This window comes from Pempheris klunzingeri, chromosome 10, assembly GCF_042242105.1.
Source record: "Pempheris klunzingeri isolate RE-2024b chromosome 10, fPemKlu1.hap1, whole genome shotgun sequence".
Lineage (NCBI taxonomy): Eukaryota > Metazoa > Chordata > Actinopteri > Acropomatiformes > Pempheridae > Pempheris > Pempheris klunzingeri.
Window position 1 is genome coordinate 7,015,238 of NC_092021.1, and position 544,038 is coordinate 7,559,275.

General features: G+C 42.0%; 35 protein-coding genes and 1 long non-coding RNA gene across 43 annotated transcripts; 19 read left to right on the forward strand and 17 right to left on the reverse strand.

Annotated features, from left to right (window-relative positions):
* Positions 1 to 13,586: 13,586 nt before the first annotated feature.
* Positions 13,587 to 39,505, forward strand: hecw2a (HECT, C2 and WW domain containing E3 ubiquitin protein ligase 2a). The gene is made up of 29 exons (XM_070837909.1): positions 13,587 to 13,965; positions 17,715 to 17,822; positions 18,210 to 18,304; positions 18,901 to 18,967; positions 20,072 to 20,241; positions 20,392 to 20,531; positions 20,636 to 20,736; positions 20,838 to 21,700; positions 23,652 to 23,952; positions 24,377 to 24,469; positions 25,184 to 25,334; positions 25,789 to 25,895; positions 26,242 to 26,366; positions 27,045 to 27,230; positions 27,449 to 27,583; positions 28,651 to 28,753; positions 28,856 to 28,952; positions 29,223 to 29,306; positions 29,534 to 29,616; positions 31,140 to 31,260; positions 31,934 to 32,047; positions 32,558 to 32,710; positions 33,571 to 33,669; positions 34,720 to 34,849; positions 34,957 to 35,103; positions 36,249 to 36,363; positions 37,808 to 37,893; positions 38,204 to 38,316; positions 39,134 to 39,505. The coding sequence occupies exons 1-29, from the start codon at positions 13,587 to 13,589 to the stop codon at positions 39,243 to 39,245; spliced, it is 4,578 nt and encodes a 1,525-aa protein (XP_070694010.1). The 3' UTR covers positions 39,246 to 39,505.
* A 4,154-nt stretch (positions 39,506 to 43,659) lies between these two features.
* On the forward strand, positions 43,660 to 54,183 carry stk17b (serine/threonine kinase 17b (apoptosis-inducing)). The gene is made up of 7 exons (XM_070837615.1): positions 43,660 to 44,236; positions 46,746 to 46,958; positions 47,866 to 48,004; positions 48,757 to 48,883; positions 49,269 to 49,317; positions 49,772 to 49,951; positions 50,779 to 54,183. The coding sequence occupies exons 1-7, from the start codon at positions 44,115 to 44,117 to the stop codon at positions 51,014 to 51,016; spliced, it is 1,068 nt and encodes a 355-aa protein (XP_070693716.1). The 5' UTR covers positions 43,660 to 44,114; the 3' UTR covers positions 51,017 to 54,183.
* Positions 54,173 to 59,633, reverse strand: c10h2orf69 (chromosome 10 C2orf69 homolog). Its single transcript, XM_070837616.1, has 3 exons — positions 58,979 to 59,633; positions 56,920 to 57,158; positions 54,173 to 56,385 (listed from the first exon to the last, which is right to left on the reverse strand). Exons 1-3 carry the CDS (start codon positions 59,276 to 59,278, stop codon positions 55,908 to 55,910), a joined length of 1,017 nt encoding a protein of 338 aa, XP_070693717.1. The 5' UTR covers positions 59,279 to 59,633; the 3' UTR covers positions 54,173 to 55,907.
* A 638-nt stretch (positions 59,634 to 60,271) lies between these two features.
* On the forward strand, positions 60,272 to 65,316 carry ftcdnl1 (formiminotransferase cyclodeaminase N-terminal like 1). The gene is made up of 6 exons (XM_070838147.1): positions 60,272 to 60,420; positions 61,209 to 61,327; positions 61,431 to 61,526; positions 62,010 to 62,165; positions 63,173 to 63,361; positions 64,118 to 65,316. The coding sequence occupies exons 2-6, from the start codon at positions 61,213 to 61,215 to the stop codon at positions 64,552 to 64,554; spliced, it is 993 nt and encodes a 330-aa protein (XP_070694248.1). The 5' UTR covers positions 60,272 to 60,420; positions 61,209 to 61,212; the 3' UTR covers positions 64,555 to 65,316.
* An 18,596-nt stretch (positions 65,317 to 83,912) lies between these two features.
* LOC139208535 (nck-associated protein 5-like) lies at positions 83,913 to 132,343 on the forward strand. The gene is made up of 13 exons (XM_070838247.1): positions 83,913 to 83,941; positions 92,662 to 92,752; positions 95,981 to 96,136; positions 100,488 to 100,556; positions 102,676 to 102,714; positions 103,387 to 103,506; positions 117,400 to 117,579; positions 117,698 to 120,621; positions 120,968 to 121,082; positions 121,732 to 121,807; positions 126,689 to 127,075; positions 129,623 to 129,718; positions 131,338 to 132,343. Coding segments are annotated over exons 1-13 (4,284 nt in total). The 3' UTR covers positions 131,340 to 132,343.
* Positions 132,344 to 142,192: 9,849 nt separating this feature from the next.
* On the forward strand, positions 142,193 to 156,054 carry LOC139207992 (ly6/PLAUR domain-containing protein 1-like). The gene is made up of 3 exons (XM_070837515.1): positions 142,193 to 142,277; positions 143,817 to 143,948; positions 155,650 to 156,054. The coding sequence occupies exons 1-3, from the start codon at positions 142,229 to 142,231 to the stop codon at positions 155,889 to 155,891; spliced, it is 423 nt and encodes a 140-aa protein (XP_070693616.1). The 5' UTR covers positions 142,193 to 142,228; the 3' UTR covers positions 155,892 to 156,054.
* On the reverse strand, positions 156,054 to 193,164 carry LOC139207991 (G-protein coupled receptor 39-like). The gene is made up of 2 exons (XM_070837514.1): positions 191,909 to 193,164; positions 156,054 to 159,560 (listed from the first exon to the last, which is right to left on the reverse strand). Exons 1-2 carry the CDS (start codon positions 192,681 to 192,683, stop codon positions 159,064 to 159,066), a joined length of 1,272 nt encoding a protein of 423 aa, XP_070693615.1. The 5' UTR covers positions 192,684 to 193,164; the 3' UTR covers positions 156,054 to 159,063.
* On the reverse strand, positions 188,615 to 349,778 carry glsb (glutaminase b). 5 transcript variants are annotated; one of them, XM_070837510.1, is made up of 18 exons: positions 349,360 to 349,778; positions 342,303 to 342,399; positions 342,060 to 342,181; positions 340,744 to 340,873; positions 340,002 to 340,081; positions 338,894 to 339,057; positions 337,444 to 337,502; positions 332,588 to 332,620; positions 331,793 to 331,851; positions 331,091 to 331,157; positions 330,650 to 330,700; positions 330,173 to 330,349; positions 329,484 to 329,615; positions 328,881 to 328,973; positions 321,690 to 321,751; positions 320,978 to 321,054; positions 320,668 to 320,731; positions 319,484 to 319,736 (listed from the first exon to the last, which is right to left on the reverse strand). In XM_070837510.1, exons 1-18 carry the CDS (start codon positions 349,647 to 349,649, stop codon positions 319,592 to 319,594), a joined length of 1,902 nt encoding a protein of 633 aa, XP_070693611.1. In that variant the 5' UTR covers positions 349,650 to 349,778; the 3' UTR covers positions 319,484 to 319,591. The 5 variants fall into 5 exon arrangements, 4 of the variants coding, with proteins under 4 accessions (XP_070693611.1, XP_070693612.1, XP_070693614.1 ...); XM_070837511.1 differs by having other exon boundaries at positions 319,485 to 319,736; positions 342,303 to 342,396; XR_011585173.1 differs by lacking the exons at positions 319,484 to 319,736; positions 320,668 to 320,731; positions 320,978 to 321,054; positions 321,690 to 321,751 and adding exons at positions 188,615 to 188,631; positions 327,845 to 328,586.
* On the reverse strand, positions 197,250 to 214,198 carry LOC139208212 (solute carrier family 35 member F5-like). Of its 2 annotated transcripts, none has more exons than XM_070837818.1 (16): positions 214,066 to 214,198; positions 213,418 to 213,529; positions 212,451 to 212,592; positions 211,367 to 211,516; positions 210,856 to 210,918; positions 210,602 to 210,683; positions 208,684 to 208,874; positions 204,693 to 204,774; positions 204,399 to 204,486; positions 203,196 to 203,260; positions 202,990 to 203,094; positions 202,231 to 202,390; positions 201,948 to 202,038; positions 201,505 to 201,659; positions 199,678 to 199,778; positions 197,250 to 197,985 (listed from the first exon to the last, which is right to left on the reverse strand). In XM_070837818.1, exons 3-15 carry the CDS (start codon positions 212,583 to 212,585, stop codon positions 199,697 to 199,699), a joined length of 1,449 nt encoding a protein of 482 aa, XP_070693919.1. In that variant the 5' UTR covers positions 212,586 to 212,592; positions 213,418 to 213,529; positions 214,066 to 214,198; the 3' UTR covers positions 197,250 to 197,985; positions 199,678 to 199,696. The 2 variants fall into 2 exon arrangements, with proteins under 2 accessions (XP_070693919.1, XP_070693918.1); XM_070837817.1 differs by having other exon boundaries at positions 208,684 to 208,877.
* Positions 215,603 to 227,442, forward strand: sympk (symplekin). The gene is made up of 27 exons (XM_070838353.1): positions 215,603 to 215,748; positions 216,092 to 216,212; positions 217,206 to 217,271; positions 217,571 to 217,624; positions 217,788 to 217,861; positions 217,953 to 218,079; positions 218,215 to 218,464; positions 218,566 to 218,736; positions 218,921 to 219,160; positions 219,550 to 219,701; positions 219,794 to 219,944; positions 220,572 to 220,794; positions 220,889 to 221,039; positions 221,145 to 221,380; positions 222,108 to 222,189; positions 222,277 to 222,390; positions 222,478 to 222,625; positions 223,281 to 223,441; positions 224,155 to 224,263; positions 224,403 to 224,503; positions 224,758 to 224,848; positions 225,125 to 225,226; positions 225,692 to 225,879; positions 225,967 to 226,143; positions 226,240 to 226,329; positions 226,541 to 226,711; positions 227,090 to 227,442. Exons 2-27 carry the CDS (start codon positions 216,144 to 216,146, stop codon positions 227,255 to 227,257), a joined length of 3,666 nt encoding a protein of 1,221 aa, XP_070694454.1. The 5' UTR covers positions 215,603 to 215,748; positions 216,092 to 216,143; the 3' UTR covers positions 227,258 to 227,442.
* On the forward strand, positions 228,085 to 230,331 carry LOC139208878 (glucose-1-phosphate adenylyltransferase). The gene is made up of 8 exons (XM_070838647.1): positions 228,085 to 228,331; positions 228,775 to 228,864; positions 228,957 to 229,036; positions 229,133 to 229,248; positions 229,356 to 229,453; positions 229,824 to 229,892; positions 229,971 to 230,029; positions 230,162 to 230,331. The coding sequence occupies exons 1-8, from the start codon at positions 228,140 to 228,142 to the stop codon at positions 230,280 to 230,282; spliced, it is 825 nt and encodes a 274-aa protein (XP_070694748.1). The 5' UTR covers positions 228,085 to 228,139; the 3' UTR covers positions 230,283 to 230,331.
* On the reverse strand, positions 230,437 to 233,074 carry asnsd1 (asparagine synthetase domain containing 1). Its single transcript, XM_070838646.1, has 3 exons — positions 231,671 to 233,074; positions 231,324 to 231,505; positions 230,437 to 230,745 (listed from the first exon to the last, which is right to left on the reverse strand). The coding sequence occupies exons 1-3, from the start codon at positions 233,072 to 233,074 to the stop codon at positions 230,499 to 230,501; spliced, it is 1,833 nt and encodes a 610-aa protein (XP_070694747.1). The 3' UTR covers positions 230,437 to 230,498.
* asdurf (ASNSD1 upstream open reading frame) lies at positions 232,998 to 233,842 on the reverse strand. The gene is made up of 4 exons (XM_070838648.1): positions 233,700 to 233,842; positions 233,442 to 233,495; positions 233,230 to 233,305; positions 232,998 to 233,135 (listed from the first exon to the last, which is right to left on the reverse strand). Exons 1-4 carry the CDS (start codon positions 233,769 to 233,771, stop codon positions 233,095 to 233,097), a joined length of 243 nt encoding a protein of 80 aa, XP_070694749.1. The 5' UTR covers positions 233,772 to 233,842; the 3' UTR covers positions 232,998 to 233,094.
* Positions 240,250 to 247,879, forward strand: slc40a1 (solute carrier family 40 member 1). The gene is made up of 8 exons (XM_070838015.1): positions 240,250 to 240,357; positions 240,472 to 240,539; positions 240,973 to 241,132; positions 241,468 to 241,583; positions 243,199 to 243,325; positions 243,695 to 243,946; positions 244,123 to 244,761; positions 245,224 to 247,879. The coding sequence occupies exons 1-8, from the start codon at positions 240,324 to 240,326 to the stop codon at positions 245,538 to 245,540; spliced, it is 1,713 nt and encodes a 570-aa protein (XP_070694116.1). The 5' UTR covers positions 240,250 to 240,323; the 3' UTR covers positions 245,541 to 247,879.
* wdr75 (WD repeat domain 75) lies at positions 250,213 to 263,511 on the reverse strand. The gene is made up of 21 exons (XM_070837851.1): positions 263,420 to 263,511; positions 262,960 to 263,089; positions 261,996 to 262,061; positions 261,809 to 261,908; positions 261,104 to 261,228; positions 260,805 to 260,875; positions 260,389 to 260,505; positions 259,968 to 260,056; positions 259,624 to 259,782; positions 259,392 to 259,451; positions 258,351 to 258,466; positions 257,896 to 258,071; positions 257,544 to 257,701; positions 256,884 to 257,064; positions 254,632 to 254,726; positions 254,401 to 254,496; positions 253,299 to 253,468; positions 253,005 to 253,064; positions 252,274 to 252,414; positions 252,048 to 252,139; positions 250,213 to 251,741 (listed from the first exon to the last, which is right to left on the reverse strand). Exons 1-21 carry the CDS (start codon positions 263,503 to 263,505, stop codon positions 251,522 to 251,524), a joined length of 2,508 nt encoding a protein of 835 aa, XP_070693952.1. The 5' UTR covers positions 263,506 to 263,511; the 3' UTR covers positions 250,213 to 251,521.
* On the forward strand, positions 290,559 to 317,934 carry stat4 (signal transducer and activator of transcription 4). Its single transcript, XM_070838337.1, has 47 exons — positions 290,559 to 290,626; positions 290,730 to 290,858; positions 291,845 to 291,980; positions 295,168 to 295,266; positions 296,376 to 296,468; positions 296,549 to 296,627; positions 296,739 to 296,824; positions 296,930 to 297,081; positions 298,019 to 298,177; positions 298,593 to 298,685; positions 298,784 to 298,843; positions 299,023 to 299,043; positions 299,564 to 299,657; positions 299,883 to 299,927; positions 300,033 to 300,116; positions 300,197 to 300,295; positions 300,579 to 300,714; positions 301,018 to 301,070; positions 301,275 to 301,369; positions 301,880 to 302,016; positions 302,280 to 302,471; positions 302,600 to 302,645; positions 303,146 to 303,276; positions 308,237 to 308,256; positions 308,587 to 308,714; positions 309,458 to 309,602; positions 309,734 to 309,829; positions 310,063 to 310,140; positions 310,248 to 310,326; positions 310,409 to 310,497; positions 312,401 to 312,552; positions 312,703 to 312,864; positions 312,957 to 313,049; positions 313,512 to 313,574; positions 313,739 to 313,768; positions 313,885 to 313,975; positions 314,107 to 314,148; positions 314,295 to 314,381; positions 314,502 to 314,603; positions 314,839 to 314,974; positions 315,500 to 315,540; positions 315,662 to 315,738; positions 315,906 to 316,045; positions 316,206 to 316,385; positions 316,590 to 316,653; positions 316,849 to 316,909; positions 316,995 to 317,934. The coding sequence occupies exons 1-47, from the start codon at positions 290,583 to 290,585 to the stop codon at positions 317,118 to 317,120; spliced, it is 4,545 nt and encodes a 1,514-aa protein (XP_070694438.1). The 5' UTR covers positions 290,559 to 290,582; the 3' UTR covers positions 317,121 to 317,934.
* LOC139207993 (uncharacterized) lies at positions 305,801 to 306,469 on the forward strand. Its single transcript, XR_011585175.1, has 2 exons — positions 305,801 to 306,021; positions 306,054 to 306,469. It is a non-coding gene; the product is annotated as an uncharacterized lncRNA (long non-coding RNA).
* Positions 349,779 to 350,660: 882 nt separating the features above from the next.
* On the forward strand, positions 350,661 to 355,442 carry fkbp7 (FKBP prolyl isomerase 7). The gene is made up of 4 exons (XM_070838288.1): positions 350,661 to 350,887; positions 351,516 to 351,667; positions 353,903 to 354,030; positions 355,245 to 355,442. Exons 1-4 carry the CDS (start codon positions 350,673 to 350,675, stop codon positions 355,404 to 355,406), a joined length of 657 nt encoding a protein of 218 aa, XP_070694389.1. The 5' UTR covers positions 350,661 to 350,672; the 3' UTR covers positions 355,407 to 355,442.
* Positions 355,443 to 357,345: 1,903 nt separating this feature from the next.
* osgepl1 (O-sialoglycoprotein endopeptidase-like 1) lies at positions 357,346 to 360,053 on the reverse strand. Its single transcript, XM_070838459.1, has 7 exons — positions 359,794 to 360,053; positions 359,326 to 359,713; positions 359,036 to 359,240; positions 358,428 to 358,576; positions 357,787 to 357,917; positions 357,611 to 357,682; positions 357,346 to 357,517 (listed from the first exon to the last, which is right to left on the reverse strand). The coding sequence occupies exons 1-7, from the start codon at positions 360,003 to 360,005 to the stop codon at positions 357,433 to 357,435; spliced, it is 1,242 nt and encodes a 413-aa protein (XP_070694560.1). The 5' UTR covers positions 360,006 to 360,053; the 3' UTR covers positions 357,346 to 357,432.
* Positions 360,054 to 360,485: 432 nt separating this feature from the next.
* Positions 360,486 to 364,716, forward strand: adat3 (adenosine deaminase tRNA specific 3). The gene is made up of 2 exons (XM_070838077.1): positions 360,486 to 360,562; positions 363,415 to 364,716. Exon 2 carries the CDS (start codon positions 363,430 to 363,432, stop codon positions 364,483 to 364,485), a length of 1,056 nt encoding a protein of 351 aa, XP_070694178.1. The 5' UTR covers positions 360,486 to 360,562; positions 363,415 to 363,429; the 3' UTR covers positions 364,486 to 364,716.
* On the forward strand, positions 361,374 to 362,078 carry alkbh6 (alkB homolog 6). The gene has a single exon (XM_070838339.1). It carries the CDS (start codon positions 361,374 to 361,376, stop codon positions 362,076 to 362,078), a length of 705 nt encoding a protein of 234 aa, XP_070694440.1.
* An 859-nt stretch (positions 364,717 to 365,575) lies between the features above and the next one.
* ormdl1 (ORMDL sphingolipid biosynthesis regulator 1) lies at positions 365,576 to 369,844 on the reverse strand. Its single transcript, XM_070837868.1, has 4 exons — positions 369,628 to 369,844; positions 368,034 to 368,213; positions 366,841 to 366,992; positions 365,576 to 366,534 (listed from the first exon to the last, which is right to left on the reverse strand). The coding sequence occupies exons 2-4, from the start codon at positions 368,205 to 368,207 to the stop codon at positions 366,399 to 366,401; spliced, it is 462 nt and encodes a 153-aa protein (XP_070693969.1). The 5' UTR covers positions 368,208 to 368,213; positions 369,628 to 369,844; the 3' UTR covers positions 365,576 to 366,398.
* A 1,266-nt stretch (positions 369,845 to 371,110) lies between these two features.
* pms1 (PMS1 homolog 1, mismatch repair system component) lies at positions 371,111 to 388,533 on the forward strand. 2 transcript variants are annotated; one of them, XM_070837983.1, is made up of 12 exons: positions 371,111 to 371,251; positions 371,634 to 371,816; positions 372,031 to 372,133; positions 373,138 to 373,301; positions 378,003 to 378,119; positions 380,404 to 380,526; positions 380,653 to 380,799; positions 381,005 to 381,846; positions 385,337 to 385,804; positions 386,016 to 386,146; positions 387,942 to 388,102; positions 388,200 to 388,533. In XM_070837983.1, exons 1-12 carry the CDS (start codon positions 371,120 to 371,122, stop codon positions 388,398 to 388,400), a joined length of 2,772 nt encoding a protein of 923 aa, XP_070694084.1. In that variant the 5' UTR covers positions 371,111 to 371,119; the 3' UTR covers positions 388,401 to 388,533. The 2 variants fall into 2 exon arrangements, with proteins under 2 accessions (XP_070694084.1, XP_070694083.1); XM_070837982.1 differs by lacking the exons at positions 371,111 to 371,251; positions 371,634 to 371,816; positions 372,031 to 372,133 and having other exon boundaries at positions 373,155 to 373,301; positions 386,019 to 386,146.
* A 13,196-nt stretch (positions 388,534 to 401,729) lies between these two features.
* Positions 401,730 to 404,718, reverse strand: mstnb (myostatin b). Its single transcript, XM_070837777.1, has 3 exons — positions 404,275 to 404,718; positions 403,490 to 403,860; positions 401,730 to 402,650 (listed from the first exon to the last, which is right to left on the reverse strand). The coding sequence occupies exons 1-3, from the start codon at positions 404,651 to 404,653 to the stop codon at positions 402,270 to 402,272; spliced, it is 1,131 nt and encodes a 376-aa protein (XP_070693878.1). The 5' UTR covers positions 404,654 to 404,718; the 3' UTR covers positions 401,730 to 402,269.
* Positions 404,719 to 416,456: 11,738 nt separating this feature from the next.
* Positions 416,457 to 418,542, forward strand: c10h2orf88 (chromosome 10 C2orf88 homolog). The gene has a single exon (XM_070838325.1). It carries the CDS (start codon positions 416,540 to 416,542, stop codon positions 416,813 to 416,815), a length of 276 nt encoding a protein of 91 aa, XP_070694426.1. The 5' UTR covers positions 416,457 to 416,539; the 3' UTR covers positions 416,816 to 418,542.
* A 1,919-nt stretch (positions 418,543 to 420,461) lies between these two features.
* hibch (3-hydroxyisobutyryl-CoA hydrolase) lies at positions 420,462 to 445,044 on the reverse strand. Its single transcript, XM_070837583.1, has 14 exons — positions 444,934 to 445,044; positions 444,538 to 444,580; positions 443,841 to 443,972; positions 441,959 to 442,043; positions 441,635 to 441,715; positions 441,465 to 441,517; positions 431,963 to 432,041; positions 425,399 to 425,544; positions 424,487 to 424,573; positions 424,266 to 424,324; positions 423,854 to 423,935; positions 422,755 to 422,874; positions 422,494 to 422,527; positions 420,462 to 422,327 (listed from the first exon to the last, which is right to left on the reverse strand). Exons 1-14 carry the CDS (start codon positions 444,963 to 444,965, stop codon positions 422,212 to 422,214), a joined length of 1,149 nt encoding a protein of 382 aa, XP_070693684.1. The 5' UTR covers positions 444,966 to 445,044; the 3' UTR covers positions 420,462 to 422,211.
* Positions 445,045 to 447,050: 2,006 nt separating this feature from the next.
* LOC139208661 (annexin B11-like) lies at positions 447,051 to 448,470 on the reverse strand. Of its 2 annotated transcripts, XM_070838388.1 has the most exons (4): positions 448,398 to 448,470; positions 448,238 to 448,284; positions 447,656 to 448,122; positions 447,051 to 447,492 (listed from the first exon to the last, which is right to left on the reverse strand). In XM_070838388.1, exons 2-4 carry the CDS (start codon positions 448,254 to 448,256, stop codon positions 447,457 to 447,459), a joined length of 522 nt encoding a protein of 173 aa, XP_070694489.1. In that variant the 5' UTR covers positions 448,257 to 448,284; positions 448,398 to 448,470; the 3' UTR covers positions 447,051 to 447,456. The 2 variants fall into 2 exon arrangements, with proteins under 2 accessions (XP_070694489.1, XP_070694488.1); XM_070838387.1 differs by lacking the exon at positions 448,398 to 448,470 and having other exon boundaries at positions 448,238 to 448,376.
* An 820-nt stretch (positions 448,471 to 449,290) lies between these two features.
* Positions 449,291 to 450,962, reverse strand: LOC139208772 (uncharacterized). The gene is made up of 3 exons (XM_070838510.1): positions 450,762 to 450,962; positions 450,152 to 450,585; positions 449,291 to 449,650 (listed from the first exon to the last, which is right to left on the reverse strand). The coding sequence occupies exons 1-3, from the start codon at positions 450,891 to 450,893 to the stop codon at positions 449,548 to 449,550; spliced, it is 669 nt and encodes a 222-aa protein (XP_070694611.1). The 5' UTR covers positions 450,894 to 450,962; the 3' UTR covers positions 449,291 to 449,547.
* A 5,228-nt stretch (positions 450,963 to 456,190) lies between these two features.
* Positions 456,191 to 466,688, reverse strand: lss (lanosterol synthase (2,3-oxidosqualene-lanosterol cyclase)). Its single transcript, XM_070838418.1, has 22 exons — positions 466,675 to 466,688; positions 465,640 to 465,799; positions 465,289 to 465,427; positions 464,887 to 464,995; positions 464,139 to 464,260; positions 463,843 to 463,939; positions 462,866 to 463,001; positions 461,649 to 461,757; positions 461,207 to 461,325; positions 460,950 to 461,047; positions 460,731 to 460,758; positions 460,449 to 460,505; positions 459,964 to 460,035; positions 459,727 to 459,777; positions 459,464 to 459,613; positions 458,932 to 459,028; positions 458,195 to 458,300; positions 457,814 to 457,879; positions 457,649 to 457,729; positions 457,311 to 457,481; positions 456,929 to 457,007; positions 456,191 to 456,790 (listed from the first exon to the last, which is right to left on the reverse strand). Exons 1-22 carry the CDS (start codon positions 466,686 to 466,688, stop codon positions 456,653 to 456,655), a joined length of 2,199 nt encoding a protein of 732 aa, XP_070694519.1. The 3' UTR covers positions 456,191 to 456,652.
* Positions 466,689 to 467,103: 415 nt separating this feature from the next.
* Positions 467,104 to 481,048, reverse strand: mcm3ap (minichromosome maintenance complex component 3 associated protein). Its single transcript, XM_070837581.1, has 28 exons — positions 479,398 to 481,048; positions 478,390 to 478,637; positions 477,939 to 478,020; positions 477,566 to 477,719; positions 477,212 to 477,405; positions 476,981 to 477,120; positions 476,343 to 476,540; positions 475,669 to 475,937; positions 475,352 to 475,514; positions 474,731 to 474,888; positions 474,189 to 474,412; positions 473,821 to 474,074; positions 473,155 to 473,255; positions 472,869 to 473,000; positions 472,582 to 472,695; positions 472,266 to 472,418; positions 471,885 to 472,082; positions 471,564 to 471,632; positions 471,336 to 471,470; positions 471,089 to 471,242; positions 470,351 to 470,609; positions 470,078 to 470,175; positions 469,404 to 469,794; positions 468,970 to 469,260; positions 468,727 to 468,856; positions 468,283 to 468,468; positions 467,939 to 468,089; positions 467,104 to 467,767 (listed from the first exon to the last, which is right to left on the reverse strand). Exons 1-28 carry the CDS (start codon positions 480,992 to 480,994, stop codon positions 467,600 to 467,602), a joined length of 6,411 nt encoding a protein of 2,136 aa, XP_070693682.1. The 5' UTR covers positions 480,995 to 481,048; the 3' UTR covers positions 467,104 to 467,599.
* A 397-nt stretch (positions 481,049 to 481,445) lies between these two features.
* On the forward strand, positions 481,446 to 484,062 carry LOC139208312 (endoribonuclease YbeY-like). The gene is made up of 4 exons (XM_070837950.1): positions 481,446 to 481,991; positions 482,104 to 482,235; positions 482,359 to 482,427; positions 483,721 to 484,062. Exons 1-4 carry the CDS (start codon positions 481,782 to 481,784, stop codon positions 483,814 to 483,816), a joined length of 507 nt encoding a protein of 168 aa, XP_070694051.1. The 5' UTR covers positions 481,446 to 481,781; the 3' UTR covers positions 483,817 to 484,062.
* A 45-nt stretch (positions 484,063 to 484,107) lies between these two features.
* usp37 (ubiquitin specific peptidase 37) lies at positions 484,108 to 501,616 on the reverse strand. The gene is made up of 24 exons (XM_070837949.1): positions 501,463 to 501,616; positions 500,352 to 500,580; positions 498,454 to 498,604; positions 497,155 to 497,243; positions 496,947 to 497,062; positions 496,260 to 496,337; positions 495,841 to 495,929; positions 495,525 to 495,618; positions 495,027 to 495,182; positions 493,046 to 493,177; positions 492,647 to 492,770; positions 492,065 to 492,312; positions 491,835 to 491,952; positions 491,586 to 491,665; positions 491,207 to 491,371; positions 490,453 to 490,506; positions 490,107 to 490,254; positions 489,142 to 489,361; positions 488,623 to 488,789; positions 487,999 to 488,059; positions 487,552 to 487,667; positions 487,223 to 487,292; positions 486,532 to 486,670; positions 484,108 to 485,823 (listed from the first exon to the last, which is right to left on the reverse strand). The coding sequence occupies exons 2-24, from the start codon at positions 500,523 to 500,525 to the stop codon at positions 485,736 to 485,738; spliced, it is 2,877 nt and encodes a 958-aa protein (XP_070694050.1). The 5' UTR covers positions 500,526 to 500,580; positions 501,463 to 501,616; the 3' UTR covers positions 484,108 to 485,735.
* Positions 501,617 to 501,725: 109 nt separating this feature from the next.
* LOC139208363 (CCR4-NOT transcription complex subunit 9-like) lies at positions 501,726 to 507,145 on the forward strand. Its single transcript, XM_070838021.1, has 8 exons — positions 501,726 to 502,073; positions 502,779 to 502,964; positions 503,406 to 503,521; positions 504,009 to 504,118; positions 504,227 to 504,336; positions 504,618 to 504,716; positions 504,847 to 504,938; positions 506,127 to 507,145. Exons 1-8 carry the CDS (start codon positions 502,056 to 502,058, stop codon positions 506,293 to 506,295), a joined length of 900 nt encoding a protein of 299 aa, XP_070694122.1. The 5' UTR covers positions 501,726 to 502,055; the 3' UTR covers positions 506,296 to 507,145.
* Positions 507,146 to 511,714: 4,569 nt separating this feature from the next.
* On the forward strand, positions 511,715 to 520,930 carry plcd4b (phospholipase C, delta 4b). The gene is made up of 15 exons (XM_070837783.1): positions 511,715 to 511,759; positions 511,931 to 512,089; positions 512,449 to 512,677; positions 512,938 to 513,067; positions 513,244 to 513,475; positions 515,121 to 515,322; positions 515,533 to 515,677; positions 516,410 to 516,562; positions 517,094 to 517,264; positions 518,328 to 518,484; positions 518,718 to 518,834; positions 519,540 to 519,718; positions 519,905 to 520,037; positions 520,197 to 520,346; positions 520,538 to 520,930. The coding sequence occupies exons 1-15, from the start codon at positions 511,741 to 511,743 to the stop codon at positions 520,627 to 520,629; spliced, it is 2,268 nt and encodes a 755-aa protein (XP_070693884.1). The 5' UTR covers positions 511,715 to 511,740; the 3' UTR covers positions 520,630 to 520,930.
* Positions 520,931 to 522,854: 1,924 nt separating this feature from the next.
* Positions 522,855 to 530,871, reverse strand: znf142 (zinc finger protein 142). The gene is made up of 7 exons (XM_070838116.1): positions 530,710 to 530,871; positions 530,414 to 530,621; positions 528,126 to 528,950; positions 527,808 to 527,985; positions 524,712 to 527,670; positions 523,724 to 523,829; positions 522,855 to 523,580 (listed from the first exon to the last, which is right to left on the reverse strand). Exons 1-7 carry the CDS (start codon positions 530,854 to 530,856, stop codon positions 523,072 to 523,074), a joined length of 4,932 nt encoding a protein of 1,643 aa, XP_070694217.1. The 5' UTR covers positions 530,857 to 530,871; the 3' UTR covers positions 522,855 to 523,071.
* A 1,091-nt stretch (positions 530,872 to 531,962) lies between these two features.
* bcs1l (BC1 (ubiquinol-cytochrome c reductase) synthesis-like) lies at positions 531,963 to 538,848 on the forward strand. The gene is made up of 7 exons (XM_070838180.1): positions 531,963 to 532,585; positions 532,774 to 532,913; positions 533,048 to 533,242; positions 533,724 to 533,787; positions 533,908 to 534,080; positions 534,276 to 534,393; positions 538,563 to 538,848. Exons 1-7 carry the CDS (start codon positions 532,266 to 532,268, stop codon positions 538,813 to 538,815), a joined length of 1,263 nt encoding a protein of 420 aa, XP_070694281.1. The 5' UTR covers positions 531,963 to 532,265; the 3' UTR covers positions 538,816 to 538,848.
* Positions 538,849 to 544,038: the final 5,190 nt, after the last annotated feature.

Consider the following 544,038-nt stretch of genomic DNA (forward strand, 5'->3'; position numbering starts at 1 on the left):
GACGGAGAGCTGTAGGAAACACCAGCCGGTGAAGAAGGTGTAATATGTGACATCACGAAGCTTTTGGATTTAGATGGAAGAACCCAGATGGAAATTTTTGTTTCGTCAATTAATTATCATTATGATTGTTGTGGTAAACAGTTTTCTGTGTGTGTGTGTGTGTGTGTGTTGGAGTGGTGTGTTGTAATGGCGTGTAGGCCAGTGACATTTTGTTGCAGTGTGACTTGAGTTTTTGCTGCCAATGACTATTTTTTTTTTTTTTTTTGTTGCCAGTTACACTAACACCCGTTACAGTTTCATAACTAACTTCTATGAATCATTGTCATTAAGGAGAATTAGAACACTTTTTATCTAAAACTAGTGGCTCACAGTATCCGTGGGAGTTATCATGTAATCGATCTGCCACAGCTGTACCACAGTTTGATTTTCTTGCGTCTTATGCCTCTCTGTGTTAAACTGTGTCTTCTTGCCGTGTCTTCCATCCTCCCGCTGTTGCTCACACCCCCTCATGTCAGTGAAGCAGCTGCTGTGCCTTCCTGCTTCCTCTCGTGTATGCAGCAGCGCTTCTGTTTCACACCTGCCCGTCAGTCCTCCGCGGCGCCTCTCGGCCCGCAGCGAACGCTCAGTAAGTGTACTTCACTGGTCCTGCGCGAATGTGTCCACTCACAGAAATATCCCGTCAACACAGCAGTATGACTTTTAGACCTGTGGGGCCTCATGATGACTAGATACTAAAGATGAGTTCGTTAGGGACCAATCACTCAAGCATACAATCATACGTGGTCGCGCTCCGCAAAGACACCGCTGTTGTTCCCAATGTGAATGTACCTGCGCTGAATGTCTCTACGTGTGTCGGACTTTATACAGTTACTAGTGGCGTAAGTGGTCGGCTTTTCTGTGCACTCGTCCGTTTTGGTGCAGTTTTAGTGCTTTGAAACGCACATCGTCTGCCTCGTCGTGAATTGGTGGCTTACACAACTTTGTAGAACAAACTAGATGAGATGAGAGCTATGTTTTATATGAATATAAACGTGTTTTATATCCGTGATCACTGTGATCATGTCATAATACCAGATTCACACGAGGATTTTGGAATATTAGGCATTTGAAATGAGGTCATGTTTTGTTTTTGTGTGGATTCTCTCACATTCAGAGTGAGACAGAACACATTTCTTTGTCAAAGACATTCCTTGAATGCGTCCAGAGTCTGTTTGAGAACTTTAAAGTTGGACTGAAAGGGTATCATGGAAGTCAATTCTCCATTTCCTCAACACTCAAACTCAAATTCTGCCTTTTTAAAACATTTGGCGGTCCCGTTGCTCTTCTACTGTCCTGTAGTGCAGCTGAGAGAAATGTGGCCATCTATCTTTTTATGCGTGTTCCATTCGGCAACACAGTTTAATTCAGACAGAAGGACCTTTTTACAGGGAAGAAGACAGCGAATGCATCATCAAACATTCTCAGTTATTCTCTCTCTATTGAAATGCTTCTGGTTGTACAAGAAGGTTAAGTTGCACAAATGGGAATCCTTTGTGGAAACGGAGTCCTCTGTAAGTCGGTAAATGGCACCGTTATTGATATCGAGGATGGCAGTCACCAAATTTGATTTCACTCTGAACTCAAGCTGACGACTAAATTCTATATTTCAGCAACCCACAATTTAACTGAAGTGTCGCTCATGGTGTCGGTGACAGTTTTATAGCATCCTGAATGTCATCACGTGCATTCTTTCTTCCCTTTTTAATCTTTTCAAATGTTCGTTCACTTTCCTCACCATATAGGATGATCAGATGTACATCTGAATCCATAATTTACCACACAGGGATTTCTCCTGTGTCCCAAGCTTTTCAACATTTAAATCAAAGCACACTAAAATCTATCACCTGCTCCACTCACTCCGATTGATCACTGTAAATGTCTACTCAGCAAACGCTGTGCAGCTGCCAAAAATACATAAAGAATAGGTTCTTAGTTCAACTTACTGAAAAAGAGCTGCTCAGTCGCACCGTATTCTTTTCTGGAAACGAGCGTTTTAACGGAGAGATTTGTGCAGCAGAATGTGCTTCTGCTCCTTAATCCCATCAGCCTGTAAACATGTTTGGATGTTCCAAGCGCATACATCTTACGTTGAGGTCAACTGTAGGACAATACATCATTTATAATGGCAGCAAACATTGATCTCTGTGAAACTACAGAATTCATTAACAAAGCAAAAAGTTAAAAGCGTTCGATTGAGAGACGGCTGTGAAAATCCTCTCACGTGTGTTGTCTGTAATCACCATCATGACCTTTTCCCAGTGTTTATCTGGTAATATGGAAGTCAAAATCATTAACTGTAACTACTGTCTTTAAGTGCTTTAAAGTCTGGTAATCCTATCAGTTTCCTTTATTCTGCTTCTGCCTAGAGTGACTTTAAAACCTGTAACCTCCTGCTAGCTGGTCCTTGTTGTGCAGAACTAGTTAGTCCTCTGACCTTTGTACCAGCCAGTTAGGTGACAGAAGTGAAAATCTACCATGTCTGAGCGATAGTTTCTTTCATTAAAGGGATAGTCCAGATTCTTTGAAGTGGGGTTCTATGAGGTATTTATCCACCAGGCAGTGTGTTCTCTATATTAGACAGCGGCCGGCATGCCCCCAGTCTGGAGAGGCATGCAGGTGCACCCACAAACACTAAGCAATTTACTGCTGTGGAAGTGGGCAGCAGAAAAACTGATTAAAAAAAGTCACCATCAGTTTAAATATACACTATTTTAAGAATATTTTCAACAGGCAGCCATTTCCAACAGGGAACTGAAGCACTTCTTTCTTTTTGCACCAGACTCCATTGACAAAAACAGTAATTTTACCTCACAGAACAGGGGCATCGCTGGTCCACCACTGCCTTCACTGGATATTTTGCTTGTCTTATTGTGTAACTTTGGTGTTTATGAATTGTTAGATTTGATCCAAACGAATGTGTTAGTCAGTTGATTGAGGCAGTTATAGACCAGAAACTCCCATGTTGTGCGAGGTAAAATTGACTGTTTTTGTCAATGGAGTCTGGTGGCTTTGACGGGAGCAAAGAGAGCAAGAACGGCTTCAGTTTCCCTTTGAAAGGGGCTGTCAGCTGGCAACGTAAACCGGTGAAAATATTTTGAATACATTTTCTTTTTGGTGGCCCTTTTTTTTTTTTTTTTTCAGGTAGCTGAAATGTGTTTTTGCTGCTGCTCCCATCCACAGCAGTAGCCTACATTGCCCAGACTCTTGCCTGCTCCTCCAAACTGGGGGGCACGCTGAACACAATCTCTTGTAAGTAACACAAATATGGTTAAATACCTCATACAACCCAACTTAAAAAAAAAAAAAACCTGAACTGTCCTTTTAATATTTACTGGTGGGGCTCTTGTGGAAGAGTACTTCCTCCTCAGGTTTAAGCATTATTGTGTCAAAATGAATTGCTTCGATGTTTTTCTATCTCACATTTTTATCTGATGTCATTGTAAATGGGCAAAGTGTGCAATTTTTGGCACCATTGTTGTTGCAATAAAACCAAGAAAAATAATCGTAGTTTTGTTCTTGTCATTCTAGAAATGTTATTGGTGTGAGTGTGAAATGAGCATGCTGTAAATCCTCTAATTACAACACACACACACACACACACACACCTCCATGGGACAGCAGGTCCTCTCAGTGAGGGGGACACCTGTCAGAGTGTGTCACAGCGGTTTAGTTAAATCTTATCAAGTGAATACATTTCTATTTGCTAATATCACTGAAAACAAATGCCTCCAGGACAGGAGCTCAGTGTTCCGAGCAGCACGGAGCTCCGACAGACCAGAGGACAGACACATTTAGTCTGCGGGGGAAAGGGGAGTGAGTAGAGGAAAGACAGTAGGAGCTAAATACTGTCAGTCAGCCGTGAAGTTCACCAGCACCTTATTAGATGTTTGGTACGCTGGCTCATTGCTCCCCTGGTGTCTGTAGAGCTCAGTGAGAGGAGGTGGGCTGCTGTGGTTTAGGCTCTGTAAGAATGGAACTGTGGAGCTCGTAGGCAGTTTATAGAGGTGAAGTAACATCAGCACACCTTCCTTCAACTATCGAGTCCATTTAAAGCTTATGATAATAATGATAATTTAAAACTCCACTGTTCACCATCCTCCCTGTCTCTGCCTGGGTTTTCTCTGCTTCATGTTGTGGAGTGTTGAGTTATGGCGCACCTCTGCAGGGGGGCCACCGGGGGGCGCTGTTTCTCGCCTTCCACACCTGACTGTGTCCCCCCCTCCCTCCTCCTCCTCCTCACAGCCTGCGACAGCGCCAGGAGCCCAATTGCGGCACAGCTGGATGGATGGATTTCACTCTCCTGCGTTTCTCTTACCGAGTTAATGTGGCTGCGACGTTTCTTTGTGGCGGAAAGTGCTGAGCAGGAACCCTGCTGTGTGCTCCCTGCTGCAGGGGGCGGGAGGCTCACAGGGACCACAACCTAAAACTAGACTGAAGGAAAAAGTTCTGCTTTCAAAATTGGACAAATACATGTAATATATATGTGTGTGTGTGTGTGTGTGTGTGTGTGTGTGCTATATTACTTCACTGGATTTATATAACGAATGCATAAATGCATGAGCAACATTTGAATGTTAATATGCAAATCAAGTAGATGTAACTTCTAGTATATATGAAGCATGATGGACTGAAGAAGCAGTAGTTGACCTCAAAGCTGCACATGAAGTAGTTCAGTAAACACTCAGGATGTTTCTGTGCAGTGTAATTGTGCTACAGGTTGACTAGTCAGCTCTCTCTCTCTCTCTCTCTCTCTCTCTGTGTGTGTGTGTGTGTGTGTGTGTGTCTTGAGTCACCGCCCACTCTGGCAGTTTCCCACATTAATATTCAGTGTGTGTGTGTGTGTGTGTATATATATATGTTATCAACAGCACAAACTGCATCTCAGCCACTAAAACCCAGTGGATAAATCCCTCCGCGCCCACCACCACCCCCCCTCCAGCAAGGAGAGTCACTCTACTGCAATTAACCAAACATTACGCCATCCTCCGGTAGGTTACGTGCTCAGCCTCCTGCTCCCGCGCGCCGACAGCGGCTGCATGCTCTGCCCAGTCACATTCTGAGCATCTGCCGGGACTGGTGGGAGGACGTCGGCTCTGACTGCAGCAGAGAGCGATGCAGAGAGGGAGAAGAAGGATGCGAAGCCTGCGTGAGCTGCACGCCTGAAGCCCGCAGCAGCAGGGACAGGGACAGGGAGCAGGGACAGGGAGGTGCTGCTGGAGTTCATGCGCACACCTCTGGGCGCTGCTGCCGCGGAGGGCCGAGGTGTCTCTGCAGCGCCGCAGCCTTTCGGAGGGATACCGTGTGGATACGTGACTCTGAGACCAAAGCTGCCCTGGCTCGGGATCTGAGACGGAGGGGAGGAGGAGGAGGAGGAAGAGGAGGAGGAGGAGGAGGAGGAGGAGAGGGGGGCCCTAGCCTAGCGCGGCACCCCGCCCGTCTCTCCTCATTTGGACTGCAGGGATAACGACCTGAAGCGTGATCTCCCCGCGGAGCAGCCTCTGAGCAGGTGCTGGTGGCAGCGCCGTCATTTGGCCGAACACCGTCTCCCTCCACCCCGCACCTCTGCGCCAAAGGTAAGCTCCGCCGCCCCGCCGGGGACGGAGGGACCGCGTTAGGTGTTCATGGCTTCCAGCAGCGATGGGGATAATGATGATGCTGATGCTGATGCTGATGATGCTGATGCTGATGATGATGATGATGATGCTCAAAGCAGCTGAATGTGTCATTAAACAACCGCAGCGTCGTCTTATGCGTATCGTGTTCTGCGTGCGTTGTGGTTTCACTCTGACGAGGGGGGTGAGGTGAAGGGGGGGTGGGGGGGGTGGTGGTGGCGAGAAGTGATCGATTTTGGTTTCTTGCATGCGTCTTGTGAAAGATGCCTAAAAAGAAAATGACGTAGGGAATTCCCACAGTAATCCAATAGCGAGCGGTGACACCTGCACATTCCGCCAGTGCGGTCCCTGCACGGCCTGCTGCGCTGTCATGTGCGCAAAGCGGCCTCGGCGGCGCACAGATTGATTCCAAATGATTAAAGTTGGACACAAACTGTTATGTAAGGTGATTTTGCTGACGTGATGGTGCCATAACGCAGGGGTTACCTTCGCGTCTGCGCTGAGGTGCAACATAGTTGAGAACGTGGCCTGTGTTTACATTCACGTGAACGTTTCCCGCGGCGCTCGCACGCGTCCATCTACGATCCAATCAATGTATGGTCCTAATTCACACTCGGGGCTTTAATCCGACCATATGGGTCTGCCTTTGCTAAATCCCCCTTTGAGGTTTTTCCACTGCATGAATTGCTTATACTCCCCCAACCACCCCCACCCCCCCCTCAAGTGAAATCTGCAAAGCTGCAAACATGCACAGCTTTCTCAAAAATATGATCCATTAAGCAAATCTGTTATCTGAGACCAACTGGAACAAGCAGAAATGGAGTTTTGTTAGATTTTCAATCCTGCAGATCATCGCAAAAAAAACCCCCCAAATTTCCTCACTTGACAGAATTTGACAAGGGGACAACCTGTGAATGTTTGGGTCTGAGAGCTGAGCAGACTGCGCACAGAGCCTGCACTCTCACAATCACGTGATGAGCAAATGTACCAGTAAAGTTTATGGGAGGGTAGAAACCATGAAGGAGGGAACGGAAGAAGAGAGAGAAAAGAGTCAGGAGATCAAAATGCTACACCCCTAAATTAAGAGAAGCGGGTGAGACGATGTGGTGGTCTTCTCTGACCCCACCGATTGGTGTATAAAACGTGCTTCCATCACACACAGCTCCACGTCTGCCTGTGTGCTGGTCATCACCACATCACACTAAAGGGCTCACAGTGGAAGATGAAAGCAGTGGGATGGATCACCAACACACGAGATCCCCCTGTCCTCCGGTTGACCCGAGGCTCTCTCCAGAAGAAGAGAATGTTTGATGTGTTGGACCTCCATCCCAACAAAACGGGGCTGTTGCTGTTTGATGAGGCCCCGGCAGACCAGTCCACCCACATGGGTGTTTTCGGCGTGTTACCTGATCAGACCTCCTTTTTTCACATTGTGTGGGTGTGTGCTCCTTTAAAATACGGTGTATACGCCATATCCAGCTGCCAGTTTGCAGATTTCACGCAATTTCCAGCTCCAGAACCGGCCACTGTTTTACCTGAGTAGAGGTCTGAACAGCCAGAGGTGTTGAAAACAGCCGTGTGGGTGTGCGGGACCTTTAAATACACCGTTTTCACAGCAGACTTTGAAGCTTTGGCTTGAAGCTTTGACTCATAGCAATAAAAGCACAAGTGTTACCAATAACTAATAGTTAAAGATGGTTCCTGTTCTGTTCTAAGTGTCCCAGTAAGCCATGAGAGTCTGACAGAGAGCCAGCACCCACAGTACCCAGGACCCTGACTCTGAAGCAGCTAAATGGAATTCAGCCATCATTCATTTTATTAGTTACGCATGTGCTTTTCCTACTTTGACATGTCAGATCTCAACACTGTGATACCACCTGTCAGGTATGAGAAGCTACCCGGCCCTTTATTAGTGCTGATCCCTCAAGTTAAGCAGCCCTCAGTGTGTTTGTGGAGAGAGTCGCTGGGCGTTAAGTTAAGTTCCTGTCTGCACCGTGTGGGGTGGGATGGTTTGGTGTGGCGACGAGGAGAGCAGGAGGCTCATTATCAAATCAGGAGCGAGTCCTCGCTGAGTCAGGTGACTTGGCTCCACTCGCCTCACACGCCGTGAAGCGTTTGCTAGGAAGCGAACGAGCCAATGAGTCAGGAGGTAAAACGGGCGAGGGACATACAGGCTGTGTCACCCTGCAGTGATGTCACTGTCTCCCTCATCTACGGGTCATCATTAATGCCCCATTAACCCCAGTTTTAAGGCTGTTCCACATCTTGCCCCACACGGTCTTGATACTTTAGTAGACATTGTGTATCAGCATGTTCTAACTCTTAAATATTTTGTGTGTTTTTTTTTTTTTTTTATGGCTGCACCATTCCGTCAAATGGAAACAGGAATCCTGCATCGTGTCAGAGACAGTTCCCCAAGATTCAGCCTGAATTTTTAAATATGATCATGTGGGTGTGCACTTGTGCACTCGCGTCACAACCTGAATTCTTAATGGCCGACCCCACAGCCATTTCTCTAGACATGACTGGTTCTAAATGTGGGTTGAAGAAAAGACAAAGAACAGTTTGCTCAGCACCCGAAAAGTCTCCAGCAGATGAGTCTGTATGTTTTTGTATGTGTCTGTAAATAGTTTTTACACCTTTCAGAAATCCATACGCAACCCACAACACCATTTATAGAAAGGTCAGCGTTCTAATCGAGGAGAGGACGAGATCAATCTGTCTCCCGGGGCGAATGCCATTTTTGACTGGCCAAGGCCTGTCGTGGAGGGATGCCTCCCGAGGAGTGAGTCATCCCAGACACATACCCCCAGGGCGATGTGTTTGGAGAAATACCCCGAGCGGGACAGGGCTGCACTTTTTCTGGGAAGTGGGACGGCTCTGAGAGTGACTCACAAAGCTGCGTGGCCCAGCGAGGCCTCTCTGCACCGAGCTGTGGTCCTCGTCACCTTTCTGCCTTCGCGCCCGAGCTCAGTGAGGAGGCAGGAAGACTGTGTCGGTGCCGCTGTTGAGCCTTTGTTTAGAGCGTAACGCTCCTTTCTGCTGGTCGTGTGCTTTGTTCTTCACTTTATGTGTCAGTGTGGCACAATAAGACCTGTGCCACTGTGTGTGTGTGTGTGTGTGTGTGTGCCAGCTCCCCAAGGTGCCCGTTCTGTCGGGCAGTAAAGTGCAGCAGTCACCTCCACAGGGGCACAGAGGGGTCTCTCTGCTGACACACACACACACACACACACACACACACACACACCGAGCCAGAGAGGAACAGGGAGACAGTGAAGAAGAGGAATCCCTTTACTAAGATCACAGCACCTACAGCTCACGACACATATCTGCTTGGCAAGAACGCAGGAGTTAGGACGAGGAGTTTCTTTCATTGTTTCCATGAAATGTCATAAAATTAGTGAAATATAACCAGCAGCATTTCCCCGAGTCCAAAGTGATGTACATGTACACAGATAACTGACTAATTGTTTCAGAAGTAAGATGCACAATGACGCACAAATGTACCTCTGCAGTAATTCATGAAAGTAAATTGCCACAGTTGTGTGTTCTGGATCGTGATACTTTACAGTACTGACAAAACTAGATTTTCAATATGCAGATCTATGTGTGTATGTGTGTGTGTGTGTGTGTGTGTGTGTGTGTGTGTGTGTGCACGAGTAGAACTGTGCTGGTGCCCTCAGCGCGTCATCGCCTCGTGTTTAAGGAGACGCCTTCCGCCATATCGCTACGCTGGTTCCTGTCAGTCATGACTGTCACACGGGACGCGGCGCTCCAGACAGCCGTTTTTAGCCTCCGCATTCATAAAACACAGACTTGTCACGAAAGACGGCCATTATTGTAACTCCCGAATACCTCGACATCCTTCTGTGCCGTCCGGTTCCAGGAATGTTCTCTGAAGAAATGCTTTTTGACAAGATATAAGAAAACACCAGTCCAGCACATTATTTCATGCTCCATCACATCCTCTGCTGCAGATGTGTGTCTTTTTAGTATTCACCGCACAGTGGTGCAGAGCACAAAGTATGTGGTGCCTAATAACGGAACAGTACTCAAATGACCGCCTTTGCAAGACGGGTGTCAAATTTAGCATCATCCTGGAATTAGAATTAGAAACACAGTTTCATTTTTGGGTCCTCGTATAACGCCTTGTTTATCTGTGTCCGTTTCCTGAGAATCAATCACTAATCCCACATCAGGTCAGAGCTGTGCACAGCGGTGGAATTGGGATTGTGATGGAAAATGTCAGTCTTTCAGAAGAAAAGGCACTGGAGTGGCTGCACATTGTGCACTGCTCCCTCCCGAGGTCATGTTTTGGACTGTGCTGCTTGTAGCTGGTAGACAGACTCCTCTTTCCTGCCGCGGAGTCTCCAGCTCCACATCAGGACCACAGGAACACTTACGTAACAACTCAGCACTTACATATACACTTCTTTCTGTTTCCCCTTTGACTGAGTAAGCTTCTGCTGGTTTATGGAAATAAGTGTAGCATCCCTGCTGACATGACTGCGTATGAGAGCAGGAGCACACGTGAGCAGGATTTACGTATTCCTGCATCTGTGATGAAGGTTTTATTCTGTCATAAATCCCTGTATGCGGTGTGTGCGTGTGTGTGTGTGTGTGTGTCTCTGGTAATCTTGTCGAGTCAGGGACGTCCAGGTTTTCCCCATGTCAGACGCAGCAGATCTTATTTAGATGTAATTTATCAGGAAACACACATACATCAGTGCACAGGACACTTCATCACGTCTGTTCAGTCAGTTCAAAATGCAATTCAGAAGCTCAGGAGCAGTGTACATACACTGTATACAGTATATCAGACAATTTCTCACTCAAGCACTGCATACGAATGGCTTTTGAAATGATCTCCACTCCTTAGTAAAGAGTTTCCACAGTCGGTCTCACACACACACAGTATGGAAAACAAGGAGAAATCAGACCTTAAAGAGTGCAGAGGCAAAGATTGAAAATGGATGATCTAACTGACAGCAGGAGACATCCACGACAGCAGCTACTTGTGGTTTTTACCTAGCATGAAGCACTTGTCTGTTTTTTTGTCACTTTGATAGATGATGTAGAGACAGTTGTTAGTAGGTGCAGTGGGGGGAAGCGTATTGGCAAAGCCAAGATTTTCAAATCTGATGCACATCTCCCCCCCCCCCCAGGCGCCGCAGGAGAGGTGAAGGGAGAGACACGAGGCTAAGACTAAGGTTCAATCAATCAGTCAATCAATCAATTTTTATTTTGGACCCGTTAAAAGACAATATTTATACTGTATATGAATAAGACAAAAGCAAAACAAAAAGAGCTCATGAAATTAACAGTAAACTTATACAACAAATTCTCAATAAAGAAAAAAATTGGCTGAAGAATATGTAGACTGAAGCAACAGCTCACAATGCCTGAAACCTTTAACCCTTAAACACGGTTTAATCTCAGAAGTTAAGGTCAAATACAACACGACCAAAACATCAACCTGGTCTTTAAATATTAAAGCCTTTAACTTGACAAAGAGTGAGTTCTTTGGCTGTCAGTAAGTAGCTGTGTTCACAGTTCTCACGGCTCTCTGTCGAAGAATGAAAACTGGATTGTTTTCGATGTATTCCCCCGCACTTCCTCTCAATAAGTTAGATACGGGCGTCTAAACGGTATGATGTGTATAACGAAGCTTAACAAGTGATTTTCAGCATCAATTTTCACACTAAGAAATCACATTTTCAGTTTCAACATCACTTGTCGCTTCCCAAAGATTATACATTGGTAATCATAACTTTGTACACATATTTATAGATCCAGCGTGACTTAAACTGGACGTCATTATCTCTGATGCCCGTCTCGAACAAACGTCCGTAAATCTGCTTGGAAAACACAGAAGAAAGACGTCCTTCTAACTTCAGAACTTGCCTGAGAATCATCATGTTTCTAAGTTTTCTTCAGTATCACAGCGATCCAGTGACAGCTGTGTGTGCATCCATGGGTACACTGCAAACAGAGCTGCTAATACCAAATTCTGCGTCTCTTTAATGGGGGGGGGGGGTTGCCAAAATGTAAAGTAATTGGCTAAAAAACAGGATAGCTCCTACTCCCAGTTGTTTTAACATCTCCGTCTCTGTGCAGATTTAACAAAAAGGTGTATGCAGTAATGTATGAGCCTCCTGACGGAGCCAGAATGGATTTTTTTCTCCTGTTTCCAGTCTTTATGCTAAGCTAAGCTAACTGAATACTGTCTGTAGCCTCATACAGCACAGACACAGAAGTGGTCTTGTTATCTAACTCTCAGGAAGGAAGCAAAAAAAAGCGTATTTTCAAACTATACCTTCAATAAAACATAAAAGGGAGCATAAACTGCCAGTGATGGTTATGTTGAGTGACTTAAACTGGACTGACATCTAGCTTGTGGGTTTTTCTACTTTTGCTGATTTGAACACAATAACCTCAACAATCCAAAAATGTTCATTAGATTAAGTGTTGCACACAGTGCAGACGACACACCGGGGCCTGCAGAGGAGGCTATGGGTTACAGCATCACTCAGCAGCTCAGCTTTTAAGAAATGAAATGCAGAAGATATCTGGGCTCATACACCCTGCATGCTTTTCCAGTGGCTGCACCAGGCGCACATTTAGTTCAATATTACCAAACCTGTCTCAGCCCATCTGAAACCAGCTGCCTTTGGCTGCATTCTGAAGTCACGTGCCGTCCTTCCTTTAAAAACAATAAGGCTCTGGTAGAGACAGCACTCCCCAGACGGTTCCCAAATTGGCATTTGCTGATTGAAGAGCTTCCTGGGAGGCAGATACAGCTGCCTGTCTCCTGACTCTCTTTTACCCAGGCAGCCTGTACTGACAGAATGCATGCAAACACAGTTGTAGGGGTTTATGTGCGTGTGTGGGTGGGTGTGTGGGTGTGTACCATGGATTACACATGCTGTGAACAATATAAATCAGTTTATGCAGTCATACTGTGGCTACTCTCCTGCCTTTTGCAGACAAAATAACATAAATCATTACATTTTGGGATGGTTTAAGGTAAGGGTAAGGGTTAGGGTTAAGTAGTTAGTGGTTATAGTTAGGGTTAGGTTAAGTCTTCAAGAAATTAATGTGAGTCAATGTAATGTCCTCCCAAGTGATGGAAACCTGTGTGTGTGTGAGGGCTATTAGGATGATTTAAAGATTTCCAGTGGTCACATAGAGATAATTTCAGTCCACTCTCTTCACAGTTGGAAGGTCTGTTTGTACCACTAAGAAGAACATAGATCATTCATAAATAAATAGTGCGTTGTATTTACTCTGTACCATTCTGACACTAGAAAGCAATAAACTATTGAAAAAAACAGTGAAAAAAAAAAGTGAACAGCATTGTGCGCAGTAGAAGCCCACTTTCATTAGAAAGGTTGACAGAGAAGAGATGGATGGAGGGAAATGGTTGTGCTGGGCTATTTGTGATGGTGACAGGTTCTTTGACAGCAAACTACCCCCCTGGTGACTAATGCTTGTTCAGCCATTTGTTGAGTCCAACTCACAGCATGCAACCATTGGTTTTGTTGTGTGTGTGGGGGGGGGAATATTGTAGCTTATTGTTTTCTCTCTGTGTCCCCACCTTTAGGCTCTCATTGCCATTGGAGAACGTGAACATGAAGAGTGGCAAAGATCGTGGCTGTCGTTGAACGTCTGCGACAGTTCTGTCATGATGCAAGGGGCCTCTGTGGAGAAGGAATCAACACGTCGTTTCTGAGGCTTCCATGTGTTTCCAGTCATGGCGACCTCTTCAAACCAGCTCTCTGTGTTCAACCGTGAGGATTTCAGCTGATAAATCAGTAGAATGTGTCATCACATTGAGGGCCGGTCCAATCAATAAGACGCTCTGACTCTCCTCTCCTCGGGCCTTCTCATCAGCTCTTTTCACTTCTCCTAGTTGTAGTTTGCCAAACGTGCGACATGCGTCCTTCCCTCGCCACCGCGGTCCTACCACCTAGGACCCGTTCCCACAACCCACCCAACCTGGCCGTGGGGGGCCGGGAACACCTGTCAGCTCCTAGAAGGCGCAGCCCCCACCTGCGGCACACCCTCAGCCCAGAGAACCTGCGAACCCTGGCGGAGAGGGGCGGCGCTGCTGTCGATACCGTGTCTGTTGTCAGCAGTCCTATTGGACTTCCGAGGGCGAACAGTGACACGGATCTGGTGACCTCTCAGAGCCGATCCTCGCTAACGGCCTCCAGTCTTGAGCACACGCTGAATCGCGGCCAGAACCTCGTCATATCCTGGGATATCAAGGAGGAAGTGGATGCCACCGACTGGATCGGGCTGTATCACATTGGTGAGATGATGATTTTGACATATGTGGTTGCTAGTAGATCTGCTTTTAGCTCTTCTTGGGCAGGTCAAGGTCAAATCTCAAGTCATTCAAGTCCAAGCCAAGTCTCAAGTCCTTGAGGCAGAGCCGGCTCTACCCATAATGGTGCCCTAGGCGAGATGCGCACCGATCACTCGCCCCGCGCCCCTTCCATGGTGTAGGACCATCTCAGGGTCTCAGGAACCATTTTGATAGTGTTCATTGCATAATGTGCAAAGTATGCAGCTATGCCAGGCCTGCCTGTTATCGTCCTGCGAATGGTTTAATGTCCTGGTATAGGTCAGGACTTGAGACTTTAATGTTTATGCTTTAAAGTGTGAAGTCGTGTGTCGTAGCAGCATTCTCATTAAAAGATTTTGATCCTGCATGTTTCAACATCATATTCTCTCGTGATCGTCAGCTGTTGGGCCTTAAGTCAACGTTCAGAGCGGACGAACCCAAGTTAAGTCTCAAGTCCTCCACGTCCCCAGTCATACACCTGGTAATAAAACATGATCTGCATCCAGACACGTCCATGAGGAAAAAGGCATGTTTAATATAAGGTGTAAATGTGTGGTGGTCGGAATGTGATTGGACCTGCCTGAGGTAGTCTGGCTCGCATTTTATTACGATCTTACGTAGGGGAAAACGATGGCATCATTCCGCCCGATCCCTGCCTGCAAATACCACTTGCATCAGAAGTTAGCTAATCTGATGAATATTTTTAAAAAGTAGGCTATACAGTGAATAGTAGAAGTGGAAAAAATTCAATCCCAGGAGCCATCAGGAAACGAAATGCTTATTATCTTTATGGGGCCAAGCGAAACTGGACAGCTCCTAAAGAAATGGGTGGATAGAAACAGGTGATACAGGAAGTGCATCTCCAGCGACTCTTACACCTTCCATGTTGACTTTACCTCCACCTCCACCTCAGATTGCTCACGCCCAGGCTTTGCTCTGGAGGACAGAGATCTGGTCTCAACGAGGCCAACGAGAATGCATTAAAATCACCAGATGTAAACGTGAAGGCAAGATTGGATCGTTTATTATCATGTCTGGATATGGATCACATGTTAATACCAGGTGTAACTGGGATGTAGAAGTTTCGAGTCTGCAAGTCTGATTGATGGACACTCATATTATAACAGGGATGGTTGTGTTTTTGCACACTGATGATCAGAATCAGCAGAACAGAAAGGGAAAAGACACAATCTGAGTGATTTCAGTCTGTCTCTACACTGTTATTTGTGCTCTTTTCCCCAAAATCATTTTGCTGAACTATTCTGGAAACTTGCAGCCTTCAAAGGACCTGAGCTGACTCGACCCTGCTTGTCCTAAAAGCTTTTCAGCTGATCCAGGTGTTTTATCACTGGGAGCTGAGAATAGCCAGGTAGAGTCTTGTGCAGGTGCTTCCAACTCTGAGTCAATACTGCAACAGGAGCTGTTGAGACTTTACGCAGGACTGGAGGCTGACTCATCATGTAACAGCTCTGCCTCGGTATACAATAACATACACACCATCACAAAGCACGCACGTCTCGGGGGCGGACGGGGTGGTCTCCAATAATGTGTGCTAATCCTGCTTAGAGACAGGAATTTGACAGGGGGGAGATTCATTGACCTGTGTGCTGAAGAGGGCTATCAGGCTCAAACTGTCGGGCCGATCTGTCCATCGTGGTGAAAAGTAATACAGGAGCGATAGTGCACGACCAGCACATTAAGAATCTATGAATTCTACAGTGTTTTGCTCGCATAATAAAGAGCCGAAGTCCTGATGTCACCTGTGGGCTTGCCGCTGTTCCACGAGCTTCTGCAACTCAAAGTAAAGTCTCTCAGTCAGCATTTCTTTGGTTGTCTTTCTGAAACAAATGCAGCGTGTTCCTGTGGTGTTCTCTCCATGTTCTAAGACAGATGAGTCTCTGCTGCAGACTTTGCTGTTAGAGGTTGAAACCGCTGTGATCTTGAAGTGAAGGCTTTGTTTGCATACAAAACAGCTGCATCTCCCATGAAAATTAGCATGGCAGCACAGTGGATATGTTAATTTGTCTTCTCCACGTCCATAGTGTTCAGAATATTCACCCTCACTCTCCTCTGAAGTCCTTTTTCCAACTTCTTAGTTGGTGTATCTGCTGTCAGGCTGTTGACGTTTCACCCACAATCCTCTGGGGCTCATGGGAAGGGGTGTTTGTTAAAGGCCAAAAAATACAACAATATTTAAAGGGCGCTCCGCCAATTTTACACATAAAGGTCAGCTTACTCATCATGAGGAGTACCACTCACCCCTCACAGTCATATAATGTGTTCTGCAGGGCTTTATCAAGTCGGAGGAAGCAATGATTTCATCAAGGTAATGGGAGTCTAAACATGTTTGATTGCGTTATAAACTAGTGATGTGGAGTTTGAAAGACGTGGGCGGTTACCGGGCAGCAACAAATTACACCACTGGCAGCATTGGTGTGATTTTGATTGAGGTTCTGCAGCAGAAAACAAAAGCTCCAGTTTTACTCCAGCTCTCCATAGAGCCGTTTTATTTGATCTAATATTGATTAAAACCTGACGTGCTGAATGTCTAGAGCTTCCACTGGTTTAATAATACACCTTGAAATCAGCTTCTGGGAAGAATGAATATTAGAAATGACTTTAAAAAGATGGACAATCATTTTTTCTAATGTGATCTTTTTTTTTTTAAATGCAGATTTAGTGTTTCAGTTTGACAAAATGACAACAAAAGGAAGAGATCACTGTAAAAGGGTTCATAACGTTACACAGTGAAGCAAAAGTTGTCTCTTTACACGAATTACTGGTATAAAACAGTGACGTTCGGTGGGGACAAGTGAAGCCTGTTCAGCATGATGCAGTGTGTTTGTAATAGAAAATGGATTTCTGAAAACAATGGATGTCTTTTGACCTCCGGGAGGTCAGACAGACCTGCTGCTCAACAGACAGACGGGACCCTGGGCATCATTTAATCATATTAAAGACTGCAGTTTGCTCGTTTTAGCTTGTTTACCAAGAAATTAGTTAAAGTTTGGATGATCTCCAGGATTAGAGGATTTTCCAAACGTTCCCTCACAGGCTGCGGACGCTGTGTGGGATAAAGAGATGGTGTAGTGGCGTCAGGTCACTTCATATTGATCATAAGGCTGCCAGGACTTCATTACCTGCTCCAGGGTCTTATACCCCAGAGGGGCTGCTGCTTTCCTTGACTAAGCAGACATTCAATGATAAGCACTCCCCTCTTCCTCTCCCCTTCAAACATACACACACAGGCATGCTCGTGCACACACACACACACATACAGCACACACTCCTCCCTCGACTCTCTCCACCAGTCAGCTGAGTTTGGTGCTTCATTAATCTGTGTACGAAAGTGCTACGTACAGCGGAATTCCCCCCCCTGTTTTTAACTCAGAGGAAGTTCGGTGTTTGTCCTTCTGGTTAGAGGTTGTAGGGAGGCTATTTTGGGAGAGGATTTCACTGATTAAAGGCGAACTTGTGTTTTGGAAGAAAGGGTCCGCAGACTAAACATACTGAAAGACGGAACAGATGCAGGCGTTGCTGCAGTTTTTTCACGGCAAGAACAGGATCCAGAGCTCAAACGCTGTCATCTGTTGTTTGATTTAACATTCTTTGGTTTGAAGTCAGAGGGGATGTCAACACGGCGAGAGCACGATTGGTCCAACTGCAGAATTAAAAAACACTTGTATCTGACCTCCAGTTCTCCTTTTCTTCAGATGAAACCAGTCCATCCAACGTGTGGGACTGTAAGAACAGAGGGGTGAATGGCACCCAGAAGGGTCAGATCGTCTGGAGGCTGGAGCCCGGGCCCTACTTTATGGAGCGTAAGTTACTGTAGGAAGTCATACCTGAGAGGGGATTGATTCTGGTATTTGAGAGAAAAAAAAAAATCACTTAGTACTTTGAAAATATGCCATAAATTATGAATTTTAATCATAATAATCAAAAATGTTGATGTTCTTGTGGAGTAAAAGGTAAAAAAGTAGTTTCAAATAAGCTGATCATGTGATTTCATCAAACATCAAAATAAATCCTTAGATAAAAGAAGTATATTTACCACGGATTTAGAATTAAGACAATAAATATTCAAAGCACAGCACAGTTTGGCTTCTCCACAGCCGACAGCACAGCTTACGTTTCGTGGCCAACAATAGCCAGGTAATGTTTGCTCTGCCTCCACATCCCATAACACTTTGCTGCTTCCTCTGCAGCTGAGACCAAGATCTGTTTCAAGTACTACCATGGTGTGAGCGGAGCCCTGAGAGCCACGACTCCCTGCATCACCGTGAAGAATCCCACAGTCCTGGTCTGTGTGTGTGTGTGTGTGTGTGTGTGTGTGTGTGTCAGTTTGACATTTAGACCCTCAGAGTCTCAGACTTAGCTCTATCGTTATGGTTAAAATTGGCATTAGGAGTAAAGATAACATCAAAGTATTACGATTAGATTATTGGACTGTTTTGAGACTTATTGCCATCCCAGATATGAGACTGCAGTCATGCTCAATGTTGTTTGAAACCGCGGTTGATTCTTACATTACGCACCAACAAGCAGTTTCTGCAAGTTGATTTTTGAGCTGAAATGAATATAAAACCACTGACGAATGGTGGGGTTGGAGGTCTATCTGAAAATATATAGGGTGTCCTTAAAAAGTTTAGATCAGCACGTAAGTCATTGTTTTCATACCATGTTTCACAGCATCCAGTCGAGTGACGACCAAACACTCAGTCTTATTTGACACTAGGTGGTGGCTTTCACTCCCTCCACCTCTTAAGCTGTCTTCTGTATTAGCGGGACTTTAGTAGGACAAAGTCAGGTTTGTGTTAGCGTGTTCCCTGGAACTTGAATTTGCCTGATTCTCTCTGCAGTGTACCGGGGTGTGACGCTGTCCTTTCTCTCTCTCAGGCGGAGGGCCTGGCAGAGCAGGTGGGCATCGAACATCCACGGAAACTGATCAGCTTTACTCTAACAGGTGAGTTGAGATGAAATGTAGATAGTCACACAATGCATTGACAGGAAGACCTTTGTCCTCTGAACATTCTCTATAACAAATGGAAGAACCAAGCCCTCAAACACAGACCAGACAGACTTTAGGTTTTAAGCTGAGAGATGCAATCCCCTCATGTTAGTCTTACAATCTTTTGGGGGGAAACAACAGTAAACGTTAAAAGCTGTTTTTAGGAAACACAGTGGTGTTGGAATTTAAAGAGGTGCTTTCCTGACAGACAAAGATAGAAGTCAGTGGCTATCAGGGTTTTTATTCTGATTGTTATGTACTCGTACAGTATGCTTCAGTTATCCATTGGCTCAGGGATGGCAGGGATAGCACTGATTAACCAGGATGGAGTTTCATGCATTTCAATTGCTCTGATGGAAGTTATTGGCGAATGTGATGGATGATCACAGATGAGAACATTGCAGTTTACTGCATGTTGCTTTTTTGCTTTTGCAATCACATTAGAACCATTTTTGGGGTCAAAAGGCAAATCGGTTTTTTGGGTATAAAAATGAGCTCATTGGAACATGTACCACTCAATCAATCAATCCATCAATCAAACTTTAATTACAGTGTTATCTCAAGACGCCTCCATAAAGAGCAGGTCTAGACCAAACTCTTTAATTAAGAGAGAGACCCAACGATTCAAGAATTCAAAATTAAGGATTCAAGATTCCCCACATGTGCAAGCATCAGATATTATGTTAGGCAACAGTGGCAGGAAAAGCTCATCAGTTGTGCAGTATCACTGACATACCTGTAACCCATTTAGCTGGCCAGTTGAAATCCATTTTTGCAGAGTTCCCACAGTTAGGTTTTGTATGGCTTTGTTAGAAAGTCAAGTTATTTATTTATGGGCTCCAAAACCTCTTATTTCACTCTATGGCCTTTGTTCCCTAAAACAAAAGTGAAGGCCAAATGGCTTTGCCCCTAAAATGACAAAATTCCAAGCCTGGATGGACGGCCATGAACTCTGGCACAGACATGAATGATCCTTATTTACAGTCAAAGCCTTTTACTTTCCCTGGGAATTAACCCTCTCTTCCTCACAAGCCTGCTCCCACTAACACTTTGTTGTAGATCTGCGCGCCACTGGCCTGAAGAAGGGCATGTTTTTCAATCCGGACCCATACCTGAAGATGTCCATCCACCCAGGGAAGAGGAGCGTCTTCCCCATCTTCAGCCACCACGGACAGGAGCGGCGATCAGCCATCATCGCTAACACCACCAACCCCGTCTGGCATGGAGAGGTGATGTCCAGGCTTTCATACACTCACCACACCACTGCACCAAACGTGCTTTTGTCACAAACACATATTCACTCAGATACACACATGCTCTTTCAAACAAATATACAATTGAGAATTGCATCGCCTGTATATGTTTTTGCCTCTCTGCAGAAGTACACATTTGTAGCACTGATGACAGACATCCTGTACATCGAGGTAAAGGACAAGTTTGCGAAAAGCCGACCGATCATAAAACGCTTCCTCGGGCAGCTCACAATCCCCGTGCAGCGGCTTATTGAAAAAATACCTGGGTGGGTGAAAAAAATACAGACACACACAAACAGAAGATTCTCTGTGTAATTGCTCATAAATATATATATGTAAATCTGTTTTTCCTCTTTGTCTGGCTGTCCAGAGTCCAGCCTGTGAGTTTCTCCCTGTGTAGGCGCCTGCCCACTGAACACGTAAGCGGACAGTTGCAGTTCAAAGTGGAGCTCACCTCGACTGGGCCTGATGGTAAATCTGCTTTTAAATTGAATTTTCCACTACTTCTAAATTCATTTTCTTTCCATTTGTCTTTCTCATGATGGAAATACAACCTGCTCTGCCTACTGTAGGTGCCTCTCCGGATTCGATCATTGGCATGTCGTCTTTGAATGGAGCTCCAGGGACTCCATCCGATGATGAGGACCTGCCCCATCATCTCCCAGGAGTGGTGTCTGCAGGTCCTTCTCCTACCGGCTCCCAGAGCTCCCAGGGCATGTGGGAAGGGGGCGCCTCGGCCTTCCCACATGCAGAAAAGGACCCGTCTCTTGTTGGAGCCGAGGGTAGATTAATGGAGCCCCAAGGCCTATCAGGCCAGCAAATGCGCCAGAGGTCACTCATTGAAGGTCTGGATGCTATTGAGGCCCCCAAAGGCCCCGGTGAACGACCCCTGGGTGCGGCCTCACCTAAACTGCGCTCCAGCTTCCCCACACACACAAGGCTCAGCGCTATGTTGCACATTGACTCAGACGAGGACGAGGACAGGTCTGGGGCCAACGACATCACTCCGGTGCCGCTGTCACCGCTGCTGATGAATGGAGAACCTCCAGATGTCGGTGGCCCAGACGAAGACGACCCATTTCCTGAACTCCAGCAGGAGCCTGAGCAGCTGGAGCCCCCAGTCCTGGAGGAGGAGCCTGAGGGTGCATGTGGTGCAACAGAAGACGTGCCCCCTGATGCAGAGGTATCCCTGGAGATGGGGGCAGGTCTGGACTTGGAGGATGCTTTGGAGCCAGACGTCTTCTCTGAAGTGGACGAGACTCCTTTCACAGAGGCTGTGTCCCATAATGCTACGCCAGAAGGTGACGTGCACGAGGATGGGAGGGTGCATGGCGAAGACCCCTCCTCAGAGATCGAGACCTGCTCCATGGCAACAGCCCCACAGACGGTCTTCTCATCATCAGACAGCTGTCCAATCACTCTGGTTACCGCTGTGGTGAGTTCATCATCCTGCAACTAAGGGTCATTTTTCTTAATGATTAATCTGGCAACATTTTTTTTGTCCAAAGTAGAATCAGAAAATAGTTAAAAATATCACAGTTTCTCAGACACAAAGACATCCAATCCAGCTGAGAAAAGCAGCAAATCAGCAGCAATCACATTTCAGGTCCAGGAAAAGAGCCGTCTTTTGTTGGAGCCTAACAGCCTGTCAGACCATGAAATGCTTTGTTCAACATTTTGCCGGATAAAAAGACTTAATTGATTGAAATAGTTGATGATTAATTCAAAGCAAACAATCGTCTCTTGAGTGTTTGTCGCTGCAAATCACATCAATGAATGTCTGCAAGAAAACCTCAGATTCACATTTCATATAGAAGGAAATATTAACATGTCGTATTTAGTAACAAATACATCAGTTTTGCACAGTGTCAGCGTTGGAGGTGCTCTGTGGAGTTTACTTGTAAACAAACTAAAGCTATTTTTGCAGATACAAATGCACTGTGTCTATCCTTGAGATCCAACAAGCATGTTGACTGCATCTCCTTCCTCATAAAACATTTGTAAAGCATTGTTTCCGCTTATGTCTTCTCGCTAGCGGTCCTCTTCATCACTGTCTTTGCTGATGCTTCAGTGGTTGTTGATCAGTGGAGTACAGTGAAAAATGGCTCTTGGATGTGGTTCACAACACCCAAGTGCTTGTGCGTGCGTGAATCACAAATCAGGGACAAAAATACTGCTCTGTAGTGCTACTAGTGGTCCAAAACTGCACAGGGTACCGTTAAACACCATTATGAATCTATTCATACAGACCAGAATGTCCACTTAATGAAGCAATGGCAAGGGAAAATTTAAGAAATTGCTCTAAAATTTTCAATAAATGTTTTGTCTTATTAACCTAATTAATACATGTGAAGCATGAAGCAACTGATTTCCTATATGAACCATAATGACCATGCATCAAGAGTATCTGCTGTGCGGTGTGCATACTGTGATTTGTCAGGAGTGTGTAGCTCACGGTGAAAGACTGGAATTCATTTAGGTCCTACATTTAAATGCAACTTCACTCAGTTAATCAAATAATTGATACATCAGTCCCGGCGTGAGTGGTACATTTTTGCCACAGCTGACTGCCTGCTTTTAGAAATATTTCTGTGTGGTACACTCATCTGCAGGAGGTCTGTTGTGCAAAATCTGCTAGTAAAAAGCTCAGACCAACAAGGCAGCTGTGAGGTGATCACCTGCAACGCTGCCACCAATCATTATCACAGTTTCATAATGAGCAAGCTAGTAAACAGTCTGCTCAGCTGCTCCTCTGTTTGTCTGCACTCTGGTAACTCAATCCATAATCATTTGCTTTTGTTAAATTTCATTGTACCATTTCTTTGTCGTCTTTATCTTTGAGTGAGAGTGTAGCCACAGTCCACTCCGCCGTGGCTGAGTACCATTTCTGTCCTCACAGTGCACTCATTGTGCCAAGCAACAGTCTCCGCTGGGTCCTAGCCCCAGCTCTCTTCACGTGACACTGCACCATAATACATAATTCAATATGAGGTGTTTAGTGCATCCTCTCAATGAGTCGGAGATCATTTTGCGTGTTGGACTAGTAGAGAGTGTGAGCAGACCTCAAGTAGGAACCAGTGGTCTGTATTTTTGGGCGAATGTTCTGTGATTGTTTCCTTGTAGCTGTCACACCTACGCACCAATGCATATTTGCATATAGTCAAACATTTCTCAACTTTGTTTTGTTGCCTTGGCGATGGAGCCAATGTTGCCTAATGTTGCACACTGCCACTGGCTTCTTGTAATTCACAGACATTTGGTAGCAGTAGGTGTGAATGCCTTGCATACCAATGTGCAGTATGTGTGATTCGCTCACTTCAGTACGGCTGACTAATGATTATTAGCCATCGTTTTCACTCATTATTATTTTGTGGGATATCTTGTAGGAGGCGGAGGAGGGAGCGGAGACGGCAATAGATCCAGGGGGAGATGCAGTTCCTGGCACCCCACCAACCAATCAAGCTGTAGACGATGAAGGGGGAGGGCAGGTCACCGTCACCGAGGCTGTAGGAGAAGCCCCCCCAGCCAGCGAGCAAGAGGTGGCAGAGGCGATCAGCGTGAGGAGGCTGAGCCTGCAGGCTGCCGGGGGCCCGGCCGATATACCGGAAGGGGAGGAGACAAAGCAGCACGAGGAGCCGGGCTCTGCTGATTCAGAGCAAGTCACCACAGAAACAGATGGAGAGGAAGGTACTCAGCCTTAAACTACTCAGTGTTAACGCTTTGCACGGGACAAGAAATTGATTTTTGAAGTGAAACAATTTGGGTTTTGGCTGGATTTTACAGTCCAAAAAAAAGTGTCTACTTGGTTAAAGTTAACATTGCCGTTCAAATAATGATTTTGGGGGCGGCTGTGGCTCAGTGGTAGAGTGGGCAAGACACTGAACCCCAACTTGCTCCTGAAGCATGGCTTCAGTGTGTGAATGAGTATGAAAGAATAGTCTCCTCCAAAATTAGAGGATGATGTGTGAATGGGTCATGTCATGTAAAGCGCTTTGAGTAGTTGAAATAACTAGAAAGGCGCTATACAAATACAGACCATTTACCATTTTACAATTTTCACCAGGATACAAAACAAAATTCCCTCCATCTTTTTCATTTGGTCTGTGTTCAGGTACTCACGTCAATGGCCATCCTGTACGTTCGCTTCCTTCTGTGCGTCATGACATCCACAGATATCAGCGTGTGGACGAGCCTCTACCTCCCAGTGAGTGTGTGTGTCTGCATGCACTGTATTGTCTATTGTATCTGTGTGTGTCACCTTTGTATCTCTGTGTGTTTATGTGTCTGTGTTTGTATATGTATGTGTGTCCATGTCCGTCTGATTGACCCCAGCTAAAACTACATTCATGGTCCCCTGAGGATGAATCCTAATGACTTTGACTCTTCAGTTGGTGCCACCATTAGGCTGATGCTTTGGGTTTTGAGTAAAATATCTAGACATTTATCAGATGGATTGCTCTTAGATTTGGTTCAGACATTCATGATTCCCGCAGGAAGACTTGTACTAAATTTGGTGTTTATCTGACTTTTCCTCCAGCGCCATCATCAGGTCAAAGTTTAAATGTATCCAATACTTTGGTTTAAGACTGAAGAATTCCCATCGGCTTCAGCTGGCATTATACCTGCTATACCAGCATGTTAACGTTCTAATGTTCAGGATGTTAGCATGCTTACGTCAGCATATGGCTCAGCCTTACAGAGCTAAGAGCACGTCTGTAGACTGAGTTTTGTTAATGCTAATTTTGACCCAAATTGCTAAATACAGTATGGTCATGGCTTAAAAAGTTGAAATACAGCCTGAGGTTGAATATTCTTTAAATGTTGTTGTTGATGTCATCATGTGTCATTAATTGTTGGCTAGCATTTATTTTTGATGCATAAAACACCCGCTGTGCATCAATTACTAATTTCCTCTTAGACTGGGAGGCTCGCATCGACAGTCATGGGAGGATCTTCTTCGTTGACCACGTGAACAGAACCACCACGTGGCAGCGTCCCACTGGACCCCCTGCCCCCCAGGGCCTGACCCGCTCCAACTCCATTCAGCAGATGGAGCAACTTAACCGCAGGTGGGCTTTGTAAAGAGAAAAGAATCGGGATAACCCATCATGTTTTTCTCAGTAGAAAATACCATTAGTCAGATGTATGGGCAAATATTCAGCATCTCACTAAACCGAGAGTTACCATTATCAGTGGGGCTTTTAAGAGAACCAAAATGTCCCCTCACAGACCTGTATTCTCTTTTGATGGGACAGCGCCCGAGGGTTTCTCTTTGTTTCTCTTCATCTTGAGTTTTTTGAACTAATGTAACTTTGAATAAACAAAAGTACACGCAGACTTTCACCAGGAAAACACAGGCAGCTTTTGTATTAATCTCCTTTCACTCAAAATGCCTCAGTCCTTGATTTGACTTTTACTTTAGAAATTAGTTAAGTACGTAGTTTTTTTTTGGAAAGGTTACATTCTTTGCCGAAATAGTGGAAAACTATACTTCCCTTACAGTAATTTAACTCTCGATCACAGGTACCAGAGCATCAGGAGGACCATAACCAACAGTGATCGGGCGGAGGATGCCCCGGTTGACCTGCCTCCTGAACCAGAAGGTGATCTGATGCCCCACTCCATTTCTGGTTAGTTTCAGTAGAGAAGAGCCCAGAAATAGAAACCTGAGGGGTTTCATTCACAAGAGCCTGTATCCATTTTTGAGCCCAGTTAAATCACTCACCTCTTGAAAATGATTCATCTCTTGAAATACTATGGCAAGCTACGAGTCTGACAAAAGCATTATTTTATTTTTCAGGCTATTATTATCTATACAAAGGTCTTAGAACAGCACAAGTCTGCTTCCTTCTGTACGCCTGACTCATAATGCGGGATGTGTCATTTTGAAACATCTCGTGTGCTCGTGAAATAAGCTGCTTATGTTACCGTCTCCCTGCTTCAAGGTTTGACTAACGAGTGTTGATTTTGTTGCAGAGTACAGACGAGAAAGTGCAGTCGCTCATTCCAGTGGTCGCTCACGTCTCTCCCTGCTGCTCCAGTCACCCTGCGCCAAGTTCCTGTGCAGCCCCGACTTCTTCACCGTGCTGCATTCTAACCCTGTCAGTCCAACGTGCTTCACCTGCTGTGTGCTCGTTTGACCCTGTGCTCCTTTTACATAGATCTGTCTACACACAAGCAGACACACTGCATTCTTATACGTTGTCATGTAAGATTTTGAACCACTCATCACACTCGTGTGTGTAGTAAGTGCCGCTTTAATGAGCCGCCATTGGGCCGATTCAGGATGAACAGTGTCAGTGTGCCACACAGTGCTGTATTTGAGTGCAGCGCTGTGATGTAGCAATGCTGCACAGCGTGTATGACCCAGTGTTGGTGTTTAGTTAGGATCCCATAGGGTGCTGAAATAGTTAACCTGGGTTATATACAGTAAAACCAAAATGGTCTGCAGATACAACTGGGGGTGCAGGATAGGGTGTTAAATACATGGTAAAATATGTTTTTGCTTGTTTGCTTTTTGTAATGTGGGTGATTGATCCTTGACTTGATCATTCAAGTCATTGCTTTATGCAGATTTCAAGCTGTATGCAGCACAGATCCTTAGAGCAATTATGTAAAGTCAATCATCTTGAGTTCACTCCGTTCAGGTGATTTTGCGGATCAAAAAACACTGGCCTTAGAAGATTATGATCCACATTATGTGTTTTATCTTGTCTGAAAACCGGGGGCTTCCTCCCGTCCGTCTCTGATGACTTCCCCTCTCTGCCCTCTCTGCCCAGAGTGCCTACCGCATGTTTACGAGCAACACCTGCCTGAAGCACATGATCAGTAAGGTGCGCCGGGACGCTCATTACTTCGAGCGCTACCAGCACAATCGCGACCTCGTCACCTTCCTCAACATGTTCTCCAACAAGCAGCTGGAGCTTCCCCGCGGCTGGGAGATGAAGCACGACCATACAGGGAAGGTGTGTATGTTTGTGACCCCTAACCTTTGACCTTTGACCTGGGATGACCCCAACCCTGAAGGTCATATGTATGCAGTGATTGATTATCTGCTCAGCTGTCAGTTGTAGTCTTTAGTGCTGCTTTTTGTTAACACACTTTTAGTGTACTGCATGAGAAAATGTGTTTCTAGTGGAGTTTATCCATGCGTGACCGTGAGTATATGTATCTCAATCCTCAGCCCTTCTTTGTGGATCACAATTGTCGCTCCACGACCTTCATTGACCCCCGACTACCCCTCCAGAGCTCGCGCTCCACCGGGCTGCTGGCCCACCGCCAGCACCTGAGCCGCCAGCGCAGCCACAGTGCTGGGGAGGTGAGAGACGAGCTGCCACTGCACCACTTGTCACTGGGAGTCAACTTAAGGCTAGCAGAGACACTGCAATGCTTATAGAGGCCAATTTGAAGGAGAAAATGCTTAGTGAGTTTCTGCATTGTGGGCATAAGCAGGGAAGTTGTCCTGCTAGTCTCTGTGGTGGAGGCACTGAACAAGGACATCAGTGCTACTTGAAATGCAAGTCAGCAGGGGACAGTAGAAAGTTTGTTTCAGTTAATTTGACATAATTTGTTAGTTTAGCTGTATTGCAACGAAATATCAAAGCTCAAACAGCAGAGCTAGTTGCCTTTGACTTGAGTCGTGCTATAGATCTCCTACTGTATCGCAGGGATGACACACTGTTTGTCAAACCATTGCTCGTACGTTGTTTCCACCCGACTCATCTGTATGTAGGAATGATAAACATCACTCAGTCATTATCGGATTAGAGGCGATACTTTAGAATGATTACAATAAGCACTAGGGGCCACAGCGAACATGATGAATAGCGTTTGTTGCCTCTTAAATCCATAGAACCTACAACATTTTGAGTTCAATTATCTGGTTAAGGTAATGGATTTTGGATAGGTCACCTGTTCAGTCTGTGCATTGCATCCTAATAGAGCAGGGAATGTTCTAACAGTACATCTTCACTGATGCATTCAAGTTCTTTCTGGAATATTTGATATCCGCCAATGCTGAAGAATAACCTTTTTGTTACAGGTAATTACTCACATAACGATGACCGCGATGAGTGTTATCTAACTTTGACTTTCTCTGGCTGGCTGTGTTTGAATACCTGTTTATGAATCTTACCAAACTGATTTTTATACAATCCTACAATGAACTGGTAGAAATGACAGCTTGGGAGATTGTTGAATGATGTCTGCGGTGTGCTTTGGAGAATGGTTGGCAGAGACACAAGAATTAAGAGATTCAGGCGAGCGTGCAGAAGTGACAGGTGTCCAGCTGCTGCCCAGAGGTGGAGGTGAGGTCTGGTGGCTGGCAGGTGAATCGGTGTCAGAACTAGGATGCGACCTGAACCCTAGTGCCTCCTCTTGTCACAGGTGGTGGACGACTCTCGCCAAACCAACCCGCCCGTCATGCCCCGTCCCTCCAGCACCTTCAGCGGCTCAAGTCGAAATCAGTACCAAGACGTGGTGCCCGTGGGTGAGTGGGCCAGAATCGAATGTGCACATGCATCATAGATACTGAGAATAAGCACACGCACGCACGACACACATGAAAATGCACGTTCTTCATTCTCTCCAGCCTATAACGACAAGATTGTGGCATTTCTACGGCAACCCAACATCTTTGAGATCCTGCAAGAAAGGCAACCCGAGCTCGCCAGAAACCACTCGCTCAAGTACGTCTCTGTTTCTCCTCTCCCTTTCTTCTTCCGTCTTTCTTTGAGTCCCTTTTTTTTCTCCCTCTCTCCCTCTCCCTCTCCCTCTCGAGCTTTGCTCACCTCCGACACCTCCGTTATCATCATCATCACTCAACCTGAACACACAGTTAACCTTTAATCCTAATGGATTGTGTCAGTTTGCCTTCTGATGCTTTTGTGTGTGTGTATTTATATATATATATTTATGTGTGTGTGTGTGTGTGTGTGTGTGTGTGTGTGTGTGTGCAGGGAGAAGGTGCAGTTTATTCGCAGTGAGGGAGTCACTGGGCTGGCTCGTCTCTCTAGCGACGCTGACCTCGTCATGCTGCTGAGGTGAGTCATATACATGTGTGTCTGTGTGGAGGGGTCCTAGGCTTATTATTGCTCACTTGTATTCCTGGAAGTGGTGGAGCTAATTGATTATAATTCCCACAAGTCTAATTCCCATTTTATCCACCTGTGCTGACACTGTGCCGTCCTGAGACGCACGAGTTCCGCTGCGCTAAATGTCTGATCCTCTCTGACTGCGTTCTGCGTGTGCGCCACTCTCTCGTCTCCAGCTTATTTGAGGAGGAGGTGATGTCGTATGTACCGCCGTTACTCCACCCAAGTTACAGCCTCTCCTCCCCTCAGAGCTCCCCCGGTAAGTCCGTCTCCCTCCCTCTCCGTCTCTCTCTCTGTCTGTCTGCGTCACCGCAAGTTTATTGGCATGACACACCTTTTCTCACATTTATTAAATTCTTACCCTTTTATTAAAGTTCACGCCATGAGGTTTGGTTTATATTGTTTTAGTAAATAAAAGAAGCAATTCCCTTTATACACCTTCATATATAACATATATAACGCTGGCAAGTTCAAAGACAAATTCACCCGCATACATAGATGATACCTTAAAACCTACTTAAATTAGCGCACTTACTTTTACACACTTCTTTGTGTCTGTAATCAAAATCAAAATTGGGTTTATTGTCAAGTAGGTTTTCACATTACAAGGAATTTGCGTTGGTGTATTGGTGCATGATTGAGAATCATAAAATATAGATATTTTCAATACAGTATATGAGGAAAAAATATCATAATTTAAATGCATTCTATGTCCATTTTAAAAAATATAAGAGCAGTCTCATAATTCAATATTTCTCAGGAAAGTCAAGTATTGCATGGATGAACAGATATCTGACACAGAATGAGTCAGTTGTTGAAGCGTTGGAGCCTCTGAGCCGCCACGGTCGAGGACACAGACCGGAGGTGTCCCTAGATGAAGCAAAATGGGACGGTGTCAGTGTTGATGAGGCCTGCCGCAGACAGGAAGGAGCTGTTCTTGTGGCAGGAGGTCTCGGTCCTGATGGACCGCAGCTTCCTGCCAGAGGGGAGCGTTTTAAAGAGTGTATGACCAGGCGTGGTGGAGCGATCAGTCAGAATCGTTCCCGCCTTCCTCAGGTGTACAGGAATCACCATATACACAAAAGAAAATCCATAATAATCTGTAGGACCAAAGCAGACTAATTGATGAGTAAATGACCAAATGTGCAACAGATTTTACAACAAATTGTTTCTGTTCTTTATAAATTGAATTACTACAATGAAGCACAGCCAGTTGGCCTCAGTGTTATTGGGTCTACCAGAATAGTTAGTTGATGTGGGTTACATGTGTCCTGAAGTGAGATGTAGCTGACACACACACAGACACAGACACAAACACACACTTCCTCTCTTGAGCTCATCTGTCGGGGTTTATCTCTGACTGTCTGTCCTTCTGTACACACCTTCTCACACCTCTCTACACTGAACCTACCTCTAATCTTAAACTGTTTAGCCAAAACACAGACAGATGAAGAGATGTGTCTCTGTGTATTGTGCATCTGTATCCGACAGCCATGACAGGCTGGTGCGAAATAACAATCCAGGATTAACCTGCATGCAGTTTGGGATTCCGATTCTCTCCCAGCACATTTAGGCTTCAGCCAATTTCCGCTTGGGATCATTTAAATTTCATTTGATCTGAATCTCCCTGTATCTGCTCTCCATTTTTTTCACTCATCTCTGTCTCTGTCTTGTCTGTCAATGTTTCCTGTGGCCGATGCCTGATTTTTATTCTCCATTTCCTGTGTCTGACTTTCTTTCTGTTTTCCTTTTCTGTCTTTCTTTTTATCTTTTATATCTCAGGCACCCAGCGAGCCAATGCTCGCGCTCCTGCTCCCTACAAGCGAGATTTTGAGGCTAAGCTGAGGAACTTCTATCGAAAGCTGGAGACCAAAGGTTATGGACAGGGCCCGGGAAAAGTCAAGTAGGTTGACACCCTACAACCGAAAGAGAATAATATATGGATTGTCTGATTTAGTAGGGTTTCTGCATTTACTGTCCTAAACCCCAAACAGGAAGTGATGTCATTTCAGGAGTAGGAAGCAGGAGAGTGATAGTGCCATACCATGATGCGATACAACATACCAATAAATCAAAATAACAAGAGATTTCCTCTCAAAAATTAATATATAAATATCTTATGAATATCTTGAATATAGAAGACACTTTCCTTTGCTTTCAGAAGTTAACTAAAGGATAAGTCTGGAAATATCTAATGGTTTTCAAAAGCTTTGTATGTATTCTTCCTCTGTGCCATAGAGCTCCATTGTTGTCCAAAAACTATTAAAACGCATCTATGAGCCACACGGTAACACTGAGTGACATGTTCCTTCATTACCATGAACACACACACTGTAGTTTATGTTAACTCTGTTCCAAAAAGTTACTACAACACCAGATCTGTATTAATCCACTGCTGGAAATAGTCCCGAACAAACGCACATAGTCATATTTCTTTGGCCTTTTTGCAAAATTCAGCAGAATAGCTATTAAGTTAACAGTTAACACCAGTTGTTCACAACAGGACTAATACTGGATGTTTACTGTGTGTGTGTGTGTGTGTGTGTGTGTGTGTGTGTGTGTGTGTGTGCTCCCAGGCTCATCATACGCAGGGATCACCTCCTGGAGGACGCCTTCAACCAGATCATGTGTTACTCCCGTAAAGATCTACAGAGGAGTAAACTTTACGTCAGCTTCGTGGGCGAGGACGGGTGAGAAAGATGCATTTCATTCCCAATTAGTTTCCTGCTTTTGTGCTTCAGACAGTGTAAGTGTAAAAATGTGTGTATTCGCTAACTGTAATCGATCCAGGGGAGATTTTTTCGCTGAGCATTCGTTCTTATCTATTCAAAATGTACAGTACAATTACGCGCATTTGATAACATCCCGGTAAATCCGCTCCTGGTGAATGAGCAGCCGGAGCAGCCAGGTGGGAAGAGAACTACTACTGAAGAATATTTTAACATTAATGGTTACTGTAAACAAACAAGCTCACTACAGACATGATTGGCAGCAGTTACACTGTTTTTACGCTGCATTTTGTAGATGGCGGAATGACTGATAATATAGCCTTTGTTATGCTTCTCTTGTTGCATAAGGCCCATGATTGTGGGGGTGTACCTTTGCTGGTGTAACCACTAGTTCTCTAGATTTCACTTAGGCTGTTGTCTACAACAGAGTGCAATATGCAGTCTGTGTATTATAATGTGTGATGATTGCAGGCTGGACTACAGCGGACCCTCCAGGGAGTTTTTCTTCCTGGTGTCCAGGGAACTGTTCAACCCGTACTACGGCCTGTTTGAATATTCAGCCAATGACACCTACACTGTCCAGATCAGCCCCATGTCTGCTTTCGTAGACAACCACCATGAATGGTGAGGTTTCCATATGTATCTATGTACTGTATCTGCGCTGTTGGTCTTTCTATCCACCAATCTGTCTGTCTAATGTATGTTTAGTTTTGTGCTGTTCTGACTGTACATCTTATCCGCTCTGACTTGCTGTGTGCTGATCCCAAAATAGCAGTAATTTGCAGGATGCTGTGTGGAAATTGAGATCAGCAATTTGTAGTTCCACCAGTCAATTTTGCCTCAGTGACAGTGATTGGATGGATGGACGGCTGGATGAATGATCAGACTGATGACTGGATGGCCAGACAGCTAGACAGGAAAATCATAATACCATGGACTGGATGAAGAAGATAGCAGATGTGGCAGCGTAAACTTAAGTGGCTTGTTTGTCATGCTGGACAAACCTAGTGGCACTTGTGCAGTTGAGTGTCAATAATATCAATACTTGTGCTCCTGCAGTGACATTCTGTCTGATGTCAGAGGGCTCACAAGACAGATAGGACAGAGAGGCATCGTCGTTTAAAGTGCGAGGTGGATGGAAGGCTGCACAGCTCCTCATCTCTCTACACTAAAGACTTCAGGACTGTTCTGACACAGTGAATGTTCTCACAGAAAATCTTGGGGGATTTTATTTATTGGCATGAATGATGTCACCATCTGGTGCATCCTCATTTGGAAAATAAACTTCAAATTTTACTTAAGCCCCTTAAATACGACATGGACAAGTTATGGAAGAAACAAGTGTACTCGGCTACTGTTAACACCTTAGAGTGAACCCACTGCATCTGGTACCCAAAGGAGGCTATGCCAAAGATGTAATCTGAGCAAGTATCACATCCACTTCTGATGCTGATGCTGTATCCACCCATATTTTCTGTGTCTAGGTTCCGCTTCAGTGGCCGTATCCTGGGCCTGGCTCTCGTCCATCAGTATCTGCTGGATGCCTTCTTTACCCGACCCTTCTACAAGGGGCTTCTTCGCATGTGAGTCCCTCTGCCTGCTTCGCTCTGACTTCCCATCCCAAACCAGCCTGCGGGGCACCAGCACTTCCAATCAGATCCCCTTCACTAACTCTATGGGACCATGCTGAGAATATGAGTGTTTCAGTCAGATCCTCTCAGCTAGCAGCTGGCTAGGTTTCTTATCAGTAGGAGCCGCATCTTTATTAATAGCTTTGTCCAAACAACCTCAAACCCTGCCAAATGTCTGCGCTAACGGTAGAGCTTTATGTAATGAATAGAGTTCTTAACCTCTTCTGCAAACACAGATCCTCTCATGGCTCTGCCATTATTGTGCATTCATCTATCAAACAAGTACAAATGTATTTTAAATTCTAATAAAAAATCATTAAAGTGGTTTCTAATGACATTGAATATTTCATGCTGCATTACAGAAAGTAGAAAATAATGCATAATGCATTTGCATCAATGGCAATTATAAAAAAAAATTCATATGTACATATGTACGTTTTTTTTCATGGTGCAGATTCACCAAAATGTTCAAAAAACAGCTTTAAAAAGACAGCTAACTGTATTGAAAACCTGTCAAAAAGCAGTTATGGCATTTCTGAATAGCCTAACTTATTAAAATGACAATATAGTGAAAACCAAGCAATATCAGCCTAAAATTGAAAGGTCCATCAGGGGAATGTTGGAAAATCAAGACCAAGATACTTTAAAGTGTTGCCTTTATAGAAGTGAGTCTAATATAAAAAAATCCTGTGAGTGTGTTTTGCCTCCTACTTTTATTTATTATCTGTGAGCCTGAGTAAGCATCTGACCTCCCTCATAACTGAGATGGTACATCTCAAGGGGTTTTGCCTGATATGCAATAAATCTGAGCAAACATTTTCTTGCCATGCATCACGCCGTGTTATATTTTTGCTACCTAAGTTATCTTACGCTGTTATACATTGGGTCATTAACCTTTAACCTTCCTCTTACAATCAGCCATGGTTTATGAGTAGGCCGGCCCATCAATACCCTGTTGACCCCTCTGTAAGCTCTGTGTAACCCCTGCCTGCGCTCCTGCAGCCCATGTGACCTGAGTGACCTGGAGTTCCTGGATGAAGAGTTCCACCAGAGCCTGCAGTGGATGAAGGACAACGACATCGAGGACATGCTGGACCTCACCTTCACCGTCAACGAGGAGGTCTTTGGGCAGGTGCGTGGGATCGGATAAGATGCATTTGTTAGATGCACGACTCCAGCCTGGTGAAAATAAATCTGCGTTTAAGATTCAAGCCTCCATGTGTGCGTGCGATTGTGCAGATTACAGAGCGAGAGCTGAAGCCAGGCGGGGCTGGTATCCCCGTGTCGGAGAAGAACAAAAAGGAGTACATCGAGCGGATGGTGAAGTGGCGTATAGAGAGAGGAGTGGCCCAGCAGACGGAGAGCCTAGTCCGAGGCTTCTATGAGGTACTTCACTTAACATCGGTGTTAGAGGTATTAATGAGACTGTGAGCTTCTCTTCAGAGGGCAATAAGTACGAGTCTCTGCTTTATAGCACGTAATGAATTGTAATGTACTCCGTGGCAGGGCTGTTGATGAGCACCAAAGATGCAGTGTGGTTGCATCATTACGCCCTCTACCCTGGAAACCTGTTTTTTTTTACCAGTACAAAGTCAAGAAGCCAGGAGCATCCTTCCACCCACACTCCAGCAATCGACATCTGGCATTTTCAGTGGTGGAGGACAATATTTTATATACTTTACTATACTATAATACTTTTCAAGCAGCTGAAAAGTCAAAGAGCCAAAAGAGCAAATCACAATGCAACATTACAAGTAGCTTACCTATCACCATGGAAACGTAGCATACTTTTCACCATTGATATTGAATAGATTCAGATAGATGGCATAGATCACTTAGCACCTATGTCATGCCTGCCATGGTTTGTTTCATGGTATGTTTAGATTTCGTGCACTGCTCAGTTTGGATGTGAATCTAAGGGCACGTTCCTTCCGAGCAGGCCTGGATCGGTCTGTCCAGACTCTAAATAATGACAGCTAACTGTGTGTGTGTTCCTCTGAAATATTTGTACTAGGGAGTTCGTACAAATTCCAATTTGTAACTGTCCGAAGAAGGATGCTGACATCTGATAGCCCACTGCGCTACGTGCTGTGGAAGCTCAGCATGACAGTAGACCGTAATCTGGACCGGTGCTCATATTCTGCTTTAATCGTGTGTCTTCATAACTGATACAAACCCCAACCCCTCCCCCTGCTTAAATCCCTTGTCTGGCAGAATAACAGATTACTTGGTCTTTGTGGGCTACACGTGTATCGATGTGACATTACAAGCGTGGATTTGCCAAACAAATCAAATCCAAACATTTACTGTAAACAAACTGATGGAAACTTTTCCCTCAGAAATGTCTGTCTCACTGCCATCTGTGCCGCTGTGTACCTCCCCAATAAGGATCTACTGTAACAGTCTCCTCTCAGCGCTCTGAAATCCCTCAAACAATCTGATGTTTGTGGGAAGGCTGTGATAAGTGATGGCTGTACCATGTGTTGTACCATGTGTTCATCCGTTTGTGTGTACGTGTGTGTGTTTGCTAGGTGGTGGACGTGCGACTGGTGTCTGTTTTTGACGCCAGGGAGCTGGAGTTGGTGATTGCAGGCACTGCAGAGATCGACCTGGCCGACTGGAGAAACAACACAGAGTACAGAGGAGGTGTGTAAAGCTGCAGGGAGGCAGTGGGGCGACGGAGCGGGGATGTAGATGAGAGTGTTCGTGGCAGGCTCACAGCACCACAGTGAGAAAACTAGCAGAGGAGCATGCATGCACTGGCTCCTTCTCATTCACAACTCTAAGCTGCAACCGCTGATCCTCCGTGTTGAGCAGTGGGAGATTAGATGAGTGCCTTGCTAAAGAGCAACTTAGCAATGAAGAGGGTTAAAGTATTTCTCATTTACCATTTCCAAGTTTTTCTCAGCCAGTCTGAAGATTAAATCCTGCAATTTTGCTGAGCAGGGACTAGGACTAGGGAGATGTAAGAAAAGATTAAATGACAAAAGTAGATAACCAACAATGGCCACACTGGCCTATACAGCCGGAACCCCCAGCATCCAGTGAATGATGTGTCGCATCAGTGCATCGGATCGCTGCCCCCTAGACACATGAGCCTGGCGTGCTTTTACTACTTTTACTATTTTGTAGCCCTGTGAATCAGTAACTCTAAGGTTTTTCTTATGCTAATTTACATAATTCAGGAAAAACATCTACAAAATAAAGGCATGCAGCTTTCAGTTATTAAGTACAGCCACAAAGTGTCAGCTACCATGCTACTGATCATAAATGAGCAAAACAACTCCAAACAGTATTAGCAACGTGGCTGCTGAACAACAGAGGGACCCATGCTGAAAGGCTTCCAGTAGACATGAGACATGATGTTGTGGCACAAACAGAACAGAACGTAGCTGCATCCATCCAGTGGACGTGATTAGTAACTAACATTTAGTCGCTAACATTTAGTCCTCAATGTAGCTTTTTCAGGTTTCTGAATCAGGAAGTGAGATCGTTTAAACTAGAGACCTGATGATCAAATCATTTTAGTGTATTTTCTTATAATTAATCAGTAAAAGATACGTATTACTCCCCATAATTATTGCTGTCGTAATGCGTCCTGTACAATAAATAGTGACTTTCGATTTAGAGAAATAATTTCATCATGTATTTAATGGCTGCATTAGGCTTCTCTGTCATGCACTGTATAATGAGCACTTGAAACTTTGGGGAGTTTTTGCTATTTAATTATTGTGATGTATACACAGTACAAGTATGCAAGCGCCAGTGTCCAAAGCATTTATAAAAGATCGCATTAAAAGGCTTTTTAAGGGTCTGGCCAATCCAGTTGAAAAGCCGCCAGCAGCAGGGAGACAAGAACTCAAACTGACAATCGGCCATGACTCAGTGTGAGGCTCTTTTAATAGAGGAATCGACTGAGCTGGACAAAACAGCTCCGGCCATTAAACATTAAAGAGCAGAGCCCATTCAAAAATCACAGTGGAGAAACAGTGAGATGGGAGGAGGACGGAAGAGAGAGGAACAGGGCACAGAGGCCTTATTTGCTATTCATCTGACTCATGCACCATCATCATCATCTATCTCCCCTCAGGTTACCATGACAACCACATAGTGATTCGCTGGTTCTGGGCAGCGGTGGAGAGGTTCAACAATGAGCAGAGGCTGAGACTGCTGCAGGTACGGCACGTGGGTGACCGCATGCGCACAGGCTGCCCCCACGTGGAGGCTGGGGGCCCTGCAGGCCCTGCAGAGCTGTGCTTGAGACTGCACAGACATGTTACTTTAATCTCTCTTTTATCTCACTCAATTATACAATTTGCATCTAATTTTCTGTTTTCATTGAAGTTGGAAAAAGTCTCAGTTAAAGTGAGATTGCTTGTTTAGATTTCTGTTCAATGTGTAGAACTAAAAAGATTCATTCACAGCGATTGTAAGTCATAAGTGACGTTTTAGGATACTTTTCCTTAAGTGCTCTTCTTCTGTCTAGTTTGTGACAGGCACCTCCAGTATTCCCTACGAGGGATTTGCCTCTCTACGGGGCAGTAATGGACCCCGCAGGTTCTGCGTGGAAAAGTGGGGAAAAATCACATCCTTACCCAGGTATGATGTGTAATGGGGTGACTATGTAGCCATTGGAGACAAAATGTACAAAAAAGGTGCTGTACAAAAGTTGTTAACAGGGACAGAAGGTGGCAGGTGGAGCATTTAGTCTTTTTGCTGCAGCGAGGTTGGACCTGTTACTTTTTTTCCTCATCCTACATTTATATTTTATATCAGCCATCCCTTGCAAACTTGAATATTGATTACCCGAGTTAGAAATGATGGCCTTGGTGTGTACAATAGGTCATAAAGCATATGCACAACTGTCCTTTTTTTTCTGAGGGCTTAAATATTGTCCATCACAGTCAACTAACTAAGGGAACCAGTATGTCAGATTAAGAAACACAGAAAACACTGAGTCTTCATGCATCAGAGAGATCAAAGGTTCTCTTCCAATGTTCCCACCTTTCCTTTTATCATTCATCAGTCTGTTAATCTATAATACAATTCAGATGTCTGATCTCATACATGATGGTATCATCCAGTTTCTGCTCTTTCTTATTATCTGGAGTCTGAGGCTGTCACCTCACTCAGTGGGTGTAATTACCATACATTTAGCATTTGCTAATACACTTAATATGGACATCGTTATGAAAATGTTTATTTCATTAAGGTATTGAGGTTTCAATTACGATTAATCTATCATCTGAAGTTTTTTATGCTTTTACTGTTATGGTCATCAATGGTAGAGGTAGAGGTGAACCATCTGAAGCATTTTACTTTGAAAAGAAGAAGACTGACTTCTCGCTGTTGAGTCATCTTGACATTTGTCTGATAATCCTTTTGTGGGTGTTGGTGTGTGTGTGTGTCTCCGTAGGGCTCACACTTGCTTTAATCGTCTGGACCTCCCCCCTTACCCCTCCTTCTCCATGCTGTATGAGAAGCTGGTCACTGCTGTAGAGGAGACGAGCACGTTCGGTTTGGAATAAGCTCAAAGTTCAAGGAGAGAGAACCGTTTGTCCACCTTTATCACGTGGAGAGAGACATGGAAAGTAAAACTAATAACCTCAAAAGGCAACTAACCCACCCCCCACCCCCCCGTGGATAACTGCTGTTTTTTCCGACGGGCTTTTCGTCACTCAGCACGCAGGCTTCGATCCGATTCTCTGCCTCTCTCTCACATAGCTCAAAGGAAGTCGATCAAGTGAACACCTGCTGGAAGAAAGGCGGAGAATCGGAGGATGGTCTGAGAAGCTCTACAGTGCAATGTCTTGTTTTCATGGTATCCTTTGTTCATTGAGCCACATGTGTGCTTTATCTCTTCAGTTAATGGCCTTGTTTACCGGATTTCTAGCACCTCCCGTCCTCCCCCTCCTCCTCCTCCTCCTCCTCCTCCTCCTCCTCCTCCTCCTCCTTGTACCTGCACCTCAGAGACAGCTGCTCAGACACCACTAAGCTCCCTTCTCCCTTCCTGGACCTCTAAACTGTGTCCTTTGTGCACTGGGGCTGCAACGTTATGAACTATAATACACACACCCTAATCACCTTTGCACAAAACACTCACAGACATGGGACATTATGTTTTTCTTGATAATGCAAACCAATGTTTCCCACAAGATTTTTTATTAGCATAGAAAGACGTGACATTTTAGCTTTACAACTGGATGTTGGCTGGTCCTCCTTGCCTGTGTGGGAGCAGGGGTTACATTAGTGTGCGCAAAGACACACACAAACACACACAAATTGCATAAAACCAGCTGTTCTAAGGCTGAATATACACATGTTTTCACAGTATTGATTCCTGAGAAAGCTGGACAATAAGTCACAAATCATCAGTGACATTCACGGACAGTGTCATTAACCCATTGTGATAATGATGGCAGGTTCTGGTCGGGACTGTTACCTTCAATACTGCGACATCAGAGCTCTTGATATGGGCGCCGACGGTAAAGACGCATCTGAGACATGCAGCCCTGTTTCTGCAAATAATCAACAAGGACACCCGGTATCACATACACAAACACATACATACTATATTACAGCATTGGCCTTGATGCTGTGGGTGCACTTTCATACAGTGCACAGATACATCTACTGACACACCTCAGTCTAATAGAGGCGCAGGGTTCCTGTCTTTGAAACTGTCCCACACATTCATCATGAGCACTTTCTCACTCAGACAGATGACGTCCACTCATAAGTATGACACACGAGGCCCCGCTCATGATGTAATCGCCTCCCACCCTATGAAAGTGATGAATGTACCAAATAAGTGACTGAATGTACGGACCTCAAGCAACTCTGTTTGGCCCCTGTTGAAGAGGAAACAGAAAGTGGAAAACAGCTGGACGTGGAGGGAAAGGAAATCAAACGTGACATGGTTGCTTGAAGAATGAGGATGCACTTCACTCAATGTCGGCACCGGATTGGGCCTGGTCGTAGCCTGGTGTCACCCAGGTACCGGGGTGCAGCGGTGGGATCTTTTTAGTGCCTCTTGGGTTTCCCGACCATTAAGTGAAATTTCAGAAGGAAAGCTGTTTTATTTCCTTGTAAACATTTGATCAGATTCATGTGTCTCACCAATCAAATATGGTGAAACTTAAGGAGCTGCGGTTTAACTTCCCAAAACAGATACCAACACAAGGGGGCAGTACAGTGTGCTATCATTACTGTGGCAAGTCCAGAGCTAAGAAGCAGTGATTTTTCTCTTCTCTGAATGACCTGACCAGGTGTGGTGATGATGTTGTCAGGAACAAGCACCTTTAGGGCTGTATGGATAATGTGCTTAGAACTTTTGGCATAAAAGTCCATGCCAGACAATAGATTTGTCTAGGAAGCATGTGGTAAAACATTTCTCTAACTCTTAAGTGCACGACCCAAACGTTGAGGACCCTTTCACTCAGCCTCTCACACACTTTCTTACATGCACACACAAAACTAATACACCCAGAAACACACACACACACACACACACACACACACACATACTCGTTTTCTATGGGGTGCATGCAAAATTACACCTACTGTACAGAGTCCTGTCGGAGCTAAACCACAGGAGCTGGAATAGTGCTAGAGAGCCCCACATGCGATGCGAGATGTGGAGGCAGACTTTCACATTCCAGCCCCCCCCTCCCAGTCCAATACTGCATGCGGGATCTTCCCAGTCAGCTCTGTGAGCTGTGCTGGTGCAGAAACCCCTAGATGGCGTTGTGTTATAGCTCGATATTGCATGCTGAAATAGTGCAACACACTGTCCTTACTAGCTTTTTTGCATGAGGATATCGCTACCCATTCAGACAAAGGGGTGAGGGAGCTGGTAAAGTTGTGTCACTTTGGCTGTGGCGCTCACTTGAGGCATGCGGCCTTATGCTCACCAGGCACTGTCATACCTTGAGTGTCAGGCTCATGGGAACAGGGTGTAAGGAGCAGGTGCTTTGGTCGCTAAGTTTCAGCTCTTGGGAATGGACAACGTGTGAATGCAATAGTATGTCTTCTCTATGACAGTGTAATGGCGAGTATCTCGGCAGCATGTTTCAAAAATGTTGTTTCTTTCACATGTGCGTGTCTGCCTATCTTAGTAATAGGTCGATGGTGATGGTCCATTGCTCATGAATCAGTGATGAATCAATAGGGCTGTTTTGATTTTGTGAAACGTGAGAGCACATGTACGTGTACCATGTGTGCGGTCCTGTTTGTCTCTTTGTATATAAATGTATATGTATGTCTGTCCTGTTGTGTGTATAAATATATATTTTGCACCGAATGTACCAAAGGTTTGGGGCTTGCAAAGTCAACCATTAGGCCTGCTTTCTATTTCAGTCTAACGAACACATCCCACTTCTTGGCTTCTGCCAAATCCTTACAGATCATCACACGTTTGCTTGAGGGGCAGATTTGAGGCACGGGCAACAACACTTCACGTTAGGATCTACGTTCACTAGGTCAGTTTGATCTTTTCCATAATGAGGCTTTTCTGCTGCAGAAGACTGGTAAGATTGATTACTTGCTTCACATTCAAATGAAGACAGTCACTCCTCTTGTCTTTCCTAGTACATTTCTGACAGGACCCGGCTCCGGTTTTCAGAATTCCACTCTATGCAAAGCTCCTGTATGTGTGTCTCCATTTCACCCCAATGATTGTAATAAAAGAGAACAAATGGCAAATTTTGATTAATTACACATGACCTTTATTTATCATTAACAAAAGTTTTGCACCAATGTATTGAGTAAATGAAAATGTATTATCTTTATAGTGCATTGCAAAACTCAGCTTGTTAGGAAATTAGGAAACACTTCATTATCAAGTAACTACTAACACTCCAGGATTAAACAATCATCTCCTAAACTTTAACTTTTTTACAGGCAAATATGTAAAAAAGGAAGAAGGGAGGAAGTAGAATGAAACTAGATGAATAGTAAAAGGTACTGGTAAATGGACTGTACTTGTATCGTGCCTTTCTAGTCTTTTCCAACACTCAAAGTGCTTTAACACTACAATGACTCACACCCATTCACACACCATTCATACAGGAGGAATCTAGATGGAGTGGAGGAGACTGTTTATTCACACCCATTCAACCTCTGAAACTGTACTTGGGGACCACCGCGACACACAGACTACAGGGGCCAGTATAAAACTACCTCTGTACATACTTCTATGAGAAGTTGCAGTCTATACAGATTAGATGCTGAGGTCGGTGTGAAGCTACCAATGCCCTCCAGATGCTTTGCCAGATGTTAATACATTTACATGTGCACAGTGGACGGATTCACCTGGAAAAGAAAAAGTAGATGAAATGTTAGAAATCACGAAAAATAAAAATACTCATTGTACATTAAAATAACACACTGAGCCATAATTACAACGTATGCTGAGAAAAAGTTTGACTTTTTACATCAAAATATGAGAAACCCAAAATTCTGAGATAAAATTTCAGCTCATTTCATAATTTAGATCTTTGATCCCATAAATTAGATGCAGTAACTCATCAAGTGGACTTGCTATCTCAAAGTAAAGACTTTCAGTAATGACTTTTTTTCTTGTAAGTCATCATTTAACATAGTATGTTAGAATTCCTATGAAATGATAAATGTATTTAGTCATTATTTTGAGGGGCATGTCAAAATTCTCAGACAAGCTGACATTTTGTCTCAGATTTATGACCCCGTGAATATTTCTCTATTTGTGTCAACCCTAAACAATTGCTCTTTTGCTTTCTCTGAAGCAGACGCATCCATAGGTTTCTTGTCTTCACACATAGCGTTAGTGAGGCGGTAAATGATGACAGGTTACCATGGTTACACACCTGATTACGCTGTTCACGTTTCGAATATACAAACGACGCTGTTTTCAAACATGACAGTAGTGCGCATGCGCGGCACCGTGACGTGTCCACAAAGTGTCAAACAGAAGGATGTGACAATGATCGGAAAGTTTCGGGGCAAACTAACTCAGATATTTAATAGTTTCCAGCAGCGGCAGGTGGGATAATTCCCCAAGTAGAATCAGTCGTAAGTGTAGATTTTATTAACTAACCGCTAGTCTTCATTCGAGCCGTGAAAAGTCGGCGTAACTCACTTTTGAACCCGCGACATTGAGCACCGAGCTAACTTATTTAGCGACAGTTGAGCTAACAGGAGTTGGTAAACTGACGCTGGTCAGACTGAACAGTAGCACGTACACCGGCTCAGCTAACAGTAACATGTAGCTAAGGGGAAGCTGGCTAAATGTAAATGTTAGCTAGCCGCTTGAGTTAGTTTTGTCGTCCATCTCTCATTTAGCTGACGTTCGGCTCGCTTTCCAGCCGGGTAACTAGCCGGGTAGCTGGCAGCAGGACTCATACCTACGGCAGAGGAAGATGTCTCGGAGGCGGCTGGACAGTCGCAGCGGGCTCTCCGCGGGGCTGCTCGGCGAAATTCAGACCCCGATCAGCGCGGAGCCGATGGAAAGTGTGTATGAGATCACCGGAGAGCTCGGAAGGTGAGTCGGACAGAAGTGACTGCTGTCCCGGGTCCCCGAGAGAGGTCCAGACGGTCTCCTCCTGTCTGCAGGAGGCTTAGACGTTGTTAACCTATCCTGTAGGATGTCTCAGGGCTGGGACACATCACCTGTAACATTTGTATTATTAAATGAAATGAATCCGGAGTTTAAATAGGAACTTAAAGTGACATATTAACAGGACAGTAAAGACAGCAGTGCATTATAAGGATGTCTGTTCTGATAGCTCATAAGCACAGTGTAATATAGGAAAACCTCATCAGTGCAACATCAAGGATACATTTCCATTTATTATCACATTCAACTCAATGGTGCTGAAACTACTTTGAAGTATTTTAATTTAGGTCATTGTTTGTATACCTGGTGCTTGTGCCTGTATCATAGAATGTATTCTTGGGAAATGACAAATACCAGTGTAACAATAATCAGTTGTATTTATTAAGAGATAAGATTAAACTGGGTCACTGAACTAAGTTACGTTGTCACTACAGATTTTAACATTAAGCCCAGTTCAGACTAATGACATGTCCTTTATCTAAGCAGCTATACTATTATACATTCATTATTCATGTCTGCTTGGTCTATAGTTTGTGTATTTGCTCTCATGAATAGCACAGATTAAGTCATTCAATGCACGCTAACTGCGTTTGGACTCTGGACTGTAAGCTTTAACCACTGTAAATACACGAGCCTCGCTGTGCCAGGAGACCTGACCTGATCATGCTGCAGTGGACCTTTGTCATGTGTTTGGCACCGTGTGTGAGCCATGCCAACAGCTGATGGTTGGTGGTCATATCGCAGGATCTCTGATCTCTGACTGAAGTGATGTGTCATGCAGCTCTTGGCTGTATAGTTCTGTTTTCTCTGAAAGAGGGAATCAAGAACATGTGGAAACCAGACCTTAGAAAGAAGAAATAGTGCAGGCCACTTCACTTATTTGTGTGTGCTTTGTCAAAACAGGAAGGTTTGAGGTGCAACATTTTCTGGACCCCTGGTTCTACTTTTGACTTGTAAATCCCCGCTTTGATACAACGTAGTCTTAAATGAATGAATAGTGACCTTTAACAGTGGAACATATCTGTCTCACTATGTTTCCCTGTTATTTTTCAGGCTGTAGCTATGGGTTATATTAATTATCAAGTAATCTGTCAATTATTCCTATGGAATGGTTAAGCATTAATCAGTTTTTTTCTACAGCAACACTGACTGAAGACTGGTCAGCTGTAGTGCTAAAAAGACAGAAATAACACCCAACGGTGTATCCTGTTCAAATGTGCATCATATGTCACCGTACCCTAAAGCAATGTCTTAAAATGCTCATTTCGTGCGACAAGGATGAAACTTTTATTTTGCTCTGTTGCTCAGACAACCACACACTACAAGAGCCCATTAACGTTCAACATGACCGAACTCCGTGTATCATGCTGTGACTAATCTGCATTACAAATACATTTTGTGTGTCGAGTGCTAATAGTGTATGAAAATACTTGTAGAAGTGGTTTGTGGTGCTGCAAAGGAGCCGGACAATTAAGGGCCATTGTTCTATTCTTTAAGAGAAGCCCTTCTGGGTCTGTAACCTTCACAATCATCGCTCATGGGTTCTGGTGTTGCTGTTATTTTTGGATTTTTCTCTTTTGTCACAGTCATTGCAAGGTCTTGTGGTTCTATGAATTGCTTAAAGTACTCGCTAAATGCCAGCAATGTTTTTTTCAGTGAGGGGAGGTCTAGTTGTCAGGACAACCCGAGAGTTAATAATTTGTGATAAACGTTTGCTCGCTGACCTGCCAGCCTTCTTGTTCAGGCACAGCTAAGGAGATAAACTTCAAACCTTTTTAAAACCCACAGACTTAAATTCATTCTATGTGTCCCTAACACCATATTTGCTCTGCGTGCTTTTGATCATTCTTTAGTGTAGGATTGTTGCTTTTCAGATTCATCAACCATCTGGCGGCAGATAGCCACTTTTATCTTCCCAGTCTTGAGTACAATCACCCCAATGATCAAGACATGGCAGCAGTATTAGTACCAGGCTATTTAGGATGTTCTGGCATGAATAACTGTTATCTAATCCCAGCATTAGCATCATTGTCTCAGTGCTGCAGTCATTTATAGATAACTGTATGTCATTAATCATGGGAAATATATTAATTAATATAATTTATTGTGTTTTATTTTGAAATTATTGTGCAAATGTGTTTGTGGTCTAAGTTAACATTATAAAGCAACTAAATGTACCTTCACTCTTATGTGAGGAACATAAGGGCATTTATTGTTTATATAGAACATACAGCACTTTTTCTCAAATGACTCGAATGAAATCCAACTAAAGGTGTTAGAAACCAAAGCCTTTTGGTAATGAATGAATGAGTTAAGCAGAGAATCATTTCATTGAAGGATCCCACTTTTCATGAAGGCTACTTTGTTAATGAAGCTGATCTCTGTCTGACTAAAGGGTTCACCCAAACCATTATGCCCACTGTCTTCCTCCTAGGGGGAAGTTTGCCGTGGTCAAGCGCTGTGTGGAGAAGACCACGGGGAAAGTGTTTGCTGCCAAGTTCCTACGGAAGAGAAGGCGAGGTCGGGACCACCGGGCAGAAGTCATTCATGAGATGGCCGTCCTGGAGATGGCCCGAAACAACGCCCGAGTGGTCAACCTGCACGCCGCTTACGAGACGGATCACGACATCGTCTTAATGCTGGAATAGTGAGTTGACAACAGTGGCAGTAACAGTCTTTCACCCTTTTAAATTCACAGTGCATTACATAACGTGTCTGCAGCGCTAACACCAGCTAAATGTTTCTACCATAAACATGCACCATCAGCGCTGTGATCCTGTAAACGCCTGCTGAAGGCCAAAGTCCTGTTTGTCTCTCTCATTCTTCCTAACAGGTTTATCAGCATTTTCTTTCAAGACTAAAAGGCTCACGTCACCTAATTACCGTACAGTCGGAGCTGAACCTCCCCTTCTTAGGCATCATCTTTTTTAAATGAACTGCCCTTCCTGGTCTGACATATCATTCATCTTGTTTCTCAGTGCCATCTAAACAGAAAGTAGATGTGAGCCCTGGATTGGACGTAAGAAAACACCGGTTGTTTCAAAGGGAACTTTCCATCCACATACTTGTTGTTCAAGGCACTTAAATCCCCTCATGAGAGCAAAGTTGATGTAAGGCAGGCTGGACAACTGAAGAAGCGGAAAATACCTGAAATATAACCTGAAATGTGATAAAATCAGATTAACTGAGCACAATTTTAGGACTTTGTACCCGTTTTTTTAGCATCAACTTTGCTGAAACTCACTTACCTGCAGTGCAGTACAGCGACTTAGCAGAAAGGAGGCTGCTTTCTTGGTCAGATACACTTTGCCAGGACTTGTAGGATCAAACCAGTAACCCTCTGGCTATGGGTTGGCCACTAAAACCACCAGGCAACCCTGCAATCCATGTCTACAGTATATGTCTTCTTGAAAGTGTATCACATACACACGTCACAAAGTTACCTCATATATTTCTGTCCTTGGACATTTTAGTCGATCACCATTTCATAAACAGTCGTGTGTGTGTGTATTTGTATATTTACAGTGTGTGTGTGTGTTTTTGTTTTTGCCCAGCGCGGCAGGTGGAGAGATATTTGACCACTGTGTGTCTGAGGAGCTGCTGCCAGAGGCCCAGATCACTCGTCTGATCAGGCAAACGCTGGAGGGAGTCCACCACCTCCACCAGAGCAACCTGGTGCACTTAGACCTGAAGGTCTGCACACACACACGCACAGACAATCACATGCATGAGTGTAGCTGGAGCCGAGGGAACCTATTTTTACATGTTTACCACAGACTTCCCCCCTTAAGTGCTTGGCTGTGTATTACCTTGTTTTGAGCATTCAAAACCCCAGTTTCCTATTTTCATGACCCAGTTGAGCTCGGAACTGGAATTATAGGTGGTAACAGAACCCTTCGCCCAGGGCAGATTGTAAAAGGAGTGATTTTTACACTTCTGGTGCAACATTGACACCAGACTGTGAAACCAAGCTTTTGTTATCCGGCCACAGTTGTGGGTGGATCCCCATGTTTAATACACTCGCAGTAAAACCAATATAAGTTTGGGCTGAAGAATGTTGCAGGAGCGGTTGCTTCAGCGGACAGTAGATTCTAACTGGCATCGGAAACACACACAAAAACTGGTGTGATTTGTGTAAACAAAGCATAAGAAGCACAAAGTGTTCTGTGCGTTCTCAACTTCTCTTCTAGAGAGAATTGTGCAATAGTTTAGTAATAGTGGTGTTTGCACAGTGTGGTATGGTCAATATATTTTCAGCACTTAAACGTTCATGTTCAAAGTACTCACAGAAAGGCAAACAACTCTGTTATTAAGAGTGGAAAGAAAACACTGAAGAAAAAAAACTTTACGTAATAAGTTTTTGGGGTCAGGTTATAAGTGTGTCTCATCTTTCCAGTACTTCTACATGATGCTCACCCCGTGTGTCCTCTTTGTTTCTCTCCCAGCCCCAGAACATTCTCCTGACCAGCCTGTCTCCTCCAGGAGACATAAAGATCGTAGACTTTGGCCTGGCACGCAGACTGGGTGCGGTTGGAGAACTCAGAGAGATTCTTGGCACACCCGAATATGTGGGTAAGGTGATGTCCATAAAACGCGCTGATTACTCAAAGGCATGAGACAGGATGTCAGCGGGATAACCACATTAAAGGTAGTGAGAGTCAGAAAATCTCCTCCGGAGTGAAACCTAACCCGGTCTCAGAGAAGACCTCCATGGCATTAGGGCGTTGGTCGTTAGCATGTGTTTCACTACACTTAGGGATAATGGCATCGCCTTTAAACACAACACAACACAACACGACTTCAACTTGGTTGTTTTGTACTTTGATGAGACAGATTAGTAGATGAAAAAACACATCATAAATTCTTAACTGAAACATCAGTCGGGGCGAATGAGAATAACATAAAGAAGACGATCTTGCAGTATTTGATGACGTTTTTCTTTCATGTCTTCATTCAGCTCCAGAGATCCTGAATTACGAGCCAATCACAACAGCGACCGACCTGTGGTGAGTCCATTCTTACAAGACCGGCAGTGACTTCATGCTCAGAAGTATTTATCGAGGTCATCTGAAAGAAAATGTTCCATTGGGACATTGATATTGCTACACTGCGGTCCGGTAGGGTCGGCAGCACAACTGTCAGACGGGTTGTTATCAAACCCTCATTGTAGATGCAAACAAAATGATCGCTAAAGGAAAGTGAAGGTGATCCGTTTGACTGCAAAGCCACAAACCACAAGGTAGCTGTGCAGAAGCTAATAGCTGTTTACAGTTTGGGTCATTATTTTAATTGTCACTTTGTTCTCCTGTTTGTGGTGGACAAATTATGAAAATAGGGCTTTGTTATAGAATAATTTAGGCACAAATCAGCCACCCTGTGTGGCCTCAGGTGTTCAGCCCACAGGCGCTCCTGCACGTGTTTTTACCTTCTCCTGCATGTGTGTGTGTGTGTGTTCCTCAGGAGTGTGGGTGTTATAGCCTACATGCTGGTGACAGGCGAGTCTCCGTTTGCCGGTGACGACAAACAGGAGACGTACCTGAACGTGTCCCAGGTCAGCGTGGACTACAGCAGGGAGGCCTTCTCCAAGGTGTCTGAGCTGGCTGTGGACTTCATCCGCAAGCTGCTGGTCAAAACACCAGAGTGAGTACAGGCGGCGTGTGGACTCACCCCAAACTTCCCCCGGAATAGAAACACACTCGGATGAAATCAAGATGGAATGTTAGCGCAGAGGTGTAAACAGAAGGATGAGGGATGGTTTTCCACGAGGAAACTCGGCCGTAATGTTTTATTTTAGACCAGTTCTGCTCTTTCCTGCACACACAGCACAGTCAACAGCCCATAAAACACTGAGGGATAAATGTGGACAATGCTGTTCATAGCAAGTGTCCCACCTCCATTTATAGCTTCGACTTTTCCCTCATCATCTAATCTTTTTATAGATTGTAAACACTGTAGGAATAAGTCTGGTTGTTCTAAATTGGGAAGATTTCCTGAATGTTTTACATTGACCAATGAAAATGAGTTTTACTTTACATTCTGGTGAGATTTACATTCAGTCAGAGCTGAAATATCTTGTTGATTATCTCTTCGTTGGTCAACAGAAAGTTAATTTGCAACTGTTTAGACAATTGTGATAAATAAGGCAAACATCTGATGGCTCAAGCTGCTCAGATGTGCAGCTTTGCTTCTCTTCCTCATCATAGTTTATAGTAAGCTGGACTATTGGCCAGACAAAACAAGGAAGTTAAAGATGTCACCTTTGAATCTAGGAAGAAGTGAGACTGGCATTTTGTTTTTACAATTTTCTGATGTTTTACGGACCAAATGATTCATCAGATGATCAGAAAAATCACCAGCATATGAATGCACTATGAAAATCCAGGTTCACTTATTCTTGTCCGGTGTGTCCAGGCTGCCTCGCCGACAGCGTTGGATTCTAAGTCCTGTCTGTTGTGCTTTGACCGCAGGGACCGGCCCAGCGCTGCAGAGTGTATGAGCCACCCCTGGCTGTGGCAGCAGCAGTTCTGTCTGAGCCCGGACCCCGCCACCACCCGCACCGTCCGCGAAAGGAGCTCCGGCACCAAGTGGGCAGCCCCAGCCGAAGACCCCGAAGACAAGGAGAACTTCCTGGAGTCACCACACTCTCACGCTAAAAGGTTCCGCTTCGACGAGGAAACGCTCGCTGCTGGAGACGGCGACTTTTGAGAGAGTAAAACACAAAAGGGGAGGAACTGAAGTGTAAGGCAGCGGCACCCTCGTCTTCCTCTGAGCTTTTAAATCCTTTTTAAGCCTCCAGAAAACCAGCTGTCTGCTGCCCACCACTCAAAAGTACTAAGGATGTGTTCATATTCCACTAAATTTTCATAATTCCAAGTTCGACCACACTCGACCAAAGATAACCAGCAAAATTTTGAGATCACTGATCCATCGCTGTTGAAAAGTGTGAAAATTGTACAGTTTGTCTTAATTAATGCAGTGCGTTTAACCTAAAGTATTTAATACCTTTCACTGTTAAAGTCTCTGGTATTGGGCTGCAAAAGCCCATCTGAGTGTTTAGTTGTACCGATGAAGGCTAGTTTGGAGTATTTTTAGGGAAATCTATGCAATACTTCTCTCATGCATTTTAAATATATTTTCTCATAAGCTGATAGCACTCTGCCTTAAAGACTGAAGTTAGGTGTTCTTCGTCACCAGCACCAGTTACTACTTAACTGCACTCGTGCTTCAGCAGAAGTGTGTCATAAGGAGATACACACCTCTGCAATGAGGAAGTGTGATAATGTCCTTATTTGCATCTTGCGAAAAGGTCAGGGACGGCTGAACAGCTGCATGATGAGAAAAACCTTTTTGGGTCTCTCTGTTTGGGAACATTTCTTGTCACCATTGTAATGAAGAGTTCAGAAAACACCCTGCACGTCCAAGCTGCACTCTGACTTTAAAAACAGCCAGCAGAAGGACAGAGGTGCACACATGTATATTACATTCCTTAAATGTTCCCTCACAGTCAACCTGTTCGTGTCTCAGCTGAGCTCAGGGTTTTAGAATAACTCCAACCTTGGCGTAGCCCCCTTCCAAAGTGAAAGGCTGCCACATTTAGTGGCAATCTTGTGTCTGGGTTATTACTGCTTCGACAGAAAGGCTTCAAATGAGCAAAGAATCACACTATTCATGCTATCCTTGTTTACGTTTCTAACAAGATAGAAACTTAGAACTGTAACTCCCCCCAAAAAAACCCAGTGAGTCACGCAGTCGTTCTCATGCCACACCCGCACTTACTCAAAGGATTTCCTCACCGAGCTCTAAGTTCCTCTTTGTTAGCTGGCAGAGGACAAACATGGCCGGGGCACTTACTTCATAAGCACATGTAGTGGACTGATTAGCAAAACCGGAGCTATTTATGAAAGTGTGAATGTCAGAGGTTCACTACGTCTTTCAGTCCCTCACCAAAGCCATTCAGTGTGCTTTCATTAAAAGCTGCTCTAGTCCTCTTGGGTCAGGGTGCCTGAAGTCCTGTATTCCTGTTGTTTTCATCTCAGGGCATGCTGCTCACTCTCTGCTCACTTCGTTTTGTATTCTTAATGTTATTCTTATAGGCCTGTCGTTATTATTATTATTATTATTTATGTGCTGGACTTAATACTTTATATTTTTATGTAAATAATGTGCTCACGTCATGTGTCTTAAAAGGAAGCGTTGAGGTTGTGGTGGGAGACTGGAGATTGAGGAGGATTACGGTGTTATTTAAAAGAAGAGGATGCCTTTGTGGTGACAGTGTAATGAGTGAGGAGTGGAAAAGTTTGACTGCCATGAATCGGGATGACAAAAGGACTAGTTTGAAGGCGGCACTGGGAAGTAAAGATGAGATGAGTCGGATGGTCTTCGTCAGGAAGGAAGATGATTAAATGTGATGGAGTTGGAAACGGGTCGGTGTTGAAAGAAGCATTTAAAGGAAGAGTGCGACATTTTTGGTGGAATGAGTGTCGAACTGTTCCTTTAAGTGGTGATGTTGAGTGTTCAGATATGTTGGCGTGAAAGGCTTTTTTTTGAGCGATGAGAAAGTGGGAATGACGACTTGAGCGTCGTGGTAGAAAGAGACGGGCGTTTGTCCCGAGAAGCGCGACAGAACGGCTGTATAATGTGAAACATGAGGTGCTATTGACTCACAGGATTTGCCATCTTTTGTTCAAGTTAGACTTGAATAGAAAAAAAAAAAAAGAAAGAAACCTCACCTCTCCTCCTAAAGTGCAGCGCTGGCAACTCTCATTGCTCTTAACCTCCAGCAAAACATTCCTCTATTTGTTTTCGAGGTGCCAAACTGAATAAGACCACATTGTGTGTGTTTGTTGTCAGCAGCTGGTACAATGGCCTTTGTGTGGGGGATGGCCGTCTCCAGCCACGGCCATGCTCTCATCTCTATGCTGTCATCCTTAAAAACTGGAACACCACACTGTAAGAGGTTTTCATCTCACACAGTTAGCAGATTGTAAGAATGTTCTCAGAAACAGCTGCAAAGTATATCTGTGATAGTGTACTGTGTCTCCTCTGCTACTGTAGAAGGAAATAAGCTTGAATCTTACTTCATCTCAAGAGATAAGTGTTTTCGACGTCAGTCTACTCTGCTTTCTCTAATACCTCTCCAGACTGGTGACGGTGTGTTGAAATAATATTGTTTGAGGCTGATGTGACTTGAAATGGGAAGTTTTCTAACGTCTAAATTTCTCAAGCTCACTTGACAGGAACAAGTGGAGTTTTCTCTTCTGCTGTCGCTGCGGCATCTGCAAAAAACCAGGCTCGACGAGTAGCTTAACGTCAAGAGAAGGTGGGCTTGTTTATCAGTGCAGTGTCGTCAGGGATCTCACTTTGCAGGATGACGAGATGCGTGAACGGGTTGGACAAAGTGGCTCGTGTTCGCTGGCATTGTCCGTGTGTCACTTGAACATGACTTATGCTGTGGTGTTGATTTAGTCATTTTGTACAGCTATTGTACTGTTATATTCAGCAGCTAGTCACTCCGTGGCCTGTGTGTGTGTGTGGGCGCTCATTGTGTGAGCGGCTGGGCTCCAGAAGTGGAGCACCAGTAACATCAGGCGACTGATGTCACCCAACATTCCTGCTTGCTCTGCGTGAGCGCAGCGACACTGAAGGATGCTGTAGGTTAGAGTCAAACCAGACACAAGCACAAGCAAATAAATGTTCAAGAGATGTATGTTTATTTTGCATTTTATATTTTTTTAATGGATGAGCATTCTGATTGCATCTGAAATGACTAAAAAAAAAAAACTCTTAATCTGTATTGTAATCTGATCAACTGCAGGCTAATATGTAAGCATCACAAAGCAAACTGAAACGCTCATTAAAGGTTGTAGAAAATATCTGATGGAGTATTTGATCTCTTCTTTGTTGTCTAGAGTCAATGCAGCGTGGAACAGGATCCGTTTCAATTTCCTACCTTTTACTTTTCCCACACTGCTGCCACCTGCTGATCCAAGAGAGCTGAAACAATCTGTTAAACCTCCGTTTCATCCTCCCCATCGCTGGGTTACATTTGCGGGACCGGACAGCATGGTGACGATGTAAACCAACTGGCAAGCAGATGATATAAACTAGTGCATGTTAGCTTGGCCGTGCGTTTGCTAATCCCCTTCATCTTATCTACCGTCCCTGTAGACTCCCAGGGTTTGAAACAGCATTCAGCAAGTTGTAAACACAACGGAATGATTTGAAGTTACATTCAGCAAAATTAGTTACAGCCATCAGCGACAGTGCAAAGATAACAAGTAAGCCTATGTAGAGATACAGAATGGAATACGCTGTACAAAGATCAATACACATGCTGCCACATTCCCACAAAACTAGCAAGTATGTGTATTTTTAAGTATTGTAGTAAACTGTGTGTGATGAGTAAATTAAGGTGTATCTTCTTGTTAATACATACTGACAACTTATTTCATCTTAACATTTCTAATTGCAACATTACAGCTGTAACATGTTATCTTATGGTAATTTGGTAAACTGTAAAAAGAAAAATGTCTAATGTGTCGTAAGAGAAGGATCCAATCAAAACGACACATGAGCATGCTTTAGATATTCAGACAAAGGAAAAGTTGATCATGAAATGAGGCAGTATGTCACAGCAAAAAAAGAAAAGAAATAAAGTGTCAGTAGAATGTTGTTAGAACAACATCGACTTTTAAAGTCAACTCTTAAATTTTAAAACATCAGTTGGCCTCACGCCAAGTCTCACCTTTAGGTTAACATGATCCTCATCAGCAGAGATGCAGGTCAACTCCACTGACCAAAAATAATCATGTGACATGATCAAAAGCTCCAGAGCTCCCACTAAATGGACCATGAGACTTGACGTTTGACATTTAAATAAATGAAAAAGTCTTATAAATTATTATTGGCTAATCCAGACTGAAGGAATGACAAAAGAGCTTTTTTTTTTTTTAGCTTTCTGATCAAGTTCTTGGCTTAATTAACACGCTACAATCAAGAATCGCTGCTGAGAGACGGAGCGATGAACCCGACTCTGGAGGGTCACCTTCAAACATTCAGACATTCAACGTGTCTAAAAGTAGCTCAACACAAGTGCAGGTATAAAGAGAATGTAAGGAGCTGTTCTGCTTCAGCCAAACATATGTTATGTTAAATTTAAAGCCATGGCAGAACACAAAGTCACACTATTACACTTAATCTCACCCCAGAGATTCCCTCATAAGCAACAACAACATGAGTCATTCATGTTTCTGACTCGCCGGCTCTGCAGTGACTCGGAGCTAGAGCCAGGCTCAAGGTTACATGTAACCTTACAAAAGGTTACATTTAGCCTGAAGAATAAAGAAGCAGGAAGACCGGTTTCATACCTGCATATTCCTCTGGAGGCAGGGGAAAGGCCCCTGGGTCATTCAAACTAGAAACAAGTGCATTTAACAGCAGAAAGAACAACACGCCAGCATCTGTCACATGCTCTGAACTCTGAGCCCTTAAATCAGAAAAATGAGGTAAGACTAGCGAATAAGACACTCACTCTGTATTCTTAAGAAATAATCTAAAGCGCTCCGTGAGGTTCCGGTGATCAGCTCAGACACCAAACTCAGAACTCCTGGATGACCCTGAAGTGGTTCTCGATGGAGGGGGGCTCGTGCTCAAAGTGCAGCTTCTTACTTGGGCAGGCCCCGAACTCCTCCAGGGTCTTAACGAAGTGTCCGTGCTCGCGGCCCACCCAGGCCCGCATCGGGTCACACACCTCGTAGGGGGTCACGTGGGCGTGAATCGACACCCCGCTGGACGCGAGTTCCCTCAGCACCCGCTTGTCGGTCACCCAGGTCTCACTGCCTCCTGGGTGCCCGCCGTCCAGCCAGTACATGTCCGAGATGCGTTTGACGAAGTGCGACATCCGCGGGTCGGCGCGGGCCCCTGCCAGCTCGTACACCATCTGGTTCAGCACCACGCAGCCTTTGCTGAAGCCCACCAGCGCCAGTGAGAACCCAGGGGGGACGCTGTCGGTGCCTCCCTGGGGCTGGAGGGCGTTTGGTAGGTTGGCTCGCTCCATGCCGTGACTCAGCAGGGCCCTGCGATCAGAAATGCTGTTCAGACTCAGAGCAAGGTCGACAGTACGATAGGACGGTAAAGCTCCTACTGTTGTCTGACAGAGGTGATGTCTGTTTGGCTGCTTTACAACGTATGCACCAAGAATTCAGACAGCAGCTCCTGTAAATGACAATTACAAAGGCAGCGACACAAGCAAGCCGCGAAATGTTCAATATGTAAATGTCAGCATTAGTGGAAGGTGAGAAAAGCACTATTTTATGTGTTTAAAAGCGACCTGAGGCTGCTGTACTGTAAGGTGTTTCTATCATTTTGTACACTAGCTAGACTTAAGACACCCTCTTGACTGTAAGCTACAATAATCAATATTTACTCTATAATAACAATTGATCTCATGACGTGTGCCAGATGTATGTATTTATCACCCAACTCTGCAGTAGCATCTTTTAGGCCTGTCTTAGTTTTATAATGCTGACTTCACTATTCTGGGTCGCACAAGCAGCTGGTTTTTGGCTACACACTGATCAAAGAAGAAGAATAAAAAAAACAAAACAAACCTGAGGTGGTGAAAAGCTCCAAAATCAGGTTGGTACGGCAAGTGCTCGGGCGCCCCGAACATGTTGCTCTCCACAAAGTTGTGGTAGCAGCTGAACTTGTGGAGATACATGCGGGACGCTCTGACCACCCACACGTGGCGGTCAGGGAAGCGGCGGCCCAGGATGAGGGCGACCTGCTCCAGGCTCCAGGACAGCCACTGGGATCCCTCCGGCTGCAGGGCCATCTCCTCCTGGAAGTTCTGCACAAACACACGCAAAGAGGTTCCTTAAATCTGTAGGACGCAACTTTTACACACTGGAACAAGAGGAAAATACGATACACAGGTACTGTCACTCTGCATCAGTTTGTGTGTGAGAATACACAGCTCCACACATCTCTAGAGCCCACAGTCTGCCTAAAATGAGCTTTCAGTCAACATGTTCATGGTGTTTAGAGTACGCAGCTTTGCAAAATGAAATGTTGCAGAAGGAAGGAAGAAAACGATGTTTGCAGAAATGACGTTCCCTCCATCCTGTCCTGATACCAGCCATGGTGAGTCTGAGTGAAAACCACACACACACACACAGCAGTCCGTCTTTGACACACTTCATTAGTTCCATCAGCAGCATCTTCTCAGTGTGCTGCGGTCAGACTGTGTGGTCCTCATCACAATGACCTCCTTCATTTTATTTACATGGAAACATCATGGCGACAGCATCCCGCGCATGCAAACGTCTCCTCGCAAACACTCGCGCTCTGTGGGAACAGTGACGCTTGCTTGGAAAGATGCCTGATGAGGACAGTGAATAGATGGACGGGGCACTAGAAACACATGAACGCATCAGGGCAGCATGTATGACAGCAGGTATTAAGAATACAATATATCAGGCATACTTGCACCAGGATGCCGTTTTATCCAATTATTGTTGTTATTATTAATGTTGTGTTTTCTGATAAGAGGGATTTGCTCTCATGCCAGGCTTCAAGGGCTTTGTTAGTCTCATCTCAGTTGTCAAACACGCGTTGCAGCATATGACCAACGCCTGACGGTTTCTTCTTAATCTAAAAATCTAGTCTGATTTACTGAGCGTGTTTGTATTCACACATGTGCCCGTGTCATGGCAGCCTCACTACAGCAGGCTATGTGTTATTACAGTGTGTTATTGTCAATCACTTCCCCATAAACTCTTTGCACAGTGGTGTTCTGGGAAGTGTAGTCTACCTCAGGTCAGTCTATGCTCAGTTTTCAGTCAGATCACCCTCTGCTGATCTGCCTCACAGCCAAAAGGTGGCATAAATACGCCAACAGGAAGTGCACCATACCTCTATACACTGGGGCCTCCGATCAGGATAAGTAGTCAAGCTGTCTTTGTGTCTCAGTGCAGTGTCCTCTGCTTGATACGCTTTTGCTTGGTGCTGATGAATTACTAAGCTCTCCTCAGTGTTGTTTACTGATAAAGGCCCACACTGTATAAATAAACTCAACTTGATATCAATGTAGCTGAGAGCAGCCAAGTGTGTCGGACGGGGTCAAATATCTGCCCTCATGTGTTAAAAACCTCTCATGGACCAACTGATTTCAATCCTGTGTGAGTTATTAGTTGCAGATTTGTGTGTAATGTCAACATCCACCTATAATTTGTGCAGAATTAACTACATACTCTGCTGCTAATGCTGGAAACAATACTGCTCACGCCCAAATGTGTATACCGTGACATACAGATGTTTCCTTTGAGTTGTTTATAGGAAGCAGTAAAGCAAAAGAGAGCCCAGTCTGCTGATAACCTTTAATGGCACCCATGGGGTGTCATGTGCTGAGTACAAGCAGTAAAAAACACGTGACACCTGCAAAATACATGATCATTACTCAGTGAATGGCGTTTAGCATTTATAGAAGTGATTCAAACAGAAAAGAAACACAGTCAGACAACTGAGATCACAAACACCTTCGTCAGGTGTACTGTGGCTGTCAGGCTGGGGATCATCCCATTAAGGCCAGTCATCATCCTCCTGTCGGCCCCGTGGATAACCTGAGACCCCTCCCAGATCAACACACTGCATGTGTTCAATCACACTCACCTGAATATCCCCGTGGAAAAACACCACATGCCTGTTCCTGCTCTTCTCCGGTGTCTCTGAAGCAGCGTGACCGTCCGCATCGGGCCGGAGCAGCAGCAGGTCGTTCGCCAGGCTCGGGTTGTCTCCGGGCACGGCCAGCAGCTTCTGGAGCCTCTGCCGCGGGCTCCCGCAGCGCGCATCCCGGCTGGCTGATAAATGCAGCCCGCGGGACTCGGAGGACGTCGTCGCTGCCACGGAGGTCATCGTTTCGGCCACGGTTGTTAGAGCGAAGCCCGCTGCAACTGCTCGGGCGGCTAGCATGGACTCTAAAATAAGAAAATGATTTGGCGTTTTCTCCTCCAGAGCGGTCACTCCATGGTGCTGCTGTCAGCTAGGTTAGCATTAGCTAGCGTCAGCCCAGTGCGGACAGCCTCTGCCAATAACGCAGCATCATTATCTGCAGCTAACGTCGGAACAAGTCGCCTCTACGTGCCTGTTGCTGGCATGTTTGCCATTCCACGCTACTGTACCCGTCTTCCGTGTCACATTTTAGCAGTTTCAGAAGAGACACTATCACTATTTATTTATTTATTCTGACAGTCTGCGGTCTTTTTGTTGTCCACGAAGAGGCGCTGTTTATCAAACACACGCCGCATCAGTCAGCAACCCACAGTGCGCATGTCTCATTCTTCTGACGCCAGAGATATTTGAAATGTGGCGAGATGACGCACTGCTATGTACATCCGTTTTTGATTAGACCCTTGAATCAGGCAAGGATGGACACATTTAAGTAGGGAATTACATTCAGAAAGGACTGCATTCATTATTAAATGATAGAAAAATAAGATTAGCAGCGTGAAATTAAAATAAACCCAGGAAATAAATGTGTAAAGTATATTGATTCTGGAGTAAATAAACAACAGCTTAATCTGATTTGATATTTATTCCAGAATCCATTTCAAAATAATATGTCAAACATTTATCAATTTCATTAAAACCGTTTATAATTAATAATAATATTTACCACTGAGGCAGATCTGGTGATAGTTTGGCTTGACTGATTTCTAAAATGATGCATAGTAACATAATATTCTTGTGAAAATCTGCACAACAGTAAACACACACACACACACACACACACACACACACACACACATGCATAGTAAAGAGAAGTTACAGGATCATGCTATCTACGTCACGGGGTGAAAACGGAAACAAATGTTACCAGCAGGATGGAAACCGGGGTGAACCATCTTGCACACAACTCCCTCATCCTTGTCCACACATGCTAAAGTCTCTTTGAGTGCAGCTTGGTTGGTCTGGACGCGCTCTCATGGCAGCAGATCCACTAAAGTCAGGACAGAAACTTTCAGAATTCACTGAATCCCGCAGTTTCCCAGTGGTACAACATCAGAGAATTCACTGCACATGTCAATGCTGAAAGAGCATTCAGTATAAGGCAAGTATGCCACATTTTATTTCAGGTGCTCTTCCATGTTTTTGACTGCAGCTTGGACTTTGAACATGTTCTGTAACTGCAGACAGGAGCCACATACTCAGTGTTATGTTTGCCATATTGAACAGCTAAAGCACTAAACCGTCAGACTCACTTCAGTGAGGTAATCCAGACTCTAAAACATACTTCACCTTATATTTCCTGGGCATGTTGTCATGCACTTTTGTCTGTGTCTGCCTGGAGCTGCAAACCTCTGGCAACAGTTAATGTCATGATTGTGATGTTTAGTGAGAAAAGGGCAAAGATTCTGCTGCTTTATTGCTCTTGTAGTAAAGGGCAGCTCCGCAAACTAACTGTAGATGGCATCATCATTAAAGACAATCACTGATAGTACAAATGATACAATGACTAACAGAAAAGCAAAAAAAATTCATACACAGAAATGAGCTTTTGTTGGTGGTGATAGTGGTAAATGTTGAAGCTAAAACAGCAGCATAAGCAGAGAGGAGTCATCAAATTCAGAAATATTTACCCGAAGTGTGCAACAGAAGCTGATTTTAACTACTGACGCCAGAGCAAGTGAGGCTGTAAGAGAGAAACATGAGCACTATAGAGTCTATTTGCTTGCAGACAGTTAAGTTGCCTCACTGGAACGTTTATTTCTATGCACTCATTCATTCATTATCTTGGCTCCTGGTAAACGGTTATTTCTTCATCTTGAGTGTGGTCAGTGCGCTTCATATTTCAGTCCTGCACTTTAAGCTGCAAACTAAGACTAGATTATGGCCGTTGCAGGAACATGGCCTCAGGTTCTGTGGGCAGAAGACTGGTGGCTTGTCTTCTCAACGTGTCCGAGGCTCGCAGGAAAGACCTGGTGGAGTCTGTGGCCAAGGCAGCTTTATACGACACAGAAGGCAAGAAGTCCTCCATCACTCTGCAAACAGTCAGGTTACACTGAGACACCTTATCTAACGCGTCATTTTAACTTTGTCCCTTTTCATAATGATCATACATCAGGTGTGAGAAGAGAGGGGACCACGGTGCTGAACATCTTTAATGACCATGACTACAACCGCTCTGTCATCACCATTGTGGCCGGCATCGACTCTATCAGTAAGTGCTGAACCTTTACATTTGTGGTGAAATATCACCTTTGGAGACGTATTTTACACACTCTCTCCTGCTCCTGAGGGAAGAGAGGAGTCAGCTGCTTGATGTGGCAGTTTGTCTACAGCAGGGATTCAGTCCCCTGCTCCCCAATCCTCTGGGAGGTGGGGGGGAGGCTTTAATAAGCTTTGTCAGGGATTTAAACACAAAAAAAAAAAAAAAAAAAAAGAGGATGAACATTTTCCTGGCAGAGATCATAGTGAAAAGTTTATCTTATTTAATGCTTATCCCAAACACAACCTTGTGACAATGCAGACAAAGCCGTCGAGGTGTCCGACACTCACTCCTCAGACAAACACATCAGCTTCATTTGCAAAAAAATTCCTAAATCTTTCATTTGTATCGTGTTCCATTCATTCAAATTTCTGCAGACTTTGCTTTGACAGAGTGTTTCATGTGTTGTTTCGTGTGATGTTTGTTGCATTCCAGAGGAGGCGGTTCTGTCTGCATGCGAGAAAGCCTGTGGGCTGATTGACATGCGCGCTCACATGGGGGTCCACCCATGTATGGGTGCTGTTGACCTCATACCCATCTACCCCCTGGGGGAGGAGGTAGGAGTGGAGGACTGTGCTAAAGAGGCTCGGGGTGAGATGCCATTTGTGTGTGTGTGTGTGTGTGTGTGTGTGTGTGTGAGTGCACTTAGAGATACGTCCCTGTCGGTTGAGTTGATCCCATATTGTACGTGTTCATTAGCTTTCAGTTTGTTTTTTTTTGTCCAGCACCTGCTCAGGAAAGAGATGAGCATGTTTTGACTCTATTCAGCGGCTCAAATAAAATGAACATCCAGTGTTTGCGCACTGGGGTGGGGGATGGTGCATCCTACGCTAGATGGGACTTGAAATTGCAATTTTGCCTTTGCGGCAGGCAGCTGTAGGTTGAATTTAACTGACTTTGACTTTGGCTGTGGCTGAGCGGTAGAGTGGCTCGTGGGGTTCGATCCCCAGCTCCTATGGGTCAAAGTGTCCTACTGAACCCCAACTTGCTCCTGAGGCAAGCTCCTCCAAATTGGATGTGAATGATGTGTGAATGATGTAAAAGCGCTTTGAGTAGTTGAAATGACTAGAAAGGTGCTATACAAATACAGACCATTTACCATTCTTAGTTTATGATGCCACAGTAGTTAAGAAATGATCAAAAACTGCCTATATATATCCCCCCTGACATACTTATTGCAGTGAGCTCATCCATAGTGTCTATAGGAATGTGTGTACTTGCTGATGATGTGGCATCTTCTCAGCTTCCAGTGCTGTTGATTAGTTTCACAGCTTGCTGGATGACTTCTTATCATGTGTCTTGCTGATAATGAGCAGTAGCCCAGCATGTGGCCGCATGCCTAAAGTGTGCACTCTATATTCTAATCTGTGTGATGTGATTGCAGCATAATAATTGGAAAACTCACTAACAAGCACTGTATTTATGCATGCATGTAATAAGTGGTGCATGTGTCCGTATCTTTCCCTTTTGTCTGAACTACACCCCCTCCGGTGTGTTTTGTCTGTCACGCTCTCATTGCTCTCGTGTGTTTGTGCATGTGATGACATGCGCTCCGTTTGCTGGTGAGCTAACGTGTCTGTGCTCTTGCTGGGCCACAGCTGTGGCTCTGGGACTCACAGAGCGGGTCCAGGGCACCAGCGCCTTCCTGTTTGGCTGGGCCGACTCCCCCCTTCAGCGGGGGCTGGCGCAGAGGAGGAAGGAGATGGGCTGGTTCAAGAAGATGCCAGACTTGCCGCCGATCAGGCCCGACATGGGGCCGCAGCCACAGACACGATTTGGCCTCACAGGTGAGCCACAGCGGGCGGACAGTGGAGGCTAAAATTGCTGTTCCAGACACGCTTCTGTGGGTAAATATTTGAGCCTGAAAGGAAGGTTAGAGTGTCTCTTTGCCAGGATTAGACATGGCAGGTGACTTTGGCTCGATATTTACAAAACAAAGATGCAATGGCAGCAATAAACCTGCACACAAATACCAGGACAGGCTGCCTTTACAATTGCTAAGTGGTGTACTTATATTATGAGGTACTTATCAGTAGTTAGCACATCACGTACAGTAGATTGTGGTCAGCGTATCCCTAGTTTGGAGAAGCAGACAGTGCCCACACAGACACTAAGCCATGTACTGCTGTGGATGGGGTCGGCAGAACAATGTTCATGAAAATTACACATTTTTTCAATGGAGTCTGGTGGCTTTGAGGAGAGCATTTTTGCAATGCAGTGGCTTAAGTTCCCCTTCACAAAGGGCCATCTGATGGCAATGTGAAGCGATGTGAAGTGAAAATATTGTAAATATAGCATACACTTGAACTGTTGTTGATCTTCTATATTTATTGGTTTATTTTGTTAGGTGTGCCTTTTATTTTTGGCTAAAATTCATTTGTCTGCTCACCCCTTCTGTAGCAGTACATTGCTTAGGATCTCTGCGAGCACTCTTGTCACTCTTGTCCAAAAACCATCCCAACTATCCCTTGAAGGTACACAGGGTCTCACAGAGAAAACAAAAGACAAAGTCCAACATGTCTGATCTGGCTGATGTCCTGCAGGCGTTGGGGCCAGTCCATACGTGATGAACTGCAACGTGACCATCGACACCGAGGACATCGCCATGGGACGCAGCATCGCCGCAGCTATCAGGGAGTCGACCCCGGGGGGCCTGCCCGGGGTGCAGGTGCTGGCTTTGCCACATGAAGGTGCTGTGGAGATTGCCTGTAACGTGGAGAGTGTGAAGGGGGATTCACCCTGTCAGACGACCGCAGGTGAACCGTGGCCGTCTTTCAGGATCGACGGCGAGCCATACTGTCATGCTCCTGCTTCCCTCATCACGGCGAGGGTCGCAGAGCTGGCGGGGAGGCATGGCGTTGGCGTAAAAGGCACCGCACTGGTGGGGTTCACCCCACGTGAGTGCGGGGGCCTGGCAGAGTTAGCACTGTCTCAGGGGATTGCTGAGTTCTGGAAGCAGCGGCACAGGATCCGCATGTGATACTCGCCAAAACCAGCGAAACCTTAAGCAAAAATTGGCCACTTCTGCCATCATTGCTAACCCTGTCGAGCCCTCAGTTCAGCTTTAGTGGCAGATTTGCTCAGAATTCTGTCATGTTTGAGTCAAAAGTCGTTGGATTTCTCATTTCTTGCATCAGCTAGTCACAGTTGTTAGTTAGCCAGAGTTAGCTAATTAACAAATACTAACTGCTGCAGTGTGTGTTGGTTGAAAACTCTATCTGCAGCTGACTGGACTTTAAAGGCCAAATATGATGGCTGGACATCATATAATACTAAAATACAGAGGTTTAAGTTATAGGTCTCACACAAAAAGACATGAAAGTAATGGAAATAAGAGGCCTCGGACATGTTTTGCTGTTGTTTGTGGAGTGTAAACTTCCCCAAATCAAATAAAGATCAAGACAGAGCAGCTATTGTTCGTGTGCTCCGGCCTTCAGCAGGGACTAATGAAACCTGTCACAATCCCACTCAGTAAGCTAATGTTAGCTAATGATGTGCCCCTCAGCATTGGAAGCAATGCTAGTTTACTACTGAAGCTAGTCAGCCGGGAATGCTAATGTTTGCAGCTTCATTGGAGCAGACAAACACACAGATGAATTTTTGCTCTTGTGTTTCTGTCTATATATGGCAAATAAAACACCATTTTTTGAAGACCAAACTCGCTTTCCCCAGCCTATAGCACCTTACCTGTTAACAGTTAATTTAAGTGTTTACGTGTAATGCTCCTTTAATCGTTTATAGCATTGGGGATGCACTTGTTATTCAGTTTGGTTTTTTTTTCAATATTTTATTTTCAATTTTTTCATTTTTGAACAAAGCAGAGAAGAACAAAGTGAACAGGCTCTGCACAGACGAAGACAGACATACAAGAAAGGAAAAAAAAACAAAAACCCTAAGGACGTAAATCTAATTAAATGAGAAAAATAATAAATAAATATACACACATTGCCAGTGCTACATCATGGTGCTGCTGAGATGTGTGTGTGTGCGCGATGAACGCAGGGATAAGGGGTCAACTCGCTCAGTCCCTTAGCTTTTGCTCTCGCCAAGGTGCGTGAGGAATGGGTCCCAGATGTCAGAGTGTTTTTGCACTCTGTTGGTCCGACTTGTTATTCAGTTTTAACTGGATACTTGAACTGATCGTTCAGTGCATTTCACTTAATTTAAAACTTTTGAATGGCCTTTTACTAGAAAATACAATATTAAATAAATGATCTAATAAATATTTTTACCTTGGTATTAATTTTCACGAGGGAATCAGGTTAAACTGAAGCGAATATTTCCACATCCTTTTAACACACCTGTCTGCTCAGCACCTTCCAAATCTGACACTTGCAGAAAAAGAGATTTTGGTGTTTTTAAGACCAAAGCCCAAACCGGCATACCGTCCTCCATACTAGAATCTGCATTTTCTTCTCTGCGCGTTTGTGTCGTTTCCTGTTTGGAGCAAATGGGACACTTGTGTTTACTGATGTGTCTCTGCTGATGAGTCTTTTCCCATCATTCTCCACCATCAGGCTCACTATGCACGACTCTGTGGGAGAGTCACCATGTGTGTGTGTGAAACAGCTATTTTTATCACAAGTCATGGACTGGATCTTCTAGAAACATGCAGCGTCTTGGCAGCGTTTCCGACCTCTTCAACCCAGTTTGGAAAATGTAGAATTTTATCTTACAGTTATTTACCATTTAGTTAAGCGCATTTTCTTGTAAATTGCATACAAAGTGTAAGCTCTTGATGCTCAGGATTAACCATTTAATAACACGGAGTCGAATTTGGCCAGAGGACAGGTCAGGAATTAACTGGGGCGAGATGATTCCACTCATTCCTTACATAAGGCCTATATAATGCGTTGAATAGCAGCACATTCATGGAGTAAGGAGGTATGGATCGAGTCATTATACAGCGCTAACTTGGGCTGTATGGACATGGCACAAAGGCTGGGTCAGAGTTAAATATAAAAGGTGAAAGATGCATGTTAAGATGTTTAATTTGAAGCCATATGTAAAGGAAGTGAGTCATTCCAGAGGCAACAACCACCTAAAAGCGATGCTAATCTGTTCAGCATTGCGCACAAACTGAGGTGTATGATTCACAGGATCTTCCAGTGAGATTGGTGTGCTTTGGCATCAGTGCCTGAATTTACTATCCTTTCATTATGTTGTGTAATTTTTCATTTTTCGGCATTTGAAGTTACATAAGGTTGCCCTTTGAGGCAGAAGCTGTGCAGTTTTCATCAATGTGTGCCCGCTTCTTTGGATAAGCTCCCTTACTGCGTGAACATTCACCTCTTTGTATGTCATCCAGCTGAGGCTCTTAGTCACACAAGCAATGCAGGCATGCAGCTTCACTTCATGCGTACATACAAAACTCTCTCCCTCCCTCTCTGTCACACACACACACACACACACACACATCCATCCACAGCTTTCCTCCCTCCTGTCTTCTTCTCTCTTCTACATCTACACACACATGCATAAGCATTTACTCTATGGATGGCGCGCGCACACACACATATACACTCAGCCTGCCAGGCTTGGGGAGCATCAAGGCCTAATCTAGGTCACAGCATAAGCCCAGAGGTATCCTGGTCTCCACACACACACACACACACACACACACATATGCACACACGTTTTTTTTACTCATATAAAATGTATTTTGACTTGGCTCGTTTTCCCTCAGCCAAAAGTGTTTGATTTTCATTTTGAAAACAGACACACCTCAATTCCCAGGAAATGGAAGCTGAGCCTATAAATAAAACCAGTGAATTTCGTGTTTTCCAAAACATCCCCTCTCCATCTTCATCTCCTCCCTCCCCCTCCCAAATAACCTCATTGGTTATGTGACTCAGTCTAATGGCTCATATGCTTGTCACAAGGCCATCATTTCCTTAATTAAGTGCGCTTCAGCATCTTTCTACAGCAGTCCACTGAATCAACATCCATTTAAGAAATGCTTTCCCACTGGAGCCCAAACCTAATCTATTTCTTTGTGTGCGATCTGCTTAAAGAAAGACGTGGATGTTCCTGCTGCAGTTAAGGTGCATCTTTGCTGCAGAAGCACCACTGGATCCCTTTGATATGACTGAGCCTGACAGCGTACCATCCGAGATGCGACTGTGTGTCACAGCACAGAAATAAAGGAGCTTATTTCTTTACATCAGTCTCCAGCCTTCTATAAATACTCCAAAGCTCTCTGTTCTCTCTCTTCCTCTTTCTTTTTTTCTTTCTCGCTGCTTTCTCTGTTCTCCTCCCTCCCTCCTCCTCCTCCTCCTTCTTTCTCCCCCCTCTCTCTGTTTGTCCATTTTTCCCCTACACACTCTCTGCCTCCCACATCTTCCCTTTTCCCTCTGCTCCTGTTGTATGCATGATGTAGAGAAACAGATTCCTTTCTAGAAAGAGGCAGCAGTGTTAAGCGGGAACAAAAACATTCATGTATTGCAGATCATTTCTCAGCCTGCAAGGTTTGTTTTTCCCCGTCCTGACATTCCCGCAGGACCATTTAGTAAGCTGACAGTGTTTTTATCACATCACATGCAGAAAGCACCTCCTCTTTACTCTACTGTCCCACAGTATTCCACCAAGCAAGTACAGCACGGCGGTCAATGGCAGCCATAATCTCGTCAGGGAATGCTCAGATGTCTGATTCAAAAATAGGAGCGTTTACAAGAAAAAGAGGACAAACAGATTTTATCTAAAGCAACTTCCAGCTAGACGCCGCTGTGCGCAAAATGCGCACAGTGCCATCCTCCCTAACCTATCAGTGTGGCAAGTAAGCGTGCCACCTATGAAGTCAGCAGTCCCCAACCCCCACCCTGAACACATGTTCAACATCCTCTGGGCACAGGCAGAGCTGAGCACTGAGACACAGCTGAGAATTAGAGAAGGAGAGAGAGAGAGAGAGAGAGTAGTGAAGTGGAAATATGGATGAGCATCAGAGACAGACAGAAATAGAGCGATAAAGCGGCGAATTGGGCAGAGAGGAGGAGGAGGAGAAATACAGAGGCTTCCGCTGAGGCGGTGATGCTTCGTGCAGACACGGTTATTCTCTCCTAGCAGGGAGATCTCGTCGTCTGTGGACGTGAGAACCTCATGGATTTGCACCCGTCCGGGTCTCAGTGGGATTCATTGCGTCGGGACCCGAAACAGCTGCAGACGGAGGATGCGACTGTGGCTGGATGCTAGGATCCATGTGGGCCTGTGACGTCTGCTCTCCGCTCCGTGGCTACCTTCTCCCCCATGAGGATGGCTCCAGCGGCTCTGACCCAGATTGTGGAGCCGCGGCTCTTCGCTGCGCGCCGCTCCTCGGGTGGTCTGTGAATGTGATGCGGACGAGGCATGCTGTACACCTCGGCGGAGAGCCTTCAGCCTGCTGCCCCTGCTGACATCTGTCTGTGGATACGCACCTCAACCGGCAGGGTAAGGACGCGCTGCTCTGACCTGCACGCTCAAATGTCAGGCGGATGGGCTTTGTGTGTGTGTGTGTGTGTGTGTTTACCTGTGTGTTGTATTATTATAAATAACCAGACCACGTCCCTATGTTGATCCGATTTCTATTTTTCTCTGCGCACATAAATGGAGAACAATATTTGGATTTCCTTTCAGAGGCTTCAGACAGCACCATGGTGCCGCTGTGGTGATGATGCAGTGTGCACGCATGCACTGTGCAGAGCAGCTTCATGTATAATGTATAACCTAGGAGATATCATGGGGAGCAACAAGTAACTGCGCCTCCCCCAAAGTACCCAGGAAAGTAGGCTAGAATGGCACAGACAGAGAAGACCTGAATTAAACATTTATCAAAGTCCTTTTGCTTTCTGAAAGCATCCGGCTTCATTCTGCTTGGAAGAAAAATTGGTATTGGTGTTCCTTCAAAGTGGGAGAGAGACAGCAGTCCCATCTGGACCAGTCTGATAAAAACAGAGTCAGCCAGTCAGTTCCTCCTCGGTCCGGCCACTTTCGTTTAGGTCGGTTGAACTTCCATTTCATAACTACGGAAGTCAAGACACGTCACAGATCATCATTCTTCTAGACAAAGGAGTGGCTGTCACTTGACCAGAGGTCAGACCCACTGGCTGGAGGACAGACAGACGTCAACGGGTTAGCAAAGTGTAAACCTCTCTCATTTACTTTACATTACACACACATCTTGTGATGGTGATCTGATGGTCTGGTGGTCTGCTGACTTCTGCCCCTTTACTTACAATTCTATATTTCACATTTCTTCCCTTAAATGCTCATTTAGTAGAATTCAGAAAAGCATGTTTAATTCCAGTGGGGTTATTTGACTGAATACAGGCTGAATGTGTGCACGTATCACAGTGGATTGTAAATCTGCTGAATCAGCTTGCTTTATATGTGTTGCTCATAATCATATCAGTATTTAGCTGCCTATGAGGTTCAGACTTAGCACCGGATTAAGGTCTCACAGAAATACTTCAAATAACCATGACCTTTTGACTCTGCATTACATGGTGGTGTTAAAATCATATGCTCACACTGTGGAAACAAGGCCAGAGGAAGGTCAGATAGGATCCTTTGTTGTGGTGCCATTCAAGATCGCCACGCAATGGGTGGTGGTTGTCCGGTGACATAGTATAAAGAGTGACAAAATCCGCATTGGCAGGTGGGTTGGGGTGGATGGAGGGTCAAACATGGGGCTTTCACCCAGGAGACCACTGTTCATGTCGCAACATACTTAACTTACGTCACGTACATAATGTAACTTAAGTAACCAGTGTTCTTAATTTAGCCCAAACCATCACCAAGTAGTTTTGGTGCCTAAACCTAACCAAACTGTGACCGTTTCACAAGCATAGTGGTAGCTTTATTCTTAATGAATACGCTGATGAGTCAGCTCACAATTTTAGACTTTCAGTGTCACATATAGACTACAGATTTCTTCAGTTTGTCCTTTACACCTTAGTTAGACACTCAAAACTTACATCTGATGAAAATGGTACATTCCTATGTGTGCCTGCATGCCAGGTGACTGAATACTGTGGTCCATAGTTGATATTAGGCCCAAATAATACCATTTATAATCTGACCATATCATGTTCGCCATCTTAATGTTTGCAACACCAATGCTACTTATGTCTTATTGCAGTTCTTTACACGTCAGCAGCAACTTGAACCCAAGTCTGGTCCAGAGTTGTCCATTGTGTGGGTCTAAATTAGCCTTTCCTGCTCGAGTTTACACAACACCTCAGGAAGTGGTGTACAAACCATCTAACCAACTGTCCCATAGTTTAAAAAACACTCTGTAACTAATCATTTCAATGGGGATTAACTTACAGTCTGTGCAGGTGTAGTGCTACTGGCAGTAGTAGTAACTGCAGTGGTTCTAGTGGTCAGACCGTTAACGGTTGTGTAGCTCTACAGAAAACTCCAGCAGAAAGACTTAACAACAGAGAGCTGAGGCAAATGTGACAGCTGTGAATTACAGTGAGTACAAAAAATGAACAACTAGGCCCTGTCCCTCATGGCAAAAAAATTACCAAACAGTATCCGACCTGTCACATTATTGTAATTGCTCTACTGACACGACAATCAGTTTGAAAAATAAGGTTGTTAATTCCCATAATCCTGCCTGTGTTCCCACTGTGAGAGCTGCTCCACTCCATCCAACCTCACTTATATCCTCAACATACTCAGTCGCAGGAGTCACTTTCATCATTCAAGACGACATCTGAAAAGTATTAGCACAGCAACATGGCTGACCTGACCCCGATGTAGAAAATGCCTTTAAACAGGAGTGGATGTACAGTAGCTCAGGGCAAGGGGATAACCATTGTCTGTTGCTGCGTCTATTCCACGTTTGGTGCATTGAAGCAGATAGTCTAATGCATTCGATTGGGATGATGCCATTGTGCAGCCACATAAAAGCGGTCAGTAGTAGCCTAAAGGTTAAAGCAAGGCATGGACTGTGAGGGCTATTGCTGGAGTCTCCATACTGGTCAGGGAGAAGCATGGGTAAGAAGTGAGTGATATTCTCTTTTAGAAAAGCCTAATTCCTTAAGTCTGTAGTGCTTTCTGTACTGTTTATGAAATGAACATAGAATTAAATTAAATATCAAATGGGTCACTTTCTATTTCTCAGGCCAGAAACACTGTTCCAAATAAATTCAAATTTTTGCTATGCGTCTACTTGATATGTGAATAATCAATTGTTTGCTAAAGCATTAGCTAACTCATTCAACAACCTCATTGGCTGTGTATCTGCTTGTTTTGATGTTTTTCTGCTCGTAACTGCTCAAAATGGACGAACAAGGTGAATAACCACTCTGTTGAACGTGCTGAAACACTCAAACAGCACATTTATTGTGATGTTGCCACATTCTGCTACACAGAATGTTGGTCGGGTTGTCAGGTTGCACCTACGCAGATGACACCACCACTGTCATCTAACATCAACCAGGTGAAACTGAAACAAATTTTACAGCAGTTGCTCCGCCATCATTGTTACAGTCTGAACATGCTACCAGATATCAGCTGTAATCACCTGCTATTCCTGGTCAACCTCAGTAAAGAAATGAATGATGGCTGCATTCCATTTAGCTGCTTCAGTTTCAGGGTCCTGGTATTGTGCACACTAGTTCACTACACTGTCATACTTTCATGGCTTACTGGGGCAGTTGAATAGAACAGAGACATCTTTAATGTTGTTAGTAACACCTATCAAAGTGAAAATGTCTGCTTGTTGTTGTTTTTTGGTCTCTTTTTTCGTCTATTTACACATCTAGCAAACATGGACAAAAACTACCATTTATTCCGGGTTGAAAGTACAAATATAGGGTTTAGCTCTCCAGAGAAAAGTATCTGTCTCTTCAGCAGCTAAACGCTCCACAACGTTCACCAGCTAGTCTCTAACTCTGCCAGCTGATGCCAGGCACATGGTGTACAATGGGTTACAATGGGTTTATACTGTAAGGGCACTGTTTGATTTGAATATCCCAGACTCAACCATTCAGTGTATCTGTGGACCATAAAACAATGAGCTAAAGAAGGCATAAGTATGTGTGTGTATCACTATGATCGACCACTTTCACATTAAGATGTCCCATGTATTTTAGATTAGTACAGCTTTAAATTGTGTTTGCATATTCGAGTTATCCATTTGAACAGATTCATCATTCACAATGATGAGCTAAGCTGATTGCCAAAATAGTTTTAAGAACTTTTCCCAAAATAACCAGAAAAAAAAAATGCTGCTATTCTGACATCAAGAATGTCAGATTTAAAGACTTTGAAGATCGCGCAAAGATCATCTGCTGATTAATTTACTCTAAAACTATCAAAATTAGCATTTCCCTCCTCGGTCAGACAGGGGTTTAAGTCTAGCGTTGAGCAGGGTGGATCAGAGAAAGAGAGTGCTTAGCTGAATCATTCCTTGAATAAATGAAAAGTTCAAATTAAAAACCAAATCTGTCATAAATAACTCTACATCAAAGATTGAACTTGACTGTTGCGTGAAAAATTTCCTGCAGAACCAGATCAGAGAGTGGGAACGACAGAATGGTAACAGCATTACAGTGAGTTAAAAAGGACGCATAAAAAATAGCTTTGTGCTAAAAATATCTCAACCAAAGACTATTTATGGAATGAAAGCAGAGAGGGATGCATAAAATGTCCATGTTTGCCTGATGATTTAAAACCCTGGGCTGAATTACGTGGGTACATGAGTGGCTGATTGTTAAATTGTTTATTATGCATTTATTTTATTTTTCTGGATATTTCACTATTTCTCCATCAGCTACAACCACTGCATGGGTGTAAGAAATTTGTTTAAGGCACTGTGACTGGACCAATTCATCCTCTCACGTTATTATTATTTGCAAGTTAGTACTATTTAGGTTTTTTATTTTGTTATTTTAGAATCTGTGCGTTCTCTGAGTTAGCAAATTATGTCTTTAACGAGTGTCTGAGTGTGCAGACGTTATTGGAGATATTGTGGCACATGTCTTGTCTTTATGCTGTACATCCTCTTGCTTATTGAACCCCTTCTTTTAGCCATGCTGACAATGTGACTTGAGAGATGGCACACTTGATCTGTCTGTCCACTAATTTGGTGTCTATCCGCTGTTGAAATGATTGCCAAACAGATATTAGATAGAGATTTGCCACTACTGATTTTTTTCTCTATTGCCACTATGTGGTTGGCATTTGTAAAATAAGATTGGATGCATTGTCAGGAAATCTGCGACAGTTATTGTGCACACAAGAGAAATAGGTATAATTTCTGTACCTAAATGTATATTTGTCAGTGAAGTTCTCTGCAAGGTACTTAAGGTGGTTTTTAAGGTAATAACTGTGGACCTTTTGTTTCATTTTAAAGATACAGTGTCCTTGCTGGCAGCAAAGGGTACATAATTCTACAAACATATATAGAATTATACTAATTAAACAAACAAATTATGTAGGAAACCTGTGATGGCAAAGTAATTATTAAATAGAAAGCTGGTTATTGAAATAAATGCGCAAAGTAGTGATGTGGAGTTTTTGTCATGTGCCAGAACTTCAAAAGAACATATCACTTCTAGCAGAACAATATATTAATTTTACACTGATTTTATGAAAAGATTCTAATTAAATATTAGTTATCCCTAAAAAGTATTGGTGAATTCGTAAATGAGGGCAGTTTTGGGGCCTTTCTCTGTGTTCTGCATGGTCTCCCGATGTTTGCGTGGGTTCTGTCCACAGTTCCAGCTTCCACCTACACTCCAAAGACATGCAGGTTAATTGGTGACTCCAAATTGCGACTGAATGGTTGTTTGTCTCGGTGCCTCAGTCCTGTGATTGACTGGCACACAGTCCAGGGTGTACCAACCAATGTTTCATACCAATCACACCAATGCTGACCAATGCTCCAGCCCCCCAGCCCTCCTCCCCGACACTATTAGGATAAGCGGTATAGATAATGGTTGGATAAATGTTTTTTTGTCTCTGAAGTTAAGCATGTGCTTTCACCACATAAAGGTACAAAATAATAGTCATTTTTGTTACTAGGGGTGCAGAAATGTCCTTTTAGAGGTACACACAAGATGGTACAGAAAAGTACCAAGGCACAGTGCTCGTACCCTGCTGGGGAAAAACATTTGTAACCTTTTATGTCCGCTCCTGTGTCTTGATTTCTCAGTGTGTCATGGATGAATTCTAATGATTTTGGTAATCCCATGGCAAAATTTCACTAACTCAGTGACATATCTCAACATCTACTTTATGGATAGGCATCAGATTTTGTAAATACATTCTCTATTAACCCTACTGACTGTCGTAATCCCCTGACTATGCCCTTTTCACCCCTGGAAGATTGACATTTTCATTGTTATTAAAATCTCTCCACAACTATTGGATGAATTGCTGTGAAAAGACATTCGTGTTCACCAGAGGACAAATTGTAATAATTGCTATAAGTCATGATTTAACCGGCAATTTACATTCTGTGTAAATGAAAAAAAGAAAATTACACATTTACTGGTGGAGCGTTTTCAAGTTTGCACACATAAGGAGCTAGATCTTAACAGTGGGACCTGACCGTTCAACACTCAAGTTAGTACCACTGTACTAGACCAACTACATCTCATAAGCATTAAAACAGTTAAAATTGCCAAATTATTAAGTAAACCTCGATTTAAACTGTAATAACATACTGTGGACTACAGTGATCGGGAAGCTATGAAGTGAGGGATAAAAACTAAAAGGTTATTTAATACACACACACAGTTGTTTATTCTCCTGACTGGGTCTCACACATAAGCTTGATGTCTAAAAGTGTAAAAGTACATACAGTTCCCTTTTAAAGCTACAGGTCCTGTATTACTCATTCCCCAGTGTCAGTTATACGGTACAGTCACAGCGCTGGCTTGCCTGTATATCAGCAGGATGTGATTTGGGAGAGAAGTATGCATTCATTAAATACCCAAGGGGCAAAAGCTCACCGAGGTCCTGTCCTAATTCATTCCAACATCAATGCCAGAGGCTGAACCGCTGCCTTGATTATACCAATTTACCCTCCCACCCACCCAGAAGGAAGACATGTAATTACACTATTTACACTGGAGTGCTTTCCTCTCTGAAAGGTCCCCAAGTAAACACACGCTAGATTTTGTTTTTTCTTCAGCATCGCAGTCATTGTAATTGAAAAGTACAATAGATCAGATGTCACACTGTTTGTCTCTTTGACAGTGAGAAACATTAACAGCTCTCAGAGTACTTTAGCATATGTATGGGCTTTAATATGGGCTCAAACGAGGATGGAATAATGTCGTCTAATGGGAGGGGTCACTTTGATTCTTACCGCACAATCAGTTATATCTGCAAACTACAGTATAGATGATTGAATTTGTTTAGACTGTAAACAATTCAAAATATCTAGGAAGCTACAAGCTAAACTGCTTCACGGCTAACGTTTTCATTTGTTAAGCAGATGATATTGCTGCCGTTGGTTTCAACCCGTAATCGATTGCAAGTTCCTCCTCTTGTTATGAATGAATAATTCAGAATGTCTAAATATAGAAGAACCTGTCTTCAAAGGTTTCACACGATGCCTGAGAGAGCTCAATGCACGGCTACTTACAGGAAGAAAACACAAGCAAACTATGACACAACATGTTTAAGGACATTAAATAGCATTTGGTAAGGAATATCCAATGTAGCCACCGGCTGATTGTTGGCTAATGCTTGTAAAAATGCTAAGCTACCGTCAACCAAGACGGTGAGAAAAGCCCAGTTAGCTCCAACACCAACTTATCCAACAGCTAATCAATTATCTGAAAATGTCGATGAAGATGTCGATGCCTCATCCACGGCTGCAGGTGTGCCAATGTCAGCGGCCGCTGCTTTCAGGCAGCGCACACTGTTTGTTCACTCTTCGGCTTTTAGATACAGTTTGTGTTCGACCAGGTGTTTTCTCAGGTTAGACACTTCGTCCTGTTATATTGCAGCATGTGTGGTGTCTGCGTCAAGCTCTGAAAAGTGCCGCCACACTTGCAACCAACCACTTCCAGCTCTCCATTTCCCCGTCTATAGGAGCGGAACAAGCTGAAGGTGGATGTAGTTCGGCTCTCTCTCTCTCTCTTTCTCTCTAACCTACTCTCCAGCCTCACCCAGGTGCTCACAGGTGCTGAACTTTGGCACGATTGATTTAACACAGATCAGTACTCAGTAGTATCAAATCAATTCACTTGGTACAGTTAACAGTATGGAGTTTGGTGCCCCACCCTATGTCCATGGCTATAGCAGGTGTTGCCAGATAAGGTTACTGAGCAAACGTTTTAGCACAGCTCTCTGAACAGCTACCATGGCACCAAACTTTGTGTCTTTACTTCGTCACAACTCCAGGAGGTTGTGCACAATAAGTGCATGTGATGTCAGTGATGTTGGGAAATTAGCAAACAATATTTGTCTTGCTTTTAAAGCAATAATGGATATTTTTATTATAACAATGTACCAAATGACAATGTCAAAAGGCATCACTCGCAGTGATGACAGAAAATGATCAGCTGACTCTGCAGCTCCCCCCAGCTTTACAGAGCTTCATGGAGTTTCAGCTCACTGTCTGGCTGTCGGGCTGCAACTCTTCTGTTTTGATTCTCTTCCACTGCTCTCATAGCATCGTTTTCAAGCACAGCAGGCAGATGTTTTCAGAGAGAAAAACTCCACACGTCCCTGAACATAGACAAGCATGTAGCCACTAAAGAGCCAGATATTTCCCTCAGGGGTTGGTGGAGACCAAAAACAGAGCTAAATGAACACAGACTTTCATCAGGTAGCCACAAACACAAATCCAAAGGATTAACTTTGCACATAGATTCATTAGGTGGAACAGTCTACAAATAAATGACAATATTACCCTGTATTTGCTGTTTTGTAATAGAGTTTGTATGAAACCAATCAAAATTATCAAGTTTATCACTATATTGTTACAATATGCTGAAAATGTAAAAAAAAAAAAAAGTTCTGATACACATTGAATTCATTTCACCAAGTTTTACATTGAAAAGCACAAATAGAATTCACAGCACTAAGCACTTTTTGTTTGTAGAAACATTAAACTAATAATATAGTCTACATGCAAACATGTCAAAACCATATTCTTCGGGCTACTTTAAACATGTACTCTTCGCTGATCATTTGTGGAGTGGCTGCTGCATCGCTAGATAACATTTTGTGACAAAAAGCCGGCTTGGTGTTGCAGATGTAGCACAGAGCACATCCTCTCCGCGAAGGGTCCACATACATTACGTGCCAAATATGTCCTCTACCAGAGGGTTGTCGCTGCCTTCCTCCTGTTTTCACTGAAGCTAAACAGACCCACGTTGCCGTGCCTGCGTGCCTGAGTCTGGAAGACTGTTGCCAAGTTTGGTGGATGGTGGACAGCATTCACTGTGAGTGACTGAAATTTGAATTTGTGATTTATGATACTAACTGTTTAGAATTTTAACATGATTCATCATGACGCCGGCAACCGTTTCATCCCTAATGTGTAAATGAGCTGTTTGTTAACAAGTTCGCCATATCAAGGTGAAGGGTGATGAAATGTTTAACAAATGACGCGTTTAACAACCTGAATGTGTGATTCCAATATTATTATAGATCATGGTTAGATTTAGCTCTGGCCTTTTACATGTAGGCATATTTCACAGCCGAGATTTTGAATTGTTTGCAGAAGGAAAAGCAATGTAGGTGTTAATAATGAAATGTAAAAATAAGAGTCGTGTAGCTGCTTCAGTTACAGGGTCCAGGTATTCTGCTCACTGGCTCTCTGACATACTGTCATGGCTCACTGGGACACTTCAATAGAACATAGCCATCCTTAATGCTATTTGTGACACCTGTACTTGTCCTATATAACCGGTCACAATGTGTGCTGCGAAGAGGACGTCTAATAAGATCAGATTCTTGTGTCAGCTGGAAACGTCTGATGGGGTTTTTCTAAATGCTTGTGGCATCTTTATTTGCAGCATATCTCACTCAACAAAGTGGTGAAGATGTTTTCTTCATTTTTTTTTTTGTCTACTCGCTTGCTGTCCAAAGTTGCAGTATGTTGGGGTTCTTTAGCATTATATGATGCTTTGGGCTTCCACTGAACTACATTCAGGCACTTTTACCCCCACCACATTGTTTTGGCATCTACAATGCACATTCATTTCTATCCTGTGTACAGTTTATGCACATTTTTGCATATAATCTAGATTGATTCCTTTGATTTTTAACACTGAGTTGCTGTTTAAGTCCTTCATATCTCTGTTGTTAGTGGAAGTCTTTATTCCATTCCCTGATTGAGAATGCATGAGTGAATGAAACCAGCTACTGTTTGTACTCAGTGAAAACCAAACTGAGCTCTGTTGGTAATTGTTCAATCAGTATTCTGGTGAGGTCTTGTCCAAGGAACTGCTTGTCTCTGTGTATCTTAATAAAGGATGTCTAAGTCTAAGTCCGTGGAGCCCTCAGTGTTACTGCCGTGTAATGCTGTGTGTTTACAGTAGCCGACTGTAGTGTGTTATGTGCAGTGTGAACGTGTACTTGACATTCTCATACATCCCCAGGGAAGAGGTTGATCTGTAGAAACAACACCGCTGTGGGTAGATTTGAAGGATTTCACTCTAAATGAATGATTCACAGTAAAATGAGCAGTTATCTGGTTTTAAAATGCTGTACAGCCACTTAAAAATGAATCTAATCTAGAATCTTTTAGGCAAAACACTCGACAGCGGATATTACATTTGTTTATACTTGAGCTTCAGTTTGTCAGACAAACACTTTTTCCGAGCGGATCATTTTTGTATGACGAGTGGGCTGTCACCCGTTTTATTTCAAGACGCACGGATCATTTAAAGCTTCCATTGTGACTCATGCTGACTAAAGCAACACCTCAGATTTGGGGATGTAACGTGACTTGCAGGCAGCAGCATCTTTTCCTGTTTCCTCTCCTCACAGCCACACTGTAAGGAGCAGTATATGAGAGGAGGCGGGCGGCGCATACAGATGAGGGGACGCTACTGAGGAAAATGAATGAAGAACTCCATCTACTGGCCAGCTAACGAAACCTTGTGCTTTTGTCAATGTCAAAACAAAACAAAAAAATCTTAAAGGGAGCGTTTAAAAGTGACATTTATGGTGAGTTTTTCTAAACTTTTAAAGATAATAAGAAATTAGTTCCAGGACAAATGTTTCAAAAAATGAGTAAATGACATGAGAGTAGCCACACATGGTCGCTATACTTCAGCATTACTTTTAGGCTTCTCTGTGCACTGTTTAGTGGAAAAGGTGGCTCCTTGTGTCAGAATAAGGTGACAAATGTAGGTATTTGATACAGATGTATTGACTGGTCATAGCAAGACAAACACAAAGCAGGACAACATTAAGGTTGTGTTGTAAGTAAAGGCTTACAACACAACCTTAATGTTGTCCTGTGAGCCCAAATACATACAGAGACCCTGGAGCTGAAACACCTTAATGGAATAGAGCCAACATTAACATCTATTTGACCTGTTAGTCAACATATCAAAAAAGCCAGAATATGTGCTGTGAAGAAGGCCTGTGGATAACTATAGAAATGCTGCTGTTTGTAATGTGCAACAGAACAGGAGCAATGTGGCATTAAAGAAGGAAACGTGTACTGTTAAATGTGTACTTAACCCCATTTAAGAAAAAAACACCTCTCCTGTGACACAGTGGTACGGAGATGATTTTTTAGTGTCAAAATGACAGCGTGCAGCAGCTTCTGACAAATTATCCACCCAGTGATCAAAGTAACTCCCATCAGAAGTGGTTTTCCCTGCAAACATTTGTAATTCACATGTTTTTTTCTCCACTTTTCGCCCTCTGTTGTTTGTTTATGCCGGCTATGACTGATTTCACGATAATGCTATATTGAGCTTTGCAATGACGCAAAAGAAAAGGAGAAAAAGAAAAAAAAAAGCGCCTGACTCTGGTAGTAATTTGCAAACATCGCTAGATGGCAGTGCTGATTCAAAGTTCACATCCTTGCCAGGTCTCTTACTCTTACGTTTTATTTGCTATTACTGGAAAAACACCCTAAACACCAAGCAGACCTTTTGAACTACCATTTCTCTTTGTACCATTTAATGGTTTTGTCCATGACTTTGAATCTAGAAAAAGGAAATGCAAGTGCAACCTGGCATGATTCACTGTGTTACACGGCCTGTCCTCAAACTTCAGACAAACAGGAAGCAAAAGCAGATGTGACACATTCTCTAAATGAAAAATAGATGCTGTTAATTCCTGTAAAGACTGATAAAACATTTTTTACTTTGTCCATGGCAATGAAGGACGATTCAGGGTGATCATTTTGTCTAGGAACTGGTAGTAAATTAATATGGTGTTTTGCCATGGCTGACTAATTTTAATCCTCAAACCTCATCTGGGCTGATTATTAAACCGATTATTAAACATCCACTGACTATTGATTAAATCACCCTTTGTAGTGACCCTGATGTCTCAGCTTCGCGTATACAAAGCAAAGAGACATGTTGCCCAGTGACGGTTTTGATTGAATAATTATGAATCCATTTCAGTATACTTCATTAACTGGATAACATTAATTGGGAATGTGAGCAGGTGTGACCCTCTGAGTCCCTCAACTCAAAACCAGTGAGACAGATCTGAATTTCGTACAAGTTTAATTGAGAGAAATGTCTTCAATTAATGATTATTATGAAAAAATTATAGTACTGCAGTATTTCATTCAGTTTTTAGTGTCAACTTTATTGTTAAAATGCTTGGTCTCTTTTCTGTATCTTTACTTTTTGTATCTATGCAGATATGTACATACACTATATACTGTATGCACACAACGGTACGCACCACATAGTGTTTGTATCAAGTGTGCATATCAGCTTGCAGGCCTGTGATGTGTAAAACATTGGCTTTGCTGTAAATATGATTAAGGAGAAAAAGAATTAGTACAATACAACAACAATAAAATGTGGACTTAGATACAGGTCTTAATGTAATTCAGCAGCATTACTTCCTAAGCTGCAGCACTGCATGGGGGAGTGGAACTGATGGGAGTGTAATGGGTGAAGTGAGTCATAAATCTGTAGCTGGAGGCATGCATGCAGAATGTATTTTCAGTGGGGGGCTGCCCTGGATATGTGTATTAATGTTTAAAATAAACAACTGACGGATGCAGTACATTTACCATAGTGAAATCAGAAACTTGTGCAGAGCTCATATAACAGAGGGGCGAACAACATGAGCTGTATGATGGAGGATATCTAAACCCGTAACAAGCTCAGCTGCTGCGAGCTCGTCCAAAACTGCAAATAAAAAAACAATCCTAAGCATACAGGCTTCAAATGTTCTGGCTGATTATGTCTTACTTTAGTTGTTTTACTCAACATTCATGACGCACCATGTTTCAGATAGACGCGTGCCCTCGGACTCGGCAGCTGTAATTTCTGTGCACAAAGCCTCGTTTTTGTTTCCTCACCTCCACGGGCTGATTGTGGTTTCATCACTGCACAAGAGGACAGAGGCTCTGTGTCAACAAAATAAGAAAGCACTGGCAAAAAGATGCCAAATAGCATAAAAAGACTGAATAAATGCATTTAAAATTAAGATGTTGAGATGACCTGTAGCATCTCTCTCGCCAGTGGACATTGACGTGTCCCTTTTTTCCCATACAGCCTGTGTTTCAGTCAGTGTTTCACTTTTCAAAGTGATGAAATACAATAATTCATGGTATTTATTTGGCTGAAAAGCTCCTCTAAACTTTTCAGCTGAGGTGAAGCATTTTAAAAGAAACTTAAAGAGATTATTAGAAGGACCCGTATGAAGGATTTAGTGACATCTAGTGGTGAGATTGCTGATTACAACAAAGTGAACACACCTCGCCTCACCCCGTCACGTGGAGAAGCTAGGGGGGGGCCGAAGGATTCACGCTCCCTTGCTTTTTCTTCTGCTAAATAAAACGTATGATCCTCCCTTTGTCACAACACTGAATGGTGTTCCTCTCCTTTTTTCTTTGACTTTCAACCAGTGCATTCGTGCCTCCAAATTTAAATTGCCACTTCAACAAAAAATGCGAAGGCCCTTGTTTGTTTGTTTGTTACATGGTATTGCAGCTCAGTGGACTCATTGAAAAAGGAGCTGCTGCCCATGTAGATATAAAGGGCTCATTTTAAGCTAATGAAAACAGTTCTTAGTTTCATAGTTTAAGTAATTATACTATTAAAAATGTAAAAAAAAACGTTCTAAATAATATATTCCATTAATCTAATAGATCACCAACCAACCCCCTGTGAGCCTGATGGATAAACAGTACAGATAATGGATGGATAATAGATCACCATAAAGCTTACACACTGAACTTTTAACATGTATACTGACATTTTGAGCCTGCAGCCCCCACAGCACCCCCCCCCCCCCCCCCTCCCACGCTGTTGGCCTGCGGTTAGCACCTGTACAGACTAAGAAAAGGAATGACAGACTGATTATTTCCAAATCATTTTGTAACCACTTTGTCTGGCACATCTATTGGCTCCTCCGTATCCATCCGCACACTGACTCTGAAAAAGAAATTAGATGTTCTTCATGAAAATTGCCGTTATTGATGCAAAGGAAGGACGTAATGAGCACAGAGTGATTTATAGAGTCAGGTTTTTCAGTGCAGCTGACAGGTATTGACGCAAACATTGTATTCTCACTTTACAGCTACTGTCGTCACGACAACGTGTACAGACCGCAGCAACATCAAATATATTTTGTGGCACAGCTTTTTTCAGTTGAGTAATACTCAGACAGGCAAACACCCAAAGGAAACACCATTAGGCACTATGGTCATTATAATATTAACAACACCTGAGCATTTGCACCATAACAGTATCAACATCCTTGAATTTTTTAGATATTGAGATATTTGGTTCCAAAATGACAGTTTACCCAAAGGCCCTGCTTAAATGTCAGGAGGAGGGAGGTTGTCTAACTCACAACCTGTCAGCTGCGGGGAAAACATGGATGCTGACGCTAATTCAAAACTACAGTGTGTGAGGTGCAGAGATGAGAGGTGAGGAGAGGCTGCACACTGGTCCTGCTCTTTTCCAAACAAGTAAACTTGCTGACAAACTGTTCTTTTATAAGAGCTGGGTGGTGGGTGGGGAGGGGGTAGTTAACAGATGTATTGCATCTCTGAAATCATCAGTGGGATTATGATATGCAAGATTAACAACAAACTAACTGTGTTTACTCCTCTCCCCTGCAGCTACGCCACCAAGACTGATCCATAATAATAATCCCCAGCTGGAGAACAAACAACATCTGGGCGTGGAGAGAAGGGAGAGGGCGAAGTCTCAGAAGGGTGGGCGGCAGATGGTGACACTGCAGCAGCACTTCTCCAGGTAGCACCTTCACCACACCGACACCCAGGCTGCAGACTGAAGGATGTTTAATGACATATAAGCAATGCAGATATCTGAAATAGTGCAAAGCTCCAAACCAAATTGTTGCTGGTCGAGTTGCTTTGTTGGTGGTGAAGATTCCAGGTTTTGACAAGAAAGAAGGAGGGAAGGAATTAAAAAGACAACAGTTCTGGCTCTGCTTCATTGATTTTCATCTCTTTTTTTTAAAAAAAAACTCTCCATCAACTCAACAATAATTAAACTAGTTGACTATTTGACTAAAACTTGGAGTATTTGGACTTTTTTTACATCTATGCTTATATATATTCACATATTTACATTGTACATAGACCATAAATGTTTATTTCTTTGCTCAAGTTAATGTGTGTTTACCTTGTTCAGCTTTGGTGCCCTTGTCTCTCTTGTTGTCTGATTATGTGCAAATACACAAGAGCCGTGGGAAAACCGAGGTCAAATTTCTTGTGTGTGCTCACATACTTGGCCAGTAAAAGCTGATTCTGATTCTGACTGTCATCTAAATTTTAAAACTTTTCTTGCTTAGCACTTTTGGTTAAGGTTAGGGAAAGCTGGTCATTTTGGTTATTTTGAACAAATGTAATACGGAAAACAAATGAAATACATTTTCAGTGAACATTTTTCTGATACGTTCATTATCAACATTTTTCGTGTATATAATAAATGTAATTCCTGTAAAATGTCAAAATAGTTATTGCTAAATTTGTGAGACAACGTAGCCTTCCATAAGATTTAGCCATCACCTGTGCAACACTGCAGCTTGCTCTCCAGATTTTCCAGAGAGGTGTCATGTTTCAAAAAGTTTCCCCTCTATCACAGTAGCTTCTATCTTTTTGTAGATTAAAAGCCAGTGGTCCCACGATTCAATGACAAACCGTCCACCTGAGGAACACATATGATGCATGGCTCTCATCCATCAATGGCCGCACACCGTATGTGATGAATTGCTGGGCTTCTGTGGTGGCATCCAGCGTTTTCATTAACTTGAGAGCCCACTACATGTGGAGACTGTCTTTAGAAAGGAAAAAAAGTGCCCAGTTTTATTGGAGTACCCGACACTGAAACTTGATATGAGGTGTCAACCGACCACGGTGTCCCCACTTATTGATCTCTCCTCCCAGCACGCCATAAATGAAATAATAACCAGGCATTATGTCCAGCCAACTGTTGACGGCCTCTCACCATCCAACTTCGATCCCATCTGCGTATGCTCAGCGAGGTGTGAGATTAGGCGCCCATGATTTGTGACTGTTAGTTAATTCACCCCTGCTATTTGCGAGACATTTGATCCACTGCCTAATATTTAGGGAAATTAGAAATGAGACTTTTCTCCTCCCTGTAGTTAGCGCAGGGCGATGTGTCAGTCAGCTGTAGAGCATAACCTGTTATTACAAAAATCATAAAAACATGCTTTCATACAATTGGAAAATAGTTCAGTTTTCACTAAATTAGATGTTCACAATTACAGTATTGTCTATTTTAATCTTGTTCATGCAAAGCAGCCTTTTAAAACAAGCCCAGACGTTCTGAGGAAATACTAATTTGCTGATGACGTGCCTTTAAACACTGGTCTCTAATGCACTTCAAGTGGTGCTGGTGAAGCTTTGGAGGACCCTTGGTGTCTTACATTTTATTTACAGAACAACCTCATCTCTAAAAAAATGAAAAGATCTTGGTAGTTTCAATTTGATACTTTGATCAATTTCTCCTTATCAAACTCACAACAAACACCGAATCATCATTTAAGTTGATGCACAATTTGAGACGCTATTTATCTTTTCTTTCTTCATTTTGCCTTAACTTTTTTAAACTTTCATTACAAATGCAAAAACACAGTTCTTTTTTTCTGGTCCACTTGTTTCAGAATGACTTTTGAGCAGTTTAACTTAACCATCTTTACTAAGATAGTACAGAAATGAAGCAGTATAAAATAAACTCCACCACATTTGCACATATTAAAATCATGTTTCTTAGATATTCTTATTTTTTATGACTTTTTCATGTCAACTTAAAACTCTGTTGTTATGTTCAGTATATTCAATTTAATTCAATTAGCTTTATTAGGAAGAACAAAAACATGTTGCTGCCAAAACAGTTTTACAAATCTTTATATATACATATTTATACACTACTCACAAAAAGTTAGGGATATTCGACTTTCAGGTGAAATATATGGAAAATGTAAAAAGTGAATGCTACAGTGATATTATATCATGAAAGTAGGGCATTTAAGTAGAAGCATGCAATGGTAATTTTATTCATCTTAAACAATTTATTTGAAGAAAAGCAGTGGTAGGTATACCACAACAAAACATTTTCGGTGTCTCAATAAAGTGGGATGTGGTCAAAGGACGTCCACTCCTCTCCTTTCTGTGACTCACAAAACCCACAAAACTTCCTTTGAAAACTTCCGTCTGAGGACTTCCTGTTTGAAGCCTCCAGTGTTGAGGTGCTGCTGATCAACTGTTAGGTGTCGTCTTGGTCTCATGATGTCAGAATGTGAACAGCTTGATGAGGAGGACTGTTTAAATACCAATTCTAACTGAAGCAGGAAATGTATTGGTGGATTCATGGATCAAACCTGTTGTGAATGTTGCTGTTAAGCTTCTTGTTAGAGAACAGCAACTTGTGCAAAAAATACTGAACAGTTGGACATGTGCATTCAAAAGTTTAGAGAAGGTCACATTAAGTTCACCTGGAAAGGTTATAATGCATTTTAGGTTCATCCTGAAATTTCACCTGAAAGCCGAATATCCCTAACTTTTTGTGAGTAGTGTGTGTGTATATATATATATATATATATATATATATATTATAATTACTAATATCAAACATGTTTGATTTAAGGAGGACAGGTACAATTGCTATTTCTAGCTGATATCCTGTAAGCACAACATTTACTACTGTAATTATTTTAACGCAAACATGGCAATAAGCAGAAAACACCTTTCTTGCACATTTCTTTGTGTAGTTTGTCAGAGAAACTGAAAAACTTTACCCAGAGCCTGAATTCATGGCATTGCACACAGTTCAAACTAGTTTCCCTCCTTGGATGGAAGGGAAATGTTTCCTGTAAATACTAGAATCAAATAAAACACTCTGTACGTACTTAAAACATCTGCTGTACTAATATTTTCCAATCAGTAATCATTCACACATCACTGGCACAGTGCAAATACAGCCTACTTACTTCAGATTGTTTTATTTATTCATTTCAAACATGTTCTTGAGTTCAGGAGGTTGGTTGAATCCCTGCGTGTAATTCTGAGACAGCCCATCCGAGTGTTCATTCAACCATCTTAACGGGCATGTTAAAAACAGACATTCGAACACCGCTCCCACAGAGCCTTGGGCGCACAACTCAGTGTAAATGAAATGAAACACTTGTTTTATCCTCACACATCTCCAACTGAGTGTGACTACCATGAAGACTTTGGCATCACCCAAAGCAAAGCAGTAGTGGTTGGAGGAACAGCAGACATCTATTAAAAAAAAAAATGCAAACATCTTCACAGATTTTCAAATTATTGAGAGTGACTGAGCTGTTTGCCTCTGCTTGGAATGGAGTCCTCATAAATCAATCAGCACAGAGCGGTTGACTCATTAATTGCTGAATTACATAAATATATTATCTATTAATCTGAGAAAGTAGAATTTGTAGTGCAATAAATAAAGATATATGACAATGGCAACAAAGGTTTTTCTTACAATATGCAGTCCAGCTGCAGATGGATTTTACATGGACTGTCAGCACAACCATCATAACTCTCTGACTGAGGATTTTTCTGTAAGGATTCCATGTTTTCATACACCTAAATGTGTCCGAGTGGGATGCTTCCCCGATACAGCTTGTGTTTGGTTCAGTTTGAAGAGGGAAAAGGGGTCACGTTATGAGTTAAGAGGCGAACTAGGCCATTCATTGATGCCAGGCTGCTTCGAAAAGTGTAGCCCGTGGCCAAGTGTCACAGAGCTACAGAAACCCCTCTGGTAAGATGGAAGGGGTCAGTTCCATTCAAGACGAATAGCTACGTATTGTTCCAAGCATGTCAGACTCATACTGTAAACACATGCATGGGTGCACATACATATGTGTAAAGTATACAGCATGTAAACTGTGTATGCTGAGTATGATATAGGGCTTCATAATATATGTTAGGTGGGTAGATCTTCCACATTTAAAGGGAAGCATGTGTGATTTACAGATTACTCAGTTAAAACAATAATAAATCTAAAAAAAAAAATAGATTTTTCAGAGAGACAAGAGGTGTTGTTCACCTTTTAGACTATTATTCTATTAGAGTCTATTATTACAGTAGCTGCAAGTGTTGAATTACAGCTAACTTTATATTTGCTAAGTTGCTGCTCCTCCACAATCTAACATGTAGTCAATCATTTGTTGTTTTTTTTGTAATTTTCTAGCTTTGGCAACCTCATTGCCAGTATGACAAATTACTAATTTGTCAACATAATCAGTACCATTTATTTATTAATTACTACCTCCCATATGAAGTAGTAAATGTAGTAAATAAAAAGTGTTTGGATTATACAAAATCAACTAGAAGGTTACAGGGTTATTATGAACTTGCCAAAACGGCCTTTTCATGCTATGCAATAATTACAAATTAAATGTCACAGTATTGGGCCACATTCAAAAATGCCTCATTAGGGATGAAATTGGTTGAAATTAGCAAGTCTTAGTCTTTCACGCAATATACATAAAGGTCAGTTTATTAGTCATGGGGAGTTCAACTCAGCCTGTAGTCTCCTGTGAGCTTTTACAATGTGGCCACTACCACAATGCGCTTTTTGCCAAATCATCTTTCCTACAAATGAAGTGATAGCAAAGCAAAAATTCAGCGGTCATTCAGCAGCACATCTGAAATGAGGTTGAACACAGAGGAACAATCAGACTGCAGACATCTCTCCTGCCAGTCTGCAGTTATGGGGCTGGGATGGAGAGGAGAGTATGAGGCCTTGTTAGGGTAAAGCCATGCAGGATGGGAGCTTGTTTTTCCCCTTTCTGAGCGCACTCAGCTGCACATTATTTCCCACATGGTCCACAGGGAGACCCAGAGACCCACTTTCCCTTCAGTGCCCAATCACAAACACAGAACTGTGACTAACTCTGAGCTGAGGGCGCTGAGAACCCATGTGGTTAGCCTCATTTCATATGCCGGGCACCAGGGAGAGTCAGTAGGAAAGCAGCATGGGGTGAGTGATGACTGAGTGGGAAAAAATGAATGAAATATTGCTGAGAATAACATGAATTTTGATGGGAATCAGATGGACTTGTATGACTTCATGAAGAGCAAGTGTGATGAGCCGAAACTTTAAGGAGGACCGACTCTAGTGCTGCGACAGTTAAACTTAGTGATGTTGAGACTTAGATGCTGTGAAACTGAACAAGCAGAGTAGGAAGTGTGTAATGTTACCTACCAGATTTAGTGTCATATTCATTTATATGGGGCACACAGGAGGATGTGTGGACTCACACACTCTTATTAATGGAGCTGTAGATTTGACCTTTGTGCTCCACTCTGTCTGTTGCTTGGGATTTTTCAGTTTTCTAATATAGGCAGGCATCAGTGATTATTGGTGGCTAAAATAAAAAAGATAATAGCATCAAGCATTTGATCCAGTTCAGTCTGACAGGAGGGACTGACCATCACCATCACATCAGCCACTTTTAGTTAGAATGGATAGCATGGCTAGTGGGGCAGTCATACTGTATACTGCGGACCTATTTGACTTGGAGTCTCCGCATAGAAGATCGTACACGTGCCAAGCCTTACCAGTTTCAACCGTTGGATGTTTGGGGAGGTAAATTTACCTCTGAGTTTTGGCTATTTTATCACAGTTGAAGAAAGGTTATAATAACAACAACAACAACAATAATAATAAGTGATAATAATTGAATTGAGGTGGTGAACAGTTAGCAAATAATTCAAACATTATCGTTCCTTTGGATTTGTGTTTGTGGCTACCTGATGAAAGTGTTCTTTTAGCTCTGTTTTGGTCTCCACCACCTCCTGAGGGAAATATCTGGCTCTTTAGCTGCTAAATGCTCCATTACGGTCACCAGCTAGTCTCTGAACTGTGTCTGTCGCTGTTTGGTGCTGAGCAGGTAGTGCTCAGTGGGTTTGTTAGAGTTTTTTAGCTGAAGACAATGCTGTGAGAGCTAAGATAGTCAAACTGTGACCTGTAAAACCGAATAAGGTGAAAGCATTTTTCTCTCACTGCAGAATTGCAATATATCTCCTCTTCATTTCTTTTTTTTTCGTGAATGGCTAGCTGGGACCAAGTACATATAATATCTAAATATAAGTCAAGTGCTTCTATAAACTATATATTGAATGGGTAATGTACTAGATTACTTGATGTACATGTGGTAGGTGGTTATGTACATAATAGGCATTCATATGTCTATATAGAGTAAAAAAAAACATGTGCAGGATTTATATTTGATGATGATGGATGGCATGCACATGATAAACCACAGTGTGTATTTTAAACTGTCAAGTCAAATCAATCACAAATTTGCCTGAAGGGCTTTACAACCTGTGTACAACACTTTCTTTCCTCAGACCGTCGATTCAGATAAGGTTATCAGAAAACCTTAGAATAAAACCTCAGGAAGAATATCAAAGAAAGGATCCTTTTCCCTGGCAGACATAGTAAAATTACAGTATGGACAATCATGATGATACGGTTATAGCAGATAAAACCTGAGCCACTCGATCTCCTGTACACCAGGAACCAGGAAGAGGACAGACTCAAACCATTTCACACAGATAGAGAGAGACAGAGGCACACAAGCTGTACAAACTCTAAATATATCATTAATAATTTGTAGGTGAGTGGGTGTTGTAGTGGTACAGGGTTACTGTCACCATGTGACTGATGTTTCCTGTCTGTTTCCTGACTCTGGAAGCGTATATGTCATGAATGGGGGCCTGAACTGCCCGTCGTAGTCTGTTCCTGTCCTGTTTGGTGGCTGATCCAAACCAGACAGCAAATACATGTACAGAAAACGGACCAGGGGATTGCAGCATGGTGTTCATATGCCAGAATATAAACATTCATGATTGCAGCAGTTGACTCTGCAGTAAGTCCTCCACATGTGGTCGTAAAAAGTAAAGATTCATAGCATTTTCCATTTGGTGGACACATCCAGACCCAAAGTGCAGGCACTCTCAGCGTGGGTGGTCCCAGTGGGATTTTAAGCCCCGACAGTGTTGATGGCCTGCTCGAGTCTCTGAGCAGCACACAATGACATCTGCATTTCACTTATTTTAGACTGCACTTTAAACTAAAAGAAAACTAGAGACCAGTATTCGCTCTCCCACCACCACCTCACTCGCCGGGCTTTAGCCGGGTTTGTTTCAGGTCAGCGGCAGTGACTTGGGGCGGGAATGCCAATTGTTTGCTCACAGTCAGCATCTAGTGCTAACGGCTGTGCCACACGCATCAAACGGGGAAAAGCTGCTCTGGAAGTGACAGGGCAAAATGTCACTGCGTACAACATTATGGGGAACATGGTCAGTGTCTATCAAGCATATACAGCTCAGAGGGAAAACAATTACAGACTCACAAGGCAAGACTTCACTGATACAGTGGAAGCAATTTAAGCAAATGTCAGCTGCCGCATTATGAATGTTTTGAAGCCTTATTAATATGTGGAGGGACAATGTCAATTTGCATGCAACAGCTCTGTAAGATAAAACATCAGAAAACTAAGTTGAAAACCGAGCTTCGATGCCTGTGGTGCACTTGAACACTGTGAACAGACGGTATGTAAAAGTCAATTTACAGTTAGTCTGAGATATTTATTGCCTACATGATTTTTTTAAGCATGCTTTTAGAAAATGTGTATATTTGATTTGGATCAGATAACTGAAATCCAACATTAAAGCTGCATTACCATTTTTTCTTACATAAACAAGGGATCTTCCAATACAACATTTGTTGTATTTGTACCCACTTAGTCCCTGGCATTGTTACATAGCTACATAAACTCCATCAGAGTCTTATTTGAAATGTGTTACCGTCTGACTGTCACCTGCCTGTATCTATGGAGGAGGGAACAGGGTTGTGGACGGATCCTGCAACAGAACAACTATCATGCATTTTAAATATCATCTCGAAAACATCGGCAAAGGATTCTTTTTAAAGACCATTTTTAAGGCACCTTTGCTTCATGCGTACAGATGTTCTCTCAAAGTGGAATGTCCCTTTAACACGAGAGCCTCCACCAAGGTTTATCAGCTTCGTATAACCTTGATTCCTTACCTTTGCATCAAATTAGCGACTTCATTACTGCATCCACTGGGCTAGAAAAATGACGCTGTCCTGCAGATATTGTTAATTTCACCACTCACTGTCTTGTCTTAAACTGTTACATAGAGGCAAATTTGGCCAGTGATCCAAATGTAAGCACTAAAACTCAAAATAGAGGACTGGACTCTGCTTACACTCCCAAAGTGATGTCTTGTAATATGTGGACTAACAACTACTTGTTACTGGTTGAGCCTTTAAATGGTTTTAGGGTTTTAACCCCAAGATTCAATAATCCCTGTTCTATCCATCATGCTCATTGCACCCTAGGAAGTCTTGATTCTCCAGCACTTCCTCCTATCTAGTGGGCCTCTCTGACTAGTTTACTTCTTTTTTTTTCTCATGCACAGCATGGAGGAGACGGTGCGAACGCTACTTCAGAACCAGGACTCTCTGGAAGGGCCCAAGGTGGACCCACTGGACCTCATGAAAGCATACAAGGTACAAGAGGAAGCTCCACTTTACCCCTAGATATGATGAGATCCTTTGGTATCTTTTTGGTTTTATAAAACTGTTTTTATATTTATGTTGCTATTCTCACCATTCGAGGTTCTCTTTTAAAGAAGACAGATAAACAAAAGTGATACATTTGTGCTCACAGGGCACAAAACAACCAATTAAAAGAAGATCGGTAGGTAGAAATAGAGTAAACAACAAGGGGAAGATCCATTAATCAAATTAGCATCAAAATCTACATTTATATACGTACAAATGTATTTACAGACATACGATATGACGACATATGATAAGGTGAAACAGCAGTTTGAGCACCATTTTGCACTAATGTAATAAAGAACTGTAATAAGAGAATATATGAACAATTGATTTTTTTTTCTTCTCACTTTTCATCATCCAAATTGCAGCTAAAACGCTTGAGAAACACCTACGGATGATTTACCATCAGATACGCTATTGATCTCAGCAGGAATGGCATTTAAAGTCTTTTTCAGGTGATAGCTTCATGTTTTAAGTTAGGTCATACTGTGCTCTGGCAGGATTATGAGGTATCTGGCAGGATTCTGTTATTGCTTGTGCAGGTTGTAATGTGTTTGTAAGAAATTAGGAGGGAGGGATTCTCTGGAGACTTTAAATACTGAGATATGCATGGTTTCATAAACTGTAGCTGGGATGCATATTTTAGCCATGCATGTGTAAAGGATAGGGAACACATCCTTATCAATGATGTAATCTTTTTATGATGTAATCTTACCCATAAATTGTTAACCCTAAAATTTTATATTTTACCTTTTTTTATGGGGATATGCATTGTGGCCACAGATGAAGCTGAGTTCCCACAATGTGACAGCGAAGACAGATTTATGTCCCCACCTTATGCAAGTCACACACACTTTGGATGATCAGCTCTCATGTAGTGTATTATTTGTGCTGGTGTGGATGAATGTGCAAAACATAATAGCTAATGGACCATATGCCAAATGCAAACAAGGCTCATAATTCAAAATAGTAATTAGTTAGAGGTCTTATGCAACTCAGCCTTATCTGTCTCCTGTCCTTGTTATGCTACCATCCATCTTCCTCTTTTCTATATCAAGGCTTTTTGTGCAGTTCTACACCAATCATTAATGCAGCCTGCTAAATAATGCAACAATACAGTACGGGCCAGTAAACACCAGGCAGACATCTCATCAACTAATCTCATGCAAATGTAAGCACAAAGCTTCAGTAAGTCAGACAATAGAAAATTTTGGAGTCCAAAATGTGCTATTAGATATCAGGGAGGCAACAAGGAAACAGGTATGAATTTGGGAAAAGAATCATGTTGCAACAGCACAACAATTAGATTTTTGCATACAGCTAATTATCAGCTGATTATCCACCTGGTTGAGGAGCAAACCAGAAAGGCTGTCACCCCCCACGTCCCACTGAGTTTAATACATTCAAACCGATGATGCTAAATATCTACTTCAAGCAACAAAAGTACTGGTGCAACACAGCGTCCATTTATTTCTGTGTCCAGTTTGTATTTCTCCAAGTATTTGTTTTGCCACTGTATTACTGACGTCCAGCCAATTGAGATGAAACCTGACTAACCAAACCACTCTGTCACTTTAAATGTTGTTCGAAGATGTGTTGGTAACAGTTGGCAGTCGTGGAGGCTGTGATGCTTTCTGCAGTACGAACTCTGTTCCTGAACTTTGTTCGCTTACACTTGTTTATTTCAGTGAACTTTGTAAAGCACTATGAGACACTCTGTTGTGATATTGGGCTATACAAATAAAATTGAATTGAATTGAATTGAATTGATGAACTGACTCTGGTAGAGAGAGAAAATCAAAAAGTTCAAATACACATAAAACTGGAATGATAAATTAGCTTCAAGGACACTTGGACCACTGGTAGAAAAGTCAAGCTTCAACAGAATCACCTTCCTACATCCAAACAATGTAATATGTAATCACAGGAACATGCAAACATCACAGCTGACCCTCTGAGCTCAGTGCCTCCACCAGCTTTTGCCCTAATGCTGCTGTTCTCTGTCCATAAAAACATTCAGCCTTCGCTGGTGTTTTAGCCTTCATTAGTCTTCTTTTGGCTTGTCGTACATTCCACTCTTCTCCAGCCTCTTCTTCACTTTATCTGTCTGCTATTTCACACTGGACAGGAAGCGTGGATAGACTGTCCTCACCAGAGAAACATCTGCATTTGTTCATACACCTCAGACTACCGATGATCACGTTTTCCTTACAAGTGACCCCTTGCAGCTGCGCAAATGGGACTGTCCTCTCAAACTAGCAAAGCCAGAAGTGTGAAGGCAAATGACTCGGTTGGAGTCAACTCCAACTCAAACTCACCTAGTTTAACTTGTCCAAACATTACCAGAGCGTGATCATAAAGGGGCATGTCTATTATGCTGATACAATTGTCATATTAGTCAGTTTGGAAGGCGAGAAACCAATTGGCATAAAATCTCCTGTAAACATCAATATTCAAGTAATGGCTCGTGGCCTGAGCAAAAAAAAAATGCTGTTGGCCTATTACAACAGCTGACATGGTAAATTTAGTACAGTACATTTCCACAGCACTAATTCCATCTGTTTTAACAACAGAGTTGTTATATCTGCCTGTCGGTTGTGCTCAGTTTGTATTTTTTGACAGAAATAATATTTTCATACTCATACTTTCATACTATTAAATCCAGCTGCTTCTTCGTTTCCATACTCAATCTGTTAAGCGAGCATCATTAAAACTCAATATTTCTTTATGTTTTTTCACGTCAGAAGCCCACCGACAAAGAGGAAACAACAACCAGCGCCAGATGTGCCCTGACTGTTATTTTCCTGACCTTGAAATTCACTTTGCCATCTCTGGCAATTAGTCAACCATACTGCACACACCAGTGAACCATAGCAATAAGCCGAGAAAGGCCACAAGCTGCAAACACTGCAAAGTAAGGTGTTGATTCCCAGTGAGACTGACTTGCTGTCACCTTACAGGGAGACATTTGATCCACTGTTAATAAAAAAAAAGTATAGCTTGATGACACGTTGTGAGTGTAACTTCTTTATGCAGCAGTGGCAGCAGTCAGCGTGTTCTTTCTCGGGATTTATTGCTGTTGTAGCTGAACGCCATCGTGATAGGGAGAATTTATTTTTAATTTCTTTGTGACTTTAAGGCATGCATCTTTGATCCGCTCTCTCTGCATTGCAGGACAAACTCCTGGAGGAAATGTGGAAGCAGCAGGACAGTCTGGAGGGTCCCACAGCCACAGCGGCAGAGATGCCTGCCTCGCCTGAGGCTGGCGGAGGGTCGGAGGAAAATTCAAAGGACAGCAATCCCCTGCTAGAGCGACTCCGAGCTCTGGAGGTAAAGTGGATTGCATGGTCCAATTCTTAACCTTCCCCCGGCTGTTTCCCATTTCCCCACCACTCTTCCTGTTCCCCGTGTCCTTTCCTATCATCTCTGAAATGTCAGATTGATCGATATATTGGGAGTACCGCATGTTTTATTTAATTAAATGCATTTCGCTTGATATCGATGGAGACTTGGACCAAGTGCGCAGCTCAAGGACAGCTCAAGGACTGAACATGATAGCCCAAGCTTTTGTTTTTTCCTTATTTAGGAAGGATTACAGGGCGGCTAGTGTCTTAACATCCACCTTTTTTTGTTTAGTATGTGACTAAAACACAATATGCACTACATCAGTTCAAACATGGCTCAAAAAAGTTGATTTGGCCCCTGTCTATAATTCACATTTGAACAACATGGACATGCTATATGCCCGGACTATGCAAACCACAATATCTTCTACATCTTGTCAGCCACATCTGTAGTTTTTTGTTTGTTTTCTAACCTGTTGTCTAACCCTAACCCTGGTCGCTCACGTACAGGTGGGTTCTAAGAGGGTAAAGACATGGCATTGGTTCACCCATAACACTTTGACTCTGTCCCGGCTGTTATGCAGATCGATAAACTAATCATCACAGGTCAGAAAATTGTGGCCTGTGGGCCAAATCTGGTCCTCCACTGAAATTATTTGGGCTGTTTGCCAAATTCTTCATTTTTTTTCTTTCTGTCTGTCTGAAAACATTAAGGCATGTTGCAGAAATCTGCTGCTGACCCCTCTGTTGTAGCTATGAATTGCTATTTTTGTGGTGTCAGACTGGGTTATGTGGTGGGAACTGCTTGCTGAGGGCAAGGCTATTTGAAATCATTATGGAGATCTAATGTATAAAAATAATTACAGAGCTGCCTAAGGTAAATACATGACAAAAACACTGGAACTCGCAACCTTGTCAGTTAGTTACTGTGTACCTCATTCATTTAGCATATAACATTAAAGGCATTCACTTCTTTGAATTAAATGATCTAAAAAAAACAGAATAAACAACTGCAATGTGTCAGTCACAGCAACTAAAATCTCCACTTGTAGCGTCATTTGAAAATGCCAGTGAAACATGCAGAGATAGAAGCACAATGAGTATTTCATCAAGCCTCTATCCATCTTTGAATATTACAGTAAATGAGACCCCATTATGCTGAAGAGCAGTCCTGGGGGCAAGAACAAAACAGCAGAAGACAAAGGAGTTATTCATGTCCAGGAGGTGATAATTAAAATGCTGACAGGGTAGTTAACATTTGCAGCTGGTGTCTCGGTGAATGTACAGTAGGGCTCAGTCACACCTCCCCAGCTGAAAAGGTAATAGGACTCACCGTCTGTCAAAAAGCGCAGCCACTATTGATCTGCTCTGCTGAATCTACTTTAAAGCACAGACTAAAGGTAAAATCCAGCTAAAAATTCTCTTTGCTAAGTCTGCTTTGTGTGTTTAGTTTGTAATTTTGTGAATGCTGTACTTAATGTAGACCTCTGTCATGTCATACCACTCCCATTATTCTATTTTTTCACAATATGACCAGTCAGAAATGTGGTTTTTTTTGTTGGACGCATCACTGAAACATGAAACATGGGATGTTTACATGAGTAAGATACTCGGGCACGAAGAACAGTAGACTGTGCTGTTTTCTGGTAACATAATGTGCGGTACAATCTGCTTCCAACTGGTTGGCAGGTAAAAATGAAAAAAATGAATTCAAGTAAAAAAGCAGACTGAATCCTGGACAACTGAAGTGAATGTGTGGACATTCCATGAAGCCATGCACAAAACCGACATCATTTGAAACCATAAAGTAGGTTGCTGTAATTTGTGTTAACGTTACCCTGTTTATCTTTGCCATAACTCAGATCTTAACACACAGGCATGACACTCTTATTTTTAGATTCAGTGTGATTTACAGTTTCTGAACATAGCGTTATCTTTTCATCACAATTACACACCCATAAATCTACTTAGAAATCATAGGAAATAAGACACTCCTTATAAAGTATTATATTTTTAAGTTTTCCTCAGTGTCTGTACATCTACTGGTACAAGCTATGCAGCTAATAGCTCATTTGGTTTTTTTTATTTACTGAATATGTTAATTAATATAGGCTAAAAAAAAAAGCAGAGCTCAAATTGTAACCCTCAGTGTAACTTACTGCATCCATGGCAACATTATATTTCCTGTTTCTAACCACCAGGAAAACTGTGGTTCCAAAACATAGAGCACTATCACCCCATAATAGAAATAACTCAAAAAATAATAACAGGAGTGACAAAATCCATTTTCCTGTGGCACAATTACTTTCTTTTTATTTCTAAGTTCAGAGCAGCAGAATCAGTGAAACTCTCCGCTATTGATTCATATACAGATATTAACTGTACTGTGGTGAAAACCTGTTTAACCGCGTAATTGATGGCATTTCTGAGTAGCTCGGCTAATTGTGAAAATAACCACATGTAGCATGGCTAGCTGAGACATATAGTGACTCTGCTATAAAACTGCAAATAAAGAGAGAGAGAGAAGATTTACAGTATTTTGATAAATGATTACATACAGCACAGCCAATCTAGACCATATGTGCATTGACTGAAAAGTCTGTATCCTGCATCCTGATAATGTCATTATAAGTGTGTGCAAGTTCAAGTCATCACCAGCATGGATGCTCGCTGAATCACTGGAAATGACTGAGCATAGTTTCAGTGATATTTCAGTGATATTTAATTCTCTGTGGCGATACTAAGGTTTAGTATTTTAAGAAAGCCTGTATTACCGCTCTGTCATCACTGATGATCTTTTAAAGTAAAGTGTCGCCCTAAATTACATCAATTTTCTTGTCTACTTTGTTGACCCTAATGGATAATGGAGTGTATTTTGTGGTTTTCATGCCGTTGCCTCTTCATGGTGGCTGCCTTTATTTTATCCACATTTGTAATTAAACTTTAACGCTGAAGCGGAGAAACACGCTTTTCCATTTAGTTGGAAACTACTTTCCAATAATTATGGCACACTTGGGTTCCTTCCATATAACCACCATGAAAGATAAAAAATGTACTCTTAAGAACCACAAATAAGCGTTGGGAGATAAATAATAGAAAATAAAGTGAGCTTGCTGTGCATTTTCACTGAGAAGTCGCTGACTCCTCTAAGCTCCTCAACCAAAAACTAATATTCAGTGGAAATTCAAGAGTTAAGCCTAAAACACTGATTGATGCGATGCTCGCTGCAGATCAACCATGCTAACTGTGCAAAAACAAGGATGAAGGAGCATGGTGGCAAGCACACAGCCAAACATTTACATCTTTGCAAGTGATTTATTTTTGCATTCAGGGTAATTTTCCAGACCGAAAACAGTTCTTTATTTTCTCTAAAATAAGATTTTAAGCCTGAATACAATAATAATAATAATAATAATGATATAATATGCAATTACTGTAGTACTCATTAGTAAATCATTAGTAAATGTGATGTGTTGTCACACCAATAGCAAGCACCAGCTCATGCAACACACACCATATAAGGCTTAAGTTGTAAGGTCATAACTTGGACTTCCCTGACCTTTACACACATCTGCTGCAAACCTTCAGGTTGATCTGTGCCCTTTCAAACACTGTCCTAAGATTCTTTCCAAAGAAAAGCCTGAGTCAGAGCAATCCATATACCCCTGTGTGGTTTTTTTGTGATCAGTCTCAGGATATTAATCAGTGCCATTTCAGCAGCCAGTCATTGAACCAGGTTGAAATACTGCGGTGATTATCTTTGGCTATCACCTCGGGTTAGCTCGAGGATGATGTTGAGCTGTGTGAAGTGAGTACTTATTTGAACCCTGGCCTATCAGCCATGTCTGTGGTTCTCTGTGAGCCTGCTGTTCAGAGAAGTTGCCCACAGCACTTAAGTGAAAACCAGCCATGTCAGGTAGCCTAGCCTTTAAGATTTACTGGATTAATCATTTCACTGGAAAGTCTCCTCCTGAGCTCCTGGAATAGTTTGTGTTCCCCGCCGCGCAAAACCTCTGTCAGTAATTGAATTATACCTGAGGTAAGTCAAGTGAGCCCTACAGACACAGTGAGGGTCCGCAGGATGCAGTTTGGGTGCCTGAAATTTAAAGCATCATTCATTTAAAGTCACCATGCTCCGGTGACCCTGCAGGTCCTTCAGAGCTGCAGGGAGAGAGCCTCTCCATCCATCTGTCTGTCTGTTTGTCTGTCTAAGACAAGACAATATCATCAGAGGCTCACATTTATTATATTGCATTGTGCCACTGACATGGCACACTCAAAAGTAATAACTGTAACTCATGTAGTTTATCTGTCTGTCTGTCTGTCTGTCTGTACAGGCGGAGAACTCTGCTCTGTCAATGGAAAACGACAATCAGAGGAAGCAGTATGAACGCTGTCTGGATGAGGTGAGTGTTACTGTGTCATGTTAAGAACAATATGTATCTTAACTGTACATCACTGCTGTCCAGTGAACCTCATATGTACACATTATACATCATGCTTTCAGCATAAAGTTTACAGAAGCTCTAGAAAACAGACTTTGTTTCAGTTTGAGCACCACCCATTTTTTATCGCTGTTACCCAGTGGGGATGACAGAAACATCTGTCAACAGACATGAAAATAAGAAAATGATCTCAACAGGGGTTTGAATGTAGTGATCTGCTGCACATTCTGATCCATATCTGATTCTGAAGAAATAGGGAAATTGCTTATTTGCTTTCTATGAGGAAATGAGATGAGAAGATCGATATAGTCTGTTAAGTCTCTGAGTTAATAGCAAGCCAACAACAGGATGTGGTTAGCTTAGCTTAGCTTAGCTTAGCTTATCTTAAAGCCTAGCTGCAAGGAGAAACAGAGTGGCGTCAGTCTGCTCATCTGACTCTTGGCAAGAAAAGCCAATTATAAGAGTAATGTGGCGTCGGGATGTGGTCAGCGTAAAGATCTGAGATTTTGAGTAGGCTACGCTGTGAGCACTGAACAAAAAGCAAAAATTGGTTTCTACAGCCAAGTGACTATTACACGAATTAAACAAGCAGGACACCATGTGTTACTGAGTGTGATTTAGAGCTTTAGATGTAGACGGAACCAGGCTAACCGTTTCCCCCTGCAACCAGTTTTTATGCTAAGCTAGGCTAACCTGACTCCAGCTCTGTGCTTGATGCAAAATTATAAGAGGGGTGTTGATTCCGTCCCCTCACTTTTGGAAGAAAAGTGATAAGCAAATTTCAAAGTTCTGATAGCTGAGGCAATAAAATCATTTTGAAATGAATAAAATCCTTCCTTAAATCAGCATTTTGTTTTTGGATTTCTTTAGTATGAAGCCATGTAATGAGCAGAATAATGTACAGTGAGCGGTTGGTCATTATTATAAAACTTTATTGCAAAACATTATTGGATCCCTTCAGGATGACTCAGGACCTGCACCATCCTGACCCGGTTCATTTTGCAATAATGACCGCTCGCTGTGCATTATGTATCCGCACACACACACACACACACACACACACACACACACACACACACACTATTATCTACAGTGTTAGTGAAGTCCACCGAGGAGAGCCAGGAAAACGGAACATCTCTAACTGAAGTGGAGAGACAGCAGAGCCCTGGGCAGTGTGGGGATGAGAGCTGAAGGGGCGAGCCTTCAGCCAGGAGGACAGACTCCCAGCTCCATGTGGCTCATCTGTCTGCACTCCTTCCCTCTTCTTCTCTCCATGACAACACTTTGATTGTCTCTCCATCTCTTTCCCTGTCTTTCCTCCATCTCTCTCCAAGCCAGCAAGAATGCTCCACTTCTTTTTTAGAAGGCTTCACTAATGGGCTTGTTACCATGGAGATTGCTGCCCATGAGAATTTAACATACTCTGGCTGAGGACAGAAATTTCAGAGTTTCTGCTGTGGGATTAATTTCTCCTCTGCTTTTCAATCTTATTATGCACATTAATCTTTTTTTTTTTTGGGGGGGTGGGGGTCATCCAGAAGTCTTCCTGTCATGGTCTGAATGAGTTGTTTTGATAGATAGATGAAAGGTGGGGGGATATCATTTTGCAGCACACAAAAGTGGAAAAATAGTTATTATTCCAGTGTTAAGGTATAATGCATGCTTCTGCTCCAGAAATCAAAATAAGATGGAAAGAAGGCATTTCAGATTTTGCAAGTTTATAGTCGCAAAAAAAATTAACCAAAACTGAACATTTTCTTCTTACTGAAGACACATTCTCTTAAAAAAGACATCTGTTTAGATTTTATATTTTGGTTTATTTATGTGCCGAGGGTAAAGTTAGATATGATAACTGAGGGCACTGAATCTGACTGTGATGCAACATGCTGTCAATTTGTCCTTTCAACATCTTACAGGCCTCTGGATTCTCTCTGATGGTGTTTGTACCAGATCGTTTTTACTTATCGTCTCTCTGCATCTCAAAATTCCACAGAAAGCTCTGACGTCTACTCTAAAATGATGGCCAGACCCATAATACGTTTTTAAGATGTTTTTTCATTTTCTCCCACTTCTCTTCAAGGTGGCTAACCAAGTGGTCCAGGCCCTCCTCACACAGAAGGTTTGTCTTTGTCTCTGCAGTATTGAAGCATCATTATTCCTCTCAGCCCTTAGAATCACTCAGAGAAATGGAGACTGTTGCATTGATGAGTAGCTGCATGTCACTGACTTGAAGAAAGATTGACAGCACGTCTTACTCACGATCTTTAAAAAGTAAAAGAAAATCTAAAATCCTTGGTTGTTCTCTGTTTTGATTTTGATTCCAAAAGGATCATTTAAGTAAGTGAGTGGTGGAACAATAAATAAATATGAAAGTAACTGTTCAATATACTGAAAAGAATACACACAATTTAGTTTATGTGTCAGAATAAAAGTCTTGACCGTGAAGAGTAGTTCCTTTTGCTTCTAATATTAGTTGGTCAATTTTGGTTTGGTTAGTTGGTCAATTTTATGCAGTAAGCAACATTGCTATTTTATATGCCCACACAGTGTAGTGTATTTTGATATTTCTGAACAGAAAGCACTCTTCAAAAGCAAAATGTCTGTGTCAACGTTGGTTTTTTGATATGGTAGAATGACAGCTTTTAGAGCACTGTCATGTACACCTTGCATGAATGCAGCATTGTGTCCTCTACCTTTTAAAATAGCATTTGATACGTGAGTAGTTCTCTGAAATATCCCCGTCAGTCACAGTTATCTGCCCATCTTTCTCCTCTTTTGTTGGGGTCCGTAGGACTTAAAAGAGGAGTGTGTGAAGCTGAGGACCCGTGTGTTTGACTTGGAGCAGCAAAACCGCATACTAAGTGTGCTGTTTCAACAACGTGTCAAAATGTCCACGATTCCTGTCTCCCAGGTAGGAACACATGGCACAATGGACCTAAACACACACTGACAGACCCACCCTGCTTCAAGGCTGTTTGAATTTTACATGAGCCATGCTCTACTGCTAAAGGTTACAAACTTTAAAAAGGAGCACGAAGAAAGAGAAACCTGCCCAGGATTCATTTCATTTAAATAGTTTGGATGTACAGTTTTACTGCTGGATTATTGGGAACAGATTAATTGGGGCCTCATATTTTTTCATCCTTAACTAGTGCAGTAGATGGTGTAAAAGCGGCATGCTTCAGTGCACTGTAGGTCATCAAATAAGCATTACCACCCCTTACCTCTCCTTTCTTTTATGCTAATCATGTCAGAATTTAGCTTAATAGTGAGCCAGACCTCTAATCCAGTAGCTGCAAAGTGACAGTACAGAAGCTGGAGACAGAGCTGCACATGTTTCTCTATTGGAATCCTCTCAACTGTGGAGCGTGAGGGATAATTAGCTGAAACTTGGCCCTTCGTGTAGTATTGACATATACATAACGATGACTGATTGTTTGGTTGTTGAGCTTCATGAATACCTGCAGTATAAAACTTTAAAGCAGCTGGTGAACATTTTGGAGCATTTTCTTTTTTTTGCTGTTAAAGAGCCAGATTTCCCCCAGGAGTTGGTGGAGACCAAAAACAGAGCTAAAACAGAGAAAATGTTGACTTAACCCTTTCATGCATAGAGGTCACTACAGTGTACAGCTATTCAAAAGCTGTTTTCTTGTATATGCACGAGTTTTAATGGCATAGTTGCACATCAGCCACTACAGTGGATGCTATTGCATCATCTCATACACTGTTACCCAGTGGGAAGCCATTGCAAGTAAAAAAAAAAAAAAAAGACAGCCAGCCAGAAACACCAAGTTGCTCATTATTTTCTGTTCAAACCTTCTAAAAAAAAGTTCAAATCTTGTTTTCATGCCTAAAGATGAATAAAAACACTTAGTAATCCTGACTGAGGTTATCATAATTCATGCATGAAAGGGTTAATTTGTCAAATACCTAGAAACACAACTAGAAATGAATGCTAATGTTGCTCTGTGTCTGCTGGATGTGTAAACAAGCTTTTGTTTGCTAACATGTCAGCCATAAAAACTTTATAAGGCGATAATATCAGTGTTTTGTTTTTAATTTGTTCTGCAGCCCCCAGTGGCTGAACAAATCAACTTTAATGTTAGGTTCAGGCTGTTACCCCCACACCACAGTCTGACAATCAGAGGAAGGTGATCAATGATCAGAATAGTGACTGTAAAAGCCTTGGCAAGCTGTTTTGGTTGCCATATATGTCACCAAGACCTTGCGAGTCATTACAAATAATTCAAATACAAATGAAGTTGTGTAGCAAAGAGTCTGTTTAGGATGATATTCGTGTATCTTTTAAAATGTTCATGTTCAATATTTTACTGGGGGGTGGCCAGCTAACAAATTGCAGTCGTGTTTGCTCTCTGCCTCTTTTTTTCCTTTGCAAACAATGATATTGAGTATGACAGCACCCCGTAAAGATGAATTTTTCTCGTAACCTTTTCCTCCAGCGACCCCTTGATCCACAGGTTTGTTTATGTAACCTTGCTGACGGCTTCGATTTGGCTGCTTTGATCAGCGTCTAGCAATAATAAGGCCGCGTTGCTGTCATGCTGCACAGTGCCGGATGGTTAGACACATTTTAAACTGATCTAATGCATTTAGATGTGAAGTACGTAAAGGCTGAACAGTGAGCTGGGTCGTACTTTCCGTTAGTCCTCATTCTAGTTGTTTGATTTCGGTGTAGTGTAGTTTCTTCAAAACTGATGTATACAGTATCTATGCATATTTCATGAGTTGCAAGAATCTCTCAAAATTTGAAGTTTGGTCCAGAATCAAGAATTTATTATAAAACAGAAAAATGATGTTGCAAAAAAAAAAAATGGCACACAGATAATAACACGCTTGTTCTGCAGATGTCCTCAACAGACAGATGTTGCAATGGATAGAAACATTTCTACTGTACTGAAGCATACTACATGAATCTAAAGGCAACTTCCCAGCTCTACCATGAATAATTGATGATGGATGATACTTTTGATGGACAGATGATTCTGTTTGCTTTCTGAGCTGAACGTTGAAAGAAAAAAAAAAACCCCTGAAATGGATGGTTGAGCTCAGCTTGTTAGTCTTTCATTTTCCAAAAAGTGTAAGCTGTAATTGACAGAAGCGTTTGAGTTACTGAACTGCAATGAGGATGTCTCGCTGTCATTGCGCCGGTGGCAATACACATGCTTGTTGAAGCCAATTACAAGCACGCGGCACATTTAAAGTGTGTGCTGTGGCTATTAAGTAGCTACAGCTCTGCGAATACTGGTGCAGTGTGTTACTTGTCCGCGTGCCCTCATTATTTCTGATAGGTTTCAGAGATGTAGTCCTGAGTCCAGCCTCAGTATAGTTTCATGTTGTGTTTCCTTCACTCCTCTTAGCTGTGGTGTTTTTATTCTGTACTCAGACAGACGGTGAGCAGCAACAGAGACGTAGCAGCAGTACTAGAAGCAGGAGAGCAAACCACTAAGTTATTTAATTAGCAAAGTCTTCATACCTTTGTCTTGTCTGTGTTTTGGCCAGGACATGATGATACGTCATATCATGTGCATTTTGCATTGCAGTTGGTCATATCTTTACCAACACACTAAAAACCCGGTAATCCAAAAAGAAGACCCACTCAGTAGAGCTATATGAAGAAATCTATGCTGGACACTCACTGATCCAAACATCGTCAGAGCATATACGGAAAAAGTTAGGTTCAAGACCGCTTTTTTATCCTCAGAATATGGATTTCAGATATTCTCAATATGACCAGTAGCCATATGTTGCACACCACATAGCGCTAGGTTGTACATTTATTCATTTTTTGAGTAAGAAACTTTTTGAGAATGTGGCCTCTATTAGTGCGTTTCATAAAATCTGACAAAAAAAATAGTGGAAAAGTTGGTGTGTCAACTTGCTCTTCCTCTTCCTCTTCACTTCCTCTTACAATGCAATGCTCTTCACCTTCACATTCTGTACCAGATTCAGTGCTGGGAATTGAGATCCTGGTATTTCCCAGGAATTCTTGCCAAAATCCAGTTTCCCAGGAGAAATACCTGTGGGAGCCCAGTATTTTTAGCATGTGTTCACACACTGAAGACTATGTTGTGACAGAAAAACGCCCGCTCCAAACCTCATTAATGCCTCTGCGTCTGTCTCGTAGCTGTTTTCCAACCTTGAAATGCTGTTATTATGGTGAGATAGGTGGATCAGCTTTTCAGCGGCAGGTTTAAGATGGCAGCTTACAGACCAGCTGTGTGTTTAAATACTGTCCAGAATCAAATCAGGGTCCGCATCTCTAATGCTTTAGCGTTGGACACCTCATCTGTTATGCCAAATAAGAGCTAGCAACAAAACCATTCTCCGATGAAAAATATAACCAATACAAACACCTACTTTAGTAAGGGATTAAATGGAAAATGTAGTGTATCTGACCAATAAAATGTTTGCCACAACTGAAACTTAAATCCATAATTGTCCTTAGTCAGAGAGCTGGTAAAATAAACTTTTCTGAACTATTCAGATTCTAATGTGGTAACGTTCTCTCTCTGTCAGTCTGGGAGGCTGAGAGTCGTATTCATTATGTAGAGGGCAGGCTTTGTTTCTAATGGTCTCCTTGGTTTGTCGGGGTTCTCGGCATGAGTCGTCTCCTCCGACAAACTCCAGCTGCATTCAAGCTGTATCTAAATTCACCAGACCAGTTTGATATCACAGACAGAATTGGTAATTAACAAAAATATTGAATGAAATATGGAATAAGAACGCTGCACAAATTCCTTTCGTCCAGCTTCGTGGAAATCGTCACGGACTGTCTAGGAATTCCCACACCAGGTCATTAAGTATGCTGCGAGCCTAGCAGAGCAGGAAAAGCTGTCCTTCATCTTTAACCTTTTCTGTAAAGGCCAAGCCTGCAGACTGCGTTAAAGAGTCATCCTGTATTTGTAGGAGAGCTATATGTATCACTGCAAAGACGCTCTGCTGCTTCGCCTGGAAAGAAGCATTCTGCATGGCATTGATCGACCATTGGTCTCACTGATGGTTTAACATTTCCTACTGTTTGTGTGGTCGTAGTAGTGTGTAAATCTTTAGCCAGAGTTTGAGACCGTCCTATTAATCATATCACAGATTTTTTTTTTTCTACGTGTGTGATTATGTTTTGTGTCTTTTTCTTGCTTGAGCCTCAGGTGTTTCTTCTTCTGGGGATTTTTAAATAATTTGCGTCAGTTCTGATGTAAATGATATTGCTTAATGGAGCATTATCTATTTGCCATATCATCTTTCAGATATGTCTGTATTGTATTAGATCATCGTCTGGCTAGAAAATAGACTGTTGTTATCTGTTTGTTACTGTGGATAATGAATCCTCATTCTTACTGGAGAATTTCTAAGTTTCACTAGGCGTGATGGAGCAGAAAAAAAAATGTTGATAACAAAACATCGCTGGCAGCATGAGAAAAAAAAAACCCTTTTATGTACCAAATGCTGCTGTTGACTCACCAATGCAGCATTCCCAATTATCCTGGAGGCTACATTAGTAGTATAAGATTATTATCTCACGCCTAAAGCTTGACTATGAAGTACAGTTGTAATATTTGTCTCTATTAAAGTCATAAACAAAAGTTTTGGGAACGAGCAAACGAAGTTTGAGGTGTTAATTGTCTTCCTGAGAGAAGTTACAGATGTGAATGAAGCAAACTACTCCGTTTAGAACTTGTCAACACCTTCTGACTTCTTTTGGTGGCAAGTTATTACCATGATGGAGCTATTTTAGTAAATTGATCTATTAATTCGTTATTATGAACCATTTCTTTAAACACTAAATTTGCACATAGCCCACACTGTCGCCTCAATTTTTCAAGCTACGTCTCGACAGTTTAAATCTATTTATCATCCGATAAGGCAGGGTTGCACAAAGAAATGCAAATTGTAGTCATATTTGCCACATAAGGAAAAAGAATTCTTTTTTATGGTGGAGTGCAAGGGATAAATTAAGGAGTCTTACAGCCCGAGGAAAGAAGCTGCTCTGTAGTCTGGGGGCACGACAGCGGATTCCTCTGTATTTCTTGCCAGACAGAAGGAGGGTGAACAGGCTGCATTTTTGTCTTCAAAGAACGTTGTGTTCATGAACAAAGGCCTTAGTCTTCAGAGGGTCAATCCAAGAGCTTAGCTATTTTAAGCTATATTTATCTGTATGCTACATGACATTGCAGTAGTGCTTTTTTACCAGATTTCTGTTTTTGGTGAGGGGGGAGAGAGAAGTGATGATCACGACATGGTAAATACAACCTGAGCAAATAACCCCTATAATTCCATTTTATTTCTGCCATTTCCTGTAAATTCCTACAAATTTCCATGGAAAGTTTCTACTTTGAACATCCGTGAATTTTGCAGCCCTTGATGCTTTCAGCCCATTCTTTCTGTGTCCCAGTAACAGATGCAAGGCTCATAAGGGGGGTTGTATCAGCCCGTACTGCTGTCTGTCACAGTCTTGATACTATCACTAAAGTGACAGTTTCAAATCCTATAGTGGTAGTTTAATGGGGGTTTTTTTAGGGCAAACTGCTTTTCATTTCCTCTTTAGTTTGTAAAATGTTTATTTTGGCATACTGAAATTCTTTGTATTCACTTTCAAACATGTTCATGGTGTCTTACCTCAGATATCTTTCAACGTGGAACACATTAGATGTGCCAGGCGTTGCGTGCCATAAGGTCACCGTTCCTCTCAGGCCCACCCTGGTGCTGCTCACCTGTCTTAGCGATGAGCCTGGCCTCTGAGATCAGATGAGCGGCGTGATTACTGCAACAAGAGATCATGGGCTTTATTTTTCCACAGCGTTCGAGCAAAGAGGCCAAAATCCATTAGGCTGCACTGTGTTACTGCTGCAGAGTAAAAAAAAAAAAAAAAGAAAAAGAAGCACGGGTCATTTCATTGTCCCCATCAGTGATCAGTGATGGAGGCTTTCGAGACTGGAGACATAATGCTCTGGTTGTGTGTCAATTTGCCAGATAACACAGAGGTGATTATGTACAAATTATTGAAATGGAAAATGTGTTTTTCACTGCGAGTTATGCTTGTTAGGTTTCTTAATCACTGTGACAGCACACCTGTTCCCAGTCACGTTGACTGACTCCGAGTGAGGTTACAGCGAGGTGTCGTGCATAGCATTACTCGACACACAAAAGATAAATAGATAAAGAGATGGGAAAGCAGAAGAAAAGGTCCAATGGAACATCTTTCTGTCTATTTGGGTTTGTGAATAATGAACCGTTTGAACAATTGGCAGTCCCTGTATGAATAAGAGAAACACTTTCATGTTCACAGCCACCTGTTGTGCTTGTTTCTCCACTTCTTTCTATGGATTTAATTCAGTATTGTGTATGTTTAGAGTGTTAGTATTGACATCACTAAAGTCTGAACAGTGGGTTCAAATGGACCTCTGACACAAACAGTGGTTGTTAAATCATAGCTTAGCACAGGCTTGAGATCTGAGGCATTATTAATAGAGGAGTAGTAAGACCAATGCTCTGTATTTAAAGTGTTTGGATGGTGGTGTATTTTTTAGCCTCTCCAAAATCAAACATACAAGAGCAAAAGTATAAATTGATTTATCGATGTGTTTATGTGCTCTGCAAAAGTAAACTGCTAATGGAAACCACAAAAGTGAGCATGCAACTAGCTCACTACGTTACTTCCAAGGCCGTGGAGCACTTCATTTACATTAGTTTGTGCGGTTTACAGGCTACATAAAAAAAATTCAAGACTAGTACGTAGAACCACTATGTAGTACTTCCCCACTGTGTGGGAGTTAAGCTTCAGATATGCTTTCATGTTGCATGAGTAGACGTGGAATCTTGACGAGGAAACATTCGGAGCTTTTAAACTCCATGTGGGTTTCTCCTTCTACCAGCAGCTCCTCCAAGCTCTCAGTTTTCTCTGACCATGCACGTCAGTTTAGTTAGGGCTGTGTCTGATGGTGCTTTTGCTGCCGCAGACACCCGTGAGCCTCATGGATGCCTCATGCTTAAATAAAGTATTAGGCTCCTATCAGTGGCTCTCTGTTGTTCCCCATTAACTCCTGCCAATGTTACTCAGAACACACAGGTTAGTGCTCGTCCTAAAAGCCTCTTTGTCTTCTAATGTTAAAAGTGACTGTGTTTGTGTTCAACTCCGCCACTGACTAAACTAAGCGAAACTAAAAGAACTCACCAGTTACGTCTGTTATTTCCTCCCAGTTTTTCTCCCTGTGTCTCTGGGCCAGTGCCCCCTAGTCGTTAAAATCCCGGTGGCTGTGTGACAGGGTCGTTTGTCACGATGTTATTGGGATTCAATGGCAGCGCGACACTTGAGAGACCCAGGCCTGCGAGGTGTCTTTTTTTTTTCCCTCAGATAAACTTCCTGAAAGGGCTGCAATGAAAGATAAAAGCAAATATATAATAAAGTCAAAAATATTTGTCCCTTTGAAGTGCATTTGATTTTGGATGCCGAACGCGCATAACAAGGAAAATATATTTACTCTGTGTCAGAAATACGTTTGCTTTTGCCTAGCAGGGAGATTTACAACACAGATGCAATGTACGACACAAGCAGCAGCTTTCCCCACTGCCCTCTTTTACATTTTTACAGGCTCACATGCACAGTCTTCAGCACAGACTAATCTCCGAATTAAAACAAACTTCACTTTAAATCGTGATTCAAGACCTAAATTGGCTTTCCTGAAGCACACATTCCAGACATAAAATGTATTATATCAACATATATTGTTTCTTTTTGATACTATTTTTAGAACTTAATCATGATTGGTAACACATCCAGTTGTATTTCACCACTACAACTGCAATATTAAAGTGTACCTCACCATGCAGAGCCACTAGCTAGTGCAGCCTACTTGTTTTCCACCATTTCAGAGCCCAGCCCAGCAGGCAAAGCACTGAGCAGCAGCCAGGAAAGTGGGCAGAAAAGGTGAAGGTTATATGAAAAAGAAGAACAGCAAGGTGTGAACATGAGCGAACAGTGTCAGTGACCAGGGTCCCAAAGACAAGATGGCGAATGAGGTTGTCGCTGGTGCGTGTGATAGTGAAGGAGGTGAGAGCGGTGAAGATGGTAACTGTTTCTAAGACTACAGCGGAGAAAAGTGTGGCCTGAGCAGCGGTTGAGTGGGTGTAACCTTGCTTTGGGCGGCTCTGGGGGACGCACGGATGAATTTTGATGAGATTGTGAAATTTAAAGTGAACTCAGAAGTCCATGGAAGCTTAAGTACATTGTCCTTGTGTCTGAATGGTCTGTTGATCAGCAGCCTGCTTCACTGGCAGTCAAAAGGACTGAAAAAGGGCCTAATAGCGAATTACCACTTCAATGTCAGGAACAGGCCGTGATTCTGGACTTTTCCCACGCAGAGAAAGAGGAGAGTGAAAACTCTTTGGCGTTCAATGTGAAAGTTACTATTTACACATTTGTGAGTAATTTAAAATGTCAAGAACAAGGCTGACAATACTCTGTGTTTTTGTTATTGTCACCAAATCCCATTAAAAGTCCAAAACCAGCAATGAATTCATCCTAAATATTGTCAGCGTAGTAAAGCCTGGCATATCTTTTTCCTCTGTGTCATAGAGCTCCATTGCCGTCCAAAAACTACTAAAGAGGTGACATGCTCCTTTATGACACATACACTGTCCAAATTTATTTCAATCTGCAACTGAAAATAGTTCCCAACAAACACCATTTTTACTGCTGTTTGAATAACGTTGCTAAATGTTAAGTGCCCTGCTATATGAGGAAATGACTGGCCACCTTTTAGAAATGAAACGGTGTATTTGTGACCTGCTTTGAAAGATTTACATCTTCGTCAGAATGAATTGGCGCAAGTATGCAACAGACAAGTTAGAGCACTAGAACAGCACTGAGAGACAGATAAATGCCTTGGAAAATTAGAATAAAATAAATCCAGAATTTTCATTCACTACTTGCGTGATTGCACGACAACTATTAACATCTAGTCCAACAATTAAAAATGTGATTGCCAGACAAATGTTTTGGCTGAAATTGAATTAATAAAATCAAGCAAAAAGAAACCCCCACCTGTTTAGCTGTTGGCTTTCACAGTTTGCTCTAGTGCTCCTAAAAGCTTCCTTGCAATACAAGGAACATAAATTCCAAAACCAAACACCAGTAGTGTGGACCTCCTCCTGTCCAGACTGTCCACTACCGGGCAGATGCATGTCTGAGTGCTCCTGTAGTAGTATAACTATCCTGTGTCCTTTTGTTATCGCAGGTGGTGGTGTGCATGTAAGATGGGACTGTTACATGCTGAATTCTCCAGCCCTGCAAGGGTCAGCAGTTAGATTTCCATTTCTAAATCTATGTAAAAATGTATGAAGTCATGGTGCTGTCAGGTGCCTGGGATAAAAGCATACACTTAACAGCACATTCTCTGCGGGGAATCCCTCATAAGCTGTAGACCCACCAGTTGGCACAGTGATGTATTATTCTGACTGAGAAGGCTGGATGGGTGCAGGGACAGTATGATTTATTTACACAAGTCTCTGTCTTCGTGCGAAGGGTGTGCCTAAGGCCTTGGAATATACAACAGTGATGATTAGCTGATACAACCCCTCCCTCGTAGCTATATTTGAATTTTTAAAGGAGTATTTCAACAGTTTACTTTGACTGTATAAACTAGGGGGAGAGAGAGGTGTAATGGTCAAAGCTGATGTAATGGAGGCGGTGATGTTCTGACTTTCAGTCCCTGTTATAGATCTAAAAACCTTAGATTGTACATGTCCCACAATGCAACTTGGCAGCCTCTTTTGTTAAACCCTCCAGCCTGGTAAACATCCACATCTTAACGCTTTATAATCTCAATTTGTAATTTAGATTTTCTATTATTGGTAATCCACTTTGATTACCACCTTTGATTTCACTACTCCTCCTCATGAATAATACAGATAGTAAAATTATGGATACAGTATAAAGTGCTCCACAAAGAAGGGCCCTCTTGCCTCAATATATATTTTGTGAATATTGGTCTTATGGTCTTTCTATACACAGAACCTTTTTAGCATCTGAATGATGAAATGCTATTCCAGAAAAACTGCAAAGGCATGTCAATATTGATATTGTCATTTTTGATTTGATGCTAAATTCTTCCAGTTTGACTCATTACTTCTGCTTAATTTACTGGATACATGGATACATGGATTCACACAGTACGGTAGCCGGCAAAGCGGACACTGTTTTAGTGGATGAGAAAAAGTTAAATTAAGTGAGCAGATAGTGGCAACAGTAACGGTAGACCGCCCTGCCATCCAAAACACTTTTTGCCATTCTACGCATCAGAATTTATAACTGGATGTTTCGTAGCTTCCTCAAACACAGAGAAAAGATCGGCAAGTGGACATATTTTTGTTGTTGTCATCTGATTTTCAGACAAACATAAGCAAGGGATACACCAAGTGCAGTTTTGCTTTCACTATCTATGTTGGAACTGAATGAATGATCTCATGTTTTGGTGGGAATTAACATTTATTTTGAGCTTGCAAAAGAATATTAAGAGAAATAGAATGATTAAGTAAATAGAATGTATCACCATGGCAACATATTATCATGTGTATTTCGTGTTGCTGTCTCCCTTCTGTTTTTCCTGTGCCGTACAGAGGGTGTAGTCCGCCTGAATGCAGCATTACTGTGATGGAAGTAACTTTTTATACAGCAGTTTATCTCTTATGACAAGTATTTGGTTGTGGTTTTGCTGCTGTTGCAATCAAAACATTAGAATCTTCTTTCACACTTAAAAATAGTCATATCTGAATATAATGGAACAGACATGAAATATTACAAAATAGAAGTCATTTCACAAAGTGGAAAAACACTGAACTATATTAAGGGGAGAAAAAGGCCCCCGAATTTGCCCTTGACTTTAAGCACAGCGTCGCTCCGATTGAGGGTTTTGTTATACAGTATCACTTGTGTCAAATCTCAAATACCCCTCGACGTACTGGCTGTAATTAGTTCCAAGATTAATCCGCACAAACATGGTCAAATGTGGCCTTCTCCCACAGTGCTCGTGAAATAATGGCCAGCACGGATAATCAAATAATAGGTGAATATCAATGAATAGACCAAATCACTTTAGTCCCCAGCTCCCTCATGCAATTATTTGCTATTCACATTAATCATTGCTAACAGATGACACTAATGACTTTGAGAGGAAGCTGGCAATGGCAGCCTTGTAAACGATCAATGCCATTTTAAATGGGGTCACAACACTTGACACCTTTGGGTCTCTCTGATTGGAAATGGCACTGATGCAGACGGCATCAGCACTGCCATGCCAGTGAATAGTACCAGCAGTTCCTAGTAAAAGACTTGGCTTTCTACGCAGGACCCAAATCCTTCAACGATAAGTGGTCCTATGAAGACATTAAACAGCTTGAAGTTGGCCTCACCAGTAGGCATTACCAACACTTCTACATTTTACTCTTTATACTGTGACTTTTCCTTGCACATTGGCACTTACCACAAGCTGCCGGCACTCTTGTCTGCCCTCTCCATATCAGGTTCTCTGGCCGATCCATAATGGCCTTAATTACACTACATTACCCAGGGGGCACCACAGGCACTACCTGATTTTCGTATGTTCTCGTCTGCCTACTTCCCTCCGTCAACGGCTAGTCTTTGTAGCGTTACATTAATCTTACAGTAATGTTGGCCGGGTTCCAAAAGGGCAATATGTCTACCTAACAAAAATGATGTTTGGGATAAGGAGGATGAAAACATTTACAGTGGTAATAAAGATGAAATTCCTATTCAAGTCACAGAATTTGATGGGTCGCATGATGTGACATATCCACGTCAAACTTGTCTAGTTTAATTTTTTCCCACTTCACGCACTCACTTTAACTATGTTTTTCAGTACATTTTGTTGCTTTTCGACTTCTTACAGTGACCCAAAAGTCAATAATCAAACGCAGCCCAGTTGTCTGAGTCCAGGCTTTACCCTGCGTTATATTCAGAATAGAAGATGACAGTTTCATTTTGTAAGACTTGTAGCTATGGTTTAGATGTAATTCATATTATATAGTAAGCACTGCCTTTTCTCTGCATTTTGTTCCTGCAAATCTGTCCATACCAGTTTCTGTGTACAGTAGTAAAACACTGAAGCAAAATTAGATAGATTAGCATTGTCTGATAATATAAACCCTACTCTCAGCACTAACATATATATATATTTTTTTTTTTCAGAATTAATTGAGTTTAATTAAGCATTATATAAATGTATCAGATTTACAGGAAACACAAGGATATGAATAAGCTCTTCCAGTTAGAAGCACACTGGCGCCATCAGATCTTGTGCATAAATCAACCACAGGATATGAGAAAAATAGGTTTTTTAACAGTAGCTAGCTGGTTGCTACCCTTTCCCCATCTGCCATTCTTTATTTTGTCTCTTTGCTATTTTTTTGCCAGGCTGATACTGCACACTCAGCTCATCTGACAATATGGTTAATCCATGTTAGCTGAAAATACCAAAGCAAAAAGCTATAAGTATTTAAAAAGCTGTATAGAGCTGTACAGTCGGGTGTAGTCCTAGCGTCTCCTCTACATTGCAGTCACTGGAGTAATGTGGGTCATTACTCAACTGATTTAGTGTTACTGTCAAATTATCACGTGTGAATTAAATCTCACCATTTTATTTCATTCACAGTAGATACACATAAATCACTGAAAAAACATTTTAGTATCACTCATACTCAGTCAATCACTAAACCTTTGACGGACAGGTGGCAGCTACAGGGAACCACCTCTTCAGACATACAGTAGAAGATACTGCTCCAAATAGACTCCTACTTGTCCAAAATAAAATATATGTGATAAATGCAGCTAAAGTCCTTTAATTGCTTATTTTAAGATGAAGATATTTTTGGTAAATGAAAATGTTCATATCTAGTTTCTTCAAGGTTTTATCTAAACTATTCAGTGAAGAGGTTACAATACACAGACACACAGGCGCAGTAGCTGAACATGATTGCTCTGGCATTGGCAGAAAACAGTTCTTTTTTGTATGCTTTGGAAAGAATAATCAGAACACTCCCATCAGTGTTATTAAGAATAATCTGAGTCGGAACACTGTGTGAATGTTGATTTTGCTTCATTTCGTAGACTCTGACCAAAACAAGAACATCATCATCTAGCACTCATCAGTCATTGTGCAGTTTTGTTTGAATTCTGAATGATTAGCAGACACACCAAGAGGCTCCTTACTCAGTGAATAGTCTGCCTTTATGTAGAGGATGTAGATTGCTTTAGAATGTCTTATTGACCAGCTCCCTCAAAGTTATCACTTTACATTTTCAAGACCAGAGAAACATAAAAACACATTGTATTTTACAGGAGGAGCCATCTAACTAGTGGAGTGGAAAATAATGTCATTCTATTCCTCAATTAGCCTTTGGCTGGAAAGAGACAACTATATATCCAGTGTATCGATTCTTTGAGATCTGTGACAGAGACAAATGGAGAGCCATGGGGTATTCTCATAGGTTGTGTATATCATTCAGACTGCAAAGAGAATCTACTGAATATAAATGTCAGAGATTAGGTGGATGAACAATCATTGAGTTCACTAGTGCTAATATGAGCCATAGTCAAAATGTTTTTAAGTACTGATAATTTGATAACAATACTGTGTCAACCTAAACCTGAAACAATGACTTTTTGACTGTTTTCATAATGATTGTATAACCTGAAGTTTTTGCAATTGCATCAATTTCTCTATAGTGTTAGGTTAATTTCTATTTATTGATTATTTAATTAATTATTTTCCAGGAAGTCCAAAGGAATGGAAAAGCAGGTATTCCTGCAGGAAGGTGGCCCAGCCTGCTCAGTCTAACATGCCCACGCAGTAGTGGTAGCGGCAGTAGTAGTGAACTGTCACTATCCAGTGCTTGTAGTGAGTACTCCAGTGGCTCCCACACTTGGGCAGATGGACGTGGATTCTCCAAGCAGGTGGGTTTCATTCATCTTCTATTCACCTTTGTTCAGATTTAAGTATAAGGACGTTAAAGAACTGATCCATCTAGAAATGCCATTTCAATAAATGTAATATATCTCTTGTTATGTACAGTGTGCCACAAGCCGGGACAAAAGGCTGAGTACAGGTTCCGTATCCAGCAATCATTCTGCACCCATCGAGCAGACTGACCTGGGATGGAAGGAGGGCCACATTCTGAAAGGCCTGAAGCGTCTCCAAATGTGCAGCTCCAAGGAGGCATCGTCACTTGCACCTGTACCACACTGCAAAGATTGTATGACCTCCAATGAGGGCATATACTCACTTGGTGTCAAGTGTGGCCTGCAAGGGAGTACAGTCAAGCAAGTAGCCCCTACAAGTAAACCTCTCAAAACCTGTGAAGGCATTGCTGCCCTAGACTCTGATGATGCAGATGATGATTCAACTAAATTACAAACTAGAGAATCCAGTGACCAACCAACAAAAGAGACTCTTTGCTTAGAGAAACTGGATGTCACAAGGGATAATGACAACAACTTTCAAGAAGACCCTGTAAAACTTGCAGGGAATTCTGGTCATTTTTCTTCACCTGTTACAGACAACTTCTTATTTTTGGAGGCCCCTGCAGTAAAACCTGGTGTAAGCCCAACAGATAGCCTTACACATCTGGAAGAAAAAAACAAAGACTCACTAGAAAAACACAAACCCACAGGCATTAAGTTAAGTGACAGAAACAATAACCAGGAAAGGTCTACTGACCGTAAATCTAGACTTGATCATGTCAAAAGACAACAGGGCAGACTTGCAGACAAGCAAGTCCAAGCAGGAACAAGTGACGTGAGTTCATCTATTCAGCATTCTGCAACAAAAGCCCTGAGCTGTGCAAATGTAGCCAGACAGCGCAGCTCCTCAATGGAGGTTCCTCACTGCAGAGACCAGGCGAGTCAGGCTGGCATTGAAAAGCAGAGCCACACCATCTCAGAATCACCACAGAGGAAACCGAGGCCTCAACCTTGTGACTCAGCAAGAAAGGCTTTCATTCTGAGGAGCAAGAGTGCAGATGGAGGACAAGAGCAACCTAAGCAGACTCATTCTCCTCTTCACCAAAAGCTTATCAAGGGTCACAGGTCCAATGGACAATCAAACTCACCTGGACACAGTGTTCCTAGCAAAAGGACAAATGTCAGTAAAGCACATGGTTCAAGCAAGCATGCATTATCTAAAGTTGACAAAGATGAGGACGTTGCAGTATCAACAAATTCCAAGTCTCTCAAGAGTGTACAGCAGTGCTCTCCCCTAGCTTCCCCTGTGAAACATTCAAAGACATTTAAGCCTCCAGGGATCAATGAATGCTCAAAAAGCCCAACAAAACTGCCTTTGCAAATTACTAGACTTCAATCATGTAATGACTCTGTGGAAGAGAACGTTTATGACAACTTACCCTGCTCTCCTCGAAAACAACGACGCCAAGACCAGCCTTGTGATGTTTCACGTTCAGAACTTAGGTCCCCATCCCCACCACCACCCCCAGGCAGAACTACTTCTCTTCTCCTTAGACCCAGTTGTGATAGCTCACCCAAAGCACATAAATCTGCAGGTCAGGCACAAGGCTCTACTTCTGGGAAGACAACACAGAGCACCACCAAGTCACAATCAAATCAGCTTTTCTCTATCTTACAACCTCAACAATCCAACACAACAAAAGACACTCAAGAAACAGCCCCACCAATGGCTGCTGAAGGTAAGCCACTGAAAGATATCCCTGGCAAGGTCTACCAAACCCACTCATCCAAGATCCCACCTGTCCCAGTTCAAGAGTCACAAGCATCACAGTCACTCCAGTTATCTATGGACAGGGCTGCCACATGCCATGATGAAAATAGTGCTCTCTCTATACTGCCAAGTCAGAGCATCTTGCAAAGATCCCAACAGAGCATTAGTGAGCCAAAACTTTCAGAAGTCTTGCCTCAGGCATATGCTAATGTTTACTACCATGGGATTGCGAATAATCTTCAGAGTTCCAATTCAAGAGCGGTAAAAATGTCTCTTCCTGCAAATGCTAAATCCCATGAGGCAATCTCTGGACAGGAAACCAGTACCTTCCTAGTTTTTGGAAGACAAAACAAAGAAGATGCAAACTCTGCAAAAAGTGTTCAGACGTTTCAGACTTTTGCGCGTGATCCCCAGATGATACATGAATGTTGTGCTCATGACAAAGTCCGCAGAAAGATTGATACCCGCTGTAACTCACTGGATTCTGAGCCCACAGTTCAACCTGTTGCATCAGACAGCGGTGTGATGTTAGATTGGGGATTTGATGAGGAGGGATGGCTGTTTAAACGGTCTGTGTCTGTGTCAACCAGACCCCCTCTTAAGCCAGTAATGGGCATGAATGGGGCCAAGGCTCGTAGCCAGAGCTTTGGTGCACGCTACATGGACAGGCCAAGCTTCAACAGATCTGGAAAGGTCCGTACCCAGATCAAAACACACTCAGGGAGCTCCTTGAACTCTCTTAGTGATGTCCTTCCAGGAAGTATGAGTTGCTCCAGTAGCTACCATTGCCCAATGAATCGATCCCTTTTGAACAATTTCTTGATTGAAGAAGGCCTTTCAGTTCCATCACATTTGGGGTCCTCTAATGAAAGACTTCAAAGTCTCAAACACCAACGAGAACAAGCTAGGCGCCTGCAGATTGAGCAACAGTTTTCAAGCGCCTTTGGTGAGCCAGTTTCTGAAGAACCTGAGAGACAAAGTGCTATAACCACTATCGAAGAGAAAGTGATGCTCGGCATAGAGGAGAACTTGCACAAGTCTCAGGAACAGGAGAGAAGCATTGAGGTGAAGCAAAAATCTGGCTCAACCTTGGCAAATTGGTTTGGTTTTCGTAAGAGTAAGCTTCCTGGTCCAAGCAACAAAAAGAGTGATCCACCGAAAGTAAAAGAGGACAAGAGGGAGCAAAAGATCACATCACTTTTGGGCGGAAAGCAGACCAAGTCTGACAAAAAGAGAGACAGAAGGAAAAGCGATGGAAAAGACTGGTAAGAATTCCTTTGAGTCAGGTGTACTTGATGCAACACCTGTGCTCTTGAGATCTCCACTTTCATGGAAATTTCATCTTAACATTAAATCTTCAGTGCTTGTTCCAGCAGACAGTACAGTAATTTACTGCCTGAGATGACTTTGACCATTTTTATTGAATGGTCTTTCACACATCTGTCAGTGTTTTTAGATCTGAGACCAGTTGAGATACATTTCATACAGAGGATCTCAGCCAGGTTTGAAGAGATGTAGGGTAATTTATCAGCTGCATCACCCTGGGCATGCTGAGTCAATATCAGACCATCTCAGTATGTACTGGTTTGTTGACAAACTATTTTCTTTCAGCTCTGTGGGGAGAAGAGAGTCTCATGATGCAGTGCGGGCATGCATCTCAATGCCCTGCCCAGGGATGTCCCTCAATGAGATACAAGGACAAACTGACATCATTGGGGACCCAAAGGTAAATCAAACCATTACCTAATACAAAACGGGAAATTATTTTACTGGTATGCAGCCAGTTTTTGCTCAAAATATCTTGATACGCAGATGTGCACTCTAACCCCGTTTTTATGTGCAATAATGTGACGTCATTGGAACTGCACCAGAAAGACACATTAAAAAGAAAACTAATAAAAGACTGAAGAAGAAGTCGGAGTGGATTAGAGGTGTACTGTAACTGATTATGAATAGATACAGTGTGATCAAATTAAAACAAAAAATGAAACAGAACTACATGTTTTTTTTTTAACAAGTGAGATGTGCTTCAGGCTAATTCCACCAGCTGTCCCACAAGCCCTCTCTCACACAGTTTCACACAGTTTCATCATTCTGGCCTTTATGACCAAACCTTATTTTAGATCTTTACATTTTATCACTGTGTCCCTAATGTTACCAGTGGGGCCCATTTATGCAAAGCATGTATGAATAATGCAACAAGTGATCACACATCACAAGTTTTCTAAAGCATAAGTCAGATAAGCTGTGTTGTTTGAATTTTGAATTATGATCTAAAATTCAAAACCTGTAAAGCTGTGCACATACGTGTTTCTGTGGAGAACATATACAGTGAGCTTGTAAGTGACTTTCTTTTGTCCTGCAAAAACACAAAGATGCAGATGATGAACCTGAGACCTGATGGTGAAAATGGATCCACAGCAAAGAGCCCCAACCAGGACGCTGTAATAGGTCAGATTTTTCTAATCTATGCTTTTTACAACTGTCCATAATTCCTTACAGTCACTGCAAACAGTAATGGATCCCCCTTGAACATCTTGGTACCTGAAAAACAAAACTTAGCGATCTATTCATCTGTGCTTACCATTTTACAGTTTGCAGACAGAAGTGAAGACCAAAAATGACAGATATGTGTAAGTCATAAACATGATAATTCGCCATAAGCAGTCAAAACAAATGCTGAATTTTGTCAGTGTGTGCTTTTTCCTCCATATTTATGTTCATTTTATTTGTTCTGCCCCTGCATTTATCTGTTGTTTTGGGTGGCAATTTGAATCAGGGCAAATAAGAACCATTTCACCACAGCTGTATTTCACGCAGAGTTTGCCCGTCAATGGGGGATATTGCATATACCCTTGACCACTCATCTCCACTGATCCATGCTCTGAAAATTTGCATGCACAGACTCATCCAATCAGGATTGAACCTATTCATCCATATGGGGACACAAGCACCCTCCTAGTAAGGCTTATTGGAAAAATTGGATCCACACAGAATTTGTTTTTGCTAGTTTAGTGCCTACCACAAGATTAATTGTTCTAATTAATTAAGTTAGGCCAAGTGCCGCAAGTGGACAAACAGTGCTGCAGTTACAGATTTTGGAAAAGAGTTGGTAATTGTCTGTTTAGTTCATGGGGTTTGGATCTCCTGAGCTTTTTTAGCTTCTTAGTTTCCCCAATCATACCTGCTTTGTTATTAGGACCATGCATTGGTGTAAATAGCTTTTTATTCATTCATTCTTAGGTGAATGGAGAGACATTTATTTAGTCACGCATATCAGTTGAAATGCTGAGTGGATTTGACTTTACAGGGTTTACAGGTGGAAAGAGTAAAAATAGATTGTTTACACCTGAGGGGTGTACTACAAAGCAAGTTCAACATAGCCAGGCTTACTTTGCATGAGCTGGCTCGACTAACCCTGGACTTGCAATCAGGTATCACAAGGGGCTTTCTGCTTCAGGCTGTGTGCATGTCCCCATAAAAGGGCCATTGACATGTCATTTGATTCTTCTCCCACACAAACTAGCTGAAAATGTTTTCTGAATAAAGAAAATAAAGGGAAAAGGGACAGGTTGGGTTCCACCTACTTTAGTGAAGAGGAACAGCTCGTCATAATGGAGTCATATGAATGATATAAAAACTCTTTTTGCAAATAAGGCGAGAGAGGTGCTGGCAGAACAAGTGAGTATATTTATTTTACCACTCAGTAGCAGATGCACATTCTGCACACATTCTGCACATTATTTAATACAGCAGATGTAAATATATTCAAGTTTAGGGCTGACACTGTCCCATAGTGAAGGAGACATGGAAATCACTTCAGTTTAGGCTATATCAAACAGATTTTATTGACTGAATATTTTAAATATCAAACAACAGTATTCTAATTCTATCAGCTGTAATACCAGCAATGTAAAACGGACTACAGCCAATCAGGGTCAAGCATAAAAACATGTGTCTGTAGCTACTGTGCCTTCATCATTTTTTTAGTGTATGGATGAGCTGCTGTGGAACATTTGTTAGTCTGTGTGTGTCTGTTAATATTACAGATTTTCAGGATCACCAACTGAATGTGTGTGGGTTCATCATACGCTTCCTAACCCACTAACCTGACTTTGTAGTACATCCCCCTGATTCTTTACGTAGACAGCACATTTGAAATAAACATCTTTGCATCACATCACAACCAACCAACACCTTGAATACTTTTTAGAATTTTTGCTGCATCCAAAATCCTACAAAAGGCTGAACAGCAGTCACATAATTACTCAGAGATCCACTTACAAATGTTCATAAGGGACCATGATTATTCTGTAATTATCATAATTATTTTGTGTTACCACTGGTACTTGCAGCTGTACAATACACCGTACAAATAAAAACTGAGAATGAAAGCTGTCAGCTTTCACAGACTTCATACTTCACAAACTGCAGCTTTTTTGACTCGTGCCGCTCATTAATTGGTGGTACAACACATCACTGGCAGACCCAGTGTTTTCTCTCTGATTGCGTCTATTTGGTTCAATTCCATTTTAGATCAAATCGCTCGCTCCGACCCACGCACAAGCAATATTTCATTCACTACCTCGTTGAAACTACAGGTGGCAATCTGGTCAAAAAGGACAGAGACAGAGAGTGGGCGAGAAGAAGCTGAAAGTAGACTGGGAGTAAAACTTGTTTTGGTCCTTATTTCATCACAGTCGCCTGCTAAATTGAATAGCAGCATATAAAACTCTCTACATTGCTCAGGTAGAGGACTGGTGACAGACCTTGCTGAAATTTCATTGGCCAGAGGAACGCCATCAGCAAGGCACTGCAAATATCAAGCATGGCTGATACGGATGGACATTTGCCCTCAGGGGTTAATCACTTCATTAAAATTTCAGCTCTGCACCAGCTTAGCATGCTCATCCAAGCCACAACTGAGTCAATTAACTTTGCCTTCAGATGTGAGCTGAATTATCTTGTCCAGACCTGGAATAAACTGGCTGGGCCTCATGACGTAGAGGACAGCAGTTCTGAATTTGATGTCTTGGAATATGGTGAAACAAACAAAAAGTAGGTCAACCAGCATTAAAGTTGGAATCTTGAAGATTTTTAGTCGAATAAATGTATGTTAAATTGCTATCTATCACCAACGTTCCTGTGAAAAATCACAAGGGGCGTCTATCACCCAGCAGGGGTTGGGCCACCATCGCTGATTTGCAAGTAAATGTTAAAATGAAGAAAGATCGATGACCGCAGGTGATATTGCGAAACGCAAATCCAGAGTAAGGGAACAGTCGAAATGTCTGTAGTTTTTAGCATAGTGACAAACTACAACTGTACTTCTATTTTGCTGTGGCTTTGTCTGCCTATTATTATTATTATTATTATTAACATTTTAAATCATTATTGCTGTGTTGTCTTGTGCCATGCAGCAGGTTTTAATTGAGTTTGGTGAAATAGAGAAGACATGGGAGCCATGTAAAAGGCTTGTTGAAATCAATCAATTCTCAGCCGCTGTGATTCTGTCTTTCCAGAGAAGACGGTGACACAGCGGTTCTTGCTAAGTTCCAACTAAACACCAGCCTAATCGATAATGTGTCTGTTCTATGTCTCCTCAATTCAATTACTTGTTCTTGTTTACAAGGGGATGAAAATAACAATTTTCAACTCAAGTGGTGCTTCACTAACAGACACAGATACTTAGAGCTAAGTTTTAATGGGACATGAGAGCTGACATTTAACTGTAATGATGTTGGTGAATGTTTTCCAGGATGTGTCCATAACTCACGCTGTTAATAAAGCTATTCCAGCTAGTTTGATCTGGGTGACATTTGCAGCTAACTTGTAATATGATGTAAGTAATTAGTATCTTGTTTATAGCTAAAAAGTCAGATAGATAAAACTAATCCTGCACGTTTCCGTATTTTTCCTAACTGTAAGACCGCGTTACCATGGCAACAAATAGTCTTATTCGCATTTTCACATTTTGTAGCTTGATATGATTTGTAATGTGACAACTTTGAAAAAACTCAATTAATTTGAGCACTCTGGCTTAAAAATGAAATAAGAAAAAAGTGAAGACAAACAAGCTTGTAGAAAAGCAGAAGAGGGGTGTGAAGTCTCATGTGTGCATACCTTAATTAATAAAGGGGAGCAGCTGTTGCCTTTGCTCCAGTGTGTGATTGCCCACAGGTTCCTGCTACCGGGTACACATTAAAACAGGAGCCTGCATGGCAACAGCTTGAGGATATCTGTTTTTATTTTGATTTTTGTGCTCACTAGATGGATGGCTGCTGTGATGCATCTTATTTTTTAGGTTTTTGAAGCGTGGTGGAAGATTCGTCTAGACAGACAGGCGATTGTGGCTGAACGGCGACGTAGATGATACAAACTCAACATATTTGAGAAGCGCAAAGGTTCAACCCGTGCTTATTAGTGTAACAAGTTTTGATCAACAACTTGAAGTTGAGAAGCAACAGATACAACAGAACTGTATGCTTAACAGTTGTGTTGCAAATGAAATATATTGATAGAATATATTCATGATAATCATTAATATTGCAATTAAAATACACACGTTTGGAGTGTATTTAAATTTCATTTCATATGCCATTCTGTGCATTTCATATTCACAGTGTGATCAGTGCATGCAAGTCGTCACACACCCATTAAACAACGCCTGTAATACGAAGCAGTGGTTCAAGTGGGCTTAACTTGCATTGGCTGAGTCTTTCTCTGTGGCAGGCCTACACGTATGGTATAATTAGCAAAAAACAGCATTACCCTGCCTCACACTTATTACGTAATTAGATTGTGCTGAACCACCATTTTTCAACTTGGCTTTTAAGAGGAAACTATCACCAAGTTAAAGAGTGAGTGAAAAAAAAAAACAGACCAACCATCTCTTGCATGATCTGCTTTGAAATGACCAAAACACAATGCTAGGATCAACTACTTAGTGCTCGAACAATCTGTAAGAATAAAGTGGTAGGAATAACAAGGAGGCATGCTGGAAGTAATTAAATGATACTGCAGAGAAGGTCCATTATTATTATTATCATTATTATTGATTGGTAAAGCTGCCTTCATTTTTCACATATCAGTTAGCATTTATCCATCAGAATGAGAAACCGTTTATTCTCCGGGTGGAACAGCTTTACACAGAGACACTCGCAGAGTTACATGCAGGAGATACGACTAGTCAACTATTATATAAGTGCACAGATATTTCAAGGGTTTCTTTAGCGCCACTTCAACCATGGTAACCCTGCTGTTTCATTCCTGCTGTGCTCCCTCTCTTTCCCACTACCCTGAGCCACTTCAACTGTCCTCCTTGTGCCCCAGGCTCCGGCAGCAAGATGCGAACGTTGGACAGTGGAATCGGGACCATCCCCCTTCCTGAATCCTGTTCCTTCTTCTCCTCCATCCTGCACCTCCTCCCCAAATCCTCATCAACCCCAGAACAGTCCCAAAGTCCTCCCAGTGTCCCTGGTTCCTCCAGCGAGGACGTGTCTCCCTCCCCATTACCCCGATGGAGAATACCCTCCAGCTTTAAGGACAGCAGCCATGCAGGGGTGCCAAACTCCCTGTCCGACTCCTCCATGACCCATATCCAGTCAGTGCCTTTCCCCACTGTGGCCTTCCTCCAGCCCATCCAACCCCACTCTGAACCCATTGTGACCTCTGCCAGTGTGTGTGATACCCAGATCAGGCTACCCAGACTGCCACCAGGTACAGTAACCCTAGCCGCAGAGGCTCCGTGACGCGTGGACTGCAGAAGTAAAGATGAGGCTTGTAGGGTTTTCTCCTCTTTACTGCTGTGGACTCATGTGGCCTCATGCAAGAACATTTTTGCATTTTATCCAAAAGCTTTCTAAATTTTTTTCTGTTATTCCAGTATTCCAAGTTTGCACTCCAGTTGTAGGTTTCACAGTTTCAAGGATAAAAATGCCACACAAGTGCATAAAGAAAAATCTCACAATTTGGAAACAACACTTCAACTTCTGCTGTTGGATGTCAGCAGATGTCTGGAGTATGGCACAAAGTCACCTAACAATGTGGTGGCTATTGTAGTGGAGGAATTTTCATGGCAACAACAGATGCCAAAATATTTCATTTTACATCATGATTTCAGTATCATATTTAAACTCCAAATTGATTCAGATTAAGGCATCACAAGTCTTAAATCAAACTGTGGAGAAAGGCAGACTCTACATAACTTGTACTGCAGGCCTGGACCGATTGCAAATTTTTTTCATACTTAAGAGAAAATTCTCGTGGGAACGTCTTTTTTAATTGGACAAGTTCTCTCAAATCACACGTATGTGCCCTTTACAGAAAAACCTTTTTGCATGAGCAGTTCTTGCATGAGACCAATTGTGTTGAGGAACCCTTAAATGTTACTTGTCATGTGTGTAGTCGGATATATTGCACACACAAGATAAATTAGGGTCGACACATTTTGTCGCCATATTAGATATCTTTTTCAAATGTTTCAAATGTACAGTTGCCAACAGTAGCTACTGGGCAATAATTGATATTTAATTGTGTCCTGAAATCATTTTAAAATGATTGGAGTGGAACGAGTGGAAATCTCAGCCACTAAACTCCTGCACTCACCTCATAGATCAAAATTAAACGTTTGGATAAAAAATCTAATCTTTACACATGTTTACACACTTTTTGATATGAAATAGAACAGATGCAAATCTTTCTCTCACTCATCACCCTCCTGGTTCCTTCAAACAGGACACATCCAAAGAAAATTTTGCTTGTGTAAATGTTTTATTCATTTATCCATTCTGGGGAGCATTCAAGTGCATTTCATAAAGATTCACCCCTGTCATGTTCTCTGCTTTAGTTTCAGTGGAATTTAAGGAGAACATTTTTATACATAACTACACATGATAGACTAACGACAGCAGCGAGTGATCATGGTGTGTTATCCCTCCACTGATGTCTTTCATGTAGGAGAAGACACAGTAAACATGTTCAGTACGCTAATCACACAGCATGTGCCAAACTGTCAAGGCCCAAGATGTATTTTATGTGTCGTGACTTTTAAGGAGTCATGTTTTCAGGGTGAAGCCCCGAGGGTTCCACACCAGGCACATGTATTTTCACCAGTGCAGTCTCACTACAGCGCCGAGACGAACATATGAGCACTAAATAATGCGATGCTCAGTTAAAGCAGCTTTGTCTCACTTGATTGAATTTATTATTGAAGACTGACTGACAAACTGCTCCAGGAGTTGTTTCCATACTCCGTCTCCAGCTGGCTTTTCAATTTTTCCAGCTGACTTGATTTGAAATGAGAAGCTTGGATGAGGTGTGTTAAATATGGACTTGATGGCTACATACATGATACATGATATCAGAGACTAAAGCATTTTCCACGCACGTAGTCAGGATCCTCAGCAGCTGGTCATAGAAAATACATAAACAGCATTTTATTGTAGTGTAGAGCTACTTATGAATATGATAAGAGTCTGCTCTTATATTTTCATTTTACATTTTCATACTCCTCTGTATGCTACCACGTTCACTAATGAAATGTTCCTTTGCCTTGCAAGTCATGCACAGTTAGACTAGGTAGAATGTCAGTTAGTTAGCTAACTTAGTTTAGACCAGACAAAGACACAGTTGAATGAATTCCTGACATTTTATCTCTAAAGATAAAGAATCGAAGAAGGCATAACCATCCAAACTCTTGAGAGGGTGTCACTCTACAGCCACATGCAAAGTTCTTGCACAATCGCTGCATGAGCCCATGGTTACTGTTAGTCTGAAAAGCAGTATCTGACTCTGAAACCCTTCTGGACACAGAGACATTGCAGATTGCTAACCTTGCTTCAGACTGAACGCTTTCTTTGGTGAAATGTGTATTTAAATGACATTTCTCCTGACAAAACATTGATTATTTGTGGCTGTTTGATTTGAACGAGCTAAGCTGTCACTCCATATTTAGAACAGTGCTTTGCACAGTCTTTCACTTGAGTTGAGTTCAGGTGGTTTTTACTTTGAAGTCAGAATTATAAATTTGTCATCTTTCGAGATGTCAGCCGGTGCCATTTCAGTGTCACCCAGATCTCCTGCCACTTTGACTTCAGAATGATAATGTTGCTTTCTCCGAAGATGTTAGATTTCAGTCTGTCAGTGTCACTCTGTTTTCCTAATTCCACATTTCTCTCAAGACTCCCCTTCTTGACAGGAGAGAGAATTAACTCTGACTGTTGAGAAAAAATCTTTGAAATGAGTTTCACTCTGTGCTTTTTCCAGGTGGAATGGAACCAAAGAAGTTGACTTATATCAAATCGAAAACACGAGCCACACCGAGCCAACAGAAAGAACAGACGAGACTTCAGCTTGCCAACTGTAAGACGCAAAATCAATCCACAAACGTGTTATTGGACCATTAAAATAGATGATTTTCTGTATACATTTAACCCCTTTAATGCCTGAACCATGAAATAATTGCCAGGAAATTCAATTTTTTTGAAACTGGAGTGTTTATTGAACCTTCTGACAAATTACAAAAAACAAAAAAAAAAAATTGTTTTAAAGATTTAAAAAGTTTTAATTTGAATAATTTTTGCTACGTCTGGCATTTTTGCGCAATTTATTGCTCACAGTTTGCTTATCTTAAACAAACAAAACATATAAAATACAAAAGACACTAAAAATTATCACACTGATGATGTAGAGGTGTATGTATCAAATATGATACAGTTGGTGTTAAAGGGTTAACTTGGAAGTCCAGCCATTGAAAGTACAAAAGAATGTTGTTTTCAAAAGCAGGTTATTCTACGAGTTAGAAACTAGTGTTTCTATTTAGTTTCCGCACTGAAAAGTTACATCGGCAAGTGTGATGACAGTTGAAAAGTTTTACAACAGTTTCAACTTTTTAATCACTGATTGGAAACATAAATGTAGAATCTGCTTCCTGTAACCTTGTCAGGCGTATTCAAACTGCCAATGTGACTGGTGGCTGTAAAGTTAAAGAAAAGTGCAACAGTTTGCAACAGAAATATACTTAAAATGCTGCACTTTCCTGTAAATCACATTTCCATCACCACTGAGCAGAAAGTAAGCTTAATGGTGGCAGCTAAACACATGACTACCACAAGTTTCCAAAAACATCATTTGCATCTTACTGCAGTACATTAACGCTGGCATTTACAGCGGATGTATATGTGTGTGTGTGTGTGTGTGTGTGTGTGTGTGTGTGGTAGATTGTAAGATCTGCCTGTAGGTTAAAAACCAGCCAAAGGTTTGAGCCTGCTCATGAGACACACACACACACACAATGCACGTTAAGATTCTGTGTTTCTAATTTATAAAAAATGTATTAACACATTTTTTATTCACAGAAATACTCTACTACAAATCTTACTGTATAACACATTTGCAGTATTCAAACAGCTACGGTCTACAGTACATGCTGTGACCTGGTGTCAGATGACTTATGTGGGAAAGTGATGAAACCTCACATCAGCATGCGAGGCAGCAGGTGTCTTCAAGTATCATCTCTGCCCAATGCAATCAAATCACAAGCTGTTTATTTCAATTTGCATTTAAAATACAGCTGCTCATGCAGTAGGAGTGGAGCTGATACATGTTAAATTAACCTCCAACAACACTTTGATACTATTGAAATCACCATAAACTGTAATTTAAGGTGCTGTGAAGTCAGCATAAAGAGCTGCTGACTTTCCTTTGAATAAAATTGGTTGCGAATGTGCATTATCTTGACACACATATCAAAGAATTTTATTGTAATGTATGATTTAACCGTTTCTGGGGAAATAAACACACCAAATCATGCTGAGATTAAACTAGTTTACCGTCTACAGCACCTAATGAATATTGCATTATACTAACCAATTTATAACAGTGCGTGGTACTTTTCTTTAAATGACAGATATTTAATTTGGACTTTGTTTGCGTGGCATTGTGCTGCAGGGTCTCACTCTGCTCTGCATCTATCATTTCAGAGTTTATGAAGCTGAATAAGTCAAGCTGAAGCAAGGAATCAGGCAATCAGTTGGATATATCACTCTAACACACACGGAGGATCCCTAAATCCCACAGTTTGGACACTGTGTCTGTGTATCAGGATGAAACGCTCAGAGCTGGACAACAAGTGAGCTTGGCATTGTGGGCTTCCACCTGTGCTCAGTGTAGTGTTGAGATACTGAGTAACCTTTCAGGTGTAGTAATGAACCTTCTGGCAGACATTTTGGAGGTCTGTGGCTCATTGGCATCAGCTGTGAACAGCTGATTACATTTCTAAATGTACAGGACTGGAGTTAAACACACATGGCTGTTTTTTTTTTGTTTTTTGTCTGCGGAGAAGTAACAATTGTACAAAAACATAGACTGATTTTTTTTTGGGGATAGCAGGTTAGCTACTGTAGCACTTTCATAGCTACCTGTAATCATCATTCATCACCCATTTTAGGAAGATGTCTGTGTTGCACACAAGATATTGGATGGCTCAGTTTAAACTAATATTAGTAGCCCGCTGCATTTTTACACAGCTAAGACATAACCATACTTACGGCACAACAATGAGTAATATATGTGGAGAGCAGAGTATAAGAGAGGAAGACAGTTTTCCTTGTTGCAGTGACCTCATCGCCAAAAAATACTACAACTAATAAGTGAATTTACTTTACATAAGTGTAACTTGTGTCTGCTGGCTGCCCTCATTAAAAAGATAAGCCTCACATTACATCCAACCCCATGTAAATAGGACAGAAACGGTGTTGCAAACGTCACCCAAAAAAATGCTGTCACATACAATTAATTTCCCTTGGCTGATACATTTTGGAGGAAACAAATAGGCACATGAGTTATGCATTTTATCATTCAAACAACAAAGTCTTTATTTCTAACAATTTTGCCGACTACAGCTTTTCCTTCATTGTCATCTCCTGGCAGCCAAAGCACGATAAGGCATTTTTCGTTTATGTGTAGCCAAGCTACTGGACGCATGTTTGTTAAATATTGGATGAAAGGCAATGCCAACTTGAAGCATGAAACAGAATGCAAAACCTGCTCTCCGGTATTAAGCCTGTGTTTTGTAATCCTAACCAATGTGACACTACTTCCTTTAGAGAAAAATGTTGCCAGTGAATGTCAGTATTGGCCCGTGTGGCTGGTGGCTAGTTGTGACAGGAAACTTTGATACACTCTCCTGTAATAATTACAGAGTCTGTGGTTGGAAATAATGTGTCATGTTGAAAGAAAGTCTTGTCTCATGAGAGGATAAAAAGACTGTAACCTAAAATGGTGCACTTTGTGGTTTTAGAGTTTACACAGCAAGACTGTCATGTACAAATCAACCCATCAGCCACAATCTATCAGCTAGGATTTGAATAAATATATCAAGTTACAGCCAATACGTACAATTATATACTATCTGGCTGACAATACTGTGTGGACACTTCCAAGAATTTTGTCTACTCTTCTATAATCTACACAAGGAAACACATTACAGCAAACTATTTCAACCATACCTGCTTTGCAGTCTGGTGGCTAAAACTGCATTTATCAAGTTTGGCCACTAGGGGTGAAAACAAAAATAAAATACTATGACAGACAATGAGCCCCAACATCATGCTGCCATATAAAGCCCTTATAGCTAGCATGTTGGCAAACAATGACCTACTTTCATATCTTACAGACACAGAGCAACAATAGCATCTCATCTGATTGTTCAAGGACACGTTACAAAGATAATATTCAAAGTACAATACCTTCTGTATTTTTATCTCTCTTTTGGTCTCCACCAACTTGCCAGCTTGCTAACTGTTTGACTACACGAGTCAGCCGCTTTGTAGCTTTGTCGTTTGGAGCACACAGTGAATTTATCTTACTGTGCAGCTGTACAACCAAGACAAGGAGCCATTTGATTCTAGTTTACTATCAAAAATATTGACTAAGGCAAGTTTGAACGTTTTAATTTTGCACAAGCACAACTAGTTCACCACTAGACCTCCATAATGACACCAGCCGTGGTCACTTTAAGAGATTCATGATGCAAACAAAAGACCTGCTGAACAAAGATTATTTAGCTCTATTCATTGCATTTCCCAGCCATGTATGCACATTTATTTATGTGAAGACTTATTTCTGCTTTCAATCTAATAATACCTAAGCTACCATACATATGTCGGTAGTATATTTTTACGCAAAACATAAGATGGAAACGTGTGAACTCAAGGTTACAAACTATGACTTCCATCCTGTAGACATGTGATGTACAGTACTAACTACTGATTGCCATACCTGACTGAGTAATGTGATTTTTAAAAGTGTGCACTATCTTGTTAGAAACTTTTCTTTTTGTCACAATGTTAATATCAACTTGCATGCAACCCCCCTTGGGCTTATTCTAACTACTGACATGCATCATGTGAATCTAATATCCATCATATGAAGAGTTTCACCACAAGAGAGGAAAGATACTGATGTGTGAAATTTGATGTGCACCGCTCGGTATTTATGACATATTAATAAACGTAATGTGTCATTACTTAAGCAAAGGTCATTTTAAAATATCACCCGTAGTGAGTCTCACTTTCATTTTGAATAGAAGTCACATTTTAAAAGCTGTGCAGCTCATCCTGTAATGAAACTCTTCATATGTTGACCGCATTTTGCATTTTATACATGTTTCCACAGTTATGACATCAAGACAAAGCAGTGAGTTGTTGCATGTAACCTTAGTTATAAAGCACCTAGTAGGCACATTGTGGACATTATTGTGCTAGCTCAGGGAAAATACCATTTATTGTCTCTGATAGATGCTGTGGATTTAATAAGTAAACCTCAACTTTAAAATGTACCGTTTCATTGCAACCAGTGAACTCACCAGATCTCACTGTAATGGTTTTACGATATTACCTGAGCTCCATATTTTCCTCTTGTAATTTTTTGTCAGCACATTTAACTGTAAGAAATCTCACCACGGTTGCTCACTTTCTCTCTCTATTATGTATTCCGTGTCCTTAGTAATGTTTTTGGTGTTTTGATTGCATCCCCACATATTTGACGGTTTTAGCTGCTTTGCGACGTTTTGCCCTCACACCTCTGTCAGCTCCTTGCCCTTCATGTGTAGATATTTGCCAAAATGCGTATTGCCAAACACTGCTGTGAGCTAATCACATATACAGAAAATGAATGCAACTAAATCTACATATCAGACTTGTCATGGTGACTATAACCATATTCTTTTAAAACACTAGAGACAGTTTACAGTTTCACGTGATGTAGAACAATGAAGCACTGTAATGTTGCACAATATTATTAACCATGTCATATTGCTGTATTTACCTCTTCTTTAAATCTTTGCTCACTTGCTCCATGTACATGTTGAAGGTAATATTTGTAAAATTAAAGTGGCGTTCGTGCCGCTAGCGACTCACAGGTTTAATAAATGAAACATGTAGCTTATACAGGTGAGGCAAGACGTTAATGGTTCAGGGAACAGATTGGCTGCACTGATACGGGTAGATGGAGCATGGCGTCTGTGTTTTTAAAATGGCTCGCATAATGAAGAGCATCACTCTCACAAGAGTATTGTATTTTTTTAACATTTAATCTAATGCCCTGTATTTGTACTCAGCACTAATGTGTGTAATTTACCATTTATTGCACATATTGTTACTCACTATTATCGTCATTCTCCTTCTAAATGTTTTTTTTTTTCAGAACCCAATAATAACAGTGATGTTCTTGTGTCACCTTAGCAGTACGAATTGAGAATTGTATATTACTGATATTCTTTGTTTTATGTCAAAGCGGAAAGATAGAAAAATAAACTATTTCAATACTTATACAACATTAAGGATGCCGCCTTGTGGTTTGTTGTATTTGACTGAATGAATGTGGCTATAAAAAAGTTCCAGGTGTGATTTTTCCCAACAGTCCACACTGGAGCCCAATCTCTGTGCCTGCCAGTATGAAGGATGGAAGCACTACAGAGCAGTGAGTCCAATTTACTTTTCCAACTCTGCAACAACACTGAGTATTGTTTTCTTCTTTATATTCAAAGTAAACAATTCACAGAATACCAACCAACATGTCATGGGCACTGGACCAGGGCTTCTCAAATGGGAAGCAAACTCCTGCTGAGCTGCCAAACAGTGTTGTCAGATTGGAATGAAAATTAAAAAACGAACAAGAAATGCTTTACAATTTGACAGCCATGTGACTGGTGTGAGCTTAATATAGTGAAGAAAAAAAGTAATGTAGGGTGTGTGTGTAAGAATTTCCCTTTAACACTGGTTTAACATATGGATTACTTGTAATTAATCAGTGAGTTAATTAGTGACGTTATTTTATTCTAATTACTTTTGGCCTTAAGATAAAGCGTAGTTGTTTCTACCCGCTTCAAGTTTCTGTGCTAAGCTGAGCTTACGGCCTGCTGGCTACAGCATCATGTTTAACAGACAGATATGAGAGTGATATCAATTATTTAATCTAACTCTCAGAGTGAAGGCAAATAAACACACTTCCCAAAATGCCTTTTTACTAGGCTAAGTGGTTTTGGTTCATCTTAATTATTACAAACCCATACTTTGGTTGCCATGTACAGATGTACATGGCAACCAGAAATACCCAAATGATGCACAATATGAAAAACAGCCTGGACAACTTCACGTTTCCCTAAAAATGTGTTTTGTTCATGCAAAATAGATGCCTAATAAGTTGGCAGAAAAGGCAAGAAGAACAAATAAACATCCACATCTGCAGTCAAAGGAGTATTTCTCATGCTGCATGGCTATGGGAAATATTTGAGCATTCAAGGTCTCGGGCCATCTGGTCCGGTCTAATCTCTGAATACAAAACTCCCCTGGACTTTCCCTATGACAAACCCAGCTCCTGTACTACAGGGTACCAGCACAGTGCTGCCACATGCTCAATTTAGACATGAGTGTCACATGTGGGAACCCACACATGGATGGCTGTTATTATTCATTATGTGAGCAGATAGGTCTGATTGATGAGCATATCCTCCAGTATGCTCCAGCCCTTTGTGTTCTGATCAATTTACTACTTTGGAAGTATTCAGCTGAAAACATTCCACCCCCTCCCTTCAGGCCACCATGGCTCAGCAGCAGGGTCTCTAATTTGTGCTTCACACAACTGCCAACTGAAAAAGCTCTCTCAGCTTTTCAGCTGATAAATAAACAGCTCTGGTGAATGCTACAGTCCTATAACCACAAGTAAAATAGTCATCACGATGGTAACGTTACCTTTAGCTCAGAGTTGCTGCCCACTGGTCTCAGAGGCTGTGCTCCCTGAGTTGCTCACTAAACAGCAGTCCGTCATGGTACACAGATTTGAGAGCCACGGGTCTCACTCGTTCTTCAGCTCAGTGGGAGTGTGGCTTATGCTGGGTAAGGCACATCAGTGTGTTGCTGAGCTGCGGCTCAATTTTTTGCCGCACTTTTTCTGTCATTTTTGCACGACCGGTCATGTGCAGTGAGCGCTCAGGGAGGCAGGTAAGTAGGTAGATGGGTGGGTCAGAATGAAACGACTAGATAGGCTTATTACAGGCCTGTGACTGCCACAGATATTGGTTTTTTTTTTGGAAAATTTGATCCCCCTCTCCCCTATTTCACATGTCGAAGTGTCCTTGGACAAGACACTGAACCTCAACTTGCTCCCTAGTGCACTAACCCTACTTAACCCTTTAACGTCCTCACCAAGAAAAAAGCAATGAAAAAATGTATTCTTTATATATTTTATTTCCTTGGGGCACAAATTACAAAAATCAATGTTTTTTTATGAACAGACCCCACATTTTTTGAAATATTGGCCTCTACCAAACGGTTGAGATGTCGTGAGTAAAACATGTTTTCAATAAGATATAGTGAGTCAAAATGTGCTCTACCATATGGTTGAGCAGAAGGTTAAAGGGTTAAAATCATATGTAGTTTCCTTGGAAGAGGGTGATTTATGATAAAGTTATATTTGCATGTCTATTATAAAGAGCAGTGTGCACGGCCTCAACAACCTCCACCAATATGACAGGGCAGCCCATTTGCAGCCTGGGAGGATAAACGGAGAACAATAAAAGACTGAAATCATTGCATATTGCTTGCCTGTTGCTTATTAGTCATTTCTCTGAGCACAGGAGCTTATCAACATTTATATCAGCTGAGATCTTCTCTCCTCTGGACTGTGATGGCTGAGCAGTCAGGCAACAAAGATCAGAGATGTTTTAGGAACAAAAATCAACCTGAAGTGAAGAAACAGAGGTGAGGCAGACAAAGATTGGATTTTGAAAAGTGAGGCAAACGATACGGCCTTTTCCGTTTTGGCACCAGATATTAAATGTTGTCCTTAGCTGTGAACCAGGTGAGCACATGGCCTCTCAGGAAGTATCAAGGTTCCTGCAACCTTGTGCAGTCTGAGCTGTTAGAGTAAATGCTAAAAAGTCCTGGAGTTTTACCGTCTCTGACATAATGACTCCCTTTTTATTCATTGGCACTAATCTAATAACAGGACGTACACATCTTTTACCAAAGAAAAAGAAAGTCTCACATTTTACCTACAAACTGAGTTCATTTTGTCAAAAAGCTTTACTTCCACTTTTAAGATGCAGGGCACATTGTGAATGCAGAAGGCTTTTTTCTGATCTGATGGTCAGTCACTCTTGATTAGTGCTGCTCTTTTAAAAGGCTCTGCGCATAATGCCTCCCTGTGTGCCATCAGTCATGTTATGACACAAGCTGCCATAGAGGAACTACAGCTGGTGCACATTTAAAGTCTCCTGACTAAGACTGTATATCATCCTAACATGTGAAAACATAAAGTCAGTTGGAGCATTTCTCACCCATAACACTGAACAGCCTCGATAGCTGCCCATTATGTCTTTTACTTTCATACCAGCAAGGTTTCACTTTCATTATCTTCCTGGACATCTCATTTCAGAGTCACATGCGTCTTCTCATTGCCTAAAATGTAAGTGACCGTTAATTCAAAGTTCAACCAAAGTAGGGATTCATGACATTTAAGTGTGTCTTAGTATGTAATTATCCAACTTCCAATTAAGCTGATTAGGACGGTAAATCACAAACAGCTTCTCCTCAGCCCCTTGATGCAGCGCTGACACAGTGTTTCATCCACTAATTAAAACAAGTTGATCATGACGACTTTGAATGAGACTATTGGACTTCAGACGGAGGATTGAAACAGACTCAGATCTGCTCCTCCTGAGACCGATAAACAATGACAAAGCATAGCATCCTCCTTTGCTGCAGATCAGCAGTTTGCCCTCATCTGAGTTTGTTCTGCACTGAAATCCTCTTACTCTTTCTGCAGCAGTGTGCCGGTAGGTGTGCTGAGGCATATACAGTATAAATTAGTTTGGTCTCTGGAGAGAACAAGTTGATGTGGTGTCGGGATCAACACCGAGGACCGCAGTTGTGAGTTGAGAAATTGTTCAGCCAGGTTTCAGCCCAATATTAAATATTAGTACAGAACAGAAGCGACTAATCCATCTTTTGAATTTGTGAAAGAGTATCCAAGCGGTTTTTACCCCCAAGTGCAGACAGTGTTATTAGTTTCTGAAAAGCCTGTGAAAAGTGCTTCACTTCACAGAGCCCTTTATGGCGTATTTCTGTGCCGTGCTACCACATGCTGAACCGGACTACACTGTGCCTCTCTGTTTTCCTCTAACTTATGATGCATTTCACCGCGTAGGATGTTTTCCTCGGGCGCTTGTTGTTTTAAGCCTGGGTTTATGATTGTTGCGAGAGGTCCCTCGATAAAACTTTGATGAAGTCATCCTGTGTTTTGTTTCCACTGAGCACAGGACAATGTAACCCACGACAGTTAGAAAGAGTTCAGTGAACTTTCATCCAGTCAGAGCAATCACGTATGATTTGTTTTAAAGGTCTTTGCGCACACATCACGCTGTCCAGACGTAATGCCTTTAGTTAGCACAACTGTCTCTTACTTACTCTCTCTATTTCTTTTGATTGAAACAACCCTGTAGCTATACACTCTTAGAAATTCCCCCTGTTAAAAACCGGTAAACAACTGGCAGTAGGGTTGCCAGGAAATTACTGTAAAATTAACGGTATATTGCTGTTGCTGAAATTTACAGTTAACTACTGTTAGTATAAATACAGCAAAAAGCTGTTATTTTAAACCTTTACAGGAAAGTACTGTTGAAAAGATTAGCAGTTTATTACCGTTTATTTACACTTTTTCTTAAGACGTATATTTGCAGCTTTTAACTGTGAATTTCAGCAAAATACTACACCTTGTTGTTAATTCATTTCCTTCTAGCAAAATAGACAATATATTTATTTTTCTAAACCTAGTGATTTGATAAATTACTTCTTGCATGTCATGTTATAAACACCATGTTTTAATGTGATAAAGAAACGTAGCCTTTGAAACTGCAACTTAAAATGCCAAGACAAATAATAAAACTTCAAAGTGTCTTCTCAAACCATGTCTCTTTATTGAGATTGAACAAAGTATCAACAAGAACAAGAGCAAGTATTGCACTGCCTTGCCAAAACCTTGTGCAAAGGTTGTGTAACCTTTTTAAGGTTAAACTAAAAGAGTTTGGTGGCTCTTAGGATTAACACACTTTCTCATAACATAGAGAATAACTTCAAACTTAAATTCTTCTTAAAACACTAAAATAACAAAACAAAAAAGTTGCTTGAGAACTGAGAACAGCAGCAACTACGTGTGTGTATGTGTATGTGTGCATGTCTATGTGTGTGTATGTGTGTAACTGACTATATGAAGTCCCACTCAGAATCCATCAGTCTCTTCAGGAGACTTGAGACCGGAGGGCTGACGGAGGGAGAAGCTCTCTTCTTGCCTTTCCCTTTGCCCCCTGAAGCCTTTGTGCCCCGCTCAGGGTTGATCCCGATGAACCGCCTGAAAAACAAGAGTGCATGTTCAGAGTTGGTGTTGAAAAACATATACTGTAATTTTATACATGTGTTTAATGTTCTTGATATTCCATATTGTAGTTGATTTACTAAACCCAGCCAGGGTATGAATTGAACCAATATTAATATGTCTCAAGGCATTGCATACCCACATAACAACCCCTACCAACATTTGAAATTACAAGAAAATGTTTTGTGGAGTTTTCCCCTTTAGCAACTGCTAGCTAGTTAGCTAGTTAGCTAGCAAAGAATTTCCTCACAGTGTGCCTAGCTAATGCTAATCTTACAAATGACTCCAACTTCAGTAAGTGATGGTTTTTGCCTATTCTAATTAGCAAAGCAGTAAGAAACTCACCTGTTTGTTGTGGTGATGGAACTAGATAACAATTTGGCTTCAAACTCCACTCTCCAACGTGTCTCCTGCTCTCTCACCTTCTTGTTCCCAAAATGCATTGCAAAAAATACAAGAAATTACTGTTTTCTTTTCTTGAAGTAATAATACAGTAAAATAATGTTATAAACTGTTATTATACAGGGTAACCCTGTATTTAAACATAACAGGATCTTACTGTTGAAATGTCACCGTAAATTTACAGCAATTTCATTTTCATTCACAGCAAAAGTGTAGGGTGTCAATACAGGGCAACTCAGCCATATCCAGGATTAGGTCCGATGTAACATTCTCATTTACCACAATATCAGCACATGGCAACTGCAGTATGGTTACAGCCATTGATAGACCACAGCTATGGAAAATAAGCAGCATGGTTAAGGTAAGGCAACCAACACATGTGGTTAAAGTTTGGGGTAGATGGTGGTTGCAGTTAAAAAAAACAGGTGAAATTACAGGTTCATCTGTGTGATGCAGCCTCCAGTTTCCTGCCTTACAGTCTAAAGAACAGACCCTTACTTTCCACTGTGCTACTTAAAGAGCACGCTACTTCCTGCAAAGCCACTGATTGTTGGTACTGAATCTAAATCGTGGCGAACAGAATCATCTAATACGGATGTAATTCCTGTGGATACTGGGCTGTATTTATATTTTTCTTATTGTCAACAAAAAACTATGACCGTGACAAATACTGTCTGTGTATTGAAGCCTGATATATCCTCCTCCTCTGTGTCATAGAGTTAAAAGTACATCAGTGAGTCACACTGTTGCCGTGGGTTCCTTCATCACCATGAACACACACACTGTAGTTATTTGGACTCATTCCCAACATCATTAAGTATCCGCAGGTGAAAATAGTCCCCCACAAGTGCGCCACAGTATTTACCCCTGTCTGTGTAGCATTTGCTGAAAACTACAATGCCCAGGAAGTTTTTGGCCTTTATTAAACTTCATATTTGTGAGCTGTTTGGCAGATTTACATCCTCAGTCAGAGCCAGTGGACTCGGGGCAGAGAGCCTCACACAGGCCAGGGGTGTGGAAAAGCACCCAGAGGGAGACCACCACTCTGTGAGGGATCTGTTATTATTACATTCATTATTCATTAGGTGAGGCTGTTTGGAGATCCTGAATGATGGTCCTATGAACTCACACTGTATCTCTTATGCGCATTCCCCCACATTACAAATCCGGCTTTAACCCCTTCAGGGCACTCAATCACTAGTATAAGACAGATTTAGGTTGATAGGAAGAGCGACATTCCCACTGCCTCTTTCTGACTCTTCATCAGTCAGCTCGTCAGCAGGCCTACAAATATCACCTCAACATCACACAGTTTATGGGCGTTATATCTCCATTTCAAAGCAGTGACTTTTTGATCACATGGTGCAGAATACAGCCGCGCACTGGAGGCTGCGCGCGTCAGCGGCGGATAAGAGAGGTGAAGCATCGCAGGAGGTGTCAGGCTCACCATGCCAGGCTGCCAGCTGCTGCGTCTGTGCCAGTCAGACCCGGCGAACACCCGCGTCTCATGTGTGTGCTCGGAGGCGCACTGATCGGACCATGCGGCTGTTCACTGTGTCAACTTTGCTCCTGTGCCTCTACAGCTCAGGTACGGACACACAAAGCTTTTCCTTCTCCACACTCAACGGGATTAGACGCCACTTTTAGAGCCAGAACTTCTTAAACTTATTTTTTGGAGAAGCGGCGCGGTGGATGTGTGAGTGTCGTTTTGGTTAAGTGGCGAACAGGGAGACGCGGCGCGCGCAGCTTGGAGCCATCAGAGCTGATCCACAGTGTCGTCTTTTTGTAAAGTTGAACCCATTTCTAACGTCGGCTCGTCATTATGATAATAGGAAGCTCAAATCTGGATGTATTTAGGTTAAAATATCGGGTGCCACAGCTTTACAGGTGAGGATGTAGTGTCTTAAAGCTGGCGGTACGCTGCGCTCCCGTGCGTCTGGAACGATCCAGGTAAGTTTTAATTAAGACTGCCGAACCGACCACGTAGAGCCCAGTCTGACTCCACTTTAAAATGTGAAATATCTCCCTCAATCTGACCTTCTTAATCTCCTGTAATGTTCCGCAGTAAACCCCGCAGCGCAGAGAAAATGAGCGTTTTTCTCCTGGTCAGGTCTGCTGGTGGTGCTGCATTTATGGGATCAGTCTCGGTGATGGAAGACGATCCTTTACTGGAGTAAAAGTATCAGTTCAACAATGTAAAATACTCCAATACAAAATGTAAATAGTGGAGTAAAAAGCAGAACAATTCTCTCAGAAATCTGGTGTAGCAGCTGTATAAAGTGAGATCAAATGCAGATACAGTAGAAAAGCACAAGCACTTCAGTGGTACTCGTGTAAATGTAGTTAACCACTGAAAACATTTCCTGTGACTTCCACCGCTAACTCTGTTCACTGGGGGCTGTTAAACACATCACTGTTCTAATGATGTTGACCCAAGGTGAATTATGAGGTCTGATCATTTTGTGTGATCCTAGATATGGTCATTGAAGTCCCTCCTATTATAACATTCTTTTTTAGAAAAATTAAAAGGTCTGGCCATTCATGAAAATAGTGATAAATACACACTTTACAGTTTTCTATCATTGAACATTTTGATTAAAAATAATGGGTCAAAAACAGCCAGTCAATGCGTTTATGACTGAGGGACACATTCATGGAAAAACCTCCCCATTCTGAATAAATTGGTATTTTGAAGGACACCCAACAGCAAGTTCACTTTAAACAAATCAGTTTAATGGCAGAAATAGTGAAATATCAACTGTGGAAGCAAGACGTGATGAAATGTTGCAACACCAGGCTGCTAAAATGACCAGCTACTCAAATGTAGCTAAATAATTGAGCATGTCTGTCACATCAATTTGAAACGGTCAGAGTGCAAGAAACCAAAACTCTGAATTTTTACCAACCTGAAACAGAATCTTACTTTGACATGAAACTGATCTGAGTGATTCTTTATTGATGATACTAATTAAAATAAATGGAGCGCAAAAATGAGCAAGTGTTATGGCTTAAGGTGCAACCTGCTGAAAATAATATAATGAAGATAGATTTAAGAATTGACTGTGTGTGTGTGTGTGTGTGTGTGTGTGTGTGTGTGTGTGTGTGTGTGTGTGTGTGTCTGTTACAGGGCTGGCTCTGCAGATTCAGTGCTACCAGTGTGAGGAGATGACACACGACTGCTCCACTCCAGAGTTCATCGTCAACTGCACGGTGAACGTGCAGGACATGTGCCAGAAAGAGGTGCTGGTGAAGGATGATGGTAAGTCACGTCTCCAGGATGTAGCCTGTCCTGAATCTGTTTTCATTTCTGCTCATGTCTCTGTCAGGATATCTCAGAGCAGAGAATACTTCAGTAGAATGTGGACAGAATGGCATCAATCCTAGGCAACAGATTTTGATTAGGTTTTGGAGGTGGTGTGGAATCTGAGGAGCTTTGTTCATTTTTGGTGTGAAATCAATACATCTTCAAACTGAAGGGATAGGAGTGATGTCTGTGTGTGGAAAACTGCTCTCTGTTGCACTCTCCAAGCGCCATCTAGTTGTGCGTGAGCAGGATTAGTTTGTGTTGTGCAGTCACAGCGTCAGGATGCATTGTGTCGCTCAGGCAGTTGTGTATTCTGAATCAAAGGAGATATTGTGATGTTTCACAAATGTGTCCTCTGTGTGTGTGTGTGTGTGTGTGTGTGAGTGTGTGTAAAGGCTTTATTAGCCCAATATTGGCTTAATGCAGATATATCGGTATCAGTGTAAATGTTGGCCAATAAGGAACAAGACATTGCAGACAATATGTTTAAGGTCATTTAGAATACAGCTGCCACTCAGGACCAAACCCTGACTCCAGCATGTTCAGCTGCAATATTGGCTACTTAAAGCTGCACAATCAATACATTATAACGGATCTCATGACTATGTGTAATGTGAAAGGCATCACTTGTTGCCACAGATGAGTTAACTTGAATGTTAACTCTGCGGTTGTTTTAGTTTTTTACCCATACAACTTTACTGTTTTAGCTCACCCTCACTGCTCTCATTAACTTTGCTTCCAGCAGCAGGCAGCTGTTTTCAGTAAAACAGAAAAGGTTAGCGACTGGCTGTTGAACATAAAAAATGTAGCAGCAAGAGTCAGATATTTTTTCGCATAGCAAAAAAGGAGAATGAATGTTGGACTTATCCCCTTTTTTTTTTGCCTGACACATGAACACATTAGTGCTGAGGTTACTCTGCCTGTTGAACTGTGTGCTAGAACTTTTGCCTTATCAATTTAATTATAGCAACTTTCTAAGGTTAGAATGTGTCAGTGTTTTCAGCTTGTTGTGGCTTTAAATTTCAGTCATCAACACCATTAATGTTTGTAAGAAATTTTATAGCAATCCATCAGGCAGATTTTAGATTTTTTAGATAACAAATATTGATAACAGAACATTTTGACCTACTGTTGGCACTAGATGAAATGTCAGGGAATCACCCAATTACCAAAGTCTGTAGGATTCACCCCATATGGGGCGCCCTGGGGGCTCACCTGGTTGAGCATGTACCACTAAGGCTTTGTCTTTACCGCAGCGTTTGGGGTTCAAATCAGTACAAACGTGGCACTTTGCTGCATGTCATGCCTCTTTCACCTGTATTTCCTGTCTCTCTTATACTGTCCTATCAAGTAAAGCGTTAAAAATGCAGTCCGGCTGGCTAAAAATCAAGAAAACCTCATACACTTTATATTCTAAATTTGTAAACATAAAAATTCAGTGTTAGTTGGGCTTCCCAGTAAGGAGAGACAGCCATAACCGCAGTGAACATATAGTAAAACTACTTTCTTTGGCCTGTTTCTCTTTAGCCATCAACGGTAAAGGACCGTTTACTTCCATAAGTATGTGTCTGGCCTGAAGGATTCATCTTAGTGTTGTCACCGTGTCCGAAATATTCAGTGAAGCTATAAAAACCTGTCTGGCTGTGGGAAGTTCACTTTTTACCTGTGGTGTTGTTTTGTTACGTTTCGCTTCTTTGCAACTGGACAAGCCAGTCGAGAAAGAAAAAACAGCGCAGTATGATGTGGATTGTCGAGTGTAGAGGAGCAGTTCTGAACGCTTCACGAGGCCCTCACGTCAGTCTTCTGGGTAAAACATTTATTACACGTGTGGTGCAGTAATTACTACTTGTGGACCTAGATCCTCATACTGTAGTGTTCATTAACCTGACATGTAAATACACTGTTGCCCATAAAGTTGGAATCAAATGTTTTTTACCTCTTCTCATGAAATGATTGTGACAGTGTGATTTATTCTTGATAAATAAAGTGTATATCTTCTCAACTTTATCGATCAAACTCTTCCAAACATATCACAGTGAAACTTAAACCACAATGAACCTTTGCAAACTGTGGATTCAGGCTTTAACAAAATTGGGGGTATTGAACAATTATTCCAACTTTATGGGCAACAGTGTATCTGTCATACCTGAAAAGATATGTTGAAATCAGCCAATGGAAGAGATCTAAAACGTTCCAGTGGCAGTTTGGATTTCCTCCGATTTCGTTTAGATGTTCTGTCTTTTACAGTCATTCAGCCTCTCTGCTTTTGTTTTGTTCCCACGTAGGTTCATCTTATTTAGTAAAGGTTAATAACCCCTGTGTATGCAGATTGGAATACCTTTCAAAACGGTGCCCACCTAAAACTTTGATTATGTTCACAGATTTTGAATTATGGGTTATTCAGCCTTTGAGTTCACAGGTTTTTAATGGGGTTTTTCTTCCTTTTTAGTAATGAGTAATGCGCCTCTGCTTTGTTTACGTGCCTGTTTTCTGCAGATGGTTAGGACCCAGACACTAAATGTCACTCTTTTGACCCAGGTCTACCTCATTTTCACACACAGTGAAAATTAGGGGCCATTTTTTCCTCTCCCCACTGCTGACGAGCAAAAGCAATAAGCTCCTGTCTTTGGAAATGTGGTTCCCAATCCAAAGGGCAGGCACATGGCACTATAGAGTCGACAGTTCTTTAATAAGAAAATTTCTGCATGAATGCTCATGTACATCCCAGCCTTTATCTCCCAGTGTTATCATTATTGCTGCTCTGCATGAAAAGGAGAGCTTAGAAATTCAACTGACCACCCCTTATCCCTATTTGAAATGCAATACATTCACAATTACTCTGCCACCTCTGTGCAATGTGCTTAAGTGATAAGAATAAATATCAGTGAGGCTGTTTGATTCTTCCAAGTATACTTGCCCTGTCATTGCCTCTATAAGCCTGCGGATTTGCATGCAGCTCTATAATGTAGATGTAAAAAAACGAGAAGTGCTAACATGCATCCTCAATTGGGCAATTTTTTTTTTTTTTTGTCTACTGGCTCAAAAATGAAAATTTCTCTATGTTTGGAGGGCAGTACACAATCCATCTGCGTTTGCCCCGACAACTGAGCTCTCCAGCTGAGAGAGAGGGTGGCTGGCAGAACTTCAAGGTATCACTCAAGAGTGAGGATCCTCTGTCAAAGCACCAAGAGCAGAGAGACACACAATGCACAACCTCCATTCAAATGGCAGCTATTTTCCTGCTGGCCAGCCTGAGAGATGCCTGGCTTCTAAATCCAAGCCCATCTTCTATTACTGTCATCATCATTCACCCCCGATTACTTGAGAAATTATAAAAGAGTGCGCTTTTACCTCGCTGCTGACTCTTCCTCTTCCAGTGTCTTTAAAGGAAGGATGATTGCCACGCTTCCTGTGTCCTCTGCACTTTTTTCAACAGAGGGGATGTATTGTGTTGAGGGGATGTGAAATTGGCTATCCTACAATTTCTCAGTGGCAATTTGCCAAGGGTTAGTGACTAAAGTAATACCACACACAGAAAAGCATGGGATTAGTTTGCTGTAATCTTTTTGCGGCTTTGCATTAATCAATAGTTCTAAGTTAATTAATGAAATGACAGATGGACATAGTGGAGCTTTCAGCAGCTAAAGAGCCAGGTATTTTAGTGGTGGAGATCAAAAACAGAGCTAAAAGGAAAACAACTTTAAATCTGTGAGATGGTCAGATGCATGATTCCAAATGAACACTACATTCAATGTCCATTTGAAAAATATTGATTAGTGAAGTTATAAGAAAAAAACTAGAATTTTTTTAGATCTTAAATTGTTTAGCATCAATTACATCATGGATTACAAGTTCAGCAGCAATATCATACCAGACACTACTGTTATGTAAAGGATACTGGTGAAAACGCACAGTTTGATAGGCTGACAAATACTCTACTCTACAAATACCGCTTAGACTGACAAGAACACAGGCTGATGTCTTCAGCATGGTGCTCAGAACCAACTCCTGGCTCTAAAACACTGCCTTAAAGTAAATGTTCAATGTCACACAGATGGATATGTCCTACGCTGTCACTGCAGTGAGCCTAAGTCTTTCCCACGGTTTGTCTTCACACTGAAAATGTAAAATCACTGCAGTATCCACAGAGACAGCTCACTTAGTGAAGCAGTGACGCAGACACAAAAAAGCATTATGACCCCCCCCCACCCTCTGAAAGGCAGTCTGAAAATCATGTGTTGCAGTTGATGTTGATGAAAATTGATGAATAGCATCTTACTATCTGAGCGCAAAATTATATCGTTTTTGTTGTGAAGTCTTCTCCTAAGAAAGTTTACTGTGTGAGTAAAGCGAGCCAGAAGCTTGATTTTACCACCTGAAACTGCCGCAGCTCATTTCTAAATAGGCTGTTGAGGCTGCTGCTCAAGGGCACTTCTTCAATGTCTTAAATCAAGAAGGAAAATGGAAATGATAGCTCACACAGGAAGACTGCCAACACAAATATCAAATCTTTTTGATGAGTGGGACGTCTCAGATATAAGTCAGGAGCAGAGGAGAGGTGAAGTTTCAGTGGGGGCATTCAAGGTTTCCAATGTTAATGAAGCTGTTGATGTGATTCTGAAATTTGTCAGGGTTGGCATCGTCGCGTGGGTTCAACGCAGCATCAGTCAGTACCACTCCTGAAAATGTCGTCGAATCCAGTTCAGTTCAGGCACAGTAGACATTCATAGATGCTAGCAAGTCCATGCACGGCCACCGGTTCTGGTTATGTGTAATGGAAACAGGTGACTTTGTCCCAGCGGGGATGAGACTGACTGTCACGCCGCTCTTATTGAGAAACAGATGAAGACAACGGAGAACAGGACGAGCTGGACTATCGTGTCCTCCCCTATTTCAAGCTTTATCTAAATTAGCTTTTGCAATTTTCAAAGTTAATTTACTACAGTATATCAGGTAAAGGGGAAATGAAAATGTGATTAGTCACACGAGTTTACATTCATGAGGCTAAATTAAGGGGCAGTGCATTGCCGCTTAGGTTTGTTCAATTTGTGTGATTGTAGATGCTTGTGTTTATATGAGTTTGAGTTTATTTTGTATTTTTTTTCAGTATGTAAGTCATTCTGAGCTGAAATACTTTGTTGCACAGACGTCTTGGGAAAGTTACACATTTGTTGAACTCGTAATAACAATCTGCAGTGATGTCACAGTGTACCGACCACACCCTGAGTACACTTCTTCATCACTGCAGCAAGGCGGGAACGTCACCAACTTGAGGTTAAGGCAATGTTTAAGCGTGGTTCCAGGGATGGCAATGTCTGTCTGTTGATTTAACACTTTTGCTCTGTTGCACCATCATCATGTCAACGCTTTCATTTGTTATTATTATTACAAGGTTTATAACCAAACATCTGCAAAACTAATGATCTTCCCATCAGCTTCAGCTTAACATTTAATCCTAATCACCAGTAGTTAGCATGCTATGATAAACATCATATCCACTTTGCATCAGCATTGTCACTGGGATCATTTTTGCATGCTGATATTAACATGTAGTTCAAAGCAATGCTAGGCCAAAGTACAGCCTCCCGGAGCTGCAAGCCTGGATGCAGACTCTTAGTTTTGGTACTAGTTTGGATCAGATATAAATGGATCGAATAAAAGCTCCTTATTCAATAAACATGACATGACATTGCCTGTGCATGTTTCTGGCATTCAAGACACAGTGTTGGATAATTGTCCATGGTGGAATGAACATAACTGACATGCTAGTTTATTAGCTAATTAATATTTCTTGGTAGCCAATTATAAATTTCATTATGTAGTACGTTGACATTACATGACTTCCAGCAACACTCACTTTAGCACCCTTTATTATTTGTCTACATATGTAGTATTAGGTCTCAAATAAATCTATCCAAATCTTTTGTATTGGTTTCCACTGTGGACGTGCTCACCTCTCAGAGAATGGAGAGCTGGAGAATCCAAAACTGAACAAACTTTTGTACTTGTACTCTTACTTGTACTTGTACTTTGTATTGTACTGTCACCATCTGTGTTGCACCACCCAGTTTTATTTACTTTACTTAGTCTCACAGCCAGCTATGAGAGTTGATGGTCTTTTTTTAGGAAACTTAGTGAGCCTACAGTTCCATTTGGAGATGACTTCAGATGAGTTGAGAAATGTCCCATAAGAAGAGAATGTGCTGGTCAATATCTGATAGAAAGTTCGTGAGAGCACTCAGAATTTAGTCCAGTAATTTCCAGATGTATCTAAATGCCTTATGGCGTTTTCTTCATTTCTCCTAATTCCCCTTTCCTCTTTGGGGCTTGTCTAACCCAATTGTGCTATAATTAAAAAATAACTGCTCAGAACTTGATGATGGATTTGTTTGTCTGATAAAATTCTGGCTTTTATCACCAAAAATGCCTGCTGTTAATTTCATTGTCCCTACTGACCATTAATCTGGATGACACCTTTACGATAGCTCATATAACAACTGCCATCTATTTTCACTGCTTAGTCAAATTTAATTTAGGTGGATAATAAACCCCAAAGAACAGACTGGGACAAGTCAAACATTCTGTAGCACTGTAGTAACAGTTGATCATTGTCCTTGTTTCAAGGACAAACCACCTACTGTTACAGACAATGCTTTGTTTAAAAGCAAGATATGCAAGAATCAACTGTGAAAACTGTGTTTTCATTTTCATTTGTGTTTGAACTGGCATTAACTAAACTATTTACATTCATATAGGAACCAAGTGCTTGTGTTGAGTACAGCCAGTGTTGGTGATTGCTTGATTTACTTGGTTAAAATCTCATTTAGAAAAGCAATCACAGGTTCTCCAGACACTTGGACATATTGGACTGTCCACTCTCCTCTCCGTGCGGCCGCCTGTGCTGATTCTCATTCAATTTAAGTCTGAAAGTTCTCTAAGAGCTTGAAAGTTTTTACGAAATGTTACCATTTTCCCCCATAAATTACCACAACAGCTTAATTAAATCTAAGTGCTGAATCTTACAATACAAGTTAAATGAAATCCCTCCCAAATGTGGCCCAGCGCTGCATATATTCTGCATGCTCATAATTGGAACAGTTGGAATACAATCACCATATTTATATCATAATGTATGATGTTTGTGTGCATTTGTCCTGAATTTTAATCAGTTTTCCTGCTCATGCATTGTCTCAGAGTAATGACTCAAATATTAGATTATAACATGTAGTGTAAGTAGGATGATCTGTTATAGACTCTTCAGCATTTCCAGTAATTAGATTGTCAGAAAAACCTACAATAACCTGAATAAGTATTGTATGTTGTACCATTGTATTAGAGTGTTTCTGTAGTTTCTATAGCGTGGTGCAACTACAGCAGTGGTGAGCTGTTGTCTGAGCTGCTTCTCACAGCGTTAGCATCGCGTTTAAAGGGCTGCACTGTCATGACACATTAATCTGTCAGGACAGCTCCCGTCTATTTGTGGCTGTGCTTTGAAAGTAATATTTCACTTTGGTGGTACATTTTTATTTCTAGTACGCCCTTTAGAGTTTATGCAAAACTAAATATTTAGTTATTATCATGATTAGAATTAAGTGCAAAATATGAGCGATCAATTAGACAACACATATCCATAATATCTTAAATGCAGAGTTCCGCCCAGCATATGTTTGACAATAATTATTCAATTCAAATGACATTTTCAATGGAAAAAACATACAGATTCAGAGCAAAAAATGTGAAAAGATCCTGACCGGCAAAGAAGGAAGTCCAGTCATTGCAGCTGGCACATGGTTGTATGCTTTGCTCAAAGACACAGACAGAATAAATGAGCTTGATTGATCTTTATCGCTCTTTCTTTTGAGCTCCACCTACCATCAACCTGAGTTCTAATCAGCCCCATATAACAACATCTGTGTGGGTATAAAAGGGCTTCACACAGCTTTCATGTTCTGCCTGTGTTGTAATGCGCACAATGAATAAAGTAAAATAACTAAAATAATCACCCCCAAAAAAACTATGTGAACAGACTGAGAGGTAAGTCTCTCTTCTCAGCTGGAATTGCGGTAAAGATGTGTTGATCCAAACCTTTCTTTCGTCCGCTTAATTATTAAGCACTCCTTTAGGTTTCCTGACAGGTGTTTCAAATAGAAAAGAATTGGCATCAAACTGCAGTAAGTCTCAGCCGCTGCTTCTTTTCTCTTGTTTGTTTTTAGACATCCCAGCTCCCACTGATGGAATGTGAAAGACAGTAGAACTTCTCAAGCAGTAGTCAAGACTGCATAGCTTTGCTTTTCTTTGGTCACTTCACTCAGTTTGCACTCCAGCTGTAAAAAAAACTCTTACACAAAACAAAACACACTACATAAATTGTGAAAATTGAGACAGTATATGAGTAGAAGTAGCCACTGTGGCGTCACCTATTGGTTTGTGGATTGCTGTTTTGAAGCTTTATTGGCGTCGCCATCTTGGGTTTTTTGGAGCCACAAAGTGACGTCTGTTTCACTAAGACAACATCTGATAGTCACAAGGTAGACTTTCTCTAAAGCATCCCCTGCTTGATTGGCTATTTTACTCTGAATTGGACCATAATTACTAAATGAACATCATGCTGGTTGACGTGTCCGTTCATTCATAAGCACTGAAGTAGTGGTCGTGAACGGACATTTGAAGAGTAAGTGCTGAAAGCAGCTGAACCGTCACTGAGAGAGAGATTTAAGTGTCAGCTGTAGTGTAAACTGTTAACATGTCTTTAACTGTCAGTTTAAGAGTGTAAATTGTGTCATTTGATGTGCAGAGGCTGAAAGCAGTTGAGATGTAATTCAAAGTGTAAGAATTGAAAGCGGATGAAGTGTCATTTGAAGAGTTAGAGATGAAAGGACTCAGGCTGTCAGACTGAATGTAGCAATGAAAGCAGATAAAATATGAGTTGATGTTGAAGTGCCACAGATAGCTGAACTGTAAATAGTGTCAGTAAGTTAAAGAGCTGAAGAGATAGAGGTTGTGAATACACACCAGTGTGAAAATCGGAGAGTATCTGAAAAAAATGAAATTTGAAATCCACTTACTGAAAAGCTATAAAAGGTATAAAAAAAAAAAAATCTGGACTGAGTTCCTGGGTGTGTAAGTATTAGTGTGTATGATAAAGTATTAGTGTGTGTCAGTGTGCATCGCTGAGGCAGAGCGCACTAATAAATAGCTACGTTATCGGCGAGTGATTGTTTGAGGTGAGAAAAGCCATCAAATCTGTCGTCTGTCAGTGACACTTCCCACTTTTACTACACCTCATTTTCCACTGACTGCCCGTGTTATCAGCTCAGCTCTCGCTATTTTCCAGTTACTGCTGCAGATAAAAACCAACAGATCATGTGGACATTTAGAACCACAACCTTACTTTCAGTTCATTTACAGTGTCCCACGTCTTTCTTTTTAGTTTGTCCTCAAAGTTTCAAAATGAATACAAACACAGTGTGAGTCAGGTTTTAATTTCCAAATTTTGTGAGATGACATTTCCTGCCAGAGCTTTGGAACATTTAAAACTGTTTCTGCTGGATTACTCAGCACCTTCTGGGACCTCCGCTGATATTTGCTGCCTCTATATGGAAGGATGCACAATTCAATCGTGACAGAGGAGTCACACACTGCAAGGGTTATTGAAGGTTCGTGTGCTCATATCTACATTTCTTCAAAGTGAAATGTCAGCCGAAGGTTAAAGCCTCCCTGCACTAATCTCACAAAGAACTTTAATATATTAAAACAAGTTTTTCCAGTAAATCAATTATTTATGGTGAAAATCCATATAAATATGTCTCCTGCCAATTGCTCTGGTCACAGCTGAGGGTCTCCTATGTGCTTCCCCAGCTTCCTAACCAAACTTCATAGTCATGTGGATTATAGCTGGTGGAGATAAGTCAACTTTTCTGATATGGATACTTTTCAGAGGAGCTTTGAAAATTGAATGCAGTCATTGGAAATGGCTCTAAATATAGTCTTAGAGTGTTTTGGGATTTTTCTTTCACTAAACTACACAGAACCCTCAGATTCAGTTTTACTCAGATTTACTGCAAATAGGACAGAGCTCAGGGGGGAGAATTTTTACTCATAAAATCTTTATTCGGAAAAACTAAGCCTCAAGGTTTTGGAGCCCTTCATGGGCACAGACGGGCACACAATAAAAGATCTCACGGAAGGTTCATAATCGAATGTGAGGGTGGAATCACAAACTAAATGATAATTAATAAAATAGCGAGGATCAAGGATAGTATAAAAGACAATGATACTTACTAAAGGAGCAAATGAGTCTAGTCCATTCATAAAACCCAGCAGCTAATTACCAACAACTGTACAATGTTAGGAGTTTCCAGTGTTCAGGCTCTGCTTCTGCGATGATCAGGTTATTGGATTAGTATCAGAGTTTAGAAGATATTACAGTAGCATGTTAACACTTCAGAAACAAACAAACATCAGAAACAGACATCATTTCGGTGCATCTTGACATGATATAATTCAAAGCAGCGATTACACGTGTTTTCTGACTGATTAGACCTTTGCTATGGTTGAAACTGGTTGGAGCTCTACTGGGAACTGCATGTAACTGAATGACATGGTGACTTCTCATGAGAGGAAAAGCACCATTGTACGCAATAACATTAATCGTGACACAATTCAATCAAATGCCACAGTAAGTAATTTCAGTGAGCCAGCATGTAAATGTAATGCAGTGGTTAGAGTAATGACGACTTTATTCCACTTAGGTGTGCCAGCTCCAGAGCCCTGGTTGGAGTCTGGTGACCTATGTGCTGTAGATCCTTGTACAGCTCAAACCAACCAACACTCTTACAATAAAAAACGGCAGCATTTAAAACTGTTTTCTGTGCTGGACTGGGAACCTATGATATGATGCAGGCATTCATCTTATATTCTATTCCCTTACATGTATTTTTTTTTATTATTTAACCCTGTGGACAAAATCTATAGGAGATGGAAACACTAATTAGCTATTTTAGGTTAGCAGTTCTGCTGCTGGTTAACTGTCTGCTGGCTCCTTACACACACTTTAGTTACTCAGTTTATCTGGCTTTAATGAGTAACCATCTACTGTATGTTTCTGCAAGACTTTTTAGCTCTCCTTCAGACTGTCTTTGACGGCACATCTTCCCTCCCATTCACAAGTCTGAGGTTCACAGTCTGTGCTAAAATGAACTGCACTGAAACTCACTGTGCTGCTAAGTTAGGATTGTCGGCTTCATCAGGCGGAGTGCTTTCTATATGTTCCCTCTGGATATGCAGGGTATAAACACAGCGAGACACACCCACTGAGAGCAGCAGTTAAAGAGCGGGACAGGCTGTCGTTTTCCTCAATCTTGGACTAATTACACGAGACACTGACAGTGACAATTTATGCAAATCTTTAGGAGACACAGAGGAGAGTCAACTGCAAAAGAAGCATTAGCCCAATTATACAGAGATGTTGAGGTATTTCCCTTTAAGTTGGCCTCCCCATGATGAAAGAAAAGGTCCTCTTTATCCTTAATTACATGCCCCCATCTCCCTGTTTCTGTCTTTGTACTCACACACACACACAAACAGGCACACACACACATCGACGCCCTCCAATCCTCTCATTACAAGCCTAACGCTTTTTCCGTCCTTATTTCAGGGATACACTACCGCAAGTCCTGCGCCTCATCGGGAGCCTGTCTCATCGCTTCTTCGGGTTACCAGCAATTCTGCACCGGCAAGCTCAACTCAGTGTGCATCACCTGCTGTAACACCCCCCTGTGTAATGGACCACGCCAGAAGAAACGACCCCAACCGTCCGCCGCCATCACCCTGACCACTCCGCAGCTCCCTGTGTTTTCTCTCTACGCCCTCCTCCTGCTGTCCTCCGCCCTGTGCTGACAGACCTTCACACACTGTTAAGATGTTCTAAGTGTCCAACCTCTGACAGTGGGGGCAACATGAACTGGAACTGTTTTAACTGAGACGGTGACGAATGCACACTTTGAAATGTTTATTCTTTGAGGCGTATGGAAGCTTTGTACAGTATTTGTTCTCTTGACTCTCTGGCTTTCTGTTGCAGCTTGCCTCCAAAGTTCACAAGGTCAAAGAAAATCCACACTTCACCGGGAGATTTTATCATCACATGTACATGATCATGGTGCAGCTACAAGAGGAGCCGGCGAAGGTGAGGTGGAGGACTGTGCCGCGGATGAAACAGCTCCTGGCTGTTTTGTTGTGGCCAGCAGGCGGCTTATTCTCATCTGTCTGCATTCACTTGCACCACAAGGTCAAATAAGACATGTTGCAGAAGAGAAAGATAGTGAGTTCAGATCCATCGTTCATTTTCTGAGTCTTAGGAAAAGCTCTCCAGAATTAATAACTCTGTGTTTTATTCTAAATCAGTTAGCTGGAACAATGATTTTGCTGTATTTATGAACTGAAAAAGACAATGTATGCTGTGTATGACAATGATACTCTTAATGATTATGAAAAGAAAAATGCGGTCAGGAAAAATCAGATGAAGAAATACCAATAAACCAGAGAGGACATGAAGCCCCTGTCAGATACAACATGACTGTATCAGTGGTACAGCTCTCCACAACAGCCAATAACACACAGTGGAAGCCATCCTTTCACTTCGAGCACGTCCACTCACTAATATCGTACAAAGGGAATGTTGAAATACACAGGGGGAGGTGGAGCAGCAGTAATATGATAAGCTGTGGTATGATGAGGTGCATCTGCAGTGGCGACATGTCAGCGACTGTCCAGAATGATGGACTGCAGCGACTTTTTGGGTTTTGCCAGCCGATCACTTTAGTAAGAAACTTGAGGTCATCCTCTGAGAGTTGTTGCCTGCAGTGATCAGGGAATGTGTTGTGTGGTAAAGCATCAGTATGTATACCTTAACAGAGATTATTTCACAGCTAAATATATTATCAGTGATATAATGTGCTAAACTTGCAAGAAGTTGATGTTGTCCATGAAAATGTAACGTTCACTTGCTTTTGCCGTGGTTGCTTTGCAGGTGACCTGAAGGCTGAAGGTGCCCTGTGGAGTTTTCTTCTTAGCAAACACAGCAACACAGTGTTTACTTTTAGTGTTTCGCAAAGCATCCAACATGGACCTGCATTGCTTCCATAAATGTTTACGCCCACTAGCAGTCCTCTCCTCTAACTTTTCTAACCCCTTTGCTGATGCACTGCTAAGTTTCCAGTCATCAGTGAGTGGAATAGCACAGAGCCGAGAAATTGTGGATGTATGAAGACAACTGAATATCAAATCGTTCTAAGAAGGCCAAGTTCCTATGATGTTTATCGTATTGGAGACTGTCCCAGAAAGATTTGTTTCCATTCAATTCACATAGTCCTCTAGCAGCCGTAGTAATTAATGATGGGAGCAAACAAGGAAGTCAGGTCAGATTTTAATATGGGTAACTGCTGTTCGTTTCCTATTGAGCTGCAGTGTTTTCTTTTAAAAACAACAATGATCATTTCCTAACCTTAACCTCATGTTGATTATTGTAACCAGGATGATGAAGGTTCAGTAAACTAAAAAAGTAGTCTTTTTAACCCAAACCATGATATTCCACTGACCTTAACAAGTACTTACTTAAACCCAAACCATAATCTATTCCAAACTCTAACCTTTTTGTGCCTAAACCTAACCAAACCTTAACTAAAGCAATGACACATCATAAAACCTCCTTATTTTTATGACAGTGGGGTTTTTACAAACTACACATTTTGTCAAATAATGTGGAAAACGTATTGTTCACTGGTCACTTTCAAGTGTCTAATACAAGGACTCGACAGCAACAACTTACAGGAATCAACAACTACTTTATTTCTTATGTCAACATATCAACCTCATGTACATGTGGACATTCACATCATCAAGACATCTCATTGGTTATTCAGGTCATTAAGTCTTTTCAGACATGAATAATTTGAGTGAATCCCATAGTATCACAAACCAATAGACATGGATATTGATTGACTGATCCATTTGGCCTCACAACATAGTGTCTCTCTGACAAAGGACAACCAATATAACCACTATAAAGAGAACATCTGGGGAAGTATCACAGATTAATTTGATTATACTCTAAATGCAAACAAGTCCTAGTCCCCCCTTCTTCTGCGTTCTGTGTTCTGTGTTCTTTCGCTCTCTCATATCACTTAATCCTGTAGTATCACAGCATAATTAAAAAATCCAGACCATTGAAAGCATTTATTTTTTGGTGGAACACAAAAAAAACATTCATGTCAGTCTTGGTGTGTTTTGAACCCAAAAATCAAATAATACAAAATACTCAGGCATTTTTTGGCCCATTGACCATGCTGACTTCCTGATGTCTCCCTTAAATGATTTACTTATTTACTGCTTATGCATATTTTTGAATTCGATGGACCTAAAGCGTCAAATTCTGCCGTCTCAGAAGTTTGTGATGTTTGTGATGCTCCAAAAATTATATTCATCATTTTAAGGCCGCTCTTTTTTTGTGATGAATGTGTTCGTAAAAAAAAAACTCTTTTTGCCAAGTGACCTGCTATTCCACATGTGGCCATTATGTCAAAAATCACCCTACGGCTCAGTGCTATTCCTGGGGGCTTGTTGTCCACATCTTCAATTCTGCCCTCTGCAGTTAACGGGAAAGTATAAGGTGTCACCCGCCTGCTTATGAGCGCACATAGGAGTCCTAAAGCACGAGATGCAAACATCACAAGGACCCACACATTTAAACAGTGCTCCATAGCAGCACTAGTGGTCATAAAACCCCACAGGGTACCTTTAACTTTAATTCAAACTATAGAGTTGTCATGCTTTACTGAATATTTGAGCTTTTGTATAACAATTCTTTGACTTCATATCAATTTCACATTCCTTAAATGTCTCAAGCTTGCTATTGTGCCAAATTGTCAGCTGCGCTTGATTTGTCAGTGGAATTCCTGACATAACACTTTGTACTGTGTTTAATGTGTACGAGGAATATCTCTATACTTGTTTCTAAGGGCACAGCACAAGCTTCCTTGGTTTGTTTTTACTGTTCATTAAATTGTACAGCACATTATACTTCAGTCTCCGATGGTACATCCGTCTTGGTTTTGAAAATGAAATCAGACTCTTCTAGAGACGTTTGAGTATTTGTAGCCACTCCTGAGTCGGATTCAGTGGTTTTAAAGGTTGTAAAGGTGGGAGGGGTTTTCTCTTTTGCAAGGGTGGAGCGGTTGGCCTTGCTGCGACGCAACGACTTTATTAGCAGGGGCTGGATGGAGCGCCCAGAGGCCGCGCGGGAGCCCTGCACAGTGCGTTTGTTGATGTGTTCGATGGTGAGGTGGCACCGCAGCACCTGGACAAAAACAACCCTGAACTGTCTGGAGGAGAGGTTGTAGAGGAACGGGTTTAGTACAGAGCTGAGATAGAAGAAGGTGTCGGCCACAGGGTGGAGAGTGACGTAGCTCCGGAAGAAGGAGATGGTCCAGTGGGACTTGGGTACGGCAGCCATCATAAGACGACGAATCTGGTTGGGAAGCCAGCACACCATCAAGGATACCATGATGAGACCTGAGGACAAGTCAGAAAGAAAGTCAGAACCACAAATGATTAAAAGAGAGACTTTCAAACCAAACCCTCCATTTCCTGCATTTTTGTGAATTTTTATGCAACAATCTTCCAATGCATCAGTTTCCTGCTACTTTCAACATGAATTTAAAGGATATAAAGAGGCAAAATGAGTAAAGCACAGTTGCATCACTTATATTAAGGAATAAAACATCAGTATGGTGGATGACTGAACAATACATTTAGAGCAACTAATCTGATCTAATCCAAAACCTTTCTGTAAGGAATGGGTAGTCTCGTACCTGCCGGATTAAGTAATAACCAAATTTCTCTTGTTCTCAGACACACACACACACACACACACACACACACGCTCATGTGAAGAGGGGACTTCAGAAAACTGTCACTTTGTGTATCTAGACAATGGCGCTGTCACAGGATGACTCTGAACACAGTATGATCTGGTAACAGTACAGTTCGAATACAACAGCTGTGTTTGCTTTGTACTCTCCACTGGCAGGATGACCCAGACGTTCTCCATCTGCCACTCAGATTGGTATCATTTGGCAGGCGGACTTGAGCTGAAGGTAAGCCTCTTCACCAACACCAAAAAAATGTGCATCTGAGTCTCTGTAACATATGGTCCATAACAAGGGCAATCATGACTTGGTCACTCCGATTTAAAACATCTGTGCTGTGCCTCGTAAAACTCTTTTCATTTTATTTCTTATGTCATTCCAACTATTCCTATGTATTACAGTGGGGTGAGCACATACATGCAACACAAACTATGTCCTGTATAATCTATTATTAGAAATAAAACAAAATAAAATAAATTATCAACTATCATTTTTCCTCCAGAGGGGCAGCTCAGCCAAAGAGAGCAAAGGAAAACCGGCCTTGTGCATGTCCTCGTCGAAGGTAACAAAATACACCCATCAATGCTTATAGAGCTGACTAACAGGGTGCACCTCATTGGTTTAATTTGTATAAAAACAGGGTGTTGTAGTTTGGGTTAGGTGCTGGACTGATTCTTGGCCGAGTGCAGTGACTTCCAGGACCTTTGTTGTCACAAAGAGGTTACCAGACCTTATGGTTAAAAAGAGCGAGGCTGGGTTTAAAACAACTTTTTTTGTACAGAGTAAACAAACACATCTTAATAAGTGAACATTGGACAGAGCCAGGCAGTCCTTATGCTAAGCTAAGCTAACATCCTCTGACTGTAGCTTCATATTTAACATGACAGCGGTATTCATCTTCTCATGTAACTTTCAGCGAGTAACCAAATAAGTGCATCCTCCAAAACAAGAAAACATCTGTGTACCGAAACAACAACACGGAATAAGAATTTATTGGGAGTGACACAGCAATGCAGTAGTTGTCTTTCAAAGAATGTACTTGGCAAGCGCGAAGAAGTTTATGCCATTACAGTCACTGTGACCTCTGCATACATAACTAAACGATACCAGTTCAGTTTTTTCAGGAACTGCTCTCTCGCCTGCAGCCCGTTTAGAGTTTTGTGAACTCCAGTAAACTCCACTTGTGGGGGCAGAGCTGCAGGTGAAGGGCTCATCCTACGGTGGCCAGGAGGTGCAAAACAATTTTACAACACAAGAAACACTTTTACAAAGCTGGAGACAAATTTACATTTTAGAAAACATTTTTACAAATCAGAAAACAAAATTACATTGCCATAACAGTTGGTACATTCCCTTTCCGGTTGAAAAAGTTACTTGCCGCCGAAACAAATTTACAAGTAACTTTTTCAACCGGAAAGGGAATGTACCAACTGTCGAGTAGAACCGGAAGTGATAAGGAGTTCATGGCGACCCACGATGGACGGCAGTCAAGCGGTCTTTTGCCCGTTTTGTGGCGAACATATAAGCCGATTAACGCGGTACATTCCCTTTCCGGTTGAAAAAGTTACTTGTAAAAGTGTTTCACGTCTTGTAAATTTGTTTTCTCAAATGTAAATTTGTCTCAGGACTTGTAAATGTGTTATGGCAATGTAATTTTGTTTTCTGATTTGTAAAAATGTTTTCTAAAATGTAAATTTGTCTCCAGCTTTGTAAAAGTGTTTCTCGTATTGTAAAATTGTTTTGCACCTCCCGGCCACCGTATCATCCTAACAGTCATAGCACAATCAATGCAAAACTGTACAATACTGCTTCTGTCTGTTTGGCTCTTACCCTTCTATCACTGGACATCATTAATTATCATCTTACATCCGTTCACTAAGGTGTTCTCTCCTTCCAGACTAATTCTATTTCATTTTTTATAGGGTGCTGTATGAGCCCCCTGCAATTCTGAACCCTCTGCACAATGACACCCGTTTGTTCTTGCAGTCTTGACACCAGTTTCTTTCAGGCTGCTCTTTTCTATCACGACACTGCCAGAGTCCCGTGATGCAGGAAGTATCAGATTTCAGACTTAAACGGACACGATTGAAGTCAGGCTCATCTCACCTGCTGATGTTTCACTCCTCCAATCTGTTCCAACTTCAAACTGTACTGCAGGAACTCCAAAAAGTTACCTACAGTGCCTGCACGTGCACCTTTGGGTACACTTTGCATTGTTTACAACTCATTCACAAAAATGAAACCCAGTGCGTTGACCTCCGGGACACAGGATGGCTTTTCTGACTGCCAAGCTGACTGATCTCTGCTCTATCACGTCGGTGTCACGTGCTCACTGTTTGGACAGACTAACTTATTCTCAAATCTGGTGTTTATTCATTTCGCCTGCAGTGTTTTTAAAGGGACTTAATGCTGTGGCCTTTCAACATTCACAAAATGTTGGCTTGAGACATCAAATCCCGCTGTGCAACACAGATCAATGCATTTATTTATGATACGCCGTCCAAGACTCCTGGGGGGATTATTTATCCCACTGTCAACTGAGAGAGGAGAAAAAATAAGGAAAACTCTATTACATTAGTGAATGTAAGTGGTAAAAATCCCTCTTCGTGTTTGTTTGCACGTGGACGAGACTTATCCTCTAGTGTTCATAGACATCTATACAAGAGCTTGGTTCAGGACCATCTATTCATTTGGAGGAAGTGCATCTCACTTTACTTTAATACAAGGGACAGTATTCAGTTAGAAGTGGTGACATAAAAAACATGTCTGCAATTTTGTGGAAATTTGCAGATTTAACAAACCTGATGTGCATTTCAGTGACGATTCTTTCTAACTTTTTAGACTGTCATGGATCTATTTTAATGTTCAGCTACTTTGTCAGTAAAATGCTGTCCATGGAGAAAAACGCTGGAGCCTTTAGGACAGGGGTGTCCAAACTACGGCCCGCGGACCAACTGCGGCCCGTGGTCCAATTTTCATTGGCCCGCAGGAAATTCTAAAAATGTACTGTAATACAGCCCACACATGGAACTTGCGCTGGACTGTTTTGTACTTCTTAGTGTCACCACTAGGTGGAGTAACTGTCTTGAACGAGGCAGCTTCTCTATAAAATGAGTAAGCGAAGAAGAAATGTGCTACAGGTGACCCAAAATGGCAGAATAAAGGAAACGTAAGAGAGCAAGTGAGTGTAGAAAGTAATAGATACGTATTATACCGAAATAAGTCCTTATTTTATCGGGATTGGTATGAGAGAAATATATGGTCTATAGCTGAATTAATGGATGCCAGTGGTAATATCTTGGATTATCAAAAATTTTGCACGAAACATAAATTCAACCCTTCAAAATTCGACTTTATTAATTTACACAAAGCACTTCCTCAAGAATTTATATTTTTAACGAAAAACATACTGGCACACCAACCTATAGTGCCACAGCTTGCCCCACTATCAATACAGGGGATTTTAATTCTGGACAAAAAATGTAACAATAACTTTATAAGAAACTGCTTCACTGAAAAATTATTCCCTGGAAGACAAAATAAAAATGACATTCTGCACAAATTTGATAAAGAATTAATTGTTAAACTAAGAACAATGTACCTAACATTCCCTATACCCCCCAAAACAAAAGAAACACACTTTAAAATTATGAACAATATTTATCTATGTCTAGCAAAATTCTTTATCCATAAGAACAGAGTACTGAAAACATCCCCCAAAATTATTATTTTCCTGAATGAATTTAAAATATATATGAAATCTTTAAACCTTCTTAAAGGTCTAAAAGCACAGAAATTATATGATATCTTAAAAAATTTCCCAACTGAATTGGATAGCTGAAATTAGTAGGAATTGCCCCTTGTGATATCAGTGATTATTATCTTGTTATCGACCTTTTTATTTTAATGTTGTTCTTTTAAAGATTTATTTACCTTACCTCTACCTCAATCTACTCTGAATTTATTATGCTGAAGCACCAAATGTATGTATTATATTTTGAGATAAGTTGATGTTCCCTTGGCATTCTCTTTATATTGTTACAATGTCTGTTAAATCAAATTGCCGTACTTGTTTATTTGTGTATTTTCTCAATAAAGCATTGAAAAAAAAAAAAAAAAAAGTGAGTGTAGAAAGTTTCAGACGTGGTGTGCGATGAGAGCACAGCTAATAACTAATGACGATCACTTTTGCATTACGGAGGAGCTGCTTGACCTCAGCAGTCTAAAAAGCACCGCGACGGGTGAGGATGTTTTTGAAGCTGTGCCAGATGCAGTTGGCATGATGGGACTTTAATTGGATGAGCTGGGCTCCAGCTGGGACAGGCGAACGCAAAGGAATGGCCTCTACGGCTGTTTTTTTTCTTGAATCATATTCAGTTATCAAGCAGAATTGACCTACTTTTGATTGATTTTGCCAACTTTAATCCACTAGAGGTGAGGTGATATACATCATCTAGTGGATTAAAGTTAGCAATATAGCTCACTTCTAGTGAGTGGCCCAGCTCTTTGTATGTTTTTCTGTATGTGGCCCTCAGTGAAAAAAGTTTGGACACCCCTGCTTTAGGACATTGGTATGCTTTTGGGTTGCTTACTCAATATTAATAGATGTACTACATTTGCAGGCCAAAAGACAAAAAGTTGGAGGTAAGTAGTTCTGACAGATGTGTTTTTATCAACACAAGCAGCACGGCTCAGTCAGTAGGTCCACCAGTTTAGTCCAGACTGAAATATCTCAACAACTACTGGATGGACTGCCCTGAGGTCTGTTTAAAAGCTATTGGATGGATTACCATGAAATTCCATACACGCATCCATGTTCCTCTCAGGATGAATTGTCATTTGGGTAATATCTTTAGATCCAGCACCACATGTTGACTCTGTCTCACAGTGCTGATGACATGGCTGTAGACTCTCAGCTGGTTTCCTCTGCAAAGGCTCCACTTGCATGTGAATGTGCAAATGTTTGAGTGGTGCATGGGTGTTTTGTTGGTTTGTTTTTTTTATTAGAGGCACCTCTGCACCTAAGGGATTGCTGTTTCAATTTCATTGTACTTGTGCAATGACAATGAAGATTCCATTCTACAACACTCACTGTTCACAGTGCACGTAGCCACAGATGTCAGCATGTGCAAACATAACTTCAGTCTGAAGCCAGAGGCCAGTCTATCAGCCTGCTGATGTGACATAAGCATACAAGCTGTTAGGAAAGATCAGCCCTGTTATCAGGGTTCCACACTATTGTCCTGACAGCCCATTATTCTGAGGCCACAACAGTCCAAAACATGTTCCATTGATAAGGACGCCCACCCGACCACGCTGGGGTGTGCAGGCTCCACCGTGAACCGAAGCGAGGAGAAGGGGTTTGGCAGTCTTTGACAGACAGGTTTGGGACTCTGCGGTGGGCTCTGCCGTAGGACAACTGGAGCGCACGGTCTTACTACCAAGCAGTCGCAAGTGAGAAATGTGAGAGAAAGGTCAAATTGGACTTTTTTTTCTTATTATTGGGGTTTCAGAATAATCCCCATTATGAGAGCGAAGCATGGCCGCCTGCCTCATCATCACAGATTTGGTTTTGGCCCAGTGGTTTTTAACAGTGGAGCACAAGTAAAGAAAAAAAACTAATAATGTTTCTCTCTAGCAGAACATCATCTTTTTTGCTCCAACATGCACAATTGACTTTTCAATTGGCAGTCAACTAATTATAAATTAGAGTATATGTAATGTTTTTTTCTTTTTTCACTTTCAAATAATTAATAACATGATCCCTTATACACCCCATATACATGTTTCAGTCACTGAAAATGTCACCCGCTGAAAGTGAAGAAGCAAAGAGAGAATTCTTCTATTGATTAATCTGATAGTAGTACGTGACTAGTGTGAGAATCAGTCTAATACAGAGGTTATTACAAACAGACTGACATCTCATCTCTGTTGTAATTACATACAGGTGGTAAAAAGAAATGTATTGTCCATGCACACACAGATCAAATCACAGTATTGAGTGTCTCACACTGAAAATACGCAAAAAACTACACCAAAATACCCTGGAGATCTAAGATGAAATAGCAAAGCAAAGCAAAAGCTCGAGTGCTTTTAGTGCTTTAATTAAATCAAGAAGTCCAACTAAATAAATTGGATTGGATACTTGGATGTATTGTATCGTTCATTAAGACTAGTTTGTACCAGGCCGTCTCAAAATCTATCAGATCAAATGTCACTGATGATTGCTGCAGTTCAGAGTGGAGGGATATCCATCACTGTTAATGACAGAGTCAAATCAAAGTTAAATGAGGCCAACAAAGAGGGAAAAAGAGATATCTCAAGTGAAAGTACGGCGAAGGAGAAGGGGTGTGAAAATGACAATGAGTCATGAGGAGGAGAGAAGAGCAAAATAGGAGTCGGGAATACAAATGTACTACATGAACTGAGGAGAGACCAAAGCGAAATGAATGAGCAAAGGTGGCTGTGTTCAAGATAAAAAAAACTAATTTCATTAATTTTGATTCATTTTTCCCTTTTACTATGGTTTGATGGATAATTAAAGGCACAAAGGGAACTAAAGGAGTCTCTGTTTGCCACAGTGTCTGTAAATGCATTCTCCTTATAACCTTTTCAAAAACACTTTAGGTCAACTAGACCCTTCCCAAATTTATCTCTTTCATTAAATGACAACTCCATTATTACTTGAATGCATGGGTCTGACAGGAGGTAATGTTCAGGCTGTTATTCTGCATCCTAGCTACCTACAAATCCTGCAGTTTGGATGAAAACTCCCTGCCAGGCGCCGCAGTGTGAGTTTCTTTCTGAATAGGTGTTCTGCTTAGTATTTAATGAGTATTGATGTCTATGTGCACGAAGCTTTTGATTAAAGCTGTTCTTTGTTTTCATGGTGTTGAAGGAGCGTTTACAGCTAGAACAGAGTTGAAACCTGTGCCCATGAAGATTAAACATTAGGTTGTTGGGCATTTTATAAAAGCTCAAAAACATGTGCAGAGAAAGACATCAAGTCCTATTAGATTCATCTCACCTGTTGTCAGATGAAACTTTTATTAGTCTCACATAGCCAGACGTATTTTCACACTTTGTTTCAGGAGAAAAGTCTGACTGAGCCTATTATCATTCACGTATAGGAGGTTCTTTTTATTTCTTTGAACCAATCACAATTGTCAAGCCGCAAAATTTGTTTTGATGGAACATTTGCACTGGGAGGGCAAGCCCAGGAGTTAAATGGTTAAATCCCTACTTAAAACAGCTAAAGACAGTAATACATGTACAGTATGTTGACTATGCAACACAACTTTTATTTATAAGAAAGGCAAAGATAACTTCAACGTTTGTGTCCCAGCCGTAAAGCCTCCGATTAGCTGGCTATAGCTTTTTTTGTTTACAGATATCAGTGTTACCACAACAACCTTGGAAAAGCCGAGACTCTGCCTTAACACTCGATGCCTCATGCTGATCTGTTTTCTCACATGGCCATCAGTGATTGGTGTGAGGTTACTTTTGTGTCTTAATTATAGAATCACAACAGAATATGTTTTTGATCAAAACTTTCCAAAATGTAATAAAAAAAAATAGATTTGAAAGTAAAACTATTGACACTGCAATCAAAAAATGTTTCATTGCGAGTGAAATAGATTTGTGATCAAAAGTGTGTTAATGCAAATCCAAAAGTTTTGACAGCTTGGCAACATCCAGTGTTAGTAGACGCGAGATGGAGCCTAAAAGTCCATGGAGAAGACATCAGTGGATGTTACCGACCTGTCAGGTCCACGGGCCACATAAGATAAGATAAGATAAGATAAACCTTTGTTCGTCCCACATTGGGGAAATTTGCAAATTTGCTGCAGCAAAGAACGAGAACAACAGTGCAAAGATAAGTTCAACAACAGGTGTCCATATAAGTAGAATATAATATAAATAGAATAAAAAAGCTATACAGTATATACAAATGTAACAAAGAGATTGCACTGTAGTAGAATGGATGAAGTGATGAATTATTGCACCAGTCAGGAAAACAGTATTGCTCAGACTTGAATGAGGATAAGATATTGTACATGAGTCCAGTTGAATTAACAGTCTAACAGCAGCAGGCAGAAAGATTTGCGGTACCTTTCCTTCACACACAGTGTCCTGGAAGGGGTGGGATGTATTATCCAGCAGGGAGGACGGCTTAGCCATCATCCTCCTGTCTCCCACCACCTCCACTGAATCCAGCGGGCACCCTGGGACAGAACTGGCCCTCCTCACCAGTCTATCCAGTCTCTTTCTGTCCCTGGATGTGACACTGCTGGCCCAGCAGACTATCCCATAAAAGATGGCACATGCCACCACAGAAAACAAAGTGTCTTTCAGCGTAGGCCCCTCCCATGAGATTCGGCTCAACTACAAGCAAAACTTTTGGATTTGGACTCAAAAGTAATTGGCAGGCAGATCCATTCCACTTCATGTCAGCATCTTGGATATCGGTTTAATAACGTTATCAAATGTGTCTTTTTTTATTAGTAAAAGTTGTTGTTTCACGTCTCAACAGGAGCTGTGACAGCAACACAGAAATAACAGAGGAAGGGGAGGAGAATGGTGACTGAAATCACTGAAACATCCTCAAAAATCAACTCTGAGGGAAGCTTCGTGCACACGTCAAATCAACCTTCAGACTGCGCTGACAAGTCCTGGAGTAAGACTCACTGTCACATTGTGCTCCAGCATTTAAAAATGTCACTGACTGGACAAATGGAGATGCTAGAATTGAAAGCAGTCACACATAGCTCTACTGCTCTGACACAGTGTGGGAGGACTCTGCGTTGTGCGTTTTAAAAACGTACATTGGTTGACGTGAGAGGAGCCCGTTCATCATCATTCATCATTAAAGGTCAGGTTTTAAAGCTGCATCCTCTTTTATTTTTAAACCCGTGATGATTCAGATATAAACAAAGAATTCAATCACTTCTCATGATGTGAAACAGTTTGCTCCAACTGATTCACTCAACTCCTTTTAACCTCTATTGTTTTGGTTCTGTAGGAAAACTCTTCTGTAGGAAATGTGAAATTCAGTATCAGCACATCGTAACAAATTAACAGTGTTCTTAATTATGATGTGATGATTTATTATGATAAAACTTAATCCAGTCCAAAATGCGATTGTAAAGTAATAGTGTAAAACATTGGGCTGCAAAGTAACAAACTGCCTGGTCAACACTTACAATTCAACAGAATAAATGTGAACTGCAGTGACCGCTCAGTTTTTTTGGCCTGTCCCTTTAATGGACATCATTAGTATGATGATTGAAATTCCTTAGCCGTTGCAGTAATTGACACCTTGTTTTTGCATTAAGCCATGCTGTTAATTCTTCTACGTTCCTGATGAAATCGTGCCTCTTCACGTGTGAAGTCAAAACTAAACGAAGAATGAAGAATGAAGCTGTAATGAAAGGATAAATTCCTGGAAAAGTATTCGGTTTCTCTCTGTGTCTCTGTGCAGAGGTCCGACTGCCTGAAAGCTGTTGCCAGGTGAAGGCATGTAAGGGCGACCTCGCTCATAGACAGTAATAAAGAGAAAGGCAGCATGATAAAGTTCATCTGTCTTCTGACCTTGTCCAATGAATATATTTTTCTTTGTAACAAAGAGTGATCGGGGCATAAAAGCTGCAGTGTGACCAATCATTCCTTAGTCTCATGTGTCATACTGTATATGGAGGCTCTTGTTCGCGATCACCCTAACTAACCAGATGCCGCAGCTTTTCTGTTTTCTGCCACAACAAAGTCATGCATGGATTCATGAGAACTCATGTACCCTTTTCATAAAGTGCCACCATGTAATTTTTCTAATATGTTTCACAAGAGTTATTGGAGACCAAACCAGAGCTAAAAGAAGAATGAACTATTGAGTTAAATGTGACCAGAATTATAACTCCTACTTAGCTCTCTTTCTGTTGGGTGTAAGTAGACAATGTTTGCTAACAAGCAGATATCTTGATTAGCAGACAGTGTCTCCTGTGTTGGTTCTGGAGACTTTCTGTCCTTCAGTAAGGCTGAATTTCCCAGACCTAAAGATGGCTCTCCTCTTCAGTCTACAACCTACACATATTTTATTTCCAATGATACACAGAGAAAAGCAGCAAATCCTTACATGAAAAAGCTGGAACCCACAAATCTTTTTTTTCTCTAATTATATGGGTTCTAATTTGAATTACTCTTATATGATTGATTATATTCACCAAAATGGGCTTTTGTCTCCGCCCCCACTATGTTGGCTGTTGAAGAGAACGTGCCATCCTTGATCCTGACATCTTAACAAATGATGCTGACTGTTCAAATGAAGATATTATCAGAATAGACTACTAAAATGTTACTTAAAGGGATGATGTAGCTTGTTACTGATTAGCCAACGGGGCTGTCTTTGTTATCGGTGGTCGCCAAGGCAACAGATCATGTATGGCAGTGTCTTCCTTGAAGATAGAATTTTTTTGGTTTGGTTCTACCTGTTACGTCGCCTCTTTGATCACAGTCTTGGTATTCATCTGGAAAATTGCCACTGAGTCAGCACAGATCAGTACAGTACCTACACAGGAGGAGTGTATGCAGCTTCAGTCGTGAAAGTGTGTGTGTGTGTGTGTGTGTGTTCACTTTTGAGTATGTGTGAAGCACTCCAGTGTTGTCGATAAATCTTTATTATTTCTATCATTAGTCCACTCTTGTCATGCTGAACACACCTGCATCAAAACTGCAATCTAAGCTGATGGTCTCATCAGTGACGTTTCCAAGCTCACCAACACACACACACACAGAGTTCAAGTCTCCCTGTCATGGAGAAAATATAACTGTCTGCTAATTAGAAAGCAATTAAACCAGTTTATTGGAACAATTAATTGTCTGTCTTTGCGGTGATTAGAGTGTGTGATTGAGCTTCCTTGTTCCTTGCCGCACTACACAGTAGGGGAGAACGGAGCCACTGTTTCAAGTCAAGATCATGAGAGAAAAAAAGATGGAACCTCTCTCTTAAAGTTATAATTCTTAAGATTTTCCTAAAATCAAACCCCGTAGATGATACTTTTATGGTCTACATTCTATCAACAATAGTCACTGAATATGTTTACAGGCTGTAATCAGCTCTATATAGCAGTTTTCATTGTGGCAGGGTCCACCAGTCCCACAGAGGATTCTTATTGCCTTCATGAACATTCACAGGAAAAGATTTGTGCATGCAATCCAGCGTTACTGTTTTCTCTTTACTGTCCTACAGCCATATCAGGACTGGATTAATGAGAATGCAAACCCAACGGATGCCGCTTCTACAGAGATGTGTCTGTGAGTTAGAGCAGCTGTGGTCACCCCTTGCTAGCCCTGTTGTTAGTCCCACTGGCCAATGAGCCTCCCCCACCCACGCTAACAGGGACTCCATTACAGGTAATGGACAGGGACAAACTCACAGCAGCTTCCAACAAGACTCCATTAGTGTCACAGTTACACGCCTGCTAACAGCCATCAGTGCCTGTGATATCTAATGTAGTGTTCTGTGAATTTCCCCAACATGGGACTAATAACGGAATATGTTAGTGGTGCAAAAGAGAAGCTGCTCTAACTCAAGGACACGTCTCTCTAGAAGAGACGCAGTGAAAGCGTCACTGTCACACTGGTTATTGAGTTTTGGTTCACTGCAAGTGAAAAAGACTGAATGGTAACGCTAGGCTAGGTTAGTCAGGTTAGTCAAAAAAAGGTATCAAGTCTAAAGTGATCCAGTGGTGGTAAAGCACCAGTAAGTGCCAGTACTTTGAGATACTAAGAAATCAGAATGAACAGATTAGAACAGATGAACGAGGGGTGGGACATCGTAAACAGCAGCTACTGATCTCAATGAAATCACGGTGGGAGGTTTCAAGACTTCTTCCTCATTTCAGCACCTTCAGCTGACATACTCCCAGTGTTTCAGAGCACACAATGCTGCTTATTTCTTCACAATTTTGAAACCCATTTTTCAAATCATTCAAATTTGGCTTGGTGGTTTATAACACATTCTTCTGTGATATGACAAACTCCGAAAGCATGTTAATCAGCGGTGGAATAGTCAGTGTGGTTATTCACATCCAGGTGTAAGTTGGAAAGCGTATATTTTGTGTTTATTAATGGACCCTACCTTTTATATCTGTGTTTTACTCATTATTTCCCAAAGCATGAAGTTTTCTTAAACCTAACCAAGTTGTTTTTTCAACTGAAAATTGATAATAATAAAGTTTACAATTATCTGTTACCTAAATCTATGAATAAAGGTAAGAGTTGCTCTCACACAGGACAGGTCCAGGTGAAAGTCGTGCATGTAAACCATTCAACCATGTCATCCATCTCTGCCTATGGATCCTTTCTACTACGTGAACAGACTGGGTGTAAATAGCCAAACAATGGTCATCTGGGTGCAAATACAAACTCCATATTTATTTACACACATTCAGACTAAAGAGGCTGAAGACTGAAACGCCACAAAGATTCCAGACAGGAAAATCTCTCTGTCTGGTCTGGGTCCCAACCTGAGCATGACATTAAGTGCCACGCAATGGAATGAATATTCAAAAGCACAAGCACAGACTCTAAAATTATCACTTCGATTCCCTTACTTGACTCTTTAGGAGGTATCCCATAATACCACACACCTGCACTGCCATGGGCTGCATAAACCTGCACATTGATGTTCTGTAGGGGTTTTGTGAATGCAAAGTTTCTTTCATAACTCAGAGAGGAACCTTTCAAATAGAGGGCATCACGGAATCTTTGATGGCCTTCATTTCCATGATTGGAAACGGCTCCGTAGATCCAAACTGAATAATCAAGAGGAGTGAAATGTTTCCTTCAGTATTTATGAATACGACCTGACTGAAGACTGAATCTCGTCAGAAGCCAAAACTGCTGTATATGTCTTAATTGAATATTGATTGAAAGCATGTGTCAAACGTATGAAATGACCAAAAAACGTTAACGGAAGAGATGAAGCTGAGTGTGTGACGAAATCATGACAATTTGAATGAGGAGAGAAAAGTTAAGCAATGAGCTTCTTCTTCACTTGTTTGCTGCATGAAATGAATTGATTTCACCCACAGAAGCTCTTATACAGTCTGCATCAGTGTGGGACTTCCTGTAGCTTTAGCTGACTTATTACCTCTCTTCAAACAAAGCAAAGTATTTATTTTAATTATATGTATTTTCTGTCATTGAATGGAAGATTTTGCTCGCTGTAATGTATAATTTAAGTTTCTGTAAATGCTACTTGGCTCCGTTCACTATAGAGCTCAAACTGAGGTTATCAGAGAGTTTACAATATGTTTAACTTAGTACGTCAATAAGGTTTCCCATTTTCATTTTAATCTCCATTTTAATTTCCTTATGTGCATATGACAATGAGATTGGCATGTCCATGTTTACACAGAACAATGACTGGTCAGGGATTTGTGTATGCATGTGTATGTGTGAGTATGTGTGTGTGTGTGCGTGTGTGTGTGTGTACTGCTACTGCTACTTTTCTAAATACTGTAGCATCACTAGTATAAATTGTTTAACAGTGAAGCATTTTAGCTGGCAAGATAATGCTGTTTAAAAGTTCACATTATATTCTATGATATGAATGTCTTTCATCTTCAAACAAGTCTTGGTCTTTATTCTGTTATTCTTGACATTATGTACGTTTATGTGATTTAATTTCTCTTTTCTTGCATTGTCAAATAAACTAAAGTAAAAAGTTCTAAGTGGTGCTAGCGTGCCAACTTTGTTTGTATTAGCTTCCCAGCTTCCAGTGTGAGAGCTGCTCATACGCTGCATCTAAAGAAGTGGACGAAGGTTTCTGGTCTGACAAGTGAAGCAGATGCCAAAGTGCCTGTGATTGATGTCCATCTGGTACTATCTGATAGTCAAACATTGTCTGATAGTCCTTTAAATCTTCTGGCATAAATTGTGCTTCATGCCAAACACCCATCGGATCCCTAGAAGATCAAATTAAACCATGTTTTTTTCCTGCTCTCTGTAACAACTGCACTGAATTTACAACATTTTCTCCACACTTTTGTGGTCTCAAACTAAAATATAAAGTAATTTATGAGGCTGTCAGGCTCAAAGAGAGAGACGCAGCCACCACCACCCCCCGCCACCACCACACACACACACACACACACACACACACACACACACTGCAAAGGCAGAAAGTAATGTTGGGTTGAAATCCAGAACGAGTGTGAACGAATTCATTTGAAGGCTAACAGAAGATCCTCAGTCATTCAAGCACTTAATAAGTCACAGAGGACCATTACTCATAATTGTTAGATGAGGTTTTCTCATGGAGACACTGTTTCCTGGTGACAGATAATCCCACTCTGGAGATTCATGTTCGTTATCTTGGAAACTTGAAGAAAAGGTTCTATTGAATAGATGTGCTGATGAGCTGAGGTCTAATTCTGATGCAGATCATTTCTCCACAGATTTACTTTCAAACATGTGCCAGACATTTCAATAATGCTGTCAGAGTGTGTGGATTTAATTTCACTGTGCGTCAGTTTGGGGTGAAATGAAAGTGTTCATACAAAGTTAGAATCCATAAATTGCCAATTGAGGGTCTGTGTTTCAACTCAACCAAATCTAATTAAATGCCGTGATCAGGTTGCAACTAAAGAAATATAGAAATTAAAAATAACCTTTACATCTTTTTTTTGTTTGGTTGTTCTATAAGGTCAACAAAGATGAGAAGTGAAAGATAATTGTTGTGAAAGATGTGAAAAATGTCAAGACTGATTATCGGAAATAATTTGCAGTATAATAATCAGTGTGGGTTTGGAATCGAGCATGTCTAAACATTTACAAGAATTCCAACAAATTGCGTGTTTCTTAAATGTTTCTTAAAGGCTTTTGATCAAATCAGTTGCAAATTTTCATGAAATCTGTGCTGGAAGTGCACATCATTAATTGTTGATAACATTATTGTTATGTTCGGTCATGTTTAAGTTGTTAGGGCAGATAAATGCTTGTTGGTGGTGGTTTTAAAATCTCATAATTAAACCTTTTATGAATGCAGATGAGGTGGTTATGACCTGCTTACTGAGCTGATCCGTAACATCTGTTGTGCATAAGCTTCCAATATGGTGCTGGCTCTGACAAAAGATCCAATGGCAAACACGCAGAGGACAGAAGATGTGTATTTCCACTCGAGTGGAGGTGCTTTTGAAGCGAACAGTGAGTACTTATCAATGATGTTGTAAATTATGTGGTGATGGTAACACACTTGTACTTTGGACTTGAACTGTTTTGAACGTAGGTGAAGGTCCATCTGTTCACTTGCTGCTCTGCCTGAAAACAAACAAAAACACACTCGTGCACAGGTCGGTACTGCGCGTTCGTGCAATTGCCTACAATTAAGCTGTGGCTCATTTCTCATTTATGTAACCACTGTTCCAGACGCAAGTTTATGTACATTAGTCAACTATAACAGACCACACGGTCAACCGGCCGCAGCAGTCAGCCAAACATCCCTTGTATGGTGTTCGGGTTTGTGGGACCTGATTTAATCCATTTTCATGTTCTTTATCAAAAGAGAAATTATACAATTAATAATTTTTTCAAACTCAGACTCATCAATATGAGCCAAGGCCAATGAGTCTGAGTTTGAAAAAATAATTAATCGTATCTTTTTTCTCTTGATAAAAAAATGAAAACAGGTCCAACAGACCCAAACAACATACAAGGGAAATATTGTATTTTCACACTTGGGGAAGAAAAGTGGCAGAGCATCGTTTCCATGCCAACAACATTACTGCTGGGTCAAACAGCTACAGGCAGCAAAGTGTCCTTGAGACCGAACTCATGATCGCGACCAGCAGCGAGTATGTCAGCTCTGAATATCACTTCACTGAAATGAATTGCTTTCTGTGAATGCAATTAAAAGAGTGCAGTGTCAAGATAAGGCCACATCTGCATTCACCACACCTCACATTAACCTGCATCAATCAGCCAAACGCTGAAGAGGATCCCAGCCTGAAGCAGATGCTGGTTTTACCCTGTTTAAATGAAGGTGTCATAACAGTGCTTCATTTATTGGGTGAACAGGCTGAACACAGCGGCTGAGTTTTCTCTTAAAAAAACCACAACTTGGCAACACCAGCAGACTTTATGGAAGAGTCAGCTCGTTTCATTTCATCACTCAGTGGAATTATTTTTGTCATTTTTTACAACACAGGTGGGGGAATGGAGCAGTTTTAACAGGGTATTACACCTGTGAGGAAAAACGGGGGGACATCACTGTCACCATTATTATAAGCATTATTACAACTTTTATTAATTCCATAACAGGCCCTAAAGGTGGGAAGAGTAACTTCTGCACTTTAGCAATTTAGTTACAACAATAAGAGTTTAGTTAATGTTAGTGGATAACAACTATCCATCACCCAACACAAGCACTGACCAAATTGGTTTTATGAACTTTGAGCAAGACAAAAGTTTTATTGTCTTCACAGATCAATGTGCTCTCTCTCCCACACAGATCATTGTAGCTGAACTGATTGGGGATCAGCAGTTCAGTGCACCCTTAGTGAAACTTTCACTGTGGATGTATCAAGATAACCAGACAGTGAGAGGATATTTCCGCAGACTGCTTACTGAAGTAGTTACACCACAGAAGGAGTAAAGAGGATGTGGTGCGAATCTGTCAATTGAAACGGCGATGTCTTGAGATTGGAGTCGCCAAAGAAGCATGAAGTGATTCAGTGTCAATGGAGTGTGTTACTTCAAATGTATCTTCGTGTTTTACTTCCAGGGGTTCGTGGTTTAAACCTTGAACCTTTCTGTTCTCCCCATGCTAGCGTGCGTTTTCTCCAGGTACTCCGGCTCCTCCCACAGTCCAAAGACATGCAGGTTAGGTTAATTGGTGACACTAAACTGCCGTAGGTGTGAATGTGAGCATGAATGGTTGTCTGTCTCTATATGTCAGCCCTGCAATTGGTCTGGTGACCAGTCCAGGGTGTCCCCTGTCTCTTGTCTCTCTCTCTCTCTCTCTCTCTCTCTGTCCAACCCCCATCCAACAAGGACCGTGACAGAAGCCGCCCACATTGAGCCTGGTTCTGTTTGAGGTTTCTTCCTCTTAAAGGGGAGTTTTTCCTGTCACTGTCGCCTAATATAATATCTGATGCTGCTCATGTGGGAATTCTTGAATCCTTAATTTTGAATTCCTGAATCGTTGGGTCTCTCTCTTATTAAAGAGTTTGGTCTAGACCTGCTCTATATACGCAAGATAAATATATATATATTGATATACAGTATAAAGATTGGTTGGTTGGTTGGTTGATTGATTGATTGGAGAAACAGGACACAAAAATGATGACAGAAAGTGCGTTTGAGTGATTTCTTTGTGTTCACTTCACAGCTGCAGACAGCGAAAATGTCATTAACGTCATTAATGTGATATCAACAGTCAGTGTGGTCAATTCCACTGGATGAATGCACATTATCCTTATGAACAGTTAACATGCTAACAAAACGAGGACAAGTGCTGATTATACCCTGGTGTGTTGATGAAGGATCACATTAGAGGTTTGGGTCGTTCAGCTGTCCATTAGCTGTTACGCCACCCTTTGACCTTGAGGACTCTTTTCAGTGTAATGAATTATCAAGGTAGAGGTAATCCAGTAACGGTGAACTGTTAATTTCCTCCAGTCACATTCTCGTCACAGCCTGACGTTTATGACTGCTTGATTGAAAAAGAACCCATGAATAAATATGGTAATTGCTGTTCAGTCTCCAGTAATGAGTAGTAGTAGTAGTAGTAGTAATTAGATTTAACGTGCTGTGGCTATGTGTAACCTCACAGCCACAGCACATCTCTTCTGTATTGCAGTTTAAACAATAGTTTCTTAGAAAAAGGCAGTAGAATAAGCTATGAGACATACAATCACCTTATAAATTCTTCCAGGCTGACGTGTTAGCCAACCTTATCATTCATTTGGAGCTGTGTATCTGGCCACCTAATGAATGGGAGTCCAATATTCCCTCAGTAAAGTCTTGTTATCTAACGTTATTCTATCTTATCTCCTCTTATCTCACTATGAAATAAGTCACAGAAGAAGTTTCTGTTGTATATTCACATTCATGCCTAGTGAATCATTAATATCAAATGACTGATAAAAAATGAGGACATAACTATATGCATAACTGTGGGGTGGCAGCACCCTAATTCATCACGGTCCTTTAGCAGCAGTTGCATGTTGCTGTGATTTATCAGTCATACTACAGGGCACATCCTCTGCTCTTCATCTCCAGCTTTTTAATTGCTTTTGAAAGCGAATGTGATAAAGCATGCCACTTTGTTGTGATTGAGGCAAAGCTCCTCGAAGCGCTGCGTCCCACAGGACATTAAAAAGCTCCTCCGATCCCACCTGCTCACTCTCGTGCCTGCAGCCTCACCCTCAGCCACAGACAACATGACAAAAGCCCCTCATTAGGGGAAGAAAACAATTTCCCAACTTCACCAGCGCTCAGAGAGAGTCCTGAATTCAGAGAGCGCTGCAGAGTTCGGATCTGGTTTGGAAATAACGACTTGGAACCTTGAAGCCTTTTTGATGAGTAGCTCCTCTCTCACTCTTATTTGTCGTTGTTAATTGGCTTGAAAGCATGTCGTGTCTGTGGTGCATCACATTTTGGTTACGTCAGTGTTTGTTTTTCAAAAAGACATTGGGGTCTTAAAATGAAATACTACTCCTTTTAATACGTTTCCAGTACGCATACATTAACATCACTTCTTCTGTTTAAGAGAATAATTGAGGATATGCTCAGAATTACATTGTAAAGATGTTTTTATTTTGGCAGCATGGCTCTATGGATGTCATACGATTCATCCGCCATTTTGTACTGAAATATCTCAACTACGATTGGATGGATTAACATGAAATGTTGCACAGACATTCATGGTCTTCAGAGGATGAATACGAATGACTTTAGAGATCCCCTGACTTCTCATCTTCTTCCACCACCAGCAGGATGTTAGTCTCAGTGATCATGGGATGCATTGCTATGAAATATGGTACAGACATTCATGTTACCCACGAAGCTGCAGTGATTTTGATGATCCCTTAACATTTTCTTTAGTGCCATCATCTGGTCAAAATATACTAATTAACCTATGTATAATAATATAATACTATATGGTATAATACAGTGTTATTTATCCCTGTCCTTTGCTTTGGTCCCAGTCATTAGATTTTTCAATTGTTTATTTTTTCTGTGTTTCTTCTCAAATCTTAAATCAGCTGATCTAAGAATTCATTTTTGATTCATTCATTCTTTGATCACTGATATGAACTGAGCCATAACATAACTTTACTTATACCACCTTTTAAAAAAAAAAAGTTTATTAAGACGAAGCAAAAGCAGGATACCTAGAAGGCAACATAACAACTGGAAGCCAAGGCCAAACAAAAGCAAGACAAAATTAAGATAAAGCTAAAAGAAGCAGACAAAAGTCGCAAGAATGGAGTGGGATGATAAAAGATAAGGAAAGTTATTGACTTTGGAACGGCCCCATCTGAGGATATAAGGCTGTGAAGTGGTTCATGTGTGGTCGCCATGTTTTCTATGTATCTTGGGGGGAGTTTAGTGTTTTTTTAACTAAAGAATTAAGGATATTGGTCAGGAGTACGACTTAAGAAGTTCAGAATTGATGTTACAATATATGTAGACATCCCACTCTCAGTGAAGATACGCTTGTTGTGTGTTGTGACACATTTGACCAAACTGACAAAGTTCCTACATACTTCTACATACATCTTACTTACTTTTGTAATGACACAAGATTGTGTCCGTTTTTTTCTGAAATCTAGTTTTTATTTTTAGTTCAGTTAAGTGAGATGTTAATTTTTTTCACACCTAGTTTTAGGTTTCAGTTTAGTCTTAGTTTTTGATCTGAGGTTCAAAGCTTGGCTCTGAATGCGATATTACTCCCAAATTTCTGGCAGCGAACTTCACATTCGCTGACAAGGGGCCAAGGCCACTCTCTAAGACATCCTCGGTCTGCTGCTTTGAAGCCAAAGGGATGTTAAAAAATACTTCAATATATCATGAAATACTAATCACCTCGCTTATAAGAAAGTAGGAGCCTGATGAGTCTCCCACAGTGTGAGTTATGCGCTACAAGGGAGCGCAGGCACACCAGTAAGTCACCCGTCTAATCTCTCCTCAAGGTTTTAGCGCTGCCTTCTCTACTCCAAATGTCTGTGAGAGTTCATCCCAGCAGCTTAAAACATGTCCGCGTATCTGGGATTTTTTTTAAATGAGAATATCTGATTAACTGTTTATTTCACAAGTGATGGTGTAGTTACCAGAAGTGTCAGTCTAAAAATCTAAAAGTCTAAAAGCTGCACCACTAAATAATGTAATAATGGATGATTATGTGTAATAATTATGTGTAATGTGAAAGTCTCTCTCATAGTAGTAAACCACTGAGTTGTCATCAACTCCATTCAGCTGCCAGCCTCATCTCCAGCAGCAGGCTCTGATTACTGATTAATGGTCTTTCCTTGAACTTGAACCAAGTCGTTTTTGTGTAACATAAAAAAAAGTCAATTAATAGTGTTTGAAGGATCCACTCTGCAAATGTGAGCATTTGTTTCATAATTAAGAAAAAAAGAAAAGAAAAAAAGATTTCAATGTTATTTTCAAAAACTACTACTTATGCATAAAACATAGAACTGTGTTCTGTCCTTGACAGAGGGCTTGGAGCTGTGCAGACTTGTGTCAGTCTCTAAGTCCGCTGAGTTTTGTCACAAAAATACTTCAGGACTAACTTTTTAAAACGTCATATACTTAACGCTGGGCCGATATGGTGGAAGCTAAGAGACAACTGGGAGAAAAGTATCAGAATGAGATCTGAACCCCATCATCCAAACATCACCTCCAATCCCAGAAGTCAGTGCCACATGCTGGCATGCTCCAGCATATGAGTGTGTGTGTGCTAATGTACAGCGCTGTGTTGTAAAACACACAAGTAAACACACCCACACAGTGTAACCTGTGATTTGGCCTCACAGCCATCCACAGACTGTCTCCCAGGTGTTTTGGTGAGGCGCAGGCTGTCACTCGCAGGGAGGGTTGCCGTTGGCTATGCTGGCCGCCATGGGGCCACAGGGCTCTGCAGCTTATTACTGAACTATGCCGCTGTCACTCAGTGCAAAGTAGATATTGGGAGACGAGGGAGAAGATGAGGGAGGAGGAATTGCGAGTCGCACTCACCGACCCTCCCAAAGAGGCTCAACAAATCCTCCCTGAGGTTTCTTTTAAATCTGATAGTAAAGGGGTTTGAAAGAGGCCACCCAAGCAGGATAAACAGGCCCGCTGGGGACTCAGGATGTTTAGCCAAACACAATAAATAAGCCTCATCGATCCAAAGGAGAGAGGTTCATGTGTGGCGATTGGGCTGCTGCTGCAGTTCATGAGCTACGGCCCCATTCTGACAGGCTGGTGGAAAGTGGCTAATAGGAACCAGTAAGGCAACACAAGGCCAAGATAGTTGTGAACCCACTCTGAGATTGTCGTATCGTAGATGGCATCAATTTACCGAGTTAGTTTGATAATCGTTCATTTCCATTTTTGCTACATTTCACCAGGCCAGTTCACCTGGACATCTTTAAACAAAACTTGTGACACTGCTTTCTGTGTCTAATGTTTCTTCCTGCATGACTGGTAAACCATTAGCTATGTTTGCACTTGACCAACATTACAAGAGGGCTTTGTAATTCAGGAATTTCCCCTTTAGTTTATCATCTAGTCTGCACTCCCACAGTCTGAGTTTCACATAAAATTGCTCACCAGAATGAGACCATCATGGGTTTCCTTGTACCTCCTGTGTGCTGTGAAGCAAGATTAGTGGGTTAGCGAGGTATGTTGAAAAGCCAGGGTTTACAACATCATGGCTCGATCTCCATGGTAACTTGTGCTGCAAACTTGATCTGGTCTGGACCGGGTTATGTTCCTAGTTTCAGATTAAATCGGTTTATCCCCAATAATATTCTCTCTGAGCGATTAAGGAAATATGTTTTACTGTACATAAATGTACAGTTTAACAAAAGTACAGTCACGATGCCAACATGTTGAGCCATGCGTTTGCCAACGAACGAAGCCGTTTAGTGACAGCAGCACAAATTGCAGCATCACGTTGTCACAGGAACTCGCATGCATTCAGTTGGTGATGCAGAAAAGTTTTTATTCTGACAGCATTTCCAACAACAGTTTTTATATCCTTCATAGCTCTCCATTCACTTCACTTCTGTAAAGAATTTAACCTCTTTCAGGTCATTGTTTTGGCTTTACTGCCGTCAGTGTTACTGTTTTGGTTCAATCTTGCTGCTCCGTCAACTTGGTTTTTAGTGGCAGACAGCAACTGTTTATCACTGAAAGAGCTGTGGTGCAGCTTTGAAAGTCACTAGAAGGAAAATAACTGCCAACAGGACTCGTTGTGATTCTGTGTACAGAACAGTGTGGGGGTCATCTTTACCAGTGCTCTAGGGGGCTTTTCCACTGAGACCTGTGCTTTGCTTTGCTAACCGTCAATATTGAATTTCAGCAACATTTTGTCCAAAAGAGAAAATCAAACTCACCAAGAGGCCACATTTAAAGCAATTTGACATTTCCATCATTTTAGCAAAACAATCTGTTTCAGTCCGTGGGAAGCGCCAAGTGGGTGGACAAAAAGAGAATCATTAAATGTACTTGTTGAGCAGGACTGCACAAACAGCCATCAACTTCAAATAAGTAAGTGATTAATTTCCTGTTGTTTTTTTTAGGAGATAGTTGCACATGTGTCCGTAAAGGTGATAGTTTGACAGGGTTGAGAGGTTGTTTTTTTTAACCTTACCGAAAATTAAAAGTAAAAGTGAGAGAAATGCATTACACATTTCTACCACCGAAGTCAGAAAATGGATCTGCAAAGATTAGTCGATTGATTGATTCGTTGTGAACCATTAAATGATTTTGATAATCTATTAAACTTCTCAAATGTGAATACTTTGTAGTCTCTCCGTCCTCTATGAAAGTGAACTGAATATCTTTGGGTTGTGGACTAAACATTTGAGGCATTTGAGGACGTCCCCTTTGAGAGACACTCATCAACGTTCTTCACCATTTTCTGAGTTTGTGTATGAACCAAACAGGTGATCGATTAATCGAGGAAACGATCGACAGATCAATCGACAATGAAAATAATCGTTGGTTGCAGCTCTATTAAAAAGATTATTTTTTCCTCATTCATTGTTCGCCATCATGACCCGAGAGTGTCAAAGTGCCACAGCTGCTTGTGTTGAAGGGAACAGTGATTTCACATTTTCTCATATCGTACTTGAACTGACGATACGAGAACAATGCTGTTTCTTTACTTCTAAATGCCCTTTGGTTTGACATCATGCAGGATTAAAGAAATGTTCGGCATTTTACTCCAGCCAGAAAGTAAATGTCACATACACACACACACACACACTCTCTCACTGCAAAGGTTCAGGTGATGTATCGATGTGACTTTTATTACAAAGCATATAGCACTTCTCGGCTCTCTAGATCGTGTTGTGTATTGTTTGACACTCAGCAGTGATAATGCACGATTATCACTTCACACATCTTGAATTTAAATGTCGGAGAATAACAACAGCCCTCCCTGCTCCCTCATTTTTCTCCATGCGTGCCGTCTTTCCATATCTATCCAGCTCCCATCGCAAATGGTCCGCTAAAGCCAAATGTCATAGACCAAAGGCTGAAGGCGGCGAAACAGAATTAATATTCATCTCCCAAATGTGGGCTCCCAGTGAGTGAAAAGAAACTAAATCAAAATCTAAAGCAATTAACCTTCTGTCCTGGACGTGATGTGTGGGCAACTTAACAAGGATGTTCTCTGCTTTTAATTACCCTCCAGCGTCGCAGAGCCCAACCAGGATTAAAAGTTACTTCAAGGTAAAGTGGAGCGGTGACAGGAGCACGGCCACTTGAGAGATAACTGACATCAGTGCTTACAACGGGAGCGACTGTGCGCATCCGAGAGGAACTCAATGCGATGTGCAGCAGGTCTTTGCTGTCTGCCGGCTGCAGTAACAATTGAATTCATATTCAAAGTCAAACTCGGATCACAGCTGCAGCAGTGAGCCAGCAGTCAATAAGGAGGAGAGTGACACTCCCAGTAATATTCGGTAAAATGTAATATTCCATTATGAAGATGATGAGGTCCGGTTGCCGGTGTATTGCTGCTTGAGTTGTTCTTTATGAGTTCTGAGGTACTGTGAATCTTGAACTCATTACATGATGGATATGATAATGTGGCTGTGAGGAGAGGGTAGCAGGTGATTACAATATGGCTCAGCTACCAGGAACATGGTTCCTGAAAAATTAGATCTCGCTGTGTGAATATTGTTTGGTCACATAGTTATTTGATTCGTTCTGGGAGACGAAAAACGAAATTATTAAACATTATTTTACTGTGACTTTTTCATGTGGGTACATTGGGTGTAAATATCAGAACATCATGACTTGTATATCAACCTTAAGAAACACATAATCCCCTCCGTGTCTGTCCTCATCAAATATTTACACATACATCAGTATTAGTCTGTTAGTTACAAGTAAAGCGGTGTGTGAACGTCCCACTGAACTAAAATCATCTCACATCTGTTGATATTTAGAGTGGCAGTATTATTGAGGGGTGGGATCTTCCAATAACCAAACCGGCAGTAAAGCACAGTTTAACATAAATGACAGTCAAAGGCTTTAATAAATATTAAAGCATCAGTTGTTAACTTTTATTTTAAAAAAAAAGCTTTTTGAAATGTCGAATCTGGCTGTGAAGTCCATTTCTCTGCACCAGTCACCAAGTGATTCTGCTCCTCTGCTCTTTTCTAATCACATGTACAGCTAATAATGTCTAATAACTGCAGTGTAAAAAAGGCAAGAAAAAATGAAACACTAGGAGAGCAGCAGGGAGATCAGGAGCCTGCAGGCAGAAGCTGCACAGATTGTGGCCCAAAGCCTCAGGAAGTGCACCAGGCCTTTAAGCCAATTTGACATAGTGGCCAAACTTGTGTAATTACAACAATGGCGTCCGTCACATGACGCCATGGGGATCAAAAAGACTTTTTTCCACAGACTTACATTTTGAAAGAGATGTCTGTAAATCAGCATATAATGTTTTTTGAGAGTGACAACAGCCACGAAATGACTTGTTTCACCATCAGAATTTGATCTATTCAGTCCAGTAACATTTGGCTGGAAGAGCCGAACAATTAAATCATTTTATCCCCATTCAAGTTGAGGGCTAACAGGAAGTTAGCCAGCTCAGCAAGCCCAAAAACGAAAGTACGCATGTTCTATGGGCCCAACAATGCGGAAGATCCTGGTACTTTCATGCCTAGGAAGTAGATGTATGCGCCACTGATCAACTTTCATAGGAATGAACAGACCCCCCCCAACGCTGTATCCAGTTCTCTTCAAACATCCAAACCCAAAACTTCCGATCCAGGCTGGCTCATGATTGGGTCTGCGGTGTTCCCGTTGTGTTCGTTGTGTACACCAACGGGCCTTCCTGTACGTCCTCTGCGGGGAGGAGCAGCGGAGGCAGAACCGAAGCATGCTGCAAGAGCAAGTCTCTTCTCAGTGTTATCAACTGCCGCTTTGATGTCGTGTGCATGATGGCAGCAACAGTTCTGTCTTCCAAACAACACGGAGGAGTCAATTTCACCGTCCTCTGACCCAGAAACATGTGAATCTGTTTTACTTTTTCTAGATGCTCCAATATCACTGTGGTATTTCTGTATGTTTGTAAATGCAGCATGGGTTTATTTATGTTCGGAGATATGAAAAAGATGAACATCGCTTTCATGTGGCTGGAAAGAATAAGAATATATATGTAATATATTTTTGTCTTTTTGATTTGAAAATCTGTCTCTAATCTCTCTCTGTCTTCGGAGCTTATTGAAGCTCTCTCTGAGTATTTCATTCTCCCCAAATGAAAAAGAAAGTAATGGTGAGCAATGGCTCATCATGACATTAAGGACAACACAATGACTGGTTAGGCAAATGTTACTGACACTATCTGAAGGTTGTTGGAAACAGCAGAGTATTTAAAAGATATGCACTTTTTTCATGGTTTAACTCAATAAACTCAATAAAAATCCTTTCTATTTGACATTTTTACTAAAGATTCAATTACATACTATACAGTTTTTATATGTAAAGTTACAGGAATCCATTGCTTTCTTTGGCCTGAATTCATTTGTCCATTGTCATTGCAATGACATCAAATCCATGTGCACCTCTGCATGACCCTGCAACAATAATGTAACTTAGAGAAAAATCTCTGCAGACCTGTACACTGTAGGCAAGAATGAATGGAAAGATGTATTGTGCTTACAAAGGGATTAACACACTTAATATGAAGAGCAACATCTCTGGTTCGAGTCCATCTCCCTGGATTTGTGCTGCCTGTTATTCACCATCTCTCACTCCTTTTATTTCCTGCCATCTCTTTATTATCAGCTCTCTTAATAAAAAGGTATGAAATACCCCAAAAAGGGTGGAAATCAATGGCATCATAGAAAAGTTTCTAAATGTTTTACAGAAGAATTCAAATGTTCTAAATATTACACAGAACAAGAACCAGGCAAGGACGGGTTGGTTGTCCTTATACACAATTTGTCTTTGGTGCATTTTTCAGAACCACCATGAACCGCCAATTTCTAATACATGTTTTACACAGGCGAGCAGGACCATGTAACGAGTCTGTTTCACTCTATTAAATCTACCAGCTCATGTTTTACTTGCTCTAGCAGATGCATCTGGTACCCCTCCCGTTCAGACTGATTTCCAGCCAACCCGGTCCAGATCGGGCTAATTACAACCATTTATCTAACATGGGGCGAGTTTGGCAGAGGAGCACCATCGAGCCATTTTCACAAACAACCAAGATGGCTGCCACTGATGTGGAACACTCTGGTGAATCTGTTATCACATTAGTATTAAATAAACTGAGGAGTATGTGTTCTATAACAGAACAAACAACTATACCTGAAACTTTTGGGGATTAAAAACAATGTGTTTTGCCGTACATCTGACAGTATTTGGTAAAGGTTTAATATCTTAAGTTCAGTTTTGTTGGTCTGATTGGTTGTAAGCCTGTCAAATTGTGTTCAGAGGCATTTTGGTCTGTTGGTTTGAAAACGATTGAAAACTAAGGGAAAAATTGAAAACGAACTGTGAGTTTCCAGACTAACTCGCATTTGCGAATTGGTCTGGCGAAGTAGGATTACTGGTACACATCTTCATCTCTTCAGGAACTGTTCAAGTCACAAGACAGTCCGGAAGTTTCCCTTATTTCAAGTATTTTGTCCAGGAATGTGACTGTTTCCCATACACAGTCAGCTTTTAAACCAAACAGCACTTTAGCAAATTCCCCCACGTTATTGTGTTTTGCTCAGCTTTACTTTCAGCCTGGGCTGTTAATTCAAAAACACATTACCTTCTGTTACTGAGGGACTCTATCCATTCAATCAAACTACCTGAATAAACATCTTCATCAATTCAAAGCTTCATAATAGCAGTGGCAGCTCTCTTATTTGGGAAATTGCTTGTGTTTTTCTTTTTCATAACTGTGGTTATTGAACTGTCAGACTAAAATACAGCTCACATCAGAGTGAATCACTGTAAACATTCATTGGGGCAGACATTACGTATCAGCTAGATGTCTTGCAGAAAATTTCCATTGATTTAGCATTGCACCATACTGGGGACTGCCCATTGTTTAGACAACGCATTAGCACACAACACCAACAGTCTGAAAAATGTCCCATTGGACCAGAAGCCCATTTGTCCAACAGCCAGTTATCCTGAAAACAGCCATTTCTCCAAAGGCCCATTGCTCCGAAAATACAGCATCTCCCTCCAGTTGTTAGTTCACTGACTGCCAGCCTTGCCCATGGCGCTGAATCAGCGGGAGTTTTGCCCTGAATAGGCCATCTTCCTGGCCTCACACCAAATGACATTTCAGGCAATTTTACTGTCGCAGACAAATTTCCAATGTCAGAATGATTCACCTTAGTTGGTGCACATCCCCACCACCCAAGTCGTTAGATGTAGATTAATCAAAAAACTCGTCGTCTTGCTGTTCAGAGAAAAAGTTTAGGGTTGGGGTTATGTAGAAGTAGCCTAATAAGGGCAAACCCCTGCTGATTCAGCACCATGGACAGGGCCAGCTGTCACCTAACTACAACTGCATGGAGAGTGTGTGTCCTCAGACAACAGCCGTTGGTTTTGTGGGTCATTTGTCAGACTATCAGTGTTTTTTGGAGTAATGGGATCATCGGAGTATTTCACTTCCCATACTGCAACACACTCTTTGTAAAACCGTCCATGCTTAGTGAAAGTCTTTCTCTTATAGAAAACTGATTAAAAAGTGTAATACACATTTAATGAAGTATAACTGAATTGAAAAATGGTTGTTTACATTTTTTAGCTGCTTGGGGGCCAACTTTGCCTTACAAAGTCTTTATAGCTAATTCATTAGCTAACACTTGCCTACTGGCACAGACACAGACCACCATAAGCATTCATTCATTGATTCTCTCTAGTTGATGAATGTTAACTCTCTTTTTAGCTCTGTTTTTGGTCTCCACAAACTCCTAAGGGAAATATCTGGCTCTTTAACAGCTAAGTGTTTCACCATGTTCATCACCTAGCTGTCAGCTGTGTCCGTCTGTGGGTAAAGGAGCTGATTTGAGCAGTGAGAATGAACCAAAACTGTAAAGCAGTAAAAGTGAAACAATGAGCTAAAGGACGTTCTAGTAGAGCTGAGGGGAAACACAGTCTGGTGATGAATCACTGTGGGTTTGTCACCAGCAGTGATCCCATTCACAATACAAATATCCACTGTTAATACAAAGATTTTCTTTATCCAACTTCTTTATTATCACTATCATTTAGATGAACTTACCATAAATAGCAGTGTCATCTTACTTTTTCCTCCTTGTTCCTCCATCATCTCTTGCTGACCATCACTCTCATTGCCACCATCCACAGCCTCCCCTCCCTCCTCCTCCTCCTCCTTATCATCATCATCACCATCATCTCCTCATTTCCATCATGACCATCACAGTTATCATCATCATCATCATCACGCTTATCATCATATCACCATCTTCGCAGTGGGAAGAAGTGAAAGCAGGTTTAAAATTACATCCATACAGCAGGACAGAAACAATTATTTCTATCAGGCAATTAAGCTGCTCAGAGATTATGACTAATGGATAAAACCCCATTTTATGCATTAGCTGTAATGCAGCAGACACCTCCTTCCTTCCGTCGGAGCGCAGAAACCCAATTTGATTCAAATTAAATATTAAATATATATTTAGACTGGTGAGGGTCTGGGATTCACTGGTCATTGACTAAGGAGCAGAACTGGAGTGCCGCAGAGCTGTATTCAAGGACACCATGAAAAATGACACAGGTGTGTATGAGTAGAGAGAATATTATACTCTATCATTACTTATTTTGTATATGAAGAGGAAACAACCTTTCATGTTAAGTTATTAAAAGACAAATGACAAAGGAGTTAAGAGAAAGTCACCATGTATCCATCATTAGTTTTTCTTCCTCGGGATGCTGGGAGCCTGATTAAATGTCTCACTGACTCTCAGTGTGGCTGATACATGGCTTTCCTCAGGACTTAAGCTTAGTTAAAGTCACAGAGCCAACACCGTGTCTTTGCCTCACGTTGCTTTATCAACTACGAGGCTTCTCACAAATGAAAAGGAAAATATAAGTTTCAAAAATTAGAAAAAGTTAGGTTTTCCACTGATGTGAAAACCTTGAGTATTAATTATAGATAGAATACCTACAGACAACGCCACACAAAAGTAATAGATATATGCAGGTATGTGTTTCATTGACTTTGCAACTCCAAAAGCAACCCTGAAAAACATGAGATTTAGCTGTAAAAGTACACAATGAACTCCAGTGCTGTGGTTCAGCCCCACGTACTTGTGGCTGTGAGGATTTGGTGCACGCTCAGTGTCTGGCTGATCCAACATGACATCATGGATGACTGTATTTAAACAAAGAGTGGCGTGCGTACGTGCTAGCGTGCATGTGTATGGGCCTTAAAACAGGGATAGATGACTTTAAGCATGAGTCTCCATCCTGTAGCCCAGAGGAAGCCTTTATGACCAAGGTCATTAAATGCCAAGCACTCCTAAATACCACCTCAGGGCTGGGGTGTAGGTGTAAGCTACTTGTATTCATATTTGGCAGCCTAGGGCACAGTTCCGTGTTACTCATGAGAGGGTTTCAAATACTTAGGGTGTCCAAAAAGGGGGCTAAACAGCTTGCAAACTCATGTGCCGGCTGTGGTGGAGAGGCTGCTACTAATACCCCTGAGAAGTGGGTTCTATGTTACATATGTTGTGTTTATGTCAGTGGTCCAGCACCGTCTTCTCCCCATGCTCCCTTTCTACACTTCGAGTCTCAGATTTCCTAACGTCCTCTAAACTGGCCGTGCACTTTACTCCACTTTGCTGAACATGACAGAAAAGAAGTTAGAGAAAGAGCATTCTGGTTGGATTGTCTGTGCGTAAATCGTAATATTGTACGATTAAAGCCATTTTCACAGTATCACAACGATGAATTAGAAAAACATCTACAAAAATATGGTATGCTGCTTTTGAAATGTGAACATCTGGCTCCTTTCACATTACACACTGTCATTTCATTCATTGTTAATACAAAAATAAAAATGTTAATCAGTGTAAGCTCCCTTTCTCCTTTTATCCTTTACTAAACAGCTGTTTGGACTAAAATACGGGGAATAACAGTACGTTTATCTTTCACAGATTCCGCCTCCAGTCTCTGAGATTTAGTTCTTGTGTGTCCTGCTTCTTGTCAGTGCACTGTTTATTCATGTGGTCGCTCTGTGTGACCGCTCTGCTGTATGACTAAGAGAGTTTTCTCTGTTGTGCGTGTTGTCTCCTATCTCTTTTCATTTCAGCCTGCAGCCTGCAGTGTGGCGTATCAGCATCTGTTAACATCTGAGTCCTCCTCCTCTCATGTCCAATGCCAGGTGATGTCCACTGGACCAAGACGCTGTGGAGGATGTCCACCCCAGTGCTCACACTCTGTTTATTCTGAAGATACCATTCACATTTCACCTGACTTGGCCATCTATGGGCAGTTTTGGCCCTCACTACACACCTGAGTTCTTCTCTCTGAGGTTTCGCTCCCCTATATTTTCATGGCAGTGTTTCTTTGTTGGAAATTTTTTCTGGTGTAAAAACATTGACATGGAGCCCTTTGGCATTGCAAATAGTGGCAACTTTATAACATACTTGTGCCACCTATGCTGTCATATTTTCAGTAACTTCAGTCCTGTATGACAATGAAAAATGAGGACTGGGCAGGACTGCACATGTCTCTATGTACACAGCAGGCTTCAAGGTCAAAAGATCACACAAACAAACTTGAGCATCCACAAGATGGTTTATCCGTTCCGGATCTTTCAGAGCAAGAGCACGCCCTAAACAAAAGCTGTGTCTGCGTGTCCTCGTGTGAAATGAATCATTTGAATGGTCAAAACATTGGAAAAATAGCCAGGATTTGTCTTTCTCACATCCTCCCGTGGCACAGAGTCAAAGTGGTGTTTTTCACTGCTGCTGTAAACAGACGAAGAGGCTGGCTGACACGTCTGAACATCCCGGGCAGCGGTGGTAATATAACAGCATCACACAGGAACACACACACACCCCATACACAGTGGCCCAAAAATAACGCCTGTAAACATTTCTGTTAACACTTTTCAGAGATTTCCACTCTTGTGTGTACACTTAGATCCCGAAAGGTATTAAAACTCAGGCAGTGTAACCGCAGCACAAACAGAGACACACAGAGCTCGAAAATCATTTCTTTGATCAGACACAGTTGGCGGAACAAGGCGGCCTCTGAGATATTAAACGAACAACCTACCGAGAAAAATGATGGTCTGCTTCCTGGCTGTCTTGACCTTTGAACTTTCGTGCTTGGGTGCTCTTAGAGTTCCGTCGTCCGTGGGTCCCAAAGGTTTCCGAAGGACGACGATCATGGCCCTGCACATGAAGGCCACACAGATCAGCACGATCATGTAGATGATGAATGCCACAAAGATGCTGACCCTGTACATCACCCAGTGCTCCCTCAAGTTTGTGCAGAAAGTCAGATTCTGGGCTGGTGTATCTAATCGGATGGGAATGTGTCCCTGCGTTCCCGTGGCGACCAGCAACGGCAGAGCCACAAGCACCGACACCAGCCAGGCGAAGGTGATGAGGCCCGAGGTGCGTCTTCCACCCAGGGCTTTGAAGTGGAAAGGGTGGCAGATCGCCGTGTAGCGCTCAAAGCTGAGCGTGGCCACGTTGAGGATGGTGGCATAGCTGCAAGCCTCGAACAGGAAGTTGTAGATCTTACAGGAAGCGTTGCCTGATGCCGACGAGAACGGGAACCAGATGGCGCTGTAGAGCTCCACTGGCATGCCGATGAGGAGCACCAGCAAGTCCGAGCACGCCAGGCTAACCATGTGGTCGGTCACATTCTTCTGCAGGTAGCCATTACGCTTCAGCACCTGCGTCACTCTGATAGTGACTGAATTACCCACAATGCCCGTCACCAGGATGAGGCTGTAAAGGACCGTCAGGAAGATTTTGACAGGGTAAGTGGGTTCAAGCTCCCTCCAGTCCTTCTCGTCAGCTATCTCCATTTCCTCATTCATGGCTACGGAGTGGTGAGCTCAGATTTTCCAGGTATTGATTTTTTTTCCTTCAGCTTATCAGTTGAGTCGGGCGCAGTTGCTGTGATTAGAGCCAAGATCCAGAGGTGAGCAGTTTTCCAAGATAACACTGAAGGTTTTTCTTTGTCTGGTATAAAGTCTGATCCTCCAGGTAGAGTATCCCCGTGGCAGTGAAATCACAGTGGGAATATCATTTCATGACACTCCACAGTAGGAATCATGAGGACTCAAAAGAACTTTCTACCATGTTCCAGATATTCAGTGTGTTAGCCCCAAAAGTCCAGTGTCTGTCCTCAAGCGTGGTCCATCTCCTCCCATTCCCGATCCTCTGGGATCCCCGAGAGTCCTCACGGGTCCTAGTCCAGAGCCAGTTGGTTTCACCTCAGTGTGAGCAAAGTGTTAGCCTACACTGCACTCACATTTCCTCCTCCCACCTACGAGGGCAGGGCAGTTAAACATTAACCACTACGACAGGCAGCGTGGGTGCCTGTGTGGTTTCATTTCTTATCACGGATCCTAATGCACCTCCTTTTCAAAGAAACTTTGCTTTACTTTGCTTTACTCCAAGTTATAGTTGAGATTAGAAATGTAGTTACATACACACAAATGGTAACAACTTGGGAAGGAAAGGAAAAGTCATGCATGATTTTGACCAAATAAATCAAAGTGGTTGAGAATAACGATCCAGTGGTTTTGTTTGGAGATAAAGTTGAAGATAAACCTTGGAGTGACCTTAAACACGGCCGAGAATGTGCCCTTAGAAAAGAAAGAAAAAAACAGAAAAACTATTTTGGTAGACATGTAGACATAGAAGTTTTGGATTTAAAAAAAAAAAACAGTGCAGGGAAGTTGAAAAGTTCAACTAGGAACCAGGCTGAAACAGTCCAGGCACAGCTGCGTAGGTGAGGAGAACATATTTTCCGCTGAGTTCATATCAGCAGGCCTGCCAGAGATAATGTTCACATTAAGAAACGGCAAAGTGAACTCGTTCAGAGGCAGAATTATGATGGGATGATAATGCCGGGGTGGTTGATAAAATGATACTCTTAAAGCTGTTAAGAGTCGGGTTTTCTTGTACTGGAAGATAATGAAAGATTGTCAGGTCATTTTTTTTCCTGTAAACACTGGGAGGAACACTGGATGCATTTGTTTGGACCATCTGTTTGTCATGCTTCGAAAAAGAAAAAAAGAAAGAACCTTTTCCCCAGACTTCACCTGGTACATCGCTGTTTGTGCTTTGACAGAAAGCTGAAATGAAAAAGTGTCAGGGTTGAAGCTGGTTAGGCAAAGAGAGCCCCCTCTCTCTCTGATTGAATATTGTCAGATACGATCAATTAACCCAGCGTGCTCCGCGTGGCATCACATTGTCAGCCAGATGTTAACTGTCAAATGTGAAGAAAGTAATATCAAGGATGATTGCTCATTATGATACTGAAGCCTCTTAATTTCTCAGATCTCATTTGGATTATCTGCTGTTGTTGTTCCCGCCTGGGTGTAATTGCATACAGCTTGTCAATGCATTTCTTATATCTCATTAATGAGGTGCTCGTGTGGAAGAGAGTGCGTGAAATTGTCCTCGTGACTTTGAGACAAACGCGAAACACAACAAACACGGTGCTCTACAAATCACTGGCAGCTGTTCGATGGAGAAGGAAGTCTAAAATGGCTGACAAAAATGAGAAGGGCTTAACTCATGCCTGATTATTTACATTACAGAACCAGTAATGCGGTGGAGAGATGAGGACCCACATGCAGTATAACATGAATATAAGAAAGAACCTGATTCACTTGAGTCTCCACTTGACACTGAAAAGATTAAAAAGACAAAACTGTACTTGAAACGCTGCTGGGAAAATTTATTCATTCTAGTCATAAAGTGTTTACTGCTTTATGTAACGGCAGAGTTTACTCAACATTTAGGCAACTAGTCAGTGTCCAAATCTGATGATGTACGTGTTTGTAAGGCATGCACTGCATTCAACTGGTGTATATTTTAAATATGTAATGCATGGTATGATATGGAACAAAGGTTGTCAGCTGGAATCAAAGCAGTGCTCTCCATACATTCAGGTGTTCACCATGTCCACTGTTGTAGTTTAGCCTGTTAACATGCATAATTAATTACCAATGAACACACAGCACAGCTGGGGCTGATGGGAATGTCAGTGGCTTTGCTGGTATTTGGTTGTAATGATAATGAATGATGATGGCCCCTGTTAAAAAGCCCCAAAAGGTGTGTGTGTGTGTGTGTGTGTGTGTGTGTGTGTGTGTGTTGTCTGATTGACTGACTGACCTAAAGTGCCACAACCCACAACCCATTCTGCTAGCAGAGCCAAACTACAATGACTGCCTCTCAGTTGTGCGCCTCCACCAAACAGCCAAGTTGTGGTTGACACAACCACGTCTGTCCTGACTCATGGACACAGTAAAGACTTTGACATTAGAGTTGAGGAGGACAGAGAATGTTGTTAGGTGTAAAGCCACTTGAGGCAAAAATTTGATTTGAATGAAATAAATTTGACTTGACTTTGTTAAGCTTGACTGCTCTTGGTCTCTTGTATAATCTATTAGTGTGCAAGTTCATTGAGAGAAACAGAAGAATTAGAGACAAATTCTTGCGTTAACATGCTTGGCCAGTAAAGCCACTCCTGACGGCAGACAACGCTTCAAGTGTGGATGTTGCTGCAGGCAGGTTGCGGCACCCAAGATTAGTGTCACCAATTCAGTAACCCTTTAAGTGTGAAATATGGCCACAATCTCCCCTCATGTTCCTGAGTTATGACGTTGGATAATGGCCAGACATTATGATGTGAAGTTGACTGTTGAAGTTGACCTTTTGGATACAAAATGTCATCACTTCATCACTTTATTATATTAGACATTTGAGTGAAATCTTTCCAGAAGTATACGAGCGCTATGGCCAAAGAACATTTTTTGTGAGGTCACAAAGACCTTTAACCACCAAATTGCGATCAGTTCATCCTGGAGAGTCCAAGTGGATGTTTGTGCCAAATTTGAAGGAATTCCCTCAAGAAGATATCGCTTTCACACGAACAGGACTGACTGACATAAACGAAAACATAATGCGCCAAGACATTTTTCTGCCTCCGTGCCGGCAACAGCCGTGGCCGGAGGAATAAAAATGCCACTGAGTGTTTAACAACCACAGTCAGTAAAACACTAAATGACTGAATAGTTTGGAGAGGAGAGCAAACACATGCAAATCAAATCAAACAAATGCCACCGCTCTGACACATCTCATCACCGTTAACAATGACAACGCCGTAGAAATATGTCATCGGACACAGAGATTTAAAAAGATATGTTTTAATAGTGCACTGTAAGTATGAAAACAGACTTGCAAAAAGAAGGATAATTCAAGAGCTGAGGTTGATAAAAGGTAGGTTACTATTACAGTCTTTTTCCTGGCATTCCTTTAAGATCTTATAACATTTTCATTAATCACACTTAAAAGACAAAGACATTGCTCAGATATGAAAAACGAGACAAAGAACCTGAGAAGGAAAACAAAAAAAAAAAAACATATCCATGAATCCACAAGCACCATTGATTAAAGATTAAATGAAATTTCTTTTGAAGTCTAACGGGGGCCACGTGGGAAACATTCCCACTTCCTTTTGACTGCAATTGTGACACAAAGAGGGAGCGATGGGCCAAAACACAGCAAGTGCAACGATGAACATGAGCGAGTTTACGTCTGTCATTTAAAGTGCTCGGCCTGTTCGTTTCCCCCCGCAGGACGTTTATTACTTCCTCCACTTCACATGTCCAGCCAACGCTAAGTGCAATGAAAACACTCCATATAGATGTACACACATCTCACATTTAACAGGATGAGCGGAGTAACATTGACATTTCACCTTCAACTGTAGTGTTTACATCCTGGGTTTACATGCCAGACACTGGGGCTGCTAAAAGAACCCCCCCCCCACACACACACACACACACACACACACACACACACATCACATGAAATCAAAACCACAGTAAATAAATCATTTTTTTTGCTTAAGAAAAGAAAACCATCATATTCAACAGTCTGATCGGTGTGATATAATCTCAGTCGCAAGGAAAAGAAAATGTGGCTGTCATGCAGACTTCTTCCTCTGACAGTACAATGACACAGAAAACATAAAATGATACACAACCCCATGACGGGAATCTGTAGTGGTTATCTGAACTTCACGAACAAAACATCAACATGTGTCACTGTGTACAGTATTTACACCCATTTTGAAAAAGGATAATACAAGTAGAGGGCCATTATTGCAGGAATGCGTTCTGTAGCTTATAGTGGAGGGTTTACTGTCAGTTCATATTCAAGCACAAAGATTATGTCTCTATCACAGTTTGTCTTCATGATCCAGGGCTGTCGGAGGGACAGCGGGGAACAAGGAAGCTCCTGATGCATAGACGCATGGGATGCCTTCTTGTTCAGCCGTAGTGTGATATCCTTTTTCTTCATGTACAAACTTACAAGGGGTCTCGTGAAAGGAAAATTAATCCAAGAGGAGAAAAAAAACAAAAAAAAAACAAGGGATATTTTTGGCTGGGCAATGTAAAATGCTGAATCCTCTCAGGGCCCTGTTAGTATCACCTGGAGGTCTAAAGGAAGTGGAAAATATCTCCCAACGCACGCAGATGGACTCATCATATGAAATGTGTCATATGGCTGATTTGAAAGGCACGGGACCATGCCCAGAGAAATCCACGTGACGGCGAAAAATGACTGAGATGACAGTCAGGTGGCGCCACCCTCTACGGATCAGGTGTTGGAATTAGTGCAGTGTAAAAAAAACGAGGAGGGGATGTGTGCGACTGGAAAAGCAGACTTGCTCCATCAAAGGCAGCCAAATCAAAGACAAACGTTTCACCAACATGATGGACAGATTGTCATTTGTGAAAAAGCTCCCTCACACACACACACACACACACAAACAAGCAGCAAGGCTTCAGAAGGCCTAAAAAGAAAATTAACAATGATTTGAATTCATCGATTTCAGATTCTTCTGATCGGGTTCAACCTGTACCGTTTCATTTCATTAATGTCCAGCACCTTTCTTTTTTTTACACTGAAAACATAAAAAAAAAATAATATCTCAGTCTGTGATCGCTGAAATGTGAAAATAAAACTGAACTTGTAGAAATGGATGCGTCATCTCAACACTGTAGAAAATAAATAGATTTTACAGGAGGCACTGGGGTCGTTCAATGTCTCTGAAAGCTTCCAGATTGTCTGCTCAGCAAGATCCACATTCGCCACCTTGGGAGACAAATTAAAAACAAGTTGAGAAAATGGAGTGTGACAAAAACCGACATGACATGTATGGCAACACACTTCTAAGTTGTTCTTGGATACTGTCTTAGAATTCCCCTACTGGAATTCTTCTGGCAGTGTAGAGAGGTCTTTGAGACAGAATAATATAATATAATCTAATATAATTTACTTGTACTTACTTAATGGCCCTGTCCATTCATTTAAGTCATTTTCTGAATAAAAATGCCAAACCTTTGCACATTCCACCTTCTCCATTGTGAAGCTTTTCCCTTTTTAATATCATTAGTTGAATATTTCTTTGGTTTTGAGCTTGCTATGGGCATTTTTAGTATTTTTTACTGTATAGATTAAACAGTCAAAAGGTTAAACAATAATGAAATAATCATCTGTTGCAGTCTCAGTTCTATGCAAATGGACACACAGACGTGCAAACACATACACTGGCTCCTTCATTCGCTCACTTATTAGACACTACACATCCAGCAGACAGGCTTAAGTCTGCTAAATTACACCGTTTTCATCCCCAACTCACGTCTTTATTAGAAACCACCTGCTGAGTTCAAAATACCTCTCTGCCCTGCTGGCAATTACTTTAGGAGGGCAGATGAGAAAAGCTCGACTAAAGCTATGAATAGTGAAAAGGCGGGACACTAGATTGAGATGCAGACTCTGTGGAGTGGGTGGCCAACAATATTTATGTGATGATCTGGCTCTCTTCCTCAAACAGTGACGCCCTCAGGCAAATATTCGACAGATGTTCAAAGAGCAACAAAGAACTGAATGAAAGCAGGGAGGAGATCGTAGATATACTGAGCCTAATCAACTATTGCAAAATCCTCATGTTTACGGTGCAATTGTACCGAGCTGTTAGCATTATTATCATAGCTGCATCAATTCCTATTGGGGCAGAAATACAAGCTGAAAGCAAAGCATCGATATACTGTACTGTCCCTTTCTTCAATTGTTGTGGTGAATGTGTTGGCAAATTAAGACATGAAGCAAAAAATTTGCATTCAGTTGGAGTTCCGTTTCTGGTCACCTGACCAATGTACTTTACCTCTAATATTCCCTCTCCTTTTAGCTCTGTTTTGGTCTACACCGACCCCTGAGGACAGTAGCTGGCTCTTAAGCTGCAGGAGACTACACTGTACTGTATTTAGTTGCTGGGTAGGTTGTGCACTGTTGGTTTTTAGAGCTCTTTCACTGTAAACAGCTGCCCATCGCTGCCGGACACAAGGCTTCCACTTTTATTTAGAAAGTGAAAAGGGTCAGTAGTTTATCCTCTGTTTACATTATAAAAAATGTTGGTGCAGCTTTAAAATCATCAGCGGCACTGGTTTTAACAAAATAATATCCCATTTTTAGATTAGAAGCTGCTCCTCTGAAATTTTTTCACTTTGAACGTGTCAGAAACAGAGATGGAAATGAGCTAGTTGGAACTTGTACAATAATACAATTATAAAAAATTCGAAACATTTTTTGCTTGGGATTTCAAACAGCCCAGCTGCTTCATGTATTTTCACACACACACACACACGCGCACGCACACGCACACACACGCACACACACACACGCACGCACGCACGCACGCACGCACGCACGCACGCACGCACATAAACCAACAGACCAGTCAACAACACACAGGTCAAAGGCAGGAGGGGTTGAGTGATCTTTTACTTTGTGTTTGACTGTTGGATCACGAACAGAAGCTTCCTTCGTTAGGGGAGACGGTGTGTAGGGGGATAAGGCTTTCACACTGCTCGCTGTCTTCTGGCAGTCTGTGGGCGGAGGTGTCAATCATCATCACAGTCATCATCTTGGCAAACATCATCATTATAATCATCACTCGCCAAATGGGAACAAGCATTCACAGAAGAATGGAGAGCACAACCGCCTCGGAGAGGGTAGTCAGTCGAGCGTGTACATCTGATTACAAACTTAACTTAGCGAGGCTGTGAGCCACAACTGGAGCCTGCTGTCCTTGTGAGAATGATGGAGGAGAAACGACTTTGTGCGTGTCGGAGTGAAGGTCACTTCATTTAATAGGTCGCACATCACTATACAATGAAACAACTCAAAACTTTTTAAAAGACTTGACTGAACACATTTTGTCACAAACTTGCATCTTGTGCAGGCCGGTCCCAGAAATATACATATGTGTGTGTGTGTGTGTAAATGTGTGTCTACGGGAGTAACTTCCATTTGCTTTAACAAATCAAACTCATGGAAGCAGTGTTTTCACCCATTAGGCATGCGTGTCTGTTTACACAGTTTTGAAGTTGCGTCAGAAATTCCATGGTAACCACATTTTACGCTCTTGAGACAGTCTGTTGGAAAATCACTGTACGTAAATAACGGCGCAATGTGACTCACAACCCATCTGGAGAAAGAGAGACACGTGAAAATTGTCTGTTGTGATGAGTCTAATGAGACAGATTTCCCTCCGAAGAGAGTGGTTATATTCTGGGGAGTTGAGTTTGCTTTTACGGACTGGTATCATATCAGGCCACTAATAATCAGGCATTTTATGAAAATCAAACTGTAGAGACTTAAAACTTGCTCATGACAGAGCCTCCTTTAGAGAGCACAAGCTACACTGTCACCACCTTGTGATGAGGTTGCAAGCAGGGAGTCAAAACACACCTTTGTTGGTGTGTTAGTACATTCAAACAATCCAAATGCAACTTAATAAAAAGACATGAATGTAACATTTCCATTTTCTTCCAACTTGGGATGCTTGTCACAGCTAAACTCAATCACGGAGATCCATTCTGAGACGACTCAAAGACAAGAGACACTTTACTCTGGCCTCACTGTGAGAGTACAACCACTGCTCATGTCCATTGGCCTCACGTTAACTTCTCTCACGCTTTATGAAATCTAATTCACTTCTTTTATAAAGGTTATTCTAACTTGAGGGGAAAAATCTGTGAAAGTTCTGTTTCAGGAAAATATTCTGTTTCTGTGTGTCAGAGCACACAAACACATTTTGTTGGGTTTTTCTCTTTGATATGAACTCATACCAGCAGCTTTGCTGGGGACAAAAATCGCATTGCATTACCTTTTTAAAAAGGCATCCGTATTTTACTCACTCCTCATTTTCTCGGTTTGATTTCCTGACAATTTAGCGCGTAAATGCTTTTTGACAATAGAATCTCACATCTCAGTTGTTGGAGAGTTGTTGGCGCTTTTCAAAATAGTCCCTGCTTGCGTATGATCATCAAAGAGAATACAAGTGTTGAAGTGTTCTTTCTAAGTGATTACGTGCTGTAGCTCAATGAAGTGTGAAGTCTCTGCAGGAGTTTTTCATATACTGACAACAATGGCTGCTTGAAAGCCAAGAAATCAATCTATGAACTATATGTGTGCTTGAAAAATGACAAAAACAAATTAAATATGATTAATGCAATCAGTTGTTTAGTAAGGATCTGAGCTGAGGACCATAATTATGGCTGCTCCATAACAGCCTCTAACAGCCTCCATAATATCAAACAGTGTACCTACCTCTGGATGCGATGCTTCCTGCAAATGAAGACGTATACTCTCCTCAGCCCCACCAGGACAGGGTCCCAATTGTTGTAGTGACATAAAAGCGTGGCGATGAAGAAGGAGAGGAAGACGGGGACCGCTCCGGCAAAAAACAGCCATGAGAAACGTACCTATCCACACACAAAAGGAAATTACGAGTTCAGTCATTACTGGAGATTAATTCATAAACATGCTCAAATTTGACAAATCCATTAACCCCCAATTTAATATAAATTAAATTTATTAATATTTTCAGATAAAGTCTGAAAGAAATGCAAATTGCTCCCCACATTAGCCAGACTTTTCATTTTGCAATCTGCTCCGACCCACTCTCTTCAAACTTGTGTCCTGCCGATGCCAAACAAACATTATTTTAAATCTTACTACAAACTGTTAAGTACCTGAGGTGGTAAACTTACCTTCTGCATGCAGATATCTGCCATTATAGAGAGTGGGATGGTGAGGCTCAATGCCAGAGTCCCGATTAGAGATGATGTGAGGAAACAGCCCCTGTGGAGAGAGAGCAGTCAATCACATCCTTAAAACGTTACTGAAACACTATATATCCTTAGTTCAGTGACAGTGAGTTACAGCATAGAAAAACTACTCAACTAAACATGTCAAAATGCTCCAATACAAAATGGACACTGATGATTTGGTGCCAGAATTGTAACCTCAATAAATAATGGGTGAGGTGCTTACCAGAGCCAGAGGAACTCTGAGAGAACGGTTCCGATGAGGCCATTAATGAGGATGTACGTCCACACCAGCTGGCTGGGAAGCTCAAAGGCCTCGAAGCCTGTGTAGTGGAGCAGGAGGAAGCCAGGCCACAGCAGCAGCAGGTTGAACAGACCCACAAACCCTGAGAGAGGCACAGAAAACACTCTAGATCAGGCAGCTCGAAAAACACCTTCTGTCAGCCACAGTGGCAACAACTTCATGGGATAAAAATTGTTACATTCTGCAGGGTGGGGTTGGTGGGTTTCTGGTTTTGCTGGTCCGGTCCAGTGTGCAAGTATTTCTCATTTGTCATTACGAGACATTTGTTTGTTTATTTAATTTTCTATTTCTTTAACTATTTCTGTCCCCTTCAGCTGCAGTAACAGCAAACTTTCCCCACTGAGGGATCAATAAATGTTATCTTATCTTATCTTATCTTAACCTGTGCCAACAGCGCTAAATCCAAGATGTACTGCATTACTAATGAGTAGCGTGACAATGTGATTAGTATAACATTCTGTTTGTTTAGAGGGCAAAAAAAAAAAGTTACAGGCCAACAGACCGAGGCCATCACCAGCAAGATCAAGTTTCAGTAGACCAATCAAAAGATGTACCTTTTACTAGAAAGTTCATTTGGGGGGTGAAGAGGTGAGATACAGCAGATAAGAACAATAATAATAATAACAACAAGCCTAAGGTCAACTTAAAAAGACCAGCTGGATAGACTGAGCATTCACTTACCAAAGAACATGGGAATGTCAAGCTTATCCTCCCGATCCACTCGTCTCTTGATCATTACAATGTAGACAGCGTACAGCATCGCCCCCGCCAGTGACCACAAAGAACCTTCATTTGGAAAGACGGTTTCGAGCAATATTAATTCAACGCTGTTAGGCGAGAGAGTGATGCGTGAGTGAGTGACAGATACTCGCTGTGTCCATGGTTACCTGTGACGCCCTTCTCATCAGGGTTGTCCATGCTGGAGAAACTCACAAGGGCAACACCTCCCATGCTAAAAAAGAGAGATACTACATGAACTGACCGACTCACAGATAAACAGGACTATTTCAAGACTTGCATTTAATACGAGATCATTATATATATATATATATATATATATATATATATATATATATATATATATATATATATATATATATATAAAATGTGTAAAGAGCCCTACAGTGGTCATATATTCCACTTCAGTATCCCTAAAAGAAAATGACCCAAATTGGACAATTCTGCACACGTTTCTGCAGAATTGTAACTGGAGGTGTCCTTTATGGAGAAATGTAAGGGTGGGGAGGTCAGGCTGCTGGACATGTGACCAGCATGTAATCAGTTCACTTTGACCAAAGTTTGGCTAAAACTAGCATTTAATATAACATTATCATTTAAAGACAAAAATAAATAGAAATAGGAGGCATGAAAACTATTTAATATGTATCAGGGATGCCACATTAGGCCAAGGGTCAGGGTGTGCTTTTAAATTTGATATATTGGGTTTTGTATTTCTTTGGAGGTTAGGACAGGGCACAGCAAAAACAAATAACAAGTTATCCTGGGGGCCATAAAATATTCACAAAAGATTTTCCTAAAATCTGACCAGTAACTGTCGAGATGTTTTGTTCTGAACCAGCCACAAATAGGCTCAGGATAAAAGAATATTTACACCTCCTCCAGTGAAGACGGCATGACTTGATTTTGATTTGAGTCTATCATAAATCAGAGTGGCTTTTTGTGTTTACACTGCCTGGCTGCTTATCATTGGCTACTTTAGGAGAAAATTACAACGTCTGGATCAGGCTCAGATTCTCTGTATTCTCTGTATGATAAGTTTAATACACAGCTAACAATACTTAGCTAAAGGACTGGATTTAATGGACCCACGTGTGAGCCAGAGGAGAAAACAAAGGAGGAGGAATTAACTACACTGGCTGCGTTCATCATAACCAAAGTGTGTGTCACCAAGATATTCAGAGTGGATGGATGGCATTTTTGAGAACAGAAAAAAAATGACGTAAAGTATGGAGACGCATTAAGCTGCCACAAATGACAATAAAACAATAAATCCACTCATGCAAATACATGCTGATCACAGAAAGCTCCCAACATTAACTCAACTGCCAACACTTTCACTCAGCCCTTACCTCAGAGCCACAGCTAACAGTTTGGACAAGGTGAAACGGTCGCTGCTGTTGCTGGGAAATATGGCTGCTAAGATGAGTGTAAACAGGCCTGAAGACAACAGGACAACAGTGGCATCAGACAGCTGACGGAGCAGTGGGCAAAAAGCAGTGAGCATATTTAGGTTCAACTAAATAATTAGCTTAGGTTAAATAATCACACGTTGGCTCATTCTCTCATTCTTCTCAACCACATTAGGCACAATAGCCTTTACATTTCACATGTTGTCATGAACTTTAGCAGGAAGAGAAAGTCACCTGAGGTGGATGACAGAATGTTGACGATGGCGACCTGTGTGTCGGACAGGGCTTCCTGATAGGACAGGTTGGCCAGAAACCACTGAAAGACAAATAGAGGCAGCAATGTGACATTTTCTACCAGGATAGAAACACCTTTACAGAGCAACAGCCCTGTGGTAAATACCTCCTAACTTACCTTAGGAGAGGGATGCAAACGGGGGAAATAAAAAGTGAGAACATTGCGTGGATAGGGAAAACAAGGCACAACTAGGAGGGTCCTGGGTTTTGCCCTACTGGAAGGAAATTTTACCATTAAATGTGTGAGTCTGACCATTTTGCTTTGTCTCTAGGGCCTAAGTTGATGTTCACCTCAGGGCTAACCTTCCTCACCTTACCCAGCAGCTGGGAAGCTAGACACGGGAACTGTCTTGGGTCCTTAAAGAGCTGCAGCATTTATTCAGAGACAAACTGCTCCTACTACTATCCAGCTTAACTGTTAACTTCTTCTCTGCTCCATCACCTACACCTGTTTGCTCTGAGCCACTGTCACTCTCTCTCCACCACACACTTGCTGCTCTTGCACTGCGCACTGATCTGTTCCTTTAAGGAGCCCCGCTGCTAGCACACAATGCCTACCATGGAACATGCAGCGCTGACAGCTCTGACTGTGGAACCTAACGATTATGCGAAATGCTTGAGGTCTGCTCAAATACTCAGGCCATTATGGAATAACTGTGACAAGCCTAGACCTGACCAACCCATGTTGAAAGAGGACCAAGATGGCTATTGCTGTCTAATAATAGGTCAAGCAGTTGCTGCCAGAACTGCACAAACAATTCATAACTTTTGAGGGTGGATTAAATAACTTAAACCTCTTACGATTCAATAACTGCACAGAGCCTCAAAAATCAGAATGCAAAACATCTCTGACACAGTAGCAGAAAAAAATTAACATGGTTTTTATTTCTCGGTTGTTAGATCGTATTATAATGTAAAGTTTGATATCAATAACTTATAGTGTAGAAAGTCATGACAAGATAACATCCTTAAAATCAAGAGGAAAGCTGAAAGTGTTCTCGCTCGTGAATCGTGACAATGCAATAACCGCTTCTCTATTCTTTTCAAACCTTTTGGAATAATTCCCAAACTCTTAAAAATGTATTGAAATGATCAAATTTAGTCCAAATACTCTCATTTAATATTTCTCCATAAGTTCTTCATCAAGCTCAGAGAGGATGAGTCACAAACGAAAAGCATTCACTTCCCTTGAAAGGCTTGTAAGGGTTCAATGTCTTTTCAGTTTTGAGGTTCATAAACCACACGTTATTCATGTGTATCGAAAGCCCTTTTTTTCAAAGTACCAGCAAAACACATTTGGTCAAGTGTGTGTGTGTTATGATGCTTAGGAGGAAGTGACTAGAGATGAGGAGAAGAGGTGCTGTACAGTTATGCTTTGATGAGCAGGCCCTCATGTAGTTTGCATCATCTACTAACTAGAACATGATGAAAGTGTGCGCTGTGAGCATGGTGGTGCGGAGACAGCAACATACTTCCAAACATTTGAAAATGTTTCAAGCACAGAAATGTATTGAACACCACTTGTTTTGGCCACAGGGGGGCAGCAGAAAACAGTTGATATCGTGAGCTTGTTTATTTACACATCCAGATATTATGTGGCAAGATTATCATTCATTTGGAGTCTTTGCAGCTAAATGTTGTTCATCAGTTAATTATGTCTGTTTGCTGCTGAGCAGGTAGCGTACGGTGGGTTTTTAGTTTGTTTTTTTTCACTAAAAACATCTGCCTGAAATCATGCTGTCAGAGTAAATTAAAACCATTGCATTCCAGCAGCCAAACAAAGCCAAAGGTGATAATTCTCACTACGAGCAGCGCCTGTCACATTGTTTTCACATTGTCATGAAAATATCCATCATAGCCTCTTTAAGACTACACACAATGGGCTTTGGTGAGAAAAGCTTACTGTAATCAAAACTGCGATGTTAAACAGAGTAACTTGATTAAGTATTAATCCACATTTTTCATATTAACACTGTACTTGATTGTGTTAAGTTTAGGACTAAAGTAGTGACAAATCCACTGAAAAGATAATAACAGAGCAACTTTTTAAAGATTTCTCTTGATTTATCTGAGGGCTGCTGCCAGTCAAATGTTCTACAAACTATGAAATATTTCTTCCTTTGATAACATTTTCAAAAAAGGCCCTTTTAAATTGCTGATACTTTTTTTCAAAGCAGATATTCACTCATCCATCTAAAGCACGGGTGCATGGGGAATTATCACCTCAGTCTTCAGTCGAACGTTTCAAGTGTCAAGAATATTTGAAACGTATCTTACAACATGATCTTAAACAGATAACGTTCCACCCATTCTGTGTGCGCAGGTGGAGGCCAATTATTCTCCTAGGAGTGGGTGTGTCTCTGTGACACGAGTACAGTCTGTCACATTACAGTCCACACCTCAGAAAAAGGAAAAAGAAAAACAGAAACTGTGATGCAATCTAATCTTAGGAAATACTTGTATCTTGAGTGCACCATTAATAATCCATTTGATCCCAAAGTTCCTTAAAGTGTGATTTGGAATCTCAGCATTCAATCCACTGGTGGAAGTTTGTGTATTAAATATCAATTACACTTCTTTTCTATTAAGAATTATCACCTCTCTGGCAGTCATCTTTTCACCGCCCAGGAACCTGAACGATGGGTGACCTCTAATATTTCTCCTTAAGCAGCTCTTAAACTCACTTATTCTCTATTTTAATGAGTGTGATGTCTTACCAACACAGGCTAACCCACAACGGCATTTGATCATGTCAATTACACGAGAAGTGGAACATTTGATAACATCACTGATAATGCGTTTCTCCAGTATGAGGATGAGTAGTTACACTCCACCATATTGTTACATTGAATGTGTCATCCGCATTTGTTGCGGCCATTTGGAGCTCTTTCTCAGTGAATTTACAGTAGCGCGTACAAGGCCATCTCTGGGATTGGGTCGCCTTTGATGGACAATTAACGGCCGTTCTTTCAAATCCATGGACATCACCGTGTCTGAAAATGTATCATCATCGGACGCAGCAATGACCATGGATTTGAAAGAACCAATCAGTGAAAGTCTATTGAAGCCTCAGAGATAACTTTGTACACGCTGATGTAAATTCAGTGAACGCAGGCCTTGTTAAAACCTCTTCAAAATGGATGCAACAAATGCCGAGATGTGTTTTTAATGTACAATACGGTCGACTATAACTACTTCACTAATCCTCATACGCATGTAGTATTTCATAAGATTGCACAACTTATATACAATAATTAGAGATTTAAACAATTACGTAACAATAAAGAATGTGTTTAAGTGTCTCGCTTGTGATGGTTTTTCTTTTTTTCTGATGTGTGAACTGTAATGTGATAGACTGTACTCATGTCAGTCAATTATCATATTAAGGAAGAACTATTATATTGCTTGACGAACACTTGCGTGGCATGAGCCCTCAAATGAATAGAAATCCTTTAAGAAGTTGCTCTATATTTTTACAACTTGAACAATTATCTTTTCAGTGGATTTGTCACTATAGTCCTAAACTTTACACAATCAAGTACACGTTCAGTGTTAATATGAAAAATGTGGATTAATACTGGTTTAAAGGTACAGTGTTTGAGATTGTTGTAAGAATTGTTTAAAATGTGACAGAGGTCGTGGGGGACCTTACGGTAAAACAGCTTTTCAAGGCTAAATTGATGTACCTATCCAAGAGTCTGTTGTACATACATCACTAAAAATTACTTTTGCATTAGGTAATAACATGTCGGATTTCTGTCTCCCAAAAGATTGCTGTTTTTGAGGCATTGGCCTGAAGCTATCTTCTACTACTTCCGCCTTAAGCTAAAATCATTTCTCATGTATAGTGCAGCAACAAAATCCATCATGTCTCTAATTTGGTACCGCAATATGAAATCAAAAACTGACATTGCAGCTGACTTTTACTGACCACAAAGCAGAAGAAGAAGCTGATTTTGGCCACATCAGTGATGGTTAGCTTGCCCACTGTGCGCAGCATGGCCTCGTGGTCCTTGGCAGCTGGGTAGGACATGCGGGACAGTTTGGCCTCCAGGGCCTGAGTGGAGGGCAGCTGGCGCACCTCCATGATGTTGCTAAAACGCACCCGCTGCTTTTTGGAAGCTGTCGGGAGGGACAAATGGAGAGATGGAGGCAGGGAAAAACAGATTTCAGTTAAACGGCCAAACACAAAAAGCGGAATGTAATTTTGAAACTCAAACACACACAAAATATCACACTAATGCATTATTGGGTTGAATACAAGCTGTGTCATTTTAAACACAGGCGCCAAACCTATGTATGAGTCAGCTGGGGGCCTGGAGCAGGTGATAACACACCACAGACCAGAAAGTCACATGGATGGATCTCTGGCAGATTGTGTTTACTAAAAATTACTGCACTGCATCACCTTCGTGATTGATTCAGGCAGTGTATGACGTTTTTTCTACTCCAGCGAACCACCTCAGCTGAGGCAAAGATCCTTAACTGCCGAACGTGTCCAGCAAGAGGGATGTTGGAGCACATAATGAGCTCCAGTCCAAAAGCACTCAGCCGTGGCCGATGCACCTGGTTGCATCGCCAGGTGCTGGTACTCATCGCAGAAGTCATCAGCAAGGGAATCAGCAGCCACAGCCGAGCACACACCACCACCCGCGAAACTGCCTTTGTCAAGGCAGGACGCATAAAGACATAAAAAGACAGCAGGGATCCCGGCAACAACCTAGGACCAGCAGTTATTGGAGGACCTGGTGAAACAGCTGAGATCCCCCTGTCACTTCGTCAGCACCGCTCTGAGGCCAGATGTCCTCAGACAGCAGCAAAAACACCATCATCATGGAGCTGACAGCACCGTGTGAAGACCCAACACAGTAGGCTGTAGAGGATTCACTCACTCCTTAAGTCCACTCGGCATCACAGGAGCACAACCACCAAGACCAAAGTAAATGGTAAATGGAGTCTTTTCATCCACTTTTAGCACTTATACACTACATTCACCCATTCACACATCATTCATACAGGGGGAATTTAAGCAGGAGGACACTTTTCCATTCTATTCATAGCTTCAGGAGCAAGTAAGTTGGCGTCTTGCTGAAGGCATTTGGTATTGAACCTCCAGTCTTCCAATTGATGGATGCCTTGCTCTACCTCTGAGCCATAGACGCCCAGTTTTTTTCACACTGTGGAAGCCTGGAGGTGGCCCTGGGTCTAGACAGCAGGTCCATGGGGACAAGCAAGCGCAGCCTGAACACAAGCTGTGGCCTGATCGACCACGGCTGGACTGCCTGGGCAAGGGTGCCTGATGTCAAACGACCCAAAACACAGAATGACCCCGCGTTACATCACTGATGATGGTTCAGGTGCATCAAAAATAACATCTTTAAGAGGAAGTGACTGCATCACTAAAGCGTACAGAATAATCCCTTTTCCACTCCTCTGTGAAATACAGCCACAGCAGGGAAGAGCATCCATTAGTTCATCATTTTGTTCTTCGTATGAAAGTACAAGAAAGACGAGAGGAATAAAAGATCTGAGTCAGAGGGTTGTGTAAAAAAATCTAAATCAAATGTTAAATATTGTATTTCTTTCACATTGGCACTAAACAAAGATTTGATTTGTTCTCACAACTCACCGCTGCCCTCTGTTGTCCAAAAGTTGTTTTTCTTTACTGAGACCTAATCGATCACCTTATTAATCACATATCAGTCAAAACTTGAGACCTTAAGCTGACTCCTGTGGTCTTAGTAAAAGCAGAGGGGGATACACTGTTGAAACAAGACTATAAATATGCCTCGTGTTATTTTTTTCAAAACACAGACACAAAAGACACAACAACACAACTATGTACTCACAAGATTCACATTCTCCAATTAAACAATTTGAATGCTCAGCGGGAATGTCCTGGAACTTCACTGGAACGTACAGTGGCTCACTCTGCACAGGAGGGAAAGAGAGGGTCAGATATTTGTAGTTGTTGATGTTACGAGTTGTGCACTGATGGTAAACCAACCCCAAAGTTTCATTTTGTACTGAATTCTGTAATGTTGTCACGACTGGGCCACTAAGTTGCTGTTAAGAGTCATTATTTTCTCTGCAACTTACGTACCAAACAGTTGTTCACAGTGGTGTCAGTGATGCAGGGTGCGAAGTAGGCCTCGGCATCTGCAAACTGCAACAAGATGCAAATGAAACCATCAACTTACGGACCAACACCAAGAATTCTGATACTGATTTTCTGCTGCTGTGACCGAAGAGGAAAGCTTCACTCTTTTTACAACCTGTAACCCTGTTGATTGCAATCATTTACGAATGTGAAGAACACACATAAATGATTAACCGTTCTGGCGCAGCTTCTAACTGAGCTTGGGCGCAAGCGTAACTGTGTGGGGGGGTGAAAAGATCACAATCCATGATTTCTATGAGGTATTCCGCAACTTTCTGCTTCTGCTGCGGATGCGGCCTTACAACTTTAAGTCAATTAACCTGATACAGTAGAGGGCATGGTTTATGATTCTGTATCACTGAGGTCATGAAATCCTCACGCATTTGGGAAAAAAAAAACAAAAACGTTTGAACATATCGCCCCCATGTGGTGAGAGTGAGCGGTAACTACTTACAAACGCAGAATGCTGGCGTTTCAGAGTACCAGTGCACTGCTGCCTCCAGGGCCGCCACAGCAGGAAACCCAGCAAATAGAGTACGAACATGGAGGTCTTTGTGAATGTGCTGAAGAAGGGTTTGTTGTACTCCTGTCGCTTGAAAATGTACTGCAGGAAGAATCGACAGCAGGAAGCAGTTAGGATGACAGCTTTTACTGGTTAACTAGCACGTGTCGCAGGCTGGAGAGAGTCTACGCTTTTGTTTTCAAGCACCAAGTTTGGTTTCATAGGTCTGTGCTCTCAATACACACTCCTGTTTATTTTCTGTTGCATTTCAAGTTTGTCAAGTTAAACACAGTTCTTCCTGAGAGGAGAGTAAACAAGTGTATTTACTCAACATAATATAACATCACATTCCACTACATTTCAGAGGCAATCAATGTACTTTTTATAGCAGCACATGCATCCAGTGGCTGTAGCTACAGCTGGATCTTTGTTCAGTCATTCCTTTAGTTTATCTGACAGACATGTTTGCCTTTTTCTTGCCGTTTTGCATTTCTAACTACTTCTACATCCTCACCCAGTAAAGGTGCCACCACAACAAGAAATCAACTGGCATCTATATTAGATGTTTCAGTTTGATACCGTTAATGGTCAATAGTTTTAATTATGCAACACTGCATGAAGCAATAGGAGGACCAACAATGTTTAATACTTAAACATTAACACATTAATAATCTAACACTCCAGAGATGATCAGCTGTACTATACTATATACTAATATTAGGTTGACATAATTTTCACATTTAATAGAGCAGCAGTACTGATATTTGCTGGTTAAGAATTTGGGTACTTTATTGATGACTTGTTGGGAGAGCGAGAGTGAAAGCCCTGAAGGTTGTGTATATGTTGGGGCAGAACCCTATAAACCACAAAAACATATCAAGTTCACACCACTATCTGCTGATCCCACAATGCACTCTGGCTACAGAGTACATCCACGCCCCCTCTTCTCATTTCATTACAGTTGTGTCATCTCGCACTGTAACCCACCTTGCAGCAGCAGGTGTGGAAAACTGAGTGACTGTGATGACGTCCTTACCGACGTTAGCTCAGAGGAGGCTACCCAGATGACGTCGACCAGCAGGAGTATCACAACCCCCAGGGCCATCCGCCTCCGCTGGGCTGCAGAGCTACCCTGAGAGCTCATCCGGTTCATGATGAACACCCACTCCATCGGGTCACTGAGAAGATGGAGGGAACACGAGCATTTTGAAGTATAGAGATAGGGAAGATATTAGACAAGATATTCAGAAACTGGCTCACTTCTGAACACAGCATTTCGTTTTCTATGAATATGACAAAAGAGAAAGTAGAACAATATCACAGTCAGTAAGCGCTGTGTCTTATACCCTACTCAAAATGCAGAAATCATACAAATATTGTGCAATCCAATTATGGCAGTATATTTAAAGTGGAATTTGAGCTGAAACAGTTACTTGTGTACTCAACTAGTCACTGACAGAAAATCAACGTTTATTCTTAAATCATTTTAAGTCATTTATCAAGCACAGATAAGAAACAATTGTGCCAGACTCTCAAATATGAGAATCTACTGCATTTCTTTGTTTTGCAACTCACTGCAACTGACGGTCTTAGTCTGACAGCAAAGACTATGTGAAGGTGTCACCTTGGGCTCTGAGGAATAGTGATGGGCTACTTCTCTCTACCTTCAACTATCCTGCAGTCTAAAGAAGGTATTTAATCAACTGATCGAATACAGAAAATAATAGATGCAGCCCTGTTTGAAATAACATCTGCACAGTCTCTCTGATCATGTAGGACTTTGACAGTGAACACAACGACAAGCCAGCGTACATCTGTGTGACTGTTTGCTGCCACAGAAGTTTCTACGCTGCCTTTAGGCAAAAAGAAAATCCTGCAGGCAACAGTTGTAATACATAAGTAAAAGTTAGAGTATCTTTGGGGCAACAGCAAAGTATAACTTGAAAATCCTGGCAGAGCTGAGAGGAACTTTCACATAAGTTTTCTTACAATCCAATACACACCTGTTTACCAGCTAAATGCACACTCTGAAATGTCCCCTCCAGGTGCACGATCACATTCACAGTGCAGCGGAGTGAGTCCACAACAACCAGGGGGGTCACCGTTAACAGCAACCTGACACAGAAGGGCAGCAGAAGCACGTATTAAAGACAAATATGTTTCCATCTCCACATTCCTGATTGCTAAATAACAGCATGGGAATGAGCTAACGTTAAGTGCCAGCTAGCTAAAATGTCAGGTAAACAACCTACTGTATCATAAAGCTGCACTGCGCGTAGCTAACGTTGACATATAAAGAGTGCGCTTAGTAAACAGTCTGGTTTCCATTTGTACATGTGTAGCTTCTCGTGCTCATAACGAAACCGCTACTGTAAACCCTGAAAGCAACCTTAGCGACACAGCTTTGAGGCTAGCTGTTATAGCAGCAAATGCACCCACACAGACTGGAGGTTAACAGTCCACGCTAGCAATGTTTCATTGAGACGTCAGCGCTAGTTCACTGACAGGAGGGTTCAGGGTTCAAGTCCAGCTAATTTGTGTAGTTATGGTTGGCAAATAGCATCGCTGTGCTACGTTTACCTGCTAACGTTACGCGCGAGCAAGCTTTCTTCATTAAGTGACCAAATGCTTAAATAAAGTCGTCTTTTTACCTGAAAGCGAGAGGAGGTCATTTAGTTTGCGCCGCTGTTTACTTGTCCTCCCGTATGCTGCTGAAATATCGACAAAAGCACAGTTTTTACGATAAAATTATTGACAGCCCAATGGTTGTAAACACTAGCACACCCTCCCCTCTTCTTCTTCTTATCAGGTGACATCACTTATGTGGTGAAGTGACTTCTGGGATATGAAGTCTTAGCGCCGTGGCACGCCAATCAAACACTCTGCATCAAACAACATGTCAAGTCGTCTTTCCGTCATGAGTCCTAATTCATTTTCTCAAACCGAGTAGAACAGTCATCCATTGTAATGAGATATTTATTATATAAACTTATTGTGAGAAATTCTCAGTGAAACAAAGAAGAAAAGCAGGTTGCTGCCTTAAGCTGGATTTATCTTTCAAGCAAGGGCTTAACTTGCTTGTTAAGTTTTTCATCTGATTAGTTAGTCAACACAAGCACCACTGTAAAATGTGAAATTCCTCATTCTGCAGTAAAAGGGTTGTCAGGGTCAGTACTGCAGTAAAAGTGGTGGTGTGGTCCCTCCGGCTGATATATTATCACATTTGCCATCATCACATCCTTATTGCTGCAGATGGAACTGAATGACTTTAATGAATTAGGCCTGAAGAAATATGTTTTGTATGATTTGTTACTGTAAGCTATGAATTTAAGACTAATTAAAAGTCATTTCACACTTACTTCTTGTATTTATTCTCTTTATCTGTGCTGTAGGGTTATATGGGGGCAGGGGGATTTTTTATCTTCAGGCTATTTTATATTTGATCCTGATTTATTCTAAATTAAATCCCCTGTGTAGATGGTTTGTTGACTGCAACTGTCATTTTGTTGCACAACCCAGTGTTGTAAATTGATAAATATATGAACCTTGAACTTTGAGTTGCTACACATTTTTGAGGACATTTAAAGCTTTAAACGGGGGGACAAGGGTGAGAGGAGGAAATTAATTGTTCCTCCCTCATTTGTTTGGAGCAGGTGGCCAATTTTTGTTTTTTACATGTTGCACCTTTTAAGGGTGTCCAAATCACCACTGAGTATAATTTCTTTCCAATCTGTTGATTGTGTTGCACCAAACACAGACTATAAAGTGTTTCTTGAAATTACATTTAGCACTGTTGCACGTCCTTTGTATTTTAAACAGGTTTTGAAACCTATTGAAAAATGGTCAATCCAACAAGAGCCAAAACTAGCCCGTAGTAATTAGTTTTCACAATTTGAAAACGTTTGCTTTAGATTTATCTTATTAATTAACAAGATTAATTTTTGTGCTTACACTGGGTATCGTTATAGTTGATTAAGTATTCCACTTCCGGCATATATCTCTTTGAAAGACACATTTTAATAAAATATACATTTAAACTAATGATTAAAAAGCTTTACATGCTCTATGCAGAGTCAACTGTTCCTGACACCGCGGGCAGGTGTCAGTGTGTCCAGCAGGTGGCGCTGCCGCACTGCTGTCCGCTCACTGACAGCAGAAGAAGAACTAACCCGGTTTTTCAAGCAGCCAAACATGGCAGCTTTCACAGTGGAAGAGCATAGCCGATGAGTTTATTGGATATGTTAAGGCCACTCCGTTATTAAGCCTCTTACACTCGTCACATTTATCCACTGCTTGTCACGACGAAGTTAGGAATCTGTGAAGCGGTAGGTTGAGTAAGTTTCTCATTTCTGTCGTTGTAACGTTGGAACAACTCGCAGGGTTAGCGACATGGCTAGCATGGTGCCAGCGCGCCGGCGGAGAACAAAAGTGTGTTTGACTGTGATACTCAGCGTCAAACCGTGGCTGTTAATGGTTTATAACTTGTGTATTTTAATGTTTAATGGGTTATAGAAATATCTGACCCTTAAGTCAGGTGGTATGATCACTAACGTGTAGCATGCTAACTCAAAGCTAACCTCGTACTTGCTAACATATACCGTTAACGTCACTGTGATTTAGTTTTTTATCTCGGCGGGTACTAATAACGCCAAATAACTGCGGTTATATGTTACACAGCAGGGCTTTGAAGATCATGTTGTCCATATAGTGAGGGAAGCAAAGCAGCATCATGGAGCTTTCCTCGGAGGAGGGGGACACTCAGGCTCCCCATGTCATCGACATGACCACCAGTGAAAAGGTAAGAGATGGAAATGTGTATCTGGGATTTATATTGATCTAACAGAAACACTGGCTAGTGGGACTAGATGTCAGCTGGGGCTGTTTAGGGATAAACCAGTATCAGTTATAGTGCCAGCGATAGGCTGCATACAGCTGTCAAATTGGCAGCTTAAATTGAATTACCATAAAATGCATGTGGAAGACAAAGTGTGCACATGTGCTTATATGAAATATGCATATAGAATAATTACTGGATGTGTTGCAGTGTGTCACAGATTCACGTAGGTCCTTCTCTGGTACTAAAACCTGCATTACAGTTTCCCAAACATATGCTATAGTTGTAGCTACAGCAGTAAACAAGGAGCTCCCTCTACACGCCCAGCCATCATGTCCATCTAATGATGGTTTTTAAAAACTCCCATCAGCTGCTCTCACTGGTTCTGGGTTGCACTGTGGTAACTGTGTGGTACCTCTGTCTAACCACGGCCTTTAGCTTCTCCTGGCAGACTCAAAGGATCAATGGCAAATGTGGATATGTAATATATAAATGGATATGTCATGGGTCTGCCCCGCAGACATATTGATTTGGAAGTATTGAGTCACCAACATTGGTTTTCAAATCAATTGAGCTGCTCATTAACCTTGTTTAGTTTATACGGTCTGCTAAGTTGAACTGAGTTCTTGGCCATTAACAATCGCGGTTGCAAAAACGTTCTTTTCTTAGTTGTTAAACCTTGATATCTCCTTATATTTAACAATTCTTAATTTGTAGGTGTGTTGCATTAAAAGCAGAGCCCACTATGAAATAGTGCCAAACACGTATAATGCAAGTGGAAACTCCACCTCACAGTTAATGTCAGTAATTAATTTTAGCAGAGATGTTTGAAAACAATTTGCACAAGAAGAATTTCAGTAAGTTATGGGTGCAGCCAAACATCCATTTTCATGTAGTGACAGTAAAAATAATTACCTATATAAGGAAAAAATAATGCAGTTTGTTTTTCCATTCCAGGTGGTAGATCTTCTGAATCAGGCTGCCCTGATACCCACAGATGAAAAGCTAAACGTGCTCAAACAGGTTTGTAGTCTGTTGAATCAGATTTTCACTTTTGTCATATCCATAAAAGAAATATCAATAAAAGCACTTTCATACATTTGTTTTAAAGCAAACATGGTTGCACATCTGTGTGACTTTCTGTATTTTCCCCAAATGAACAAACAAGTTTTCCAAACATTACTTGGCTACTTTGCATTGCAGTACACTGTGTCCAGTCCTGGGTGCTCTGCTGTTTTCTGCCCCAGTGTGTGCTGGGAAATGATTGAAGCACAAAGTGGGTGCAGGACAATGCTGAATCAGTTTATTTATGTCATTTTCAGGTCCAGGAGCTCATCATAAACAAGGATCCCTCTCTTCTAGACAATTTTTTGGATGTAAGTAAGCCTTCATGCAGTTTTCTTGCTTGGTTTGAAATACGCAGGCTATCTGAATACAGATGCTGCATTCAGTATAAAGCGATAATAGAATTATATCCACATTTTAGTAAAGCAAAACTTGAATTCATAATATACCTCCATTGGCCTGTTCGTCCTGTAGGAGATGATTGCCTTCCAGACTGACAAGTCTATCGAAGTGAGAAAATTTGTCATTGGCTTCATAGAGGAAGCATGGTGAGTTACTAGACGGGTAAGTCTTTCAATCTCATGGCTGTAAATTTCATGTTTGTGTTTCTCAATTTCTATCTTTACATGTCTTTTGCAGTAAAAGGGACAATGAGCTCCTTCTCAGACTGATCGCCAATCTGAACATGCTGCTGAGGGATGAAAGTGTGAACGTGGTAAAGAAAGCCATCCTCACGCTCACCCAGCTGTACAAAGTTACTCTGCAGGTAAACACAGGCCTAATTCTCATTTTCATTTTTTGCTGGTGTGATTTAGATGTTTTTAGATCAGCTTTTCATTGGAATATGCACCAAAATCAAGTTACTGCTACCCATATCTGCTGTTTTTTCCTTCCTCGCCAGTGGTTGGTGCGCTCTAAAGCAGTGTCAGAGAGGCAGGAGGCATGCTGGGATCTGGTCACACAGATGAAAGGGGACGTTCTGGCCTTGCTGGACTCTGAAAATGACGGCGTCCGCACTCATGCCATCAAGTTCACAGAATCGCTAATCATCACTCTGTCACCGCGGACGTCAGACTCAGACGTCCCCAAGCGTCAGGAGGGTGACATCAGCCTGGACAAAGTTCCCAAAGATCACTCGTACATTCGCTACGGTACAGATGTTAGAATGCTGCTGTGAGGATTTGATGTGTGTTTTTTTTTTTTTTAAATCCAGTCCATTAAAGCTGATCTTTTAAAACTGTTTGATCTGCAGATGTTTTGTGTGAGGAGGGAAAGACCGCACTTGAGAAGCTGCTGAAGTTCATGGTCCACCCGGCCATTTCCAGCATCAACCTCACCACAGCTCTTGGCTCCCTGGCCACTATTGCTCGCCAGAGGCCAATGTTCATGTCAGAGGTGGTGCAGGCATATGAGACATTACATGGTGAGTTCTTCTTAGCCAGTGTTGTGTCATGTTTCCAATCACTAAACGCCATTTAGAGAGATGCTGTGTGTATGTGCCTGTTGATACAAAACTTATGAACTGAGACATCTTTTATAGTGCAAATCTTTGCATTCAGTGCATTTAACTCTAAATAATAATTCCTTTTTTTTTCTTAATCTTTTAGCAAACCTGCCACCCACTCTGGCTAAGTCTCAGGTCAGCAGCGTGCGAAAGAATCTGAAGCTGCACTTGGTGGCGGTCCTCAAGCATCCCTGCAGCCTCGAGTTCCAGGGTCAAATTAGCACTCTGCTGCTGGACCTGGGAATGCCCCAGAGCGAAATAACCCGCAGTACACCTGCTCCGCGTGAGCAGCGCAAAAGGCCTCGCCATGAGCAGTACACAGAGGGAAAAAAGGTCAAGATGGGTGAGTAGTGGTAGCAGTCACACACATTGTGATTTAATACATATTGCTGCACAGGTGGTGGAGGTTTAGAAAGTAATGGAAAATATTCTGTGGTTTCCAGATTTTTCCAGTTTTGAGACTGCAAAAACTATTGTAGATCTGTTCCATTATACATACAACTATACATTTCTGTGGTGACCTTTGTCATGTCCCATATTCTGACATTTGCTGCTCTGAAGGACACAGTTAATGTTTAGAATCAGTGGCACATCTATCCGTTTAATTCAGAGTCAACACCAAAATCTTTAAAAGCGATACAACCAAGCCGAGTGGAAATGATCTAATCTTGAAAGAGAAAGTGTTGGACACAAGCGCCCAGTGTTTTTGACATTTGTTCCTTTTGCGTTCAGAGCCAACCCTAATTGAAGACGATGAGGACAAAGAGGAGCCAGCCCCTCTCTCTGTCCCTAAACCTGCTGCTGTTCCAGTAGCACAGTCTGCCATTGACCTCACAGCCGAGTTCCTGCACCCGCTGCTCAACTCCGAGAACGTAGCCAACCTGGTGAGCGGCGGCGGCGGCCTTCCTTTCTGCTGGTTTCTCTCCTTCATGCCGGGCTGTGTGACAGTTATACCTACATCTCTGTGCTCATTTAGGTGCTCATCAGCATGGTGTATCTGCCCGATGTCATGCCAGCATCCTTCCAGGCCACATACACACCTGTTGAGTCAGCAGGCACCGATGCTCAGATTAAACATCTGGCCAGGCTGATGGCCACACAGATGACTGCAGCTGGGATCGGTCCAGGTTAGTAACAAACACAGTGAGCATCAAAAGGCCAAAGACATCTGGGGATTTTGTGTTTTATTTTGAGTAGTTTTTGATTTAAAGGAATAGTTTGACATTTTAGGAGATACCCTTATTTGCTGCCTTGCTTAGAATTAGATGAGAAGATTGATACTGCTCTTGTGTTTGTCCATTCATATGGAAAACACTTTTTTTTTTTTTCCTTTTTTTGCAGTTACTTTGTATTTTTCAAAAATGGCGAACTATTCCTTTAAAATAAATATTAGTTTTCAGATGGCTCAGTATTGGCATATATTGTAGAAATACAGTTAATCCTATATCTATGACCCTTACGTTTAAGTTGTTTAAATCTAAGTAAGTAATAAAACATGTAAACAAATAAAACATATTTTTACAGTCATTATTTCTAACCAGTTTCAGTCACTTGTATCACAACAGATTAACAAAGCAAATTTGAGGAAGTCTTACCCAAAATATTCATGTTAAGTGTTTGTGTAAAATGGATTGTTGGCTAAAATATGGTTATTGCATTGTTATGTCTTGCTTTTTTAAAAATCAATATTGGTATAAGTCACAGAAATCCAACAGTGTATTGGTTAGGTTCTAATTAAAAGTGTAATATTTCAGGACTTGAGCAGTGCAAAGCCAGAGAGGATGATGCAGGCAAAGAGGAAGGCAACGAGGAAGACTCTGGTGCTAAAGACCTGCTCATCAAGCGCAGAGTGCCAGCCATGATGATGGGACAAGCGATCTCCGTGGTGGGAGGCTACGCTGAAAAGGTTCCAACCCCAGAGGCTCCTACCACAGTCAAGAGGCTCCCTGAACCCATCCTTCCCACGACACAAACCAAGTGAGTTCTGGCTCCGACACAAAGATGGTGGAGGTATTGTAAGCTGCACCTCTGTGTCAGTCTTATTAACTTACATGACTTTGTTCTATCGCAGAATGACGGGCGCGAGTGGGAGGAAAAAAGTGTTCCGACTGTCAGACGTCGTTCAGCCTTTATCAGACGGCGGTATTGAAAAGTTAACCTCCAAGGCAGTCAAGCGCATCCTGCATTCAGAGAAGGCGATCGCTCAAAGTGGCATGTCTCATGTAAGTAACCATCACACGGTTAAAGATCTTGTTTTCTTCATAAAGACTTAGTAGCACTCGAGTGGGCTTGTTTTAGAGGATAACCACACTAAATCTGCGCGGCAGGTCCGAGTGAAGCTCCTCTCCAGACTCGTGACGCAATTTGAAGGGATGATGAAAGACGACGTGCTGCAGTTTATTCTGGATGACATCAGAACACGGAGCGACCTGGCCTTTTCTCTCCTCTATCAGGAGTACAACACTTACCTCAGCCAGCTCCCGTCTGGGCTGCTGGACAGCTACGACCACTGTCTCTTCACTCTGCTGTCAGGGCTGCAGGAGAAACCTGAGCAGAGGGATGGGTGAGACACACGTTTGCAGCATGCTTTTTTTTCCCTCAAGCTCTTCTATAATCCTGCTTATACCATGGTCACTTCCAAAAGAAAAAAAAAAAATAAGAGCATTCATTTGTGTTCATGAATTTAAAAATAAAAATCTAAAGTTTTTCACAAGCTTGACTCAATTTCCCTAGTAACAACTGAGGATGTGACTAATTCCTGGAAAAATCATTACCATTCCAAAAAGTTTTTGTGCAATGGAAATGTCGTTCACTACTCCAGCAAACGAGACAAGCCTTAGATATGACTTGGCAACAGGAGATATTTCTGGTCAGCTCAGCTCATAGAACCCTTTGGCTCGGTTGTGAGCCAGAAAGCGAACATTATGCTAACAAAATTCAAAGTCAGCAACACTGTACAGCTGACTAACAGCAAATATAGTTTGGCAGTATGTTTAACAACGAGACTAGCTAACTATCCAGTCACCGTCCTCAAATCAATATCAAGTGTTGCAGTAAATTGTAAACAGAGGCTCTGTAGCCAGCCCATTGATTCGGAACGGTGAACGGACAATTTCACTGGAGCTACTTAGCAGGTGTCCTATATGGCGTTTTAATGGACACCCTGCAGCCAGTACTCCCTTAGACCATGTTGTAAGGGTTCTGTAATGGGTCAAAATGGTAAAAACACAGCGTGCTCCTGCTGTTGTCAGCAGTGACTGTGTGACATGTTGTTTTTACATCTCTTCTAGACTTTTCACCAAACTGGTCCTTGAGGCTCCCATTATAACAGAATCAGCACTGGAAGTAATACGCCGTTACTGTGAGGACGAGGTAAATGGCACGATAAAGACACAGCTCCTGGTACAACACTAGCTCCCTGGATGTCCTCTGAGCTGTTTGTCACAACCTCTGTTTCAGTCTCGGGTGTATTTGGGCATGACGACTCTGAAGGAGCTCATCGTCAAACGGCCCTCGCGGCAGTTCCAGTATCTGCATGTACTTCTGGATCTCAGCTCGCATGAAAAAGAGAAGGTGATCACATTTGTTCCATATGCTGTTAATGTGTAACTCACACTCTCACCGTTTTCTGAACTGAGTTTTCCAATGATTATTTCTCAGGTGCGGACCACTGCCTTGACCTTTCTCAAGCGCATGTATGAGAAAGACCAGCTCAGGGACTACATTGAGAAGTTTGCTCTGAACTACATGCAGCTTCTGGTCCACCCCAACCCTCCGTCTCTGCTCTTTGGGGCTGACAAAGACACAGGTTTGGAATACGTGTGGATGATTTCAGTATAACTCAAGTAGTACCGTGCTAGTAGCGTCACCATTGTATCCCACATCATGTCTTACAACTATCTGACCCATGTCAGGAGAAGGATATCAGCTTTTATGAGGTGTAAAACAGTCAGTTGAGTTTATTAAGGTCCATCTGCCATTTTGCTGGACAAAAGCAACTTTACTTAGCGTATCTGTAAGTTTACTGAGTGTCCATTAGCAGATTGTCACTGTTAGTCTTCCTGCATCATTTGTTAAACGTATATAGCGAACATGTACGTTAACACAGCTTCTCAAATTCAGTGTAAACTGCTTTTACACCACATTTGATTATGCAGTAGTTTGTTTAACAGAATTAACTATGGCAGTTTGAAGATATAGTGTATACACTGCTATGGTTGCATCAATACGATGTAGTGCAGTCACTACAGCTGCCTTTGGCTGCAGCCTTGCCACATTTTAGTCAGCTGAGCTGTGCTGTGACAGGCCCCGTCAGAGCATGTGCACACCACTGTTGTCCCTCCAAACAGAAACGGTGTTGTGAAGGGAAGGGAAAACACTTTTCATGAACTTTTACACCCTAATTTTTTCACAAACGTGTAACTTCTCTAGCCTGACGGTGATGTGTGTGTGTGTTGAGACAGAGGTGGCTGCCCCCTGGACTGAGGAGACAGTGAGACAGTGTCTCTTCCTCTACCTGTCCCTGTTGCCTCTAAACCACCGGCTAGTCCACGAGCTGGCTTCTGTCTACACCGAGGCCATCGCTGACATCAAGCGCAGCGTGCTTCGAGCAATAGAGCAGCCTGTAAGTCACTCCTCACTGGTCGCATGTCCTCACTCTGTCATTCATTTGTCTTTCGGGGGAATTCTCATTTTGAAATGAATTGTACATGTTATACCTCTAAGACAGTCCAGACAGTATTTGTGAATATGAACAGCTGGCTCCAAGCAGCCAGGAGAAACATGGTCAGAGTTCCTACAAAGTATGTAGGAACACTGTGATACTTACATTCAGGGGATAATTGCACTAAGACAAGAACTAAAAGGAGAAATTAATACCAGAACTCAAGATTTGTTGGTAATAAGAGAAGGATGTTGTCATCTAATAGCCAGCAGTTATACATGCATGGAAAGCTGAGTATGACTAAATGCACTGAGGGCAAAGTCTGGACTATTGGGCCATATGTTTATCTATTTCTTCATGTGTTTTAAACTGTGTTTGACCACAAGAGAAGGTACACAGTACACATGTGACTTCCCCACTGTGTTTCAGACCAAAGTAAACAACATAAAGTTGAGAAAATACACCTGTAAGTGTCAAACCTGTAATGTCATGTCATCATCAGTGATGTAAAAACTGCAGTTTCCTGATTTGTGAGAGTGCTGTTAGTGTTCTCAAATGGTCGAATGAAGGCTTCATCTGAAGGAAGTAACTAAATGGCTCAAAAGTGAACTTAAATTGAGCAATGCACCACTTGAGTAGTAGTATTGACAGTTTTTTGTCACCGTTTTTTGTAGATCCGTGGGATGGGGATGAACTCCCCTGAGCTGCTGCTCTTGGTCGAAAACTGTCCTAAAGGAGCAGAGACGTTAGTTACTCGCTGTCTGCACATTTTGACAGATAAAGGTAAAAAGACAATGGAACACGTGACTTTTCATCTTTCCAGGAGGATTTAGGTCGATCAACATAACACCAAACGCCAAACGTAGAACAACAACACAATAGAAGGTCTAGAAAATGAAATGCGTCCTTTTTCCTCCTTCAGTGCCTCCGTCTCCAGAGCTGGTGGAGAGGGTGCGAGACCTTTACCACAAACGAGTTCCAGATGTTCGTTTCCTGATTCCAGTCATAAATGGTCTGGAAAAGGTAAGTAATGTCAGGTGCACTCAGTTTGAGTGAATTATGAAGACTGACTTAGAAGTTGATACTTTTGGAATATGTTCATCACAGTTCATACAGTATGAACACATTGCAATATTGTGAATGTTACGCAGTTCGCAAAATCAAAATCAAACGCCAAATGACACCAGTACTTTGTGGCCTTCTTACTAATGTGTGATAGTTTTAGTGAATTCTCTTGTGGATTTTTACGTAACGTTTTGGTCGTTTTCCTCACGCAGAATGAGGTCATCCAGGCTCTCCCCAAGCTGATCAAACTCAACCCCATTGTGGTGAAGGAGGTCTTCAACCGTCTCTTGGGCACTCAGCACAGTAAGAGTCATTCATGTCTTCCACTGGTAGATCTCATGTCGCCTTTTTAAATTAGTGTTCGTGTTATTCTAGCCAATAATGAGCAGAAAATGTTTTAATATAATTAATAGCACATGTAAAAATACATTTTTTTTTCAAATGATTTCATTGTCCCTTTATTCTCTGTTACAATATTTTTAAAGAATTAGAATAAAAGTATGTATAAGTGTCCGTGGAGGAGTCTTTCCGGTGAAGGAGTCCGTGACGTCTTCTCACTGTTGTGTGTTTGTCCGTCAGGTGAGGGAAGTTCGTCCGTGTCCCCTCTCACCCCAGGAGACCTGCTGATTGCTTTACACAACATAGACTCAAACAAATGTGATATGAAGTCTATCATAAAAGGTCAGTGTTCAACGATCAACCGATCAAAACCTACCCAGCAGTAGGTGTGGTTGTTCCTCTAATCTCTATTCAAAGCTGCAGCCATCAAATGATTAGCTGATGATTAGCTATTAAAGCCAACGTGCAATAAGCTTACTATGTTACATTAAATGTTTTTGTCACTTGCACCCAAGTTGCTGTCTAATAAATGTAGTAAATTTCATGGCATCGCATTTCCTAGATGTTGAGATATGTTGGACAGATACACTGTTCAGTGTAACTAAAAACAAGTTGGTTTTCAATTCCTCTGAGATGGATCATTGTCATACACTGTAGATGGGTTTGGGTCTGAAATATAAATGAAATTGAGTGTAACAGAGCACAGGTTACCTTTTTCCGCTATGATGAGCAAATCGATGAATTTATTGCTTTCTGTTGTACATGTACGACAGCTGTCAATGAAAACGTTCTGTGTCTGCACCACAGCTACCAACCTGTGCTTTGGGGAGAAGAACGTGTACACATCGGAGGTTTTGGCGGTGGTGATGCAGCAGCTGATGGAGCAGAGTCCCCTCCCCATGCTGCTCATGCGTACCGTCATCCAGTCCCTGACCATGTATCCCCGGCTGGGAGGCTTCGTCATGAACATCCTGTCCCGCCTCATCGTCAAGCAGGTCAGCACCAAACCCCAGCCAAATATTCCTGGTTTCTACAGGCACCGGTGTCCTAATGAACACTGATCATTTTTGCTCGTCCTGCAGGTGTGGAAGTATCCCAAAGTGTGGGAGGGATTTGTGAAGTGCTGCCAGAGGACAAAGCCGCAGTCGTACAGCGTGCTCCTACAGCTGCCACCCGCACAGCTGACGAGCGTGTTTGAACGCTGCCCAGAGATGAGAGACCCTCTTCTACTGCATGTCCACTCCTTCACACCTCATCAGGTAAGAGCAGTTTACTGAACCTCAATTTACAGTAAGAAAAATGTACTTATCTTGGGATTTCTTATGTACCAGCTGCCTCGTTTGTCTTTGTAACAGCAAGCCCACATACCTGCCTCCATCATGTTGGTCCTGGAAGCAAATAAAAAGCTCGAACCAAAACCTGTAGAGCCTGTCGAGGAGAGAGAGGTAACTGACACGGTTCATAACGCCCTGTCCTCAGTGACATAGGCATCACGATAAACCTGAACTGTCTGTGTTAATGCTCAGCCAGTTCTTACCTAATGTCTCATATACTGTGCAGTAATATGTTGTGGTCCACTTTCTCCACATCACAAAATAAAACAATCCCTCTATTCATTCATAATCCGTTACCATATCCTCGTCTTTTATCATACAGATGGAAGCAGCCCCTGCCTCGGTTGAAGAGGAGGCTCCCACTGCGGCACTGCAAGAGTCCGAGATGCCAGTCCAGCAGCACCCGGCCGTCACAAAAGACGAGGAAGAACCAATGGAGCAGGAAGAGTCAGAACCAGTGATTCAGGAGGAAACCGAGGACCCCAGTACCCAGGTAAGATGAAGTAACAATAGATGTGTCATTAATCATTTCCAACATGTTTTGAGTTGTATGAAGTAGACCGGTTAGATCTTTCGACCTGTGATTACACGTTAAATGTGTGGCATTGAAACCGTACGTCACATTATTGATTGATTATTATTATTGAGCTGAATAGAACTTGCGCAAGCAGTGATTGACACTGTGTCTCATGTTCAGATTGGTTGTTTGACATTAGAAGGAGTCAAAGGAACCTGTTTTTTCACAGATTATCAGTCTCATGTTCCACTGTCAGGACGTAGTGACAGCGTCTGCAAATAGCCTAAAGTTCTGTATTCTAGTACTACCATTAGGTCCCGTTTTGCCCTGTAAGTTAATTCTGGTTCTCTTCAGGGGGAGTTGGAAACGGCAGAAGAGACACCATCACCTCAACCTGAGCCAGCTAAGGAACCGATGGAGGTGTCTGAGCCCGAACCTTCAGACCTTCAGGAAACAGCACAAGATGTAGAAGCTGATGCAGCAGGACCTGAGGCTGAAAGCAGCAGTGAAGATATAGAGTGACTGCTCAAAACAAATGAACATTTCTCTCTTCTGCAAACATCCCACTGATTTTTTTTTTTTTTCCCCCAGGATTTGTTGTCAAGAAATATCTTTGTTCTTTTTGTATTTGTAGAAAACAGATTTTGGAAGTATTCCAAATGTATGTCCTGTCATGGTGAGTTGGCTAAATAAATCAACAAAATTCACAGTCTGCTTCAATGCGGTTTGTTCCACTGCTTCCCTGTGGTGCAGCACAAATCTGTCACCTACACCTCCAGAACAGTGTTCAGGTGGGATGAGTGCACAGTAGTTGTTGCAGCATGTTCAACGCAAAATGGATAGTTATGACTCTGTGGCTCCGAACCCCTGGTTGTGTGTCTTTTCAAGTGTTAAATTTACACTCTTCACCCTCGATAAGGGACATGCATCCATCTGTCATTCTCACTTCTAAAAGTACATGGATTAATCTGCACCTCTTGAGCTGTTACATCTTTTATTTACATTTCATCAAGTTCATTGGCTGCAAGTTTGCACATGGAAAGAGTTTCTCTTGTGAGTTCTGTAGTTTCCGTTGAGTATCAAATAACACTGAATAATTCAAACTATAACTGGACCAATATGTTTTTCCACCGACAAGCGGCTTGATTTAATCAAAATGTTAGTTTTGTTTTCTCTTCACTTTGCTGTGAAATCACCGCAAGAAGCTATAATTTTTTTGTGTACTGCAACCGGAAGCGCCTTAAATGCTAAGCTCTCGTCTCGCGTATGTAAAGTCTCGCGAGATTAGAGTCAGTGCCAAGTCCCAACTTTGCCCCTTCGTCTCTTCCCTGTTTCCACTACAAGGCGAACAACCAGGTCACTCGGCTGGCAGCTGACGAGCGTTTCTCCCAGTTCCGACTGTAAATGAAAGCCGTAATTCTCGCTGCCGGATACGGCACCAGGCTCCACAGAGATGTGGCGGCCGACAGCAGCGGGAGGTTCGCCCACCTGGCCGGCTGTGCCAAGCCGCTGCTGCCGGTGGGACCGTGCGCCCTGATCTCCCACTGGGTGCAGGCTCTGACCGCCTCCCGCTCTGTGGACCGCATCTATGTTGTTGTGAGTAATGCGGTGTGGTTCGTCCACACAAGTACTTTAGCTGATTGTACTCTGAGTATTTTAGATTGTGCATCTTTTATCCTCATGTTGCCCTGCATGTCAGAGGGAAGTGGTGTACTTTTGACTCCACTATATTTATCCAACAGTAGTAACTTTGCGTGTGTGGATTTTACTCAGAAAACACTAACAGTGTGATCAGATTTGAAAGTATGATGCATTGTTTACTCCCAAATGAGCTCCATGAAGTCATCACACTGTTTAAATATGGTATTTATATGTTATATGCATCACTAATAATAATCCAGTGATCTGTAATAAAAGCATGACACATTTTGCATATAAACCTATAACCAATACAGACTGTGGTCAGTATCCATCTGTCTGACTAGTCTAACCCTGACCTGAGCATGAATGACCCCCCCCTGCTCCTCTGCTCTCCACAGACCAACGCTCTGTACTTTGCTGCATTTCAAGATTGGGCATCGCATTTCACAAATGTCCAGATTCTCAGCGATCAAACGAGAAGCAATGATGTAAACACAATTACTGTTCCCACCATCACTGCCACTACACATTTTGGCCCTTAGAAATTCATTCTTTAACCCTCTTTTGGCTGTTCCACCAGGGGCGCCTTGGTGCTGTGGCTTGCCTGCAGCTTGCGGTAAAGCACTTCAAGATAGAAGACCACGTCGTAGTAATTGGGGGGTGAGTTACCACCGTCGATGCTGCCACGTAGAGGTTATGTTACACAATCAAGGCCTTTCTGCCAAATTGATACAACTCCTCCTCCATCCTTTACAGCGACACCCTCTTCAAAGAAGACTTTAGCCTCGGTAAAGTAAAGGAAAGGTTTAGTGACCTCCAGGCAAAGTGTGAGGACAACTGTCTGGTGCTCTCATACCAGTGCAAAGAGGAGGGTGAGTGTAACCTTACGCATGCTGTTGGAGAAAGGGCTGAATCTCATCCTAAGTCACATGCGGTTCGGCCTCATGCTCGCACTTCGATCTGTTGTGTGTCTGCACAGAAACTCAGAAATATGGAATACTGGAAGTAGACGGCAATCTTCGCGTCCTCTGCATGAAGGAGAAACCTCTTCCCTCTGAGACACAGTCGAGGAGAGCAGTAAGTTCACCACAAACGCTCGACAAAGCCGGTCTGTAATGTCCCATGATGCCTGTCCACACTGATGCTAAACATCTCTACAATCTCTGTGGAAAACAGGGAGAGCCGCCTGAAATTCTGCTTATAGTCTTGAGGAGGTTGGGTTTAGGGCAGAAAAGCTGCCAACCTGATCTGAAACTGTGCAGTCACAAAGTATTAGGACAGTGACAGAAAAGACTCTCAGCTCTAAGAGGGTGTCTACGTCCGCGTCACGTTTGTATATATTAATATGTGAATGTAAGTGGTATTTTTGTGACGCTCAACACGTACAGTGTGTATTCACACTGCGTATCTTTTGATCACCCAGCTAATCACCATCTTTGTTTTACAGTGTCCCTGTTTCTACATGTTCTCAAAGAAAAGCCTTCCTCTGTTGGATGCCTTCATGGAGGAAAAGAAGGTAGACCCACATAGGAGATATGAAGAGTAAACTGTGTTTTTTAGTTCCCCTTTTATGCACGACTTTTTATTTCCGTAGGAGACCCCTATTGATGAGAAAGACGCCCCGGGAAACTTTGTGTCTTGGCTCATTCCAAGGTAGTTTTATCTGGAGTGTCAGACAGCTGCTGTTCTTTTCTGCTTGTGGTCAAAAGTGAGATTTAAATTCATCCGGCTGTCTCCTATTTTATTTTTCATTTCTCAATAAATTCTCCTTTTTGCTCCTTCCAGGAAGCCGGTTTACGTTCATCAGATTTCTGGACGTTTTGATGTTGGAAACCTGCCTTCCTATATTGAATGTGACCGTTACTTCAGAGAAAAACTCCGAGATGTCGAGTCTTACATGGTGTAGATGAAACAGAAATGGACAAAAACGCCATATTTATTACGCAGTGTTAAAATATGTGCCAAAGCAAGCACAAAAAATTGAATGTCAAATCTTGTTTTTCTGTAAATCAGTCGTTTTAATTGTAAATATGCATTTAAATCTTAATTGTATGCAATTTTATACTGAATATTTTCTATTGAAATCGTTTGTGTTTTCTTCTCATTACAACCAATGCTGTATCTACCCAGTCAGGAGTCTTGTGCATTTGTCCGAGGCCTTTTCATGGCTGTCCTCCATCTTTGCGATGCGGGAGCCAAACTGCATGGCTCTCTTGGGCAGGACGGCAGATCGGCCGAGGCCCAGCTGCTTCGCTGTCAGTCTCAGGAGGAGTTTCTCCCCGACACCTCGGGGGAGCGACAGATCCGCCTTCTCCCACACGGGCAGAGAATTCAAGTAGTTCACCACGTCCTCGTCCAAGTAGGGAAATCTGCAGAGGCCAGAGTAACATTCAGATGCTCTATCCTGAACAATGAATAGATGTTTCACCCACGTAGCTTACAGGTCATCTATTTATCAGAAGATCTGTCTGCATGTCCAAGTGTCCAAGTGCTCCTGAAGCTGTGACTGGGCATGTGAATGTGTGTGTGAATGGTTGGTCTCCGGCCAATGAGAGGGTTGGCACCTCGTATGGTGCTGCCATCAGTGAATGAATGGTGTGTGAGTGTGAATGTAGTGTTACATCGCTATGAGAGGACAAAAAGACTAGTGGCGCTATAAAAGTACGGTCCATTTACCACTTACTATGGTTTCACGCTATTCCACTGACTGACATTAGGTGGCAGTGATGCACTAAGAAATGTGGCAAAAAAAGCAGTGACTGATAGAATATAATAACTTCCCTCATTAATATAGATCTCACATCACACCTCTGTTGGTGATGCTGAGGTTTTTGCTGGGTGAAAAATAAAGTTTTGGTTCTGATGTACAGAAAAAAGGCAACTTCGAGGCCTCACTTTCAGGCTCTGGTATTTCGTGATGTGCACTTGAGACAGACGGCACACCTACCGAGCCTCTTTCCCGTGGTCCCCTATCACTCTGTCATCTCTGCCCAAATTCCTGGATGGGATCCTGGCCAGCTCCATGGCCAGTTCCTGGATCAGTCCCTCGTGTCCGGACATCTTAAATCGGACTCTGTGTCTGGAGTAACCTGCTAGCTGCTCGTCTGCTCCGATGCCAGTCAGAATGACCTGCAGTCATCGAGTAGCAACACAGAAAAGCAGGTCGATGTGGTTGTTGAGAATCGTGAAACATAAGTAATTTTATTGTAACTAGGACAATAAGAAAAAAGTGGTTAAAAGTTTAACTGAGCTCAGAAGCCTTTGTTCCCAGAAAGACTGATGTTTGTAGGTTACCTTTGCTGAGGATGTGAAGGCACTCTGGTCATTGTCCTCTGTGATGAACCCTGTCCCTCTTGCTGCGAACCACACGGCACATCCAATGCTGTCGTCGAGCACCGTATCCAGTGGATGCACCAGATGACAAATGCGTTCCTGTCGCATTTTCTGCAGCTCCTCCTGCGTTACGTTGATTTCAACAAAATTCCATCTTCTGTCAGGATTCAAGCCTTGTAACTCCTTGATGCCGGCTTTCCCAGTAATTCTGTCTGGAACGTCAAAGGGGCCGGATGTTGGGGAAGCAGCACCATCAGTATTAGAAGCTGTGGGTTTATTTTTGGGCTTTTTGGTTTTCTTCGCAGACTCTTTCTGCTTCTTTGGCTCCTGTAGTTTAAATGCTACATTGAGAAGATCTATTGGTTGGTGAGCAGGTATGTGACGGTCAGCCAAAGCAGCCAGGATCATTGAATCGATACCTCCTGAAAACAGTATGGCAACACTAGCACCGTCATTAGTAGGGGAGAGGTCGTCTTGTACGCTGAATGGCAGCGACTGAACACGTCGCCTCACTGCCTCACTGAGAACATCTATAAGACAGTTCACCTCATCACTTTTCTCTTTGCTTGCAAGCAGCTGCTCCAGATCCTTGACACACGAATGTGAGTTTGGATGAATATCTGTCTCATGTAACGAGTTGGGGATGGATGTATTAAGAGGGCACACAGGTGAGGCGAGCACAAGGCCTGACTGGTTCATCACGGCAGTGCAGCCACTGGGGACAGACTCCAGGATAGTTTCACTGCAGACAAGATCATTTCCCCTCTGAGCCCAAGGATAAACCTCCAACATCACAGAGCCGGCTTCCGTAACTTCCTTCAGGTTGATCCTGTACACGCCAACCGCTGGAACTTCCTGCCAAGCAGACCGATCAGGCCCTGAACCGCGGGCTGCCACAGAAGTCAGGGTCAAGGCGCTCGCCTCTTCATCGAATTTCCACAGCAAACTTCGCCTGCCAAAGAAGTCTCTGCCAAACCAGAGGTAGCCTCCAGCCTTTTGGTAGTAAACAAACCCCCACGGTCCCCGTACCGTAGACAGGATGAACAGAATCTCTGAAGGGCTGCTGCAGGATGATAGCCGCTGGGACAGAACACCAGTGTCATTTTCCTCTGGCATCACTGAGAGACCTCCAAAAACCTCCCCGTTCCACAGCAGGACATTTCCAGCATCGTCTTCAACTGGCTGAGGGGTAAGGAGACCTCTCATGTGAAGAACGTGGGCTGACAATAAACACTGATAGCAGGGACCTCGAACGGTGAGATCCCTGCTCGTGTTGGGCCCTCTTCTCTTCAAATGTTGGTGAACTTTTTTGTCCCACTCAAACTGAGTGGGTGACAAACTCAACAGACAAAAGATGCCGCACATTGTCGTGGCGAGGGTCGCTTCTACATATCCTGCAGTTCCCTTTTCATGCTTTCCAGCTCCTCTGGAGATGGAAAATATCATCTGTTATGATGTGATATGCTGACATTTTATTAATAAGGGATAGATTATATATATAGAAAGTTTAATGGACTTACGTTTGTGTGAACTCAGTACCAGGCTCCTGTCTGCTAGGAAGAATATGTTACTGTTCCTCTGCTGAGTGTACACTTTCTGGGAGAAAAATACAGACAAAATGTACATTAAAGCACACAAAAATACACTTTCCTGAGAGAAGAAAGTCACCACGAGTAAATAAACGGTTTCAGGTAGACTTTGGCTGTGGCTGCTTTAGCACAGCTCTACTCACCCTGTTCTTCTTCAGATTGGAGAGCTCGTCCACTACAATCTTCTGCTCCTTGACCTGCAAGTCAGCAACACGAATTACTTCACTGGTCTGATATGAATGGAAAATATTCAGACAACACTTTAAGGTACCTAAGAGACAAGTAGCTAGTAGGAAAGATAGTCAGTAGAAGGCAACACGGCAGCTGTTATGCTGACATTAAGGTTTGCATCATGTTTACCAGCGACTATCTGTGGCTACATTAGCCTTAGCTAACCTCACCTTTGTGTTCAGCTCCTCCTTAAGGTCAGACTGTCCTTCAAAATTATCGTTAGTGTCGCCTTTCGACGACATTTTGGTCAGACTAAACGTGGATACAGTTTATATGAATGTGGGTGACCCACAGAGCCATGTATGAGCTAACCTCACACTGTAAACACACGCTGGTCCAGCAGCCTTGAAGGCTCTTCCGGGTGCGGAGGTGTGTCCGGTTCTGGCTCTGCTGCCCCCTGCAGGTGGGCGGTGACACGTTTTACTCCTCCATTTAATATATACAAAAATATTTTATGTTCATTTCAGGCTGTGTGTGGGTGTGTGTGTGTGTGTGTGTGTGTGTGTGTGTGTGTGTCCTCTATATGTGTATTTACATAGTACAAATTTGTGCAGATATTTATAAAGAAAATTGATTTCAAGCTGTGTAATTTAGGTCTCTTTATGATATATTATTTCTATCCTTTATCTCTGTTACGACTCTGCCCCCTCACTGAAACATCACATTGTGATGAACCCTTTAGGGCATTTGAGGAAAATCCATCCTTACTACATATCAATCAAAACAAACTCTGTACACTCAGTACAGAAAGACTGTTAGATAAAGATAAACTGTTCCCAGAGCTGTCAACAGGTTGTATGTTGTAAAGTCTACAACAAGTTCCAAATTGAATACATTCATTACAATTGATTATAAATGAGATTACTGACACATAAAAGCATAATATAGACAAAATGTTTTGGAAAATATTCACCAAGTTTAAAGAATTGTACTGAAGATATGGACTGAGCAGGACCAGACCAGCAGGTCTCTGGGCGGAACAATGCTGTCACACTGAGAGCATGCTAACCCCCCCCCCCCAACATTTCCTAAATAAAATAAAAAAATAAAACTTGGCCTGTGCCAGTCAGCTTAAGTCATATGGCTTTAATCACCATGGTTTCCACCAAGTTGGAAAATTGACTCAGGTGATGAGGAAAATAAGGAAATCACCCCCAATGGCAACATGAGTATCACAAGTGTGTGTAGGACCAAAAAAATCTGGAATAAACAGTAAACATTACTGACGTAGTTGCACGAAAACATGTTTTGCTCCTTACTGGCTTGATTGTCATTCTGTCCATTATGTGAGATACACAAAGGGCACTCACAGATCAGAATCAGGTACAGGTATCATGTACAAGGAATCTGCTTTAGTATTTTGGGGCACACAGTAAGAGAAACATCAAGAAGCATCAATATAAAATATAAAAATTGACAATAATAATGTGAAAAAGTATAAATGTGACCGGGTGATATTCAACACACAAGACCCAGAATAAACTGGAGCCAGAGACAGCTTTACCAAAAACATACATTTTATTGATAATGCATGAAATAAAGGATGTGCTAGGCCCAAATGTAGGTCATAATATAGGAGGGATGGAGCAGTTATACAGATAACATAAAACACATCAACAATAAATGAACAGGTAAAAAAAAAAAAAAAACACTACAGGGGCTCAATGTCAGACAGGGTCATGTAGAGTTATGCATAGAAAGAGGAAATTGTCACAAAATATGTAGGCAGACTACAGATAATGAACCACATCATACAAACCAGCCATCATTAAAACCAAATCAAAAGTGTTTACAGCACTCAAAGTTACCTACACTGCAAAAACTGCAGATCTAACCAAATATGAATAAATAAGTAAATAAATGAGAATTCTTACATTTAGATTCAAAATCTAGATGGTCCAGTTATTAGTAGAAATGGATTGTGTTCTAAGGAGAATCTATTGACCTACTTCAAAAAGTCATTTGCCTTGTCTTGATAAGCAACTCTGTCTTTAACATCCAAACTAGATTGCTTGAAACATATATTCATGATGTTATTTCAAGACTATAATGACAATCGAACAGCCTGACTTATTTTGATTCATCAATTTGATTTAAGTATCTTAGACCCTTAAGTATATTAGACCCCTTGCCTTGGTCCTAGTGCCAGATTTCCCGTTTCCTTCCCTTCCATATTAAAAATATGTACAATATATCTGCCCATAAATAAAGCCAGAAATACATTTTTACAAGAGCGGCCATGCTGTGGCAATCCAGCCAATATGTGTTGTGTGTGTGTGTGTGGACCAAAGTGATGGACTGACTGACATGGCATTCCCCAGAGTTAGGGAGCGTGGAAGCATTACTCATTCACTCAGCATGCAGGGATTCAAACCAGCAGCCTTCCACTCACGTGTGCTTTAATTCCATTAAAAAGATTCCCTGACCTGGCAGAGGGCAACAGAGAAATTATCCTGGATGATTTGAGTATTGATCCCGCTCCAGCAGGCCCTTTGGAACCTGGAACGTGACAGACAAACACACCTGTCTGAGGTCTCATGTTGGTTTGCTGCCCACTCAGCTGATGTTGTATTGATCTGAAACAGCTGTCAGATGTTTACCTGTTCATTCCCTGGAAAAAAGGCCTGTCATTTGGGGAAAGGTGGCCTGGCCGTCACAGCCAGACGGTGACCTTTGATGTTTATCATTCCCTGGTGGAGCTGTGAGGCATGCATCAGCGTCTGAGGCACTGGGCAGCGGTAGATATCCACAGAGACAATGAGACCACAGCACTGTTGTGTTCCAAAAATGGGTAAAGGTGACAATTCTAGTCATTGTTTCTGGTGTTCTTTGGTCACTTGGATGGTTGGTAATCTTACTGTGTCCAGAGGGGAGACCTCAAGAGCCCGGCCTCACTTATTCCAGCTAAATATCAATCAAAGAGCTGAACCGAGGGAGCTGTACTGTAATACCCTTTAGCTCTATTGCAACAAGGTCTAAGAGCTCAACACAAAAAGAATAGAAGTCCTGCACGAAGAACAGATGAATAACCTGATCCAGCCTCGTGCACAGGTGAGACCTCACATCCTCCCTCCACTTCTGTCCCTTCTTTAGCTGTGGCTTGTGAGTGTCAGACAACTTACAGCCACAGGAGGCAAGTCATGCTCATATTTTTGTCCTGGAAGTACAAATTTAGCCCGACGTAAACACGGCTTGTTGTTCCACAGCCGGGCTGAAAAGGGATCCCGCCTGGGACAGACATACCTGCAGGTCACATGGCCGCAAAATGACATAGCAGCCGCCTGACCGCTGATGACAGGTACCTGACACACCGGCCCACTAATAGTGCGGCTGGTAATCTGTTTGTACCAGCTCAATGTGTGCAGACTTTCAAACGGCTAAGAGCTCTCTGTGATCCTTGAATAGATCACAAAGGGCTAGAAGTGCCTATTGTCATCACTTGGCTGAAAATATGTGCTTATGCTTCCTATTAGCGTCAGTTTTGCTCCCTCATGCGATGAGATGGCACAGAGAAGGCCTACGTGGAAGAAGAAGAAGAAGAAGAAGAAGAGGCAGATTTATTAGTAGCCCAGCAGCAGTGAGTGTTTTCACACACATTAACAGTACCACATGCTGAAATACAGTGACTATATGTCGATAATGACTTCATTACACATCCCAAGTGCTGCTTGGCTGGACAAGGATCACAAATGAGAGCCCAATGTCGGGCCGGATTAACCCCCTAGGGCGCCATAGGCAAAAATGAGCCAAAAGGTGCCCCCCCCCCCAATTGGCACCTTGTTTCTCCCACCTTGTCTCTTATTTCTCCCATTATGGATGCACACATTTTGTTTTTGACATGTTAATTAGTCAGCTATAGAGGTGCTGGGAGGCAGATTCTGTTGCTTTAGACAGAGTCAGGCTAGCTGTTTCCCCACGTCCAGTCTTTGCACTAAGCTAAGCTTGGTATGGCTGTAGCTCCATATGAGAGGGCTATTGGTCTTCTTATTTAACTTTCCCCAAATAGTGAATGTGACCCTGAAGGTCTAGGACCGCAGGGGAATCGCTGGTTTAGCCTGCTTGGTAACCCAGCCTCAGACGCATGCTGTACACAAAGGACAGTCCTGCACTGAGAATGACCCACTAACATAGAATTCCTTCCCTTTCCCACTATAAACAATGCCGCTGAGAAGCCAAATTAGACACGATCATGTAACGCATTTGGTTACTGTATGTCTCAGTTCGTGGTTTCATACATCGACATACATACACTGTGAGGTTGCAGTGTTTTCTTTATTTGAACAATGAAAAGGCTGCACAAGCGCTCCACACTCCACCCTTTTGGAATTCACTGGTGTAATTAAAGCATCAGGGTATTAAAATACAGCTCATATTTTGCAACAGCACTGGATATGATAATAACTGTTTATTGGAGCAAGATGACTGAAATGGAAATCTCTCACAACGAGCCAAGCATAGCTCTGCTTCAGCACTCACTGGATTAAACCAAAAGTTTGGGGTGTTTGTTTTTGAGTGCCTCTGTGCTTGGTGTGTGCTGCAGGGAGATGAGGAACCTGATGGAGCACATTTTTGTTGTCATACTTAAGCTTTCGTAGCCCTGTAGGGATGAGTTGAAAAAACTGGAACGGTCAGTAAGTCCAGAGCTTGACCTGCCTTAGCTGTCACTTGATCCTCTAAACAAGAGGGCCACGTCTGCGTCAGATCCTTGTACAGTCAAACACTTCTTCTGAGTGATATAATATGAAAACCACACACTATCTGCACACTAACCTACTGAGCTGCGTGTGCTGGCATTATTCAGCAGACCAATCAAGAGCCTGAAACACATCCCCGGAGAGAGCACGGGAGGTTTCAGTGGTGACACAAGGCGCAGGGGTCCCACTGAGCTGGTAGCAGCCTTTTGTAGCCCACATCCAGGTTAAGTGTACAGTCAAAAGATGTCAGCCATGTGCTCACTGAGCCAGTGTTGATTACTTTTTATGGATGCGGGCCGAGGAGCTCTCATCCACGCAGTCTGTAATTACAGCCGTGATCCTGTTCTGTTGACATAGGTGGACAAGTGCAAGTCATCCAAATATGTTCTCTGTACACATTTTTTCTTTGTTCGCTGCACGGCTCTAATGCAACATGCCTCTTGGTAAACACCTTCATCAGGTCAAGGCAACAACAGCGGTTTGTGTTGTGTGGCATCAAATGCACAAGTTCAGTCAATCTTTAACTTTTGCTCTCTTTGATTGTTTGCTTCTTTGTATCACGTACAGTCAGTATTTCTCCGACTCTGCTTATGTATAAAGAGAAAAGGCAGCATGTAATCAAAAAAACATTAAAGGTGAAAACGTCTTAAACATATCTCCATTTAAGGAGGAACAGTTTTATTGGTCTGATTCAGTGGACTCTCTACCACAGTGGTTCTCAAAGTGGGGTCCGTGGACCCAAAGGCATTTATTTTCACTATAATTCTCATCTATAAGTAACACAGAGTGTATGACTATTTTGGTCAAGGGTTTCATACGCTTAAGGTAAAAAAGCATCTGAAACAAAAATCCCATCAGATGGGAGGCAACAAAACAAAATTGTGGTCTAATTTGGTTCAGTTTAGGGGTTCTTGACGTGATAAAGATAAAGAGAACCGCTGCACAACTAGTCCTGTAAGTCCTGTACTTTTAATTTTGTATTAAGTGGAGAACATGAGTAAGTCAATTTCATGCCTACTTCTATCCCACAACATTTCAGCAGCAAACAGTTTAGCTGTAACTCGACTCTTTTTATTTGAACAGCTTCAGGGACTAGTTGCTTTGCAGATTACAGATTTCACATAATGATACATTGGTTAAATTTGGAAGATTTGATCTAGATTAAACTACCTAACAGTACTTACAGTGGAAACACTTTGCTCCACCCCGACCAACTACAACAGTATTAATGCAGTAATAACATTTCAATTAAATGATCTATACATACATATATATGCATAACAAATACTTAGTAGTATTTTTGATAATCCCAGTGTATTCTCCCCACAACACATGTGATTTTAGCAGGACTTGTAATGGGATATTTTTACATTGTGGAATTGCTTCTTTCACCGAAGATGGGAGCAACCACTGCAGTGTGTAATCAGACACACACACACACACACACACACACACACACACACACAGAGCCTGACAGCAGCTGACTGATTTCAAATGTGAGCGGGCCAGAGATGTGTTCATCCGCTGTGAATGAGGATTTAGACATCTTTGATCGGGTGCTGATGAGGCCGAATCGTCGCTCACCCTTTCTGTAAAAGACATGCACACCAGTGACAGACAATGACACACACACACACACACACACACACACACGCACGGTCCAGCTGTTTTTGTCCGTGCAGGTAGGAGGACCCCGTTTGTTTTCAGCACTGTGTCAATACGGCAGGTCACGTGACAGCGTGGGTATATTCCAGGCGGGACGTAAACACAGCGGAGCAGAGCGGAGCAGGAGCAGGAGCACCGTCCACCGGAGCAGCGACACAGCTCCCAGCTTCTCGCTTTTCACACCAACCGGCCGTTTAGCCCATACAACTATTTCTTTCCAACTTCAGCTACAGTGATAGCTAAGTTTGGAAAGGCGAAAAGGGGGAGAAACGCCGTGTCTCTTTATTTTTGTTTTTGTGTCGCTGTCGACAGTAAAGATGCCGCGTTAGCCCGGGTCTTTATACCACAACAGAGAAGACAGCGCAGTGCAAAATACAACAAAAAATAACCAAAAAAAAAAGACAAGCATTTGTGACATTTCGGACAGCCTTTAAAATGGATAACTCTGGACGTAAGAAGACGTGCTGCGGTAGGTTATCTTTCATTGGCTAAACGGCTGAATGTGTCGAGGAGAAAGATGGATGAGGACCACCGGCTGGGTCATGAATTTAAACTGTTCTCGTTTTTTTTTTTTTCTTCACAGAATCCGTCCGAGACTTCTTCAGCTCGGCTAAATTCCTGATTTACATGGGCCATGCTCTGTCGACATGGGTAAGAGACAGCACCACACTGACACCAGCACCAAGTGAGCATCCTCTTGTCTGTTTAAATGACAGTGTGTGTGTGTGTGTGTGTGTGTGTGTGTGTGCTCGCCATGATGACAGGCTACATGTGTGTGTGGCTCTTTCAGTGTCAAAGTCAGTGTAACACAGCATTGGTGTGTTATTGTCACACTATGTGTTGGTGTGACTGTCATTACAATGCTAAATGACCCCCCTGTGTAGCTCACCACACAATACTGGTCTTCACAAACAGCTCCCATGCCAAAAGGGTAGATTAAACTGAAGAGGTAGTCTGAGCCCACGAAAGCAGAGAAGGCTTCTATTATTTATGCGGCACCCAAATCACATTTCGCCCCCCGGCCCTCCCCTGTGGACTGTTTGAATCAAACGAGGCTGTAAATGATCCGAATTTGAATTCCCAGGGTGACCGGATGTGGAACTTCGCCGTGGCTGTCTTCCTGGTGGAGCTGTACGGGAACAGCCTGCTGCTCACGGCCGTGTACGGGCTGGTGGTGGCCGGCTCCGTGCTGCTGCTGGGGGCCATCATCGGGGACTGGGTGGACAGAAACCCCAGGCTCAGAGGTGAGGCAGCACAAATCAAAAGCCGAGTGTAGTTGCTCTTTAAGGATTTGATGAACAAAATGCCCTAAAATTTGTAGATTTTGTCGTGAAGTTAGATGTGGAGCGTACAGTGTGCACATGTGCTGTTTTCCTCCCTTGTTTTCACGGTTAAATGCACAAATCGTGGAATGTTTATCCAGAGGAATTTGGCAAAGACACTATTAGATTAGACCAGGGAGCGTGGAATGTGTCCAACCATCTTGTTAAAGCACTCTAATGAACTAGTTTATCAGACAAGAAATCTGTTGTCTTTAATCAAATTTCTGTCCCTAATGTTCTTCGGGGTGTTTCCACAGTGGCCCAGACTTCGCTGCTCGTCCAGAACAGTTGCGTCATCGTGTGTGGGATCCTCCTGATGGTTGTTTTCCAGTTCAAAGAACAGCTTGTGGAGCTTTACAATGGATGGATTCTGGTAAGATCCGACCTGTGCTGTCTCTTACACACACGCTGTTTCAACGTGATCTCATGGTGCTTTTCGTGCGAAAGCCTTTTCACCTCTTTTCCTCAAGCACAGCACTCCTGACCCCGGGATTGGAACTTGCTTACTGTTACAGATACGGACTCGTGCGTCAACACGATTTATGACCACTTCACCGCTGAGTGAAAGGAGTTTAGATCCTTGACCATTTGTTCTGCTGATTTTAAATGGACACAGTAGGTTAATCGTTATTTAAATTTTAGTTTTACAAGACTGACGTATCAAACAGCTGGTCTTTTTTTTTTTTTTGCTGTGCCACGTTCATAAACGGTTTCTTATCATGAGGAAACAGAGCATGAGAGGTGATTAGACACGCACACATATCCTCAAGTGTGTTTGTAGGGAAAGAAAATTTCTCCGTGTTTTGCAAGGGGCTTGTTTACACTTGTTGAGCTATGTGGCTGCACATGAGCTCCCTGTCCACGGAGATGCGGAGCTGATCCTGCTTGACTGGTCAGGGTGTCAGGTTGAAATACACAAAAGCCTTTCTGTCACGGGGAGGGGGGGGGGCGTCTCCAGGGTTGCCCTCTGCATTTGTAGGACGCCTTCGGGTGGGGGGGGGGGCTTTCGGCATGTGAGAGTGTTTAGAGGAAAGGCTGGAGTCGGGAGTGTGCGGAGGTGGAGAGAGGTCTGTGGCACAGGAGATTGAGTGTCTGGTTGAAGGCTGTGTAGTCAGCAGGTTCTTCAAGGCCCGTCACATGATGGAGAGAGAGGGAGAGAGAGAGAGAGAGAGAGAGAGAAATGTGGTCTGGCCTGTTGAAGCACTTCAAATCCGAGCTATTCAGGATCCAAGTCTCATTTTACAGTAGGATTTTTGATGATGAGAGGGGTTCAATCCATAAAATTACTTGATAAAAATGACTAAAATCTCATAAAAATAACTCAAATTGGAGGCGTTCTTACCAAATAGTGATGAAAACTACTATAAGTCTGATATAGCGAGATCTGAATGATAAGATTGGTATTTTATTTGTTAGTCCATCTCTAAAATACTTCATTAGTTCCCCACCTAGAGTAAACATTACTCAAACGGGAGTAAACAGTGTTTGTTGGGGACTATTTTTAGCTGCGGACTCATACACATTTGCTCTACTTCAGTGCTGACCAAGCCCAAAATGATTAAAGGGATTATAAAGAACTATGCATTTGTGCTTCTAATTCATGTCGACACTGAAACTGTGACGGAGGGTCAGAAATCGATATTCCTCAATTTTACGGGGTCACAAGCCGAAAAGGTCAGGACCCTCAGCTCGAGGGAGTATTTCTGGCGACTGGACGGTGTGTTTGTACGAGTCAAAACAAACTCCACGTGTGTTCATGGTAATGAAGAAACATGTCAGCTGCTGTAACAATGTGACCCACTGGACAGAAATAGAGGAATAATCTATATTACTGACAATATAAATGAATTCTTGGCCATATTCTTTACACTGAATTTGTTGACAGTAGGAACATATAGAGCAGCCTTTTCCATTAAGGACACACAATGGATATTGATCAAATTCAACAATGACACAAATATAAAAAATATCCTCATTTTGTATTTCAGACCGCCTGCTACGTTATGGTGATCACCGTCGCCAATATCGCCAACCTAGCCAGCACAGCTACATCCATCACCATCCAGAGGGACTGGGTGGTGGTTGTGGCAGGTCAGGACAGCAGCACGTTGGCAGGTCAGTGTTTGTTACCCGCTGCTGGCTTATCACCATCGAGTGTAAGCCTCGTGTGACCCGCTATCAGATCTCTTCAGCGGGGCGGACTTTGAACCCCGGATGCTGACTCACTCTCACTTCCATCTTTTATGTCCCTTCAGTTTTTCCTGATTGTTATGAGCTATTAAAAAACTCAGGGAACTTATGAACCTAATGACCTTCATCATTCTGCTGTGCTAGAACCATCTCTTTATTAAAACCAGCTATAATATCAGTGTCAAATCTGATACTATAGGCCACTGTTTCATCACATTTGATTGTATTTATGTAGGTGTGAAGCATCAGGTGTTACTATTGACTTACACCCCTTCCCACTCTTGTATGAAACAGATATGAATGCCACAGTGCGGATTATCGACCAGCTGACCAACATCCTGGCTCCCATGCTGGTGGGTCAGATAATGGCCTTTGGCTCCCACTTCATTGGCTGCGGCTTCATCTCTGGCTGGAACCTGTGCTCCATGTGTCTGGAGTACACGCTGCTGTGGAAGGTCTACCAGAAGACGCCGGCGTTGGCTGTGAAAGCCGGCCAGAAGGAGAAGGAGCAGCAGCAGGAGCTCAAACAGCTCAGCCCCCCGAGAGGTAGCTGCAGTAGAAAACTTGTGTTTGCTTTGTACCAGCTGAGAGTTCAAAAACCAAAATCCTGATATTTAACTTTGGTAATAAACACTTCATTCATTGGAGGAGTTTGGAAAGTTTTGGTCTGCATGGTGGTCCAGAATATAACCCAATCTCTCCATCCTTCTGCTCTTCCACAGACTCGGAGAACGGCCAGAGTCCTGAGGAGTCGTCCCAGCCGCTGATGAATGAAACCTCAGTTGTGGCCAAGCCCGACCCTCCCAAGCAGCATGGCTGCTGCTACCAGGTGTCCGAACCCCTGCGCACTTTGAAGGCCGGCTGGATGTCCTACTACAACCAGAACATTTTCTTCGCCGGCATGTCCCTTGCCTTCCTCTACATGACTGTGCTGGGCTTCGACTGCATCACCACAGGCTACGCCTACACGCAGGGCCTCAACGGCTCGGTGCTCAGCCTGCTGATGGGGGCGTCGGCCGTGTCGGGCATCTGTGGCACCGTCGCCTTCACCTGGGTTCGCAAGAAGTGCGGCCTGATCCGCACAGGCTTTATTTCGGGCGTAGCCCAGCTGTCCTGCCTCATGCTGTGCGTTGTCTCAGTCTTTGCTCCCGGGAGCCCCTTCGACCTCAGCGTGTCGCCCTTCCAGGACCTTTACACCCACCTGATTGGAGAGAACACGCTGCCCGAGGCCGACCACAGCCTCACCAGCATTCTCACCGGTGGAAACGCCACCACTGCTGCACCAGCTGAAGAGCTGCCACCTCTGCAGTCCTACATGTCTGTTAGTCTGCTGTTTGCTGGCGTCATAGCTGCTAGAGTTGGTGAGTAAAGTATTTCCCTGTGAGGACTGGTTATCTAAATGCCATCATATTGTACTTAATATTATTTTGTTCTGGAGCATAATAGAAGTTCCAAAGTGCACATGATCAGTGATTGCCACTGAAGTAAATAGTCCATAGTCTAAGTTGGTTTGTTAGTGTTATATGAAAGGAAATTAGAGTGTCCTTGTTTTCTTGGCATGTCCACTTCCCCTCATAGGATTATAAAAGGCTGTTTCCTATATTATGACTTCCTAAAGGTGCCTTAAGCAGGTCCACAGGTTGAAGTCTTTCATGAGTCACGAGAATTTCACATAAGACCTCTGTAGATGGTCTGTCAGAGCAATATTTGCAACCTTTGATTCCAACATTGATTAAATTTCCTACAGCTACTGTTGTCCTCTGAAGTCATTTACTGTGGCTGTAAAATGTCATTAGAACTGACTGTTGATCTCCTTCTCGCAGGCCTGTGGTCTTTTGACCTGACAGTGACCCAGCTCATCCAAGAGAATGTGATCGAGTCGGAGCGAGGTGTGATCAACGGCGTCCAGAACTCCATGAATTACCTCTTAGACCTGCTGCACTTCATCATGGTGATTCTGGCTCCGAACCCGGAGGCCTTCGGCCTGCTGGTCATCATCTCTGTCTCCTTCGTGGCCATGGGCCACATCATGTACTTTGGATTTGCCTTCAAGAGCCTGGGCAGCCGCCTCTTCCTGTGCTGCTCACCGGAGCAGAAGGTGGAGACGGTAGACAGCCCCTCACTTCCTACCACAGTCTAACCCACTTAAAGAGACTTTGTCCTGGGGACATATTTCTAAAGCCTTACCCCAACCCTGCATCTTATTTATCTACCTAACATCATTGCTTGTAGCTGGCAGAATGCTGACGTAAACTAGAGAAACGTACTGCAGCCATTAATGATAAGCAGAAGGAGGCAAGTAGAAGGCTTACAGTCATAGGAAACTAACCCACAGTCAACCTTTAGATAAGGCACTAACTATTCCAGTCTGGGAGTCAGATGAGCTGCAGCCTCTCATCTATGGGTCCGTGCTCTTTGATACATCCATGCACTGTCAAACAAGGATCACGTCCAGGCTTGGATCCCAAAGTGGATCCTTCTAAACAAATCAGGGGACTGTAAAACCTTCTCCTCCTAACGGCCTGGATCTAGCTGTAAAGGTTTTCAAAGGTGCTTCAGCTAACTCAAAGGCAAAATGAGGGAGACACCTTGCAGGGAAGCAGGCACTGAGGCTCAGATCGAGGGGGGATGACCGTCCCAAAAGACGGAAGGCCCCCCCCCCCCATTTTCTGACACTTGCCTCTCGATGACTTCGCTGGTGCTGTAGCTGTGTCTGCTCGCTGTTCTAGCCTCCTCCTCAGCTAACGTAGACGATGAGCAGGCTGTGGATGTCCCCCAGAGGGCGGGAAGATTTATTTTTACATTTTATTTAACCAAACACAAAACTGGGATCTAGTCTCTTTAATACGTGGTTATAAGGGTTAAGCAATTAACTGTATTTATTCAGGAAATGCAGACGGTGGTTTTTATAGTAACTATCATCAGTATTGTGCTCACAGTCGTGCCATAAGACAAACATGAGAAATCCTATGCACCCTTTGCCAACAGCCCTCTCGGTTACCAAAGTCAAAGTCCGTATGTGGCATAAAAGGAAGTGAGGGAAAGCAGTCATCTGTCTGAAGCATTCCAAATATATATTTTTACACCAGGTGACAGTAGCTGTGTAGGTTCACTAACGCTTTCATACTCCGCCAGGATGTCAGAAGATTTCTAACCCACTCTGAAGATTGTCGTAAATTTTGTTTCTATGGTAGTTTACATCAATAGTGTTATTTTGTCACCTTCTGATTTTTATGTTCTCTTGAGTAATTTTTCAATCATGATTGTTGTTACACAGGCACTTTAAAGTGATTGACGTCTGGCATCAGGCATTTGATCAATACTTTTGCACAAGGCTGAAGTCCTGAATTCCCTCCCAAAACAACCCTGCTCAGTCTTATTTCAGTAACTCATAGCGTCCGTCTCTGTCCAGGTGCTGTGGGGGGATTGTGGTCAAAAAAGGCACATATTATAACACACACACCGAATTCACCCCCAGATGCTCCTGTTTCCTCAAAACGCTTAGTCAGCAGCCACTTCAGACTGCCAACACTCTCTCCAGAATAAAGTAACTAATGTAGCTGTAACCACTTCCTTTCCACCTCTGGCCTTCGCTGAATTCTGACGCCGTATTGCTAATTGGCCTTGACGGCTCTTAAAACGCACACATGTGGCAACATCAGAGCGGTTATTCGCCGCACCCCACCCATGAAAACTCTAGCCAGTCTAGTCAGGATTTTGGTAATGGAGGGGAGAGATATTTAGGTTGGAAACAGAGGTAGCCACACCAGATGCAGGAGAACACAAGGCCATTTTTTAGCGGCACATATCCGTGAAAACCTGGTGGAGGATGTGGCGGCGGGTCAGGATGTCTGCAGGTGCGCCATGAGGTGCAGACTCACAGGGAATGGTGCTCAGTTTTCATGTTCCACCCGAGTTTAATGTAACCTCAAACTCAGTCCGGACGCATGAGAACAAAACCGGCTCTTACAACGGCTGATCTGCTGATTCAGGAATATCACACATGGCCATAACCTTTTATTTTTAATGTTGATAACAGTAGCTATCGGTTGAACTTACTTAAATATACAATTGGATAAAGCAAAAAAAAAAAAAGAAGAAAATATTGTCTATACTGTTTGGAAATGTTGACTTTTTTTCTACGTGTTTTTATATACCTAGTGTTCACATTTTGTGTCAAATTGAGGTTTCTGAAAGATTTTTGAAATTTGTGTACAAAGCAATTACTGCATTTCATTTGAACGCATCTGTATCATACTGCTTTAATCTGACAATATATTTCTCTGTATATAGTATATATATATATATATATATTTATATATATATATATATCAGTGTTATTGTAGTTCAATAGATAGAAGCATTCAATCATGAAGAAATCATTCATTTGTATGTAATAATCACACTCCACTGAATATGAGGATGTTGGTACTGCTTCTGTTGCATGAGGTCTCTTAAATAAAGAAAACCCTCTCTTTAGTCTTTAGTGTGTGTGTGTGTGTGTGTGTTATGCTTGCAGAGTTTCTTGGTCTCAGTCTTTGGCTTAGCTGCTGCCGTGTGAGGTCACATACCTCAGCAGAGTTAGCTGCTAATTTCCTCCCCAGAATCCGCTCCTTTCTGGCAGCCGGTGTTAAACTGGCCGACTTTAAGCTGAGCTGGATCACCTGGACCTGCTGAAAGAACAAAGAACGGCCTGGTTGTTGAGGAAGGGCTCAGCCTGGAACTTGTTAGCGGACGCTGACTCAGTATTTTATGGTCATTTTACACTCTAATATTCAATGTGCTTCTACCTTTTAATACTGATATGCACTCAATTAAACCACGAGCATTTTGTGTCGGTCCTCTCAAGAGCCGGCACCACTTAAAGAGGATTACACAAGACCAAATACCAATGCACTGGTAGTCAGTAAGAACTACTGAATACAATGGTATCTTTTTGAGCTTCTTTGGGCAGTTTATTGCTTGACAAATGGTCTGTTGCAGCCTCAGACAGTCAGAAAAAAGGTCAAGGCACGAACAAACTATCAATTTTAGCCCAAGGATCGATGATTTCTGGTACTATAGTCCACGACATAAAATAAGAAAAACAACTTTGCACTTTAAATATTACAAATTGGGATCTGTCCATCAGAAATGTAAGCAATTCAGAAGCACAAAAATGTAATTTTACTTGTTTTATTTGCATATCCTCTTGTTTTTAATGATTTGGATCCCAATTTTTTGAATGCTCTCTGCAGTAAGTAGTGAAATGGCCTCACTGTTTGTGCTGCATTTGCTTTTTATGACAGCAAGATTTGTCATATAACCGTTTATGGCAGGAGGTTCAACGTGAGGAGCAACACCTTAAAAAAAGCTGTGGTTTAGATGGAAAAGGCTGCTGACTGTAGCCAAAGTCCAATGTCTACAGAGAGAAACTGGGACTCGAGATAAGTGCCCACAGCTGAGATATCTTCCTCTTTATGTGAAAGATCTCGAGTTTTTCTTTGAAAATAGTGAGCGTCCACACGTTCACTAACAAACACCGGTCCACGTTTGGTCAGTCTCCTGTCGAGCTCTCGTGTTCGCTTGTTTTGTTGAAGCCAGAGCTTCCAGGAAAAGCTTTTAAATGTAAAGTCAAAGGTGATATCGGAAAAAATATTGAACTGATAGCACTGCTGATAGGAAACGTCCGGCTGCTCAATTTCACAAGTCTGTTATTTGAGGTACAGTTCTACACTGGGAAACACGGGCAGAGAGAGGAGGATGACATGTAGCTAAGGTTTGGACACAAAGTGAAGATGTTGTGAGTATGTGTCCTTAGCCATAAGGCCACCAGGCTAAAGACATTTCCCCCATCTTCATGCTAAGCTAACAATCAGTGCAGAGGCTCAGACACAGTCTTACTTTTGAATATATTATAGAAAACACAGTATATGTACTTTTCAGTGAAGGATCATCTGTTGCTCGGTGGTGATGCCTTGCTTAAGGGTGAATGCAAAGGCAGTGGACAAAGAAGGAATGATCACAAACATTCAGGTTTTGAACCAGATAGTGAATTATAATAGATTTTTTACTACCTAATGTCAGACAAAGTAAAATTTACCATAAGGATTCAGATAAGGCTTGTTGTGTTTTTCAATTCACTGAATCTGGTTTACAATCCCAGCTCATATCAAGTTATTAAAAGCGACAGATAAGCAATTTTGTACCCGATAAGAATATATGGTGCGACCCAGTTTGATACCCAAAGCTACAGAATGGCCTCGAGGTCTGTGAAAGCCGCCAGTAACGGACGGACACAGAGGATCCGTCTTCTGCGGTGGGAGGCCTCAGACTGGAGCACCTGATAGAGAAGGGAACTGAAAAATGCTGAGATCAAAGTGAACATTCTTATCCAACCCTAGGAACAAACGTGACCTCTTTCTGAGAGAGCTTACTCAGGACTTGGAATTTGTTACTCAAGAGTCTGCTGAGTCCGGCCTGACTTTACAGCACCAATAATGTGATTTTTCAAGGTCACACAAACAATGTTGATGTTGAAGATTTCCAAGAACCAACCGGAGGCTTATAGGAAATATCCCAGGTGGCATTTCCAGATAAAATGTTTGGCATTTAATGACAAATTTGTCCACTCATTTACCCTCATTTCTCAATCCTAATCTTTTTGAAAGCAACACTCCGACTAGGTGAGTGTCATGGTTCACCTGCTTATACAACGATGTGAGAAATCATCTTCACAGTGTATAGAACCTTCTGACAGTGGCAAAAACTCTGGAAGACACAGCGATGTCTAACAAAGTCAAGAACGAGGCAAGATCATCAAGGCTGACAGCTTTAGGAAAGGCTTACATCTTTTTATTCAATGTCAAAATATAGAAAAAGGTGTAACTGCTCATGTATGTGCATGTACACAGTGTCTACAGAAAGTTTTCACCCCACCCTTGGTGCTCTTCATGTTTTATCACTGAATCACGAGCACAGTGGATATGATGAACTTTTTTTTCTTAAACGCTCATCCTCCAATGTCCAAGTAAAACAAAAAAAAAAAAAAGTCTCTCCAAACTGATTGTAAAGGTATTTCATACTATAACATGCTAAAATCAGACAGTTGTTTTATGTTGTAGGAAGTCAAATGATGATGAAGACATGGGGCTGATCTTTAGTATATACATGTGCTGTGATTAAGACTGCATTAATGGCCATTGTATTGATCCGAGCAGGTAGCACAGAAAGAAATCTGACCAATCCAATTAAAAAAAGAGACTCAGGCTACACATCAACAACTATGGCAGACAAAAATCCACTGATGAAGACACTGAATTGCATCAACTCTGTGACAAGTTAAAAAGTACGGGTAAGAAGGTTGCAAATAACATTTAGAAGTACAAGAAGACCAATCATAATTTATTAGATATAGAGCGGCTGTGATGCTGAAATTCTGTTAATCCACAAACACGACACCCTCTGTTTGTGATTAGCAGCAGCAGCAGCAGCAAGTGGGAGGCTGAAATGAAATCAAGTTGTTTGAATCCATCATCACACTAAACTCATCATACCCTGCTGCCTTTTGGCAGTGGCTCCATCCTGCCGAGCACCGTTAGGATGCTTCTCTGCAGCAGGGACCGGGAGGAAAAGAGGCTGCAGGAGACCCCACTGCAGTTTGGATGTTGCAAGTTTGGAGAAAGAGGTCCCTGACCTGCTGCAAAACAGAGAAATCCTGGAAGAAGACCTGCTGCAGTCTGCCAGAGGTCTAGACTCGGGGGAAAAAGATTTCTTTTCCAACAGGACAACAGCCACAAACATTCAGCCAAAGCTGACCTGCAATGTCTTAGAAACAATGATGTTAATAATCTGGAGCGCTCGAGTCAGAATCCAGACCTCAGCGAAGTCACTGATGCAAACTTCTCCACATTGACTCAGGGCTGTAGATGCTGGCAAAAGGGTGGAGACTTATGCCAAGCATTTTGTGTTTGGTGTTCACATAGAGATTAGTTGATTTGCACACTTTGACGTTGTTCTTTTTTTCTTTCTGTAAGAGATCCACTGATGTAAAAGGTGTAAAACAGAAAGTCCATTGATGTGGTGAAAACGTTCTGCAGGCGCTGTATCTGTGTGAGTGTCTGTCTTTGTACACGGTCATGTTCAAGGAGTCAGAAGGCCTGTGAGCCAGCTGTGGTCCAGTTTCTTCAACCTCCTCAGCTCCCTGGCCTGAGATTTTGTCAGGGCAGGGACATCAGACTCTGCGGTTTGGCTTCCCAGTGACTTCTGCTCTTGTCTTGTGGCACTAGATTCCATTTCCTCTTCTGAATCCTCTTCCTCTTTCTCACTCTCCATTTCCTCCTCTGTGTGTTTGTTTTCCTCCCTGAGGCAAAAAGATGACAAGACAAAAACAAAAAAAAACAACGTGACCTTGCATATTTCCAAGACAAAATGTTCCCCATCTTCCCTCACGTGTACTGTTCTAGCCATAATGTGAAGGTGAAGCCTGAATTGCAGTAGCGCTTTTTGTCAACTCATGCTGACATCAGATGCACAGAGAGGAAGCCCCCCCAATCAATACTAACATATTAAAAGGGGCACACATAACGACTATGACTGCAGTGGTTCTTCAGCTTTTATTAGCCGATTATCTAAGGGCAAGTATTGGGACACCCATCGGACTACTGACCTGGTATCTTTAACAGAGATGAGCAGAGACTGCACAAACATTGAGCAGAGGAAGGAGGTAGAGGGCAAGACGTGGGCCGGAGTCTGCAGAAGCTGTCAGGAAAAACAAGAGGTTTAATGCACAGCAAAGTGACACGTCAAAGCCAAAAAAATGATACACATGAAATTATTTATTTCTAATATAAAGCACAAAGTGGGCATGACCAATGCAGGGCCGAACTACCGACCTCTCTGATAGCTACAGAGCCCTGCGGCAGAGGTGTCCTCTCAGCAGACGGGCCGCTAAGTGTGTCTCCATGTTCCTGTTGCCGGTGTTTCCCCAGCAACAGGTAGAACGGTGTCATTGCCACGCTGTCGTCGATCACAAGCTTGAAGGGAGGACAAAAGCATAATGTTAGCAAAAACAGGAAATGTCTGACAATAACAAAAATGAAAAAAAAAAAAAAAAAAAAACTGAGGTCGATCTTCTGCACACTGATGTTTTTATTTGAGCGAGAGTGGAGACAGACTGTAAAGATGAGACAAACAGAGGGGGTTTATTTGGATACTTTGCTCTCCCCAATTAAAAATCAGGGACTTGAAAACAAAAGCTACTCAGATCAACAGATGGCTCCTTTATTGGACAGATTCAGTCTTGCCAGGTCATGGAACTTCAGCCAAGCAGAATGAGCTGGCTCTTCACTATCACCCCGTGTTCCCTCTAGAGGAAACCATGAGTAATACTGGCCTAGTTCACAGTTTACACTGTATTAGTTTTGTATTAGCCTATGTTCTGACTGGCAAGCACGAGGAACTGTTGGCTATCAGATATCAGCTTTAAGCTGACCAAAGCTGATATGTGATATCTGAATTCAGAAAAAAAAAAACCCTGCTCTAAACATGCTCTGTTGCAACATCCTGAGCTTCTGAGTAGCACAAAGGCCAAAGATGTGTGAAAGCCTTTCAGCTGGTGCTGTACCTGTTTGCTGGACGCCATCAGTCTGTCCTCCTCCGCCTTGGTGGTGAACGTCATGAGGTCCTGCAGAGGAGAGACCGCATCAGCCAACAGCATGAAGACAACACCAACACACAGACCGTGCAAAAAGAAAATGATGGAGCCAAGTCCTTTTTTATTGCATCCTGCTCACTATGACTTTTGGTTTTGAAGTACAATAAATATGCACATGTAGCGCACTGCACACTTCTTTTACGTCCTGATCTTTGAGGTCATTTAAACACTGCATAATGTCTTCTTTCTGGTGGTGGTGTTTACCATGTACTGAGTGAGGAAGTACAGCTGGGAGCGGTTGAGCCACTGGCTGCTCTCCTCGCAGCTCTCCAGCATCTCCTCCCTCGGGGCAAACACAGCACGTGTCACCTTCCCGGAGCACACGGCCTTGTGGGAAAACAGTGGCCGAGGCTCGCTAGGCTTAAACACAAACACTGAAAATAGACGAAAAAAAACAGGAAAACACATTAAAATGGGAATACTGATATCTACAATTTGATTAAGGAACTGATGGCCAGAAAGAAATGCAAGTGTTAAAGTCTTTGCACACTGACAATGAGGCTAAAAGTAATTCTATAACTCTGATAATACTGTATTTATACAGTCCTTTGTAATGATAACTTAATGAGAACTATTTGTAAAGCTGTTAAGTAGGGCTCTACCGAATGTCTTTCTTCATTCAAAGCCTCTATTGGAGGTATTTGAATGGAGCTACGAATGTCTGCTTATGACTTCATCATAAAAAGAAAATCTCAAACTAAATCCTCACTTTGAATAAAGTGATTCAGCAGATTAGAATTGAACTTCTTTCCTGACCGTATCTGGAACACAACTGAGCTTCAAGTCATTGTTAAAGGTTCCGGTCGACCAGAGGAGCCGTCAGCTTTGTAGTCTCATTAAAAAGTCTCTTGTTCTGTCACACTTTGTTGAGACCATTTCAGCGTACTCTGGGGGTTGTTGTTTCTTTTTACCCCCATTTATTTAGTAGTCAAAGCTCTCTTTCCTAAAGTCATAAACTGGCAACCAAGGTGGTTGTTGTGTCAAACATGATCATGCAGATTTTAAGAATCTTTGGCTCGAAAAGCAACAAATTCACAGTATTTTGGGAGCTAACGTCTGTGCTAACTGTGCACGTTATATTGGGATTTGTTTTCGGAGCATTAATGATGCAGATGGAGTGCGCATTAACCTCAAAATATAGTTCCTCAACATTTCCTCTAGCATCAGTCAGGTCAGATCTGTGTTGTCTTCTACTAACTTGTTCAAAAGTGGTTGCTGTAGTTTTAAATTTGATTTGCACAAAATGCTTTTCTGTGCCCTTAGAGATGTGATGACAACTTTCAAATGCTAAAACGTTCAAGCTTACAGTCAGTGCATCCAGCCTGACAGCAGAAGGTAACCATGTTCTCAGAGAGAGGGTCGGCCAGCAGCAGGGTGACATCCATTGAAGTGCTCCACTCCACTGTTAGGGAGGGCGGGAGACAGAGGAAGGGGGGGAGAAAGAGGCAACAGTGAAGTATAATTATGTGTATGAGCAAAACTAAACTCAATTGCAGCGATGCAATCTTTGCCATGTACACTACAGATGCAGCCTTACATGAGCAGGTGAGGAGGTTCCAGCAGCACAGCAGTTTGTTGGCGGTGGTTCCCAGCAGATACTTGGAGCAGCTTAGTCGCCCAAAACAAAGATCTCTGGTGGAGGGGAAAAAAAAAGACCCTTTTGTTTTCTTGTGACTGTAAAGAATCTCAAGTGTACCCCCCAACCAACCAGCTCCTTACACCACACATATTTCACAGGATTAGCTTTTGAGGAGTTTTCCGCTTTAGGGGCTTCGAATGGGAACACGGAAGCAGGGTCTGAACGCCCACCAGCACCCAGAAAATTTATGTCTGGTGGATGAAATCAATAATGGCCGGCCTGTCAGACTTTAAAGTGAGTCTGTGGCATTCCTGTGCACATTAAATCTTGATAAAGATTACTTTTGTCAAGTGAATTTCGTTATCAGTCACGAGTCCACTGCAACTGAACCAAAAGGTTATTAATTTCTCCAGCTGCATGTAAAGAGTCTGGAGTGGGTGAGGGTGGAGGTCAAGCTCTGCTCTACACATCCATAGGTGGTAGTTATGCAAGGGGCACCGGGCAGCTGTCAAAACAGCTGATCATTAACGGCTTCCACCCCCCACCCCCACCCCCCCTTCAACTTGTAAGCCTTATTGTGTACAAATTCCCTTTCAACTCCCACATCTTAGGAAACGTCTGCTCATTTGAGGATTGCTGATTGAGTTTTTGGAGAGAGGCAACCCATTGGTTATACATTATCAGTAGAGTGAATAAAAGTCTGCTTGAACCCACTGACGAGATCTTTTCTAGTGATGTAAACTGTGATGCCCTTAAAGGAGGTTTATTTTCATTAAAACGTTTATCTTGGCTGGCTCCTTTATTTCAAGATGAATTGCAAGGCAGCTCTTTCCTGTTTTTCTTGCAAATATGCTGAAGGCTGACTCAGTGTTCTGAGCTTACTTCAGAAAAGTGGTACAGAAACTAGCAACAGTAGTTCTGCGTCCTCATTGACCTGAGGGCCCCCCCTTCCTGAGCAGAGGGGACATCTGCTAACATTTCTCGAGCACTGTTGCGAAACTGTAGCCTGTCCCCCTTTTCAGCTGACCGAGAGACAGCATTTCTTTTTTCCCCCCCTCAAGCAGTTCCATCGCCTGTCTGCTGTGAGAAACAACACTCTGGATTTCTGCCAGCATGCCTAAAAGGTAATTTAACTTTTTAAAGGATGTCCACCACTGAGGAGTCTCTATACCAAACAGCCAAACTCTATCAAAAAGTTGGGTTGCTTAGTGAATCTGTGGGAGTGCACTGGGCTTTCACTAAAGGACCACTGTTCCTTGCATGCACTTTTTTTTTCCTGAATGTGAGTCAAGTGTGTCAAGTCCCCTCCCTTTATCAACCTGCATGGACACTGACAATGAAAACTAAATCAACACCTCTGTATCCGCCAACACCGAGTTTAAAAAGATACATTTGGCAATATTCTATGCAATTCTTATTGTCAACAGGTTCTATGAAAAGATCCCCCCCAACAAGTATTGTGTGTGTAAGCCTTATTCCTCTGTGCCATGGAGCACACAGATCACTGAGACACACTGTTGCACTGGCTGAAGCGTTCCTTCATTACCCTGAACACACACACACACACTAGTTTATTTTGACACAATCACACACACACCGCTGCTGCCCAACATACTTGTGACAGATGCAAATGTAGATTAATCCACAGCTGAAAGTAGTCCCCCACAAATATACTATTATGGAATATTTGACAAAAACTACAATGTCTAGTTGTCGTAGGAGATCCCTATGCCTATTTGTGAACATTCGTGTCATTCATGGAAGCCAATGGCTGAGAGCCACACACAGGGAGGGGAAGTAAGAAAGTAGAGAGATGACAGACTAACACATTGCTGGTTTTGGCATTTTCACTGGATTTTTAGACAGTAACATAACATTGGCCTTGTTGTTTAAGAAATGCTAGTTTAAAAGAGGCTCTTGTACTATCAGGTGTTATCCTGTTCAAGGCCTTGATGTCCCTGAACCTGATCTGTATTTTTGTTCAGTTTGTAGTAATCTTGTAAGACTAGTTGCTTGTTCACCAAGACTCTGGTTTTGAATGTATTTTATGTTATTTCATGTTATTTGTTTTACTTATTATGAGTGTTATGGCCAAGAAGTAGTCCAAAAGATTTGTGTGAAATTTTTCAACGCAACATAAAGGATCTGGCCAAGTATTGTCCCAGCCCTTGTGAATGTGTGGCTGTGTGAGTGCATGTTTATGCTCTCACCTGATAGCTCCTGGCGGCTGGGACAGAGTAGTCAGGAGCTCCCAGCTGGCCGGGCTCCACACGGTCACAACCTCCTGAAAGCTGACGGCCAACAGAGAACCATCAGCTGAGAAACAGCAGCACTCAGGCACCAGGGCGTGGTAGGCTCCGACAAAATCACACAACCAGGAAGGACCTTCATCTGCCGGCACATTCAAGTGGAAGGAGAGAGAGCGACAGACACCAGTAGTATGGGATTAGTGAGAAATACAGCCTAATTTGGCTCAAACCTAACATTCAACATGATGTGCTGTGGAGCCAAAACGGTAGAGGCTGGTACCAACAAAGTCACTTCATCTTGACCGATGTGCAAAATTGTGTTTGTACAAAGTACTACAAAGCATTGCCTCTGAGATTAATGAAGTTCTCTAAGCAGCTTCAGTTACAGTTTCAGTATTCAAATCCAATAAATGAGGACTAGTCAGACAGAGCTGTGCTATTAAGTGAGTGAGGAGCACATAGCTCCTGCATTGGAGATGCAAACCATGAGTCAGAAAAGTCAAAGCCGACAATAACAGAAAGTTAAAAGAGCAAAGTAAATATCACCACACTTTAGCACAGCTCAGCCAGACTGTGGCTTTTAGTTAAACTAACTGTCTGGAACTGAGCTAGAATACTTACCCTGTGTGTGGGGCTGTCCGGCCAGTTGCCAGGCTTTGAAGTGTCCGTCCTTGCTGGTGGAGACCAGCACGGTGGTCTGGCTGTCGGTGGTGTGGCAAAAGCACATGGCTGTAATCTGGGCCTCGTGGGGGGCCGAGATGGTCGTGTTCAGCACAAAGCTGCAGGTGATACAGTAAGCAAAACTTTTTTTAAAAAAAGAGCTATTGTTACTAAATCATTGCTCGTACGCTACTAGACATGACAATGTGACGGTGGAGTTTGTTTTAATAATCCAAAATGACCCGTTTATCTGTGTCACTGACAGACTGAACCCAGCATATAATAATATCACATGTCGTTCCAACATCTGTACCTCTGTGTTTGTTCATCAAATTCCCACAGTTTCAGGTTAAGCTCCAGCTCAGCAGCTTTCTGTTTTCTTTCTTCCACAGTTGCCAGCCAGTTGCCAGAGGCACTGAAGGCTGCCTTAACCACCTCAAACTGCTCCAGGCCCGACTCGTGAATGTACTCCTGCTGCACTATGTCCAGCTGTGGGGAACAAAGACAATGATAGATCTCAAAATTAACTATTCAGGCTTATTCACACCAAGGTGTTGTTGACAGTATTGTTAACTTTGCCTGTGGATCAGAATAAATTTGTGTTTGGACCTTCTGTCTTTTGTCTGTAATTGCAATGTGTTATCTCCAAGTATGCTTAACTATATTTATTCAATTTCAAGTGCTGTCAATAAAAGCCTCCAAAACTGACCCACAATCTTACTTCCTTGGTCTGACTTATGTGTGTTGTCTTTAGCTCAGAGTGCTTACATTGTACAGCAGTTTGTCTCTTTGGAGGGAGTAGAATTGCAGGTGGCCTGGTTTCCCATTCAGCACCAGGGATTTGCTGCGTGGGTCTACCATCAAGTCTGTCCTGACACTTTCTCCTGCAACAGGACCAAAAAAATCTATTGTAATTATCAATTGCATGCTTGACATGCACAGAGGTAACGTGGCAGAGTGACACTGAAATATTTATTTTGCCCACTGACAAATATGCCGTCTGTCTACCAGGATAATGATGTAAAAATATAAGATATAAAGGAATAAAGGACAAGGTATTTCTGGTTAAATGTGACATGAAGGACTTGTTAATTAGGTAAAAAGCTGTTTTCATTTCTTTCTGACTCCATAATCTGAACAGCGAGAAGACCCTTGGACCCATTAAGGGTGTTGGATTGTTTGTCGGTGCTTTCTTGGTGACTCTTGCAGATTGTTACACCTGATTAACCCTTTATAGGGCACTCATTGAAATAGTTAGAAGTTCAAAATTTCAACCCTTGACCATTACTGGTGGTCATTACAAGACTTTTATTTTTTTACTTTTGTGAGTTTTTCAAAATAAATAAATTCAAATTTATGGTGAAAATCAAGGTCAATTAAGTTACCATAAATGGTTCCTTGCCGGTCTGTCATGTAGCTTGATTGTCGCTGATTGGCTTGGAGAAATCTCTTAGTTCTACTGCCTCATGGGGAGGCAAGGGGCGGCATTTTGAACTCCCACTTTAGTTACCAAATATGGTCCGTTACCCGATAAAGGGTTAAAAAGGCCTCAGATTTCCTTTTGATTTCCTTAATGTCTTTGAACACAGCACTGCAGTTGCCTCGGAGTGTAATTTAGTCATTTACACCTGACACCTTGGCATTTGTTATTTTCCAACAACGTTGCAGTGTTGACAACTTATGTGGTTTGTTAGTTAAGCTGAAAATATTGGTGACTAAAACCTTTTTATACAATGCAGATTAATCTATAAGAACTGTGAAGGTTTATGACTGACCTATGTGCTATTTCAACCTACAGTGTGTACTCACCTTTGACCAAGCCCTGAATGACAGCTGACACTTTGACACAACTCTGGATGATCGTAATCTCTAAAGCAAGAAGAGACAGAAATCAGTAACACATCCTTACTGAGATCTCAGCAGCAAGTCTATATACACATTTCATGGCTGCAGAAGTTAGAGACACAGTCCAATATTTTCTCAATAGCTTCTTGCTGATTATGTTTCATCTGAGTGTATAATGCAGGTTACAGCTCCTTACTGTTGTCACTGTGTGAGGTACAGAAGAGTGCTCCATCAGGTGAGACAGTGATGTGTGTGATGGCAGCTCCCAGGCGGGGCAGGAAGTCCCGCTGACTCTCCTGGTTATATCGCCACTGGACGAGCACCGACTCCACGCCTCCACTCAACAGGTTGGTGCCTGGTAAAACAAAGAGAGGCAGATACAAAGGTGCGAACAGGGCAGGGATGCTTTTTTCCTTGAAGGTCAATTTGGCACAAGATGAATTTTTGAAACAGGACAAAAAGTCCAGTTGATTTAATAAAATAGTAAAATGAAGAATAGAATAGAAAAGACATAATTAACAGGTAATGACATGCATCTACCTTCTGGGGTGAAGCACAGTGAGCTGACGGCACTGTGGTGCCAGTGTAGGGTGGAGTATGTGTATTCCTTATTGTGGCTGAAGTTTCTCCTGAAAAGATGAACAGTAATGGAAGACAAATGAAGTTTCTCCACTTCACCCAATGAGCTACATTAGAAAACACACATTATAATAACACATTGCTGATTCCCAAAAAGTGCTTTACAAAAACAATTAGGAATAATTAAGGAAAATGTGCGACAGGTAAATTTGGAGTGGAGGAGGTGATGAAATGATATGAAGTTCCTTTCCCTGGTCTAGCTGTCAGGAAAAGTCATGCAACACAAGTAAGCAGCAGATGCTTAAACTAAATAATTGTTTAAAAGGATCAAAACACTGGGTGTGAGTCTGCTGCTTCAGGGTCACGTTGTTACCACACTCACCATAAGCGGATCTTGCCATCTTCATGCCCAGTGGCGATGCAGTCATCTTTTGGGTGACAGGCAACACACATAAACGTGTTCTTGCCTCCCTTCTTGTTGTCTTCTTTTAGGAAAAACCTAGAAGCACAAGGACAGCATTGTACATCCTCACGGCTTTGTTGGCAAATGTGAGTTTGTGAACATCATGGTTTTATAATTCATGGCCTCGGTCACACATTACAACTATATTCTTGATAGAGAAATAAACAGTTTTTTGAGGCATCTGTATTCTTAAGCTGTGAGTAGTTTGTGGTTTTACTTGAAAAGTTGCAACAAAATGTGTGTTAAGATAAATGATCGTCTTGAGCTTATTTTCCATCTTCAATAAGATACTATCCCAACATGTTGTATCTGAAGCATCACACAGCATGGCTCACCTGTATGCCTTCTGCTTCTTGAAGAAGTAGACGTGCAGTTGCACACCTTTAGCTGAAACAATATACTCCCCCTGTGAGGAAGATTACATTTGGTTACTTGCACTTGTATTTGAAACCTATTCTTGAATAACTGTCTGTCAACATCATCTTATTTTTTATACTATTTATTGTACAGCGGAAATGTCTGATAAAGTCAACAAGATTTCAAACCAATATTCTTCTCATACGTCAGCAAACTAACTAAGTGGGTGACATCAGTTTTGGGAATGTAACTATTTCAGTGGCGGTGATGTATGTACCCCTCTGCCGAAGGCGGTTGCTGCTGGGTTGGCGCTGACGCCACTGAGCACAGCAGAAAGCTCCCGGGTCTCCACCAACTGATCTCCACTCTGTGGCAGATGTACCGCAACCAGCTGGAACAACTCTGCACACACACACACACACACACACATACACAATCAGCCTGTTATACATTCTTACCCAGTGACCTCTTACCCCGTTCCTACTTCACAAGAATGAGAATGATTTGACATGTTATTTAACTGGTGACTCCTACTGGAAGTAGGACAACAAATTTCAAACAAACTGATTTCTGCTATTTATATGATTTCAAAATTGTTACAACGACATTAGCATTTTATACATGGAGGTTTTAGCAGATCTAAAAAAAAAAAAAAAAGGTTGCAAGTTCAGGAAAGAGTTACTGTCAGATTTTTGTGCTGCGACAACCACTGTTTTTCATTTGAAGTGGTGTAAAGCTTTATAAAGGCAGCTAGCATGCCAACTGGCCTGATTCTGCAGTTTGTTTGGTATCATTTCAGCATTAATAATGATTGCTCTCCTCTTTTGGTCTCATATAGCTGGATAAGTAAGAGCTTAGCATTAATAGCTAAGGTTTTGGAATTTGGGTGCGACAGAAGTCACCAATCTTAAAATTGATCCCCAACATGTCCAAAAAAGACAATGGGTGCCTGAACGCTGAGAAGAAAAGATGTCAAACCTACCAGATCTTTTGTCACTGAGCATGGGAGTAACGATAAAGATGACTCCTTCATGGTTTGCAGATGCATAGATGGAGTAAATCGGGTATCCGATGACATGAGTCTGGAAGAGAGCACACAGAGCACAAATTGGGATGAGCCACACTAACTGTAAAGACTGGAGTGAATCAATACAAGAATCAAGCCATACCTTGATGAGGATGCCATCTGTGTAGTCCCAAAGTCTGACAGTGCCATCTGCTGAGCAAGAGTAGGCCTGCGACATGACAGGAATGCATCATCAGAGGAGAGGACATGACATGTGACAATAAAAAATCCATATATCAACAGCAACTGCCTATGTCCCATTTCAGTAACCTGTGAAGCAACTAAGAGACATAACCTGGCTGCTGAAATCTGCAAAGTACAAACAATCATTGTATCTTTATGGTAATTACAGCCCTGCTGGCCCGGTGAATGAGTAATAGCACTATTACTTAAAGTCATATAGTTTTACTTCTTGAACATATTTTTAATCTTGTGTGTGTACACTCTATAGCTACTGTTTATTTATCTCCTTTCTTATTCTATTTTTTTTTTTTTTTAATCCTGAAGCAGCACTGAAGGCGAGAGGGTAAAGCAAGAAGTTCATTGTGCAGTGAAATCTGTGCATATACATATAATAAGCTGAGTTAGTTTCTCTCTCTCTCCACAGATGGATCCATACAATGTGTTAGTGATGAAAAAGCAAAGAATACGTTATCTATCAAGCAAAAGAACACTTGCTGGTTCCAGATAATCTTTTCTCTGTATTATATCACTGTATATTTTATATATTTGGGTTTTGGCCTATTGATCAGACATTTTAAAGAGGCCAACTTCTGAGAAGTTGTCTTTATTGTAATTTTTATGTATTTTCTGAGGATTCATTGTAAAAAAATAACAACACAGTCAGTTGTATTTATATTGAAGAGGCCAACCTGACTGAACAAATCTGATAGAGAAGCACACAGGATGCATTCACCACTGTGAGCGGTCTTTAAGTTCTTCATCTTTGTGGTTATATTTGAGTAGATTTCAACACAAGTAATAAATAGCCTTCCTCTGGACAACTTAACAGCATCTGTGTGGGTTAGAGCTGGACTCTTTCCATCCCTGGTAACAAATGGCTGTACCTGCAGGTGGTTGGAGGGTCTGAGCAGCACACCTGTCACCAGGTCGGTGTGTCCCCGCAGGTCGTGGATACACTCCTCGGTGTCGGTGCTGAACACCTTCACACACTCTCCCGAGGCGCACAGCAGGAACCTGCACCGACAGGAACAACTACTTTTACACATCAATTTACAGTTTGCGGGCCAAATAATAGTACAGTGTGTGTGTGTGTGTGTGTGTGTGTGTGTGTGTGTGTGTGTGTGTGTGTGTGTGTGTGTGTTATTTAAATTACTGAAAAGTGTTTCACATATGAGACGAGCTGGTAATACTTCGTAAACAGCAGCAACTGTTATTTGGGAGCTTGTGCTGCTAATGCTAACGGCTAGCACCGGCTTTAGCTCTCGAGCTAATAAAAACCCGGAGAACCGCCAGAATGTCTTCCGCCAAATATCAAACATTATCAGACTGAAAACGCACACTGACCTTGAGTCACTGGTTATGACAGGCTCCCTGGAGTTTATTTTACTGCCACCCCGGTGAACCACGCGGATATCCCCGTGTTCAACCATGTTTTCGCCAAATTCAACTCTCACCTCTGACCGCTGAACCTTAGTCTTCTTCCTTGTATTCATCCGCCGGCTGGAGAGACCGTTTTTAGGCGCTTTACTGCCACCTGTTGGTCTGGAGTGTGTCATATTATCTTATTATCCCTGCATCTGATCTTTTCCCGTAATAACTTGCATGAATTTGGTACATCAAAACATTTATCTTTACTAACCTGTGCAATGATATAGTAGCTCTTGTTTGATACTTTCTATTTACTTTCTATTTACTACTGTAAGATGCATAAAATAAAAGCATGATTAGTAAAGTGGAAGTGACAGATGCATGCAGATGTCCCTGGAGTGCTCTCTGTGTATGCCTCCTCCCTGCAGTCAAACACTTTGTCTATCTGGTTACATTGTGAATGAGAAATTGAATTGTACTCTGACTTGATTTAGACTGGAGTGCCATGTTTTTTGTAGTCACAGTCACCTTCACTCCACCAAATGATGTTCGAGCATCAACTTGTTGCTGTTTTCCGCCTCTTAACAACTATGTGATCTTGTGAACTTTGATTTGCTGGTCACACCTTTGCATCTATGCACCCAGAGAGGGAACTAATGTAATAATAACCTCGCAGCACGTCAGTCAGTAATTATGGTTGAAAACACAAAATGTAATAATATTTCTCAAAATAGATTCATTTATAAATCATGTGTAGCTGGCATAAGCTTGTTATTAGCATTACGTTTTGCAAGATATGTGTAATCTATAGATTATTATTGATACTAAGGCTTCTTTCTCCCAGCAGCAGACACTGGACTGAAGGTTAGGTGAAATCCGAGTCGTTTATTTCAACAAACTGGCAGAGGCGGTGAGTTGAAGGTCGGCTAGATTCAGGTTCTGGAAGAGTGGTGGTTTTCCAGGAGGGGGCCAGGCAGGTGGAATCTCAGGGCAGTGAGCTGCCTCACGGGCTAGGCAGGCATTCAGGGAACCCAGGAGAGAGCAGAAAGGTGTAAGTAAACAAATAGGAAGGCAAGGAAACTGTAAGTAGACTGGCAGGCAAGTTTAACTGGAGTTAAACTTTATGCAGTCGCAGGTTGGATTCTGCCAGCATCCGTCTGGTTCGTGTGAAAAAGTCTATTGCCTCTCTCAGGTTGTAACCTGAGCCCACCCACTTGAACAGGGCATGGACTGGGTGGGTGGTGTTTGTCCCTGAGGATGCTCTGTGCTTTCCTCCTGCAGCGCTGGGTGTATATAATGTCCACGATGATAATAATATTATTGTCCTGGGTGGAGGCACAGTCATGCGAGTACAGTGAGAAGACTTTGGGGCCGTGGCAGCAGCCCTGTGGGGATCCTGTGCTCGCCGTGAGCTCAGCAGAGACCTTCTTTCCCATCCTCACCACCTGTGGTCTGTCAGGTGAGTGTTGGTACTCTGCCAGCTTGGCAGTCAGCTTCATCGGCCTGATCGTACTAAAGGCGGAGCTGTAATCCAGACGAGGATGGTCTCACCTCAGTAGCCACACCAGAGGAAGCAATAGACCTTCTCACACGAACCAGACAGATGCTGGCAGAATCCAACCTGCGACTGCATAAAGTGCCATCCAATAGTAGCACCACCTTTGCACCTTGGTTTTCTGCATGTGGAAAAGGTTGGACTGTAATGCTGTGTCATGCCACTGTAGTTGTTGTTTCCATGTATACTGTTTGGACATGGTCTGAGAAAGGATGTGCGACCATTTTATAGTGTGTTTGTTTCGTAGGCATTGAGCCCAGCCCAGGTCCAGCCGCTGTGCGTAAGGTGCATTGTGTGGCCCGTTGATTTGCTCGCGCACCTTATGCACTCGAGGGACGTCTCTTCCTAAGAGCAGAAGGATTGGAGCATCTTGGTCTGCAGGTTGAATCCTGTTAAGAGACTCGCTGTAGGTGGGGAGGATGGTGTGCAATCTCAGTCAAAGACACTTTAAAGGACATAACCTCTTTTCATGACAAGCAGCATGACGAGGAGGTATTTGTTCTACTTCGCGCTAAGAGTAATTTTGTATTTTCCTTTGTTTCATGCCGTGTACTGTACAATCAGCTGATGTATTCTGTACTATGTTCACTCACAAATATAGTTCTGATGGCGTGACAGCGTTACTGTGGCTGCATCAGAGAAACAAGACTTGAAATATATCCTAAGTCCTAAGACCCTTTACTTGAGTGAAAGCAGACATTTTGAATTTTAAGTGCGTTTCCTGACATTCACAGGATGGTAAAGGAATTAAGCGGATCCATGTTAAATTTTGGTCGGAGTATTCTAAACACCTTGATGATGCTAAACTGTTGACCTCTTTAGGTTTCATCAAACACCATGATGATGCATTGTTTGCTATGAAACAGGAAGTTGTTGTAACTTCAGTGTATATCGTCCAATCTGCCCCAGATTCCACGTCCAGACATCTATATACCAACTAGCGCCACATAATGGACACAGGAAGTTGCATTCAACTCCTTTGAGCATTGGCTGTCACACACCCCAGCATGTACGAAGGTGCCTGTAACAGTGTATATATAGCACATAATTCCACTTGCTGTAATTTGGTTTTCATTTAATTCATTGTTGGCTAATAGGGCCCTCTCTGGAGCTATAGTGTGCGGCTGGCATTGGTGCCACGCTGCCAGTAGGGTGTGGAGCACAGCACGGGTCATAAATTGTAGTTATTTTTGATATTACTTTGTTAATTTTATGAGTATATGTGCACTATGAACTACTTGAATGTTCATTAGAGTGTGTGGACATATATTTTGTGTTCAGCTGTGTAAATATGTTTATGGAGAGTTGAGAAACTTTATGCTAACCCTCGCTAGCTAGCTAGTTAGCATAAATGAACGTGCGGTCGCTTTTTACAGTGTGCTGTGCACGAGACGCCAGCACCCGCTGACCACAGTGTTTTTGTATTTACCAGATGGTCCATAAACGGCACAGACAATACGTGTCTGCCTTCCGAAAAAAAAATTAATATACACAAGGCAGAGTCGAGGGGTTTTGAACCGGAACCGGTGACAGAGTGTGACTGAGTATGGTTACCCTCACAGCTTCAGTTGTGTTTTTATGTGACTTACTTCAAACTCCTGCAGCATAATCCATAATCTTCACTTTCTGTTCATATCCTCGGCTGGTACTGGTAGTAAAATGACCAACAGTATTTAGTGTTTAACATTCGCATCAGTTCAGGCCCTCGTGGTTACAGCATCACTGCACCACACTTTATTCAAATCATGGTCACCACAAAGTCGCCACAATGCATGAATGCAAATGTTTTGATCATCATTTTAATGTTTTGTTTTTTAATTTCTATTCTTGCTTTTGTTCCATCTGAACACCTTGTTTCCTTGTCCTGTCTTTAATGCCCAAAAATGTGTTTTATCATACTGTAGCATATAATTCCCTGTGGGTGTATTTACTGCAAAGCAATAAGAGCAACAAAACAAAATGGGGTACCACACTTGACTTTAACGCTAGAAACAGCAATTTGTCACTGTTAGAAAACTGGTTTTCTTTAGATATTGGTCAGTTTGTACTTTCCCTGGAAATAAAATAGAGCCCTTTATGTCTAGTAATCTGATAAAAGTCAAATACAGAAATGGATAGTGGGTGGATACACAACCTGGATGTCTTGTGAATGTCACCTCCAGGTATGAAGAGACTAATTTTAGCTTGTCAGGGTAACATGGAGGGACCTGACAACTGAACACGTTTAAGAAACAGGTCCTGTAGACGTGTGTTGTAGCTTGATCAGTTTAGGCTGAAATCACAGGATTCCTTTCTTCTTCTTATGTTTCTTCCTCATCGTCGTCTTCTTCTCCTTCCTTTTAGTCAGTGGTGGTAAAGTTTGTATGTACACTTACTCAGGTACAGTACCTGGGTCCCAGAATGAGTCATGTAACTAATTTGTATCTGACAAATTAATGCACATGCAGTTTATAAATCAGGATGCATATTTAGATAGATTAAACTACATGAGAAATGAGATCCATCTTATTAAAATGCTATAACATTAAAATGCTGCTTACATGTTAATTTATAATGAGTACTTTGAGTGTTTTTGTCTTGTAGTATTGCTACTAAAAGACATGAATATTCTTCAACTCAGATGCTTGTTACGACTCTTTTTGTTCCGCTTGCAGATCAGACAAAGCGATATGCTTCTCCTTTCTCTGGAAAGCAATTCTTCCTATTCTGTACACATGATGGTTCTCCACTCGTTTATTTAGGCTTCATTTGTTCACCATCTCTATATGACCAGCAGTTAGTTGTGATATTACCAACTTCTTAACGTACATGTGAAAGTTTAACACAGTAGCCATTCTTGAATACAAATAAGTTCAATGAAACTGTACTTTTTTTTTCTTGCTTTTATTTTCATCATTCACATGCTCTTGATGTTACAGGACGTACTTGATGTTAGGTGCGATATGACCCAAATGTGAACTTATCAACAGCAGTGCAGCATCATTTTCAAAACTAGTGAACAGTAAATGCACTTGTAAAGAACTTTTAGAGTCTTTTCAACTACAAATGGCTTCAACACTACACTCACATTCACACTCTGATGTGTCATTCGTACACACATCAGAGTGTGAATGTACGCTCTGTCACACACATTCACATTTGGGTTTCAGTGTCATGACGTGCGGACCAGAGGACCCAGGAATGGAGGCAGTAATCGTGGCTGTGCCTGCCTTAGGTTGTCCCAAAGTTTAGTAGGGGGATCTTACCCGTCATAGGCGAACCAGTCTTCCATACTTGACTCTTTCTTTTCTCTTTCTGGGTTTCAGTGTCATGACATGAGGCCGACACGCACTACCCTGATCCACAGCCGCACTGTGTTCTTGTGCAAGAAGACAGCTTTGCACACTGTGCCTGCTCACAGTGGAAAACAGGCCAAGTAATCGTGGCTGTGCCTGCCTTAGGTTGTCCCAAAGTTTAGCAGGGGGATCTTACCCGTCATAGGCGAACCAGTCTTCCATACTTGACTCTTTTTTAGATGCTATTTGACCCGAATGTGAACTTATCAACAGCAGTGCAGCATCATTTCCAAAACTAGTGAACAGTAAATGCACTTGTAAAGAACTTTTAGAGTCTTGTCAACTACAAATGGCTTCAACACTACACTCACATTCACAAATTCACACTCTGGTGTGTGTACGAATGGTGTGTCATTCGTACACACATCTTTGAAAGTACTCAACAGGTTTATCTTTGAGAGAAGGGTGTTTTGTTTCCAAATGCCGCTTCAATTTTGAGGGTTTCATGCTTTCATGTGCCAACACCTCGCTGCACAAAACACACTGAGGTTTTTGTCCCCCTTTGTCCTCAGTGTAAGAAAATCCATATTTCATGTAGTCGGTGTTGTGCTTGAGTTTCACCATGCTCAATTAGTGTATGAAAACAAACTTTGCGGGTCTTCTTCTACACTGTGAAATGGCGGGTCTCAATTAGCATTACAGGGCATTATCGCCGCCTACTGTTGAGGAGTGTGAATAGACGTCACTCTGCTGCATAAAAAATCCCCTTCAAAATTTTTTAGGAACATTTTTGTTTGCCTAGGCAAAGGTCCGTGACCCACCAGTTGAGAATCACTGCTCTATACTGTGTAGCATTACACAGTCCGTACTACAACCTCTACTACTACTGCTGCTACTGTCTGGCATGCATTCTTTCTAATTTAAACACTTTTCTGTTTAGTTTCTTTAGGTTTGGTTAGGGGTTAGGGCAGGCTAGGTTAGATTAGCCTGGTTTGGATTAAATAAAGTCAAATTAGGACAATAAAGTGGTTGTTTAATGAAGTTTTGGTGATGTAAATGGTCTCTGTAATTCCTTTAATTTTCTTTACTCCACTTTATTCATCGCTAAAATGCTTGCTGTCTCAATCTGAATGCGAATGTGTTCTTGTGCAAGAAGACAGCTTTGCACACTGTGCCTGCTCACAGTGGAAAACAGGCCAAGTAATCGTGGCTGTGCCTGCCTTAGGTTGTCCCAAAGTTTAGCAGGGGGATCTTACCCGTCATAGGCGAACCAGTCTTCCATACTTGACTCTTTTTTAGATGCTATTTGACCCGAATGTGAACTTATCAACAGCAGTGCAGCATCATTTCCAAAACTAGTGAACAGTAAATGCACTTGTAAAGAACTTTTAGAGTCTTGTCAACTACAAATGGCTTCAACACTACACTCACATTCACAAATTCACACTCTGATGTGTGTACGAATGGTGTGTCATTCGTACACACATCTTTGAAAGTACTCAACAGGTTTATCTTTGAGAGAAGGGTGTTTTGTTTCCAAATGCCGCTTCAATTTTGAGGGTTATCAACAGCAGTGCAGCATCATTTTCAAAACTAGTGAACAGTAAATGCACTTGTAAAGAACTTTTAGAGTCTTTTCAACTACAAATGGCTTCAACACTACACTCACATTCACACTCTGATGTGTCATTCGTACACACATCACAGTGTGAATGTACGCTCTGTCACACACATTCACATTTGGGTTTCAGTGTCATGACGTGCGGACCAGAGGACCCAGGAATGGAGCCAGTAATCGTGGCTGTGCCTGCCTTAGGTTGTCCCAAAGTTTAGTAGGGGGATCTTACCCGTCATAGGCGAACCAGTCTTCCATACTTGACTCTTTCTTTTCTCTTTCTGGGTTTCAGTGTCATGACATGAGTCCGACACGCATTACCCTGATCCACAGCCGCACTGTGTTCTTGTGCAAGAAGACAGCTTTGCACACTGTGCCTGCTCACAGTGGAAAACAGGCCAAGTAATCGTGGCTGTGCCTGCCTTAGGTTGTCCCAAAGTTTAGCAGGGGGATCTTACCCATCATAGGCGAACCAGTCTTCCATACTTGACTCTTTTTTAGATGCTATTTGACCCGAATGTGAACTTATCAACAGCAGTGCAGCATCATTTTCAAAACTAGTGAACAGTAAATGCACTTGTAAAGAACTTTTAGAGTCTTTTCAACTACAAATGGCTTCAACACTACACTCACATTCACACTCTGATGTGTCATTCGTACACACATCAGAGTGTGAATGTACGCTCTGTCACACACATTCACATTTGGGTTTCAGTGTCATGACGTGCGGACCAGAGGACCCAGGAATGGAGCCAGTAATCGTGGCTGTGCCTGCCTTAGGTTGTCCCAAAGTTTAGCAGGGGGATCTTACCCGTCATAGGCGAACCAGTCTTCCATACTTGACTCTTTTTTAGATGCTATTTGACCCGAATGTGAACTTATCAACAGCAGTGCAGCATCATTTTCAAAACTAGAGAACAGTAAATGCACTTGTAAAGAACTTTTAGAGTCTTGTCAACTACAAATGGCTTCAACACTACACTCACATTCACAAATTCACACTCTGATGTGTGTACGAATGGTGTGTCATTCGTACACACATCTTTGAAAGTACTCAACAGGTTTATCTTGGAGAGAAGGGTGTTTTGTTTCCAAATGCCGCTTCAATTTTGAGGGTTTCATGCTTTCATGTGCCAACACCTCGCTGCACAAAACACACTGAGGTTTTTGTCCCCCTTTGTCCTCAGTGTAAGAAAATCCATATTTCATGTAGTCGGTGTTGTGCTTGAGTTTCGCCATGCTCAATTAGTGTATGAAAACAAACTTTGCGGGTCTTCTTCTACACTGTGAAATGGCGGGTCTCAATTAGCATTACAGGGCATTATCGCCGCCTACTGTTGAGGAGTGTGAATAGACGTCACTCTGCTGCATAAAAAATCCCCTTCAAAAGTTTTTAGGAACATTTTTGTTTGCCTAGGCAAAGGTCCATGACCCACCAGTTGACAATCACTGCTCTATACTGTGTAGCATTACACAGTCCGTACTACAACCTCTACTACTACTGCTGCTACTGTCTGGCATGCATTCTTTCTAATTTAAACACTTTTCTGTTTAGTTTCTTTAGGTTTGGTTAGGGGTTAGGGCAGGCTAGGTTAGATTAGCCTGGTTTGGATTAAATAAAGTCAAATTAGGACGATAAAGTGGTTGTTTAATTAAGTTTTGGTGATGTAAATGGTCTCTGTAATTCCTTTAATTTTCTTTACTCCACTTTATTCATCGCTAAAATGCTTGCTGTCTCAATCTGAATGCGAATGTGTTCTTGTGCAAGAAGACAGCTTTGCACACTGTGCCTGCTCACAGTGGAAAACAGGCCAAGTAATCGTGGCTGTGCCTGCCTTAGGTTGTCCCAAAGTTTAGCAGGGGGATCTTACCCGTCATAGGCGAACCAGTCTTCCATACTTGACTCTTTTTTAGATGCTATTTGACCCGAATGTGAACTTATCAACAGCAGTGCAGCATCATTTCCAAAACTAGTGAACAGTAAATGCACTTGTAAAGAACTTTTAGAGTCTTGTCAACTACAAATGGCTTCAACACTACACTCACATTCACAAATTCACACTCTGATGTGTGTACGAATGGTGTGTCATTCGTACACACATCTTTGAAAGTACTCAACAGGTTTATCTTTGAGAGAAGGGTGTTTTGTTTCCAAATGCCGCTTCAATTTTGAGGGTTATCAACAGCAGTGCAGCATCATTTTCAAAACTAGTGAACAGTAAATGCACTTGTAAAGAACTTTTAGAGTCTTTTCAACTACAAATGGCTTCAACACTACACTCACATTCACACTCTGATGTGTCATTCGTACACACATCAGAGTGTGAATGTACGCTCTGTCACACACATTCACATTTGGGTTTCAGTGTCATGACGTGCGGACCAGAGGACCCAGGAATGGAGCCAGTAATCGTGGCTGTGCCTGCCTTAGGTTGTCCCAAAGTTTAGTAGGGGGATCTTACCCGTCATAGGCGAACCAGTCTTCCATACTTGACTCTTTCTTTTCTCTTTCTGGGTTTCAGTGTCATGACATGAGTCCGACACGCATTACCCTGATCCACAGCCGCACTGTGTTCTTGTGCAAGAAGACAGCTTTGCACACTGTGCCTGCTCACAGTGGAAAACAGGCCAAGTAATCGTGGCTGTGCCTGCCTTAGGTTGTCCCAAAGTTTAGCAGGGGGATCTTACCCATCATAGGCGAACCAGTCTTCCATACTTGACTCTTTTTTAGATGCTATTTGACCCGAATGTGAACTTATCAACAGCAGTGCAGCATCATTTTCAAAACTAGTGAACAGTAAATGCACTTGTAAAGAACTTTTAGAGTCTTTTCAACTACAAATGGCTTCAACACTACACTCACATTCACACTCTGATGTGTCATTCGTACACACATCAGAGTGTGAATGTACGCTCTGTCACACACATTCACATTTGGGTTTCAGTGTCATGACGTGCGGACCAGAGGACCCAGGAATGGAGCCAGTAATCGTGGCTGTGCCTGCCTTAGGTTGTCCCAAAGTTTAGCAGGGGGATCTTACCCGTCATAGGCGAACCAGTCTTCCATACTTGACTCTTTTTTAGATGCTATTTGACCCGAATGTGAACTTATCAACAGCAGTGCAGCATCATTTTCAAAACTAGTGAACAGTAAATGCACTTGTAAAGAACTTTTAGAGTCTTGTCAACTACAAATGGCTTCAACACTACACTCACATTCACAAATTCACACTCTGATGTGTGTACGAATGGTGTGTCATTCGTACACACATCTTTGAAAGTACTCAACAGGTTTATCTTTGAGAGAAGGGTGTTTTGTTTCCAAATGCCGCTTCAATTTTGAGGGTTTCATGCTTTCATGTGCCAACACCTCGCTGCACAAAACACACTGAGGTTTTTGTCCCCCTTTGTCCTCAGTGTAAGAAAATCCATATTTCATGTAGTCGGTGTTGTGCTTGAGTTTCACCATGCTCAATTAGTGTATGAAAACAAACTTTGCGGGTCTTCTTCTACACTGTGAAATGGCGGGTCTCAATTAGCATTACAGGGCATTATCGCCGCCTACTGTTGAGGAGTGTGAATAGACGTCACTCTGCTGCATAAAAAATCCCCTTCAAAAGTTTTTAGGAACATTTTTGTTTGCCTAGGCAAGTCCGTGACCCACCAGTTGAGAATCACTGCTCTATACTGTGTAGCATTACACAGTCCGTACTACAACCTCTACTACTACTGCTGCTACTGTCTGGCATGCATTCTTTCTAATTTAAACACTTTTCTGTTTAGTTTCTTTAGGTTTGGTTAGGGGTTAGGGCAGGCTAGGTTAGATTAGCCTGGTTTGGATTAAATAAAGTCAAATAAGACGATAAAGTGGTTGTTTAATTAAGTTTTGGTGATGTAAATGGTCTCTGTAATTCCTTTAATTTTCTTTACTCCACTTTATGCATCGCTAAAATGCTTGCTGTCTCAATCTGAATGCGAATGTGTTCTTGTGCAAGAAGACAGCTTTGCACACTGTGCCTGCTCACAGTGGAAAACAGGCCAAGTAATCGTGGCTGTGCCTGCCTTAGGTTGTCCCAAAGTTTAGCAGGGGGATCTTACCCGTCATAGGCGAACCAGTCTTCCATACTTGACTCTTTTTTAGATGCTATTTGACCCGAATGTGAACTTATCAACAGCAGTGCAGCATCATTTTCAAAACTAGAGAACAGTAAATGCACTTGTAAAGAACTTTTAGAGTCTTTTCAACTACAAATGGCTTCAACACTACACTCACATTCACACTCTGATGTGTCATTCGTACACACATCACAGTGTGAATGTACGCTCTGTCACACACATTCACATTTGGGTTTCAGTGTCATGACGTGCAGACCAGAGGACCCAGGAATGGAGCCAGTAATCGTGGCTGTGCCTGCCTTAGGTTGTCCCAAAGTTTAGTAGGGGGATCTTACCCGTCATAGGCGAACCAGTCTTCCATACTTGACTCTTTCTTTTCTCTTTCTGGGTTTCAGTGTCATGACATGAGGCCGACACGCACTACCCTGATCCACAGCCGCACTGTGTTCTTGTGCAAGAAGACAGCTTTGCACACTGTGCCTGCTCACAGTGGAAAACAGGCCAAGTAATCGTGGCTGTGCCTGCCTTAGGTTGTCCCAAAGTTTAGCAGGGGGATCTTACCCGTCATAGGCGAACCAGTCTTCCATACTTGACTCTTTTTTAGATGCTATTTGACCCGAATGTGAACTTATCAACAGCAGTGCAGCATCATTTTCAAAACTAGAGAACAGTAAATGCACTTGTAAAGAACTTTTAGAGTCTTGTCAACTACAAATGGCTTCAACACTACACTCACATTCACAAATTCACACTCTGATGTGTGTACGAATGGTGTGTCATTCGTACACACATCTTTGAAAGTACTCAACAGGTTTATCTTGGAGAGAAGGGTGTTTTGTTTCCAAATGCCGCTTCAATTTTGAGGGTTTCATGCTTTCATGTGCCAACACCTCGCTGCACAAAACACACTGAGGTTTTTGTCCCCCTTTGTCCTCAGTGTAAGAAAATCCATATTTCATGTAGTCGGTGTTGTGCTTGAGTTTCGCCATGCTCAATTAGTGTATGAAAACAAACTTTGCGGGTCTTCTTCTACACTGTGAAATGGCGGGTCTCAATTAGCATTACAGGGCATTATCGCCGCCTACTGTTGAGGAGTGTGAATAGACGTCACTCTGCTGCATAAAAAATCCCCTTCAAAATTTTTTAGGAACATTTTTGTTTGCCTAGGCAAAGGTCCATGACCCACCAGTTGACAATCACTGCTCTATACTGTGTAGCATTACACAGTCCGTACTACAACCTCTACTACTACTGCTGCTACTGTCTGGCATGCATTCTTTCTAATTTAAACACTTTTCTGTTTAGTTTCTTTAGGTTTGGTTAGGGGTTAGGGCAGGCTAGGTTAGATTAGCCTGGTTTGGATTAAATAAAGTCAAATTAGGACGATAAAGTGGTTGTTTAATTAAGTTTTGGTGATGTAAATGGTCTCTGTAATTCCTTTAATTTTCTTTACTCCACTTTATTCATCGCTAAAATGCTTGCTGTCTCAATCTGAATGCGAATGTGTTCTTGTGCAAGAAGACAGCTTTGCACACTGTGCCTGCTCACAGTGGAAAACAGGCCAAGTAATCGTGGCTGTGCCTGCCTTAGGTTGTCCCAAAGTTTAGCAGGGGGATCTTACCCGTCATAGGCGAACCAGTCTTCCATACTTGACTCTTTTTTAGATGCTATTTGACCCGAATGTGAACTTATCAACAGCAGTGCAGCATCATTTTCAAAACTAGTGAACAGTAAATGCACTTGTAAAGAACTTTTAGAGTCTTTTCAACTACAAATGGCTTCAACACTACACTCACATTCACACTCTGATGTGTCATTCGTACACACATCACAGTGTGAATGTACGCTCTGTCACACACATTGACATTTGGGTTTCAATGTCATGACGTGCGGACCACAGGACCCAGGAATGGAGCCAGTAATCGTGGCTGTGCCTGCCTTAGGTTGTCCCAAAGTTTAGTAGGGGGATCTTACCCGTCATAGGCGAACCAGTCTTCCATACTTGACTCTTTCTTTTCTCTTTCTGGGTTTCAGTGTCATGACATGAGGCCGACACGCACTACCCTGATCCACAGCCGCACTGTGTTCTTGTGCAAGAAGACAGCTTTGCACACTGTGCCTGCTCACAGTGGAAAACAGGCCAAGTAATCGTGGCTGTGCCTGCCTTAGGTTGTCCCAAAGTTTAGCAGGGGGATCTTACCCGTCATAGGCGAACCAGTCTTCCATACTTGACTCTTTTTTAGATGCTATTTGACCCGAATGTGAACTTATCAACAGCAGTGCAGCATCATTTTCAAAACTAGTGAACAGTAAATGCACTTGTAAAGAACTTTTAGAGTCTTGTCAACTACAAATGGCTTCAACACTACACTCACATTCACAAATTCACACTCTGATGTGTGTACGAATGGTGTGTCATTCGTACACACATCTTTGAAAGTACTCAACAGGTTTATCTTTGAGAGAAGGGTGTTTTGTTTCCAAATGCCGCTTCAATTTTGAGGGTTTCATGCTTTCATGTGCCAACACCTCGCTGCACAAAACACACTGAGGTTTTTGTCCCCCTTTGTCCTCAGTGTAAGAAAATCCATATTTCATGTAGTCGGTGTTGTGCTTGAGTTTCTCAATTAGTGTATGAAAACAAACTTTGCGGGTCTTCTTCTACACTGTGAAATGGCGGGTCTCAATTAGCATTACAGGTCATTATCGCCGCCTACTGTTGAGGAGTGTGAATAGACGTCACTCTGCTGCATAAAAAATCCCCTTCAAAAGTTTTTCGGAACATTTTTGTTTGCCTAGGCAAAGGTCCGTGACCCACCAGTTGACAATCACTGCTCTATACTGTGTAGCATTACACAGTCCGTACTACAACCTCTACTACTACTGCTGCTACTGTCTGGCATGCATTCTTTCTAATTTAAACACTTTTCTGTTTAGTTTCTTTAGGTTTGGTTAGGGGTTAGGGCAGGCTAGGTTAGATTAGCCTGGTTTGGATTAAATAAAGTCAAATTAGGACGATAAAGTGGTTGTTTAATTAAGTTTTGGTGATGTAAATGGTCTCTGTAATTCCTTTAATTTTCTTTACTCCACTTTATTCATCGCTAAAATGCTTGCTGTCTCAATCTGAATGCGAATGTGTTCTTGTGCAAGAAGACAGCTTTGCACACTGTGCCTGCTCACAGTGGAAAACAGGCCAAGTAATCGTGGCTGTGCCTGCCTTAGGTTGTCCCAAAGTTTAGCAGGGGGATCTTACCCGTCATAGGCGAACCAGTCTTCCATACTTGACTCTTTTTTAGATGCTATTTGACCCGAATGTGAACTTATCAACAGCAGTGCAGCATCATTTTCAAAACTAGTGAACAGTAAATGCACTTGTAAAGAACTTTTAGAGTCTTGTCAACTACAAATGGCTTCAACACTACACTCACATTCACACTCTGATGTGTCATTCGTACACACATCACAGTGTGAATGTACGCTCTGTCACACACATTCACATTTGGGTTTCAGTGTCATGACGTGCGGACCAGAGGACCCAGGAATGGAGCCAGTAATCGTGGCTGTGCCTGCCTTAGGTTGTCCCAAAGTTTAGTAGGGGGATCTTACCCGTCATAGGCGAACCAGTCTTCCATACTTGACTCTTTTTTAGATGCTATTTGACCCGAATGTGAACTTATCAACAGCAGTGCAGCATCATTTTCAAAATTAGTGAACAGTAAATGCACTTGTAAAGAACTTTTAGAGTCTTGTCAACTACAAATGGCTTCAACACTACACTCACATTCACACTCTGATGTGTCATTCGTACACACATCACAGTGTGAATGTACGCTCTGTCACACACATTGACATTTGGGTTTCAGTGTCATGACGTGCGGACCAGAGGACCCAGGAATGGAGCCAGTAATCGTGGCTGTGCCTGCCTTAGGTTGTCCCAAAGTTTAGTAGGGGGATCTTACCCGTCATAGGCGAACCAGTCTTCCATACTTGACTCTTTCTTTTCTCTTTCTGGGTTTCAGTGTCATGACATGAGGCCGACACGCACTACCCTGATCCACAGCCGCACTGTGTTCTTGTGCAAGAAGACAGCTTTGCACACTGTGCCTGCTCACAGTGGAAAACAGGCCAAGTAATCGTGGCTGTGCCTGCCTTAGGTTGTCCCAAAGTTTAGCAGGGGGATCTTACCCGTCATAGGCGAACCAGTCTTCCATACTTGACTCTTTTTTAGATGCTATTTGACCCGAATGTGAACTTATCAACAGCAGTGCAGCATCATTTTCAAAACTAGTGAACAGTAAATGCACTTGTAAAGAACTTTTAGAGTCTTGTCAACTACAAATGGCTTCAACACTACACTCACATTCACAAATTCACACTCTGATGTGTGTACGAATGGTGTGTCATTCGTACACACAACTTTGAAAGTACTCAACAGGTTTATCTTTGAGAGAAGGGTGTTTTGTTTCCAAATGCCGCTTCAATTTTGAGGGTTTCATGCTTTCATGTGCCAACACCTCGCTGCACAAAACACACTGAGGTTTTTGTCCCCCTTTGTCCTCAGTGTAAGAAAATCCATATTTCATGTAGTCGGTGTTGTGCTTGAGTTTCACCATGCTCAATTAGTGTATGAAAACAAACTTTGCGGGTCTTCTTCTACACTGTGAAATGGCGGGTCTCAATTAGCATTACAGGGCATTATCGCCGCCTACTGTTGAGGAGTGTGAATAGACGTCACTCTGCTGCATAAAAAATCCCCTTCAAAAGTTTTTCGGAACATTTTTGTTTGCCTAGGCAAAGGTCCGTGACCCACCAGTTGACAATCACTGCTCTATACTGTGTAGCATTACACAGTCCGTACTACAACCTCTACTACTACTGCTGCTACTGTCTGGCATGCATTCTTTCTAATTTAAACACTTTTCTGTTTAGTTTCTTTAGGTTTGGTTAGGGGTTAGGGCAGGCTAGGTTAGATTAGCCTGGTTTGGATTAAATAAAGTCAAATTAGGACGATAAAGTGGTTGTTTAATTAAGTTTTGGTGATGTAAATGGTCTCTAATTCCTTTAATTTTCTTTACTCCACTTTATTCATCGCTAAAATGCTTGCTGTCTCAATCTGAATGCGAATGTGTTCTTGTGCAAGAAGACAGCTTTGCACACTGTGCCTGCTCACAGTGGAAAACAGGCCAAGTAATCGTGGCTGTGCCTGCCTTAGGTTGTCCCAAAGTTTAGCAGGGGGATCTTACCCGTCATAGGCGAACCAGTCTTCCATACTTGACTCTTTTTTAGATGCTATTTGACCCGAATGTGAACTTATCAACAGCAGTGCAGCATCATTTTCAAAATTAGTGAACAGTAAATGCACTTGTAAAGAACTTTTAGAGTCTTGTCAACTACAAATGGCTTCAACACTACACTCACATTCACACTCTGATGTGTCATTCGTACACACATCACAGTGTGAATGTACGCTCTGTCACACACATTGACATTTGGGTTTCAGTGTCATGACGTGCGGACCAGAGGACCCAGGAATGGAGCCAGTAATCGTGGCTGTGCCTGCCTTAGGTTGTCCCAAAGTTTAGTAGGGGGATCTTACCCGTCATAGGCGAACCAGTCTTCCATACTTGACTCTTTCTTTTCTCTTTCTGGGTTTCAGTGTCATGACATGAGGCCGACACGCACTACCCTGATCCACAGCCGCACTGTGTTCTTGTGCAAGAAGACAGCTTTGCACACTGTGCCTGCTCACAGTGGAAAACAGGCCAAGTAATCGTGGCTGTGCCTGCCTTAGGTTGTCCCAAAGTTTAGCAGGGGGATCTTACCCGTCATAGGCGAACCAGTCTTCCATACTTGACTCTTTTTTAGATGCTATTTGACCCGAATGTGAACTTATCAACAGCAGTGCAGCATCATTTTCAAAACTAGTGAACAGTAAATGCACTTGTAAAGAACTTTTAGAGTCTTGTCAACTACAAATGGCTTCAACACTACACTCACATTCACAAATTCACACTCTGATGTGTGTACGAATGGTGTGTCATTCGTACACACAACTTTGAAAGTACTCAACAGGTTTATCTTTGAGAGAAGGGTGTTTTGTTTCCAAATGCCGCTTCAATTTTGAGGGTTTCATGCTTTCATGTGCCAACACCTCGCTGCACAAAACACACTGAGGTTTTTGTCCCCCTTTGTCCTCAGTGTAAGAAAATCCATATTTCATGTAGTCGGTGTTGTGCTTGAGTTTCACCATGCTCAATTAGTGTATGAAAACAAACTTTGCGGGTCTTCTTCTACACTGTGAAATGGCGGGTCTCAATTAGCATTACAGGGCATTATCGCCGCCTACTGTTGAGGAGTGTGAATAGACGTCACTCTGCTGCATAAAAAATCCCCTTCAAAAGTTTTTCGGAACATTTTTGTTTGCCTAGGCAAAGGTCCGTGACCCACCAGTTGACAATCACTGCTCTATACTGTGTAGCATTACACAGTCCGTACTACAACCTCTATTACTACTGCTGCTACTGTCTGGCATGCATTCTTTCTAATTTAAACACTTTTCTGTTTAGTTTCTTTAGGTTTGGTTAGGGGTTAGGGCAGGCTAGGTTAGATTAGCCTGGTTTGGATTAAATAAAGTCAAATTAGGACGATAAAGTGGTTGTTTAATTAAGTTTTGGTGATGTAAATGGTCTCTAATTCCTTTAATTTTCTTTACTCCACTTTATTCATCGCTAAAATGCTTGCTGTCTCAATCTGAATGCGAATGTGTTCTTGTGCAAGAAGACAGCTTTGCACACTGTGCCTGCTCACAGTGGAAAACAGGCCAAGTAATCGTGGCTGTGCCTGCCTTAGGTTGTCCCAAAGTTTAGCAGGGGGATCTTACCCGTCATAGGCGAACCAGTCTTCCATACTTGACTCTTTTTTAGATGCTATTTGACCCGAATGTGAACTTATCAACAGCAGTGCAGCATCATTTTCAAAATTAGTGAACAGTAAATGCACTTGTAAAGAACTTTTAGAGTCTTGTCAACTACAAATGGCTTCAACACTACACTCACATTCACACTCTGATGTGTCATTCGTACACACATCACAGTGTGAATGTACGCTCTGTCACACACATTGACATTTGGGTTTCAGTGTCATGACGTGCGGACCAGAGGACCCAGGAATGGAGGCAGTAATCGTGGCTGTGCCTGCCTTAGGTTGTCCCAAAGTTTAGTAGGGGGATCTTACCCGTCATAGGCGAACCAGTCTTCCATACTTGACTCTTTCTTTTCTCTTTCTGGGTTTCAGTGTCATGACATGAGGCCGACACGCACTACCCTGATCCACAGCCGCACTGTGTTCTTGTGCAAGAAGACAGCTTTGCACACTGTGCATGCTCACAGTGGAAAACAGGCCAAGTAATCGTGGCTGTGCCTGCCTTAGGTTGTCCCAAAGTTTAGCAGGGGGATCTTACCCGTCATAGGCGAACCAGTCTTCCATACTTGACTCTTTTTTAGATGCTATTTGACCCGAATGTGAACTTATCAACAGCAGTGCAGCATCATTTTCAAAACTAGTGAACAGTAAATGCACTTGTAAAGAACTTTTAGAGTCTTGTCAACTACAAATGGCTTCAACACTACACTCACATTCACAAATTCACACTCTGATGTGTGTACGAATGGTGTGTCATTCGTACACACATCTTTGAAAGTACTCAACAGGTTTATCTTTGAGAGAAGGGTGTTTTGTTTCCAAATGCCGCTTCAATTTTGAGGGTTTCATGCTTTCATGTGCCAACACCTCGCTGCACAAAACACACTGAGGTTTTTGTCCCCCTTTGTCCTCAGTGTAAGAAAATCCATATTTCATGTAGTCGGTGTTGTGCTTGAGTTTCTCAATTAGTGTATGAAAACAAACTTTGCGGGTCTTCTTCTACACTGTGAAATGGCGGGTCTCAATTAGCATTACAGGGCATTATCGCCGCCTACTGTTGAGGAGTGTGAATAGACATCACTCTGCTGCATAAAAAATCCCCTTCAAAAGTTTCTCGGAACATTTTTGTTTGCCTAGGCAAAGGTCCGTGACCCACCAGTTGACAATCACTGCTCTATACTGTGTAGCATTACACAGTCCGTACTACAACCTCTATTACTACTGCTGCTACTGTCTGGCATGCATTCTTTCTAATTTAAACACTTTTCTGTTTAGTTTCTTTAGGTTTGGTTAGGGGTTAGGGCAGGCTAGGTTAGATTAGCCTGGTTTGGATTAAATAAAGTCAAATAAGACGATAAAGTGGTTGTTTAATTAAGTTTTGGTGATGTAAATGGTCTCTGTAATTCCTTTAATTTTCTTTACTCCACTTTATTCATCGCTAAAATGCTTGCTGTCTCAATCTGAATGCGAATGTGTTCTTGTGCAAGAAGACAGCTTTGCACACTGTGCCTGCTCACAGTGGAAAACAGGCCAAGTAATCGTGGCTGTGCCTGCCTTAGGTTGTCCCAAAGTTTAGCAGGGGGATCTTACCCGTCATAGGCGAACCAGTCTTCCATACTTGACTCTTTTTTAGATGCTATTTGACCCGAATGTGAACTTATCAACAGCAGTGCAGCATCATTTTCAAAACTAGTGAACAGTAAATGCACTTGTAAAGAACTTTTAGAGTCTTTTCAACTACAAATGGCTTCAACACTACACTCACATTCACAAATTCACACTCTGATGTGTGTACGAATGGTGTGTCATTCGTACACACAACTTTGAAAGTACTCAACAGGTTTATCTTTGAGAGAAGGGTGTTTTGTTTCCAAATGCCGCTTCAATTTTGAGGGTTTCATGCTTTCATGTGCCAACACCTCGCTGCACAAAACACACTGAGGTTTTTGTCCCCCTTTGTCCTCAGTGTAAGAAAATCCATATTTCATGTAGTCGGTGTTGTGCTTGAGTTTCACCATGCTCAATTAGTGTATGAAAACAAACTTTGCGGGTCTTCTTCTACACTGTGAAATGGCGGGTCTCAATTAGCATTACAGGTCATTATCGCCGCCTACTGTTGAGGAGTGTGAATAGACGTCACTCTGCTGCATAAAAAATCCCCTTCAAAAGTTTTTCGGAACATTTTTGTTTGCCTAGGCAAAGGTCCGTGACCCACCAGTTGACAATCACTGCTCTATACTGTGTAGCATTACACAGTCCGTACTACAACCTCTACTACTACTGCTGCTACTGTCTGGCATGCATTCTTTCTAATTTAAACACTTTTCTGTTTAGTTTCTTTAGGTTTGGTTAGGGGTTAGGGCAGGCTAGGTTAGATTAGCCTGGTTTGGATTAAATAAAGTCAAATTAGGACGATAAAGTGGTTGTTTAATTAAGTTTTGGTGATGTAAATGGTCTCTGTAATTCCTTTAATTTTCTTTACTCCACTTTATTCATCGCTAAAATGCTTGCTGTCTCAATCTGAATGCGAATGTGTTCTTGTGCAAGAAGACAGCTTTGCACACTGTGCCTGCTCACAGTGGAAAACAGGCCAAGTAATCGTGGCTGTGCCTGCCTTAGGTTGTCCCAAAGTTTAGCAGGGGGATCTTACCCGTCATAGGCGAACCAGTCTTCCATACTTGACTCTTTTTTAGATGCTATTTGACCCGAATGTGAACTTATCAACAGCAGTGCAGCAGCATTTTCAAAACTAGTGAACAGTAAATGCACTTGTAAAGAACTTTTAGAGTCTTTTCAACTACAAATGGCTTCAACACTACACTCACATTCACACTCTGATGTGTCATTCGTACACACATCAGAGTGTGAATGTACGCTCTGTCACACACATTCACATTTGGGTTTCAGTGTCATGACGTGCGGACCAGAGGACCCAGGAATGGAGCCAGTAATCGTGGCTGTGCCTGCCTTAGGTTGTCCCAAAGTTTAGTAGGGGGATCTTACCCGTCATAGGCGAACCAGTCTTCCATACTTGACTCTTTCTTTTCTCTTTCTGGGTTTCAGTGTCATGACATGAGGCCGACACGCACTACCCTGATCCACAGCCGCACTGTGTTCTTGTGCAAGAAGACAGCTTTGCACACTGTGCCTGCTCACAGTGGAAAACAGGCCAAGTAATCGTGGCTGTGCCTGCCTTAGGTTGTCCCAAAGTTTAGCAGGGGGATCTTACCCGTCATAGGCGAACCAGTCTTCCATACTTGACTCTTTTTTAGATGCTATTTGACCCGAATGTGAACTTATCAACAGCAGTGCAGCATCATTTTCAAAACTAGTGAACAGTAAATGCACTTGTAAAGAACTTTTAGAGTCTTGTCAACTACAAATGGCTTCAACACTACACTCACATTCACAAATTCACACTCTGATGTGTGTACGAATGGTGTGTCATTCGTACACACATCTTTGAAAGTACTCAACAGGTTTATCTTTGAGAGAAGGGTGTTTTGTTTCCAAATGCCGCTTCAATTTTGAGGGTTTCATGCTTTCATGTGCCAACACCTCGCTGCACAAAACACACTGAGGTTTTTGTCCCCCTTTGTCCTCAGTGTAAGAAAATCCATATTTCATGTAGTCGGTGTTGTGCTTGAGTTTCACCATGCTCAATTAGTGTATGAAAACAAACTTTGCGGGTCTTCTTCTACACTGTGAAATGGCGGGTCTCAATTAGCATTACAGGGCATTATCGCCGCCTACTGTTGAGGAGTGTGAATAGACGTCACTCTGCTGCATAAAAAATCCCCTTCAAAAGTTTCTCGGAACATTTTTGTTTGCCTAGGCAAAGGTCCGTGACCCACCAGTTGACAATCACTGCTCTATACTGTCTAGCATTACACAGTCCGTACTACAACCTCTATTACTACTGCTGCTACTGTCTGGCATGCATTCTTTCTAATTTAAACACTTTTCTGTTTAGTTTCTTTAGGTTTGGTTAGGGGTTAGGGCAGGCTAGGTTAGATTAGCCTGGTTTGGATTAAATAAAGTCAAATTAGGACGATAAAGTGGTTGTTTAATTAAGTTTTGGTGATGTAAATGGTCTCTGTAATTCCTTTAATTTTCTTTACTCCACTTTATTCATCGCTAAAATGCTTGCTGTCTCAATCTGAATGCGAATGTGTTCTTGTGCAAGAAGACAGCTTTGCACACTGTGCCTGCTCACAGTGGAAAACAGGCCAAGTAATCGTGGCTGTGCCTGCCTTAGGTTGTCCCAAAGTTTAGCAGGGGGATCTTACCCGTCATAGGCGAACCAGTCTTCCATACTTGACTCTTTTTTAGATGCTATTTGACCCAAATGTGAACTTATCAACAGCAGTGCAGCTTTAAGGACAATGTGAATGTGTCTAACCTGACTGGTGCAGAATCAATACTAATGGTACTCTGGATTCTTCCCAACCACCTTGTTCACTTTCTTCTGGGCAGGTATCAAACCCCCAACCCTATAATCACTACAGCAGCCCCTGGACACTGATAAACTGTGGGTTGGATTCAAAGCTGGACTCGTAAAGAGGATGAAAGAAGTGAAATGCCAGCATGAGACTCACATGCAAATCCCCCAGCAGGGCCATGACATGCTGTCGTCTCTAGTGTCAGTTGTATTTGCTCTTATCGTAATATACTAACATTACATAGTACGTATTACAACCTCTAATACTACTACTGCTGCTACTGTCTGGCATGCATTCTTTCTAATTTAAACACTTTTCTGTTTAGTTTTAGGTTTGGTTAGGGGTTAGGGCAGGCTACGTTAGATTAGCTTTGTTTGTATTAAATAAAGTCAAATTAGGACAACAATTAGTTAATTTTTGGTGATGTAAATGGTCTCTGTAATCCTTTGAATTTACTACTGAACTAGTGAACAGTAAATGCACTTGTAGAGAACTTTTAGAGTCTTTTCGACTGCAAATCGCTTCAACACTACACTTAGATTCACAAATTCACACTCTGATGTGTCATTCGTACACACATCAGAGTGTGAATGTACGCTCTGTCACAAATATTCACAGTTGGGTTTCAGTGTCATGACGTGCGGACCAGAGGACACAGGGATCGAGCTGCAGATCATCCGATCGGAGGACGACCTGCACTACCCCGATCCACACCCGCCCCCATTGTGTTCTTGTGCAAGAAGACAGCTTTGCACACTGTGCCTGCTCACAGTGGAAAACAGGCCAAGTAATCGTGGCTGTGCCTGCCTTAGGTTGTCCCAAAGTTTAGCAGGGGGATCTTACCTGTCACAGTCAAACCTAGCCTGATTGGTGCAGAATCCATACTGATGGCCTATAATCATTACAACTGCCCCTGGACAATGATAAACTGTGGGTTGGTTGCTTCTTCTTATACCGCTGATGTCGTGTCAGGTGTCCCAACAGCTCAGTCTTTCTGTACCGCTCCCTCCTTATGTTTACTTCCTCCTGCTGAACTGTGTTCCCTGAAACCAACAATATATGAAAGATTAATTCTGGAGTTCAGAGCCACCCACAGAAAGACGAAATAGAAATTCATGACACAGGTTCATACTTTAAAAAGACTTAAACCAGCACTCATACACACATTTTTACTGTCACTGATTCTCCTGTTCCTACTGCAGCCAAGACATCCCTTTTTAACTTCAGTGTGTTAGAGATGGAGGGCAGAATTCCCTCTTTGTGTTACTGCGAGGCAGCTGTCTGCACTGAGAGGGAATTTCATGCTACAAAGACTGTAACTCTGGAGGATACACACTTGATTTGTCTACTTTGGACTGCTGAAGCCTCACATTAGCTTTATCTTAACTTCAGAATGCTTTTGCAAAAAAAAAAACAAGGACTGTGGATTTTGTCCCTCATGTCTTCCACTGAACCAATCACTATAGAAGAACGCCAGTAGGGACAATAACGAATGAACACATGGGTGTGTGAGTGTTGTCTTAAGATTAACTGCTGACTTCAGCTCAGATCTTTTAATCAATTAAAGGTAACAGATAGAAAACACAGAAAACAGAAATACTTTGATATAAGTTAAAGTCCTGCCTTAAAAACTCTCAAAAGTATTGGCATCAAAATACACCTTAAGCACAAAAAAGGACTCATCATGTACAATGAGCCATTTCAGAATAAAATACATTATGTAACTGGATCATATTCTTGGCAGCTTCATGTAGAATAACACATCACATTTTTTGTATTTTATTGCATTTGATAAACTGAATCTGCAGTAAAAAGTGTATATTTGCCTCCAAATGAAAGTGGAGTCACACAAAATAGAAATACCAAAGTAAATTGCACTGACAATACTTAAGTAAATGCAAGTATTTGTGAATACTTATTGGTTCTCTTGTTTTCTTTCAGTAATGTGTTGTTGTTTCTGTCTCCTCTTTGTCCTGACTTGGTCTCTCCTCCTCGTCCTCCTCTACTACTACTACTACTACTACTACTACTACTCACTTTCACTGTCCTTCTCCCTCTTCTTCTCCCTCCTCCTCCTCCTCCCGCTGATGTTTTCTCTCCTCTTTGACCTGCTTTCCTTTCTCCTTCACCTGTCGCGCTCTCTCCTTCTCCCTCTGCTGGATTTCCTTCTCCTCCTTTTTTTCTCTCTCCTTCTCCTCCTTCTCTTGTCTTTCTCTCTCCTTCCAATACAACAAATGACACTGAACTTCCACTGCTATGAAATCTGGTTAAAGTTAGATACTTGGATACATTTTCCAAACATCTGTAAAAGATGTGCAAGGACTGCCAACTGTTCAGTCACCGTGACATTTCTTTTAGTGCACAGAAACACTACAAATACAGTCCAGTTTGCACAACTGCAGTTTAGCCAACAAGCAAAGCAAAGTTTACAACTTAAAATTTGAGTTGTGTTTGAAAAACAGAGTATTTGTATCCTCTGATCACAGCAAAATATGTTCAACTATATCTAATGGTTTTTGGAATATAACCGCTGAAGATAGCAATTTACTTTACAGAATAATGTACATGTACTCTCTCTCCAACACAAAGCAGTTGTACCGAACAGAACAAGTCAAATAAAAAGTAGTTTTAGACAGGTGTAAAGTGGTCTTACCTCTCTGAAGGTTGGTTTCGAAGTGAAGGCAGAACTCTGTCAGCCTGCAGATATTCAGTTGACTGAGTTATGATGCAGAGAATGGAACACCATCATTTCAGTTCTGATTCTGCAACATCATCAGTCTGATCACAGTTGTTTTTTTTTCAATATTGTTATTGTTATTAATTAAAAAAAAACTCACTGGTTTAACCCAAACCCGTCCTGCCACCCCAGAAGTCAACCCACAAACCCTCTGGTCACAAGCACGACTCTCTAACCTTTGGCCACCATCAGTTCACTGTTCACTCTGCAGGGCAGCTGTGTCTGCAGGGCGGATTTACTCATTTAGTTTGCCCCATGTGCATCTACAGATCTTTATATGATCCATTTGATAGACAGTCCTGCACAGTTTTCAGGGGTCAAGGTGTAGTAGGTTAGTTAAAGGTTAGTTTGTGTTCATTTTCTACGTGATCACCTTTTAGTGTGCATACCAAACATCACGAAATACAGCAAAGGATCTTCTGCCGACAAATACGCAGAACCTAAAGAAAATGTGGCAGTTAAAACACAATATATCCATCAACAGACCTTCTGTTAGTGTGTTCATTTGCTAAATTTCAAATAACTTGTGCACTAAAGGGCTCTTAAAGGTTTTTTTTCTCCCTCATCTTCCAAGTTTTCTGTCTAACTTAAATGCCTCATATGTGAATCATTGCACTTGAGCATCCTCTCTGTTTTTTGTCTACTTCTGTTTTTCCTGCTAAACAAAGTGTTGCCTGTTTTTAAGTACACATGAACAAAATTAAACTTAGTTTCTGCACTGTTTAGTCTCACGTTTTGTACACTTTTACTTGTGTTTGTTGGGTGTTTTTTTTAGTACGAGCCTGTCACACCTTCCAGTACACAGGAGCCTTCATTTGGAGCTGTGTTTCTGGCCATCTGATAACGCCCCTGCTCTGTTTCTGGATGGGGAAGTTTGCTGCAGGTCACATCACATGATCTAGTGTTTCCTGTCTGTAGCCGCACTCGAAAACCAAATGCTGAAAATGCAAAAAATACATATGTTCACATGTTGCAAACTGGAGGAACCTTATAACCAACAGAAAGAGTCTTGGCTGCAGCCTGCACAGCTTAATGAGTCTAAAAAAATAACTATAGATGTCAAGCTAGCAAAATGATGAAGCTAAAAATGGCAGCAAGCTGACTATATTAATAAAGCTTGAAACAGGCCATGAATTCTCATGACTGTTCAAAACAACCCAAACAAGACACATTTAACTCCAATACTGAAGCAATGATCTGTAATCTTTTGCTATTATCAATCATCTTACAAGGTGTTATGGTGAATGTGTTGGCAAAACACTTTGGCCACATGCTTCATATAAGATATCATCTGTATCTATATAACAATAAAGTCTTACCTCACTCTATACATTTATTTTGTAATTCATGTGAAGGTTGTATTTTGTATTATTGAGCTGAATCAGAAAATTAGTAACTTAAGTTATCAAAGCTGTGGAGGAAAATGTACAACACTTGCCTGTGAAATGCTGTGGTTTAGAGATATAAAGCAGCGGGGTATGAAAATGTTAAGTAAAGCACTTCAAAATTGTTCACCCCAACCCTCACCCATTCATCGGTGGTGGTGGGGGACACTTTTTCACCATCAAAGCTGAGGTTATGTGACCATGATTACATTATTACATTACATCACATGGTTACACATGCTTACAGGTCGTCTGTGAACCGGACAGGAAAGGTTAATATCAGTCATTAGACACTGAATCCCCTTAAAAATAGAAATATAGGAATCAAATTATCACCATACAATAAGCTTTATTTCCTTCATGCCTTTAGCTTTATGGAGTTTGATATTTTGCTGGTGGTTTTTGTGTTTGTTATTTAGTACTATTTAAAATGAACACCTGCCCTTTGTTAATCATCAGAATCACGCACACACAAAGCAGTGTCAAACAGAAAAGGACAACAAAGATGGAACAAATCTAACAATGAGTCCATTAATTAGAGACAAAGATGCTGCTTTTGCTCTGCGGGGTCACTTTGGCGCATGCGCACAATAAAGAGCAGTCCGAAAGTCATCTGGAAAAAAAAAAATGTAAAAAGAAACTTTGATTTGGTTTTTATTTTATTTGTTTTTCCGCCTCAGTATGAAAACAGGAACACACAATTCTTCTTCTTATTATTATTTTTTTTAGGTTGAATGAAACAGCTGATCCAACATGACTTTATTTATTTAATTACTAATTAAACAGACCTGAGATCTGCTCATTTCTTTAGTTTCTATCCTCTGCCAGGTTTCACTCTTCTTCAAACGGCGTTTCAAGAGAAAAGAAATGAACGGGAGTTCCGTCTGTCCCGTTTCCTGTGACATTACGGGAAAAGACTGCCTCATTCCTCTCTCACCACAAACAACCATTCTAGTTATTCTCTGTGTGTGTGTGTGTGTGTGTGTGTGCGTGGGTGTGTGGTGAGTATACCTGCCTGTAAGAGTAAATGGGGCCGCTTCCTGATGTGACAGACGCGTTGAAAAACGAAAGTCAAAAAGGGAAACAAGAACACATGTTGGATGAGACAGACCGGGGAGCAGCGCAGAGACATTTCAGGTAACAAGTATGAGAAGAACAACAAAACAGATCAGTTATTTATCCGTGATCAGTCATGGAAGAACAAATGTGACAGTTAATGATGGTGTGTGTGTCTTGACAGCATGAGCCAGTGGAAGCAGATTCAGCAGCTGGAGATCAGACTCCTGGAACATGTGGACTACCTGTATGATGATAATTTCCCCATGGACATCAGACAGGGTCTGGCCAGCTGGATCGAGTCTCAGGATTGGTGAGTCCTGCTCCTTTCACAGGAGACTGTCCTGCACCACTCTCCTCTTTTTACACAAATGGATAACTTTGAGCCCATAAGGGTAGTTGTGTTCGGGTTCTTCCATGTTATGCAAATCTCTCATTTCCACTCCACCGCATCTCACAGACAGATATCGTACTTTTTACTCCACTACATTAGTAACTCGTTTTATTCACCCCCTTCCAGAAAAAAATCACATATCTCCAAATTTGGTGAATGTGAATATTTGTGATAAACTGAAGGTTGAAGTGCTCCTTCGCAGGTTGAGAAAAAAAAATCTCCTTCTTTAGCTAAAGAAGCTATTATATTATTATATTATATATATATATTATATTATTATTATATATTATAATAAAGAAATTACAGCTGAAAACAGGCTGGTTTGCTGAGCTCATGTGAAGTTGACTTTTTAGAGATTCGTGGTTCTCACAGGACAGCTACAAGACGCTACAAACATATAATGATCCTATAGACCATGATGCATTGCTGAGGATTAACCAACAGTATAATAGTAATTAGTGAAAAACTTTAGTGAAACGTTTGAAGTAAATGTAAATATTTTTCACTAAAACATCTAGTAAAAACCCAAATAGTACATTTACTACTGATATTTTAAGTATGTTCTGCTTGTAACACACATGCTTTCACTTAAATAGGGTTTTGAATGCAGGACTTTTATTTGTAGAAGAGTGTTAGTGCTTTACTTTAGAATATGTCCCCCACCTCTGCCGCAAACATGCTCAGGCGACATTACAAATAGCCTACCGAGCTCTCTGATTTGAGGAACTTGCTACGTTTCTATTTTTCCTCTTTGCAGAAAAAGCATCACAGAGTGGAGAGTGGCACTTAGCTAAAGAGTGACCACGCTGTTCTCTTGTTTTATGAGCTTCGTAGCAGCCATCTTCTTCCTCGTCGGCTCTATCTGGCGTTCTCCTGAACATCACACTTTCTGTCTGGTTTTTCAGGGAGACGGCAGCTAACGATGAGTCAATGGCGTCGGTGCTGTTCACCAACCTGCTGTCCCAACTGGAGAGGGTGCGCTCACGGGAGCAGAACTTCCTACAAAGGCACAACATGAAAATCATACAGCAGCAACTACAGGTGTGTCACCGTGCTTCCATCTGCCCCCGTGTCCTAGTTATATCACTACTCACTACTCACAGGGGCTTCTCGGGTGTTTTCCAGCACAGAGAATGACTCTGACCAACAGTTTTAAAGTTGCTTTATGACAGGAATACCTCAAAAGCACATTGATTTTTCACTTCCAAGTCTGATGTATTGGCAAACGCCAGCGCTTGAGTAATGACAACAACTTTCACTACAATGTGCACCATATGAGCAAGCACAGTGCCGTCAAATAGTAAACAAAGGAAGTGCCACAGCAACGGCATCAAACGTGTGACTGTACAGTAGATCATTTAGCAGGAGGCAAGAACCTCGGCCGCGAAACAACTGGTGAGGCTTTGGTCTGAAATGATCGATATCAGGGTGTAAGATCCAAACGTTGGCTCTTGAAGTGTTGCTTTACAAAGTTTGAGGTTAAAACATTTTCGCTTCACGTCACGTTTACCTCTCAGGAAAAGTGTTTTTCACACAAATCGCCCCCCCACACACACACACACACTTGCCCTACACTCACACCCCACGTTTAGAGGCGTCACTCTCGGTAAAAAGAAACGTTGATGTGTGGATTACCACAGTCAAATATTAATGTCTGTAATTAGGAGAAGTGGTTTAGTGGTCTACTATGTGTGTGTACTGGAGGTGAAAGGGAAGTTAATATAATGGCTGTTCTTTCAGTTGGGGTGTCACAATGATAGTGAAACAGGTTTCTACTTTTCGTGCTGCTTTGCTATGTTAACAGAGAGGCAGCTGCTGTTTTTACATGTTTTAAGTGTTTCGAATGCCAAATGAGGCTGGTGACCTTTTGGAATTTTACACAAAATTAAGAACATGCCTATTCTTCCACAAATTAGAGATCCAATAATGCAAAACCACATATCTGCTAAGGGGAAAAATAAGATTTCCTTCCTTTGTCACTTTTTTTCCCGTTATTGTGAAGGTGGAGGTAATCTCTTGGTGAGCCGATGAGAGTGTAGAGTCCTGAGAGTTCAGTCCGGGAGCTGCACAGGATGTTCGGTTGAGGTCAGAGCTCACTGATGTACCATGAGCGTATGCTTTACTCTGGAAAAGACTTATACCTTTGCAGAACAAAACCGTGAGGCTCTCACCGCCATTTCCTGTGTATCTGAATATGTGCCTGTATGAGATAAAGTCAACATCTCACAGAGGAAGCAGTTCTTCCTGAGTAGGAGTCAGGTGTTTGTGTGTTGTGTTGTTGTTGTTGTTATGTGTGACTGAAGTTTGTGTCGTCGATTCACGTATAATTCTGACCAAATTTGTGAATCTCGCCGCCATTTGGTTGTTTTATCACCCACATGAAAGCAGAATCTTTCTTGGGAGCCCCCCCCGGGTACACACAAAGTGACGTGCTTCATATTCTTGGTTGATCTTTCATCGATCTTCATCGCAAATCCAAGGAAATGTCAACGCACTGCAGGTTCCCCTAGTTTCCCAGATTCTCTCTCTCTGTCCAACCCCCACCCACCAAGGACCCCGACAGAAAGCCGCCCACCTCTGAGCCTGGTTCTGTTTGAGGTTTCTTCCCGTTAAAGGGGAGTTTTTCCTGCCGCTCTTGCCTAATATAATATCTGATGCTTGCTCATGTGGGGATTCTTGAATCCTTCATTTTGAATCGGTGGGTCTCTCTCTAATTAAAGAGTTTGGTCTAGACCTGCTCTTTTTGTAAAGTGTCTTGAGATAACACTGTTATGAATTGGCGCTATATAAATAACGATCGATCGATCGATCGATCAATTGATTGATTGATATGTTTGCAGAATATGTTTTGGCTGAATAACTGTTAAAAAGAGAAGTGAGCTTGTGAATGGCCGGTAAAAACACCAACAACCCAAACTGACGTGCTTTTTGTTGATGCTAAATGTCATCATGGTTACTGTAAAGTCAGTGTGTAGGTGTGTTGATGCATCCTCAGTCATTGTTCTGGCAATGATGCTGATGCATGAACATTTAGTCACACCTGGAGGCGAGAAGAAAAGTTTCCTCTTCCCACAGCAGGACTTTTCTTACTTTTTAAGTGGGTTTTTTTTTAATGGACTAAGAAACACAGCAGTTTTTGTGTAAACCTCACGTAGAACAGCTGTGGAAAGTTTATGTCTGCTTCATATTTGTATGAATGCACATGAGACATTGCTCATTATTTTCATTTTCTATTTGGAAAAAAGATCCTGTATTGTAAATATATTCTAAGCATACACAGAAGCCACACAGAACCTTGTTATGTGACTGCAAAGAACAAGGTATTTTTTGGTGGAATCTGAGTGACAGGGGACAGATTTTACACAGAAAGGTCAGTTTAGTCACAGTAAACACAACTCAGAATCTAATGAGTGTGTTTAAAATCTTCTTCAGTGACATTTGAGGTGCATAAGACACATGAATGTTCACTGTCAGTGTGCTAAAGAGCTAAATGATGGTGTTGACAGTTACTATTGATGGATAGCTGAGTGGGAGGTTGTTGGAGCAACAGTCAGACAACATAGCATCATCAGACTGTCGTCTCCAGCTAAATCTCAGCTTGGCCAAGGTCAAACAGTTGATTGGGGGGAGACTGAAGGGGGCTTCGATCAACCTTAATTTATTTAGGTATCATGAATGCTCAGGTTGAATCTGAGGTTTTCTATCTCCATGATGTTTTATGAAGTACACGTTTGTGCTGGTCTGGTCTATGAAAAGATGCTGTGGTTGCATTATGGGAAATGCTTCACCCATTCCAAGGACAAAAAGTCAGACCTCTTCTGTTTACGTAACTTTTTTGATCTCATGTGAGTCCACCAGCTTCCTGGAAGTGCCTCTTTCAATCTGTCCACACCTTTGGCTACATGCCTCCTATTCACACTTTTTTATTAACTGAAGTATGGTTCTTATGTTTTGCCCGGGTCAAGTTGAACCTCATTCCTTTGCTGATGATGTACTTCCAGTAAGAACCTCACATCTCTGAGACCCATGATGACAAGTCTTTATGAAAATGATTTCCTTCTCATCAGGGACTTTCTGGATGGAAAGATACAGACACCACGGAAACTAAACCAAAACTTTCAACCTTTCAACTATGCTTTTGTGGCTTTAGTACAAAATTCCAAGCGTGTGGGCGTTTTTGTAACCTGGAATATTCGCTCTGTGTGTGTGTGTGTGTGTGTTTGCGTAGGTGAAATACAAGACCAACCCTGCCATCATGGCCCAGGTAATCTCCACCTGCCTGAGGGAAGAACGCCGTATCCTCTCCAGCACCTGCATGCAAGAACAGGTTTGTCACCTTATCTCCCTCAGAGGAAAAGTCCCTCTGGTTCCTTAATAATAACTGCTGCTGGTAAATCAGGACTGCTACCAGGAAGACAAGACAGTATTGTATAACAGACACTCCCATATTCCCAACCACTTCACTTTATTCCCAAGCAACAATTGATTGCTCATACTGGACAACAACAGCACGGTGAGTGAGTGAAACGGTGACTGATTTGAAAACAATTCAAAATAAGTTTGTCAGTTAATACTTTGTTGGTAAATGCTGAAGGTTTTATGTTTTAAAAAAAAAGTTTCTCCTTTTACTTTTTCTTTTTTTTTTATATTGACAATGGATTTGCCATTAATATATAGGATAGAATATTGTAGGAATACTAAAGGCAGCAGTGTGTCTCTATGATCCTTAAGACTTGTGACTTTGATCGTGAAGATGAGTATTTATAGTATATAGTCTATAGAATATCAGACTGTAGATCCAAGACAAAACTGCTGGACAAAAAGAAAGAGGTGTAATTGACCCTTGGCTAAGTCCTGCCCCCTTTGGTTACTGTCGCTACACCTTTAAACACACAACATGTCAATATGGTGTTTTCAACAATATCTTTTACATAATAATATATTTATAGTTATTAGTTAGATAGTTAGGGCGGCACATTGGTGCAGTGGTTAGCACTGATGCTGTGAGTTCACGTGTTCAAGCCTTTCTGTGCGGAGTTTGCATGTTCTCCTCATGCTTGCATGGGTTCTTTCCAGGTACTCCGGCTTCCTCCCACAGTTCAAAGACATGCATCTTAGATTAATTTATTTAAACTTTGATTTGCCCCATCTTTCTAGATTTGGTAAAGCAAAGAATATATAATAATAATAATAATATAAAAGCATCATCACGGTCGTGTTAGCATGCCGATGTTAGCATGTAAAGCTTCACAGATCTGCTAACATGGCTGTTGCCTCACAGAGGTTGAAGCACCATGTCCTGTCATCGGCTGTGTTCTGGCAGTAATGTGAACTTTTTGTTAAAGCCCGTGAATTGACAGACAGAATAACAGTCTATGTCTGATCTGCAAAACTCAGAAGTGAAGAATGTGACTTAAAAAACCACTTGTCCAACAGGGTCCACTGGAGAAATCGTTGCAGAATTCTGTGTCATTTGAGAGGCAGAAGAACATGGACAACAGAGTTGGGATCATCAGGGGCAGCGTGCAGGTAATGGAAGCATGTTTCTGGGAATATTGACACAAAGACATTACTATGTACTTGAAAAAACTCTGTCTGTCTGTGTATAGTTGATGGATCAGGCTGTGAAATACATCGAGGACATGCAGGATGACTTTGATTTCCGCTACAAGACCCTACAGTCTCGAGGTGAGCCCTCTTATAAGTTGTGTAGACATGTTGAGAAAAAAAAAGTTATTTCTTACAACTGTAGAAACTGCACAGCCTACATGAAATTGTGTGTGTGTGTGTGTGTGTCAGAATCGAGTGATAGGAACTCTGAGATGATGAAACAGGAAGTAACAACACTGCAGGAAATGCTCAACAGGCTCGACTTTAAAAGGAAGGTATGTATGTGTCATGCAAAGCTCCAACGTGCAAAGGCTGACTTACCAAATGTCCTCGAATATGAGTATCTATGCATATTGTTTTTTTTTTTATACCTTTGTTAGGAGATCCTGTCAAAGATAGATGTTGTGATCAAGGAGATCGACAATCTGATGACCTCTCAGCTCAACCCTGAGCTACAAGACTGGAAGCGTAGACAGCAGATCGCCGCCATTGGTGGTCCGCTGCTCACCGGTCTAGACCAGCTGCAGAGTTGGTAATGGGCTGAGCGTTTATTGAAATCATTACTGTCAATGCAACAGTACATTGTTGTGCATTATAGGAGCTTTAAAAAGGCGCTCCACTGACAAAGTTGAGTACTTCTATCAGGTTAAGGGGCCCACAAAAGACAGAATAAAAGGGGAATGGTCCAATCAAAGCAGCAGAGGTTGAGATATTCTATTAATCTCTAGTACGGGTTAAGCTCCAAAAATAAGGGATCCTGCATTTCCCATGATGCAACCAAGAGCATGTTTTCAGTAGTAGTAATGTTTTCATGTCTTTCACACACCTCTCCAATTTGTTACGTAGGTTTTCCGTTAAACAATAAATGTGTAGTCTCCAAGTCTCCATCATCATCAATGTCATCATAATGACATCATCAATGTTATATCCACAGTCACAGAAGAAATGATACAGTTTCCACAGGCTGATTGGTGCTTCTCATGATGATTATACTGACCTTTTCTGTGTACATTCAAGGGAGTTCCTTCATTGACATCAGTTACATTTTCCATAACTGGGTCAGTAAACACCTTCATCAGTAAACTAGCCCATCTAATAAGAAATTTTAATTTGTTTAAAAGAGCTGTGTGAAAATCACCAAAGCAGGTTTTTAGCTAGCGGCGTGGCTCTAGGAATGGAATGGAAATATTAGTCTGTCGGCTGGCTCAGCTTTTTCACAATTTCTCAACAACTATTGGATGGATTGCCATGGAATCTTGTACAGACATCCATAGGGCATAGCCCATCAGCTAGGAAACCACGCCGAGGATGAATCTTACTGACCTTGGTGATCACCTCCATGTAGTGCCTCCATCAGGCTGACTTTTGTAGTGTAATGCAAGTTACGGTGAAAATGGTAAGTTCAGCTTTACAGAGCACCGCATAAATTCTCTTTGCCCCTCATTTTCCTCTCTCCTGTCCCCTCTCAGGTTTACTCTGACAGCCCAGAGTCTCTTCCAGATCAAGCGACAGCTTGACAAACTGGGCGAGCTGGTTGTGAAGGTCACCTACGAAAGCGACCCAATCCCCCTGCAAAAGCCTCAGATGGATGAGCGAGTCAAATATCTCATCTATCACCTCATCAAGAGGTAATCTGAACACTGCACAATACAACACAAGACAGTGCAATGAAACACAGCAAAGATGTATCTGTACTTGCACTACAATGCCACATAATACAGGTGTCCTTATTCTGTTTTTAGTCTTCCTACACCTTGAAATTTATTGCTTTTATCACGACGACTGATTCACAGCTGAATTTTTGTGGGGTGTTTCTAATTTTGCGTGTTTCCTTTTCCTAGAAAACAGAACATTGACACTTGTAAACCACTTTGTCTTGTACTTGCAGCACTGACAACACATTACAGAATGTAGTGGTGTGCTTAATGCGGGACAAACAAAGCAAAGTGGTGGCTTTTCAGTGGCCTCTGACATGCATGAGCTGTCAAGTGAAAAGAGCATGTTGAAAACTGTAAATCATATGTAGGTGTGGTGTGTTCTCAGCTCGTTTGTGGTGGAGAAGCAGCCATGCATGCCTACACATCCACAGAAACCCCTCATCATCAAGACTGGAGTACAGTTCACCACCAAAGTCAGGTATCCTTGTGTGACATGATATGTTTTCATGATATTTCTTTATGATGTTTCTTTAGTGTTTTCTTTATTTGGCTAATTCAAGCATCTTTTTCTCTCAGACTCCTGGTTAAACTTCCAGAAGTGGATTATCAGCTGAAAGTGAAAACAACATTTGACAAGTGAGATTTTTATGTAAATTTTGTAATTTGTTTGCAATTCTAGTATTAAGTATTCTATATTTATTTTAGATTTATTCTGTATCTATGTGTTTGTGTATCTAACTATATATCTGCAATGTAGAAGTCATATTCTTAAGATCTCTGCTAATCTTTACGTGTGTGTGTGTGTGTGTGTGTAGGGACCTCCCCCCTGGCAGAGTGTGAGTACAAGCACCCTCACTACAGGATGTACTGCTATTCTTTAATTTTAGCACAGAGAATAGCAGCCAGTTAGCATGTGTGTGCACGTACACTACACCATATTACACCATATAAGCATTCAGACATTGACCACAGTGAGCACTGCAGGCATACAACATCAGTTCACCACTCCAAGAAATGGCTTCATTTCACAGTGCCACGTATCTACTTGGAGGAGAACGTGAGAGTTAATGCATCTTTGTTTCTGTTCCTCTCAAAATATTTCAAGAACTCCAGGATCACAAGCTATTCAAATTCCACACCTGAGCATTGATAGTTGTTACAGTAATCTGAAAAAAAGTAGTTTCCTTCATGGTTAAAGATGATTTTATTTTGAAGCCATACTCAAAAACTCTAATTTGTAAATTTCAAGTATTCACTTTTCACATTTCAACAGCTACAGTTGCATTTTTAGATACAGATTCGATTTGACAAATTCAGGAGGCTTCTTTTTTTTTTGCCCTCTCTCTCTCTCCTCAGAAGTCGTCAGTTTTTCATCCTGACCAACAACACTAAAGTTATGGACATCGAGGACTACTCAAACGGCTGCCTCTCAGTGGAGTTTAGACACCTGGTGAGACAACTGATTTCATTTATGCTTATGTGCTTACATTTCTAAAACAATTGATTGTGTTAACTCTTTGACTTCATGCCTCAGTTTTCTCAGTAGAGAAATCTGATGCTGACAAAATCCAGCTCACTTACAATTACATTTGGTATAAAGCATTAACCCCTCTGTCAAAGTTGGGGTTTATTGAATGTTTTTAAAACCAAATAACATTGAGTTTGTGTCTTACAGCAACTGAAAGAGAAGAAATACATCAATGGCACAAAGGGGAATGAGGTAGGAAATGCAGATGCGTCGACCTGTCAGTGTAAAATGACCAACTGGCCTCACAATTTAGTTTGAGCCTCATAAACGACATGGATGCATGCTTGTGTTTTGCAGGGTCTGCTCTCTGTGACAGAGGAACTGCACTCTCTCAGCTTCGAGGCTTGCTTCACAGTGCAGGGCCTCACCATTGATCTCGAGGTCAGTGTACGTTTTACTTGATGTTTCGCTGTCTGGTGCTATTGCAGCAGAGCACTCACTGTGTACCTGAATTCTTCCAGACGTGTTCTCTGCCACTGGTGGTCATTTCCAATGTGAGCCAGCTGCCTGGAGGCTGGGCCTCTGTCATGTGGTACAACCTTCTGACCGATGAGCCGAGAGTGAGTTACCACGCTGTCACAAAAAAGCATTTTAAATGTGTATTAAAACAGCTAGTGCTACATACATTCTGCTGCCAGTTTATAAGGTACATCTAACTGAAACTAACACAGTCCTGCAATAAAGCCTCTCTGTATGATGGCTGCAATGCTCATGACCATTTTAGAAGATGTACTTTATGGTACAGTTGAACTGTAATGCATTATATTAAGAGATGTTATAAAAACAACGCACACTTCCACTTCCCCTCTTACCTTTTTTTCTCCTCTTCCCTATAATCCACAGAACTTGGCGTTCTTCGGAAACCCACCCCGGGCCACCTGGAGCCAGCTCTCTGAGGTGCTCAGCTGGCAGTTCTCCACCTTTGCTGGTCAAGGCCTCAACAAGGAGCAGCTCAGCATGCTGGGTGATAAGCTTCTTGGTATGTTTGTCTTTTAGGTTTCACACTACATGATGTTGATTGTGTGTCTTGAGATGACTGAAACAAAAAGAAAGCACATGGTAGAGGTGGTTTTAAAGAACAGCGCCCTTCACGTGGAGACTGGCACTTTGTCGTTACACCACATAGATATATGTTGACATGCTAGCTGGTCTTTGCAGACTGACATATGAAGAGGAGGCTTGAGTTCAGTACCTTAGTTAGGGGCATTTAAACACGACTCATAGCTGTTGGCATGAACTGCCAAGCTACTGGGTTTATGTCATGCACTGTGTGTCGTTGTAGGTCAACATGCCTCCTGCAGTGACTATCAAGTGTCCTGGTCTAAGTTCTCTAAGGTAAGTGTTCGACAATATGGACATTTCACAATCCCATTGTGGTCTCATCACCAATGCCATTGCGCCCTTTAGTGGCCAATGAGAGTAAATGTTCTGTAGTATTGACCATCGACATGTTTGCATTTTTCAATTTCATTTCATATCTATATTGTGTATCAAAAAAATACTCAAAGTACATTTTCCATGTGTCATTCATTCTTCAAGGAAAATATTCCAGGAAAGCCCTTCAGTTTCTGGATGTGGCTGGATTCCATCCTGGAGCTCATCAAGAAGCACTTGCTGCCAGTCTGGAATGAGAAGTAAGCCTGTCCCAATAAATCACTGCTCCTCTTAGGATATTATTACAATTCACTGGATAAGAGTGCCTCACTACTTTGTCACAAACTGTCTTTCTGGTTTCTGGTCAGTGTCAAACAACGAGTATCAGAATAAATTAGCTCAACATTTATTGTTCTGTAGTTTTTGTACTGAGACAGTTTTAGATGTGATTATGGAATCGGCTTGTATCTAACTCAGCCAAGTAGACACTATATTCACCAACATGCGGGTTTTTGTTCAGTCTAGTATGAATGTAGCACAAGTGGTAAAATTGCAGCAGTCGTTATTTTCTTTGCACTTTTTCTAATTACTTTTATTATCCAGGTTCAATACGTTTGAATTATATATGTGCATGTAAAGACTAAGCTACATAATTTGACAACAACTTAGCCAGTGGATGTCACTGTAAAACTGTCAGTGGAATGTTAAAATGTGATTGAGAAGCAGTAAAACCATGACGTTTCTCTCTTTCACCACCACCATCCATGCAGCTATATCATGGGCTTTGTGAGCAAAGAGATGGAGCGCACTCTGCTAAAGGACCGAGAGCCTGGCACGTTCCTCTTACGCTTCAGTGAGAGCCACCTCGGAGGAATCACTTTCACCTGGGTGGAGCACAGTGACGCTGGTGAGGAGTCGTTCAAAGACACCATTTTCACCAGACCCCTTGTGACAATAAAATACAAAAGTATACTTAAGTGCTGATTTTTTTTAACTTTCAACCAGTTAAATTGTTTGTTTTGATCAAGCCCTCATATTTGGCTCATAAAAGTCTTGTTATACATACTTTTTGGGCAAAGCTGAATAAGTCATGTTAGGTATTCCAGACGTGCTTCTGGCCTGTTGTCTTTACTCGAGCTGTGCTTTGCTAACACTGGCTTTGTACAACAGGAGATGTCAAGTTCAACTCTGTGGAGCCGTACACGAAAAACCGGCTGAGCGCTCTCCCGTTTGCCGACATCATACGAGACTACAAAGTGATCTCAGACGGGGTTGTCCCAGAGAACCCACTGAAGTTTCTCTACCCCGACATCCCCAAAGATGAGGCCTTCGGACGGCTTTACAACAGTCAGCCAAGCAAAGGCAGGAATGCAAAACAAAGATTTCTCCATTCAGAGTTCATGTTCTTAGTGCCCGTCTTGAATCTTTGTTGGCTGACCAGGTTATAGGCTACAACACTAATGTCAGTTATGTGTCTGCTCAATTTTCAGTCTATCCATATATACCATCTACCCTGATCCCCATCTCGGAATTGCGGTGAGTTCATTCGAAGACCTTAATTACTTTATATTAACCCCTTACTGCCTGAATTTATTTACAATTATATAAAAAAATAAATGATTTGTGTTTTTGCATTCAAGCAGATGCTAAATGAAGTGGAGATTGTTAATTTGAATATAGCATAGCATAGACTGGTACAATATAATAATAGTATAATAAAATATATATGTACATACGCATAGAATATAGATGTATATATTTATGTATGCATCTATGTATATATAATATATACATAGAATATGCAGCTCAGCCACCTCAGCTGCATCAAGACCGGAAGAGGTTTGAGGCAAATTCACGACAACAGTCAGCAAGGGGTTAAAGTTAACTTTATTTTTCATTTCACCATCATTGGGGAATAGATGTTGAATACTACACTATGGTACTACATAACATTTGAATGACGTCGACCTATTTCATTTTCATTGATGAGAATCAGTCCCTTCACGTGTCTTACCTCCCCTCCTGTGTTATCCTAGCTCTAACTCAAGCACCACGCCGCCTTCTTGTCAGTCTCCTGAGCCGCCAATGACTCCTGGAGAGTTTCACATGCTGAACGAGCAGCTCTGCTTCGACATCGACACAGTAAGTTTGCAGGCATTGCCATTTGGTGGGTTGTTTCTTATTGTAAATGAAACCCATCAAAAGAACCCAAACCAACAATGAATGGAACTAACAAGTGTTGTGTGCTTAGCTAAAGCCTGATACAGTATATCTGCCTCTTCTGTGCCGTAGAGCTCCAAACTACTTTAAACACACGTTTCTTCATTGCCATGAACACACACTGTAGTTCATTTTGACTTTACTTTTACTTAAATTTGACTAACATTTGCTAAAAACTACAGTGAAACACTGTTTTAGGGAAACCAACACGAATCTTTAAAATCTTTTTTTTTAAAAACAGCTAACAAAAAGTAAACTAATAAACTCTTTATTAAGATTTCATTTGAGCCACAGACAGGGAAGGCAGTATGAACAAGACAGACTAACACATTTCTTACCTCGATCTTTTAATGGTATTTCTTGACAATAACAAAAGATATAGAATAACACAACATTACCATCGGTGGGTTGTATTAGTGATGGTCCCAAAAACTGCCTACAGGGAAAAAAAAACAACAGTGGACTAAATATACTATTATAAAATGATCATGTTAGAAAACAATTGAGCCAATGCTACATGATGATATAGTGTTACTAGCACATTATTACATAAGAAATATTATGCTGGCATTAATATATAATCCGCTAATGTAATTCTCTCTTGGTTTTAGAGAAGAGTCTGCCACACGTTCTGCTGCTAATGTTCCCCTTTTTGTTTCACAGATGAGTTCTCCGTATTCAGAGTAAAGCGAGATGAAACAGGCAACATTCTGGTCAAGGCTTTCTTGCTCGCTCCCAGCAGAGTTCTCATACTGGCCTTAAATCAGTCTCCAACCAATGTCTACACCTTGAATGTCATGAACTGTGTTTAAATTGGATTCAGTACTTCAGCTGTTGTTTGTTTCTTTTTTTGATATTCATAATTTTTATCAGTTTTATCATTGGTTTCAAGTTGTTTTTTTATGAGGCCTACATATTGTACATAAAACTATTTCAACATGTTTATTTTGACTACATGTAGACATGAACTTACTACCTACTGCCACGACTGACTTTCTGTGTTTTTTGCTTGTTGTTATTAGCAACTACTGAAGTTGCAGGGCGGTCACACAGCGTTTCCACCTACAGCCCATGATGAGGCAAGGCGAGGTCTGTAGATAAGTTTACGAAGGTATTATTTTGGAAGCAATAGGAAGTAAAGCGCCTGCAGCTGGCTGCTACTGGCTTTACACATGCCAGCCACAGCCTTTGTCGAGAACCACGTGATTCCCGGAGAGGCGAGTGGGTGGGTGTGTTAACAGTTCTTAGAAATAAGGAAACAGGTTAGGTAAGATCAGGAGAGTGTATTCATTCAGTACTCACCATGAGCAGCTCGCCAAGAACATGCCCAAATCACGACCGGGAGACGTGTTTGAATCACTTCTACCAAACATTATGGGTTGACATTCATCCAGTTGCGGTGTCTTAAAATTCAGATGATGTACACTCTGTCATTGGTATGAAAAAACTTGCAGATCATTTGTGATTGATTATGATAAAATAAAGATAAGATTAAACTTTTTATTGATCCCTCAGTGGGGAAAGTTCACTGTTACTGCAGCTCAAAGGACAGACAGAAAGCACACAGTTAAAGAAATAGAAAATTAAATAAACATAATATGTACAGAAAAAAACTTATATACACAAAAGAAACATTATATACACAGTAATACAATAATTATAAAGAAACAACAACAGGGTGGGATGGAAACATATTGATTATGTATTATGGATTATTGCACAGTTGTCCATGAGTTGAGTAATGATAATAAAGTGCATTTAGTAGTGGTTGTGGTTGTGTTTGGTGCAGCAGGCTATAATGCAGCATTATACAGTCTGACTGCAGTGGGAATGAAGGACCTGTGGAAGCGCTCCTTCTTACACTTAGGGTGTATCAGTCTGTCACTGAAGGAGCTGCTTAAGGCCCCCACAGTCTGACGCAGAGGGTGTGAGGTGTTGTCCATGATGGAGGACAGTTTGGCCAAGATCCTCCTCTCTCCCACCACCTCTATGGAGTCCAGGGGGCAGCCACAGACTGAGCTGGCTCTTTCTATCGGTCTGTTGAGCCTGTTCTTGTCCCGCTCAGAACACCCCCCCTCCCCCAACACACCACTGCATAAAGGACCACAGATGCCACCACAGTCTCGTAGAAGGTCCTCAGCAGTGGTCTGCTCACACCAAAGGATCCTAGCCTCCTCAGCAGGTATAGACGACACTGACCCTTCTTATAAAGAGAGTCTGTGTTGTCTGCCCAGTCCAGTTTGTTATTTAGGTGAACACACGTTAAAAGTACCAATAAAACAATGTAAAAACATGCTGTTACAAGTAAAAGTCCTGCCTTCATCCAATGTCCTCCTTCATCCTACGTCTTACTTCAATCCTACTTAAAGAGAAGTACAAAGCTATTAGCTGTAAGATGTACAAATATGATTAAGAGTAAAGGTGTTTGTCCCCTGTCATGAACTGTGTTTAAATTGGATTCAGTACTTCAGCTGTTGTTTGTTTCTTTTTTTGATATTCATAATTTTTATCAGTTTTATCATTGGTTTCAAGTTGTTTTTTTATGAGGCCTACATATTGTACATAAAACTATTTCAACATGTTTATTTTGACTACATGTAGACATGAACTTACTACCTACTGCCACGACTGACTTTCTGTGTTTTTTGCTTGTTGTTATTAGCAACTACTGAAGTTGCAGGGCGGTCACACAGCGTTTCCACCTACAGCCCATGATGAGGCAAGGCGAGGTCTGTAGATAAGTTTACGAAGGTATTATTTTGGAAGCAATAGGAAGTAAAGCGCCTGCAGCTGGCTGCTACTGGCTTTACACATGCCAGCCACAGCCTTTGTCGAGAACCACGTGATTCCCGGAGAGGCGAGTGGGTGGGTGTGTTAACAGTTCTTAGAAATAAGGAAACAGGTTAGGTAAGATCAGGAGAGTGTATTCATTCAGTACTCACCATGAGCAGCTCGCCAAGAACATGCCCAAATCACGACCGGGAGACGTGTTTGAATCACTTCTACCAAACATTATGGGTTGACATTCATCCAGTTGCGGTGTCTTAAAATTCAGATGATGTACGCTCTGTCATTGGTATGAAAAAACTTGTAGATCATTTGTGATTGATTATGATAAAATAAAGATAAGATTAAACTTTTTATTGATCCCTCAGTGGGGAAAGTTCACTGTTACTGCAGCTCAAAGGACAGACAGAAAGCACACAGTTAAAGAAATAGAAAATTAAATAAACATAATATGTACAGAAAAAAACTTATATACACAAAAGAAACATTATATACACAGTAATACAATAATTATAAAGAAACAACAACAGGGTGGGATGGAAACATATTGATTATGTATTATGGATTATTGCACAGTTGTCCATGAGTTGAGTAATGATAATAAAGTGCATTTAGTAGTGGTTGTGGTTGTGTTTGGTGCAGCAGGCTATAATGCAGCATTATACAGTCTGACTGCAGTGGGAATGAAGGACCTGTGGAAGCGCTCCTTCTTACACTTGGGGTGTATCAGTCTGTCACTGAAGGAGCTGCTTAAGGCCCCCACAGTCTGACGCAGAGGGTGTGAGGTGTTGTCCATGATGGAGGACAGTTTGGCCAAGATCCTCCTCTCTCCCACCACCTCTATGGAGTCCAGGAGGCAGCCACAGACTGAGCTGGCTCTTTCTATCGGTCTGTTGAGCCTGTTCTTGTCCCGCTCAGAACACCCCCCCTCCCCCAACACACCACTGCATAAAGGACCACAGATGCCACCACAGTCTCGTAGAAGGTCCTCAGCAGTGGTCTGCTCACACCAAAGGATCCCAGCCTCCTCAGCAGGTATAGACGACACTGACCCTTCTTATAAAGAGAGTCTGTGTTGTCTGCCCAGTCCAGTTTGTTATTTAGGTGAACACACATTAAAAGTACCAATAAAACAATGTAAAAACATGCTGTTACAAGTAAAAGTCCTGCCTTCATCCAATGTCCTCCTTCATCCTACGTCTTACTTCAATCCTACTTAAAGAGAAGTACAAAGCTATTAGCTGTAAGATGTACAAATATGATTAAAAGTAAAGGTGTTTATCCCCTGCGACTAATATTTGATTCTGTGTGACATTTGCTTATCAACGCTGATGCATGAATATGTAAGCACTAAGCTGCATTTCCCTAAGAGATGATCAGTGGGAGAGGAAAGAAGAACACAGTTCTCATCTGTTTTTGTCCTCTCTGTACTAATCCTTGGATAAATGTTGCCTCCTGGGACTAAACCCAATCATTTAAATGAAACCTGTAAAAGGTTATAGGGGGTCAGAGACACATGACATGAAACATGGCGAGGAGAAGACACGCCACACACAACCACATACTGACGTCCTGACAAGCCAGAAAGACTGGAAAACCACTGGTTTAACAATTAACAATTTATAATCTCATCATCTTTTTTTTTTACGTGAAAGAGCAACAGGAGCAGTCAGATATAAATGTAGAGGAGTAAAAAGTACAGTGTGTACAACAGGTGAAGCGCTGGAGTCTTGTGTGGTGTGATAAAGCTCAGAGGCCCTCTGGTCTGGTGGCGGAACAAACACACACAGAGGATTTAAAAAAAAAAAAAAAAAAAAGCTAATGTAGCTACTGTTAAGACAACAGAGCTCCATCATGTAAAAACATCAGCTGCAGTATTTTGGAGGCGGAAATTCAGGGCGTGTAAACACCGGCTGACTTGACAACGCCCGTCGGAGCATTTCTCGTGAACCACGTGATGCGGGGGAGTGACGGTGGATATAAGAAGCCCCTCCTCCCGCGCTTCCTCACACAGACGCACGGACCGAGAGGGGAGCGGACACCGACACACTGACACACTGTCCACACTGTCCACACACACTGTACCGAGAGTATCAATAGACCATCTCAATAAACCACAGCAGAGACCCACAGCCGCAAGGTAAGTCACGCTCATGTCGGTGGAGGCAACAAGAAGCAGCCGTGCTGTGTCACGGAGGCGGTGTCACTTTAGCTCACAGACTGCAGGCAAAGTTAGACACTCGACGTTGTGAACGTTAACGGTGTCAGACAAGCTAATGTCACGTCCTCAGCGTGGTGTCGCACTTTTTAAATCAGCCATTTTACCTGCTTTTTATTTATTTGATTTATTTTAAACATTATTAGATAAATGACAACAGAGCCTAAAACATAGCTTCGTGGAGTTGCCCTCTGTCCATCGCAGGAGCTTTAGCGTCACTGAGGGTTTTCACGGCGGTCCGTGTCTCCGCAGATGGCCCAGTGGCGGGCGGTGCTGAGGCTGGACGCGGCCCTGCAGGGCTGTGTGAGCCGGCTGTACGAGGGGAGGCTGCCCCGGGAGATCCGCCACTGTCTGTGCGTCATGATAGAGAGCCAGGACTGGTGAGACCCATCTAAAACACATTAAAGCACATCTTAAACTGAGGGCACTGTTTTGTAGAGAGTCCCAATGTGAAATGTAGCTGTGGAGCCTTTATTTTGCTTTTTAATGTCATTAAACGGTGTGTTTGGTAGAAAGCAACATTTCCGTTTTGAGGTTCTGTAATTCCAATAAATTATAGATAGATAGATAGAAATACTTTATTGATCCCTGAGGGGAAACTCTGGTGCTACAGCAGCAAAAGAGCAAAAGTGAGTAAAAGTCACCACCACCATGAATACACCAATAAATAAGCAGATAAATTGATAAAAAGATTAAAACCAAAGTGCGAGTTAAATCAAATAAAAACTATAGTGCACGTTAAAGAACAGAAATACATATTATAAATGATAAATTCTACTTTATTCTTCTACCTTACTATTAAAATGTTGTAGTTTTTACTTCACTTTATTTTGACAACTTCAGTTATTTTTCAGATAGAGATTATTCAAACAAAATATATAAAAGAGAAATGGATGATGTATTTACATAGATTTAGATTCTTGCACATTGATGCATCAGTAATTATTATCCATAGATAGAATATAATGTACTATTCTGATTTGACTGTTCAGAAATGCCCTCTCTTTTACACGCATATGATTAGAAGATGTCGAAATACAATAAGTTCGTTCTCCCAGCTAGTTTTGATGCTGAATTATTTCATGCAAGGTGTTATAGAAAGTGTTTCTGCACCCTGTGTCAGGGATTTGGCAGCTGTGGATGCAAACAAAGCAAGGACTTGTTTGCATGCTCTCCTGGTGTGTTTGGAAGAACAGTGGCGCCGCTCTGTCCAGGAGAACAACATTTTGGTGGGACCTGATCTTCCAGGGATGAAAGATTACTTGCTGGTAGGCAGACGTGCTGTTTTGTGAACTGAACGTTGCATTAAACATGAATGAATTGATTTAGACGTATCTTTGTGTCTTTTCTTAACGCAGAAGAGTATAACCTCTTGTGTGTCTTTTTATTGTTTTGTTAGAAACGCTTTCAAGATGAGCCCCTGAACTTGGCCATAATCCTTTCTGAATGCCTAAAGGAGGAAAAGAAAATCCTGGCTTCAGCCTCTGAAGCACAGGTAGGATTACTGATGATATCGGTTGGACAAACAATCCAGCACTGTCCAGTCTACTGTTTGGTTTTGCTGTTGTATTCTTGCTTTGAAGGGATACATCTAAACTCTTTCTTGTCACAGTGAACTCCATATTTCAGTTTGATCCTGTGTTCAGCAGGATACTCTATAATGTAACTTAGGGTACAAGAGACACTGTTAGCACAAGAGTGCAAAGAAATATCTCTGTTTTTTGTCAGGGTTGTGGCAGTCCAACCCCGGAGCAAAAATGGAGCGTGTTGGACGACAAAGTCAACGAACTGAAAAGGCACACTTCGGTAAACTCACCTGGACTGTAACTTTGTTCTGATTCTACACTTGTTTGCTGGTTTGTGTTCCACCTGATAGAAATGCGTACTTTCTTCATTTGTGAACTATATTGCAGGAGGTAAAGAAGGAAATCAAGTCACTGGAGTTCTTAAATGAAAAGCTGGACTTCATACAGGAGACCTGGCAAAGCCAAGGTAGGGCAGCAGACACAGGGAAACAGGTGATGGGGCTCGGTGTGAGTCCGTGCTTCATGTGTGTCTCACTTGTCTCTACCAGTGGAGCAGCACGTTGGATTGGCCCAGTCCCATGGTCTTATGGAAGAGGAATGTCTTAAGAAGGCCAACTTCATCACACAGACAAAGCAGGTCCTGAGAATGCGTGCATTCCATTTATTTTATTCTATTTTATTTTTATATAGTTTTATACTTTTCTTATGGAATTATGTGTCTGTCTTGTGTCTGTTTTTGTCTGATTCCGGGAGCGACCGCACAGGAGTTCCTACGTGTCCGTGTACACAAATGGCTGAATAATAGAGGAAGAGACTTTGTACATCTGAGACACAGCGCAAACTGATAAACCACTTTCTTAGAGCATTTTATGCTTCAAGTAGTTTGAAGCTAAACTCCACTTTTCAATCAAGCTTTTGTAAAAGCTCAAGCTGTTAAGGATTTCTGCACTTGGTTATGTCGGGTTTTTTTTTGGGGGGGGGGGGGCATTTTTATTTAGATAGCTCCAGTACAGAGATGTCAGGAAATGAGGAAGACGAGAGATGCAACAAAGGTCCCGGCCAGACTCAAACCAGGGCTGGTGTGGCTAACTGTCAGCAACCCCTAAGCCAGGCGTGTCCAAACTTTTTTCCCTGAGGGCCACATACAGAAAAACATACAAAGAGCTGGGCCACTCACTAGAAGCGAGCTATATTGCTAACTTTAATCCACTAGATGATGTGTATCGCCTCACCTCTAGTGGATTAAAGTTGGCAAAATCAATGAAATGTAGGTAAATTCTGCTTGATAACTGAATATGATTCAAGAAAAAAACAGCCTTTCCATTAGTGGGCTTTCATTTATTAGCTGTGGTACAAGCTGGTCTTTGCCTTGTAGGCTCTTGTTCAGTGTGTTAAGGTGATCAGTGAGATCCACTAAAAATGCCAACCATCAGCATCAGAGAGGGAAGCTTGAAATAGTCTGTGCTAGAGCCCTGGTGCTTGAATTAACAGCCTTACCTCCACTTTCTTGCCCCTCGGCGGACACCGTAGAGGCCCTTCATTTGGGCTTGCCTGTCCCAGCTGGAGCTCCATCCGTCGTACCTCCACACAGCTTGTCCCATTTAACTCCGATCATGCCAACTGCACCTGGCACAGCTTCAAAAACATCCTCACCCGTCGGGGTGCTCTTTAGACTGCTAAGGTCAAGCAGCTCCTCCGTAATGCAAAAGTGATCGTCATTAGTTATCAGCTGTGCTGTCATCGCACACCGCATCTGAAACTTTCTACACTCACTTGCTCTCTTACATTTCCTTCATTCTGCCATTTTGGGTCACCTGTAGCACATTTGTTCTTCGGTTACTCATTTTATAGAGAAGCTGCCTCGTTCAAGACAGTTACTCCACCTAGTGGTCACACTAAGAAGTACAATACAGTCCAGCGTAGGTTCCATGTGTGGGCTGTATTCCAATGCAGTTTTAGAATTTCCTGCGGGCCAATCAAAATTGGACCATGGGCCGCAGTTGGCCCACGGGCCGTAGTTTGGACACCCCTGTCCTAAGCCATGCCATTTTGCAGTAATGACTTCAACTCGCTGTACATTCTCCTGCTTATTACAGGGCCTCATACTGAAGAAATCAATGATTTGACCTAAAATATTAATTCGAAAATAATTTTATTCATTTGAAAATTGTTTTATTGCTTTCACTATCAGAACTGCGTCCATAGCAACAGTCCGTTCTACAGAAATAACAGACTGTATTATGCTGTATTTCACAGCAATACTGCAGTCTGTTAAAGTCAGTTTTATGTTTTGGTTTTGCTTTTTCAATAGTTTTTTTTTGTTTATCACATTATTTTTTTCATGGGATTCAATGCAGCAACTCATTGTGTTTCACAGAAAAAGAAAATGTTCATGTCATGGGGGCATTTTTTGATGAAATGTTTGATATAATGATTCTAAGCCACAACAGTCTCATTATTATGAAGGTCATTGTTTAAGCAGCTTAATTCGACTTTCTCCCCACATAGTTAACTCTTGCTGTGTTCTTTTTGTCTAGCAGATGGTGCTGCAGCAGATAGTGAACATTTTAAAACTGGCAGACCAGATTGTGATGACCCTCACGGATGTGGAGCTCCCTGAGTGGAAGCGCAGGCAGCAGATGGCCTGCATTGGCAGTCCAGTTGACACCTGTCTGGACCATCTCCAGAAGTGGTAAGAACTACCTCGGCTTTTCGTGTTTCATGTAGAGGAAGAGACTTTGTACATCTGAGCACTGGCCTTTCTTTCCCAGTTTTCACACTCGATACTTAATGACAAACTCGGTGTCTTGCGTGCCTGTGTTTGCTTATGTTCCGTGCGCAGGTTCACAGCTGTGGCAGAAGTGCTTCTAAGAGTGCGTGAACAGCTGCAGAAACTGCAAGACCAGAACAAGAAATACAACAGCACTGCTACCTCCAACCTTCCTGGTCCCATGGCTGAAACTGAGAAGTTTGCACAGTCCTTGTTCATAAAACTACTTACAAAGTGAGACACGGACTCTTCTGGGTTAAATACAGCACATACACACAGACTGATGCACAGCCTTTCATATGTTTTATTGTGAATTTGCTTTGCAGTGCTCTGGTGGTTGAGAAACAACCTCTCATGTCGAGTTTACCACAGCGACCTCTGATACTCAAGACCAGGGTGCGGTTCACAGTGACCGTGAGGTAATCCTGCACCTAACACTGTGTTGCCGACGCACCAAATCCATAACTGAGACATGTCTACATCTGATAAAATACCTGTCAACTGTGGCATTATTTCAGGTTACTCACTTTACAAGAAATGTCCTTTTGTTTCACGTGCAGTAATTTTGAATGTGCACTAAAAGTCAAAATGAGGTAGCTTAACTCACTGGATTCAAAGAAATAACAACGGGTCCCCTTCACGGCAAACCAAATTTTATTGAGGTGTATCGAAATACCTGTAGCAACCTCTAAAACCACTCCGGTGGCATAATTACCTAAGTAGTATGCTCATTATGTTTCAATCAATCGATATTTCTTTGCTATATATGGGCCTCAGAGCTATGAGCAAGACAGAAAGGAGCAAACAAGTGACAGGTAGTGATGGGAGAGAGAGAAAGGGGTGTCACTCATTCTGTCAGTATCTATTTCTCCTCTCCTCAGGTTCTTGGTGAACCTCCCAGAAGTGCAGAAGTGCCTGCTCACAGTCAAACCAGTGTTTGACAAGTAAGTCAAAGACAAACGTGGTCTACAGTACATCATTATTTTACATAAACAGAGATCTTTAAAAATGCTTTGAAAACGTTTGTTTACTTGCTTTTTAATGTAGAAATCCTTGTGTTCTTACCGATCTTTTTGTTTTCTTGTTCTATTAAAAAAAAAAAAAAAAGGGATGTTGAAGAAGCCAGGACAGTCAAAGGGTAGGTAAAGTGTAGAAGAACAATTTAAAAATCTGAAATTATTTATATTACCAAACATTCTTACAGACCATGTGTACATTTTTGGTCAATTTTTTATTTATTTATTGTTGTTGCAGCTTCCGTTGCTTTGACTTCAACAAGGATGACTATAAGGTGATGGACGTGGACACACCCGGCGGAGGTTTGGTGGCAGAATTTGGTCACATGGTATGAAGCTGACGAACCCTTCATCCTTTAAAACGTGAAAAATCCCATGCGTTTTGTGCTTCTGTGTCCATTCTATTTTATGAACAGCAGGTGTGGAAATGATGAACGCATTTTCTCGGTTTTGTTTTCAGTCACTCATTGAAAGCAAAGGAAGACCCAAAGGCTCATACGAGGTAATGAAAACCAAGATGTTGAGAAGACACTTAAACATACATCAGTGAAGAACTACCTAAACCATCTTTGGGAAAAGCTTATTCGACAGTACACTTTTTTTTTTCCCCTTTTAAAACAACTGTCTCTTCTTCTGTCTCTTCTTCAGCAATGTCGACCTGGAGTCACCGAAGAGCTCCACATCATCAAGTTTGTGACTGGGTTTCACCACGCTGGGCTGGAGTGTAACATCGAGGTGAGTAGATCACACACTGATTACACTCACAGGCATTTCATTTTCTGTGTGCTCTCTGCTCCTGAACTTCAAATATTTAGTCAGTTGATTGAATGGTCTCCTCCTCCTTTGCTGCTCCAGGCCAGCTCCCTGCCTCTGGTGGTCATCTCCAGTACCAATCAGGTCCCCAGCGCCTGGGCCTCTGTCATGTGGTGCAACGCGGTGTCCACCAGCGAACCGAGGGTAAAGCCATCACACCTCAGCACAACAAACACACTACTTCAGGATCTGTTTAGCCACATGAGAAGCATCCAAATGTCACCAAACAGTCCTACTCACGCATTATCACTTTCTCATTACAGATGTTGGCATTTTCTGTCTGAATCTAGTCTGAAACTAGCAGAGTCACATCCCTGTGAGGGTCCGTGGGTCAGAGTCCTCTGTCACTGTATCAAAAGTGTGTTCCCTTGTTCTGCAGAACCTGTCGTTGTTTGTCGACCCTCCTCCACTCAACTGGGAGCAGATGGCTCAGGTTCTGAGCTGGCAGTTTTTGTCCGTAGGCCAAAAGGGGCTTGACGAAAACCAGATCTCCATGCTAAGAGACAAACTTGTGGGTGAGTGTATGACCGCTTCTTCCACAGAACTGAATCCTGTCACTCTCCAGTGGCAGCTTTGCAAAAGAGTTCACCTCTTGTTTGCGAAGCTAATTGAAACCGATTCTACAGAAAAGTCGTTCAAAAGGTTCCTATGAACTAGTAAAAGTAATTGGGAACTATGCTTATTGACGTTGTTGCTGTGTTAGATGAGAAGATGAAAACCACTCATGTCTGGGTGATAAACATGAAGGTACAGTACAGACAGGAGATGCTTAGCTCAGCACAGAGACCGCAAACACTGACTACCTGGAAATCACTGAGGAAATACTTCTGCTTCTCGTACAGATGAAACAAAGGAGACATGGCGTGTTAATGGGAGCCAGGCTTGAGGTTATCGTTAGGCTTCTTTCTTTGTGCATCAGTGGGATTCAGCGTGCTAAATATGGCACTCGTTGATTGGGTAGACCTGCGCTGTAAAGGATGATGTGGTCATTTCTGTGCTTCAGAGTTTGTTATTTTTCATGATATTTCTTTCTTTCACAGATGATCCTGATGGTCTCGTTCACTGGAGTAAGTTCTCCAAGGTGAGCATTGAGCAAGACTCTTGTAATGCTGCAGTTTACACAGTTGGCACAGCCTGTAGGACTTGACCGTGTGTGTGTGTGTGTGTAATTTAACAAGTTTTTTGCTTTCCTGTGTGGACAGAATGAAAGTGCCTGGATTTGGATAGATGGAATCCTGGATTTAATCAAAAAACACTTGGCAAATCTTTGGCAGGATGGGTAAGTCACGCCAGGATTGGTTGACTGTGTTGGTTAATTGTGCAATTTACAATAATTATCACATTACGGCTGAAACAATCCAAATACCAGAATGAAATGAGACCACTGACACTCTGTCCTCTGTGCTTCCCAGTCAACTAAGCTCTCGTCATGCGTGTGGGTTTCAGGTCCATCATGGGGTTCGTGAGCAAGGAGAGAACACGGGCCCTGCTGCAGGAAAAACAGACCGGGACCTTTCTGCTCCGCTTCAGCGAGAGCAACAAAGACGGAGCCATCACCTTCAGCTGGGTCAACCACTCCAATGGTGGTATGCTTCTGTCCATGTGTGCTGTTCACATTATGGCCAAGACTGATTTCATGTTGTTCTAAGAATTTTATTATTGCTGAGGTGGAAACTCCTTTTTATATAGCAGCCTGACACAGTAACACTGTGTGTGCATTTTCACAATGCCCCCCCCCCCCCACAGAGACCCATGTGCATGCAGTAGAGCCATACACCAAGCAGGAGCTGTCGGCCATCTCTCTGCCATACATCATTTACCAGTACAGCCTGAGAGCCCAGAGACAAACGGCCAGGAACCCTCTGCTCTACCTTTACCCAGACATCCCCAAAGACACTGCCTTTGGACGCTACTACAACAGCTCTGGTACGGTCTCTTGCTTGTCTTTATACTTTATTTCCCGAGCTCGAACTTACAATGATTCATGCATTTATGAAGTTGCTATTGCAAATATTAAAAGCCCGTGTAATGTTGTCAGCGGCGTACTACTCTTCTACATACAACTACTACTGTTTTTCTTTCAACAAGTAATGCAGGTAATGACCTCTGATCGCCTCTGTGTTTACGCAGAAATGTCGGCATCTACGAAGGTCAGCGACGGGTACGTCCTCAGGCGCCTCGTTCCTGTTTCAGTGTAAGTCAAACAACAAATACATCGGCAATACTTTAGCGTCACATATTTCTGACCATCTACATCTGTTCCCCTCATGGAGAGAGAGTCCTCCTGCGGTTATATCGCCTTCCTCCCAGAGTGAGCTAGTCCTCTAAATGTTTGTACTGTACAGTGGTGTACAGGACCTTGCCTTAATGGTGTGTGTTTTTTCTACAGTTATCCCACACCACCTCCGTCTCCACCGAGGGAAACAGACATGATGGACATTGACATGAGTGTGAGTTTGATGGATTTATTTATTGTCTTTGTTTGTCTGTGAGAACTGCAGTTGATTTAAACACGTGATTTCTGTCTCCTTGTAGACGGACACGACTCAGCTGTTTCAGGAACTCTTCTCTGATCTACTCGGCTTGCCTGGACTCCCTGACTTGTCGACGTTTTATGAAGAGACTCACGACAGCTCTGTCAGCCCTTTCAGCCCCATCTGAAATTGTGCTGAGTCACTGTATTAACTGACTGTATTAGAAATATGGATGAGTGCAGCAACATTGTTCAAAAACACAAGCGATGTTTAAAGGTATATTTGGGTAATGTAATACGAGGTTCTGATTTAAAACCGTGTGGATTGTTGTTGATTGGATAGAAGCCTCAGGGATATTCAGATGAAAGTCGTGCTGCTCTTGGTACAAACACAATGCTTTACTAGAGATGTTCTTTACTTTTGTTTATTAAAATAAACATATCTGAATAGATTCCAGTGCCAAAAGAAATAACATCTGCATTATACAATACTGAACAACTTCACTTAAACAGAGAGAAAAATATACGGAAAACATTTTCAGCAGAAAGTCTAACAGCTGCACGGCTCGTTACGTGAATTGAAATATATATAGTTTTGTATTATTGTAGTCCTTGCCCATATTTTCAGCACTTTAATAGGTGGAGCCCCATAAGCCACTAACGGGTCACCTGATGAGTCAGAAGAATAACTGTACTGTATTTTCCTTTACCCATAAACAGGTTAAAATGAGTTATGTATGAGAGCAGCCTCAACACCGCACAACACTTGTAATATATGTATGGCCTTCAAATTAGCTTCCTCACTTTGACTATTTTTACTAGCATATTTAGGAAAATGTATTTTGTGAAATGCCTCAGACAGATCCACCGGCCTCATCGACTGCTGGAGTCCTTATTAGATTGTTTGTTCGCTTGCACTTGTTTATTTCAGTGAACTTTGTAAAGCACTGTGAGACACTCTGTTGTGATATTGGGCTATACAAATAAATTGAATTGAATTTTGTTTCGAAAAATGTGTGGTAAAATATTTTCTGAAATGTGCTTAAGACTAGGCCCTCTTTAGTGTGTGTATATATATGAAGCCAATGCCAGTTATTTTGTTACAAGAAAAGACAAAGAAGCAAAATGGAGGCCAGAATAAATTCAGATTGAAAGGGAGTGGTTAATTTAGTTTGCATCCTTAGTCCACTGTTTGTCACTGGCAATGACAAAAAAACATGAAAATCATAAATGATGAATAAAACTATCAATTGTTTAACTAATTTTTTGTCATGTACAGAATGTGTTGGTATCCTGTTAACTCATCAGGCCGTCTCTTATTGCCATTTGTAACTTCTGGAGCTCAGTACTGCAGGAGGCCACTTTTTTTTTTTTGTCTACTGCTTTTTGTTTTTGCATTATTTTTTTTTTCAAGCTCTAACGAGAACACTCAACATTGACTGAATGAGGGCAAATACAGCGTGTAAAATACATAGAATCCCAGTTTTCAGGAAACACAGCACTACAGGAAACACATTCTGTGGAGTTCAGGTTAGAGGTTACTGTGTAGTATGCATATCTATGTCTCTGGGGACGATATGGTACATTCTTACAGTACATTCATATACTGATTTGGATTAGATGTGTGTGAAAGAGCGAAATACCTGTGCAGAGCAGAGGGAAAATCAGTTGGACAAGAATTATTGCAAGAGATCCATTCAGACTGATAACTGTCATCATCAAAGCTTCATAAACTGTCCTTGTGCTGCTGAAATTCTTCTGTGTTGGGGACCCCAACTGTGTAATTAACAAAAATATACAATATTCATATGGAGTCACAGAATCTATACATTTAAGGAGGAACTTGCTCGCCGACACTGATGACAGGAAGCGACGGAGGATGTGGGAGGGATTAGAAAACGACCTACTTTATCGCCATTCTTTGTCAAGTGTCAAAACTCACAACATCGAACTCTGGCGACAAAAATGACCCAGTCTTACATCTTCGGATGAATCTTTAAAGTCTCTGTGAAATAAATACATACTGCTTCTATTGCAAGTGCTGCCACTGAAAAATACATTCAGAGTACAATCTTTCAGTGACTTCGGCGGAGACGTGAAGCCTCGCATCAGTCGGGAGAACAATTCTGAGAGTTTATGCGGGTATGTGGAGATCACACAGGCACGTGGCTCTGGTGTCGGCGCGGTGCCCGTGAGCCTTTACACATTTACACAATCAGACATTCATTAGAAAATGTAGACCACACACCTCACTAGCTCACAAAACTAATACAATCAGAGTATTATCCAAATATTGCCAGGTAGAGAACAGAAACTGTACTGTAACTAAACTAATACACTGTGATACAAACTATATCCTGTGATACCATCAAATGTGATTTACAGTACTGAGGTTACATGAGTGATATACTGTCAACATTGCATTACACATATTCAGATATTGTGTCATATGTTCAAACGATACGAAGTAGAGCAGCGATGTACAGCCAAGGAAGCAAAGCACGTCAGAGGGGACACAGCGGCAAAAGTTTTAAAAAAAAATAACTACATCATCACACATTTCAAAAAGAAGGTCACTAACGTACAGAGTTGTTCCAGAGAAGCGCGGCGTCCACTGCTGCATGGAAACCTAAAGCAGTGTGGGTGTGTGTGCGGCAGCCTACAGCAGGCTGTCCAGGCTCTTCTCAGCGCTCTCCTTGTCTCCATCAGCAGCAGGGCTGTATTTGTCAGGGTACTGCCGCAGGATGGTGACCACATCGTGGTGGCCAAAGTGCTCCGCTTCCGCCATCGGCGTGTTCCCCCATCTGTACAAAGAATAAAACAATATGGGCTGCTCACACGAACACCGTGCATCATCACCTCTTACCTTTAGCCAAAATGTGTCCCAATACAGATGCTACCAGCTCTAGAATTCACTGCTGAGCTGCCTGGTATATACTGTATCTGGCACACTGCTTGAATTCACAGAGATTTGTGGTATGAATCAGCTGTATGTTCCTCTCATGCATCACTTGTTAGTGGTTTAAAGCTGCTCTTTTCTTTGTTTGTGTCTTGTCTTTGTCGATATTTTGTCAAAATAGAATCAATGTATCAATAAAAAGTTCCAAAAAAGTGCCTATTAAAACCAACACTTTTGAACCTTTCAGCCCATCGACTAAAGCATCACTGCTGTCCAAACACAGGACAAAGTACATGAGCATCACCATATGTACGTTTTAGATGAATGTCCTGAAAACTTGCTTCAGATAGGCCACTTCCAGTATCATCTACCATGGTGTCATGTTAAAACTGTTCTTTATTGCTTAACAGCAACCTCTTGATACAGCAAACTGACATCACACTTGTCCAGAACTGCAGACACTGTAGCAGCCCTCTGTTGGTAAACTAACAAAGTAAACTTAGAAATAGAGACTGAATAATCACTGTGATAAACCATTGGTTGACTGGTCTGAAGAAAATAAAAATGTATTTTTACCATTTACCAAAACATCTTTGTTATGTTGCTGTTATGTTGAGTTGGAAAATAGAGATGTTGGTGTCAGCGTATGACCTGTAATCAATGGGCACCACAATCTATCAGTTATCTAGTCATTATAGTCCCTCAGACAAAAAAAAAAAAAAGGAATGTGTATTTGATCCCAGTATGTAAACAGGACGGAGGTGGGAAAAGCAAAAGACCTTCTGCTTGAAAAGATGGTGAGAAAGACCTCAGTGGTGACAGAGGTGTGGACTCACCTGTCTTTGGGTACTGGGTTCACCTTGCAGGCCTCCAGGAGGAAGCGCACCACCTCTATGTGTCCTGAGAGCAGATCAAAACACAAAGCTTACCTTTAACACTGTGAAGTCTATACACACACACACACACACATATATATATAATACACGTATGCTGTAGCCATAACATTAGTCATATTTAGAAGTAGCATCAAAACAGCCCCAGACCAATAAATCTGTGAAGAGGGTTGAACGTATTTCTGTTTTTTCCTCTCTTCCTTTTCTTCTAATCAGATTTTCATATGTGAAAAAACTGACTTTAGCCTGTTACCTTCAGCTGCTGCCACGTGGAGGGCAGTTCTAGAGTCGTAGTCCCTCTGCTCCATGTCTATGGAGGACAGCGCAAACCTACACACACACACACACACACACAGTTTGTGTAACTGACTAAATAACTGGCTCTAGCAACCATCGCTGCATTGTTTAACATGTCTTATTAGCCAATGTAACCGTTTGGGGTTGAAAGACAGAAGAGTAACTGATAAACTGATGCCATCTCCCCAGAAAATACAAGTTGCTTTATTTAATTTTAAAATGCCACAGAATGCAAACACACACTTTCCTTCTACTTAAAGGTGCCCTGTGGAGTTTCTGACCTCTAGAGGAGCTATGGAGCTTGTGTGCACACACGAGTGATGCAGGTCTGCCTACGGTGTCACACAGTTCCCCTGAACTACTGGTGGCAGCAATGCACCAAGAAACATAGCAACGGTTTTAGGAAAGAAGGCTGAAAGCTAGTAACCATAGATGTAAACCACTGGATTTAGAACATTTTTCAAATCAGCTTTGCAGATGGACATTTTGTTTGTTCTCCACAGGGGTTTTCAAAAGTTCCTCTTGCCGCCACTTGAGAGCACCAAAGTGCAGAAATAAAAATGATTACAAGCTGTTTACTCTACACTGGGTAACAAAGGAGGAGAAAAAAAAAGTCAAAATTAGAAGTTAGTAAGAGCCACAAACAGAGGAGAGTGTTAGCTGCTCACCTCCTCAGAGCAGAGACGTCTCCTGTGTAGGCAGCAAACAGCAGGTTGATGACAGACTTGACCTGTGCAGACAGACAGACAGATGGACAGACAGACAGAGAGCACATTTGCAGAAGGACCACAGACTCAGAGGGACTAGTTACTTCCTTTAAGACCAACACTACGTTTTTAATTTCTAAGCAGCTCTGAATTCAGTTTCATTCTCAGATTAATCTGAAACGATGAGGCTGGAGTTATTCTGTGCTTTTCTTACTGTCCGCTAATCCCACCAATCGTCACTCAAACCTGTTCTGTGTGTGTGTGTGTTCATGGTAATTAAGGAGCATGTCTCCCAGTGCAACAATTGATGCGTCTTTAATAGTTTGTGCACAACAGTGGAGCTCTGCGGCAGTGGAAGGAGATGCATCAGGCTCTGACACACACACACACACACACACACACACACACACACACACACACACACACACACACACACACACACACACACACACACACACACACACACACACACACACACACACACACACACACACACGTCATGGGATTTGCTGACAATCAGAAAAACCACAGAACGTCACCAGACTTCAGCTTGAATTTGGATATTTTTCCCCATATTGAGACAAAAGTTGAAAATGCACTTATCTAATCATGAAAGACAATCCCCCTCAGCTGGCTACCACTGCACACAAAGCTACAAGACTTACCAGCACACGGGAATCAGGTTGAAAACATGAGAAAAAAAATTGGAAATTAAAAAAAATCATTTGAATAGATACTAAACTGCACTGAAATATCAATACAAGCTGTATCTGAAATTATGAATATTATTAATGCAATGTTATACTATGGGAATCAGATGTTTTATGAAATATGAAGTGAGAAGTGGTGTTGAAAATGTTATATTTTAAAGAGATTTTTTATCTATTCACTGAGCCGACGTGTGTTTTGCAGCATAACTCTGTGATGAAGTCCCCAGCAGCAGAGCAGCAGCTGTGTGTACAAACAGAAGGGAGCCTGACGCGTTCTAACACAGATAGCCAGTACTTTGTCTGAAGCAGCAGGAAGATATTCAAAATTCAAAAAAAAAAAAAAAGGTACAACTCTCAATAGCTGACAGCAGCCATCAGAGTGGCTGAGAAAAAGAAACCAAAGCAAAGGATGATGTAAAAGCTTCAGATATGATGATCAGAGGAGCAAAACTGCCTCATGTCACCCAAATAAGAGCGTCTTTACTCCAGCGAGGCTCAGCAAGAGGCCTGACCTGCTTCAGGAACAGGTTCAGGCAGTAAAAACGAGGCCCGCACCGAAAACACATTAAAAACGCAGAAACACACACAACTCTAGAAGAAAAAAGCAAAGCCATGTTGGGATTAGGCTTCATTCTCACATCTGTGTTTGGTCAGTGGACGTGCAGTTTTCCTACCGGTGTCATTTCTTTTGCGAATTTTGCTCAAGAATGTTTACAAAAACAAACACCACGTTTCTTCATCCTCTGCAGTAAATCTGGACACCTGTACTGGAGGAATATGATGTGTTTGCTTGCTTTTGGAACTTTGTCTGACACATAATCTTCATTTTAGCTTCAAATCAGCTCAACTGATAAAATCTAAATGTTAACATATCAGGAAAGTACAGCTCAGCCTTACAAACGTCTTGTTTTCTAACTGTTTACAGCCACTAACAAATGAAATGTCCCAATGCTGCTTTATTCTCTCAGCAATACTTTAAATAAAGGATGTAAATAATCATAAAATCATAAAATGAGGGCTGAATTCCATTTAGCTGCTTTAGTTTCAGGTTGCTCCAGACGCTCCAGGACCAGGACTGGGAAACACTGAGCTACAATACGGAGAATTATGAGGCGTCTTTTCAGAAAGAGGCATTCTCTGCTCGGGGAATCAGTACAGACGTTAAGTAAGAGAGAGCAGGCCTCTAACCCTGGGGGATCAGGTGTGTTTTAGAACACCATCACTAAGAGTCGCCTACATTAAGCCAGAAATATTAAAATCCTCTTATAAAAATAAAAATGCTCTGGTAGTTTAGGCCATGCCTGTGATATTATGGCACTGCTTTAATCACATTTGAAAACTGCAATCGTCCTTCAGTGGCAGCAGGAGATGGCCGTGTCACACATGTTGTATGTTGTATGTACACATGACAGGAGAGAGAACTACTACTAGAATGTAGAAAAGGATAAAACCACATTTTTCTAAGCGGCATACAGCAGCTTTTTGATTTGACTTTTGTTTCTCCTCCTCCTAAAACTCCTAAAAAGAAAGCACTGCTGATGAACGCAGTATAATTTATTAGCACTGTTGCCTCACAGTAACAAGGCTCCAGGTTTGACCCTGGTGTCTTTCTGTGTAGGTTGCATGTTCTCTCTCTCCTCCCACAGTCCAAAGACATGCAGGTTAATTGGTGGCTCTAAATTGCCCCACAGACCCCACAATAAGCGGTATAGACAATGGAGGGAAGGATGGAACAGTCTTTCTTTTCTTTTTTGTTTTTAAGAGTGTTTTTGCAGCGAGAGGCGCAGCACTGAGTCGGTCAGAAAACATCTCTCAAAAAGAAAAAAAATGGTGGATGTTGTGGTTAAAGAAAAGTTATGGGCGCATTAAAAAAAAAAAAAAAAAAAAATCAGATGATTTATAACAGTGCTTTATTACATTTTATGCAAGGGACACCAAGGCTAAAAAGTCTTAACACCACTTTCACCGTCATGTCTGCCAGTCCATCACAGCCCGAGAAGCTGAAGTTCATGTCTGAGTCTTCTCCAAGCACACAGGACACATCATGGAGTTTATGGAGACTTTACATACAGATTTACAATCGTGTGGACTGACAAAAGGAAATCAAAACATATAAAAGTTTGACAGTCTTGAGCTTGGAACTGTACGGCTTCATCTACTGTTTGTTTGGCAAAATGTTTGGTTTGTAGCTTTTCAGGTTTTGTAACAACTTTTAAAATTTGCACTTTGCACTTCAACGATGAGTCTTTGGCCCTAAAGCTCTGCTTGTGAAACTGTGTAGAAATAAATATGTAACATCGGACCAAAACATTAGAGAACCTCACAGCTCCAAGGTCACCAACTGTAATGGTAGTGATCACTTTTCATATGCAATTCATATGCTTGTCAATACGCCCAAGACACAAATCAACATATTTAAAGACATGTGGAAGGTAAAACAGACTGATTTCATGGGATTAAAAACACATTCATCAAATCATACAAAAACATGCATGCAAGATGGAGAATGAGAATTTACAGAGAAAAAAAAATGAACACCAGGATATATTACATACATAACATGAGCCATAAAAATCTGATGATTTCCATGGAAATACTGGTAGCTGCATTCAAAAGCCCCTCTGTCATGAGTTTGATTGTTCAGGGTGATAATCACACATTGAGGAGTGAAGGGATTCTGATTACAAACTTCAAGTATGACACAAAGCAACATCAGGCCTGTTTATCACTGATTCAGCAAAGCAAAGTGGAGCAGATCTGCTCATCGACCCTGATTGGTATCAATAAGGTTAAGTCAGTCTGCTGTCGACGCTGCTCTGGTCCAGTCTAGTGGAGATACAGACACGTGTTTTAGATTTTTGTGTCCATGAGAGAGAGACAATGACCCCGTGGCATAGAAACAATGGCTCGTACATTGTGAGAAATGAGACACCAATGTCCTTCACGCTCATACAAGAAAAGGAAACCCATGACTGGTTCTTAAAGACAGATCAGGAAAAAAAGAAGACTGAGGCTGCGGCCCAACCTGAGATGACAATCTGAAATGAGAGCTACTCTTAGAGTTTTACTGCAGCCAGTATCTGCCTCCGTGACTCGTTTAATGTTAAAATAACAAAATGAAGCCGGATTCATCACCACGAAGAAAACCTGAAAGTTTTCGTCACTGCTTCTGGAATTTGACCGTGTAACACACTGTATTAGCACATTTAAAATCAGAATCCTAAATCCACCTCTGGGCACTGGTGGTAACTGCAGATTATCACATGATAGATAGTCTTGCCTTCTTCCTTTCACCCAGCATATGCACACATCTTTTCCTGAGAACCTCTTGTGCATGCGGGCACAATTTTACACCCAGCACAGGAATGGCGGACTCCGCCACTGATTGTGGGAACTACTATACACGGATGCAACTTCTAAGTTAAAATGCAGTTAATAAATGCTAACCATAAATGATATCAGAAGATGGGTTTGAGATAATGACAATCTCAAGGATTATGATTTCAAAAGATAGAAGCACCGACCAACTTATACTTATTTTAGTGATTTCTAATGTAGTCAAGACAAGACTGCAACACTTTTAGCAGAAAGCAGCAAGATCCAAGAATGAAGTCATTTACTGTAGCCAACAGACTCAACTAGAAAACACTGTAGGAGGACCAGGGAAATGGCTTTTCTGCAGAGCAGCATTTCTAAAGAGGATTAATGATGACAGAGGCTTTTGAATACTTTGTACCTCCACACAATAATGAGCAGAAACAAAAACACACTAACAGGCGTCCATGACATAAGAAAAGAAAAAAGAATAATGCAAGACAAAACTTGACAAAGTGATAACAGGGTATTATTATTGGCTCCATCAGCCATCACTTTGAGCTCAAGTCAAGCCTAGTGCCAAACACCACATGTACAGTTAGAACAATGACCCCCACCCTGCCCACTACCGTCACAGTAGAGCGACATCTAAGGCATCTGCTGACATCACAGTCATGTGCAAGTATTTCTAGTTCCTGCAGGAGGCATTATAATAAAATCGGAACGTCTGAAGCATATATCAGCACACATTCTGGTCTGCTGTTGAGGAGCATCACTCATGTACAGACACACACCTAAAAGCTATATACACCTGCCACTACGTACAGTCAGTAGTACAGTCATTTAAGTATATGGAAAGCGTAACACACTGAGAACTATACAAACAACACTGATTACATTTTGTGTGTTTGTGTGTTCAATGGACTTGAGGCATCTAACTCAATTTAATTACATGCATTTGATATTGTAATTCCAACTTTTCATCCCTCTGAAGGTGTCCTGTCTGACTGCATGGTCAGACCCACGCAGACTACGGGGGGCTTTTCAACTGGAAGTTGCACCTAATGAACACACATTCCCTCCCCTGACATCGTACTAAGTGCAAACATGGCACAACCAGCCACACACACACACCCCACCTAAACTCAACAGCAGCTCAGAATGGTGCAGCCAGTCCATGACAGTCTCCACGAGGAGCTGAAGACAGCTGGTTTTAGTCGTCTCACCTGAGCTGTTTAGTTGAGCCAACCTTTTTCTTTTTTACTTCCCACATTATCATCATATTACTGAAAAATCAGCCCAAACTACAATCCAGGCACAGAAACTGATCTGGGTCCAGTTACACTGCAGTTTTATGCCATCTCTGTTAAAGTCATCTCAGTGCACAACAGCTGTGTTTCTCAAACTCCGATCTGTTTTTACTTCCCAGAGTTTTCAAAACCACAGTCTGTTGTCAAGTTAATATGCATTTTGCACTGTGTTTTAAAAGGGATGGAGGGAGGCACTATATTTCAAAGTTTGATTAAAATTGATGTTCAAAGTAATTAGAAAATTAGAAACTGCACATTTGTATGTGCAGTATCGGTCCTAAGAATGTCCTGCAACCCTTTTGCATATCAAGTCACTCCAATGGGAGGTTTTCCCACTATTCTCAATTCATAAACATCTGCTTCTCCTATTTCAGACATCTGTAGGCAAGTATAATGTCTTTCAGAGCTGAAGCACCTAGAAAAAGATGGTACAGGTGCTTCTATTTTAATGTTCTACTTTATCATTAAAGTGCCAAACAGGACGAGAGGCTAACTCTTTGTAATCAGTTCTGTGCACGATCGTCAATTGTGACTCAAATAGGCTTTCAGTTTTTGGGTTGATTTTTCCTTTCAAGGTCCAGCATGTAAGATTAAAAGAGCAAAATACCTGCATTATTAAAATCCCTTCAGAATTCATACAATAAAAAAAGAACTTAGACAATATGTCATGTTAGTCGTAACACTGCTGCACTCCAGCCCGGCCATTCAAAGCTAACTGATATGTTATCGATAATCTCCTCTGACCCAAAACATCAATAATCCAAGATCACATTTTATATACTGCCATGTTCACTAGAGTCTTAGGCCTCAGTGTGGAGCTACAGTAAGAAATCACCCCCACAAAGTAGTCTGAATGTCAATTTAAAGACTGTTGGTCTAAAAGCTGAATGTACTGAAGATTCTCACAAGCCAACACCCTCATACATGGTTTTTCTTTGGTAAATGTAAAAGCGAATTTCAAATGAACTCATAGCCTACATTTTTTTGAAGAGGATTCTGTCAACAAAAAAACAAAAAAAACCCCACTGTAATAAAAGGTGGTGAGAGCACAAGCTACACGCTGTGCATCAGATCCTACACACACCGAGGCAACGAGCCGGCAGCGGCTACCAGTTCATTTGGAATTCAGAGCAAAATAAACAAGCAGTAACTCGTCCCATTTTTCCATCACAAATAAAAACAAAAAGGCTTCCCAGTCGGTCCGCACAGTATCCGCTTCACAAGCAATAAATAATCCTCTACATAATTTATATATAAATATTCAAAGGTGAGGAGAGATGATGGTGGTGTTGCGAGAGGTGGGGAGAGAGATCAGTCAAGGTGGGGTGTGGGGGGGCAGGCTGCTCTCCTTTTTTTGTTTTTTGTTTTTTTTAATTTCACTCGGCGACATTGTCCATCCTATAGACTACAGTGGTGGAGCAGTCCTGGTGCGACTCAGTGGAGGACACCTTTTTCCAAAGGGGGGCTTTCAGAGCTAGCTCTTGTTGGAGACTCTCGTAATCCATTGGTCCGAAGGATTGCAGCTGTTTCAATTGACACGAATAACAAATTAGTCTCCCTCCTTTTGTGTGTGTGTGTGTGTACGTGTTACATTTTATTATAGCAAATTTAAGAACTAAACTTTATCTATTCACTTCAAGAAAAAAAGACCAAACTAGAAAGAAATGTTCAGAGGGTCTGAAATAAAAAATCTGCAGAGTGCTAAGAGCTCCACATTGACCTCAGTGTGACCCCCATTTTGGTGAGTGTGTATGATGAGGGAAAGGGTTGCTGTTTTTGATGGTTTTTCTTCCCAACCTGGTGTCGTGCGTCCTTACCCGCTGGTCCCCTCCTTCTCTGCGGGGGTCGTGCTTCCTGGCGCAGTGCCTCAGGTTGTCGTAGTTGTGGAAGTTGAAAAGCTCCACTAGGTCCTGGAATGAGAAGACAGATAGATACGTGGGAGGGGCAATCATATTCATTTACCTGCACTTTTCTATTTGACATTTCATTGTGATGACTCCAAGTTAAAAAAAGTCAATTTCAGTAGATCTCAACTGAAAAATCCAGGTAAACACCAACCATCACTTACTTATCAAATAGGTTCAGTCACTTGACATACTTTAAACACATTTCCTTCAGAAAATATGAATATCAGTAATGCCTAAAACAGTAAAACAGGTCTACATTTTCAAGGACTGGTTTAGAAACTGCCAACTTTTCATTGATAACACCAAATATATTTCACTATGCTATTAACTAATATGAAAGTACATTAAGGTCGTGTCACCAAACTTCTCATTGGAGCTTTCAATATCGGAAGAGAAAGAAGATATTTTTCTTTGATCTAGTTAAACGCTGAAACCATTTTCATTGTATTCTTTGTACCAGCACACACTGCAGGTGTGCAGAGATCTGCTCTCCTGTTTCCAGACAGTACGTACTGTGCAGAACTGTATCCCTCGGACTGAGTTGCCCAGCTTGTCTAGTGGAGGTGACCAGCACATAACACCCATCACGTTGGGCACGACCAGCAGGATCCCACCTGCTACTCCAGACTTGGCCGGCAGACCGACCTGCAACAGGGACAATAGACCAGTTATGTAACAGAAGATCAGCTGTGTGTGTGTCTACAGTAGCAGCACGGCGAGGGCGCAAAGCTGAAAACGGAAAGTCAACGTTAACGTTAAAGTCGACGCTGCTTGAAGAAATCATCAGTTAGAGAAATGTGCCATCTTATCACAGCCCTCACATCAGCTCAGGCCGATGATGTGGTATGACAGCTATGCAGTATTGACATTACATGCTGATTATGATAAATCTTTCAGACTTAGTAGACGTACAGATTCCTCATGACTCTAAGCCAAAAACATTATGTTTATTACTTCTGAGTGAGGGTGCACAGCCTGAGCCAAGTTCACTCTGTTTAGGCCAGAGGCCGACAATGTTACAGACAGCTGGGTAATCCTCAGTGGAAGCTCCGGATTTACTACTGTCCACATTACGTTTTGGCCAGTGGTCATCCAGGCAGTATTTAACATGCTAGGGTGAATACCATACACAGGTTTATTGTATTCGATCGGGTCTTTCCTACTAAAAGAAAACCTGTCCCTACTCCTTGACTTTTACTTACATGGAAAGCAAACTGTCCGGAGAAGTCGTACATGCCGCAGGAGTGCATCAGGCTCAACGTGTTCCTCACCGCCTCGGGGCTCAGCACGCGCTCACCCGTGATAGGGCAGATACCCCCATTAGCCAGGGTGGCTGCCATAACACTGGCGCTCTCGCAGGTCACCTCAATGGAACACAGCTGGAGGTTCACACAAAGGACAATTGTGTCATTTCTGTTTTGAGAACACTTCATATTGGTTTTTTCTTTTAATTTGCCAGCAATCTGTCTATAGTGAAGAGGCCAACTGTGGCAAACAGGGAAGTGAACACAGTAAGGAAGGGATATGTGGCTGAAATTGTCCGAGAAGCAGAAACTGGATCTGGTAAGGACACTGAGGGATGAAATCAATACTATCGAAGGAGCAGCAAAAAGCAGAAAAACAATATTCTGTCATTAAAAATGAATAAGGGGTTGGAAACAAATTACTTTGACACTCACTTGAAAATAGAAGTCCAGTACAGATGTCATGTCTGTCCCCTCTGGGAAACACTGCAGAGAAACAGAGTTTCAAACATGTGAGGCATCCAGATCAGTATCAGCTATCAGCTATCTGCATTTGTAGATTTTACTGGTACATCTGATTTGGTGGTCCAAAAAAGTTTTAGTTTGCATGTGCCTATTTGGAACAAGCTGCCTTTGAATAAAACCCAATCCTAACCCATTGAGGAATAGAAAAATGCAGGATTCCTGGTTGGGCCTCTAGCAGTAATCTACTCCTCCTCTTGCAAACATTTCAGCTTTGGTTGTGAAAGAACAAGCTTTCATTTAGATTCATCCTGACAGTTATTGCTTTTCAGTTTTACAGGACAGAGAAACTTAAACAAGAGAGACAGTGGAAATCATAGTCAGCAATGCCTTCTGACTCTCTCCAGGTCAAACCTTTTTTTCTTTCAGGTAGTAGCCGATGGCAAAGTTCCTGTCGCCTGACTCACGCTCTGACTGGAATCTGTCACACAAAGAGCAGAGCACTCCTTTTACATAGAGGAAGGAAATATTTGCACTGTGTGTGTGTGTGTTTGCACTTGCGTGTTGGAATTCCGTCACCCCACCCCTCATGTGTATAGTACAAGCTGTGCCATCATGTGATGACGCTGCAACATGAGCCCCAGCGCTCGGTCTTTTTCCGCAAACATTGTTAGCATGTGGAGTCATCATGAATCATGCACATGTGACCTTTTACGACAAAGAGGTCAATTCTGGTCATCATTTTCAATGTCCATCCAATTCAATAAAACCACTAACTCCCGCTGTGTGAGTAATACGGTCCAAGGCTGACTCTTTTGACCACTCTGCTAGTGGCAGTTAAACAGAGCATTCAAGCTTCATTACCATTCTCAAAGTTAGTTTCTTTTTAATTTCATTTTCTCATCAAGAGGTAATGACTGGAAAACAGTCTAATTTGTGTGCATCCTGTTTATGTTTGCAAATGCAAAGACATGTAGCATGTGGCCCAGTAGATAGTGTGCTAGAGGCTTTGGTAACGGTTCTAATTGAAGGTGAACCCACAGACTGTAGCAAGCTGTGTGTTGTCTACTGGTGAGTGAAGGAAGAGATCTAGAAACATGATCTGGAGGGACTTACGTGGCATTGCTGAAACCCACGTATTCGTTCCCGGCCATCTTTTTCAAAAAGTTCATGACCTGCAGGGAGAGTGGTGGCAGCGTTAAGAGTGACAAAGTGATCAACAGCCTTCATGGTGTGAGGTTAAATTCTGATTGGCATTTCTAAAATTATATTAGCTGTGTCCCAGTTCCACACTACGTACTAATTGTAAACAGTATGCACTATAAACAAGGTGTCATACTACGCAAGTTTTTGCTGTTAGCATACAAGAAATCAAAGTACTTTTATGATTCGTACTAACAGGAAGCCACACAACACATGCACCAATGCACATCAAATTGTGACCTCAGAGAGGCGCTGCCAACTTTACACAGAGAAAATAAAAAGTTTTACCAAAGATCTAATACTGGATCTTTCTTGATCTCTCTCACCATAATCTTTTACCCCACAGTAACTTGTCCATTTGGGTAAAAAAATGGTGAACACAGCAAATTGTGAACACAGCATTCTCTGTGGCTTCATCACTACCCTGTCACATTGTCGTCATCAAAATATCAATTATAGGCTCTTCAATGCCCAGCTGTGTGCTGCGACTGCATTGCAGGATACCAGTGTACACCGTACTTGACAATAGTATTTTTTAGGATGCATACTTACATTTTAGAACAAACTTTACTGTGTCACTTTTCTATTGGTCACAGCTAAGTACCTTTATTATTGTTTGTTCTGTGCTCCCTACAAAAACCTACGAATGCACAGTGCATTACAGTACAAAAAAGTTGACTCTGAATACTTTTGACATCTAATACTTACATAGTCAAATTTTTCTGCGTTGCTTGCACCTTGCTGAGGAGAGAACAAAAGAATAAGCAGTTAGTACCGTTCTTTCACTGAGGGATGTTGCAGAGGACAAGCACAGCATCATAAAAGGTAACACTATAATAGTAATGCTACTGCTGACAAATTCAAGCTACAGAATTAGCAGATGTGAATAGATTTTAAAATGTTAAAAATCACGTGAGCTTTGCCATGAATTTACAGGTACGTACAAAATATCAATTGATTGGCTTGCAAATAGGCTACAAAGAAGAAGTCTTTCGAAGTTAACAGTAAGATTTAGTAGACATTTGCGTTACGAGAGCTTAGCCAGTTAAAGGAAATCATGTCTCAGCGTTACATCTCACTATGCAATCTCACTGATTCAAAATAAGGGATTCAATATTATCCTAAGCCTTGTAAAAAGTTTTTTCATAACTGTAGCAGCCCTGACTGAGGGCGTATTTCTATAGAAAGTATAACTACACAGAGATGTGGGTGTATGCAGGCAAGTTTGTATTATGAGTTACCATAATGCAGGTGTGCTTGTGTTTGTGTTTTTCTTTAATGTGTCTACTGTAGGTCAACATGTGTCATCTGTGCAAAGAGCCTGTCAGCCAAAACAGAGGGGAGGGAGGGAAAGACGGCAGGAATGGTCTTCCTCTGAGAATATAATGCACAGTTTGCAGCTCAGTGTGCATTTATCAAGTCATACTATAAGCTCACTGATGCTGCCTATTCCCATAAAGAAAACACAGCAAAAGAAAAGCAGACACGCATGCACATTTAAAGTGCTACAGTTACAAATTTAAAATACTGAACTCTTTATGTTTTGGATGGTGTGGAAAAGAGGATTTTTAACTTTACATTTAAAATGTCTAAAAGGATAAAAAGGCTAAACTCTGCACTTTACTGTGTGGAAAAAAGTGTCACAGAGTCACTAAATGGGGTTTCTATAGAGCTGATTGGAGGAGAAAAAGAGAAGAGGGGGGAATCAGAACTGGGGGGGGGGGGGGGTGCGAGGAGATAGATATGGAAAAGGAAGAAAAAATTACCAACGTCATTTGACCTGCAGCAGCAGTCATTATTTCCCACAGTTCCTAAGTCTGGAAAATATGCAACAACATACAAAAACAGCAACAACATGTAGCCTTCAAGCACCATGTAACAACAGTTTGGGGCATACTGCCACGGCAACCATCCCACACTTTCCCCATCGAGGTTTAATCAAACTGGGCAACCTGACCAACGGCTTGACATTAGTGCTTCAGTATAGAAAAACAAAAACAACACATTGAGACACTGATAATAATGGTGAGCAAATGTGGACAAAGACACACATTGTCTCTGCAAATGTGAGGTGATGACTAGTACAAGCACAGCAGCACAGCTCTTATAGAGCTACTGAGTACGGAAGGAGGACCTCATTGGAATAAGTGGTATTTCCTGAAATATATGATTTAAAAACCGATCTGCTCACACCTCTGCCCGCAAGGTTTCAGAGTTAGATCAACATTTTAGGAAAAGTGCTTTCATTCTGAGAGTGAGATGAGAAAATCAAAATCAGTCTTTTGTCTGCATCCAGACTTGTAGTCCAGACATGTTTAGCTAGTTCAGCATAAAGACTGCAGTCCGGGGGGAAAAAAGCTAGCTTGATTCTATCCTAAATTCAAAAACACATCCATCGACACTAAAGCTCACTGATTAACACATTGTATTACATTTCCTTAACACATACACATAATGAAATGTTAGCATGATGGTTTGTGGTTTTAGAGTAAGTTGCATCTTGGAATTATTTCTTGACAAATAAAAGTTTAGCACAGTGACCGTGGGTTGCCTCTGGAACCTTATGGGTGCCAGGTTTGATAACATTGTGCCTGCATTGACACAAAAACCATAAACTGTGGTCAAAGACCACACGTCAATGTAAAAAACAGCACTGTCAGCCTGCACTAACCCCCAAAACCCTTACATCCCTGGTTAGCAGTCTCCCTGTGCTTCTAGTCTTTTTGCTAAGATACCTAAACATGTCTGGACTCCGGCGTTGTACTTAAAAAGTAGCTATGATTGATTTCTTGGCCACTTGGTTCCCATGGAAAATCATCCTATAAAACTTTTTTATTTAGTTTTCACTCCTCTTTCAGCTCTCTTGGGTTTAGCTGATAAATGCTCCACTCTGTTTACCAGCTAGCTGCAAATTTTGTGTGTCTGTTGTTTAGTGCCGACCATAAAACCAAATCAAAGTGCTAAAAAATGCTAAAATGCTCATTAGAGTGGAGGGAAACTACAAAGACGGGTGATAATTCTTTACAGCTTTGTTCCTAAAACCCTTTAACATTATAGATTGTGAGTTGCTCCATTAGCTGATACAAAAATATTGATTAGTGCAGCTTTAACTCACATAACTTACGAATATTTTAGCTTACCATTTAACACAATTTCCTCTAAAGTCTCGGTCTGTCTACTTCTGTTTGACAACTGCAAGGTCACAAAATGCTAAGTGGCTCAACAACTGTAAATCCTGGACTATGTATTTTGTGACTTTCGAATTTTAAAGCCGAGCAGCTGTGTGATGAATGCAACAGAAACAGGAAAATGTCTCAGTGACCAAACATGTTTTGCCTTGTATGTATATGATGCTGAAAGGAAAAAATGAAAAAAAAAGTCACAGAAAGAAGTGACAGTTGGCTTCTGAACATCACTGGTTTCAGAACAGATCGAAACATTGCTAAGACAAACCACGTGTGTGTTATGTGCAAATGTGTCTTTAACACTGGTAAAAGTTTGGAATCAAAGTCAGATGTTTCCTCAAGCTGCCTTTGTAGTAAAGTTTTCCTCAATCATAGTACAGTATTTACACTACAATACTTACAATGAAAAAGTAATAATCCTCCCAAGAGTTCCAAAAACTGTCTGGGGGTCTGATTACTTCAATCACTTTTTCACGCATGATAACATTTTCCTGTCAAGGTCCTGAGATGTTTGCATACTGCTTTAATGATCCCTCAATGGATTATTCATTGTTCCTCAAGGCAATTTTTAGTGCTTTGCTTATAGATTAACTTTTGTGAGACCAACTTTGAAAACACGCTATTGTATAATGGCTTACTGTGACAACTGTGTTGTTATCCATGTTTTAAATGTACAATAAAAAGGCAATTTATACATAATTTATACATGTGATATTGTTGGGGTTTAGAGAGTACAATCGCCGATCTCCATCTACCATCATTGTTGTGGCTATGGGCTCCAGTTTGGTTGACTGCATATTGGTTTGCTGTCATGGCATAACAGCATCACAGTTCTAAAAAGATAATTATCTGCAGCCAAATACCACTGTGTCTGAATGATTTCCTGTCAACAGAAACTGCTCAAGTATAATTCACTTAAATGTGGTTCTATTTGGTAAGGTGATAATGCACAAGAAGCAAAGATGAAAAAACTACATTTTAAAAAGGGAATAGGACTTTAACAACATGTGGACTCGGAAAACACACAGGTGCCAGAACAGAGCTACTCTGTTGCCTGCAACTGATACAAGAGGTCCAAAATCCAAGATCAAACAGGCCACATGCTTCAGCAGCTTCATCATTCATACAGTAGAGGAGGACATACTAATAATCACACCTCCATGCTTTGACAGTACATTGTTTCTTACAACATCAATAAGAATGTAAAGAGGATGAATCTTTGTTTATAGAATTCAGTTCAAAGTCTGAATGCTTGGGACAAAACCATAACATAAGGTCATCTCCAGAATAAGCTAGCATCAAACATCTGTCCTTGAAGATGACAATTTGGTTGCAATTAATAGAAAATGTGTCACAAATCCATAATGCCATGATTCAATAAAGCGAAAAAGAAGCCAATTTCGAAATACTATAAAGCAAATATCTGCAATAAAGTCTTGCAGCTGTAAGAAGCAACAGAGCAGGCAGACAGTAAAGGTGTTTATAGACACCTCTGGTGTGAGCTGTGTGTGTGTGTGTGAGAGTGCTAATAATTCAGTGTCAGCACTAATGAGGCAAAGAGAGCCTGGCAGGGATAAATAACTAAAAATCAAACCCAATAATGATCATTCATCATCAGGTTAAATCTTTCCTTTCTTAAGAGTGATCCTGTGAGCTGTAGCTTGCTCGACTTGAGGCGATTGAGTTGTGTCACGGGGAGAGAAAACTCCTAGTAAATCTGTCTTCACTCTGAGTTACATTTCAACCAGAGTGACACCACACTCATTGGGCCGTGGTAGGTGAGGTATTATGTGACTTCCTGTCTGTCTTTGTGAGCAGATTGTGGCTGGTCTGCGTGCAGCTGCATTTGACTGGCTGTCCATGCGGGTTATTTTCAGCAAGGACGATAACAGCGTGTGAGCTGGGGCAGGTAAGTGCTTTCAGGAGGGATTAGTACAAGTCTAACACAACAAGACACATGGCAGTGGACTGAGGTAGCGACTTAGAAATAATTCCAGCTGAGTCAAGAGTCATAAATATCTGAATACACTGGCGAGTCTATGGTGTAAGTAACAATACCAGAAAATAATAAGGGAAAAAAATGGTCTGACAAGTGTGGAAAGGGTGTTAAATCAGCAAAAAGTGCATTATTGTGAGCCATCTGGAGTGGGCTTCATTGTGTTCAAACAAGCGAAGATAAATTAGGCCGCTGTTTAACAACCAACCTTATCTGCTACCAATATTTACAATAACCTTCATTTTATCTACTTGATAAAGCAGCTCAGTGATACCCACCATACAAGGAATCTTCTAGCTGAGGTTTCAGAGGAAATGGCACACAGACTGGACATAAAGAACACACACATGAAGGAGGACAACAGAAAGTCTTACTGCGTTTACCTTTATCAGTGAGGTACAAACAATAGCGCCAGCATTCACCATGGGGTTGTGGGGCTTATCTGCAAAACAAGCAGAGCTCAGTTGGCATGCTGCATCGGATCACAGTGTAAACATTCAGTCACGTCACTTGGCGTCTCACGGCTCAGTATATAGACATTCAATCATAATCAAATACATATAGTTCACACATTGACCCGCAATACAATTATAATAAAGTGTGTATAAAATAGCAGCAGAGTGTAGTTTTGTTCTGATAAGCTGCATGGCAAGTCACCAAGTGTTTATGTCCATAAGATTGTGTAGACGCTTGTATCGCTGCTATGATGTATGACCTAAACTGAGCTTTGTACCTCCATTCAAAACTGACGGTGGCTGCAATAAATTTCCTGGTGGGAACAATATGTTTCAGGAAATTAAAATAACATGTTTCAGTCTTTATAGCCAGGCAGGAGTAACATTTTTCAAATGTGTGGACTGAGGGGGTGAATGCAAAAAGAACTGCTAACAACTGCTAAGCCCAACACATTTACTTTCATCTAAAAAGAAGAATGAGAATACAGTGAAGTCTGGCCCTGTTCCCTTACAGGAGAGTTAACCAATGGTTGCCTTCCACTTCCATTATTTCCTGCGTGAAGTGAGCCTACTTCCTCTTTAGTTCTTGTAACACTGGGCAAATTCTATGACCAGATGAGAGGACAGCTTCCTCCGCCAGGTCTGTTAAGTACAGCCCTTACATCACCTACATTGCCTCACTGGCGTGTGATCCCCTTACACAACAGAACAACCGCGGGGCTATCCTGGCAGAGGAGGGCAACATTCCCACACAGGGTATGATGACAAGAACACACAGGCTGGTTTAAGACCCAGCCTTGGGACTGAGGCATTTCCTCAAACATACTAACCACAACTATGATAACTACGATGAGATTCATCTTATAAAATTGTCCCATTAATAATATTATCCATGTATTTATGCAGCATAATGCATGTGTTGCCTTGCTACTCGCATGCATGTTTATTTTCATGACGCTGTTAAAAAAAAACCTTTCCACAAAGTCCTTTAATGCCAGCGTCTGACTCATCCACTTGGCACCTCAGTCACAGCTCCCACCTTTTCTCTCTATAACACTAAAGCTTGACAGTCAACGAGCAATGCTGAGTAACTATCTGTGTAAGTAAATTGACAGAGCAGTCTACAGAGCTACTGGAAAAATGAAAAAAAAAAGGAAAACTGTAAAAGAAGTAGGCAAAATATTCTTCTTTTATAAACCTTTATGAAGGTTTCTCATTTTTCAGTGAAATTCTGCTAATATAGGAAACACTGGCTGCCTTCACACATCATATAGGACACTGAATCAGTCCTCCATTACTATATTTTGAGGGGAAATACTGTGTGATCTTGTCAGAGAAGATTACCTGATAGAAGGGAAAAAAAGTCTAAAGTGCTCACCGTCTTCATTCAGGAAGAGCTTATTAAAGCGCAAGCCACTGGGCTCCTTCCCAATGAAACTGTGCACATACTCTGTGCCGTAGTCGTGAACAGCAACAGCGTACTTCAGGGGCTTGACGCAGGACTGCAGACAGAAGGGGACCTTCGTGTCGCCTACTGTGTGTCTACAAAAGACAAAGATAACAAGTTATCAAAACAGGCGAGGCAGCTGCAAAGTTAATGATTAGAAACAACACGTTCAGCATGAGAAACTAGAGCAGACTACAAAATGAAAGAGATATGAAAAACTCAATTCTTATTAACGGCCATTGACATTTCACAGAATAAGATGGGTATTCAGGGAAAACCATGAGTCAGTATTAACACAGCATTACGGCATGATAACAGAACCACATGATCTGTACACTACTACTGTTATCTTTATGACTTCCTCTCTTACAAAAGCATAACAAACATACACGCCTATGTAATTTAACAACTGCCTATTGGAGAACAAGTTGATCAAAACACCTGCTGACATCATTATACTACACTTTGTCTCCTTGTACTAGTTTTGTCTTCACATGGAAATGCAAGGGGGTTTACACAAGACGGCCAAGACCTGTACATTTAAATACCATGCCCTGGAATACAGTAAACCAAGCAGTTAAATCAACACTTCTTTCAAACATATATTGAACAAAGAAAGTGTTTATCACACTCAGTTTAATTCTACAGGTGTTCCTTTTATTCTGTCCACCCCCGAGACTTACATCAGTAAAGCACAGCACCATCTGAGAATCATTAACTATCATGTGTCACTTAAAGTTAAAAGGGGGGGGTATTATTTAATGGTTTACAGATACCTCTAACAAACATGATGAATGAATGGCTTCTAGCACTGACATTAAATTAAATGGAAACTGGGTTGTTAGCATTCCTCACTGACACCACTGGTAACCGTTTAACCTAAAGGAAGTCCAAGATAACACAGGAATGCACACGGCACAGAGCTGCCATTACAGCGTTAGCTGAGAAACATCACACAAACACTGAAACTAAAACGCTCAGATTTAAAAACATCACAGTATCCCTTCGATACTCCGTCGTGCTCGTGACTGTGTCTCACCTCTGTCCGTCAACTGTGCACAGAGAGACGGCCCACAGGTCAGGACTGAATTTGGCGAGCTGAGGAATGTAGTCCGCAACCTGAAAGAGAGGTAAGGCAGCTGAGAGAGTGTCAGAGCAGCAGCGGTTCAGCTTACACCGCTGACGTCTGCTGAGGCTCGGGCTTCAACGGAAAGCTAACACCACTGACAATACACAGTAAGACAACTGGCAAAGGTTAGATCCTCATCTGTGGACCGGAGAGGAAAAATAAAAACATAAAAAAAAAACACCCTCAGATACATATGTCACTTCGGGAGTTACTTCAGGACAAAGTGTTCTCTTTACTTTGCAGCAAGTCGTTCACACATTTTCCAGCAGGCCTTTCAACAAACCCCAGAGAGATGTTTCTCTCCTGCAGTACAGTGACGCTAAGGCTACCAGTCAGGGGCTGTGTAGCATAGAGACTCACCTGTAATCCTCTCAGTTATCACTCATTCGAAATGTCAATACAGCTCTCAAAACAGGTATTGTGTTATTAACCTGTATTTATGCTGATTTTGTCAACCTTGAGCTCTAAATTTTAAAGGTCTAAATGACATGACAAACACAGAAACCTGCTGCCAAAGAGAATCCTGCACCAGTTGAGTGCAGGCTGTAACCAGACTGTTAGAATACATTGATGGTGATGAATCTATATGGGCTGAATAATCATGATGATGCGCTGAGAGAGAAAACAAAAAGTCATGGATCGAAGGACACACCTGTCCTCCTGAGAGATTTTTGGCACTCTCATACAGCTCATCAATATGGGAGGTGAAGGACTGGAAGTCTGGGATGACGAACTTCTTGCGGAAGGCCTGAGTGAGCAGGACAATGTTGCTCTGGACACACCTGATGAATAAACCACAAACAGGATGCTAAAGTATTGTGACTGCATGCAACTGAACGAAAAGTTTGTCAACCAAGTTTGCAACCTTGTAGTCTGACAAACTTCTATGGATGTTAATAAAAGTGGCTGATGAAGACGCTTCATCGTATCGCAGCTGCTCTTCATCCGTACTGTGATGAATGATCATTTTCAAACCACAGACCGCGGCAAACCATGGACAAAGGGTATCGCAGGGTTTCAGGGACGTGTTGATGCTCCTAGTTCAGGTTACCACAGGAAAACGTTTGATTTGAGAGAAGTGGACAAACGAATGACAACCACTCCGGCGTCAGTCATTCAAATAAATCCCACAATGCCCAAAACAAACTTCTCCATAGGCAATAATGTGTTACTCCTAGAATAATCATTTTTCAGATTTGGTTCCACAACACGCAGTAGAGGACGTGAACTAAACTGACAACTTCCTGTGCACCAAAATCTATTGACTTGTATTTTGAAGACATAAAGGACGATGGTGGTTTTCCTCAATGAGTTGCTCAAAGAAAACTCTGGATTATACTATCTAACTTATTATGCTGCACTTTTATTGACATCAGAGTGTGTTGGTTGTTGCTTTTTCCCCACCATGAATGTATCAAACATGCTGAGTACTTCTCTCTTCAAGACTTAGTGGGGTGAAGAGAGCTAGTGGTTTTCATACCATACAAAGTGCCAAAAGCACAGTACTGAACTACGTTAATTACAACCCTTCGCTATAGAAGAAAAGTAGTACCATAGTGCCATTACAGTATTAGAAACTTTGGTGTTTAACATACACTATACTTGAATCTTAATTCAATATTCATGACAAGCTGCCAGTGATGCATAATCTTACATCACATCTGTTGATATCATTCTTACTGCATTAAGGAACAGAGGGATCATAGAATTTCTCACAAAAACTGAACTGCTGACTAAGTGCTCTTTGATGGATATATTTTTGCATTCATGGAATATGCAAATTTAAACAATTAAGTATGTTTGAATTTGCCCATTTACAAAAATATGCTCAGCAAAATATAGATTATGCTTTTTGAGGCTGACGACAGTAAAAAAGGCAATTGGGAAACATGATAACAAGTGCCTCTATGGTAGGTGTACGTGATGCAGAGAAAACACCCAAGCATGACAAGACACGACAAGTCTCACTTCTTGAATAGGTGCCTGTCGAGCGTAACGCCGTCTGATGTGTTCTTTAGAGTTTCTTTGAGGGTTTCCATGCATTCCCTCAGTCTGGGATCTCCAGAGCGAAGCCCGGTGGCTTTGAGTGCCTAAAATAAAGAGTATTTAGAAACACCTTTGAATGGACACAGTGATAAGGAAGCAAAGAGACAACTTGGTGTTGATGCACTTATTAGTGCTGTAAAGCTGAATTGGACTTGAGGGACTCACTGTGAGAAATTTATGAGCAGGAATCTTCTCTTGACCTTCTGCGATTGTGTAGAAGAGCAAGTCCTCCAAACTGGGGAGAATGCCTGCATTTCTTCTCCTGTGTAAGAAGGAAGGAAACACATACACACAAGTATAAGACACAGCGCTTCAAGTAATGCAAATGTACTTTGCTGCAAAATAGAGATGCAGGAAAAAAATACTTTATTTACTAAAAGTTGTTGTAAGCAAATAAATACAGAGCCACTGCAGTGATGGCATGGTTGATATGCAACAGGACTGCCCTTTAGCACGAGCCACAATAAAGCCTGTTCCCACCTGTCTTGCCAGTGCAAACACTGAGTTTATCTGGAGCTGTTGATACAGTCTTATCACATTAGTGAGGGATTTAAGTGGGACATGCAGGAAATATGCAATCCAAGTGTAAGCATTAGCCAGAGAGGTGTGTGTGTCTGTTTGTAGAGCAGAAAGATCAAAGCTTTCATTATAGATTAAGAACAGCACTCCCGCTCCCTCATGAGCAACGTCATGCTTTATAGGCGATCAGAGGAAAACGATGGAACCCAAACTAATTCATATCTCCCTCTGTGATAAAGCCGCACAATGTGCACTCTGAAACAGGCCCGCATTACAATGGTCAACATGTGATACAGTATGCATGATGACTACAGAGCTCTGCATTAACAAAGATTCACAGCTTTCCTTTACTGGTTACAGTGTTCTACAGTGTAGTTTTGCATAAGAAATCCTACGGGGAGGAAAGCATGTGAAGATCTATTGTGGCAGGAAGGTTTGGACAGGATTTGCATGCATGCTAAGCTCCAGCCTGAACTAACCATGTTGATATGCATCATGTGGCAATAGGAAACCGTCTGTTGTTTCATATCATGCTAAATCACTCTTCACGACACACAGACATTTTGCATTCTTGTGCATCGTGGGTGCTGACAGGACATTTGCATGACAGTAATCTCTAGATCTCTGCAAATGAATGCAGAATATGCTAGGGGCAAGTTTTTGGTATTGGAAGTGCTCTGATTTTTGCTTGTAGTCCATTTGCAGTACTTTAACAAGTTACATCTGATTTTACATCATTTTTAAATCAATTTATTTATTTACATGCATTCATATAGAGATTAGCTGAAAAGTATTGGTCCAGATATCCGTTATCTGGATATCCACTTCCCACATTGGAGGCCCTGACACGCCCCCAGAGGTTAAATCTTCAGACGATAGCTGAAGCTGGGTAGCTGGTTCTGAGACTGACATGGAAGCAACACAAACAAACGTGGAGGAGAGTGAACATGACACTGCACAGGGTAATTCTGTGAACAGGAGATGGACTGTGACCAGCTGAGACAAAACAAAGAGCTAAAAGAGGGGCTACTTCTGTCACGTGGTTTGGGTGTGAAAAGTCAGACAGAGAACCTGTTACATGCTTCTAAAATACCTTCTAAATAAAAGAGAGACAAAGTGCTCCATCGTGATATGTAGCATTATCTGGATATGAAATGATCTATATTGGGAAATGAGATTTTGGTCATATCATGCAGCCTTATGTCCTCTGTAAGGGTATAACTACCAGACACTGTCTGTTCATTTGGTCATATCACGACATGGTTCACCTGCTCACAGCACTGTGCGTTGGGAAACACAGTTCTAACAGTGTTTGCACCTGCAAAGCAAGACTCTAAAATAAAAAAGGTAAGAAATAGGATTGAACCAGGTGTGACTACAGTTTGGTGCAGATACTGAATCTTTAATATTTTGATTACGCAAACGTAATGCTCCACCTACGACGTGTCAACTCGCACATAGGTTTGGCGGCAGTGTCTGGAGCAGTGTTAGACCAGGCCTAAATTCCAGGCATTCTCTTGTCTTTAGCCCTGCCCAGCCCTCTGTGGCTCTTGGATTAATAAAGCCAACATTGTGGCCTGTTCACACGCTGGTCGTGACACAGCAGCATGGTCTGCAGTGGGGTGAACTCAGCTCAGTACAGCATCAGTATTCAAAATTTGGTTCTCAAGACAAGTGGGATTTTCACACCCTCTTTGCTGAATTTTTAAGACAGTGAAAGGAACAAGCAGCAGATGTAGGAATGCTGCAGCTTTGTGGAAAACAGTGCATCTGTTGAACTAGTGGGATAAATAAATGAAGCCAATAAAATATTTTGAACAATCAGGCCTTTCAAAGTGTTTTTCTCTCAATAACTAGCAGTAATTAATCTCAGATAGATCCCATACAGTCCTCATCTTCCACCCCACCATCCTGTTTCTAAAGATCATGGAGCAATAAAGCCATTCAATGAGGCCTAATGTATAGTAAATTTCCATGTAAAAACTTGTCCCAACAAATGCCCTTTTTCAACCAAAGCTTTACGCATTGCACAGTTTAGATGCTTCTGATGTAACACAGATCTGCACACTGGCCACATCAGCATTTAAAATTCCAGTCTGCACCTCCTCCCTGCCTTCATTTCTTCTCCTTCTGGTTCTTCCTCTGCTCTCACCAGAGTAAACACTCGACACACAGCCAAGGTAACTGCGCCTGAACGTGTGCAAACAAACCAAGATTGACTAAAATGCTGTCTGTCAGGCATGCTTAATTCAAAGAGAGTGTTGTTGACCTGGCATCTGTCACTGTCAACAGTCATTCCACACAGCAGTCAACAGGTGCACACAGTCACAAAGCACCCAACAAACAGATGTGCAGGTGTGTGTATGTGCTTGGATGACACACCTTAACGGTCACATGTTCATGAGTAATTTACGGTTCAATTAAACCAAATATTCCCAACTAACCGCAGCTTCAAGTGGGACTGAGAGACAATTCAAGGTTGTGAAAAGCTCATTAACCACCAACACTCTCATTAGCAGAAGTGTGTTTGTGTTTCTACGGTGTTCACATTCCGCTTTGAAGCAAGCAAGGGCAAGCAAAGGCAAAACACTTTGTTGGTTACATTATTTGAAATGTAGGATTCAGTTTGGCAGACTGACTCGTACTAGAGACAAAGAGTCTTCTCTTCAGCTCCATTGATTTTGACAATTATTTTTAGAATCCATCTCCTAACTTCACAGATGTGTAATACTAAAATCCCTTCAAGGCTATTGTTATACGTGCTGTGTCTCAGAGTGCTGGAAATGTGCCCAAATACCCAGCGAGAGGCTGCATCTATGTCCTTTTACATAACTGCAACTTCATCTGTCATAAATACTGATGGACAGCTTACTGTAACATGATGGGGCAGATGGATGAATTAACATGTCCCACATATCCATATCACATAATCTTCGTTAGTCTGTTTGATATTCTCAGTTGTCTCAAGCTGACGAGAATTGAACTAAATGAGCAAACGCATCGGAGTCTGTTGAAACTGCGCAAACAGATCAGGTGTGACTGCAGCCTAAAACGCTTCGTTTCCCTACATTTGTACATTTAAAAATCCTCTTCCTCTTCACAGGCAGATGGGTGACTCCATTTGTCGCTGGATGGCTGCTCATTGGTGTAAGCAGAACACTTTGAGAGTTTCCTGGATACCAAGTAAAGACTGAGCTTTGACTTTGAATTCTCTTTTTGCACTTGAGGAGTTACAGTTCAGAGATTACAGCTCGGTATTACCAGCCAGTACTTTATTATTCATACACCACTCAGTTCAATTGTTTGATTACAGCAAATCGCTCTCTCAGCTGCCTTTTCAGTACAGAAAGTGCTCACAGATCATGTTTTGGGTCACAAAGGACCATAAATAAGAAGTGCTTCAGACACCAAAGAAATGCTGAGATTACCACTAATTCAAAGAAGTGAAAGTGGCACAGTATGTACTAGTGGTGCAGATTGGCTGCAAAAAGCTGGCTGTAATAATCAAATATCTGCCCTGTGAGTGTGGGGATAATCTTAGCAGGGTAAGTGTCTTAGGGCAGTGGCAGTGTGGCAGGGCAGTGTCTTAACACCAGGCTTAGTTCCACTGCTCAGTGTGATAGCACAAAGCGTGCAGCTCATTTTCTGCTTCTGTCATGTGCATCACAACAGCAATTAGTCAGTTTTGTGATATCTTAATCCATTGTCCTCCACCCACTAAGGCTGTAACTGATCCCACATGCTGCTCAGTTTAGATGGCAGTGAGCCAAGGAAGCTCTTCCTCTACAGTCTGTGAGGCCTTAATAAGGTGACCTAGCTCTGTAATTTCCTGTCAGGTATAACATGCAACAACTCCAGTGCTTTGGCGTAATGCCTCTACCCCACTGTGTCAAACATGAATAAATATACATGAATATGAATTAGCATTTTGCTCCAAAATAAAGGAATTAGAGACGAGAGGAGACTGAGATTGTTTCTCAATGCACAGAATGGGGTGTGAGTCATAGACCACATTTCCGTCTGAAGTTTATCTTGTGAATCATCAGCTGTAATCTGGTCAACACGGCGTCTGCATCACGTGCATCAGCACTTCTTTTTGTGCTGCTGACCCATTTAACATGAATCACACGACTGATTTATTGAGAACAGGAATATTTCCAAGGGCAGTGTCGCCCTGAGCAGCTTCACGCAGCTTAGATGTTTGTGCTGCGATAATTCAGAGGCCCTGTGACATGACATCATCTACACAGCAGGATCAGATAGACGCTGCATTCCAGCTCGTAGACATTTCTACTGCAAGAAGGGAACAACCTCTAACTAACACTAACATGAGCTTTTGAGAACTTTGAGAGATTCTGGTACAGGGGTCTTCCTGTCCTCGGCTCCCCAAACACTAGTTATGGCCTGAACTCCTTAGTTTGTCTCCTTGTTTTTTTATATTGTTGTTCTGGTCAATCCAGATGCAGTACTGCTTGTCCTAGTCTTCCTCATTGTAATGTGACAATACATTTGCTCACATAATTACAATTAACACCACCACAGGCAACCTGAAAGTACCTTGAGCTTGCATTTGTTATCACCTCCTGAGAAGTGTGGTAATTTAGTCCCAGGGACTTATCCTCAAAGCATGGGGAGAAACAGTGGAAACAAAAGTAGACCTTGTGACAAAAACCGCACATTGGTTCTTTCAAATGAGAAGGGTTATTAGAGACTGGAGAGCTACTGACCCAGGGAGGACTCTAGTTATGTGAAAGCAGACCTGGGAGCACAGCATTTACATTCCCCAGTTTATATCTCAGCAATGACACCATCTCGTCCCAGTGTACCCAAATGTCTAGGTCAGGAGATATCCCAGTCATTTTGGCTACACTGAGCTGGCTCATAAAAACCGCCTAGCTGCGAAAGGAAACACATGGACTGCACTTCACTGTGCAGACAGACAGCCGACTGCAAGAAACACGGTCTGAAATATGAAATGGCGAATAGGAATCATCCAAATCCATAAATGGGAAAATGGGATTAGGATTTTCCAATTCCACCAGTTATTTCATGCATGACATAACAATATTGAACAATGGAGCAATTTGAGAATGGCAACAAAACATACTTGGAGCAAAAGAGCTGCTGTATATCTGAATGAAGTCTTCTGTCAGTCTACAGTACAATGAAAAGAATTCATAATGATAGAGACTTCACTTATTTATCTGGACAGCTGACTTCAGAAACAATACTGGGCTTTGTGCTACAAAGATGCTTTACAGTAATGTCATGGGATGGGCGACAGCACCTCACTCTTATGACATCTCTGCAAAAATCATCATAACTCAATGGGAAAACTTAATGGATTTCTAAATCAGTGTCCAACAACTTGACTTAGTGGACTTCTCGTTGAGGCTTGACTATCACTTTGCATGAGTAAATCTGCTCTTCTTGCATTTTGTGAAATATATTCTGAAAAGTACTGCTGACAATACATGTCATTCTGATTTATCTTCAACACTGTACGTGTGCATTATTCTGCAATTAAAAATTAAAGTACGAGAAACAGCGAGGCCGAGCTGCTAAGGCTAGGACAAATGATAAGGATTCTTTATTAAATGTATAATTTGGACATGGGACAGTTAGCTGTGTAGCTTAGGTTTCATATCGTCTACAGCGCTTCTCAAGACATTAAAAAACAAGTCAGGGAATGACACGACGAGCAAATATGTACCAATGGTTTTCATACAGTTTAATAGGTAGAGGCCCACTGTGGTCTTACCTCACACATTTAAATATCACATTTTATTACTGTCACGTGAATCCATTTTCTGCTGCCAGTACTCTGGATCAGTCCTGCAGCTGTGACCTGCAGACATTTCACTAGTGGGAGGTCACAGTAGAAACTACTGGAAACCATTCAAACCAGTTTACAAAGACTGACCCCAGGTCAGACAGTAACTGTTAGAATAACCAACAAAGAAAGTCAAAGAAAACCCCATAGAGATTCTGCTGAACTCTGACATCTGAGGTCATAATCTGAATTTCATTTCACATCAAGGTCTTACTTGTATTTCTGGCCATGTGTGTGTGTAGCTACAGTGTGTGTGTGTGTGTGTGTGTGTGTGTGTGTGTGTGTGTGTGTACATTCTGCTGGCCTCTAAACCTTGAATGTTTTTATCCTCCACTTCATCTCTGAGCTAACAGAGCCAGTGCTGTTTCACTTTCAGAAGTGCTGCACCATGCTGCGTGTTATCTCTACAGAGAAAGAGAGCTAACCTAACGCTTCATCCAAGCCGCTCGGGGCCCACTAACATCCTACTTAACTTTGGGTTAAGTTGTCGTGTTGGTATTTGAAGGCGGCGTATTTATATCGCTGCTTGGCACGCGGCCATCGGAGGCTGCATGAATAAGTCACACATGCTTTGATAGCTGCTGCTAATAGGCCATTACAGTTAGCTAGCTTATTTCATACAGGTGTTTGGGTGGGGTTATACTGTCTTTGAAATACACATGAGTACATTAAATGTTAAAATGTTAAGTTAGCTATCCACTGAGAGCCTTTTAATGCGGTTGTAACACAGCGTTTGTAACAGTTTGTAACAACGCTACATCCGCTTGCGCCTGTCTGCGTCATGACTCGCGTTAAAAGCCGGCGGACCATCACCGCACCGTGGAGCCAGAGCTTATTACACTACAAAAAAAAAAAGTGCGTGAAACCTACTTGTCGCTGTCCGCTTCACTGTGGGCACCATCCTTCTTCAGCTGTTCGTCCAGCTCCACGGCGCCTTCGGTTTTCGTGCAGTACGAGCGGAGCGGGGCGGCGCAGGGCGCGGTGCGGAGCGCGGCGGCATGGAAGACCTTCAGCCGAGGAGCTCTGGCATCAACGGAGGCGGTGCCGAAGCAGCAGCGGCGGGTCGGTAACCAGGTCTTCTGTCTACAGCCAGACAAGGGACGCTTGAGGGTGGCTTCAAACAACTCCTTCAGCACTGCCGAAAACCTAAATTGTAACATCTCAATCCTGTCGGGCAATTAGAGAGAAAGTCGTAGATCCAAATATATATATACGTATATATATATATATATATATATATGTCCGTGAGGAGCTGCGGTGCTGCTGGGCTCTGTCTACAACCACGCTGACTGTCTAGGAGGCGATGACTCACGAACACCGGCGTCCAAAAATAAATAGAGCCGCACGATCACGCCTCCGCCGCTCCTATTGGTGGAAATCAGGTGTTGCCCGCCTCCAAAGATGATTTATGACCCTTTCAGGTCAGCTATTGGAGAATCTTCCTGTCCGTCAAGTCATGTTGAATCCTGAAGACAGACTCCGTTTACAGGCGACTTGGATATAGACGATTAATGTCAGTGCTTTGAATATCTAGATAAACATTTATTTAGATCGTTTATTAAAATTGTTTTCCATATTAATATATCAGTTACATACTTAGTGTGTGCATTATTATTTTTTGGAGACAATTCCATCACACCATAATGACGCCATTATCCAACACTGAACATCCTCCGTACAAATGATTGTGTATTTTTCTTTTGTTACATGTGTAGACACTTCATCTGTCATTTTGTGCTACTGTTTACTTCACAAACGTTTGAATGAGGTTATGTGGGGCACACAAAGCAGTCAAATCCAGGCTGGAAAAGCTGCTTTTGGCTTCATACACCAGTAAGAAGAGGAATCTCTGACTGACGATGCAGAGGTGCTGACATTTTGACACATTTTCCACTTCCAGGTATTCACTCATACACACCCACGGTATGAACTGTGCAGTTGGGAATGACATTGAGGTGTTAGCTCTGTTTTTCAACCCTTATTTTAGTCTGTCAGGCAGAGGCCACATTCCTTTCCCCAGAAAGCCTCTCCTCTCCAGTGATCCAGTGATCCAGTGATCCAGTGACAGTGAAGGAGGAGCAGAAGTGCCTGACAGTCCTCGCTCGGGGCAGCAGCTCCCCACACCCTCCTCCGCTGTGTTCAAACGTCACTCTCACAAGTTGCCACGAACACACAGCGGCGTGATGTGGAGGGTAGCGAGCTGCACACTGTGCCTCTTTGTGTCCTCACAGCTCGGCCTGTGGTCCGTGTGGGCCACAGAAGGTGAGCTGGACGGCGAGGTGAAGATCGAAGTGTTGTTCAAACCCGAGCAGTGCACGGCACAGAGCAAGAGGGGAGATCTGCTGAACGTCCACTACGATGGCTTCCTCGCCGAAGATGGTTCTCAGTTCTACTGCAGGTTGGTGCTCTGAGAGCAAAAACACTTAGGTGCAGTTGATGGATCTCGTCTTTACAAGCCAGTTTGATGCTTTCACGGCACGCGTGCAAGTTTGCAGGCATTTTCTAACTTTTGCTATGAAGTGGGAGGTGATGGATGCTGTATGATAAGGTCTTTACGTGTGATGGGAAATTGTAAAGTCTTTTATTTCAGATGGACATAAGCAAAGTTCATTACAAAATGAGTAGGGACACTAGAAGTTGGGAGCTGTAGTTAGTCCTGGTTTTAGACCCATTCTAACCTCACCTGGGTCCATGAGTTTAAAGGGACAGTGCACAAGTTATTGGGGTGTGTGTGTGTGGGGGGGTGATTTAATTTCTTTCCAGTCTTGTATATATAAGTTAACAAAGAGGTGAAAATAGCCGCTCTCTATTTTGTAATAAACATTTGTTACAAACACCATATTTGCATAGAAAGAACTTGGTTCAGCTCAGCAGCAGCTGAAGGCCCAGCCTGAATCACAGATGGCCTAACAATAAATATGAATTTGGTCCCTGACCAAAATGCTCAAATACAAATCCTACTGATGTGAGGGCTGATTGATAGGTTGACAGGCTGTTTTATCTCTTTTTGCCTGTTTTTGTTTCAGTCGGTCAGACAAAGCCGGGCACCCTCAGTGGCTTGTGCTGGGCGTCGGACAGGTCATCAAGGGTCTTGATATAGGCATGGACGGCATGTGTACGGGAGAGAAACGGAAAATAACTGTTCCATCGGCCCTGGCCTTTGGAGAAAAAGGCAAAGGTAAGTAAATGTAACAGACAATGACCTTTGTGAGCAGAGTTTATACAGTGGGGCAAAAAAGTATTTAGTCAGCCACCAATTGTGCAAGTTCTCCCACTTAAAAAGATGAGAGAGGCCTGTAATCTGCAAAGACTGAATGTGCAATAGGTAAGCAGCTTGGTGTGAAGAAATCAACTGTGGGAGCAATTATTAGAAAATGGAAGACATACAAGACCACTGATAATCTCCCTCGATCTGGGGCTCCACGCAAGATCTCACCCCGTGGGGTCAAAATGATCACAAGAACGGTGAGCAAAAATCCCAGAACCACACGGGGGGACAAATGGGCCAAAATACCAGCAACAGTGTGTGAAAACCTTGTGAAGACTTACAGAAAACGTTTGACCTCTGTCATTGCCAACAAAGGGTATATAACAAAGTATTGAGATTAACTTTTGTTATTGACCAAATACTTATTTTCCACCATAATTTGCAAATAAATTCTTTAAAAATCAGACAATGTGATTTTCTAGATTTTTTTTCTCATTTTGTCTCTCATAGTTGAAGTGTACCTATGATGGAAAATTACAGGCCTCTCTCATCTTTTTAAGTGGGAGAACTTGCACAATTGGTGGCTGACTAAATACTTTTTTGCCCCACTGTATCTCCCACTGCTAAAATATAAGATTACACAAAATTACATTCCTTTATGGTTCTGGCTCTTAAAACACCAGGGCTGTATTACAACAACTGACAAATGTGATTCAGTTGTTTTTGCTAAAGGAGATTTAAGAAGTAAAGTGGCTGAAAAACCAACAATTACAAAGCTGCTTAGCTCCCTGAGTTGTGAAAAGTAGCCTTGGTTGCTAGGTAACAGACATAAAAATTGATGAGTGATTGAGTATTTAGGATTTCCTCACTTGAGTCAGATAAAGAAAGATAAGATAGTATTCATAAAGTTAGTTAGGAATTGCTTCTGTAATACCAGATTTGGAAAAATCCTATTTTAGACTCTTCCTCTTTTAACTTAGCTTTAAACTAAGTATCTGTAATATGGCCTCTGGATCCTACACTTCCCATGATGCAGCCAGATAATATTGTGTCATCAGACATTCCCTGTTTTTCGAACACCAAAGCCCTAATTTGTAACGTTAGCCTCCTGTTATAAATTTGTCGTCTCCGAGGCTGAGCTCAGACAACCCTGATGACATCACTATGACGTCACCTTCTCAGACTTGAGGAAACTCAGATTATAAAACTGTCTCCATCAGGCTGAATGATGGTCCACATGATGAGTAAACTGACCTTCATGTGGAAAATGAAGTGTCTCTTTTAATCCCCTTTGAAGTCCCCCAGAACGTTTCAGTTGCATTACTACACAGGTGAAACTTCTTACAAAAAATGTTTGAATGTTGTCTGCAGTGGATCAGCTGTTTCAAGCTAGTGAAAAAAATCCAACTTCTACAGACTTTTGCACTCATCACCAACTATATTGTGCAGTATCGTGTCTGTGGTGGAAGAGCTGCCTTCATGCTGTCTTGTCTTCTTTTACAGCACTTTAGTCGAAAGGGCATCACATCCCTCGCAGTGTTTGCTACTCATCCCCCCTATGGCATGTACTGTAAGCATGCACAAAGGTTTAAAGGTCTCTACTTTGTTTTGCTCTTTCTTGCATGCATTGCAGCACTTTGAGAAAACTAACAGCTGATTAGCCTTTCACCTTTAACTGCTGCTTCTTCCTACAAACCTCTTCGTGCTGCAGTCCCTGAATGCACCGTGGTGATCTGATGGTGGTAGCCTGGGATAAATGTAACCTGAGTGAAAACTATCTGCTGCAGTGGAGCCTCCATGCTCTTGTTTTGTCTCTTTTCCCCCACTCAGTTCAAATGAACAGCTTTAACCGCATGACGCTCCAGTTATGATATTTGCTCTTTTTGCTGGATTAATCTCATGCGGCCCTTTACATTTTGTAGAATGAAGGCCAATCGGTACTGTGTTATCCTATGATTCATTCATTTATGTAGTTAGTGGCTGTTTTGATCACTTCATCACAAAGTCTGAGAATGTGGCCGGGCCACCAACCTGATCAACTCAGTAAAAATGTTTTCCTTGAAATCCAACTCCCATCCATCCTAACATGTCAAACCAACTTCATAACTCCACCACTGCACCATGAAAATGATCAGTGATTATGAGTCATGATTACAATCGCTTTAAAATCTTGACCTGACGTGTTATTCCCTCTTGATCAAATAGGTCCAGTGCCGCCCAACGCCACGGTGGTCTTTGAGGTGGAGGTTTTCACCGTGTCCAGGGGACCACGCAGCTTGGAGGCTTTCGGAGACATAGACGTTGATAAGGACAAAAGTCTGACAAAGGCTGAGGTAGATATCACTTACAGGGCAATAATTAGTAAACGTGTAGATCAGACAGAAATAAAGGCTGAAGGGGCTTGTTATGAGGTAGTAACTGTGGTGGGGGTTCACACGCCATAAAAACATTAGAGTTCCATCCATCCATTTCCGTCAGGGTCGCGGGGGGAGCTGGAGCCAATCCCAGCTGACTTCGGGCGAGAGGCGGGGTCACCCTGAACTGGTCGCCAGCCAATCGCAGGGCCACATACATACAGACAGACAGACAGACAGACAGACAACCACTCACTCTCACACTCACACCTACGGGCAATTTTCGAGTTACCATACCAATTGCAATGTGCAAGGAAGCCGGAGTACCCAGAGAGAACCCACGCTAGCATGGGGAGAACATGCAAACTCCACACAGAAAGACCCCGGGTTCAAACCAACATTAGAGTTATCAATCATATCACAGAAGTCCGAGAAAGTAAATAAAAAAGTGTCTTTCACAAAATATCAATGCATTCCTTCAGTCAGTCACATAGTTTTTTTTCCTTGACTGCCTTCTCTTTTGTAAATCTGATACCTACAGCACACGATCCACTAACTAAAATCTTAATCTGAATGAGCTGCCTGATTTGATAAACATCTCATTAAATTAAATTAGTTTTAGCTTATAAAGAATGAAAGAATCCAAACAGCCAAAGTTGCCTCATGAAGAACAGAGGCCATGTTTGTTTGCTTCTCGTCATTACACATCATGATCCACTGACTGTATAAGAAAGTTATCAGGCTATAAATCACTTTGCCTTTAAGTCATTCACTGTGTCCTCACAGTGATTCTTCACAGTGGTGACAAAACAAAATAAAGGATTATATCTAGTAGTACAGCCCACCAGGGAAGCTCATTTTAGGGTTCAAAACCAGAATACCTGCATACGAGAACCCTGATGATTATTAGAATATTATATTCTAATAAATGAATCTAAAGAATGTCATTACTTTGTCAGCAGGCTTCCAGTCATGTCGTCATCTGGACTCTTGATAGCACATTGAAAAATGGGTTGAAAAAAAAGTGATTGGCCTGCCATCAGTAGCGTTTACACTTTTAATCATCCCCAGTGTGAAATGTTGCTTGTCGAGCACAGCGGGGGCTTGTTATGTAAGAGCGGTGTCGTAAAAGTACTATATGTGCCCGCTATTCATTCTGAAGTGTGGACAGTGAAGTGCTCTTTTATTTCCAGGTGAAAGAATACTTGAAACTGGAGTATGAAAAAGGTGGGAAGCCACGTGATGAGCCTTTCTACGAGAGGATCATGGCGGACATCTTCCAAAAGAACGACCGCAACAAGGACGGACTGATCAGTGCGAAGGAGTATAACATTTATGAGCACGATGAGCTCTAGTGTTTGAAGTACTAGGCCTTGGTATTTTTTTTTTTTTGCTTATGGACTTTGAATAATCAGGGAGAAAACACGAATAGTCAAAGGAAAAATCCCCCCTTAGATGTCGTTGCACTGCTCTGGGGGTTATTTTGTGATAGTCTACCCACTTTACTTCAGCATGCCTCGTCACTTCTGCTTCAGTTCGTGGAATGCCTTTTGAAAACACCAGCGTGCATTCTGGCCCATCTTTTGGAAATCTTTTCGCTATGAAAAGATTGTAGCAGTGACTGATGTTTTCGTATAACTCTCATAATGACAAAGCCTAAATGGGAACCAAAACACTGGGGAATGTTGGGAAGAACAATTTCTGGGTGGATTTCCCTTTTAATAAGCAGACAGGAAATAACAGAGCTGAGGTATTTGAAGACGACTTTCCAAGCCAGCAAAGTAGCCTCTCCATTTTAATACTAGGTATTAATCTATGCAAGGAAGCCTGTGACTTTTGTGCAACTACCACTAAATTTTAGCATTTGAAATGTTTGACTGCTTTTTAAGTTTAGTCTTTTTCACGTTTTGTCATTTTTCACGCCCTCTAATCTGCAGTTTCCACAGATGTGACTGCAAAGACTAATCGTGTGTCCTCCCCAGACGGGACGTCCAGTATAAATGAGAATGTCAGTGTGCTTCGGCTTGTCAGACGTGTTTACAAGTTTTGTTTACATCTTTATGTGGTCAGTGTTCATCATCATCATCATCATCATCATCATCTTCATCATCCAGTTGATCCATGATCTTTGTATCCAGCTGAACAATTGTACCGAGTAACACTGTAAATAAACTGTAGTGTGTCACGTGTAATTCAGATCTTTCTCCTTGGCTGAAAACCACGGACTGTGGGCTTTTTACCGAGATAAGAAAAAAGGGCAAAATATATATTTTTTCATTTCCAGCTGATAAGACAAAGGTTCGCTTGTGTTTTTCTGAACACCGCCTTGCTTTAAGGGTTTGACTTCCTGACCTGAACTGATGAATAACTGACTAGATGGCTAACTCTTGCACATGCTTATTATTACATCAATGTTTTCTTTGTATGTCCCTTTAAAAAAACATTTTATCTTGTCATCACCAGGTCTTTTATTGTAGCAGTTTCCCTTCACTGTGTAGAGATGCACATACACAAACCAGCCACTAGAGGGCAGTACTTAACCAATAGCAAAGTATGTACCTCAATGAGAATTGAATTGGAGCTGCTGTACAGGGTTTGTATTCAGTTTCATCAACTGTAGCTGTATTACCAACAGTTTCTTTTGTTATTAAAATGTTTTGCTCCTCCAACCTCACGTTTGCAAAGCTTTTTTATTGTAAGATATCTGACTAGCACGTGGGCCTTTCTACCATAACAAGTGGGTGGCAGACCAAATGGAATGACCTGCACTAAAGGAGATGATAAAAGTTTGGTTAGAATTTATAGCACGTCTTTCCTTTTTGAAAATAGGCTCATCTCAGCTGGCAGGTGGCAAAAACCGGCTTGCTGTGTAACAGGCAGGCCCACAGTCAAAATAGAAGTGCATACAAAACTAAACTAAAAAACAACCGCCATAGTTAACGTGTGAGCACTTCCATTGTGGCTTCAAGCCTCAAGATGGTCAAATAGTGCATTTGTAATTCCACATAAATGTGGTAAGTTCCATTTTAAAATGTGTTAGTTGCCACAACACGTGGAACTGACGTAAATATTAATTATTTACCAAATGATTCTGACCAATGTAAAACGCCTTTGTAAATTTGTGAGGACCTATAATTTATGATTGCATGCATATTGTTTGGTCGGCCATGTTCAGCTAGCTGAACTCACTGTAATCACAAAAATTCCATTATTGTTTCACACCAAAAAAGGATTGGTTGATTTTGTATTTTCTGGTAGTTTTGTAAAGGACATTTAAAAGAAAATCATCTGAGATATATAGAAACACATTTATTAATAAATAAATATATATATGTTGTATCTGAGAGCCTTTCGGTGCAGAACAAAACAAAACAAAACTTGTCAGTTGGGGATCTTCATCTTGACTGAAGGCAACCTGATCGCTGCTGCCTTCACCTCTGCTGTCATGTCAACTCCCAGCGGCGCTCTGAAACACAACACTGATGTGAGCAAATGTTGACTGAATCAGCAGCGAAGACAAATCTAACAATGACAAATCTCTTGGTCAGTGCTGCCGTACTTTGGCTCATAGGAGACATCCACACTTGGAGGCAGGATCCCTTTCCCTTCTCTCAGGCGTTCAACACCGTTCCTGGTTGGCAAGAGAAAAAGTACATCTGTCACAGACGGACCACAGCCTGCAAGGGGGCAAATCATTTACACACAGTGTTCACAGTGTCAGTGTAGAAGACTCACCATGCAATCATCACTCCGTTGTCAGTGCAGAATTTGGCTGGAGGACAGAGCAGACGCAGCCCTGTCGTCTCAGTGATAATGGTCAGAGCCTTGCGGATATACTGATTGCTTGCAACTCCTCCAGACAGAACCTGTCAAAGAATGACTGATGAAATCTTCAAATCTATATCCACAGTGTTCTCTGATTTAAAGGATAAGGCTGAGGATATTCACCCACCGCTGTGGCGCTCATCTCCGAGTCTATGTGAACACATAAGTCTTTACGTCTTTGAGTCTTTAATACAATTTTTAAGTTCAATAAAGTGCATTTGTTGGGGTCTGTTTTCAACAGTGAATTAATACACATTCGGGACACTAGTAAGTATTTATATCATTATTACTGACAATGACAGGGATAATAATTAATAATTAATGCAAATACAGTATACTGGGAGCACAAGTAAAAGGAGTTCTGTAACTGTGATGATATTTCTATGATGAACCTTCTATTCAAATACAGAAGTTTAGGGCATTAAAATGTAACCCTCATCTTTTCTCCAACCAGTTACTGCAACCCTGGGCTTTGGCATTGTTGTTCCATTCCAAGGGTGAATGCGAGCTTTATGTAGAAAATGCAAAGTGAGGTAACGCACTCCACTCACCAAGGTGGGGTTGCTGGATGGCAGCAGGCTGTTTGCCTGACAGAACAAGATTGCACGATGTGTGCGCTTTGCAAGATGACAGGCAACTGTGTGCTGTGTGGCAGCTGCAATGTCATTCACACACGATAACAGCGTCCCCTGTTCAATACCTGCAGAGAGAGAGAAAAGCTACATATCTACGTTATCTAGACATGGAGTTCCCCACAGTTACTGTGAGCTGCAGCAATGTGGGGCAGTATAATGTTCCTGAATAAACATTATCAGGATCAAAAAATGATGTTTTCATCCATGTTTCTCTTGAGCAAATGAAAATGTAACATAAGCTTTTCCCAAACTGCCACAACTGTACACATGGAAATCTGTCAAACCTCTATTCATCTTGTATTTTGTTCATCGATGTGTCTCACAGCAGACATTTTGACTTTTCATAGCAGGAAAAGCACAGGAGAAACTAATGACATTTCTGATTCCAGAAATGACAGCGATGCAGTGCAGCAGTTAATGCTTTCAGTTACTGCCCCACTGTGTTGGACAGGTCACGTCATGTCAGTCATGTGTGCTGTAGAAAAAATCTGATCTCATTTCTGAGACTCTGTGTGTCCTCATACCTTCCTCCGCCTCTTTTTTCACTATCAACATTGTAACTTGATTCCGCAGCCCAGCGAAAGAAAAGGAGCAGTCATACGTTTGTCCCATGGGTGTCCGGAAAGGGAACCTCATCCTATCGCCATCCTTTGCTAGAAGCTCTATAGCTTGTCCTCCACTTAGCGTGGAGCACTGTGGGTGTTTGATGAGGGACAAGCGTCTTCCCACCTGCGAATCCACAAAAGACAATATTTTACTTGTTTATATTCACAAATTGGACCTCAGGACCATTAACAACAGCCAAAGATCTTACTTTATCCAGCGTATCCCCTGGAGCTTCATCCAGACTGTGACCCAAAAGCAGAAAGTCATCGACTCCACGAGCCACAGCGAGGAGTGAGTGCCCGCCGGAAACGAGCAGGACCAGGAAGGGGAAGGCAACAGGGTGAAGCATCCTGACGGTCAGGGCGTGGGCCTCCATGTGGTGGATGGGGATAAAGGGCTTGTTGTGCTGCCTCACAAACCTCTGACTGAACTGGAGGCCGATGCCCAAGCTCAGACCCAAGCCCGGCTTCACAGTGGTGGCCACAGCCGAGAGCTGGCTGGGGTCCACGTTGCTCCTCTCCAAAGCCTCTTGGACCACACGCTCTATGTTTTCTCTGTGGAGCTGTTGTGCCACTGGGGGGATGATGCCACCGGTCCTGCAGCATGCGAGAGGGAAGGAGATATGTCACTGCAAAAGCCCTACAGCGGATGATCTACACACAGCTCGGACACCCACCTCAGATGTACTTCCTTCTGAGAATGCAGAGACTCTCCCAGTATTTCACCTGTCTCGTCCAGCACAGCAGCTCCAGTGTCATCACAGCTTGTCTCAATGCCCAACACCAGTCTGGAGCAAGGTGCTTTTCCAAATGACTGACAACACCACAGTGTGTGTCTAGCCTGTAGCAGCTTGTGAAGGACTCTTGCTTTTGTAGAGAACATAGCCATGAACCTTATTTTAGCCAGCTGTCAGTCAAAATAGCCGAATAACTAGGATGACCTCACTTGAGTTCAACTGAATTTTAAACTCACAAAATACAAAAACGGAGTTGAATGTGGAAACAGCATAATTTACTTTCACACATCCGGTCCAATAACAGAAAACACAGAAAGTTACGGCAGAAATCACTCAGCACAGATCTCAGTCTTCTGTCTTTAGCCTGTCTCTCTTCACCGGTGGGTCGCTCCAAAGCCTTGTGCTTGTGTCACATGTAAATAATTCCGTGCACAGGCAAGTTTGTTCACATGAAGTACAGATTAACTAGCTAAAAGACACTTACAAAAAGATGGTCCACCAGCCTCGTAATATGTCTGTCACACATACACTTTTCAAAGGTAATTAATTTGACAATTGTTTTGAAAATAAACCATAGGTCCGAATATTTGATGCCTTCTTTTAGGGGACATTTTAGTCAGCTGCACAAGGATGTAAGCATGGCGTCCAGCAGCTAACCGGGTTTTTGTGACCAAACGGTATTTTCGTGAAAGTTTTAACGTCGAAAGAGGTAAATATGAATTAGTGTCACTGTGTGGTTTACTTGTCTCCGTTTTTGTGTTTGTTCCAAACATGGCGCCGTTTTACTTTTTGAAATGTGCCTTTTTCATGCTGTGAGCTGCGCTGGCTTCAGGGCCACCAAATAAAATCGGTACTTTTGTCCAAACCGCACCATTGACTTGAAGGATTAATAGAAAAAAAATCACAAATTAGAAAACGTCTTTTAGAGCTTCCTTTATTGTTTCCGACTAAAATCACTTTATTTGGATGAGAGTAAAAATCGTTTTTACCACTAAGTTTAAAATGTACCATAACTTTAAACGCACCATTACGTCCATGTTTACATGATTTTATCTTTAGGGATTCTCTGTCGTTAACTGGTTTTTTTTAACTACAGAGGAACAAACCGGTACCCATTTCAAAGTCAGTGAGCTTGTAATGGATCACACAATTTGTTTGACTTTCTGTCTGTAGTGTATTCTTGTGTTGTTGACACAGAGTGTATGCAAAGGCTTTGAGGAAGCTAAAAGTTGCTAATGCTATCAGCACACACGGAAATGGCTCGGATTATCTGACTTCTGCGGTCTATGATGGACGCCCTGCTGCTGGCAGATGAACTGTACTTTATTACTAGCTCGTTAAGTGAATAGCCTTTATATTTTAATGAGTATTTTAGACTTTAGTCAGTCATAGCTATCAAACACTGCTATGGCTGTGGTATGTTACCTCCTGTTAGCTGTCACCAGGGTGTATTGTGGGTAAGCACTTTTTTTACTTGGGTTTGTTAACAAGCATTTCATGTTGACTTTTCCAAAGGAGACATGGAACACCCAGCTTGTATTTTGGAGGAATTGAAGCAGTTTGTCGTAAATGATGCCCCACCAACAGTGTATTACATCCCAGATTTCATATCGGAGGATGAGGAGTCCTACCTTCAACAGCAGGTGTATAGGTCCCCAAAAACTAAATGGACTCAGCTGTCAGGCAGAAGGCTTCAGAACTGGGGAGGGTTACCACACCCCAAAGGCATGCTGGCAGAAAAGATTCCTGACTGGCTACAGACGTACTGTGAGAGAATTTCCTCCCTAGGTGCCTTCAGTGGGAAAACGGCCAACCATGTGTTGGTGAATGAGTACAAAGCAGAAGAAGGGATTATGCCTCACGTAGATGGCCCCCTGTACCACCCTACCGTCACCACCATCAGCCTGGGCTCCCACACCCTCCTTGACTTCTACACACCCATCAGCAGCCAGGAGGGCGATGCACCACAGACAGAGGAGAACCGCTACCTCTTCTCCCTGCTGGTGAAGCCGCGCAGTCTTCTGATCCTGCAGGATGAAATGTACCAGCGTCTCCTTCATGGCATCCGGCCCTGCAGCCAGGACACGCTGACGGACAAGGTGCTGAACCTGTCTGCTGCCGGGGCCCTGCCAGCAGAGACGCTGACCAGAGGCACCAGAGTGTCGCTGACCATACGACATGTGCCCAAAGTTATGAAGACAAAACTTAAACTGGGCAGAAAATGAACAAGACTGCATGTTGACCCGATAGTTAGACATGGTGTTACATGCCATCGACACCATCAATGGGAGTCTCCTCCACACTGCTTTATGAATTATATTTCACATGTGTCTATAACGGATCACTTATATATCTGTTAAATACCTGTGCTGCCTCGAGTGATCCCACCGTACCTCTGCAGCTGTAGTAGCTTCTCTCACCATTATCAAAGGTGACAGTATGTATGGTGGTGCAACTAGAAATGGTTCAATTCATGGATTCGTCTCTTTAATAGTTGACCATTGAGGGATAATGGTATTATCATCTTTGGAACAAATGACAACAGACGAATGGTGTCTTTAAAAACTTTGATCAACAGCCACAAAAAATATCCAACTATTCAATTCATCATGAGAAAGGAAAGCATATCTGTGCAGGCTCTGACGCTGTCGTGACCAAAATGTTTAGGAATTACATGTGATGAATGATTGTAATGATTTTTCAGTTGTTAAAATTGGAACCAGTTTTCATTGATTGGTCAACTTTTTTCCCGCACATGCAAAAAAATAGATATACATTTATTGTTGGCTGTGCTTTGTGTATGCATTATTTACTTCATGAGTTAATTTAACAACTTCAAATGAAAGTGCAGCTGATATACATGCATGGCTGATATGAGTGTGTGATTTCAGCTCTCCACAGGTGTGTCATAGTGACCGATAAGTAATAGACTAGTAAAGAGACATGTTGGAGGTATTTAAAGAACTCTGACACCATTACACAGTTTGTCCATCAGATGGCGCTGACAATTTAACTTTTTTTTTTAACTGAAATGTGCTGCATAGTTTTTAAAGTCTGCAGGTATAGATATCAATGGTGGCCTCAAAAATCCAGCATTGGTTTGGGGTCTACTAGGAATCCATTTTACCGCCACACTAAGCAAATGTAATTCAAATCAGCATGTTTCAGTTGTTACAGACACAGAATTATGTTGCATTGTATTGTAGAAATTTAAGAATAACTAAACCATAACGTATGCACTTATGCTTTATGAGTAATCTACCTAATCAGAAACTGAGAATGCATTTAACAGCACATCCAGTGTGCCACTGTATTACAAACAAGTATTACAAGTTCACTGTTATCTTTGAAGTTACAAGTGGCCTGTTCATGTTTTGAGTCAGAAAATCTCAACTGAGTCACACTGTTGAGACACTGCAGTGCAAATGTCTTTTGGATTAAAGGTGTTGTATCATACAGTCGAGGCTCTGTCCAACACATCTGAAAGGCTTTGTCATCATGTGCTCTGTCCTAAAACTGTGCTGACGTTGTTCCACTTTGATGTGAAATCATATTTCACAGGAGAACACCAAAACAATGGAGCCACAGACGAAGCGCTGGAAAGGGTCGGTGTGTGACACCGACTCCTGGGTTGCATATCCTGTACTGTCAGATGAACAGTCACAAGACGTCGAGCTGATAGAGGCGTTTGCTGCACCCATTGTCAACAAGAAAGAGACATCTCGGATTGTCCGGGAGCTGAACAGCCTCTACCCGCTGAATGGCCTCCAGCACGTCAAGAGGGTGCGGGCGGTCAAAGATAAGGTCAGCCCTCACCCTCTGGAAGTCCTGGTGTGTCTCCTCAGTGACGCTCCAGACATGAAGGTGGTCAACATCGATTCTCTGCTCCCCTCGGATGGAGTCAGACGAGACGGATTAGGTGAGCCCTTTGTGGTTAAGGTCCCAGCACGTCCCCCCTTGACCCGACCCCAGTTTGAGCTGGCGAGCAAACACTGGCCCACCTCCTTTCACGAGGACAAGCAGGTGACCGTGGCCCTGAGAGGAGAGCTCTTCAGTCCCCCTCAGAAAGCCACCATGCACATGTACATGATGTCTGCTCTGGCTGCTGCCAATGCAGGGAACGAGCTGGGAATGGAAGCCGTTGGGGCCGTGGTGGTCGACCCAGCCATGGAGAGAATCATTGCCGTGGGCCATGACTGCAGAGATGACCACCCCCTTCATCACGCAGTCATGGTCTGCATCGACCTTGTGGCTCGGAGCCAGGGCGGCGGATGCTATTCTTTTGACAGATACCCAGCTTGCAGAGTCACTTCACCAACCTCAGACACCGTTCAGAAGGCCGCTGACGCAGAGGCGAGCTCTCAGCCGTACATATGCACTGGGTATGACGTTTACGTGACCCGAGAACCTTGTGTTATGTGCGCCATGGCGCTGGTACACTCCCGGGTCGGCCGGGTCTTCTTTGGGGCCGCCTCTGCTGACGGGGCCTTAGGGACCAAATATAAAATCCATTCTCAGAGAGATTTGAATCATCGCTTTGAGGTTTACAAAGGAGTCTTGGGTAAGCAGTGTGAGGATCTTAACAGTGTGGGTAACCACATGAAAAGGAAAAGTTTACAGGAAACCGGTTAGTGTATCGATTTCATCAGTGAGCCTGGAGCTGAAAAATTCTGAGTTCTAGTTATTGCAGCTGTAATGACAGGAATAAACCAATCTTTTACTTAAGCAGTTATTTTAAATGGTTTTTAATTGTGGTGACTGTCGTATTGAGGGCATGTAGTTACCACCTTAACAGAGACTTCCCCAGCAGCTTTTTGAAGTGTTATTTTCTTCTTTTCTTTGTGTGCATGTGCCTTTGAGGTTTTCACATTTACAGCTGTCACTATCTACCAGCTAAAATAAAAACAGTTTTTCCACATTACCTGTAGGACATACTAAACACATACAATATAATTCAGCTTTTGGTTCTAAATCAGCAAATGTGAACTTGTAATGATTTTGTTAGGTTTGATAAATCAAAATAGGTGAAGCTTTTATAATTTTCCTAGTTTGCATTTGGTTGGAACGCGGTGAGCCTCCGCTATGGACTTCATTTAATAACATGTCCTTTTATAAGATTTAGTATTTTAGGTGGAATTTGACAGCATTCAGCAACTTGTAAAGCTTGTCCAGTTTGTTTTCAGATTATGTTGTGTACAAAGATAAATCCAAGGTTTCCAAGGTTCTTTGTGTTATTCCTGTGCAACATCTATTTTACTGTGCATGTGTTCAACACCGGCCCTCTGAGGGACTGGCAACCAGTCCAGGGTGTACTGGGCCTCTCCCAATATCAGCTGGGATTGGCTCCAGCGACCCCTGAGAATAAGCAGTACAGATGATGGATGTATGTATTCAACACTCAGGTTAGTGGGGTGCTATTTCCTATCATGATAAACTTGAGATTGCCGGTGTTACTTCTCAGGTCAAAAGTTTGGACAATAAAATCAGCTGTGGTGGAAACCATAGAGTTTGAGAACTGCTCACTTCAGTGGAATGTTGTAAAATCTGTTCTGTATTCATCTGCAAACTAAACTGTGTAAAATTCCCTGTTCATTTGAGATGCTCCTTAAATGAAGTTTTAGTTGTGGAAAGTACCCAAAAGTGTCATTACATTCTTGAAATTTGATAATCATTGGGAACAATGCGAAGCACAACCATGATAGATGGAACACTTTGAGGGCACAAACATTTTAATAAGATTAAGAACAAGAAATATCAACAGTACTCTGAGCTATGGCCAAACAAAGCAGGTCTAGCTGCCTTGATGATAGCAAAAAGTCATAATCTAAAGAGAGCAGCTACATGAATGTAAGTTTATCACAGAGACGCTGTAGACCTCCCTCAGTAAACACTTAACCTGACAACAGTAATTGTCTCATTTCTACATACAAGACTTCTTTTACAGGACATAAGATTCACAAAAAAAAAAAAACTGTACAATGAAAAAAGCCTGCTCTGTTCTGATTGAGTTACAAATGAGAAATGATTCACATACCAAAGAAATCATGTAAATAAAGAGTATGATTCCATTCTTCACTCAGCATAAAGAAGTTTGACACCCATTATACAAAATGAGAGTGTACCAAATAAACAACGAGCCACAGGCTCCTACCCTTAGAAAGTAAACATCTTTGAAAAATACATTTGGGACATCTTTGTGGCTAGAAACAGACTCATACTCACAATTTGTGTTGCCATGTGAATTGAGGGCAAAGACAGAAAACTCAACCAAAAGCCTCACTGATGCCTGGGCCAGCCCAGGTCTATGCAGGCCAAAAATACATCATTAAATATTCACATTAGTTAGTAATGCATATGGCATCCTGTCATCTACAAACCTATTCCTGTTTGTTTTTTGTTTTTTTTTAACATTTCATCTTAAACCTGATACACCTAAACGACGACAGTGACGTTTACACAAACTGTACAACTTAGTACACACATGGGTGGTACAGACTACACAGGAATTAACTTCTGTTGCTTTGAGGCACAGCATTTACAATAACTTAATACTTGTTGATGCCGAAAAGTCTCACTCCGTGTAGCTGTGGCAGCTTGGGGATCAGGACGCTCAAAAGAGAGGCAGTGTTTATGACAAAGTGTGTTGTGTCATACTTTGTGTAGAAACTTGCCAGGAAGTATCTGTGGAGCGAAACACAGGTTCATTCAAAAAATGAAACCAAGAAATCCCTCTAATACAAGAAACAGCCAATGAGACAAAATAATGCGTGTACTGGAGTCCTATGAACGGCATTTCAGTTTCCACAACACTTAATGCTGTTGTCATGATCAACTTTTTTTTTAGAGATGATGAAATGTTTTTGGTCTGGAAGTCAGTGTGAATAACCTTCGATCTGATAAAACCATAACATTTTACTATCCTGTTTGTTCCTACGTGTAAGTTATACATCGGTATTGAGACGGAATCATAGGGAATCTAATACATACAGAATGATTGGAGAGATGGTGAAGAACTTTCTAGATGAGGTGAACTGCACGCCGTAGTCAAGCTGTTCCCAATGTGTAAGAAGTCTGGCTTTTCCTTGGTCAGGGGTCTCAAAGGGTGTGCCTTTCACTGCATGCATAAAGACATACATTCCCTAGCGAGACAAAAACACAGTCAGAAGTGCAGCAGTAGTGTAGACTGTGAGAGGCAAGGCCGTAGCAGACTGATTAAATGGACTGGCTGTTATGTTGTCATCTTGTTTTCTCCATCATCACTTCATTAAATGGATGTCATAATACATTTACGGCATTTTGACACAATTGATCTGAATTTGCAGTCACCACGAAATACTGTAGGTGTCGAATCATGGTCACAATGCATGGAAATTTAAATAGAAGTGATGAAACCATTTATCAGACTCCAAATACAGTATGCGTGTGCATGTAATACAGAAGTCAGTGTTTACTTTCCTCTTGTCTTGCAGAGGGTTTAAGGCAGAAAGAAGAGGCAGGAAGATCCCAACACAAACAAAACAACTGGTGTTTGGACAAGAGCCACACGAAAAAGGGTGGGATGATGCAGATTTATTACTAAATTAGCTATCTTGGGAATATGACTAATTTCCAATTCCGTGCCTCTAAGTCAAAACAAAGGAATTCAACATTAAATGGAAAATCAGAATAACAGAGGGAAAAGTAATTAAAGTAAAATGCTGACATGTGGTCAGGACATACTGCTGTTGCATTGTGTGGCAAACAATAGGCTATAGTTGACCGTAGTCGTTACTGTTACTAATAGCCTGCCATATTAGCTGTGATACGCAATCCTTGTAAACTGCTTGGAGCTCACACAACTTGATGATGTCAGATGCACTGACTTCGTTTCTTTATTGAGGCCGGCAATGTAACAATGAAAGGTCAGTTTTGTCTGCGGAACTTGTGCGCAGAGGGGAAATTATCATAATAGGTCACTCGTCAGGCTGCCACAAGGACAGCCTCCCCAAAATAGAGCATATTTTAACAGGGACACACAAGCACAGGCAAAACAGAAGGTAACACTGTTTGGCTGCGCCTGTATGCAAGATTCATTTGGCCTGTGAGGCTACAGCTAACTCTGTAGTAATGATTTGATAACAATGTGAATGGCCTGGTTTGTTGGCCTGCTGTGACAGTGACAGTGTGAGAGTGTAACTTACAAAGTTGTGTATGACATTAGTTAGTGTCCAAACCACCGGCACGCTGAAGAAGGGAATGCTCAAGAGCACAATGTGAAGTATTCCAACACCAAGAGCATAGGTCAGCCAGATCCCTCGACTGTTCATGACCCGAGTATTTGGGTTCACCTCACTGTGTGCCACACCCACATTCATCCTGGTCTGTAAACAGGAAATGAATACATATGTTAAGCACACAATACACACTTACCAACACCAATATTTGTGTTTTTTATGTCCTTTCCTGCATCGTATTACAAGAAGTTCCTCTCATAATGTTAATAAAAAGTCAATTTTCAGCGTTGGATGTCTTGCTCACCAGGTGGGGTAAAAAAAAAACAACAACACTGTTTTTCTAAATGCATCTAGAAACTAAACTGTAGCTGTTTTTCCTTAGTCTTTCTTTCTGTGCTACAAACCATGTGTGGCCTTTTGAAATTACTCCAAGAGTTTAAAATGTCAGATCAATGGCTGCGGCGATAACTTTCAATCTCATTTAACTTGTCATACTAAAAACTATGCCTGTTATACAAGCTGTGAATCCTACAACCCTCTAAAGGGCCACAAAAAAGGCCAAATGTGCCCTGTGGATACAATGCCTGCAGAAGTGTGTGCATGTTTCTATATGATATACTTTTATTTGAGGAGGCAAATAACACCACTTTAGTGTCACTGTAGCACTTTGCTCTCCCTGCAAGTCTACATGTGATAATAAAAAAACACCTTGTGCAATCTTGCTGAACTTTGCCCTCTGGCACACTTTCAGCAGCCAGACTGGGTTACCGAAAACGAACAGAGCTTCAGCTGCAGTCATTAAAAGCAATGATGACTTTCTTGCACATTCCCAACGAGGCCCAGTGCATGCCAACATTCTGCAGTCATCTCAATTATTTTACCAGCCACATGACATGCTGACATCTGGTAATTGTTAAAACCGTATACCACTGTGACTGAGGAGACTCTCTCTTATAATGACTTACAAACCAAACTCAAATCTCAGAGCCTTCACATTTAGACAAATAACTGCCCACTGTGGTGTGAAGCTACCTGCTACATTTGCGACTTCAGACAGATATACAGAGTTGATGCATAAAGTGACAGATGTATTCGGTCTGATCACATGAACAATTACTTATAGAGAGTATTTGCAACACCTGGAAAAATAATCCTTACGCATGATTAAAGTCACATATACAATCTACGCTGTTCAAACCACTGACACTCACTGGCTTAGTCTATTTGCTGATTACTTTTCGTAGCTAAAGCAAATTACACGACTGTTTAAAACTACTCTGGATAAAAAAATTATTACATTCTAATCAAATTGACTGAACTGGAACCAACACTTCTTAGTGACTTGGCGCTAACTGTCCTTTCATGTCTATCTTGTCTTGCTAAGTAGAAGCGTAAACATGAGACGTCCCATGAACATGTTTTCGTTTTCAGTACATAGCCTAGACCACACCACCACTATTCTAAACCAAGGTTGGTCAACGGTACATAAATAAGAAACAGTAAGTGACGTTATGTGACAAGTGCAAGATAACAACTCACAAAGCCAGCGCTGCAGACTTACAGGTAGTAGCGAGCAGTGGAGGTAATGATAGAGACAACTGCTATGGAGAGAAATGGTTTATCTCCCTGTTGTTGTGCGTACAGCTCACAGGCGCAGATAGCACGTCGTAGACTGACCCGAGCGGAAGTAGACGTGGTTTCAAGACATGGAAAGGAGGATTTTGAAGCCCTCAGTAAAACCTCTCAGGCTGTATCCCGCCCCCAGGAAATTCTACGAAACAGGGGGTTGTGTTGAGATTTAAATCACATGGGTTTCAAGTTGAGGTTGGTTGGAGCCTGACTGTGGTTTGGTGAGTCTACGGGGAGCTGGATTCCCGCGTCTCTTCAGAATGAGCGTACCTGTCAGTACAAGCTGTGGGTAGAAATTTCACAGTATGTTTCTCTGAACCCGCCCTCGTGTCACTTGTAACCAATCAGCGTGTGAGAAAGGGGGCGGGAATCAGGTGGTTTCCGCCGTGTGGCTCGTGCCTGTTGTTTATGAAAAATTGAACCGGTCAGAAGGACTCTAAAAGTCAGTATATAACCGCCTTATTTAGCCATTTACTAGCGTAAATATTCAGTGTAATACGAGCTCTTAATGTCGCCTTGTAATTCAGGTCAAGGTGAAATAGGGTTTTTTCATTGTAAGCTAACGAGTCTAAGCAGCTCAATGGAGCAGTTACTAGCTAACGTTAGTAAAGTCGATTGAACGCAGCCTAAACTCTAAAACACCTCTCAACTATTAGATTTTACAACTATCTCTTTATATTTAATAGTTTGAATGACTTGAAAGTTTCGTCTAGCAGTGAATTAACATTTGTAGGGTCTGTGTCTCTACAGCTACAAATCTAGCTAATATATAACCATAACAGGTAAAGTATTCTTATCAGGTGACTTTTTGGTGTCATGGTGTGTCTTTAAATTGTGACTAATGCGATATTACTAACTAGTACTACTTGCAATTGGAAATGGTATTAATCTGTACATTTCTGAAAATTACCTTCCTTATCTTGTATCAGTGAGCCAGTGAGAGGTCAGCAAGAGGTCATGCTAACTGGAAACTCTTATTTGTAAAATTCAAGTATTATTTCTATGATCAACAGCAATAAAACTGTATTTTTGACATAAAGAATCCTTTTGAAACCAGAAGACAAGACTTTCAACCTGATCAAGTTTGCTGATTAATGAAGATGACACAGATTTGTTTGCCTTACGTAATGTTTTTAGGCTATGACATTGTGCATTATCAGTTACAAGTGTGCTGCGAAAGCAAAGCATTCATTACTGTATTGGCAGTTTATTTGTTGTGCAGCTCACCATTGTTATGTTACATGTTGACATGAAATTTTGGCTTAGGCAAGTGTTTTGTAGGATGTGAAGCCACTGATGTCAGTAAAATCTTCAATATTGTTCAAGGTTCACGCCACTCCTCGTGTCATGCTGTTGCTGAGACTCAACTACTCCCAGAAGTACCAGACTAAAACCAGATTTTCCTTTAACAGGTACTTTACATCATGAAGCAGCTGCCTGCAGATACTGTGCGGCTGCTGTCCAGCTCCCAGGTCATCACCTCTGTGGTGAATGTCGTGAAAGAACTGATGGAAAATTCCCTGGATGCTGGGGCCTCAAGCATTGACATTAAACTGGTACAGTATCTAGGACACACTTTGGAACAAGGACAAATGTCTTATTTCTTTTGAAAATATTAGTAAATGGACTTGTACTTGTAACTTTATTAAGTGATTTCTTGAAACTGATCTGAATGCTAGAAGTTAACCTCCAGATCTGGGTTCTTTGTGTTTTCTTGCCCATTTAGAAGAAAGATTGTTGTATTGGATAATGCAATTAGTGAAATGTCAAAGTGTCCAAAACATGCTGTGAAACAACACTTTGCTCTAAATATATAACTATAATAATACAAAACTATATTTTTCCTGCAGGTAAAAGTGTGCTTTAATCCATATTTAACTCTTCACAATTCACAGTAGTGATTTTGATTTCCCCTCTGTATTGAATTTCACTTTGCAGGAGAACTATGGTTTGGACCGGATAGAAGTGCGTGATAACGGCCATGGTATAAAAGCTGTGGACACTCCTGTGATGGCTGTGAGACATTTCACTTCAAAGATCTGTAGCCACGAAGACCTGGAACATCTGGAGACGTACGGCTTCCGAGGGGAGGCGCTGGGCTCCATCTGTGCTGTGGCAGAGGTGAGAAGTATTTAACAACTGCATTAAATCACAGTCAACTCAAAAAAGTAAAAAGGCAAATGGGACTGAATAAAAAGCAATGCAATCCTAAAAATAAAGTTTATGGAAAAAGAACTCTCTCTGATGCATACTAAAAAATAATAATAATAAAATTCACCTCCTCGGTTACCACAGTGTATAAACTGGGATGTTTTATTGTGCCCTTTCCCCTCAGGTGGTTGTTATCACGAAGACAGTGGAGGATGACATCAGCACCCAGTACACGCTTAACTTCACAGGCGAGATTGTTTCTCAGAAGCCGTCTCACTTGGGCCAAGGCAAGGCACTAACAATCCAATCAGGCTTGCAGTGAGCAACAAAATCAAGGATTGCTTTATGTGACGATGGGTTACAGTGGAACTTGTTGTTGTCACAGATAGAGTCATTGTAAACACTCTGATAGCAGTTTAATTTCTTTACACCGCTGAACTGGAAATGTGTCGCTGACAGATACTAGTTTGCATCATCTTTGTCTCCAGCAGCAGTCACATGATCTCCTGTAGGATTAATATGAAATTATAATGTATATTAATAATATGGGAAATTATGAAAAGATGTTTGCTCATGTTCAGATCTTAGGATAACATAGAATTCATGATGCAGGTAGTATTGGTGGGTTTTTTTTCCTTTTAACAAGCACAGTTTTACTATAGAGTTTAGAGACACAACACTGACATGAATGTCTGAGGGGGCTGTCTGTGAATTTGGGCATCCTCTCATTGTCCATATATTGTTCCTATGAACAGGGGTGAATAGTGACATTTAACATATATTATGGGAAAAAATGTAGTGTTCATCTTTAAATGAGGGGACAAAAATCCACATGAATAATTTTACTCTGTTTTTATCTGCTGAAAAAAAATATGAAATATGTAATTGTAACCTACTACATGTTTTTCATGTAGAAAAAATCCTTAATCATCTCCCTCCATTGTGTTACTGTGTGGGGTTGTGTCCTCCTCTGATTATCTTCTTAGCAATTACAAGAAGGACTCTCAGTAGTAATATCTGATCGTTATCGTCTACATTTTCAGTATAGATAGATAGATAGATATTCCTTTATTTATCCCACAATGGGGAAATTTCAAGTCATCAGCAGTTCTGATTATTAGTATTTGCATTTATGGTGAAAAGTCTTAGAATAACACCCACCTTGACCAGTAAGTTTTGGCCCGATGCGGTCCAGGTAGATCTAGTCTACCTGAGTCCTTCAGCTTTGTTGAGGAAAAAGTACATTTTGTGTCAAAAGCTGTTGCACACCTCTGCTGCTTGTGTGTCACAGGAACAACAGTGAGCGCCATGAAGCTATTCAAGAATCTTCCAGTGAGGCGGCAGTACTACTCCTCAGCCAAGAAGTGCAAAGAGGAACTGAAGAAAGTACAGGACCTGCTGATGGCCTATGCCATTATAAAACCTGACTTGAGGCTCATTCTCGTTCACAATAAGGTCGGTTGTACTTCGTCCATTTTCAGATTTAACTTTTTAACAATTCTGACAACTTTCACAGGTGACTCATTTCAAGTGAGCAGCATACAAATACATGTGTGATCTAAAACATTTACACAATGGCGGCTGTTGAAATTTTACATGGAGGCAGAATTAAAATTACTAAAAGGGAATTTTATTTTTCCACCAGTCAGCCACCAAGCAATACTGTCTCTCAAACTAATCCTGCAGCATAAATCACCTCTTAGCTGTCAATTTGCATGACCAGTCTGTTTCAAGCAGTCACCATTTCATCAAATTAGGTCTAAATACACTGCTGTGTCTTTCCAAGAGCTATGCTGCTACCTGTGCCTGTGGTCACAGTGCTTCTTTTCTGCCCGACACAATTCATGCTGATGAAAGCTTAAGTCACTCAGTTGTTCTGTGTGCAGGATGACTATGCAATGACTTTTAATAGCCACCAATCAAGTTGACAGCAAAGTGTTTGAGGAAAATGTTTTTGCTGGACAATCATTTTCATTTTTACCTTCACTGCAACAGAACTGAGCCACTGGGAAAAAGAAAGCGTGTGGTTTTTAATGGCAATGAAGTGACACAGCAACCACCAGGTGTCCTCATTAGTCTTCAAATGACTGTCGCAACAGCACTGGCTCAAAATCACCTCCAGTTTTTGTGAATATGCCATGCATTTGCAGCATAGTGTTATTTATATGGCAACCTTAATTGAAAACATTACCAAGTGTTAAAGTACTGAGAACTCATGTTAGACTGCATACTATTACTACTGCATACACAGAGGAACTTTTAGATTGTAGAGTAAGGTGTGCTTGATTCCATGAAATTCAGTCCTCAACATTTTGATACTCTTACCAGTACTACTACTCCTATTCCTACTGCTTCCACCTCTTCTCATACCACTACTTGTGTTACAGCTCATGCTGCCGATAACCAAAAAAATAATGGTAGACATAAACCTGATGTTTATAAAGCAGAATAGAAAGACAATAACAACAATAAAGGGCAAGGAGTAACTATTACATGCACATGAAATAAAACTGTCTGCATAGAGATTAGTGCAGCATAGGAAAAAACAACACCGTTTGGAGATGTTGTGCCTACTTATTACTTTACTTTTTTGTTTTCAAATATATTTTGACATTTCAACAATAACATTCAGCCAAGTTATGGTTTGCATCCATTGGCATTCAATCAATCAAAACAGTGATAACAACAAGACAAATGTAAGGAGACACAGAATACATTAAGTCTGGCTTAGCCCATACCTGTTATATACCTGTTATACTGTCATACTGTTCCACCTAATTTCCCTATCATAGATTTCACTCACTTAAATGTGAAATATTGCAAAAGTGTAATATGGGAATTGTCTTCTCAGCTTACAGCTGAAGCTGCACGGCTTCCTCGTGCCTCGCTAAACACTTTCTCTCAAACTTGCACACGTCTTTAAACAGGAAGTCACAAAAGCATATTTAGAGCTTGTCGGGTAAATTATGAATCAAACACCTTCTTGAAGACGGTAATTGTCCCCAGCCTCCTGTTGTTTTGTTGTCAGTGCTAATGCGAGTCAGTGAGCTATGAAATCGTTACGTGTGATGAAAAATATTCATTTTGGTAGGTGCTTGTAGAAGCACCTGATAAACACACAGACTGAACTTCATCGAGCCAAGCGGGGAGGCTTCTGTGCAGGTAAGTGAGGTCTGTGCGGGCTTGGCTTGATAAAAGTTCAAGTCATTAACTTAAAAGAAATCACGTGCATTCAACTGTTAAGGAGCAGTTCAAAGTCAGAGAACTCCTTTAATTAGTGTGTATTGGTTTAAGAAAGAAATAGTCCAAAATCACAACATTATTCTCAGGATTGAGTTGTTGGGATGTAAAACACAGTTATGTAAATGATTGCAGCAGACACTCATCAGTCTTTTTAACTAGTAACAAAAAAATGAAGCTGAAAAAATGTAGCTTTTGAACTAATAATTATTGATGTAACTGATTGATCCAATGTGTCTATTATTTTTTCTATTAATTCATCGATTCAATCTGAAGTTATCAGGAAATCCTCACATTTGAAAAGCTGAACCCAGAGAATGTTTTTGAATTTGATAAATTACCTAAATGATCATTCAATGATCATTTCAGCACTAGTATTTAATTAGGGGCACTCTGGGATACAATATTAGCCATGTATGGAGAGGGGCTAAGTGGTATTTAACCAATGTATTGTAAAGACATTTAGGTGTGGCTTGAAAGTCCCTTGTAATTTTGAAAAGTTTGATTCAGATCTGTGGAAGTGACATTTGCTGTTAACAAAAAACGTTCTTATCAATACAGACTGATATGCAAAGGTACAATAGAAATACTAATAATAGGTATGGAAAGAACTACAAACCTTCTCCAAAACAATTAAGCACGACAAGGAGAAGGTTGGACGAGAGCGCTGTTCTAGGGGGAGGAAATTACTCATGTTTCTGCCTGTGCACAGTGCCAATGGAATCATAACGCTGGCTGTGAACAACAGGCAAAAAGACACAGAGGAGGAGGAAAAACACAGATTCTATGAACAAAACATCATGATGCAGCGAACATCATGGTTCGGTCTGAGAGAACGATGAATTTTAATATATGTTTGAAAAAGGTAGAGGGAAAAATCAGCATAAACTCTGAAACTGTACAGTCAATAAGGATGGAAGGACTCTACACATGAGTAAATATACAATATATTGACTTAAACAAATAAAATGTATAACTTATGGCCAAGTCAGAGCCCTTAACATGCATGCAGTCATGCCTGTATATAATTACAATTAATTATGGTTTTTCCTTCCATCGTGAGCAAATAGGACTCGGTTTTACAATAATGATAATTACTATGTATATAGCACCTTTCAAAAACAAGTTACAAAAATGCTTTACAATAAAACCAACAACAGATAGCAATAAAATAAGATGCAAAGACTATATACCAGCTAAAATAGAAACATATAAAAAGCCATAAGGTGAGAAAAGTGAGTCTCAGCTGAGGGGCCCAAACAGTAAAGGCTCAGTCATCTTTGCAGTTTGACAGTTTGTATTTACAATGTCTGCAAAGACAAGTGTAAATAGTTGAAAAGTGTCTATCCAATAGCAAATAGAAACCGTATACAAAGTTGATCATTAACAATAGAAGCGTGCACCATATTACACAATGTGGAATTACTTTAAAAAGATTAATCATCATTTATTATCAGCTTAATGTTAGTCATTCATTTTCATTATAGTTAGATTCTATAGTTAGATTTTGGTGTGCACAATAAAGCCTCTTTTTTTTTTTTTTGGGTTGATGCATTACATAACGTTAGATTAATCAGCAGTGGAATTGTTTAGCAATTAGACATTTCCAGCTCTCATGTCCTTTCCCAACACTGCTAAGCGTAACTGTCAGGTACCCCAAACACAAATATGACTGACTGTGACTCTGATTTGGCTGATTATGACGCCTGAGTAAGCTGCTGAACACAGGTGTGGACTTAACCCCAGATTCAGTTTCAGGCTGCAGCCAGATTTCACACAGAAGTGTATAGGCGGGTCACCAAGGGGCCACGCGATTACCATATAACTTTCATAGAAATCGAGGGGAGGGTGGTGAACCTATTTTGTACAATCAGCACTCAGTTGCCCCTATCCTTTACCTCCAACTCTGCTATTTGGCCAGTGTCGTGTTTCACAGCTTCTTCAGGAACTGTTTACAGGAGCGATCCGTTTACATGTGCCAAATTGCGTATTTAATAGCTGAGACATGTACTGCAACAGAGTGCATGCTTTAAGAAATCAACACCCGGGAGATGTATTCACTGTTGGACGCAAACTACTTGGGGGTGTCAACACCCACGAATGGGCTTGTAGTTTTTGTGGTTTGAGTAGTTTTGCAAATATTTGCTGATCTGACATAAACCTACAATGATATGAATGAATTATTAGTAAAATAATCATGGCATAAGTTACAAAATGATCTTTAAATGTACCGTAATTTGGTAACATTTTGTGTCACAGGTCCAAGGACGACATCATAGTATAAACTAAATGTTTTGGCTGTTGTAATTGCAGAGACTGTATGTTTTTTAATGTTATTTTAAATACACGTATATCATGTATATTTTGTGACATAATGGCTGACTAATAGCAGAAGTTTTATTCATTTTAATTGATTTATTTTCAGGGACAGTGCACATTGACCAACATCACTGTAAATGAGCTATTGTTAGGGAATAGGCCAGTTGTGACATTATCCATTAAAACAGCAATAAAATGCTCAACATGTAAAGGTGAAGCAGGAGAAAGCGAACATGGAGAAGCTGAACAGGACAAAAAGGTGAGAGCAGTAAGGCAACGTCACGCAGTGCAGGCAATTAATACAAAACAGTGTTCAGCAGACAATGTGCATGCAGGTAAAACATGAACACAAAGTCAGTTTACATTATACAAGACTGAGGTAAAACCAGAAGGGTTTACTAAATAGTATGTTTAATGGAAGGATGCTCCAAAACCAGAAAACTCTTCCTGTAAAGGCTTCCCTGTGAAGCTTGACAGAAACAAAATGTATGAACTCCATATATGGTGGCGTCTTCGTGGCCCAGTTACTATCTTGACAGGTGTTTATGCAGCATGATTCGCCTGATGTGGACGTTGACTGGTGTCATATTGTTGCAGGTGGTGGTTTGGCAGAAGGCCAAGGTGGCCGATCACAGAAGTGCCCTTCTTGCTACGCTGGGGCCCGGTGCTGTTGCCAACCTTCTCCCTTGCCACCATCACCAAGAGCAACCAGAGGTAAGTTAAGGGGAAAAATGTAGGGACAAAAGAGCTAAAGAGCAATTCTATCTGATCATGACTTGCAAGTTTATAGACGATACCGCAGTTTGTTTTTTTACACTTTTCTTTAGGTTTTCATACACACTAAGATTGCTGGCAAAAAAGCATGTATGGGCATTAGTAAAACTCATTCCACATTTTATACAGGTAGGTTTGAATTAGTTAAAGGTGTAGGCAGTATAAAGCAATGATTTCGGCTAAGTTCAAGCCTAGAGCTCACATTTACAAGTTTCCAGTTTCATGGTCAACTGTTATTTTTATTGTTTCACACGGACCCTTGCTCAGCAGGACAAAGTCACCCTTGGACGTTGTAACAACTGATGCTGTGAATGTAAAGAGACTGCCTGGAGTGCACTCTGATGGGTGAACGTCACAGGCACATAGCACGGCTGAGCTGGCACAGAGCCACATACTTACCCCCTCCACCTCATGCGCACATCTTGCACTCTTGCTCTCGTACTGTGGCTCCAGTGCCCCTTTACACTTCATTTTGGAGCTGTAACGGCAGTTCATCTTCACACACGCACTTGTCCCCTTATAAAAGCTGATCATCAACAAGTCCACCCTAAAATGACATGTCCTTTAGCCTCATTTTCAGTTTAGACAATTAGTCATTTGACTTGTTTCAGGGATGTTCATGAAGTCGGTGTCTCTGAGATTGTGTGACACTGATGCTAAAAAACAGCTCAGACGCAAGTTTGATATTCGTTGATTTGCATCAGAAATAAATGACGATGACTTAATGTCTTGTTTGTTTTACTTGTTCGGAAAGGTCTCATTTTAACTGGCATCAGTTAAGATTGATACTTTTTGCAGAGCAAATGAGAACATGCACGTTATATTTGACCGTGAGCTAATAACATCATCATGAACGCCTGGTCTGAAGCCAGCAAATGTGGTCAGTTGGTGGCTGGCCAACTGTTCCCTTGCCCTTTTCTCTTGACTTCTTTCCTGATGAGGAGTGAGTGATTTTTGTTAGCTAAGCTTCGCTGTGCTGATCGTAATTGAATTACTGTCGAGCGGTAACTTTCTGCTTGGTCACGGTAGGTGTCATGTGGTCCGTACCTGCTGCCAGGCTCCCAACTAATCTAGTCTGACAGATATGGAGCAGCCCTTTTCACCCTGTTTCTCTCTCATTTTCCTCTTTGTTGTTGTTATTTTGCTGCTACACTTTGGTGCCCAGTTATGAGAACGACCTTTCACCTTTTCCTCTTACTCCCCGTAGCAATGAAAGAGAACTTTTCTCCTTCTCCCCTGTCCCCAAGACCAAAGCTTAGTGATCAAGGGAGCCAGGTTGACACAGCGCTCTGGGAGAGTTGTAGGAGCTATTCCTCTGCAGAACAAAATGTGACACTCGTTTTTGGCAGCATGACTACACATAGCGGCCCTTTGGGGCCAGAGGTGCCATTCGTGCTCTCATAAAGTGACCCTAATGAGCAGAAATGGAGAGAAGCATATGTGCCCCGACCTGAAACAGCAGTTCATTTATTAACTTCATTGGCGTGCGCTGCTGCTAATAATGAGCCCTAGGCCATGTGGAAAAAAAGCATAGCTATTCCGCTTGCAATCTGTAGAACATTAATAGCTTTCCATAATTTCTTACAAGCTTACATTTATAATGGAGTTTTAAGTGCAACTATTCAGTTTTATGTTGAGTCATCAATTTTAGCTCATGAGAACTGCCTCTGGCTTGAGTCTAGGTTAGAGGGCATCATGTATGATGCATATTTTAATAGAAAAATGTCCACCACCAGCTGGTTGAGCCCGTTCACAAAGGAGCCTGCATGTGAAACCCTTGAGAGGAACCAGCAGACTCAGGCTTTTCACTGACTGTTTATTGATTGTTTCAAAATTTACAATGAAAAGAAGTTTGATATTTAAGCGTGAAAAATGTAAAGGAGTTGATGAAATGAGTGAACTTAAGCTTTACTGCCACCTCATTATGCAGTGGATGTGTGCGTACGGTATCCTGTGGCCGGTGCTGAGTGCCTGTTTGCTTGTGCACAACCAGAATTAATGGCTTCGTTTCCAGCTGTGATGTCAGTGGAATGGCCATCCTAATTGAAAATGTGAAGCTTATGTAATGTTTAGGTTTCAAAACTAGTAGTTACACTGTTATGCACCAGTACCAGCCAGCTGCTGAACATGTCAATTTAAAAATGTTATGCAAGTTTATGGTGACACCTACTGTTTGCTTTTCTTATGTTGGATTATTAACGTCATTATTTTTTATTTTATTCAGATCGTGTTAGATGGCTTTCTTCCAAAGCCTGGAGCAGATTACTCTTCTACAAGCTCATCTAACCCCGACAAGACATTTATCTTTGTCAACAACCGGCCTGTCCACCAAAAAGATGTAATGAAGGTAGAGTGATTTTAAATAGCTCTTTGCAACAGAGTTTATTCAATTCAATTTTATATCTAATACCATTTTTTTATTTGGTGTTTTTACCTGCGAACTTCGTGGTTGGATCGTGTGATCCATCATCAGTTGCTGCGTCAACACTACGCTGCTCAGTATCCAGATGATCCAGCCCGAAACCGTTATCCCACCGCCATGCTCAAAATTACAGTTCCACCCTCCTCAGTTGACGTCAATTTGACACCGGACAAGACCCAGGTCCTTCTTCATGACAAGGTAGCTATACAATTCAAGCTTTGTCAACATCAGTTAGATATATTATATATTTGGTCAGAATTTGCTCAGACACACGGATAACTTCAGTCATCATCAAGCCTTGCTCTTTGTCGGGGAAATAAGCCAAAGCCCTAGCCTATTAGACATGACTGGACATTAGTGTACTGCCAAGAATTTTACCATTTGTGATTTGTCTGAAATGCAGGAGGCTGTGCTGATCGCAATCGAGGCATTTCTGGTTTCTCTCTATGGCTATCGGCCTACTGCTGACCCACCAGCTGAGAAGCAGCTTGGCCATGAGACGTCTCCATCACCATCTAGTCCTTTGCAGACTGATGCGTCACAACATGTGACAACAAGTGCTGAGAGGAATGACCACGGTGGTCTCACCAAACAAGATGGTAACTCCTTCAAAGATGCACCTACACACTGTGACACAGCTCCTCCAACCGCAATGAGCACTGATGCTTCAGTGGACTGCCAGACCTCAAACTGCAGCTCTTCATCCTCGGTAGCAGAGGACTGGATTGTCAGCCAGATCCCAGTTGGGTTTGAGACTAACTTTTCTCTCTGTGAGGATGAAACGGCTCAGAGCTGCACTCAGACAGCAGAAACAGGTCCAGCAAACAAGTCCCCTGAGAGACTGGAGGACAGGGCCCTGTCAGATGCAGACACAAGCAAAGACCAGTTATCAGCTGATGACTGGAGCCGGGGGACGGCGCTGACAGATCCTGTGACACGAGAACCCCTGCAACCCATCAAAATCCATCAACCCTTAAAGAACAATCACTGTGACTCTGATGAGCTCAGGAGTCAGAGCAGCTCAAACAAAAAGGTGTTCAATGCCATAACAGAGAAGCGGGCTGCTCTGACGGCCTACGACCTGATCAGCAACCGCGCCATGAGGGCACCGCTGTCTCCCGCCGCTCTGTTCGAGAAGGAGGCCAGAGCGGAGGTCCTCAGGGAGAAACCCACAGCCAGCCTGCAGGATATCAGCGTAGCTGTTCACGAGAGGTGGAAAAATCTGAGGGAGGAAGACCGTAAGAAGTGAGTTTCCAGACCTTCACCTTTCCAAGTTGTTTCCATTTCTTGTTATTTGCAAGGCAGAGAGAGGGGGAAAGTCTGATCTGTCAGCTGCATGTGAAAAGCCCTGTGTGGAAATTTAGTTGATACGAGCTGTGTTTCTAATTTCCAAACAGCTGTGTCTAATAGGGGCTTAGGTAAATGACATTTTTCACAGTACAACAGATATTGCTGATGGTGAAATGCCCACAGTATGCCGTCTATACAGAGAATTCACATGTTGCATATTTCTCACGTTTGAACATTTGTTGAATATTAAGTCCTCTGAGATTGCCCTTGTTTCCAATAGCCACAATAATCCCTAAACATAGATGTTCATAGTGGCACTGTGACAAGGTTTAAGAGACATTTAATATCTAAATGCCCTGTTTCCAGGTTCACACAAGTCTCTTTGTCCATTTAAAATCTCACCTACACTTAGTTCACAAGTGGCATGAGGAGTGACACATAGTTGGCTTGTCGAGAACAGATTTGGCACAGAACAGATGGAGGTAATGAGTGTTTGTGTTTAACCCTTGCTCTCTCAGAGTCAAAGGATTTACATTAATGAAGGTAAGACAGGGATGGAGTCATTTGAAAAAGAATTAAACTAAAAATAAAAGCATGGTAATCAGATGAATGTGAATTTATAGTGTATATGGTCACTCGTTAGGCTCCAGCATGTGCATTTGCCTCCGACTCAAGTGATCTAAGCACACAAAGCATTTATTAAATGTTGCTATTAGCAGGTCAAAGAGCACAGAACAATACGCAGGCAATGAGTCACTCTTAACTTCTGCAATCAGCTGATTGTATCAAAAGAAGTTATGAAATAGAGGAAGAGGTAAAGCTTGTCACAAAGTCATTAGTAACATCTGAAATGACACGTCAGTACAAGGGAGTTCAAACTGTGCCACCTACAGATGTCTATCCACAGACGTACTCATCATGGAATAAAGCCATTATACTGCAGTGACGGCGCTTCAACCCAGTTACGTTAGATTACTGCACACTAATTTAAAGTAAATGCAAAGTTGGAAAATGTGTATCAGCAGTACTTGGGGCCTTATATAAGGTATGGAAGAGTGTATGGAAAAAGACATGTTCAGAGTCCTGCCTTTCCATGCTGCTGCCTTAAACATGAAATAAGATGTGACAAGGACTTGGCAAACCATTTCTAGGAATTACACTTATACAAGTTCACGAAATAGGTCATTTGAATAATGGGGTGCTGAAGTGTAAGACCTATCTATCTATCTGTGTGTATATACAGTACTGTGCAAAAGTAAGTAAGAATGCTTTCAAAAATATAAAATTGAATTGTTTATTTTTATCGATTTAGAAAAAGTAAGGGAACAGATGAAAAATCTAAATCAAATCAATATTTGGTGTGACCACCCTTTGCCTTCAGAACACCCTCAGTACACGTACGCAAAGTCAGGGGTTTTGTAGGATCACAGTCAGGTGTAAGATTAACCAATTATACCAAACAGGTGCTAATGATCATCAATTTCATATGTAGGTTGAAACTCAGTCATTAACTGAAACAGAAACAGCTGTAGGAGGTTTAAAACTGGGTGAGGAACAGTCAAACTGTGCTACCGAGGTGAGGCTGTGGAAGACAGTTTCATGTCACAGGTCATCATGTTCAGACTGAGCTCAGCAACAAGACACAAGGTAGTTATACTGCATCAGCAAGGTCTCTGCCAGGCACAGATTTCAAAGCAGCCTGGGGTTTCAAGATGGGCTGTTCAAGCTCTTTTGAAGAAGCAAGAAACAAGAAACAATCCATGCAGCAGATGAAAGACACATTATGTTTACTTCCCTTCAAAATCAGAATATGTCCAGCAGTGCCATCAGCTCAGAACTAGCAGAAACCGGTGGGACCCAGGTACACCATCTACTGTATGGAGAAGTGGGACCAGAAGTGGTCTTAATGGAAGAATTGTGGCCAAAAAGCCAAACCTCTGATGTGAAAACATGGCCAAGCAACTCAACTATGCAGAAAACACAGGAGCTGGGGTGCAGAAAATGGCAGTAGGTGCTCTGGACTGATGAGTCAAAATCTGAACTATTTGGCTGTAGCAGAAGGCAGTTTGTCCGCTGAAGGGCTAGAGAACGGTACAATGATGAGTGTCTGCAAGCAGCAGTGAAGCTGGTGAAGGTTCTTTACAAGTTTGGGTCTGCATTTCTGCAAATAGAGTTGGGGATTTGGTCAAGATTAATGGTTTCCTCAATGCTGAGAAATACAGGCAGGTACTTATCCATCATGCAGTACCAGCAGGGAGACGTCTGATTGGCCCCAAATTTATTCTGCAGCAGCACAAAGACCCCAAACATACAGCCAATGTCATTAGGAACTATCTTCAGCGTAAAGAAGAATAAGGAGTCCTGGAAGTGATGGTGTGGCCCCCACAGAGCCCTGATTTTAGGCATGTTGGAGTTCTCCAACATGTTTGGAACAACCTACCTACTGAGTTCATTCACAAATTGGGCAAGTGTCCCTTGAAGAATTAATTCTGTTTTGAAGGCAAAGGGTGGTCAAACCAAATATTGATTTAGTTTAGATTTTTCTTCTGTTCTCTCACTCTGCATTTTGTAAATTAATAAATATAAACAATGACATTTTATATTTTTGAAAGAATTCTTACTTTACAACATTTCTGTGCTCCTGCCTAAAACTTTTGCACAGTACTGTGTGTGTGTGTGTGTATATATAGTGCTCAACACGTTCTCTACATGTACAGTATGTAAACTTATTTTAGAACACCCTGTATGATGTCCTAAGTAGACAACAACAGCAGCTGCTTAGCAGCTGTGCGACACAGAAAATATGAAATATAAATTATCAACAGACATTAAATTGTATATAAAGCAAGATTTGTCAGAGCTGTTAGAGGTCTGCATCACTTGTTCAGTGTTTAAGGCTTTTAGGTGTTTAAATGTCGTTATTGCAATTCTGTTGATACAACTATCATACGTAACGTACACATTAAAGGGTTACTTGAAGCAGCAGAGGCCGAGATATCCTGACTTTTAGTCCCAGTCCAAGAATGAGTCAAGCTCCCAAAACACTGGACTCTGCAATTCCCACAATGCAACCCTGTAGCATCTTTCATTACAACCCTCTGCCTCCTTAATGCCCATGTCATTTAAACCCCAAATCTCCTGTGAAAAGCGGGCTTCATGATAAGTTTCAAGCCTAACTCAAGATAACTCTGATGACCTCCTCAATTATTTTCCTTAAAAGTTTGGAAAGCTCCTTCCAGAGCCACAGAGGACACTAGAAAACTGTTTGAAAAACAGATTGAGTAATACTCCTCGTCAAGAGCAAACCTAACTTCACGTGTAAAATCGATGGAGTGCCTCTTTAATTTAGCTTGGGGTTCTTTTTGTTCTACAAATCACCAAATCAGTGCATGCTGTTCAGTGCACATTTAATAACAAAGAGGTTTGACTTAATTGAACTCTGCAGGTATGAGGAAAAGGCAAAAAAAACCCAGGAACACCACGACCAAAGGACCAAGTTTGCCTGTGCTGAAGGCCCCAGAGAGATGAGCGTGAGCACCCCAAGGGGCCATGTACAGGGCCAGAAACGCAAGGCCCCCCTGTCCAACCAGCAGTTGCTGGACGAGCTCTTCTCTGCACAGCCCCAAAAGAAGATGAAGAACCCTGTGCCTAAGCCCTCGCGGTCCCTCCCCTGCAGCGTGGCTGCCCTTCGGCTGCAGCTTCAGCGCCTTTCATCCCAGAGCAGCGCAGTGCCACGGGGCCTCTGTCTTGTAAACCGGCTGGCCTCTCAGAGCGCCTGGGTCGTATTATGTGGTCAGAAGCTCATGTTGTTAAACCCATTTCGAGTGGAGGAGGCCTTGCTGTTTAAGAAACTTCTAGAGAATAATATACTTCCAGCAGTGAGTCTGCAGAACCCTATACAGTTAACAGACGGGTAATGTATCACACTTCTTACCAGCAAAATGCCAACAGTCATTTTTGTTGTGGAAAACTGCACACTCATCCGATTTCTTTCTATATTTGTATACATAGACTATTATTATATAGAGACTATTTTTTTAGACAAACAATTCCCAATCCTTTGTTTCTATTGAGGTTTATCTTCTATCCGAAAATACGCTGCTTAACATATCTCTCTTTTATAGAAGTTTAGGGGGAGCTGAATATACTGAGGCTTTGTGCAACATGGAGAAACAAAGCCCAGAGCTACACGGAGGGGCCCTCTTCTCCGATCCCAGGCTTGTGGCTAATGGGTTTAAAATCCAACTCGCTCCAGGTACGTTTGAAATAAAAAACTGTAACACTGTTGCATGAGGCAGTCTAATATGATTTAAACATTCATTTGCCAATCAGGTGGGCAGTTCCACTGAACCCGATGACAAAATAATAAATAAAATAAAAAAACATAATCACCATAGTACAAGCATAGAAGTCCTAATCAATAAGAAAACAAGCCTCTCTTATTTTTGAGTCACGCTGTTTAAAGGTCTCATGGATTGTCTAGTTTTGTCAACAAATGTTGGAGCCATTTGCCATGATTAATGTCATAGTTCACCAGTCACTTAGAAATGTCAAACATACAGTCCCGAGTAACTGGATTACAGGCAATTATTTCTGATGGAGTTTCTGTGTATCGGCTTAGTTGTGGATAAGACAAAATATTCCCATTTCTTCAACACATTTGTCTGTTATGAAAAACAATAAATGCTGAGTTGTAAATCATGACCGACATGAGGTACAGGATATGGTTTGAGATATAGTTATATGAAACTAAAAGCTTTTTCCTTTATCATGGATCATGATAAGTTTAATAATAACTTTAACATGTTATAGCAACTTTATCATACAACATATACACACATTGACCACAGTTAATTTATTTGTATACACGTATAAGGAGTAAAGTCAAAGTTATCTTTGAATTAAGCACATATTGTTATTAATTATATATTGTTGATAACCTGGTAATTGTAAACCAGTTAGTACAGTGCAGCTAGTGTAAGATATGCAAATAGTGGATCAAAAACATTATTTAATTTTTTTTATTTTTCAGAGAACATTGTGGTTTTAATATTGATAGGCCTCAACTGACAAATTGTTCGATAATACAGTATACATCAGTGTAGTTTAACCTTGTATATACTACAATAAATGGGGTCAAAGGCAAAGATGTTGCTAATTATGAATCTAATGTAAAAATAAACCAGAATAAGTCCCACAACTAAAATTGTTTTTGCCAACTTCTTCATCATTATTGTGACTTTATTTCTCTGCTCGCTTGCAAAGGGTGTACAGTGTCCTTTGCGTGTTGGTTGTTTTTGTTGCTGGAATGGTTCACCTCAGTTGACATTGGCTCTCTGCCCGACAGAGTGGTCTCACAGTAGGTTTGTACCCCAGTGTGCAGGTGATGAGAATGGTTGCCCTTTAAGAAATTCTAGGAATTTTCATTTGGCACTGCCAGCCTCGGTGGGTGTGCATGGGACCGAAGGCAGCGGCATATATAAGATGGTTTCATTGCACAATCTCTGCTGAATATCTTTTACTTTTGGTAGGATTGTTTAAAATGTTTCCAAAAAAGGAAAAAACTATTTTAAAGTAAGAAGTAACAAATATCTGTATGGAGTTAAATACGCTGAAAACAATAATGACATTTGTTACTGTCAGTTGTTGTTTTCTGCATCCATTTTTAATAGCAAACATAAATAGACTGTGCACACAACCAGCACAGAAATATTTAAGAAATATTTTAACTATCTCTATTTCTCCAGGTTTTTTTAGTAGCGTTCTGAGTTCATTTTGCATCCAAAGTCATGTATCAGAAATATAAATTGTGCATGATTTGCAGTATTTCCTTATGAAATAAGAAGCTATCATTCTTCCACCCTACAAGACAGCTTCCTTCCAGTCTGCTGGGGCTTCTATTAGTCATTTAACACTCCATTTGGCCCTTCGCTTGTTTGACTTGGTCATCACTCCGGCCGTAAAGCACAATATTTATTTATTATTCTTTCCTGGAGATAGTAGTAGCGTCTGGAGTATATTAATCCTTGTTTTCTGCTTGTTTTGGCCAGGCCTCACGTCAGCCGAGAGACATCTGGAAGTGACAGCAATGGCAGACTGCGTGCCTTTCCTCGGTGTGGAGGACCTCAGGGAGATCCTGACTGCAGTTCTTCACAAGGAGGCCAGAACTGTGCAAGAGTGCCGGCCACTGAAAGTCAAAAACTACCTACAAGTGAGACATGCTATGAATTGAGATTAATTCATTACAATATTTTTTGTTTGTTTCATTTGTTTTATCAAATATCTGAATTGTGACTTTTCCTTCGCAGGGAGAAGCAGTGCGACTCGCCCGTCAGTTGCCTACAAACTTGTCCCGGGAAGATGTGGAGGAAACCCTCCTACGGATGGAGCAGCAGCTTGGGGAGACCCACCGGACCTGCATCCATGGACGACCATTTCTCCAACACCTATCTGACATCCCCTCTACAGACCAGGAAGCTAAAGCTCTGCTGATGCCTTTAGACCTGTAAGAAGTAGTCACCTCAGTGAAAAATCACAGCAGTGCAGGATCTATGGAATAGCTGTCTCATTTTAACGCAGCTGATTATTCTGCCACCTTATTTGTTTCCATTCTGCTGAAATGCCGTCCAGCTTTGTAACAAACACAACATGAAAATAAACCTATTTTTCTACTATTTGTGCTATATTTTGTGCTATGTAACTCATTTTGTGAATTGTTCATTTGTGTCACAGAACATTTAATTAGACACTGAATTGTTGAAGCCATATACTATTATGATTGTTCTCAACAAATCTTCACAGGTAGGATGTGACTCATCAAAAGACAGTGGTTAGCTGTGCTGTGGAAAGACTTGGTGGAAGGACACAGGTTAAATTCCTTTGACTGAATGAGAAAGTCTTGATGAGGAAAGTGATCAGGTAATGTTCTCTTGGTATCTTCTGTTATGGCTATTGGAGCACTTCACTTAATGCTTTGTTAACTAGTGACCAATAGTTGAGGATAAGCCTCGAGATGTCTTCAAAGAGCTGGTAAAGCTTTGTTAGCCCTAGGAGAAGTAGGGATGTCAATTTTAAGAGATGATTTTTTTTCTAGGTGTATAGAAAAGGCAATGCCTCGGTCACACCTAAGTTTCATGATGTATTGACAGTAATTCCAATGCATTTGTCAGCAGACAGTAAGAACAACAAAGAACTCAAACTTCATCCTCATTGTCACTAAATTAAACTAAATTGAGATGTGCAACAAACTTGAGACATCAGTAAGTGCCAGGAGTGGCTGGCCAAGCACAAGGTTGGTGATTAGAATTAGCATTTGCATGCAAACTTATCTCCCGTCTTGTTCACAGCACCAGTGATACCACTGTAGTTCATATGCAGATTTGCTCTTTGGCACGGTTGGAATTATATGTTTTGGTTTAGTAGATTGATTTCTTGCAGTTTGCATTTTCTTGGATTAACAACAGCAGTCTTCAACCTGCAGAGTGATATCTGACCCCTAAACTTGATTTTTGTCCAAAAGCCAGAGCATCTTACTACCCCTAAGCCTCATTGTGGCACCATTGGAATGGGTATTGGCAAGCTCCGAGCCAGAGATATACACTGTGCCAGCTACTACCCATAATTCTTTTCCCTCAATTAGTGCCAGCTGCTCGGCCTTTAGTATTGACAGATAGTGGTATATTATCCCTGGCTGCATAAAATGCTTCAGAGATTTGCACTGTAATTTCAACCACAAAGTTTAGCAAATCCCTGACACTGCGCTAACTTGTAGTGGTGCCACTTCCTAAAGACATTAGTCCGGTGTTCAGTGTTGCTTGAGGTTTCCTGTGGGGAGATAAATTGAATTAGACCTTGCTATATAACTGAAAAAAGCTGGCAGAGGTTGAAGTCTACAAGTATATGATTTTTATAATTTTATCATCATATAATTTCTTCATCACTTTCAATAGGCAATGGTAAGTGCTTTTGTCATTCCAGAAACACTGACTATGATTTCACCACACTGGAGCAGGAATACATATAGCCATACGAGGCTTTCACTCAACGCTTTTTCATTTGGACACCGAATCCCACCGCAGGGAAAAGTGCAATCTGATCGTTCATCTTATGATAATATTATAGTTAGGACCGCGAAAGGTCAAACCACAGCACATGTCTTGTTTTACATGGCCTCTGCTGAGAGAACCCACAGATGGCTTCAGCATTGCTGCAGGGCCAACACTCTGCAAAGTGCCTCCGGGAAGGGGATAAATGCCAGTGAGGACCCCCGTCCCTCCTTTCACCCCTCTCCCCTCAGCGTTTTGCCCCCCCGCGCTCCCGCATGGACTCTTGTTTGACACTTCTCACTGTTGGGTACGTGCTCCTCAGTTGCTTGTGTTGAGAAATGCGTGCGGCAGCAGAATCTACTCTGTACGTGCTGCCTTCGGCACCCATGGGGCATATCCGAGTAATTGGGGAGGATTAACTGATGATCATCTTTTGACCATGTGACCACACTGTTTAAAAGGTCAGCAACGGTTCATTTTGCCAGCTGTCTTCTAAACCACCTGTTTGACTCTTTTTGACATTTTCTTAAACCAAACTGAGGTATTTGCTGACAGTTAACAGAACACTAAGAATGGAAAGAAGAAACACTTTCGGAATGCATGCAAAATGTTAAATATCCAAGATACATACAAGAATACTCATTTCACATACAGCGTCATCTACATAGTTATCTGTTCTCCAATTACTGCTCTAATGCGCAGAGCTCCTGCTTCTTAGGTTGTATTCAGCAGCCAGAGCAACTGTACACCACTCTCACAACCCAGAAGTAACAGTGCTCTTTAACACAGTCATCAAATCCAAAATAAAATGACATGAACTATATTTAACCCCTCTCCCGCTCTATTTTTGGAACGGTTATGAGAAGTGGTCACATAGAGTATCTTGCCCAGTGCTGGGTACAAGCAACACCTGTTTCTGTGAAGAGATGTGGAACTAGATGGAGAGAAGGATTTTCATATCCCTCTGGGAATGCATGAATACATACTTTTAGTTCTGTCACACTTTTAAACTATAAAATAGTATAATGATAATAATCATGACTAAAATGTAGCTCTTTAACATTAACAATTTAAATGTCTGTGATGAGACTGAAGAAATGCTTCGACTGTCATATCCTCACACACAGTTTTGCACTGAACTTGCAGGGGTGCTGAGATATTGCTTGGACTTGCACTCAAAACCCCAAAAAGATGAGGCTCCTGTGGTGCTCTGAGCTAAATGTTAACACCAGCGTGCTGAGATGCTTGTTTACTGTGGTCTAAAGGGCCATGAGATTGATAGTCAAGGGCTGGGATACATTCCACCCTTAAAGAATAAAAATTAAAACATAAAAAAGGAAGATGAGTAAATGTTCAGCTTTTGTCAAAAGTTATTATTATGATAAAAAAAATTATTCCACTCTTTATGTCCCAGAGTCGACCCTTCATAAGCCCCTCCCTAAAACAGCCACTGTCCAATCCTACGTTAGCAACCGTAACTAGGCATGGGAGGCCACACTTTGTTTTAGCACTGAAAGCTTTCAAAATAAGGGAAAAAACAGTGTGATTGATCTGGGTGTCGTATTTTTCAGTTTTTAGTATTACTAACATTACTAAGAACTGCTGCTAGCACTGCTAGCAACTGTGCGCAAAGCTAGCTAATGTCGATACACAAAGAAGCGGTTGAATATTAGTTACATGTTAGGGGAGACCGGGGTTTGTTGTCACACCTTTTACTCTTGTGTGTATTGCTCAACATCAATACATCTCACAATAGTCATTCCTACATTAGAGGGAAGCTTAAGGTCTAGGGGTGAAATAGGTATCCCTTTCATTCTTATAACTTATTCTAACAGCAGGTTATTAACCATCAAAGACACCCCTGCTCCTACACTCACAGGCTTGTTTTGTCCCTGTAGTTAACAATGAGGCTTCGGTAAAAAGTGTAATTTAAAAAACATTTGTAACGTTTACGTTTTTTAAGCTAGAGACACCAAGTCAGTTTTAAAATAAATAGAATCGTCATCTCTACAATATTCATTGTATTTGTCTAATTGTTTAAACCATGAATGTGAATAATTTTATTCTCTGTAATGAGAAGTAAAATGAAGGAGTTTACAGTGTTGAAAAAAATTCTAGCTTTTATTAAAGCCATAGTTTAAAAACATTATGAATAATATCATTATGAATTGAGGGAATGAAAGTTATGAATATAATATCTAATGGATTTCACACGTGTGACAACCAGCATCACGTGACCTCCTGACAAGCCAGCTCCCACATATCCTTAGCTAGCAACTCAAATGTAGACGAATGTTAAAGCTGCTACCTTCCTCTTTTTGATTATGGATGGCCTAATCACCTACAAACCTTTATTACAAAAACAACAGCAACAAAAAATGTCCCATGAAAAATAACTTTGTGTGTGTGTGTCTTACACAAAATGGTCCAACAGAAATGAGCATGACATCATGCCAAACATTTAATAGAAACATGATGAATCAGTGGGCTCTAGTTTGGCTGTAATAAGCTCTGTGACAACCAACCTGTGAGACAACTAACCCCGGTCTCCCCTACTTAAGTTCGGTGGCTGTGTATCATTTGAGGTTCCTTCTGAGTTCCTTCACTTTAATTGTTATTACATGGGGTGCCTGAAAGTGTCAGGCACCCCATTGGGACCGCTGAGCATTTCCCTCCATTTTAATGCCCTCTTTATTCACAGTACTTACGCTCTTAAATACTGGAGTGCTTTCTGTTTACTTCTCTCTTCTCTGATATTTTAAAACTATAATTCCAGAAATTTGTTATTATTTATCATTGATTACACTGGTGTTTCCACTTACCTGATTAGCCCTCTTAGACTGTATGGATGCCTACAGACTGTTCTGTCCTGTTGGTTGAGTTACACCCACTAGCTCCACCCTGCTTTAACCTGACTAATCAGCCACTGTGACTGCAAACCCCTGTGTAGGTGTACAGGGCCTTCACAGCTCCACTGAATAATTTTGCAACCTTAAATTTTCATTATTATTTTCTTTTTGGTAGAACTCAGACACAGACTGACATACCGCATAATCAGCTTATAAAGTTGTAATGTCTGAAGTGTGAGCATATATTTCCCTATTTACAGAAGATCTAGATGAATGTTTGTATTTATTTGGAGCTGCATTCAATATTTGCTCATTTTACTTCTGTTTTGGTCTTTACCCGCAAGTTGCTAACTTGCATGCATACACGATATGCTTTACTCCCTTTTTAGTCATGCTACTTAACTGATACTAGTTGCAGCAGTTGTAGGAAGTAAGCTGTCACTTTTAATGTGCAATTGAAAGTACTGTTCAAATAACTTGTCACGCATGTGAAGGGAACGACTGGACCAGTGTCAACAGTGATGAGGAAAGACGGAACACAGACTCATGAATAAGCCAATTTTTGACATTGTCCTAGTAGGAAAAGCACAGGTATTGTTAATAACATCAACAGTGGCACGCACAAGGCCAACACCCTGAGACTAAAGCAGCTAAATGGAATTCAGCCATCATTTCTTTGATTATCTACACCTTCCTACTGTGACAAAGCAAAATGTTCTCTGTGAAAAAAAACCCAGTACTTGCGGCAAGAAATCTGGAAAACCTGCAACCCTGGTACACTGTGTTTATTAGTGATGTGCATCTCCATCACTGAGGCCGATGTGATATGCATCTCTATACATTACCATCTATCCAATACATATGAAGTGCTATGACATGCAATTTGACATGATTTCATTCAGTCACACTATCAATGTGATACGATGCTGTTTAACGTCATGCAAAAGAATAAACTGATATGCAATTAAATATGGTACAGAGCTTTATTTCTTTGTGTCTGCTCAAACAAGTCATGAATTAACTGAAAAAGTGGCATTTTTACTTAATGTATTTGTTTCTCTTGTAGTCTGCTGCGACTAATCAAGCTGTTATGCTGTTTCTTTTTGACCTCTGCAGATGATCTGGTTCACAGTGAAAGCAAACTTCTTCTGTGGATTTCAGTTTTTAAGACATGGACACGCATCCACACGCTCATCCAAACACGTTATCCTGGTGGAGGTAATAACTTGAATTGTACCGATGCAAAGATGTTAGAAACGATGCATTGAATTCGTCCAGTATCTGGCCCGTGGGTTTCTTAGTCAGGACAATCACTTTAATGAACTTTTATGCCGATGTGAATAGGGCAAAATTACCATCCCAAGTGTCTAGGGTGAGACACACAACAATAATATGCATAAAAAGGCTAGAAAACTGTGTAGTTGGGTGATTTGCTGATTGTCACCCCAACATTCACTATCAACACCAAACTTCACAGACGGACTTAATCAAGCGTCTTAAACCCGTTAAACATACCACGGTCCATATGGGAGCAGCTGTAAAATCTTTGCTGCATCTAAGTTTTTGTTTTTCAGCTGGTAATTGGTGGTGGTGCCTTGCTGTGACTGTGCACTTTTCTGCCAACCACAGAAGAGCTACTTAGTTCTTTTTATGGGCCTCAGGCACACACTAATGTGATGGGTGTTAAAAAGCCGCAGGTTCTCAACTGTTGAGAATTTACAGCCACACCACATTCGATTTCATGGGTCAAGGGCATCCACAATGGGGCCATCAAGTCTACTCTTTTTAAATTTTAATCACTTGTCAACAATTCTCACAGCAAGTCTTGAAGTTATATTCCAAGACGTGCTTCTTCCAGGGATACATTTTCATTAATTAAAGAAAAGAGGAAGTTTGGAGAAGCAGGAGGGAAAATGCATTCACAGGGTAGAAAGCTCAGGATGCCCAGCTCAAGGAATATCTGCTTTCAAGGAATATCTGTTCCAGCTACAAGCCTTTAGAATCATACCTAGAAATAAACACTTGTGGTTTTTCAGAAAAATATCAGCCATAAACATATTGAAACCTTTTTGAATGTTTAACATCCTTCCATGTCGATAAATCTAAGACTTGCGTTCAGACCAGTCTCCTGGATTTATCGACAAGGCCTAATTCTGGAAAGTCCTGTTTGTCACATGAATGTAACTCAACTGAGTGCCTTGTAAAAATTATTGTGCACACTAATCTGTAAAAATGTACCATAAATGTTATTTCTGAGATGTCAAAATTTATCCAGGCCTCTTGACACATACCTGATACTACTCTACATCCGTCTGTGTTAAGAGCATAGGCATATCATCGGAAGACAGGAGGTTTCCATAATCTGCCCTCCCTTCGTCTCCTTGGAGGAACATCTATTCTTCATCACTGTCAACCCTCCGTCCCCAGAGAGACGATGCTTCGCTGTCTTGGACCTGGGATGGCGTAGGGCCACGTTTTTTGCTCGTCACATCACCCCTCCTCCCCTCCTTCTCGCAAACAAACACTGACATTGAGGAATTTTGTAAACATATCTGGAGTGAACACCAAATTTGTCCAGTCTCCAAACTTCCAGTAGCTTTACAAAGTCATTAATCATACAATAGCCTCCCAGAGGTGACTGTCAGTTTTGGGGTAGGAATAGTGATCGCCCATTTCCTAAGTGAAAAAGCAAGTGGAGTGCAGACGGAAAGGATAAATCACCGGAGAAGTGAAGACAGGTAGCATTCAGCAGCTGGCCATCTGGCCCTTATCGTGTCCCAGCCTGACTGATTTTATTGCTTTTCATTGCTTTCCGTAGACCCAAGAGGGATTTTCACAAACAACCTGTCAATCTGGCCTGAGGTGATCATCCTCTGCTGGTTGTTTAAGTGATTACAATGTGCATCTTGAACATCATGCCCTCATAAGATAAAGTGGCTTCCCAGGGGCACATTGTTTAAGTCAGTGTGCTGTTTCCTCCAAGCAATGTCTTTTTCCTGGAATAAAACATTAGTTGTTTATTGTAACACAATGTCATTAATCACATTGGTGGCGAAACATGACCTAAATAGTCAAAAAGTAAAACTGTTTTTAACAAATTACTTGAATTTAACTAATTGACCTCCTCTATTAACACTGAATGGTTCTTTTTTAAACTGTAATTCTGGATCGAATAGATTTCTAAACAGTCCATAATGTAATGTTCCAATAAGACAAGTTGAGGCAGCATTTTATCAGTTTGGATGAAAAAGGATCATTGTTCATGTTAAATATATAAAATATCACTTGTTTTCGTCATGGCAACCCCCACAGCAGAAACAGGTTATGCTACTGTGTAATGAATGAGGGCGAAGGTGAAATGTATCACTTCAGGTTCATTGATCAAATTGATATTCTGCTAAAATGTCCCATCTTATCCTTAGAACACCACAAATAACCATTTCAGGAGCTTCTGGCATTGTAGAGTTAGTCTGAATAGCCATTTCATTTCACTTCCATGCCATCAATTCTATTTTTGAGTTTGACATCTTGTTCATGTTCAGGTTCCTGGCAAAGTCTTGCTGGGTCACAGTTGTTTCGCCCCAACCGACCAGTGGTGAGGACATATCCATCGCACCAATGTCATCTTCAGGCAACACAGAAGCTCTGGTAATGGCTGTAGGAAGCAGTTAACGTTTTTCATGATGGTGGAAGAAATGATTTAAGGGTTGTCATTTCTCTAAATTGATGTCCTTGCTCCTACAAAGTTATTGACACAGTTTTTCATGTACATAGCTAGCTGTAGGTTGCTAGCTGGCTGTGTGGGAAGGTGACTTTCTCATTCTTAATCCCGCCAACAAAGCTCTAATGTGTCAGTTGCTTTTCTAACCAGGGAAACATCCATCAGTGGTCGAATCCCCAGACCTTTTTAAATCACAGAACAAGTCTGAGAGGTGGACAGTGATTCAGAGGAGCTTGGAGAAATGAAGAAATCACAGAAGAAATCACCCATGATTTTTTCACCAGTGGAGGCTATATTTATAAGTCTCTAACGGGATGGTAGTGGTCCACACAACAACTGGAAACAGGAGGAAGTTTTCTTTTGTCTCTAAACTGTGCAGGGCTTGGAGCAATACAGGATTTTCAGTACATTAGAGCTGTAGGCTTTGTTTAGTTTTCATCCATTCTTGCAGACATGTTAGCTTCAGTCTCTCTGTGGTTTGACAGTTTGATCTGCCATCACTGCTGAACCGTGTTATTGTCAAGTACGACCCTTGCCACGGAGTGATCAGTCAGCAGAAACACTTCTACAGATGGGACAGTGCATCTGTTAAAGGCTCCAGATGTTTTTGGATGCATGTGGGAAACCCCTTTTCTCTCCCTACATGTTGTCCACGGCTTTGCACCACATCCAGGACAGGGCACCCCTTTTTAAAGCCAAATGACATCTACAGCAATTGTGCCTGTGGACAGTTTACAGGACATGGAGTATACTGTTATATAAAATGTATTTATATAGTATCACATTAGAAGTGTAGCTTTAATTGACTCAACTGTCAGGTAATCATGACACATGACCATTGTCAAACCTTTTTAAATTGAGGTAAATTGGTTGTATGAAGCCCTCAGGAGGAAATATGCCTCCAAATAAATGAACACAGAAGATATAATCATTGTACGTACACTACGTGTATATTTTACAGTAAACAGGCCACTGTTTTATTAACAGAAGAATACAGTGGTCCACATCTCAGTTGGTAACTCCTATAAAACAAGTACACTTCACTTCCACCATCTTTTCACCCAGAGAACACTAAGGTTTCCTTGTTCTCTGACCACAGCCTCTAAATTCAAGTCCAGCTCATCTCCATCCATGCATCATAGACTCTCATTCCTGGAAAGGCCTCTAGAAATGATGCATCTTTTGAATTGCTGCTATCATCTGTCAGGTGTCTTGACTTGCAGACAGTGACCTTCTCTAGGGACCTATTAGACCTTCTAAAATAAACCTGGGTGTCTCTTGTATTCTGCTTACCCACAGAAATGCGTAGATTAACGTGCATTAGATGGCAAAGTCGGTCCGTCCACCAATCAGATACTTCGGATTGCCCAGACATTCCTGTTCCCCAGAGGATGAGCACTGGTGGCATTAATCCACTGAGGTAAGAGACCCTTCAGTCTTCTAAATTCCATCTATAATGTTTTTCAAAGCACATTGTGAACTCTGTATAGATATTGGTGTTGTGCTTCTGAATTCATTTTAGCCATGGTACAGGCATGGCATGGATGCTGGTCAGTTGATTGATCAGTAGTTTACTATGACTACTGTGGTCCATGGTGAAATATCAAACTACCTATTACAGATATACGTGGTTCCCAGAGGATGAATCCTTGTGACTTTGTCGACTTTTTATCAAATAGCAAACAGCACCCTTGCTTAACAAGGATAACTAATCAGAGGTCAGAGTTTTACTTATCCAGTTATCCAATCTCACCAATTGGTTTGAATTTGAATCTGAATTTGGAATTGGTCCAGACATTCACCACAGGATGAATGTTAATAACATGTCAAAGTTTCAATTTGTCCAGTTTGGTTTATGCCCAAATGCCATCAAATGACATTCCCATCAGCTTCAGCTTTATTAGGTGTTTAGTGCTAATTACCAGTCTTAGCATGCTAACGAGCTACACTCAGATGGTGAGCATGGTAAACATTATACCTGCTAAACATCAGCGTGTTAGCATTGTCATTGTAAGCTTGTTAGTATGCTGATTTTAATATTCATCTCTGAGCACCCTCACAGTCTCATGTGGCTGTTTACTCAGAGTCTTGTTACATATCTGCAGCTCACAGTTTGGCTAAAGGTCATCAAAAGATCGCATTTCAAAATGCGTCCTGATTACTTTTGGTAACCACTCTCTGTTGCAATCTCTACATTTTGTAGAAAATGGATCCTAATGTTGACAGAAAGGTTTGTGTATTTTTACTTTTGCTATGGAATTATTAATGTATATTTAGCATTTTTTTGAACACCACAAATCTAAAATCTTGCAAAAACTTAACCAAACTATGGCCAGAATGCACTATGGGTGAGAAAATGTGATTTTTCTTGTGGTTTAGGTAAATCGATCTTGTACTGTAAGGGCACAAAAATGTTATTTCATACCTTAATATCCAATAACCAGAATAACTTTTCATATTGCTATCAAACATTATCAAGCAGTTCTATCATGCACCATTTAATGAGGACTGAAGAGGAATGCAGGTTCTATCCATTCAAATTCTATTAACTTTACACAACAGGAACCCTGTCCAATAACGGGGTCTCCAGCTGCCTTGGACTACTCCTTCACCCCCAAATATCCCTCTTCCCGTTCTCTCACTCTCACTTCCTCACCTGTCAGAGGTGGAATGTCGCTGGCGGATACAGTCCTCCAGGGTCTGACTCTTGACAGATGCAGCGATGCTCAGTCAAAACGTTTCCCAGCTCCTGTTCAAAAAGTAGCTTGAAACTGTAGCGAATTACTGCAGGACAGAACTGAATGAAATGATGCACCGTGATATAAATCACAAATCAGAACAGCTCATGCTGGTCCGTCCGTGCTGAAGTGAAAGGAACAGTGCAGGCTTATCATGTTCGACTTGCTTTAGTCGCAGCTACCTTACATGTTTACTATCTAAAGAGGCAGAAATGCATCAAACCCCTGCTAGAGATTTATATATACACACATCTGTAACATTTAAATGTCACAAAGTTGTGTGACGTTTAGACCACTTTAGAAGTGGAAAACTATAAAAACATGTTTAGCTGATTTTCATGCATAGGACCTGGGAGTGATGGTATTTTCCTACTCTTCCCCTGCTAATGAGTGTTTACGTCAGAGTAAACAGTTGGAAACGGTGAGAGTGTATTAGACTCATAAAAAAGTTCATGGCCTTGTCAAACTGCATGTAGAACCAGCACAGTTATAGGAACACATATGAGGATGGAAATAAATAAATTGGCTCTGTGCTGTTAAATCTGTAATAATTAATCCATTTCAAACTGAATTTGGTATTTAACCTTTATGATTCCTGTAGAGTGTTCTTGTTTAAACATCTTTTCAGCCACTTCTCCCCCTGTCACCAGCAAACGGAGAAGGGCAGAATCTAAAAATCTTCCCCCGGGGACCAGAAGTTCTGTGGATCCACTCTACCCGCAGTCTGCTCTCTGCTGTGGCCGATCGTCATGGCAGCTTTCCAGCTCTCAGCAGGAAAGGAAGTGGCTCTCAGGGGCAGTGCTCAATTCGCCCTCTACTGGGCGGAAGTCAAGCCTCAATGAGGCCGTCAGTCGAATAGGTCATGCTGTCAGAGCGCACCAGAGTTCACATCCTCTCATTAGACTGCAACACTTTCAACATCCCTTCACTGGAAAAAAGCAAAGTCAGGGAAGTTGGACTGAATTATGCTCGTGATAAAACAGGCTTATGGTGATGGGATTGTGCAGGTGTAGTCAGGTAGACAGTGTGTGTGTGTGTGTGTGTGTGTGTTGTCATTACTTTCCTCCACACACACACACACACACCAATGCACCCACCTGTGTAACTTATCAGTTTACACCATCTGTTAAAGACAAAGATTCTCAGCTGTTGAAGTGTGAATCGGGGCTGCGATGTTCAGGTTCAGGTTGTTGTGTTCTGCTACTAACGCATCAGGTTCAGATGTGAGTCAGCAGAATGACACTGTGCTATCTCAGAGGAAACAAAGGCCCGTCTTAGGCCTTGTTTCTTTGATAAACTACAGTGAAATTATGTTGTGTGGTTCTAATGACCCCTTTGAAATGTGCTGCAAGTGTTAATATCATATTGTGTATGATTTAGAGATTGAATGCAAGACATCCTCTGTGTAGGAACCTAAATATACCTGACAGATTTATAGAAAATGTACTCACTTGCTTCTTGTCAAGTGCAATTGGTAGGACAAGCTGTCTGAATGCAACCCAGAAACAAACTACTCAAAGAAGCTCAACAAACAAGCTAGAAACTTTATTTGTTAAAACAAGTATATAGAGTTGCTGTATTACATCTTGCTAGATTGTGGTTTTATACATTTACCAACAGTGGTTTAGAAAGGCAACTCCTAATGGAAACAATGGCATATGTATACAATACAAATTAGCAAACATATCAAAATCAGTTTTTACAACTTTTGTAGCAACCAATTCTTTCTATTGGTGTGCCATAGTGCAAACTGTGTTGTTTGTAAGACAGAGTTTAAGCATGGTCTCAACATTCATACATCTCGAAAATCCGTTTTCTCTGTCTTAAACACATTTTTCATTTGTAGGCTGCATTCATTGTGCCTTCAGTTCAAGTCCTTCTGTCCAGTAATGTGAATTTACAATCAGAATAATTCAAGTGTATCGGGCAGGTCAGGCTGTTCTGTTGGATAGTGAAGATTATGACATGAGCATGAACGCTCCTCGGTTGGGTATGCTGTTGCGTGTATGTATGGCAGAGTACATGAAGACCTGTCAGGACCTAAAGTGGTACTTCACCCTGGTGGAACACTTTATTCTCCATAGGACCTCCAGAGTGATCAAACGCCATGTCACCGCCTGAATTTAGGATTTTATTTCCACATTCCCAATATCAATAATCAAAACACAAAATTAGCACTACGAGGTTGAGCCGATACGGGAAAGATGATGACGTGTCCAATTTTCCAAATTGGATAATGTTGCACTTTTTGACTGGGTTTTGTAAATGGCAGTGATAAAGTGTGGGTGACTAAGGGTTTGCCGTGCAGCCAGATTTAATCTTTTCATCAAGTCCTTGGACCCATGCGTACTAAGACATGTTTGACCAGTGTGACATATCACTCTGAAGAGTCTCCAGCAGTGTTTTTCCAAGCCCTTTCAAAAAGTCCATGAGGATTCCTGATTTCACTCTGAAAACATAACTTGAAAAATGATTATCACAAACATAAAGCTCAGCAAAAAGTTTAATAGCTTGTATGTTGGCTACGAGTGGAGTGGAGTGGCGTGGAGTAGATGGCGTACGAGTATAATCTGTTTGTTTGTATAAATGGACAGAGCACAGAACACCAAGACAAGGGAAAAAGAAAAATGTTTTTGGATAACTTTGATAATTTCTGTCTACATTCACTCCAAGGTCCAGTATGTGTGTGTGTGTGTGTGTGTGTGTGTGTGTGTGTGTGTGTGTGTGTGTGAGTGTGAGTGTGAGTGTGTGTGTGTGTGTGTGTGTGTTCCTGCATCCATCTAACTTTAAGCCTCTATGGCTTCACTGGAGGAAAGAAAAGTAAGAGCTATGCTGGTTGTGAAAGCGCTGCCCTGCGGGGAGGTCGGGCTGTTTGTGGCCTCTACTCTGGTTCTATTGCACCGTGTTCTGCAGGAAAACGCTGGAACTGGTGGACTGGTTGTGTCAAAAAGTCTGAAGTTGGAGTCCGGACTGAGCCACAGCCCCTCCGTCCTCCCCTCCCTCTCGCCAGGGTCTCCTTCCCAACTCAAGAGCATCCACAACGGTCCACCACCATGGAGGGGATCTTGCCATAGATGATCTGCTCTTTTCGGTTAAAGTAGAGCATGTTGATGGGAGACATCTTGGTGGGGGTACAGCAGGGGCCTGCGGTCCCTCTGGGGTTGGCTTTGTTCACCAGGTGGGTGTGCGGGTACTTCTGCAAATGCATGTACTCACACTCCCCGGAGCAATAGTTGGCCTTGTAGCGCTTTGGGGCAATAATCCAGTCCCATCCAAAGTCTTCGAAGTCCACTGTGAGCGGATAGCGGCAGCACCGGGACTCTGGAGAGTTCTCGTCACAGTCCAGGCCTGAGTCTCTCCTGGCACGCTTGGGGCCCTCTGTGATCTTCACCTCCATGAACGGTAGCTGCAATGACAAAGCGTGTGTGTGCGGACTTTAAAAATATTGCTGGTTCGCAAAAGGAGGCAGATGACAGCATTCAGTTTACATCTTTTGATCCAGTGCCCTCGACCTTTGGCAGCTGGTTTTCAAACATGGCACGATAATATTATGAAACTTTGAGTTTTACAGAAATTAAATCATCTGACGGTTGGTTAACCACAGCCGTCTAGGTATTCTAATTGCCTCAGAGCCCAGTGCCAGTATTTGAGCCGTGTGATAAGTGTTTGTCATTGATAGTAGCAGTGTGTGTGTGCAGGCAATTACTCTGATTTGCACAGTCACACAGAATACTTTAAGGAATGTGGGGCAGGTGAACTTTTATGTAATCAAGCTCTCAGATTTGAGGTTATTGTAGACTGGGCATTTGTCCAAATGCAGGTGTGCGCCTACATGGAGTCTGTGTTGATTAATCGCTTTCAAAAGTCTTAAAACTTGATTGCAGGAATGTTTAACCACCTGCGGACTCTGCAAAGCCTCTCTGCACACTAAAACCTCTGGAAGTCCAAAGTTAAAAGCTCTAACTGAACAGCAGTGAATCCAAAACTCTGCTTTTGAACCTTAGAAGAAACGTACTTTTAGAAATAGTTTTGTTTCTTATGGGATGGTCCAATTATTGGAATCTATTGCAATAACACTCATATTGACAAGAACAGGAGTCACAGAACTAGTCATGAACTAATCCCTGCCACCAGCACTTTGCAGTCCTGTAAGTTTACTGATAAATTAAAGAGCTAGTTGTCACCTGTAGAAAAACACTTGGCACCCAAGCTTTAAGTTTAATGTAAAATGAAGGTTCCCCTCACCAGTCCGTCCTCTCCAGCCTCTGCAGAGGTCACGGCCAAGTCGTTTCCCCTCGAATCGTATGCGTTAATCTCGATGCCCCAGTTGGTCTCCGGCTGCCGCAGCCACACAGTCAACACTTGTTTGACGTCTATACTTTGCCAAGAGCTGACCCCGGCATTCACGTCGATCTTCAGGGAGCGGATGCGTATGTGCCCGCTCCCGTCTGTGACCGGCATCAGGCGGGAGATTTGCAGGAACACAGTGGTCGCCTCGTCCGACGGGCGCAGATGCACCCAGAGCTGAGCCCGGACTATGCGACTGGCTTGAAACTTTTGATTAAAAGAGAAAAAGCAGCAGGTTGGTTCCCCGTCCACTTGGACGATGGAGTCGGCTGGAGAGAGAGAGAGAGAAAAGAGAGAAAGGGTTCTCTGTGTTCTCTATATACTGACCATGTGTGGTTGAAATTTACAGACAGAAATAAACTGGTGTGTATAAACATCCCTGGCACGACATTTGATCTCTGGAAGTGGGCTAATAAGGTTTAGAAAACCTCACAATCCGCACGCGTAATGGACCCGCGCGCCGTCTGCCAAAACGCCCCGACCCCACACACTGTTTTAAACTCTGGTGATGACAGTATATGCACTCTTTCAATGTCAAAACCTGCTAAAGCTACATTTTTTCAAAATAAAGGCTACTGACAGCGTCCCCCGCGCGCTCTGCTCCGTGCGTAAAAGCCTAGTTTGGAGACGTCTGCGCGCGTCCTTTTCATTGTGCAGAAAACAACAGCGAAATAAACACTTACGTTCAGTGGCCATCATCATTATTGTCTCCGTGATGGCATGCTCATCGTCCTCCTCCATAACCACATCCTTGTTGTCATCTCCCAGCACGTCGTACTGGTCGAGAAGCTGCTGCAGCGGCGGCGCTTTGGGCAGGAGCTGCTTCACTATATCTCGGCTGATATTAGGAGCTTCTTTCATTCGCAGTTTGCTCAGAATCTGAGATTTAATCGCGTTTAATCGCATGGTTTTAATCTGCTGCCGGACCTCGCAGGTAGCGCACTGCTCCGTGTCTACTGGGCTGCTGGTGGAAGGCTGCTCGTGCGTCTCTTGGTCACTCAAAACTACTGGACCCAAAGCAATCAGCAAGCTAAGGTAGAGCACAATCTGAGACAGATGCATTGTCTCTAAGGTGTGAAGCCTGGTTTGGAAAGAGATCCCTTGGTGTGTGCTGGACCTGATGCGCGACTGAACTGGGTTTGGATTAATGTCCCACACTGATAGGCATCATACTTTATTAGCGCACACCTTTTTATACTCCAACTTTAGCCTCTTTTGTGTCGTCAAAAACTATGATTGGCTGGACAGGCAACAATGAATTTTGACCGACTGACATGAAACCTTTTTTTCGTTGTCAAACCATAAAGGGATAGATACTGTGGGCATGTGCTGAGCACGTCCACACATGGAGAAATTCACTTTTCTTACGCGCAGAGACGCACAGCGGACTGTCTGTTAGATTACTCCCTCAGCTTATATCAGTTTACTAAAAGGAAACAACAGTGTAGCCTCAGTACTGCGTATTAGGAAATGAAGCTAGACAGGCAGTGCCGGGAACGGTTTGTGCTGTGAATACGCAAATGAATACACTTTAGAAAAAGTCTGTCCAGCAAACGTGAAGTGGCTTTGATCACAGGTACATGGGCGCAACTGCCTGGCTGTGGACACACATTTATTGCTTTTGGATAAATGAAGAGTTAAAAGTTTATTCGGTGCAAATCAAGTCTCTCCAGAGGTGTCAGTCAAAACGGGAAATGCATCTTCAGCCGTATAGAAATAAAAATAAAAAAACCAGCAAAAATAAGTGAAGTCTCTGGTCCAGGACTCTAAATCCTTATTGGTGAAACCTGATTGCAGCACATGCGAAGACAGCGCCATCGTGTGGTGAAGTTCACACACTCACATTAGGATCGTCAGTAGTGCAAAGGTGAGATGACCACCTGACTGCTTCTGATGAAAGTACAGCAGGAAAAGACTCCAGCTCGGAACAGGAGTATCAGTGACCCTGAGCCTAACCAGCTTCATTTATTTATTTACTCAGTTGCGGTCAGTGTCAGCTCACCTCTCCCTCTGTGTGACACCCTGCACCCTGCATGGTAGCACCAACACTCCAAATACAGGGACTGATAAACCTCTAATGATTACTCGACTCAAATCTGAGTTCATGAATTTCATCTAATAATTCATTCAGAGCTTTGGAAAGGAATACAAACTGGGTGGTTTATCAGACAGCTGTTTTATAAGTTGGTACAGCTTCCACTTATATTTACTTACTTATAACCAGTGGTGGGCCGTTAGGGCCTGCAAGGCCTTCTCTGCTGGCCTAAAGAAAATATCTGAATCACAAACTGATGTTAATTACATTTTGTCCATGAATACTTATTAAATAATTCCAAATGGTCTGTCCGCTTCCTTTCATAGCTTTTCCGATGGTTGTGCTGCTTCCAGACATGTATTTTCATATTAAAGCATTTAACCAATCACATTTCAGCCATCATTTGTTGCAAGGCAGGGTCAAAGTCAAAGAAGTCTGCCCGAAGGCCTTCACAATCCGTTCTGCAGGCCCTCTAACACAAAATAAATGTCAATGAAACTGTTGCTTCAACCAATCAGATTTTGTGTTGGTGTCACCAGGGCCCTCTAGCAGGCGTACGGCAACGCCACCGTATTCAGACCTGTTGATTGGATAGTCTAGATTGGATAGGATAGTGTAATAGCTGAACTGAACTGCACAAATAATCTGTACGACAGAGTAATTGAACTGTTTTTGAGGAAAGCGAGGAGGATGGATTTTGTTTACAAATAATCCGAGTTTTTGGTGAGTAAAATGTTGCCTAAATTTTCCTAAATAATATTGCAAGTTTATGAGATTATTATTGATGTTTTTTATGTGTGTCGCGGCTGTAGCTGCAGTAGAAGGAGACTTGTTCACCCCTGGTTTGTTATTCAATAAAGGCATTTATTGTGGCTACAGGAGTTATCTATCTGCGATGCAACGGCTCTTTATACTGTATTTCTGCATAATAAGATGGTTTTTATAACCATAAAATAGTTATTGATGGGTGGATTGATTCAGACGGAGCACTACTGAAGGCCTAGGTGTGAATTGCGCGGTCCGCCACTGCTTATAACGTAATGTTAATGTGCAACTTAACAAATTGTTGAATGATTAGTAAAATCACTTAAATTCATCAACATTATAATTATTATTACATTGTATATTTATATTACTTACGCTGAAAACAACTCCCACAAGGAAAAGTGATTAGAAATAACAAAAATATTAAAGCTGCCCTCGCACCTTTGTGCATGTCGGGGTGTGTGGCCGCTTTGTCCTGTTGCCGACCGTTCCATGCGGCTCAGAATTTTCATGTATTTTGGACAGTGCATCAAGGAGTTACACGTCACTATGTGGCGCTAGAGAACAGCCACTAATTGCATCCTACATTCCAGCATATGAAGTGTTGACTACACCGTGAAAATTTCATGCAAATCAAATGATGATTGGCACAAAAGTCTTACTTACTGTTGTCACTAGGTGGCGCAATGACTGTGGTCGCTAATTGGCATGTAGATGCGTTCAGGCCAGGAGTCTTATTAATCATGACAAGCTTGGAACAGATTGGATAATGTACACTGAAGATACAACAATTTCCTGTTTCATGGCGAACACGGCATCGCTACGGTGACAGTATTTGACGAAACCTCAAAAGCTTCATAAGTGAGCATCATCCATGTCTTGGGAATGTTTGGACCAAATTTGAGGTGGCTATAACTAACCTGCTGAGAGAGAGACGTCTGAGAATAAAACATGCACTTCCTCCCGCCACTATGCACATGTCTTCAGAGCCGGACAGTCGTCAAACAGTATAAATGTGGTGAAGATAGGACCTTGTAGAGTTACTGCACTTGTAATGCTCACGGCGAAGGAACATTTTCGATAAAAATTCATCGTGCCACCAAGGCCAAACAGCTTTTGACGAAAACTCACAGTTTTCACTACGGACCAACACGGTTCAAAGTCATTCCTGGCAGGGGTATTGAAGACTGAACACTAGTTAGCAAGCAAAGAGGTTGAAATGGGCAACTAAAAGGGGCTGAAATAGTCAAATAATGAAATAGCTCAAAGTAGTGGATAAACAGTCTGAAGTCATTTGCATGTGGATATAATCTAACTGTGTCATTTCTTTTCAAACTGCCAGATTTCTCCACAGAACCGTGGCACAGGGCAGACGGGCTTTGGCTCATGTGCTTGCTGCAAAAATGGCCAGATGTGGCTCCCTGGACATAAAAGAGCACAACAGGCAGGTCCACACACTTCACATTGTTTTTATTTATCCCAAATGACACACATATTGACTAACAAATGACTAACACATATCATTGAATGACTCATTAAAAGCAAAGATATATAAAGATATAATAAATGAAAAGAAAAACAGTGAAAAACAGAAAACGAGTGGAGAAACATTGATAAATAGTTACTCCTACAGGACACAAGGGGGCGCTGTGTCCTCAAAAATGCAAAACACCTGAACCCAACTTCTACCTGCACTGCGGAATGAACTCCCTGAAAAGAACTGATTACATTTTGTTTATGATGAACACATCTACAGAGTTATTGCTAAACTTTCCTGGCTGGTTGTGTCACTACGCTGCGACGTTTCTCGGGTCAAAGAAATGACCAGTGTTGCCAACTGCTCAGTAAGGAAAGTAGCTATAATTACAACAATTTTTTGTATAGACGGTTTTAACTTGACAACATTAACAACCGATAACGACCAAAAAGAGACAATAGAAAAAACTGTCAATGGCAATTTGAGAAAATGGTAGAGAATGCAGGCCTACTGGTGGTTCCCAAAGTCCTTTAAAGTAGTGATGGAGCCAGAGCTTTCAACTATCAGGTTCCTCTCCTGTGGAATCTCCGTCCAGTTTGGGTTCGGGGGGCAGACACCCTCTCTACATTTAAGAGTAGACTAAAAACCTTCCTTTTTGAGAAGGCCTATAGTTTAGGGCTGGCTCAGGCCTTGGACCAGCCCCTAGTTATGCTGCTATAGGCTTAGACTGCCGGGGGACCTATGATGCACTGGGCTCCTCTATCCTCCTCTTCCTCTCCATCGTTATGTCTCATGTCCGCTTAATGTCTGCTACTAACTTGCTATCTTGCCCGGAGCCTTTCTGTGCTTTTCTCATATCTCAGGTTCCTGTGGATCCTGGTCCTGGTTCTCCTGCTGTGGTTCTCAGGTTCCTGTGGATCCTGGTCCTGGTCCTGCTGCCTTTGTTCTCAGGTTCCTGTGGATCCTGGTCCTGGTCCTGCTGCTGTGGTTCTCTGGTTCCTGTGGATCCTGGTCCTGGTCCTGCTGCTGTTGTTCTCAGGTTCCCATGGATCCTGGTGCTGGTTCTTCTGCTGTGGTTCTCTGGCTTCATGAATCACTGCTACGGATCGTCGGCCACTCGTCATGTTTTTCAATATTAACATACTGCAAATTTTTTAGTCACTCCTTTGATTGTTTGATTGCATTGTTAGTGCTATAGTCGCTGTTAGTATGTTGGTTGCTGTTTGTCTTGTGTGTGTCTCTCTCTCTCTCTTCAACCCCCCCCCCCCCTTCTCTGAGCCTGGGTCTCTTTGAGGTTTCTTACCATTAAAGGGGAGTTCTTCCTCCACTGTTTCCTAATATAATATCTGATGTTTGCTCATGTGGGGATTCTTGAATCCTTAATTTTGAATTCCTGAATCGTTGGGTCTCTCTCTCATTAAAGAGTTTGGTCTAGACCTGATCTTTATGTGAAGCGTCTTGAGATAACACTGTTATGAATTGGTGCTCTATAAATAAAGATTGATTGATGAGCCGCTGACTGAATGAGCTGCCCAGCTGCCACAGCTCATCATGGGGGGGTTTTCAGGATGACCTTGATCTTGTCCTTTGTCCTCCTCTCTGCCACTGTCTCCAGGCTGTCCAGCTCCAGTCCAACCACTGAGCTCCTCACCAGCTCGTTCACCTTGTTGGCATCACCAGTCGACCACTGGGACGACAATTCTTCGGCACCGGGACAACGCAGGAGGTCTTCCACAGTTCCGGCACTCTCTTCAGCCTCAGAGGGGATTGAGGAGGTGCTGAAGAGGAGCTGCCAGCTGCCCAGCGCACATTTTCAGCATCCTGGGGTTGATTGTTGTCAGGTCCGCTAGCTTTGCTCCTCTTAAGCCTGAAGAGCTCCTGCTGAACCTGGTTGGTGGTGAAGGTGAGGCTGAGTGGGTGTCGATGGGGAGGGAAACACAGTCTTCAGCAGACGTGTGGATGGTAGCAGGGGTGTCGGGGGGGGTTGCTTATTATGAGAAGGAGCATGCTTTATATTTCATCTGTTATAGTTTTCACACTGTTACTATCAGAGGAAATCAGCGCCACCTATGGATTAGCTTCGCTACAGTGACAAACAAACAAGCTAGCAAACAACATGAGGAAAGAAAAGCCCAGCAACAGACATTAAACACTAAACACACTATTATTTTAAGTTTGTAACTCAGTGTATGATGTTGTATGATGTCTGATTAAATAACTATCTCCCCAGCGTTCACCAAGTCTGGAGTAAGGGGTTATGCAGAAAATTTTACTGAAAACCCACAAAAACAGGCTGCGATTTTGCTCATTTTTATGCACTTGGTTTAGAGGGAAGTGTTTTAGCCCACTTTGAGGCTCCAACCAGGTACTTTTGACAAAGTGGCCTTTTATTTAGAGTTAAACTCACCTTGTTGTAATAAATCACTAAAGGTTCACAAATGATCAATTTCACATTACACTGAATCCATGACCAGTAAAACACAGGATTCTGCTCCAAAGTGGGTCAGCCCTCAATCAGAAGGTCGGGGGTTCGATCCCCGGGTCAGTGTGTGAATGAGGAGGTCATGTAAAAGCGCTATACAAATACTGACCATAGGTGGATCCATAGCTTTGCCTTTTCATCAGTGCAGTTAAGCCAATGCAAAATCACTCACAATATAAAAGACATAGGAAACAAGATTTAGACAAAACCTCTTTAAGATATAAGACAGTGACAGTGCTGCTTCGCTCACTGGACATCCAGCAGGAACATGGAGGCAGATCCTGTCAGACAGATGAAGACCTCAATATAAAACATGTCAGAGAGGAACTGCTGGTCTACTTTTACCTCAAATCAGTTTGACCATTATCTATTAACTCTTTCCATAAAGAGCAGCAGCATCATAAAAATAAAAACAACTTCCACTTCATTTTATGTCTTTATGTAGAAATAAGTGCTAAACTGAGGCTCTCATACAAACAGTTCTGTTTGGAGCCACAGCCGATTCAGGTTCTCCTGCTGCATCCTGGGAAAACACAAAAACAGCACAACTTTTATCAAAGAGTGACCAGACAGAAGGTTGAAATTGTTCTCTTCATTTTAAATAAAGTTTGATGTGACAACATCCTGTGTTCATATTTACTGATTCCTCAACTCTTCCCACCAGACACCTGGATACTTTTATTTTAGATTCTCCCTTTACAAACAAGCACCAATAGAGAGAATTATCTATTGCAAGAATTCACAAGTCTTCAATGTTTATTGCGCTCCAATTCCAACATTTAGTGACATTAACATTACAGAGCTGTTTTCTACCTGGAAATCATCATATTAGAAAAGTGGAACAAGTAGTTCAGGAAGAAATCAGAGTTTGATGTGGGTGAAAATGATTAGCTCTGTGAGGAGAAAATAAAAGCTCACATTTCATGTCTAAACACATTCATTTGATGTTCTAGGTAAAGTTGAGCGTTCGTGTCCCACAGGTTCTTCAGCCCAGAGGAGATGCCACCTGCAACGGAAAGATTTTCACAATAAAACTACAGCTCTTTACTCAAGTAAAAAGGAAATAAATGACATTATAGATGAAGTTCACCTGCAAACAGACTAAATGTGACAATAAAGTTTGTGATTTCTCACTTCAAAGCTGCTTGATAAACTTTCTGTGGTTCACCTGATCTCAGCCACAATAAACCACTAATTTATTAATACTTCCCTGAGCTTTTGGTCTTTAAACTAATTTAAGAGAGTTAAGTTTCATTGGAGCAGGAAAACAAACAATCTTTGTCCCTTAACTGCAACACGCTCCCACCGTTCATGGCACCAAGTGATTATTTTTGTCTCAAAGGGCTCAGCAGAGCGGACACACCTGAGCTCCAGGTGACACCACAGGGAGCAACGCCACTGCTGCCTGATCTGCTCCTGAAGAACATCCCGTTACAAACAGGCCACATGCTAATGCTACATGCTAACACTAGCCACTGATTAGCCACATGGTGAAACTGATCAGTGATTATTGACCCTGTAGTCCAGTCATTAGCAGCAAACTCACTGCAGACACACTTACTAATTAAACAGGACTTTAATTAATGTTACACTAAGTCTGAGCTTTAACTCTCCTGCTACAGCAGAGTGTCTATGTGTCTCCTTTCTCCCTCTGAAGCAGCAGCAGCTTAACAGGAAACAGCTGCGAAGATCGATGAGGAACTTCTGGAGGTTCTAGGTTCACAGAGAACATCAGAACCATCACTGTTTATTACAACAGTAATCTGGTACATTTGTTCCCAAACAGGTTCACCAGCCACAATGAAACCACCAATACATCCAAAAATCCTAACATATATAATAATATAATAATATATAATATATATATATACATACGCCCTTATTAGCACATATATATTAGCATATATCCGCCTCAAACAGCAGTAAAATGTAGCAGCTGTGCAAGTTAGCTAGCATTAGCTAATTAGCTAACAACTGACCTTGTGATTGTTCGGCCATTCAGCCTCAGACTGACCTCATTAACCAAAACCAACTCCGTGTCTCCATGATGTTTTCCTCCTCTCGCCCTCCAAAGACTTTACGAAGCAGAAGCAAAGCCTCTGACTTTTTGTAGCTGAAGGAGAAGAGCCGAATGCCGTTGGGAGCGCCGCATCTTCTGACTTTTATTGTGATGGGCACACCATGCGGCCAATCACATGGGAGAACAGAGTAGGATCATACCATTATGTGAAAGTAGGAAGGGCGACGCTCTGAAGACAACTATTGAGGTGGTACAGTCCAGGTACAGAGCCACAGAGAGACAGGGAGCCGGATTTAAATGCAAGCGGGTTGGGAAAGAGTGAACACTTGACTTTTAGTTCAAGCAATGAGTGAAAACCGTAAAAGAAGCAGCATCTGGCCTTTATTGATTTATTTGATTTGTTTGCTGTGGTTCTGTGTTCAGTTGATCATTCAAAGGTTTGATTCAAATATTAAACAATAGTAACTGTATTTTTTTTTGTAACTAAATAGTTCTCATTGTTCCAGGAATCATTCCAGCCGTGTCATAAACACTGATTTATTGTATGTTGATGGATATAACAATAAATGCACAATGTAAACATACAAGAATTATGACAACTGAGATATTTGGTCGTATTATTTGACCTCTGCTCTTCAGACACGTCACAAGGATCTTTGCTTCTTATATATCACTGCCAATGACCACATATATTAATACCATGTACATAGTCTGCACATTATCACACAACTTTCTGAGACTCCATTGATGTATGTCAATAGAGATGTGATGTATGTAATGGAAAGAATAATTCAATGAAGTATGTTGCTACTATATATAAAGCTATTATTCTTCCACCACTCATTGTAAACCAGTTCACTTGACTTACATTGTACCTTTGAGACTGCTTTTACCATAAATATGGTAATATTTACCATTCATTACTATCACCTTTCCATGTACACATTTCTTACATTGGCTACGATAAATATCCAGAAAATGTGGAGTGGACATATGGACCAGCATAAAGTCCTACAGCCTGGTCAGATGGCAGCTGCACATGCACAGAGTCTCCTTGTCATCACGGGAGTACAGCGATCCCAGATGCCTGATCCAGCAAGCCCTTTTTGTGTTCATCATATGTGTACATTACTGGCTCGTTGTTCTTCATCGGGGCCACCCACACATCACCTCCTTTGGGATGCATTTCCTTACATTTGATTGGGTCCTTGCACCGCTTGGTGCTCGGGCCCTAATAAAATCTCACAGTGGGTCAAAAGTGAGTTAAGCCAAAGCCAAGCTGATCTGATCCTCCCATTTACAGAGTTTGCACTTAAAAAGGAGACAACTTATTGTTGTATAGTTCTGATTGGTTGTTTAACCGATTTGGTCAGCTGTCCTGTTGTCCTGCTCTTCAGTGGACTTACGCCACAGAAGTAAGTGATAAAAGCCTTTTCTGTTAGTAAGAAGAGGCCTGTTACTTGTTAATTGTTGCTGCACAGGTGCTCTTATAATGTATAATCTTATAATGTAGTTAGAGATGATAAGACAGCATTTCTTCCAGGATCATTATTATTTAAATACATCATCTCATCTCATCTCATTTTCTATACCGCTTATCCGTCAGGGTCGCGGGGGAGCTGGAGCCTATCCCAGCTGACATTGGGCGAGAGGCGGGGTCACCCTGGACTGGTCACCAGCCAATCATAGGGCCACATACAGAGACAGACAACCATTCACACTCACACTCACACCTACGGACAATTTAGAGTTACCAATTATCCTAATGTGCATGTCTTTGGATTGTGGGAGGAAGCCGGAGTACCCGGAGAGAACCCACGCTAGCATAGGGAGAACATGCAAACTCCACACAGAAAGACCCCGGGTTCAAACCGGGATTTGAACCCAGAACCTTCTTGCTGTGAGGCAACAGTGCTAACCACCACAGCACCACCACGCTGCCCTAAATACATCATATAAATTGATATTCACTTTTCTGTGTGATATCAGGTCCATTATTACACATCTTTTAATGCATGGCAGCAACAAAGGAACAGTGCAGGTGAGAATGACACACAGTGCATAACACATATAGAATAAACCACCCAACAGTATATAAAGTAGCTGAATACCCCCAACATGAAACTCACTGCTTACACACATACACACACACACACACACACACACACACACACACACACACACACACACGTGCATCAGTAATAATGATATAGACATAAAATGTTAAAAACAAAGCACAATTAGTGTTTTTATTTACTGTATTAGTTTTCTGGTAACAGCTTTTCTATATGTAATAATTTGAATGCACAACTTTGTTAGTTTTACTGAAGTAAAGATGTCTGTTTTTTGATGCAGTGTTTGAGTGTCGCCGCCAGATGGCAGTGTTGCTCCAGGCCGCGGCGGTGCGCAGCGCCCGGACCCGCTCTCCTCCTCCTCCTCCTCCTCCCCCTCACCCCCTTCCTCCTCCTCCTCCTCCTCCCTCTCCTCCTCAGCACCGCCGCTGCAGCTCGCTGACTGCCGCGGAGCGTCGTTTCGCTGAAGTCAGTCCAGACCTCTGATTTCCTGTCTGCCGGAGGAGCTCCACTCGGAGCTGACCTACGTGAAGCCAACAGGGAAGCCGCCTGCTGCTCCACCAGCACTCGGATTTTTTTATTCTCTCCTCCTCAGATGATTTGGAAATGTGGTGCGGAGCGCTTCATCCTGCAGCCAAAACCTGCGATCAGCTGCAGCAGCAACTTGGGAGATAATTGTGTTTCTTTGCACGGTGCATCCAGTCAATGACGGCCAAGTTCGAGTCGCTCGGATGCTGTTTGAGGCGCTGAGCAGAGGGCAGGACACCAGATGATGTCCGGATTATTCTTTACTTGAACGACCTTGGGTTTATTTCTTTTCTCGCCGGATTGTTTGTCGGTGGAATGGAGAAAAACCTGCAGCTTTTGGCACACTCTGTTAAAAGTATGTACAGCTCTGCAGGAGCACAGCACATGTTCATTTAAATGTCATGTTTGCAGAGAGATTCCCACTGAGGCTCAGGGCAGGTTTGCACTAAAGATCCGCGCTGTGTTGCTCCAATAAGTCAGTTATCAGGTTTAATCCAAATCCCATGTGTGTGTCTGTCTGAAAGCTAATGGATGCTCCCACAGTTTGGTGCACATTAACCTTAAGACACGTTTACAGCCGTTTAAGCTCATTAACATAATATGAGATCAGGCTGAGGGCTTCTGTGACAGTCCTCACAGACTCCTTTGTTGCACCTCCAAATGTTGTTTTACTCACAGGGAGACTCCCCGCTCCGCGTGAATCATTCATGGCCTGCGTGTTGTGTGGACTACAGCATGCAGCTTTCTGAATGGAGCACATGAGCGCCAAGGCCTGTAGTCCTCGACAAGGAGCTGTCAGTGTGAATCAGGCGAGGGGCGGCTAGTGGAGCAGATGGGAGACACAGGCTTACAACAAAACAGCATCAGCGCGCACAAGCCACAGACAGACGTCCCCATGTCATGCAATACAAAATAGGCCGGGGGATTGAGTCATAAAACACTCCGAGGTAGGGGAGGGAGGGAGGGAGGGAGGGAGGGGGGTGAATGAGTAACACACTTGATGTGCAGAGGAGCAGAGAATGCTTAAACATGACCCTGCAGAGGTGAGCCACGTAGAGGCCTTGACCTCCAGCCAGACACTGGAGGGCTACATAGGCGCCACAGCCACTGCTCCCAGTCCTTCCCTCGCTCCCACTGGCTGGTATTTGTAGGTTGTCTCTGATGGACAATAAATCACTGAAATCCTCCCTCTCCCCTTGTCTCTTTCCACTCTCTTTCTCTCTGCAGTTGAGGAAGAGATGAGTTCTAGTCTGCAAGGGACCACCAGACCCACACAGGGATGGACCTCCTAGCCGGTCGCCCCCCCAGCGGCCTCTGAAGCACCACCCTCTCACTGTGTAATACTTGACCGTCACACGTGTTGGCACTGAGCAGACATGGATGAGAGCGGGAGTGGATGACAGGAGCGCAAAGGCGACTGCCACGGAGAGAAGTCGAGGGGAAGCAGAGAGTTGTCTCTGGGATGTACTGACCGCTCACCGTTCGAAATCTAACCAAAGACTCCGTCGCACCTTACTGCCAGCGCACATCTGCCACCCTAAAGTAAATCAATGGTACATCCTCCAGAGCATGGGGTGTGTTAAATCCAAGAGGAGCAACTGTGCTGGACAAAATGCAAACTCCACAGAGAAGGTGGAAGGCAAAGCCAAGGGGTCGAGGGGCGAGAAAGCGTACTTGGTTCACTCAGAGATGGGCTCGCCGGAGAGCTCCCCTCAGGTCAACCCAGTGCTGCTGGAGTACGCCCAGAGGCTCTCCGAGGAGATCGTGGCCCGGGCCGTGCAGCAGTGGATGGAGGTAGACCGTCGCTACAGCGACATCCCCTACATTGAGTGTGATGTGCCGTGACATGGGGAGGGCTGTCGCAGTGGAAAGGCCAAGCTGAGACTGCCTTGACCTTTGATTCCGGAGGCTCTACGTGTGATTAGGTCAGTAGTCTCAAACACCTTCATTCAGAATGCATTCTTCAAGCATCTACCATGATGTGAGCAGGAATGTGAATGGGCTGTCAGTAATTCAGTTTTGACCCACTTTTGGATTGGATTATATGTGGATTGAGCCTAAAAACCCTGTTCTAAAGCGACCAAAGCACTCTGATCCCGTCCATGTCTCTGTGATTATCTGTATCAAAGCTGGAGCCTTGCTGAAGCAGAGTGTCTTCAGCTGGATATCATCTGTCTCAGACCTTATTTGTCCCCACTCCCAGTAGGTGTTGGCTCTCTGTGGCTGCAAGAAAGTAAGAAATCCTATCAGATATTGCCTGGAATTGTAATGCCAGCGAAAGTTTATCCTGTCCGTTGACGCTGTCCGAGGGCCAAGAATCGTTCCTCTTATGGAGGAAGTTATTAATAGATCCCTTCATTCTGTGACGGCTCTCACTTGAAAACCTTCCCTGGTATCGTCAGGTCACAAACACACCCAGCTGTCCGGCCCCTTCTGGTTGGACTACAGGCTCCACTGGTTGAAGTTCTCCCTTAATGGCCCCCCCTGAGACCCAGTGGCTGAGCCACAGCGAAGAGCATCTTCCTCCGCCCTACTTATCTCACTGCCATTAGGCAGCCTCCACCGCAGCCCTCCACCCAGCAGGGAGGGTCCTCAAAATGGGTCCAGGAAATTATGTGTACAAGTTGTGTGTTTCCTGTTCTCCAGGATATTCTGTATACACAAGCCACAGTATGGGAACTTTGACATGAGGATCCAGATCACTGGGGGCCTGCTGGTCTCTCAACCACAAAGAAACCAGGCCATCAGAAAGGATTGACACACTTTTGAAAAAGGATTTGGCTCGTCAACAGAACTGGAGTTAAAAATCAAAACAAAACACGTGATTTTGGCTAAAATGTTGTAGGCCTAGGTTTTTTTTGTCAACATTGTGTCATTGTACAACATCTATTTGACAAATACTGCCATCTGCCCAATAGAGGACGACAGCACAAATATGCAAACCTCGAAATCCATGACACCTCAGTCCAGCACACGGCTTCTGAAAAAGGTGGGGTGCTGCTCCGCATCGATGCATTAAGTACCGGCACAGAGTAGGTATATTTGGAATAGAGGTTCACAACTGCCAAAGTCCTTAATGAATGTTACTTCGGGCCCAACACAGCTAAGGTGAATTCTTTTATACTGTATGATTTCTATCAGTGGGGCTATTATACACGTCCGGTCTTTGTTCAAGTGGAGCTGCAGGCCGAGGCCTCTGAAGTCAACAGCTAATAACTGATGTCATTGGGATTTACCCAAAATTGAAGTTGCATCTCCAGTTAGGCTCCACTGAAAAACATCGAAGAAACCTAAACTGCCACACAACTATTTGCAGTGATAAAAGCTTGGAATAGTGTCGTAGCAAAGAAAGGAAAACCATGACAGTAGTGGCTGCACGTATACTTCAGCACATGCTGATAAGCCATATGAAACAGTGGCAGGGTGCTCTGCCCACTTGCCTTCTCCCCATGTCCTTTCTTATAGTGTGACAGTGTTTCTGTGTCTAAAGCTGGACATTACCAAGACAATACAGCTGATGTCAGTCACATTCTATTGGGAAATATAACCAATACAGATGCTGCAAAATGTGCCCATTTTAGTGAAAATTGATCAACAAGTCATTGTGAATGGCATTGCTTAGGAGAGCGGGGTTCGTTATAAAACACTGCCCCAAACCCTGCAAATCAACACTGAAAACAGAATTTGCACTAATCCGTGCGGACAGATGAATCTCTGGGGGTCCTCCCAGACATGTTGTGAACACACTAAAATTAGAGATGACATATTTCTCCTCACACCATATTCCTGATTCTTCTTCCTCTGATGCCACTTGTTTAGCTTCAGATAGAACAATAATAATCTCACTGCGGTGCTGGGAAACTCTTCTCTGTGAACGTTGGGATTCGAAAGACCAGAAGGCCTGTTTGAATAGAACGAGACAGAGCTGACAGCAGTTTGGTCAGTCCACGCACATTTTCTTTACAGTTCACCAACCGGAGGATGAGTCATTCTGTTTCACATTTAGAATAGTGACACTAAACCGAGTGATGGCAATCTGTTTCTTAGGTTATACGTCAGAGATGTTGCCATAATGCTGATGTCAGGCTTGACTGTGCAAAATGTTCAACATCACAGAGAAAAGTTAAGTTTTGACAAATTGTCTTCTGTGTTTACATATTTCCAAGAGATTGAGTTATTTTTAACTCTGGCAAAGATCAGGTCTTGTGGTTGTCTGAGAGAAAAGCAGTGAGTCGGATTTCCCCTCTTCAGACAGCCACGAAGGGGCCGAGTCTGCACCACAAGCGGTTAAAAATGCGATCCAGTGTGAACGCCTGTCTTCATTCAAACATCTGTGTCTTCCAGTTGATGCTTTTACCACTGACTGAAAGGCTGCCAACGCTTCCATCTGGAAACAGTGATTTGTGGTTTTTAAAGGTCACCCATTTTAAACTATTTCATTACTCCAGGTGTTTGACAGAGATGGGAGGTGCTGCTATATTGGCCAGACTCACCGGACACTTTTCGTAGGATTTATTCATCACAGGAGGGGTAGACCCCCTGAGGAGCAGGAATATGTAGTGTCCTTTGGTACGGTTCACATTCGGGCTGCAACTAACGATGATTTTCATCATCAGTTAATTTGTCACTTATTTTCTTGATTAACTGCTTTGTGTATAAAATGTCAGAAAATACTAAAAAATTTCTTTCCACAGCTCAAAGTGATTCTTTATTCAACCAGCAGTCCACAAACCCAAAGATGTTCAGTTTACACATGTAATGTGCATGTCATCAGATGGCAGAGAAAGGCATCAAATCCTGACATTTGCTGAAGCCACAAAATTATTTATCAATTTATCGATGATCAAAAATACCTGATTCGACTATCAATTAATTTCTACAGCTCCTGTTTAAATGAGTTACGAGTTCTGCTGCAGCCTGAGCTGAACCTGCCTGTCCATAGGTCCCTTCACTACAGATCTTATGCTGCTTGGACCATCCAGTTGATCCAATAACGCACTACCTACAGCTGGTCAATCTCAGCTCATCATTGCCAACGGTATCACAGGGTTGCACCCAAAATGCCTCTGATGTATCAGTGTTTTACAACAGTCAAAGTGACCCACGGATGAAACAGCTGTCAGGGAGCTGAAGCGAAAAAAGATGAGCGGACTAGACTGTAAAGTGAAACACAAGAAGCCATTTGATGAGCGGTTCCCTTCATTTGTCTGTTGCCAAATATGTGAGTAACAGCCTCTGGGAAGCAGCTCCGCAAGAAGGTTCATGTCAGCCTGTGAACACATCGTCGTAAAAAATAACTTAAAATGTGTGACCTTTTGCATATTCTTATACAATATTCATATAACTTGCAAACTGTACATACAGTGTGTGTAAAAACTGATGCTGCCAATAAATCAGACTTCTGCCTTCTATCATTACTGAAATATTACATCGTTTTAGTTCTGAAATGCGTTGAAGTACACACACACACACACACACTCCTTTCAAGATATTAGTGGCACACACCGACTCAACAGTGTTTATTTAAAACAAGACAGGTGGAGATGCTGCATCCTGGACAAGAGTGAGCACACGGCAGGTTAGAAGTTCAGCTGCACCAAGGACAAATAAAAGGATCTAGAAATGACTGCTGGCCAGCGTTGTTTGAAGAGCAAATGGGAGCAATAAAGCATGAGTGTCTACCTGTGACGTGGGGAGAAATACTCGGACTGTGCTCTCAGTAATTATGGTGCTTTATAGTCTACAGTATGTGGGAGGTCGTCCTGTCTGCCTATTGAGCCGCTGTGAAGGCTGAAAGAGCCTCGGACTGCATGTGGCACCGCCGGTGGTGCTTTAGGAACGTGACGCACAGATTATAAGAGGCAACTACTGAAATGAGACCTGTGTTACTCAGACAGACTGTGAACGTGCAGGACGAGAGGATGGGGAAAATAAAGGTGTTTGCTCGGGTTTCAAAAATCACAGAAAAAGTGGTGAAACCCGATTCGTGTGATTCATTCGAAGCAGACTGTGGCCTCAGATAAAATGTGCAAGACTTCTTGCCAATACTGCAGGTGTAGCAGACCCATCTGTAACCGGACACGCATTAAAATAAGTGTGTTTACTTTCTAGACTTCATATCTGAGCAGCTTGGTGCTTTCATGCTGATAACAAAGGCACTTTATACGGGCCGGTCGCTGTTTTACAAGGACACTTCATAAACAGGTCATAACAGATCCTGTTCTCAATAACTGGACTTCTTTTAAACACAAGCAGTTTCTTCGCTTACCAAGAACACAACATTTGAGATGACGTTACCTTCTCTCTTTAATCTGGCCATCTGTTCCAGCATTGATGCCTAATTTGACTGGCTGTCGCATTAATAATGCAGCTACTGATTTATGGAGGTGATTTGATTCCAGCTGAAAAACAGTGACGTATCCATCAGAAGAAGTTGGAAAGAGATATGCACTTGATCACACACGTTTGAGACTGCTGAAAACACATTTGTTTTGTAAAATGCAATGTGACAATCAGATTCAGAACAAATGTATATTGATATATTTCTAATCCTGCCATTTGTCTTGGGAATGTTGCTTGGATGTGTCCATTTAACGTGAAAAAGCCAACACCAATAAAAAGAAAAAGACTGGAAAAAAGAAAGAAACTACAGTAATGGAGAGAGCATATGATTGGTATTAGAACAAATGACCACACTGCAGAAATATGGATGATACTGATCCATGTCACATCAACAAACACCCACAGGAAATGTAATAAAGCACTCAGCAGTGAGATCCTTTTCTCCTCCCATGTCCTCGTGTTAATGCTGCTGTGCAGCAGATTCTTTGAATTTGCAGTGGAAGAGAGTTACCTCTGTACTGCTTATGTAAAAAGGACTCTGCTTCCACTGCAGAGCAGGTTTACACTACGCATTTCTCATGTGTGACACACAGGGCATCTGCTAGCTACCTCTTCTGCTACTATTTTCGATTTCTGGCTGCCAACATGAATCAGAGCTTCTCCTCCTCAGTTGCAGAGGGGCAGCCTGGATCTTCCTGTAAAATGCTCCCACAGTGTTAAATGGTACAGCCTGACTATTAACTACATGACCTATGTATGTACTCGACTTTCCCCCATCCTCAACAGTACAGTCCTCTCACATGAGTGACCCTAAAGGGGTGTGAGGAAAGGAGGTGTGGCGAAGGGTTCGAAGGATGGTTCGTGTCTGAAGGTGGGAAGCAGCTGCCGGCTGGTAGACGTCAGAGAGTGAGCTCTTTGTCTCCCAGCGAGGAGAAGCACTGGTCCACGGCCTGCTCAGACACCTCCTCAAGTGCTGACGGGTTCCACTTGGGATTCTGATCCTTGTCGACCAGCACTGGACACATGCAGAAAATCACAACGTAGAGGGGGAACCAGATCATTTTTCTATTATTCATTGATTCTTTAATAACATTTAGAATCAATATTTCTTTTTTCAATGTGCTTTGAAATTAACATCCACCCTATTCCACTTCTGCTGCACATGCGCTGCAGTGACTTACCGGCTCTCACACCCTCATAAAAGTCGCAGCCCCTCTGCAAAACAATGGAAACAATCCCATGAGATGACGTCCTTTTCAAATTTCACTCTGACACATCAAGTCAGGTCTAAACTAAAACAGCTGTGGTGGATGATTAAAATAAGCCACAAATGCAAGTTAATATGTTAAAGAATGCAAAAGGATCTTCAGCTGGAAGAATCATTTACTGTCCAAGTACGAGGCAGAGGATTCCAGCTGGAGTGAGTGTGCTGGTTTTTTTACCATGCAGGCCTGGCTCAGTCGATACTCCATCACCAACACGTCCTGCAGGCTCAGAGCTGCACCCGCCTGCAGCTGCCTATAGGTGATTTTCAGGGACGTGGGAGACATCCTGGACAGGGTCTGGAGGAGGAGACACAGGGAAGTTTTCTGGCCGAGACACTCAAACAGAGAAATGGTGATGGACTGCTTAAAAATAACAAATGATCTAATAAAAAAAAAGAAATAAAAAGAAGTATCGCTAGGGACAAAGATGGCTGTGAATGTTTCATGTGCACAGCAGGGCAGCGAGTCAGTGGTGTAGTAGTAACTGATGAGAGTGGGTTTAAAATGAATATTTGATGTGTGAGCTGACCCCCACCCAGGCTGAGTAGTGGTACAGTATTATTAATCCTGGAGTGGAGTTTGAGGGATCAGGAGGGGGACAATGAGGAGAGGGGTCTAATCTAGGGCGTGTTTTATTTTATTTTTATTTATTTATTTAACAGGGACGGTACACATTAATGAACATTTCTGTAAATGTGCCAGTATTAGCGTAAGGAAGCTATTTTTCAACTGTTGTCCCTGGGCAAGGTGTAAAATATATATATATATATATATATATATATATATATATATATATACGGCTTCCTCTTCACACTTGGTCTCATCGGTCCATCTGGGTGGGAACGTAGAAAAAACTACATCAGAGAGAAGAGTCACATCCATGAAAAGCCAATTTCTGAAACATAGGGGGGTAAACTTTGTGGAACGAAGCCACTGTGGTCTGCTGAGAGCTCTGAAAGGGCCAACATGGCACAAGACTGAGGCTAACCCCATTAAGTGCTTAAACAGAGATGACTACTAACTACTAAGCATATACTGTTAAAGCCAAATGATGCCCTGGCTCCATCCCAGCAGCGCCAGTCAGACCAGTCTGCAGGGAGGGAGTGTCCACAGGCACAGCAGTTGTTTGGCACTACTTAAAAACAGGTTTGGGATAGTTGGTGGTAGAGACTGTCAGCATGCCTCTGCGCTGGTGTCGCAGGACTTCTGTGCGATTACTTGGAGAATGACCGAATGATGTCAGCGGTTCTGATCGAGCCACAGGTCGGGGTCGTACCACAGCTTGTTTGTTGGCGAACTCGGAGCCGTCGGCCTTCAGGTTCTGCACGATGCCCTCCACGCTGCCGGAGGTGAACAGCCTGATGGGAGGGAAAGACAGACATGGGCGCAGCAGGTTATCACACTCGAATCAGACGGTTTCTTCAAAAATGCTCATTTTCATCCTCACTCTCAGTGCCTCTTGTGATGCTGTGCGTTCAGGTTGGGTTCAGCTCTAAAGTATGAGGCCGGTGATAGTCTAGTATATTTGTCTTTTGTCAACAAACCCCGTGAAATGACCGAAACCAAGAAAACAATATGATATATTATAGAATATCACAGCCTTGTCCCTGTGACTAGCTGCTTGCTAGTTATCCTGGCACACCAGTCAAGTTATATTTATATTTGGGAACCTAGAAATGAAAGCCTACCTGTCAATATCAGACATGTGCTTGTCCAAGACAAAAGGCTTGTCAGAATCCAGACTACTCTGTAGACAGAGAGCACAATTATCAACCCAGACACAGACTACCACTCTCAGGCATTCACACGACAACAGCTGTCAAAACGGCATCTCATTGACTGTTTTAGCTGTTTTGAGTATCTTAAGTTCAGCATTAGTCACATGGCTTACATGTCTAAGGATTCTAACCTGGTTCTGGTAGGAGTCCAGTACTCTCGAGACGTCTTCGGCAGAGGGAGACTTCAAGTCCACTAGCTCCTTCTCCAGGTCTGGGATCTGTACAAGTAGAAAGGTTGACATTCAAACTAGCCTGTGGATTTGTTTGTTTGTCTGCAGTCGACTGTTCTCCTACAAGCAGCAAGGCTAGATTCAGTCTTTTGTCATTTTAAAACACAACTCCATTTTAGGACGCAGGCAGATCTTTCCCTCTCGGCTACTCTGGATTGGCTGACTTGACTTATCAGGCAGCCCTTGGGACACGCTGTTATTCTCAACCGGCGTTTATTCATCAGACTTTTCCTTCATTTTCTACTATGGTGAACTATTTTTCCAGCCATGTTTTTGATCAAACACTACTGTAAAAATTGCACCCCACTGCTCGTCCGTCCTCAAAATCAAGGTTACAGTGTTAAACAAACTCTGCCCCCACTGTTCTGACCTCTCACCAACAGCAAGACAAACACAACTTGGCCGGTCCAGCCTCTGGTGCAGCCAGTGTGTGTCGGCACCTTTAAACCAGAGTGACACGCCCAGTGACTCAGCAGCCGGATTTCCAGTGGAGCTCTATCCCACCCCTCACCATGCTCCCCTCCTGCACTCATCCGTGCAGCACCACCATCCTTCACCATAACACAGCGCATGGGCTGTTATGCATGGGCTTAGATGAAGAATTCAAAGTAATATATTGGAAAGATCCTGGTTGTTTTGCTTATTAAATGTCTACAGTGCCTGCAGTCCGGTACAAAGCAGCTTTGTGTGTTTCATAAAACGGCAATAACTAGGAATGCTTTTAATCAGCTGATCTGATCAAAAACATTACACAGAGCCAAGTTAATTCTTTTGTGAGAGAGTTGTGGGTTTATCTCATCTTAACTCCAGCACCTTATTAGACTCCACAAAGTGAGTGGAGACTCCTGCTCTCTGCACGTCACGTCCCTTGAGACGGAAGCCCGTCAAGGCCAGAAACAGTCCCAGCTTGCCCCGGAGCCTCGGCAGAAAGTAGCCACCTCCCACGTCAGGGAAAAGCCCTGCCAAAAGAAAACAGAAAACTAGTCTCGTAGAGTTTGAATACACTGCACCTCGTGCAGCAACATGAGCATCTGTTCACCCTGTCAGAATGTAATACAACATCAAATACCCATGTGACTGTAGCCTGATCAATGCTGGATTTTGTTAGGCTGATACTGATATTGATATTTCAGAGTTTAAATAATCTGATAAACATGTAGTAGCCAATGGTAATTGTTTATCTAGGTTAGTATTCCTCTATTGCGCTTATATTAATAGATCTACAATATGCTCCAATAATAATGGTTATTAACAACTAATCGCTGCAGCTCAACGACTCTTACTAACTACTAGCTGTAAAGAACTATCTAAAGCAGCATAGTTTTGCTGGGTGTAGTAAAGGTCAGGCTTGCAGCAGATACCAGCGCTGTCCCCACCTTCCCCATCTTCCCCCTCACCCAGAGGTGATTTACGTACAGTATGATTAAGAAGAACCATTAACAAAACAAATGATTGCTCACTACAAAAAGCTAAACCTGCAGCTTATGAGCATTTACGATTATGAAAAATGTGGTCGCAATCCACAGCCTTAATCTGTACAGAATTTAGTCTGTATTTTCAGTAATGTTTCCGTTTGATTTCAATGATTCAGGGAGGAAATGAGATTCCATTGGTCACAGTTGGTTTTCTGACAGCTTTTGTATCGTGACATGGGGGGGGGGGGGGGGGGGGTTAGTGAATGGGAGAGAGGCGGATTAGATAAGTTGACCTGAATCACGGCTGAAATTGTAATATCATAAATGCGGCAGATTATGGCTGTTGTGCAGAACGCCTGCAGGGCTGGGTTAAAGCTGGTAATCCTACCACAGGAGGGGTTAACCCAAACGCGTGAGCATGCGTGTGGGGGGGGGGTACGAGCACGTTTGTGTGCGTGAGAGAGGGAGGAATGAGTGTGATACAACTGTGTGTAGTTGTGAAGATATGAAAACAGTTGCTACTTTAAATTTAAAAAAAACAAAAACCTGCTTAACAAGAATCTTAATACAGTCGTCCTGCAGGAGTAACCGTGTGACGTTTTTTAACAGTTAAATCAAACAGGAGCAAATAGTGCGTTTGATAGAGATATGTAGTTTTAGTTGCTGATTAATACACTTTTGGTGCTGTAGCGGGTATTTACAGCAGCAGGACGTTGTGTGTGAGGTAATGAACAGCCTTCAAGGCTAAACAGTAAATTCTGTCCTGTATATTGCTTAAGTGTCAATCTCTATTATATAATGATATAAAATAAAATAATAGTGCCATCTCCTGCTCGGGGGACCTCATGATCTGTGGCTCAGTCTTTGAAGGGCGACTGCAGAGTCAAAAAGTGCTGTTGGTAGCGGGTGGTGGCGGAGTGGCAGAAGGGTCATTAATAAATTATAGCCAGGGCCCCCTAAAGGGCAAGGAAAGCCCTGATCACATGACGACATCTCAAGAGGAACAATGGATCAGCCCTTTTCCATTCGTCCATCATGAGAGGATTTTGAAATGCAGGAAAATGTGCCAATAATGTAACAGATACAGATACAGACTAACTCTAACTGACTTTGTGTTCCACTAGGTTGTATCGATGAATTAGCTTTGAATTTATTTTATCCCAGTTTAAATCAAACTCATGTGCCCCTTCATACTCATTTGCATAGGTGTTAATCTATTGTTCTTAGCTCTGCATTTTAAGGGTGCAAAGGCAGTGTTAACACAACAGCTTTTTTGGACTGGATTTTTCTTACCCACTTTTAAAAACCCTGGTTGACTCAAGTTAAGCTGCATCTGAAAAGTTGTTACAAAAGTTACAAAGAGGTTTGTAAGTAAAGGTACCTGTGCAAAAACGTTTCACCACTAAAACATCCGGACTTGTCCCAGATCTTCCTGCTTTCTAACAATTACAAAAGGCCCATTCCCTCTGAACTGCAGTACATTTTGGGGGGAGTGGCTCATGGTGTCTGCAGCTGCTTCTTTTCCCTTGTCACTGATTAGCTTCGCTGTGTGGGCGTTAACTGCCCAGCAAACCAAAGTTCCATCCCCAAACTCTGCACCCTGCCGACCAGTAGGAGTAGGTAATGCAGCAGCTCGTTGAGAAGCTTCAGTCGGCCTCCCACCCCCAAGTACCCCAAACTAAAGGAATACATACACACACCTGATTATGTTGCAGTGTGAGGATACCACACCGAGGAACAGCTCTCATGTTAAACTCTTTTCACACCTCTGTAACATCCATTACGTATAAGTGGCAGATGTTGCTGTGATGATGAGTAATTAGGGCACACGTACATTAGTACAGAACATGTACATGCTCTGTAATCAGGCCCATGATGTTTTTATCCTCCCTGTTACTAATAGACAATTACACAAAGTGAGCAGCAAAACTAAATGACAACCCCTCCACAGTGCACTATTTACTGTCTCTATGCTATTTTTCAAACATGAAATAGATTTGATTTGATTTGATAGATGCTGTATAAATAAACGTACTACCTTGTGAATACATCCGTAGTGTGGATATTCTCAGGAGGAAACAAGTGCCAGTTGACATTATTCAATATGCAATGTCAACTGGCAATATACAGAATCATTCTGTACCTAAGTGCCTGCATGTCTATACACAACTTTGGGGTTCCAACAAGTGCTTAGACTTATTTTGGTCAATTAGATTGTGTGAGTTTATACACACCTTGTATAATTAACACCCCCCCAGGGAGAAGCAACAAAGGGACTTCTGGAAGTTTCAATCAACTATAGAGCAACAGGTGAACATTAATGGTTGCACTGTAACATGCAGACATTAATGGTGAGGCTCAATTTAAGATGCAATATGAAATGTTATCACTGTTATCTGAGCTCCTTAGCAGATGAGCAAAAGTCAACTGGACTTGTTGAAAGTACTTGAAGACGTTTCGCCTCCCATCCAAGAGGCTTCTTCAGTTCTAACTGATTGTTATTTGAGCACAAGCATCGAGTGTTTTCAGGTCTGGCGGATTAGACCTCTGCTCAGAGAATGCTGGTGATTACATGAGGTCACCAGACTCAATGCACCAATATGAATGATGTCTGTCTTTTTACTGTATTTCAAACCCTTTTGGGACTTCAATTGTCTAACTTCATTTCAGATATTCCAAGACATTTCCAGCACGTGAAACTTGAGCAACATTGTCATACTTCAGTGGAAAATACACAATTCCACAATGTGACTGTAGTTGTAGCAAACCCAGCACATAAGAGAGGCTCTTGAGAGGATTCGATCCCAGGATCGGGGCTAAAATAAGCATGTAGGGTCTCGAAGCAGCTGCAGTTCTGTGGAAATGCCGTGCTGTAACGGAAGGAATTGGGGCAGTGTGAAGTCCGAGTTTCTGATTGCAGTGGGGACATGCTGATAATGGTGCTGCGGAGGCCTGGAAGCCAAGTGCCTTTAATAAAAACAATAGTGATAATGTATGTCCACAGCAGCTCCAGAGAGGATTAGCCAAGATTTTTTCTGCCTTCTTGCTAAAGTGACTGGAAAGTTTTACAGACATCAGGAGATTCTGGCTTTATTTATGAGCATTAATAATGAGACTCAAAAAAATGTAGGTTATGAGCAGCTTCACCAGCAAGTACTGGACAACAGTGTGTGTGTGTGTGTGTGTGTGTGTGTGTGTGTGTGTGTGTGTGTGTGTGTATGTGTGTGAGTGTTTGTGGATTAGAGGAAAACATGCAAGCATGCAGATACAAGTACACACACCCTAATAGACACACATACAAAACAGTATATCAATCTCCTCATAAAGCCAATCCTCAGCCAGTGCAATTCAATTGGCATCCGATTTCCTCCTATTCTTCATTGTGACCTCGAATTTGAGAAAATCCCACACAGCAATCAGACGGCAGCAACAAGAACCTCAGCCTTTTCTTTCTGTTAGACTCATTTCCTCTCCGCTGACAATATAATCTTCATCCTTGTGCCGCTCCACACATCTGCGTCAGATTCCACTGCACACCACCGCACAGGGTAAAGCATCAGCTGAAGATTTGTTTTGGCAGCCCAGTCCAGAATGCTCTGGAATAAGCTTGATATGTGTGTGTGTGTGTGTGTGTGTGTGTGTGTGTGTGTGTGTGTGTGTGTGTGTGTGTCAAACAGAGGATGACGTTAGTGTCCTTGGAAGTATGAGGGGGTGAGTGCACACAGTCAGCTTATCAGAAAATCAACCAATGCACATTAAGGGTGCAAAATACTTCATTGTGACTTGAATCCAACGCAAATATAATAAAATGTGTTCAGAAAGCCTGTCGAGCCTTTAAAGTGAGCATCAAAGATGCTCGAGGACCACCTCAGTATCCATTATCCATTCTTTTAAAGTGAGTACACTGACTGAGGGGACACATTAGCTGTCTGGTCAGTCCACAGACTCTTTCTGGCTAAAAAAAAACCCCCCAAAAAAACAGAATCCATATACAATCATAGAACTGTGATAATCCCTCTGGATTTAAGACACAACAAACTAGTTTGTGCCATAGCTTCAGCTGTGGTTCGTTAGCTGGTAGTGATTTGTTACTAATCTCCTCAGCGCCTCAGGAGGAGGCCATCTGTCTGCAGAAGTCAATTAGCCAAAGAACAATCTATAGCTTAGAAGTCCGACAAAGGCCATCTACACTCAGGGAACTGGCTCAGACCAGGAAACACTGAGATGGTTTCTCCATGCAGTAAACCATTTAGTTACTGATGAAGCATAATGAGGTTATGCATCATTGCACTTCTACTCCTATTAATGTTAAAAAATAGTTAGTGCAACAAACTATACAAACAAACTACAATTAGACCACTAAGGACAGTGAGCATGTTCTTCAGTAAACTAACTCAACCTAACCTTTTTCCGTGCCATAACTTATTTGACAGTTACTAATTATATGGAGGTACTGATTTGAAAATGCAAGAATTTGGGATCCCATCTCTCCCCTCTGGATGATTTGTTGATGATCTCCCCCCACAAGGGTCAGACAAAATAAATGTGTCCGTGGGAAAGTTGTAGCTGAAGTAGAAAAATGTGCAGCACTGCTGTTCCATCATCATGACATGTAGTCATGGCTTTAAATATGCTGATATTTAAGCTGGTTCTCTGCTTCTCATAAGATATACAGTCAATTTTGTAAACAAAGTACACAACATGATTAAGTTAACAATAGTAATAATTATCAGCTCGTCAGTAAACAATAGCACTGATTTCTGAATCACCTCTGAATCAGAGGACACGCACTGACCAAAGTTTCTGCTTATGAAGAAGCAAAGGCTACTGGGTGCACATGCCTGCTTGGTATTTTTAGCCCCACTAGTGGCATGGCTCCAGGGCTTGCAGTGCCATTTGGTCGGCCCAACACTTTGGACTAGACTGCAATATCTCTGCAAATATTGGGTTGCCATTCCATTTTGGAAAGCTGTTTGTGGCCCACAGAGGCCTATTTATGTTGGCGTTGATGAAAATGACTTGAGACAACATGAATGTTTGGTGCCATTGGGACCGTGAAGTTGTCTCATTTTTGCTGTCTGCATCTTATCGTCTCTAGCACATCTAGGAGGAGATGCCATTGTTTGGGGAATGAGACATCCTGCCCGCATAAATGAAATCTCAGTTACTGATGACGGCTGTGCAACTCATCGGGCTTGAAATTGTTCTATGGCTTCTTATTTTTATTTTTTTGAACAGATATGTTTTTTTTATTGATGATTATTCAGCACCCCAAATGTTAACCAGTTTTGACATTTACTTTGTTACTCCAGCCTATGGCTGGAGTTTTACATGCTGATGGAGCCTATCGCAGTCAAGTCAATCTCTCTGTATTTCACAGTCTACTGTAGTTTTACATCTGGTGTCTGTGTCGACAGTCCCTCGCTGAAGGAGGGAGCAATGATAGCTTGGGAGAAGGCTACAGTAACAAGGAGTATGGAGGAAAAACCAAAGTATATGATGCTTCAGATCTAAGAAAACTAAGAAAGATCTGATAAATAAATAATAAATTAGCATACTTGATAAGAAGTCCTCAACAGTGTTTGTGTAATTAGGCTCACTGCCAGGAGGACACAAAAATTCTGCACTGCCGGTTTTGGAACAAAGACCTACACTGTTAACTGTCTTCCAATTAAGTTTTCCTTATATTGACCATCACAGTGTCACAAACATGGCTGTATTTATGTTTCACACCCATTTCTATCAGACTGAGGTTACCGATCCTTTCACATGCTGTACTGAATACAACTGATCCATCCCTTGGTGTATTATTTCCCAGCATCCCATGCAGACAGACCTCGTGTCTGTGAATGCATATGAACTAGATCCAACTGGGTCTGCAACAGAAATCAGTGCTCGTACACGATTCCCAACAACCCGCGCACACCGATGTGGGCCAGCCGGTGCAGCTGGACAGTCTTACCAATGGCAGTCTCTGGCATGGCAAACAGCGTCTTCTCAGTGGCCACTCGAAACCGTCCGTGAACTGACAGACCCACGCCCTGCAGGTAGAGGAGAACGCAGGTTACAAAAAATAAATAAATAGATAAAGAAATGCTATGATGAATGGAGGAGGAAACAGCGGGCAGAGAGAATACACAGAGGGAAAACAGGGCATGGAGGAAACATTAATATCTGTCACCTCTACAGAGAGGCACTGTGTTCAAGTTTAAGACGGAAAATGCTGACTGAAAAAAAAAGTAAACCAGGCCAATCCTGTGTGTGTGTGTGTGTGTGTGTGTGTGTGTGTGTGTGTTTGTTTTATGCTTGTGGCTACCAGCAGGGAGAAAGGTGAAGGTTAATGAGCAGCGGTGACCACAGAGCATTTCCAGCACAGTTAGGACTCTAACGTGTGTGTGTGTGTGTGTGTGTGTGTGTGTGTGTGTGTGTATATAAGGTTACCATGGAAACAACATCCCCATGTATACATCGACATCCATGCAAACAATGTAGACACACAGGCAGGTGCATTATTTATTTGCTTGTTTCACCTTGTGTGTTTATTGTGTTTTCCATGCAATTTTAATGTTTTCTATGCCTTATTTTAAAGTATTTTATGTCCCTTTGGACTTTAAAGCCCTTTGGATATCCTTGTGTCTGAATGTTGCTGTATAAATAAACTTGGCTTGCCTTGTTCTGCCTGACTGGTCAATGAACATCAGTTATGACGAAATACATCATTTAAACAATGATTAAAACTTGAGCCATCTTTCCAGGGGTGAACACGCCCTTCTAATGACAGCCTGTGAAGACAACACACACACACACACACACACACACACACACACACACACACACACACACACACACACACACACACACACACACACACACACACACACACACACACACACACACACACACACACACACACACACACACACACACACACACACACACACACACAGCTGTTGATGACTGCTCGCCTGGTAAAGCCTGCCCACTGTTAAGCAGCAAGTTACTCCCACAAGATTTTGTCATGAATAACAATATTTCTTAATGACAATTACACAAAACTAATAACTCGTTAATTTATCTATCAAACTATCAAGTCTGCACTCTTGTTTTCATGTTTTAATACCCTGCTGATCTGCAAAAGCCAGGATGAATAAATGTAAATAAACAATTAATTTGCATTAGGTTGCAATGTGTGTGCCTAAATGGAGATCCAATGAAGCACATAAAGCACATAAAGCATGAGACGCACAAGATAGGCTCTGTACTCTGCTCAAGATTGAAAATAGATGATATATTCTGTTTCTGGAGGGGATGTGATAATCACATTACTTCACTGACCTTCAGTTTTCTGGAGGATTTCTTATTAATTACGTGATCATTCACTCACAGGGATATATGTTGTGACTGGACCTGTGACGGTACTCCGGAGGGGGGTCATTTACTGGTCAGGTCAGACGAAAATCCAATATGTTGGTGACTGACTGGTGGTGATTAATGACTGTGGAAGGTCATCAGGTAACTCCCCTAAGGGTTCACATCCACCTGAACTGGAGGTTGGAATGATACTGGCGATTCATGTCTTCTAATGAATTCATAAATCTGGTTTGTGTCAAGGGGGCATCCGCAAGTCATGTAAATCTGACCACCGTACCCACATCAGTTTCCAGTGTGATATCAGGAACTGTAGAGTCACTTGTTTCACCAGCACTTGGCTAAATCCTGGAATACCAGACAGCGACCAGATGATTCAACCAGATGACTCTTTTTCTTTTCTTTACACCAATCGGATAGAACTGAGGACTCTGGCAAGAAAAAAGTAGGAGGCGTGTGCTTTATGGTGGCCAAGGATGGGTATAGCAGTGGGAATATTAAAATGCTACTCCACTTCCTGTTCACCGGATCTGGAATCATTGTCAGTCGAATGCCTGCCACACTTACATTTACATTGGTCATTATCATAGCGGTCCACATCCCACGACAGTAACCTGTCTGTGTTTGTAAGATGCTGGACTGCTCACAGAGCGACAATCCTGATGCTGTGCTCATTGCTGCAGGAGGCTTTAATCAGGCTAACTTTCAGAAGGTTATGCCTGACTTCCAACAACATCTTGACTGCACCACAAAGGTAATAAGACCCGCTGGTGTCAGGACAACAACCTTCTCCTGAACATGAAGAAGGTGCTGATAGTAGATTTTAGGGAGAAGCAGCGAAGCTACACGACCCTTAATATTAACTGGAGGACAGCTTCAAACACCTTGGTGTTCACATCACTGACGGCCTGACCTGCATCCATATACAGTACCTATACCCAGTGTTGAGAAAAGCGAGGCAGAGACTATTTCACCTCAGATGCTTGAGGAAATTCTGGGTATCCCCTCAAACACTGTGGAATTTCTACTCCTGGACCATCGAGACCTGGTACAGAGAGCATCGAACAGGCCCACAAGGCCCTGATGAATAAGGCCATAAGGATATCTACACCAGACAATGCAGGAATGAGGCTTGGAGAATCAATAAAGATCCTGACCACCCGGATAGTGGCCTTTTCTCCCTGCTGTGGTCGGAAAGAAGGTGACAGATACACCAAGCCAGACACAGACAGACCTTCTCAGTCCACTAGGATCTCGATGAGGTCACTGCTTAGTGACCAGGCTGCATCCATGGTAGGTGGTAGTGTGGCAGGTCGGTCTCAGTCTAAATTAATTTCTTATTTTCATTTTTGACAGACAATTAGAATTTGATCATTGAGTCTCTAAAATTGTCATCGTTTGGCTAAGAAAAGGAAGGTGGTCTTCAGACCCGTTCTTTTGTTGAGTCCAAAACCCAAAAATATGAAATAAACACAAAATCCTCACATTTGAGAAGCTGACAGCAGGATATTGATTACTTACAGATGTGGGTTTACTTCCAGTCAGACCTATTCTCACAACAGCTTATTGAAAAATGGATTAAGATAAGATATTCCTTTATTTATCCCACAATGGGGAAATTTCAAGTCAGCAGCAGTTCACACATACAAAGAAAGGGAATAAAAAATTACTTTTTATGAAATAAAAATATGAAGCTACATTCGGGCTTGTAGCATTTGGGATCAATAAAACTAAAATATACTGATCTGAAATATAGAGCGTTGTACAGCTATATAACGGATTCCACCTGCTGAGCGCTGAATCACTGCCAATCAACAACAAGTGAGTGTGTGATTCCAGCTGACAAGCTGTCTTCACCTTGCTCTCCGATAACAACAGACCAGCACAGAGCCAGAGGGCAGTGCTGCAAGGTTTGCCTGAAGGCTGTGTGACAAATGACCACAGAGGATCCAAAACATCTGATCGCTGGAGACTAAACAGACCTCTGCCAAGAGCAGCTGCCCTTCTGAAAGAGCCAGACCCCAACACAAAAAAAAAAAAAACAGAGAAGCGAGACAGACTGTGACTTCTGTCAGCTTAGGACATGAATTATGTGATGGCCATGTGGTTTGGCAGCGCATCAGAGCAAAGACAGGCACTGGGCTCATTTTCTCACAAAATCAAGTTAGCTTTGCAGAGCAGAAAGAGGAGATCAAAAGTTATTCTTTTTAATCCCACAACCTAGACTATGATAATAAAAAAAAAAACATGGTGCAAATTCATTTGTTTGTATTTCATTAGTATGAATATAATAAATGAAGAAATGAACAATAACATAACATTGTGAAAAAACAAACAATAAAACCAACTTATTGAAATGTTATTTCATCATTTTCACTGTTTTTTAAAAAAAAATCTTATCCATGCTTAAGTTTTATTGTTAATTCTATTAAAGCTCTAAGTAATCTTTAATTTCAAAATGCCCTCTTTCACAATATATCTCTCATTCACTATTCCCTACATCAATAACCATATTACTCTACTATAAGCACTAAACCGAGTCCTTTAACAAACTGTCCAACATGTATTTAATATTTATTAATATATTATTATAATATATATATTAATTTAATATTTCTGTTTTTAGTGGCATTTCAGAAGTTCTAGGCCATTTCGAGAGAAACATCCCCAGAATGACTGGAGAGGCCGGTGCCTGGGTGAGTGGAGGGGTCACAGTGAGTTCAGGCATGTTTCTAACAACAAGCAGGGTATCGTAGATGCTACTGAGATCACAGCTGAAAAGCAGGAAAAAGGCACAAGAAACCCCGATAGCATACGTGCACACGCTGCTGGTAGTCTTTAGTTATGCCACAAATGAGTCATTTCTTGACTGATAAAATCTCAGACTTTGAATTTGAAAGTTATGCTGTAGGAAATGCTCCTATATCTCAAAATATGGGTAGTAAACATTCAGACATTTTAGAAAGACTGATCATTTTCAATGAGAGCTTGCATTTAGTTACAGATGTAAATTAAACTTAAATTCCAATAAAACCCTGTTCTAATGACAACGAACTGAGTTTTAACAAGGCACTGAATGAGTTCACCATTTACTCACCTACATATTTCACTGCACTGTTTTAAGACCACTGTTTGTTTCATCATGGTGTATATTAATATTGGACATTTTAGGTCTCCATGTGTTTAAGGTAACACTTAAGCAAAACAAAAGAGCTCCTCTATCCATCTTTAAATACTGAATCTTGTAAAACAGAGAGCACTTAAATGAACCTTGTACAGCAGCCATTTCCATCAAAGTGTAGAAACAACACCAATGACCTCACACAGCTGTGGGAAAGTGGATTTTTTGCAAACAGAAAAAGAGAATTAAAGGAGAAAAAAAAAAAAAAAAAACATCTTCTTGCATCGATCTTAGGATGCACTCAGACGAACAAGGGGCCGTTAAATCTCACATTACCTGAGTTTCACCATAAAAGTAGTGGAACATTGTGATGTGCTGGCGTAGTACAACCAAGCACCATATAAGAACATGTCTCCAGATCCTACTGTAAACAATGGACATGTGCAAAAGTGTGCTGACGAGCATGTTTATAGCTAATGCTTACAAACAGAATGGGCTGCAAAATTTACAACCTAGCTGGGGTGTTTCACTCTGGCAAAGAATATGGAGGGTTTCATGAAGTCCACATTGTATTTGCTTGAGTGAATGCAAAGCAAATATTGATAGAACAGGTGGGGTGAAAGCCATTAAAATGCCGTAGAGCAGTACCATTACTTTTGCACCACTTCTGCTTCCCACATGAACATAAATCTAGGCGACTCTCCCAAATAACATTAGAATGTTTTTCGGTTTTCTGCAGAGGAGTCAAATTTAGCTAAATCTGATATTAGTGACGCTTGTGTATGGGAGTGGAAAGGCATGTGAGGATTATGCAGAAGCATAAGAACAGAGAGACACAAGTGACAGATAACACTCACAAACACTTACAGAGAAAGTGATGTCTGTTTGAAAAAGCACTACAGTTGCGGTACTTTCCACATCACTCTTGCACAAAGTATTCACTTTCAAAACAAGCTCTGCGCAGCCTCTGAAAGATGAGAACCCTAATGCAGGGATCAAACTCTGCCCTGAGGTCTCTTTGGCTCTCACTTCCGTCTTCTCATTAGATGATGTGGACATTAGCAAACAAGAGCTCTGATCTCCAGGGGAAAGAGATTACAGTCATACAGCTCTAGACAAATAGGCAGCAACCACTACGATCAGCCCTGTTACAAACTGTCTCAAATATAGCTCTGAACGTGAAGGAGCCAGCTGTATGACCATGTAAATGTTGGAGATTTTAAGGGAAAGGCTGAAAAGAAAGAGAGAGACACCGTGTCTGCTGAACTGCAAAGCACAGCAGACACAGATTAACAACATTTAAGCATTCACGGATCTTAATTCTAGGGATTTTAAACTTGGACAGCAATGAATGATGTGCATGAGATGAGATCCTGCTGATGTAAGAGAGAGCCAAACGGCGCATGTGTGTGTGTGTGTGTGTGTGTGTGTGTGTGTGTGTGTGTGTGTGTGTGTGTGTGTGTGTGTTCTTTGACCTGCTAAAGGCATGCCTTTACTCTGGTGGTTTGTTATCACTAACGCAAGAATACCCATGCAACGTGGGAGTTCTGCCCTGAACTCAGTGCAGATCCGGGAACAGGGGCTCTTCCATATATAGAACTAGCCTGTTTTCAACCACTACACACATTAAACAGCAATCACCCTCAGGACGGTTTACGTCTCTGAAGTGACATGAGAGATATGACGGGTGTGCTTCAAATCACTTTATTCCCAGGGCCATAAGTCCACTTAAAAAGAAGCGAAGAAAAAATCTTAAACAAATATGTGATAAGCAGTGCAAACGACTGGACAAACATCACAGCTTTTAAGGTTTGTCATTGGGAGGATGAATGGAGGTGACTTGTACCACACCATAGGTGGTGTACATGCAGCAGAACCAAGCTGTCCCTTGCATCCATTACAGCACGTTACTCTGCAACGTGTTTTCAGTTTCAGTTCTGACAAATAAATTATAGCTTCTGTCTCTCCAGGAAAGGAAAATACTAAGTGGGGATGTCATTATCATCATGGATGTCTAAACATTGGAAAAACAAGCAACCGAGATGGTTTTGTGGTTCACAGCTTCTAGGATTCAACACAGTTTGTATTTAAGATAAGAGATAAGAAAGACTTTATTTATGCCACAGCGGGGAAACTCACACATTATAGCAGCAGAGTCAGAGACATTATAATGAATATAAAAATAAATACTGATATAAAAACATAAGATAACTATAAAATATCTAAATGTGTGTACTGCACAGTGATGTATGAGTAATGGATGTGTCAGATGTTTACTACACTGAAAATAAAAACAAAGAGGCTTCTGTTTTTTCAGTGTTTTCTTACATATTTCCGTATTAGCAGTTCATAGCAACCCATAGAACTAACTAGTCTGTATTTATGAAAATAAGCACAATGCTACAAAGTTGGACCCTTTGACACTCACCCCCCTTTTGTGGCAGGCCTGTAATTTAAACCAAGTGGACTATTTTTTAACATTACACCTTTTTAAGCCAGACTGTTTTGAAGGTAGAGAAACACAGTGTCTTTAAAGCTGCACTGATCAATATGTTTCTGCACCCAAGAGGCCGAAAAAAAGAAATAAAAAAAAAAACTGCAGCAGCTTTCAAGGTGCAGTATGTAGGATTTAGTGGCATTTAGCTGCAAGGTTGCAGGCAGCAACCAGCTGAATGCCCCTCGACTCAGGTAAAAATGGATCGAAATTAGCTGTCGATGTTGATCATCTAAATCGAAAGCAGGATCTGCGAATCTCCCATTGTGCATTTTTTTCTTTCCATCCCAGCTACTTGTGCAAGTTTGAAGAAAGATGAACATTTCAAAGATACACAGCGTAGCTTACCAGTAGTGTGCAGCTGCACAGCGATGGCTGCACAGCCTCCACTGTTCACACAGGGGATGTGTGGAAATGGAAGAGACACAGTTCCAAAAAGTCCATCCATTATAGTTTTACTCTCCAACAACTTCATCACCAACTTTGTAAATCCACCAGCAAACCGCCCGGCTCCAAGGCATCCCAGAGAACCGACTGCAGGACACCGGCTGGATTATGAGGGTAACTCAACTGTTCCAGAGGCTTTTCCAAGCTTGTTTATTAGCTGCAGGAAGCATCACTTGGTTTTGTTTTTGTTGGCCAACTTTTGCATTGAGTCTCAAACTGAGTATTTCTGAGCTTATACTTTCTTGTATATTAATGGAAGTTAATTACAATTTTTTTCACGAGGGGTCTTTCTCTGCTGTTGGTTATATCACACTTAATACCATGTAGCTTGTGATTTTAAAGTAAAGAGTAAAACACCAGCATGTCAAGACTCAATAGTCAGTGATTATTTGTCAGTTTGTTCTTTGTCAAAATAACAAAAATTATTGTAATAATAATAATAATAATAATAAGTGCTTAAAAAAATTTATAAATTGAAAATTGAATCGAAATGCGAGCTTAAATGGAAACTCAAATCAGTTAGTGGATTTGGAGAATTGTGACACCCCTAGGATAAACTACGGTGGCCTTCAGGTAAATAATAAGTCTGATCCTCCATTTGTCAAAATTTGGGTTCTCAAACTTCTCTTCAGCGTAAAAACGTGAAACAAAAATTGGCCTCAGTTTGTCCAATCTGGGCAACTGTAGAAACATGGTATTGCAATGTAGTGAACTCTATGAGAGAAAACCCACTCTGAATGTACAGTAGAAATAAAGGGCTCATTCTGAGCTGCTGAAAACATGATCTCTTGTTTAAGGTGAATACACACTATCTGCTCATCCATTGTCTCTACTGCTTACTCTTAAGAGTCACGAGCCAATCCCAGCGGACACTGAGGCAGGGTACACCCTGTCAATCAATCACAGGGCTGACACACAGAGACAGACATTCCTACACACTGATCTAAATATCAGCAGCCGTTTTTGGAAATATTCACAGAATTGTACTATTCTAAACTTTGATATGCACGATATGCAAACACCAGTTAATGACCAGTTAATTAGTAGTTACTGTACCTGTATGCACGGTCTATTCTGAGAGGATGTGAGGATTACTGATGATGTAGAACTCTAATTAGCATATCAACCTTCCTCTATACTATAGAGGTATCTATAGAGTCTATAGATACCAAATAAATCAGTGTTCTTTGAATTTAGACACCTGTCCAATTAGAATTCAGCAAACATCACAGCCAAAAACAATCAGAAAGCCATCTAGTGTATCACACACAGAGATCTCGGGAGCACCAGAGTGAATAGTGCAACCTAATGACCTGTATCTGAATGGTGAGCTTGAATGTTGAGCAAAAAAGGGCAAATTTGTGCCACCGACACACACACACACACACACAGACACACACACACACACAGACATGGACATGATGAGTAATGACCCAGCAGTGCATACTGGAGGCTGTGAGCAACCTTGGTGACACCTCAGGGGTAACATCACTGCTGAGGTCATGAGATGGAGAAAAGAACAGTCTCATCTAAAAAAAACCTAACATCTACTCTGACCAGGTGAGTTGAGCCACATCAATAAATGGCAGATCTTAGTGATCGAAGTCATTCCTGATGACTGAGCATTTATGCAGCTCTGTCTGAATTATGTCTCAGGCTTATTGGTTACGGTACAGATTCAAATTCCAACCATATCTGATAGCTGGAGGGAAGACCCCATGACAGCAACAATGCTTTGTCACTTACTATTTCATCCAATTGGAGGCCACCTTGCCGCTGGCAGCAGGTGACAGTAGCACAAAGCTCTCTACTGACACCTACAGGAACATTTGAAAGTCACACCTCACAGACAGAGCAACACTGTCACTCTAAAAGGAACCAAAACTGCCCAAACAAACTCTGAGTCATTGATTTTCAGCACAAATTACATTTTTTCTATGTCTCAAAATATGCACATATCCAGAAAGACACAATGTAAGGTTAACACAACTTTATAATATAAACTTTTATGCATTAAAAATAAAACACACTCACCCCTCCCATTGTTATTCCATCAATAAGGGCGATATATGGTTTCCTGCAGGTTCCTTGAAAGATACAATAAAATGTGTAAACTGGTGTTTGGAAACATGTAGGCTTTAAGTGACTGTCTACCTATACATAACAGATAACAAACCAGGTGTAATTGTGTTTGTACGTCTTACCAATAGCATTGTTCAGAATGTATTCCTCGCGGAAAAAGTCCTGTGCAAGAGGGTCTCCAACTTTCCCTGCTTCTGTGACCGCTGACGGGAAAAAAAACAAGACATGATGATGAAGCAACATGTTTTTGGCCACATTCACACTGCTGCACAGAAAAGCTCCAAAAAGATTCAGATTCACGCACGTGGTTTGAAATACATTCAGAACAACCGTATGTGTTTTTAAAGAACTTTCTGGCTTTTCCAAATATCACCGGTTAACGATCTTTTAGAGATGCAAATACAGGAGAGGCACAAAGTGACTGAAGCTTCCAGGCCACTGCTTACCTCTGATGTCTCCACCAGCACAAAACGCTTTTCCACCGGCTCCTTTGATGATCACAATGTCGGTCTCTTTGTCATCTTCCCATTTCTAGAATCACAAAAACGTATGTATAATGTAAATATAAATGCATTAAAGAAAATAAATTAAATCGCAGTAAATTTATAGGAAGTCATCATCAAAAACACGTTATGTTAATTTGAGGTTTCTGTATTATTTTGGGGAAAGTTTAGACATTCAAAACGGACACTTCAAGACACACAACTATCAAAAACACTAAAACTTAACACTGAGGCCTTGTGGTACACTGGAGAACACAATTTTATCACCCTTCTCAAGTGATCAGATCAGAAAATTATTCATGTAATTATCTCCTGCATGAGAGTCTTTAGGCTGCCATGATGCTGTAGCGTCAGGCTATAAAAACCAGGGGGCGCCCAGTCATGAAGTACCATCAGGCTTCAGAGATGAACCGAATCTAAAGAAAATGGTTTGTGCAGGGGTGAGAGGGACTGCAAGGACTCTGCAGATGCAAACAAGCTGCCTTGTACTGGGAACACTTATACACCCAAACAGAGTTTGGAGAGGACGTCGACCGGGAGGCACCATGCAGTTCTCCACTAAAGGCTACAAGACACAAAGTTATCATAGATTTTTTTTTCTTTATTTTGTCGAAAACAAAATTTTCAGTAGAGCTAACTTGGTTCAAACAGCAATACTTTGGCGAGTAAAGGCTTTCCATAGTAAACATGGAAAGTTCATCATGGCATCATGGTTCTTCACTGATGGATAAAATGCCCGTCACTCAGTCACTTTTGATTTCATGCTCGACCCCAATGTGACTTTGATGACAACCATGAAGAAATCAACGGCATTGATTCGTTCTCTCTCACCTGGTGCCCGTCTTTGATAAGGTAATTATTCAGGATTCCTTAATTATGTATGAATGAGAGCCCAAAATTCCAATGTTGAATCTTTTAGGCAAATACCGGCATTAATATTTGATTACAATATAATGGCTAACACATACAGATCCCTTAAGTTTGGTTGTTAAACATAATTTAAAGTTTGTCAGTGATCTCTGATAAATAAATTATATAACTGTGACACTTTTTCTACACTACCTCTAACATATCTTGTTACACAATCTTGTTAGTTATCAGCTGATATCTACATCAATACCATGTATATGTGATAAGCCTGAATCAGTCGGTGATACTGGTCCACGCCTAGTTACTATTTGCAGACACTGTTCTTCTGATCTGATGTGCTATAGATGGTATCTTACTAATGTATACATTATGTAGGGATAATGCACACATTAGCAATACTTTGTTTAAATGTTTCAGGCTCACTTAGGATATGTCCCAAACAAAAAAGTTTTTGTTTTTCAGACTTCATAAGATCTACAGCAGGAGGCATCAAGGTAAAAATAACTGCAATAATACTGCACACTCTGATGTCTTCCTTTGTAATCTTTTATCTCGTACATTTTTTAAAGTTCCTGTCAGCATCATTACGTTGCTCTTTGAAGTTCCTTTGTGCATTTCAGCCACATGGTGATGAGAGGGGTGCAGACGATGAACGCCAGTACTGTCGCTGTCTTTAAGCTGCTACATAAATATAGCACATACAGCAAAATTGCGTGTGACGGTTTTTGTACAGAGTAGAAGTATATATGGAAATGTAATTCAGGTCTTGAAAAGGTTGATGAGAAAATCTATCCAACTCTCAATAACACCAAGACTTTGACGACGTCAGACACAGTGAGATACTGGCCGCTGTTTATGATCACCAACACACTGCTGTAATAAATGACATCTGAAACACCCCAGGCCTTGACATTTGGCCCAGTTAAGGTTTGCATTAGCCAAGCTTTCCACATACCTTGAGCTGAGGGTAGATCTGTCGGACCATGGGCAGGTTGAGTGCATTCAGGACTTTGGGTCTGTTTATGGTGATCACACCTGCACAGCCCACTTTCTCCAAAAGAACCTCTGGTTCCACCTGACTCGACATCTGATCCAAAAAACACAACAGGACAACTCTGTAAACACCTTTACATGACACTGTATGTCATAAACGTAAAAAAGTATCACTCCAATCAATTTATAGAGTGAACTGAGTATAATCTCTGCCAGACTTTAACTGAAAATCACTGATGACATAGCACCACTTCGATATATTACATTGTGACAGAAAGAGTAACAGCGCAACAAACTAGAAAGCAACTGTTACAAATACAGAAAAGTCATTTTGATAGTTCAAAGAAGGCAAATTAAATTGGACTAAAGCATATACGCCACAAACATTTAACACACATCTGATCATAACTCATCACACGGTTTCCATAATGTCACTGTCAGGTAGAAACCATCCCAATAGTTGAATGCTTAAGGCACATACCATAACAGCTGCAAGGACCTATTTTGCACATCTAACCAAAAATGTACAAAGATGTGTTGTGCACTGGTATCAGCCATAGAAAACACTGTAGCTGCATCACCACAGTCCTCAGTCCTCACTATCCATTACTGTCACACTGCAGAGAATTCAATAGAATATGTGAGAGGGGTCTGCTCACCATGTGGCCCTGGATTCGCTGCAGTCTGCAGAGGGACCTCAGCCTGGAGGGACAACATCAGTAACTACACAGGATGGACATGTAGCATCTGGACACATTTGCTTTCACTTAACTTAACTTATCAATGAATCTGTTGGAATCAAACACAAATTCGGATCAACACTAACACAGAGGACTTGGCCTCTGACACCCAGTAAATTCTTCCATATAACACTATAACATACATAAATACACATAGTAACTTGCACCCAGCGACCTCAATGTGATTCTAACATGTCTGACATTCATAACCAGCCACCTAATGTCAGCTAACTCGGAGAGTCAGGACAACATGCCCCCCAAAATGTACTGTAGGTTGTGACGTTGGGTTCACTGGGAACACCGACACTCACATACCTGTAGGCAGACGTCAGAACGGTTAAAGACATTATTATCTTTGACTTGTGTCGTCTGTCCAGTTGCTGCACTTTTAGGCACAGCTTCCCAACTTTGCTCTCTGTCTGTAGTCTCTGCGTTTACTTCCTGAAAGAGGCACCGAGCTACTCCTGATTGGTTGCTTTGGTGGCGTCACGGTGGGCGTACGCACCACCGAGGGAGATTCAGTCCGCGGCGTGTCTCCGCCACACTGCCACCTGCTGTAGGGAGGCAGCGCGGCCACTCCTGGGGTCTAAACGATGAAAGACATTTATTTGGCTATTTAACCTTTTTGTCCACTCATGGCAGCGATGAAATAGTGAAAAGAACTAGTAAACCAGTAGTTAAACAGTATGGCAGTTCTGTTTGGGCTATAGGTAGACATAACACGTAACATAGAGTTTACTGCATTTACTCTGTGACTACTGCGCTTGAGTATTCACTTCCTCTATATTAACTTTCACAGGGAAAGATTGTACTTTTCATTTCATGCATTTCAAAATTCAAGTTTTGCGACAAACCGTATAAGGAACTTATGATGAAAATATGATGCATTGTGATAGACTAGACTTCCCAACAGTGTATAAAGAAGTTACAATCAGCTTTTGCCTCCAGCTACAATATTAAAATGCTGCTTACACAGTGATGCATCAGTGATAACAATCCAGTAATATAATATAATGTATAATATGATAATAACGCTGCCGGGGGCCATTGCATGTAATAAGTCCTGCTAATACTATACTATATTATACTTTTACCAGAGTTTAGTTGTGAATGTAGGGCTTTTAGTATTTTCATTTGCGTATTTTATACAGTCTGTGATTAGTAGGCTACCAGTGTTTAGTAATAAACAAAAAAACAGAATATGTTTTATATTTTACATTCTTCAAAGTAGCCACCTTTAGCTTTGATGACAGCTTTGCACACTCTTGGCATTTTCTCAGTCACCTGGAATGGTTTTCAATTTAACACGTTTGCCTTGTCAAGGGTTAATTTGTGAAATTTTTTGCATTCTTAATGTGTTTGAGACCATCAGTTGTGTTGTGCAGAGGTGGGGTTGGTACACAGATCTATACAGTGAATAGCCCTATTCATCTACTGTTCTAATCTATATTATGGCAAGAACCACTCAACTAGGAGAATTGACAGCCCATCATTATTTTAAGACATGATAGTCAATCAGTCTGTAAAATTTCAGGATTTGAATGTATCCTCAAGTGCAGTCTCCGTCCATCAAACACTATGATGAAACTGGCTCTTGTGAGGACCGCCCCAAGAAAGGAAGACCCAGAGTTACCTCTGCTGCAGAAGAAAAGTGCATTAGAGTTACCAGCCTCACAAACCGCAAATTACACCTCAGATTAGAGCCACATAAATGCTTCACAGATTCAAGTAGCAGAAACATTTCAACATCAGCTCTTCAGAGTAGACTGTGTGAATCAGGCATTCATGGTCGAATTGCTGCAAAGAAGCCACTGCTGATGAAGACCAAGAAGAAGAGGAGAGCTGATTGGGACAAGGAACACAAGGATTGGACATTAGACACCAGTGCAAATCTATATCTATAGTCCAAATTTGAGATTTTTGGTTCCACCTGCTGTGTCTTTGTGAGATGCAGAAAAGGCGAGCGGATGGTTTCTACATGTGTGTTCCACTTGTCTGGCGCACAATATTTAAATGTCACCTTTCCCAGGACCAAATAGCCCTGGGTCCTAGCACAGTGTGAAAATAGTCTGTAGTTAAAAAGATGTGTGAGATCCCTTTGGAGTTTGCCAAGAAATGCTTTGTAAATAAACAGAATGAACCTAACTTTCTATACATACATCTTCCACCACTGGCTATAAACACTGTTGTGTGTCCCTCAAAGACTGGTGAACTTGTGCTGTAAAGTGTTTGATTACACAGGCTATCACAGTGAGATTAGGGTGACTGCACTGGCAGCTCCAGGGTGTGATGTACTGCAGTGACCAAGGTGGGGCTGAGGAAACCTTCAACCTTCCCTGAGCAAATAAAGAGCACACCTTGGTTACATTAGCCAGGGCAATAAATTAATGCATTAAGTGGCATGGAGACAAAATCAATAAAAAAGACAGACATTGAATAGTTTCTAGCTTTTCTCATGTGCAGACAGCACTTTTAATTTTTCTCTCCCAAACACAATCATGGATACAACGGTGCCTGCATAATTCTGAAATATTACGGAAAGATTACAGTTCATCATAGCAGACAACAAATGTTCAAACATCCAGAATTGGTGGATGCTGTGGAGTGAGTCATGTAAAACCTAAAATGTTTTTCATATAATATGTTTTGGCATTTTGGGGTACCGTTTTGTAAAAAAAAAACAAAAAGCATTTTCATTACATTTAATTGTTTAAAGATGTGACCATCGATGTGGAGAAACATTCAGGCAGTAAAATAGTGATTATAATATAAGGTAGGAGGATGAAGGTTTCCAGGTAGCACCTCGTCCTGCTTCTCTTCCCATTTGGGAGTCTTCATCTAGTCGGAGTCGCTGCTGCAGGAGCTGCTGGAGGACTACAGCAAGGATGAACGAAGCACACAGACATTCGCGTTAGGTTGTATTGCAAAACGTTTTTATGCTCGATATTTCACTGTTTGAACTCTGATTCTAATTTCTGGAGAAAATAAAACCGGTGCAATGCCTCATATATGAGAAAATGACCTTAAATGAACTTACCCCATGACAGTCCTTTCCTTTCTTATGACATTTGCCATGCTTGTGACCATGCTTGTGCTTGTGCCCATGTCCGTGGCCGTGCCCATGACCCTGTCCATGTCCGTGTCCATGTCCGTGTCCATGTCCGTGTCCATGTCCATGTCCATGTCCATGTTCCTGTCCATGTCCCTGTCCGTGGCCACAACCAGGTCCAGGTCCATATCCGTGCTGGCCTCCTTGTGGGCCATGGGGTTGAGGAGGGTAGTTTGGTGGTGGGACGGTGCCTGGAGGATGGTGAGGGTATCCCCCTGGCATCTGCTGAGGATGGTGAGGGTATCCCCCTGGCATCTGCTGAGGATGGTTAGGGTATCCCCCTGGCATCTGCTGAGGATGGTTTGGGTATCCCCCTGGCATCTGCTGAGGATGGTTAGGGTATCCCCCTGGCATCTGCTGAGGATGGTTTGGGTAACCAGGAGGGTACTGGTTTCCTAAATACAACAAGAAAAGGATCAATCAAATCAACCATAAGTTAGTACTCAGCAAACGTGATTATCTATCTTGTAATGTACATTCAATATATTTGAAAGTAGTTGTCTTACTTACCTTGGTTGTGTCCGTACATTTTCAAACTTCAGATGAAACTACAGTTCCTGAAAGCGAAAAACACAAACACAGTTAAAACAAATCTGTTTGTCTTTTCACTCGTTGTTTAAGAACCGCAGAGAGCTACAGATCGCCAGCAGAGTTCTCGAGGTGAACCTACCGTGTTCTGGAGAGCAAATCCACAGATGCAGTCGTACCTGCTGCACCTATTTATATGCATTCCACTTCCCATCATTAGGGGCAGTGCCTGGACTCTCATCAGAACATTTTTGCTGTATGACCTAAATGGGTGGGTGTGTATAATCTTTAACACACAGTCAATATGGACCATGCACAGTCTGATATATGAATCCACACACCCACATACACATTTTTGAAATGTTGTGCTCTTGTAATCTTTTTGTCTGGTAACACTTCAATATATTTTGATTTACAGCCTCTTTTGTCATTGCCCAACACTTAAGAAGTAGATAGTGTTTGGATGACTCAGACATGAGAACATGATATTTCTTTGTTCAAACATGACATCAGTTAATGTGTCACGTGCACTGCACAGTACACTTTTTTATCAGCGGACAAACACAAAATCCACTGATTGGGGTTGGGCCAGAGGTGCGACATGTTTGAAGGTTTCGGTCCATGGAAGGCAGCACAGGAGCACAAGCAGCAGCTGCCTGCTTACTGAGGATTTGTAGTATTTCATAGGTACAGTTTACATGGCTTGCAAAAAACGGCACTGAACTACTCTTCCATACTGTTATGCACTAAAAAGAGGGACTGTGCTGGTTTGACCATAACACAGTAATCTATGTGTCAGAGATTAAATGGTGTTATTACAAGACTAAAAATAGCAAAAACATTTGATTATGCAAGTGATTGGAATTGTATACAAGTGGATGTGCTGGGGAATGGCAGGGTGTGTAACTATTAGAGAAGAACACTGCTGAACAAAGGTCTTAATTCAACGTTCCCTGAGTAAATACAGATAATATAAATGCACACTGATAGATAACACAAGGTCAAATGTAAAAGAGAATAAAGAGGTAATGCAATGTAGATTAACTTGCTTTTATTAAAAACAGGAACCAGTTTTATGCTGTTTATCAAAGGGGATCAAAGGGTCAATCAAATTAAAAGCAAACTGTGTGAACATTTAATTCTCACTTTGAAATGTGCTGGCTTGACATTTGATACAAAGCAATACAGTTTATTATGTGACAGCAGATTTAAAATAAAAAAAATGTATTTATTGGTCGAATATCTATTAAAGAACAAATGCTTTGACATTAATGTTGTTATTATCATATAAGCTATCGATGAAGGTTTCCAAGTGATGTTGACGTTGTCTTGCTTCTCTTCCCATCCAGACATCTGCATCTAGTCAGAGTCACTGCTGCAGGAGCTGCTGGAGGACTATGGAAAGGATAAACATAGTCACTTTATACAGTAATGACATGTTATTCAGTTCATTCATTAAGTATGAATTCATAGTTGAATGCCATAATCAGCAACAAATATATGAAATAAAGTGTTGTATTGTTATAATAATAATATTAACTAAATAACAGAAATGTAATGCAAAGCAGTTCAACAGCACCACAAACTACATTCTCCAATATGTTGGTACAGTTGAGTCAAGACCTCTCTGGAGCGTTCTATCTTTCCTGAAGAAAGATTTATTACAGGACTGCTCTATTAAACTGCACTAGTTTTAGCAAGGCGTACCTAATAAACTAGCATCTTAGTGTATTGCCTACATTAAAAAAGACAAAATTAAATTTCTTAGTATGATGATTTGTGTATGAGCTGTTTCTAATAGTATTTTTTACTTTTACTTATTGCCAGTGGACAGTGGTACAATATCTGTTCTGCACAAAAGAGACACAATAATTCATAAAATCAACTGGATCGTACCCCGTGACAATTCCTTCCTTTCTTGTGGCAATGGCCATGCATGTGGCCATGTTTGTGCCTATGACCATGTCCATGTCCATGTCCATGTCCATGATGTCCATGTCCATGACCATGACCATGATGTCCATGTCCATGACCATGATGTCCACGACCATGTCCATGACCATGATCGTGATGACCATGTCCATGACCATGACCGTGATGACCATGGCCGTGTCCATGACTGTGATGGCCATGGCCGTGACCATGTCCGGGCTCACAACCAGGTCCTGGTCCATAACCATGGCCTCCATGCCCACCACAAGGTGGGGGTACAGGATCACACACAGGAGGACCACAGGGCTGAGGAGGGTAGGGTTGGGGTGGGGCAGTGCCTGGTGGATATTGAGGGAATCCTCCTGGCATTGGCTGAGGGTGATAGGGATACTGGTTTCCTGGTCAAACGAAATGGGTGGAGCTCATCATTTCTCTTTCTCTTACACTTGATGTCAATGTCTCTTCTTAAAATTCAGCAAAGAAAGATTAAGAAAAAGGACAGGAGTGGGGTTTCATTAAAAGTGAAAAAGACTGAGAATGAGCAGAAGACAGTCACAAGAAGTGAGTTATTTACCTCTGTTTTGCCCGTACATTTTGATATCTCAGATCCTGAAACTGAAAAAAGACACTTAAATGCACACAAATTGCCTTTTTTAACATGAATATAAATTACTTTTGGGAAAATGTAGATAAACCTAAAATGCATGTTGTGTAGAAAGAAAGCAACGGCAGTTCACTGTGGAAAAGACAGTGTGCTGTGATAAATGTTGCAAAACGTCTGACTTGCAGTGGTCAGAGGTATTACATCATGCGATCTGTAATAAATACATCATTAAGCCTCTCATGACTGATTAATCTTACTGATTAAGACACGAGGACACAATAATCAGTCTAAAAACACATACACTTTATGGTAACTATGCATAGAAAGCTACTAGTGAACCTACCGTGTGCTGGAGTGCAGATCTACAGACACGGCAGCCAGTTGGTTTGCTTTTATGTGAAGCCACGCCTCCGCTGGAAACAATGCCCACCATCAGAGGCAGAGCCTGAACTCCAATGACTCCAACCTACTTTTAATTTTTGGGTTTTTTAGTTTTTTGTGAGGTGTGTAAACATTTTTCAGATTTTATACCATGATACTAACCCACAATACTAATAACATGATTATTTATATGTTTTTGTCACCATATAGCACCACATGAGCAAGAATGGCAAGAGTGCAGGGCAAACTCATACCATCATAGGTTGGCGTGGCATTTTTAAATTTACATACATTAATATAAATTTTTTAAATAAAATAATTAACAATGTTTCTTTCCAGTCAAACACAGATGTAGCTAACTGAAGCCATAAAATGTCTTTCTCTATTAGAGCCTTATGTCTTATTTTGGCACCATCTGTGGGTCATATCAACAATGACACTGTGGCAGACAGCAATACACACCATTATCACATCCAAACCCACCACCCCTTCCCTCACAGATCCCAGTTGGAAAAACACGTGTGTAGGGAGGAGTTTGTTGAGGCTGTGGAGAAGGACTTTTAGAGGGCCTCAAGCACGTGCAAACTGTTTGGTGGTTCAGGAAAGGAAAGAAGAGCTTGGACCGGGCTGTGTTTAGCTGTGTTTAGAGGAGTGAGGATACCGCTGGCCAGTGGAAACAACAATTTAAAGAACTCCTGTATTCAACCAACGTGTGCTCTGTGGAGAGGGCAGGGTCTAAAGACTCGTTGGAAGTCTCACCCATATACTTGGCAGAGGTCTCTAACGTAGTTAAGAAGCCACTCAATGGAATGGTGATGCCCATGTGATGCCAGGTGAGGATGGGATTTGGCCTGAGATGCTGGAGGTTCTGGGCATCGTTGTGCTGTCTTGTCTGACACCTGACTACCTGTGGAGTGGCAGACCAGCGTGGTGGTTCCCATTTTCCTGGGACCGGTCACACTGCCCAGCCTCCAGAGAAAATTGTGTTTCAGAGTGCTGGAAAGGAGGCTCTGGCTGATTGTCAAACCTCAGATTCAGGAGGAGCAATGTGGATTATGTCCTGGCTGTGGAACAATGGCTCAGCTCTTTACCACTGCAAGGTTGTATGAGTGGTCATGGGAGTTTGCTCATCGAGTCTACATGTGTTTTGCAGAGGCCTAAGACCATGTTGCTAGGGGAATTCTGCAGGGGGTACCGCAGGACTATGGTGTGCCCTGACATGCTACAAGTCATCCGGCCCCTTTCTAATTAAAGTCAGGGCTGTGTCCATATTCTAAACACAGAGTCAAATGTGTTCTCAGAAGGTGTTGCACTCTGCTAAAGTTGTCTCTTGTACCGATTTGGTTTGTGATACCCATGGACAGGATTTCAAGGTGCAACTGAGGTTTAGAGAGTGTCCAGTCTGGAAAACTCAGAACTGCATTTCTGCTTTTTGTAGTTGGCTTTTTCAGATTGTGACCCCCAGCATGCACTGGGGCAGCTGAGTGTGAAGCGGCTAGGATAAGAGTCAGCAAGAGTTGCTCCCTCTGGGTTGGAGGTGAGTTGCTGCAACCAGGCGACAGAATCCAAGTATCCCAGTGTCTTGTTCACAAGTGAGGGTAAAAATGATGTACCCCTGGCAGTAATGTGGGTACCCTACTGGACCATTGTGATAAAGAGGGGTCTGAGCTGGAAGGCAAAGCTCTATTTACCATCAGTCTATGTTCCAACCCTCACCTGTGGTCATGAGCTTTGCATAGTGACCAAAAGAACAAGACTGTGGATACAAGTAGCCTGAACAGGGCGCCTCATCCTGGTTTCACGGTCAGCTTGGTTTTTTGGAGCCAGAAGTGACGTTCATTTCACGAAGAAAAAGAAAAACACAGTCCCGCCCTAAAGCATACCCTGCTGTATTGGCTGTTTTACTCTAAGTGGGACCACAATTTACAAAATGAACACCACGCTGGATTGAAGAAGTCTTGAAACTAGCTACTGAGACCATAAGCTCATTAGGAAAATTTTAACTGAGGTGATAAATCAATTGAAAAGTCGCCTAATTTTATCATAGACTTCCATTCATTCGGACCCCTTTTTGCAACTAGTAGAGCAGTTTAATGTCAGTTTAATTAATATGAATGGTTTAAAGCTGAGGGTTTTAATTGATAAGGTCAAGAGTTAAAATGACATTCATAACTTAATTTCTCATATATGATAATACAGGGCATGACACTAATAAGGGAAACGCAAGCGACAGTATAGTGTGATTTATTATGTTAGTATTTGATTCAAAGCCATACAATAAGTGAAAGATTTCTGTTTTGTATGTGTATTCCACATGTTTAGTAAAAGCTTGTTTACATTTGTTGGGTCAAGAAAATACATGCTTTTAACTTACAAAGAACGTCTTTATTTACATGATTCTTGTATAAGGAAAGAGGTTGAAGGTTTTCAGGTGGTGACTTGCCTTGTTTCTTTTCCCATTCAGGAATTTAGTCAGAGTCACTGCTGCAGGAGCTGCTAGAGGACTACAGCAGGGATGCACATAGAAGAAAAAACAAACAGATAACAGTTTCATCATTCAGTTCCTGCCAAAAGAGTTGGAATGAGTCATAAATCAATGTATCCCTGTGTTCAGTCTTCATTAGAAAGGATTCTACAAACATTTTATGATTCATGTTTCTCTGAACTCTGAACAAAATCCACTTTCTGGTGTGAATGATCTGAACGCTTCAAATGTTGAATCTTACCCCATGACAGTCCTTCCCTTTCTTGTGACACTTGCCATGCTTGTGGCCACCCTTGTGCCTGTGCCTGCGCTTGTGCCCATGTCCATGTCCATGTCCATGTCCATGTCCATGTCCATGTCCGTGGCAATGGCCACAACCATGTTTATCTCCATGACCGTGTCCACGACCGTGTCCATGACCATGTCCATGACCGTGTCCGTGTCCATGGCCATGGCCTCCTTGACAACAGTGTCCTCCTGTAATTAGTCATAAATCAATATCTAGTAAGATATTGAGACCCCTCCATCATGGTTGAAAGTAGAGGTAAATTTGTTGTTTGTTCTGAATTACAATAGCTATACGTTATTGAATGTATGACTGTAATTGCTGCTTTTATATGTAAAATTCAATAAACAGAATTGACAAAAAAATAAATAAATAAATCAATATCTAGTAAATGTGAAGGCCAATTATATTAAATATGTTCAATACATATGGAATAGATGAGGACGAACCAAAAGCTAGTTATTTACCTTTGTGTGAGTTGTCCATTTCAAAACGTCAAACCCTAAAATCAAAGAAAATAAAATGATTTGAATGAATCCACACAGATCCCCAATGAGCAAATCAATGCTTTTTCACATTAAAAAAAAACAAACACCTGAGATGGCAATGAACTTTACAAAACCTTCCAAACCTTCCAAAGCATTCAAAAACAGGCAATTGCAGCCGATATGTACAAAAGTGTTAGTGCTACAGATCATCAGCTGAGTTTGAAAGAGAACTTACTTTGTGCTGGAGAGGAAAATTCACAGACACAGCTGTCACCTGCTGCTCCTTTTATGTGAAGCCACACCTGAACCTGGATCAGTACATCAGGGGCAATGCCCACATGCTCCTCACAAAACCTTTGTTTTCATGAGGCTACAGGATGTGACCCGTAGTGTGTTTAATCTGTACCATCCAGTACATGTAACTAAGTACACACTAACAATATTACAACTTTGATAAAATAGCATTGTCGTGCTATTTGTAATACTCATACTGGTGTTATGAACATTGTGAAAATAAAAATGTATAAATAAATAAATAAAAGATCTACACATAGATCTAACGAACACAAACACACATCATTTAACACCTGAATCAGTGCGTTCATTCAGAGGTATTTTTGTCTTCTGCATGACTGACAGGCTTTTGATAGACCTTTTCCTCATAGCTGTCCGCAGTGTTATCAGGAAACAAAACATGCATTGTCTCCTCTGAAGAGTGAGTCACGACCTGTGGCAGTCAAGTCATAGCTAAAATCTTTGGGGATTCACGTCTCAAGTCAAGCCTTTGGGAGATTAGTCTCAAACCTAATCCAGTCTTCTGTTTAGGGAGTCATGCCTTGAGTAAGTCAAATCTGAAGTCCTTATTTTTGAGTTGAGTACAATAATGGTGAAAAAAAAAATCTTACATCTGCTGTTTTTGACTAAACCACAGGAATACTTGAATATACAATTTTACCGTGAAATGTAATCTTAACTCTTGCTGAGGGGAGTATTCAGCATTCAGCCGCCACCCTCCTCCCTTTCGTCTAAAAAATGTGGGGGAAACAAAACCAGCTTCCTTATCAGCGTGTGGTCATGCTTAAGACTCTGAACAAACAGTGGAAAGCCGTGTGCTTTTGCAGTCACCTGAGCTACACAAATAAACACGCTTTTATTGACAAGACGTTCCCGTGGCATTCGAAGACTGTCATGCTCATTATGCTGTGTGAGCATTCACAGACCTTTACACTCACCTTTTAACTGTTAAAGCATCTCAAAACAGTCACAACCACACCTGTAAATCCACTTCAAAAATTCAGGTGTCAGAGACTTATCAGTTCTCCTCAGAGTTTGTATCTATGTTTAAAGTGACAAAACGTACAGATTCTGCTCCTGAGGGTTCGAGAGGCAGGCTTATGACTGGAAGATTGCAGCTTTGAATCCGCCAGCTTCTTTTCTCAATATTCTGACAGTAAAACCAATGCCAGAGCATGTTCCCACGTGCAGTAGGAGGTGGTGCTGAAAAAAATGTGTCTGCTCTGCCAAATCTCTTACTCTGATAAAGGTTAAAACATCATGGGAAATCACTGTCCATTAAACTGTTGTCACATTGTCACATAAGGGTAACATTTGGTCTCATCAAAACAATTAAAAATCATGATAGATCAGCATCGTGTCTTGTGAGAATTAAGTTTTAAATAGAAGAACTGCCATATGTACACTTTGATATTTGGCTGCGTACATTCCAGTGATAAGTACACTGAAGACACAGGCAAGATAATACCATAGAAAATTGTTTATTCTAAATTCAACTTGTAAAGAATGGGCAGGGATATAAGGCAACATGGGAATAAATGCTTTTATACGCGTCCTAAACCAGTGCACATGAACATGGAGGGCGTCTTAGGTAGCAGCAGATCACAGAATGTTTTGAAGGAGTAGCTCTGATGGATGAGCCATCCTGTAATGTCAACATGGAGAGAAATTCAAAGAATGAAGTGTGTTTATCTGATGGGTTCAACTCTGAAAACACAGCTGAAAGGCCAATACGCCCATGGTCTACACTCAGGCACTAAAAGAGCAACACATACACTTACTCCATCAGGACAGCTCTGGTGGAACATGTCACTTACACAATATGTACATTTTCCACTGATTGTCTGAAGTTTGTGGCTGTTTTTTTTTTTTGCCTTAGTTGAAGACGTTTTGTTTCTTCATCCCGGCACAGTCCGATGATCCGTCCTCACAGCTTCACCTTTCCAGCTAACGGACTGCTGGGGTAAAGTGTTGAGTAGCGTCCGAGGGTCCACACCGGGAAGACATTTCTGTAGGAGGTGTAGCTGATCGCACAGCTCTTGTTGAACACACCTGCAATATTCTCCTGGGGAGGGCAATCACACATCAAAGCTCACATTACATTTCATATTGTAATTTGATTAACTGTCCAGCTATAAGCTGTATTACTTTGACGCAGAATATGACATGTAAATAATACAATATATGCCATGTAAAGAATCACCTGTGGCCAGTCTCCATTGGGTAGTTGCTTGTCAATCAGCAGCTGTACTCCTCTCTCAATGGCCTGCTGGTCAGGATGCCTGGTCATGCACGCAGGAGATTTGATTGAAATAAAATAACTGATTTTTCTGGATTTGAATAAATTAGTTTTAATCAGATTAAATTCTAATATCTGCTACTGGAACTTCATTTTATATTTAGATAAATAGCCTGTAGACGTCTCATATGGTGCTGTGTGTAAATAAATGTAACAGATGAATAAAAAAAATGACTAAAGACTAAAGGACCCAAGCACACCCTATATCCACTAATTTCCTGAATATGCCGAAATACACACATTGATCTAAGCACTTTGCACAAACCCAAGTAAAGCGCTGCCTTACCTGACGGCCATGAGGCCTAACAAAGCCCAGCAGGTGTTGTGGATCTGAGCTTCGCTGCTCTGGATGTAGCACCGCTGCTCGCACGACTCAAAGTCCTCCCCCCAGCCTCCATCCGGCATCTGGTGATCCAACAGGAACTGACAAGCTTTCTGCACCTCCACACACACACCCCTGGTAACAGAGGCACAGCAGAGTGATTAACTGTGTCAGGTAGGGGTTCATGGATGTCCTGTGTGACTTGGAAAGTTAATGGTATCTTTGCTGTTGTGGGGCAGAAACTATGGTTATGGTTCAGTGTGAAATTTCACTGGTTTGTGATCAGTGTCTGGAAATCTTACTCATCCTTGTAGACGTGACCCATACAAGCAAAGGCTTCCAGGCCAAACCATATTCCATACGTGAAGCACACTCCCCAGGACCTGAGCATAGGCACACAAGGATTATGCTCTATTAAACATGACTCGTCCATTTAGTATGATATCAGAAAGTCAGTGGAGTCTCACCCTTCCCACGATCCATCAGGCCTCTGCACCTTTCTGCAGTACTCCAGTCCTTCTCTTAGAGTGGACCTGAAAAAGACATCAACAAACACAGGAGGAAAACCTTCACCTCTTCCCTCCAGAGTTTCAAAGAACTGAGAGATGACTTAGAATAGCCTTTTCTTTTGGCGGATCTCTCTGCCATCATGAAACAAAATCAGGATGGCAACAAATACGATCTGAACTCATACTGAGTCAGCTTTTGAAATCAGCTTTGAGTTATGCATGTTTATTTGATTCCATCAGATTACTCAGGTGATTTGGTGTCTTTCAGTAATTAAAACTAATATATGCATGCAGATATATAAGTGTGTGTGTGTGTGTGTGTGTGTGTGTGTAATATACCTTATCTCCTCAGCACGGTGCTCAGGGTAAGCCTTCTGGAAATGCCTCAGAGCCTGCATTACTGCCGAGGTGCACTCCACATAGGTATAATCTATCATTATGTCACCTGTTTATGTGTGTGCGAGTGAGAGTGAGAGAGAGAGAGTGAGAGAGAGAGAGAGAGAGAGAGAGAGAGAGAGAGAGAGAGAGAGGGAGAGAGAGAGAGCACCCAATGTTACTAATAAACATCACATTGCGACACATACCACATCCTCTTTTTAACATGGGAAAATGCCCTTTGGTGCTGAAAAGGCCACCACAGTATTGCAACATATCCAGAGTGCAGAGTGGAAAAAGTTTTCCATCGTTTTATTGCTGAAAGGACACAGAAATGTCATATTTATATTTGGCTCCTTGTTTCCCCTTTTCACATCCAGTCCTGGCAGTAAACTGACCTTCTGCACAAGACCTAATGAGGCGCCAACTTGTATGATGCTCTTTTTACAAAATGAACATTTCCCTGGCTTCACTTCAGCGATTTTTTATGTCATGCCTTTCTATTAATTGTTAGCCATTAACTTAAAGTTATCATATCACAATCTGTACTATTTGGTCACATAAAGTAGATAGACAGCATGCATATTTTTAAGACTAAGAATAAGAATAAGAATATATGTACATATATATATATATATATATATGTGGCAGTGAAGTGCATACAATGAGTATTGACAGTAGGGTGCCAGCCGCAGACCTACCAAACACCTCGGAGGGGTTGAGCAGCTCCAGCAGTCTCCCTCCTCTCTTAGTTTCATATGTGGCAAATCCACCGTCACGGTTTCTCATGCTCAGCAGCTAAAAGGAGAGGATAAACACATTGACTGATTTCAACCGTATACGGCTAGCACACAGCGAGATGAAATAACATTTCTCCAGGACCATGGTGCTACTTAAACAACACACCAAACACTCTTAGTGCTAACTAAGAAAATATAAGTCTACACAAGAGACAGCTGTTTGCCTCCGTTTTCAGTCTTTGCACTAAGCTAAGCTAACTTCTAAGCCAAGATAGCCAAGAGTGTATCAATCTTCAGTCAATCTACTCTCAGAAACAAAGCACATATTTCCCAATGTGTTGATCCTTTAAACTACTGATAATATCAAAATAGAACTTGCGAAGCTTTTCATATAGGATCAGTTGTGGAAAGATGGCAATGGTGGTATATTTATGTGCCTAAACTACCAAAAAGAGACTTGTTTACTTTATTCATTTATTCAGTGCTGACTCACCACATTGACAGCATCGTACAGGCGCTCTGAGGTGACGGGCCGGCCGATGGAGGGACAGAGCTCCTGCAGAAGCATCACTGACTTAAGACCCTCCGCCGTGCAGTCAGCCACAATCCAACCACAGTCGCGGGTACTGAAGGGGAAGCCTCCCTGACGAGAACAAACACAGGGATAAATGGAGCACGCACATACATGTATAGGCCAACAGGGAAGGAAATGAAAAACACTGTTGAAAAGCGGCTCTTGTGTGCTTTTAGTTTTACCTTGTTCAACTGCCTGTAGTACTTCTGGTACTCTGGTGGGTTCTCAGGTATCTGCCAGAATAGAAAAACTAGTCAGGCCTAAGAAATCATTTTTCAAAAGCAGTTCACATAACGCTGTTTTAATATTTACCACACTTAATGAACTTTCCATGAACACTTTATACCAGTGCAATATCAAGATATGTGTTTTGTTCCTGCTCAGTAATGAAATCCATGTAACTGAGATGTTAATGGTACCTGTGTGATGGTGAGAAACTGATGAGCATCTCTGAGGCACTCGGTTAGTCTGGGGTTGTCCTGGGCTCCTGCCTGAAAGACCCTTATTATAATCACATGATACCTTTCAAGCAGGATTTAATGGCAACAACAGCTCTTCTCAATGTGACTGAGATGATATTTACAATATGGTGATGTTTACATTTCAGTAATATCAGATTTAAGTGCAATTACAGATCTTGTACTTAATGACAAAACTCTGTGGCAAGAAATATGTTCTTATTCAGATCTGTGAGAGAATATCACAAAGGTCAGAAATCTGGGTGAAATCCTTGATCTTTGACCTTAATTTCCACAGTCACCTCACAATCACAACAAATATATTCAGAGAAGGAAAAAGACAAATAAGAAAGAACACATCAGATCACATCACACTTGTTCTTAGATCTTCATACTATATGTATCCCTGCCTGCAAGCTTGCATCAACACTGAAAACATGAATTACCTCAAGAAAAGCTTGTACAGCAAAGCAAGTGTCCCAGAGTTGAGATCCATTGGTCCCCTGTGCACAGCAAAAAGGAAACTGGAAATTACTGAGTGCAAGTGGTCTAAAAGAATGTAATCGGAACTGAAAAGTTAATTTTAAGTCCATCCATCCTATCTGCCCCTCAACAGACTCCTTTAGGGTGACGCACCCTTATGTTTTACCTTTGTACACCTTCAAAACTACCTCTACATCTGTACTGTGCACTATCACAGCAGAGCTGCGCAGAGAGAAAATTCTCACCTGCATCTTCATGCCATCTAATCCCAACCTGGAACACAGAATTTAGCGTTAGTTCATCAGTTGAATACTTTCTTGCACAGCTTTGGTTAAGGATTTATTACTACTGAATGAACAGTTTTCAACACATTACATATTAGAATATCCAGAATAAGTAGTTCATAGTTTTTCTTGAGCACCAACAACAGATTTGCTTTGTCAATAAGCTGTTGGCAGACTGACCAGAGGTAGTCTGGGATCCTGGACACGTGCTCCTGAAAGGCTGCAGAGGAGGAACCATCCACATACCAGCGAACCAGCATGTTGATGGTCTTGGAGATCTGAGGAGAGGGATCAATACGTCATGTTTACCCCGTCTGTTTCTTTCCTTGTCAGTTTAAATAGGATGATTTGAAAACCTTTGAAAATAAATGAATTGTAGTGTTTGTTATAATATGTCAAGCATATCCACTATGTTTTGGTATCTGTGTATGCACTACCGGTCCAATGCTGATACATTTAGTGAAGCGGTCGTCAGCCTGGATGTGCTCATACAGTTCCTTGACAGCCCTTCCTCTCAGTGCGGTGCTGTGGTGGGCTTCATACACATTTAACACCACTGCAGGGCAACAAAGTCACAAGGTCAGGGCAGTGATTCATAATGCAACTTTAAGGGAAGTTCCAGTGACAAACACACTTTTTTTTTTATGTCTCACTGTCGAGTGCATCGTTAATTTGCAACGTGCAAAACATTTGTGTGTCATCACCTTTATAGCAAATCAAACACAGTTACAACACACAGTTACTTACCCTACTTAAGTGAAATTGTAATTGCATAAAACATTTCTGGCGATGGTAATTACATGTGGCTTGTTTCACAGTAACATACTTCTGTCGGGGGTGTTTTACCATCATGGTGCACAGTGTGCTGTGCATACTTACTGTAGGCGATGTCGAGCAGTGTGCTGTGAGGTGTGTACATGTCACATGCTGCCACATTGTTCCTCTGAGCAGGCCAGTTAATTGTGGCATAGTCCTGGACATACAGCTCCTAGAAAACAAAGAGTTACACATATCAACGAGACAAAAATAAAAATATTAAGGCGTGGTTGATATCTTATTTCAGCTCAACTGTCAAAATATAAGAGAAACTGCATTGACTGGGCAGCTCCCTGTGCATAGTTTAAAGAGGAATCACAGAAATGCAAGATTCCATCCCTGGCTACTCCTTCACTGATGTACAGATGAGAGAAAAAAATAAAGGGAAATAAAGGGATAAATGAAAAAGAACAAATGCAGATGCTTCCACACAAAACACTGAATGGTTTGATGCCAGCTGAACACCAATGGGAGATTTTGGAGCGATCGGAACCTCGTGTGCAGCTGAGTTCAGGGACTATGCCTACATGGAGTATTGAACCTGTTTTGGAGGCTTGTGTTGGCCCAGCAACTAAGATACTTTATGCTTGTTTGTTTAATTTGTCATCCACCTGTATAGTATCAGTCTGCAATGTTCAGTTTGTACTCCAGTTTGTCTCTTGCGAAAAAAATACTACAACTCCTTTTGCAAATAATGCCTTTAAACAGCCCAAACTTGGTACATTCATACACAGAGAGGTTTTTCACTATTTTATAATTCATATTTCTGACAGCAGAAAGCTGGCATTTACTTTTAAAAGTAGTTTAATAAACCATTTAACAATTCCAAGACATTTATGAAGCAAAACGGTAAGCATTTGCTCACAATAAAGACAGTTTGTTACTTTTCTCTGTTTTAGATCTATTTATATATTTTAAATCAAACATTTTGGAACTCTGGGTATTGGGCTGCTTGTTGGACAAACCCTCAGAACTCTCCAGGCGTCACCTTGGACTCATTTTTCTTTTTTTCTCTGACATTTCAAAGCATTAACAGCTAATCAACTGATCACAAAAATAAGTGACAGATGATGATAATCGATAATGAAAATAATTGTTTGTTGCAGCTCTTACCATTAACCTTACTATCTTATATATAAATTAATAAGGGCCATTATATTAGATCATATCTACATCTAGCCTTGAGAATCAAACACAGCAAAATACAAAACCTATCATTGGCTTGTGGCTAAAACGTAGTGAGTATGGCGCCCCCTGGTGAGACATTGTGGTTCCAGCACCTGTCGGAGGCTGAGGACCAGGGAGTCTTCCTCTGCAGTCAGTCTGACAGCATAGCAGTAGCTCATGGGGAGGTAGACCTGGCGACAGTGACACCACAGGGTGGAAGGGTGGGCAGGCATCCAAGCGGGGAACAGCCTGAAACAGACAAAAATACAAACATCTCCACATGAATTGATATAAGAGAAAAAATGTTTGCACTGGCTCTGAGGTAAAGGCAGCTTCCCACGACAATCGCTGACATTCTGCTTTTACTACGCTTTCACACTAGCTGATATAATTAAAACAACAATGACTCAGCAAGTTCTAAGTTAATCAAAGCTTTTAAACTCACTCTTTGCCAAAAACAGCATCCAAAAAACAGAGAGGCTGTGCACTTTTCACCTACAAGGGCTTCATCCAGGAAAAAAACATGTGAAGGAAAAGCAAGCTATATATACAGACCAAGAATTATAGCTCCATCTACAATCAGGAGATCATAGGATATAAATTACCCCCAAACAATTTAATATGCACATAAAAAAGACACAAGTCCCAAATAAAGGGACGCAGCCAGGATATGTGTCCATTTTGTGGAGACGTTATTTAAAAAGTCAAAAAGTTAAAATCTGCACAATGCACATTATATGTGAGAAGAAACAAATTTTTGGGGGGGTTAATGGGTGTATCATTTTGTTCTGTGTACGTGTGGATGTTTGGCGAAGACCTTGCAGGTCAAAATGAGTCATCAATTAAGTTTCTAGGGGGCTGAGGAAGGCTCAGTGTATGGACAACCCTTCCTTTTTCTTCATGTGCATGTGCAGCAAAAGCCACCATGACTCCATAAATAGAGACAAGAGCAAGAAAAAATGCTTGACATCACAGCAGCATTGTAGTGTCTCTGTGACATTAAAAATGAGAGTTTCATTGTCCGGTGTCATTGAGACAGTAATGGTGTAACTTAAGGCGTGACAGGTGGGTAGAAGAAGACATATCGTACCACATCTCTGGTAGCAGTGTGTTCATTCCCTCCCAGCTGTAGATATTTAAAATGGCCAACCAGAATTTACCCCATGAGGGAATCCCCACAGCGCCGCCTGTACAAGATAAAACCACACAGACAGCTTTAGTATGAAGCTACTAAATGTGCAGGAAACATGCCATAACATATTCCCTTTTAAAGAAATGTCTTTGTCACACAGTTTGTACAGCTGTGTGTTGGTCAGTAGTCAGCGCTGGCTGTAAATATCACTGAGAACGATTTAATAAGAACTGATATTACTGATACTATTTCACCTTTGCTGTGCAGGTTGTTCCTGGCTCGAACCATATCTGGATCATCAGGGTCTACACCCAGGATCCTTAAAGAGGTGTAACTCAGTGCTGTGCCAAAGACGGTAGACTTGTCTTCAACATGTCTGAAGAAAAAAAAAACACAACACATTCACGATGCTGCCATAATCAATCCTCCAAATGAATGGACGCTTCTAGGCAAGGCAAGGCTATTTCTATTTCTATTTCTATAGCACCATTCAGACACAAGGCAATTCAAAGAGCTTTACAGGGACATAAAACACAATAAAAACTAGACACAGAATCATTAAAATTGCATGTAAGATAATAAAAGCACAAGAAAATAAACAGTTAAAGCTTATGAGAAGATGCATTAAAAGACAAAAGCATGTGGATAAATAGTTACAAATGTGATGTGCTCCACCTTCTTGGTGTTAGTGAGGACTCTATTCTCCACGTCTGCCTGTAGCAGTTCTATAGCCGCTATATGTGTAGATGCTTTTATCATGTATTAACACCAACTCTTCAATTTGAGGAATAAGATGAGAAAATGAAGGCAGTGCACTCATCAGAGCTATGAGTATCCAGTTCTGGAGTTCACCTTTGCTGAAATGATACTGAGCTCTCCCTGTTTTAGTGACCTTACTCAGAGGTACTAAAAACCAACCAAATCATCTTATAATAGAAGCACATCAGTGATATGTTATGCGAGGATATCAAAGAGCATAAAAAAAGTGTGCTGTTGACTTACAGACCCCAGCCTCCGTCTGGCAGCTGAGTGGAGCGCAGGTACCTCACCATCTCTTTCTTCCAGGCCTCGGCCAGAGGGATCTTGGCCACGTGGCATGTGATCAGCAGCCCTGAAGCACAGAAACAGACACCCATACAGTGACAGACAGACAGACAGACAGGCAGACAGACAGACGTGCACAAAAACACTGGCATCAAGAAATCCTCCACTATATTCTATTTAGTGTTACAGCTCCATCTGCAAATCCCCTTTTCTCCATCACTTTCCAATCAAAATGAGCAAAAAGATGAAAATGAGAGTTGAACTGGATTTAAATCAAACTGATCACCTGCATGGAGGGACACTTGAGAGCTGATTACAGGTGTCAAATATAAGGACACGGATGAGGAGGATTTGGCTGACCTGGGAGCAGGAAGAGAGGTCCGCCGTAGTCTCCTGCCCAGTGACCGTCCTCGGCCTGGAGGTGGCTGTAGAAGTGCATTCCCTTCAGAGCTGCACCTGCAGCTGTGTGGGCAGCAGGGGAGCCGGACACAAACGTACTCTGTGGAGAGAATTAACAATTAGAGCTTTATACTCAACTACTTCATTGTTTAGGGTGCCAGCTTTATACTGTTGTTAAAACTGTGAATACAGAATTACCCAGTCAACTCAAAATACGTGCAAAGTAAGTGTTAAGAATACTTAATATACAAGACTAAACCATTTGAAACTGCCTGATTTCAGAGTCACGAAGAACAAAGAACAAAGGTCTACCGTGTCCAAGCCTAGCGAATGGGCTTCCAGCATCGTCTGCTCTCTGTCCTTATCTTCCACATAGCTCCAGCTCTGCCTGCCCTCCACGTTAGTCAGCCTCCAGCGGCTCAGGTCTGTAGCTGGCTCTGTCCTGTACGGCCCCCCTCGCCTTCGTAGGTGCCTAGAAGATACAGCAAGTGTTAGATTATCTAACTGTTCAATATGGTTTTGGATTTGTGATCTTATCATACATTTCATAGGCTACTATAATGTCTCCCCCCCAAAAAAAATCACTCAACAGAGAAACCACCTATCAAATGTGTTTCAAAGGGCCTATAAGTGATTTTGTTAACTTGGTCGATTCATTTTGTGACTTTCACATCTTGTATTGCATTATTCTGCGATACTGTAAGCGGGACAGTGTAATGTTTAGTGTCAGCACCCACAATCCATTTGAAAACTGTTGGCGTACATATAGGGACGTCCATTTTTTGGTGTTGTTCTCTTAGGATGCACTACCAATGGAATAAAATCACTTTGATTCGCTCAGATGGACCAAGATATGAGAGCTATCAAATTATTATCATCATTGTTATTGTTAATAAAAGCTGAATTGTAAGCTCCATAATGTAAAGCAGAACTAGACAAGTATTTTCAGTAAAATGTACTGATGCATTACCATTTAAGAAGATATTTAATTTTGTAGCAGTTTGTTTGTACAAGTTAACTTTGAATCCACAAAGTATCTGATTCATTTGGCCTTTCTCCTGACACAATAACCCACTTTATATCACATTTAAATGTCCATTTTGTCCCTCATTTTCTACCTGACAGGATGCCTTCAATCCCTGTAAACAAGCAAATATCATGAATATCTCCATGAGAGTTTAAAACTCTGACGACACTTTGCCACAACTACTGTTTTCTTCAGTCATAGTTAGTTTAACTACATGTTGACTCATACTTTTGACAGAGAAGCATTAATCGTTATTTCGGATGAGAAACGGTGGAGGAAATTTTGGCCACATTATTAGTAACATAAAACAAAATACTCACGTCCCCTCAGTCATATCTGTTAGTGGTAGGTACACAGTTGAATCCTCCGCTGAACCATATGTATAAATTTCTCTTCAGCTACCTCTGAAGTCTCTGCCCCTTTTGCTCTTATCATGGGAATTGTAGTTCTTTAAGACAAGCGTAGGTCACTGTTCAAGTACAGTTTAGACTGCAGTACCCAGCGGGCTTCGCGGTACCGTCCGAGCAGTTCTCCTCATTGGGGAGACATGAGCAGAGACTGAGCTGTCCAATCACAAATCAGCAAGGCGGAGAAATGGGCGGGTTTACCGTGAAGTCATCCAATCAGAGACGACAAACCTTACACATGTGCTCACGCATTGATTATCATGACCCAGTGAAATGACAACAGGGCTGAACGGGAGGTTCATATGAAAAATATTACTTTTATTCAATATTTAACTAGTAGCTTCCATAACAACAGTACAAAAATTGGTAAGAAGGAATTCTATGAATTGTAGCTGGTTTTCCAAATACAACCCAAATAATTCAATCTGTTAAAGACAAGCAAGAAAATAGCTGATTTTAACACACTGAGAATCAGCGTCTTACAGGTGTGTGCACAAACCAACACAGCTTTCAACACATATGTGCTGAAATGCAAATTCAATGGCCCAAAATTCTATCAGTAAAAATCTTGATTTTCCTTTCAAATTCTACAAACCCATACATTAACACAAACAAAAAAATAAGACACACTGTTGCAATCAGTGGATGTGACCTCAACGGACTACAAGATGAGAAATGTTCACAGCAGAGTGAACTCAGTGTGTCACAGGCTGCCGTGAGTTCAGCAAATAAATCAAAGTAGTCTGTTGCTGCAGGCAGATAGTTTGTCTGTCTTCAGTTTGGTGGCATTTGCATAGCTGCAGAGTCCTTTGTTGGAAGATATTCCTTCAGCGGTTCATCAGTCATCAACAATGGTCAGCAGACCGCTCAGCTTCAGTCTGCAGGCCAGTTCCTCCTCTTGGCTCGCCAAAATCTGCTGCTCAAGCTGCGTCAGTCGCCATGCCATAGATACAGGCAGGCTTTTAGGCAAGTCTGCTTTATCTGACAGATCACCGGTCTCTGGCTCCTTCAAAAAACATGAAAATGCATGATTAGTGCAAATGGTGACTTTTAGAGAACATCGTAGATGAATCTCCTTTAATTTGCTGTGACATATCACTAAAATTACTACTTTTGTCGTGAAAAAGGACGTGACTTGTCACAGGATCACTGAGTCAGGTGACGGAACGTGACTTACCTGAGTGGGAGTGACATCCTGAGCCTTGGCTGTGGGTGCCTGTATTATGGTTGTGGACATGGACAACAGAGTGGAGGATGGAATGAAAAGCGGAGTGGACAAGTGGTCCACGGGGTCACCATCCAGCCAGCGCTGAAGCTGCTCCATGCTCCTGTAGGCAGTAGTGTGTGTGTTAGACGTGACACACACACATTGCAATGATTGCAATAGTGTCAAAACTCCAAATTCATTAACACCAATTCACCAACTAGATCTTTTTTTTTTTTTAATCAATAATTAATATTCTATAAACATGAATTCTAGAGGCAATGAAAACCTCTGACTGATCAGTGTTGGAGCTCTACCTTTTGCTTTCAGCCTTCTCCTCCTCTAAGCTCTGGAGGACTTTGTGGGCCAGTAGCTCTTGTGCTGTTGGAGTGCGTGTGACGTCCAGCGTGGCCGTCTGCGCCTCGAGAGGCTCCACCAGACTGTGGAACAACCTCTGTCTTAGGGGCAGACTGGTGGGTGAGGCACAAACCGCAGCACTCCCCCTGAGGATGGAAGAACAGGAGGAGTATGGTGATTGTGTAGCTGCAAAGTCGTGATGATTCGTACTTGCTTACATGTTCTTTGAAAATTGTATGTCTCTTTCAAGGGAAAGGAAGTCAAAATTGGTTTATACGTGCAAATCTGCAATTATTAGTACATGTCCGTCTATAATGATGCCACAGCGTGTATTAATTTGACACCCAGCAGCAGATTTAACTTGGCCAATTAAAGTGACAAGTTGCATATAGCAGTGTTCATACCCTTCCTTCTCTTGATGTTTCTCCCTGTGGGTCTGTCTGGTGGCCTGGGTCCACTCCTCAGGGGGCTGGAAACTCTTCAACGACTCGGTGGGCCAGTAAACCAGGATCTCCCCATCCTCCGTCACAGCATCTTCAACCACAAAACAAACTAATCATTCCATTTTGTACTGAATGTCATACACCATCAGTAGGTTCATGTAGAAGTTGTGGATTGGATCTTATTCTAAATCAATGTCAGCGCACCTTCACAGGCAGGTGGTCCAGGGATCTGCCAGTCCTTCAGCTTGTGGTCAATGCAAATCACCAGTATATCGTCCCAGGGAATCTGACTGAAGACAGGACATACGTTCTCGTTTCCGTTGCCCCAGTCGCTCATGGCTACCTTGGATCTGGGGGTGCGGGGACGCTGACCCTTTAGCTTGACCCTCTCCAGAAGGTTTTCCAGCCGTGACATCAGGAGAGGCTGACTGCGGCGCGAGACCGGGATCTGAGCAGCGTAGCAAAAGATGGAGGAGCAGAGCTCAGACCACGAGTCTAAAGGAAGTGAGGAGGGAGAAGGAAGTGTAATGCATGGATTATTGGTGTCTTGTTCATATCTTTGCGTTTTTTCTTTTGTACTCAAGAGGATTTCGTACAGTAATGGAACCATTAATAAACCTAATTCCTCAATCACTGACCTGTGGGAGACAAATCCTTCCACAGTGGCAGCTGCAGGCTGAGGATGGCTTTGCGTAGCCAGGCCAGATGTTGGGTAGAGTTCCAACCCAGATGAGGGACAAAGTCGCGGGTATCAGGCAGGCAGAACTCCACTGGCGGCCACGAGAGTCTGCTGAGATCGTGGGACGACACTGTGTCGGCAATGTGAGCCAGGATGGCATTGTACAGCTGGATAATAGGCGCAGGGTGCTGGGAGGGAAGACGTGCAGCGGCCCGTTGCTGGCGTTGGGCCTCGACTCGGGGACTGAACTCATGACTCAAACTGCCCTCTACGAGCTGCACCAGGGTCAGGCAGGAGAGTGGGGATGGTGGTGGAGCACGGGCCAGCAGCCAAAGCAAAGCCTGGCTTAGCTAGAAACACACAACAGTAATTAATATGATGAGTTAGGACAAATGTTTGAAAAACACAACCTATATAACACAGGAGATAATTCTCTGTAAGTTCATCACTTGGTGTGATCTCTTTCACATTGTCACATTGCTACTATAAAAATATCAGCTGCATCTGCCTCAGCCCAAACACAACATCTCTATCTCTATCAAATCTCAACACAGTCGTGCTTGTGAAAGTGAAGGTCACTCAACACAAATGATGAAAGTTGTTCTGGTGTCTGTGCATGAATGTGTGTGGTACCTGTTTGGATCCCTGCAGATCACTTGTGGTCTCTGGTATGAAGAAGAATGTGTACTCTGATAACAGGCCTTCCTCGACTAGTGTGTGCAGCATCAGGGCTGAGGAACAAGGCACCATCAGAAGAATGGTTCAGGAAGTAGTCACTTTTAATCTGGAATCATTCAACTACTAATTCTGACATACAGCACAACTTTTTTATGAACAGCCATTTGAATATCCTACATTACGTCTGACCAGGAACCTTTTTATGTTAATATTACTGTTATTAATTACCGTCTTCAAGTTTCTGTGTGTCACCAGTATCAGGCCCTGGCACCATTATGACCAGAGGCAGCGGGCAGTGCCAGGTGCTGGCCTGCTGTAGTTGTTTGAGCTGAAGCAGGGCTGACAGCAGAGGTACATCCTGCTCGTCGTGCCCGGGCTCAACGGTGGGCATGGCAGGAAGCAACATGATCAGGGCTCCTGCCCCGTGAAGCTCACAGCACTCTTCCATTTTGGACAGGCCGTCCTCGGTCAGAGGGCCTCGGGACGCCTGGAGACACCACCGAGAAGAAAACCGTGTGTTACACAGTCGGTCAAGGAACGGCCAGTAATATTTATATCTACCTATATAACAAAAAACATGCATGTATGTAAACTGGTGACCAATGTGGGTTATTAATAAGTGTAGATACATAGTGAACCGTATATAGTGTTGAATGGCCTTGCTGATGAATACCACCGACCGAACAAACTCACTTCACAAAGCTTTTAAATGAACCTATTGATATTTAACAAATCAAATTAACAAAACACTCAAATGAAAAAAGAATTGTAATTGTGTCCAAGCAGTAACCACATGTTACATGTTTGTTATCCTTTATATTTCTTTTTCTAATTGTAATTTTTACTTTATTCTAATGATTATTCTGTATTGCCCAGTAGCCTTTTAGCTCAGCTTTAAGAGAGACACGCTGCATTTTACCGCACTGATGTTGGAAATCATTCGTACAGGCTGCAGTTTGATCTGACCTTGACGCTGATGTGGACTTTGTGAATATGTTGTTCTCTCTCCTGGAGTGTCGTGGTGACACAGAGTGTCTGCAGTGCGCCGTCTAGCTGCCCGTCATCCACCTCTGCCACCCTGCCACCACCGAGCTTCACCTCCAGCCAGTCTGACAGGATCCTGAGGACACCAGACAGGAGAGGACACACCAAATGAAATGTTCGATGATAAATGAAGAAGATCTTAGATATGATCAAACATTCGGCTGCTCACCTGTCTGCTAGGCTGGCTACGCTCTCGTGGTCGTTAGGTAAGAGGAGAACAGCTTTCCAGAATATTCGGTGAGGTGGGTTGGGGGTGTTTTCTGTCACCAGAGCAGGCAGATCGAGTGGCGCCCACACTTTATCACTAGGAGAGAGAGAGAGAAAAAAAAAAAAAAAGAGGTCAAAATGCTGCTTTGCGACATGGACCATTGACTGAAGAAACACACTCGTGACTTACTCAAGCAGCTGCTGATAGTAGAAGTGGACTCTCATCTGGTGGATCACTTCTTGTCTCATCTTTAACAACCTTAAAATACAAAACAGGTCATGTTTTTCTGGAGCAGTAAAGTGGCATTCACCTCAAAGCTGACAAAGATAGTAGACTAAAAACAAAAGTGATATAGATGGCATGCCTCACACATCATGTCCTGTAAAATTATATAATAATGCAGTGACAAATACACTAATGTGAAACCAGAACATTAACCAGTTTCTCACTCAATCCGTCCTCATGCAAATTCCAAACGAACACTTTGAGAACACCACCAAATGAACACACCTGGTGCTGGAGAGGGCCAGGGTGCCGGCGTTTCCCAGATTGACCAGCCCACGGGCAAGGTCTGCTATGGAGGGCTGCTCAGGGGCGCTGGGAGCCAGAGCCTTCAGTTTGAATCGAGGGTCCACACAGCAGGGTGCGGCAGGGAAACCTCTCATCTGTCTCTTCAGCTGCCGACGTACTGCTACCACGTCACGCCACCTGGAGGTACAGATGACAGGAGGAATGACAAAGAGACATAAATTGTAAAAGGAAATTGCTGGTGGGTCAGTATAACTGATTAATGTTTGCCTGTTATCAAATAATTGATAATGGCCGGGCAAAGAACTGTTACATGGTAGTCTGAATATTTCTGTGGCTTCCCTCATTTGCTCCGTTTGTTACCTTTTGATGTACTTGTGGATGCGTTGCAGCTCAGCTTCAAGGATATCCTCAACCAGCAGAGCGATGTCTGCATTCAGTGTCTCCTCCAGTAGACTGCTACAGACCTGCTCTGTGCATTTAGCCACACGGTCTGCTTTCTCATTCATCGCCTGTCTGAAGAAGGAATTAAAAAGAGCCACTTTACATTTTGTTAAACTCGACTGTGCCACTCAAAGACTTTCTACTTAATGATATTATTATTATAGCATTTTAAGCAGTCTTGTTAATTGTGTAACTTGACATCAGACCAGGTTAGGATTTAGATTTAAAGCCTTACTGGATCTCAGACGTGGCAGTCTCCCTTATGGTCTCGTCTAAAACTTCATGGACGAGCTCTGTGCAGAGAGAGGCGCTCAACTGAGCCAGGAAGGCTTCGTGCTCCTGCCTCCTCCTGACACCGACAGACATGGACAAGGAAAAGGGGGTGAAATGTGGCAAATAAAGCTACTTTGAGAATTGCTTTATGCCTGCTTGAATAAAAGGACGAATAAGACTTGAGTGTAATGTGATGTGCTATAATCAACAGAACATCATCAGGCTGCCCTCATCGGTCAGCAGACCAACCTGGCTTCTTCAAGCTTGCGTTTCTCTTCAGCGACACGCTCCTGTTCCAGCTTGATCTCGGCGGAGGACACCTCCTGCAGCATCTGTCCCAACACCTCGCTCACCAGTGACTCCACCTGCACAGTGCTCTCGCTGCAGAACCAAAGGCAGCAGGTCAGCAAAAAAACAACAACACTAGTTTCTATACAAATAAACAAATTATAACCGTGACAAAGTCAATTAAAGGTCATGTATGATTTAAATGTATCAGACGGAAAAGCTGGATGGATGCATCACTTGAACTTACGCAAGAGCTGTTGTGACATAGCTGGCACCAGCATCGGCTGCCTCCCTCACTGCTGCTTCCACCAGCTCCTCAATCACACAGTCTAGTACAGCCATGACGTCCTGCAGGAGGGAGCAAAAACATTTACTGTGATGCACAAAATAAAAAACTAGGAATAAAAACTAAGGATGGTTAAAATATACATATCAAATAAATATTTGGCATTTTTGCAAGAAAATGTAATTAATCATCAAAATAATGAATAATAAAGACAAACAGGTGCGCAGATCTGTTATTTCAGTAAAAGTAACAATGTAGTATGTAAGTATGTAATTTAAATATGAAAGGCTGCATTTTTACGTGTTCTGTTACACTACTGGATTATGACTACAGAATCATTCATGTGTGAGCAGCATTTTAATGAGGTAGCTGATCTGTAAAGTAACTCCGGCTGTCAGGAAAGGGTAAAAATAAACAAATATTCATGTTCAAGTACCTCATGAAGCTTCTAAATGTACTGTTATTTCCCACATCATCAGATTTACAAGCCCATCAGTAAGGAATACAAGGATCAGAAAAGAGTGTTGTAACTATGTTATTGTGGCGCACACTACTGAAATGCTCAATTAGTTCTTCTGGTCTCACAGTTCTAATTTCTGAAATTATGAGCCGAGAGATCTTGCCCACCTCGTTGCTGTACGCGGGCCGAGGTTTGGGTGGGGGCGATGGTGGTTTGACAGGCTGAGGCTGAGGTATCGGCTGGAACAGCTGCTGGCCGTCTGCTGGGTGGGCCGAGCTGTGGTACGGATCACTTGGCTCTCCTGTCTCGTCTAAAACAGCTGGAGGCAGGCCAAACCCAGTGGGCACGTCTGGGGCCTTCGCCGGCTCGACCTGCGTCAGCAACTCAGTGCTCGGTGGTGACTTCACCTCTGCCCTGGTGGCTGAGACAATAAAGGAACATTTCAGCTGTTATTAATGAGATGCACTCCCTGTGGTAAGATTACACACTTATACCTTAGAATTAATTTTTTTGTGTGGTGAGACGGAGCAAATACCTTTAAATTGGCTTTGAGTGGGCTCGGCCAGAAAGCCTTCTCCGCGGTACTTGTTCTGGGAGTCAAAGCTGCAGATGGGGGCGTGCTGTAGAGGGCTTGGGAGAGGGCCTCCGTTCACCACCTCTCCAATCAACACTGTTTTCTTTGCGAGGATGACCTCCGACTTCTTCTGGGCCAGAGGCAGGTCTGGCTCCTGATAGGATATCCGGCTCAGCTCTACCACTCTGTGAACAATGTTTTATGAAATTTTCAATGGACCTTTGCACAAAATACTCTGCGTTGATCAATGCCAGTGACTCAGTTACTGTTAACTCAGTTGATTACATTATATTTTTTAGTTTGTTAGCGGGATAGCTTAAAAACAAATTCAATGTATTCATTGAAACATGCCAATAGCACCATCACGCAGCTTTCTAAGAAGATATTTACATTTTTCCTCATACCTATTTAACTCTGAGGTATAGAATTGTCTTGTGTTGCATAATGGCGCTATGATCAGGTATCATCCAATTTAATAAGCATCTATCACCAGTGACACTCACCCATCGTTGACAGTGAGGCCGTACTGCTGGATGAAGTCAGTTGCCTCTGCAGTGTCACGGAACATTAACATCCGAACTATGTCCTCAACTGGAAAGGCAGTCGATCGTGGACCCACAGTGTGAGCCATGTTCAAGGTCTTCAAGGCCTTAGCTCTGACCTGTGTAGACACACACACACACACACACTTTGTAAGATCATCCATTATGAACAACACAAACTTCTGTCTGCCGCTTTAATGCTAGCAGTTACAACGGCTGTGTGTGGTGCCAAAAGGCACAAATAGCTTTATATATATTAGAACAGACTTGTGTTACACAAACCATGTTTCAATTGTGACAACCCTTCTCTCACTCTTCTATTATTCCTGTTCTTTTTCATCTCTTTATCTCTTTAAAATACAAATACAGGAAAAAGGACAGTGGCTATTGGCTGGATTCACCTCATGCACTAAATGAAAACAATACATGCTAATACAGTATTATTATAGTATATAGTAGTAATATAGTATTTTCTCATTCATAGTTCCAAACTTTAGGAGAACCTACACATTATTGAAAATGTTTCAGGCAAGTTCAGGGTTTTCTCAGTCTCCACCATCAACAAGGAAAACCATTCCTAACCTGGTTGAAGTATCTGTGCAGGAGGCAGCTGCCGAGGTAGGAGGCTCCTTTCACCAGCTTGAAGAAGCGCACAAAGTTGTTGCTGTTGACTGCAGCGAATGCGTGCACGGCAAACTTCACCTCGGGGGAATTGCGCACCTCGTCACGGAATTGCTGCACTTCACTGTGTGGACATAAAGTGCGAGGAAGCATTTCATTACCACAGAGCGAGGTACAAAATGTACTGAATGCAAACAAGCACGCCCCAAAAAGTGAAGTCTCAACTGACATTGTATAAAATGATTTTACAAAGCTAATGTGTGTGTCAGTGGACCTACCGTAGGATGTCACCGTCGTTCAGTTTTAGCAGCACGTTGTACTGGCGAAACTCAGCCTCCCGGGAACAGTAGATCTGACGCGTGGCCAGGTCCTGGTACATTTCTTTGAGGCTCTGGAGGCACTTTGTCATGTTCTCGTTGTTAATCTTGGCGTCGAAAGATGAGATGTGCTCCTCGCAGAGGTGGTGGGCGCAGTGCACGTGGAAGCGTGTGCACTTCTCTATCAGTGACACCGTGTGCGGGCAGCACAGGTGCTGCTGGGTGATGTCCTGTTGGCATTACAGAGCTGCGGTTTGAACTCAGTCTACAAAAGATGGGTCACATTTCTTCTTCCTGATGTGGTGAATTTGGGATTTAAAGTACAGGATTCCTTGACTTTTTATGGTGAACTGATCAGTTTGGAGCCCTTGGGTGTAAAGAGCAGCAGAGTCCTGTTTGTATTTACTATCCACACGTATACATAAGTACTTTAAACACGCATAAGACAGCATCGCACAATCCAACAAAACCTACACAGGCTGTATTTGTCTATGTAAAATAGTTGCCTAGTACTTTTCAAAGCTGTGGGCTCTCCCTTCCACCTCATGAATAACTGTAAAAAAAGATTCACACAAGATTTAGGCGTGATTACAGCTGACATTTGAAGGAGCAGCTCACCTACGGCAGGCCCTTACCTTGCGGATGCCTCGCGTCCTGTTCCAGACAAAGTCGTACCAGTCCCGGTAGTTGTCGTGGCCCTGGTCCATGATCTGAGTCACCAGATAGTCCATGGTCATGCTGAGCACAGGCAGGGGTCGCAACTCGTGGGGCAGGGGCTCCTCCTGGTCGGCTGACGAGCGGCTGTACTCCTTGATGGCTGCTGTGTGATCCACCTTGTTGGGGACAGGAAGTGGTGGTTTTATTTGTTTGTCTACATTGTTCCTCCTGTGTTTAAGTACCTGCAAGCTCTTAACTTGCAATTACATTATTTGTCATTATCCTTTGAGCTACATATATTTATACATCCAGTATGCTGAGATAACAGGCATATCTACAATGTAATCTTATTCCAATTGTATACATATGCTGATGTACCCAAATAACCACTAAATACAGATAATAAATAGTAAAAAACTTTACTAAGCATTCCTAAATTAAAGGGGGGTATAGCAAATGACCTATGTTGCAAAAACAAGAGATAAAATTAAGAAGAGATCTAAGAGAAACTTCTCGCGATACCAGAAACCTGATTTAACATCTCACAGTACAGTCGCAGCTAAACAAGCCTATATTCTTCAGTCTGAAAGTGGATCACAAATATTAAGGCCGTTACCATCTCAGTGTCCGGGAAGACCTCAAATATGCTCAGTTGGTTCCGTGTTTCCCTCATGTACCTCTCCTTCTCTGGACACATGTCAGGACACGTCCCCACAAACACCTTGGACATGTCCAGGTCCGTCCTCTTGGGCCGACCTGTGCGGACACATCATGTCCACAGTTAGAAATTCTCGTCTTTAGCCATGTTAATGGCTGCAATGGATCGGTGCGAGAGGCGAGTTTTAACCTTGACGAAGGATCTTGTCTATCTGCTCCAGAAGGCGGTACTTGTCCTCAGCGGTCTCAGCCAGTTGGCCGATGAGGTGCAGAAGAGAGGAGGGGACTGGGCGTTCTGAAGTCTGGGCCTCTGCGCTGCTCTCTTTCTGGGGTTCAGTGTCAAACTGCAGAGCCTTGGCCAATGGAGACTTCTTCACCGGAGAGCTGACACATGAAAAGAGACATGTAAGACAGTCACAGCACCACAGCAGCCTTTTCAGCTATTTTTAGGGTGTCCGCTGGTCCAGATCGGCAAGATGAAGACACTGCATCTAAAGTTAAATCCAAAACGCTGCCATGACGACAAACAAGGTGCGAGTGTTACCTGCGGCTACTGGTCACCGTGCTGCTGACTGCAGGAGCTCTGAGTGCAGGTCTTCTGAGTGGGGAGGAAACAGACTTGGACTCTACGTCTTCCTGACTTTCTCCCTCTGCCTCCTCCTTTCCTGCAGCAGAACTGCTCCCTTTGTCACCTGGACCTAATGTAGAAAAAATAAAAACAACTCAGAATCGACATAGTGACTCACTGAGAGAAATTTAAGGTAATATGACAAAAACTGCTCAGGACTCTTTAAATCAATATATAACAATGTCCTGGTTCCCTTTTCTTTCTAGACCTGTGCCTCTATACAGTGATATCAATACAGCAGATTGATTTCTATAGAATTTAAGCTTTCGTAGAAATATGCTGCACTTACTCTGCTTCTTTCTCTGCCACAATAGAAGGAGTTCGTGTCTGTGCAGGACTTTGCCTTTCTTCTTTGCCTTTGCTGCTGATGCCTGGAAAAGAGAACAGTTAACAGTGACAGAATGCAAAACAATATTGTGATTGCATCATCATAGTCATCTTTGGCCCATCTCACAAAGCAGTATTAGCGGATTATCTTGTTAACTCTTGGGAAAATCCGGTTTAACAAACAAAGAAGAGAATAAGAGGTCAACAACTGATGCTAAAACCAGTGCCCCACTCCAGCTATATAAAACAGGAAACAGCAGGGAGCTCGTTGACACTATGAGTAACAAATTACATTTACTGTATTATATTAAGGGTACAACTAGCTGAGGACCAGACTAGTAGGCAGGGAACTCAAGATAGCCAGAGTATGCTGAACCTGCAAAATGAGAGTACGCAGCATGGAGTTAACTTACATGGTCATCAAAGTGCACTATGGCCAGGTTCTTGGCAGGCCGGCAGAAGACCTTACGGACTTTGCCAAAACGACTGAAGTGTTTCTCGATGGTGTCCTTCCTGTTGAGGGCTGGAGGCACGTTCCTGCACTGGATGGTGTTGCAGTCGGTGGGAGACATGCCGCTCAGGCTCTCCGAGCTCTCCCTGCGTGCGCCACGTCTCACAGGGGTTGTGGTTTCGACCTGCAGGTCTGGGGCATTTGCTGGGTCTAGTGAGGGGTGATGAGTAATAGGCAGACATCAGGATGACTATACAATGCAATCCACTCTTTTAACTAATATCTTCTAAGGAGGTTATGTTTTCAGTGCCATTAGTCGGTTTGTGACCACGATTATGTAAAAACAACAGGCTCGATCTTCATGGTGGAGGGGTGTAGCATTGACCAAAAGGGAACCCGTTTGATTTTGGTACAGACCTGGATCAGACTCACAAACAAACAATTATTAGCAGATCTAAACTACTGGCCTTTGCGGAGGCCTGTGCTCTCACTTTAAGATATGTACTGGGTTTCTGTACTGGATCAAAAACTATTGTGATTTTCCTTGCATAAGTAGAAGGGAACAAACATATATTTACATGCTTATTTCATGATGCCTTCCCCCAGAAAAAAATAATTGAAATAGCAGGTTCTATGGTTTTGTTTATATAATATATACACTCATTCCCACTGGTTGAAATCAAATTCTAAGATTTCTTATCGAGCATGGAGGACTTGCAACTAGCTTCACCACTTTAACAGTGTGAAGTCATTCTACACATCAAAAAATGTGGTAATTAAAAACTCAATGATATTTAAAAAAGTCCATAAAAGGTCCATTTGGTGATTTATTCAGGCAAGCAACGGCCATTTTTTAAACATGCAGAGTTACTTTTCACAGTGCAGATATCTTTTAGTTTTCAGCTATTCATAAATGCACCCTGATGCAAAATGCTGGTAATACTGTGTGCATGTCTGGTGTGTGTCTCACCTGACTCATCAGCTTTTGCCAGCACATCCCCGGTCAGTGCTTGCGCCGTGGGTGGTGCGGCAGGTAGCTCATCACTCTGAGCTTGCACAACTTCTCTCTTGGTCTCTTCAAACGTTGATGCTTGCTCGTGAGTCTCCTTTGTGGTCTCTCGCCTCACTGGACCAGTGCCATCTTTAAGAAGACCACTTAGTGCCCTGCCGAATAAGCCTCCTGGTGGGCCACGGGACCTGATTAGGGGCCTCTTTGGGGGGGGTCTTGTTGAATCCGCTTCTGCTGGAACATCCTCCTCTGTGGCAGGCTTCTCTGGGCCGGTGCTGGTCGCTACTGGATCTTCCTTACGCTTGGTGCCTTTGCTAAATCGGGCAAATATATTTGTGTCTTCTAGGCTCTCAAGGGTGCTCCCTTTCTCATCTGCACCAGTCTCTGTTTTAGCTTTGGTGTCAACAAAAACTGAAGGCTGACCAAAACTGGTACCTCCAAAAAGGGGTGTTGCCTGGGGCTGGGGGGCTTTGGTTGAAAAGTTGAAAGATGATGGGGTGATGGGCTGGGTGGAGGATGTCTTAGTGTTGGAGCTGGAGGGGACAGCTGGCTGGGAAAAGGTGAACTGCAGATTGTTGGAAGGACCACTGCTACTGTCAGTTGTTAGTGGGTTGTTTTGAGTGGAGATAGAGGGAGCTGCTGCTGGCTGGGAGAAGCTGAAGCCCAGCGGCCCTGATTTAGGCCCAGTCAATAGAGAGAAGCCAGTGGTGCTAGTGGTGGTGGCAGCAGCGGTGGTGCTGCTGCTGCTACTGCTCATGGTGCTGGAGCTTGTCTGGGTCCCGCTACCGCCAAAAGGTGAGCTAGACATTGAAGTGGTTTGAGGGTTCGCGGGCTCTGGGCTGGCGCTGAAGATGGGTTTAAAGAGCGCCTCGTTGGCCGGCTTGAAACTAAAGTTGGATGATCCGAAGCCTCTGCTCTGGGTCACACTCTGAGCTGTGCCAAACACACTGGTGGTGACACTGGTAGATGATGGCTGTCCAAACACAGACTGTCCAAAACCCAGTGGTTGAGGTTGCCCTAAGGCGGTGGCGGCGGCAGCAGCAGCGGCGGCGGAGCCAGAAGCCATTTGGGAGTTTCCAAATCCAGAGGGCTGTTGACCATACGCTGGTGGCGGTTTGCCAAATCCTGGGGCCTGCTGGCCAAATCCTGGAGCCTGCCCAAAGGCAGACGGCTGCCCAAATGCAGGTGTCTGACCAAAGACTGAACTCTGATTTTGACCACTAGTCTGTCCAAAAGCTGGTGCAGTGCTACTACCAAAGCTTGAGTTAGTCATTCCCAATGAAGGCTGTCCAAACGCTGGAGTTTGGCTTAAGGTAGGGGGCTGTGAAGACGGCTGTCCAAAGGCAGGGGCCTGCCCAAAGACTGTATTTCCATGAGGCGAAGGCTGATTTAAGACAGATGGCTGTCCAAACGCAGATGGCTGAAAAAAGCCCATAGGTTGGGGCTGATTGCTAGAACTTTGCTGTCCAAATGACTGGAACAACCCAGTCTTCAAAGTGTTGTTGGGGGCTTGGAAGGCTCCACCTTGCGGACTGCCAAATGGATTGGATGGATTCATGGCGCAAATTGTAGCGGATGTTTGCTATCCTTGGTTATTTATTGGAAAGGAAATGTTTCCCATCCAGGCACTCAGGCTGCAGAAATCTGTGACATTGTTCCCGTTTCACAGTGTAGCGCCCTGTCACGTTAAAAGTTAGCAGAGCATTACGAAGAAAGGAGCGAATAAAAATGCATGACTCGGCTGCTAACACGAGCTAACGTCAAAAATACTTAGTTAGCCTAACAAAGTTTTCTCGTTGCTCTTAAAAGTTATTCCGTTAACACAACAAAACGCCTAAGGAAATACTGCAAATGTATGCACCTTAAATACAGAAATACCTCACCTTCGATGAGTTGTGCTTGTTATGTAGCAGATTGTTGATTTTTTTCAAACACGGTGCCACATCCGGTTCCGGTCCGACGGGTCTTTTCACCCTCTTTCGGTGCCACATTCTTTCCGCGAGTGCTGCCGTTACGACCGTTTCGTTGCTTGAATGGGTTTTGAACGGGCACACGACCGCTTTCTTGAAACGGTAAATATGTCTACTTTGTCGTAACTGTATTGTTAAATCTACAAATCCAAGAGAAAGCTCACCCAGTTGGTTTTGGATAACAGCACGGTGATACTGCCGGGACGCGTCACCTTGAATTGTGCCTGCCCGGAATGGCCGAACACCGCTTCGTAAAAGCTGACCAACCGCCCCCATAAACCTACCGCCACGTTATTATCGTAGCTGTTCGTGGTGGGTTATTATTTTGTACCGTTCACCTATGAATGAAGATTATTTTACGCCAACAATTTTAAAATGGGAGTAGTACTGCGGAATCTCCAGAAGGTGGTGCCTATTCGCCGCGCCAGACTGCGCAAAGATGTGGACACTCTGAGGCACATCCTGGGCGTGCAGAAGTTTGACGTGGGCATCGTTTGCGTGGATAACCACCGGATTCAGCAGATCAATAACATATACAGGAAGAAAAATGTGCCGACGGATGTCCTCTCATTCCCATTCTACGAGGTAAACATAACAACACGTGCTGCCACCTGCTCACTTGGACTCCATTCAATAACAACCCAACTACAGCTTTCTCTGATTAATCACATCTGAATTGATGCTGGTATGTTTTTAGGACCTGAGACCTGGTAAGCTGCCCTGCTCCCTCCACAGAGATGAGCTGAACCTTGGGGACATTTTCTTGGGGGTAGAGTTTGTGATGAAGCAGTGTCTGGAGGAATCCATGGATCTGCACGGAGCCCTCACTGTGAGCAGCTGCTGCACTGCACACCCCACTTCATCTGACCTTAAATGAACTGCACTTGTGGCACCTCTCAGACATGCAGCCATCAGCCCGCATTAATTGTTGCTCTTTTGCCTCACGTTTTAGGTTGTCACTGCACATGGCATCTGTCACCTGCTGGGCTACAGACACGAGACAGAGGAAGAATGGACCGAGGTTTGTTTGAAGACTACACAGTGAACGGATGTGGAAAAACAGAGTAACCTTTCCTCACTTCTACTCTGTATGTAGGCACACACTCCTCACTAAAAGTTAGGGATATTCAGCTTTCAGGTGAAATTTCAGGATGAACCTAAAATGCATTCTAACCTTTCCAGGTGAACTTAATGTGACCTTCTCTAAACTTTTGAATGCACATGTCCAACTGTTCAGTGTTTCAGTACTTTTTGCACAAGTTGCTGTTCTCTAACAAGAAGCTTAACAGCAACATTCACAACAGGTTTGATCCATGAATCCACCAATACATTTCCTGCTTCAGTTAGAATTGGTATTTAAACAGTCCTCCTCATCCTGCTGTTCACATTCTGACATCATGAGACCAAGACGACACCTAACAGTTGATCAGCAGCACCTCAACACTGGAGGCTTCAAACAGGAAGTCCTCAGACGGAGGTGTTCACTGAGCTTAGAGGGTCACAGAGTGTCATCAGGAGGTTGGAACAGTGATACAGAGACTGGAAGAGTCACAGAAAGGAGAGGAGTGGACGTCCTTTGGCCACATCCCAATTTATTGAGACACTGAAAATGTTTTGTTGTGGTATACCTACCACTGTTGTTAGATTTTCTTTCAATAAATTGTTTAAGATGAATAAAATGACCATTGCATGCTTCTACTTAAATGCCCTACTTTCATGATACAATATCACTGTAGCATTCACTTTTTACATTTTCCATATATTTCACCTGAAAGTCAAATATCCCTAACTTTTAGTGAGTAGTGTATAAATAGTCTTGGCTTTGTGTGTCCAAGTTTATTTCTATGAGACACTTCAGCCTCCACTTTGATTCAGTAGAGTGTCCCCTTTCTCTCCACTAAGAAAAGAAAAGAATCAGCAACAGGTCTCTCCAGAACACTCTCCTGATTACTCTTGATAATCCAGAGGACACTGCCACAAGGGACTTTTTCCCCTTGGTGTCCATACAAGTAGTTCCACTAGAAATCGCTCATAGCAGGTGTGTGAGTCACCCAGAATAATGGGAACCGTTTTGGGAAATGTGTTGTCAAAAAGTACATTTTCAGTTGTACTGATGTGGCGACAGAAATCTCAGACACAGACATTTCAAAACAAACAACAAAGCATCGCTGGAAATAAGTCAAAATGTATGTCTGGAAGTGAATTTTTGCACCCTGTGAATGTGAACCACAGACTCCTTTAAGCTTGAATGTGCCGTTTCGTCACAGTGTAAAGGACCATGGGAGTAATATGTTCCTCTGTAATGTGTGTGCAGATGCTGCAGAAGGAAAACTACATTCTGAGTGAGTACAGGAGGCTGACAGGGATTCATCTGGAGCCACTGATGAAGAGATGCACTCAGGAGACGTGACAGTGACGGTCACCTGTTTACTTTACAGTGGTGCTTATTGTTGTTCACTATCCCGTAACCAAGGGCGGTGCTGTTCTATTCACCGTCACGCCCTCACTCATTAACAAATGAGGAAGTACACTGGATGCTGTCTTCTCCACAGGCACAATTAGTGACCACTGTTTTTAAGGACTTTAATCACCTGTCAGTGGACTTATGGTGGTTTGATTTTGAATACCGTTCTCAAACACTGAATGTGAGTGTTGTTTTAAACATCAATTAAAACATCTGAACTTTGACTGTAATCTTTTATTAAAATCTGCTTTGGGAAGGGTCACTTGTGTATGAAGGGTAGAAAAAAGCTGTTCAGATTTACTTCACAAATACATTATGCCCTCCTCACACTGCAGTTGGGGCTCGATGATCAGGAAAAGGCATTGTTTCTGAAATGTAAATCCATTCCAATCAGTTTGAGAGTAACTCTTGTCTGCTGTTGCAACAGAACGCTGTACCTCTACGAGTCAGCTAGTAATGCATACTAACTAAAAAGCCAGCTGTATAGGGCTGGGTATCAAGAACACCATCAGTTTTAAATGACCCATGTTTTAGAATATATTACCTAGATGCTTTTCTGTTGAGGAGGTGAGGAAGTTGTTGTGGTCTGAATATGGCCAGCAGACACCATATTCTCATGTTTCACATTAGGCATGATGTACTGAAATGTTATTTAATTTTTTACAGTGGTAACAAAAGAGCTGTACAACCAATGTCTAGTATTGGAACCATTACAGGAATACCAAAATACTTCCTTTTGCTCCATTCTATTAACAAGCACGGCTGAATGGGAACTAGTTGCACAGGGTTAGCAGAGGTCTAAGTGTTAAGTACTGTATACTGGCCTTAAAGTTGGTAAAGTAAGACATTACGCTATAGCTAGCTTTCCTGGTGGTCTAGTATTAATGACTTCTATTTGCCGTGGCATATCTCGACAGGTTAATCAAGATAAATCATCCCTATACTGCAATAAATAGAAAATCTTGGCTTTATATAAAGGAAAATCTGACTTAGACATTGGTGAGGCTTGACAAACATATTCAAAAACAAGTTTGTGCAACGTTCAAAGTAAAGCTCGTATACATATTATTGTGCTTGTATACATACAGTATATCAAAGTTTTCTCGGGAGGCACAAGGTCAAAACCCCAAAAGAATGAAGTGGGCTTCACTGAGAAAAGCTCAGTAAAACAGGCATTGTTATTGTTGAGATTTTCTGATATTTTTCAAACCTATAATATGGAGACACCCACACGCACACAAATTCAAGCACAAAAAGCAACTGGGCAACCATCCACACACTCTGTGACAGAAAGCTGATTTAAATTGGCCAGTTTGAGCCCGAACATAAATATTGCACCAAATATACTGGCTAAATACAACAACCCTCTAACTCTATAATAGCTTATACTCCAACATAGAATATATCTTTATTTAGATCATATGGGAAATAAAGGGTCTGCAAAACATACAATCAGTGAAGCACCAGCAGCATCTGGTGTTTGATAGTTGCTTTTAAGTGAAAGTCTGAATGAATGGCATTGAAGAATTAAGAAGTGTATCAAGAAACAAACAGAAACAAACCCTTACAAAACAGTTGTTTGATAAAACCATAGCAAAGAAAAACTCCAGCCCCAAAAACATGGGAGGCAAAGTTTGATCCACTGAACATTTTTAACTGCATTTCTGGTATTTTAAAAAGTCTAGACAATTTAGCACCTGTGTTGGCATGTACAGGTGCTAATTAAGTCGGGCATTTAGTCGTTTGTAGAGGAAAGGAAGAGCCTGAAGACGACCAAAAAAGGACGGCAATCAGTAGTACTCAAGGTTGTTCCGAGCTCCATCTACCAGGGTTCAGCTGTGGACGGCTGTCCAATGATGTAGCGCTCAGAGGGGCTGCAGGACGTTCCTTCCTGCCTCTGAAGTAGTGCTGGCTCCAGATCTCTCCATTTCAGACAGCTGCTCAAACATGTCCCTGAGGACACACAAGATGAGAACGTGTTGATGCACCATACAGCCAACACGTGTATCTCCCTCCAACGTGAACACACACACACACACCCAAACCATGGACTGTATAAGAAAAAAAGAATACTTAGCCACTGTGATATCACCCATTTTTTTGTGGACTGCCTAGAGTTTGGATTTATGGACGTTTTTTTTTTTTTGGAGTTCAGACCGCCTGTGATTGGTTAGTCACAAGGTCGCCCAGCACTAAAGCTCACCCTGCTTTATGGTTTGTTTTCTTCTAAATGGGACCAAAATTTACAAAACAAAGATCATGCTGTTTTGGGGAAGAGTTGATACGTAGCAACGGAGACCATAAATTAATAGAAAAGTCTTCACTGACTGACTATTAAGTAAAAGGAGGCTCATTTTCCCATAGACTTCCACACAATCAGTTGTTTTGGACCCAGTAGAGTTGCCCCCTGCTGGCCATTAGAAAGAATGCAGTTTTGAGGCATTTAAGCATTGGCCTCACTTTTTAGATCAGAATGCCACATTCACTTCTTTCATACAATCTATGACACAAACACACACTTATTACTAAACTTAATCCAATTAGCAGTGTTTACTGTGACAAACTGAAAGTACAGAGCATTTTTACACTGTTACACTGTGGGTACAGATCTACGTTGACACTCGTTCTTTTGACACCCATCTGGTTATTCTACCAACTCACTTATGCATGTAGAAGAAGATGTATCCGCTGCGGTCACGGTCTCGCTGTACAGCTGCCTCCTGTGTTCGAGACACGTCCAGGTCATTGTAGGTCAGCCATGACTGCTTCTTCATGTCGTACACATCACTGATGTAATGGCCTGGGATGGAAAGCAAAGTTCATTTGTGGACACCTAAATGATCTGCCATGGAAAGCAGGATGTCATTCCAACCAAAGACTGCACCAGGTGACTTCACTGTCATGCTAAATGTTGGGCAGGTGAATGGAGTAACTGTAGTGAGGGCAGCAGGTAGGATGCTGAATCTCTGTCAGCTCAAACATCTTTTAGCGTAACTGAAACTGTGGTAACACTATTACTATTGAGGACATTATCAGGTCAGGATACACATGAAATAATGTGAAGTCACAGTATTACAGCATATGCAACTGTGAGACCAAACATTACAATCAAATCAATAGTTTTTAATGCCTAATCAAAACTTTTCATGCCAAAAGATGTTTACCACTCGTGCTGACAAGCTACAAGTGGTACCTATGGCGTCATAACACACAAGCACTTAAAACCCAGCACTGTTCTGGACACATTTAACAGTTTTGACTTGATTTTTGCAACAACTATTCAGCAGTTTGCATAAATGCTGATAAAGGATTTATCTTCACTGCGGACACCAACACACACAGAGGTACCCACCAGAGGAGGAGCTGCTCCCAATGTGACTGACGACACTGATGAGCCTAAAAGAGTTGGCCAAGTCTCCACTCTGCAGATAAGAACATTAAGTTACTATGAATCAAAGAGGTTCAGGGTATCCAGTGAAAACTGTTTATTACTAGTACATCTACCAAAGTTTAGTCTAAATACTGAGCCACAGTATTCTTTTACATAGGAAGGGCTTTTACTTCAGTATGTTTGTGGTACACGCCAGCTGCTTTTCAGTAAATTGTGGAAATGACTTAAAAACAAGACTAGCATTTTAAAATCACAAGCTAGACGTTGTGTGGCAGCAGGATGTTGAATACCTCAGCGTTCCTCTTCAGATTCTCAGCCTCTACCTCAGTGTACTCCATGTCCAGCACGTCCTCGTTGCCAGAATCATCATCTGAGCACAGCAGCTCAGGCAGAGAGTTGTTAAACTCTATTGGGTGAGGGGGAGATAGTGACACTTATCAGGCATTTTAATGGTGCAGTGGTTCTGATTACAGTGTCGTGTGCTCTGGGCGCTTCGTTGAGAACATGATAAAAACTGCAACCGGTGCTGTAGAGTTTTGTTTTGAGCTGATGCCCAGGTGGAAAATTAGAAGAATGCACCATATCTCTGAGATAAACAATTCTCTAAATAGATCTGCCTCTACCATCACTTTAGCATAACAAATTAGCCACCATCTGACTTTTGCCAGCTGCACCAACCAGGCCTCCATGACTTTCAACAGCCGGCTCCTAAACATTCAGTCAATCTGGGTTCATACCTTGCAGACTGAGCTCAGTGGCCCTCTTCAGATCATCATCCTCTCTCATCTCTTGGGCCTCCTAGATGGGGTGAGGTGGAGACAAGGTATTGCATTATTGAGATTTGGTGCAAGAAATTTTAACATTGCATTTTCACTCAGGTCACGTCCGCTTGCTCATCAAGCACATGCTTCTGTGAGATCAATACTGTGAAAATAATTAGACAACTACGATAACAGCTCTGACATCCTCAGATGTTTCTTTGGCAGTCACCATGATTCTACGGGGTTCATACAAAGTCTTGAAAGTTTGGAAAATGCAAATTTTTAACCACCATTTTTCCAAAGTTAGGAATGTATTGAATTTACATGCATTCTTTATAAATATACTTCTTGTATAAAGCTCGACTTTCAGCATAATCTGGTGTTTCATTTATACAGTCACCCATGTAAACCAAAAATCTTCTCATATTAGAAATGGGGTGAAAAAGATGCAAGAACCCTGTGTTGTTATTAGTCTAGACATATTTGACACAGGTAATTGTTTCATGGCATTATGTTGCTACAAAACAGCATTTCAATGCAGCACCATTATTCCATTCTTGAAGGAAAGCCATGCAGACGTCACATGGTCTTTGATCTTACATGCTCCTGGAGGCTCTGGGCCAGAGCCTGCTGTAGCTCCTGTTCCTCCCTCTCCTGATCAAGACTGTACTGCTGGACCCAGTCCAGTTCCCCTTGCTGCTGCACACCTTCAGGAGTCTGATTTTCCTTGTTTTCATCCATGGTCAAGTCCAGGGAATCCAGCACATCTGCACAAAATCAACACATACAAGTCAGTTAACTTATTACTTAAATACTGGTGAAGTTATCTCCACTTGAACACCCAAATACTTCAGTTTAATGATGACAATGTTAACACATGTTCATATTTCAGCCACCCCAGTCTTTGTGTGAATGCAGAAAGCCACAATGATTTCAAGCAGTGTGTATTAGCAACACAACAAACTGCTCCGGAACCAGTCCACACATTTTACCATGTTCAAGTACCAAGTTCATACAATCTGTTAGACTGTTTTTCATTTTTAAACACAAAAGTACAAACTCACAGGCCCCTGAAGAAACCAATCTACTGAATGTCTTAATCTCATGATGTTGGACTACCTGCAGGCTGTTTGCTGTCTGTTTCTAGCAGATCTGTATGGTAGGCAAGGTCATGGGCATCTGTGTCTCCAAAGCCTGTGTCAGGGCTGCTGGTTGGCTCATCCTCCAGGGGTGGTGGGGCTGAGAGCCCGGCCTCTTGGCGACTCATCTCCAGCACGGCCGCCAGCATTTCATCATCATTTATGCCACTGAAGTCTGCTGAATCCATTGTTGCTCCCCGCTGAAAACACATTAAACAGTGTCAAAACAGCAACAGAGACCAACTAGAATTACCCGCTCATGGTTGTACTGTATGCCTCTGCAAACCAGTCAAGTTGCAGTTTACATCCATGTCTATACAGACCCACAAATACTGTCACCAATTCAGTATCCAACCAAATGTGAAATACGGTCTAAAACTCCCCATCTGCTCTGGAGTTATGGTGCTGAATAAAGGTAAGAAAGGTGTTTTTGCAGAACATTATGACGTGACAGTGGATTTGGATCTTTTGGATTTAAAATTTCATCATTTTATCTTATCTAATTACACATTGGTGAGAAATATTGTCATAATTGGTATATGAATTCTTGAGTCATACCAAAAAAGTTGTTCTTGAGATATAGCATTCATGGAGAAAGGGACGGACAGACGGACAGAAAATGTCACTCCATTCTATTAGACAATTGTGTGAAATTCTGTCATAATTAGTGTACAAATTCTTAAGATATGACCAAAATGCGTGTTTTGTGAGGTCACAGTGACTTTTACCTATTGCAACCAAAATCTAATCCATTTATCCTTGAGTGGACATTTGGGCAAAAAGTTGAATTTCCCTAAATGCGTTCCTGAGATATTGTGTTCACAATAATGGGATGGACATACACATGTACAGACAACCCAAAGGCATAATGCCTACAGCCAGAACTGTCGTAGTCTCTGCCCAAAAAATAGTCCTAATTGTTGAGGCCTGTCAGCAAATGCTCACCTCTTCCGGTCGGTCATCATCATCAGGCAGACAGCTGCTGAAGCGTCGCTTGCGGCTCGCGCTCACCTTTCTGTTGGGCTCTTCTTCACAGTCAGAGTCCACAAGGATTGAGGTGCAGGTAGAATTGGCCACTTTCCCTCCAATCCTTCTACAAACACACAGTCTAAAGCTTAGTGATTGCATTTACAAGCAAGGTACACACAGATTACACACACATTGTGGGCTACAGAACAAATTGCAGCACACTTAAAAGATCAGATGTTTACTCAAGAAAATCTAAGTGTAACACTTCTTTTTCTTGCTTTAACATCATTATTTGGATGTCTTGCAGAACAACAATACTTACCGTAGTGGTGCTGTGGAGGAGTTGACCAACTGTGACGTTTTGAGTGTTCTGGACCTTTAACAACAAAGAAAATATTTAGAAACCCAATTATTTGATGCCACTTAATTCCCCATCATTTCTCAGCCAAAGGGACCAAATTTAATGCATCCAGGTCAACTGCAAAGCTTTTACTTTCATTAAAGCTTAATGAATCTGTCAATAGCTCAGAATGTAATTACCCAGAGCGTGAAATGTTTAAATTCATCAGGGCTGTAGTCAACCAAAGAAAATCAGTCTAATCTTGGCCTTTTACTCTTACACCAATTGATTGGTCGATTGGGGGTCAACGATTAACCCACAAACACGTTTTCTTCTTCTGGTCCGTGGTCTTTTATCTTGTAGTGTATTACTCTTCTTGCAGGGGATGGACAGACAATTATTTCACCACTATGCCAAAGGCGAATGTGTGTGTGAGGACAATGTCACCAACACCCATCCCCCTTCTGCTCAGCGTTCTTCTTGCACCCTCTTTCAATCACTCCCTTCAATCCAGTGCATGTCCTCCACTAGTAGCAAATTACAGTATTGCGCCATGTTAAATACACAAAAATGGATTGAGGAAGATTTTCTCCTCATGAAAGTAACACCAGCAATCGTCCAATCAACAAGATTTTGGTTGGACAAGAGCGATTGACCAACCAATTCACCAACTGACCAGTTGACATGATGCGACCCCATAGAGTTACATTTTATTTAAATGTTATAGATGTCTTACATGGAAGCTTGGGAACTCCAGCCAAGATTAATAGGGGGTCGTGTGGATTCAGTGCAGTGGGACAGCAAGGTCAGGTACCGGGGGATTACCACCTGCTGGCCCAGCTTGCTGTTCAGAGACAGCTGAGCATTAAAGCTGTACCGTTTCAGGTGTAAGATGAGCACTCTGGGGGGACAAAAGATACATTAGAAATCAAAAAGTAATTGGCCTCTTTGCTTATCAAGAGCTTTTATTATTCTGCTCATTTTATGGATGAGAATGTAAGTACTAATCTAATGTTTTAGAATTCTGTGAGCTTATTCTCAACTTCAAGCATTTGACAATGCGTGTGACAACTTGTCATTGTGCATCTCACTCTCAGTAGTTTTCGTGTAGCTACCTGGGCAGTTTGCTGAATTTATGAGTAACAGTCGCTGCTTTGCCATTGCACTTTTCACATGAGTACTCAATTTCCTCCATCTGCAAAAGAAAAAGTAACCTCTATCATTATATATAAAAATATTATATATGTAATAGTTTGTAGGGATAGTTACTTGCAAAAGGAATGCAACAAGCTTGGACAGTGGCCAAAATCTGATTGTTCATTGAAATTGATTTGAACTATAAACTGTTAATGCAAAAGACTCACCCTAAAAAAGAGATCCAGAGAATCCTGGATAGAGCGCAGTGGGAGGGTTTTCTTTCTGCGTGGTAGGTCAATGGACAAGTCATTGAACTGCTCTCGCTTGGTCACCACCTCACCACAGCTGCAAAACATGAAGGCATCACACCATGTATTTTCTCCAGAGCCAATGAATACATTACAAGGATAATTTGATCAAGTTATAGTCAGATGACCAAGCAGGAGACAGGCCTCACCCTTTGCAGGTGATGGTGTGCTGCACCTCAAATTCCATGTTGACCGCCACAGGGCAGGTGTAGATGCGGGTGGTGTCCACCTCTTCACCAGGCTCTGCCTTAGCTGCTGCTGACACTGCATCTTGGCCATTCTCACATACCACAGAGGACGATGAGGACGCTGCAGCTTCATTTGTCCAGCTCTTGTTCATTTTCTCCACATCATCCTTTAACTGGTCCAAACACTGGCTCAGGAACTCATGAGCATCCTGGTAAACATTGTTACGTACAAGGACTTAATTAAGCACAACAACTAAATATAACAGGAGGGTACTCCAGACAGGTGGCAAATCAAAAGAAAAATGTAAAGAATTCTTTTAGCACAGCCTTGATTTACACATCTAAACACTGATTTTAAGGGGATGGAAACGTATGCAGCTCATCGTTTTGTGATGTATGTATTTGTACAGATTAATTCTTACAGATTTTTTGTGGCATAACATCCACTAGGAAAAGTACCTTAATAAAACAAATGTTGTTTAGTTGTTACAAGTACCAAAAGGCCACAACTGCTCTGAACTGTTTATTCTAGATTATTCTTACATTCTGCATGTTCCCAGAGAAGCGCTCTGCTGTGGAGGAGATGGCACTCTTCACTTTCCTCAAGAGGTCCTTTTTGGTCTCTGGACAGCCAACGTCTTTCTTGACCATAAGGTGAGCAAAACGCCTGCAGGTATTGAAGATACACAGAAAAAAGTCACACATTTTGAAACATTTATCTTTGCACCATATGAACATGTTTGTTGAAACAAGTTCAATTGCTATAAGCACTTTTCAGCAGGTTTTGACAAAGTTGCTAGAGTTCCAAGTTGACAAAAAAGTTAAAAAGATTTTTAGCTTATTAACTTTGAGCTTGTTAAACGATCCTTTAACAATCTGAGTGACATCACAAATCACACAGACTTCCTTCAATCTGCCCATTGACAGAGCCTAGTTTAGTACCTGAGCAGTGCATTGATGGGCACCTTTCTCCATGGGATGCTCTGCCTCAGCATGTCATTGGAGAAAGAGGGAAGGCTGAAGAGGGACTGCAGGATGGCGTTCATGTAGCAAGTATTGCCCAGGTTGGAAAATCTGCAACATATGAATGAAAGGATTTACACAATAGATCGCAAAAAAAGAACACAATAATTTCCAACACTGTGTTTCTTCCAGGACTTAGAGTATGGCAAAAAAAACAAAACTGACTCTTGGAGGGAGATTTTTTCTTTCTTATAATAGCTAAGAAAGGGGCATAAACAGCTTCTTCCTTGGGTGTCATTTTGGTTTATAAATGCAATCCAGTCTCTCTACACATACTCCGACTTACAGTGGGGCAAAAAAGTATTTAGTCAGCCACCAATTGTGCAAGTTCTCCCACTTAAAAAGATGAGAGAGGCCTTTAATTTTCATCATAGGTACACTTCAACTATGAGAGACAGAATGGGGGGAAAGAATCCAGGAAATCACATTGTAGGATTTTTAATGAATTAATTGGTAAATTCCTCGGTAAAATAAGTATTTGGTCACCTACAAACAAGCAAGATTTCTGGCTCTCACAGACCTGTAACTTCTTCAAGAGGCTCCTCTGTCCTCCACTCGTTACCTGTATTAATGGCACTTGTTTGAACTCGTTATCAGTATAAAAGACACCTGTCCACAACCTCAAACAGTCACACTCCAAACTCCACTATGGCCAAGACCAAAGAGCTGTCAAAGGACACCAGAAACAAAATTGTAGACCTGCACCAGGCTGGGAAGACTGAATGTGCAATAGGTAAGCAGCTTGGTGTGAAGAAATCAACTGTGGGAGCAATTATTAGAAAATGGAAGATATACAAGACCACTGATAATCTCCCTTGATCTGGGGCTCCACGCAAGATCTCACCCCGTGGGGTCAAAATGATCACAAGAACGGTGAGCAAAAATCCCAGAACCACACGGGGGGACCTAGTGAATGACCTGCAGAGAGCTGGGACCAAAGTAACAAAGGCTACCATCAGTAACACACTACGCCGCCAGGGACTCAAATCCTGCAGTGCCAGACGTGTCCCCTTGCTTAAGCCAGTACATGTCCAGGCCCGTCTGAAGTTTGCTAGAGAGCATTTGGATGATCCAGAAGAGGATTGGGAGAATGTCAGATAAAACCAAAATAGAACTTTTTGGTAAAAACTCAACTTGTCGTGTTTGGAGGAGAAAGAATGCTGAGTTGCATCCAAAGAACACCATACTTACTGTGAAGCATGGGGGTGGAAACATCATGCTTTGGGGCTGTTTTTCTGCAAAGGGACCAGGACGACTGATCCGTGTAAAGGAAAGAATGAATGGGGCCATGTATCGTGAGATTTTGACTGAAAACCTTCTTCCATCAGCAAGGGCATTGAAGATGAAACGTGGCTGGGTCTTTCAGCATGACAATGATCCCAAACACACCGCCCGGGCAACGAAGGAGTGGCTTCGTAAGAAGCATTTCAAGGTCCTGGAGTGGCCTAGCCAGTCTCCAGATCTCAACCCCATAGAAAATCTTTGGAGGGAGTTGAAAGTCCGTGTTGCCCAGCGACAGCCCCAAAACATCACTGCTCTAGAGGAGATCTGCATGGAGGAATGGGCCAAAATACCAGCAACAGTGTGTGAAAACCTTGTGAAGACTTACAGAAAACGTTTGACCTCTGTCATTGCCAACAAAGGGTATATAACAAAGTATTGAGATGAACTTTTGTTATTGACCAAATACTTATTTTCCACCATAATTTGCAAATAAATTCTTTAAAAATCAGATAATGTGATTTTCTCATTTTGTCTCTCATAGTTGAGGTATACCTATGATGGAAAATTACAGGCCTCTCTCATCTTTTTAAGTGGGAGAACTTGCACAATTGGTGGCTGACTAAATACTTTTTTGCCCCACTGTACATGTAGCAGAGCCCACCTGACTTATTCTTACCCTTGTAGTGGGGGTTGAGGCTGGGCCAGAGTGGAGGGCCTCTGCTTGTTCCAGCCACCGTAGTCCAGAGAGGGGCGTACCTTCTTGAAAGGAGTGGAGTGATTGGGCAGCACCAGGCTTCTCTTGACTGTGGTGGTCTGTACTGTACTGGATGGCCTGGGGGGGGGTGGGAGGTTTAGTAAAAATTATCCATTTGTCAATTGTTTGGCCTCATTAGGATTTGCTGAAATTTGTTTCAACATGACAATTAGATTTAAGTGTAATTAAAATGATCCAAATCCATTTTGAAAAACCGCATACAAGTTCAGTAATTACTGTCCAAAAATGTTTATCCATAAAATAAACATGCGCAGTACTGTTCTTCATCTTCTACTAGATAAAAAAGAAACACTAGAGATGTTTCACTGCTCACCTTGTTTGGCGAGGAAGAGGTGTGCTGACCCCATTCATTTAACACCGCTAGCTTGTGCATTTTAGATGGCCACTAAAGAAACTCACCTGTCTAAGAAAGAATGGCTCTGGCTATAGTCTTTAGTCATAGATCGGCTGCCATAGAATGATGATGGCTGAAGGGGATTTGAACCAAGTGGAGCTGAGGGTAAGAAGGAAAAGGTGTGATGAAGTCTATACAGGTATACATGTGAATATTCCATTTATCATCTCAGAATTTACGAAGGGCAGTTACAAAAAGTATTCTAAATTCTCTAAATGTTATTGTAGATTAATTCAACATGCAAAAACGAATTTTACTGAGTAACTGAAGACATTAAGATTGGTATATAGATGCTGCTGAGTTGTGGGTGTAGATGTTTACCTGAGCTCCTGTTCTCCTCTGCCTGCTTCAGCTTATCTTTGCAGCTCAGTAGAAACTTCCTGGATGGATCTGAAGTAGCCTTGTTGTTGCTAAGAATGTGCATATATTTTTCCCATGTTATGTGATTGTGGAAACTGTGCAATAATACACAACAAAAAACAAAACTTTTGTACGCGCTTTGATCAATGATCTAAACTCTTCCATTTTGCCACTGATGGCCGTTACACATGAATATGATACAATGTTGTTGTTACACTACTGCATTGTATAGTAACATTCTACTATCCGTCATATCGCCAGATGATACAAAAAAAAAAAAAGATAGAGAGCCTGACAAAAGACTACAGAAGTCAGGGTCATTCCATGTGTATGCAGCACCACTACAGCTCAGTCTGGGCAGTGAGGCGTGTTGCTTTCACCTTGAGGAGTCATTTTCCTTGGGGTAATCCTCATTCAGGTCACTTTCAGAGTTAAGGAGTCTTTTTCTCTTTTCGCTCCTGAAAAACACGACATGGAACAATTCGTGTCACAACAGGGCCCCAGGCTAACGTTTTACAGTGGTGGCAGTGCTGCCACTAAGATTTTCAGTTAGTGGGTGTAGCACATAATTTGGTTGCACAAAAACTGGGAGATCACATCTCAGCTTTCATGAAGGCATTTTATATGAAATCAGAGTGTGAACACAAAAACTCTAATTAGGTGCAACAATGGATTTTTATTAACATAGCAATAGGCTAAAATAAAAGTGCTTTGTTTAAAGTTCATGCAGTTCAATAACTTAATATTAATTAATATATATTTTTGGACAGTCTGGATAGATTTCTGGTGGTATTGGAGCCCTGCACAAGCCTGACGATTCCAAAAATGGAAAAACAAACACAACACCTAAAGAAAGAAAGAAAATGACGGGTGTCGCAGTTCTCCTTTAGGACAGTCACATGCAGGAACATTGTGACAAGGAACACAGGCCTGTTGCCGTTGTCATTAGGAAGAAAACTTTTACATTTTCTCAGGCCGAGCTCTATTGTGACAATACCAAGCATCATCACCTAAAGTCATGTTTAAAAATGATCGACTGGCAATAGGAGCAAGAACTTCTATCACACCTGTTCTCAGAGAGTCCAGTGCGAGTGGGAGTGGAGGCAGCTCTACTCGGGCTGCCCAGAGGCTTCCGTGGTGTTGTGTCCTCTCGGCCTTCTGCACTCTGCCGCCTTGGTGTCGTCTGGAAAATGTTGGGAGTCTCAATATTTAAGCCAAATGCAAACAAGCTCTTGTCTAAATATTTTCATACTAAAAATTTGTGCTTTTGCTCACCTGTCTCTCTCCTGACGGATTGGCCTCATTTTTCACAGAGCGGTTCCCAAGCACACCGAAGTTTGCACTTCCATGGGATGATTTTAAAACTGCAAAATTAAGTAAGAATAAGAATTTGGGATAAAGCATGTGGATGAAGGGATTCTCTGAACAAATTAGTCTGGGGTTAGGAATCCCCTTCTCACAAAACATTGCCATAATATTTCGAAGCCTATGGCCATTCTGATGACATTAGCCCCAATTTACTGTTTGCTCATTTCACTGTGAATGATACTTCATTGTATTGTGTTTGTACATATAAAATTATAGATAAAAAGGTTGTCTTTGAGCTGCTGTTATTTTGATATTTTTCCAAGTAGGGTTGAGCACGTTAAATTGTCAACCAACTATGTATCACAATTACTATACTGTGTAGGATATTGGGATGCAAGATATTGTTTACATTTTCTTTTCTACACTGTCATTAATTTGTGCCTATAGGTAGAGGCCTGCTGTCCCTGAACACGAAGTGAGTGGGATGGGGGCATTAATAAATCATGCCATCAAAACTGGGCTGGGATAACCCTTCCTTAAGGGATAACCCTGCCTTAAGAGTTGGCAGAAATCGGGGAAATCATGATCAGAGTCATTTTAAAATAGCTTTACCAATTTCAGCATTTATATTCTGAAAATTAGAGGCCTGTTTTGACAAACTGACTCCAGATCAGCAAAGAGGTTCAATGCATTGTTGCCTGTTATCCTCAAACCTACCAACCTTCTTTAAGATTAACTTATAAATCAAAATGGAAGGTAACCACACAGAATAGTTCTTTATCTAAGGCTATGTCAAAGTTCAACGGAAATCATATTCAGTGATCTCTTTTTGTGTCAGTAGCAGGGAATGAGAAACAAAGTACAAGACACAAAGTAAACAAACTTGCACTGCAGCCTACATGTCATGGGTAGACAGTGTGTTAGTAGAAGTAGTGAAGAGTAAAGATCAGACCAGCATCTATCTATCAAAAAATTATGTTTGCAGGTACAATTGCATGCTGTACATTAGCAGTGAACTTTCCCCAAGTGAATATGAAAAAACGCAGACCTGTAATTGTGCAATTCGGTACCAATACAGCATTACCTTAAGAGATACAACTAAAGCACTCCTAACTACAAATGACTTTATACTTCAAAACCATCAGTGCACAAGTTAAACAGTAGAACTATATATACCATCAGAAATAAGTTTTAGTTTTTATTGTTAACTTAATTTTGTACCATAAACAAAGCTTTGCAATTTAAAATGAGTAGTTGTAAACTTACTGGTCTTTGCCTGCTTCAGCTTTTCCAGGTACTCTTTAGTCTTCTGAAGTAACGTTTGTGGAATCTTATCCAAGGTGATAACAGAGTTATCCTTCAGTGTCAGCATGATTCGGTTCATATTCTGGGAGACGCTCTTCACATTCTGGTTCAGCTGAGGGCAAGAAAACAATGCAAGATAGTCAGTTTAACGCATTTGTCTTTTGTCTATGTTCCCTGTGACTACTGTGAATACTGCATATGTTGGTGTTGCTGATGCTGACATTTGCAAGGAGAGCATTGTGTGAAAAGAAACGTTGATTGACCCTGTCTGGACCTGATCCTGGTCCAGACTTAAACCCAGGTTTTCACATACACATTTCATATGTCCTAGCCCACTGACCTACCAAATAACCTTTACCGATTTATTGAAGTCTCACATCAATAATGCTCTAAAGACTTGCTCTAAAGGTGACTTTAAAAAGTTTACAGCTTGCCCCTTGCAAAAGGTGACAGTTGCCAGAATGCCCATATAAACCCATACTCCTGCAGCAGCACAATTCCCCTGATTTATCTTTTTACAGACTACAACCGATGTGCACATGAAGTGTAGGGTTGTGAGTCACAGACAGTGTGTTTTCATTTTTGAGACTATGTTTTTGGACCCAGAACAGCACTGTTAAACCTTTTCATCAAATTTGTGTAATGTGTATATTTACAGACTACAGTGCACTATGGGAGGGATAGTTAATGCAGAACCACCAGCTGGTACTAGCAAAATGAATACCAGCAGGGATATCAGGCTCAGTGGCAGTCATTAAGTAATTTGCTGAAAGCTATAGCAGTAGTTAAGCAAAATAAAGACACTTTTACTTATTTCTGTATGAAAGGGCCGCACACACCTTGCGTAAAAAATATCAAACAGAGACTGCTCACTGTTTGTAGAACGGATATCCATGGCACACACACACCACTACACACTGCCCTCGTGCCTGGTGTAGCCAGTTTCATTGATTGTAGTGGAGCATAGTGTTGCGGCTTGACCTACATTTTATTTTCAATCAATTGAAAGTGACGCTGTGTGACTCCTGTCCATCATGCAATGCATCCAGTGCAGTGGTCAGGGTCCATGTGAGAACTCGTGAGGCACACAGCTGTGATAGTTGTTACTACTGTTGACACCATAGGTAAAATAGACTATGGTTAACACAAAGGAAGCTGCCCCAATCTTTCGACCTCTGTTTTGTTTGGTTCTCATGCTTTTATGCAGGTAGAAGCACATATATATGCATGTAGACAGGTGAAAGGGGACACATTTCTGTAGGTCCATTCTATATTTCAGATTGTATTACAGACAACTGAACAGTACTGGATTTACAGATTTTTTTTATTTTAAAAGGCACTTTAAGTTTCCAAGGTGTTTGATACTTTCTAAGCTGAGCATTGCTTTAAACTGAAAATGGGGACACATTACAGTTGTTTGAGGAAACTATCATTACAATTTGGGTGTCACAACTGACGGGGCCAAGAGAGAGTTTGAGAGTCTGCATGTGCACTTTGACCTTTTACATTTTTCTTCCAGACATAATATGTGGCTTTGTGGTATTGGATATAGTTGGCCAGCTGTGGATTGGCAACTTTTATTAATCCTGGTATATGTCTAATACATTTGTCATATTTGAATTTTTAGCTCGTCTTTTATGTGTGTAAATGAATTGTGCATTTGTGTTGCCACTTGGGGGACGAATAAAGTATTTTGAACTGAACTGAACATCTCACAAATGACACAGATAAGCTAAGTCGTTGTTCTCAAAATATTACAATGAAATACTGAACATGAACACAGCTTTATAATACAAAGCGATCTTTTAGTAGTTGCACCCATTATTTAATACATACAAGCAAAACAAACTAAACGATACCTGGAACGTCCTGGAAGCTCCACCACAGCTAAATCTTAGACAGAGGCTGACTTTGTTGTCCTTTTCCAGAATCTCAAAAGTTCCCTCTTTCCATCTAGTGGTGCCCAGGTCAATGCTGTTGACGCGGATCTTAACAGCGCCACCGCTGGAGAGTTTGGGCACTAAGGTAGCCATGGCTTACTATCCAGTTGGTGCACTTTGGTGGCTGGGACTTGTGATCCAACAAATCCTAAACAAGAGGAAAATGAAATCAAATATGTCAGTACAACCGCACCGTGCCATTAAATCCACATAGAGCAAATTATACAAGCCATGCTTTTACCATTTTAGCGCAAACGAATTACAGTCATTGCTGCCATTGGTCCGAAGAGAAATGACATAAAGTGCTAATTAGCTCAATGATGAGCCATAACGATTTTAAAGAAATCATTAGCAATAATATTGCAGCGGCTTCTCACAACCATAAACCATGTACAATTTGCTTCGTTTACCTTACTCAACAATCAATAACGCAATTTAGCTAGCCCGCTATGGCCAAAGCTTCACTACTGAGCGCTTGTTGAAAGTCATAACAAACTCCAAGTCGACCACAAGCAACGAGCACTGCAGCTAAAACAGCACAGATAGTTTGAAAACGGCTCATTATAAAACGGTGCAGTAAACGGATACATTCTTGCAAAGTGCGGAAACTCACGCCACTTATGTTAGCTGGCTTGAGGTTCCGTTTAGAGCAAATGAAGCCTGGTTTGCATTGGCCATCAAACTAGCACGGTGGCCAGTCTATTCCGCGGCAGCAACGACGAGCGAAGGTGCAAGACACGCATAGCGCTCATTACTTCTAACTTGGTTAACGTTATTTTGACAAGACCAACAGTCACTAAAATGTTACTAAGTTACGAAGAGCCCGTCCGGTGACATTACAGCTAAGCAGGGTGTCTGGTATGCTGTTAATGTCGTTCCCTCATCTACAGTCGCTGAATGGATGGACGAGGCCGACATTAGCAAGTCGGCTAGCAGGCTAGCGTGAGCAAGCTAACTGGCTAATTTGCCTGATTGTAATTTGGTGATGAAAACAGTGTCACGGTTTAATTACATCGTCGCAGTTCTTTACCTGTCGATGATATGTGCTCGTCTTGAAACTTTTAAATCACAATATCGTTTTTGTAGGTCCTCCGAGGGCAGAAAGTTTGTTTTGCCGGCATTCACCTGCTCCTCAGTACGTATGTTGTTGACAGTGGACCCGCACACGACGCCTCGCAACACTGCGCGATGATGGCGGGAATGTGAAAATTCACAACGGAAGTGATAACCGAGAGTGTGTCCGACCCTGCTCTCGCGATATTTCATTTTTTTGTAAAACGCTTGCGTCCATTGACTAACAAAAACTCGCCATTGGAGTATGTTATTTTATCAATACTGTTAAATTTTGCGCTTTCGAGGGCGTAGTTAATCGACGTATTGAATTAAGAATATCATCGATTTGTTTTCTTGATATTTTTATCGCTATGTTGCTTGTAATGTTGACGCGCGCTCTGGGTTTCATTTGTCAAGACATTTAGCAGCTAGCTTGGACTAGCTGCACGTACTGTGTGTTAGCCAGGCCAACTTTGTTTCATTGCAGCTACATTAGTTTGCCACAATACCACACTTCAACGGATACGGTAGCTTTTAACAACATCTTTGGACCACAAACAGCTTCAGAGGATGCTGGCGACGGGAGCAGTAAGTATCTGATATCAACCGCACTGTAACTTTACGGCACCACCTTAAAGTAACGTTACATTACCCATATGTTTCCCCTTCTGTTGCTTTAAGGTCGTTAAAGTCATCATGTTAAAGTATCATATATATATATATGTGTGTGTTTCATGTTCCCACTCTTAATTGAAGCTGTGTAATGTTTACTTTGTTGACTCTGCTTTTTTGTGGCTGCACTATTTCAAGCCAGTAGAAATATTCTACACGTGTTTTACATCAATTTCATTTAATGTTTCTCAGAATTCAGTCAGACATGTTTGGTTTATTTTGGGGATACTTCTGGATCTCCACCAAAGTTTAAAATAAAGCCCTGGCTTTAAACACTGTTTGACTGCACAGTGGGCCACTGATTTAGTATAAAAATTACATTTTAACTGGGACATAACTAGGTGAATGCGTAACGATAATTATAGTGAGATTTCACTAAAACTGGCTGCCAGTTCACAGCAGCACCGGTATAAAGCTGTTTGCTCCAATAAAATCTGATGTTTTTGAATACCTTTATCAGTTATGTTATGCAACATAAAAATACGTATGTTACATTTTTATATCATGATCAGAAACATTGCAGACAATGTCCTTTTTCATACCATTATATTGATATACAGTGTGTATCCAAGGGTTATTTGCATGGTGGTGATGAATGGCTATTTTATCTTCCTTTTACAGGCTGTAACTAACGTCACAGCCCTGGCCCAGGTAGACCGGGAGAAGATCTACCAATGGATCAATGAGTTGTCCAGTCCAGAGACCAGAGAAAATGCCTTGCTGGAGCTGAGTAAGAAACGCGAGTCTGTGCCAGACCTGGCGCCAATGCTCTGGCACTCCTGTGGCACCATTGCTGCCCTTTTGCAGGTATGGCCCATGACCTATCCTTGGCTGTAGCACATACAGTAGTATCTCTTTGGCCACTACATGTACACGCGAGAGTGCAGCTCCTGCAGAACTGAGTGTAATTGTGTCTGCAGCCGTGTGACTGTGTGTATTCACCTGCTTGCTGCTCAGGTGTGTCTCTACAGCTTTGGCCACCTGCTCATGAGCTTCCATGTTGTTATATTGGTCATAGCTGCAAATCACAAGTCATAACCCTCAACAACACCTAATAACAGCGAACAATTAAAGCTTACTTTTAGAGCACTAAAAGCAGGATAAATGAAGTAGTTTGCAAATAGAGTGTTATTGACCCACCCAAAATCACCATGGTGGAAATCCTGTCACAGCGACAGCCTTAGTTGTTTGGCATTGATGGTCAGTTTGCCTGATTTCCTTCCTCATCTTATTTCCTTTTCTTTTTAGGAGATAGTGAACATCTATCCATCTATAAACCCACCTACACTTACAGCTCACCAGTCTAACAGAGTGTGCAATGCCCTGGCACTTCTGCAGTGTGTTGCCTCACACCCAGAAACACGGTAAGAGATAGTTCAGTACAATGAAAAAAAAAATGTTTTGTAACTGACTTGTAATGCTAGTGATGGATGATCTGTAGAACCTTCAGACAGACTTAATCTATATGGTAGAGGCAATTTGTTCCACTAAATCTGACGTCATTGTCCTTGAATTTGTTGAAATGTCATGAAATGGTTCAGTTATCATCCAGTTTCTGCACTGAATGTTAAAGGTAATGCCCCAGAATTGACTAATTCATTAGAAATGACATGTGACTCATTCCTCTTTTAGAAGTGTCTTTTTATTGGCACAGGAATATGTCTTACATCTGAGAACTGGGGCTTTAATTCCTTAAATGTTACTGTATTTATGTATTAATGTATTTCTTTTTGTTTCCATTGCACTAAAATGCATGAAGCTGTAAAGGTGACCTCTTACACCTGATATTTACTGTATATCCTCGTCTGGTGGCATTGATTAAAATGCTTTCACTTCTTTGCTCCTCATCAGGTCAGCTTTTCTTGCTGCTCACATCCCTCTTTTCCTTTACCCTTTCCTGCACACTGTGAGCAAAACACGGCCGTTCGAGTACCTGCGACTTACGAGCCTCGGAGTCATAGGTAAACTCTTCTCATGCTTATGTGTTTTATGTCTTGATTGAGGGTAATTTCCACAGAACTGTGTCTTCATCATTCTCATCAAGATTTTTCTTTCTGTGTTCATTGCAGGTGCTTTGGTCAAAACCGATGAACAAGAGGTGATTAACTTCCTCCTCACCACTGAAATCATCCCACTGTGTCTCCGCATCATGGAATCAGGGAGTGAGCTCTCCAAGACGGTACTTACATTACATGCATACATAAAGTATTTTACCTACACCTGCCCCATCTGGCTTTAGTTGTGACTAATATAAAACAAAAAAGAGCAGAAGTAATACCAGTTATTTCTCCCAACCTGCTGCGTTTCATTTAAATTTATGAGCATTGGTCATCACTGCTGCAGTGCTAGTTAAATTGCCCTATTTTTTATTATTAAGTTAGACAAAAAAGAAATTGTATGTTAACTGTGCTAAACAGGGTGTAACTTCAGCTCACATCTCAGTATTCACTTTCTTTGTAGGTTGCTACTTTCATACTGCAGAAGATCCTGTTGGATGACACCGGTCTGGCCTATATATGTCAGACATATGAACGTTTCTCCCATGTGGCCATGATCCTCGTAAGTGTCCCCTGAGAAACGTCTGATTTTGGTTGGGTTTACGCTCCTCGTCTCTCTGCACCGTGAACTTGGCAGCGATTTGAAGAGAAGACCTTCTGTCACAGTATCATTTTCTTCTATTTCTTTGCAGGGAAAAATGGTGCTCCAGCTGTCTAAGGAACCATCAGCTCGCCTGTTGAAGCACGTCGTTCGCTGCTACCTTCGTCTCTCAGATAATCTCAGGTAGAGCAGTGTTGCACAGATACAGTGTACTGTACGCGGTCACTTGTTTTAACTTTAAGTCATGACTGAGTGGTGATCAGTGTAAGACAGGCTCCAGTTCCTCATGACCTTTTTACCCCGGCAGACAACATGACTGAAAAATGTCAGTACTTGCCACTAGGAGGAGCCATGACATAAATGCACTGTGTGGCGACTGATAACTGGCTCGTCAGCCTGTGGTTGGAACTTGATGCTTGCTCACTAATTGCCACAAATAAGTTAATTTATTGCCATTCCACTGAAGCTGTAAATATTTTGTGGTTACAGTCTTAAAGACTCCTCCTCCTCATATTATTATACAACAGATACTTTTGCCCCTTTGTGACAGCTGGTAGGACTAAGACACCAATTTCAAAATATTGCTCTGAGCTCTGATAACTTATAAATGGCTATTGCCTTTATTATTTTTGATTAAAAAAAAAAAAAAGATTGCATATGATATGACAGGAGTTTCTGCTGGTGGAAATGCACCACTTTGGCTGTCCCTGCTAAAGTAGAAAGAAAAGTATGACTTTTTTCTGATCTTCAGGGAAAAACAGCAGAGACCCCATATCATGCAGCAAAGGCCATTTATTTAATGAGTGAGGGGGTCATCTAGTGACTAAGTAGATCACAAGATGAGACGTATCAGGGGTCCATGTCAGCTCAGCTGGCAGCATTGATCGACTGGTCAGTCTCATTGTGCACTGGCGTCTAGGTAGTCAGAGAGGCACGTTGTAAGGTCGGGGAAGACGTTTTTACCAGTTGAGAAAAGTAGAGATAACAGATTCAATCAGTAATATTCTTAACAGGGTTCTGTTAAGAAATATCTTCTGGGGAAGTCCTGTATTAGTAAAGTTTACTAATATAATTAATCAGCCTGATGGGTAAAATATGGCCTGTTACAGTAAGTACCCTTGTAAATGATATCAATAATGCATATCAGGAGAGCACATTGTGGAAGAGAGCTATGCTTGAGATATAGATTGTACTTTGACAAGCAGGAGAATCACCACAAATAACAGCCTTTGTCTAAGGAATAAACTTTCCACATGTGCTTGTCCTCTTGATATAGTTAGAGACGTACAGACTCTTTAAAACGGCCCTCTTCTCACTGCCACATGGAGCGATCAGTACATTGTGTTGTGACATGTGATATTGCTTCCTCAGAGCCAGAGAAGCCCTGCGTCAGTGTCTGCCAGACCAGCTGAAGGACAGCACCTTTGCCCAGGTGCTGAAGGACGACACCACCACCAAGCGCTGGCTGGCACAGTTGGTCAAGAACCTGCAGGAGGGCCAGGTCACCGATGCCAGGGGCATCCCGCTGGCCCCGCAGTGACGGGACAGTCTGTGTTTACAGCCGACGCAGGAGGACTCTCATCACTGTCTAGATTTTGTATTTTACCAAACCTGGTGCTAAGACTGCCTGCAAAGTGAGGGACATAATGGAGGAAGATCTTTTTGTGTTTGGATAGACGGGTTCTTCACACCACTCTCTCACCTCCACACGTGAGGGCACTATGACAACTAGAAAGAGCCAGGCTGATCATAGATGGTAGAGTCCCAGTAATGCTGGTAATTGGTAAATGCTGGCATTTGGTTTATAAAGAGTTTTGATAAAGTTAAGTCTGGGGTCGGAGATTTTACATTTAAACAAAAGGCTTTTATCAAAACAGCGTTTATTGAACTGGAAACAACAGAACAACTTATTTAATAACATAAGAAGAAACAGCTAAATGTACAATAAAATGGAGCTGGTAAAACAGTCATTGCTCCATTTAACCACACTGCAATTTCTCCTCAGACGTCCATCAGCATATTAATACCGATGTATCAATAATCCACTATCCGTTAATATCAGCTCTTCCAAATTATCGGTCTTTTCACTCAGAAATTCTCTGTAACATTCCACTTCAGCGTAGGCGCTGTTAGTTTTTTGCTTCCTCCATTTCAAATCCTTTTTTTAATCCTCTGTATGACTGGCTGTGTCTCGTTTTGCTAAGCCTCAGTGGACTGACATCACAGTTTAGCAGCAGTTTAGTAAAACAATGGATGTAAATGTATTTCTGTATAGTTTTATGTTTTTACTGGCTTAGTATTTGATAGCCCAGTAACAGATAAAATAATTTCCGCGCAGAGTGGAACCTCAGAGGCTGGTTTTGTTAAAGATATTTCATAAATAAATTGTTTTCCACCCAACTCAGGGTTTAATTGTGCCTGTGATATGTGGTAAGAGGAACTGCTTTCAGTTTTATTCACTGGGCTAATGCATCATTACAGACAACCACTTTCGCACCAATTTAGAGTCTCCATTGAACCCGCTTTACATGTGTTTGGATGGTGAGAGGAGACCAACACTCGTAACATGTATGGGGAGAACATGAAGACTCCACACAGACAGGATGTGAACCCAGGACGTTACCAAAAAGAAGCACTGCACCATTGTGCCACTGCATAAACCTAAATAGATACATTTGTTTATTTCCAGACATAGCAAATGAATTATGAAGACAGAGAGGTACTTAATCCTGTTGACTATATTTCATTATAGACTGACAAGGAAGATTTGGTCAGCATGATTTAAGTAGGACTGCAACAATGATGTACCTTACAGATTAATCGGTCTGGTATTTAATATGTGAAAGTCAGAAAAGTAATGAAAAAAGCCAATCACAAGTTATGAGAGGCTACGGTAACATCTTCAGATACCTTGTTCTGCAAGACCAATAGTCCAAAAGCAAAACATGCTCAATTTAAAACGGCATGACAAACAAAGCAAATCCTCAAATTCATGCAGACAATTTTTGGTGATAAATCACTTGAAATGATGAATCCATATTGTTGCTAATTCAATTCTGTCACTGACTGATGTTTCTCTCTCAGCTCAGATCAGCAGTACTTTAATGAAGTGGAACTGCCATTAATGATGCCACGTAAATAAAGAAACGCATACAGCTTTTTAAGGTAAATGTTTGATTGGGGGATATTCGAGTCAAAATCATTTTTAAGTTAGGTTTGATTTCTCTCAGTCAGATGAGACAGTAGCTCACCTGTTCTTACTGAGTGCTCCGTCTGCACTGATGGGCCTTCTTTTCCTTTTACCGGTACATTAGTAGATTGTTGCCCCCATAAGTTCCATTATCCTCACAGCGTCTGATAGACACCATGCTCAGGCCTTCCATTTGTGAGCAAATTTGATCCCAAGGGGAGATGCTCCTAAGTATGCATTATGTGTTTTTGTGTATTTACCTTTTATGAAGGCTGAGCTACAGCTAAAGTCATTACAGGCCTAGTGTAGTGAGCCTTTCAAAGAGTGCTTCAGCTCCACTGGGCTGAGAATGGGGGGGGGGTTGTTTCCCTTTTGTGTGTTGCTATTTGCACGCAGCGCAGTGGTTAGCACTGTTGCTCACAGCACTTTCTGTTCCAGTGTTCCACTTCCTCCCACATACCTAGGACGTGGTCAGGTTCATGGGTGACTCCAAATTACTTGTAGGTGTAAATGTGAGCGTGAATGGCCGTCTGTGTCTATGCATTTATGTGATTGAGCGGTCGACCAGTCCAGGGTGTACACCGGCCTCTCGCCACTGTCAGCTGGGAGTGGCTCCAGCTCCCATGTGACACTGAAGGATAAGCGGCATAGATAATTACCACTAATATTCACCTATGATGGACCAAACTATGATCATTGCATTTTCACATGTATAGAAAGTGGAGGAATCAAAATTCGAGTGGGCTTTGTAATGACTGCATCTGGTGTTGTCTGCCAATCAAAATTCTGCTCTGCAGTATGTGGCACGCTGCCAAACTCTACAGTATAGTCCTTTATCAGTCTTTACTCAGATTGCAATCCTCTGTTATCATCAGATATTAGGATAAGGTAAAAGGAAACGGGAGCAGAATTCTCAAATTCTGGTGACCCGCGATTCATTTTGCACTAGTATTTCTCATTGTTCTGTGAAATTGTTCTATCTTCCTCCAACACAGCAGAGCTTTTCCCATAATTGTGTAACCTGCTATCAGTGCTGATTCAGATACATGAGAGTCACTCTGCAGAGCATCCACAATCACCCAGAGGACGGGGGAGAAAGAGAGACAGGACGAAGCGAAGCAGAGTGCGGGGAGTGACCCTCACCAGATGCAGCGAGAGGTCTGCGGATGGCGGAGTGAGGGAGTGGCAGGAGAGGAAGGAAGGCTGGATGGGTGGGTGGAGGGGTTTGGTAGAGGAGGAGGAGGAGAATGAGAATGAGGAGGGGTGGGAGCAGAGCATACCAGTGTGCGGCAGCAGTGACTAGGGAATCAGGTTTCTTAGATCCCAGCAGTAAGAGTGAGGCGAGGGGAGGGAAGAGGAGGCTGAGCCAGGTTTTTCTCCGTACACTCCCAGTCTTTAAAGGCCCTGAGCTCAGCCAGTCCCTGGACTCTCCTTAAGTCTGGATGTAAGAGCACAAGGCCGGGGGGGAAGTAAACACTTCCCTGAACCTTCTCTCAGGCCAGCCATTCAGAGTTCCACCCCTTAGTATCTGAAGCCCTCCTTGGGAGAGCCGTCTCCTGAAGAGTACCAACCCCTGGAGGTCTGACTCTTAGTATCCCCTGTCAGATCTCTACTTTCGGTAAGTATAACTCTTTCTCTCTGTCAAGGAAAATGCAAACGGCAGTGCTTGTGAGTCATTTTGTCTTTCTTTAGCTGCAGTTGCGGACCTGCTTCGCTCAAGTGATGCTTTTGTGTCTCATATTTCTGCCTCTGGTTCTAATTTACTGTGCACAAACCTCCCTCCCTGCAGCGGTCTGGAGTTATATATGGATTTTATTGGACGCGCACTGCTGTTCACTTGTTTGTTGAATTACTCGCATAACTCTGTGCCGTAAAAAGCCAGTCATGGGTAATGTCAGGACTAGATTTTCAGAGGGAATGGAACATTCCTATGATGGATAAAATGGATTTAAAGTAAAACTACCAACTAGAAGCACACGCTATGAAAGTACGAAGCTTCTGATCTTCATGAGTTGTTTATTCCTGATTTCCATCCTGTCAGATATCCCAATTAGTCATGTCTTTATGTGCTTGTGTGAGTGTGTGTGGACAGTAAACTCCCTGAAGAGCTGGCCTTGTGTGACTCATCTAAGGAGAGAGCCAGCCCAAAACACATCAGCATGGCCCCAAAAATAAAACATCATGTGACCTAATTGCATCTTAAAGGTCTGTAGTGTGAAGGAGGGTGTGTTAAACTTTCAACTGAATCTGAAAATCTTGGACAGAAAACAAAAGCGTCTTTGACGTCGCTCTACAGTGAAGGGACACAACATCAAAGTGCGCTTTAGTTTATTGAGCAAATAGCAGTGGAAAAAAAGCCTCATGGTCAGCCTGGTTTTCCAGTAGGAGTGTGATATTAAATTGTGAAGCAACTGCTGATGCATTCCTCGCACCACGTCAGTCATACTGTGGTGAAAACTAATTTTCTCATAACCTTGCTGAGGTCGGGTGGGGGGGCGCACATAGAACCAAAGATTAGATCTTGTTGTTTCAGGAGACAATGGAAGGAAACGATAGCTGTCAGGCAGGAATACAGATATGCAGGCTTTCGAAAAACCTTCTCTTCAGGAAGCGTTTGATCCACATGTATCAGTGAACAACAGAGATAGTATAAGTTTATCAGTTTTGGCTGATGTGAATCACATTTGTATTGTTCTGTTTGGGTCTCTCTGCTTTTAATGAGACATGTTAGGAGAGTGTGTGTGTGTGTGTGTGGGGGGGGTGTACAGACTGCAGTACAATTTATGATTTGGGGCTGTATGGAAAAAAAGCTGCTAGTTTGCAGTGGTGGAGCAAAGATTCAGATCCTTTAATTAAGTAAGATCACTTTTACCACATTGTAAAATGCTCTGGTACAAATAAAAGTCCTGGACTGTAACTGTTACTTTAGTAAACGTATGTAACACACAAGTAAAAGTACTCAGTGCAGAGAGGTCTGATTGTTATACTGTTATATATTCTATTGTTAGATTATTATTCCTCATGGACTCATGGAAAAGCGGGATGTTACTGTTGGTTGAGTTGGTTGATGTTGTGCCCACTTCGAACTGTTTTTATTGGACAGCAGCTAATGGATTATTGTCATAATGGATTCATCTGCTGATTAATTTGAAAATAGTGAGAAGTAGAGAGTAGCATGAAGAGTACAGTCTCTAGTAAAGTACAAGGACCTCAGATTTGTACTTGAGTGTACAACATGCGTAAATGTACTTTTTCAGCAGATTTAATTATTTAAAGAAATGAATCAAAATTCAATTATAAAGAATTCAAGAAATGATCATTTTAGAGCAAGTGCAGTACAATAACATGCACACACACAAAAAAAATCAATCTTTATGTCTGCTCTTGCTTTCTGTCTGAGGAAGGTGCGGCGAGCACAGACTGCTGAGTGTGTGACGTAGTCAGCACACAGGCTTCAGGAGTGGCCACGCACAAGCTTCAGTCTGTGTGCAGATTATGAACGAGTGAAGATTGATGCTTTGAGAGGATCGAGATCTAAATGCAGACTCCTGAAATACCTACCTATCAGAGAGCACTGAGGTTTTGACGTTGTGTTTGACTGAGATTGCGCTCAGAAATCTTCTGTGGACAACTGAGGATTAATATTATGCTGTAATTATTTGTATGCAGGTGGTTCATGCATCAGCTGAGTGAACCTAAGGCTTGTTGGGAAACAAGGAAAAGCTTCTGGAATAATTCACTGACATCTGCTTCTTTTTAACAGCATATTTCCATTGGCATGATTCAATAACAGCAATGGATCCAGAAGGTTCACGTGAGTAAATGTTTTATGGTTTATACTCCAGAAATCTATGTATATCCCAATGTAATAGATAACAGTCATTAGGACTACTTAAACCGTCTCCCGGGCCTGTCACTTCTGATGGTGTAGTATCTGAGGTGTAAGAGGATGATGATCTTTGACTTTTTACATGACTCCCTGGAGGTATCCAAGATGATCCACATGTGAAGGCGATGATAGCAGGCTCGACTCTGAGAAAAGTCAAGTCCCGCTCGTGGAAGAAGCAGCGGCATTTCCGCCTCCTGGAGGACGGCCTGACGATCTGGTACAAGTCCAGATGGGCAGGCAGGGGCCACTCAACCTGTGAGTACCTAAGCATGTGCACATGTTTGCATGCAAGATTGGACAGACATGTTAATAAGGATGTTTCATTTGTATGATTTCATTTTTTGTGCTTAGGTTTGTGTGCTGATTAATTTTAATTTGATTGTAATTTGTTAATAAGTAAGTTTAGTCACATTTTGTAATTCTCGGATGAAGCGAGGCTAGCTCTTTACATTATTACCGGTCATTACGCTGAGCCAATAGGGAAGCACAAAGTACTGAAGACAGTAATTTAGGCCACAACTTCCACATAGATTTTGCACAGAAGAACATGAAATGCACCAAAGAATGAAGCGAATATAAACTGCTACTTTAACCACTCACTGATCATGTCTCAGTCTCAATCACTGAGGTGGAGGCCGTGCGTGAGGGCCACCAGTCTGAGGTCCTGCAGAGCATTGCTGAGGAGTTCCCCGCTGACCTCTGCTTCACCTTGGTGTTTCACGGTCGCCAAGGCACCCTGGACCTTGTGGCCGAGTCGCCAGAGGAAGCCCAGGCCTGGATTCAGGGAGTGCGCAAGCTGATTCACAAGGCTCAAACAATGGATGAGAAAGAGAAGCTAGACCAGTATCCTTTTATTGCAGTGGTTCACTGTGTTTTATGAAAAACACTGGCTCATCCCCTGTCTTCTCTGAACAAAGCTCCAAGCAGTCATGCTAAAAGTGCACAGCACTCTAAAAAACAATAAAAAACAAACTAATTCAGGTCAAACCACTGAAGTTTGCTCCAGTCATGAGATTATCTTAGTTTATCTTATCTCAACAGAACCTTCTGGCTGATTATGAGAAAAAGAAAGTTCTTCTGAATCTTCCTCAGCATCTTCTCAGGTGGGTCTGGGACTGGTTTCACAAAGCTGACAAAAACAAAGACGGGAAGATGAATTTCAAAGAGGTGCGGAAACTGCTGAAGATGATGAACGTAGACATGAATGAGGAACATGCTCTGCACCTCTTCACGGTGAGCTTTTGAACTCCTTTGGATATTGTTGCTTCTCGATGGAAAAACTGTGAAATGGATTGAGAGGAATGGGGGGGGGGGCTGCAGCTGAAACAACTGGCTTTAAGTTGTGTGAGCTTTATATTTCTTTTACACAGTGCAACAAATAAGTAAATAAGGCTCTTCCTTGATTTCAGATGGCTGACAAGTCAGAGAGCGGCGCCTTGGAGATCGAGCAGTTTGTCCACTTCTATAAGATGCTGACTCAGAGGGATGAAGTGTGGAAGGTGTTCCAGGACTACTCCGGAGATGGAGAGAGGTTAATGCTGGAGGAGCTAAATAACTTCCTGATGCTGGAGCAGCACGAGGGAGAGCAGAGTGCTCAGCATACCCAAGAGCTGATTGACCGCTACGAACCATCTGAAGCAGGTGAATAAGTTGTTCTAATGTTAAACATTTATTATGGATAGCACTTATGATTTACACTGTTTCAGTATTGTATGAGGGTCAGGGAGGTGGACCCTCTACCTCTAGCCTGTTTGGTGTATCTGAAGTGCTTGATGTTGTGTGTTTGTTAAGATTTTCTAGCTTTAAAAGCTTTATATTTCAGTTATATTACAGCATCATGCAAGCTGTGTTTAGGTTCAAGTGTTAGGTAGTACAGGTGATATATCATGCCCATTTTCAGGTTCATACTTGTGTTTGGGGGTCCTGATAGAATATTTTTCCATGCTGCAAACACATTTTCTTATTCTTCTCACTGTGCATGCTGCAAACTGCTCTTTTCAGCCTCTCTCTGAACACTCTGTTTTGACATCTAACGGACAAGCACAATTTGTGTGTTCGTTGCTCATACCTTCAACATCTTATTACCAGAGCTATTGCTGCGGACAGAGAAGTGGAGTCAGGCTCCTGGAGGTCTGACGGAGGTCACGTGATCAATAGCCAAATCTAAACAGAGCATTGTCACCCACATTTACTGAAAGACGGAGCAGGAGAAAAAGAGAGAGGATGATCTTCTGAGGATCTCTAGACACACAGGGGACAAAGAGTTATGTTGAAAAGACATTTTGGCAAATGTCCCCTTTAACTATTAATTAAATGTTGGCCAACACTGGGTTGAATATCCTCATGTATCATGTCACCACTTGCTGAATTGCCCACCCCTCTCCTAATGATCCTACTCTGATGGACTTTAGAGTAAATTTTCACTTTTAATTTGACCAACAAGAACAATGGATTCTAGGCTAGATGGCAAATTTAAATGTCCCATGGGATGCTAGTGCATAACAACGATGAAAACGACTTGAATGGAGATAAGGGATCTGCACACTGTAAGCTCGTTTTGCATAGTTAGCTTTCAGTCAGCTTTCAGTTAAGACCATATTTGTACTGTTCAAAAAACAAGAGTCTACAGCCACACAGCCTGTACCCAGACACAGCAGTTATTGGAGCTAAATGGTGATTAACTATAGAATATATGAATGAAATGAACGTAGCTCCTGGGTCTGAAAAATGAAGCCAGAACTGCCTTAAACGTGCATTCTTTCTAATGGCTTGCAGGGGGCGACTCCACAGAGTTAACATTTTGAGTCCATAATTTTCCTCATGGACTTAAGTCTTCTTCAAGCTGTCATGATGTTCATTTAGTAAATTATGGTCTCATTTAGAGGAAAACAAACCATAAAGCAGGGTATGCTTTAGGGCGGGACTACCTTTGAGGCTTCAAAACTGCAGTCCATGGATGGCTACATCCACTTCTTATATACAGTCTATGTGTTTAACACCTACCACAGTACAGCTGATGATGCTAGATGAAATCCCACTCACTAGAGTGATTAGAATGTACCCTCTATGGACCTTGAATTTCATGACAATTGACCCACTAGGTGAAGATATGTCACTCAGAACCAATTATTTCAACATTATGGTGATGCTAGAGGAAAAGTGAAGCGAGATCAGAAATATCTGCCTTTCCTTATTTCCAGATTTAGAAATGCTTTGAAATTTATGACTAAGTTTTATGGCCAGCTAAACCTGGATTGTGCTCTTGTGCCATCTGTATCATGTGCAGCCAAGAAGCAAGGCGCCATGTCTTTCGATGGCTTCCAGATGTACCTGTGCTCACAGGAGGGTTCCATATTTAAACCTGAGCTTCGGGATCTTCACCAGGACATGAGCCAGCCGCTTAGCCACTACTTCATCTCCTCCTCACACAACACCTACCTCCTGGAGGATCAGCTCCGAGGACAGAGCAGCCTGGAGGCATACATCCAGTGAGAGCTGCTGCACACACCACAGGCAACATACTTTATCCTTTAGTCCCTGTTTTAATGGAAGCAGAGGTTAGACAATCACATATACAAAAAGTATAGTATAACAAAGCAAGGGCAATTACTTACATTTTCATGGCTGTATGTGTGTGTGTGTGTGTGTGTGTGTGTGTGTATGTGTGTGTGTGTGTGTGTGTGTGTGTGTGCATACAGGGCTCTGAAAAGAGGCTGCCGCTGTGTAGAGGTGGACTGCTGGGACGGCAGTGATGGGGAACCCGTCGTGTATCATGGCCACACTTTGACTTCCAAGATTCTTTTTAGAGACGTCATTTCCACACTGAAAGAATACGCCTTCAAGGTGAGCAACACCAGCACCATTTGCTTATAAATGGTTGATTCCCTCAAATTACACAGGAAACATATTTTATAACTTATATTATAAACCCTAGTGGTATTCAGCCATGCGCCCCGGCCAGATTCTGATATTAAATTCGAAGCCAAAATATCCTGCAGAAACAGTTGCATATTTTGAAGAAATGGTCCCTGCAGACAGTGTGTTATTTGTGATGTGTCACAAATAAATTCCATTCACTTCTGATGCATTGTGTTGGCGGTACAAATCTCAGACACTGATTTATCTAAAAACCCATTTCTGTTAGTCTACAGTGACATAAAGTGAAACCTTGCGTGGCTACACAGCAGTACAAGTAGCTGAATTTGGTTGCATTTGGTACAAAGCAAATCAACCCTTGAGAGCTGTTATAAATTCCACTCACATGACTGTGTGTGTGCCCAGAAAAGTGTAAAGCCCAGATGGAGCAGTTGGTAACCTTCCCTGCCCCTGGAACCAAATGTACCCCTGCTGACTGACCTACATGGAAAACGACCAGGAACCTCTCATGTGTCTCCACGTTTTATCTTCACTCAAACTTTCCTACTCAGCTCTAAGATGATACAATGAAGACAGTGTTTTGGAGGAATGTGGAAACTCGATACTGTTAAAATACTCATTTATTGCAGCTGAATTTCAACATAAACAACACAGACTACCGATATTACAGCAGTGTGTCCTCTCTTACCCTTTCGATAGGTATCAGACTTCCCAGTCATCCTGTCCCTTGAGAATCACTGTGGCGTGGAGCAGCAGACAGTCATGGCCCAGCACCTTAGACAAATCTTGGGTGACACACTACAGACCACCCTGCTGGATGGACAGGTCCCACAACAGCTTCCTTCTCCACAGGTTAGAATCTGTCGGGATTTTGTTTTTTTTTTTCTCTCAAATGTGCTCTTCAGACAGTGAGGCACCCTGGGATTCATTTTTCCTTTCAACCTATCATGAAACTGGGGGAAATGTGTCATTAACATTTAGGAGACATTTTAAAGATTTATGGTTCACGTGTGCCTTGCTACCATCCTCCACTCATCTAAAAGCAATAGTATAACTTCCAAACTCTTTTCCATTAGAGCACTTAGGGCAATCAATGCTAACTTGAACTAATGGCAAAATGCTAGGAGGAATTCCTCTGAGGTTTTTGCCTATTTAATAGTGGTGCATTGCTGCATTTAGTTAGGAGACAGTAAAGTGCATGAAGATAGATCACCTCCAAGATTAGTCTGGGCTCAGGAAACAATAAATACTCCAAAACTGTCATGCTGATAGATCAACGGTATCAACACATTCAGCCCATTCAGCCAACATTAATGGATTTCTTTATATAAGTGGATTAAATATAACTTTCACCAACATGTGCTTGTGTTGGTGTTATTACAGGAACTGAAGGGGAAAGTTTTGCTGAAAGCCAAGAAGATTGGCAGTCTAGAAGACTGTCTCGATGAAACCCTGACAGACGAAGTTAGCGATGAGGAGGAGATGGCCAACGGTGAGGCTGAGAGCCCGTCCACAGAAGACCTGCCTGCAGGGCCTTTAGACCATAATGAGAAGGTAAATGAACTTGATACTTCTTCTGTAAGACCAGGCTTCTAAAGTATATACATACGTTTTCCTTACAGTGGAAGTGAAGAAAGACAGATGCCAGAGACGGGGAATGATACCAAAAGTGATAGCGAATAGAAGACAGCAGTGAACGGAGCTCGATAGTACAAAGAGACAGGAAACTGGAGTGAGACACAAGAGACAATGAGGCGAGACTGGAGCAAAAGGAGGGAGATAGCGAAAAGAGGCAAGAAACAGGGATATTTAGAAGACGACAGATATGGGACAAAGAAGAAAGATAGTGAAGTGAGAAAGAAAACAGCATCCAGTGTGCTTCTCCCCAGCTGTGGGAAAAACTGTCCTCTGTTACCATCTGTTTAAAAATATGTGATGCTGTACGTCATATTTAACTGAGCTTCAGTTAACCAAGAACATACTATTCCACTACTTTATTATTCTACACTAATATACTTTCAAAGCGGCATCTATGGGTCGTTAATTTTCATGTAAGTGCACCGTGAAGAGTGCAGCTACAACTGGAAGCAAATTAACTAAATCAATAAAATCTGTACCTTTAAAAATGTCATTAGAGGCGATGAGGCACAGAGAGGGAATTCTAATCATCCTACCCACATTTCTCAGCTGCTTTAAAGCTTTGACTGAGCAATATTATAGGTATATTTTGCAAACTGGTAACCCTGTAAATTACAGACCTGTAATTAGATTTACAGTATTGATTTCACTACTAACATAAAATTACAAACAGGGTGAAAAAAGCAGAAGTTCTGCCTAAATAAAGTAATAATTACCCTATTATTTCTCCTACATTTAAACAAAATTCAGGGGGAATTACTGAGTTTATTTTTACAGAACAATTTATAACTTTTTTACTTTAAATTTTTGCAATTTTGCTCAGTTTTGGACAAATTATCAGTTTTTGATTTCCAACTTTTTTCACATTTGTTGTAATTTCATGTTAGCACCAGACAAATTACTGGAATTATTGTTGAATTACTGGCCCGTAATTTCTTTGGATTTGTTTGCTGATTCTTTTTATTCTCCCCTTGTGCAGAAATCCAAGTCCAAAGTGTCCAGGGAACTGTCAGACCTGGTGGTTTACTGCAAGAGCGTGCACTTCCACGGCTTTGAGAATGCTCGCTCACAAGCCAAATGCTATGAGATGTCCTCATTCTCTGAGTCCAAGGCCAAGAGGCTCGCTAAGGAAGCAGGTAACATGAACGTGAGGGAATAGTGTATTTTGAAATTTTTTGTAGAGTCCTCAGATAAAAGAACACACCTGTTTTATGGCTATAATATGTTATTAATGTGTTACACAGTGTGTCTTTTGATGTTATTAGATTCTCATAACTGTATTTGAGTCATAGAAAGAGAAACCCATAGATTTCTCTGCGTTTACGTTAACGAGATACACCGGCTTTGTTCCCTTCAAAACTCTCTTCAGGGACAGAGTTTGTGCAGTACAACGCGGGGCAGCTGAGCAGGATCTACCCCAGCGGCTTCAGGACAGACTCCTCCAACTACAACCCGCAGGAGATGTGGAATGTGGGCTGCCAGATAGGTGAGGGAAGGTCGCCCTCTGCTGCTTACACCAAACCTTTCCTCTAAAAATCCCTGACGTCTCCTGTTTCTAATCTTAACACCCTGAGTGCTCCGATACTTGATTTGTATTTGACCTGGATGGGGATGAAAAACACGTTGGTGCATTTAATATTTCAGCCGCATGTGTTTAAGAGAAACAAAATAAAGATAATCTTTTTGGCATTTTACCTTTATCTAACAGTTAAGAGTAGACACTGACAGGAAACATGGGGAGAGTCATCCTAAAACGGAACCAGGCACATTGTGATTATATGGTGTGGTCACTGTTCCACATGGATGCCCAGTCTAACATTTTGAACATATAAAAAACAACAAAAAAAAGTTTCAGACATACATAAATGCTGTCTCTTTCGTGCCAGTACTTTGAGGAGTACTTCTCTTTGTCCACACCCTCCCTGCCACCCCCACGTCCTCCCGTAGGGAGATTAGAGGTCAGGCTCAGATACAGAACATCACCCCCACAGCTGGTGGAGTTTAACAGGACAGATGCTTCGTGTCATAAGGGCTCAAACTGTCGCCGTCTGCTCTGGATAAAACACAGTCTGGACTGCGTCTATCTGACCTCACATGAACTTCAACAGCGAGATAGATGACTCTGAGTCTGGGATATCATGAGACGAAAAAAAATTAATTGTAGTATTTTCCTTCTCCCTCTTTCCAAAAGTGGCTTTGAACTTCCAGACAGCTGGTCTGGAAATGGATCTCAATGACGGGGTGTTCTTGCAGAATGGCCGTTGTGGCTTCGTCCTCAAGCCCGACTTCATGAGAGATGGCAACTCCCAGTTCAGTCCAGAGAAGCCAGAGGAGCGGCAAGGCTACAAACCACTCCGCTTATCCATACAGGTTCAAAACCATGTGAAAGTCTAGTTGGTTTGTGGCAGCAGTGTGTAAATTGTATAAATATGAGCAAGGTGCTGCAGAAAATTTGCATGTAATGTCAGAAAATCACTGAATAACAATTACAGGAGAGAAAATGTGTAATTTGTGGTTTCTATATCTGAAATGCAAATGTGTTTGTACGTTTCTCAGGTGATCAGTGGACAGCAGCTACCAAAGGTGAACCAAAAAGAAGGCTCTATTGTAGACCCCCTGGTCAGACTGGAGATCTATGGATTACCACAGGATCAGGCCAAGGAAGAGACCAGCCACATTAACAACAATGGTGTGTGTGTTCAGTTTTTTTATACAGATAATGTGGCTATTTCATTTACATAGATGATTGTAGTTGGTACAAGAGTGAAAACAATAAATAGATTGAAAAAGTAAATTAAAAACTCACATCCCAGTCGGTACTCACGCCTCTACTGCCCTCTTCCTGCAGGTTTTAATCCAGTGTGGAATGAAACTCTAAATTTTGTAATCCACACCCCTGAGCTGGCCCTGGTTCGCTTTGTGGTGGAGGACCACGATAAGGCATCCAGGAACGACTTCATTGGACAGTTCACTCTGCCATTTACCTGCATCCAAACAGGTGATCAAAGAGTACAGGGAGCCAAAACACAAAGCACTGCACTGAAACCCCCAGAGCTAGAGTTTGCTGCAGTATTTCTTAAATATGATGATAACATCACGTGCTGTGTCATATAGGGAAACACTGAAACACCATTCTGTTTGAAAGCCTTTGTCTAATCCAAATTCCTCTCAATGTCTTTCCCTCTCCAGGATATCGTCACATACACCTGCTCTCTAAAGATGGAACAGCTATCCCTCCCTCCTCCCTCTTTGTCAACATCAGCATCTCAGAGCTCACATGAAGGAGTCAGGTCTGAGGACGTGAAGCAAGAGGGGGTCACAAGTCCCGTGTCTGTACTTGCTTGATGAAAGATGAGAACGGCATGCACCAATACTTTTATCTGATGTTGAGCTTTTGCTAGGATAAGGTTGGGTCAAAATATGGCTCATAAGGCCGGGGTCTCCCCCTCTCCCCTCGTGCACCCAGGCAGCAGGTGTGGGGCCACGAGGCAGGCAGGAGGACGCCATAGTGTGCAGCGAGCGGCGTGCTTTCATTTCTTTCTATAGCATTACGTAAGGCAACTGCTGCGCATCGGACGGTTCACTACTTGTTGTACATTAATTCCTGATAATGGACACCTTGTTGGGCATTATCTCACTTATACCATGGTCATTAAAGAAAATAATAAGGACCATTCATTTATATTTTCATGCATTTTGCGACCAAAATAATTTTTCACAAGCAATCCGTTTCTCCGTTTCCCTGGTAACGCCTGGTGGTTTGACTAATATGAGGAACAGTCATTACCTTGCCATGAGGTTCTTGCAATTCATTACTCCAGTAAATAGGGTGGATCATAAATACGAAGTGGCAACAGGAGATATTTCTAGTCCGCTCAGCTAATGGATTCCTTTGTCTGAGCTGTTAGTCAGAAAGCTGAAAGATTCAACATAGAAATCTAATGTAAACTGTTGAAAGATGTGATCAGAGAGTGATAATGGGAAGTGTTGAGACAAATTGTAAACAGAGGCTCTTTATGCGTCCTTGTTGCTGTGGTTTCTTAATTGATTTAGCCAGCGCATTGATTTAAAACGGCAAACAGACAGTTTATGTGGAACAACTTTTACCAGACACCCAGCAGCAGAGTATTCACCCAGACCAAGAATATAACATCAGCCAACATATATTTTTAAAGCTCTGTTTACAAAATTGCATTGTCACAAAACACTACAGAGAATAACGTTACAAACAAATAAGACCCACATTACACCCCACAACCATTCCACCCTTCTTTCACATCCACCATCTACATAGACTACTGGTCTGAGAAGTGGACGTCACGAGTTGGTTTGTGGACTGCCATTCTGAAGCCACCAGTTTGACATTTTGGCCATTGCCATCTTGGTTTTGGAAAATGAAATGAGTAATGTTCATTGGGGAAGACCCTTGTGTCAGACTGGTTAGGTTTAGGCCTGACCCGCCTCTGATTGGTTAGTCACAAGGTCGTCCCGCCCTAAAGTCCACCGTCTGTTTTCCTCTAAATGGACCATAATTTACTAAATAAACATCATGCTGTTGGCCATTAGAAGAATGTAAGTTTAAGGCACTTCCTCATTGGTTTCATTAGTCAGACCTGGAAACTGCATCCACTTTTTTTCGAAACGAAAAACGAAAAAGTTGCAGCCTAGTTCACTTTGGCTCTTTAGGAACATCTGAGTGACATCACTGACACCACATCCATGTCTTATGCAGTCCATGATGCTGCTGTGTTCGCTCAGTAGTTTCACTGAGTCTGTCAATGGGCAGCAGCTCTGACTCCATTTTCGGCTGAGTTTCGCTGTGCTGAGGCTCACTGAGTAATTTACGGACTGACATGCACTTGACTTAACATGTGTTTCAACCAAATGCAAAGCAAATATTTGCCTCACGTTATTTACTTGAGTTTGATCGCCAGACAAGCTGGGCGAGGGAGTGTATCATTTTCTGCTCAGGTCACCATTACTGCAATGTTTCTTTACATGACAAATAGTTGTGTAATGCTATGCTAATGCTCTAGATCATGCATTTATAACCTTTAAAGATGTCTACCTGCGTTTGTGTTCTTATGTCAAATATATGCAAATCACAATTCAACTTTTTATGGAATTATTGCCTGCAAAAGCTTTAATTTTTCTTTTTTTTTTAGGAATGTGAAGGATTGCTGCTTGTCTAGAATGTTTAAATATACCAGTTTGCCTTAAAATGAACTGTAATAGCAACCAGGAAGTAACAGTAAAATGTAATAATAGAATGAGAGACAATTGCCAAATACCAGTATTATAAACCTATTAAAAAGCACTCATAACTTTTGGCTGATCTACAATCAAGTGTCTGATTGAGTTATTTCTATTTACTCATGTACAAATTCAATGTTGTGTGTAATGTGAATGTATGTATATAAAGGCTTTTATATACATGCAATACATTTTCTGAAGAGTAGGATTGAGTCGTTCACAAACATTGTATGCATTCATTTATTCACTCTATATTATCACAAGCAAATATCAAAGGACTTTAATAAAAAAAAAAAAAAACATTGTTTCTTTTTCACAGAACACACTTTCAATTCATATTACCTCACTAAACAACTTACAGTACAATAAAATCAAGTGGTCAAATATAAATATTGATACTGCTAATTTCCTTTTGGTAATGATGGCCACCTACAATCTGACCCAACCACTGCATTTATAGTGCCTTCTCTTCAGTGTTTTTGCACAACCTCTTCAACTAGCTCCTGTACCTCGTCGGCAGTCCCTTCCCCCTCCTCCATTTCTGCTGCTCTCTCGTCCAGCGTCCCCTGCAAGGCCTCCTTCAGGGTCAGGCTAACAGCCTCAGAGTCCCTCACCACACCCTGCTCTACCGGCATGTCTGGATGGTGCCTCTGCAAATGCTTGACCACCTGGAACTTCTGCTTGGCTCTGTAGGAGCAGTGGCGACAGCAGAAAGGCTGCTGCTTGGTGTGCGAGAGGTAGTGATGTCTGAGGCCTGCTGGCCACCGGAAGGCCTTCTGGCACAAACCGCACGTGTATGGACGATCGTCACTGTGTTGCCGCTGGTGGGTCTTCAGTATAAAACTGGTCTTGAAGGCTTTGCCGCATTTCTCGCAGACATAAGGGCGCAGGTCGCAGTGCTGCGTGTCCCGGTGGGCACGCAGAGCATCTGCCCTGTTAGTGCGGTAGTCACACTCATCGCAGGCATATGGCTTGTCACCTGCAGAAGACAAACAAATGTTATTTTATTCAAGCAATATACAATTCTTAAAACCAAATCAACATTTACAAGACCTTGAAAATTTGCTGACAGATTTCATGTGTTACATGTTATGATCATCAACCTTTCTATCTTACTGATACCTGTGTGTTTGGTCATGTGGTACTTAAGCTGAGTCGCCCATTTGCATTTGTAGCCACATTCTGGACAGAGATACTTCTTCTCCTCTTGGTGGACCCTCATGTGAAGCTGTAGTAGAAAAACATAAAATAATAACATGAATGTGACATCACTGGATCTTTCTCTTGCAGCTCTTTTCAGTTTGATGCTACTCTTCACTTTCCTACTGATGTAACAAGCAGTAATGAGGTTGAAACACTAAACTAAGAGAAATGTCTAGCGTCTGAATAAACTAAATGCTTTCCTTGCTGCCAGTTGAAAAAATAAAAATAAAATAGTTTTACATTTTGGGAAATATGCTAATATGTTTTCTAAACTCACTTCTTAATTTGTTTGAGAAGATCAATACTAATCTAATGTCTGTCCACTACCACAAGCAGCTGGTTAGCTTAGCTTAGCTTAGCATGAAGACTGGAAACAGGAAAACAGCTAGCCTAGGGGTTTTAAGGGGGTTATGTGCTGGACTATGTCTTGGCCATACAGTCACTTGCACATTAACAAGGCAAGGCAAATGTATTCATACAGCACCTTTCAAACACAAGGCAATTCAAAGAGCTTTACAGGGACATAAAACACAATAAAAAAGAAAAACACAGAAACGTATGTAAAAGATAATAAAAGCACAAGAAAATAAACAGTTAAAGTTTAAGAGAAGATGCATTTAAAGACAATAGAGGCATGTGGATAAATAGTTACAGATTAAAAGAAGTTATGTAGCTCTATTATTGGAAAGCCACAGTAAACAGTAATGTTTTATGGCCTGATTTAAATGCGCTGACATTTTAAAATGTATCCTTTGACACACTGGAAGCCAGAACTCTGGCCGCTGCCATGCCACCCCCCCATCCAACTACAACATGTTGTTATGAAACTGAACTTTGCTGTGCAGGTTAATAAAAAAAAGACATGTTAATTAGTAAACTTTAGTCAGCCAATAAACTTATAGCTTACCTTCAACCTAGATGGATCAGTGCAGGTGTAACTGCACTGCTCACAGCTGTAAGGCTTCTCTCCAGTGTGTATGCGAATGTGCCACGTGATCTTCTGCTTGTTCCGGGTTGAATACTCGCAGTCTGAGCATTTGTACAGACGCTTTCCTCCATGTGAGCGGAGGTGCTGCTCTAACACCAGCTGATGCTGACAAGCAAACTGGCAGGTGCTGCACTTGAGAGGCTTGTCCTCTGGAGGTCCCTCCTCATGTTCATTCAGAAGGTGCTGAGCTAACAGCTGCCTTGTTTTGGTCGCGAAGGGGCACAGCTGACACCGATGTGCCAGGTGCGTTCTCTGGTGAATCTCAAGGCTTTCCTTGGTCTTAAAAGACTCCTGGCAGGTGGTGCACCTCACCTGTGGGTGCTTGCTCTCTTGGTGCGTCTTCAGTGTGAGCTCGCTGCTACACGTGTAGTTGCACTGCTTACATGAGAAACAGACCTGGAGCTGGTGCACACGTTTACAGTGATTTCTTAGTGCAACTTCTGAACTAAACTGAGCATCACAGTGAGTGCAGGTGTGGTGTAAGTCGCCCGTGTGGCATCTGAGATTGTGGCGTCTTACGTCGTCAAGCGTGTAGCCACTGAAGTCACAGAGTGAGCAGAAGTGCGTCGGCTGTTTGTCGTGGATGCGCATCTTGTGCTGACGCAACTTAGTCACAGCCCCAAAGGTCTTGTCGCAAATGTCGCAGCTGTGGCGACCGATTCCTGTGTGAAGAGACTCGTGCTCTTCCAAGCGATAGCGCCTTGTGGTGCTAAAAGGACAATATCGACAGTGGTGCGGTCTAGCACCATTGTGTTTGAGTGCAACATGTTGCTCCAGGCATCGTTCTTGTTTACAGGTGAAAGTGCAGAGCTGGCAATGCAAAAGTTTAGGCTTAGCAACATCAAACTTTTTTTTGTTATGGACATACAGGATGTGACGGGTCAGAGAAATCTTAGATTTGGCTGCAAATGAACACATGGTACACTGGACTTCATCTGGCTTCAAGCAGCCTCTCTTTTCATGACTGTCTAACGCCCTTTTCTGGTTGCACTTAAATGCACAATTTGGACAAGACAGAATTTGATGTTTCTTAGACGCAGGCCCTGTTCTTTCATTGTGTTCTTCCACCAGGTCTTTTTCTTTGAGCGACTCATTTCCACGGACATCGTCCTCTTCTAAAATGATCTGATTCTCCCTTTTCCTTGAGATTTTTCTGCAGGTTGAGAGGTGCCGTTCAACTGTTGCGAGCCTGACTGATGAAAAACTGCACAGCTTGCACTTGAACTTCCCATCCTTTTTCGTGTAAAGGGACAGCAGTGGAGTATTCCTTTGTTTGTTACTGGAAAATAACTGCTTTTTTGTACGTTTAACTTTCTTTGTTTGAATTTTACTTTGCTGGTGTCCTGATTCACTTGGTGTTAAAGCATTATGAACAAAGGCTTTACAGTTTTTTAAATGAGATGTGCATACTTCCTCTTCTTCCTGACGACATTCCTGATCATTTGAATCAGTGAAAATCCTATTTTGTGAAGATAGCAGCTCAGGATTTGTTCCTTTATCCATTTGCTTGGAACCTTCCTGACTCACAGTGCCTACGGCAGTCAAACATGTATTTGAAATGCCTACAAATGTCCTTGCTTTCCGCTGAAGTGCTGGACACCTCTTTGTAAGGTGGCTATCAAGGCCTCGCCTCTGTTTGAACTGTGCACCGCAGGCCTGGCACTTGTGTCCTTTTATCCTTCCGTGGCAGAGAGCCTGGCAGTGATACTTCAAAGCAGTTTCCTTACTGGTTACATAAGAGCACTTATTACAGTGATAGACGTCGTTAGTTGGCACCACAAGCATTTGCACCCGTCCCTCCAAAACCATGGCTTCGGCTTGCTGCTTGTCGTGCTCCTTCATAGCTTTCAGACGGATCTCAGGTTCTAATGGACCATTTTGCTCAGATGGAAAAGTGGAACTGGCTGCTCTGCCATCATTCACACCCTCAGGTGGTTGAGCCTGACACTCCTCAGGTTCAACTGGTTGACTTGCAATATTCAGAGGCTCACAGCTGTCATCAAAGTCACTTTGTTCACATTCTGCTTCTGCCTGAGCCACATCGTCTTCCTCTGATGAAGATGAAGAGATGTCCATCTTCTCTTGTGACATGTCAGACCAATTACAGTTTAAATTGGATGAGCTTGGAGTTTGATTTGCACAATGGTCTTCCTCATTTTGGGAAGCTGGTGTCTGATAGTCGCCGGTTGACAGTGTTGTTAAAACAAGAGTACAGTACTCCTCAGGACTATTCACAGGCGGAGGACAATCTGAAATACCTTCATTAATGACCCCTTGAGGAGCAACATCAAAACTACCAACAGAATCCAAAGTTTGTGAACCAGCTACAGTTCCAGTACTGACCCTGTGATCTGCTGAGCCGGGACGACCACATTGTTCTCTTTCAGAAGGTGGAGGTCCTTCAGAAGTGGATAGTTCAGACTGCTCATGAGCTGTTGAGGACTTGTTGTAAAAATCCTGCGAGAACTCAGTTGAGCTCCTCTCCTTCTCCTTTGCGGCATAGTTCTCTAGCCATGCTTTGTCCCCGGGTACGTATCCGTGAGCTTTCCTCTTGTGCAGGAAGAGACTGATGCTACTGAAGGAGGAATAGAGGCAGAGTGCACAGCGGAACTCCTTCAGCTTGGTGTGTTTGCAGTTCTCGTGGTTTTTAAGGGCTTGTCTGTAGCAGGTAGTGTATGTGCAGTATTTGCACTTATAGACAGATGGCTGTTTCTCTTCACCAGAATGTTTGGCCAACATGTGATTGTTAAGCTCATATTTGCGCTTGCAGGCATACGCACAGATCTCACACATAAGCGATTTGGCCTGATGACGTAATTTGTGGCTATTTAGCTGGTCCATGCGGTGACAGCGGTAGGGGCACTGATCACAATGATACCTTAGAGAGGAGACAGGAAATTAAGTCCTAACAACAATAAGATAAATGCTTTGATAATTCTGTGTGCACCCAACAGTGTTGCACCAATAACAAGATGGAAACATGTCTGCGGTATAAGAAACTACTGAAGTATCTACCTGAGGTCTCCTGTGTGCTTCCTCATATGGACATTCAGATAGTGCTTCCACTTAGTGACGTATCCACATTCAGCACACATAAAGTTCTTGTCATCAGAGTGAGTGAGCATATGTTTGGAGAGGTAGGACTCGTCTCTGCATCTGAAGTCACACAGGTTACACTTGTGGGGCTTCTCACCTATCACAGAACAAAATAAAATACATCAGGAGATGTGCCAAAATACCAGCTCTTAGAAGAGCTTCACAAACTACAAGATGCTGTATTGTGAGAATCAGATGATAAACCATTACAGTATTAAAAATCTATCCCCTCCTCACCACTGTGCATCAGCATGTGTCGCCTCAAGCCGCGTTTATGCGAGGTCATGTAGCTGCACTGAGAGCAGCGGTGAATCTTCTCGTTGGCGTGCAAATGTCCAATGTGCTGCTCAAACTCCACAGGGTTAAATGTGACGAAGGAGCAAAATTCACAGTGAAGCTCGTCGTGTCCTGAGTGACCTTGACGCTGGTGCTGGAGGAACACGTTCTTATTGGAGCAAGAGAAATCACACTGTGAGCAGTGGTAGGCGAGGTGGGTCCGATAATGAGCCTCCATCTCCATCTCACTTTGAAAGACGGCACCACAGGCGTGATGACGACACTCTACAGCCGTGACCCCATGCACCTCTGCCGTGTGTCTAATAAGTTCTTTGCGTACAGAAGTCTGGAAAGAACAACCCTCTTGGAAGCAATCCATTGGCTTACTGTCTGGCAGGATGTTGTGCGTCTTCATGTGAGCCTTAAGCGACCTGCTCTGGCGAAAGCTTTGGCCACAGGCGGGGCAAGGATAGCTGCGACTCGTCACGTCATCTTCTGCCTCATCGGCATGCACGCTGACAAGATGGCGGCGGATTGCGTTCAGCTCCACGGCGGAATACTCACACAAGTGGCAACGGTGAACCTTTTTGCCCGCCTCGCGGAGTCTGTGAATGCGTAGCTTACTCTTGCTGGTGAAGTGGCGCTTGCAGGTGGGACACTGGAGACTGGGGTCGGGAAAATGTAAATGGAGGTGCTCCTGGAGGTGAGAGCGCATCTTGAAGCAGCGCCGACACTTGGGGCAGCTGTGGGTGCGATAAATGTGCTCCGATCCCTCTGCAAGGTACGCTGATGGACAAGAACATGTGACATTAGTTTTAATAAAAGTTTGTGGCTGAAGTTTGTATCATTTCAATCAGGAGATGCTTGTTTTGCAATGTGGCTTGAGAAGTACTCAAGAAGATTTATTGACACATGCATGATATAAGTCTTTGGCGGTTAAACCCCATGGAAATGGAATTTAATGGAAATTAAAAGTGTACACAGAGTTCTTGTTTTTTTATTTTTATTTTTAAATTTCTTATTTGTCCATCTGTTCTTCTATGTTTGCTGCTTAGGATCAATGAAGTTCAACAGACCACTGACACATTATCAGCTTTTATGTTGATATGGTAGCCACCTGGTGAATGTATGTCCAATATTCACTCTTTCTTAGGTCTCCCTTTGGTGAGCCTATATGCCCAGAAGTATGTGGACATTTCCTTCTAAACACTGACGTTGGTTTCCACAGCCACGTCCATAAAATAAAGGTGCATTAAATGATGCGTACAGGAATGCAATCTCCATTGGGAAGAATTCTTAGTAGAGAGGGCCGTAGCTCATCAATTTTCTGCCCTGCTTAGCAGCAAGAACAATGTCACTGGACTCAGTGAAAATATGTGGTCTGGAGCGATCAGTCACGCTTCACTAGCTGGCTAGATGGACAAATTTGTGTTCGGCACATGCCAGAAGAACACTACTTACCTGAATTCAGTGTGCTAACTGCAACGTTTGGTGGAGGAAGAACAATGGTGTGTGGGTGTTTTAATGGTAGAGGCTAAGTCTCTTAACGCGACAGCATCCAATGATATTTTAGACAACAGTGTGTTTCCAACTAGGGTTGCAACTAACTAATTATTTTCTCAATCAATCAGTTATTCGTTTGGTCTCTAAAATGTTCCTCTCTGTTTCCCAGAGCTCAAGCTGACGTCTCCAAATTGTTATTTTGCTCAATCAATCGTCCAAAGCTCAAAGATACCTGGAACCATTTCTGCTTGAAAAACCAATCAGTCAATTATTTGTTTTTCAAAATAGTTGCCAATTGAGTTTGTGTCGATCAACTCATCTATCAATTGACTAATCATTTCAGCTCTACTGCCAACTTTGTGGCAACAGTTTGAGAGAGGCCCTTTCCTGTTTCAGTTCTGACTGAAGACCAGACCTTATCGCCTCACGTCAGTGCTGGACCTCAATAATGCTCTGGTGGCTGTCATCCCAGAAGAGGCCACATTAATGCTCATTTTGGAATGATATGTTCAACAATCACAAATGGGTGTACTGTCTACGTGCATTTAGCCATTAGCCTAAGTGATCAGTAAGATGGCTGACTGTGGAGACTTTGTTTTGTGCTGCTTCATCTGAGTTCATCTGAGTTTTATGTTTTAATATCACAGGAATAACTCAAGATTGTGTCATTTATCCGTGCTGTACTATCTAAAAATCTAACTTAATAACTACTGACAATAACCCACAAAGCAGACTGGTGTGCATACCTTTGAAAGGAAGCGGTGCAGCGTCCACTGCTGAAGCTTTGTCTCTCTCCGCTGCCTTTCTCACTCTTTTGGCATCGTGCCTCTCAGGCTGTTCCTCAGTCCCATCTTCTGGTGATGATAACGCACGAGTTGGGTTGCATGTCAGTTTTCTTTTTGGCCTGCCGGACACCTGAGGCTGGCAGCTCCCATTAGTGCATACAGCTGCAGCCTCTTTCTCTATAAACAGATGTGCCAAAATTTGAAAAAAGGATGCAGATTACACGCGAAGACGGACAAGACTGTGTAAAAACAACGACAGCTCCTCGCCGTGTCTGTTTACCTTGAGTGCTTGATGGCTGATGTTCGTGCTCCAAGAGGTGCTCACTCAAATCTTTTACATTTTGAGCGACAAACTGACAGTGAAAGCAGCCAAAGGGCATGTGGCCCTGCACGTGCCTCTCCATCTCACCCTGTGTGAGGAATGACACTTTGCAGGACTGGAGCGTGCAAGGGATAAGTGTGAGGCCATGTGTGGACGTCAAGTGGGACTGATGTTCCTGTCGGTCCGTGCAGCTGAACTGGCAGCCTTTCTCGGTGCAGGGGAACGGGCCTTCAGCGTCACGTCCACTGTGGGTGGTTTTAAAGTGGCTTTTCAGGACACCTGGCTTCGAAAAAACTTCACTGCATTGAGAACACTTGTAGCTTCCCGCCTGTTTTTCACAGGATGGAGTGGCCAGCATTTCTGATCAGGAGTGAGAGGCAGACAGGACACTGTGTGTGAAGCTCGGTGAGGTTCCACTGCCTCCAGTGCGTCTGACAAACAAAAACAGCATTTAGTTTGGATTAGACAGGCATTTATAACACAAGTTGTGCATACAATACACTATCCAGTATAAGCTACTGTTCACATAAGTGTTAGCTGTTAGTGAGTTGGTAGATACAGTACAATACTAATTTTAACCCAAAATGTAACACACAAGGGTTGTAAATGCATTGTAACCATATAATAACGACTTGTAATAATATGCATATACCACACACATCATTACCTTTCATTACACTGTGCAACACAAACACAATTCCAACCTACTGCCTGGGTTTTCGCAGTTCATTTTATCTGAAAAACACAACATCAACCGTCATCACTTAGTATCAGTGTTAAACTCGCGAAATCCACCGTAGCTGCTTTTTTTAGAAGGCTATTTTAATTCACGTTAAGCGACGGAGGTTTCACTTACTTTTATGAAAATGTAAATGGGTACCAACACGCTAACAACATCGCTGCTAGTGCTAGCTAAGCTAACGTTAGCTTCCTGTGATTTGGGTCGCAAACTGTCTCGGTTCCTGCTATTAATTCATTTTGTCTGTCCGCGTCCGTTCAGTCCACAGTAAGACGCACAAGCTCGATATGTTTCATCTTAGTTAGTTGTTATATTAGCTTGCGAGGAAAGTTGTTGAAAGATAACACTAACGGGGAAGCGGAACGAATGTTTACGGGCCGGCCGAGAGTCGGAATGATATTTGTCGAACACAGGAAGTGTAGTAGAGGTCGCTGCCACTACAACACATGACAGCACAGCATTCATACATTGCTCTGCACGCATGGGGATTTTACCTGACGGAACAGTGCTGTATATAAAGAGAAAGTGTACACTGGGAACGACCGTAGCCTCCAGCGGTGTGAGGTTAAGACAAAGACGGCAAGTCAGCGGGGCATTTGCTAATTACTGAACATGACCGGATGTGTCATTAGAAAGTGGCACCAACAGTCTGGACTGTCAGACAGATCAGATGTGTTTGCACTTTGTGTGTAGGTCTGTTTTCCTACAAAGTGTTATAACTATTATATAGAGAGTGTGCAGACATCAGCAGCATGCCGCTGTCAGACATTCTGGACAGTCTGAAGGACAATCCGTACTTTGGGGCAGGGTTTGGCCTGGTTGGGGTTGGGACAGCGTTGGCAGTGGCCAGGAAAGGGGCACAGGTGGGAATGATTTTCTTCCGCAGGCACTACATGATCACTCTGGAGGTCCCCAGCAGGGATAAGAGTTACCAGTGGCTGCTAAGCTGGATCACCAAGCACGCCAGGCACACTCAGCACCTGAGCGTGGAGACTTCCTACCTTGCACATGAGAGTGGACGGGTTCACACGCAGTTTGACTTCCACCCAAGCCCCGGCAACCACATCATCTGGTCAGTCTTAAAATCCACTTCAGCATGAGACTAATACACTTAACTGATGATCCCCGATTCAAAGCCGTACATCAGGTTTAACATGTATGGCACAAAAATGGGGATAATACCTGTATTTATTAATGTGCTTTATAAATACAGTTTTCTCAGTCAACAGAACAACATCTGTCATCCATTGTGGTCGGCAGGTATGGGAGGAAGTGGATCAGGGTGGAGAGGACCAGGGAGAAGCAGATGGTGGATCTGCACACAGGAACCCCGTGGGAGTCCGTAACCTTCACAGCTTTAGGCAGAAACAGAGACATTTTCTTTAATATCTTACAAGAAGGTAAAAGTTTACTCAGATCTACAGTATGTACGTGACCATGCAAATCTTGCCATATGACAGCTGCAATACATTTTGTGTTGCACCTCTTTGCAATTGAGAGATCATTCAGTGCAGTTGTCAATCACATTTTGCAGCAAGAGAATTGGCCCTGAAGCAGGAAGAGGGACGGACAGTGATGTACACAGCTATGGGCGGCGAGTGGAGGCCCTTTGGATTTCCACGGCGACGCAGACCCCTCAGCTCCGTCGTCCTGGAGGCGGACGTGGGTGAAAGGATCGTAGATGACGTGAAGGAGTTCATCGGAAACCCCAAGTGGTACACAGACAGAGGTAGAATATCCCAGTCTAGGTGTCGTTCATTCAGTGCACATGGAAGTTGTCATTAAATGTTTAATTTATTCATGTTCATGTTTTTGAATCATGACAGTTCTTGTTGTGAGGGGATGTGTCTGTTATTAAAAGACTTTCTTGTTGGTGCTCAGTTAAACATCAACCCTTTGAGGATTGAGAAAGGCTGTTGCCCAACAGCACGTCTTGTGCAATTTCCCACTTACACTTGAATGCATCAGAAGAAGACAATAGCAGAGGTTTCAAAACCGTTCCCGCTCACGACTGCAGCACCACGGGACAATAAAATACCTCAAACATAAATATAAAAATTAAACAGAATAAATAAAAATGGGACCTGGAAGCTGATTTTCATATCGTACTGGACTACGCTAAAAAGACTGGCTGCAAGGAAATGATGATAGAACGTGTACATACAGAACAATGAGAATGCTTGAGCATGGTAATGCTTTTGTCTCTGCAGGTATCCCCTACAGAAGAGGATATCTGCTGTATGGCCCCCCAGGTTGTGGCAAAAGCAGCTTTATGTGAGTGTACTTTGGAATTCATGCCCTTCCCATTTATAATCGGTGTGATCAGAAGAGAGACTGTATGTCAAAGAGTTGTGCTTAATTTCATCTACATCTTTGTGACTCATTTCATTTCAGCACGGCACTGGCAGGCGAGCTGGGCTACAGCATTTGTCTGATGAGTCTGAGCGACCGAACCCTTTCAGATGACCGTCTGAACCACCTCCTGAGCGTGGCACCGCAGCAAAGCATCATACTGCTAGAGGACGTAGATGCAGCCTTCGTCAGCCGAGACCTGCTTCCCACAGAGAGTGAGTAGCGGTAGTTTTGGGATTTTGTCATTAGAAACAAGTGGTAATGAAAAGAAGAACTCAAACTTTAGAAGTGGGTTTTATATTTTTTTTGGGTGTAGAAAATATAGAGTTAACTCGTTGTTGTAGACAGACTGCCATTGTGTTTCATTGTGTTTTGAGGATGACTTACAAATCCCTTTTGTTGCCCCCCAGACCCTTTGGCCTACCAGGGAATGGGAAGACTGACCTTTAGTGGCCTGCTTAATTCTCTGGACGGAGTGGCTTCATCTGAGGCCAGAATAGTTTTTATGACCACTAACTACATTGACAGGTGGGTGCTGTTGGATGAGAATTTGTAAATTCAAGTAAAAGCGTTTGTGTATATGTCAAAATGAACACAGTTAATGCAACTGTGTTTTGTTTACTTTCTGTTTTGTGGGCAGCAATCATGTCAAGCTCCACCGCTCCTTAATCCAAACCCCATGCTTAATTTTCCAATGCCGAGTCTATTTCTGCCATAGTGTTTTAGTAATAACAGATAAAAACAAAAAAGTAGCCACGTTTGAAGCCGTTACGGCCACTGGACCTATAAATGCGCCGCCATCAACGCCGTCAGTGGCTTTATTGCTGAAACACATGAACCCTTTATACTCGGAAGACTGGAGTAATAGATAGAGCTGCAGATCTGACAGCCTGTTTTTGTAAACTAGATGCTTCTGCCATAGAGCTGTTACATTTTTAGTACATATGTAGTGATTTTAAGTTTTTTTTAAACTATTTATTTATGTTATTTATTTTCTACAGACAAAAAGAACTGACAAAACAAAAAGATAACAAATGTAGTGGGGTGCTACTGTCAGAATAGAAACCTTACAAATTCAGTGAGTCAGGGGTCTCCAACCTTTTTCAAGCTTTGAGCTACTTTTACACAGCAAGAGCGTCAATGAGCTACCCTCATCTCGAAAACTCCTGTGTAGCTGTGTGATCAAGGATGCGTTTACCTGCAGATAGATATTTTCAGCCAATTTGTAGAAAGTTACAAAAGATTTGTTCTTCTATATTACTGAGTTTACGTTAATGTTTGCAGCCTGTATAAAAATGAGACAAATCAAGCGAATGTGCATTCAGAGAAGGCTTTTGGCAACCCACCAAGAAAGAGCTTAAAAACTACTGGTTGGAGATGCCTGAGTTATATAGTGTGACCATTTTTCCCATCTTTTCTCAAATTTGCCCATAGTCAGTCTTAAATAATGAGTCATCCTTTCCATCACATAGATTTCGTTCATAATTTCTCTCCACTGTTACAGTTAAAATGTCACTCTTCATCCAGTTTCTTGCAATAGTTTTCTTACAGGCCAACAAGATCACTCTGTAGAGGTAGGCATCCTCCATACGTACCTCCTCTTTTGCTGGCAGTCCAAAATACATAGTCCCTGGATCGTTTGATATTTTGTAGCAAAATATTTCCTCAATTACTTTTGCAATATTCTCCCAAAAAGGTCTAACATCTCTAATCTTCTAGCAATTATAGATGTGAACAATTTAGAATCAACATTTAGCATAGAGATTGGGCGATAAGACTCACAATACTCTATATTTTTCCCCTCTTTTGGTATAACGGATATAATAGCCTCCTTCCAAGAAGGAGGACTTTTTGCCTGTTTGAGTGTCCAGTTAAATGAATTTAACATCAAGGGGGTTAAATCTTCTTTAAAGACCTTATACCACTTATTGGGATAACCATCGCTCCCTGGACTTTTATTATTTTTTAATCTACTGATTGCCTTTTCAAGTTCTTTAGTGATCGGTTTAGACAGTATCTCATTCTGTGTAGTCCCTATAGAGGGAAGGTCCAATTTAGCCTGGTACTCCTCAATTTGCCTTTCATCTATTTGTGCTGACTGCTCATACAAGGTTTTGTAATATGATTGGAAAATATCTTTAATTTTTCCTAGTTCGAAGTTTAATACTCTGGTGGATAGATCCCTGATTTTGTTGATTGAGTTTCTCATTTGTTGTGATCTTAAACGCCTTGCCAATATTTTAGTCGCCTTTGGGCCTGCTTCATAAAAAGTCTGTTTTGTAGACCTTAATTTTTTTTTCAATATCTTCAGTAGCCAAATCTGTCAGTTGATTTTTTATTTCTTTTATATTACCTGCCAAGGCTTCACTTTTGTCCTTGTGCTGTTTTTTCTCTAGTTCCTTCAGTTCATCTTCTAATTTAGCCTGTGTAATTGTTTTCATTCTTTTAATATGGGCAGTTCTTGATATCAAATTTCCTCTCATCACTGCTTTAACAGTGTCCCATAAAATTATTGGCTCCATTTGGTCATCTTTATCATTGACAATACATTCTTGAATTTCTTTCTTTATTTCTTTGATGGTCTTTTCATTGTTAAGAATACTGACGTTCATTATCCACAATGATTTCTTTTTTGGGGGTATCTAAATGCATGGTTAGATGTATACTGTTGTGATCGGAGATATCAGCTATTCCTATGCTGCAGTCTATGACCCGATGTCTGTCATTATTGTTCATCAGAAAAAAGTCAATCCGTGAATGAACCTTATGAGCTGCTGAATAATGAGTATAATCTCTCTCTAGAGGATGATGAGCTCTCCACACATCACACAGGCTCGCCTCTTTTATTATCCTTTTCACTTCAATCACCACCGCAAATTAAAATTCCCTCACTTTTAGTTGTAATCTTGTCAAATAATAATTTAAGGAATTTCCGATCTCCGTCTGGTGGACAGTAAACATTAATTAAAGTGACAATAGTATTATCAATCCTTCCTTTAACAAACACATATCTACCTTCTTTATCATAATCTTCCTCCACAACTTCAAAATTAACAGAGTTAGAGTCTAAGGTGATTACTCCTCTTCTCCGGCTGTTTTTGTATGAGCAGAAGAATGAATTTATGTATCCGAACTTTTAAAATTTTTCATGTTCTTCTTTTGGCGAGTGAGTTTCTTGGATAAATGCTACCTGTACTTTATACCTTTTTAATTTTGCTATCAGCCTACTTCTTTTGATTGCGTTACCAAGACCATCTACATTTATTGACACAATGTTCAATTTAGCCATACCACTCATGATGAATATATATAATGACAGTAGACCCCACCAACGAACATGAACTTAGAACAATTTCTTGAAAACAATAACAACTGAACAATACCTGACTCCCACACAATGGGATAAATGTCTGTCCCACCTTGACCCCTTTGGCAGGTCTAGGGTAGTGTCCCCCGTTTGGGGAGGGCCCTACTTCAGGTTTAGAAGGATTAGAAGAAGCCTCCATCCCTAATGTCAAACGTTACTCTTTCTGCCTCCCATGTCCTCAGCTATATTATCCAGTTTGCCGCTCAGCTCCTGCTGTAGGGAGGAGATATCCCTTCTCACTTTGTCATTGACCTGTTTCATCTTGGTTTTGAGAGATTCGATAGCTGCGAGCAGGTCGTTTGCGCTCGTATTGGGTTTGCTAAGGTTAGCATTAGCCTGTTCCACTTCGATGATGAAGTGTTCTTATCCCGCGTTTTAGACATTTTCGAGCCTTATATGCTTCCTCTCTTTCTTTCGCCACCAAATGTGTCTTAACAATCAATAAAGTCGTCAAATTTCGAGTTTTTAGTGGCGAATCTGTCAAAACTTGGAGAGCTGGCACCGAGCTTGTCCTTTCCCCTACGCCATGACACCGGAAGTCCTAGTGATTTTAAGTTTAAATATCCATTATTACAAACTTCAGTCTTAAAGAAGAAAAAAAAGCAATTAATTAGAGCAAATTGTGCGAAAAATGTGTTCATTTTTAAACTGACTGACAGCCCTATACACAGTTTAAAGAACTGAAGTCAAGACAATCACAAAGACTGTTCCATGGTCACTTCCACCAACCGTGTACACATTTGTAATTGATATAAAGACCTGATACTAAACAAAAAATACCACCTAGACTGGAAATCGAGCAAAGTGAAACTACAAAGGAGGTGAAATTGAATAGAGATAACGGAATGAAAACAACACCTTAAAGCTGCACCAATAACTGTTTTATAGAAACAACAAATTAAATGGCAATGTGTCTCAGCTCTAAGGAGCGTTGTTTGTCTATTTGGGGACCTTGACCTGGTTATCCAATCCACAAATACTGCTGTCCTGAGTCCTATGTCCTGCCACAGGAACAGTTTTCAGTTAAAACACTCAAATCCAATAAATGCTTTATAACTTTTTAAGTTCTATGTCAGTGGAGTGTCTTCATCTTGCTATGCTGCCCCCCAGGGGCCAACAACCATGTAATGCCGTGTTAAAATATTTAAACTCATTTGAAGTTTGTATCTTACCTATGAATTTTAAAATTACCCAGTTACAGTAATACGTTTTAAAATGGACATTACAACATATGTAATGACTACCTAAATGTGTTGCTACCATGATGTGTTTTTGGTGAGTTTAAAAAAAAAAATTAACTACCGGTCCCACTTGTAATCTGTGCACGCAGGTTAGACGCAGCACTGATCCGACCCGGCCGCGTCGATGTGAAGCAGTACATCGGGCACTGCACTCACGGGCAGCTTACACAGATGTTCCGGCGGTTCTACCCAGACGAGCCCGTCTCTGAAGGAGAGCGGTTTGCGGAGCGTGCCCTTGCTGCCCACTCGGAGATCAGCGCCGCTCAGGTGCAAGGACACTTTCTGCTGCACAAAATGGACTCTGCTGGATCTATAGACAATGTTGCCAAAATAAAAGAATGACAGGACTGAATAAACAAAAACATGAGAAACATACATTTATGTTCAGTGCATTCCATCATATGAAAGACACAACTTGGACTATCAGTGCCCTTGAGCAAGGACCAAAGCTCATTTCAACAACCTTCATCTCTCACACTTTACCTGACAGTTGTACTGCTGTCAAAGCACATGCCTGAGCTTGAACAACCACTCTTATCTTTCTTCTCAGCCTTTCAAGCTTAATTCATTGCTTGCACTTAAACTCAAACATGAACTTCTTTCAGAACTTCCATTTGAACTAAGTTTAAATGTTTTAACAGCAAAATTTTAGCAGCAAGTACATATTTTTTTCTTCAGAAAATAGTCTTTTCTATATCCCATTATTGCCAGGCCAAAAACCCACAAGTGCAGTAAGATTTAGGCTTCAAGACAGTAAGAGTAAGAGTTTACATTTATCACCAATCATCATTAATGATGAGTTTGGGTCTCAATAAACGACAATTGTAACGGCACTGGAGTTTATCAAAGAGGAACAGGATAACCTAGACACACAGATAAGTAATGAGACTTCTCTGCGTCTGACTCTTGTCTCTCCGCCATGATCACAGTGCTTATCAGTCAAGTTTCTGACTTCCTATTATCTTTCTATCATAATTCCCCATAGAGGTCAGTGAGGTAGCTAACATTAGCTCACAGTTCACTGCATACAGCCTGCGGCTCGAGAGATTTTACGACATACAGTTTTCTTTCTCATTTCCCTGGTACTTGTTTTGTTATTATTATTCTATGCTGTTAGATATCTTGCAAGTTAGTGTGTCCGTGGTCATTTAATTATGCAGTAGCTGCTGTTTGTGGTGTATTGCAACATCGTATTCAGATATTGCATTGCCTGCAGCTATACTGGAGTTTGATATGTTTTAATCTGATGGTTTTACATAACTGGGATGACAATATTCTGTGGAGCTTTGGACCCCTTATTTACCCCTTTTAGTTTAAAATGACTGAAAACTCACTCATATATATTGATATGAATACATTAATATTTGTTTTTGCAGTTACATTTCTAATATACAGTAGACTATACTTTTCAGAGAATATTTTTGAGTGTCCAAAGCCAGTTCAGCCTGCGACAGCATATTGTAAAATTGATGTAACTGCCTCATACTGCATGCTACTCTGACAGCAGTTTCCAGTATGAGGTAAATACTGCATCCTGCCTTTGTTGGTCGTATGTAGTTGACAGTATTTAATACAGCCATGGCCATCCTAAATGAACTTAAACTAAGCTTCATTATCGCTGTCTCAATCACCCACATTATTACAGTACAAAGTTTATTTTACGTTACTATTTGCGGAGATGAGATGACCTGCAGGGGCAGCATGGTGGTGCTGTGGTTAGCACTGTTACCTCACAGCAAGAAGGTCCTGGGTTCGAATCCCGGTTTGAACCCGGGGTCTTTCTGTGTGGAGTTTGCATGTTCTCCCCATGCTAGCGTGGGTTCTCTCCGGGTACTCCGGCTTCCTCCTACAATCCAAAGACATGCACATTAGGATAATTGGTAACTTTAAATTGCCCGTAGGTGTGAGTGTGAGAGTGAATGGTTGTCTGTCTGTCTGTATGTGGCCCTGCGATTGGCTGGTGACCAGTCCAGGGTGACCCCGCCTCTCGCCCGAAGTCAGCTGGGATAGGCTCCCCCCACGACCCTGACGGATAAGCGGTATAGAAAATGGATGGATGGAGATGACCTGCATGCATGAACAGCAGATGGAGATGCAGAGTGAGTCGGCTGGCTGGAATACTGAGGCACAGGAAAATACAAGCATGAGGAACAGAAACAGGAGCATAGGAAAACTTTAACTAAGAATCATTCAGGATGAGAATGATCTGACAATCACTGAGAAGAAAGCCGGGGTTGATGAACAAGCTGATGGGCAGCAGCAGAAGTTGGCTTGAGGAGGGTGCGTAATTGTCTCTCTGGATTAAAGGAGGTGCTGTACCAATAATTTCGATCAAGTCAACATTTAAAAGACTAGCATGATGTGCTTTTCTTAAGAATTAAAATACTTGGAGGTTTAGGTTAGTGTCAGGGAGGCTGCCTGAGTTAAAAGATTCACTAAGCATCTAAAAAAGGAAAGGGAGCCACTCTGAGCCAAGATTTCCTGTAAAACTCCAAGTGACAGCTGTCGGGCTCAGGACATTTCCCACTTTGTAAGGAATATGCAGCCATTTCAAGCACTTTTGCTTCCCAATTCAAGTGTGGGAAGATTGATTTTGTCACAGGAACTATTAATGCCAGCAAGGGTTGAGTGTTCAGATGAGTAAATTATCCGAGGGTCTTATTGATTTCTAGGGGATCAGTTGTCGTACCTGACTCGGTTTTGAGACTAGATGAGAAGAGCAGGTCTGATGTTGCTAACAGCTTGAAAGCTCTCATAAAAAAAATTATAAAATTTGGTCCTTGTACAAAGCAAAAGCTCATTAAGAGGAGTTCCTTCTAAGTAAATAAGTTGGGCTCCCAGATTATGTACAAAATGCAATATCTTACCATCTTTAATATGTATGTGCAAAGCTTCACAGTTGAGACTTGCAAATGTAATATCTCCCCCTTTTAGATGCTGTCGCTATATTAGGCAGTCAAAAGTTACATGGTAAGCAACCAAAAGCACATCCAACACATAAATTACAGAACACTGGAACCCCTCCAGACTCATCAAGTGAATGTTATTACATGTTGCGTACATTTCGACCACGGCATTTAAAGTGCTAACTGTGACTCACCGAGCTGGTTCTCGTGGTCAGTAACTGACTCCTACAGCCCTTTAATAATGTGGCTATTTCTGCTCACAGATCTCCACCATCTGCTTAATGCTACGCAGATGCATTAGCATCCTGTGGTTCTGGGCCTTCGGGCTCAAGTGACTGCTGAGGGTGTTTTAGTTAGAGAAGGTGACTTTTATGGCAATTGAGGGCTGTAGGTAACTTCCTCTACATCCTGCATGCCCCCTGTTGATCTTAAGTATGTGTACACCATTGCATTGTAAGTGAATATATTATTTTCCATTCAAATACCTAGCAGGAGGTCGACTTTGTTTATCTCCAAGCAGGATTTGCTTGAGGCAGCTGGGGGGCATCTGACGGATCTGGATCTGAAGGTCAGTGGCGATTTAAAATGGTGCAGCCAAGTGAAACCTAAGTAACACAATACATTGGATGTTCTTTGGACATTCTGTCCTTTCATTTTGGCAGATAATCAGGTAGATCCATGCCAACAACCTCCAATAGCAATGTGTGTGAGTTGTGAGGGCAAATTCATCCTTGCATGCAGCTTTTTAATTTTGATTTTTGTGTTTTTTTTTTCGTTTTTTTTTGTTTGTTTGCTAGTTAAGAGTGAGGAAGAGGACTTAGCGAAGCCCATCATAGGTGGACCAGGTTTCTCATCTGATTCCTCATTCAAAATCTGCAACTGCAACTGTTTAACAAATGCAAAAACGGCACCAGCTGTGTTCATTTCATCAGCCTGCATTGCCACCCTAAGCCCAGTAAAAAGTTCAAATATACCCAGCAAACGCCCGAGCTATGTCAAACATTGCTTGGTAGGTAAAAGTTTCCCTTTCTCTGTGGTCCTGAAGGAGTCTCGTCCTGTTGTACTTATTGTGAAATGTGTGCTTTGAAAGCCCCCTAAGTCTGCAACAGGGACTTTGGTCTCCACCTTAACTTGAACATTGGCGGCTACAGTTTTCCTTCCTAGAAGGCTTAAATTTTCACTGGAAGTTATGTGTGTGTGTGTGTGTGTGTGTGTGTATGTGTGTACACGCTTATGTCAATTGGCAAAAATAGGGCAAAAGGGCAGTAACATGGCCAAACATCGTAGACAGACAGACACATGATGTTTGCCCCTCCCCTACACTTTAGCCACACCCTCTTTCATAACTCATAAACCGTTTCGTTGTAGGCTCTTCATAGTTAGATGCATTTGTGTCTGTCGCTGTGGCTACTGTGAGTGTTTTTTGATGGTGACAGTGGAGGCAGACAGGAGACGCGAGAGAGGGGAATAACATGCAACAAAGGGCTGGAAACTTGTGACCATATGGCCATGTGGTACGTGCAGCTACCAAGCTGCTCCTTGAACATGTTTTCATAGAAGAAATAGAGGGAGGATGCACTCCTCCCCTGCATGTGCTATTGGCTGAAACATCAGCGATTTGGGATCCTGGTGCAACCAACTACACAGCATCTCTTTAGCATCACATTATTAATTTAAATTGGCTTGCTAAAGTGTGTATGCTGTTGCCTTCTATGTGAGACAGTGGGCTTGTCATGGCGGGTCAAAAGGGTCATGGCGATGAGAGCTTACTCTGGATGACGCACTACAGATCTGATCTATGCTTTTCTTTCTTTTTTTTTAAATTAATGAAACATTTTACATATGCAAACACGGCTTATTATCTCTTGTTGTTACATGTAAAAGAACGGGTGCAGATAAGAAGACAACAAAGGATAACTTACAACATTCAACAGATATAAACTGATAAAACAAAATAGATAAAGAGCCAGGTTTTTTTTTTTGTTAATTATATTCTTCTATAGATCTGATCTATGTTGGGAATGCTAGCTATGCTAACTGGGGCTAAAAAGAATGCTAACTTAGTTCATTTTTAAACACAGCCGATGAATTTAGCAACAGACACAAAAATAACACATATTATTAGAATTATAATTTACCAGGAGCTGAACTTCCACAGACCACTGCAATATCAGTGTCATTGTCTGCATTCTGGGTCCAGCCAGTTCTGCTCGGCATAACGATAAGTGCTTTTGTGTATTGCTTTCTAATTTATTTATATATTCTACTATTTAAGTGGTTAAACTAGTCCTATGTTAATACTCCTATGTTAACTGAGATCAGATATTTTTGGAGGAAGCAGACTTTGGCACTGCTTTAAAGGGCAAAACCAACAGTGACTGGCTATCTCGACTGCTTGGCTATCTCGACTGCTTAGCTGTCACTCTAATATCTGAGACATTTTTCGGCAGGACATGCAGCCTCTGTGACCCATACTTACTGCCAGTAAAACTTGCACTGCACAGTGGTACACATACCGCTGTCTGAAGTAGCAAAAGAACTATCATCATTGCAAATACTATCATCTATATTGCTTCAGGTCACTCACATCCTCTTGTCAAACACCCAAAATCAGAAATCAGGCAAACTCAAAATTTATTGAAAACATTTCCATCTTAAA

What these genes read in the sequence shown, in the direction of transcription:
- LOC139208363 (XM_070838021.1), top strand. An exon ending in CCATTGCTGCCCTTTTGCAG is followed by an intron (nt 502,965 to 503,405) that starts GTATGGCCCATG and finishes TTTTCTTTTTAG; the next exon opens with GAGATAGTGAACATCTATCC. An exon ending in CCCATGTGGCCATGATCCTC is followed by an intron (nt 504,717 to 504,846) that starts GTAAGTGTCCCC and finishes ATTTCTTTGCAG; the next exon opens with GGAAAAATGGTGCTCCAGCT.
- LOC139208535 (XM_070838247.1), top strand. Translation starts at nt 83,913, where the DNA reads ATGGTGACACTGCAGCAGCACTTCTCCAG. An exon ending in CTGCAGCAGCACTTCTCCAG is followed by an intron (nt 83,942 to 92,661) that starts GTAGCACCTTCA and finishes TCTCATGCACAG; the next exon opens with CATGGAGGAGACGGTGCGAA. An exon ending in CAACCAGGACGCTGTAATAG is followed by an intron (nt 121,808 to 126,688) that starts GTCAGATTTTTC and finishes CTTGTGCCCCAG; the next exon opens with GCTCCGGCAGCAAGATGCGA.
- lss (XM_070838418.1), bottom strand. An exon ending in AGGATCCCAGACTACCTCTG is followed by an intron (nt 460,759 to 460,949) that starts GTCAGTCTGCCA and finishes TCTGTGTTCCAG; the next exon opens with GTTGGGATTAGATGGCATGA. An exon ending in CAACCCCTCCGAGGTGTTTG is followed by an intron (nt 458,301 to 458,931) that starts GTAGGTCTGCGG and finishes ACACATAAACAG; the next exon opens with GTGACATAATGATAGATTAT.
- glsb (XM_070837510.1), bottom strand. Translation starts at nt 349,649, where the DNA reads ATGTTACAATTTAGGTTTTCGGCAGTGCTGAAGGAGTTGTTTGAAGCC. An exon ending in AAAATCTCTCAGGAGGACAG is followed by an intron (nt 340,082 to 340,743) that starts GTGTGTCCTTCG and finishes CCTCTCTTTCAG; the next exon opens with GTTGCGGACTACATTCCTCA. An exon ending in CCGGACAGTTTGCTTTCCAT is followed by an intron (nt 329,616 to 330,172) that starts GTAAGTAAAAGT and finishes TCCCTGTTGCAG; the next exon opens with GTCGGTCTGCCGGCCAAGTC.
- asdurf (XM_070838648.1), bottom strand. Translation starts at nt 233,771, where the DNA reads ATGTCGTCGAAAGGCGACACTAACGATAATTTTGAAGGACAGTCTGAC. An exon ending in AGGAGGAGCTGAACACAAAG is followed by an intron (nt 233,496 to 233,699) that starts GTGAGGTTAGCT and finishes GCTGACTTGCAG; the next exon opens with GTCAAGGAGCAGAAGATTGT. An exon ending in CCAATCTGAAGAAGAACAGG is followed by an intron (nt 233,306 to 233,441) that starts GTGAGTAGAGCT and finishes TTTTTCTCCCAG; the next exon opens with AAAGTGTACACTCAGCAGAG.
- LOC139208312 (XM_070837950.1), top strand. Translation starts at nt 481,782, where the DNA reads ATGGGAGTAGTACTGCGGAATCTCCAGAAGGTGGTGCCTATTCGCCGC. An exon ending in ATCTGCACGGAGCCCTCACT is followed by an intron (nt 482,236 to 482,358) that starts GTGAGCAGCTGC and finishes CTCACGTTTTAG; the next exon opens with GTTGTCACTGCACATGGCAT. An exon ending in CAGAGGAAGAATGGACCGAG is followed by an intron (nt 482,428 to 483,720) that starts GTTTGTTTGAAG and finishes ATGTGTGTGCAG; the next exon opens with ATGCTGCAGAAGGAAAACTA.
- znf142 (XM_070838116.1), bottom strand. Translation starts at nt 530,856, where the DNA reads ATGGAGAGGCACGTGCAGGGCCACATGCCCTTTGGCTGCTTTCACTGT. An exon ending in TGCACCGCTTCCTTTCAAAG is followed by an intron (nt 528,951 to 530,413) that starts GTATGCACACCA and finishes CTTGTCCATCAG; the next exon opens with CGTACCTTGCAGAGGGATCG. An exon ending in CCACATGACCAAACACACAG is followed by an intron (nt 523,581 to 523,723) that starts GTATCAGTAAGA and finishes TGTCTTCTGCAG; the next exon opens with GTGACAAGCCATATGCCTGC.
- c10h2orf88 (XM_070838325.1), top strand. Translation starts at nt 416,540, where the DNA reads ATGGGGTGTGTTAAATCCAAGAGGAGCAACTGTGCTGGACAAAATGCA.
- LOC139208772 (XM_070838510.1), bottom strand. Translation starts at nt 450,893, where the DNA reads ATGCATTTTAGGTTTATCTACATTTTCCCAAAAGTAATTTATATTCAT. An exon ending in AATGTACGGGCAAAACAGAG is followed by an intron (nt 450,586 to 450,761) that starts GTAAATAACTCA and finishes TCGTTTGACCAG; the next exon opens with GAAACCAGTATCCCTATCAC. An exon ending in AAGGAAGGAATTGTCACGGG is followed by an intron (nt 449,651 to 450,151) that starts GTACGATCCAGT and finishes TCCTTTCCATAG; the next exon opens with TCCTCCAGCAGCTCCTGCAG.
- slc40a1 (XM_070838015.1), top strand. Translation starts at nt 240,324, where the DNA reads ATGGATAACTCTGGACGTAAGAAGACGTGCTGCG. An exon ending in ACGTAAGAAGACGTGCTGCG is followed by an intron (nt 240,358 to 240,471) that starts GTAGGTTATCTT and finishes TTTTCTTCACAG; the next exon opens with AATCCGTCCGAGACTTCTTC. An exon ending in GCCATGCTCTGTCGACATGG is followed by an intron (nt 240,540 to 240,972) that starts GTAAGAGACAGC and finishes TTGAATTCCCAG; the next exon opens with GGTGACCGGATGTGGAACTT.
- osgepl1 (XM_070838459.1), bottom strand. Translation starts at nt 360,005, where the DNA reads ATGGCTATGTTCTCTACAAAAGCAAGAGTCCTTCACAAGCTGCTACAG. An exon ending in GAAAAAAGAGGCGGAGGAAG is followed by an intron (nt 358,577 to 359,035) that starts GTATGAGGACAC and finishes CTCTCTCTGCAG; the next exon opens with GTATTGAACAGGGGACGCTG. An exon ending in AACGGAGTGATGATTGCATG is followed by an intron (nt 357,683 to 357,786) that starts GTGAGTCTTCTA and finishes CTTGCCAACCAG; the next exon opens with GAACGGTGTTGAACGCCTGA.
- usp37 (XM_070837949.1), bottom strand. Translation starts at nt 500,525, where the DNA reads ATGGCTACCTTAGTGCCCAAACTCTCCAGCGGTGGCGCTGTTAAGATC. An exon ending in AGCCATTCTTTCTTAGACAG is followed by an intron (nt 495,183 to 495,524) that starts GTGAGTTTCTTT and finishes ACCCCCCCCCAG; the next exon opens with GCCATCCAGTACAGTACAGA. An exon ending in TCTCTGGGAACATGCAGAAT is followed by an intron (nt 492,313 to 492,646) that starts GTAAGAATAATC and finishes AATGTTTACCAG; the next exon opens with GATGCTCATGAGTTCCTGAG.
- hibch (XM_070837583.1), bottom strand. Translation starts at nt 444,965, where the DNA reads ATGTCTTTAACCGTTCTGACGTCTGCCTACAG. An exon ending in AGCGAATCCAGGGCCACATG is followed by an intron (nt 443,973 to 444,537) that starts GTGAGCAGACCC and finishes TTTTTGGATCAG; the next exon opens with ATGTCGAGTCAGGTGGAACC. An exon ending in CACATGTCTGATATTGACAG is followed by an intron (nt 423,936 to 424,265) that starts GTAGGCTTTCAT and finishes CCCTCCCATCAG; the next exon opens with GCTGTTCACCTCCGGCAGCG.
- bcs1l (XM_070838180.1), top strand. Translation starts at nt 532,266, where the DNA reads ATGCCGCTGTCAGACATTCTGGACAGTCTGAAGGACAATCCGTACTTT. An exon ending in CCCGGCAACCACATCATCTG is followed by an intron (nt 532,586 to 532,773) that starts GTCAGTCTTAAA and finishes TGTGGTCGGCAG; the next exon opens with GTATGGGAGGAAGTGGATCA. An exon ending in CAAGTGGTACACAGACAGAG is followed by an intron (nt 533,243 to 533,723) that starts GTAGAATATCCC and finishes TTGTCTCTGCAG; the next exon opens with GTATCCCCTACAGAAGAGGA.
- pms1 (XM_070837983.1), top strand. Translation starts at nt 371,120, where the DNA reads ATGAAGCAGCTGCCTGCAGATACTGTGCGGCTGCTGTCCAGCTCCCAG. An exon ending in CAAGCATTGACATTAAACTG is followed by an intron (nt 371,252 to 371,633) that starts GTACAGTATCTA and finishes TTCACTTTGCAG; the next exon opens with GAGAACTATGGTTTGGACCG. An exon ending in CCATCTGTGCTGTGGCAGAG is followed by an intron (nt 371,817 to 372,030) that starts GTGAGAAGTATT and finishes CTTTCCCCTCAG; the next exon opens with GTGGTTGTTATCACGAAGAC.
- ftcdnl1 (XM_070838147.1), top strand. Translation starts at nt 61,213, where the DNA reads ATGGCCTCAGGTTCTGTGGGCAGAAGACTGGTGGCTTGTCTTCTCAAC. An exon ending in AGCTTTATACGACACAGAAG is followed by an intron (nt 61,328 to 61,430) that starts GCAAGAAGTCCT and finishes ATCATACATCAG; the next exon opens with GTGTGAGAAGAGAGGGGACC. An exon ending in GACACGATTTGGCCTCACAG is followed by an intron (nt 63,362 to 64,117) that starts GTGAGCCACAGC and finishes GATGTCCTGCAG; the next exon opens with GCGTTGGGGCCAGTCCATAC.
- alkbh6 (XM_070838339.1), top strand. Translation starts at nt 361,374, where the DNA reads ATGGAACACCCAGCTTGTATTTTGGAGGAATTGAAGCAGTTTGTCGTA.
- LOC139208212 (XM_070837817.1), bottom strand. Translation starts at nt 212,585, where the DNA reads ATGGAGTGGGTGTTCATCATGAACCGGATGAGCTCTCAGGGTAGCTCT. An exon ending in AATTGGAGAATGTGAATCTT is followed by an intron (nt 208,878 to 210,601) that starts GTGAGTACATAG and finishes TGTCCCTCCCGA; the next exon opens with CAGCTTCCAAAAAGCAGCGG. An exon ending in TGACATTCCCATGTTCTTTG is followed by an intron (nt 202,391 to 202,989) that starts GTAAGTGAATGC and finishes TGCCTCTCTCAG; the next exon opens with GGTTTGTGGGTCTGTTCAAC.
- c10h2orf69 (XM_070837616.1), bottom strand. Translation starts at nt 59,278, where the DNA reads ATGCTAGCCGCCCGAGCAGTTGCAGCGGGCTTCGCTCTAACAACCGTG. An exon ending in TTTTCCACGGGGATATTCAG is followed by an intron (nt 57,159 to 58,978) that starts GTGAGTGTGATT and finishes GTGTTTGTGCAG; the next exon opens with AACTTCCAGGAGGAGATGGC. An exon ending in GGAGCTTTTCACCACCTCAG is followed by an intron (nt 56,386 to 56,919) that starts GTTTGTTTTGTT and finishes TTCTGATCGCAG; the next exon opens with GGCCCTGCTGAGTCACGGCA.
- asnsd1 (XM_070838646.1), bottom strand. Translation starts at nt 233,074, where the DNA reads ATGTGCGGCATCTTTTGTCTGTTGAGTTTGTCACCCACTCAGTTTGAG. An exon ending in CCTTCACATCCTCAGCAAAG is followed by an intron (nt 231,506 to 231,670) that starts GTAACCTACAAA and finishes CGATGACTGCAG; the next exon opens with GTCATTCTGACTGGCATCGG. An exon ending in GACCACGGGAAAGAGGCTCG is followed by an intron (nt 230,746 to 231,323) that starts GTAGGTGTGCCG and finishes TGGCCTCTGCAG; the next exon opens with ATTTCCCTACTTGGACGAGG.
- sympk (XM_070838353.1), top strand. Translation starts at nt 216,144, where the DNA reads ATGGAGCTTTCCTCGGAGGAGGGGGACACTCAGGCTCCCCATGTCATC. An exon ending in TCACTCGTACATTCGCTACG is followed by an intron (nt 218,465 to 218,565) that starts GTACAGATGTTA and finishes TTTGATCTGCAG; the next exon opens with ATGTTTTGTGTGAGGAGGGA. An exon ending in TCTCTTGGGCACTCAGCACA is followed by an intron (nt 224,849 to 225,124) that starts GTAAGAGTCATT and finishes TTTGTCCGTCAG; the next exon opens with GTGAGGGAAGTTCGTCCGTG.
- stk17b (XM_070837615.1), top strand. Translation starts at nt 44,115, where the DNA reads ATGTCTCGGAGGCGGCTGGACAGTCGCAGCGGGCTCTCCGCGGGGCTG. An exon ending in TGGCACACCCGAATATGTGG is followed by an intron (nt 48,884 to 49,268) that starts GTAAGGTGATGT and finishes GTCTTCATTCAG; the next exon opens with CTCCAGAGATCCTGAATTAC. An exon ending in CTGCTGGTCAAAACACCAGA is followed by an intron (nt 49,952 to 50,778) that starts GTGAGTACAGGC and finishes CTTTGACCGCAG; the next exon opens with GGACCGGCCCAGCGCTGCAG.
- plcd4b (XM_070837783.1), top strand. An exon ending in AGGCAGGGGCCACTCAACCT is followed by an intron (nt 512,090 to 512,448) that starts GTGAGTACCTAA and finishes ATCATGTCTCAG; the next exon opens with TCTCAATCACTGAGGTGGAG. An exon ending in CTTTAGACCATAATGAGAAG is followed by an intron (nt 517,265 to 518,327) that starts GTAAATGAACTT and finishes CCCCTTGTGCAG; the next exon opens with AAATCCAAGTCCAAAGTGTC.
- LOC139208661 (XM_070838388.1), bottom strand. An exon ending in AAGGAAAGGACTGTCATGGG is followed by an intron (nt 447,493 to 447,655) that starts GTAAGTTCATTT and finishes TCCTTGCTGTAG; the next exon opens with TCCTCCAGCAGCTCCTGCAG.
- LOC139207992 (XM_070837515.1), top strand. Translation starts at nt 142,229, where the DNA reads ATGCGGCTGTTCACTGTGTCAACTTTGCTCCTGTGCCTCTACAGCTCA. An exon ending in CCTGTGCCTCTACAGCTCAG is followed by an intron (nt 142,278 to 143,816) that starts GTACGGACACAC and finishes TGTCTGTTACAG; the next exon opens with GGCTGGCTCTGCAGATTCAG. An exon ending in GGTGCTGGTGAAGGATGATG is followed by an intron (nt 143,949 to 155,649) that starts GTAAGTCACGTC and finishes TCCTTATTTCAG; the next exon opens with GGATACACTACCGCAAGTCC.
- adat3 (XM_070838077.1), top strand. Translation starts at nt 363,430, where the DNA reads ATGGAGCCACAGACGAAGCGCTGGAAAGGGTCGGTGTGTGACACCGAC.
- fkbp7 (XM_070838288.1), top strand. Translation starts at nt 350,673, where the DNA reads ATGTGGAGGGTAGCGAGCTGCACACTGTGCCTCTTTGTGTCCTCACAG. An exon ending in GGTTCTCAGTTCTACTGCAG is followed by an intron (nt 350,888 to 351,515) that starts GTTGGTGCTCTG and finishes TTTTTGTTTCAG; the next exon opens with TCGGTCAGACAAAGCCGGGC. An exon ending in CTTTGGAGAAAAAGGCAAAG is followed by an intron (nt 351,668 to 353,902) that starts GTAAGTAAATGT and finishes TTGATCAAATAG; the next exon opens with GTCCAGTGCCGCCCAACGCC.
- mstnb (XM_070837777.1), bottom strand. Translation starts at nt 404,653, where the DNA reads ATGCATCTGTCTCAGATTGTGCTCTACCTTAGCTTGCTGATTGCTTTG. An exon ending in AATGATGATGGCCACTGAAC is followed by an intron (nt 403,861 to 404,274) that starts GTAAGTGTTTAT and finishes CTCTCTCTCCAG; the next exon opens with CCGACTCCATCGTCCAAGTG. An exon ending in AGGCTGGAGAGGACGGACTG is followed by an intron (nt 402,651 to 403,489) that starts GTGAGGGGAACC and finishes TTGTCATTGCAG; the next exon opens with CTACCGTTCATGGAGGTGAA.
- LOC139207991 (XM_070837514.1), bottom strand. Translation starts at nt 192,683, where the DNA reads ATGAATGAGGAAATGGAGATAGCTGACGAGAAGGACTGGAGGGAGCTT. An exon ending in GCAGACCATCATTTTTCTCG is followed by an intron (nt 159,561 to 191,908) that starts GTAGGTTGTTCG and finishes ACTTGTCCTCAG; the next exon opens with GTCTCATCATGGTATCCTTG.
- wdr75 (XM_070837851.1), bottom strand. Translation starts at nt 263,505, where the DNA reads ATGGTTGAACACGGGGATATCCGCGTGGTTCACCGGGGTGGCAGTAAA. An exon ending in CAGATGGCATCCTCATCAAG is followed by an intron (nt 261,909 to 261,995) that starts GTATGGCTTGAT and finishes GCTCTCTTCCAG; the next exon opens with ACTCATGTCATCGGATACCC. An exon ending in ATCTCTGTTAAAGATACCAG is followed by an intron (nt 251,742 to 252,047) that starts GTCAGTAGTCCG and finishes TTTTTGCCTCAG; the next exon opens with GGAGGAAAACAAACACACAG.
- mcm3ap (XM_070837581.1), bottom strand. Translation starts at nt 480,994, where the DNA reads ATGAATCCATCCAATCCATTTGGCAGTCCGCAAGGTGGAGCCTTCCAA. An exon ending in GAAGGATTTGTCTCCCACAG is followed by an intron (nt 469,261 to 469,403) that starts GTCAGTGATTGA and finishes CACTTCCTTTAG; the next exon opens with ACTCGTGGTCTGAGCTCTGC. An exon ending in TGGACCACCTGCCTGTGAAG is followed by an intron (nt 468,857 to 468,969) that starts GTGCGCTGACAT and finishes TTGTGGTTGAAG; the next exon opens with ATGCTGTGACGGAGGATGGG.
- LOC139208878 (XM_070838647.1), top strand. Translation starts at nt 228,140, where the DNA reads ATGAAAGCCGTAATTCTCGCTGCCGGATACGGCACCAGGCTCCACAGA. An exon ending in TGGACCGCATCTATGTTGTT is followed by an intron (nt 228,332 to 228,774) that starts GTGAGTAATGCG and finishes TGCTCTCCACAG; the next exon opens with ACCAACGCTCTGTACTTTGC. An exon ending in AGACACAGTCGAGGAGAGCA is followed by an intron (nt 229,454 to 229,823) that starts GTAAGTTCACCA and finishes TTTGTTTTACAG; the next exon opens with TGTCCCTGTTTCTACATGTT.
- stat4 (XM_070838337.1), top strand. Translation starts at nt 290,583, where the DNA reads ATGTTGGATGAGACAGACCGGGGAGCAGCGCAGAGACATTTCAG. An exon ending in GGCTCGACTTTAAAAGGAAG is followed by an intron (nt 296,825 to 296,929) that starts GTATGTATGTGT and finishes TACCTTTGTTAG; the next exon opens with GAGATCCTGTCAAAGATAGA. An exon ending in CGCCTCGTTCCTGTTTCAGT is followed by an intron (nt 316,654 to 316,848) that starts GTAAGTCAAACA and finishes TTTTTTCTACAG; the next exon opens with TTATCCCACACCACCTCCGT.
- ormdl1 (XM_070837868.1), bottom strand. Translation starts at nt 368,207, where the DNA reads ATGAATGTGGGTGTGGCACACAGTGAGGTGAACCCAAATACTCGGGTC. An exon ending in CTAATGTCATACACAACTTT is followed by an intron (nt 366,993 to 368,033) that starts GTAAGTTACACT and finishes TTGTCTCGCTAG; the next exon opens with GGAATGTATGTCTTTATGCA. An exon ending in ACCATCTCTCCAATCATTCT is followed by an intron (nt 366,535 to 366,840) that starts GTATGTATTAGA and finishes TTCGCTCCACAG; the next exon opens with ATACTTCCTGGCAAGTTTCT.
- hecw2a (XM_070837909.1), top strand. Translation starts at nt 13,587, where the DNA reads ATGCGTCCTTCCCTCGCCACCGCGGTCCTACCACCTAGGACCCGTTCC. An exon ending in CACCTCGACTGGGCCTGATG is followed by an intron (nt 20,737 to 20,837) that starts GTAAATCTGCTT and finishes TGCCTACTGTAG; the next exon opens with GTGCCTCTCCGGATTCGATC. An exon ending in CAACACAGAGTACAGAGGAG is followed by an intron (nt 36,364 to 37,807) that starts GTGTGTAAAGCT and finishes ATCTCCCCTCAG; the next exon opens with GTTACCATGACAACCACATA.